This window comes from Hemicordylus capensis, chromosome 5 (assembly GCF_027244095.1).
Source record: "Hemicordylus capensis ecotype Gifberg chromosome 5, rHemCap1.1.pri, whole genome shotgun sequence".
In the NCBI taxonomy this organism is placed as follows: Eukaryota; Metazoa; Chordata; class Lepidosauria; order Squamata; family Cordylidae; genus Hemicordylus; species Hemicordylus capensis.
In genome coordinates, this window is record NC_069661.1 from 62,923,904 (window position 1) to 63,500,619 (window position 576,716).

The 576,716-nt window shown below is 41.9% G+C and overlaps 3 protein-coding genes across 9 annotated transcripts in view; 1 reads left to right on the forward strand and 2 right to left on the reverse strand.

The window, feature by feature from the left end:
• Positions 1 to 32,890: 32,890 nt before the first annotated feature.
• On the reverse strand, positions 32,891 to 288,338 carry IQCM (IQ motif containing M). Its single transcript, XM_053256944.1, has 13 exons — positions 288,182 to 288,338; positions 281,030 to 281,165; positions 206,172 to 206,231; positions 191,352 to 191,642; positions 178,615 to 178,705; positions 173,499 to 173,569; positions 166,371 to 166,495; positions 158,128 to 158,198; positions 136,413 to 136,599; positions 130,873 to 131,017; positions 123,620 to 123,754; positions 79,797 to 79,955; positions 32,891 to 33,378 (listed from the first exon to the last, which is right to left on the reverse strand). Exons 2-13 carry the CDS (start codon positions 281,073 to 281,075, stop codon positions 33,248 to 33,250), a joined length of 1,512 nt encoding a protein of 503 aa, XP_053112919.1. The 5' UTR covers positions 281,076 to 281,165; positions 288,182 to 288,338; the 3' UTR covers positions 32,891 to 33,247.
• A 36,589-nt stretch (positions 288,339 to 324,927) lies between these two features.
• On the forward strand, positions 324,928 to 480,603 carry DCLK2 (doublecortin like kinase 2). Of its 4 annotated transcripts, none has more exons than XM_053255839.1 (17): positions 324,928 to 326,336; positions 366,008 to 366,342; positions 402,277 to 402,379; positions 410,564 to 410,668; positions 412,501 to 412,551; positions 426,866 to 426,960; positions 434,831 to 434,903; positions 436,759 to 436,867; positions 446,142 to 446,199; positions 453,420 to 453,539; positions 454,163 to 454,309; positions 463,391 to 463,524; positions 464,206 to 464,283; positions 467,919 to 468,015; positions 472,145 to 472,225; positions 473,122 to 473,164; positions 479,262 to 479,423. In XM_053255839.1, exons 1-17 carry the CDS (start codon positions 325,913 to 325,915, stop codon positions 479,276 to 479,278), a joined length of 2,070 nt encoding a protein of 689 aa, XP_053111814.1. In that variant the 5' UTR covers positions 324,928 to 325,912; the 3' UTR covers positions 479,279 to 479,423. The 4 variants fall into 4 exon arrangements, with proteins under 4 accessions (XP_053111814.1, XP_053111815.1, XP_053111812.1 ...); XM_053255837.1 differs by having other exon boundaries at positions 324,929 to 326,336; positions 473,122 to 473,238; positions 479,262 to 480,603; XM_053255840.1 differs by lacking the exons at positions 473,122 to 473,164; positions 479,262 to 479,423 and adding an exon at positions 472,851 to 473,074.
• Positions 480,604 to 483,170: 2,567 nt separating this feature from the next.
• LRBA (LPS responsive beige-like anchor protein) overlaps positions 483,171 to 576,716 on the reverse strand; it is a 567,920-nt gene continuing 474,374 nt past the window's right edge. For 3 of the 4 annotated variants that reach the window (XM_053251992.1, XM_053251991.1, XM_053251990.1), the window contains exons 48-57: positions 557,072 to 557,239; positions 531,543 to 531,632; positions 526,962 to 527,154; positions 521,225 to 521,287; positions 518,766 to 518,921; positions 512,802 to 512,969; positions 493,810 to 493,911; positions 492,728 to 492,924; positions 485,428 to 485,579; positions 483,171 to 484,607 (exon numbers count right to left, since the gene is read on the reverse strand). In XM_053251992.1, the coding sequence (XP_053107967.1) occupies positions 484,517 to 484,607; positions 485,428 to 485,579; positions 492,728 to 492,924; positions 493,810 to 493,911; positions 512,802 to 512,969; positions 518,766 to 518,921; positions 521,225 to 521,287; positions 526,962 to 527,154; positions 531,543 to 531,632; positions 557,072 to 557,239 (1,380 nt within the window). In that variant the 3' untranslated portion in view covers positions 483,171 to 484,516. The remainder of the gene's footprint in view (positions 484,608 to 485,427; positions 485,580 to 492,727; positions 492,925 to 493,809; positions 493,912 to 512,801; positions 512,970 to 518,765; positions 518,922 to 521,224; positions 521,288 to 526,961; positions 527,155 to 531,542; positions 531,633 to 557,071; positions 557,240 to 576,716) is intronic. The other variant, XM_053251993.1, reaches the window with a different exon arrangement.

The following is a 576,716-nucleotide window of genomic DNA, read 5'->3' on the forward strand; positions in this document are numbered from 1 at the left end:
ACTTATACTGATTTGAAAGTATGAACAGGCTCCAAGTTACTCTATTCTCAGCATACACGCATGCCTAACTAAATTCTGCTGTGTTGTGCCTCTGTGCACTCTGCTATAATGAGAAAGGGTTTCTCTTACCAGAGAGAATTCCCAACAGTTCCTATACATGCATCATTAGCTCACCAAGATTCATGCTCCGTGAGTGCACTACATTAGTGTGCTAACAAGGCAAATGTAGTGTGGATTAAATACAATACCAGACATTTGACATGTAAGACGGGTACATTTTGCTCACATTCCTGGATTCATATTTAAATTGCAGTAAAAAGGCTGTCAGTTAGACAATTTTAAATTCCTTGTATTGTTGGAGCTCCTAGAGAAAGGCAGAAGAAACTAGTTTAACAGAAACAGAATAACCTAATGCAAAAGTCTTGCAGAGACTCAGATCCAGTTTTGCAACATACCTATTGAAAATCTAAACTAAACTAACTAACTAATGCTAGTGAAAAGAAAAGAAAAGCTTTGTTGCAATTTGAACATTCAGCTTCAAAGCTGCAATGGTTCATTATATTGATAAGTGACTAGGAGGTTCTCTCTGAAATTAGTGTAGTTCATCAGAATTAACAAGAAAGAATGGGTTCATATACATTACTGACATAAAGATATTTATTAAAGAGAAGGGAAGAATGTCCTTGTCCAAGCATGAGCAGTAAAGCTGCATCAGGGGAAGGACTTACAATGACCATGCTATGGTCACTAAGAAGTTTCTGGATGGAGAACTAAACACAATCTGCTCACATAAGCAGGCAACAACAGTGGATAAAGATAACAGCTGCATAATGTTTATGCAAGAATTGTAATAATAAGGTTCCATGTGTTTTCTACAAGCAAGATTTATTTAAATAAACATGTTACAAAGCCAGTAGGACCACTTAGACAATAAGTGGAACACAAACAGAAGGAGAGGCATACCCTGATGGACATTCAAAAGATCAGAACCACAGAAATATGACATTCTAGGGAGGTCTGAAATGTTAATTTTCTGCTTCGTTTTCTGATTTCTCTATTACTAGAGTTTATGTAGCATCACTGTCAATTAAAACACATTTCTAATCAGCAGGAATGTGTGAATATATCCCTCCATATTTTAAATAGTTTCACTGGAAATAAGATGGAGGAGGAAGGGGGGGAAATTGAATTATAAATAAAGACAGCAGTACTGACATAACACATTTGATGTATTTGCCAGTGTGAAGTCAGGGACTATGTTACTTGTTTTCAAATACTACACTTTGGAAAACTACTCTTGGGAAATTGTACTGTACCAGTCCACAAACCAGTTCTTAGAACCGGGGCTGCTCCGGTTCGAACTTGGACTGGCCGAATTGGGCCAGCTCGATTCTAACCACGGTTTGAATCAAGCCAGTTTGCACTTCCCTAGACCAAACAGTGTTTTTTTAAAATATATATTAAAAAATCAATGAAGACATACACAGGAACACATACTTCAGACAGTGTCCATCTTGTGGCTCACAGCTCACAAACTGAAGAGAGAAACACACAAGGCATGCACAGTCCACCAAACAAAGCAAACCCCACTGGGCATGCTAAATGGTCCTCAGCCATCATGTGATCACCCCCCATGCAATTAGGAAAAGAGGAAAGAGTCTCGGAGTGAGGGGGGGCATGCTTATGCAGGTACCTAAACACATGGTAGGTATGCTGCTCAAATGTATCATCCAGCCCAGCCTAGTTGTGTACAATAGCTACAGCTCATGAAAAAGAGAGAACCTATGGGCAGTCAGATATAACAGCGGGAGAGACTAGCGGGTTCTGTAATGTCTGCAAAGAAAGATCAGCAGCCATTTTAGAAGAACACAAATTGAAGAAGCCTCCCAGGGGAGGCAGTTTTTCCTTTGTTTAGCTCCACCTTTTGGCATGTTAACCCTTTAACCCTTTAAGTGCTAGACACTATTATGCCACATCTCCCCTTCTTCCATCTCTATAAATCTTAAACTGTTCTCAGCTTAACCCAAAAGGTACTCTTTTAATTTAAAATTATAATTTTATGGAAATAAATGTTCTCGAAAGATTTATTTGGCATTTCTGTCCATCACAAATTAAGTCTCTGGGGAGGTCTGACATATCTCCCTAAATGGGTTTGTACTACCATTCTGTTTTCCTTATCAGCCTCTCTCTCTTGGACTACTGGCTGAACTGGAGATGGCTATTGTGGCTATCTCCATTGGAAAGTGAAAAGTTCTGAAGATGTTCCGATGGACTCTGCCTCAGGGAATATTTACAGTATAAGATCTCGGTGTTGCAGCTTCCCCTACACAGTTTCAAATGCTTGGGAACTTTGAAGCCCAACTCTGTCCCTAGGAAGCAACTTTGATAATGGTTGAACCCTGTACCAAACATTGACATCATGCTGTTGTTGCTTCTGCTGTCAGAGACATACTGAGGTCTACTGGCCAAACTAAGAAGCTCAGGAATTCCATGTCTAGCAAAAATAGCTTTCAGTTTTTGTATGACCTGAGAGATGAAAGGTGAATAAGCAAGGCGAGGTAAATATACCTGGAAAAATAATCAACAACAATAACATATGTACTCTTTTGCCAGACAAACAAGTCTGTAGCTACTTGCTGCCAGAGTCTCTCAGGTAGCTTTGCCAAAATTAAAGGTTCAGGGCTCCATTTTCTTGTTTTACTACAGATCTCACAATTGTCCACTAATGTTTTTATTTGCATATTCAATCCATGCCACCAAACAGCTTGCATTACTCTGCACTTAGTAATGCCTTGTTTGCGTGAATTTTATTTAGTATATCCCTCTGGAGTTCTTTGACGATGACAATATGCTGCCCTTTCATGAGCAAACCATCTAAGAGGTGTAGGTAATTTTGATCTGGCCAATAAGGTTTCACCGCCAATGGTAGTTGTTTCCATGCACCCCATCTTGTTGGCAGAGGTGAATTACTGTCTGACATGTGGCATCCTGACACTGTGCCATGAAAAGTTGCTGGAGTCACTCTTTGTTGCTGGAAGAGACATTTTAATGAAGTCAACATAAAGCTGATGTTTATTGCCAAAGCTCATTCTTCCTTTGACTGAGCAACGAGGCACTTTTTAAAGGTGGTGATTATCTTTATTTAGCCGAGGGAAAGCAACGGGCCCTATCCAACCCCAACTATACCTGCCGAAGGGAGTAATGAAGGTATCAGTAGTCAAGATTATTCTGCCAGCGGAAATGGGCAAAACCCTGCAGTAGCATCCCATTTTGAGAAAAACTTTGCACCAGGTAATTGAGCCAATGTCTGGTCAATTGCTGGAAGCATGTGCATTTCCTTACAATCATATTTATTAAGTTCTGTGAGATCCACACAAAACTGATTTTTCCATTGGGCTTTGGCACTATTACTAGACCTGCACACCAGTCTTTAGGTTCACCTACTGGGGAAATGACAACCATCATTTCCATCCAGGCTAATTCATTTTTTGACCTTTGCTTGTAAAGGCATGGGGACCCAGTGGGGTGCTGTCAAGGCAAAGGGCACGGCTGACAGATTCAACTTAATTTTATATTGCCCTGAAAGTTTGCCCAGTCCTGTAAAAGCATGGGGATATGCATCAGGAATCCATGTTATGTCTTGTATAATGTTGTCAAGTCTCTGCACACATCATGAGTAGTGTAGTGCAGGCAATCCCAACAAGGGTGTTTGAGGTGAGGAGAGCAGAGGAGAGCTGGAGAGGAGAGGAGAGCTGGTCTTGTGGTAGCAAGCATGACTTGTCCCCATAGCTAAGCAGGGTCGGCCCTGGTTGCATATGAATGGGAGACTTGGTGTGTGAGCACTGCAAGATATTCTCCTCAGGGGATGAAGCCGCTCTGGGAAGAGCAGAAGGTTTCAAGTTCCCTCCCTGGCTTCTTCAAGATAGGGCTAAGAGAGATTCCTGCCTGCAATCTTGGAGAAGCCACTGTCAGTCTGTGAAGACAATACTGAGCTAGATAGACCAATGTTCTGACTCAGTATATGGCAGTTTCCTATGTTCCTATGAGGTCCTGTATCATATGTACAGGATTATGTAGAACCCTCTCCTTTTCCAGCATGGCTGAAACTGTCCAAAAATGTGCAAAGCATTGTTATTTGCACCCTGCAACACTTTGGTTGAGGGAAGTAAACATCCAGCTCGGGGTGGTTAAATGAGTTTTGTAGGAATGGCCATAACTGCAGCTCCTGTATCAATTTTATTATTATTATTATTTATTTGATTTCTATACCGCCCTTCCAAAAATGGCTCAGGGTGGTTTACAAAGAGAAATAATTAACAAATAAGATGGATCCCCGTCCCCAAAGAGTTCACAATCTAAAATGAAACACAAGATAGACACCAGCAACAGTCACTGGAGGTACTGTGCTGGGGGTGGATAGGGCCAGTTACCCTCCCCCTGCTAAATAACGAGAATCATCACATTAAAAGGTGCCTCTTTGCCAAGGGGTACCAAGTTAGCAAGAGTAAATAATTTTAAATTGTTGTGTGGGTTTTTTGTTGTTGTTTTTTTGCCATTCAAGTTGATACTGGTATACCATGATGAAGTTTGGTTAACAGAGGATATAGAGCCTAAAAAGATAGGTTCCTCATCACTGGCTTGTAGAATGTCTTCTTGAACCATTTGCAAATTGAGGGGCATTCTGCAGAGAGCTGCAAAATGGCAGCGCCTGAGTTTCACATCTTTCACCGGGCATTGTTGATGAGTTTGGGTAGATTGTCTACCACAACACCCACAGCTGTCTTTTCCTGGAGGTTCTGTCTGCATTAATTTCCCAGATTGCATCACAGGTAATGGTTTCAGTTGACCCTTAGGTCTAACTATCTGATTCCCCCCTTTTTATTCTTAGCCTTTACAATGTCCACATTATCAGGCGCCATAGTGTTTGGGGTAGTTGTCTACAGACACAGCTGTTGTTTCATTATGCTTTCATGAAGGAGTGCCCGTGCAATGGCAGTGGCCAAAAGTGAGATCAGGAGCCAACCGAAGTTGAGCTGAATTTTGTATCTTTTATGCCCACAACAATCCTGTCTCTTATAAGCTCCTCCTTGAGAGCTCCATAGTTACATTGCACAGCTAAGCCATGCACAGCAGTAATAAAGGCTTCTGAAATTTCTTCAAGTTCCTGGCATCTCCTATGAACTTTAGCCCATTCATTCATTCATTCATTCATTCTTTAAAATCAAACTTCTATACCGCCCAAACCTTCATCTCTGGGCGGTTAATATAAAAAAATTAAAACACATATAAAAAGTTAAAACAATTCAACAATTTAAAATTAACCATAAAATTAAAACAGACAATTTTTAAAAGCTGGGAAAGCTTGGGTGAAAAGATGGGTTTTCGGACGTTTTTAAAAAATTGCCAGAGATGGGGAGTATCATATCTCAGCAGGGAGCACATTCCACAGTCTCGGGGCAGTAACCAAGAAGGCCCGTCTCTGTGTAGCCACCAGATGAGTTGGCGGCAACTGGAGACGGACCTCCTCAGATGACCTCAATGGGTGGTGGGGCTCATAGTGAAGAAGACGCTCTCTTAAATACCCAGGGCCTAAGCCATTTAGGGCTTTATAAGTTATAACTAGCACTTTGTATTTTGCCCGGAAACCAATTGGCAGCCAGTGAAGATTCATCAGCAAATATATGACATTTTAAAGCTGTTCTCACAAGCAGCCTAATTCAGGCTAGGGCAGTCTAGTCTGGGTTGAGCTGCTCATGTGAAGCACCAGGATCCACGTGGATCCTGGAGCAGCCCTCCTGCCTAACCCTACATGGTACCCCAGTCATTAACTGAGTGCTGGGGTCTGTGTGCAAAAAGCTCAAGCCCAAGCATGCATAGAGTCGGGTGCCTAGAACATCTGGTTCCTGGGAGATTCTCCCAATGCACCACACTCATTGCACTGTGCATCGAGGGATATCTGGAGGCCAGGAAAATGAGCCCCGGCCTCAAGTGATCCATGCTGCACAGAGCAGTATGGATTGTCTGGGCACACAGCAGTGCACCAAAGATTTTGCAGGTGTTCATCTGGGGGGAAGGCACATCAAATCCTACCTCCCCCACCCCCCATACTCCCTGCCCTAGTGGGGAGTGTGTGCATAACCTTTTTGGCTCCTAGTGAAATGATCATTAAAAGCTTCTTTCACTTTCTTGTAATCTTTTTGGTCTCCTGTAGTGAGGGTTAAACCACACAGAGTATCCTCTGCAGTGTCTCCCATAGCAAAAATGAGAATATTCACTTGGTGTTCTTGTGATTTCTGCATTAAGCCAGAAACCATCCTATACCTCCCAAGTCTTCTAATCCAGATGGGCCAACTGCTTAAATTTTGAAAATCAGATTTCTAAAGATGGGCCATGTTTGCTAATGGATCCATAGCTTTCCAAACGTATGTCCTTAAATTTGCACTTGGCTGTATCCTTCAACAAATAATCCCAATCTCCCTTCTCTTCCCCGCCCCCACTCACCCTTTGTTGTGGCTCGTTTTAATTATTCTTTCTTTGCTGACTCAAAGAAAGATCCCATTCTGCTACCATGTAATATACAGTAAGCAAAGAAAGATCAGCAGCCATTTAAGAAGAACACAAACTGAAGAAGAAGCCTCTCAGGGAGGCAGTCCTTCCTTTATTTAACGCCGCCTCTTAACATGTTAACCCTTTAACCCTTTAAGTGTTATACACTATTATGTCACAGGTTCTTTTTGGTCTTTAGAATCTAGGTTACACTCACCATGTTACATTCATTATGTGAAAAGTATCCACATCTAGGCCAGCTCTGACTTTTGAGGATTCTGAAACTCGCTTTATCGGGTTTGGATAACTTCATGGATAACTTCATGGAGGAAATGCTGACTCTCTTTTGTAGCAGAGGATGAGCAACTGGCCGTATCCAGCCCCAACACAGCATCTTTCCTGCGGCTGTTGCTGGCGTCCCTCTTGTGTTTCCTTTTAGATAGTGATGCCTTTAACAGGGAACTGTTGTCTTGTTTTCTACAAATAAAGAACTAGCTATTCAGAGAGAGAGTTTCTAACCCAGCCAGTTCTTGCTGTTGTAATGTTTCAGCTGCAAAGCTTTTATTTATTTTTTTAACTCAGGAAATATTCAAGAATAAGCCCCACACCTGCAATCTGAAGTGGAAGAGTCAATTTTACTGCCTCAGAGTTCTACTTCCGTGTGTGTGTGTGTGTGTGTGTGTGTGTGTGTGTGTGTGTGTTTGTGTGTGTTATTTATTTATTCAGTTTCTATACCACCTTTCCAAAAATGGCTCAGGGCAGTTTACACAGAAAAATAATAAATAAATAAGATGGAGCCCTGTTCCCCAAGGGCTCACAATCTAAAAAGAAGCATAAGAGAGACACCAGCAACAGTCCCTGGAGTACTGTGCTGGAGATAGATAGGGCCAGTTACTCTCCCCCTGCTAAACAAAGAGAATCACCAGTTAAAAGGTGCCTCTTTGCCAAATTAAGCAGGGGGGTGTGTGTCTGTGTGTGTGTGTGTCTCACACACACACACACCCCGAGCCTGGTTTGCACATGGCTATTTTTGACAGGATGGATGCAATATATATGATTCTCAACTTTTCCAAGCAGCTTTCAAAGGAAATGTATCACTGGTTTCATGCATATATTGTACATTTTTCTTTATGATGTTTTCCTACATTTTTTGAAACACAGTTGTCTCTTAAAAGCTGTTATTGATAACATGTATCTCTGAGTACACATACCTTAAAACAAAATCTAATAGCATACATTGAGCAATCTAGCCCCAATAAGTGTATATCCTTTTTTAAAAAAAGGCTTTTGTCTCTTTACAATGAAGCTACATACACATACTTTCCTAGGAAGTACTGACTTGGATTAATTAGGAAACCAAGAGATGTCATTCTCTTTTGCTTATCCTTAGAGGTTCTGATGCAATTGAATACGAGCACTAAGCTTTTTGAGAGAGTACAGTGTGAATGGAGGAACTGTAGAATAGATGGCTTTTGCATATACAGTACTTCCATTGACAACCAATCTGGAAACTGATCAGATATGAATGGAAGACTCACAGTAAATCAGGTTTTCATGTCCTCAATTAAGTCTGGATTGGATCCAGGAGCTAATCTGATGTCAATGAAAGGACTATACTGTATTCATTTGGAGATACTATTGCTGTAAAAGCTGCTTGTCTGGATTTTAATTGGGGAACTAAAAACAACTTGGGTGGATTATATTTTTAATGAATCCATTGAAGGTTCTTTAAAAGATTATTTTTTTGTAGCAATCAAAGATCAGAATTAAACTGGATACTCTTAAGAGTATGTTTGCTTTTTATATTCCACTTGTTTTAACTTGGGTTTTGGCCTTTGACTTTCATGAAAAGACTTTTCTTTCTAACATGACTCAGCATGTGTAAGGAGAAGCCATATTCAGAAACCAAAGAAATTTCCCACGGGACGAGAAGCACTTGAAGGAGCGCTAGAAATAAATACTGTGTGCCTGTAGTGGTAAAAACAGAAAAATAAGGAAGCCAACTCATGGAATGGAAGACAAGTTGTTCTTGTAAGAATTAATCAGCCTACTTTCCTTTCACTATCTCTACAACTGGATTATATTTGGTTCAGACTGAGGTCCACAAGTTAGATCTCTTGCACCTCAAATATTTATGCATCCACCATCTTGGATCGGGGTCGATAACATCATTTATTACAAACTATACCATTGAGGTGTCCCTGTGTATCACTCACTACAATCGTACCAAATTTGGTTCAAATCATTTAGACAGTCCTGAAGTTAGTGCACTTGTACCTCAAAAGTTCACAGTCCACCATCTTGTATCAGGGTGGACGACATCATCACAAACTACACCATTGGGACATTCCTATGTGTCCATACAGCTGTAGCAAATTTGGTTCAAATCAGTTAGACTGTCCACAATTTAGTGTACTAGCACCTCAAAAAATTATGTGTCTGCGATCTTGAATTGGGGTGGATGACATCATCACAATATATTCCATTGAGGTATCCCTATGTGTCCCTACAGCTGTAGCAAATTTGGTGCAAATCAGTTAACAGGTTCACAATTTAGCTCACTTGCACCTCAAAAGTCTTGAATCTTGAATCAGGGTAGATGACATCAGTGCAAACTACAGCACTGAGGTGTCTGTGTGTGTCATTCACTACAACTGTACCTAATTTGGTTCAAATCAGTTAGACAGTCCACAAGTTAGCCACTTGCACCTCAGACATTCATATGCCCACCATCTTGGATTGGGGTAGATGACATCATCACAAACTATGCCATTGAAATGTCCCTATGTTACAGCTGCAGCAGGGGTGTAGCAAGGTTGGAGTGGGCCCAGAGACAAGATTTTAAAATGCCCCCCCCCCCCCCCAAAAAAAGTCCAGGGCCTCCGCACACCCCAGGCCCCCAAGGATTTAAGTCTGATATTCCAAAATAAGTATGCTGCCTGGAAATACATTTCACTGAATACACACACGCACACGTCACATATACATTGAGTACTATACATTTGTTTTACTTTTAATGCCTAGAACACACTAGAAAGATGAATGATTAAAATGGACCCCTTGCTGCAGATTAGCAAAGGAGACTTTCAACCATGCAGGGTGAGCCTATGTTTGTTTTCTCAGAATTCTGAACAAATTCAGTCAAGTTTGATTCCAGGAGGTTTTTCACAGGAGGCTTTTAAAGCCCTTTAACACACATCTCCTCTGGAATGGAGGTGCTGCATTCACATGTTGGCCAGATTTACCCTGAAGTCCCTGCAAGTTATTGGAGAGCAGTTCACACACAAGAAAAATAAAATAAAATAAAAGCAGAAGGCATGCTTCACAGTTCTCACTCAGACCTTCTGGGTTGCAAAACAACTTGAACATAAGTGCATTTATAAATGAATGAATGAATGAATAAAATAAATATAATACTGTTTCTTCCAGAAGTTTTTGTAATTTTCTGCCATGAAACAAGCCACTTATAGGACTTTTTAGACAGTTTTTTTTAAGCCAGCAAATTTTCCAAGCTGTTTAAAAATAAATATTCAGATACTTCTCAGTCCCCCCCCCCATATCAAAGCCCTATGGCAAGCAGATCCCTATATATCCGGGGGGGGGGAGGTAACCACAAAAAGGAATTCACACTCTACCTGGCAAATAATGGGTTCGGCAGGGCAGCAAGGGGTCTTCTGCTGCAGAGAACAGTGGTGGCCACTCTGGCTGCCTCCTCCTTCCTGGCTGGCTTGGGCCCTACTGGAGTTCAGGCTTCACAGAGGCCTACACGAGGCCTCCGTGGAAGCCCCGCCCAACCGCCGATCAGCTGAGAGGCGGGAGAAAAGGAGCTCTTTGCAGCTTGTCTGCTGCCTGGATTGCCGGCCAGGAGAACAAGCTGGAGAGACGGCGAACAGGGCAAGTGGCTGAGGGGCCTTGGGGCTGGGCAGGGGGCAATGGGGAGTCATGTGAGGTGCCTCTGGGGGGCCCCTCCAGGCAGTGGGGCCCCCAGACAACTGTCTCCCCTTGCCCGATCGTTGTTACGCGCCTGAGCTGCAGCAAATTTGGTTCAAATAGGTTAAGTGGTTCACAAGTTAGCCCACTTGCGCCTCACATGTTTATGCGCCTGCCATCTTGAATCGGTGTGGATGACATCATCACAGACTTAGCCATTGAGGTGTCTCTGTGTGTCACTCACTGCAACTGTACCCAATTTGGTTCAAATGGATTAGACAGTCCACAAATTAGCCATCTTGCACCTCAGATGTTCACACCACCACCATCTTGGATTGGGGTGGATGATATCATCACAAACTACAACATTGGGACACCCCTATGTGTCCCTACAGCTTTCCCAAATTTGGTTCAAATCGGTTAAGCAGTTTACAAGTTAGCCCACTCATGACTCAAAAGTTTACATGTCCAACATCTTGAATCAGGGTGGATGACATCATCACAAACTATGCCATTGAGGTGTCCCAATGTGTCCCTACAGTTGCAGCAAATTTGGTTGAAATTGGTTAAGTGGTTCACAATTTAGCCCACTTGTACCTCAAAAGTTTATGCGTCCGCCATCGTGGATCAGGGTGGATGACCTCATCACAAACTATGCCATTGAGGTGTGCCTATGTGTCCCTACAACTGTACCCAATTTGGTTCATATTGGTCCAGGCATTGCAAAGTTGATAAGGGGACACACACAGATGGACACATGGACGGACACACACACACACACACACACACACACGTCGGGTGATCTCATAAGATATTTCCAATATCTGGAAATTTGGTAGGAAGGCAGAGACCTTGGTTCACTTGCTGAAGAAGTTTGGCAGAATGATGCGGTATGAGGCCTGATTCAGGTAGGTATTGTTGCTCTTAGTTTCCCCCCCGAGCTACAGGAAGGTTGTTCTCATGTGAGCCTGATCATAATACCCCTGATGACTCTTAAGGAGGCCCTCCAAAAGAGTAATCACTAGATAATCCCACATTCCCTGTAAGGCCCTGTACAAAGCAACACTGCAGGCGAGTTGTGCATCTCAGAGCTTTCTTGATACCATCCCTGAACTACCAAAGACACAAATGTTCCAAGAAATCACCTCAAGTCTCCCAGCCAACTATGACTGTCTTCCTCTAGCATATGCACACTTGCACCATGATACAGCTTACGGAACAAGGCTATTCACACAAGCATGCAAAAATGGGCTAAGGGAGCCCAGCCCAGTTTTGCACGCTCATGTGAACCACCAGGATTGGGCAACTGTGTGTCAGCCACTGCTGCTTGCAGGGCATACTCGGAAGGAGGGGGGATTCCAGTGATGCATTATTGAGGCTCCAGGGTGGGGCATGCAGTGGCGCGTCCCGGCACTCTGACCCCGGGAGCTGCAGTGGGAGCTGCTGCTTTTCTGGGCGGATGATCTGCCCTCTCAGGGACTACAAGCCAATCGTCTGCGGAGAAGGTACATTTAACCCTCCTTCCCTGCAGACCACCCACAAGTTCTTCTCACAGATCATAAAGAGCTCTAATATGTAGGTAATCTTGGGGTGATCTAGGATACGTCTATTAGCTACTGTCATGAAAGATTCCTTGGTTTGATCACTTTTCTTCTAGTGTGTTTGATCATTTCTAGGGCTTGAGATCCCCACCACACATGATGATGAAGGAACTCTGACCAGGTCTCATCAGACCAAGGAACCACCTGAAGCAATATTGCAAATCACTGCTTTTATCCAGGATGAGCCTAGTCCAAACTCCATTGCTATATCGCTACTGAATATATGGACAGTGTTTAGCAGTGATTCAATTTCTGAATGGGACTTTCCATAAAACTTCAGATCATCCATGTATGGCAGATGGTTGATTTGACTTGATGTTTTAGATGTTTGGTATCCGAGGCCTGTTTTGTTTAGTATTTGTGAAAGTGGAGTCATGGCAATTACAAACAACAGAGGGGATAGTGAGTCCCCTTGGAAAATGCCTCTTCTATTGCTAACCTGACCAACTGTCTCGACATTGATTGAACAATGACTGAATACCATAATCCAATCTGGAAAGTTATGGGAAACATTATTATTATTTCTTGTTTACACAGTCAGACAGGTGTTATTGACTGGTTTGTTTTATCCAGACATCGAGTCCTTCCCAAGGACCTGGGATGCCAGAATTTTATTGTCGATGTTGTTGCTGTTGTTATAGATATCGTCGCAGAATATAGGCTGTTCCCAGTAAAGCTGCTTTTTGTAATTAGCTGATGGTGATTTCTGTAACCCCTATGGTGTTGAGGTGCTCTTCAAGGTCTTTTGGAACTGCACCCAGGGCGCCAATTACCACTGGGATTATTTTGGTTTTCTTCTGCCACAGCCTTTCAATTTCAATTTGTAGATCTTTGTATTTTGTGATTTTTTCTATTTCTTTTTCTTCTATTCTGCTATCCCCTGGTATTACTATGTCGATTATTTTGACTTGTTTTTCTTTCTTCTCGACTACAGTGATATCTGGTGTATTGTGTGGCAGATGTTTGTCTGTTTGTAGTCGGAAGTCCCATAATATTTTTACATCTTCGTTTTCTTCAACTTTTTCAATTTTATGGTACCACCAGTTTTTGGCTACAGGTAGCTTGTATTTTTTGCAAATGTTCCAGTGTATCATCCCTGCTACCTTGTCATGCCTTTGTTTGTAGTCAGTGTGTGTGATCTTTTTACAAAAGCTGATTAGGTGGTCCACGGTTTCATCTGCTTCTTTACAAAGGTGGCACTTGCTGTTTGTTGTTGATTTTTCGACTTTTGCTCTTATTGCATTTGTTCTTAGTGCCTGTTCTTGCGCAGCCAGTATTAAACCCTCAGTTTCTTTCTTCAAGTTGCCATTCTTAAGTCATTGCCAGGTCTTGGTGATGTCTGATTTTCCACTTATATTGTGCAAATATTGACCATGTAGTGGCTTATTTTTCCATTTTTCTGCTTGGTTCTTGACTTGTTCTTTCTTGTAGGCCTGCTTTTCTTTCATTGGTGTTGAATATTTTTGCGTTCTTGATCATTTGAAGTGTATCTTCTTCACTGTCCCTTATATATTCTTCAAGACCTCTTTTCTCCTCCTCTACTGTTTGATGGACTTGCAGCATTCCTCTTCCACCTGAGCTGTGAGGGAGGTATAGCCTATCGACATCACTGCGGGGGTGCAGAGCATGATTGATGGTCATGATTTTCCTGGTCTTACGATCCAGCATCTCTAGCTCTGCCTGGGTCCAGTCTATTATCCATGCAGTGTATCTGATAACAGGTATAGCCCAGGTGTTTATGGCTTGTATGGTGTTCCCGCCATTGAGTTTAGATTTGAGGATTTTTCTAACTCTCCTGATGTATTCACTTCCAATTTTTCTTTTAACTTCAGTGTGTGTGATGTTATCAGCCTGGAGAATGCCCAAGTATTTGTAAGGTTCTTTCTCTTCCAGTTTCTTGATGTTGCTTCCATTGGGCAGTTCTAATCCTTCTGTTTTTCTTATTTTTCCTCTGTTCATTATTAATGCAGCACACGTGTCTAGTCCAAACTCCATTGCTATATCACTACTGAATATATGGACAGTGTTTAGCAGTGATTCAATTTCTGACTGGGTCTTTCCATGCAACTTCAGATCGTCCATGTACAGAAGATGGTTGATTTTACTTGATGTTTTAGATGCTTGGTATCCGAGGCCTGTTTTGTTTAGTATTTGTGAAAGTGGGGTCATGGCGATTACAAACAACAGAGGGGATAGTGAGCCCCCTTGGAAAATGCCTCTTCTAATGCTAACCTGTCCAAGTGTCTCGCCATTGATTGTTAACTGTGTACTCCACATGCTCATTGCTTTTTTAAAATAAATATCTGTATGTTTTTGCTGACACCAGTTTTTTCTCAACATTTTAGTATCCATGTGTGAGGCAATGAATCGAAGGCTTTCTTGTAGTCAATCCATGCAACACTTAGATTTGTTTTTCTTCTCTTGCAGTTTTCTAAAATCATTTTGTCAATCAGCAGCTGGTCTTTTGTGCCTCTGGTGTTCGGGCAATTTCCTCTCTGTTCAACTGGAAGCTGTTTGTTAGTTAACAAGTGTTGCATCACTTCATCTGCTATTATTCCAGTTAATAATTTGAACATGGTTGGCAAGCAGATGATTGGTCTATAATTACTTGGAAATGCACCTTTTGTTGGGTCTTTCATGATGAGATGAGTTTTCCCAGTTGTTAGCCATTGTTCAATATCACCGCCTTGCAAAATGTGATTGAACTGTTTTGATAGTTGTTTATGAAGTCTTGTTAGGTGTTTAAGCCAAATGCCATGCAGTTCATCGTCGCCTGGAGCAGTCCAATTTTTAATTTTCTTTGCTCTTTCACTTATTAATTCTGGTGTTATTATTAGATCTTGCATTTGTTGGTTACATTTTTTGACCTCTTTCATCCAGCCTGCTTTTTTATTATAATCTTTTGGATTGTCCCATAATTTTCACCAGAATTGCACTGTTTCTTCTTTATTTGGTGTTTCTACATTTCTTGCAGTTTCTCCTTCTATGCTTTGGTAGAAATTTCTCTGATTCGACTGGAATTGGAGATTCTGCCTGTTTTGTGTAGTTCTGGCTTCATATCTGCTAATCTTCTTTGACACTGCTGTTATTTGCTGCTTTATTATTTCCAGGACCTCTCTAATTTTCCTTGAATCTAGGTGGTATTTTTGGATCAGATACTGTTTGGTGTTTACATTCTTCAGCTTCTTGTCTTTCATATCTTTCAATTTACTAGCATCTGATCTAAGCCTGGCAATTTTATTTTCTAATCTAATCTTCCATTTAGGTGATGTACTACTTTCTTTTTTTACGGGTCCACTGATCTTATATCCAAGCTCTTGTTTTGTTATTGTTGCTGCACTGTACATTAGTTGGTTGGTTTCTTGCAAATTATTGGTTGTTATTTCTGCAAGTGCAGCATTGACATCTTTTAATGCCTGAGCAAGATGTTTTTTGGCAACTGTTTTTAGAGCTGGAAGTCGAACCCTGGTGGTTGTTTGGTTCATGTGCTCAGTTAGTTCTTGTTGCTTTTCTGTTAAATGGCATTTGGGTTTTTGAGGTGAAGGCAAAGGGGCGGTTGCCTGATTTTGATTTTGAAACAATTCAGCAATAGTGGCAACCTCGATTTCCCACACCTCCTCCATCTGCGCCTGAGCAACTTCTTCAATTTGTGGTAATTCTTCTTCCATATCTTGAGCCTGTGTTGCTCTTTGCAGTTCTTCCAGCTCAACTCCTGTGAATACTTTATTTCTTATTATGAATCTTCTCTGGTCTGCTAGCCTTTGTTCTGTTATTTCTGTATCTGGATGCTTCTCTTTCCTTTCTGTTCAACTGGAAGCTGTTTGTTAGTTAATAAGTGTTGCATCACTTCATCTGCTATTATTCCAGTTAATAATTTGAACATGGTTGGCAGACAGGTTATCGGTCTATAATTACTTGGAACTGCACCTTTTGCTGGGTCTTTCATGATGAGATGAGTTTTCCCAGTTGTTAGCCATTGTTCAATATCACCTCCTTGCAAAATGTTATTGAATTGTTGTTGTTGTTGTTGTTGTTGTTGTTATTATTATTATTATTATTATTATTATTATTATTATTGATTTGATTTCTATACTGCCCTTCCAAAAATGGCCCAGGGTGGTTTATACAGAGAAATAATTAAAAAAATTTTTTTTGTAATGTTTCCCTTCCTTACTGACTTCACCAAGCTGTTGATCCAGTCTCCAGTTTGCCCACATGTAGAGCACTGGTAAAGATGGCCATCAATGCAGCTCAGGACAATTAAACCTCAAAAACTGATGAAGACACCTAAGGGAGTCAATCAGATGACAAAGGTAATGGTTGCCTAGAGACCCCTTTCAGTTCTTCCTTTCCCCAATCTTTGTACAAGGAAATCTCTGAATCGTAGCTTTTGCTTTGAGAGTAAATTCTATGTGACAATCTCTAAAAATGTTCAAATGAATCACACCTTTGTACATAATTGTACATAATTGTACACTTAATTGTTACTTTTATTTTATGTAAGTTTTATGCAACTAGCACCATTTAAGATTCTGAAAATCTGTCTTAAAGTACTCAACTGAGCAGGACAAATAAGATTGGTCTGCTTCTGGAAGTAGCTTGATATGAAGGAATTAAGAGGTGGTACAAACAGCTTGCCTAGGGAGCAAGAGGCTATTAGTTCGAATCCCCGACAGTGTGCTTCCCAGGCTGTGCCTAATAAATATATATTTGTAGTCACCTATATTGGGCAGCAGTGATATAGGAAGGTGCCGGAGGCGGATGCTCACTTCAGTGACAACGGCAATCATCTCATACTGCATGGGAGAAAGGCAATGGTAAACCACTCCTGTATTCTGTCAAGAAAACCACATGGCTCTGTGGACGCCAGGAGTCGACACCAAGTTGATGGCACAATCTTACCTTACCTTACAGAAGGATAGTTGGGGCACAGTGATTTGAAGCACATAAATGACAGGTGAGAAAAGATTAAGCACCCCTTTCCCTCCGTCACTTCTTCTCTGTTGTAAATTTCCCTTTCCTGAAGTAAAGCTGCTTTCCAATTCTATACACATTTTATCATGGGTTCAACTCACTGCCTTGACCCCTCCAAAATAAAACCTAAATACATGTAACCACATTTGCTGACTTCTATCCCTTGTTATGATTGTCTCTTCATCCATTCCTTCTTTTATCACCCTCCACCATATTTAGAGTGAAAGAGCTTTGGAACAGGAATTTGTCATTTTTTGCTTGTGTTGCTCTGAAATGTTCATCATACTCTGTTTTATTGATGATGCTATATGAATAATAATTATTTGCCCTGCAAAAAGTTGTCAATATTGCCCATACAGTCAACATTTCCTCTGAATGCAGAACATTAGATTATCTGGTCACCACCATGCATATATCTCAGCACTTATATCTAAACACAACTTTTTGCAAACACCTTTATTATTCAGGGCAGTATTTTTATGGGAAGAGAAGACAGGGGGGCCCTCTGGTGTTTCTGATCTGTGCATATTTATACTGCTTAAACTTTTTGCCACTATTCAGATCTAGACTGTTTTGTAGTTTAAAGTATTTGACTGTGGGTTGCAATATTAGTGGACTGGCTAAGTCTTTAGGCTTTACATTCTGTAGATATAGTGGAAATTTCTAATATAGGACATGGAAGGTTGTCCTACCAACCTTAAAATGTGGCATTGTACATTCCTTAGATTGTATGTGATCAAATTCTGGTGAGACTTGCTACACAGGTGAATAGGATTGACAGGTCCAGCTCTAGCTTTGAGGGGGCCATCGGACTAGTGCCCTTCTTGGGTCACCTCCTACATTCATGGTGTGGCTTACCTTGGTGTTGTTAGAGGGGTAGGATTCCCCCTGATCTGTGCCGTTGGTGGTGGCAGCAGGAAATCTTCTCCTCCATGGCCCCTTCCTCTCTCGTTTCTCCAACCCTCTATGAGATCCACCCTCCTAGTGCTGATGGGACTAAGATGAATATGAAAGAGTAATGCAACTTCCCACTCTCTTTTCCCCATCCACGAATGAGAGTTTGCCTCTTGAGACTCCAAGAGGACCTATCGGCCAAGAGAGTCATGCTGCCTCCGCTGCTGCTGCACAAAGGCTGTAGACACCTGGTATGGGATTGACAGTGGGCCTTCCAAGGGTCCGGGACCTTCAGCAGCTAACCCAGGATGACAGCATCTGAAGTCATTCCTGGAGATGGAGGCCAAAACACTTATTGAATCAGGGAAAGTTGACAAAACCTGTTACATAGGCAGAGGCAAACAAAGCCAGGACACATGTTTAGTGTTGGTTTCATGATAAAACTGAGGCATTAAGCTATGTAAAATGCCCCATTGATCTGAACAGCATTATATACATAAACCATTCACAGAATCAGACAACTTAGACAAGTAGGTGCTGGTTATCAAATATTTTAGATAGTGTAGCTCTCCCTTGCAAATAATCTGTTTAGATCCTTCACTCCACAACCCACCTATGCATCAACACATGCAAAAGACCTACCCCCTTCCTTCAAAATACCAGCCCCCATCCCATCCTTCACAGATACCATAAATCCCAGGCTATTGCAGCCTTCCTTGCTGTTGACAGCATCACTCAGACTCTGTTGACCAAAATTCTAATTACATGTAATCATCTACAGTCCTCCACCCCTTTCTTCCAGGCTTCTGAGCAGTCTTGACCTTGAACTTCATCCTCATCATCTCTAAACTTGTATTTTGTCATCAAGACACTAGTTTCAGCAAGGCGCTGGAGCCTACCTTTTTCCTTGATGCACGAATAATTAACTTCTATCTTACTCTCTGGAGGAGGAACACTGAGAGGATATCCACACATGTGTGCAAAGCCAGACTAAGGGAGCCCAGCCCAGTTCTGCACACGCATGTGTACTGTTGGGTCCGGGTCTGATCTCAGCGGCATCATGATGGCAAACCCGCCTGGAGCCACCCTACAAAGCGAGCGCTCTCCTAACCCTGGTTTATCATGTGTCAGCACTACAGTTGGCAGACTTGAGGAGGGGAGGGGGATCCCCATAATGTACTGTGCAATTGAGTGGTACATTATTGGAGCTCCAGGAGGTGGGTAGCCCTTTCTCACTCCTCTTCCAAGTGAAGCAGAAAAGGAATGAGTTGCTCATATCCACCTCCCAGGGCACCATTGCAGAGACCTCAGGATCTGATTCCAAAGCTGAAAAAATAGATTAGCACAAAATGATAAAATATCCCCCAAAAAGCTTCTTCATCCAAGGTGGTGGGAGGGAAGGCTGTAGAAAGGCTCTGTTGCATCGATCCTTCTAGGTGCCTGTGACTCCACAGGGATTGATTGTACACTTGGTTTTTGACTTTAAAAACCTCATTTTCTTAATCTGTACCACACACAGAAGCACACTGAGCACATAAAGCTGCCTTATACTGAATCAGACCATTACACCACCAGGCCAGAATTATCTGCACTGACTGGCAACAGTTCTTCTGGGTTTCAGACAGGGATCCTTTCCAGCAGTATCTCAAGATACCAAGGACTGAACCAGAGAAGAGACGCAATGCAGCCAAACAATTAAAATCCACTAAGAAGAAGGACTAAAGGCCCACTGAAATAAAGTAATCTTCATAACATGACTTAAACCACTAAAGATGGCGCTTTAGTGCCTTTGGGAGGCACTAGACGGACCTTGGGGGGAGCATTTAACAATCTTGGTGCCATGACAGAAAAGACCTTCCCCTTCATGTCAACCAGGTGAGTTTCCATCAGCACAGAAACACAGAACAGAACCTTTAATATCAATCTTTATGTTCGGCAAATTCATATGAGAGGAGGCAGTTCTAAATGTAACCTTGCCCCCAGACCATTTAAGGATTGAAAAACAAACATCAGCACTTTCAAATGAGCCTCAGAAGAAGTTGGTCTTAATACAGGAATATTATGAGATAATAATCTGGCAGCAACATTTTGAACCATTTGAAGTTTCTGATCCATCTGCAAAGGCAGTTTAGAAAATTCACTAAATATAGACCAACAAATATGTTGCAAATATGATGCAAATATGGACCTTCTTTTCTAGAGGTTCAAACAAGTGCAATTTCAGTGAAGTAAAAAACTTGTTTTATTTCAAAAGAAAATGTGTCAGTCAAGCACAATCAATACCATATAAGTAGCCCATGACAATAGTTTAATGTATAACATGACATTCCAGTTTCATGAATCACACAGGAGTCATAAAGAGTATTAAATTACTAACCACAGCAGAGCCCTGTACTTTATGAAATACATGCACATAAATATGTATTTAATAAACAGGTTTCTTTAATGGTATACAGTACTATCAATTAGGTCACTGGTGTTGATGTTAATAATTTTAATCCATGTTATGCTCTTATAGCAGAGAAAAAACAGCAGTTTTTTAAGAGCCAACTTGTGATTTATTAAAAAATAGTTATCTTTTATTTGTTCATTATTTTAGGAGGTTGTTGGAGGCCACTGTGGAAAAGTGATGCGAGGATACTGATCCAGACCAGACATCAGCCCTCATAAACACACTTTAAACAATGTGCTTTCACAGTTGCTTAAAAGTCATTGAGCAGCTGCAATGAAATTGTAAAATCTGCAGTTTTGGTATGCCAATGATTTTCAGTTGGCCTCAGTCATAAAATAACACAATTTTCATTGAAGTTCTCTGCAAGCTAGAAAAACACATCCAGACTGATGAAAATCAAACCCAGAGAAAAATCTGCTGAGATGATTAGAGAACCATGTACACAAAAATTTATTTTCATATCATTACGATTCCTCCTGATAAATTGCTTTTCCTCCCAAATGGGGGGAAAAGTGGGAAAATAACTACAGTAAACTATTGCATGTTCTTATATACTCTTAGTACATTAGATTATAGATAAACTTGCCCTGACTTAAGAAGTTGACCAACAGGAACCGTATTCTTCACCTACAGTCTGCTTCACCCAAAGGGGCTTCCAGGTGGTAACCACTCATGACAGCTTCTTAACACAGGAAGCTCTGTATGAGCAGCAGGTTGCTCAACAATTGGCTGTAGCTGTGTCGTCTGCATTGTAAGGCTGACTGCAGTCTTTATGCCATCATAAAATGTTAATTTTTTGGATGATGTTTTGCATTCCTTGGTTATGCCTTTGCCTGTACTGCTATTATGATTTGTTTTGGTTTTTATTAGGGGTTGTTGCTTTGCTTATGCAAGAAGGCAGGGTGTAATTTTTAAATATAATATTCCATATTGGATGGTTTGTGACACGAAGAAAACCACATGGTAGATTACCTTCTTTCAAAGACTGCTATGTTGTTGTTGTTGCTGCTGCTGCTGATGATGTTATAAGCTTTTAAATAAGGCATTATTTTAACATGAGAACATGTTAAAATGAGCAAATTAATTCTGATGTACAGCAGTCATTTGAGAAGACTGTAACATGTCAGTTTCTGGATATCTGAATTGGCTCTAATTCCAAATAGGACCTGGAATTCTTATCTGGAGTATTCCAAATAAGCATCAGTGTCTGGCTGGATGTAGACCAAGTCAGTCATGACTACATCCCATTGAAATTAATGGGACTTAAGTTAGTCATGAATAATTTGTCTTATTGATTTAAGAGCCATTTAGTCATGGCTTACTAATCTGTATGTTGCCCATTGATTACTGAACCCCTTTAGGTCATTTAGGCTGCAGTCCTATGCACACATTCCCACAAATCTCATTGAACTCTGGTGTTTAATGCGGTATTATTTTATCTATTTATATATCTATTTATGTATCTATTTTTACCATCACCATCCCAAATTCTCTGCAGCTTTACAAGGGCAGAGCAAGAGCTCCACCCTTGTGGAAATCCAGGACACTAACTGAGTTACAGCATTGCTCTGCAGTCCAGTGTGCACAGGAAGAGGATTTGGAAGCAATTTTCACTTCTCCATGAAAAAGTCCTGTTCACTGCCAGGACCGTCAAGAACATATTCCTGGCAGCAAACAGGGCTTTTGCAGGGAGGGGAGAGAAGCAAAAATCACACTTCCCACTCCTCCCTGCTTCGTGCTGGGCTATGGAGCAATGCTGCAATGCAGCTAGTGCGTGCCCTGGCTTCCTGCAATGGTGGGACTCTTGCTCCACTCTCCTAAACCTGTGGAGAATGTAGGTCAATTTTATTATTATTATTATAAACATACATAGGATGCAACTGCCCCTGATTCCCATCTCTTGATTGCAAAAATAAATGCTTACTGGTGGGAAATATTATTATTATTATTATTATTATTATTATTATTATTATTATTATTAAAAATATTTATAATTTATTTAAAATATTTATACCCTGCCCCTCCAGTGCAATACTGCTCGGGGCAGCTTACAACGATAAGATAGACACAGATACAAGTAATAATTTTTTTTTTAAGGTTAGATTAAAAACAATTAGGTTCAAATTAAAACTGAAAATTATAAAAAGCTAAAGAAGCCAAAGAACCTACCAGACATAACAAAATAATAATGATATTAAAAAGCCTCCTTTAAAAGGTGTGTTTCACGATGTTTTTTTAAAAACACTGAGGAAGGTAGCACTTCCGTCTTATCTGGATTGAGTTTCAGCTTGTTTGCCCCCATCTAGTCCAGAACAGCCTCCAAGCCCCGGTTCAAAGCATCCACTGCTTCCCTGGTGTCTGCTGACTTAAAAGATAGATTGAGCTGGGTGTCATCAGCATATTGATGGCACCGCAGCCCAGATCCATGGATAACCTCTCCCAGGGTCTTCATGTAAATGTTAAACAGCATGGAGGACAGAATAGATCCTTGTGGCACCCCATAGGCCAAAGACCAAGGGGTAGAGCAAGCATTCTCAGGACCACCTTCTGAGTATGACCCCCTAGGTAGGAACGGAGCCACCGTATAACTGTGCCCCCAAGTCCCAACCCAGAAAGACGTCCCAGAAGGATACCATGATCAATGGTATCGAAAGCAGCCAAGAGGTCCAGGAGGATCAAGAGAGTCACACTCTGAAATATTGTCTGAATCCACTCTAAAATCCTATCCAGGTGCTCATTTTTGTCCAAATAGGTGCAGGTGTTAATCAGAACTGTACCTGCTAGCCTGACCCCAGCCTCCATACATTCAGTGGTTATTTCCACACAGAAATTAAGCATTTAACACTCAACATTCACTGGGAACCATACCAGCAGCGATTCGAACTGGCAGCTTCTGGCTTGCTTGTCATTTCCCACTGAGCCATTAGGTGGCCCTGAAATAGAGAGTCCCCCAGATCACATATAAAGAAGTCTGTGTAAATTCAGGTGTATGTACACACATAGGCTCTATAAAAATGTGACCCTGCAACATATGGATGTTGTATAACCTATGTATGAATTAACCAACACCTGAACAAGGTTTGGCAAAAAGTGATCAATATTTTGCATGATCCTGGATTGTTGCAGCTGAAATGTTGCAAGCCATAACAATTATAGGTATGTGTATCTCTATATTTGCACTATGGCTCCTATTTAGTGGTTAGAGTGCTGGACTAGGACCGGGGAGACCCGAGTTCAAATCCCCATTCAGCCATAATACTAGCTGGGTGACTCTGGGCCAGTCACTTCTCTCTCAGCCTAGCCTACTTCACAGGGTTGTTGTGAAAGAGAAACTTAAGTATGTAATATACCGCTCTGGGCTCCTTGGAGGAAGAGCGGAATATAAATGTAATAAAATAATAATAATAATAATAATAATAATAATAATAATAATAATAATAATAATGTGATAGTTTGCCTTATGGACAGCATGTAAATTTCTGATTTCTGCTTTTTCTCCTCCAATAGAAGGATTTCCTAAAGTGGGAGGCAAAAGGGCACTCTGGGGCAATTAAACAGCCCCTAGAGATATATTGTATTGGTTAACTTTTTGTCATATACCCAGGAAACGTCTTCTGTTTTAAAAAAATCTATAGAATTACAGTTTCCCCTTTGATGGCAGTGACTGCTTATTTTTGAAGATAAGAATCAACAAGACAATACCAAATCTAAATCTTTTGAACAATGAACAAGACCAATGGAGAAGCAAGTATACAGCAAGTAGCCTATAGTTATCATTTCAAAGCCCTGTAAGAACTTATGCATTCCTAGTGCACAACAGCAATGTGGAGAAATCGAAACTAGCACATTTTCATTTTCATAACAGTGGCATCATGCTGTATTGGTTCTTAAGTAAGTTATCAGTGCAGTGAATGCAGTTTCCCATACACATTACAAAGGTGACCTGCCTAAATCAGATGGGGAAAAACCAGCACTGATTTATAAAATAAAGACACTGGCATTGCCTGGTATGAGTGGAGTGTAGGAGTTTCCACTGCAGTATTTTTATGTTATTTCATTGGGTTATAGCCAAAGAAAGCTAGTCATTACTAAGCCCAGGGGCGTAACCAAAATAGGGCAAAGGGAGACAGTTGTCTGGGGGCCCACTGCCTTGGCCCCCCCCACCAGAGGCAAGTCACCTGACTGACTCCCCCAGCCACACACTCGCCCAGGCTTTCTTCAGTTGTATTCATCCTCCCAAATTGATGTGAGTGTTCAGACCTGGAACTACCAGAACAGCATATCTTTCTCTAGGACCATTCAATGGTTTGCAATGTCCACAATTTACAAAACTGTTACCACTATTCAGCCTCATTTAAGATTTCTTTACTTCATGAGCTGAGCTTCAGTGAGGGAGGGCCATTTTAAAATCTTGTCTCTGGGCCCACTCCAACCTTGCTATGCCCCTGACTAAGCCCTTTGAAATTAATGGCACAATCAATTTATGACAACCTTTCAAAAGTCTTTAAAGACACATCTGTTCACCCAGGCTTTTAATTAAATGTTGTTTTAATAGTTTAAACATTGTTTTAAGATATTGTTTTAAAATTTAAAATTGTTGTAATGTTTTAACTTTTTCTGTTGTCATTTATTTTGTTTTAACTAATGTTTTAACTTTGTTGTCATTTATTTTAACTAATGTTTTGACCTTTTTTGTTGTCATTTATTTTGCTTTTTGGTAAACCGCCCAGAGATGCAAGTTTTTGGAGGTATAAAAATATGTTAAATAAATAAATAAATAATCATTAAATTAGTCATGTCTCAGTGTCTTCACTGGTGTTTAGTCATGGATACAGCCCAATAAATACACTTTGGTAATTAGACCAGTTGCTAGCAAGAGGTTTCTATTTCCAGTTCCACTTCGTAACTACTGTATTTAAAAAAGATTTGTATTGTAAATATTTCTAGCAGATTTTCTTGTTTCTGTAGCCTATACAGAAAGGACACATTAAGGTCTAGTGTACTGTGCACTTTAAGCAGAGTGAAAATAGTTTCTAAATATAGTACCTACTTGAACACAAGATAGATGTTGTTGAAAAACTGCTAGAACAGTATAGGGCTTGGAGGCACAATGTCAAGGAATCAGTGGGAAAAATCACTTGATGTAATTTTTCAAACAGATTATAATGCTAAGGATACCAAGATAGGATGTTAAATTGAAAAGTGCATCATTACTCATCCAGGTTCATCTTCTCTTGTCTTATAGAACTGAAATGATACAAATCTTCTTTATCAAAGCTTATTTATTAATTTAGAAATGTAGACTGCTCTTTGCAAGCTTTATGGAGACAGAGGGCGCAAAGGGTGCCATCCTGATCCACTGAGATTACTAAATATTTGCCATGGTTATCAAGATTACTGTTGGCAAAATGAACAAAAAGTACAAAAATGTAAAAACATCCGTGTGAAATTCACCAATAATCAGAGGAGTGTCCAATTGCCTTGGGATTTTTTGGGTGGTAGGCACCCCTGCCTGTCTACCACCCACCCCACTTTTGTGCCCCTAGGTGCTCCACAATAGGGGATATGGACTGGTTCGGGTCCCATTATACTCAATGAGAAAAATAATTAAAAATATTTCAAATATTCATAAAAAATCATAGGGGTGTCTGATTGCTTCAGGGTTTGCATGGTTGTTGGCACCCATGGAAGGAATAATGGTCTGGTTCGAATCCCATTATATCCTATGAGAAAAAAATAAAAATAATTTTCAAAAAATCGGATCCTCCGAAAAGTATACAGTGTACTGTGCTTGATTGGCCAGCAAACTCGCCTGACCTGACCCCATAGAGAATCTATGGGGCATTGCCAAGAGAAGGATGAGAGACATGAGACCAAACAATGCAGAAGAGCTGAAGGCCGCTAATGAAGCATCCTGGTCTTCCATAACACCTCAGCAGTGCCACAGGCTGATAGCATCCATGCCACGCCGCATTGAGGCAGTAATTGCTGCAAAAGGGGCCCAAACCAAGTACTGAATACATATGCATGCTTATACTTTTTGGGGGTCCGATATTGTTCTATTCTACAATCCTTGTCTTCTTGGTTCCATGTAATATTCTAATTTTCTGGGATTGTGGATTTGGGGTTTTCATGAGCTGTACGCCATGATCATCACAATTATAACAAATTAAGGCTTGACTTATCTCGCTTTGCATGTAATGCGTCTGTCTCATATATCAGTTTCACCTTTTAATTTGCATTACTGAAATTAATGGACTTTTGCACGATATTCTAATTTTCCGAGTTTCACCTGTATATCTAGAGATATATAGATATATATTCATTTGTGGAAGCCTAGTTCCACACATAGCTCTCCAATACTGAATTGGGGCCAATGTGTTTATTTTGTACTTTCACTGGTCATTATATGTATGAGATAAAGAAACTACCACCAAAAAAATGAAAATTGGCACAATAAGACAGCAAATGTCTTCACAAAAAGAAATCTATTGAGGTGCCTATTAACATGTCAAACGGCATAATACATATTTGAATAATATTCTTGAAACTTGACAATACCATAACTTCTAAAAATAGCAAGCATTTTATCTAACCATACTTAGTTTTTCTACTGAAGACTATTTTTCTGTAACACAATTCAAGAATGGATTTTCAGTTATATAATGATGGTTCTTAGCAGAACAGTCACAATTATGGTCACATTATTAATAGTATAGACTACTTGCCTTTATATTTGACACATTAAAATGATTTCAAAATGGGTATCATTGCACAATATATCACAGGCCATTTATAAATGATACAATTAATTTAGAGTAGATATAGATGGTGTTTTGGGGTGTTCATCTAGAGGTTAGTTGACATATTATCTTTTGATGCTTTCTTCTGTCATGAGATTGGATTTCAGCCTTGGCAACAACTTCCTTTCTCATAAAAGCTTCAAAAATTGCTTATTGGAGTTACTGTAGCTGATATCCATGAACTCTGAATTCACACTCATCATCATGTGTGAGCGGGAGAAGTGGCCAACTGTCATGTCAAAGCAACTTGCTTCCCCTATGCAACCTGACAAAACATCTTTAATTGCCTGATGGGTAAGCTATTAATGGAATGCCCAAGACAACCCAACACAGGCTTTCTAATGGAGAAGTGGATGGTGGCAATGGCCAGAGGCCCAAGAAGATCCCTTGTAAGCAAGGGAAAAAGATTCCATATTTTGCCAATGGTACCAAATTCAGTAATATATATAGCTATTTGCATATAGTGAATGACATCCAGACAAGTAATGACTAACTTCTCCCATGAGTTTCAGTGGAAATGTTCATGAGCAATTCAGTCTGAATTTGAGCAACCTTTTCAGCTCTCGCAGCAAAAGCATCTTGTGAGGACTTTTTTTGCCTTACAGTATAGATATTTCTGCCTCTAATGACACCCAATATTATTATATAGTTATGTTTCTCTCCACTGTAGGGTAAATGTTGAACAGTTCCACTATAAAAACAAACCTAGGACTTGGAGTTCCTCTGTCAATAATGTTCATGGAATCTGAGACTAAAAATAGCATAAAGGATTCTTTAAAAAACAAAGACTGCTTGAGTCCTACACAGCAGAAAAATAACAGCTTTGCTGAGAAACTAAACAATGGGAAAGTGAGGAGAATATTGGGAGATGATATCTTGAAGAAAAAATAGCAGAATTACATCTGCACAGAAAAGCAAACAGCTCAAGGGATATCTCAAAATAAGGATACCATCTGCACAGGAGAGTATAAATAGCTCAAGGAATATCTCAAAACAAGAACAGAATTCTGCAACAGGCAGTTGGGAAGAAAATATATATTAAAAGTACTTTATAAAAAGATAATGTACTGCTGCAAAACATGAGTTTGTTCAGCTCTCTGAAATGCAGGCAAGGCAAGGCTTAAGCGCACTGGAATTTAAATTGGGTAGTCACTCCACAGACTGAAATAAACAAACAACTCTTGGTACATTTATGTAAAGAGGGTCTCATGGTATCCTGAGCTGGAACATCTGTAGGGAGCACACAAACATGAGGCAAATGTTGAGGTGGAGAGCTGCAGTGCCAGTGTCCAAAACATAATTCCTTCCATTACTGAAATCCGTACTGAACCAGATGAAAAACAAATGAATGGTTAAGTGCACAGACTGAGGTCATTCTCATGACATGAGAACATTAGAACAGACCTGCTGGATCAGACCAAAGGCCTATCTAGTCCAGCATCCTGTTTCATGCAGTGGCCTGCCAGATGTCCCTGGGAAGCCCACAGGCAAGAGCTGAGAGCATGCCCTTTCTCCTCCTGTTGCTCACCTGCAACGTATTTAGAGGCATCTTGCCTCTGAGGCTGGAGGTGGCCTATAGCCCTCAGACTAATAGCCATTGATAATTTGTCTTCCATGAATTTAAGCCCCCTTAAAGCTATCCAGGCTAGTGGCTGTCACCATATATTGTGGTGGAGAATTCCATAGGTTAATTATGCGTTATGTGGCAGGGGGAGTACTTCAGTCAGTCCTACATTTCTTGGCAATCAGTTTCATGGCATGATCCCTTGTTCTAGGGAGAATAGAGGGAGATAAATTTCTTTCTCTCCACTCTCTCCACACCATGCATAATTTTGTAGATCTCTATCATGTAGCTGTAGCCTTACCTCATAAGGAAGGTGCTCTAGGCCCCTGATCATCTTGGTTGCCCTATTCTACACCTTCTCCAGTTCTATAATGTCCTTTTTGAGGTATGATGATTAGTGCTGTATGCAGTACTCCAAATATAGTTGCACCATAGATTTGTAGAAGGGCATCATGATATTAGCAGTTTTATTTTCAGTCTCTTTCCTAATGATTCCAAGGATGGAATTGGCCTTTTTCACAGCTGCCACACATTGAGCTGACACTTGCAACAAGCTGTCCACCATGACCCCAAGATCCCTCTCCTGGTCAGTCACTGGCAGCTCAGACTCCATCAACGTATATGTGAAGCTGGATTTTTTTTGTCCCAATATGCATCACCTTACACTTATTAACATTGAACCATATTTGGCATCTTGTTGCCACTCCCCCAGTTTGGAGAGACTCTTTTTGGAGCTCCTTGCAATCACTTTTGGATTTCACTACCCTAAATAGTTTGGTGTCACCTGCAAATTTGGTCACTGTGCTGCTTACCCCAACTTCTAGATCATTTATGAACACGTTAAACAGCACTGGTCCCAGGACAGATCCCTGGGAAATTCCACTTCTTAGTTTCCTTCATTTAGAGAACTGTCCATTTAAAACTACCCTCTGTTTCCTGTCCTTCAACCAGTTACCAATCCACACATGAACCTGTCCCCCATGACTGCTAAGTTTTCTCAAGAGTCTTTGATGAGGAACTTATTCAAAAGCTTTTTGAAAGTCCAAGTATACAATGTCAACTGTATCCCCTTTGTCCACATGTCTGTTGACACTCAAAAAAGTCCAAAAGGTTGGTGAGGCAATATTTCTCTTTGTAGAAGCCATTCTGATTCTCCTCCAGCAGGACCAGTTCTTCTATATGCTTAACAATGTTATCTTTGAGAATGTTATGCTTTCCATCAATTTACCCAGCACAGAAGTTAAGCTAACCAGCCTGTAATTTCCCAGATCCCCCTGGTTCCCTTTTTGAAAATCAGTATTACATTGGCTACTTACCAGTCTTCTGGTATAGAGCCTGATTTTTGCGATACTGTTCTACAGTATATTTTTGCAGGGAGGTCGGAAATTTCATATCGAAGTTATTTAAAGATTCTAGGGTAGATGCAGTCAGGTGCACAAACATGTTCAGAGGCTGGTGGTTCAAAGGGTTCAAAGGCATGGGCAGGACAACTTTAAGGATGGAGGAGGGTGCACTTACCCCCTCCTCTGCTTTCCTCCCACCAGCACTCACTTGAAAATCTGTCTGGCAGGGTTGCGGCATACTTCCCTGCCTCCCCATCCGCTCTTCAGACTGGAAGTAGGCGGAAGTAGCTTGCATGTGTGTGCACATCGGGCACATACACATCACACTCACGCATGCACTCACCTTGCGCATGCGCACGAGCTACTTCTGGTCCGAAGAGCAGATGGGGCAGCAGAGAGGTATGCTGCCGCCCTGCCGGACCAGTTTTCAAGCATGCTCTGGCAGGGGGAAAGCAGAGAGAGGGGTAAGTGCAGCCTCCCCCACCCTTAAAATTGTCCCACCCCCACCTTTGAACCGGTCCCTGCCAGTTCCATGCACATTCCTACAATCTGGCCCTGGTGATTTGTTAATTTTTAATGTTTCCATAGTTTAGAACATCATCTCTTGTCACCTCTATCTGACCCAGTTCTTAAGCCTTTGTTTCTGAGAAGCTCGGATCAGGCATAGCTATAAGCTCAGTATCCTCTGCTGTGAAGACAGATGTGAAAAATCTGTTTAGCTTTTCTACAATCTCCATATCCTCCTTAATAATCCCGTTCACTCCCTCATCATCTAACCGCCTCCCTGGCAAGTTTCTTTCTTCTGATGTATTTAAAGAAGTTTTTATGATGCTTTTAGCTGAATGTTCCTCAAACTCTCTTTTCGCATTCCTTATTGTCTCCTTGCATTTCTTCTGCTAGAGTTTGTGTTCCTTTCAATTTTCTTCATTTGGGCAGCCCATTCTAACTGGGCTTCTATTGTTATGGTTTTAAATAAGTTCCATGCTTTCTGGAGTGATCTGACCCTCCTGAGCTTCCCCTTCAGCTTCCTGAAGTGACTGTCTTGATTTTCCCTTACAATTATTTTTTTCACCAAACTCTTCATTTTAGAGAAGTTTCCTCTTCTGAAGTTCAAAGTGAAGTTAGACTTCCTTGGCGATTCTCTCCTCCCATACATGCTGAATTTGATCACACTATGGTCACTGCTTCCTAAAGGTCCCACAACACTGACATCTTGTACCAGGTCCTGTGCACCACTCAGAATTAAGTCCAAGGTCAACTTTTTTCTGGTTGGTTCTGTGACCAAGTGCTCTAGGGCACAATTTTTCAGCGTATCTAGAAATTTGGCCTCTGTCATTACTTGAATGTGAATTTATGACCTCAGTGAGGAGGATGGATGGGCAAGCAGGCTCCTGCCTGCTTCCCTGCACACAATCACCCTTAATCTTAAGCTCTGCAATTCACCCTACACACGAGCAGTGCTCCGATGAGTGGCAGAGCTGGGAGCCAGAGGAAGAAGTCCTTCTGTATTGCACAATGCACCGTGCTCCTGGAGGGATTGCCTTGCTGCTGAGCCAAACAAATGGGCAGTGCACACTCATGACATTCAATGCATTTTGAATCAGTCAGTATTCTTTTTTCCCCCAAATTCAATTTTTATTAATTTTAACAACCGTAATATTATCATTCATTACAAATACACACACAAAAGGTGGACTTCCCGCTCACATTTCTTCGTGAATCATCAACTATAAAATTTACCCTTGCTATAATAATAATTCAAAACATAAATTCAAACCCTTACAAACATAATTAATCTAATCAACCTGCGATTTTTACTCATGACCATAGTGTGATCAAAGTCAGTATTCTTTTGGTTTTTCTTCTGGAAAAACCAGATGTAATAATTGGATGTAATAATTCATCGAAACATGGAGGATTAGGATAACTTCTTTTCAGAAATCTGAAAGGACTGGTTCAAAAACTGGGAAATTAGTTAAAATCATCTGCCCTTTATGCCAATGTAGAATTATTTCTATCCGTCGATAAAATCTCACTTTTGGTATTGAATAGTATTGCACTACATAATAGAATATCGATGAGATGTTGCACAACTTGGGAAATTCCAGAAGAATTAATAAGCCTAAATAGCAACCTTGAAAGCTTGAATACAATTTATTCTATTATTTTGTAAGTTTTTTAGTGGCTTATGAACTTAATATTGGTTTAAGTCTTGAAAGAAGATCAGCTGGAAGCAGTGTTTTTGAACTCCGTTGGGTCACAGAAACTTTCTCTGCACTCCATTCTAATTTGCAGTTTTGCTATAATAAAAGCCCCAGATATATTGCTACTGTCTAGACATTTTATCTGAAACAAGTGTCCTTCGTAATCCCAGAGGACTTTTCTATTTTATTTCCAGTAAATCAAAGTCTGTGAAGAGCTTTGGTTCTTATTAAGACATACCCTTCACAGTCCAGTGATTGCCAACGGTGGCAAACCATTGACAGTTCATTTACATATAAGTGATGACTTCCATCAGGTAGTTGGCTCAAAAAACTACAATGGACATTTAGAGAGCATTTCCAACATTTCTTGCTCTTTGGGAAGGATCAAGTGCTAATTTATTTATTTTAAAAAACCAACAACTGAAACCTAAAGATTTCTCTATCCTGACCTTACATTGGCAAGGTTTTATAAAACAAGTTTGCAGTATATGTTGTTAAAGAATTAAATGCAAGTTTGTTTGTTTTTCAAAAGCAAACAGAACAATTTTGAGATTAAGAGGCACCAACAGAGCTGCAAACTTTCATGGGCAAAACACAAATGCATTTATTCAGTGGCATACAGTACCATACAGTGAGCTAAAAATAAGATAATAGCGTCAAATCCAACAATGATCCAAATGACCAAGTTACTGGATTTTTTAACAAATAAGGTTTTTAAATCTTATCATATATATCCATACAGGAATCCTAGGTACATCATGGACTCCAGAGTAGTTTTGTTGACTTCTGCCTTGTCAAACGCTATACCATTTTTCACTGTACATTGGAAATTCATCAGAGGAAACTGAAGTTAGAAACTAGGGTTGCAATCCAGTATCAATATGATCAATGGGACGGCTGCCATTTACTTCAACTGAGTATCAATTGCATCCTGTGTTAGTCAAAGTCCTCTAAAGTCTCTAAAGGGTCAGCCTGACGTTCTTTCATTTTCCTCTCTTTCATAGATGCAGCTACTACCCGTGCAGCAATTCGCAAATCAGCTTTTTTAAATATGGGATGTCCACTCACTGTAACACAAAATCAACAGAATTATTTGTAAATTGCAAATACTAATACAACACATATTTATATTAATATTAAATTAAGGATACACACAAAAAAGCTCCATCTAAATTGAACACAATGAACTGCTGCTTCAGAGCAGAAGCTCTGTGATGAGAAAGGATTTATGAGAGACAATGTTATGTATGCTATCAAAGCTTTTGTCTAAACACAGCTCATGCTGAATTGCAACAAAATCTGTAGCACTGAAGCGTGTTTCTTAAAGATGGTGGCTTATATGATGTGCAGCATTATGCCACACAACACTGAGCTCTGGGGCTGCTAAGGACTTGATGCTGTTCTGAAGCAGCGGTTGCGCAGGCAGTGGTGTTGCCGTTTTCCTCACTTGGGGAAAACTGTGGAGCTTCAGAGCAGCTTCAGGGCTGCCTTAGATATTGATACCAGCCCCTGGGCACAGCATTACAGTTGTATAATGTACATAATGTAAGCCAGTTTATAGAACTTTCATTCAAATATAACATATCACATATCATACCACTGTCAAATAAAGTTGTTAAATAGTTAAGAGTTTCCCCTATATCTCTTTACAGCTCTTTTCTTGAAAATTAAATTTTCAGTGATGTCATGTTAATGAAGAGCATGATCTTAAACAAGAACTAGAAAGTGATCCCCTGACTTGGAAGTCTCCCTTTTATTAGGCTGTCCATGCACCAGATCAGGATACGTAAAAGATAAATGTAAAAGAAGAGAGGGTGATTGAGAGGGTGGCAGCCAAACAGCTCCAGGCAGTTTTGGAGGAAATGGATTATGTAGACCCATTTCAAACTGGCTTTGAGAGGGCTATGCGGTTGAGATAGCCTTGGTCGGCCTGATGGATGACGTCTATCGGGGAATCAATAGAAGGAGTGTGACTCTGTTGGTTCTTTTGGATCTCTTGGTGGTGTTTGATACCATTGACCATGGTATCCTTCTGGATTGCCTGGGGGAGTTGGGGATAGGGGGCACTGCTTTGCAGTGGTTCCACTCCTGTCTCTCGAGTAGATTCCAGATGGTGGAGCTTGGTGAAAATTGCTCCTCAAAACAGGAGCTGTTATATGGAGTCCCTCAGGGCTCCATTCTGTCATCAATACTTTTTAATATCTACATGAAAATGCTGGATGAGGTCAGGATCTGCATTATCAGGAAATGGTATTCATTCCCTAAATGCCTGCCTACAGGCAGTAATGGGCTGGATGAAGGATAAAAATTTGAAACTGAATCCAAGCAAGATGGAGGTGCTCATTGTAGGGGCTCAGAATCTGAGGGATGAGTTAGATCTTTCTGTGCTGGGTGGGGTTATACAGGTACAGAGCTTGGGAATACTCCTGGAACCAGGCCTCACCCTGGTATCAGGTGGAAGCTATGGTCAGGAGTGCTTTCTATTAGCTTCAGCTGATTCAACAGCTACGTTCACTCCTTGAAGAGGACAACCTCAAAAGAGAGGTGCATGAGCTGGTAACTTCCAGGCTTTACTATTGCAATGTGTGGGGCTGCCTTTGTACCTCAAAACAAGGACAAATATTTATATACCATTTTTCAACAAAAGTTTCCAAAGTGGTTTACACAGAGAAATAATAAATAAATAAGATGGATCCCTGTCCCCAAAGGGCTCACAATCTAAAAAGAAACATAGGATAGACACCAGCAACAGTCACTGAAGGTATTGTGCTGGGGGTGGATAGAGCCAATTACTCTACTTCCTGCTAAATAAAGAGAATCAACATGTTAAAAAGGTGCCTCTTTGCCAAGTTAGCAGGGGAGTATCAAAACAGTAGCAGGGGAGTATCGAAATATCAGCTGGTAACCTCCAGGCTTGACTATAGGAATGTGCTCTACGTGGGGCTGCCGTTGTACATAGTTTGGAAACTTCAGTTAGTTCAAAATGAGGCAGCCAGATTGATCTCTGAGGCAACCCAGAGAGATCATATTATGCCTGTTTTGAAATAGCTGCACTGGCTACCGATATGTTTCCGGGCAAAATACAAAGTTTTGGTTATTACCTTTAAAGCCCTGAATGACTTAGGTCCAGGTTAACTTAGAGCAGGCCTGCTTGACTTAGGCGCTGTTTTTGGACTACAGCCTCCATAATCCCCATCCACAGTGGCCAATAGCCAGGGATTATGGGAATTGTAGGCCGACATCTGCAGGAGGGCCGAAGTTGAGCAGCCCTGTCTTAGAGAGTGCCTTCTTCCTCATGATCCTCACTGCATGTTAGGGTCATATGTGGAGATCTGTCTCCAGCTACCACCAGTGCGTCTGGTAGCAACTCAGAGGTGGGCCTTCTCTGTAGCTGCTCCTGGGTTGTGGAATGCACTCCCTGCAGAAATCCGTAGTCAGAATTCTTTATTCTTCAGGAAAGCCCTCAAAACCTATCTGTTCTGCCTGGCCTTCCAGGGTTTTTAAATTGTTGTAAATGGTTTTAATTTTGTAACGTGGTTTTTCAGGGTTTTTAAATTGTTTTGAATGTTTTAATTGTTATTGTTTTATGGTGTCCTATAATCTCTGTTTTTAACTGTTAATTTGATTTTGTTTTGTTTTTAATGTAATCTGCCCTGAGCCATTTTGGAAAGGCGGTATAGAAATTGAATGAATGAATGAATGGACGAATAAATATGAATGCTCCACAAAGGACCCCAGAATAGCAAAATTGGACCTTTTGCACCCAGAGTCTTGGTAGAGCTGTATGTGTGCACGTGCATACATGTGTATAGTATATATCAACTTCCCTTCCCTTGTGTAAAAGGTGTACATTTTAAAATAGCTTGCAGTCCTTGATTTTTCTATTAGCTATATGCTATAAACCTTTTCAAGATACCCAAGGAATTTTAAAAACAACAACAACTAGAGTACAAATATTATTGCAGTAACAGCAACAGTGTTCAACTTAATAGTGCTTAGCAAATTGTTAGTTTAGAACAGCAAGGACTTACAAATTGTATAATGAACTATTAGCTTGAGGCAAGAAAAAATGATGCTGCAGAAAGGCAGGCAACCAGGCAAAAGAAAGCTAGGTTGACCCTATCTTCCTCTAGAGGGCAGGAGAGATTCTCTAGATTTAAAGAACAATTTGAGCCTAGATAGTGACAGCAATCTTTCTATAAAGAAAATTCACCTGTGCCTCAGAGTGAACACCAACACCAACACCCTAGACAAGTACAGAAGGAGCAGAATGGGAATTTGTCCCCCTGCTCCCCCCACCCCCAAGCACACAAAGAAATGTACTATCCCAAATGTACTATCCCAAAGGAAGGTTAGGCACACTTTTTGTGTGAGGATTTTTTTAGCCTACTTTTCTCAAGGAAAGTAAGCTTATGAGATTACCCAGCATTGTGTGTGTGTGTATTTGTGTGCTGTGTGTGTGTGTGCACATGTGCCCCTATCAACTTTGCAATGCCTAAACTGATACAAACCAAATTGGGTACAGTTATAGGGAAACATAGGGACAACTCAATGGCGTAGTTTGTGATTATGTCATCCACCCCAATTCAAGAGGGTAGAGTACACTGTACGTTTAAATTCACATTTGAAGAGGGCTAGTAGACATACTAGAAGACAAACTGTATTGTTTCCAGCTAATTCCTCTTGGATATAATCATATTCATATTCTTATGAAGACTAAGCAATAAAAACACAATATTATGTATTTACTTTTAGATTTTATATCCTGCCACATGGCTCCAAGGGAGCCCACATGGCAGCTTATGCTACACAGTCAACATCTTAACTTAACACTTATATAATCAAACTGTAAATGAAACATTTCACATTGAAGAACAGCAAGGAAACAAATGTGCAGATTGCAGGGTTAGGTTGTGTGATTTTTCCCTACACATTCTCATCAGTTCTCATGCAGATATTGTCACAGTATAGGTATAGTGAATTGTCCCTTAAGCTGTAAATCCAGCTGTTTGACATAGCTAAAAATAAAATCTATTTGAAAATGTATTGAGGTATAATGATAACATTCTATTAGCCTTAATAGGGTTTTAAAAAAACAAGCAAACAAGAAAATTGGGATTTTCATCAACATTTACAATGTATTAGCAAGAGGAGAAAGAAGCAAAGATTCATTATTGTTTAAGCATCTCAAATGCAAGATCAATAACTATTGAGAAAGAAATATGCTGTAGCTGTGACAGAAGAAAATGTCAGTTTGAAGAAGTGAACAAACAGTCTTATATTCATACATTACAACATTAAATTAATAAACATTATTAAAATGCTTTATGAATGGTCTCTGCTCAATATCTTAAGTTTTTAAAGGAGAAGATCCAACCAGTATGGATGCCTCATATCCTTGCACCTGTATGCCACATATACATGTATAAAACTAGGCTTAATGGGACCTCAAGGAAAATATTCAAGCCATGCTACAGTATAACTATTCACAAGCCAGGTGCATATTAATAGATGTGTAGGGCTGAGTTATGGATTAATTCAGGCTAAAAACAGAAAGCAGCTGGTCAATAAGCTGGCCTCTACAGTATTTAAGACAAATGTGCACATCTATATGCTCCTTTGTAAATTTTCTATTGTGATTATTTTTCCTTAGATACCATGCTAAAATTATTTAAATATGCCTGATCTCTAAGGACAATCTTGTCCGTAAATCCACAAGAGGAGGACACCCTCTCAAAATTTCTCTAAACCTATGCTTATATTGTGCAGTGAGAAAGAGCAGGGGTGGGTGGGTAACAAATTAAACTATTATGTTTGTAGTCAGTATTTAATGATCAGTCTTTTCTAAGACTTTATAAATTACTATATTATTGTGGGTGCCAGGATTTTAATACAATCCAACAACAACTTGAAGATATGGCTATTCTCTCAACACATTTAGCAGCTTAACAAGGTTTATTCCTACATTTGTTAGAAGTCAAAGTCGCTCCTCAGACTCCATCCCAGTTTTTAGAAAGCTTGTTAAATCTTGGCTTTTTATCCAGGCTTTTACATGATTGTTTTTATTACTGCTTCTATGTGTTTTTACCCATGTATAATTTTAATGCTTGTATTTTATAGATTTTAAACTTGGTTTGTTTTTATATTTTTAGCTTGATATTCTTATTGTCATTTTATTGTATGTTTTTTTAACTTTTGTAAACCACCTTGAGATTGTTTTTAATGAAAGGCGGTATATAAATTCAACAATAAATAAAAATAAATAAATAAGTGAAAATTCTAAATCATTGCTCCTAGCACCACAGTAACCTCTTCTGACCACTAGAGGCATGAGGAGTTTTGTTAATAGGTCACACTCTCTTAGGGATGTGCAGAAAATGGATTTTGCATTTAAGACAACTTTGACCATTAGCCACCAAAATTAGCAGATAAACATCTTCTCATATTTTTGTATGCAGATGACGCGTTATTCTCTCACAAACTCTGATAGGCCTAAGAAGAGCTTTATGGTCTTTTGCCAGCTACTGTGATGAACAAGCTTTAGAAACAAACTATACCAAAACTAAGATACTGGTGTTTGCAAAGAGACCAAAGATCCAGAATTTGTCACTATATGGGCATAGTTTAGAACAAGTCAAGTACTTTAAATACCTCGGTGTAATCTTCCAGGTCTCATGCACAAAGTGTACACATAGAGAATATGTAACACAGAATGCACACAAGACTGCACAAGAAATTCATTTCAATCAGGGCACTAAGTTTATCCTCTCTGCAATAAAATGTTTTTCTGCCAAAGTACAAGCACAGCTCCTATATGAAGTTCAACTTGGCATGTATTCTAATTTCTCCAAGGTGAAATCAGTGCAATCTAAGTTTGTGAGGAATATTTTCCAAATACCACAGTATGTGCCTAATGCTGTCCTCTGTCTGGAAGCAGAACAGCTTAAAGTGGAGGCCAGAGTAACATCTTTGAATTCCGGCTAAAGCTGGTTTTCCATCTCATGGATTTAGTTCCATCTCTGCTATTATACAACTACTACTCAAGATGGAAAAGAGAGTTAGAGGAACGGCTGCATTAATATGGTCCTCCCACCCCCACCCAGCATTGATAATTCTGGATATGAAAATGCCAGGGCTAATCTCAGACAAAGAATATATGATATGGAACGCCAAACTGACCAGGGCTCTATTCCTGTTGGTGTCCATTTGGGCAACCAAGTTCTGAGTTTTAACCCTGCTCGATATCTAAACTCGATGACAGTGCCAAAATACCACAGAGCCTTGATGCAGCCACAGTGTAATGGTCTGCAAACAGCTGTTCTAGAAAGGAGCTATCAAAAAATCACCTATAAAGAATGTACTTGTCACTGTAATTCGGGGGTTATCGAAATGACAGCACATGTGCTCCATTATTGCCAATTTTATTGAGACATATGGCATAAACATATAACTTCTTTTATTAGCTGTCACCCAGGTTGCACAGATTCTTTTTATCTTGATTATCTCTTAGCCAACCAAAATGATTCAATATCCTATAATGTGGCTAAGTTCTACTTAATAGCCAATAAAATTCACCAGAAGCTCATTAAGAACCCAATTTAGCTTTTCTGTTTTGATGATTAACTATTATAGAACAACCCTTATGGCTGGACTTCTGTAAGTAAATATCATTTTTGTACTGGTCTGTGACTGTAATAAAGTGATTTGATTTGAACTTGTGTTCCATTCAGAGCTTGGAACGGAATGTAAGATCTGTGGACTGTTCTGTCAGAACAAACAGTCGGGCCAGTTGTTCTGACAGAAAGACCCAGTTCCATCAGAATGTTCCAAGAGCCATTTTGGAATCCAAAATAGTGCACTTTTGGCCTCTGCACATGCATGGCAGCCATTTGCATGGTGGTGCTGAACAAGCAAATGACTGCTGTGCATGCACAGAGAACAGAAAAGCACCATTTTGGATTCCAAAATGGCGCTCAGAATGTTCTGAACTTGGAATGGGGTCATTCTGTTCTATGCTTGGAACAGGCCCTTCATTTGAAGGTCATTCTGTTCCAAGCTCGGAACACTCAGAATGGCCTGGTTCGTGGTCAGAATGTTCTGACCGCGAACTGTTTTGCACATCCCTAGTCTCTCCTAGTCATTTAAGAGTCAGTTAGAACTATTCAGTTGTTGATGAAAGCTAGTGCCTGTTTAGAGCTGTTGTTCAATGGCTCTCTCGCAGTATGTGATGTTTTAGTTTCTTAATAAAATTTTATATGTGTTTTTTTTAACACAGCCTAATGTCTCCAGGTAATCTCTTGGGCTAAACTTCTTTACCACCAGAGCATACTCTGCTGTGTGAGGGTTTTGATGTTTCTACTCATACCCCTCAACACATAGCACCCAAGCTACAATACTTACAACACACATTATATGATGCCTTGGTATCATAGTTTGTACTACCTCAATCATCTGCCCAACAGCTAATCAGTTGTCTTTTTCTGGCCCTGTCCATCTGGCCACTGTATGGCTCATTCTGGTCCCAAAATGCCCTCCAGTATCAGTGAAGAAACAGAAGGGTGATGAGCATCATAACCTACTGTACTAGAAGAACATGCATTGCCCTCCCAAACCATTTATTAGCAGGCTTTATCCAAACCTATATAAAGCATGTTGCAAAGACAACTGTCAATTGCCAAGAGAGAGACCATGCAATTAGTATCTGAAATAATTGTGATTACATGTTGTGCTAATATTAGCACTTTAAAAAAGAACAATAATACCAAACTGCATTATTGTCAAGGGCACTCAGCTGGTGATACAAAGCAGTGGAGGAATGATCTTGATTGTTCCTTACATTATAATGCTCTGCACAAACAGCACTCTTTCACCCTTATATAAATGTAAAGTGCATTGGAATTAGTATTTATACAGAGCCATTGATAAGGATTTCATGTTTCCTTTGGGCTGTCCTGTAGTTAACAGAAACAAGCTACTGAAATCTTTTCAGTGAGCATCCACTAACAAAAACTTGTAGCTAATCAGTCTCTGTAGTTATATGCACTGATTATGTGAAGACAGATTTTTCCTTTCAGCAGTTTTCTAGGATTTAACCTAGCAAATTACAAGGTTTCAGACTGTAATGTCCTTAATGACAAAAATGCCTATTTTGATCCAAGGAAATAAACATTTAAAGTAACACCAGCCATTGCCATTGTTGTCAATTGGACTTTGTCAGTGCTATCATAACTTTCAACCATAACCTTTCAACTATAGCATATTGTACCAGGTTTACAAAGCCACATAAAAGGTTTGTGGATTAATTCCCTTTACTACCACTCATACTTTTTATAATCAAATCAAAACATCCCAGAATGATTTGTACCTGAGATTTAGAGGCACATCCCAGAAGATGCGTGCTACCAATATTCACCCATCATATCTCCACAAGAATTCTCTAAGAAAGCTTAGGGGAGAAAAAGCTATGGGGGGGCTCCAGGTATTTGTGCGCTGTTGGGCATTACTCTTGTAAGCTGTGAGAATGCAAAATGTTCTCAGCACTATTTTAAACATGAATATTGCACTCTCCCAACAGATATCAGGTTTCTTGAAGTCCTCCATTACTACTAATTTTTGCTTTCTTGAAGCATCTTTTTTTAACCACCCTGAGAGGTTTTGGGAAAGCATCTTCCACATCCTCTCTTGATATGGCAGTCTATAGTAGACTATAAAACAAACACAAATTTCACTATGAACTTGAATGAAATCTGGACATCTATTTGCTTTATGCTAAATTTCAGGCAGTTTGGACAGACTGGATTTTCTAACTAATAGAATCTTCAGGGCTTGTAATGGTGGGATGCAGTTTTTAAACTTCACTTTAATTATACAAGCAAGTTTAACCAGCACTTTCACCTGATACTTTTTGAAAGTTAAAAAATGAAATAAAATAACCTGTTTCTTGTTCTAAATATGCATTGCCAGCAAGAGAATCAGCATGGTTAATAATCAAAAGAAAATTAAATTTATGCAAAAAACCATGATTGCAGTGTGGCAATAGCCAAATAACAGGGATGTTTTATGAGACAGTTATATTATTAACAGACCATATCCTGCACCAAGGAAATGGAAGAGCTTTGCAGGAGGTTGCATGGTCTCATTGTTCAAAGCAGTCTTCTACCTTTAAAGTATATCTCCTGTCCAGTTCCCACCCTTTCAACAAAATCCCATTCTCTTTTTGGGCAGAACACATAAAGATCAGATTGCCTTGGCCAATTTGAGCATTAACATAACAAGAATAAATTCATACATGAGCTTACAGGAAAGCTTTTCACCCCGAAAAACTCCCTTGTAATTCATTATATTTCTTAGCAACAGCTGCAGTTTTTGTTTCTGTGACCAAAATTTAAATATAAGATATATCCTTAGAAGCAGAATGACTGTGATGCTAGCATATCTTTCTGCCACACATACATCTTAATGTAAAAGGTCTTCCATTCCTATTTTTTATGACCCACTTCTAAAATACTAAATTACAGCATTTGTAATGAGATATTTTTCCATTCAAGCCACACAGGAATAAATACCATGCCATATTGCAGATTTTATCATTATGTGTTCCAACATTCAAAAAGTTGTTAATGTAAATTTCTTTATTTAGGCACCAGTTGCTAACCCTACTAGTTATGCAATATATTTAAAAGTCTATAACCATGAAAAGAAGTAGTGTACCATATATTCATGAAGTTAGCCATTGAGCATACATAACATATACATATTCCTTTTAAGTTGCTTCATTCTCTGAAATTGTGTATTGAGTTCAACCAAACATATCTGCAACCTTCTTTAACAGCCGGTCACAGGATGTGTGTTTCAGTTAATGTTTCTGGATGTTCCCAGCAGGCAGTATTGATGGTGAGTCCATGAGAAAACAAATCTCATAGTCAGCTTCTGTCAAACTTATCACTCAGCCACTGCTCGCTCTCTCCCCTCCTGCTCCTCCTGCCTCCATTCATTCTCTCTCTCTCTCTCTCCTGTCCCACTGTTTCCACCCTGCTGCAGCCACTGCACAGACACACACTCTCTCTTTCTCTCACTTCCCTCCTCCTGCTTTTCTAGCTTCCATATGCTCTTTCTCTCTCTTTTGCTCCTGCCCCATTGCCACGGCCACCATTCTCTCACGCTCTCTCCTAAACCCCCAACACAGTCACCACACTTACAATGGCGTATGCACTCTCTCTCCCCTCTCCTGACCCCACATGTGCTCTTTCACTCATGGTCAGTGCCTCAACCAATGCTTTTGTTCTCTCTCTCTTCAGCAGATAATGAAGATCACTGGCCTACAGGTATCCAGTAGTGGAGCTACGTTCATATCTCTGACACAGGGTTTTTGTTAATCTGGGGATCAGCTTCAGAATTTTTTGATGTCTAGGGGACAACTCTGGATTTCTCTAATGAACGCTCATGAATATTTCCTTCTGAACAAGAACAATCTCTTAGCCCCTCTATCGGCTTGTACTGTAATAACAATTAGCATTTATATTTACTTATATGAACTCAGTGAGTCTTACAACAGCACTGTACAGTAATCAGTGGCTGACATCAAGACCACTAAAGCAGATGCAGCATTGAGAGCTGCAAATCTACAGCAGTAGTCTTCTCAATTAAGGCAGTGCCCAGGACACAATGAGGAGGACAAATTTTAGGATGCTACTTTTCCTGGGTAGGAAATGGAAGAACGACCAACCCTCCCCCCTGCCCCCATCACTTATTCCCCTGGAAGTGCTCAGTGCCACATGAAAGTATGTCCCTGGTGGCTGCACAGCCCTCAGGGACATAGTTCTACAAGGCATATGGTTCTTTGGAGGGAATGTAGGATCCCCAAAATTCACCTTCCCCATGGCACAGTGGGAACTGGCAGCTATGTTAGGTCCTCTGCAGCAAACTACAGAGGACTACCCCAGCTCATACTCTCCACCACTACACCAATTCTTTATGCTGTACCAGCATATATAGGAACATGTGTGATTGTAGAATGATATATACCCACATGACATGTCCACCATGTGCCCTGTGCAAACATGTCCACCTTTGCACCCTGTGCGAAGTTCATGTGCCCTGGTCACTAAGTTTCACTTGACTGTTAAGTAGAATCAGGATGTATTTATATCAGATTCTAGAAGCCTCCTATATTATTAGTTATCTAGACTATTTCTCTCAACATATATAGAATGGCAGGAGAAGAAGACCTCCAAAAAGATGCATAGGCCCTTCCTTTCCATAGATTAAGCAAAGTAAGTTTCTACTAATCTGGTGTTTTGAAGCCAAGTTTCCAGTGCAGGTGTGCAGGTGTGTAGATTTCAGTTGTGTTTGAAATCAAACACCTTTCATTTTATAATTTAAACTCAAACACTGATTTGGCAATTTGGCACTGGAAGCTAATGCATAGAAAGTTAAAGGGGAAAACAGATGTATTAATGCAAGTCCAGCATGTATGTACCTCAGGATTATAGCCTATGGGCAAAATCTAGAAAAGGTAAAGCATAGGCACATCATATTCAAATGAATGAAATGTAGTTAAGCAGCTAGTTTTTACTGAAAAGTAAGGCTATGCAAGATCGGATCAGGGAGGGCAAAAATGCTCTAATTTGGACCACATCAGTCCATGTCAAAACAACACAACAAATATTTATATATTGCTTTTCAACAAAAGTTTCCAAAGTGGTTTACACAGAGAAATAATAAATAAATAAGATGGATGGATGGATCTTATTAAAACCCAAAGTAAGTAATTAATAATTTATTATGGTCAATGACCAGTCAACATACACACCAAAATATAAATCAGCATAAAACAAATCAAAATCAAAACAGTAAAACTTGATAACACCACATCAGGTTATACAAAAATCTCAGTTACAACTAAGTTGTTCCTGTCTCAGTTTACAGGCTGCTGCACGGAATCTTGCTGTCCCCGCATGTTGATCCACCAAAAGATAGGAGATGTAATGCTCTTCTGATTGACCAGGCCTATTTTTTTTTAATGGTTTGATCCAGATAGTATGAATGCCCCTATAATTGGCACAGTGTAAAAGTACATGTAAGACAGACTCAATGTCACCTGAACCACATGGACATAACTGGTTCCTTAGCGGTACCCCTTAAATCTGTCATCCAAAATGGCAGAAGGCAAGGCATTAAACCGTGCCAGTGAAAAGGCTTTCTTCTGGTTTAAGGTGATCAAATGGATGAGGTATGCAGATGGCTGGGGGTAGTTTGAAAAAACACCTAAAGTGCTACTGGTGATAACCAGACTTAAATCTAATTGCTTCTCCATATCTGCCACACACTGTTTAATAATTTCTTTGGCAGAATCATGACCCAAAGCCAATAAATATTGTGGTGATAAGCCATATTTGCCCAAATTGTCATAGAGGCTTTTGCACCAGAATGAGTGAAACTCATCTTTCAGAACCAAGGGGGAAAGGTCCTGGGGGCAGGCATATAATTTAAGCCAGTAGTTAAATGTACGAAGCCACATCTGTGCCTCGACTCTGGTCAACCCTCTTTCTAAACGCAAGATAGCATTTGATACACATCTGGGTACTTGGAAAATGGCATGAAGAAATCCAGATAGCACCACTCCTAAGGGCTTAAAATTACAGGTGGGACAAATATGAACCCCGTACAACATTTGTGCCAGTATTTTAGCCTGGTACATCCTAACCACCACAGGAATGCAATGTCCCCCATTAGTGTGAAAGAATTTGAGTTCAGCAGATGCACTCCTCTGCGCACTTGCTGCCGCGTATTCACATTGTGGGCCCCATGAATCTTTTTCATGGAAAACTAGACCCAGGTACTTATAGGTCTTAACCTCCTCGGCCCTGCACCTATTAATTTAACATTTATGTTATTTTGGACTCTTGGCAAATACCATGACCTTGGTCTTTGGGGTATTTATAACAAGTGGCTCATCTTCACAGAACTGTGTGAGTTCTCATAGCACCCTCCTCATACCAACTAGCGTTCTTTATAGTATGGCCACGTCATTGGCATAAAGTAAACTCTAGATGGGTCTATCAGCTAGCTTAGGCTGATGGATGTCAGGGTTGTCTAAGTGGGGGATTAAGAAATTAATGTAAAAATCAAACTGAAAAGGATCTGGAGGGACAGAAAAGGAAACAGATACTGGCAGGCAGCAAATGCTGGCTGAAATGATAGGGGAGAGCTTGCTCGGAGCTCTCCGGAGCCCAGACAGGGGTGGGGTGGAGTTCTCTCAGGGCTCTTCTGGAGCCTGAGCCGTGCCCCCCTGCGGGCTTCGGTAGCCCTTTCCATTGGCAGGCAAGGTTCTTTGAACCCGTTCGCACAATGGTGGCTCTACCCCTAGATTGAACCAGGATCCTTCAACATGCTAATTAGATGCTCTGTCAATAAACTACAATCCCATCCCTATTGATTTAATGTCCCATTGATTTTGTGATACTCCCAGATGTTTAAATAGCTAGACTATACTTAATGCAATGATTTTTAATGAGAAGAATAAGCCATCTTTCAAAACATCCATAGATTAAAAAATGAAAATGTTGCCTCTGACAGCTTTATAACTGAAAATAAAATTGTGAGATGCTAATACAAGGGTGTATATTATCAACCAAATAATCATTTCTAATAATGAATACTGCTCTGCAAAATGGTTTGGTCACACAAGTAACAGAATAGAATTAACATTCCATTGTAGAAAAATGCCATAAATTTCCATTTTGATCCTCTGAAATTGTTCTAAGCTTTGGAGACATGTTTATAACTTTGTAGATTTACACACTATCCAAAACATGTTTTTTGAAGCTATGTGCACTGAGCCCAAGGTGAATTACTTCATGATCTCAACCAAGTTCCAAAGCACTCTTTAGATTCAACCAACAGTATGACTGTGTCCAGCAAAATTTTGCACTTCTCATTAAACAGCTGACCACGACAGCCTCAATGAAACAGTGAACCTGTGAACTGCACCACTTCAGACTGCAGATGAGGCTCACATGACTGAATGTTTCTCCAACAAAATAATAAATCTCCATATAGAAAATTAGCATGCTAGAGATAAGAGTTCAGTTGTGGGGAAGGTTAAGAATAAAGCCCCTCTTTCAACTGGTAACAACTGAGAATGGGAGCAAAGAATATATCAGGAGGGCCACAGAATGAACATCTCTTTTATCCCTGAAGTCAAGGAATATACAGGATTATTTGTGTGCTTTCACCTCAGAAAGAATAAAGAGGCTAGGATTCAGCAGCATAATATTATAGATGTATTTGTCAAGTGCAGGGAGCCTAGCAACTTATTGTGTTCAGATATATGGCCTATCATTATACAGTCTTGCAATAAATACTAAATATGCTTCAAAGATCAAATTAAAAGGCAGTTTCATCAAATGAGTAGTCTACTGGTGAATTGTCTGAAAATCAATCTTGTCAGTTGTTATGTTCCAGAAACTACAAATATGAATCACAGATTTGACATTACTAAATTTTTTGAATTGACTGCAAGTCTGAAGCTGTTCTTCTGCATGATTAGTCAGGAAACAGTTGTCTGAGGAGGAACAAAGATACTACTCTTATTTCACCAAAATTTTAACGGCATACTATCACTAAAAGAGAATATATGCTATACTCAGTGCTTAAAAACAACCTCATCTAGTTGTTTAAAATTTCCATTCATTTTTGTCTGAGTTTTCAGTAGCTGTCCCCATTTCTCTTATGCAACTATGTTATGGAGTTCACAGGTTTTAATCTGTTTGACCCTACTGGTCTGCTCTTTTTGTTGTTCTGAACATCTTGAGTGTTTTTGTACATGGTTTGATTTGACTGCTCTGTTTTTACTGGTCTACCTCCAGACTGGTGCTGTGCTAGCACAAACATGTAGCACTAATCAAGGAGAGTGACTTCATTGGGACCAGTCCTTAGGGCCAAGGTCCAAATCCCCGCTCTCACAGGGGGCCCACAGTGCCAGGAATCTCCTCCCTTTGTCTTGTCCCTCCTGGAGGAAAGAAGCAACCCACTGCTTCCACTTTGGCACACTCTGGAGAGAAATACTGAGAAGGAAGTATTTGGTGTGCACCTCCATGGGATTCGTGGAGCACAGCAAACCTGACCAGTAGTAAAGTGGCCCCAGGACAACCTACTGCGTCGCCACAGGAGGAATGCAACGGCTTCTTCCGGGGCCACTTGACAGTTGAGAGACAACGTTTTTGACATGTAGTTGACCTGTGTAGCAACTGAATGCTCTTGTATCCTTTATAAGCTCTTTGCTTGTTATTGCTGCTGATGTTTTATCATATAATTTTAATATTTTCTTGCCAGCTTATGTGTCATTAAGACTTTTAAACATTGTTTTATGAATTTATTGTGATTGCTATCTGCCATAAGAGTCCCATGTGGAAAGAGAAAAGCAGGATAAAAATATTTAAATCAATAAATCATTTTGTCACAATACGGAAGGTTTTGAGGTTCTTGTATTTGCACTTATTTAAGTCAAAGAGGACAGATCAGAAGGGGGCGGCGCAAACATGGTGGTGGGCGTTTGTCGCTCATGAGCGTTTAGTGGATGGAGGAGGTTTGCTTTTTCTGATTTTTTGGTGTGGAGGTTTGTGTACTCTTAGCTGGGGAGTTTTCTTCCATCTGAGTTGGATTACCACCTCCGTTTTTTGTGGAAGGGCTGCACTTTGAAAACGGTGAAGGTAGAGGTGTTGTTTGCTGTGTAAGACAATGGAGGAGGGAATGGAGACTGAGGGGGCAGGCTCGGGAAAGGGGAAGGGACGCCGTTTGGTTGGGGAAATGGAGGGTGGTTTTCCCACTGAAGATGTCTGTGCTAAAAAGAAACGTAGTAATTCTGTGGATTACCAGGCTGGAGTTTCGGGAAGGCGGGAAGGCAGTGTGTCATCTTTTTTTAGCAGTGATAAAAGCAATCAATAAGGAAGTGAAAATTGGAGATACTAGCCCTATTAAATTAGCAGAATGGTTGCAGAGAGCTTTAGGGGATATTGTTCGGGCTAAACGCCTTCAGTCTGGTGATTATTGGTGGAGTGTGCTCATAAAGAACAATTGGACAAACTCCTCCGTTTGACCTCCCTGGGTAAGGTTAAGATCTCTAGCCAGGTTCCCCGCTTTCAGGCTTTGAGAAAGGGAGTTATATTGGGTGTCCCTCTCAGCATTTCTGAAGATGAAATTGAAAAGCATTTAGGGGAGAATGCTGTCTCCGGTGTAAAGCGTTTATCCTCTAAGAGGGAAGGTATAGTTTCTCCATCCCTTACGGTTTTTGCTCTGTTTGGGGGTCAAGAATTACCCAAGCAAGTGGGCATAGGGTATCAAGTCTTTAGAGGGGAGGGGTGGTGGTGTTGCATTTGGTGTTTTAAAGGGCTTGAATTTTTTGGAAGTAGATATCAGGATTGATGACATTGAAGGTTTTGGTTATTGAAATTCCATTAAAAGATTCTCCGATCCCATATTCCATATATGGATTGTTAATGTATATAATCCATGTCTATCTTTGGCTAAAGTTGTTCTGGATACACTGGTTGAAGGTTTTCGAGGTCTGGTTATTCTTTGTGGTGATTTTAACAGCCACAGTCCCCTTTGGGGCAGTTCAAAACTTGATTCCAATGGGAAAATTTTGGAGTCCTTCTGTGAAGATAAAGGTCTTGTAGTGCTTAATGATGATACCCCGACCAGATTTAATGCCAGTACTGGATTAATGTCCCCTTTGGATTTGGGGATAGTCTCTAGCACTATTGCAGGAAAATGTTCATGGGAGGTTTTGACTGAGTTTCATATGGGAAGTGATCATCTTCCTATCCTACTGAGTTTTGGGGAACAGGGGTGTTTTGAGCAGGGATCTTCTGCCCCTTGGTGGAGTTATTCTAAAGTTGACTGGAGTTTGTTTCAGTCACTGTGTAAGCAGGAATTGGCGTATGTTCCAGAATCGGTTTCGGTTGAGGAGTTTTCGGATATTCTTTCTAGTGGAATTTGGAAGGCGGCTTCTCTTGCTATCCCTAGGACTAGGGTCCAGGTGGGATCTAACCGCTCTGTTCCCTGGTGGTCAGAGTAATGTAGATCAGCTGTGAAGGCTAGGAATCAGGCCTTTAGAAGAGCTAAATGCTCTTTATCTGGAGCAGATTTGCTTCATTACAAGTGTTTAAGGGCTAAAGTTAAGCAAGTTGTACAGTCGGCGAAGAGGAAGAGCTGGAGGACTTATTGTGATAGGCTGTCGGCAGATGTTCCAGTTGGGAATGTTTTCAAGCAAATTAAGAGAATGAATGGGACTTGTATAAGATCTGTAGAGATCTTTGCTCTGGTGTCAGATGTTGATTCTAATTCTATCTCGAACATGGAGGAGGCTGAGACATTTGTGGATGTTTTCCAATGGGTTAGCAGTACAGATAATTGGTCAGCTGCCTTTAGACAGCATCGAGAAGACTTTATGGACTGTCATAGGGAGATTTTTGCTGTGCCTGCTCCCTGTTCGGAGGGTGAACTTAATGTTTTTTTCTCTCATTGGGAACTTCAGAGTGCTCTACGTTCAGGGAAAAGGTCTGCTCCTGGGGAGGATGGAATTAGTAATGAAATCCTTTGGCATTTGCCAGAGGAATCTTTGGCAGTCTTCCTTCATTTTTATAATTTAGTCTGGAAAAAGGGTATTATCCCTGATTCTTGGAAGGATGCTGTTATTCCTGTGGGTAAGCCGGGCAAGAACTTGTCTGATCCGACATCCTATCGACCTATTGCTTTACTTTCTTGCTTATGCAAGCTCATGGAATGAATGTTAAATGACCGTTTGATGTCTTATCTTGAGAAACACCACCTGCTTACTGATTCTGAGAGTGGATTTTGGAGAGGTCATAGTGCATTGGACCAAGTGGTCAGATTGGAGACTGACATCTGGAAGTCCTTCTGTTCTAAGGGTTTCTTAGTAGTGGTCTTTTTAGACTTGGAAAAGGCTTATGATATGGTGTGGAGGGAGGGTTTGTTATGTAAAATACATTGTTGTGGTGTTAGGGGAAGTTTCTTTCGATGGCTGGTATCCTTTTTTGCGGGAAGGCGAATTAAGGTTTGGGTCTGGGACTCTATTTCTGGGCCTCAAGATGTACAGAATGCGTTCCCTCAGGGTAGTGTTTTGAGCCCAACATTATTTAATGTAATGGTGAATAATCTGCCTTCAGTCTTGCCACAAGGTGTGGTTTGCAGCATGCATGCAGATGATTGTGCAATTTGGAGCAGGAGTAGGAATCTGGGTGGGGCCGTTGATAAACTGAATAAGGCCCTTTCTATTTTGGAAAACTGGGGGAATGAGTGAGGTTTCAAGTTTTCCTCTTCTAAGTTGGTGGGAATGATCTTTACATGAAGGAAGGTTCCGGTGGCTCCTAGGTTGTTTCTGTATGGCTCCCAAGTTGAGATTGTTCCTGAGTTTAAGTTTTTGGGTGGGTTTTTTTTTTTTTTAACTCTAAGTTGTCTTGGGTTCCTCATGTCCGTTATCTAGAGGATCGGTTTAGACCTCATCTCAATTTACTGAGGAGTATTTCTGGAAACCATTGGGGAGCAGACCGAAGATCTCTTTTGTTGGTTTATCGTGCTATGGTTCGGTCAGTACTGGATTATGGCTGTCAGGTTTTTTCTTCCGCTTCCAAATCAGTTCTACATAGATTGGACGTGATCCAGACTAAAGCTCTTCGGACCATCTGTGGGGCTTTTGTGACCACACCTTGTAGTGTGCTTCGGGGTGTAACCAGCGAATTGCCAGGGAGTTTACGTCGGAAGTACTTGGAGTCAGTCAGTCATCCTTTATTGCGGTCACAGACCAATATTTAGTAAAACATACTACACAAAACTCAGCATAATAAAACAAACAATCAATGCAATACTGACAGGTTAAAATTAGGACAGTTGTGGTGAATTTACTGAAAGCCAAAGAGAGCAGAGCACCCTCCATTACAATAATAAAACAGGAATCACGGAAAGAAGAAAGCAGAACATTATTGAAAACCTAAACGGATGTTGCAAATGATATAACAGTACCTTGCCATTTTGCTGATTAAGTTGTCATCAAGACTGGACAGTAAATACTTCAAATAGAAGTCATCCAAATGCCCAGGAAAATGTTGCAGCAAAGGGGACACTAGTCTTAAGCGGGCATCCCCATAGAAATTACAATATAAAATGGCATGCGCACTTGTCTCCACTTGACCAGACCCACAAGGGCAAAGTCGAGCAGAGAAAGGGATACCTTTAAATCTTCCCTCCATAACAGCAGATGGAAGTGCATTAAGACGGGCGAGCGTCAAAGCACATCTAAATTTAGGAATGGTAATGAGACTCAAATAGCTAGCTGGTTTAATGTTAAATATTTGATCCCCCAGAAAGATATTCTTGGGCAAGGAAGCAACTTCTTCCTGCAGTTCCATGTCCATGATACGTTGTTTGATCTCAATCCTGGCTCGATCATATCCCATTTTGATAATCTCATCCTGAGAGAAACCATAGTGAGCCAATTTGTCAATAATTTGGGTCTTCCACTTAAATCTGAAACAATCAGTCTTAATAAGGGGGGGCCAATCCTACACAAGAGAAGACAAATTTTAACCAGAATAATATTATATTCCTCCAATAACAAGTTTCCAACCTAATCATACCAACCTCTCGTCTTAACGCAACATTAGGCACGCATCGGGGGACTAACAATATAGATCTCAGAAATTTAGACTGCAGGGCTTCTAAAGCCGTAAAGTTGCTAACAGGTCCTATCTGGGCTCCATATAGCACTTGAGAGTGGACTTTAGATACAAATAGTTTAACTGCAGCGGGGATATAAGAAGCCCCCCTCGAGAAATGGAAAGATGTAATAAGGTTCGTAGTTAGCTGTGCCGTCAACAAAGTAGATTTAAGGTGGGCATTGCGTGAGCCTGATGAATGAAAAACCACTCCTAGGTATTTAAAGGAGTTGACCTGTGCAATCCTATGACCATTGATGGACCAACAATATTGCCTAGGTCGTTTTGCAAAGACTAATACTTTAGTTTTTTCATAATTTATCTCAATGTATTCTTGGGAACAAAACTTTGAGAGGAGGCTTGGATATCATGCTTTGGAACCGTCTCCGTAATTTGTCATTTGGGAACTGGGGTAATGTGTATTATTTGTGCTGGGAATTTAGTGATCTTGGGAAATTCCCTGGGGATCGCTATCGTCATCTTGTTAGACTATCTTTGTGGCCTGAACCTAAATTTCTTGAAGGGTCGTGGCATATGGGGATAGTGGCACACTTATATCCGATTTGGCTTTACCATCCCCCTGAGGTTTTGCTAGATGAATTGGAGTGCAGACTCTCTTATAGATCTAATGTTGTAATAAAATCCCTGACTTTTGAAAGGTTATATTCTGATTTGGATTTTTGTATGATTTTTACAGATGGTTCTAAATCTGCTCAGGGTGATAGAGTCTCCGCTGCATTTGTTATACCCAGCTTGGGAATAGAAAAGGGTTATAGATTGTCTGGTGGTCTTAGTATAATGACTGCTGAATTGACTGCGGTGGTTCTGGCCCTAGAATGGATTCAGGATATGAGTCCTGGGGGAGTTGTAATCTTGTCGGACTCTTTGTCGGGTTTACAGGCCATTCAAGGGGGTAGTTTTCTGAATAAGTCCCCTGTGGTTGCAGAAATCTGGAACCTGAATAATCTTCTTCTTTTGAGGTGTTTTTGCGTTAGATTCCATTGGATTCATTCTCTTATTGGGATCTTTGGAAATAAACTTGCGGACACAGTTGCAAAACGATCTTTGGACCATCTGTCTGTAGATTGCAAGATTCCTTTCAATGTTATGGAAGTCAGAAACTGGGTTGGGTGAGAGATGCAGAGGAGTTGGCAGAGGGAATGGGATTATGATCTTACGGGTCGGAGGGTGTATGCTTTTTGTCAGAAACTGAGTGACTTTCAACTCTTCAGTATTTCGGGTTGGACCTGACAAGTTTCCCTGTTTAGAACATTGACGGGACATTGCTCAACTAAAGATAAGCTGTATCTCCTTGGAAAATCTGAAAACGATTTATGTCTTACGTGTGGAGTGACTGAGACAATTGATCATCTTTTGTGGGACTGTGTTCGCTTTTGTGATGAATGTGAATATTTCTTTCTCTCTCTTCACTCTGTTAATCTCCATGGTAGATCTCTTCAGGAACTTTTTTCGGACCGTCAAAGTTGGAAGATTGCTACGTCTCTTTTGTGGAGATTTCTCAAGTCATCTCATCTTTTTGAATATTTGTGATGTCATCTCATCTCTTTGAACACTTGTGAACACTTTTTTGGATTTCCAGTAGGTGGCGTTTGTGGGACCTCATGGTCCTGGTATGCCACTACCTTCTACAAGAAGAAGAAGTCAAAGAGGACTCTGAGAAGTAGAGTGGAGAAGTAGTGCAGGGATACTGACTTGGGATAAAATTTAATGTGCCCAATGCAGTCCATGTGCAAAGACATCTCCGTAGTACACCACAGAACCCTGTTTTCCTTCTCCTTCCCACTGCATGCACAAATGCTGCAGGTATGTTTAGAGGAGAAGCCTCCTTTTACCTCCTTGTTCCATTCAGTCAAGGAATGTGAGTTCCAAGTTTTGTGGAAGTTTTTTACACCGGAGGCAATGCTTTGAGAAATACGGTTTACATTTTTCAGCACAAATGTCTCAGAGGACAAACAGTAATGCCATATTTCTTTTAAGCATGCAGAATTCATAGGGGCAGTGCAGCGGTGGCCCGGAGGGGGTGGGGTCAGTGACAGCAAGGGAATACAACTTTAAATGCCAGTGAACCTACCGGCCAACTGAGCAGTGGGGGCAGGGCAGCTTCCCCACGGAATGTTGTGGTGGGTGGCACCACCTCATCAAGCATCCTGGGTACAAGTGGCAGGTAAGTTTGCCACTGTTTAAAGTTGTATTCTCCCACTTTTATGTCCACCCCCTGAGAGCATAGCACACCGGCTATTACTGGTGTCAGGAAACAGCCAAGGCAGGCCAAGGCAGGCACAAGTCAAGGCCACAGGGCCTAAAAGAAGGAATGCCATGAGGAGGCAGTGGCAGTGCAGTCTCTCATGCTTCTGCTGCCTTCTCTCGTCCACCTCTCCATCTACAAATGGGAACGTCCCTACCTCAGGTGTATGTTTTCATTAGTGGATAGGGAGGCAGGAAGTCACCAGCAGCATGAAGGACTCACAGCACCGCTGTCTTCTCCCACCCTCCTCTTTGGAAAATGCAATGCCTCTCAAAGCCCCGGCATGATGCATGGGCCTTTGGGAGGAAAGTCCATTAACCAAGGATAAGAGAACAGAAGGGAACCTGCTGCCAAGTGCCAAGAGGCCCAGTCGCCATTTTCCCACCTCCTCATGGGGATGTGGTGGCAGCTCTTCCTTTTCCTACCCTTGAAAAGAAAGAGAAGTAAGAGCTGTAATTAGTGAGACCAGATCCCCACCACCACACCATTTGCTAAAGAGAAGGTAGGATGAGCTATCCACCTGCTCTTGATGAATTCTCCCCTGCATCACTCAGTTTACTCCATACTCAGCATTACTCCATCACTCAGGTAAGCTGGGTGGGGGAGAGGGTATGTGGGGGTCAATGTCCTAGGGGTGTGGGGGTGTGTGCACCAAGGCACCCAATATGACATTGCTAGTGCATATGACATGGTGACAGGACTCCCCACAACCTGGTGTCTGCACTGGGAATACAAGTCATTTTTTAAAATTAACATTCAAGGGCTGAGAAACTTATCATCAATATATTCTTCCATACGAAAATATATTACTGTTTTATATATAATTTTCATCTCTCAGGATGCAAATATATCCCAGGGCAAATATATAATTCGATTTCTATACTGCCCTTCCAAAAATGGCTCAGGGCAGTTTGCACAGAGAAATAATAAATAAATAAGATGGATCCCTGTCCCCCAAAGGTTCACAATCTAAAAGCAAACACCAGACAGAAACCAGCAACAGTCACTGGAGGTACTGTGCTGGGGGTAGATAGGGCCAGTTACTCTCCCCCTGCTAAATAAAGAGAATCACCATGTTAAAAGGTGCCTCTTTACCAAGTTAGCTGGAGTAACTTATATAAAATATATAATTACAGTTCTATTAACTGCCTTTGTAGAAGTTACAAATATTTCCTTTCCCAATATCACAACATTGTATGAATAGTAACCTTTCCTTTTATGAACTACATTCATCTAATTCATTCAACACAGATACTAAGTGAAATATATGGTCCAGACCTTGTGAAGAAAAACATGATCCTTGCGAGCATTTAATATGTGGGTAACATAGGAAATACATCTAAACAGACTGGGTTTTCACCAGCTGAATTTCAATCCTTATTTGAATTTTAACAGATACAGATATGGTGGTTTTTTGTTTTTTTTTTAAGCTATATTTCATTACTCCTGGTTTCTTTCCAAGCACAATTTTATTTACACTTCTGGCATAACGTTCCACAGGTAACAGCAGGAATACAAACTGCAATCAGAACATTTAACAGTGTTGGCAAAATTATTATCTGTTCAGCTATAAAGTAGATAGATAGATAGATAGATAGATAGATAGATAGATAGATGTAAAGATACACACACACACACACACACACACACACACACACACACACAGAGTAAATTCCTGCAAACAATGTTGAATTTCAAAAAAATATCTCCAGTACAGTAGCACCATTTCCCATTCTTGAAGTTCTCATGGGCTTGGTTTTTAAAGTTTGGAATATAAAATTATGAAAATGATAGTAAGCAAAATGTCCCTCCCATCCCCTTCAGGATTTGGGTGGAAACTCTTCCTTTCAATTTCTAATCTTGCATCAATTCATGAAACATGTGCCTCTGTATGCCCCAAGAAGGAAAGATGCAAAGGCTTTTGGCATCAAGAATATTTGTGGTAATGGGTGACTGCACCATAAACTGAAAATCCTGTGATTGGGGCCTCATCTCCAAAGAAGTGTGGCCCTTTCTCAACATGACTAAAAATGGAAAGGGGAGAGGATTACAGACTTATTAAGAATGACTGAGCAAGAAGTTTAAGTGCCGCATGGCTGACGATACAGGTTAAGGGTGTGCAATCATGTGAATGAATGGAGCCTGAATCAAATGAAGACCACTTGATTCAGGTTCTATTTGTCCAGAAACTAACTGACTGGAAAGAAAATAGGGGTCAATTTTCAGAACTCACATTCATACCCACTTGTTTTCAGTTATATTTAATGCAACTTAAGAAATCTTACTTTAATCGCTTCTTCACTTCTAGCTCCCGATCAGCCTTTTGAATGAAGTCAGCTAGCTTTACACAATGCATTTATTTGGGAAGTTTTATGACTGGAAAGAAAATAATAATATCCTAGCTAAAGAACAAGCAGGATTTAAGCCAGGAAGATCTACTATAGATCAAGTGATGATTTTGAAGCACCTAGTCGAGAAGTACGTATATGGTTTTAAGATCCCGCTTCATGAGGCCTTTGTAGATCTAAAGTCAGCTTTTGATTCTATCCCTAGACAGAGGCTATGGAATAAACTATTGGCAACTAATATTGACAAAAGACTCCTATTGTTGATATATAAGCTACACAGTAATACCAAATTGAGAGTCAGATATGACATACAAGGTCAATCAACCGATCCTATCCCTACAATACGAGGACTTAAACAAGGGTGTAAGTTTGCCTTGTTATTATTTAATTGCTACATAAATTCAGTAGTACAACATTTTGACCAAAAAAAAATCCATCCACACAAATTAGCTGTTAGGAACATCTCTCTCCTTCGGTACACCAATGATACAGTTATCCCTTCACAGTCTTATAGGGCAAAGAAGAGCCCTAAGATCATGCACACAATTTTGTGAGGATGAAAAGGTAAGGTGTGCCATTGAGTTGGTGTTGACTCCTGGCTACCACAGAGCCCTGTGATTGTCTTTGGTAGAATATAGGAGGGGTTTACCGTTGCCATGTCCCACGCAGTATAAGATGATGCCTTTCAGCATTTTCCTATATCGCTACTGCCTGATATAGGTGTCTCCCATAGTCTGGGAAGCATACCAGTAGGGATTTGAACCGGCAACCTCTGGCTTGCTAGTCAAGTCATGTCCCCACTGTGCCATTTGGTGAATGCTGATAAACTGCAAAAAGATTAAAGTAATGACCTTTGCCAACAGAGTTAAAGATAATAGTTGGTTTATTAATGGCAACAAAATAGACCTGCTTTAACTATTTAGGAATAAACTTCCATTGGAGAGATGCACATTTAGATTATGCCTCACAAGTAGAACAGAGGAGTGCTTCAGCTATCCTACCATACTATCATACTAAGGGAGGGTGAAATGTCCCTGCAGCAACCTCTGGCTTGCTAGTAAAGTCATGTCCCCGCTGCACCATTTGATGGCTGCTGATAAATTACTAAAAGATTAAAGTAATGACTTTTGCCAGCAGAGTTAAAGATAATAGTTGGTATATTAATGGCAACAAAATAGACCTGCTTTAACTATTTAGGAATAACCTTCCATCGGAGAGATGCACATTTAGATTATGCCTCACAAGTAGCACAGAGGAGTGCTTCAGCTATCCTATCATACTATCATGCCAAGGGAGGGTGAAATGACCCTGCAGTCCTAAAACTATTTGAGGCAAAGGTAGTGGCACAGCTACTATACAGTGCACAGTTGGATCCTTACTCTTACCTTCCCCTGATAGAGTCAGTACAATCCAAGTTCTTGAGATCAATTATATAAGTACCTAGATGCGTCTCTAATACAGCGTTTAGATTGGAATTGGGAGTCATAAGTGTGGAGACCCAAATGTGGATTTCCATCTTTAACTATTGGTTGAAGGTGGTATTCTCTCTCATAAGGCTGGCCTCAATGGTGCTTGAAGATAGTTTCCAATCACAGTGAAAGTCAGCTGTTGAAGAAAAGCTTGCTCTTTCTAGCTTTCCCCCTGATGTGCTGCAATCTATGGGCAAACAAGCAAAAAAAAAAAAGTCTGCAAAGCAAATATTAGATATGGAATGGCAACAGGAGATAGGTAGGGCCTCAAAACAACTTAAAATATGGAGATTTGCCTTTAGTATTAAGCCAGCTGATTTTTGCCAAGCCCTATGTACCCCTAAGTACTGCAGAGCATTTGTGCTGGTTTGCTTTGATATATTGCCCTCGGCGGTTTTATGTGGTAGATATGGTAGGATTTCTTATTCTGAACACTACTGTCCATGTGATACACAGGCCATAGAGGATATGGGACATGTTTTATCATACTGCAATTTTTATAGGGACTTGCATGAGTCGTTAGTTTTACCCCTGCTTAAGGACATATCAGGCAGAGAAGATGAAGTATATATCTCATTTCTCTTGTCAGACTATCAAGCCAATGTCACTTATAACATGGCAAAGTTCTGTTTAATAGCAATGAATATACGGCAACACCTTATGACTAATGTAGTGGAATAGGTTACTAGGTCACTGTATATTCAGAAAACCATGTTGTTGCTATATTGTTGCATGGGTATGACACTGTGTTCCTTTCTTCATGCTTCTGTACTAATCAAAGACTGTAATAAAGTCTGTCTATCTATCACTTCTGCCAGTGATAGCATGAGGAATGCACTGTCACCTCTTGGCAATGACATTTTTTTAAAACCGATACATCCCAGGGTGCGGCAGCAAGGTTGTAATCAAAAGACAGATTTATAAAAATTAATAGCCCCACCACCCAAAGAAAAAGAATCCTATGAATGGATCTTAAAAGAAACAGAAATGGACATGAAACAAAAAAAGCTTAGCCCCTCCCCCCCCGCCCAATGAGCAAAACTTCAAAAATTAAATACACATCTGTAATACAGGGAGGAATATTTCTGACATCCACACACTTGAAAATTGCAGCACACAGAGCAAGGAATAGAGCTTATCTTCCCTTTCTTGGCACTCAGATTTGGAAATTGAGCAAGAGGATGGTGCTGCGGTGATGGCAACATGAATATATAACACAGCCTCATCAGTGTATATATCTTCTTCAGGCTTTTGGCAAAGGAATATCTCAAAAAGCAATATATGGAGGAGCATGGGCTGGCATTGTGAAACTTTCCTCCATGTTAGGGCTGAAATGAAAGTTTGCACAAATTCAGAAATTGAAAAAAACAATGTCAGAATCTGATTTGTTTAAACAATTACTTAGAACACATATATAGGGGGTATTCAGCTGAACTGCCCCCACCCCCAATGTGACAAAGGGATATGCCAGAGGAGCACTGGGATATCCATGGAGGGCATCATAACAGGCAGGCTCTCAGCACACAACCTTCCTGGTCACGTGTGCTGAGGGGCCATATCATTCGAACTAGGCCTTTGTTTGTTTGTTTTCCGAAAGCCCTTAATGCTGCAGCACCAATCATATTAGGAAAATATAATTTTATATATTGGCAGAAAAAATAGTTAAGAGAAACTGATCATGTATTTTTACAGATTGTAATTCCCCCTTTTAAAGTATTTTAATTCCCCTTTTACAGAGGGGGGATTTTCGGGGATACAAAATATGTCAATGGTTTGGAAAGATAATTCTACAATATAGCTAAAAAATCAGCTAAATGAGATGGCTACTGTTTAGAAAACATGCAGCCAATAACTTGTTCTTTATTCTAGAATGGTATACAAACTCGTCTTCTAAAGCCAACTGTCCTGAGCAGAACTTTGAATGCTCTACTTTAAATTGTGCCAAACTTTGATGGATCAGAGCCTAGCTGTATAGATCTGTACTTCCCTGCCTTCATCTGAGATTGCAATAATCAAAACTGACATGCATTATAGTAAAGAGATTAAAATTAAAACCAAAAACCTTAAAGCTTGATGATGTAATGCTACAGTAATACTAGCAGAAACATAAACAAACCCTTGTCCTGAACCAGAGATCCACAAGAATATCAGGAAACTGCCTGCATGCTCTCGCACTCACGGAGTGTCTAGTACACACATTGTGCAAGGTCTTGCCACATGGGGCTGTCTATGGGGAAAGCATTATTGTTCTGCTAGATGTGATGTATTGTTCCCAGCCCAGGACCTGCATTCCATGAAGCTAAGTGAAGTTGTCATCTAAGATGGCAAGCACAGGGGAGCAGCAGGCTCCACCCCATCTAACACCATGTTCCCTGCTAAGCTAGCCGCTGGGCCTTCCCAGTCCAACTCTTACAGGTCACAGAGTAGCTTCTGAAATGACACCCAGGAGGTAGCCGACAGCAGCTGGGCAGTATCCAGTTCGGCAAATGCCATCCCTTAAGGTGTAAGGGTGTAAATGGTTCGCATAAAACAGAAGGGGGCAGAGTAGAACCAGATAAAAAGCAGGCAGAAGGATGTGCTAGCGGGTCAAAGGGATCAAATGCCCACCCCGCTCAAAAACAAAAAGATTCAGCATATAGGTGCTTATATGTCAATGTTAGAAGTCTCCGAACCAAAGTGGGCGAGCTGGAGTGCTTGGTTGCTAATGAAAACATAGATATAGTGGGTATAATGGAAACAGTGAGAACCAGTGGGACATGGTTATTCCTGGATAGGAACTCTATAGAAAGGACAGGGAGGGGCGAATTGAGGGTGGAGTAGAACTGTATATTAAAGAAGAGATAGGATCTCACAAGCTAGAAAACCTAGGAAGACCAGATCCTCCACAGAAACTCTGTGGGTGACATTAAAAGGACTGAAAGGAAATGTACTACTAGATATGTGCTATTGCCCTCCTGATCAAAATGCAGACAGTGATTGGGAGTTGCAGAAGGAAATCAGGGAAGCATCAAAGAGAGACAAGCTGTAATAATGGGTGACTTCAATTACCCACACAATGAGGCTATTCTCACGGTCATGAAAAATCGGGCTAAGGGAGCCTAAGCTGATTTTTCATGACCGTGAGAACCACCGGGCTCGCAGCCGAGCCTGGTCTTACGGAAGTGGGTCACCCACTTCAGCAACCCTCCCCTAAGCCCAGGTTAGCGGAACGAGCACTCCACTAGCCTGGGCTTTCTGATTGTGGGTTGCCGTGGCACAGCTCCGTGAGAACCACCAGGCTCGCAGCCGAGCCTGGTCTCACGGAAGTGGGTCACCCACTTCAGCAACCCTCCCCCAAGCCCAGGTTAGCGGAACGAGCGCTCCGCTAACCTGGGCTTTCTGATTGTGAGTTGCTGTGGCACAGCTCCATGCTGCAGCAACTCACAAGTTACCCCCAACCGGGAGACTAAAAAGCAGCCTCCTAGCTCGGGCATCTCACCAGCATGCCCTGCGCATGTGCAGGGCATGCTAGCGCTTCCGGGGGCTGCATGGCCCCTGATCCTCCCAGCCCCCACCGGCTCCATAACAGAGCTGGCAGTCATGTGGGATTATTAACGAGGATGTGGAGACTGCAGAGAAGCTGCAGAGAAGCTAAACAAATTCTTTGCATCTCTTTACAGCAGAGGATACTGAGCATATACTAGTGCCTGAACAGAGCTTCTCAGGGACAGAGGCTAAAGAACTGCGTCAGATAGTGGTGAAGAGATACGACATTCTAAACTGGAAAAATTAAAAATTAACAAATCGCCAGGGCCAGATGGCATCCACCCAAGAGTCCTTAAAGAACTCAAATGTGAGATTGCCGACCTCCTTGCAAAAATATAACTTCTCTCTACAATCAGGCTCTGTAGTGGAGGACAGGAAATTAGCAAATGTAACACCAGTTATCAAAAAGGGATCCAGTTGAGGTCTGGGAGATTACAGACTGGTTAGCATAAAGTCTGTTACAGGCAAATTGATGGAAAGCATTCTCAATAATAAACTTGTTAAGCATATAGAAGAACAGGCCCTGCTGAAGGAGAACCAGCATGGCTTCTGCAAAGGGAAATCTTTCCTCACTAAACTTTTGGAATTCTTTGAGATTGTCAACAATCGTGTGCATAAAGATGATCAAGTTGACACTGTATACCTGGACTTTCAAAAGGTTTTGGACAAAGTTCCTCATCAAAGACTCTTCAGAAAACTTAGCACTCATGGGATAAGGGGACAGGTTCATGTGTGGATTGGTAACTGGTTGAAGGACAGGAAAGAGAGGGTAGGAATAAATGGACAGTTCTCTAAATGGAGGGAAGTAAGAAGTGGGATGTGTACAAGGGATGTGTACTGAGACCAGTGCTGTTTAACATGTTCATAAATGATCTAGAAATTGGGGTAAGCAGCACAGTGGCCAAATTTGCAGACACCAAACTGTTTAGGGTAGTGAAATCCAAAAAAGATTGCAAGGAGCTCCAAAAGAATCTCTCCAAACTGGGAGAGTGGCAACAAGATGCCAAATGGTTAAATGTTAATGAGTATAAGGTGATGCATATTGATGGGGGCGGGATCCAACTTCACATACATGTTGATAGAGTCTGAGCTGCCAGTGACTGACCAGGAGAGGGATCTTGGGGTCGTGGTGGGCAGCTCATTGCAAGTGTCAGCTCAATGTGTGGCAGCTGTGAAAAAAGCCAATTCCATGCTTGGAATAATTAGGAAGGGGATTGAAAATAAAACTGCTAATATTATAATGCTCTTATGCAAAACTATGGTGCAGCCACATTTGGAGTACTGCATATAGTTCTGGTCACCAAGGACATTGCAGAACTGGAAAAGTTGCATAAGTGGGCAACCAAGATGATCAGAGGTAAGAAGTAAGGCTACAACACCTGGGGCTTTTTAGTTAAGAAAAATGACGACTGATAGAGTTCTATAAAACCATGCACTGTGTGGAGAAAGTTGACAGAGAGAAATCTTTCTTCATCTTGCATAACACTAGAACCAAGGATCATCCCATGAAACTGATTGCCAAGAAATCGACAAAAGGAAGAACTTTTTCACATGAAGTATAATCCACCTATGGAATTCTCTGCAACAGGATGTGGTGACAGTCAACAGCCTGGATGGCTTTAAGACCTTTGGCCGCCCCGACAAACCCAGTATAGCAGATGTGCATTTTAAAGCCTGTTTCTGAGCACATTTTAGAAGGGATGTGCAAATTGATTCGGGTACAAATCTATTTGTACCTGAATCTAGCTGATTCGGGTGATTTGGAGACAAAACAAATCACCTCTGTGGTCCATTGGCTAGACTCAGGTACAAATCGAATCGCACCTGATTTGATTCAAATCTATTTGAGATCAGAATCCCTCCTATTAATTCCACCAGATTCCCAGTTTTCTTTCTTTCTTTCTTTTTTTTAAGCTAAGCTCTAGCCCTTGTAGAAATGGAGTTATGGAGCAAAATGTGCGGTCACTATTTTTTAGTGTTTGGATTCTTTGGTGTATAATAACTTCCCCTCAATGAATCCCTATGAGGATTCATTACACACATTCACTTCTTCTATTCATTTTGACTGTCTTTTCCACAGTGCCAACTGTCAACTGCCATGTGCCAACTACACACCACTCCCACCTGCAAGGCATTGGGGTACTACTCAGTTCATGTTCTAGGATTTTTTTTTCCAAGTGTTTATGCTCTTTGGTGTCTAATAACCTTTCCTCATAATGAATCCCTATGAGGACTCATTACACACCAAAGAGTCTAAACACCTCAAAAAAATCCTAAAATATAAACTGAGTACCAAGTGGCTTGTGGGTTGGGGGGGTAGTTGGAACACAGGATGCCACTAATTCCACACCCTCACCTGCAAAGCAGTGGGGTCAAAATGAACAGAAGAAATGAAGGTGTGTAATGAAGACACCAAAGAATCTAAACACTTTAAAAATGCCTTAAAAAATAAACTGAGTACGTGTGTGTGTGTGTGTGTGTGTGTGTGTGGTAGAATGTAGTTGACACAAAGCAGCTGACAGTTGGCACTGTCCAATGATAGCCAAAATGAACATAAGAAATGAAGGCGTATAATGAATCCTCATTGAGATTCATTATGAGGAAAAGTTATTAGACACCAAAGAATCTAAACATTTCAATATTCCTAAAAATTAAAATAAGTACTCCATTGCCTTGCAAGTATGTCTGTGTGTGTGGGAGGGGTGTAGTTGACACATGGCAGTTGACAGTTGGCACTGTCCAGTGACATTCAAAATGAACAGAAGAAATGAAGGTGTGCAATGAATCCTCATAGGGATTCATTATGAGGAAAAGTTGTTACACCAAGGAATCCAAACACTTGAAAAATAATGACTACACGTTTTGTTCCATAACTCTACTTCTAAAATGGCTAGAGCTTATCTTTTAAAAAAAATGAAAGTTGGGGATCTGTGTTAGGGTTAGGATATGGCAACTTCAAATCCCAATTGTTTTCTATGGCGGAAATGTTCGAAATCAGTAAAAACTTTAAAAATTCATTAAAAATCAACCAAGTGTCTCACTGCCTTGAAATTTGTGTGGTAGTTGGCACCCATGGGGACCTACCCATCATCCAAATTTGGTGCCCCTAGGATCTTGTTAAGTGGTCTGAATCAGTCCGAATCTGAATCCAAGCAAATACAAATTGAATCTGGGGTGATGGGGGGGGTCATATCCCCTATGTCAGTGCACCCACAGGCCTTGCCCACTGCATTAGTGCACTTTCTGGATTCTCCCCTGACCTCTGCACTTTCAGCTGCATACGCAAGGGCTTCTACACATACACAGCATATGCATGGAAGGGCCTCAGTAGGATTAAGAATCTTGCCTGATCGAGGTTCCCCAACACAGGGAAGTTCCTAGGAACATGCAGCTGCACATGTGTAGAAGCTCTTGTCACACATTACCTGAATATTCAAACATGGGTGTGTGTCCAGCAGACATTATTATTTATTATTTATAGAGCACTATGCATATACATGGTGCTTTACAAAGAATGAGAGGATGGATCCCTGCCCCAAGGTGTTTACATTCAGGGAGAAAGCATAGGACACTTATGGTGTCTTTGCAGTATCTGTTTTATTCACTAATAAACAAGCAGAGCTATTGAAAACAAACAGCTTGTTTGTTTTAGTCCAGCTACTAAAATGACATTAGTTTGCCAAAAAGCAGGTGCACTTCCAGAATGATAATAACGATGATTTTCAACAAGTTTACTGCATCTGCTTTAACTAAATCTAACTAACCATTTTAATTTCTCTCTCTCTCTCTAACTGAAGCTTGCTGAAAACCTCCAACTCCATCTGTCACTACCTAAATTCAGGTTGCAAAACTCACTCTCTCGCGTGCGCATGCACAGACATGCTACCACTCATGAAGGTTACTTGACTTATGGAACTGTGCCAGAGGCGTAACTAGGGAAAATGGCGCCCAGGGCAAGCACTGAAATGGCGCCCCCCGCGCCCCCCCCGCGCCACAACATACTACATTATACTTAGGTTTTTCCTCACAAGCGCCCGCCGCCGCCGCCAAGCCAGGCCACTGACTGGCCACCAGGCGCCAGCAAAGCAATGGGGGGGGCGCGCGGGTGGCGCGGAAGGGACCGCTCGTGGGGGAGGGGGCGCCGACGCGCTCCCTTGACTGCTGCAGCGCTGCTGCACTGAGCAGGAAACATTTGTATTAAAAAAAAATTAAAAAATTTTTTTTGTCATGTCGGCGCCCCCCATGTGACCAGAAAAGATGGCGCCCGGGGCATGTGCCCCCCCTGCCCCCCCTATAGTTACGCCTCTGAACTGTGCACTAACTACAGTAAAGTGAATGCAATGGGATTATTATTGGTAATGTTGCATTGATATAAGGTCACTTTGGCCCAGAGCACTTATTCCACGAAAAATGATACAATTGGCTTGTTGGTCTCTATTATCTATTTTGAGTATTCATGAAAACTGATCTCTAGAACACTCTTGCCAACTGCCTTCCCCTTCTCCAACAATTCATTGGAAACAAGGTAATAAGGAAGACTAATGAATTATTATGTTTTTTCTAAGTAATCCACTTGTTGCTTTTCTGTTATATTTATTTTAATAAAAAAGTAATGTTGATTCTGGGATGTCAAGCGTCATTGTTTTTGCTAAGATCTTTTAAAAAACTAAATTTGATTTAGGGTGGAAAGCTGTACAGCATTTAGTTATGATGAAACTAAATCATCATCAAAACTAATTCAGTTTGAGAAAAATAGCTCAATTATTTTCTAATCTTATTCTAACAGTAGCCCTCCCAGCAAGTTAATCAATATTTGTCTTTACCAGTCCGTCTGAACTGAGAAAGCCAGGGACTGGGGTAATCTTCCCCCACCCCCACTCTGAATGTGGTTCTTATAAAACTGTTCCTGATTGGCACTGCAGGATTCCAAATTTACTTTGCCTTAGAGCAGGCCTGCTCAACTTGGCGCCCTCCAGCTGTTTTTGGACCACAATTCCCATAATCTCCAGCCAATAGCCAGGGATTATGGGAGTTGTAGGCCAACATCTGCAGGAGGGTTGAAGTTGAGCAGGCCTGCCTTAGAGACCGATTTCCAGAGTAAATTTGATATGTTTACAATTAAAACATGGCATTTAAGGTCTATAATAAAAATTAGTAACAGCCAATTGCAGTAAACACTACTATGTAGGTACATATATTAAGCAAAAAGAGAGAACAAATTTAGACCAAGATGCCACTTTACAATGACAGAGTTCAGTATGAACACAGTTCAGCCCCTTCAGCACTACAGCATTAGGTGTAATTCTGTGTATACAAAACTGGCAAACACAATGAAGACACAACCCAGCTTTATGGGCGCTACATGGCTGCCATTAAAAGCAGCAGCTTCATGTTTTCTGTTCTCTTCCTCCTCTCACAACATCTGGTACTAGGCCTGTGCGCATTCAGAAAATTTGGATTCAGATGATCCAGATTTGAAAATATTGGATTCCAATTCTATGGGCTCTGGATATCAGATAGGATTCAGAATTCGAATCTGAATTTCAACTTAAATTCAATTTTCCCCCTACAGTGGTCAATGGAGAAAATGGGGAAACATCACCAGTTGGTCCTAGAGCCTTGAAGCTTGCCACACATGTGGAGAAAAAGGTCAGGGCCATCTGTAGTGAATTTGAGGAGAATTGGCCAATCCCCTTAATTTTTGAAATTATAGCTTAAAATGGTAACACCTGACTTGTTTCAAGACAGAACTTTGTAAAAACATCTGAAACTGAAGTCCCTCCTTGGACCATCATTCCACCAGCATGTGGAAGAATGTGCCTTTTGCCTTTATGAGAAGTGGTAACAGCATGCCCCCTCTCCCCCTTTTTATATTTCTGGAATGGCTGGGTATACCTTTATAAAATATGGCATGCATGAAGTCCACACTGGAACTTCATGCATCCCACGACTCTGTTTATCCCTCCCCACAAAAAAAAAATTCATACCTTTTGTGTTAGAGTGTACTCTGAGTTGGTCAACAGAGCACAGGTAGGCGGAGAGCGGTGGTGAGACTGGTTGGTGGCTGTAGCTTTATTTATTTATTTATATCTATGTAAACCGCTTTGGAAACCTTGTTGAAAAGCAGTATATAAATATTCGTTGTTTTCGTATTGAGGTGGGCAGCGTGGCACCCTGTGTTGGAGTGCACTCAGAGTTGGTCAGCGGAGCCCAGTTAGGTGGAGAGTAGGGATGTGCGAATCAATCTAGCTGATTCAGGTGATTTGTAGACAGAACAAATCACCCCTGTGCTCAATTGCCCAGATTTAGGTACAAAACAAATCACCCCCAATTTGGACCTGAAAAATTTGGAGATTTGGACCTGCATTTTGTGGCCAAAGTGGGTTGGATGGTAGTGCCCAATGGGTGGAAGATACCAACCAAATTTCAAAGAAATTGGGCAAAGGGGTGATTCTTAATTATTATTATTTTTGAAGTTGGCGCATCTTTAAGCTTTCCCCCCATAGGGAATAATGGGGAATTTCAGCAGCACTAACCCATTAACTCCACTTGGGGGCACCAGGGTGGCCCAGAGTGGGTTGTGATGTAGTGCACATAGGGTGCCAACCACCCCTAAAATGACAAGCCCATGAAGCACTGGGTTTTGTTGTTTTCAGTGACTGAAGTGTTCTGAGAGTAGATTCTCTGGCAGGAAATGAGAGTGGATTCTTTCTAAGTTTATTCATCATTTTGCACAAAAGAAGATTATGAATGAACAAAGATGAACAGTGATAGTGGACTAGAACTAGAATCCTGAGGAGGGCTTTTGGGTGGCTAAGAATCTTGGTGGCCTTGTAGAAGTGTTTGAGGACCCTTATCAACTGGGAGATGATATTTCACTCCTGACCTGGGTGGTCTACCAACCCCAATCTCTGAGACCTTAACCTCCTCATGCACAGCTTGCTCCTGCTTGGAGACCCACTGGAGCATCAGGTAGGTGGAGTTCAACCTGGTACCAACATCTTGGACCAGACGCTGCTCCTCCAGCCCCAGCTCATGCTGCTTCTCCTGGTTCAGGACATGAGCTTCACACTGGATGTCTGTCCATCTGGCATCATGAACTACCCTCACCATGTTGGCCCCCTGATTTTGATGATGAAACTGTGGACCAGATGAGAGTTCCTGCCCAACCACCCATAGCTCATGCAGCAAGCCCCCTCAATCTGGGCAGCTGTGTGGACAACGTCAAACACCTCAGCATGGAAGAGGGTCCACTTGTACTCATCCCCCTGATGTTCACAGCAGCAGCGCCAGGACCAGAAGCAGCAATGGGACCAGTGCCCTCACACTGCCACCAGTGGGCCATCAGGGAGAGTTAGGCATCTCTGACTCATCCAGATGTTGGACATGAGGTGGATCACAGTCTGTAGGCTTGCCTCCCACACATTGCCTCAACCCTCTCCCTACATGAGTGGTACAAGGACAGCACTACTCAGCAACCAAAAGTGGTGCATGGAAGCATCTTGTAATGGGGAGTCACTAGTTTCATGGGGCATCTGAAACCAGCACACTCTGCCACCCCAAAGGGCTGGTTGCCCATGGCCAACATCTCTCCGATGCAGTGGGTGACATCATCAGCTCTTGGACTGCCACCACACTCTCTGCCCCACTGCCCAGGAGCTGCCTGCTTATTCTTGGCCTGCCACTTCATTGGAGAGGGAGTCTGAGGAGGAAGAGGGACCTTGGCTAGGGGCCCTCCCTGAAGCCTCCAGAGCCAGTGGGTGGTGGTTCCTAAGGTGAAGGAGCATCGTGGTGCTGAGATGACCCACCTACCGCTGCAACTGACCTCCACCCAGCAAATGTGGCACAGGGTGAAAGTGGGCTCCTCAAAGATGACTGAGAAGTGGTCCCACACCACACGCTCTTATACCCACGAGGATATGCCTGCCACTCCTGTGGGACAGATGCCTTTCAACTGGCACTGGTGGCAGCCTAGACTGGCCTTGAGACCCAGAGGGGCCTGCCACATCCCCTTCTCCCATTCCTTCCACTCCCCTGCCAGAGTGAGGGAACAGGTTGTGCCTGAATTTAGGCAGAGGGGACACAGAAGTCACATCCACACCCACAATGCTGCCACATCCTCTGCCATGAGCTCTGCTTGACACTGCTGCCTTATACACGATGGCAAGAAACTGTTTAGTAACTGATAAAAATAAAAATTCAAATGATACTATATGAAACTCTATATACTAAACCCAATTATAATATTGTCGGATTGAAGGTAAGGCAGGAACAGGCTGAAGATACGGATAATAATCAGGGAGGGGTGTGTGCGATGCCTTGCTGCACAGCCTAGTGAAGGGAAGGGGGGAACTGAAGAAAATAGGGAGGGAATAAAAAATTGAAAAATATTTGGATCTGAAAATGTGTTTTGCATAGCATAAAACATTCAACGCAGAGACACAAGGAACCTAGCAAACATGAGGACAGAAGAGCTTTTTAAAAATATATTTTTTAAGTTTTTAAAGAAGGGGTGGGGGATGATAAGAAGTGGGGGATTGAGGAGAGTCTGCAACAAACAACAAGGTGCACGGAAGTGGCAGTAAATGTACAGCAATAAAATAAAGCAAACACACACAGAGCACAGAAACTCTGAAATCAGGGACCCTAAAGAATAACCAGACAAGACAAGAAGAAAGCAAACTGCAACCAACAAGCCAGCAAAAAGGCAAAAAGCAATAGGCCAAAAACTAGAATTATCACTAACTGCAATCCTTAAAATGCACAACTGCTCACAAGGAGCCAGAAGCTGAAAAAGGACACAAACATCCATTGCACAAGAATAATAAAGGGATCCTCCCCCACAGCATGGTGATTGGAGGAGAAGCATGAGGCTATTTGATGAATTCCTCCTTTGTTGGCCACTGCCCTTGGGCACTCAAGAGACCTCTCCCTCCTAAACGGCCCCTATCAGACCTCTCTCTTTAGATTTACAGAAAAAACAAGCTAAAAGCATTGAATGTTTACACTTTTGTATTTTTCTCAAGCTCCCCCCCCCCACTAAAAATCCATGAAAAATGTACTAAAGAACATGCTTTTTAGTCACTTTAATGAACCCTGGGTGACAATCCCACCAATGTGGATTTCACGTGTGCCAGATTTCATAACTGTATGCACCTCCATTCCAGAAATATTAAAGTGGGGCAAAAGGGGGATGCTGCTATCCCTTTTCACAGGCCTGTAGCTAGGGGGTGTCTGGGGATATCCATTCCCTCATAAATTTCTCTTTCTCCCCCAGTGACAATCCCCCTCAGGTTTCTCTGACCCTCTGGCTGCAACACTGCAACTAGAAACGTGACCTGACCTGAAGCTCTTCTCTCTGTGTAAATTTGCAACTTGCCTACGGCAGGTTGTTTGGCAGATATCTCCTTACTTATTAGAAATGCTTAATTCAGAGGCAATATATCATTCACTCCATGCATGTTGCAGGGGAGCAAGGAAGGAGAGAGGAATTCCACAACCCTTTCCTGCTTGAAAGTGTCCCAACTGCTATCTAGTTGCTCCTTACAGACACAGAACAGTGTGCTGGACAAGGTCTCAGTGGTGGCAGCAGCTCCTCCTCCAGCATTACCACAGAGCCCCAGCAACAGCCCAAAGATGTCAACCTCTAATGGCAGGCCAGTTTGTAATACTGAATGTTACAAGGAAGAGAGAAGGATTAAACATGGGGTCACTATTTTTGGTGGCAGCCATGCAGCATCTAATTCCAGCCTGCGACATGAATATTGGATCCTCAGAGCAGATTCCCTCTAAAACTAACTAACTAACTAAATAAATAAATAAATAAAACTTTAATAATACAGTCAACTTTTTGATTGATTATAAAGAAAGACACAATAAAGTTTCTGCGATGATCCACTGGAACCTTTGCAACAATTACAAATTGCTAGCAAGCAAGAATTGGTGGAATCATCCAACTGAGAAGGTCACAGAAAATGAGGAGGCAAAAATCCTTTGGGATTTTAGAATACAAACTGATAGGCATTTAGCGCACAATACGCCAGATCTGACAGTCATTGAGAAGAACTGGGTTCTGATAATTAATATTGCAATCCCAGGGGATAGACGCGTCGGCGAAAAACAACTGGAGAAAATAACTAAATACAAGGACCTTCAGACTGAAATTGAGTGGCTCTGGAAAAAGAAAACAGTAGTGGTGCCAATAGTTGTTGGTGCCCTTGGTGCAGTACCAAAAGAACTTGAACACCATCTTGACACCTTGGGCATTGATAAAATTACAATACATCAGCTACAGAAGGCCACACTTCTCGGGACAGCACAAATATTACGACGCTATCTTTCACTTTTCTTTAGTTATCCTAGACCCTTGGAAAGGACCCAATAATTAAAGTACCAAATCCAGTCAATAACATCTGGTAGACTGTGTGTAGATAGATAATAATACTAATAATTTTAAAATGCCAGTTCACTGCTGAATAGCTGATGAAAGTTTACTGAAATCACAGATGCCAAATCAAGAAACAAAGAAAATCTGAAACACGTGTCAGTGAATTTGAACATTAATAGTGGAACATATACTAATTTTCCAGAGCTACCTTTCAGAAAATGTTTACAGGAAGCAAAGTCATGGAGCCACAGAAACATCTTATTTAATAGACTAATATTTTTTCAAGGCAACTGCTGCAAATCTCCTGTCAACTAGTTTAATAACCACTGTAACTAAAAAAGATAGTACTTTACTGTCCACAGACAGTGCTAGGAAAAGTCAAGTTTAAAGGGGATGACCTGAGCAGCAGAGTTTCATGACGCCTGCTTAAGCAGGATTACACCCCAAATCCTTGATCCTGAGTTTCCACCCACACCCACTTAAAATTCATTGGCTGGAAGATGACAGGAATGCCAAGGACTGGCTGGGGACAGACACAGACTGGAATCTCACAGTAATATTCTAAATGCCTTATCATCATCAGTGGAACTCTAGCCTCCCTTGTGTCCAAAGGAACAGCGGAATTCTCATTTTTTAAAAAAAGATTATTATTAATGTAACTGGAATAGGCACTTCAGAAGTGAGAAGCCCACTTTTAAACTTTGTATAAATTGAGATAAATGCTCACACCGCTGAATGTTTTACTTCCAAACAATTTAAGCAGGACTGTATTAAATGGGGGTTACTGTGAGACCTCATGAAATGCATTTGGTAACAAATAACATGAACATGAGATAAGCTAATGAGATAGCTAAAGAAAAATAGTGATCAAGCCCTTTCCCCTGGTTTGATTCAGAATTGAGCTTGGCTATTTAAAAAAAAACAAAAAACCAGAAATCATTTGGTTAATTTTGAAATGTCATGCCCAGTTCAGAACCTGTTACACTCCTAATGACATCACTGGCATGTACAGTAAGAGGGATTAAATTTGTCCTCCAACTTCCCCTTGAGTTCTCAGTGTCCCAAGAATCCCAAATTGTGTTTCACCACCCAGCTGGCTAGTAAAAGGATGGCTGTTGCTACTACTGCTTCTGTAGATGCCTTGAGGGTGATGGCAGTAGCAAGAAGAGGGGAAGGTCTCCCTTTCTCTTCACCCCCACACCCCTCCCTGATGCTTGGGACACAGCTAAAGCAGTTTCTCAGATACCAAGTCATTTTCTCTGGGGAAAAGGACTGAAGCTTCTGGTCCCAAACAGTCTGGATAAGGGATATTCAACCTGTAATCCAGGATTACAATTTGAGCCAGAGAAGAACTAACAGGTGGGAAATGTCACACAGCATGGAACACAGGTGCACTTTACAAACAGACCAAATTCGGTTTTCCAGACCAAATAATTATGAAGTTCAGCAATAACAATTCTTACGAGGGGGATTTGGGGGTGCTCTCCCACCTTTCTGGGATCAGAAGGGGTGTGATAAAACAGGCAGATTTGTTCCAAGACAAAAGAAGGACTCAGCAGCAATCCAATCATAAACATTTATTTAAAATGACAAGAGGAAAGATACATAACATGCAGGGCATTACCACAACTTGTGTATCAAAAAGCTGATTTTCTAAATATTTAACTTTTTCACTAATAAAAACCATAACTTTTACTAATGTGGATTCTTAAATAGGAACTGCAAGCAGATTCTCTAATGTTAATAAACAGGGTTTAGATTATTTGGTGTTAGCTTAAATTGAAGAGGAAGAACCAGGCAGGGTATGGGGTCTGCAGTGCCTGAGGGGCTTCAGATCTTGGACTTAGGAAAAGTCAGGGAGAACTGGTTATCTTAAACTCTTTAGAAGGGCCTGCATCTGGTGGATGAAGCGGTCAAACGATTCTGGGTTTGGGCCAGTTCGGTGCTTTTATATGACCAAGAATGCCCTTAGGCAACCAGATCCAGGCTGAGAAGCCAGGGAAAGCCCAACATACACTCAGCCTCTAGCCAACCTGCCAGCTGGGGATCACCATTCTCATGAGACAGTTAATCCATGGGAGAAGAGGCATCATGAAGTGCTCCCAACTCTCCAGTGGACAACACCTCTCATAAGATGCATCATTCCAACTCCTAGGGGCCAGCGCTTATGTGGGGCTCCTCACACTTCTGGTTAAAGATAGGACTCACATCCTGTACCTTCCCTTCAACACTGAACCCTTTGGACTTCCAAGGGGTCCGGACTGCTCTGTGTATCTGAGTGGCTTTGTGCAAGCAGATCAGGAGAGACCGGGGATTGACTCTATGTTCCCAGGTGGATTAGGCCTGACGAGGCCCAATGTTGTGGCAGATACAAATTAGCAACAGTGGGGCCTCCTATAGCTGGAAGGTTTACCTCATGAGGTAAACACATTGGTGTTTCTGTTTTCTCTGGTGGACTTGCCCGCTCATGAGAAGGCTCAACCCCTGGCTGGCAAGCCAGCACAAGGACGAGGGATTGTTGGGTTTTTCTCATTGCTTTGCCCACTTCTGCTAGCCTAGTGGCACACTTGGTTGGTTGGTTGGTTGGTTGGTTAGTTGGTTAAGTGCCATGAAGTTGGTGTCAACTCTTAGTCCCTCCATGGTGATCTGTGCCCAACCTGGCCTTTAAGGTCTCTCAGTGGTGCATTCATTGTTGTTGTAATCGAGTCCATTCACCTTGCTGCTTGTCGTCCTATTCTTCTCTTCCCTTCAACTTTTCCGAGCATTATGGACTTCTCAAGGGAGCTGGATCTTTGCATAAGGTGTGCAAAGTGTGATAGTTTGAGCCTGGTCATTTGTGCCTCAAGTGAAAATTCTCGATTGGTTTGTTTTCCTGGCTGTCCATGGTATCCTCAAAAGTCTTTTCCAGCACCAAAGTTCAAAAGCGTCAATACTTTTCTTATCTTGCTTCTTCAAAGTCCAGCTTTTGCATCCATAGAATGTCACGGGGAAAACCATTGTCCAGACAATTCTAATCTTTGTAGGTATAGATGTGTCACGGCATTTAAAAATCCTTTCCAAGGCTTTCATTGCAACCCTACCAAGTGCTAGTCTGCAGCATATTGCTTGACTGCTGGATACTTTACTGTTGATGGTCGATCCTAAAAGGCAAAAGCTATCCACCACTTCAGTGTCTTCATTATCAATTCTGAGGCTAGTTGCTGTACCCGTTGTCATTAGTTTAGTCTTCTTAACATTTAGTTGTAGTCCCATTTTTTCATTGTGCCCCTTGACTTTCATTACTAGAGCTTGCAGATCATACGCATTCTCACCTATCAGAGTGGTGTCATCAGCATAGCGCAGGTTATTGATGTTTCTTCCGCCAACTTTAAAACCACGCTCATCTTCTTCCTATCCAGCTTATCTCAGTATATGTTCTGCATATAAATTGAATAAAGAGGAAGAAGGTATACATCCTTGTCTTACTCCTTTGACCATCTGGAACCAGTCTGTTTCACCATGTTCCATCTGGACTGTGGCTTCCTGTCCTGTGTATAGGTTTCTCATGGGAACAATGAGATGTTCTGGGATGCCTATTTTCCTAAGGATAATCCACAACTTGACATGGTTGATGCAATTGAAGGCTTTTCTGTAGTCAGTAAAGCACATGTTGACTTCTTTTTGGTATTCTTTGGCTTTCTCCATTATTCAGCATGAACCAGCAATTATCTCTCTTGTTCCTCGGCCTTTTCTGAAACCAGCTTGAACATCCAACATTTCCCTTTCCACATAGGGTTCTAATCTGCATTGGCTGATCCTGAGCATTATTTTGCTAGCATGTGAAATTAAAGATATTGTGTGATGATTTGCGCAATCTGTAAAGTCTCCTTTCTTTGGTATGGATATGTAGACTGACCTCTTCCAATCTGTTGGCCACTGTGTCATTCTCCATATTTGCGGGCATACTTTGGTTAGAGCCTTGACTGATCCTTCTTCTCTTGCTTGCCATATTTCTGTAGCTATTCCATCAATTCCTGTAGCCTTCTGACTTGAACCAAACCCCAGGATCCTTTGGCTGCCTTAATATGCATATCCCTTCCTAGGAAGTCTATAAGATCTTTTCCTGGAGTACCAGATGAAGAGCCCCAGCCCTTCCATGTTTTGGCAACCAGTGTCTTCCCCAGTGATTCTCAGGCATATTCCTTTGTCTCCCCACCTCACACCTTTTTGTACATTAAGACCAAAAAAACTACACTCCACTGATAACATCTGAGAGCCCCGAGAATGGTCCTAGATCGGGTGTTAGGTTAATGAAAGGGCTCCTTACATGTGTGTCTGTTATCCTACTTTTATTTAAAGTGTGCATTCCCTAATGCCGTTCTGTCCCTTTAAATGCAGGAACTGTAGGAACGCAGCGTCCCTGTTGCCAAACAGCAGCAGGAGGAGCAAGGAGACGGCAAAGGGCAGGGCATCAGCTCTGAGAGGTGTTCAGCGAGAAACATGGCCATCCTAGAACTGATGCATTTATGGGCTGCTCTGCCTCTGTATGGTGGGAGGAGGAGCTTGCACATCAAACCCAGGTTATAGCAGAGGAAGAATTCAGATGACACAATGCTGCCTTCCAACATCAGGTTTCAGCTGTGAAACTCACTACAAACCGAGGGTTCAAATTCAGCTTTAGGAGCAAAAACAGAGCTGTGGCTGGGTGACAAAACTGCCGCTTCACACTTTCAGATGATCAAAACCTCAAACCTTCGGCATGTTTACCTCTGGTTTGGCATTACGTCCAAACAGGACCTCTGCCGCCACCACACTAACTAGTCTCAGGACCACTGTTTCTGTCTGATGATGTCAATCTCTGATGCAAGCTCTGAACCCCTATGCTCCATGCCATTGTATTTGGGAGTTCCCCCAAACCTAAGGAGCAAGTTTTCAGGTGGCCATGGGGCTGACTATGGAAGGGTGAGGAAACAAAGCCCCATTGTGAATGGAATTCTGTCATTAAGCCATTAATACAAGCAATTACAAGTAAACAAAACAGCATACTGTATATGTGGCCTATATCACCTCTCCCATACCAGACTTTACTAATATACATTTCATGGCAGTTAGGGCTTTGTTACACTGACAAGATATGAACTGGTGCACAGATTGTTAGCAATTCTTTATGTGCCTAATCCTATTTCTAGAACTCCATTCAACAGCTTTATTGATAAAGCACAAAGAATGTGAAGTTCTTTAGCACAAATTATTTCCACTTAATTTCTTCTCATGGTGAAAAATGTAAATGTTTGTCCCTAACTTTGGTACAGCTGAAATTCTCATTTTGACATATTATCCTTTAAAAAAACTGAGAAATTACATTTGCTGATGAATCTCCAGAAAGTTATTTTGCTGAAAAATCTACAAAATAACACATCTCTGTGTAAAGTTTGTATCTACTTCTAATAGGGTATGCAAAGAATAATAGTTTTGCTACTCTATTCATTTGAATTATTAAAAAGCTCATACATCTGTTAAAATCATATTCTTTCCATTACTCATACATTACTACTTCATTTGTTTTCTAAACTCCCATTTGTTTTCATCTCCCATTGATTTCAATGGGAGAGCAAGCTGCTCTTCTGTTGATTCTTAACTAGTGTTTTCCACCCAATTGGCATTGCATTTTCTGCATTCTGCTATACCTCTGCAGGATCAGATCTGCCAAATCTCAGACATATGCAAATACAAATACAAGTCTATATTTTATAGAATTCCAAAATTAAAATATTTAAGGAAATGTTGCCTGACATGATCCATAGCCTGCATTCACATGTAATATGGAACTGAGGGTTGAATGGACCTATGGTTATTCCTTCCCCCCACCCCCAGTGCACTTATCTGTCCACATTCAGATGAAACATACAGGAACCAAACTGCAGTCAGGGAGACGGCAGAGAGGAGGGGGAACTGGCTGTGTGGGCTTCCCTCTGGCATGAAGGACAGCCCTGACAATCACAGCTGGAGAGAGGGAGGAGCTTCCTCCAGTTACAACGAGCACAGCCTGCAGTTCAGCATTTGGATATAAACCTCAGGTAGGAGCAGCAAAACTCACCACAACCATAGGTTTCAAACTGGAGTTTGGGAAGGGAAACCTCAGGTCGCTTTTCTGATGGGACCAGGCTTTCACAAATTTGGACATACAGGAAATTCAGCCTCGGGTTCCTTCACCTCCAGTTTCCCATTATGTGTGAATGCAGCCCTTTGTGTTATATCTCATAATGTGGCACTACTGGGCTGCTGCTCCCCTCAAAGGCAACATCAGGGTTGCACAAACAGGGTGGTTGCAAAAGTAGCTCTTCTGCAGATTTCCCCATTCAGGATAATGGGGGGAACCCTAGAAGCACTGCTCGCACAACTAGCTGTCCCATTTGTGCACCCCCGATGCTGCCACTGAAGAGCACAGCAGGCCCACAGTGCAGCATTATGTAGACCTAACATGAGCATCATGTCGGCCACTGTTACAATAAAGAACAATGAAAGAGAAACAAATCAACAAATCAAACAAAGTCCAATTGGAGCTTATTTATGGCTCTGCCATTCTTTTTTTAAAGCTAAAAATGAATGAAACAAATTGTTAAGTTTTTTCATTAATTTCATACAAACACCCCTAATTTCTAATCTCTATATAGATACAGACACAAGTCCCTCGAGTAACACATACTCTGCACTGCTCAGTTAGAAAACAGACTCACACATTTTTAATTATTCAAACTCTTGAAAACAAAACTTACTTAAATATTTGTAAGAATCCTCTCCATCAACTATTGGTTTGATCCAGGTTGACCGAGTAGTAGCTGCAGTTTTTAGTTTGAGACCAAGCGGAGGATACAACATGAAAGCCATTTCAACTGCCTGGTTCTTTTTTATGCTTACGATTTTCGTATTAGAACCTGAGAAGAAAAAAGGTCATGCTCTGTAAACAATAGCATTCTAAGATAATGATTATGATACTCACTCTATATGCTGTCATGGTAAATACTAAGTAAATATTCTTTTCTGTTGTTCCTGATATAATACCATCATAGACAACATTTTCCCAACTAGGGAAATGGTTTCACAATCTGGAGCAATTTCTTGGAGCTGACCTTAAATCCAAGCCTACTTGCTTGTACATCAATAGACATAAAACAATATGAATGCAAACTCAAAGCGTTTTTAAATTATTTGAGTGAATTAACTAATTTTCCAGAGTACTGGTTGTAAAATAAAAAAGAATACAATTTTAATTCAATTTAAACCACCCAGAGATGTACGTTTTGGGCAGTATAAAAATATGCTAAATAAATAAATAAATAAATAAATAAATAAATAAATAAATAAATAAATTCAGGATGCATTTTCATTGATCAGTCCATCATGCCATCCCACATTCTTTCAGATTCAAAACAATCCTGAAAATTATTAAGATGTTAGCTTGGTCTTTTAACATTTTACACAATGTCAGCAGAAATAATATTTCATAAAGGTAGTATTCTGTCATGACAATATGAACGTTTTAAAAGAATCAATTCTCGTTCTGTATTTTTAATTATACAACGGCATCACCATTCAAGACAAAAGGAGGGTGGTGATGTTGTGGGGAAAGATAGGCATCACTAGCAGCTAAAGCTGTATCCCTAAATTTCACCAAGCTCTACCATGATTTTAGCAAACCTGAATCTCAGATCCAGGCAGGGGAGATGGCAAAACATTTATTTCAGTGTAGTGAAACAAAATCATAATACATACAAGCAAATGTCTGCGAAGCAATTCATGACTTTACATTTCTGGCGGTCATTCACAAGACCGCCAGTCACTGATCAGAAGGGCTGTGAGGAAAGCACAAGCAAGAACTCGCCTGCCCTGCCTAGCAGATGAGCAGTGGCCATCTCTCCCACTGCCACGCTGCACACCCACTCGAGTGGCAGCACAGTGAAGGTCAGAGCTGGGAGTGAGAGGACTTCCCCTTCCCGCATCCCAGAATGCCCCGCACCATTAACATGGCAGCTGTTCTCATTAGAGCAGTTGCTGTGCTCAGTGCAGCTGCTCCTTTCCTCCGGCTCGCTGCCAGAAATGCAATGGGCCGGGGGCGGGAGCCTTTTAACCCAGTGGCGACCATTCTCACGATCACCTGCTGAAGTTGAATGACCCGCAGGTTCGTTTAACCCCATTTAAACACCAGATTTAAAAGTCAGGCTGCCACATTGTGGAGCAAAACCCCGGCAGCTCATGTCATGTGAAGACATGATGTGATCTATAAGGGAGGAAACATATTGCTGAGGGTCAGCACTGTGTTTCCGCTCTTACAGAACACTTCCAGATCACAGGCAGAGCTGGGAAGGTTCACCCATCCGCACAACAGCACATAGAGGGGGAGTTGTGCATGGGCCCCCATCACATTTTCACAGTCCCTGCATTAGTTAGGATGTCAGTCACTGACTTTCTAACATGTACCATCCTTCAATTATTTTATGCATATTGTATTTATTATTGTTAGCAGATCTGAGACTTTAGATTGTCAAGGAAAGCAGAACCAGCCCAGTTATAGAGGTCAACTTCACAGTTAAATTGCTTGGGTTGCCAAAGTTCCTGAGGTACATGCCTCAGCTATGTAAATATTCTGGAGGAAGAGAACTAAGGCCTGCTTTTGTACAGGAGGCACACAGTAGTGGTGAGCATAACAGATTACTGGCTTGGTGATATCCCCTCCATTCCAAGGGACATGGTTGAGAGCCTTCTAATTTGCACTGGCTGTTTGGAAACATAGACACAGTAGTAAACGCAGGGGCATAACTATTATAGAGCAAGGAGAGACAGTTGTCTGGGGGCCCACTGCCTTGGGGGCCCCCCCAGAGGCAAGTCACATGACTGACTCCCCCAGCCGTGCAGCCGCCTGGGCTTCCTTCAGTTGTATTCATCCTCCAAAACGGATGTGAGTAGACCTGGAGCTACCAGAACAGCAGGTCTTTCTCTAGTACCATTAAATGACTTGCATCGTCCACAATTTACAAAACCTTTTTAAAAATAGTTTAGGATGATGTTCTATTGTGGCACATAGGAGATAGATAGATAGATAGAATGCTTTTTGTTACCACTATTCAGCCTCATTTAAGATTTCTTTTTTTTACTTCATGAGCTGAGTTTCAGTTGGGGGGGTGCAATTTAAAATCTTGTCTCTGGGCCCACTCCAACCTTGCTACGCCCCTGAGTAAACGAGAGGAAATTTAACAAGTGACAGGCACTAAACAAAAAAATAAGAAAATAGTATCCCTTCTTGATTCCTTCTTGATCAATGAATGTGCTATTGTGCTAACGTGGTACATTGTTCAGCATATAATAAGATATGGAAGATGACAACACAATTTTAATTCATCTACAGTAACAAAATTGGTTTGGCCTTGGGAAAAACAGGGATATAAACCACAAATGAATATTCATTCATTCATTCATTCATTCATTCATTCGATTTCTGGGCTGCCCTTACAGAATAGCTCTAGACAAGGCTTGTTGTCCACTAGCAGCTTTTTAATCATCAGAGATGACCAGGGAGGTGAGCTCTATCTAGATCCAGAGTCTGGTTTTAAATTTTGTAAATGATTTCCCCAAGAAGGCTGGTGTGAGCCAGGAATAGAAGTCACAGATAAATGCTGGTGTCAGGCAGGGCCAGTGTCAGGTGCTGGCATCAGCGGGCAGCTGTTGAGGGCACACAGGGCCCTCAAAAAGACTCACTACCAATAACTGAGACCTCCTCTGTGCCCATAGCTTTTGTTTAATGATGGTAAAGTGACTCTCTTGGCCAACACAACCATACAACAAAGTCTTGTGGCACCTTACAAATGTATTGTAACATGCACTTTCACAGCCTATACTCATCAGATGAGATAGGAGAGGCGCTCATTAAAGGCAGTTTGCCAACACCTCCTCCCCAAAACTAGAAATGACCCCTTAAGGTAGGTACTGGATAGTAATACCTCGGTATTTGTAGGTGTTCCATTCTTGGCTAGTACTGTGGATACCAGAACTGTGAATACCAAAGCACTGGGGCAATGGGAATCTGGGGGTTAGGTTCCAAAGGGCAGGGAAATGGCTAAAAAGGGCAAAAATAAAATTTAAAAACCCACCAAATAAAGTGCTGTACCATGCTCCGCAGGTCCCCCATGCCCCAGCAATGCCCCCCAAAAGTCTCCACTCTGCCATGGTGGAAATTCACTATTTTAAAGCCATTTTTAGTGGGAAAGAGCCACAAAATGGCTGTGGCACTCAAAATGGCAGCTGAAAAGGATCTTGGAGGTCATTTCCAGCCACCTCTGATCCACGGATACATGGATATAACCTCCCCCCCCCCCCAGTTTTTTCCTCATGTATACCAAGGTTGGGCGTCTATTACCCGAAACTGCAGATGCCAGATCCGTGAGTATCGAGGTCCTCCTGTACATAGCATTTGTACAGCACTTTCAACTGTTCAAAGCACTTAACATTTGGTCTGAGTTTCAATTAGCATGCCAAACTTTCTAGAACTCCCCAATATGAACTTTTAAAATTGATCACTAAAACCACTCAACATAGTGTTCATTTAACATGAAATAAGTGAACATCATACATTTTTGTCATGTCATTTTTATTGAATCCTTCTGTTCATTAGTAATAAAAATTATAAGCAGAGCACTTCATTCATCAAAGTGAAAAATGGTGTGTTCGTATACCCAGAAAAAGCAGGCCAAACTAAACTGTCCTCATCCCAAAATTAATGGAGCACCTGTTGCTTAGTTACAATGTTTTCTCCTTAACCAGGACTACAATAATTGTAAGCTCATTAATTGAGATTCAGAAGGTCAAGAATAACAGCTGAAAGATCAAACTCCTGAAAAGCATTGCAGAGACAGGTCAACAAGGAACTGCGATTTTAAGAAGTAAATTTATTAGAACTACTGATTTTGGGACTCCACTCGTGTAGCCTCTTCTGTCAAAATATCTCTCCTATAAATTCTGTAATTTTAAAAAAGGGAAGCTACAACAAGCAATACATAGGGATGTTATACAATAGCTTAACTATTTCCTAATACTCTTGTCAAAAGAACTGCTCCTTTTGTCACAATACTATAATTTGGTTGTACTGGATAATGGCAGGGATTCCCAGGAGCAGATGAGGGTAATGTCACTGCGGCCTTAAGTGTCATAGTAAATACAAGGGAATGAGGGAACCCCCCAAAGCTTTGATAAAGTAGGACTCCAAACCAATAGAGAGGGGAGGGTTTTAAAAAATTATTTCCATTTACACTATCAAATTTAATACACATTTTGTATATTGTATGTAAATGTACATATTTAAATTTTCATTTACACTGATTATCAGATTTAACACACAACCCACCGTACAGTCAAGACCATCTTTATTTGTGTTTTTTACCAAGCAGTTTTCATATATCTGACATATAATGGCAATATTCTTTGAAGAGAAGAAAAGCTATGTCACCTGATCACCTTGGGCCTGCCTTCCACATGAGCCTGCCCAAACCTCTTGTTCTTCAAAAGAGGCCCTCCCCCCAGTCCCCTGCCCACTCCATTTGAAATCTGGTGGGTGGTGACCAGGGAGACCTTTTTTGATTATGCCTCTTCTGATATGGGATGCTCTCTCTGAAGAAGCACATTTGGCACCAGCATTGATCTTCTTCCAGCACCACACAAGGATTTTCTTTTGTTTTAATTGCCCAGGCTTTACAATTTTGTAGCAGATTTTACTGGTAGTTTTACAGTTCGTACTGGATTTTGATATTTTTTTTATTTTTTACCTGCTGCTTTCTATGTTTTTAGTGTTCTTATGAGCCACCTAATGGCACAGGAGGGAAGTAACTTGCCTAGGGAGCAAGAGGTTGCTGGTTTGAATCCCCACTGTTATGTTTCCCAGATTACTATATCAATCAGCTGCAATATGGGAAGATGCTGACAATGGCAGATTACCACATAGGCAGTTTAGGCAGCCGCCTATGGCAGCAAATCTTGGGGAGCGGCATCTTGGAGGGAAACTTAATTATTATTATTTTCAACCTTTAAAAATGCCGCTGTGTAGCAGCAGAGGCTCTGCTCACCTCCTAAACCATCACAGGAGGTGAGGTCAGGCACTGGAGGATGGTGGCGAAAGAGGTCCTCACTCAAGCCCGGCTTACTCACAAATGACACAGACTAGGCGATTTCGGGCCTCTACACACGTGCACGCATGTGCAGAGGCCCGAAATCGCCCACTCCACCTCTACACAGTGGCATTTTTAAAGGTAAAAACCAGAGTTGTTTCCCTTCCCTCCCACACTGCAAGCCCTCTTACACATGTCCCTGGGGTGACAAATCTTTGTCTGCCTATGGGTGGCAAAAAGATTAATCCGCCCCTGGATGCTGAAAGGCATCATCTCATACTGTGTGGGAGATGGCAATGGTAGACCCCTCCTGTATTCTACCAAAGAAAACCACATGCCTCTGTGGCTGCCAGGAGTCAACACTGACTCAACGGCACAACTTTACCTTTGCCTTAGTGTTCTTATGATACAGAGATCAAATGCTGTACTCATGGACAGTACAGGGATGGGGCTGTGCATGTGGAGACAGAGCTTGCCAGCATGCTTCTGTGGGCACTCTACTTGGGTACAAAGTCTAAGCTTACCTAATGAGCAAATAGAGCTAAGGAATGTTGCACAACAGATTTGATGCCCTGCTCCTTGAACTACTCTACATGTCTATGGTAGTCTTGAGTGAAAAGGAGAGGATAGAGAAGGACCAGAAGAGGAACATAGGATGCTGTCATATACTGAGTCAGACCATTGGTCTATTTAGCTCAGTATTGTCTTCACAGACTGGCAGCGGCTTCTCCAAGGTTGCAGGCAGGAATCTCTCTCAGCCCTATCTTGGAGAAGCCAGGGAGGGAACTTGAAACCTTCTGCTTTTCCCAGAGCGGCTTCATCCCCTGAGGGGAATATCTTGCAGTGCTCACACATCAAGTCTGGATCTGGTGCTATGCCAAGTAAAGACTCTTGAATGGAGGTAAAGATACTGTGGCAACTGACTTCTCCTCTGCAATACTTAAGCTACTCTTTGAACAATGACAACAACAACAACAACATGCCCTAAACGTAATTTTCCATATACTTCTAGTGCAGGAAAACAGAGTTTTTGACTCTTCTTCTATTACAAAGTGGCATATGATAGAAGTGGGTGATCTAAGTGTGGAGAGGTTCAACCACACAATGTACTGGTGGTAATACTTTAATAATTCAGGCCATGTTTTTAATCACCTTTTTTTAGGATTCATATTGTATTATCTCAGCTAATCAATGCAAAATATTGATTCCAATCCAGATTGTCAATTTTCAATTCTCCTCAAGCCCTTTTAAGATATTAGTGAAAATAGAATTACTCTGCCATGCTTGAGTAGGTCATATGGTAGTGGGAAGAAAACTGACAAAATTCAAGGGAATTCCGAAGATCTTCCAACTATGATCTAGAAGCTGCAATACTATTAGCTACAATTTTGAAATATTAATAAAGCATAACTAAAAGTACTGGAAAGAAAAAGAAGAAGATTATATTATTTATTTGAAAAATGAAAACCCATAAGCTGACTGGCAAATACATTGCAAAACAGTTAACAGGAATCATATATAGGACCTATAACTATGGATTGCCCAAGACAAAGAATATTTACTGAAGGGCCCATTCAAACAAGTCTTTGCGTGGCAGTCTTGATAATGTAGTGTGGGGACCAGTGTTTAGCAGCTTTACATGAAACGTGCCTGGCAGGAACACATGTTCCCCTGGAGCCTCTGGTTCCTCTCTCATTTGGTGACAATCAAATAAGGTTTCCCAGTATCTAAACTTTATTATTTATATTAATTTATGAAACATGAATATGAGATCTCATTTGAGGGAGTCCTGTACTTTGCAAACAATAGCATATCTTTGTCTTTCAATAATAAAATCTAAACATACTGTTACCTTACTTCTGATGTTAACATAGGTGTTATATATATATCTCCTATGTTAACATCAGAAGTATATATCAGAAGTATATATATAGATCAGAATATAGATCATATATATCAGAAGTGTGTGTGTCTGTGTCTGTGTCTGTGTGTATGCATATCTAGCATTTTTTTACAAACTGAGAAAAAATTACATGTATATAGGCTGCAGTGAGATGAAACGGGGTGAACTCCCTGGACCTCAGAGTGTTAAAAAGGCCTTGGACCTTGCTGTTTGTTCTCAGGCTGTGATTGATTAAGCCTAATTAGTATCTCTACTCCTTAGCATGGGCTTGCCCTGTAACAAGAAAGCTCTCTTTCTGAATGGAGCTCTGTCCTTGAGATCTGCAGCCTGGAAAGTCTAGTCTTGCATTCTATTTTAGATCTCACCTCATCCATCTCCATGATTTCATCCATCCATCCAATGCGCCTGATTCAAGCCTCTTCGTCCTTCATTTACCATAGATCTTCAGCTAAATACTCAGTGCTCTGCATTTACAAGTTGTTTGCTTTGCTAACTGTATTTTCAATAAAACCGAAAATTGTTCACCTGTATTTGTGAGACTGGGTGTGAGTTTAGCTTGCTGGAAACACATACAGCTGAATGTGTGTTGAGATCAGAATTCCTCCAGCTGAGGGGAGGGAGAAAACATAAGGTAGTGGATGTGCATAGTTTGATGTTTGGAAGAGTCAGAGAGAGCTATGAGTTGGCTTCAGACCTTGGGGGTGAAGGCCCTCTCTGGGGATCTAACTGTGGGGTTGGGGGACGGTTTGCAAATCTACAACTTGTAAGAATGCCTGCTGTTTGCCTATTATGCTGTGCTTGTTATAAATAAATAAAATGTACAAAAACCATCAGCACTCTCCCATCCAAAAGAAATCCTGCTCAGGCAGCACTATACTTAATACATTCCTTTGCTCAGGAAAGTGGGGGAGCATGCAACATTGTGTTTTTAAAAGAGAACACACAAAAAAGCAGCCAAATATTAGCTGTTAGAGGTATCTGAATGCAGTAGCATTACTGATCCTATCCACACCTTCCTATAACTTACTTTATAAGGACACTGGTAATTTATAAAGCCCAGAAGCTATCCAAGCTTCATCACTGCAGACTTGGTGACAAATCGAATGACCAAAATGTCCCCCCCACCAATTGTTTGATTTCAGCAAAAGATAAATGACATGAAGGTAATTTTCACATTCCTCTGAAAGTTGTTGCTTAGGACATCTGTTAGTCTACAAACTGAGCAAAAGATTAATAAATCATGATACGTAAAGGGGAAAGACTGAAAGTATAAGGGAATCTTTGCCTACAACTGAATCTTTTATGTGCTTGCCTCAATTAGACATGAAGGCCAAATGGATGCTAAAAATCTGCATAAAGATAACAAAACTACAGGTGAAACTCGGGAAATTAGAATATCGTGCAAAAGTCCATTAATTTCAGTAATGCAAATTAAAAGGTGAAACTGATATATGAGACAGACACATTACATGCAAAGCGAGATAAGTCAAGCCTTAATTTGTTATAATTGTGATGATCATGTCGTAAAGCTCATGAAAACCCCAAATCCACAATCCCAGAAAATTAGAATATTACATGGAACCAAGAAGACAAGGATTGTAGAATAGAACAATATCGGACCTCTGAAAAGTATACAGTGTACTGTAATTGATTGGCCAGCAAACTCGCCTGACCTGACCCCATAGAGAATCTACGGAGCATTGCCAAGAGAAGGATGAGAGACATGAGACCAAACAATGCAGAAGAGCTGAAGGCCGCTAATGAAGCATCCTGGTCTTCCATAACACCTCAGCAGTGCCACAGGCTGATAGCATCCATGCCACGCCGCATTGAGGCAGTAATTGCTGCAAAAGGGGCCCAAACCAAGTACTGAATACATATGCATGCTTATACTTTTCAGAGGTCCGATATTGTTCTATTCTACAATCCTTGTCTTCTTGGTTCCATGTAATATTCTAATTTTCTGGGATTGTGGATTTGGGGTTTTCATGAGCTGTACGCCATGATCATCACAATTATAACAAATTAAGGCTTGATTTATCTCACTTTGCATGTAATGTATCTGTCTCATATATCAGTTTCACCTTTTAATTTGCATTACTGAAATTAATGGACTTTTGCACGATATTCTAATTTTCCGAGTTTCACCTGTACATGTATAAGTCAATGGATAAGCATCTCCTTTAATGAATGTATCAAAATTCACTGAAAAATACTGGAAAACAGGAAATAGCCATTTTCACAGGTTTTTCCATCAGCCTTGAAAACAAGCCCTTAACTATAGGGATGTGTGTGAAACGGATTTTGCTTTTTGTTTCTACCTTGAAACACATGGCCAAAATGTTTCGTCAAAACAGCAGTCGAACAGGCTGTTTCAACGGAACAAAATTCAAAAGTTTTAAGTAGGGATGTGCACAAAACAGATGATGCATTCTGTTTTGAGCTCGAAATGAAATGCAAAATGGCAGATACATTCCATCAAAACAGTGCTTGAGCCAGCTGTTTAGACAGAATAAACTCTAAACGTTTCAAGTGTTTTGGCCATAGGGAACAATAGGGAACATGAAATGCCTAGGAACACAAAGTGGGTTGTGTGGTAGGGCATGGTGGCTATTATCTACTTTTTCATGGCAGGGTTGCAAAATGCATTTCAAATTGCAATACAAAACCTGTGTGCAGTGCACTCTGTAAGTGCACCTTGTTCCAGCCATAAAGAACAATGGGGAAACACAAAACACCCCATTGTTCCCTATGGGTGGCTTCTAGGGGTCCTATGGGGGTTTGGGGGAAAGGTTAAACATTTGACAAAAAAAATCTCACTTGCCCATTTCTTTTGTGGGTTTAGTGTCCCTAGGAGCTACCCAGCCTTTGCAGCCCTGCTCTGAAAAGCATTGCGGAAGGACACAGTAAAAGGGAATCTCTCCCTCCCAGCACAGAACACACATTTCAAACACAATTCAAAAATGGCCAAAAAAGCATCACTGACCCAGAGTCCACTGCCAGCCACAGTGTCTGTGTTACAGTAACATCACTGGCACAAGTTGCTCTCTCACGCACAGTTATGACTCCTCATGTCCTACCATTGCAACAGCTGCCACAGCAGTCCTCTTACTTAGCAACAAGCATAGCTATAATCTCAACTAAAGCAACTTCAGCCACATTTTGACTGAGTCAAAATGCAGATTGCAATGCAGATTGCAGAGCAGACCAGAGCAGTGAGTGAAGCACAAGTTAGTCTCAAATCCAGATATGGAGCTCATCATAACAATCACCAAGAAATATTCTCCTCTCCTGATGTACCCTCTTAAAGCAAGGAACAGTATAAGGTCTCTTTCTGCCACCCAATCCCTTTGAATACATTTTGAATTTGAAATTCTCTCCTTTTTGGTTTCCCCCTCCCTCCTCATTATCCCCCAGCCAAGGGGGACACAGTTGCCCATGACAACATTTTATTTGTATGATAACAAGCCAACCAAGAAGCTAGGAGATCGCAAGCCAACTGGAAGCCATTGCCAGAAAAGCAATCAGCAAGGAGAAAACAGAACTCCAAAATGGTGCTCGAAACATTTCAATCGAAATGGATTTGATCTACTCCGAGCTTGAAACAGGCTCTTTATTTCAAGCTTGAAACTCTCAAAATGGCCTGTTTCAAGTTGAAGCGTTTAGCTGTTGGAACGTTCTACACATCTCTAGTTTTAAGTGTTTCGGCCATAGGGAACAATGAGGAAACTCAAAATATTCCTTGTTCGCCATGGATAACTCCTCGAGACACTTAAGTCGGTTGGCGGGTAGGGCATGATGAGTACTACCTACCACACAACCCCACAAAAGAAATGGGCAAGTGGGAGATTTTTATCAAATTTGTAACTTTTCCCCAAAACTCCCATAGGAACATTTCAACATCAAAATGTTTTGCACATACCTACTTAATTACCATGGGACCACACACAGAGTTATGTTATTGGAGCCTAGCCAAGAAAACAAGAGGTACCCAATCAAATACCTTGAACATGAATTGCAAAAAAAACCTGCTGCATGGTGTAGTGGTTAGAGTGCTGGACTAGGACCAGGGAGACCCGAGTTCAAATCCCCATTCAGCCATGAAACTAGCTGGGTGACTCTGGGCCAGTCACTTCTCTCTCAGCCTAACCTACTTCACAGGGTTGTTGTGAAAGAGAAACAAGTTTGTAGTACACCGCTCTGGGCTCCTTGGAGGAAGAGCGGGATATAAATGTAATAATAATAATAATAATAGTAGTAGTAGAGTTACCATTAACAAAAGGTAGAACAGCAGAAACCACAGTTGATCATATTAAGGAGAAAAGGTTTTCCTAATGCTAGAGAGGTCATTACAGTGCAGATTTTAAACAATTATATCCTGGATGACTGGTCTACTTCTATACCTGTAGCTGGTTTTTTGTTTTTGTTTTTAATTCTTATGGCAATAAAATATATACCAACTACCAGACAGCTGGTCATTTATTTATTTAAATTATTTTCTTCTCCATTTATGGAAAGTATGACAATTTTCAGAACCCGAGATTACCATGGGAACCAAAATTTTGAGTCCCTAAGAGCTGGTGGTTGGGGGGAGGTGGTGGTTATGAAATACAGATTGCTAAATAACAAGTCTGTGAGGACTATAATGATTGTAGTTATAAAACGCTGAAAATATTAAATCCAATACAGTGTTGTCTCCAGCTATATGTCTAATAATGCAACATGGCCTTGCTAACCTTATGGAAATCAAGGTGCTCTGAATCGAAGAGTCCACCAGTCATGAGTGAATAATCAGCAATCCCTTTGGACAAAAAGAAGGATAACACCCTTTGAGGTTCTACAAAAGCAGAGAGGAATGAACGTTATGTGCCCAAGAGATGTCACCTCTGAAAACACTGAAGGAACTTTCTGAGGCAAGTTGTTGACAGACAAAAGTAAGCTCAGTGGCATTTTGGCAGTCCCTGAACAATCTGGTACAGGGAACCCAAAGGATTCAGAAACCTGGATGTCTTCCCATTATTTATTTATTTATTTACATTTATATCCTGCTTTTCCTCCAAGGAGCCCAGAGCGGTGTACTACATTCTTAAGTTTCTCCTCACAACCCTGTGAAGTAGGTTAGGCTGAGAGTTAAGTGACTGGCCCAGAGTCACCCAGCAAGTATCATGGCTGAATGGGGATTTGAACTCGGGTCTTTCCGGTCCTAGTTCAGCACTCTAACCACTACACCACACTGGCTCTGTTTTCATTAATGAAATAATTTGTGATCAAACAGGTCCAATTTGGATTCTAGCTATCTAGCTATCTATCATATTTTTAGACTGCCTGATATATAAATCTCTAGGCGTTGTACAAAATTTAAAATATTTAAAAGTCACAAATTAAAATACATGACAATAAAAACAATAGAATAAAATAATTATTAAAACAAGTTTTTAAAATTATTAAAATTAATTCTAATTAAAAGCCTACTTTATCCCATCATCGCAAAGATGCTGAACAAGGGTGTGCGTTTCTCCCCACCATTACCTGTCCCCATTGCTGCATAGATATGAGGGACTGTATAGAGGGCCTAGTATGTTCACATAGGAGCTGCCTCTATACCAGGCTTAGCAATATTGGGTGTTCTTGGGAATAGCCTCCACAGTTCATTCCAAACATGCTGCTCTGTGCGTGGCTGATGGCCTCTTACAGCAGGGATGTATTTATATTAGCCCTTCATTGCATCACAGATCTTCCATACTGGGATTCCGAGTCCTAGCTTCTGCTGCACCCAGGAATAACAGGTATGTGATACAATGAAGGGTCAGTAAAACATGCCGCCTTGCAGTAATAGATGGCCATTGGGATATGAGGCTACAATCTAGCACCATCCCGCATGTCACTTCCCAATAGGACTTCAATACAGTAGGGAGGTTGTTTTTACTAGCCCCTTGCTGCATCACATTGCAGACCTTCTTGTCCTAGTATATGGAAGGATCTCTGCATTCCAGAAAAGAAGTTCTGTGATGTAGCAAGAAAAAATGCCGCCCCCTTATATTGGAAGTCTATCAAGATATTAAGGAAGGGGCTGTAAGTACTTAAGAATGTTGCACAGTGGTAGATAACATGTTTTGTATGTTGAAGGCCCTAGTTTCAATCCCTAGCATCTCTAGGTAGGGCTGAGAAAGATCCCTATTTGAAACCCTGCAGAGCTGCTTCCAGTTGGAGTAGTTAGATCAGACCTGCACAACATAAGGCCAGGGGCCCATATCTGGCCTGCAGAGGCTCTTTTGCTAGCCCTCAGGTAGGAATGAAGCAACAGCAGGAGCCACGAACTGCTCTTGACTTGTCCCACTGACGGGCACCAGTGGCTCAATACAGTTGGCTCCTTAAGACTAGATGAAATGCATGTGACAGCAATGGACTGATAAGCAAGTGAGTCAGCTGCTGGTGCTTTAGATCAGGGATTCTCAACGTTGGGTCCCTAGATGTTATTGGATTTCAATTCCCATAATCCCCAACCAAAGGCCACTAGGGCTGGGGATTATGGGAGTTGAAGTCCAATAACATCTGAGGACCCAACGTTGAGAATCCCAGCTTTAGATGGAGTGGATGAGGCAGCATCAGGTAGGCACAGGCAGAGAGCACCCCAGGAAGTCAGAGGGCCCTTCAAGTAGTCAGTTCCCTGTTCTCTGAGGGGTCCATTCTCTCCAGAAACTGCTTTACAAGGGCATCCTATGCATGTTTACTCAGAAATATGCCCCACAGTGTACCCAGTGAGGCTTACTACCAAGTAAGCATGCCAAGGATTGCAGCCTGAAGGCAACAGCAATTTAATGAAAGGAGAGGACTTGGTATTTGACTGTGCTGGGAAGTGGCTTTTCTGGCCACTGTCTTTGATTAAAACTGTGGGACCCTTGATAGTGAGAAAAGATCCACAAGTAGCAAACAACTACTTTCATTAATATTGTAAACTGAAAGTTGACCTTGTCCCCTTCAGGTCATGGCCACCCCTGAGCTAGATGGACTAATGGCCTGAAGACAGCTTCCTATGCTCCTTGGAAATTACAGATGGAGATCTAGCACAGCCCTTAGTCTTGCCAGCCCTGCCTTATGTGTCCCAAGGTCTTCAAGGGAGCAGGAGGCACTCATTTATTTCTGGGCCTCAAACCTGAAACAGAAAACCTTGGAAAGCCTGAAAATGCTTTCCAAGGCATTCATAGTTCCAGACTCAGATTCCAGTGAGGGTGAAGCTTCAAGAGGCTCATTTTCAATGGGACTTACTGCCTAGTAAGGTTCAGGACTACAGGCAGTGGCTGCCATCCTGACTACATGTAGAAGGGTGGGGGAATCCAACAAAGGGTGGCAGGGGAGGGGCGAGAAAGATTGTCTGAGGTTCTTACTGACTCCCTGCCACTTTCCACCTCCTACACCCCAATCGCCTCCAGAAATCATTGTTTAAACAGGCTGCCCATGCTGCTGCGACACAGTTTCAGACTTTGTGCATCCACAGAGGCAAGAATCACACCACACTGCACGGGTGCCTTGTTTAAACAATGATTTCTGGAGGTGGCTGTGGTGCAGGGGAAGGTGGGCAGCTGGTAAGAAACTTAGACAACTTTTCTCATCAACCCCCGCCACCATTCTTCCCTTTAACGTTGAACCGGTTCGCATTGAACTGGGCTTTGTGCAGTTTGATTGTGGACTGAACTGGTCCCAGTTGGGTTCATGAGAAAACCGCTGAACCAACCCTGTTTGGGAGGAATGGGCCTTTAGAGAACAGCTTTAGAGTTTAGAGAGAGAGCAAGGAGGGAGGTAAGCAAAGGAATTTGGAGCAGAGGCTGGTTAGTATACCTGAATCCTTTTGATGGTGTATCGTACACCTGTTGCTCAGCAAGTGCTGAGGGACCTTTCTCCAGGAACATGCAGGAAGATGGGATGCAAGAGCGGAGACAAGCATGCCACTCGCAAGTCAGGAAGCCAGTAAAAGTCTAAAGGTGGTCTGATCTCAGGAGACCAGTTCTCTGATGCATGCTGAGCATGCTGAGGGTGGAGCAGGCAAAAGGGCCAAGGCACAGCCAAATGGAATAGCTGATGAACAGACACAAGTACATGCAGCAGGTGAATCTGGCAAAGAGACACATGGTCTGATGGGATTTGGGATACAAATAGACAGAGGTCTGCCTTCAGGCCATCTGCAGACCACACCTCTTTCTTGAGAAGGGTGACATCCGTGGTGGACAAATAATATATTTTGTCCTATTCAGGTGGGTGTTCTCTAAAGCACAATGAGGTGAAGAGGCTTAGAAAACCTGTATGTAAAAATATTAAATAGGCAGACTCAGAACTTATCTCATGTCAGAAAGACCTTCCAAGTGAAAGACTGGAATTTTTTTAAAGATAATGAGTGCTTTCTCATGCTTCATGCCAACCATTAACACTTATATTAAAGGGATGAGCCTGCCGCAAGCTTATCTGTTCTTCCTGTGAAGGTGATTGCCTAGAAGGCTAATCCTTTGTGCCAACAAGGAGATGAGTTTCAGCTACATCTTTAGAGAAATAACTTAACTCGGGTCTACTCAGCATCCTCTTCTGTGCTTGAGCAGGGAGGAGAGCATGGGGAATAGTTCCCCTTTCAGTTGTGTGTCCAACTTGACCTGGAGTTACAGTCCCATGCTACCTGCTAAGCAACTTATCTTTGTGAGTTAGCCCATGTAGCCAAATGGTGAGCCTGCAATCCCACAAGTTCAGCTAGTCAGAATGAAAACTGCAAGCCTATAGTTCCCAATCACAGTAAGGGATACTGCTGGGAGCCCCCAAATAGGCTGTTCTCTTAACATTTATTCTTCAAGCAATGTGTGTAATAGGGATGTGCACAAATTCAATTTGTACCCAAATTGAATCACCCCCAATTGGTTTTGGGTCTGAATCTGCCCCCCTATAACCCCAGATTCAATTTGTACCCAAATTTTTGGAATCTAAATCTGAATAGATTTGGGGCAAAAAGGGGTCCTGGGGGCAAAAGAGTGGGATAGGTGGTAGTACCCAATGGGTGCAAGGAAACTACCACCCAAATTTCAAGGAAATTGGGCAAAGGGGTGATTTTTTAAAAAATTGAAGTTCACACATCTTTAAGCTTTTTCCCATAGGGAATAATAGGGATTTCATCAGCCTTAGTTATAACTCCCGGGGGGGGGGGGGTACACCAGGATGGCCCAGTGGGTTGTGGTGGGTGGAAGTGCCCAATGAGTGCAAAGAAGCTACCACCTAGATTTAAAAAAAAATAGGCAAAGGGGTGGTTTTTTAAAAGTTTTTTGAAGTTGGCATTTCTTTGTGGCAGATTTGGGACAGAAAAGGGGTTTTGGAGCAGAAGAGTGGGTCAGGTGGTAGTGCTCCAATGGGTGCCTGCTACCACCCGGATTTCAAATAAATTGGTGAAAGGGGTGGTTTTTAATTCCCCCCCCCTGATGTTCATGTGTCTTTAAGCTTTTTCCACATAGGGAATAATGGAGAACTTCAGCAGCCCCATAACTCCACTGGGGGGGGGCCTCCAGGGTGGCCCAGAGTGGGTTCTGGTGTAGTGCACATAGGGTGCCAACAACCCCCAAAACGACAAGCCCATGGGTTTCGTTGTTTTCAATGTCTGAGGTGTTCTGAGAGTAGATTCTCTGGTAGGAAATGAGGGAAACTTCTCTGCATGATGCAACATTTGATCAAGAGCTATAGAAGTTTACCTATAAGGTAGAAGTAGACAGAGACCATATCTCTATGACTCTGTAACAATAATACTCACAGCCTCTTCTCACAAGCAGTGAGAAGGGCTCCAGAGTAGGCTGTGGGAAAGATGGGTTAGACTTGCCTTCCCTGCAGACTACTGCTCCTCCTGTGCTGGGCACGCTCCCCACATGCTCATACGATTCACCAAACGTCCAGGTAGCAGGGAGCATTGGAGGCCGGGATGTGATGTCCTGGCCCCCGGAAATACCATGATGCACTGTGCGAGTGTGTGGTGCATCATGGGGATCCCCCCTCCCCATCCCAGGCTCCTGAGGGACAATTTTAAAAATGGAGGGAAAGGAGCGCTCACTCCCTTAGCCTCTTTTAAAAGTGTGTCTAGTTAGGTGGGTTTGCTCCCGTGGTGCCACTGGGATCGGCCCAATCATGCAAAACCGGGCTGGGATCCCTTAGCCCAGTTTTGCACGTACATGTAAATAGCCTCTTAGTATTTCTGTAGTGCTTTTTGAGTGTGCAAAGTGCTTCATATTAATTATCTTAATGAATCCTGTAAGTAAGTAGTGTTATCTCCATTTTTTGCAGTGGGTAGTAAGGCTCAGAGGGATCAGTTTTCCTAACACCACCAAGTGAGTTCATGGCAAAGGTGAGCTCCAAACTACAGAAGTCTTGATGTGCAGCTCAATCAATCAATCTCTTTATTTCGGTCAGCGACCAGCATGAGATTAAAAATGTGCAATTCAGCCACTACACTATACCAGCATTATGTCCAGAGTGTAGAGGTTTAGATGTATTCCAGTAGCAAATAGGTTAGATTTCCACTGAACAGGCAGCATACGGGTTCAGATTTGATAAGAGATAGTCAGCAAACCTTTCCACACAATTTGTCAAGATTTAAAACAAACAAACAAAACAAAGAAAAACAAGTTGTTCTAGTAAGAACTAATCAGCCTACTTTCCTTTCACTGTCTCTACAACTGGACTAAATTTGGTTCAAACAGAGGTCCACAAGTTAGATGTCTTGCACCTCAAATGTTCATGCATCTGCCATATTGGATCAGGGTGGATAACATCATTACAAACTATACCACTGAGGTGTCCCTGTGTGTCACTCACTACAACTGTACCAAGTTTGGTTCAAATCGGTTATACAGTCCTCAAGTTAGTGCACTTGTGCATCAAAAGTTCACATGTCCACCATCTTGATTTGGGTGGGTGACATCATCACAAACTATACCACTGGGGCATTCCCATGTGTCCTTACAGCTGTAGCAAATTTGGTTCAGATCATTTAAATGGTCCACAAGTTAGCCCACTAGATAGATAGATAGATAGATAGATAGATAGATAGATAGATAGATAGATAGATAGATAGATAGATAGATCTTTATTGTCATTGTCCTGTGCAGAACAATGAGATTGAAAATAATCTACAACCACTACTACAGGACCTAACAAGAATAATCTAAACATATACCCATACGCCCCCCTCCCCACTAAAAACCCACTAAAAAACTCTAAAAACTAAATACAAAAAACCCCTCAGAAGCTGTGTTTTGCTGCGTTCAAAGCTGAGACCGCTTTTGGGTAGAAGCTACTCCTCAAGCGGCTGGTCCTGGTCTTTAAGACCCTATAACTCCTTCTCGAAGGCAGAAGCTGAAAAAGATCATTTCCAGGGTGCGTGGGATCCTGCGCTATCTCTACAGCTTTATTATAACACCTAGTGGCATAAATTTGATCTAAGGTAGGAAGAGTACACCCAATTATTTTCTCCGCAGTCTTAACAACCTTGGACAGCAGTGTTCTTTCTCTGGCTGTACAACTCCCAAACCACACACAGATCCCATAAGTCAACACATTTGTCAACTTGCACCTCAAAAGTTTACACATCTGCCATCTTGAACCAGTGTGGTTGACATCATCACAAATTATGCCACGGAGGTGTTCCTGTGTGTCACTCACTGCAACTGTACCTAATTTGGTTTAAATTGGTTAGACAGTCCACAAATTAGCCCGCTTGTGCCTCAGATGTTCATGCGGCTGCCATCTTGGATTGGAGTGGATGACATCATCACCAACTATGCCATTGAGGTGTCCCTACAACTGTACCCGATTCGGTTCATATTGGTTCAGGTGTTGCAAAGTTGATAGAGGGGGACACACGGAGGGACACACCAACACACACACAGAATGCCAGGTGATCCCATAAGCCTACTGGAAAGTAGGCTAAAAAAACCCCAGGCAATTATAAATAAATTGCTATATGATTGCACAAGCATCTTGTGCTTCTTACCTCCCCCCCCCACACACACACACATTATTTCTCATTTTTTCAAACATGGGAAAAACCCACAGAAGATGAAACTTCATTCCACATTAATCACCCTTCTCTAATTACTAGCCACACTATTTCACATGGCTACTTAGGAGAACAATACTTTCTGCTTAAGTACACAGCCACCTAATGGCGCAGCAAGGAAATAACTGGCCTAGAGAACAAGAGGTTACCGGTTCGAATCCCCAGACTATGGGGAACCCCTGTATAGGGCAGCAGCAATATAGGAAGATGCTGAAAGGCATCATCTCCTACTGTGCGGGAGGAGGCAATGGTAAGCTCCTCCTGTATTCTACCAAAGAAAACCACAGGGCTCTGTGCTCGCCAGGAGTTGACACCGACATGACGGCACAACTTCACCTTACACAAACATAAATGAGTTTAAAGGGAGCAAGTGGGAAAGGCGTGTGAGTTTGGAGGAAGCGGGCAGGGAGAGAATCAGCTTGTGTGATTCACCCTGGCTTTGATCTGACGTAAGAATGCTACTTTTGCTACAGCTGAACTTAAGTGCAAAATGTCCCTCCGAACTATAATTTCTTGTCTTTGGCTGTGCTGTGAAGCAGGATGCTCCATCAGTGCATTGAAATTCCTTATTTCATTATATAATAAAGGGCTTTAAAAGCAACACATTGGGAGCTGTTAGGCATTTATTTACCATGGTGGGTTAATCCTGTTCAGGGAGGTATAGGAGCTCAATAATGAGCGCTACAGTATACAAGCTAATTGCAAGGATAAAACCAAATGAATAATTACTTAACTCCAGAATGGGGCCTGAGGGAATTTTTCTTTAATAAAGGTTTAACTCACCAGTGATAATGAATGCAATCTCACATACTACTGAATAACACTATTAGCATAATGGCTGAGATACAAGAACTATAATTAGAACTTAACGGAAATGTTAATTATGCACCAGTAGGATATTGAATGGAATGGGAATTTTTACCCCTACCCATAAAATGGGCTTGCAGGAGACTAGTTCTAGGAATTCACACCATGTTTCTCTATACAAACATAAGATTAGCAGCTCTGATCAGAAAACTTTTTTTTTTTACTTTTGATCTCATGAACCATCATGGCTTTCATAGCTTATAGCCAAGGTAACGTTCTATATCTTTAGGTTCAGATTTTCTAATATGTGCCCCAAACTACACAATATTACAAGTCAGCCCTTCAAGATGAATAATTTCTTCATTGTTTCAACAAAGAAAAACTGATCAGCAATATCAGCAAACCTGACCACATACATTGGTTGGAAGCACTGGTGACTCTACATTGTTTCCCAGAGACCTTACCTTTTTTTGACATTCCTTCTTTCATTCTCACAAAAGCTTGAGTCACGGCTTTTTTCATGAATGTTCACGTGTGTTTAATGCATTGAAATTATTGCAAATGGTTCAATAGTGAGAACCTAAAGCTAACCACATACAGTCAGCTGCTGGGTTCTCAGCACTTCTGAAAATAAGGCAGGAGCCTGACAGAGGATCTTTTCAGCAGTTGCACCAGTTCTGTGTATTGCAATGGCCTCCACATGGAGGTCTGGCATCAGGGCTGTGCATCAAATCAAAATAGTAACTATCAGATTTGATACAGTCCCTACCAGCAGTATTTTGCATTATATCATTTCCCATACAAAATTGCTAATATTGCACCACCCAATGCAAGGTTTTCCATATTGCATTGGACTGTATCCAGTGATTGGATGGCTGTTTTCATGGTTTTCTCTGTTGCTGATGTCACAAAACTTGCTTGTTGTCAAATCTGCTGATGTACCATGAACATTCTGAAGGTGGAATGCGAGCAGTTATGTGACTGGCATATCTGTTGCCCCAGGCTTGCAGATGCTCACACATGCTGCAATTCATTCATCTCCCTTCCAATCACAGTTCTTTGTAAGGAGGAGCATGGAATGGTATATTATAGGGTGTCTGAGCCAAAACTCCACTCTTCTGTGAGTGAATGTTAAGAGGGGCATTGGGATGGTACTGTTTGCCAAGGGAGATTGCAATTGAATATTTTTGCTCTCATCTAGATGCATATTAAAAGCAAAAGAGGAGGAAGGTTTTCCTGCTTCTCTGAAACCCTGGCACTTCTGCAGGAAAGGGGGGGGTGCTATCGAGCCCTAACAAGGGTCCAGCATCAACTCTAAGAAAGGACCACCATACTTGAAAGTTTCATTCCATTCTGGCTTACAATAATATCTTTATAGATAAGTTGATGGTTTCCTGTTTCCTGTGGACCATTCTATCCTATGGGATGATGCATCAACTTGAAAACCATGAACCCAATGATTCTATCTGGTCTGGTACAATTAATGGATGAGCGATTTGATCATTGCTTGCATGAGATCAGAACTGGACTGGATCCTATAATTTCATCAGTGCAAAGTCCTATCTGATACATTCCAATGTAGTATGCCTTTAGACTGCTGATCAAAACCTGGCTCCTTTGTTAAGGCCTTCAGGTTGATATAATGTGCTATGCTGATTTGCTGTTTACTTTATTTATTTATTTATTTAATCATGTTTTTATACCACCTGATATACATGTCTCTAGGCAGTGTATAAAGTTTAAAACACAATATAAAGCAGAGTAAAGACCGTTAAAAATTTACAAAATACCATAAAAACACTATGATAAAAACACATTAAACAGTTTCAAATTGATTTCAGTTAAAAGCCTGAGAAAACAGGTGTATCTTAAGGGTCCTCCTAAATGCAGACAGAGAAGGAGATGCTCTTACTTCAGCAGGGAGCCTGTTCCAAAGCCCCAGGGCAGCCACACTTTACTAAATGTCTACTCTTTTAACTGTGGCTTTGGTGTTTAACTGCGGTGGTGTTGCCTGTGGTGGTGTTGCCTGTTAAATTTGTACTGATTTGGAGGGAGTGGATGTTTGTTGTTTCTGCATGGTTTTTGTTTTGTAATTTGTCTAATTTTTTAAAATGATATTTTTGTCTACTACCCTAATATGTTTTGCAGAGAAGGTGAAGTATGCATTTTTGAAATAATTAAGCAAACAAAGAAATGAATGAGAGCCCATTGTGGTTATGTTTGAAGATCCCAAATTCTAGTGTGAAACCACACTAACCCAAATGGCAGAAGCCATATTTGTACTTAGTGGGGATGGGAGAATCTCTATTCAACTAACATTCACAATGTGCACAAAATGGATTTTGTGTTTTGTTTCAAGCTCGAAACAAAAGACAGAAGGCCAAACTTTTTCGTCAAAACAGCAGTCGAACCACTTGTTTTTACAAAAACTCAAAACATTTTGAGTGTTTTGGCCATTGGGAACAATGGGGAAACACAAAACACCCCATTGTTCCCCATGGGTAGCTCCTAGGAACAACAAAGTTAGTTGGATGGTAGGGCATGATGGATGCTACCTACCACCCAACCCACAAAAGAAATGGGCCAACAGGATATTTTTTTTAAAGGCAAGAAAGGAGGCACCCAGGCCAGGGGAGAATAGAACATGGGCCCCCATAGAGACCAGCTTTGGCCTGTGAGGACTGTTGGGGCAGCCCCTCCGCCACCTTCCCAGGAGTATGGAAAGACCTGTGTGCCCTGAGAAGAAGGCAAGAAAGGAGGTGCCTAGGCCAGGGAGCTCTTGTCCTCAGCTCCTGAAAAGACCAACAGTCTGAGTCGTTTTATTAATCTTCTGTAATTTGCTTCTTTTAATATTGTAAAGCACTTTGGGTGCCTTTGTCAAAACAGAAAGGCAGTATAAGAATGTAGCAAATAAATAAATAAATAAATAAAATGTTTGACCTTTCTCCAAACCCCATAGAATCCTATGGGGTGGGGTGGGGAAAGGTTAAACATTTCTTTAAAATCACCAGCTAGCCCATTTCTTTTGTGGGTTAGGTGGAAGGTGGCACCCATCATGCCCTACCACCCAACCCACTTTGGTGTCCCTAGGAGCTACCCATGGGGAACATTGGGGTGTTTAGAGTTTCCCCATTGTTCCCTATGGCTGGAACAAGCCGCACAAGAGTGCACTGCACACAGGTTTTACATTTCAATTTGCAATCCTGCCATGAAAAACACTGCAGAAGCACACAGTAAAAGGGAATCTCTCCCTCCCAGCACAGAACACACATTTCAAACACAATCCAAAAATGGCCAAAAAAGAATTACTGACCCAGAATCCACTGCCAGCCACAGTGCCTGCGCTACAGTAACATCATTGGCACAAGTTGCTCTCTCACACACAATCATGACTCCTTACGTCCTGCCATTGCAACAGCTGCCACAGCAGCAGCCTTAGCAGCAAGCATAGCCATATTCTCAACCAGAGCAACTTCAGCCACATTTTGACTGAGTACACCTTGCAATGCAAACTGCAGAGCAGACCACGGTGAATAAAACACAAGTTAGTCTCAAGGCCAGACCTGGAGCTCATCATAGCAATCACTAAGAAATATGAGAGAGAGAGAGAGAGAGAGAGAGAGAGAGAGAGAGAGAGAGAGAGAGAGAGAGAGAGACTGTCCATTTCTTGCCACAGCACTCTCACAAACAAAACAAACCAGAATTCAAGGAAGGCAGGAACCCAAGTTCTGCCTTCATAATCTAAGATCTAGCAAAACCAGACAGTTATAGCAGCAATAGCACAACATATTATATTCAGTGCTCAGAAAACTACAAAATCAAACTTTCCTTGATTCCTTCCTCCTCTCCTCCAGATGTATGCTCTTCAAGAGAGGCACACTATAAGGGCTCTCTCTGTCTCCCAATCCCTTTGGATACATTTTGAAACTTCCTCCTTTTGTGTTCCCTCTCCCTCCTCCCTCCCCTCAGCCAATGGGGGCACATTTGCCCATGCCAACACTTTATTTGTATGATAACAAGCCAACCAAGAAGCAAGGAGATCACAAGGCAATCTTTAGCCAGTGCCAGAAAACCAATCAGCAAGGGGAAAACAAGCCTCCAAAATGGTGCATCAAAACATCGAATTGGGGTCGTTTTGTTCCAAGCTCAAAACAGGCCCTTTATATTCAGAGGGCATTTTGATTCAAGATCAAAATACTTGAAACAGTCTGTTTCAAGACAAAACATTTTGATGTCAAAACATTTTGCACATCCCTAGTTCACAAGCAATAAATGTTAGCACTGCATATGCTGTTTCAAAGATGACCTGACTCACAATGAATTGCCTGGTGCAACCATTCTTATAATACTCCCAATGCCTTTGAAATAAGTCATTCTTTTGAAAGTTATCTTCTAAAGGAATCAGCCATTCCACCACCTGAATCTTCAAGCACCCAAATACCAAAAGCCACAACTTCTTGCTCAAGCCTAATGCTTATGAGCACAAGTGAAGAGATACATATTTCAGTACTATACACTGGTACACTGATACATTTGTTCACAGGCTCCCAGCTCCACCCATCCCCTCCCTATTTTCTTCATTGTCTCCCTCACTCTGAGGGGCCACCAGGGAGAGGGGTGTACAGGCCCCCTTTCCCTTAGCTATGCCCCTGCTCACAGGATCACATCCAAGGGCAGGAAGGAGTGAGGCTGCCACAGACCAGTTTATGCCCCATACCACAACCGTTATTATAGTCCCAGAAAAACAACATACTGTATTTATACTCTGCAATACAAAGTTGTCTTTAGGGAACTGTCCAGCAAATAAAGCATTGCTGCATAGCTCCACTTTAGGCTGGCACGGAAGGGATATCTCTTTAACAGCAGGAGCAGAAACTTCTGTTTGCGGCAGCTAAAGTTAATCCATGAGACCTCTTGCAAAATATTGGCTGTGCACCCTTATACCATTATTAGATCACCTCTGAGATAATGCAGGCATATGTCATCTGTCATTTCCTAGGGGATAAGTTTGTATTCCAGAATTGCCTTCCTCATTACAAGTGTTGTATCTGGCTTATTCTCTTACAGTAACTTGCATCCATATAAACCAATATGAGACTGAGCACATATTTATTGGCTAGTCAAATCTTCAGTAAAAACTGAGAGACAGAGCAATATTTAAGCTCCAGCTGGTTATCCTTTGGTGGCAATGACTACTACAGTAGCTTACCTCAGCAACACACACGCACAATGCTACCAAAGGTTTCTTCGTAGAAATGTTTCTTTTTTATAATCCAAGTTCATAGCTATATACACGGCAGGTAGTAACTAATGAAACACTTAAAATGCATGTCTCTGCTCACTTCCCAAGCTTACAAGACAATGAGCCACATGGAAGGTCCAATCCTGCCTTTCTCATGGAAGACAAAGCATGTTTCTCTTCTCTTCTGGTTTCTTAGATTTAATGCAAACATTACTACAATGCATTTGCATTTACTCTTTTCACAGAATAATTATAATAGATCATGGTAATATCTGTTGTAGCTGCTTAACTTGTCTTTCATGCACACACTTTTTGTTGCTCGGGATGCAATTCATCACCTCTGCACTGGAGTTCATGCAGTAAATGGCTCACTTATACTACATGGCAGAGAATAAGGATGATGCAGTGTACCATAAGGGCTCTCTAGGCCATCCATTTCCATCTGAGGAAACAGAAGGATTGATCTAGTATAGGTTGTGCATTGTCCTTTTAATGCCATCCACCAAGCAATGTTCGTAGCTACAACTTACAATTGGATTTTCCTGGGCTAAAGAGCATTGGATTTAACCAAGAACTACTTCTGGAATTTTATGAGGCTTAAAATATGGGCACGTCCAGGATGGACGTCCAGGATGGCACGTCCAGAATGGAGGGCAATTACAGCAATAAATGTACAGCAGGCATGTTTCACCATTCAGTTGCATAATCTATAATCCAATCCCCTCCCTACCTGTCCACAGGGCTAAAGAGAAGAATCATGTGCCAAAGCAGTGTAGTCCTTAGAAAAAACAGAGTTGTGTTGATGTGCAAAATCCACTAGGGGTGTACACGAACCAATCTGGTGAGGATTCCCCTTTACAATTAAAGAGGTGTGGGCCCTGGAAATGTTAAGGGGTGACCAGGTGGGGCAGGGGCAGGGGCAGCAAGAGAGATAGAAAGGCCCTTACCAGGATGGTGTTTTCACATCCATGGAGGCCGGAACCATGCTGGCTTCCTAAACAAAGCATTGCACATGCTTGTTGCCATGGCAGCAGGGGGTGGGTGAGTGGCAGTGCTGGCAGCCATGCTGGCAGCCGTGCTGGCCGGGTAAGAACCTTTCTACCTCTCTTCCCACCCCCACCTCCCCTTTGCTGCCAAACTGGTTCACCTGAACCAGGTTTGGTCTGGTTCAACTGCAGAATGAACCGCCCCCGGTTTTGTTCTTGATAAGGGAGGTGAAAAGAGAGTTTGAGGAACATTTAGCTAAAAGCATCAAGGGGAATTAAAAAAACAACACTTCTTTAAATTCATCAGAAGCAGGAAACCTGCCAGGGAGGCGGTTGGACCGTTAGATGATGAGAAAGGGATTATTAAGGAGGATATGGAGATCGCAGAGAAGCTAAATGAGTTCTTTCCATCTGTCCCCATGGCAGAGGATACTGAGCATATACCAGTTGCTGAACAGGGCTTATCGGGGACAGATGCTAAAGAACTAAGTCAGAGACAGGCGATGAGAGATGACGTTCTAAATTGTCTGGAAAAATTAAAAACTAACACATCGCCAGGGCCAGATGGCATCTACCCAAGAGTCCTTAAAGAACTCAAAAGTGAAAATGCTGGCCTCATTGCAAAAATATATAACTCATTCCTACAATCTGGCTCTGCTCAAGAGGATTGGAAAGTAGCCAATGTAACACCAATTTTCAAAAAGGGATCCAGGGGAGATCCTGAAAATTGCAGGCTAGTTGGCTTAATGTCTGTTCTGGGCAAAATGATGGGGAGAATTCTCAAGGATAAAATTTTTAAGCATATAGAAGAACAGGCCCTGCTGAGGGAGAACTAATACAGCATCTACAAAGGTAAATTTGTATTTTTATTACCTCACAACTAGGGATGAGCATGGAACTGGTTTTGTTGGTTCGGCTCAAATCGGGACCAGATTCGAGACAACCCAGCCTGGTCCTGGGCTGGTCTCAGCCAAACCAGGTCCGGTCTGGTTCAGCCATCGGACTGGCCAAGCCGGCTTGCAGGCCAGCTCAGGGGATATACATATAAACGGGAATCCGGCTAGGATTCCCCTTTACAAGTCAAGTGGGATTCCCTAGCCTAAGGTTGGTGAGTAGGGATGTGAGAGTAGGAATGTGCTCACTTTGAGTCAGGCTCAACATCGAGCTGGTCTGATTTAGGTGGTTCAAGTTTGATCTGAACTGCCCCCTGGTTGAAAGAACTGGGTCACAGGCCAGCTCAGGGGGTATACTTGTAAAGGGCAGTGGGATTCTTTCGCTTAAAAGGGTGGGCAAGCAAAAGAGGAATCCTTTGCCTTAAAAATGAAGGCCCCAGGGGCAGTGGGAGGTGGTCACCAAGGCTCCTGCAACTCTCCCCGCCAGTCTCCCAAATGGCAGTCTGGGCCAGCTGCAGCCCAGTTCAGGCCTCTGTGCACGTAAAGGCGTATCATAGCTAGATTCCCCTTTACAAGTGTGCACGCCCCCTCACCCCCGAGCTGGCCTGTGAGTTGGTTCTTCAAACCAGGGGCAGTCCAGTTTTAACTCAGACAGCCCGGACCGGGCCACTTCAACGTCGAATCGGGCTCGAAGCGAGCCAGCTCATACATCTCTATTCTCCAACCTTGTGGAGTTCTTTGAGAATGTTAACAGGTGTGGGGATAAAGGTGCTCCATTTGACATAGTATACCTGGACTTTCAAAAAGCTTTCAACAAAGTTTCTCTTTAAAGACTGTTGAGAAAACATAGCAGTCATGGATAAGTGGGCAAGTTCATATGTGGATTGGTAACTGGTTGAAGGACAGGAAACAGAAGGTAGGAATAAATGGACAGTTCTCCTAATGGAGGGAAGTAAGAAGTGGGGGTCCTCCAGGGATCTGTACTGGGACCAATAATTTTTAATTTATTCATAAATGATCAAGAAGTTGGGTAAGCAGCGACCAATATTGCAGATGACACCAAACTATTTCGAGTAGCGAAATTCAAGGGACTGTGAGAAACTCCAAAAGGATCTCTCCAAACTGGGGGAGTGAGCAACAAAATGGCAAATGCAGTTCAATGCAGTTCCACCCTACTTCAAATATACACTTTTATAGGGTCTGAGCTGTCAGTGCGTGTCCAGGAGAGGGGTTTTGGAGTCATGGTGGATAGCTCAATGAAAGTGTCAATTCAATATGCGGCAGCTGGGAACAAACCAATTCCATGCTTGGAATCATTACGGAGCGGATTGGAAATAAAACTGCTAATATCATAATGCGGCCACATTTGGAGTACTGTGTACAGTTCTGGTCACCATATCTTCAGAAGGACATTGTAGAGCTGGAAAAGGTGCAGAAGAGAGCAACCAAGATGACCTGGGGCCTAGAGCACCTTCCTTATGAGGTAAGGCTACAACACCTGGGGCTTTTTAGTTTAGAAAAAAGAAGACTGAGGGGAGACATGATAGAGGTCTACAAAATTTTGCATGGTGTGGAGAGAGTTGACAGAGAGAATTTTTTCCCCTTTTCTCAGGGGTCATCCCATGAAACTGTTTGCCAAGAAATTTAGGACTGACAAAAGGAAGTACTTTTTCACACAACACATAATTAACCTATGGAATTCTCTGCCACAAGATGTGGTGACAGCCAACAACCTGGATGGCTTTGAAAGGGTTTAGGTGAATTAATGGAGGACAGGTCTATCAATGGCTACTAGTGGGAGGGCTATAGACCACCTCCAGCCTCAAAATACCAGTTGCAGGGGAGTAACAGCAAAAGAGAGGGCATTCCTCAGTTCTTGCCTGTGGGCTTTCCAGGAGTATCTGGTGGGCCACTGTGTGAAACAGGATGCTTGACTAGATGCACCTTGGGCCTGATCCAGCAGGGCTGTTGTTATGATATAAAATCATTTAAAATTAATTAAAAGCCTGAGAAAACAGGTGCATCTTAAGGGTTTTTTAAAAAAATAGCCAGAGAGCGAGAAACCTAGTTTTAACAGGGAGTGCATTCCAAAGCCCCAGGGAGGCCACAGAGATGGCCCGGACCCAAACAGCCAACAAACTAGCCAGTGGTAGCCATAACCAGATCTCCCCAGATAATCTTAATAGGCAGGAGGCGGTCTTAAATACACCCTGAACCAAAGCCGTTCAGGGCTTTATAGGTAATAACCAGCACTTTGTATTTCTCTTGAAAACATAACGGCAGAAAATGCAGTTCTTTTAAGATAGATGTTATATGGTCTCTTCAGGTTATCGCGGAGACCAGTCTAGCGGCCGCATTCTACACCAACTGTAGTTTCCAGACTGCGTACCAAGGCAGACTCACGTAAAGTGCATTATAGTATGCCTCAGCCTGAGAAACCAGAGAGAGCTTGGGACCCAGGAGCACTCCCAAGCTATGTACTTGTTCTTTCTGGGGGGAGTGTAACCTGATCCAGAACAGGCAGATCTAAACCATCTCTCGAGTTCTGACTGCCATGCCCACCCCCAGTCAGTAGCTTCTTTTCAGTTTGTTATCCCTCATCCAGCCCGTCACTGCCATCTGCCTACAGGTGGTAATGCCGCCGGTCACGGCTTCTCATCCACCCATACATGAATCAGACCTCCCTAGCCAATATGTGACACACTGCAGTGCAGCAATGATAAGGCTATCAATTCCATATGCTTGCAGGCTGCTACAGTGATGCTGGGAATAAGGTACCTAGGTCCCTACAACTAGAACCTCTGGTTCAAGACTACCCATGCCTTACACTCTGCAAGAATGAGTTAAATGCAGAATATTGCTTTATTCTGCCCTTTTTAGTGAAACATGTTTTCCCCTTGTCATAAGCAGAGGAAGTGCTAAGTAGATGTAGGCGGCTTGGGTTACAGAGAATTTTCTCATCTGCAATAATATGACAGGAGATGCTAAAGGTTGATCTTTATCAAAGTGATATTCCATGCTCAGTCTACACAGACAATCTCAGCTGTCAGAACCCAGCATTGTGAAGGTGCTTATTCAGTCAGCTTTCATTCATTTCTAGCACTCTCCTTTCTTCCTAGGCACTGGGCCCTACAAATAGCACAACATATTCTGAGTATTTATCAAATGGCTGTACATTTTTATTTGGTTCACCTTAAAAAATAATAATAATTTATTTCCCAGTAACTTCATAACAGGTTTTTTTTTATAAACTTCCTGCCAAAGCAAGATTCTGTTTCATTTTAAAGATCTGAAATAGACTAAGAAGCTGCATTACTGCATTACATCTAGTAGAACAAGAAAATCATTTGGGTGTCACACAATAGTTGGTTAAAAAAAAATCATTTGCTGCAATCCAGGGCAAACGTGTGCATATCCCCATGATGCTAGCCACCTAAGAGCTATCAAATTGGCTAGATGAAAACATTAATGCAAATACGGATCCGCATCTCATCTACAGCTAATTATTATGTGAGACTAGTTACCTGGACTAGAATTGGATTAAAATTATCAACTTGTCTTTGACCAAGTGCCATTTGGTTCTCTCCTCTCAGAATTGTCTCTATGAACTGTCATTAACACATCCCACCTGGCTGCATCAGAAGAAGGGACAAGATAGCAAGGTCCACTTAACTGGCTGTTGGGATTAACATCCACTTGACTCCTCCCTTCCTAGAACTGGTCATTCTAACTGGCTGAATTTGGGAGAGAGATGACACAACAAAGTTCACTCCATTGGCTTGGCTGGGACTTTGTTATTTGGCACCTCTCTTCCTAGTACTCAATGGCCATTCTACCTACTCATTATAGTAATTATATGAGACTCCACTCTGGATGCCAGTGTCTAAGGAGGTGGTTGGTGATCAACAAGGAGCAGGGATTTTGCAGTGGAGGCTCTGATACTGTGGAACTCCTTCCCACTGGAGGGCCATTTGGCTTCCATCTTACGCTTCTTCTGGTGTTTGGTGAAGACATGGCTACTTCTTAAACCATTTGGTTTGGGATAAGGTGAATGATCTTTGGGATAACGTAAACTGTTGATCTCTGGGATTTATCTCTGTTGCTCTATAATTATGGATTATAGAGCTGTGGCATTTTGTTTTCTGTAGCTAAGTTTAAATTTTTCAAACATACTGTTTTATGTTTTTACTGTGTAAGCTGGGTAAGCATTTTACAGTGTAAGCTGCTTTGAGGCACTATTGGAGGTAAAATATTTTAAAATAAATAGGATATTATGTTAAGAAATGGTACCTGGATGTATTTATTTATTTATTGCTTTCTTCACTATCCCTTTCTGTCCTACTGTATTCTGCCTATTAGATTGTATGCTGTTATATCAACTTGTAAAGCACCTTGAGTGCCTTGGCCAAAAAAAAAAAAAAAAAAAAGTGGTAAACTGAAGATGTGCAGAACCAGTTCTATTCAAACCCAGTACAATTCAAACCAGGCCAGTTCAACTGGTTTGAACTCAAACTAGACCGGCGCCCAAAAAGGGGGAGCTGGTCCAAGTTCAGACCGAATGGACACCACTTTGAATGGAACTGGTTTGGAACTGGTTCGGTGGCTCAAGGGGTGTGCTTGTAAAAGGGAATCCGGTGATTTGCCCTTTACAAGCAAGGCAGGGGGGGAACCTCTCTTTAAAATACTTCTGATGGCAGCCAGGAACATGGCAAGAGGTCACCTTACCACCACCGGTGGCTCCTCTAAACTCCAGATCAGGTCCAGCACTCCCAACAGCATGGTCCAGTTCTGGCCTCCACACATGCACAGTGGCAGGGATGGGACTGTGCTGCTGAGAGCGCCAGATCCAGTCTGGAGTTAAGAAGAGCCATGGCCGGTAGTAAGGTGACCTCTCACCACCACCCTGGCCACCATTAGAAGTATTTTAAAGGCAAGGTTCTCCCCTTTGCTTTTAAAGGTGAATCTTCACTGCATACCTCTCGAACCAAATCAATCTGGTTTTGAAATGGTCTGATCGGGTTTGACCCTTGAGCTGAACTGGGGGCTCATGGACCAGTGGTCCAGTTTGAATTCGGCTCAAATTTGAACCGAATTACAGTAATTAGTTCCATGCACACCCCTAGTATAACCCTGTAGCAAGTAAGGAAATATATATTTTCATGCTGCCTGAGTGAGATTTTTCAAAGCCATTTTTGATAACTCAATAATTTCAAAAGCATTACTGTATTTATCTGAATCCAAGACTAGTTTCCCCCCAAGTTCGTTAATGTCTGAAATAGCGCGGGGGGGGGTCATCTTAAACTGAGAATGCTGTTCCATTTGGGTAAATACAGGTATAACATGTTTTTAACCTCTGGTGTGTAAGGGGGTTTGTCTTAAATTCAGGGTCATCTTCTATTCAAGTAAATACTATAATAGTGTTGTAAACCAAAAGACTATGATTAGCGTTGCTAACTTTTTTTCTAACTGCGCTCCTGTGCTTTTAACAGCTGCCTGATATATGCAGAAAATTAGCACCCATACTACTACTAAAGGTAAAGTTGTGCCGCCAAGTCAGTGTCGACTCCTGGCAACCACAGAGCCCTGTGGTTGTCTTTGGTAGAATACAGGAGGGGTTTACCATTGCCATCTCCTGCGCAGTCTGAGATTATGCCTTCTAGCATCTTCCTATATTGCTGCTGCCTGATATAGGTGTTTCCCATAGTCTGGGAAACATACCAGCAGGGATTCGAACCGGCAACCTCTGGCTTGCTAGTAAAGTCATTTCCCCACTGCACCATTAGGTGGCTCATACTACTACTATAATTTCTATACTGCTTTTCAATGAAAAAAATAGCAAAGGGGTTTATACATAAAATGAATACTAATAATAATAAGGTGGTTCCCTGTTCCCAAAGGGGTCACAGTCTAAGAATAAACACAAGGGAGACACCAACAATTGCCTCTGGAGGAGTGCTTTGCTGCAACTGGGCAGTTGCTCTCCCCCTGCTAAATAGAATCACTTTGGAGGTTGCCTCTTTGCCTACTTAGTATGGTATAAAGCTCTCCTCATCAGTTTTATCTTGATGGACTGAGAAGGTTCACCAATTAAATATCTGTATGTCAGACAGCTCTTAAAGATGTAGGCATTCTGCCAAAAAATGGAAATGACTCAAGCTATGGAAGTTGCCCAGCCAGAAAAGTTGGCATCTATTTCTTGACATAAATTACCGTATGCTTAAGGAATCCACTCACTGATAAAGAATTTTTTAGTGTAGAGTTTTGGGCAGTAGTTATTAGGAAGATCTACATCTTGGGATTTCTCTCCACTAAGGGTTTATTTGCATGCTTACCTGGCTGGGAAATTCTCTTTTTGTGGTGGAAGAGTAGGGAGATGTTCCCCTTCTTCCATGGATATTGTGTAATACATGCTTTGAAGGGAGACCAAATGTTAACCTTTATTTTTCGCTCAAAAAGAGAGGTCATGCATACTGAGACTATCTATATGTATAGTACATGTATTTGAGTGGTTGGAGATACACATGGAAAGCAATCCAGTGAAGATAGGCAGGATCTATGCTCTGGTGTGTTTTAGATATGCCTTGGGATGCACATTCAATTTATAATTGCTCTAGCAAATGAAATCCCCTTGTGTTCTGTATACTTACCTAGGATGTTTGTCTTTAAGATCCCAGTAATTGGAATTACATCTACTCTACTTTCAAGGCACCATAAAAAATAAAAAAAAGGAGTGAGGAGAAATCTGACAATTGCAGTCTGTTAGGAGACATTGCAAGCAGTGGTGTATTTGCACATTCAGAAATGTAGGCACTCTCCATGACAGCCCTCACCTCAACAGCCATGACCACCCCAATGGCCGTACCTCATGACCACATACTCCACTTAGAAGCAATAATTTGGGGGTTGTATTACAAGGTCAAGGATAGTATCTTAATTCTACAGAGCTTGAAACTCATATGATTATTGACCCAGAAGAGCAGTTTGGGTTGTCAACCACAAAGGGTAGAGGATATGCCTTGTAACAGAAGACAGGAGGGATGGTAATAAAATCAATTGTAGTCTGATATTCAGTTATGTTACAAACTGTTGGGATAGCAAAAGCAGCATATTATTTCCATTTAGAAAGCAAAGGGCTAACTATTATGGAGGCAGGAAGGAGATTATTGCTTGCTTAGCCAAGCAATAGATGGAAGGAGATGTAGGGGAAGAATGGCAGTTCAGTCCCCAAATAGCAGAACAAAACCAGTTTGGTGAGAAAGCAGCAAAGCAAGAGGTCTTGAGACAGTTCTATAAGTCTGAAGAACAAGGATTTATTTAGAAGTTACAAAAGGAGTGGGAAGCTGAGCTTAAGGCTGAAAGGACAGGGAGACTAAGACAAACAGCCGTCTCTGGAGAGACAAAATGGAGACTAACACTGGAAAAACAAAGAGGGGAGGAATCCGCACTTTTATCCATGACCCTAAACCCCCCAGTGGTCACTATGAGACATTGCAGCTGAGAGCTGATGCTGCCAGGGTCTTAGCTCCAACAGGAGAAAGGACCATGGGTGTCGGAACTGCTGTAAAAAAGACAGGATGAGTGACAAGAAAGACAAAATTGCTCCCTTCTTCTTCTTTTTACTGCTTTGCATCCCTGATGAGATCCTGGAGCAAAAATAGAAGTACCAGGACTGCATCCCTGCAGCACTACATCCCTGATTAGAGGGATATGTGAAGATATTTGGATATTTCAATATTTGGTGGAAAAGGTAAGATGTTTATGGCTGAGGCAGAACTGGAACCCAGATTTCTCAGATTTGTAACCAAAACAATATCAGCCGGAGCATTCTTCCCAGATAAGCAGAATGATCTAGGACCTCTTTTATGATAACTTTCTAGTAAGAACTAATCTGCCTTCTTTCCTTTCACTATCCCTAGAACTGGACTAAATTTGGTCTAAATTGGATGCCATTGAGGTGTCCCTCTGTGTCCGTACTGCTGTAGCAAATTTGGTTCAAATCTTTTAGGAGGTTCAAAAGTTAGCCCATTTGCACCTCAAATGTCTATACATCTGCCATCTTGAATTGGGGTGGATGATGTTATCACAGGCTACACCATTGTGGTGTCCCTGTGTGTCATTCACTACAACTGTACCAAATTTGGTTCAAATCAGTTAGATGGTCCACAAGTTAGCCCACATGCACCTCAAAAGTTTATGCGTCCACCATCTTGAATTGGGGTGGATGAAATCACCACAAATTACACTGTTGAGGTGTCCCTATGTGACCCTGAAACCTGACCCAATTTGGTTGATATTGGTCCAGGCATTGAGAAGTTGATGGGAGGGGGGGCACACAGAGACACATGGACAGAATGCTGGGTAATCTCATAAGCCTACTGCAAAGTAGGCTAAAAATCAAATGAAACACAAGTGGGATTTTTTTAAAAACACACATTTATCCATTCACTTATAATAAATGATGTTATGTTTCCCAATAGAACATGTGGAATAATTAAACTAATTTTCCAGAATTATTTTAGTGTATTCAATTACAGATTTTAATTATTTTAGAAAAAATAATTCACAATGTTAATGAAGGAGATAGTAGTGGGAATCATGGCAGAGGATGGGCTTCCTGTTCCTGCATTCCAAAAACCTTGTTAGAAAATGTAAATCAAATATTTAATGAATACTAAGAGCCTTTGAGATGCTACAATTAACATTACCATTGTGACACCAAAAATCAGGTTGAAGTATAACAGAAGTCAGTTAAGGTAAGTAGATTTTAGTGCCAAAGGGAACATTAGCTCGTTTAAACAAGTCTCCAGGGAGTTAGCCTGCATATTTTTAAAAAAGACAACACAGAGATTGTGATGGAAAGCAACCAAGGCTGCTAGAAAGAAATCCAAGCTACAGTTCCTAAACAGCCTTTAAAGTCATGGCTGGAAGAAAATTAAACAAATCCCCAAAGCAGCAGAAGAGTACTTGACCTGAAGTCTCTTTGACTAAATCTTCTGATTAATAATCCCTCAATAAAAATAATCAAAACATATAAATTATGTAGATATTTTGCCCAAATGGGCAAAAGAACTTTTGTGCTACTGACATTGAACATGATATAGCCAAAGTTGGGGTGATCACAACACGTGATCCACTTGTGGAACTCTCTGCCACAGGATGTGGTGACGGCCAACAACCTGGATGGCTTTAAGAGGGGTTTGGATGACTTCATGGAGGAAAGGTCTATCAATGGCTACTAGTCAGAGGGCTGTGGGCCACCTCCAGCCTCAAGGGTGTGCCTCTGAGTACCAGTAGCAGGGGAGTAATGGCAGGAGAGAGGGCATGCCCTCAACTTCTGCCTGTGGCTTCCAGTGGCATCTGGTGGGCCACTGTGCGAAACAGGATGTTGGACTAGATGGGCCTTGAGCCTGATCCAGCAGGGCTGTTCTTATGTTCTTATGGGGTGTGGTTTTGTTGTTGTTGTTGTTTTTAAAGACTGCAATCATATGTACACTTATTTAGGAGTAAGCTCTATTGAACTCAGGGCTGAATCAGATTGGAGTGCATATCTCATTGATTTCAGTGACAGAGTTGAGTGCCTGTGGCTGAAGTAGGATTACTATACTGGAATGGCTAAAATAAAATTACTACGCGCTGGCAATAACTGTTCATATATTCCTTCTCAGCCCATAAATGTGTAAATAAGCAGATTTTCCTAAAACATAGGAATATTATATTGAAAGAAAGTGATCCTAGAAAACTTGTAATGGAATTCTCACCATTTGAGGAAGATGAACTAGGAATGTGCATGAAATGCCATTCAATTAGTGAATCGCAGCACATCCTCTGCACCTTTAACAAGGAAGATAATAAGTCCATACCTGCTCCTCTGCTGCCCACGGCCACAGGAAGTTTGATGGTGCTCCCTCCAGCTATCATCATGCACCAGCAGGCATCTCCCAGCTCCATAGTGCAGTGCCAGCATGCACATGGCCTCAGCGCTTGTGCAACTGTGCTAATGAATGTGCAACCATGCTGATCATGCAAATGGCCACCACGCATATGCGGAAGCCATGTTCATGCCAGCATCATGTGAGGGCAGCTGGGAGATGCCCTGCTGGCACACAATGACAGCTGAGGGAGCACCACTGAACTTCCTGTGGTGGCGAGTGGCAGAGGAGCAGGTATGGGACCTGTTCTCCTCCCTGTTAAAGGTATGGGGGATGTACTGCTATTCACTACTCGAATCGCATTTTGTGCACATCCCTGGGATGAACAGATGCCTCCACCACCCTGATCACACACACACCAAACTCTACAGGAGCTGCTCCCCCATGATGCTATCCATGTGGCTGCATTACTTGCATGGATACTGCAACTACATGGGAAAGTCTGATTACATGCATCTTTTCTATCTGATCACCACTCTCCTTCTTAGTCATGAAATAGTGTTAAGGAATAAAGAACAGTATTGGGGGTGTTGTATTCCCATGTTCAGGGTTGGACATGAGCTGGTATGGCTGAGTCGGTTGGGTGGATGAGAGTGTCTTCCCTATGTGGATAAGGTGTGGTCATGTTAATATATTCAACCACATCTCCACTGTAGGAGTACAGAATTTGTATCATCAAAATATGGATGCATTAGAAGTTGCTATTGAGCAGCTGTTATAACCTAAATCTATTATTTGCTGTTTGTCTTTCTTTCTCAGTGTAGTCTATACCTAATAAGGTGGCATGATGCTGAAATGCATCATTTTAGACTGCAGGTGAAAGATTACATTTTTAATGATTTTCTTATGTTGGACATGAGACTACATAGGGTTTTCCCCATCTTCCTTGCCTTCCATCCTCAGAGTTTCCACTAAAACATTCAAAAACATTCAGAATATTTGATGTTACTTCAGGAACAAAGAAGCAAACCTAAGATGCTTACTCCATGGCCAGGGGTTCAACTTGATCTGCCCTTTAATACTGGGCCAGCAGAGAGTGTTCCACCCACTTTTGAGACATTAACCAATGAGTAGCTGACAAGTCCTCTGAGGACTGAGGACTTGCACAAGAGAGAACTTGGGGCAATAAGAAATGGATAAAGCAGGAATGATCACCAAAAACATTTTGATGTTTTGCAGAGAACTGTCATCATGAGGTCAATGCTGGGATTCTCTACATAGAAGCCAACAAAGAAACTCCTTTTTTCATATCTACCCCCTTTATATGTAGTGTAAACCAACATTTAAGGGGAGTAATCAGGGCTCCCTTAAATTACAAAATTAGCTTTTGATAAATTCATATCACAGCTGCAATGAATTAACTGAACATCTAACTGTGATCGGGGGTGGGGGGAAATCTCAATAGCAAGATGGATAGCATTTTAGCAACATACTCAACTGCTTTTCTTATGCATATCCAAGGTACGAATGATGTCACACACTAGAGCTTGGGAGTGAGAAGAACTTCTTCATGGCAACAGGAGAATACACATTTCTTGACAAGACCTGATCAAGGTAAAGAGTGTAACAGACTTCCTGCTGTTTGCAACAGAGAGAAACACACAAGAATTTAAACACATACACAGCTACTATTTACCATGGAGGGTTGGGAGCACCAGAAAAAAAATTGAACTACTTAAGATGACAAAACCTCAGATCAGTCTCCATCCATCACACTCTTATTTTAAACATTCCCTTCAAAGGGAAAAATAACAAAGCAGGCAAAAAAAAAAAAAAAACTGGCTAGAAACTCTCTCTATTTGGGATATTTTCTATTTGGGGTGTGTGTTCCATACAGGGAAGCATTCAAAGTTATATTCCCCAGTTGCGGTCTGAAGTGGTACAGTCCATTTTACTCTCAAAATTCTACCACCACCACCTTCTGCTGCCGGTGTAGACTGTCCCCAGGTTATTATCATTTATATAACACCATCATGTCCCCAAAAGCTTACAATCTAGCTATTGACACAAAGAAGGCAACAGAGGAAAAGGAAGAAAATAGAAATGGGGTAAACAAGGGAAGAGAGCATGATTATTTCCGTTACACCTACATATGCTTAGGTACAGTAGAAGTATAGCTGTGCCAAAAGCTTCACAGAAAGGGTAGATTTGGAGGAAGTAACACAGGAGGCAATGGCACTCTTATGCCTGGACTTCAGGGACAAAGCCCAGGGCCTCCACACCCTCTTGGGCCCCCCAAATCCTCTTCAGTCTGTCCTGGGTGGTGTGGTCACTGCTGATCCACACTGTGCCAGGTGGCTAAGTGTGATTATGATCTGTGCCAGGTGCTTTAGAGACAGAGGGGGGAGTGGGGAAAGAAATATGTGGGATGGGAATATGTTATGTATTGAAATGTTTCTGCTACTGCATATTTGCATAAATATTCCTGTTTTATATTCTTACATTCTTGTGAGTTCAGTTGCTCTTTGTTCCCTCAAGAACCCACATGTTGAAAATACTGTGTTTGGCACAGTGTGTAGGGGAGTGATGCTTAATGGGGGAGGATTCCAGCAAAGGGTGGGCCTCCAAAGCCCTTGATTGATTGATTGATTGATTGATTTGATTTGTATACTACCCTTCCAAAATGGCTCAGGGTGGTTTACAGCATGATAAAAACAACTGAAACAAATTAACAATTACAATCAAACTATTATAACACAATAAAACCAATTAAGCAGCTTAAAACACTGGAAATCAGGGCAACAATTTAAAACAATGTAAAACAGTTAATCATTTAAAACCCTGGAAGGCCAGGCCAAACAGATAGGTCTGCAACCTATCTTTAGGTCCAGGCTCCAAAATTACCCAAGTGCACCTCGGACAGAAGTCATGCCACAGGTGCTTGGCCTGCCTGCTGGGAGGCAATTCCAAGTATAGGTGGAAACAAAAGAGAAAAGGCAGCATCATTTGAAGGGACAGCAGACCTTTGGACAGCTCAGGGTGGAGCTGAAGTAGGGAAGACCATAGACAGAAGTGTAATAAGATATTAGAGTTGAGAGATAGGTAGGGGCATGGCCTTGGAGGAAGATTTGTGCTGGATGCAGGGGCAGATTTGGGGAAAGTTGTGGCATCATGGTTAGTGCTATGAGAAAAATGAATGACTGGCAGCAGACTCCCAGATGGAGGTGAGGACACTGAGTTAATGGAAGATCAGAGAGCAGAAGGTTGTGGTAGAATTAAATAAGAATGGGGGGGGGGGAATCAGGGGTTGTTGTTTCTTTTTTTACCACTACAGGCAATAGTAGTTGAAATGAAAATATATGACAAAGTTGTTCATTCCATATTGAAAGTGGGGAAAAGCTTTGGGAAAATTTTTATATTCCCAAAGCTTTTTCTGTATGCAGCTATATACTACTTTGAAGGTTACATGTCATCTACAATAACAAATAAGCTACTTTATAAGGCTGTCACAAGATTCTAGTCTTGGTGATTCTATCGCATTATACACAACTTTGGTCAATAATATCTGACAGTATATTTTCTTACTTCAAGAACCCATGCTGAAATACTCCCATCATCAGGTTTGACTATTTAGACATCTTAAAGGGTGCTGTCAAGTCGATTTAGACTCCTGGCACCCACAAAGCCCTGTGGTTTTCTTTGGTAGAATAAAAGAGGGGTTTACCATTGCCTCCTTCCATGCAGTATGAGATGATGCCTTTCAGCATCTTCCTATGTCGCTGCTGCCCAATATAGGTGTTTCCCATAGACTGGGAAACATACCAGCAGAGATTCGAACCGGCAAACTTCTGCTTGTTAGTCAAGCATTTCCCCACTGTGCCACTTAATGTGGTCTCTAGACATCTTACACATTGAAAAAGTTGTGGCATCTTGAAAACCAACCAAGTCTTATGAGCAACTGCTGGGATGTTCAGGGGATAAGGCCCCTCCAAACTGTATTTTAGGACCAATAATTACACCCTAAAATACAGGATGAAATGAACAGTATCTGTTGCAGAATAGCATACATAATTCCAGACTGTCCAATCTGTCCAGTGTTGTGAATTATCTCCATCTGATCCTTATGAAAACTATAACCATTAAATGAGGACCATTAATTAGGTCATAAGGTATATGATAGATACTGGTACCAGTTGATAGAGATTGGTTCTGGTACACTGATACCAGTTGCACAAACGGTTCATCACCAAACTAGTTCATCTCAAACTGGGCCAGTTCAGAGGTTTAATCACAGACCAAACCAGAGGTGTTTCGGGCAGACCAGTTTGGCACCCAACAGGCAGCTGGGGGCAGTGGCGAGAGAGGCAGTAAAAGGATCTATTTACCACCAAGCATGCTGCCTGTCCCACCACTTGCCCCCCCCCCCCCGGCACAGCCCATAGTTAAAGTGGGCACACTCCTCCCTCCTTTACCAAACTGCCCACTTGGTGGCGGCTTGGTTCTGGCCTTCATGCATGCGCGTATGCCAGAGCCAAGCCACAGCCGAATAGGTGGCTTGGTAAAGGAGGGAGGAGCGCACCCACTTTACCTATGGGCTGCACTGGGGGCTGAGTGACTGCACGGGCAGCATGTTTGGCAGTACACAGACCTTTTTACTGCCTCTCTTGCCGCCATCCCCACCACTCCTTTACAGGAGCCAGGGTCCCCTACCCCCTGTGCTTGTAAAAGGAAATCCTCACCGGATTCCCCTTTACAAGTATTAGCCACCGAACCACAGAACCAGTTCAGTCAAACAGACTGGCCAGTTGGTTCGACCAATCCAGCTTGGCAGCACAAAGTTCAGCTTGGATTCAATTCGAAATTGAACCGAACTGCACACAGTTCGGCTTGGATTTGATTCAAAATCGAACGGAACTGTGATTTTTGGGTCATGCACATCCCTACTTTCCTGCATCTTAAGATACTTAATCTGTTATACATGAGGCCAGTTCTAAATCAAATCATTCATTATGGTCAAAGGCAACAATTTCCAGTGTACAGAATTAAGTAATGCATAGTTAGCATTGATTTTGTAGCTCCAGAAATATAATTCTTTATTTTTATTAGTTATGAAAACATTGAAAACAATTAATATACAACACCCAAAATAATCTAACACAAACTCTCTGTTTGTATTTCTGCTTCTTTCTTAGAGGTTATTTCTTGAAGTCTTTGAAAGACATTCTAATAAACTCAGAGAGAGAGAAAGGTCCTTCCTTCAGTCCTAAATGAGAGGAAAGGAAGCCAGCCAAGATGGCTAATAGTTCCTTACTTTCTTTTTAAACAGCAGTTTCAACCTAGGGATGTATTTATTTAAAAAATGTAATTGAATGAAAATGAGGCTGTTCACACAACTGGAAGCTGGGTAGGGCAAGTATTCTACCCAGGTTGGGTGCTGTGCACACTGCCAATTTTCAGTTGTGTTGGAGCAAACAACTAGGTAGGAGGAGGGAGGAGTGATTGTGTGAGAGACAGGAGCTGGTTGGGACAGCTTTTCCTCCTACCTTGGTCAAATGCAGGGTCTGAAAGCCAGTAGGATGGTGATAACCTACCCAGCTCCTGTCTCCCACACAATCACTTCTCCCTCCTCCAACCTAGTTATTTGTTCCCACAAAATCAAAAATTGGGAGCACACACAGCTCCCAAACCTGGCTAGGACACTTGTGTGAACAACCTCAATGTCTTATTTTCCCTTTTTAGTGGTTCCCAGAAAAGAAATGCAGTATCATTGAAAAGTAAGGGAAAGTACCAGTTGCAGGGGAGTAACAGAAGGAAAGAGGGCATGCCATCAACTCCTGCTTGTGGCTTCCAGTGGCATCTGGTGGGCCACTGTGTGAAACAGGATGCTGGACTAGATAGGCCTTGGGCCTGATCCAGCAGGGCCTGATTCTTATGTTCTAAGGTTGATATTGGAAAACCTTCAAGGCTGGAGTGCACAGTAAAAGAATAGATACTTAGGCAAAATCCCCCCTTATTTTATCTAAACTGCATCAGGGTTTCTGGAAAGCATTAGGATATGTGAGTCAGAGGTAGACTTTGGGAATGATGGCTAACTTTTACTAATGTTTAGCTTTGCACATGGAAACCAAGGAAAAACTTCCTAATCATACACTGCCATGACTAAAGGGTATTGACTTCCTACTGCATTTGAAACAATCAGTTGGGAGCATTGTATTAGTTAAGTGACACACTAACTTGCAAAAACAAACCAAGTTTAAATATTTATCACCATTTTCATGCTTCCTTTGAAAGGAAACCATCTAGCTCCTCCAAATTTCTCAGCAGCATAGTTGAAGATCTGGGCCACACTGAAAAAAACAACCAGAGCCTACCAAGTGCTCCTTTCATACCTTCTGTTATGTAAACCATGTTGAGAACTTGTTCACTGCAAAGTAGTGTGTAACTATCATCATCATCATCATCATCATCTAAAAATTTTTTCAAGCTTTTATTAGCTTTCTATATTGCCTCTGAAAAAAGCACTCTGAGAACCCAATTCTAAGCATGTTTATTTGGAAGTCTATAGCACCAAGTTCAATGGTATAGCACCAAGTTCAATTTACTTCCAAGTAAATGTGTATATGATTGCAACCTAAGATTTTTTTTCTTCACTGCTATGGAATAAAATCTCTTACCTGCCAAGACCAAATTCATAGTAGTATTTAGTTCCTCTGTGGATGGGAAACGGCCACAGTCTCTGAAAAATTTAGGCAGTTCATTTTTATCCATCTCTTTCCAGAACTCTCTCTTTGCAAACATGGTTTCATATACTAGGAGATCGGGGGGAAAGAATTGTATTACAGAGGGTATTTTTAAAAATGTTTTTTAATCTATATATATTTTTTATCTTTTTACTTGATAGAGGGTCAGGATTTTGAAAAATAGCAAAATATACAGAAGATTAAAAACATAGGTTGAGATCCAGACTAACCAAGTGCTGGTGCAGCAAATGCAGAGCAGACACTACCGGGGCATCACAATCTCCCCTTCCCTCCAAAGCCAACTGTGACTCTTGAAAATATGTCTCTATGAGTCAGATAGCCCTCAGGGACATATTTTCAGGAGTAACAATAGGCATCAGAGGGAAGAGGAGAGCAATTGCAATTGCCCCTCCCACTTAGCACATGCTTTATATTTTCTGCACCAGTGCTTTGTTCATCTAGATGTCAGTCACTAAAATGAATATCTATTTAGCTTTGTTAACAATGAATACCAAACCATCAACCTTTCTGTATGAATGGAAAGAAGACATTGGGATGTTACAGAAAGAGTGGGATTGGATATGGAGAAAAGTGGGGAAAACTTGATCTGTGCCAATTTGAAAGCAAGTTACTACAAACTTCAGTTTTGCTACTACTTGACATCTGCAGGTTTGAAACACATTTATAATTTGCAGTCAGTTGGAGGTGTCAATGCTGATATATTTTGGTCTTGTCCTTACAGCACTTTTTTAGTTTCAAAATTGGGGCAAATGGAATATGCCTATGAACTTAACGTAGATCCAAATTTGATATAATGTCAACATTGTTCTTAAAACATTTGAACCCTGAAGTTGGTGCCATGTCTACACGAAAGATCAAACAAAGCAAAATCAAACTATATTTGTTTTAAAAGCAATCAGGTTATGAGTCCATTAGGGATAAATACATAAAGCATGTACAATCATTTTTATTTCATCTCTGATGTCTGATAGACTGGAATTTGAAAGATTTTGGATTTAAAAAAAAAAAACCTTCTAGAACTGGTTCAAGAAAAATTAAGGATACAATTCAAAAAACTACTTACAGTGTTGATATCATTCCTCCTTTTGGTGTCAGCAGTAGCAGCTGAACCCAGGCAAATCCCTAACTGAGAGCCAGATACTACATCACCATAGGCGAAACTAGCAGGGGGTCAGCCAGGGCATGTGCCCTAGGTGCCACTGGGGGGGCGCCAGTGCCATGCTGCCCCCACCCTCCCTAATTCATGGATTTTTTAAAAAAAAATTAACCTGTAGCCCCTTCGGGGGGCTTCCTAATGGCCGTGGAGGGGAGGTCTGCAAAGGTTTCCCCTTCCCCCACCAGCCTCTTAGATCACTGCTGCAGCCTGTCTCGGACTAATTTTCAGACCTGTTTGGGCCTACAAACATCAGTGTGGTGGCCATTTTGGAGGCCGCCGCACATGCTCAAAAGGCCTCTGCGAGGTCTGGCAAGGCATAGGACCTCGCAGGGACCATTTGAGCATGTGCAGCAGCCATTTTTTTAATTTAAAAAAAAGGCTGCTGAAAACAAAAATGGCCACCACACATGCTCAAATGGCCTCTGCAAGACCCAAGTCTAGATTTTTCCTTGATTTATAGAGTCAGAAGAATGCAAAGTAGTTGGCAAGGGACCTGAGCATTTAAAAAACAGATATAAATGTCATAAAACATCCCTTAAAAATACAGTGTTGGTTTAATACCTTGTAAGCTGGCAAAACTGAAGGGTGGGGGGAGAGGCAAGGAATAAAATAGAAATATTCACTCGCATGATGTTCTCTATACAGAGTTCTATCTTTATCTGAATATTTGTCAAGCAATCTGATTATAAGGTTTGTGAGATTTCAAACTTGGAAAGTGCCTGCCTTTAACTTGTGTGGTGTTTTAACAAAACAAAACAAAAACTGAATATCACACTGTTTTGCTGTTCTGTGGCTAGTTGCAACTTCTGCCTTCTTCTTGATCAGGCTGCTGGGTCCAAGCCTATTGTAAGTTGCTGGATAATTTCAGATTGTTTGGGGCCCATTGCAGCCATCTCCCTTTAAGTCAAAAGCTGTTTGGACAGAAAAAAACCCATCCCTGAATTTCTTGGAGGCAGCAACCTGTAGTGAGGTGTGCTGAGGTGGCAGAGCATTTGCTAAAGAGAGCTTTCACTTCTTAGCTCTGTGGAGGCATGCCCAGCACATGAATGTGTTTCCTTGGGAAGGCAACTGGCACATATGTGTCACATGTGTGGGTGTGTGTGGGTGTGTGTATGCATGTGTGTGTTGCTTACAACCTGTTTCTCCTGAAAGTGTCTGAACTTGTATTTTTGAGCTGATATTATGGTAAAGTTATCTGAAAGATGGGTGGACAGGGGCGCAATTTCAGTGCTTGCCCTAGATGCTATTTTCCCTAATTATGCCTCTGTACATCACGGTCCAGTATATATAGTGAAAGAGGTTAAAATAATTCCCAAAGAAACAGTTTTTGCTTTAAACTTAAGAATGTAATTGTATTTCAACATATCAAAAATATAGAAGTATATCAATGTGCAAATTTTATTTACAGAGTTTGAGGTAGCACTATTAGTACAACAGCTATAAGTACATTTATCCAAATCTAAAACTAATTCCCACAGAAGGAATTCTGCATTTTTAAGATTCAGGACATTCTAAAATATGGAGAGGGAAATCACCTACACAGACCATGTTACTATTACCATCATTGCCCCACTCTTGGCCAAGAGATTTTAACTAGTTAGACAAGATGCAAAACCACTTGGTCAGGAACACAGTAGTTCAGCGATATTTACTAGGGCCATGCAGTCATGTCGGTCTAATATGCATGTCAGACATAATATACCCTCCACTAAGCATTAACAGAAGGAGTTCCGACATTACAGGAGGCAGTCCTGACAGTCAGAACTCTGACTAAAATCCTTCGTATTGTGGCAGAATTTTATCAGAGTTCCAACATACCTGCTAGACCGAACCTCATCAAAGAGAAGCTGCTTCTAAGCTGAGAGGCAACCTCTATTTCATGAAGTTAGATTTAAAAGTTAAAGGGGAAATCCTTCTAATTTTAAAATCCAATCAAAACGGATTTTTTAAATGGAGCAAAAGGAAGTCACCTTTCAGCTGAGAAAGGGCTTTCTCGTTTGCCCAGCTGGAATAAATGTGATAGATAGATAGATAGATAGATAGATAGATAGATAGATAGATAGGTCAAAGAGAAAACTCCTTTAACATTTGAATCTTAACCTGGATAAAGAGAAGCAGCTTCCCAAGTAATAGGCAGCTTTTCTTGCCTGGGTACGATGTAAAAGTTAACTTTTACATCCCAACCATGTGAAAGAGAAGCCACCTCTCAGCTGAGAAGCTGCTTCTCTTCTGCGAGGTTGGGTTGCACAGACATGTCAGAACTGTAACAGAGTTCTGCCATGACAGGAGGGATTTTAGTCAGTTCCAATTGTTGGGGGTCCCTCCTGTCATGGCAGAACTCCTTCTGATATGCCCAACAGAGGGGATGTGAAGTCTAATGTGCCAGTAGACTGACATGACTCCACAGCCCTATTATCTACCCTTTGCAACCTACCAACAGAGTGCCACAACATAACAATGTAACCTTAGAATGTCAGCGGTCAAACATATCTTTTACTGTTTCTTCACAAGTACCATCTTCACTACTACAGACTGTATCTACAGAGTCTCTGCTGCCTTTTATCAGATATATGACATTACACATAGACTTATAGGCTATACTCATGACTGTGAGGTGGGCAGGCAGCAGGGAAGGCAGGGTGGAAACTCCCTTCCTCCCTTATGATTGATGTTTTTTCCCCTTGGCACACCACCACATGCCTACATGATCCATGCTGCACAGAGGTGAGGCCACTCCACTGCCAACAGCCTGAGCTTTCACATTACCCAGAAGTGAGGAGGGCATGCACACTGCCTTCAACTCACTTTTAACCTGGGTACAAAAACAGGGCTACCCGACAGAGGGCCATTGAGATTGGGATAGACCCTGGCAGTTCATAAAGCCAGCCCCACCTAGGCAAGCACTGCCCTAACCAGGTAGGGCTGGTCATGAGAAAGCGCTCTTAGTGTTTAACTTGGAGTTCAGTTAGTACAGAACTATACATGGCTATGGCAGACTTGTGCCTCTCAGTGTTGAATGTATGTAGTAGAGTGATTAGATAGAGAATATTTCCAGTGAAGAAGCAGAAGGTCAGAAGGGGATATTGTTGAACTCTTCATATGCCTGTCACTCCTCCAGAGGCGTAACTAGGGAAAACGGCGCCCAGGGCAAGCACTGAAATTGCGCCCCCCCCCCCGCCACGGCCCCCCCAACATACATCTGACTGTCACGTAATCTGCTCTTCCACCAGTGCCTGCCTATGCTCACATTCTGCCTGGTACAGAAAGTGATCCTCTATAAACACAAACTCAGCTATCTGGCCTCAAGCCACACCCCTGTGATTAGGGCTATTACAAAATATCTGTGTATTCAGGAGGCCATGCAATTTTGAAGGTACACCATAAATTCAAATATTAATTTATCTGAAAGTTATGCTTGTTAATCTGTTAATCTGTTTGAGCAACAATTAGAAGCCACTGTTGCTAAAAGAGATTTGAATGTGTTTTTATTTTAACTTTTTATATTATTCATTAGATAGCACTCTACGTGTAGGTATTTCTTCATAGTAGTCACTTAGTGCTTCCTCCATTTGTATGCCTTTCACTAAGTGACAGTGTAATGAGAAAAGCTACAGTAAGTGAAAGTAGGAGGCAGGTGTAGGAGTAGTATTGGGAGTCATTGTAAGTTCTTCTTGGAGAAGGCGCTGCCAGTCTGTGAAGACAATAGTGAGCTAGATAGACCAATGGTCTGACTCAGTATATGGCAGCTTCCTATGTTCCTATGTTCTTTTTAAGTAGCCAGATATCTGGATGACAGCAGTATTCCATTAAATTTCATGGCAATTACTGTCTTTAATAAACACAGTGTTGGTAGCACTAAATCGCCACTCACTGCCATACAATCACTGCAAAGTGTGACCCTGTACTCTTTATGAATACTTCAGCCTGTGTTTAAAGCAACAAAATCACTTTCTGGGAAAATGCATCTAGCAGCAATCAGTACACATCATATTAAAACCAAGATATACTGAGCAGCACCTTCATGATTTTTAGTGACACATTTTGGGTTATAGTGGATAGACTGCAAGTTTGTATGTGCATTAACTTGTGCCAGTTATGGCTAAAAAACAATCTTAAAGCCCCACAATAACTAAACCACAAAGAGACATTTGTTAATACAGGTCACATACCACTTTGTTTCCATATGTAGTTGCTTGAATATATCAATGACAAGGACACTGATATAGTAAAATAATATGAAGCCTTATAGTAAAATGATATATTTAGCTCTTATTAACTATAGTTAATGGTGGGCTATGAACTGAAGCCCTCATAAACACTGCCACCCCCCCCCCTTTACTCCACAGTCTTACCACACTCAGCTAAGCCAGTGGAATAAACATCTATCTTCTGCCCACAGAAAGCAAGACAAGTGTTATTTTTTTAATGCTTTCCAAGCATTTAAGTTCCAGAACATGCAAGCCAGTAAAGTTTGGAGTGCTCCCTCTAGATTTATTCGAGTTTCTAAGTGCTTTTACAAATCACTGGCTGAGCTTATTTTAACCATTGCTCATGAGGTCTTAGCCCCGGTGCCTGTTTTTCACGGCAAAGCTCAGCCAAGAACAAATGAAATTAAACAGAATGCCTTGGAGCATACACAGAGTGCATTTGATCTGGAACTCAAAAATGTGTAATGCTCCCTTCCTTCTGTCCTTTATGAAGCTTCTGAAAACGTATCTATTTTGCCAGGCTTTTTATTTTTAGTGTGGGGGTGGGTGGGTTGTGTTGGGTTTTTTTGTTTGTTTATGGCTGCTCCAACAAATGCAAACACGGTTCTGCAGCAGGCAGGCTCCCTGCTTCTGCCCCCTTTCCCGCCTTTTCACAGAAGATTTGGGAATCTAAACAGCGGGGAGCGGGTAGGTTGCTCCCTCCGCCAGCCCCTGTGCAGAATACATAGGGGCGCCGCCAGGGCTCCCTTACTTACTGCTCCTGGACTGGGCTTTGCCTCCGAGCGAGCAGCTTCTCTCTCCTGCCTCCAGCTGGAGGGCTCTCAGCGTTCCCGCCGCCTTGTCTTGTCTCCCGACACGCCCAGGCAACCCTCACTTCCGGCTCCCATGCGACTTCCCCCCACATACAGAGTGGCTGCATTCTGCCACTCTGTATGCGGGGGGAAAGTCGCATGGAAGCCGGAAGTGATGTAACCCTCACTTCCGGCTCCCATGCGACTTTCCCCCACATACAGAGTGGCTGTATTCTGCCACTCTGTATGCAGGGGGAAGTCGCATGGAAGCCGGAAGTGAGGGTTGCCTGGGCGCCGCGGCGCGTTTCTTGCATTAAATGTTTTTTTTTTTTAATTGGGATCGGCAGGGGTCATGGCAGCGCCCCCCACGTGACCAGCAAAGATGGCGCCGGGGGCACGTGCCCCCCCTGCCCCCCCTATAGTTACGCCTTTGCACTCCTCCTTCCTTGCAACCCCTTTCTCCAGAGAGTTTTTCCTCCCAGCTGGGCTTATGTAGAACCTGAATAGGGGGAAAGCATCTGGGAGAAGGAGTTGCAAGAGGAAAAAACTAGTGGGCAGTGGAAGAGTTCAGCACTCCCCTTCCTGCCCAGTGTTTCTCTACTGAAAATTGCTGGGAACCCCACCACCACCCGCCGGCCCAGCTTTTCATGGTATTGTCATTTGGTGATGGTGAACTGCAATATAAGATTAGGGGCTGCCACTGTCACATGTAGTTCCACCCTTGGAAAGCTGACAGGGCATACAATTCTCATACTGCTCAAAGCCCTCATTATGTTATAATGCATAACTTTTTAATTCACCCAGACAGAGATAAAACTTTAAGACAGTGCAGTAGATCTTGGAGAGCACAAGAGAGTGGTAAGAACTTGTACCTTGTGACAATTTAACATATTGACTTACAGGAAGGGAAGGGAAGGGAGGGAGGGAGGGAGGAAGGAAGGAAATGATAATAATAATATATATAACAATCTGTTAATAAGAGGTTGTTCTGAAAATATTATTAATACATACATTTTTTCTTATCAAGCCAATCTTCTAGTTCCTCCACTATTAATGGGGTAGTTCGGTCCACGATTCCACATCGGCGCTTAATGCGATCCATCATTCTACGATATTCCTTTACAACTGCTAGCAAAGTTGGTCCATGGCTTTTAGCCTGTAATTATAAAGAGATTTCATTCACATTAATTTTAAAAAAGCAAATGAGGATCAGCAATGATACATGTGTATGGTAACAAGTTCTAAGAGATAATGAACCATCTGATCCTTTACAATACTGCAAAACACACACATACACAATGAAGAAAATTGATGTTGCAAAGACCAAAGGTCTATCCAAGCTATTGGAGAAGTTCTACATATTAGAAATAAAAGAAGAGTAAGATTCAGAATTGGCAGATATTATTTTTTCTAGAGAAATGTATATTTAGCTCTATGGCTAAGATGCAAGAGCAGAACATGGGAATGCAAGGAAATGATGGAGCATTAGAAATTACTATAGTTGAAGATGTTATATCATATATAATTAATATGTTCTTAAGGACAACCAAAGGCCACAGTATACTATTGAAATCTGTGAGACTCCAGTTCATGCAACTGAATTCTGGGCTGCAACAAGCATGCATGTATCAGCAGCTTCTCTGGTAGCTCTTTTGCTATCCTCTGGCAGAATGACTTTTTCCTTCCTTTGCAGGCCATTTCAAGATGCAGATCACTTTTCAAGGGCAGCATTGAAGTCCTACCACCACCACCACCACCACCCCTGCTAATGGCCTGCAAAGGAATCAAGGCAAAATAGCACCAAAGTGGTTTTCCTCTTCTTTTCCCAATAGAAAAGGAAGGAAGACAGAGAGATGTAAAAGAACAGAAGACCTGAAGGTATTAATTTAATAGAATAAAAGGCCAGCAGTGATGTAGTGGTTAGAGTGTTGGACTAGGACCGGGGAGACCCGAGTTCAAATCCCCATTTAGCCATAAAACTTGCTGGGTGACTCTGGGTCTTCTTCTCTCTCAGCCTAACCTACTTCACAGGGTGATTGTGAGGAGAAACTTAAATATGTAGTACACCGTTCTGGGCTCCTTGGAGGAAGAGTGGGATATAAAATGTAAAAAACAAGAGAGAGATAAGTGCCATTTAGTGCTTTCCACACAGCAACATTTGGTACCTTGTTTCAGGTAGCCACAGGGCACCATTGTCTTCTGTCTTCCAGAAGGTGAAGAAGGTTTCTGCAGGAGCAATTACAACAGCTTCCCCTCCCATTGTAAGGAAGTGGAGAAAGAAGATGGATGGGTGAGGAGAGGATCAGGATTGGTGTCAGGTGTCAGCCAATTTGAGCATTGGACAAAGGCTATGGGCTATCAAAGGGTCCATGGTCAATCCCTAGAAAAAGATGGTGGTCACTAGTGCAATCACTGAGAAGCACTTCAAGCTGCTGCCACTACTGCCAAGGCAAGCTTCATGCATCCCCTTCTTAGAGCTTACCTCAGAACCAATTGAGACTTAGAGTGCTCTTCATCTGTTGTAGTGTTGACTGCCATCTTTCTATACCAATAATGCAATGCCCCACAACATTGGAGTGGGTGGCATTTTATTATCAGAAAAGGCAACATTGGCATTTTATTATCAGAAAATGAAAGCTGCTCCTACTGCTGCTGAAGTATATTCCAAGCCACTGCCGCCACCACAGCTAATGTAACCCCCATGGTTTGGTAAAGACTTACCTGAGCAGAAGCTTCAGGTGCTCTTTGGCAACTGTGCTGATGGCTGCCATATTCCTCTATTAATAATCTAATGCTTTCGCCATTGGATCTGGTGACAACAAGAGAGGCACTGGCCGCATTCGCATATAATGGGGGACCAAAAGTTGCAGGGACCCACAGTTTCCTTATGTGCTTATGTCCAAATGCATGCAATTCTGGTCCCGTCGTTGCGTGACCCAAGGTTGCATGGAGGAGGCTCCAATTCGAACCCTCGGTTTGTAGTGCATTTCTGTGCTCCAAACTGAGAATCCAGGGAGCCTCCATTCCATCCGAATGCAGCACTGGAGGCTGTATTTGGCCAGACTGGAGCTGAGGAAGGAAGTTTCTCCCTCCCTGATTGGCTGTGCAGGCTGTCCTTCAAATAAGAAGGAACCACACAGCCACCTCCCCTGCCTCTCTGCAGTCTTGCTGACTGCAGAGTGGATGCTCTCCAGTACATCTGAGAGAAGGGGGGTGGTTCCGCATTACATGCGAATGTGGCCATTGTGTTATAGATAAGAAACTATGGCAGCTAGCAGCATAGCTGCTATCTCACCACTAAGAAGGCTCATAAAGGCACTGAGGGACTCACAAAACTGGTGTTAGTAGTGGGGAGAATGAATGGCTGAATATAGAAATAACAGAATAGGGGTTAGAAGGGCTCTTGTAAGCTGTTCAGCCTCCGCTTGGAAAATTCCAGAGAGGAAAAGTTCACCAGTGCGCTGGGTAATTGATTCCACTGTCAAACTGCTCTTACCATTAAGATGTTTCTCCTAATATTCAATCAAAATCTGCCCTATAACACAAGCCCATCTAGTCCTGCCCTCTGGAATAGCAGAGACAAATCTCTGCCCTCCACTGTGTGAGAGCCCTTAAGGTATTTGAAGAGTGCTATCATGCCACCTAATGGCACAGTGGGAAATGACTTGACTAGCAAGCCAGACGTTGCCCATTCGAATCCCCGCTGGTATGTTTCCCAGACTATGGGAAACACCTATATCAGGCAGCAGCGATATAGGAAGATGCTGAAAGGCATCATCTCATACTGTGCAGGAGATGGCAATGGTAAACCCTCCTGTATTCTACCAAAGAAAAGCCACAGGGCTCTGTGGTCACCAGGAGTTGACACCGACTTGACGGCACACTTTACCTTTTCCTTATCATCTCCCAATGAGTCTTTTTCTTCTCCAGGCTAAACATGCCAAGTCTTCTCACTGTTTCCTCATGTTTTCCAAACCTCAGAACAACTGTGTTGGCTTCCTCTGAACCTTCCTCTGAAATTTGTCTACATCCTTGTTGAAGTGTGGCAGCCAAAAATGGAAACAGTATTCCAACTGAGGTCTGACTAGTGTGGAATAAAGTGGAACTATTGATTTTTGTGAGTTGGTTCTATCAATGCAGCCTAAAACTGCATTGGCTTTTCTTGCAGCTGCATCATTGTGTTACCTCATTTTCAGCTTGTGATCAACTATCATCCCAAGCTCATTTTCACATATGCTCCTACCAAACCAGGCATCCCCCATTCCACACCTATACATTTTGTTCTGTTGCTTATGTACATAATTTTGCATTTATCTCATTTTGTTAATTTTAACCAGTTTTCCATTCTGTCAAGGTCATTTTGAATTTTTATTCCTGTCTTCTGAGGTATGAACTATCCCATTTTTGTGTCATCTGCACTTTTGATGATGAATACCTCTATCCCTTCCTGTAAGCCAGTGATAAACATTTGGAAGAGTACTGGGCCCAGGACAGAGCCCTGCAGCACCACACTTGAAACTTCCATCCAGTTTGATAAAGAGGCATTAATGAGCAGTCTTTGAGTAGTTTTCCAACTACTCTACCTGATCTACCTACTGTGAATCTACCTGATATTATTATCTACTCCATACTTGATAAGTGTGCAAACTGATGTATCGTGTGAAACTCTGTCAAATCTTTGCTGAAATCAAGATCACCTATATCCACAGTATTCCCACAATCCACTAAAGTAGTGATTCGATAAAAAAAGAGACAGATGAGATTAATCTGGCATCAAAACATTTTTGACAAATCCATGTTAGCTTCTACTAATCACTGCATTATTACCAATATGCTTAAAAATGGACTGGTTTGTAATCTGTTCAGTATCTTCTCTGGATAAGACTGTAGATTCCTGGATGATGATGATGATGATGATGATGATGATGATTACATTTATATCCCACTCTTCCTCCAAGGAGCCCAGAGCAGTGTACTACATACTTGAGTTTCTCTTTCACAACAACCCTGTGAAGTAGGTTAGGCTGAGAGAGAAGTGATTGGCCCAGAGTCACCCAGCTAGTTTCATGGCTGAATGGGGATTTGAACTCGGGTCTCCCTGGTCCTAGTCCAGCACTCTAACCACTACACCACACTGGCTCTTACACACATGTGGCTCTACACCACATTAGCCCATCTGCAATCTTGTAGCACCTCAACTGTCCTCTAGGATTGGTCAAAGATGGTGAGTTGGTTGTCAGTGATGATGATGAAGTTGTTTGTCATCATTTGTCAAAGATGAGGATTTGTCAAAGATGATGACATTAGCACGTGTTTTTTGTAGGACTGAAGGGTGTGAGCCATACTGCCCTGAAGACTTGAGCCATTTAAGGCAGATATATGTTTCCTGACCAGCTATCAGTCTTGAACTGCAATCCTGACCCCTCACAATGCGCACCATTTTTGTGAGATTGCACACAGAGAAGTTGGAGGTAAAATAGGAGTTGATCAATTCTGCCTTCTTTTGTCATCCATTAATATTTCACAAATTTCACTGAGAAGCTGGCCTACCAATTCCTCCCTCTTGCTTCAGATATATTTGAAAAAGCCCTTTTTGTTACTCTTAGCATTCCTCATCAGCCTCAACTTATTCTGTACTTTAGTTTTTCTGATAATGTCCCTACTAGGGGTGTGCATTAAACTGGCTGGCCAGATTCAATTCATCCAAACTAGACCTAGACTGGACCGGGCCAGTTCAGTCTGGCAACCGTTCAAAACCCACCCACCCCCCAGGTTCAGTTTGGTTGAGGGTGGAGGGTTTGCAAGCTTTTTCTGTGTTTTTTTAATATATATATATTATTATTATTGTACTTAACCCCTCTGGGGGCTTCTCCAAGGCCGCAGGGGGACTCTGGAGGTTCCACTCCCCGCGGACCTCCATTATGGCTCAAATGGCCCTATTCAGGTGGTCTTTCGCCTGTTCTGGGCCTCACCTCCATTGTGGCAGCTATTTTGGAGGCCGCTGCGCATGCCTAATGGACATGCTAATGTATCTGTACTTGTTCAGGGTGACCTGTCCTTCCTTCCATTTTTTTTATATGTGTCCTTTTTTATTTTCAGCTCATCATTAAACTTTTCCCCTAGCCACATTATTGTGATGTCTTCAATTTTTCCTTTTCATTGAAACTGTTTGTAACTGTGCATTTAGTAACTCCTTCTTTAGAAAGCTGCCACTCAGTTTGGGTTTCTTTCCCTATTATTTTATCTAGTCATGGAATCCTACCTAGTGCATCTCTGACATTATTAAACTGAAATCCAAGCTGCATGTTTGACTATGTTCTCCTAGGAGGAGGGCAAAGAATCTGTACCATGAAGATAGGAGTAGAAATAAGCCTCCAGTTGAACAAATCAGCTCCTCACTTGTCACATTGATTGGCTAAAGTTAATGCATAAGAATCATAATGGTCAGAACTCCTTAGGGAACTGCTCAATGCAAAATTTCTCAGAGACCTGAAATCTACCAGTAGTAGCATCCCTAATCATTGCACATCACTTAGTTTTTAAGACAGCACCTTTCTTTTTATTCTGTTCCATCTGGTTCGACTAAGCCATCCTCTGATAATTTTCTGAATACAAGTGGCTGCTGCAATAGTTTTCTGCAGGTTAGGTACCCTTCGGATTTCTTTAAAAGCTTCAAAGATTTCTAAGTGTGGCCCAATTCTTTTGACTTGCTCAGTAATTGAACCCACAGCACGCTTTCTGTTAAAATCAAACAGAAAAGTTTTACTTGTTTTCAGCTAAATGCCACACATCAGAAAATGTTCAACATGTATGGGGAAAGTGATAAACTAAAATTTTAAGACAAGAACTATATATTTTTCAGTTGAAAACTATAATAAAAACCTGTAATGCTACAATGTTCACCCATTTACTCTAAAGCCATCTTTTAATGTCAATGAGATAAGCTCTACCTTAACAACAACCTAAATACTCACAACTAATATGGCTGATTTGACTACACAAACGATCCTTCAATTAATATGACATTATATTTATTGGCTCACATGAACAATGGGGTTGAGCACAGATCAGAATTTCAGATCTGATCTGATTCCAATCCAATTCAAGAGATTATTGTATTATTCCTCTGTATTTGTACTCTCTGAAACAAATGGAAGACCAGATTAAATCGCTGCAATGCATCATAGCAGGATGATGCATTGTGCTCAAGAAAATAATGGATCCATTGGAAATAATGGTAAACCACAAAAAGGCCATATATATATTGATTCCAGTGATGGTAGACTCTTGTTAAGGCTTGATATTGCCCCAATTTCATGCCATGGTTTCCAAGAAGAAGGCACACCCTGCTTTTCACATTGCTTAGATGTTTGGGCCCTTGCTTGGAGGCCCTTCTGAGAGCATTTTACATTTCAGTATCAGCCCCCAAGTGCAGATTGATATATGCTAGGCTTTTCTAGACTATCTGTCTATCATATTTATATACCACCTGATATGTGCACCCCAGGCAGTGTACACAATTTAAAACAACAAATATAAAACAAAGTAAAAACAATTAAAACAATCTCACAGAATAAACAAGTGAAAACAATTTCATAGGATAAAAACAATCAAACAGTTTAAAATTAAATTCAGTTAAACACCTAAGAATACAGGTGTGTCTTGGGGGTCTTTCTAAAAGCAATCAGAGATGGAAATGTTCTTAATTTGGCAGGGATCATATTCCAAATCCCCAGGGCAGCCACTGAGAAGGCCTAGTCCTGAGTCACTACTAAATGAGCTGTTGCAACTGTAACTAGATCTCCCCAGATGAACTTAATAGGCATCAGGGTTCATGACAAAGAAGGTTCTTTCTTAAGTACCCTGGGCCCAAGCCATTTTGGGCTTTATAACCAGCACTTTGTGTTTTGCTCAGAAACCTATTGGAGTTATATGGTCCCCTTTAGGTTGTCCCAGAGACTACTCTGGCTGCTGCATTCTGTACAAGTTGTAGTTTCCAGACTATGTACAAAAGCAGCCTCATGTAGAGTGCATTCAGTAGTCAAGCCTGGAGGTTATCAGCATATGCACCACTGCTTAACAGTCATTTCCATCCAGAAATGGGTGTAGCTGATGTATCAAGTGAATGTAGATTTGTAGGATGTTTCATGTAGATGTTAAAGAGCTTTGGAGACAGCATGGAGCCTTGTGGAACTCCATACCTTAGTTCTCACTTTGCAAAGCAGCAGTCTCCAAGTGACACCATCTGGAATCTACCAGAGAAGTAGGAACAGACAACTGTAAAAAACAAACAAACAAACAAAGCCACCCAATCCCACCTTCCTCAGGTGACCCAGAAGGATACCATGGTCGATGGTATCGAAAGCCACCAAGGGATCTAAAAGGATCAGCAGAGTCACATTCGCTCTGTCAGTAGCCAATTAGAGATCATCCATCAGGCCGACCAAGGTAGTCTCAACCCCATAGCCTGCTCAAAAGTTGGTTTGAAATGGGTCTAGATAATCTGTATCATCAAAACTGCCTGGAGCTGAGAGGCCACCACCTGCTCAATCACCTTGCCCAATCATGAAAGATTGGAAACGGGTCTGTAATTAGCTAACTCTGAAGGATCCAATGCAGGTTTCTTCAAGTAAGGTCTAATAATAGAAGGTGATTGAAACCCACTGTAGGGTAGGAGTTTATTTCATCTGGCTCCCCGCCCCCCCCCCCCACACACACACTTCTGGATTGGGAGAGGCTCTGGCTGTGGCTTCTGTGCACTTCTCCCTTTGGCTGTTGTTACGCTCCCTTTTTATTGCTGAAAAATCCTACACCTGGGCTGGGTTTGCCTGACAGGGTGGGTGAGAGCTATGCCTGTTGGGATTTTAAACTTGTGTCCCTTATAAGGGGGAGCAACACAACCCTTTGGTAGAGAACTTTGGTGGTAGTCATTGGGCTTGGGACTGAGGGAGTGGGACTGGGGGCAATTATCAGGGAGGAACATATTGCTTTGAGCTCTTAAAAGGAAGTCTCCTGAGACTACAGTACTATTGTTGCCTACTAATTGGTTGGACCTGGTACATGTATGTGTCTTGGGTTGCCCAGAGATGGGGAGGAGAGAGATGTCTCTGGGGCATTTATTCCAGTGGTGGTGGAGAATTGATGAAGATATGGCACTAGTAGGTCAGCAGGCCATTACAGGGGAAGGGACCTCAGAAATTTAATTGCTGTTTCCCCTTCCAGCAGGCCTACAGTCTCTTTGACCCTGGAGAGCAGTGCCAATTACCCACAGAACCTTACCTTGTTACTCTGTAATGCCAGATCAGTCCAAAATAAATCTGAGATCATCCATGACTTGATTATGGATGAAGGAGCCTACTTGGTATGCATTACAGAGACCTGGTCAGGAGAGGCTAGTGGTCCAGTTTGGTCCCAGCTTCTCCTGGTGGGATATTCCATCGTGGAGCAGGTGAGAGCATGTGGGTGGGGAGGTGGGGTGGCTATAAAAATACCATCTCCTTTACCAGGATCCTTGTCAGGGAATTGGCCTATACTGAATGTGTGTACATAAGCCTAGGGACCAAGGATAGACTAGGATTTCTATTGGTATACTAATCATCCCTCTGCCCAACAGTGTCCCTAAACTAGCTGATGGATCTGGTTGCAGAGTTGGCATTTGAGTTGCCCAGGTTGTTGGAGGTGGGGGACTTCAGTGTTTATTTCAGGACTGGGTCATCAGGAGCGGTTCAGGAGTTCAAAGTGGCCATGACAATTATGGCCTATCCCATATGGTCTATAAACCAAAGCATGATGCTTCTGGTCATGTGCTCTGATCAGGTGATGCTGGTCACTTTTTCTCTGATCAGGTGATGTTATTATTATTATTATTACATTTATATCCCGCTCTTCCTCCAAGGAGCCCAGAGCAGTGTACTACACACTTAAGTTTCTCTTTCACAAGAACCCTGTGAAGTAAGCTAGGCTGAGAGAGAAGTGACTGACCCAGAGTCACCCAGCTAGTATTATGGCTGAATGGGGATTTGAACTCAGGTCTCCCCGGTCCTAGTCCAGCACTCTAACCACTACACCACGTGAGGACTCCTGTCATCTCCCCATTGTCATGGACAGATCACCATCTGCTTAAGGTAGGACTTGCAACCACAACCCACCTCTTCAGGGCTGAGATTGGTCTGCCCAAGAAGGTTATGGGATCCCATAGGATTCCAAAAAGGCCTGCAAAGATTTAGAGTTGGCTCTGCTAGTGATTCTGTTAGTCCTCTGGTACAACATGGAATAATGAAGTCACTAGAGCAGTAGACACAATCACTTCTAAATGTCCTCTCTGACCTCCTTCAAAACTAGCCCCATGGTGTTTGGAAGAGCTATAGGAGCTGAAGTGGTGAGGTAGATGACTAGAGTGCAAGTGGAGGAAGACTCAGTGCAAATCTGACAGATTACAACACAGAGCATATTTGAAGATTTATGCTCTGGCAGAGCAGGCAGCAAAGAAGTTTTATTCTGCCTGCATTGCTTCTACAAATTCACATCCAGCAAAATGGTGTAGGGTTCTGAGGGGGGGTGGGTGGGCCTTGAATTTGAACTTGGAACCATCTGTCACTCACTGAGACTTTTTCAATGACTTTTTAGTGGATAAAAGTAAAACCTTTCATATTCAGGCTGAACTGGATTCCACAGTTACTGCAGAGCCTACTGTGGAGGTATCCAGCAACTCCTCTTATAGGATTAAATTGGATCACTTTCAGTTTGAGAGTCCTGAGGTTGTGGGCAAACTGCTTCGGACTGTACAACTTGTTCTCTTGACCCTTGCCCAACTTGGCTTATTTCATCTGATAATTGTATTATATTTCAGCTTTGCTTGAATGCTTCGCACCTTTGGAGTGTTCCTCATAAGAGTCACTAACAAAAGGGCAGAGTTTCGCCTGAGAGAAAATGTAATATATTATTTCTGTGTCCCTCTCCCAAAGTACTGTGACTAGGACAGTATGCAAATGAACCAGTTGCAGCATGCTTTCAGCAACTGTAATCCTGTGAAGTCATTCAAACAATGCTCATCTACAGATACCAATCATAGAACTCCTCCCCTTCCCTCCGCCACAGCATTTTCCATATATGGAACATCATTAGATTTAAAAAGATACAAGCATTGGAACAAAATAAGGGGGAAAGCCATCTAATCCTCTGATCAGATATGGAAAATATCTTCCAGGTTTGTATTGGTACACTTATTTTGTACTGGTGCAAAATACAGTGCAAAAATCATATGATATGGGTTGTACTGAATTAGAAACAACTATCTGGCCCTGCGCAGAAGAACTGCAGGCTAGTTCTCCCTGTCTTCCCCACACACACCATTCCAGCTCCTTGCACCACCTCCCCCCTGCCCAAGCCACCCCCTACCATTCGGGATGGCAGCAGAGGTGGCAAAACCTCCTTCCTTCCCCTCCACTGGCCGATTCAGCCCCCTGCCCCACGTCCCCCGTCTGAACCTGCCCCATGGCAGCCGAGAGGATGGGCGACGATGGGGTGCTGGCAGTGGAGATGGTGATGAATGCTCCTTCTGTGGGCCCATCAGGTTGTACGTGAAAGCCCTGCCCCTGCATTTTCACTGGTCATGGCTGCAGCAAGGGCGGGGCTTAACACGTACAACCTCTGCTCTGAAATATATTTCCTCTGATTTCATGCATGGGCCTACAAAATACCACCACCACCCCACAAAATGTTTTAGTCTTTTTTATTTTAATGGTGGTTTATCAACTCGAACCTACACCATTATAATAAATGAGGTGAGTCTCACTGAATGAATGGGACTTTCCTTCACATCAAGCGTTGATTATTTGGGTGCCATATTCTGGAACATTATGTAAACAAGTCCCATTGAAATCAGTGGAACTGGTCAAGAGAATTACAACCTTCCCACATATTTTCTAGTGCTTACTGTCATTCAAGAATTAATCTTTTTTTTTTCCCATGACAAAGAGCATTTAATGTAGGATGGAAGCAAACACAAATAAAAATTCTAAATATTTCAGGTTTAAATGAAACCATTAAAAAATTTTTAAAGAGATGTAACATTTAAAGGTGTTTTTTTTTTTAAATGAACTTTTATCTATATGAATATACATTGCAAGGATTATAAATTTTGGTTCAGCTATTGCCACTAATTAGTTTTGGCTGATATGGAAGTATTTTGTATGCCCCATTTATAAAAGCTGTTTACCCATCTGTTAATAGGTTGGAAGTGATTAAGGGACATTTATTTTGGCTGTTGTAAAGGCCAAATAGATTTTGAGCTGAAAATATGTGACTAAACCAGCTGGAGGGGTTGCCAAGTTCAAGATGAGCTGTCTGCCTCCTCCCTTTCCAATCACCTACCAACCCACATTCTCTCAAAGCAAATATTCTCCCACCTTTAACAGGCCTAGCCTTCCAATTTTGTCCAGATATAATTTCTAGTGTAATTGCAATTTGCTTTTTTTTTTGGCTGGTGTACTATTAAACTGAGCCAAGAGGCTATGCTTGCTTAATAGTGACCTTGAAGCGGAACTTCTGTTATGTTCACTGATACTGTGAGGGCCTCCTTTCACATATGTGTTGAATATCTATGGAATACATTTGCCATTTTGAAAACAGAAATTATCTTTTGGTGGTCTTTTTAAGAAATAGGTTAGTGAGCAAAGGGTAGATATAAAAAGGGCAAGGTTTAAAAATGACAAATAATGTGAGAAACATAAGAGGCCAATACTGATACGCAGTAGAGAAAAGGTAATGTTATAAAACTAGGCTTTTCGTGAGGAAAACAAGATCTTAAATATTTGACTTTGAGGCAAAAATGGACACTGTTACTGTAGAACTATTCATTTTTATTCTGTATATGAGAATAATATTATGTACATGATAATTAGCCACCCAATGGCTCAGCAGGGAAGCAAGCTGCCTAGTGAGCAGGAGGCTGTTGGTTCGAATCCCTGCTGGTGTGTTTCCCAGACTATGGGAAACACCTATATTGGGCAGCAGCGATATAGGAAGGTGCTGAAAGACATCATCTCATACTGCACAAGAGAAGGCAATGGTAAACCATTCCTGTGGTTTCTACACACACTTCAGTTTTTCTACATACACTGAATGACTGTGCCCTAGAATAGTTGGTAATGAGATCAACCAAGAAAGCCACATGGCTCTGTGGTTACCAGGAGTCAACACCGATTCGACGGCACAACCTTCAACCTTCAACATTATAATTAGGGGAAGGACTGTAATTCATAAAAGGAAATCAGGGAGGCATCAAAGAGAGACAGAGCTATAATGGGTGACTTCAATTGTCCACACATAGGCTGGGTAAATTCACAGTCAGGTTATGGCAAAGAGAACACATTTCTCCACACACTGAATGACTGTACCCTAGAACAGTTGGTAATGAGACCAACAAGAGAGAAGGCGACCTTGGACTTAATCCTGAGTGGTGCCCAGAACCTGGTGCAAGATGTCAGTGTTGTGGAACTTTTAGGGAACAGTGATCATAGTGTGATTAAATTCAGCATACATGTAAGGGGGAAATTGCCAAAGAAGTCTAACACAGACACTTTGAATTTCAGAAGAAGAAACTTCTCTAAAATGAGGAGTTCGGTGGAAAGAAAACTGAAAGGGAAAATCAGGAGATTCACTTAGGGAAATAACAAACACTTCTATAAAGACATCAGAAGCAGGAAACGTGCCAGAGAGGTGGTTGATCTGTTATATGATTTGGGAGTGAAAGGGATTATTAAGAAGGATATGAAGATTGAAGAGAAGCTAAAAGAGTTCTTTGCATCTGTCTTCTCAGTAGAGGATACTGAGTGTATACCTGTGTCTGAACAAAGCTTCTCAAGTACAGAGGAGTTCTTTCTCAGTTAAAGAACTGAGTCAGATAGAGGTGACAAGAGATTGTGTTCTAAACTGTCTGGAAAAATTAACAAATCGCCAGGGTCAGATGGCATCCACCCGAGAGTCCTTAAAGAACTCAAATATGAAATTGTTGACTTCCTTGCTTAAATTTATAACTTCTCCCTACAGTCAGGCTCTGTACCAGAGGACTGGAAAGTAGCTAATGTAAAACCGATTTTCAAAAAGCCAGGGGGGATCTGGGAAATATCCAGGATCCAGGCTGGATAGCTTAACATCTGTTCCAGGCAAATTGATGGAAAGCATTCTCAAGGATAAAATTGTTAAGTGTACAGAAGAACAGGTCCTGCAGGGGGAGAACCAGCATGGCTTCTGCAAAGGGAAATCTTGCCTCACTAAACTTTTGGACTTCTTTGAGAGTGTCAACAGGTGTGTGGATAAAGGTGATCCAGTTGACATAGTATACCTGGACTTTCAGTAATCTATTGACAAAGTTTCTCATCAAAGTCTCTTGAGAAAACGTAGCAGTCATGTGATAAGGGGACAAGTTCATGTGTGGATTGGTAACTGGTCAAAAAAACCCAACTTCAAAAAAGCTCTTTTGGGGTCTGATCTGTGGGTGAGTGACCAGGAGAGAGATCTTGTGGTCATGACAGGCAGCTTTTTGAAAGTGTTGACTTAATGTGTGGCAGCTGTGAAAAAGGCCAGTTCCATGCTTGGAATCATTAGGAAGGGGATTGAAAATAAAACTGCTAATATTATAATGCCCATATACAAAATATGGTGTGACCACATTTGGAGTACTTGTCATGAACTGATAGCCTGGCTAACCCTACAGGATTTACAACCCCATGAAAGTAAACAGAAAGCAGCAACAAAACTGGATGAAGGAAAATAAAAGGCTCACAAAGAAAACAATAAATGAATAAAGTCCCCTGAACTGAAACTAGGTACCCCCCTATAACAATAACTGAGTAATAAGTGGAAGGAAAAGACAAAACAAGGAAAGAAACAAGCGAAGGACACAGAACAAGGAATTAAGGGAACAATGCAAGTACAGACAAGACAAACTAGAACACGGAAAATATATAATATGCAAGAGCACACTATAAGCTGCCAGCGAAGTTGCAAACAGCAATTCAGCCATGAGAGACTGTTGAATATATATGGTTCCACAGAACCAGCAACCAATCAGGCTTCCCTGAGTCAGTAGTTTGGCTTTCTTTCTTGTGATCTCCTGCACCTGCGTGAGTCCCACTGAGCCTGCCTCTTGATAAGTCGTCTCAATACGGGGAAATCCCAGGCTCTTCCTCATCAGAAACCAAGTCTGGCAGCTGTTGAGAATCTTCAGCTCCAGAGTCTGGTTTCTCTGCCAATTCTTGTTGCTGCGGCTCACTAGCAGGCGAGTCCTCCTGCTCTGATTCTGAAGTCTGAGCCATGACACCACTGTGCACAGTTCTGGTCACCATATCTTAAGAAGGACATTCTAGAACTGGAAAGGTTGCAGAAGAGGGCAACCAAGATGATCTGGGACCTAGAGCACCTTCCTCACCAGTCAAGACTACAACACCTGGGGCTTTTTAGTTTAGAAAAAAGATGACTGAGAGGAGACATGATAAGAGGGCTATAAAATTATGCATGGAGTAGAGGGAGTGGACAGAGAAATTTTTCTGCCTCTCGCACAACACTAGAACCAGGGGTCATCCCATGAAACTGAAGTTTAGGAAATTTAGGACCCAACAACAACAACAAATATGTATATACCGCTTTTCAACAAAAGTTTTCAAAGCGGTTTACATAGAGAAATAACAAATAAATAAATAAATAACAACAATAATATTAACAATAAATAAATAACAAAAGGAAGTTCTTTTTCACGCAGTGCATAATTAATCTATGGAATTATCTGCCACAGGATGTGGTGATGGCCACTAACCTGGATGACTTTAAAGTGGGCTTAGACAAAATCATGTCTATCATTACTAGTTGGTGGCTATAGGCCACCTCTAGCCTCAGAAGCAAGATCTCTCTAAATACTAGTTGCAGGGGAGCAACAGCAAGAGAAAGAGAGCATGCCCTCACATCTTGCCTGTGGGCTTCTCAGAGGCATGTGGTAGGCCACTGTGAAACAGGGTGCTGGACTAGATGGGCCTTTGGCCTGATCCATCAGGGTTGTTCTTAAGCAAAGCATCTGCACTGAATGCAGAAAGTTTCAGATTCAACCCCTAGCATCTCCAAGAACAATTTGGATAGAAATATTCATCTGAAATCCTGGAAAGCCACTGCCAGTCGATTCAGACAGTACTGAGCTAGATGGATCAGTGGTCTGATTCAGTATAAGGCAGTTCCTATATAGAATGGAATGGAGCTTGCATGGGGGGCAGGCTATAATGTTAGGGAGATAACACTACCCTTATTTGCTGGACCCTGCCATCTCATATATTCTGGACTTGAGACAGGAAGTTCAAAATGAAATGAAACAATTTCACCCAAGTAATTGTTAGCTTAGTGTTCCAGTTAAAATCGGGCAAGGCACCTGTAGTAGATCTGATCCCTGCTGAGCTATTAAAAGCAAATATTGACAGGTGGGCTCCAGTTTTGGCAAATCTTTTCTTATATTGATCAGGTAGCCCATATACCGGAAGACTGTGGTACTACAGTTATTGTCCCTATCTATAAGGAAGGTCAACACTCTGATCTCCCAATAAGCTTGCTGAGCACAGTTAGTAAATGTACACCAGACATCTCTGTAACAAACGTATTGATTGGTCAGAGCAAGAGAATATCCTTAGGAATGAACAGGCTGCGTTCTGAGTCAGATAGTCCACATTGGACCAGGCCCTGGTTTTACAACATTTAAGTGAAAAGTATGCTGGTAAACCCTCCTCCTCTCTATATGTGGCAAGAAAAGAGAAATCATTGCTGATGCATGCTGGATAATTGAGAAAGCCAAAGAATACCAGAAAGAAGTCAGTATGTGCTTTATTGACTAAAGAAAAGCCTTCAGTCGTGTTGACCATATCAAGCTGTAGAATATCCTTAGGAAAATGGGTATCTCAGAACATCTCATTGTTCTCATGAGAAACCTATACACAGGACAGGAAGCCACAGTCCAGACGAAACATGGTGAAACAGACTGGTTCCAGATCGTCATAGGAGTAAGAAAAAGCTGTATAGTTTCTCCCTCTTTATTCAATTCATATGTTGAACATATACTGAGAGAAGCTGGATTGGAAGATGACTGTGGTTTTAAAGTTGGAGGAAGGAACATCAATAACCTGCGCTACCCTGATGACACCATTCTGATAGCTGAGAATGTGGATGATCTGCAAGCTCTAGTAATGAAAGTCAAGGGGCACAATGAAAAAATGGGACTACAACTAAATGTTAAGAAGACTAAACTAATGACAACAGGTACAGCAACTAGCCTCAGAATTGATAATGAAGACATTGAAGTGGTGGATAGCTTCTGCCTTTTAGGATCAATGGTCAACAGTAAAGGATCCAGCAGTCAAGAAATACGCTTCAGACTAGCACTTGGTAGGGTTGCAATGATGGCCTTGGAAAGGATATTTAGATGCCATGACGTGTCTATACCTACAAAGATTAGAATCGTTCGAACAATGGTTTCCCCCGTGACACTCTATGGATGTGAAAGGTGGACTTTGAAGAAGCCAGATAGAAAAAGCATTGATGCTTTTGAACTTGGTGCTGGAGAAGACTTTTGAGGATACCATGGATAGCCAGGAAAGCAAACAAATGGATCATAGAACAAATCAACCCAGAATTTTCACTCGAGGCACAAATAACCAGGCTCAAACTATCATACTTCAGACACACTATGCAAAGATGAAGCTCCCTTGAAAAGTCCATAATACTGAGGAAAGTTGAAGGAAAGAGAAGAGGACAACGAGCAGCATGGTGGATGGATTCAATTATGACAGCAATAAATGCACCACTGAGATACCTGAAAGGCCAAGTTGAAGACAGATCATCCTGGAGACAATCTATGTGGTCGCTAAGAGTTGACACCAACTTGACGACACTTAATCAATCAATCAATCAATCAGTCAATCAATACATCCAACAAGAGTGAAGAGCAGTCTTTCCTCAAAGGTTTGTGCGCGTGCGCACACATTTTTTGATGTTCACTCAGATAATTTTAGATCCTGCTCAGGTTGAATCAGGACAGCTCCACACTGAATGCATGTGCACACACACTGCCTTGATACTGCCACACAGAACAAAACTCTTTCCACACACAGAGGAAAAAATTAGAGGGCACACTGGAGAATGTTGTGAGCAGCATGGCTGTCACTAACACAACTGCAGCCAGTCAGGCTACTTAAAATTCATTATCTGTGAGATCACGTACATTCGGGAAAGAGAGAGATAACAAGCGTCCCACACAGACTAGAATTTAAAAGGCTTTATTAAAACTATGATTACATTCAGGCAACTAAGCACGCGGGCATGTAAGCAAAATACTTATTCATTGTAATATAGAGTTATCAGCATCATTTTAGAATCATTCATTCTCACTGGAAACAGTTAACAGCTAAAAGCAATTTCTGCTCTGAGTACAGTGGAGATACATTCCTGTCTAGTCTGGGCTAGCGGCCAAACTTAGTCTAATCTCTTCTACTGCATAGCAACAACCCAAAACAATCTCACCACCCTAACAGTGAAAAAGGCATTTCCTCCTACTTTCGCAAGTGGTTTCAGTAGTTTTAAAAATCTCCTCTTCCCCTCTTAATACAGCTAACGAAGCTTAGCCATGCCAGTTATCTCCAGTTTTATTCCCAAATAAAATCAAAGTTGCTCACACAGAAAGCAGAACTGAGTCTCTGAACTGAGAGGCCAAGACAGAGGAAAGAGGAGGAGAATAGAGCTCATTGCTGACATAGAGAAATATGAGCCAAAGGCAAAGGGCATGAGAGGTGGAGGGATTGAGGGGGAAGAAAAGATGGCGGTGCAGAGCACAGGCCAAGGCAGAATGCTGTTAGGCCAGCTAACAGGAGCTAAGAGAAGCCCCCCTGGGAAGCTGAGAAGACAGAGATTGAAAGGAGAGGGGACAAGATGAGAAGGGTATGTTAGTCTTGGAGGAAGGCTTTCTTTTAGTCAGTGTTGTGGATATAATATTTACCAGTCCAAGCCGTCTGTATCTTCAGGAGGCCGTGGGAGGGGAGGAATGCCGGGAGGCTGTAAGCTGCCCAGGCAGCTGTGGTATAGTGTCCAAGAATGGCTATGAGGCACTGGTTGCTCCAACAGCCTAAGATCCACATACTAATTCACTAGGCAGGAGCGGGGTCCCCCCCCCCCACACACACACATACACGCTCTGATAAGGCAGACATCCAACTCCCTGGGGTCTGAGTAAGGCTCTTCTCCTAGTGTGCTCGCCTCTCTTTTTCTCCCGGGGAAGGAGTATGTGTGCCCCCTTATATAACCTCCCCTCAAACCTCCCATCATATCTCAAATCAAAAACAGCCAAATCAAATCTACTAAAGTCTCCATCCTAATATAAACAATCTTGATCCCATCATTGGCATAGTAGGGTCCTGACTTGTGTACAAGTCCAGATGGCAACAATCCTGTTTACGCACGGCTTGACCAGTCTGTTGTCAGTTCCCAAAGTTTTGTTGGTGCCTTCAATTGTGGTTTTCTAAGACCTTCTAAATATGATTAACATAGCAAGTTTCAAGCTAGCTCTCATGACTGACATCAACATAGCACAATGCAAAACAACACCAAGGCAGGACATGGTAAATTTCCCTTCTCATCAGGCCATGACAACAGCAAAAACAATTCCACTCAATTACATTGGCTCCACAGAACCAAAGTTCACACTTCGGTCTCTTGCAAACCTGCCATTTTAGACACAGGCCTGAGTTTGGCTTTTTTTAGCCAGCATGGCTGCTGGTCCCAATCCCAGAGTGCCCACCACAAGAAGGGTGAGGGAATTTTATCATTCTCAATTTTTAGATTTTTAAGTAACTTTTAATGTGAAACTTAATTCTGATTGTGGTTTTAGCCTGGACTTTTAACTTAATTACTTAATTTGATTAATTTTATTAGTTTTATTTTACATTGTATCTATCGTATTGTTGTGAGCTGCACTGAGCACTAGTGTACTGGAGGGGCGGGGTCTAAATATAATAAATAAATAAATAAATAAATAAATAATGGAAAAATGAGATGGACAACCATCAAAATGTAATATGACACCAATGAATCATTCTAAAATCTTTCTAAGATAGTGTGCATTGAATTTATGGCACTGTGGGTGCTCCCCCATTGTCTAGTTTGTTGTGCTTCTGCATCCCTTGTGCTGATTCAGCTGCAACCCCCAATATGCCTCATAAGGGGAAGAGAAGAGTCAGCTAAGCACCAGTTCCTCCTATTCCTCTTAGGCCCTTTCAGCCGTCTCTCCCTGGGGAGCCACAACCTGCCAGTTATTGTTGGAATCCATTCCCTCCACTCTCTGTCAAATCAAGTTTAGCATGCTGCCCAACTATGAAAGAGGCAGATAGCCTCACATGAGACATCTGGTTCCTCATCATGGTGGAGTTGCATTATCACTTGGGAAATAGGGCTGGGCTCACCTGACCACTTACAACATTTGTTTTTGGGGTGACTCAGTGGGGATACTGTTGTTAGAGCTAATGATCATTGGGAAAGACTCAAACCTGGCAGTCAGAATGAGTGATGAATCATCCAGGGCAGCATTGCCCCCTCAAGAATAGGAAGGGCAATCCTAGACAGCTACATAAGGTGATTTTGATGCATTAGAACAGCAATGACAACCTCCTCCTCCTCCTCCTCCCCCTCCTTTTGCCAAGTGTGCCACAAGTTATGTTCAATATATGATAGTGCTACTCTAATGCACATCATAGTTTACATGCTGTCTCTCTCTGCCCCACTCCTGGGTCCCAGTACCTTGGTGTGTTTTTGCCTCTAAACCAGTGAGGAGGACAGTAGGTAGCAATGCTGAATGAACGAGGCAGGCAGGCAAGTCACCTAATGCCTCTTTCACCTTGTCTGTGGTTCTTCTTGCTCCTGTCCAAGTATAAATCTATAAATCCATGTCATAAATCCATGGTCCCCCTTAGTATTTGTAGCTGGCCACCTATCCATCTTCTGTCCTTTATTCAGATATAGCATCTTATGGCTAGGCAGGTATATTATCGTATGCCTAGGCAAAGAAGAAGTTCTCATTGGCTCAGATATAAAGCTATTAGCAAATTGGCAAATGGTACAGAATATGTCATTTTCAGATTTAAAACATTCTATAAAAGATTAAAGATGGGTCAGGAGGAGCTGACCTGTTCCTACACTAGGCACAGGCTGAAATCCTTGTGGAAGCTTGCTGCACTGCAATAGAATTTGAGTCCTCAAGCCCTAGGCACGCCCTGCTCAACAAGACCAACCATTGGAGAGCTAAGGGAGAGGGGGCCCATGTTCACCCCTCTCCCCAGCAATGACAACCTCCTCCTCCTCCTCCTCCCCCCTCCTTCTCCTTTTGCCAAGTGTGCCACAAGTTATGTTCAATATGTGATAGTGCTACTCTAATGCACATCACAGTTTACATGCTGTGAGGCCCATGTTCACCCCTCTCCCCAGCTGCCCCTCAGAGTGAGGGAGATAATGAAGAAAATAGGGAGGGGTGGAGCTATGGGGCCCTCAAGAGCTGGGGGCCTGGGTTCGCCTGGGAACCTGTCCGCTCAATTATAGCTACATCCCTGTACAAGAGGAAGGCTATAAGTTTCCTTTGTGAAGTAAGCTTTATTTCAGTATCAAGGTCACTTGGTTCTGGGATGCTGCTGGTTACTACCACTTTCTGCTTGCTTGAATTGACTCTTGGCTTGTCTCGGACCTCCAGCTTGCTCCTGATTCCTGACGGTGCTTGGCTTGACTGCTGACTTGTCCCTGACCCCAGGTTGCTCCTTGCCCCCTCACTTGTCCACCTGGTTTCTGACCTCTAGTTTTGGCTCTGATTCCTATTTTGTTCTTCAAACCAAGTTCCTGCTTGTCTGCCCATCTTTCCTGGTTCTGACTTGGGGGGACTGCACTCTCCAGAGATAGCCTGCCTATGATCTAGCCTGACAAAGACCATTCATGAATATGGGATTTATTTATCCCACCTCCAAATTTATTAATTTTTTAATGAAAAAACACAGACACCCATCACTTTCCTGATACCATTTTACTGGAAATTCTGTCAAGCACTAACTTTAGTGATTATGCATCTTTGAACTTCAGCAGATGAAAGGATTACCACAGAAAGCAGATTAATCTGTAGAGGATTAGCAGCAAACTGTTGGAGGACTTGAACAGAGAATTGGTGATTTAGTTACGAGCTGCAAGAGGCTAGCAAAAAATTTCATGTAATTTGTGCTGAGCAAGAATGCAATATCTGGAGCAGTAATGCTGAAATAGGTAGCAAATAAATCCATAAATAAATAAAGCAATGTATGGGAGAGTATACATATCACTGACAGGATCCAAATGGTCCAGCCCTTTTATGAGAGGAAGGTATGGCTTCCCAGATTGTTCCGCACTTATGGCTCCTGCTTCCCAGTGCATTGCTTCCTTCTAATTCCTTCTTTTAATCAGTGGACAGCAAATGCTCTCCCCACAATCACTAACCAGTTAGTGTGAAGAAAGGCCAATTTTATTGATTAATTTTCCATGTCAATATCTGCTTTGAATTATGCTTTCACTTTACTTGAGAATAGTATCCCATTTGTATAAACGGTGTCAAGGCTCAGCCAGTATGTATACAGATTAAAGCTAAGGGCTAGGGAAGACTGGCCAGCAGTGATGTAGTGGTTAGAGTGCTGGACTAGGACCGAGGAGACCCGAGTTCAAATCCCCATTCAGCCATGAAACTAGGTGGGTAACTCTGGGCCAGTCACTTCTCTCCCAGCCTAACCTACTTCACAGGGTTGTTGTGAGGAGAAACCTAAGTATGTAGTACACCGCTCTGGGCTCCTTGGAGGAAGAGCGGGATATTAAATGTAAAAATAAAGTAATAAAATAAAATAAATAATTCGGTCATAAGGAAAAAAGCAACCTACATAAGTTCAAGGCACTTTCCTTTTTATTCGGCAAGCAGTTCAAGAGAGAAGAAAACATGTGAACTTAGTATATGATATGAGGGATCTGGGTTTCAAGGTCCAAGCTTTTGAAATACTGTGGCTCTCTTATGTTGTGAAAATATGCTAATCTCTGGTTTATTTTTAAACTGTTAAATTGTTTTTAAGTTTTTCTATATGTTTTTAACTGGTTTTATGTTATTATAAACCACCCAGAAATGAAAGTTTGGGGCGGTGTACAAATTTGAGAAATAAATAAATAAATTGAAAAAAATGCTAGGCATGTTAATATTGCTGGAGGATGATGCTTCTGGACAACCCAGCTGGGATGGTTGTCCATCCCATTGGGGTACCATTTTTGTCTATACCTGGGTCTAGCAAAGGTTTAGGCATGAGCTCACAAGAGATGTTGAACCAGCAAAAGACTGATGCCAACTCAAGATTTATGTAGCTGGTAAGAGCCCCATCCCTTCCTGGATCTTCAGGCTGACCCAACTCTAAAGAAGGTGCTTGAGTCAGCCTCCCCTCTTCTTGAGTAGATGTATCAGGTAGGAAGCCTTAAGCAACCAGGTGAACACTGCCTTCAGAGCTGAAGCTCTGTCCTGTTGCGGCAAACCTCTGCTCCTGGGGACTCGGGAGCAATGGAGGGGTTTTTACAGATGAGGGTCGTCTTGCTGGGAGACTGGATCCTCATTGCTCCAGGGCTCCTTTGGAGTGACCATCTCTGCCTGTTCTGGGTCTGAGGGATCAGGAGGGATGTCACAGGAACATAGGAAGGCATGTTATTCCACTGGTCCATCTAGCTCAGTATTGTCTACACTGACTGGCAGTGGCTGTCCAAGGTTTCAGGAAGAAGTCTTTCCCAGCCCTACTTGTAGATGCCAGGAATTGAACCTGGGACTTCCTTCATGCAAAGCAGATGCTCTACCACTGAGCTACGGTCATTGGGTTTAGGAATTTGTTTGTTTGTTTGTTTGTTTGTCAAATTTGTACACCGCCCCAAACTTTCGTCTCTGGGCAAAAGAATCCAGGCTAAGGTAGAATACTCCTGTGACAGCGTCTCCTCCACGAGATCATTGTCAAGGTGAACACTGACAATGTTGCAATTGCTTCCTTCCATCTTGGGAATCAGATGCCAGAAGAGGTTCTGGTGAACTTCAGCTCATTGCCATGGTAACTGGCTTAGGTGTCACATAAAGTTCCATCTTATCCCCCATGCTGTTAGACAACTACATGAAACCACTCCCACAGTAGGAGCTCTGTCCCATTCATATAATGATGGCATCCAATTGATTGATTGATTGATTGATTGATAATGTTTATATACTGCCCCATCCAAACGGCTCTGGGTGGTGCACAACAAAAACAAAATCTATGAATCAGTCATTTTAAAAACAATCAATACAAAACCATTTTTTAAAAAGTTCATACCATTAACAATTTAAATATTTAAAACAGTTTAAAGACCCTGGAAAGCCAGGCCAAACAGATAGGTTTCAAGGGCTCTCAGTCTTTCACCTCAGTTCACATAACCATGCACATGGTCGGGCAGGTGGGGGCGGGGAGGCAGGGTTTAACTTACCTTTCCCCAGATGACCGCGCACAGCCTGGGTGGTAAACAAGCCCACTCAACCAGAACTGCTGAGAGCAACACAGATTAATCTCCACTCTTTTCCTGGCAGCACTAGTAAAGAGAGACCTAGACTCATTGTCCCGGCCTCCATGAATCCCACAATGCACTTCACGACAAATGTGATGCATTGGTGGATTCCCCCAAGAGACAGGCATTCTAGGCACCCATTTCTGTATGCAGCCAGGCTAGTAGTAGCCCGGCTTGCACAAGAACCCGTAGCCCACTTGCTCCCTTAACCTCAGATGCTGGGCTAAGAAACAGGGCTAGGTGGTCCTGCCGCACCAGAACTGGCCTGATCCCAGCAGTTCTCACATGTAACCTAACCCAGGCAGGGCATCCCTATCCTGGTTTAGGCTGCGAGTAAGAACAGCCTCAGGTTCTGAATCAGGGCTTGAAAGCCTGATTGAACTAGATGTCAGTCAACAAACTGAAGCTTAATCCTGACAACATGGATGCTTTATTGGTCAGTTGAATAGAGTTGAAGTCTTTGGATGGGTTTGCACTTTTCTCAAAAACTCAGGTTCACAGTTCAGGGTTGCTTCTGCCAACTGTGCCAGTTCTTGAAAAAGGATGAACTGGCCACAGTGATGCATGCCTTAGTTACATATAGCCTCACTTAGGCAAGAGGCACCATTTCTAATGATGACTCTCATATTTCTTAGGCGGAGAATGCAACTGTTCCAGAACAGCATAACTACAAAGGGCTGTTGCCGGTGTCTCCTTTATGTGAGTTGGCAGTTGGGAGTTAGATTGTGAGCCTGTGAAGCATGAAGGTTATTCCTCCATTTTATTGTTTGCTCTATATTATGTATTAATTTACTTATGTTCTAAAATGGTTGCCTGTTCCCCATTGTGTATCTAATAGCTTATCTTGTAAGGTCAAAAGTTCAAAGTTTCTGTTAAACTGTTCTGAATAGAAACTGGGGGTGGGGGGTGGGGGGGTGGAGTCTGGTTTTTGTTAGTTCTGATTTGAGAATTCCAAAAATGTGGGTTGCGTTACACATATAAAAGGGGATGGATTTGCAGTTGAGTTAGTATTGGAGAGCAGAGCTCAGTTAAGAAGAGTTGTTAGAGCTGACAATCACTGAAGAGCTGCTGAAAATAGAGCTGAGAAATCACTGGGAGTTAAGCTGAAAACTCTCTTGAGAACTGAATCACTCTCAAAGCAGCTGAAGGAACAGACTATAATTGAACCCACCAGTATGGAGAGAAAGAGCAAGGCCTGTGGCAGAGCAAGGGAAAAGGCAAAGCTTGCTGCGGAAGCTGACTGAGAGATGTGATTGTAAAAAACTCCTGTAAGGACTCTAGGTTACGGCACAGTATTAGGTGCAGGTTAAATTGGGTGCATTTTTCTCCCATTTATTTATGCCTTTATGCTCATATGGCCACTGTTTTCTTTGTACTAAGTTTCCAGAAAATCTACTGTTTTGAATTGAACTGTTATAAAGTAAAATTTCACTGGTTTTGAATTTTAAAATCTGAAAGTTTCTGTCTGTTTTCCCCACCCTATGCTTAGAGCCCTCTCCACACTACCTAACTTTGAATGTGACAGAGGTTTTTGAAGGTTGTTTTAGTAGAAACAGCCAGAGAAAATATAAAAGTGTACTTGGTGGCAACGGTGAAGCTTAAAATCATGGGACTGGTTGAGACCAGTGTTCCCTCTAACAGAGATCCCTAGATGTTATTGACTACAACTCCCATAGTCCCCAAGCAAAAGCCATTTCAGCTAGGAATTCTGGGTGTTGTAGTCAACTACATCTGGGAATCCCTTTTAGAGGGAACACCGGAGACTGGACTGTGACTGAGCCCTTTGGGGACAGGAAACCATTTTCTCATATATTTTGCTATGTAAACTGCTTTGAGAATATTTTTGTTGAAAAACAGCATATAACTTTGTAACAAAAGAAATAAACAAACAAACAAAATACAGATGGGATTACTACAATGCACTCTCCATGGGGCTTCTGCTGCTGAAAATCATTGAGGTGGTTCAAATTGTTGCAGCTATCATTTTGACGAGAGCCCATTTTTTGGAGCATATCATTCTTCCTTTAAATCACCTTCAATAGCTTGTGGTCCATTTCCAGGTTTTGTTCAAAATGCTGGTTATTACCTTCAAAGCCCTAAATGGCTATATCTAGGATATTTAAAGAACAGTCTCTTCCCATTAAGTCTCTATCCATTCAAATCATCTAAGGAAGTCTTGCTGTGCATCCCACTACCATCTGAGGTGCAGCTGGTGGCTATAAAGGAAATGACATTTTCTGTTGCTGTGCCTAAGCTGTAGAACCCCCTACTCTAGAAGATCCATTTGGCTGCCTCCCTGATAATATTTCCTCATAAGATGAATAACTTTTTATTTTAGCAAGCCTTTCATCTCTTTGTTTTGTGATTTTATGTTGCTAGCTTATTGTGCTATATTTGCTTCTTCTTATCTGTTTTTTGTTGATTGTTTTGTATTTAGCTGTACTGATGTGATTTTAGTGGTACTATTGTAAGACTTTTGTAAGATGTCGGTCAGACATTCAGATTTTTCTTAAAGAAAGGCAGGAAAGAAACAGACAGACAGATGAATGGATATGGGCATTAGGGGGAAATCTTGCATTTCCCTTTGTTTTCATTATAAGTAATAATATTTGTAAGGCATACCAAATTGTAGACTTCAAAAAACCACAAGATTTGTATCATCACTAAGCATTAGTTCCAACTATTTTTGACCAAACCTAAATAGTGCTTCAAAAAGTTGGATTAAAAGCTTGATACTTCAATTCTTTTAATATTACCAGCTCACAAAATGTTCATGGGGTGCTATAGGACAGCAGATGGTGTCAATGAACACCAATAATCTCCACCTTTATTTAGATGCAAAGTTAGGGCACAATCCAGCATTAGGGTTGAAAACAAAGATGCGCAAAGGAGAGTTCTGCACACTACCTTATTTTTCCTTGATTTTTTTTTTAACTTGCTGGGCAGCAGATTGCTCTTAAGGGGCCTCCTAGGTCATACCTAGGGTTGCCAACCCTCCAGGATTGGACTGGAGTCTCCAGGTAACTATTAAAAGCAATCCTAAAGATTTTAAGGAGTTGATGTTGTGAAAAATAATGAGGATGGGAATTTTCAGTAATAGTTTCAATCAGAGTTGGCAATCCTGATTGTAGGGCTCAGGAGGTATCTGCACAAATGACCTTCCTAGTGCATGCCTGCTTCTCTTAACATCTTCTCTTTAAAAGTAAATTGGCTCTGAGGAAGATCTAGAACCCAGTCTAGCAAGGGTGCCCCTTGCATGCCTCTCCCAGATTGATGAACACATTCCACAGATGCTAAGGCCTAGGTGTCAGAATCTTCTCCTGATGTGCAAAGGACTTGCCATTGTTGCATACAGCCTACTCCAGGACAGATTTCATCCCCATGCTAGACCTGGATGGGGTCAGATGCTAATGCTAGCTGTTTGGTAAGCCAATCCCCGGCTCTACTTAGATGTACAAAACGCTGCATCTTTCTGAGTGAGTTTGTGTCCTAAATCTATGTTTAAAATATTTTAACCTATTCCTTTCATTTTGCAATTTAGGATATTAACATGAAAAAAATGAAAAAGGAAAGGAAAGAAAGTACATTGATCCCCACTCCCAATAAATAAATAAAAACAAAAGAAATCACCTGGGAAGCCGCCTTCCATGCTTCTTACTCTCTTGCGAACGTCTTTCAAGTTTGATATTTGAAAGCAACATCTAGGAAGAAAGGGACTGATTAGTGAATTGTCAAGGGGGGAAATGTATGATTATATTCCAGCCTTTGGCTGGAGAGTTTCAAGGGGCACAATGGGTTACCATTTGAACAGGGGAGCTTAAAATCCATAAAAGATAAGAACAGCCCTGCTGGATCAGGCCCAAGACCCATCCAGTCCAGCATCCCATTTCACACAGTGGCCCACCAGATGCCTCTGAGAAGCCTACAGCCCCTGTGCATGAACAGAGCAACAGCTTGTGCTCATTTGGATCTTGCCCAATAATACATGCCAAGATTGCTTGATAGTTTCTGATCAAAAGTCAGCCTAATATTCACAACATTTCCTATGGATTCAAATTCCTTTTGTTGCATGGCAACCAAAAAATGCTTTGCACTTTTCCAGGACAGTTGTGGGTGATGTAATATCTAATCTCAAAAATATCTTTAGTAATGTACCCTGTCCATGGGGTTGGAAACTTTTGTCCACTTTTTGTGGACTTTTTGTCCACAGTTTTCCACTTTAAAAAAAAAAAATCTCTACAGAGCCAATACTCTTAAAGATGCTGGTCTGTGACTGTAATAGAAATTACTTACTTACTTAAAGATGTGCAATACAAATGTACAAAATACAATACAGATGTACAAAACACAAATGTTTGAATAAAAGAATCATCCTATTCTAAGAAAATAGCTACTGAAAGGTCAATTAGCAATATTTATTCAGGCTTCCTTCTAACAACTGCTAGAGTGGGATATAATCCCAGCATGCTGCACTATATATAATAAATCTCTTTACCCATTTAGAGCTTGCTTTTGTAAATGAAGTCATGTGCTGTACTTATGTAAATAAACTCCCTTGAATAGCCCTTTATAGCTGAATGAGTAGGTCCTATTTTCACAAATTCAGCCAGAGAGATAACAGCCTCAGAGAGATAAGGTGTTAAATGCTCAGTAGCAAAGTTCAGTAAATGAACTGACTTTGTTTCTACATAAGATATGATGTTATCTCTTAAACTGAGTGTGTTTAAATAATTACTTAAGGGCTCAAAAGTTAACTATACATTCTAAATTAGGTGCCTCTTAATTAAACATCAGAGCATTTGCAATTGGCTTCCCCAATCGTGATTGTAATTTAAGAACTACAGGCCATCATGTAGTCCTGAGTTATGAAGCAGGCATGTATTCAGACAAAGAAGTAGATGTGCATTTGCTGCATTCCAGAGTAGAACAGCATGGGTGCTTGTATGGGGAAGCAATTTACACTAATCTTCCCTTTCATCTGAAATGCTCTGTGACTCCTGAAAATATGTCCCTGAGGGTCATGCAGCCCTGAGGAATATATTTTATGAATCACAGAGTGCTTCAAAGGGGAGAATGGCAAAAACCCACCTCCGCATGAGCTCCCATGCTATTGTGGTAACCAGCTGGACTTGTCCCCTTAACTAAGCAGGGTCCACCCTGGTTGCATACGAAAGGGAGACTAGAAGTGTGAACACTGTAAGTTATTCCCCTCAGGGGATGGAGCTGCTCTGGGAAGAGCATCTAGGTTCCAAGTTCCTTTCCTGGCATCTCCAAGATAGGGCTAAGAGAGAGTCCTGCCTGCAACCTTACAGAAGCTGCTGCCAGTCTGTGTAGACAATACTAAGTTAGATGGACCAATGGTCTGACTCAGTATAAGGCAGCTTCCTATGTTCCTATGTTTTCTGGCATGCAGCAAATGCACAGTGTGCTTCCTTTGCTGCATACATGCTTGAGAGGCCAAAATGTCAGCCACAAAACCATCTTCCAGTTAAATGATGAATGTCAACTAGTGTTAGTATTAGTGGAACTGAACTGATATTCAACACATAATGGGATATGAAGAAACTGTCTGAGAAAATTCTCCAATATTTCTTCTTGGAGGAACTGTGAAATTGTCTTTTGAATTTCACTTTAGGGAAATTTCCGTTGCAGCCTGATATTCTAACATTTAGAATGTTAGACTGGGTGTGATCTCTCAGGCTGTGGAATTGGAGAATGAGCATGTATTTGTATGATTTGCTATATTTGTGTCTAACAAATAGGTAAACTATAGAGCAGGGCCTTCTAATAACCTTAAAGAATGGATGAGTCATATGAGTGAGCCGAGTGAGCGGGGGGGCCTTAATTTGGATGGCCTAATTCACTGTTTTGATTGGTTTTAATGTTGTTTTAGAATATTGTTTTAAAAATTTGTAAATTGTTGTGTTTTAAATTTTCTGTTTTTGCTTTTAACTAATGTTTTAATGTTTTATCTTGTTGTAAACCACCCAGAGACATAAGTTTTGGGCGGTATAAAAATATGTAAAATCAATATGTAAAATAATAAATAAATAATAATTCATGAGAGTGCAGTGTGACAGAGGACCAAAGCTTACAGAGCCTCTGTTCCTCCCTAGTATCCTGGCCTTCTCATGAGAGGACTAATTCCTGGCCAGCATGCCAACCCAGGGGCATGAGTATGATTGGGTATTCCTGGACTACTCTGCCGGGGTCTGACATTGCAAGTGCATCCTTGGTCACAGTGGACCAGACCCCAGGATATTATTATTATTATTATTATTATTATTATTATTATTATTATAACATATTTTTATACTGCCCAAAACTTACGTCTCTGGGCAGTTTACAACAAGATAAAAACAACATTAAAACAATTAAAAACAAAAACAAGAAATTTAAAACACAACAATTTAAAAAATTTTAAACAATATTCTAAAAGAACATTAAAAACAATCAAAACAGTATCAGTTAAAAGCCTGGGTAAACAGATGCATCTTTAAAGACTTTTTTAAAATTGTCAGAGGTGGGGAGGCTCTCATTTCACTAGGGAGCACATTCCAAAGCCTCAGGACAGCAACGGAGAAGGCACCAGACGAGCCGGTGGCAAATCCAGACAGACCTCTCCTGATGATCTCAATGGGCGGTGGGGTTCATAATGAAGACGACGTTCTCTTAAATACCCAGGGCCCAAGCTGCTTAGGGCTTTGTAGATTATAACTAACACCTCCTAGGAAGTCATCATGATGCCTTCCCAGAGAAAATGGACAGGGAGCATGTGCAGCAGCCTCTAAAATGGAGTTCAGACGCAAACCAAACCCAGTTCAGACTTGAACCAAACTGGGAAAACTGGTTTTGTGCACATACCTAACAGTTAAAAAAATTAACCTCAAGTTCATCTACCTGCAGTTTGCTGTTACGTGTGAATGCGACCACTATAAGCACATTACTGGCCCATGTATGCTTTTTCCTCCACCCTAAATACAATTCATAATGGAGCCTCATCCTGATAAGGGGAGCCTCATCCTTTGCCCCTTTCATAGTCCCAAAAGTTCAGTGATCCATCCACCCACCCCCAACAACTTAGAAGGAATTACTATGGAAGAACTCATATTCCCTCTGTTAGAGCAATTTCCAGGAAGAGCTGACTCCTTTTATTTGAATTTCTGTCTTGAGGATTAAAATAATGAGGTTACTAAGGTGGTGGCAAAATTCTTTTATCTCGCTATTAGACTGAGATCTTGTTTAAGGTCTAATTCATAGGAGCTATTGTTTTGTCCTGAATATTATGCATTATATTACTGTTGGCATATTGTGTTTTTAATCTTGTTTTAATCTTTGTATGTTCTGTATATGGCTTGTGGCTGTAATAAATTGATTGACTGATTGAACCTTAGAAGGAAGACCCTGTTGGTGCCAATGGGAGTCCCTTCGTCCCCGCTCAGATCAAATAACAGATGTGACAGAGATGAAGAATTAAAACCACCTTCCTTCACACTGCAGACCTGACCTGGATTGGCTCCCCACGGCTACTTTTTGTGGGGGAACAAACTTACAAGGGCCAGTCACATGCTTGTCATAATGTACAGTTTGGCCTTTAGTTTCAGCCAAATAATTTCAGTTGTCAGAAGCCTTGTAAGGAGGAGGAGGCTTTAACATCTGCTTCCCAGTGACAGTGGATGCCCAGTGGTGAGAGCCTGTGTGGTTGCTGTCTGCTGTTGTCAGTTTGCCAGCCTGTGTGCCCCCTATTGTGTGGGGCTGTGGCTGCCCTGCAGGTGAGTCTGTGAGGGATCGGGGCCAGAGGGGGTGAATCAGCAGTTCCTGAGGGTCAGCTGCTCAGATTAGCCATCTTTCTGGGCTTATAAAGGGGCTGCTGCCCTGTGGCGGCAGGCCTGGCACCGGCAGGGTTGCCACTGAAGGGGGGACACCAAAGGGGGTCGCTCCTTTGGGAGAGCCATTTTGGTGGGCAATGATGGCGAGGGTCTGGTGATATTTTTTGGCTTCTGGTGTTTTCGGATCCTGGATGTTTCAGATGTGTCTTGGTTTGTCTGGGGATGGGGGGACAATGGGTGTGTCCACTGACTGTGGGGTGGCTCTTCTAGTGGTGGTGGGGAATAGAAGAAGTAAAGTTGGCAGGTCAGCACGTAGTTACAGTGGAAGAAAAGTCAGAAATCTATTCTCTGTTTCCCCTTCTGGTTGCCCTGCCAGCTCTTTGACCTTGAGGAGCAGTGCCAACTGCCCACAGACTCTCACCTTGCTCCTCTGTAATGCCAGATCTGTCCACAATAAGTCAGAAACCATCCATGATCTGATTCTGGATGAAGGGGCAGACCTGGTATGTATTACAGAGACTTGGTTGGGGGAGGCTGGTGGCCCAGTCTGGTCCCAGCTTCTCCCTGCAGGTTATTCTGTTGAAGAGCAAGTGTGGGGACATGGGCAGGGAGGTAGAGTGGCGTGGTCTATAAGAATAACCTCTCTCTGACCAGGATCCTTGTGTAAGTGTCTGACCATATTGAATGTGTGTACCTAAGTTTGGGGACCAGGGATAGACTGGGACTTATGTTGGTGTACCGATCGCCCCGCTGCCCAATGGAGTCCCTAACTGACTTGACGGACTGGAAAACTGGAACAGCTAGCTCACCAGGGCAGTAGACATGATCACACCTAAGCGTCCTCTCCGACCCGCTTCAAAATTGGCCCCTTAGTATACAGAAGAACTATGGAGGCTGAAGCGGAGAGGTTGACTCGAATCCGACAGATTACAACATGGAGCACATTTGAAGGTCTATGCTCTGGCAATACGGGCGGCAAAGAAGCGATTCTTTTTGGCCCGTGTTGTGTCCGCAAGTTCACATCCAGCAGAGTTGTCCAGGGTTGTGAGAAGGCTAATGAGTGCCCCTCCTCCCTTGAATCAGAATTTGGAACCATCTATTACCCGTTGTGACATGTTTAATGATTTTTGTGTGGATAAAATCTCTCGTATTCAGGCTGACTTGGATTTAGACCCCACAATTATTGCAGTGTCTTAATCAGAGGTGTCCAGTGACTCCTCTTATGTGGTTCAGCTGGATCAGCTTCAGTTTGTGACTCCTGAGGACGTGGACAAGCTGCTTGGAGCAATGTGGCCTACCACCTGTTCTCCTTACCCTTGCCTGACATGGCTAGCCTAATACTATCTGGCAGAGAGGTTGTTGTGGAAGGCCTTGTTGAGATCATAAATGCTTCTCTGAGGGAGGGCAGGATGCCACCTTGCCTTAAGGAGGCAATTATTAGACCACTTCTGAAGAAGCCTTCCCTGGATTCCTCAGAGTTGAGCAACAATAGGCCTGTCTCCAACTTTCCATGGCTGCGCAAGATAATTGAGAGGGTTGTGGCCTCCCAATTCCAGGCAGTCTTGGATGAAACGGATTATCTACACCCTTTTCAGACCGGCTTTCAGGTGGGCTATGGGGTGGAGTCTGCCTTGGTCAGCCTGGTGGATGATCTCCATTTGGGAATTGACAGAGGAAGTGTGACTCTGTTGTTCCTTTTGTGACCTCTTGGTGGCTTTCAATACTATTGACCATAGTATCCTTCTGGAGCGTCTGAGGGGGTTGGGGGTGGGAGGCACTGCTTTGCCATGGTTCCACTCTGACCTCTCGGGCAGATTCCAGATGGTATCTCTCGGGGACTATTGTTCTTCAAAAACTGAACTTCGGTATTGTGTCCCTCAGGGCTCTGTATTGTCTCTGATGTTGTTTAAAATTTACATGAAACCGCTGGGAGATATCATCAGGAGATTTGGTGCAGGGTGTTATCACTATGCTCTCCATGTCAACATCATCGGGAGAAGGCATAACCTCCCTAAATGCCTGCCTGAAGGCAGTCATGGGCTGGATGAGAGGTAAGAAACTGAGACTGAATCCAGATAAGACAGAGGTACTTATTGTTTAGGGTCGGAACTCCAGAGATGATTTTGATCTGCCTGTTCTGGATTGGGTCACACTTCCTCAGAAGGAACAGGTATGCAGTCTGGGGGTGCTTCTGGACACAAAACTCTCTCCTGGTGTCCCAGGTTGAGGCAGTGGCCAGAAGTGCCTTTTATCAGCATCGGCTGATACGCCCGCTGCATCCGTTTCTTGAGATAAATGACCTCAGAACAGTAGTACATCTGCTGGTCACCTCCAGACTTGACTACTGCAATGTGCTCTATGTGGGGCTGCCTTTGTATGTAGTCTGGAAATTGCAGTTAGTCCAGAATGCAGCAGCCAGGTTGATCTCTGGGTCATCTCGGAGAGACCATACCATTCCTATCTTAAAATATCTACATTGGCTGCCGATAAGTTTCCAGGCAAAGTACAAGGTTTTGGTTATAACCTATAAAGCCATAAACAGCTTGGGCCCTGGGTATTTAAGAGAACGTCTTCTTTGCTATGAACCACACCGCCCATTGAGAACATCCGGAGAAGTTCGTCTGCAGATGCCACCAGCTCGTCTGGTGACTACTCAGGGTCGGGCTTTCTCCATTGCTGCCCAAAGGCTTTGGAACACACTTCCTGCTGAAATAAGAGCCTCCCCATCTCTTACAACTTTTAAAGGGGCAGTCAGGATGCCTTTGTTCACCCAGGCTTTTAATTAGATATTGTTTTAATTGTGTTTTATTGTGTTTTAATAGTTTTAACTATTTAAATTTTAACTATTGAAATGTGTCAATCTTCGTATTGGATGTTTTTATTGTTTTGTAAACTGTCCAGAGAACTTGTGTTTTGGGCAGCATTAAGATATGTTAAATAAAATAAATAAAAATCAGAAAATGTGCACAAGAAGTGCTTGTCTCCTATCATTTGACAGATAGACTATATATAGATTCTCAGGGCCAGCTTGACCATGCAGCAATTTGGTGGAGTGCATAGGGTGATGAATGATGAGGGGAGGCAGAAAAAATTGAGGCATCCTCCACCTGCTCACCCACTTACCAGATTGCTGCTATTACTGCTAGTGGTGCTGCTGTGAAAGGGGAAGAGAGGAGATGCTCAAGCCTAGCACTCTTCCAATTCTTCTTTTAATCTCTCCCCTCCTCCTTTGGAAAATCAGTGGGGAGACAGGAGGAGGAGGAGTGGTTATTTGCCTTCCTGCTGACTGGTCAGCAGATCTCTGCTACCATACCTCCTGGTTAGGGAGGTTAGAACAGGGGACAAGATAAATGGTATTTGTCACCCTGCTTCAGAAGCCATCTTGGGCCATGCCTGAATATTTTGCTATTATTTAGCATTGCATTAGTGTATGATGTACATAGAATAATGAACAAACAACAAGTCTTGCATTAATCTATCAGGTAGAATTTTGTTAGATACAAATTGATTTTGAAACCTGTTCTTTTAAAGTAAAAATACTAACTGAAATAGTTTATTCCCTTCTGAAATTTGGCTGGATTATCAAACCTAAATATTTGTACTTAAATGGCAGCTATAAATTTGTTTTAGCCTTTACCACACTGCCAGATTATTTCTCTATTTTGAACATATGAATCTGCCTTCTAGTGAATCAGAATATAGCACCATCTAGCCCAGTATTATGCTGACTAGTAGTAGCTCTCCAGGGTCTCAAAAAGAAATGTTTCTCATTACCTGAGCTTTTTAAACACACAATATCAGAGACTGAACCTGGATCTTCTATTACTTGTCTTTGAGCTATGGTCCCTCCCTAGGAGTAGCTTCCCAAGCTTTTTATGTATATTCCCATATCTTTGGAATTATACAACAAAAACTAAAAGAATCTTCTAGGTTCAGACTTAGGAATTCTGCTTTGTGAACTATCTTTTTTTTTTTTTTTTTTAACAACAAACTTCCCTAAGACTTTGGACAATTTGGGAATGGGAAAATACCACTTTTACATACCCCCTTTGACCTTTGCCGTCTTGTTATTCTTATTAGTCTTTCTTGATGTTCCTCATTGCTGAGCATTGTGTAGGGAACAGTGTTCTCTGATAATATTACACCTCTCCAATCCTGGTATGCTTTTCCTATTGGAAAGATCAATGCAGTTGACTAAAATGTCATAATAATATATCTCAATTCCCTTCAGCTTACTACAAAGACATTTGTGTGTTAAATAACTTTTTCACTCCATGAAAATTTATTAAGCATCATTACACTTCTATTTTAAGAATATTTTCAATCTCTCTGTTGCCTTTCATTCAGATATGCAGATCCCAGAAGAAAGAAACTTGCTAATTAATAATTAGCTGCCTCTAATTTTCATTGAATTAAAACACCAATAAGTAGGGGTGTGAAAAACTGGATCAGTAAAAATTGGAAATGGGCTAATTTTACCCAGATTGGAGGGCTTCAGTGAGAGTCTGAACCACTCTTCCCTCTAAAGCATGCATATGTGCGAGTGCTCACAAGTTTTTTGAAGGCCCCATTTTGAATGCCTGTGCGCACACACTGCCTTGATACTGCCGCCCAGAACAAAACTCATTTCACATACAGTCGAAAAAAATTAGAGGGACCACTGGTCTGAACCCACACTTGCCCAGCTCAGTTTCGATCGGGCTTTTCTTATGCCGTTTGGGGGGAAATCAAAGTTTTCTGGAGCTCCAAATGGCGGTAAGAGTCTGCTCTTAAAAATAACTTTTCAAAAGCAATCGCAGCTGGTGGGGAAACCCCAGCTTCTGACATCTATATTCCTGCCTGCCCACCCATGCGTATCTCCTTTTAAAAAAAGGTTTTGTAACATTTTAGCCCATTGTTTTAGTCACAAGTGGCTGATTTCTGGGTTTCTCCTGCAGTTCCCTTATATTACATAACTTCCCATTAGATTCTCTGATGTAACATCACTTCCCCTGCAATTCTCTGCTGTTGAAAAGTTTTCTTCTGGGTCCACAGTGAGTATCCTGGTTACTTTAAAATTGTTTTAAGATTGGTCCAATCCCAACCCCTATCCCAACATTCAGAAGGGTCCAAAGGACCCTGAACTGACATTTTCAGGATCAAATTAGATCGGGTCAGACCCAATCCCAACATTTGCATTTGTGTACAGCCCTACTGAAAAGCACAGGTATTGGGAGAGATCATAGATTCAGATTATTTGTTACCCTAAAAGTATCTGAACATGGCATCAGCAAATGGTTTGTTTACAGTAGAGCAGGGGTTCCCAACCGGTGGCATTACAGATGTTGCTGAACTACAACTCCCATAATCCCCAACCACAATAAATTGTAGCTGGGCATGATGGGAGTAGTAGTTCAGCAATATCTAGAATTCCACAGGTTGGGAACCCTTGCAGTAGAGGACTAGACTCTGAAATAAGTTGAAACAGAAGTTCTTTTCAGATGTTCATTGAATATCTGGGGAGTTTTGGAATTGTACCTGTTGTCCCTGCTCCCAACATCCATATATGAGTTCTTCTAAGCTTCCTTGACATTACTCCAGTAGTGCCCTTAATTGGCAGCTGATGGACACATGCTTGTCGTGATGTAGTCAACTGTTGACTCTGAAACATTCATGCCCATCTTCCTCTACTAATGACATTTCCAATAAGCACAGCCAGATAAACAGTGGTACAACTGAAATTTTTGACTTCTGCTCTTTAAAAATAACTGAAACAATCTGTGTTCCAAAATGTCTGAGCACATGAATTCTGAGAACATCCCATTCACTTTGAACCCCCTTCAAGAATGTAAAATTTTTAGTGGGGCGTGGGGTGAGGTTACAGGTTTCTTGGTGGGATTGTTGGGTTAAATTGTGCTTCTGGATGTCAGCGAAGAAATAAAAGTGTTTTCCCTGTAAAAATATGATAAATCAATTGCTTGCCATTTGGAAGCTTCATTGCACTAATTTTTGGCTTGTTCAGTTCCCTTCCAAGTTGAAAGCTTGAATGGTCAGTCATCCTTGAGAGTCAGGCAAAGCAATTTAAAAAATGGGGAAAGCCAACTGATTCCAGCAGTACTCTATTCCTCAGTGACCATTTAATTCAAAATTTGTGTTATCTTTCCATAAACTCTCACAATAGTCTAATGCCTTTTTAATTGGATATTTAGCTTTAATCTTTAGGCACTTACAAACAATTAGGTGCTGGAAGACAGAATTAGCAGCTACCAGTTTATCTGTATAATTAAAAAATGAGGAGGGAGGATCTTAGTTCAAATTTGAACAGCTATGAAATGTTGATTTGGATAGTTTAGACCTACTATATTGGTTCAAAAAATGCAAGAATGTAATTGAATATGTCAAAACACTTCATTTTGCAAATCTTGCATAGAGAGCTGAGCTGCACTTGTACGCATCATTCTTATGTATTAACATAAAGGGAAATAACTCCATGTTTCCTCCATTTTAATAATAATAATAATTTCCTCCAATAATAATAATAATAATAATAATAATAATAATTTTAACACTGCATAAGTATAATGGCTGACATGGACACTAACTGGTGCTGCTACACTGCAGACTAATGCAGCCCCACTGTTCATGTGTGCGCATGGGGGCGGGATATTGCTGACTTCTCCTTCTCCTGGAAGCACTCTGTGTGACTCAGACGTGGGTCCCTGAGGACCATACAACCCTCTCTGTCCAAGCTCAGCTCTGTCTGAGGAAACTTAATAATTAAAAATCAAGTGTCTTAAGGAATGCTAGTTTATTGATGAAAGAAAAATTCCTATGCATTTTAACAGACGATCTTACTCAGTTTCCATTTTGTTCTCTTTGTTGAGCTGATTTTGTATCATTTGCCAAAACAAGGGCAGATGCCAACCTATTAACATAGTTTGCCTTCAATAGCAAGACCTTCCTAAAATGGTAAACATTCTGAGAGACTTCTGGGCCCAGTAGTGCTTGATGAAAGAAACAGCATTTATAACATGACGCTAATGGGTATTTTTATATCTCAAAATTAGCCCAACATGATAACTCTTTCTGATAATTTATAACACATTAATTTTGCTTTAAACAATAGGCCTCATGGATATATGGACAGGTCATGCTAAGAGAATCAGAAGCAATCAGCATCACCTGATTATCCAGTTGACCTCTATTGATCAAGGAAAAACTATTGGTATTGTAACAAAATAACCTCTGAAAACTCTCTTGCTGAAGAACAGATAGGCTGATAATACATTGGTCCTATAAAAGGTGTCATTTTACTTTCCTAAGCTTCTCTATCTTCAAAGGCAATGTTCTGCAGAACACCAGTTGCTAAGGAGCAACAGTGAGTAAAGGTTGCTGCCTTCATGCTCTGCTTGTAGGCTTTCCAGAGACATCTGACTGGCCAATATGTAAAGAAGGAAGCTGGACCAAATAGATCTTTGTCTGATCCAACCAAGCTCCTCTTATGGTCATCTATCTCAGCAGACAAACTGAGAGACTAGTTAATTTTTCATATGCTCTATATGGAAAATTAACTATTCCTTCAACCCATTGACATGAATCAGGTTGGGGAATATTGATCATGAATGATTGTCTGTTTTGGAATATTAATTTATTCAGTTTAATTTTAAAGCATTTGATTCATTTAGAATGGATTCCTTACTTTTGTCCCCAAGATGACATATCCTTAAATGCACTAGCCAGCCTTACATTTTTAGCTAGTGGTGCTGTATCAAAGGTAAATCTTGTTTGTTTACTCTCTCCAAAATGTACCAGACAGACAGAACAGAGAAAAATAAAGCTTCTGAAAGATCACTCACAAAGGTTTGCTTTTCAGGGTTGATATTACAAGCAATTAGCGTGACATTTAATAAATGACATTTCTAAGAACTGCTAGAGCTGACTTAACAGGCAAACAAAACAACCATGTTTTGTTTTTTAAAGGCAATTGCATTGTAGCACATTTTATGCAAAATGTCTGTGCCAAATCATGTTTAAAACATCTATGTGCATGAAATATTTGGAATAAACAGCCTTTGTAGCCATATGAATTGCTGTGCTCTCTATTTAGTGAAAATGTTGAAACCCTAACTTGCCATAAACCAGGAAATGTATGTCCATATCCAAATTAATTTGTATGTATATACTGTAAATAAATTGGCTTATTGAGTCATAATAAATGGATCATTTTAAAAGTAATGCTTTTTTTCAAAACGTAAGTAATAAAAAGAGTGATATGCAATATTATTTATCATGACTTTCTCACATATATACAATGTTTACTTAGACTGTAGGAAGTTCTGTTAGTATGATGGACTACTTTGCTTCGGAACCAGAAGAGTGAAGAAGTTTGTTATATCAATCAGTTAATGTGCATTTACTGAGGTCCTTCACTTGTATATTGTGACTCACATGTTCCAATCTGATGGTTTCCATTTCTCATATTTTACATCAGGAATGGCCAAGTACTATATTGTCAGATCTCAAGCTATTTTCCTCTGGGAGCCATAAGTGACAGTGTATTTTGCAATATGACTGCTCAGACTTACTAATAAAGTTGACACTATCTGCCAATAAGGGCTTCCCATTTATAGCTGCATTTGTGTGCTCAGGCATAGCATTGCATATACATTGACACAATTAACATATGAAGCTACCTTAAAATAAGTCAGACCATTGGTCCATCTAAGTCAATACTGACTGGCAGAAGCTCTCCGGGGTCTCAGGCTGTGTACTCTGTAACAGATTCTCAGATGGTGCTGACTGCAACTCCCATAATCACCAGACAAAGTCCATTGCAGCTGGGAATGCTTGGAGTTGCAGTCAACAGCCTCTGGGAATCCCCATTATAGGGAATACTGGTCTCAGATAAGGAGTCCCCCCGCCCAGCTTTAGCTGGATATACCAGGGATTGAACCGGGGGCCTTCTGAATGCAAAGCATGTGCTCTGCCACATAGGCAGAGCACTGTAACATATTCCTGTTATATAAAACATCAAAATAATAATGTAACATTAAAATATAGGTTAGAATGGATAAAGTCATTACTTTATCCTTACTGGACTTTCCGCCCAGCCTTATTTGTATATGCCAGGGATTGAACCTGGGACAACATGGGGCACCAAGAATGGTGAAGGAGCACCTTGAGCTTCTACTATGAACCAAGGACCTCTGCATGAGTATTTGTTATATACTGGCCTGGCTTTTAGAATGTTGTGGTAGAACTGCTTGAGTGACAGCAGCACTGTTGTGTGTGTGGTAGGGATATGCACGGGACCAGCGGGGGTGGCTCCTTCCCGCCTTGCTTCCCCCACCAGCACTACACTTTAAAAGGGTCTGGCGGGGCGGCAACGTACCTCCCTTCTGCACCATTGCCTCGACGGACTGGAAGTGACCAGAAGTATCTGATGCACATGCGCATGTCAGGCACATGTGCATGAGTGTTGAGTACTTCCGATCCAACAAGGCAACAGGGTGTCAGGGAGGTATGCTTTTTAAGTGCAGTGCCAGTGGGGAAAACCTGGCAGGAGGGGTAAGAGCACCCTCCCCACCCTTAAAGGTATCCCCCTGCCTTCGAACCGGCCGAACCTCCAGTAGTTCGAACCTGTTCGGAGGCCTGTAAAAGCGGGGGAGGGGAGGGGAGAGAGAGAGAAGTGTTTTTACAATAATCTAAATTTTGGATTTGATTGTCTCTGTCTCTTCTGGTTTACCACAAGACCAGGAGAGTAAGCATGACTTGTCCCCTTAGTTAAGCAGGGTCTGTTGTGGATGCATATGAAAGGGAGACTACATGTGTGAGCACTGTAAGATATTCCCCTTATGGTTTGGAGTCGCTCTGGGAAGGGCATCTAGCTTCCAAGCTCCCTCCTTGGCATCTCCAAGATAGGGCTAAGAGAGGTTTCTGCCAGCAACCTTGGAGGAGCTGCTGCCAGTCTATGTAGACAATACTGAGCTAGATGGACCAAAGGTCTGACTCAGTATATGGCAGCTTCCTATGTTCTTCTCTAGAACACTTCAGTAGGATAACATCGTGCTGCATATGACACACTTAATCATACAAGATCCTGTTTTGCAAGATTATTTCCCTTCAAATAAGGATGAACATCATTGAATCAAGCCTCTTTGCAGTTCATCTGGGTTCGTTAACATTGGTAGCTACTTGTATACTGCTCCTCCATCATGCTATTTAACTCTGCCTCTGGCTGACTGTATGAACTGAGGCAATCATACTCAGTGCCTGAACAGCAAAGTACTGTTATCATTCACCTTTCATTCTTTCAGTCCTAACTTTTTGCTTTTCTAGAAAGCTGATATTAAATCACAACTTTGTGGGACCCCTGAGAGATCGGCCCACTGGCTATTTGTGATTTTGTGTGGTATTTTATAACAGGTACATGAATGTTTTCAAATCTGTGAAAGAGGAGTGTAAGATTAAAGGAAAAATTGGAAAAGAAGTATAAGACCATCCATTGAGAATTGGTGAAGGACGGACTGGCATGCAATGATGATTTCTAAGCTAGTAGCTATTATGTGGTTACAAATCAAAAGAAGTAGAGCTATCCTTTCTTTTGAGGAATTGCAAACATTTATATGGAACTGGAATTAAAACACATCTCAAGAAAGAAAATGTTCACAACAACTGCTAGAGCTGTAATGTAGACAGTTTACTTCACAAGCTGCAAGTATTAAATGTTTATTCATGTATATTTTATTTTGGGTCTACCATATGGGTATATAATGGATACATTAATTTTTACAGTGAAGTATTATTTAAAATAAAATCCCTAAGATCAGTGCTCGAATTACAGGAAGGCAGAAGGGTTTGGCCTCTTTAGCTTCTGTGATGAGCCCCACAGCTACTGTTTTTGGTGTGTGTGTGTTTTGGAGTCTAGAGGGGACTCATGACAGCTCAGATTGGGAGGAGTCAGAAAGTGGGTCTTGTGAATTTTGTTAAGGATTCCACAACCTTTTACTCAATAATTTGACCACTGCCTAGAGTGTCCCCCAACTCACGAAGCAACGATACTCATTGCTTCAAAATGGTATTGCCCATTGCAGTTAGAAATATTCTTAAATGGTTGGATACAATAATTTTAGAGTAAATGACAGTTACTTAAAATGTGCATGTAATGCTTAATAATATAAAATAAAGATTTACCATGCTCATTCTTTGGAAGCCAAACAGTTCCTTCACGTTTGCTTGTGGAAATTCCAAGTAAATTGTTCCTGCTGTTTTAAACACACACACACACACACACACACACACACACACACACACACACAATAAGCATCCATTTTAATGTTATTTCTACTTACATAACTAATGTCAGTATTTTTAAAATGGACCTCAGTATTTGGGGGAAATAGTGTCAGAGAGTTTTTGCTTTTTCTGTCATTGTAAACTCAAGCATTTCATAAACAGTGATGAATTACTTGAAAAAGCTGGTACCTTGCAACCACCTTTAGTGCTCTATGAGGTTGAAAAGCAAGCTATACATTTTACAAATTACAAATCACATAAACAAATAAAATTGACTATTGATTCTTGGAAGCACTGTGTTACAAGACTGAACTGTGGTTTATGGTGAGAAATAAAGCTTAATAGCCTCTGTCCATGCTCCTTTGCACCAGCTATCTGTAATGCAGATAACTTCACGCAAAGGAAAACAGCCGGAGCCTTCTTTGACATTCCCTTCTGTGCAAGTGGGTGGAATTGGGCTAAGCCCCATAACCACCACAAAGCCAATCTGCTTTGTGATCTGTTCCAGAAACAGCACATCAACACTTTCCCATTTGCTGAGGATTCAAGGCAAAAGTCACAGTTGAAACATGGCAGCAGCAGCTTCACATGAAAATGCTGTTTGGGTAGGAAAAGCTAAATGTCACGGCAAAGCACTTATGTTTTCATGAAAGATTAATTTTTCATTCAGATTCTCCTGATAGTGAAATTTGTGAGGTGTCATGCAGGGCATGTTGAGAAAGAAAGGGAGGGAAACCTCATCCATTTTCAGAGTCAGGTTTTGAGAGACTCACATTTCTATGGAACTAGTTGTGCTAAAAAGTGCTAATTTGTTTTTCAATAATAATCTTGAAAACATTGAGCACAATCTAGCCAAAGTTAAACACTTGAAACATTGATTTCAGTGAAAGAGCTGAGCACGTGCTTGAAGGTACATGAGAAGGCAAGTTTCCATCTGCTCTGAAAGAGGCAGTCAGACCAGTACTGAAAGTCCTCTCGAAATTCTTCTGACTTTAATAACTATCTGTCAGTTTATAATCTCCCGGGCAAGGTGACAGAGCATGTGGTGGCAGACCAGCTGCAGAGGGCCTTAGATAACACATATTGAGGTGGTTCTCACAACCAGCTGTACCTGGGCTAGAGCAGCCTTACTCAGTGTCATGACACTGGTCTCTTCACGGACTTTCTCTTGCTTTACTTCTCCCTCTCACCCGCCCCCACCCCAGCCTCAGAGTTTGAGGGGAGGGGGTTTGGTTCACCTGAGTCGTCCTCCTCCTCCTCCTCCAGGCTCCTTGAGGTCCCTGTGGCAGTCTCTCTCCGGAGGCCTCCACTATTCACCCTCCAACTGCCCTTCATCACTGTCTGAGCCTGCCTTAAATACCTCCATACAACTGATGCATCCCACACCCCCGCTAATTGGACCTCTGCCCTGCCATATCAGGTGCTCTCACCCTTATCCCCCTCAGCTGTACCTCTGTCTCCTGCTACCTCCTCCCTCACTCACCCCCACCCTTCCACCAGCCCCTCTAGCCTGGCTTCTTGGTCCCACAGCAACTTGGCTAGCCACTCGTCGGTCTGCTCTGCCTGGGGCCTCTCTGCCTGGGGCCTCTCTGGCTTTGGCTGCTGAGGGAACATGGGTGCCAGTAAGGCCAGCAGGGACCCCCTCATGAAAACTGCCAGGATCGATCCCAATCCTGGCACTCCTCTGCCAGGTAGCCTGGGTTTTTCACCCGGGCTAAACATGAGGTAGGATACATGCACACCCTGCTCTCCAACCGCCTGGTCATGTGAGCAGCCAGGCTGCCAGTAGCTTCTTTTGGGTTGCCAGCAGCCACTGAAACCATAGAGGCCAGAGGAAGGAGCGACCCGGCCCTTAGCATTTCCACAATGTCCCATCTTATGGTTATGGGAGTGAAACTGCTTAGGCTACCCTGGGGGATTATCTACACTGGGAACTAGACAGGGGGAATGCATCCCTGTTGATTCTGTTAGACCAGGGGTTCCCAACCTCTGGTCTTCCAGGTGTTGCTGAACTACAACTCCTATCACTCCCAGCCACAATAAATTGTAGCTGGAGATGATGGGAGTTGTACTTCAGCAACATCTGGAGTACCATAGGTTGGGAACTGTGGCAGTCTCTCTCCAGAGGTTGGGAACCCCTGTGTTAGACCTTTCACTACCACAGTAGATGGTACCCTTCTGGTTCATGCCTCTGAGTTGGAGCTGAATGGGACTTGTTCTGATCCTACTTGGAGGCCCAGAAGGTGTCATTTGAAGACTTTTGCTCAGGCCCATGGCCACTTGGTCTGGTTCCCCTTGTTGTTTAGCATCTGCATGAAAATACTGAGGAAGATAATCTGGAGATTTGGGCTGTGGTGCCAGCAATATACAGATGACACCCAGCACTACCTCACTATGTCATCAGATCCTAGGGAGGTAGGGAAGGTTCTGAGCTGAGGCTTGGAAGCTTTAATGGACTGGATGTGGGCTAAAGATGAAACTTAATCCTGACAAGATGGATGTGATGGTGGTTAGTAGAAGTCCTGGTCAGGGTAGGGAGTTTCAGCCTCTTCTAGATGGAGTTGCACTCCACATAGCAATAGTCCAAATGTGATGTGACTACAGCATGGGTGACAGAGGCTGGATTAGTTTTATTGAGGAGCAGGTTCACAACTTGGGTGTCCTCTTGGATCCAGTGCTGCTCCTAGAAAATCAGGTGGCAGCAGTAGCCAGGAGTGCATTTGCTCAACTTTGGCTGGAGCATTACCTGCACCACTACCTTAAGAAGACTAATCTGGCCTCTGTCACCCCTACCTTAGTCACATCTTATTTAGATTTTTGTAATATGTTCTATGTGGGGGTTGTCCTTGAAAAGTATTCAGAAATTACAGCTGATGCAGAATGTAGCTGCCAGATTGATTTCTGGAGATACAGTACCAGCAGTGTGCATATTACATTTATCTTGCAGGCACTGCACTGGCTGAAAGTCTGTTTCTGGGCACAATTCAAAGTACTAGTTATTACCTCTAAAAGTAATAACTTTACCTGATCATCTGCAAGGTTGGGGATTTAAAATTTAATCTGGTTTTCACTTTAACTTATAAATCCCAGCCAGAAAAATTAGCTCCTCAGTAACTGAATGTGTGTAACAGGAAGTTGCCATCGAAACAGCAAAACTTTGGAAGTTAAACCCATGATATCTGCAGGTATCCTATCTTGTATATAAACATATGCAGCTGCCTTATACTGAGTCATGCCATTGATCCATCAAGCCCAGTACTGTGTACTCTGACTACAAAGGCTCTCAAAGATCTCTAGAAGAGGCATTTTCCAGTTCTTCTGCCTCCAGTCCTTTTAACAAGAGACACCAGAGATTGAGCCTGAAACATTTTGCACTCTCTAGCACTGACTTAGGGCCAGTAGTAGCTATGAGGAGGCCCTGGACAAAGTGGTCCTCCTCCACTAGGTCCCCTCCTACATTGTTTCTCCCCAGGTGGCTTAACTTAAATAGCTGTTGTAACCATCATTGAGATAATATAGGTTATGAGTTTCAAACAGGGGCATAGCTAGTGAAGAGGGGGCTCATGTTTGCCCCTCTTCCTAGCGGCCCCCTCAGGGTAAGGGAAAATGAAGAAAATAGGGAGGGGTGGAGCTGGGGGGGGTCTCTGGAGGCCCTCTTGGGGGCCTGGGTTCTTTGAACCCATCCACTCAATTATAGCTATGCCCCTCGTTTCAAACACTGAGAAAAAGAGCTAGATAAATACCAAGTATTATTGTTGTTATAAATATTACTTGGCTACAGTAAAGCCAGTATTGGAAGGCAGTCCAGAGCAAAAGGTCACCTTAGAAGTGTATGTTGCACAGGATTACTAAAAGCCTGATGTGAATGCACAGATGTGAAGAAAATGCATAGATGTGAAGCACATATGATACATTTGTATCAATGTACATTCGTGACATTTCAGTATGGGAACAATTGACACCAATTAGGTTTATCATTGAATTAAGCAGAAACCTGATTAAGAGATTAATGTAGGAATTCCACACATTAAAAAGGCAGAATTTTGCATTAATGATCCCATGATCCATCATGCTTCAACTAGTTCAGAACAGAGCAGCCAGGTTATTAACGGAGATCTACGGAATTAAAACATCTAGCATCACTTTAGCAACTTTTTAAGAAGTGTGTGTGTGTGTGGTGTGTAATTGTGTAATTGTGGTTTATTTGTGTTCTTAATCTCTTGTCTTCATTTTGCAAATTGTCCCGTGAGATCAGTTGAGGACCAATATATTCACTTACAAGTAAATTATAGGTAGTACTTGAAGATCTGCCCTGGCTGCTAGTTTATTTCTGGGGGAAATTCAAATTGATGTTGTTCACCTTTTAAGCACTAAATTGGCTGGGACCAAGGTATCTAAATGACCATGTGCTTCCCATATGAACCTGCCTATGTATGCTCTAATACAGAGGTCTATCTCCAGATGTTTCTGCCCTTCAGATGTGAGATATGTGGCTACTGGGGACAGGGCCTTTTCTGTGGTGGTACTTGGATTCTGGTACACCCAGGCATATCATCAGCTGATTATGTTATTTTCTTTTAGGCACCAACTACATTTTTATTTATTTGCCTTACCTCCAGTTTAATTTAATTTTTGATGTTTTTAAAATTCATTACTTACCTGCTGTTTTACTGGCAGCTATTCCACTTTGTTTTTATTATACTGGACAACGTTGTAAGCCAGTTTGTGGAGGTACAATATTGGCGGAAATATGGGATATAAATGTTTTATAGAAATAAATTGGCAAACAACATCATTTCAAGAAAATGGTGGACATATAACAAAGTTTTCAGTAGGACTCTACTGAGTAAAGGTTTTGCGGTGGGGGGGAATGAATTGCTTACATAAAATAATATTATATTGTAACCTGTCATAAGACACAAAAAGATCTTAAAATAGTTTTTGAAGGATATGACAAATAAATGGCAGCAGAATTTACATTTTAATTGCTATTCCAAAAAATTCAGTGCATTACCTAATAGATGGCTTCATTGTATTCTTCTGTTCCATGGTTTTACTCAGTGATCCAACCCTTGTATATACATCACTTAGCCATATTATTTTATCTATCAAATATAGAACAGAAAAAAGGAATTTTAAAAATAACTAACAATACTCAGATGGTTGTGTATTCTTTTTGTATCCAAACCAATGAAGTATAGGCCTGTGTGCATGAAGAAGATTGGATTCAACCTGATCTGAATTTGACAATATCAGGTTAGGATTTTATGGGCTCTGGCAATATTAGATAAAAGATCAGATTCAAAATTCAAATCTGGATTTTAACTTAAATTTGGATTTCCCCCTATAATGGTCAATGCGGAAATCAAAATAAAATCACCAAAAATCACTGGTTGTTCCTAGAGCCTTGGGATTTGCCGCACATGTGGGGAATGAGGTCGGGCCCACTGTAGTGGACATGAATAGAATTGGTCAATTCCCCAATTGTTGGTGAATTTTTGAAAGTTTTGTTAAAAATGGCTAAAAATTGTGAAATATTGCTGGTTTCAAGCCAGAACATTTACAAAAACTTCTGATTACTGATTACCCTTCTTGTACCATCATTCTGATGGTACAAGAAGGGTACCATCTGATTACCCTTCTTGTACCATCATTCCAACAGCATGTGGAGGGATCTGCCCTTTGCCATCATGAAAAGGGGTAAGAGCATGTCTCTTCCCCCCCACCCCCACCCCACTTTTATATTTCTGGAATGGATGGGCATACCATTATCAAATCTAGCACACATGAAATATGCAGTGGCAGGACTCTGCATAATTTTTTTTCCCCTGGAGCTATGATCAATCCTCTGATTCTTGGTGAATTTTTGAATTATTTCTTTTAAAATGGCTTAAAATGGTAAAATCTGGTTTGTTTCAAGCCAGAACTTTACAAAAGGTTCTGGATCTGAAGCCCTTCTTTGGACCATAATTCCACCCACTTGTGGAGGGAAAAGGATATTATTTTGATTTTTTTAATTAATTTTTTCCTTCCCCATTGCAGGAACAGGAAGACCTTTTAAACGGGGTTAAAAAGACTTCACACCTTTTAATCACTTAATGGCTAGAAGGGAAAGTGAGAAATTCTTTCTAACCACAAAAACAGAAACATTCAAACTACTTGCACTTTTACTATGTGTTCCTGTAAAGGGGCAGACAAAAGTTAATATAAAATCAAAAAGATGTCCTTGTTCCTCCACATGGCAATAGAATGATGGTCCCAGGGAATGCTTCCTATCCAGAACTTTTTAAAATGCTCTAGTTTGAAACAAGCTAGTTTTAGACACACACCCCCCATTTTTAGGGTGGTGGGGTTTTTTTTTCAGAATTTCCTCCAAAATCAGAGGCCTTGAGAGAAAGAGAGAAAGACAACACAGAATCCTGTGGAAGCGGATTTCATGTGTGCCATATTTCATAATTGTATGCCTATCTATTCAGGAGATATAAGGCGGGGCAAAAGGGGCATGGTGTTACCCCTTTTCATGAAGCCAAAGGGAAGACTCCTCCACATGCTGGGGGAATGATGGTTCTGGCTTGAAACAAGCCAGATCTCACCATTTTTAGCCATTTAAAAAATAATAATTCAAGAATTAACCACACACACAAAAAGGGATTAACCAATTATCTTTAAATTATCTATAGAAGGCTCTGACCTCCATGACACATTTCAAGAGTCTAGGGCTAACCAGTAATTCTTAGTAAACAATAAAAAATAAAAAATAAATTCCCCATTCATGTATATGGGGGAAAATCCTATTACATTTTGCTAATTCTGAAATGTCAAAGTATTTCTGAAATTAATTTCGATATTTTAAAATTAATGCCGGCATTACCAATCCAATTTTCAAAAAAAGCATCGGATTCAGATTTTACCAAGTTATATCGATTTGGGGCAATTTCAGATAAAATCTGGATTTTTGAATCCGAATTTCCACAGGCCTAATGAAGTATAACTTTATTTGTCCTACATGGAAATGTTTTAGGACATTTCAGAAAGAAATTATAAACTGATGAACACACAGTCAACAGCAGCATTTCACATATGTACTGTATTCAGACCACTAGTCAAGTGGACCACACACACACTGTATTATATATTTGTAAAACAAACCACTTTAAACTGCAAAAAGCTTTAGAAGCAAGATTTATGAGTGACGTATGCATGAACTCGTTGTTTTTAAAGATGCAAGACAGTGGAAATAATTCTGGCGGCTTCAACAAGATGCATACATGAAAAGAACGCCTTCTGTTCTCTTCCCACACAAGAGAGAAGAACTTTGAATGGAAAATTACACCATAACTACTATGGGCTCTTCTTTCAGTATATTTATGGTATTTACTGCAAATGAATGTACCATATCCAAATCACATTTAAAACTCTTGTTGTTGAAATTCTCTGTGCATCTTTCTCAATGAAAAGGAGATTGGAGCCCAATCCTATCCGTGTTCTCAGACTAAGTTTCATCAAGCTCAATGGGACTTGTTTCTAAGTGTATATAATGTATCCTATATCTACATATTCTAAGCAAAATAGCACTCCTATTATTCAAGGGTTTTGACTCAGCAATTCTCCATGAGTGCCTACTTTACATTAAAAGAAAGTTTACTTCATACATTATATTACAAATCACTACAAGGCAGGCCAGAATGTCAGTTGTTATTCAAACCGATGATTGCTCCCAATTACAGTTTCCAGCTATCAATCTGCCCTCTCCTAAGCATAAGGAAATGCCTTTCCACCACCCACCAAAGCTCACCTGAAATTTTTGAGATGGAGGAATGATAAGAGATGTGGAATACTGACTGGGGAGAGTGGCAGATGAGATACAGAGAGCGGGTTCTAAGCATGGCTTTACAAGACAACAGGGTTCCCAGAAAGCACATGCTCCTGGTGCAAGCTGCAAGTTCCAGTCCCAACATGTTGTGCAAACCCACCAGTGTTGGGTTGCCTAACTATACTTCCTTCCACCACCCATCTGTAACCAAGATTTGAAGTTGGGTGATGGAGGGAAGGGCAGCTTGTCAACCCAACATTGGCAGGTCCACACAGTATGCCGGGACTGGAATTTGTGGTTTGTGCTGAGAGTATGTGATCACTGGAAATTGGTGGTTCATGGCAGCCATTAGTGGTGTGCATGAAACCAGCGCTTGCCAGTTTGAAGGGGAGATATCTTTAAGGATTGCAGAGGGTGCTTTTACTCCTCCTGCTGCATTTCCCCCACCTGTTGTCTTTAAAACAGTCCAGTGGGGTGGCAGCATAACTCCTTGCTGCCCTGGTGGCTCCTCAGACCAGAATTGGCCAGAGCGTGTGCACACGTAATATTCAGTCCCCCTATACTGAAGTGAGGACTCTGTAGACAATTGAGTGAAGTGGCCTTGAGTCAATCTCAGCCAAAGCCCAGATGTTGGAGGGCCTCCTCTTAGAGGCTATGTTGGCACCCACCTATGCAGTGTCTGGGACCTGGGTTGTCAGCCTTCTCATGCTTCAAGACAGGGCCAATCAGATTTCAGATCTGTATATACTATGCTGCTCCAGCCACACCCAACCCAGTTCCGGGACTGTGAGCGAAAAACCTGTAGCCCCATAATGGAGAAAAAACTCTGGCTTTCAACCACCAGAGAAACAGAATGAACAAGAAAAGAAGAAGGGTCAACCAGGGAAAATCCAGAGACCTCCAAAGGAAGAGAAAGAACAGGGATAGCACAATCTTGAACCCTGGGAGTTGCCCCGCCACCCAAGGAATATCATTCCTTTCCCAGCATCCGCGGGAGGGCCGGATGCCCTCCCCATACCTCGAAAAAGAACAATTCACGGTAAGTCTACCAATGTTTCTTTTTCCGAGGAATGGGGAGGGCATCCTAACTTGACGGGACGTACCCAAGCTGAATGAAATCAAGGGCGGGGAGCGGATGCCTAGTCCACCCGCTGAAGAATTGTCCTTCCACCTGCCGCCTGGGGATCATAGAAGGAAGAAGGGTTTATTTCTTGGAGAAGAAGATGTAAACTTCCCAAGTCTTTGCAGTCTTTATTCCTTATCCATTGAATTTAAGGAAAGACATTCACCCTTCCTTCCCTCCTGTCTACTGCAAAGGCAACCACTTTATAAACCCTTGATAGGAACTACCACTATCCCGTTGACAAATCTGGCTTATAGCCAGCTTGAATCAAAAGCCTCAAATGCCGGCAAAGTCTATTCTAGGAAAAAGAGAGAGGGACCGATAAATTTGTCCCACAATATAACGCCTCTGTGTTGTATGAATGCATAAATGAATCCTCAAATTCCCATGCACAGGGCCTCCAAATATCTGCACCTGATTCTAAGTCATTAGTAAAACCTGTACAAACTTATAATTTCCCTGCTTCCACATACTATATGATAAGGATGTGCACAAAATGGATTTTGTGTTTTGTTTCAAATTTGAAATGAAACGCAAAATGGCTGAAACATTTTGTAAAAACAAAATGGCCGAACCAGATGTTTCAGTAAAACAACTTGAAACATTTTTAGTGTTCCAGCCATTGGGAACAATGGAAAAAGCTCAAAGACCCCATTGTTCTCCCTGGGTAGCTCTTAGGGACTCGAAAGTGGGTTGTGTGATGGGGCATGATGCCTACCACCAAACCCACAAAAGAAATGGGCAAGCGAGTGTGATTTTAAACACATATTTTTAAAAAATTAAAAATTCCTTGACACAGCAGCACCCTTAGCAACAAACATAGCCATAAGCTCAACTAGAGCAACTTCAGCCACATTTTGACTGAGTACACCTTGTAATGCAGATTGCCGAGCAGACCAGAGCAGTGAGTGAAGAACAAGTTAGTCTCAAGGCTAGACATGGAGCTCATCACAGTAATCACCAATAAATATTAAACAGAGAGAGAGAGCGCTGCCACTGTCCATTTCTCATCACACCACTATCTCACAAAACAAAGCACAACTAAAGGAAGGCAGGCACCCAGGTTCTGCCTTTATCAATCTGAGATCCAGCAAAACCAGATATTTATAGCAGCAATAGCACAGCATATTAGACTCAGTGATGAGAAAGGAAAACCACCAAACCAAACCTTCCCCCCTCCTCTCTTGGTAAATCCTTTTCAAGAGAGGCATAAGGGTTCTCTCTGCCTCCCAGTCTCTTTGAATACATTTTTAAATTCCCTCCTTTTGTGTTCCCCCTCCCCTCCTCACAGCCAATGGGGGCACAGTTCCCCATGACAAGATTTGATTTGTATGATAACAAGCCAACCAAGATGCAGGGAGATTGCAAGTCAATAAAAAGCCAGTGCCAGAAAACCAATCAGCATGAGGAAAAGAGCAAGCCTCTAAAATGGCACTCAAAATGTCGAAACATTTTGTTCAAAATTGGGTTGTTTTATTCAGAGCTCAAAACAGGTCCTTTATTTAGAAGGTGTTTTGTTTTGAACTTGAAACACTTGAAATGGTCCATTTCGAGTCAAAATATTTTTACATCAAAAGATTCTGCACATCCCTACTCTATGACCTTAATCCTTCTCTGTAACTAAAAAGGAGGGTTTTTCAGTTCATTTAAATAAGGCAGTTCCTTCATACCTCTTCAGTTTATTACTTCTACAGACATCAGTGACATTGAGGTCAAGTTTTCAGATTTCATTTATCCCACATAACCAGCCTTGTTTTAAAACCATTAAAGGTGGAATATGCATTGCAGATATGCATTGCAGATATGTAATTTCAGTTCCTTCCATAGAAACAGGATATATCATGCCTATCTCAATTTTGTTACTATATTTAAAATGTGTTATGAATTAATATTCAATTTGTAAAGTTGTCATTTTATATAAATGAGAAAAGGCCTAAAGTCATTTCACAATCTCTCTTTTAACCAGCTGTTTAAAACATGCATACAGATTCAATAAAGGTATAGCTATCTGTTGGTGTCATCAGCAATGGCACATACTTCAGAGAGAGCTCTACTTTTTAGATTAATAAATTAAAAGGCTATATTCTTTGAAATGTAAAGACAGCATGGAGAGCAGAAAGAACGGAAAGCCTTTTGCTAGAACTATTATGTCAACTTTTCTTCTCAATACTATATTTGAGTTGCAAGCATTATGCATACTCTATGAACAGTTTCCTGTACAAACACACATACCCTTTCTCAGCTATTCACGGTTCAGTCTTTTTCATTTTGTCATATAGATTTTTCTCTTTCCACACCTGTGACTATAAGGTTTGCCAAGGTAGACATCAATTGCATTTCTCACACATACAGCAAGAAGATAAAAACTTCTCCCTTTGACCTAAAGCTCTAATATCTTTTTCATACATCATGAAGAGAGAACAGTTTTCTGGGTCATTTTTAACTGTACCAAGCCCCAGCATGCATTTTACTTTTTTCTGTAGTGAAAGCCTGAACAAAAAAGTGTGTGTGTGTGTGTGTGTGTGTGGTGGTGGTGCCCGTTATGTGACTTCTCCTGAAAATACTGTCATTTCTCCATGCAGTAATTTGTGGTCTCTCTCATTCTGGCATTTTGATGTTATATACCACAGTGCAATTTGTACTTGAGTCTTTGAAGAATAGCAGTCAGTTGTTATGTTGAAATGACCCACAATTTTGAATTCACTACCAACAGAAATCTTAGGATGAGTTTGCACAAATATATGTATTTATCTTTCTGAAATGGTTTACCTGAGATTAGGATGCAAAAGGTTTAAATAGGCATCGTCACCTAAGGATGAACTCTTATTTCTCTGATTCTTAATCATGTAAATAATAGGGCTGTGCATTGCATAGAACCCAATAATCAGGGCTGAGGTGATTTAAGTCGTATTTGAGCATTTTCCTCCAGAAATCATTCTGAAGAAAAAGGATCGGAGGGTGGGGCTTACATTAAGTGAAGAGCTGGCTTCTGCAAAGAAAGTAACAGCATTCCAGCAGCTGTGGTAGCAGCATTTCAAAATGCTACCTTCTCCCCCACCACTGCCACCATACCAATACATTGGGCTGATAATAATTATCAGCTCAATGTGATCCTGACCACCCTCTGTATCGGTAGCACAATGCAAGAATGGCCAGGACTGGTATTGGGCTGATAATTCAGCCCATGTATTGCCCTAGTAAAAAGCAATGGTGTAATGACTATGATGTTTCTAAATTGTCACTAGGTAATATTATAAAGGTGCTTTTATGGAACAAATGGAGAGCCCTCCCTTGGAAATCAGCATGACTTTCTTTTATTCTTTAGGAGGGGGAAAGAGAAAGCTGTCACTCATGCAGCCTTAATAGCTCAGTCCTTTAGCACAACGCCAGGCTATTAGGACTACATGTCCCTCCCCACATATCCTGTTGTTCCTGCCCCACATATCCTGTTGTCTTTTTCTCTCCCCAAAATTACCGAGACAGAAATCCATACACACTAAAAGACAGAAAGAAGGCGTTAGAGCAATTATGTGTGCAGTTCTCATGATATATGTGCTAAATACCTGCCAAGAACTTTTTCTCAGTTTAGACTGCTTCTCTCCCAGCAAAATGAATGGCTATGGTATTAGGCTAGGCTAATACCTAGACAAGTAAAAAAAGAAGATGGGATTTATTTCTCCTCTAATGTCTCTTTATTTGCCAGCTATCAAAAATCCAAACTCAAACACTGACATGATATCAAGGTACATCATTTGAGGTTTTCAGTTTCAAAAGGCAGTAGCAATAGCAATAGCAAAAAGACGGGGGGGGGGAGATGTTAGAGTATTCAAAAAGCAAGCTAAAAAGTACAAAGCTATTCCCACCCCCCACCCCATCCCATTTCTCTGGATTCAGACGTACACTATAACTGCAATTAATCGTGACTGGTGTAACAATTCCTAACTTCAATTCACACCGCAGACATACAGCAAGCCGTGGCTGGCCTAACTGGAATTGGAGGGAAGCCCCTCCATGCCGCTCGGCCTCCAAGCCCAAGCCCAGTCATCTCTGTGGCCAGACTGTAGGCAAAGCATCATTGCATCAGCAGCTCAGCCACAATTGGCTGCTATTTCCAGGGGGTGTGCTGAGTGTGATCGTGCATTTTTTGAGTACTCCGCCCACCCTAGGCAGGGGAAGGGCACTGAAAGCCAGCCATGGCACCGCCACAAACCAAGTGGCCCTGCATCCTGAAAGCACCATGCAAACTCAAACTCCCAGGGGGGTTGGGGGCCCGGGGGGGTGGAATCCCACTTTCAGTTTGGGAGGGAAGGGGGAAACCCACATTCACAAGAATGGGATATTCAGATGGGGGAGGGCAAAGGAAGCTGTGGGGGTCTGTCCCACCATGACCAGGGAAGATGTTGCGAGGGGAGACTCTGGCAGAGCACCCCAGCCAGACCCATCACAAAGCCACTGCAAGCAGCTTGCAGCCCAGTGGGCTCACACTCTCATGAGAGGGCCAGTCTATTGGGGATATGCCTGAGCCCACTAAGGCGCTATCCCCATCCATGGACTGGCGAACTCATGACTTGACCTGCCCACTTAACCACCAGGGAATCCAAGAGGGCCCCACTCTAGTGGGCTCCCCAACTCTCTTTGTTAAAAAAAATGGGGGGACCCCACTACTTCCCTCTCCCCAAATCCCTCTGAAATCTTGCACACACCCCAGAGGACATCCCCACACCCCACCTGTGTCATAGCCTGGCTGCATGCATGGCTGTGGGGTCAGTCAATGGGACAGTACATTCACTAAAGTTTTACAGGTCCTGGGTCCAGACCGTCTGTGCACTGTATGTAGATAAGCGGGCATGGGGAATCATGGAAGAAAGCATATCTTCTCCCTCGACCCCGGGGCAGCTAGGTCACCTGCAGGGGTTGCTTGCAATGGTGCACCTGTGCATAGGTGAAAATGGTGTAAGATTTTAATTTATCAGAATTCTCTTCTTCCAATTGGAAAAGAGCATTCAGAAGGTCGAGATTCTTTCACTTTATCTTTGGCTGATTTCTGCCCTTTTGGGATCCAAGAAGACGCACAGACAAGTGCATTTTGTTGCTGACTTCTAAGATTGTCAAGAAATTTGGTGAGAATAAATGTTCTTGGTTGTTACTTCTTGACTGCGTCTTCTTGGATCCCAAAAGAGCAGAAATCACCCAAAGATAAAGTAAAAGAATCTAGACCTTCTGAATGCTCTTTTCCAATTGGAAGAAGGGAATTCTGATGTTAAAATCTTACAATGGCCAGGCAGGGTCTGGTTTCCAATGTACCTCAGCCATTGTTTCCGGGAGCAGGAAAGCAGTCTCAGGACACCCTCACCCACAGTTTCCCAACACACAGCAACACAGCTCTACTCGGAGCACCCATCGCCTCTCGGGGCATGTGCAGGGGTGTAAATCTCCACATCGGTGGACCGTCTGTCTGGCATGGTGCAGGGTTTTTGACAGTGGCTTGGCAGCAGTCACCGAGAGCAGGACAGCACTTGCCCAAGTGTGTGTCCATGCAGCTTTTTGGCAGACAGCATCTTCCCTCATTCCCCTTAGTCCGCCACTCTTGTGAGGAAGCGGTCTGTGGGATAATAGGGCACTTTCCAGCTTATAACATGAGTACCATCATGTAGTATGCAAGTACCATCATGTAAATTTGAAATTAGTCCTCACAGATGGTTCTTATCACGAAGAAAACTTAGGGAGCAATATATTCCCATCCAGGGAAGGCCCCCCCCCTTCCCCACCGTTTTTGTGTGAAAAATATAATTTGGCTGCTCCAGCCTCTCTGCTTGGGTCTGCCTTTTGGCTCCCCCCACCAGCCACGTCCCTGCCTCCCAGCACCGTGATGGGGTGCCCTGCTTGTGCTGCCACTTGGAGTGTTTGTGCTTGTGGACATACACGACTGTTTCTCCCTTCTTGTGCAGCAAAGCACGGAGTGCCCATCCTGCCATCCTATGCCCTTGCCCTGCAGCTTGCTGGATGGAGGGAGCAAGGGACGGAGTTAGAATGGGCGTGCCCCTGAGTGGATGTGCAATTTGACAGGCTGTGCGGCTTGACAGGCATGGTGGCGTCTCTGTACCCTGGCAATTCCATAGCAGCATGGCTGACAGGAGAGGCGTGGCCTTTTTTCTGAGTGGCTGCCAGTGAGAAGTGCCGAAAGCATGGAGCACCCAAGTCCCTGGGGCAGGTCTGCACTGCTGCCTCTATGACTGGGGTTTGGAAATGGGAGTGAAACCGCGGTTACAACTGAGTCTGCAGTCGGGCATAATGCGTTGGCGGCAAAACCACAGTTGGTGGCAAAGCTTAGAGAAAACCAAAGGTCCCAATAGGAGTATGGCAGGGGGAAATTGTGTTAGCTTTTGGCCCATAACCATTATTTTGCGCATTCAGGCATACTGCAGTTACAACCTCAGCCAGCTATAACCATGGTCATAGTGTACATGTGACCAGGCACATCTCTTTCCCTCTCCCTCTCCTTATCCCTCTCCTTCTCTCTCTCAGAGGACTTACTAAAGAAAACTTGAACAGTTGACTTTTCCTTCCCAGATATCTCCAAACCGTTTCGGTGTCCACTTCAGAACATTCCTTTCTCCCCTGACTCACTGTTTCAGGTGTGATGGTTTACAGTGAAAATCACAGTGACAGAAGAGCAAAACAAAGATTTCTCTTGCTTACTCTCTATGTCCTATTGTGAACTTTCAGCAAGAATTTATTCTAGCGAGCTCTCTCTAGGCCCTCAGTGTGCAGACATTTTCAAACTATTTCAAGCTTTTTCTTCAATCCCCCAAATCTAAAGTCTTTACTGCTTTAGCATATAAGTGAAAGATTGATTGAAATTTGAAAAGGTCTTCACTGAGAAATGAATTGCTAACTGAAAAGAAAAGAGACAAAAATTGCAATGTTTTCCTGTTTACATAATAATCTAGGATGCTACTTTCTGGATGCACATTTATTAATTCCTTGGAATTATTCTAGGCTAATTCCAAAGGAAAACATGATGCAAGAAACAAATTTCAGATGCTATTTTTTAAAAACATGGCAACAGATATTAGACTTGCCATTAATGGATGAATCTGACAAGCTACCTGTCTTAGATATATTTCAGTTCTTTAGGCATTAATTAATCATAATATTTTGCAACTAATGCAAAAAGAAAAAAGAAAGAAAGAAAAGGCAGCAGGGACTTCTGAGTAAAGAGGCGTTCAAATGCTCTCCAATAGGCATCCAGTTCTCAGCCTCCATTGCAGCTTTTAGAAGGCAGGAAAAATGTGGCTTTTTCTCAAGGTTTTATATAATAATGCTGTTCTCCTCTTTTGTTGCTGCTGCTTTTGTGTGCTATGTTTTTCTCTTCTTTGGGGTATATGTTTCCCAATTTTTAATAGATTTTAAATATTCAATAGGTTATTGCAATGTTTAATAGGTTTTAAATATTCAAACAATATTTGTACTGGGTTGTTTTTGTTTGTTTAATAGATCTGTACTGGGTTTTTTAAATATTTTGTGAACTACTTTGGGATTATTTTTAATGAAAAGAGGCATATACATTTAACAATAAATAAATAAAGATTTTAAATTGGGCTGTATGTCATAAATAAGCTCTGAAGAATTATAACATTAAGACAGTGAAACAAAGTCAAATTGTCTAAATGGTCTGAAGAGCAGGATGATGCAATGCTGTTGCTGAAACTAAACCATTTTTGCCCTTGTGCTCTGACTGAATGGGAGACTATCAGGGAACCACATGAAAGTCACTCTGAGCTCCTGGGAAGATCAGAAAGATCAATATAGGCCTGTGCAATTTCAGATCCGGAATTTCTAAATGGAGGAATTTCTGAAATATTAGTCATTTTGGAGGATATCTGAGATCATTCTGGTCTGAAATAAGGAAGTCTATTTTGGACCAGAACTATCTGAAACTGTTTCAGGGATTTTGGAAGCATTTGGGGGAAAATTTCTGCTTTTTGGAGTTTGGCATTCAGAAATGGCAGCGGAAATACAAGATGGAGTCTGCAGTTTCCTCCCCAATCATGGCTGGGGGGAAATATCCATCTTCTGCCTTCCATCTGCCTGCCTGCCCATGCATTTGTTTCTTTATTTAGCAGATTATTTATGTTAAAATTAAAAAAATAGAGTGGTAGATTCTTGGATGTGACATACATTCTCCTGTATTCTCAGGTGTGACACAACTGTAATTGATTGATTTGTTTGTTTGTTTCTTTGTTTGTTTATTGGCATTTAAAAAAAAAAAAACTTTTGCCACAGACTTCTACAGGGATTTTTCTGAAAATTATCAGATAATTTGATAAAGGAAATCTGATACCAAATCTGAGATCAAAATTCTGAAGGGTCCAAAGGAGCCAAAAAAGTTGTTGTACACCACCCAGAGCCTATGGATGGGGTGGTTTATAAATGTAATGAATGAATAGATAGATAGATAGATAGATAGATAGATAGATAGATAGATAGATAGATAGATAGATAGAAAGACTGAAGTGTGGTTTCCGATCAGATCAGATTTGGATCCTATCCGTAATTTGCACAGGCCTAGCATTATGTATGCACAAAAAAGATTGTTAAATTGGCTGAAGTAGTGTGATGGCTTCTTTTCAAGCTTATGGGCAGCTGTTATTAATTAGGACAGTGCCACTGACTTTCATGAAGCCATTTGAATTCACCCCAATTGAACTGTTTAACATTGGTTGGAAATAGCATCAGAAAACTAGGTCAAAAACTGTATTTTATCTTTCCTAATACCACTTTATATATGTGCACATACAAATATTTATCTCACCTTTTTTCTTACCACACCACTGTGATTTTGATCCATTAGAACTCATCTTCTCGGGGCATGTTTTTACTGTCATTGTAAACAGGAATGTATCTGAGCATGGTCTCAAGGGTAATTTGTCCAATGTTTCTTTTGAAGAGATACTGACAGACGTGTTGAGTGCTTTTGCTGCCTGAGTAGATTCTTTGTGTTTAATATCCACATCAGTTCCTAAAATAGGTGGAGCACTAGTACATACTCTTCTTGGCTCCCTAGGGATTTCCATGAGAGAATGATGAGCACCTGTATTTTCTGCTGACAAAGCAAACAAATATAACCATCACTAACAGCTTGAATTGAAATCATCTCTGCTACTCTGCTATTATCTAGCTATATTGTAGTCTTTCAATTACTCCTTGAATATTGCCCCCAAAAGTCATACTCGAAGGGATTATGTTACATTGCAGCCCCATTAAGAAATAACACATATTTTAAAATCAGAATGACATTATGGTTGGCATTTTAAAACTTGGTTATGGGACTGCCCATATTCTACTGTTCAGATGCAAATTCTCTCTTTACCTTCTACCCAAAGTTAGGGGATCAGGGAAAAGATGCAGTAATGACAAGAGCTGTTCTTGTGGTAGCAAGTATGAATTGTTCCCTTTGCTAAGCAGGGTCCACCTTGGCTTGCATATCAATGGGAGGCTACATGTCAGCATTGTAAGATATTCCCCTTAGGGGATGGGGCCGCTTTGGGAAGAGAATATGCATGCTTGCATACAGAAGGTTCCAAGTTCCCTCCCTGGCATCTCCAAGATAGGGCTGAGGGAGACTCCTACCTGCACTGCCAGTCTGTGTAGACAATACTGAGCTAGATGGACAAATGGTCTGACTCAGTATAAGGCAGCTTCTTATTTTCCTATGACTGCTATTAGCCTAAGAGTCAGTCCTAGCTTCATCTGGGATAAAATCTCAGGAGCAAAGTACCATTTGGCAGAACCATGTTTTCTCAATGTCCAGTTCTTTTGCCATAGGCAGCAACAACTAGGCTTGAAGGTTATGGGAGTGAATAATTCAATAACAAGTATAATATACTCATTCAAGATTCTCTTTTCTCCTATATACATTCTCTCCTCTGCTCCCACAGTAATTTCAGTAAGTACAAGGGAATCTACTCCTTTCTTCCCTCCCTATATCATCACTGCACAAAGGAAAGAAGGAATAATTTTTTTTGTGGGGGGGATACATGGGACAGTTGTCTTTTCCAACCCTGAAGCGGCAGTGAAGAATTGTCACAGGTCCTTTCTTACCTTAACCCTCTGAAGAGGGGTGTGCACGGACTCGCTCCAGGTGGATTGGTTCAAATTTGAACTGAATTCAAGCCGAACTGCTAGTCTGTGGACTGATTCGTTATAACCTGCCAGCGGTTCAGTTCATGAGCTTGGACTGGGTTGAACTGGTTCGGCCCAGTTTGACCCGGTTCAGGGTGCTTGTAAAGAGGAATCTGGTAAGGATTCCCCTTTACAAGATTCAGGGATCCCTGACCCCTGAAATTGGGTTGATAAGGGTGGATGGGGGCGAGCAGGAGGTCACCTTATGTGCAGACGTGCGTTGGTGGCTCCTTGGTGGTGACAGCAGGCCAGCTGGAGATCCCCAAGGCCCCACCAGCACTCCCCCATCCATGCAGGCCCACTGGTCCGGATGGATGAAGGGAGGCCCGCAGGTCCTAGGGGAGACACTACCAGCCTGCCGCCACCAAGGAGCCGCCACCAAGTGGCCTCACATAATGTGATGACCTGCTCCCCACCCTTTTCAACCCCATTTCAATTGCTAGGGATCTCCAATTCTTGTAAAGGGCAATCCTTATCAGATTCCCCTTATCAGATTCCCTGAACCAGGCTGAACCAGTTCTTTCCATAATGGGACCACTTCGGCTTGAACTTGGTTTGAGCTTGAACCAGGCCAGTTTGAATTGGATGGGGTTCAGTTCAAATCAGTTCTGCATACCCTAACACTGAGAAAGGTCTGCTGGGGGTGGGGGGAGAGTATCAGAAGCAAAGAGCTAAACAGAAATAGCAGGTTGGCAGGAGAACAACACAGGTGGGGGGCAGCTGGCTGACTGCCAGTTACCTGAGAGCAAATGAGGACACCAGTTGTAGCACACCAGCTCATTCTATAAACATGGGATTTGATGGGGAGGACAAAATGAAAGAAATACAAAAGCTGGGATACAACCTCCAATATTTCAACTTCACCTTCATTCACCCTTCTTCCCCCTTCAGGTGATTCAATTGCATCGTTGCTCTTCTAATATCAAGTTGCAAAGCAGTCCATGCTTATATACTAGTCTCATTTGTTTCAGTATACCTTTGTATACCTTTTGAAGTACTGGGGGGAGGAGGGGTTAAGGGAGGGGAGGGGGTGGGACAAACCCCACAAAATTACTTTGGCTGATTTTCTATGGCAACATCACATTGGCTGACATCACAAAGAGGCTGGAGCCTAGCTGTACATCTTCCTTCTTCCACAGTCTAGCAGCAGTGACGTCAATGAAGTTCTGCTCTAAGTCCCATCTTTTTGGTACTAGATTGCCATCAGTTTGGAGCAGGGTTTTCTCTGTCAGGGCCTCTTAAATAACTGGCTACTGCTGCTATTTCTTATCTGGTCTTGTATGGTTTTAGTCTTTGCATTCTCATGATGTTTTAATTGTTTCATGTGAACCACTTTGAAAATTCATGTGTGGAAAAGTGGTATATGAATGAAAAAAATCAATAAAATAATAAAAGACAGTTGTACAGTTCAAATATACTCCAACCTGCAAGTCATTTGACACCAGTACAACTCCTTTTTTGCTAGCATGTGGCACAGAAGCGACACCTATTTCCATATTTCTGCTTTTCCAGTTAAATAATCCCTACCACACTGTAACGATCATCAAACACTTTCCAGTTCTAAGAATCTACTCATATATACTTTAATCTCATCCAGTTTTTATTAAAAGCAATCATTATGTGTCCCGTTTTCTTGTATGTCTCCAAAAAGCTTGAAAGCTATGCATGTGCATTTCCACACATCAGTATTTATCCAAACATCAGATATTGGATATATTTAGATTGTTGCTCTAGTAAATTCCAAATGCACATCTCTCTTATATGATACAAATTCCTTGAAAGAAGATAGATCAGGTTTGGCTTGTTCAATTCCTTTGGCTATTAGTACTGCTATCACAACAAGGTAAGAACAAAATAGTAGACCAAGGTTCCATCTACTGCATCACCCTGTTTCAACAGTGGCAGGGTGGTCCTTTCACCAGGCAAAGTCAGGCAGTCACCCTAGTAAGCAGATTACTGGGTCACCAGTAGGGCAGCAAGAAGCCTCCCCCTGCCACCATGGGAGCAGGTTTTGGGGACCGAACTGATCTTGCAAGCTCTGCAAGGAGTAACCCTATCACACTACTTGCAAAGTTTGCAAGAAGCACAAGAAGAGTAGAAGGAAGGAGCTTCTGGCAGCCCTCTTTCCTCCCTGCCCCCTGCACCACTTTCAAAGTGTACAAAGGTCAGTTTGAAAGGGGCCTCCCCCACCAAGAGAACAGAGCAAGGTGGCATTTGGCGCCTCACCTAAAATACCGCAGTACTTTGGGCTGTCCCTGGCTGTACTATATATGCACTTATATTATATAGCTCGCCTTAAGTGAGGTAAAATTTACTTCAATTAGGGTGACAAAATACTTCGAGCCGGACCTGAACAATAGTCAACCAGATGGCCCCAGGAAACCAACAAGTAGACCATTAAGATCTATCACGTTGTATGTCTCCTAACCCAATGTATGTCCCTAGTATTTATACTCAGAAGTTTTATACTGTTTCTGAATATGGAGGCAGGGTTGAAGACACCACTGCGCGCCGCCTGAGTTTGAAGAACCCGGGCTGCTGCCCCTCAGGGGCTGCGCATTGCAACCCAGCCATGCCCCTGCATCTGATGTCATCAGATGCATCTGACGCAGGCAGGGGCGTAGCAAGGTTGGAGTGGGCCCAGAGACAAGATTTTAAAATGGGCCCCCCCCCTCAAAGTCCAGGGCCTCCGCACACCCCAGGCCCCCAAGGATTTAAGTCTGATATTCCAAAATAAGTATGCTGCCTGCAAATACATTTCACTGAATACACACACACACACACACGTCACAATATATAGTGATATACATTGAGTACTATACATTTGTATTACTTTTAATGCCTAGAACACACTAGAAAGATGAATTATTAAAATGGTCCCCTCGCTGCAGATTAGCAAAGGAGACTTTCAACCATGCAGGGTGAACCTATGTTTGTTTTCTCAGAATTCTGAACAAATTCAGTCAAGTTTGATTCCAGGAGGTTTTTCACAGGAGGCTTTTAAAGCCCTTTAAGACACATCTCCTCTGGAATGGAGGTGCTGCATTCACATGTTGGCCAGATTTACCCTGAAGTCCCTGCAAGTTATTGGGGAGCAGTTCACACACAAGAAAAATAAAATAAAAGCCCCACACATGCTTCACAGTTCTCACTCAGACCTTCTGCGTTGCAAAACAAGTTGAACATAAGTGCATTTATAAATGAATGAATGAATAAATAAAATTAATAAAATACTGTTCCAGAAGTTTTTGCAATTTTCTGCCATGAAACAAGCCACTTACTTTTTAGATAGTTTTTTTTAAGTCAGCAAATTTTCCAAGCTGTTTCAAAATAAATATTCAGAGACTTCTCGGTCCCCCCCCCCCACATATCCAAGCCCTATGGCAAGCAGATCCCTATATATGGGGGGGGGGAGGTAACCACAAAAAGGAGTTCACACTCTACCTGGCAAATGCTGGTCTGGGTTAAGCAGTGCAGCAAGGGATCTTCTGCTGCAGAGAACACTCTGGCTGCCTCCTCCTTCCTGGCTGGCTTGGGCCCTACTCGAGTTCAGGCTTCACTGCGGCCTACACGGAGGCCTCCGTGGAAGCCCCGCCCACCCGCCGATCAGCTGAGAGGCGGGAGAAAAGGAGCTCTTTGCCGCTTGTCTGCTGCTTCGATTGCGGCCAGGAGAACAAGCAGGAGAGTCAGCGAAGAGGGCAAGTGGCTGAGAGGCTATGGGCTGGGCAGGGGGCAATGGGGAGTCACATGAGGTGCCCCTGGGGTGCCCCTCCAGGCAGTGGGGCCCCCAGACAACTGTCTCCCCTTGCCCTATCATTGTTACGCGCCTGGACGCAGGGAGCTTGGCTAGGGCCGCAGCGGTGGGCTGAACCCGGGCCACCGCTGGCCTCCCCCTGCCCCTGTATGGAGGTTCAGAGACCATTCAGAGACCAGGTTCCTCCTCCATGAATGTACCTCACCCTTTTCAAAAGCTGTCTGAGGTAGTCCCATGATCACCACATTGAATTCCACATTGACAGTGAATTCTAAAAGCTAACCATGCATTGCATTAATTTTGGCTCTCTACAACTGAAGAGTTTCATCTGGTAGCCTCAATAATACTTCAATATTATTCAAAAAGGAAGAAAAATCTGTATTCATCCACTCTCTCCATGCCATTCATAATTTTATAAATCTGCATCATGCTCCATGCCCCCTGGCTTAGCCCCCTCCCCTCCTCCCCCTCCCCCTCCTCTTTCTTCACTGTGAGGACATGTCTTCTCCTTCCATGCCTGCTAAGTTTACTAGGGAGTTTAATAAGACTCTTGAGCCCTTTTCAGCTGTGATAAGCACCAGCCGCATTCACTCTTACAACTTCAAAAGCAGGGCAGGTGTCCCTTCCCATGCTGCCTCTCACCCCCTCCAGATGGCCTGTTCACAGTTACAGCCCTCTTTATCTGAAGAGGAGGTGCCATATAAGCATGATAGCTGGTGCTTCCATGAGCTGCAACCTGGATTGCCTGAGGTTGCAGCTCATGGAAGTGCTGGCCATCATGCTTATGGCACCTCCGCCTTCAGACAAATGAAGCTATAAGCATGAACATGCCAGATGGAGGGGGTGAGTGACAGTGTTGGGTGGGACTTTCACCCTGCTTTTGCAATTGTGAGCATGGCTGGTGCTCATAACATCTGAAGAAATCTAGTGTCAAAAGGTATAATGTCTTCTGGATTGCATCTATATGTTTGCTTACAGAAAGAATTCTAAAAGGCTGAGGTAAAACCAGCCTGATTTGTCCTCTGCAAGGTTTGTTCTTCTTTGTGGTTTTTTTTATTGTACTTTCTACCAGTTTACCTGGAAGAGAAGTTAGAGAGACAGGTCAGAAATTTCCTGGATGCTCCTGGGATCCGCTTTTTTAAAATGATACCTTTCCACTGAACTTCCCCATCACCACAGTTCCCATTACTGTCTTTACAGCTGTCCAAACATGAGGGCAGCATATGTAACCTTATGAAGCTATTCTCATGATCAGTGGAAAGCGGGCTAAGGGAGCTTAGCCCACTTTCCAGAGATCGTGGGAACCACCGGTCGAGTGCTCTGTTAACCCCATCTTTTTGCTCGTGTATTTCTGCGGCGCACGGCAACACACGAGTAGACCCCCGACCGAGAGGCTGCAAGCAGCCTCCCACGCTCGGGGGTCTCTCCAGAATGCCCTGTGCGTTCGTGCGGGGCATTCAGGAACTTCCGGGGGCTGTGCGGCCCCCGATCCCCACCGCCCCTGCCGGTGCCACAGTGGAGCTGGCAGTCATGTGGGCAGCTAATCTGGCAGCCCAGCTATGAGCGGCTGCTCATCTGCGGGGAAAGCGGGCTAAGCCTTCTCTCCCTACAGTTAGCCCCAAAGCTCTTCTTACTGATCGTGAGAAGAGCTTCTATGCCTCCCATTCTTCCTTTTAAGCTTTCTTCCCTTTTGTGTGGTGTATAAATCCTAGTGCTGTATCATTATTGACTATGGAGTTAATTCACATCCTGTCCTCTAATGTGACTGAGGTGGAACAGGGCATACTGCTTATCCAGAGTTCCCCACTTACTCCAGTGGCAGCTCCCCCTCCCCCCTTATGCCACTGGTATAACTTTATGCTGGAACAGAGGGGAGAAGCAGCCTCTGGGCAAGCATGACTTGCCCCACCCACTCTGCAATCTTTGTCCTTTGAATTAGTAGAGACTATTCACACACGTGTGCAAAGGGGGACTAAGGGAGCCCAGCCCGGTTTTGCACACATATGTGAACTGCTGGGATTGGGTCCAATTCCAGGGGCATTCCGGTGGCAATTCTGGTGGCGAGCGCTCTCCTAAGCCTGTTTTGCTGCTCATGTGTCAGCCACAGCTGCTTACAGCTGTAGCTGGCAGACTCAGGTAAGGGATGGGGTCCCCATAATGCACCACACACTCTTGTGGTGCATTATTGGATCTCCAGGGGTGGAGCAATGTGGGGCGACATGCCCTGGCACCCCGACCCTTGTTGCTACCTGCCAAAGCCGGTGCTTGTCTGGGCAGGCGATTCACCCACCCAGGGATGGCAGGACGATCGTCTGCGGGGAGGTAAATGCTTTCGGGCTTCCTCCCTATGAAACAGGTAGCCCTTTCTCACTTCATGTGAGAAAGGGCTCGTAGTGTTCTACCAGTGTGAGGGATTCTACCAGTAGTAGCTTGCAGCTAGTACAACAGTATTTTTTATGCTGGCCTCTTGTTTTTCTTCTCTGGCACAAGGGATCCCATTCAATGGACATAATAGCAATAGCAATAGCAATAGCACTTACATTTATATACCGCTCTATAGCCGGAGCTCTCTAAGCGGTTTACAATGATTTAGCATATTGCCCCCAACATTCTGGGTACTCATTTTACCGACCTCGGAAGGATGAGTCAACCTTAAGCCCCTGGTCAGGATCGAACTTGTAACCTTCTGGTTACAGGGCAGCAGTTTTACCACTGTGCCACCAGGGGCACAAGGATAGGATAGGGCTCTTCTCTAACTCAGTATACTATTAAATGATTTTCCATAGTTTAAAGAGGGATATGAGGAAATTGGTGGAAGGAGATTATATGGAAAATTAGACTGGGATTCAAACAGGACAGAGTAGGTTCACTAAGGCTAATGCAATTGTTCCAGACAATCTCGGATGTGTTCACTGAGGATCAGTGTTTTGTTATATGCTACAATTACCGTCCATATAATAACATAGATCCTTTATATTATTTCTAATATACATCCCATAAGATTTGCAATAACCTTGAATTGTTTAATCAGCTTTGGGGACACTTTTTTGGGAATCTACATATGTAAGAAGCAAGGGCCATTAATCTTTTTAAGAATTCTGCTACTGTCTGTAAGCTATAAATACCTGTGTGATGCATTATGTTTCCTTCTGCATGCTTATTTTACAGTTTTATTCATCTGCCCTATTTTAATAATTAAGCATTAAAAATATATATTACAACTGTACAAAGCTACAGAAAGGTTAAAAAAAGAATAAGTGTTCATCATTTTTTCCCTTCAAAACTCTTTCGTTAAAACCACAAATATGTGAATTACATTTTGCCCAAACTTATACAGTGTTTATAAATGGCAGAAGTGTTTCAAGAAAACATACAATTAAATTTGTCTGCTGAACACTAGGCAAAAAGCCACCACTACAATACAGAAGTGACTGTTTACCCTGAATTCATTGAATGCAGAGATGCATTAATAAAGAACACTTCAGAAGATTACATCTTCAAGGCTTCTTCTATTGTGAAATCTTGTATTGATTGAACAATTTTGGAGTGTGTGTGTGTGTGTGTGTGTGTGTGTGTGTGTGTGTGTGTGTGAGTGTGAGAGAGAGAGACTCTGAATGACCTCACTGAATTGATTCTCTCTCTCTCTCTCTCTCTCTCTCTCTCTCACACACACACACACACACACACAGTGTCCTACCCAAGTTTGGGAGCTGTGTGTGCCCCCAATTTTTAGTTGTATAGGAGCAAACAACTAGGTAGGAAAAGGGAGAAGTGATTGTATTTCATATTTTAAATAAATACATATTTATTTAAAATATGTATACCCTGCCCCTCCAATACACTGCTGCTTGGGGCAGCTTACAACATTAGCAAAATAGATACTGTGTAAAATAACAACAACAACAAACAAACAAACAAATAAATAAATAAATAAAATTAAGAAAAGTTAAAAGACCAGGCTAAAACCTTTAAAATTTAAAAGTTACAAATTTCAAAAGTTTCAAATATAAGTGAAAAGCGAAAAGCTAAGAACTAAGAAACCTATCACATATACAGTAAGCCACGGATAAAACATTTAAATGTTTCTCTTTAAAAATGTGTTTAAATTGCTTTTTACAAATGTTGAGGGAGGAAGTATGGTGACATTCCTCTGGGAGGGCATTCCAAAGTTGAGGGGCCACAATAAAAATGGAGCCGCCCGTGCTGCAAGCAGTGGTGCACAGCTGCTTTGCCCCAGCTCTCTCTATTGGCTGCCGGGGGCGGGGAGGGGCTGGGCTGGCCTGCATGGCCCGGCTGTGCTGTCCTCACCATTCTGGCCAAGAGCAGCAACCAGACAACATCCCTGGTGCTGCTCTCAATAGGAGAGCCAACCACGTGGAGGGGATGGTAGCGGTGGCATGCCTGGTTGGCCACAGTTGAGAGCGGCACACCGGGGATGCTTCGGCACATTCGGCAGCAGCGAGAGCAGCGCCAGGGATGTGGCCCTCCACTCCAAACGGCAGCGGACAACCCGGTGGCGGGCAGGAGGTGCACCAGCCCTCTGGCTGCCCGCTCGGCTTGGGAACGATGAGGGCAGGACAGCGGGGCTTGGCCCCAACTGCAGCAAGCGGCCCGGTGGTGAGTGGACCCCCAGAGCGGCAGGAGGGAGCCGCCTTCCTCCGTCAGGCTGAGTTTATTCAGAGCTTCTAAGCTCCCAGGGGGCGGTAGGGGGAGAGGTACCTGGGTGGTTTGACTAGCTGGGTGTGGGGCGGAGTTTTTGTCCCGGCCCGGCCGGGGTTTCCATTGTGTCCCCTCTCTGAGACATCCAGAGCTCTTAAGCTCCAGGGATTTGGCAGTGGTCCTTTGGGTCCCCGGGGCTACCTGAGCTTTTAAGGTCAGGGGGAGCTGGGGGGGGATTTCAGCCTATCCTTGGCCTGGCGAGCTGGGTCTGGGGTTGGGGCTGCTTATACTGCTCTCCCTAGGTTTCCTCTAACTGTGGGCTAGGAGCCTTGGCCCTCACCTCAGGCGCAGCATACAGAAGGGGAGCTCTGCATTATTTCAAATCTCCTCTTTAGAGAGGAGATAGGGCTCAGAGGCATTTAATCTGCTTCGTTGATGGGATCCACCTAAAGAGCTTCACCAAGTGCTGTTTAATAAAGTGGTTCTGGACGTTAGGTGTGGGACCTGCTCGCACAGGGCATGCTGGAACTTCTGGGGGCTGCGCAGCCCCGATCCCCACAGCCCCCGCCGGCTCCGTGACAGAGCCGGCAGTCATGTGGATGGCTGATCCGGCCACCCAGGGCTCTGCGGGCACTTGTCTGATCGTGGGAACTGCCTCACTGTCTTCAGCATTTCCAAGACAACCACCACCCTTTATTCTCTGCTCCTGCTGCCAAAACACCTGCCCAATCTCTATGTCTCGTCTTGACTTCTTTCTTCTTCTTCCTAGCTTCTCTGGCAGGAGTCTTTCCTCTCCTTTGAAATTTTATTTATTTATTTATTTACTTTACTTTACATTTTATATCCCGCTCTTCCTCCAAGGAGCCCAGAGTGGTGTACCACATACTTAGGTTTCTCCTCACAACAACCCTGTGAAGTAGGTTAGGCTGAGAGAGAAGTGACTGGCCCAGAGTCACCCAGCTAGTTTCATGGCTGAATGGGGATTTGAACTCGGGTCTCCCTGGTCCTAGTCCAGCACTCTAACCACTACACCACTCTGGCTCTCTTCAGAGAAAAGTCGTTTCTCTCTCATTGCTACACTTCTTCAGTCTCTGCACTTGTTAGATGCCACTTTCTGCAACACATTCATTCTTTTGCCCTTACATTGAAGGCTCTTCACTTCTCTGCCTCCAACTATCATCTCCCACATATCCTGTTATCATCTTTCTTATTCTTTCTACTCTTTACAAGCTCATCTGCTATTGGTTCTTTTGTTCTCCAGTCCTCACTTTTATGCCAACTGCTCTGCTGCTTTGCAGACCTGAAGTAGCCTCTTATCTCTGTCCATCAAGCCCCCTCCATCAACTATGAAGGAAATTCTGTGACAGACACCTTTGAAGTTGCCAGCTACAGACTGGTACTCCATCACCCACCACACCCCATTAGCCATTACTGAGTAACTTGCCACATCACTGTTTTGAGGGATTAGAAATTTATTCACACAAAACAGTGGCAATCATTTAACAATTTATGAGACCACTGATATACAACTAACTGTTCAAACAAATATTCCTGATGGAAAATCTGTTTTGTGTCTTTTTGTATCTCTTTTGTACTAAGACTGTAGACTTTATACCAGTCTCTATGGCCAAAGTCAAAAGCAACAACTAATGACATAGGGCTGAGAGAGATTCCTGCCTGCAACCTTGGAGAAGCTGTTGCCAGTCTGTGTAGACAATACTGAGCTAGATAGACCTATGGTCTGACTCAATATATGGCCGCTTCCTATGTTCCTATGGTTGTCTGCGGGTCAAATTCCTTCCTTCCAGTGGCTGTTGCTGTTATCTACTTTCTGTATGTTTTTTGGACTGTGAGCCCTTTTGGGAACAGGGAACCATCTTTTTTATTGTTATTGTTATTTTCTTTGTAAACCACCTTGAATTTTTTTTATTTTTTTTTAAGTGGTATATAGTAATAGTAAATGAGACATGATGTGGGAGTTCTGTGATTGGAAGTATCAGTTTGCTTCCCATTTTATCCTCACAACAGCCCTGTAGGTTAGATCAGGTTGAGAGAGAATGACTGACCCAAGGTCACCCATCGGGTTTCATAGGTAAATGAGGATTTGAATCTAGGTCTCTCAAGCCCTAGCCTTACACTCTAACCACTACAGCATGCTGGCTCTCAGTCATGGAACTCTCATTTCATGTCTAGGTTGGCTTTAAGGTACTATTGTAAGCTACTGGAAAGAGCTATCAGTTTCAATTATGTTACTAATTGTCCACTGCAAGAACAGCACAGGTATTAGTCTCCACATGAAACACTGGAATTTTGTTTATTTATTTTATTTATTCATTCATTCATTCATTTTTAGCCTCCTTTCCAGCAGGCTTATGAGATCACCTGGCATTCCGTGTGTGTGTCCCCCCACTATCAACATTGCAACTGGACCAATACGAACCAAATCATAGTTGTAGGGACACATAGGGACACCTCAAAAGCATAGTTTGTGATGATGTCATGCACCCCCTGTTCAAGATGGCGAATGCATAAACCTTGGAAGTGCAAGTGGGCTAACTTGTGAACTGCCTAAACAATTTGAACAAAATGAGATACAGTTGTAGTGAGTGACACACAGGGACAACTCAATGGTGTATTTTGTTATGATGTCATCCACCCCAGTTCAAGATGGCAGATACGTAAACTTTTGAGGCGCAAGTGGGCTAACTTGTGACCCACATAACCGATTTGTATCAAACTTGCTACAGCTGTAGGGGCATATGGGGAAACCTCAATGGCATAGTTTGCAATGATATCATTCACCCTGATTCAAGACAGCAGACACGAGAACATTTGAGGCACAAGTGGGATGACTTTTGGGCTGTCCAACCGATTTGAACAAAATGAGATACAGTTGTAGTGAGTGACATGCAAAGACACCTCAGTGGTGTAGTTTGTGATGATGTCATCCACCCTGATTCAAGATGGCAGATGCGTAAACTTTTGATGTGCAAGTGGGCTAACTTGTGAACCGCTTGACCGATTTGAACCACACTTTCTATAGTTGTAGGGACACATAGGGATTCCCCAATGGTGTCATTTGTGATGATGTCATCCACTCCAATCCAAGATGGCAGATGCATGAACATTTGAGGTGCAAGTGCACTAACTTGTGGACTAACTGATTTGAACCAAATGAGGTGCAGTTGTAGTGAGTGATGGACAGGTACATTTCAATGGCATAGTTCGTGATGACATCCTAATGACAAGTTAACCCCTGCTAACTTGGCAAAGAGCCACCTTTTAATGTCATGATTCTCTTTATTTAGCAGAGGGAGAGTAACTGGCCCTATCAACCCCCAGCACAGTACCTCCAGTGACTGTTGCTGGTGTATATGTTTCTTTTTAGATTGTGAGCCCTTTGAGGACAGGGATCCATCTTATTTATTTATTTATTATTTCTCTGTGTAAACCGCCCTGAGCCATCTTTGGAAGGGCAGTATAGAAACTGAATAAAATAACAATCATCATCATCATCATCCACCCCATTTCAAACTTGCAGACACGTAAATCTTTGAGGTATAAGTGGGCTAACTTGTGAACTGCTTAACCGATTTGAACCAAATTTGCTACAACTGTATGGACACATAGGGATTCCCCAATGGTGTAGTTTTTGATGATGTCATCCAGCCTGATCCAAGATGGTGGACGTGAGATCTTTTGAGGAGCAAGTACACTAACTTGTAGACTGTCTAACAGATTTGAACCAAATTTGGTACAGTTGTAGTGAGTGACACACAGGGACACCTCAATGGTATAGTTTGTAATGATGTCATCCACACCAATCCCAGATGATGGATGCATGAACATTTGAGAAGCAACAGATCTAACTTGTGGCCCTCAATTTGAACCAAATTTAGTCCAATTGTAGAGATTAGTTCTTACTAGAAGAACTTGTATATTTATATCCTGATCTTCTTCCAAGGAGCGGTGGTGTACATAGTCATATTTATCCTCACAACAACCCTTTGATGTACGTTAGGCTGAGAGATAAGAGACTGGACCACAGTCACCCAGTGTGATTCATAGCTGAATGAGGATTCAAATTTGGGTCTCCCCAGTCCTAGTCTAACCACTATTTAAAATATTGATCATTTCCCCTTCTAGACCCCTGCTAACTTGGCAAAGAGGCACCTTTTAATGTGGTGATTCTCTTTATTTAGCAGGGGGAGAGTAACTGGCCCCATCCACCCCCAGCACAGTACCTCCAGTGACTGTTGCTGGTGTCTATCATGTTTCTTTTTAGATTGTGAGCCCTTTGGGCACAGGGTTCCATCTTATTTGCTTGTTATTTCTCTGTGTAAACCTCCCTGAGCCATTTTTGGAAGGGCGGTATAGAAATTGAATTGTTGTTGTTGTTGTTATTATTATTATTATTATTTCAGTGAAGCTGAAAGGGCTGTCTTTGTTCATATTCAGCACATATGTTCTGAATAAATAATGACATTGCTTTGACTCATAAAATGACCTGATAAGTTTATTCACTTTGGTCACATTTTACTTTTTATTATGCCTTTTGACCACTAGGCAGTAGGCATCCTGCATATTTTGGTTTTTTTTTCTGACTAGAAAGACCTCTGCAGGAAAGACAATTGTCTGAATACAGGTAAGCTCTTATTACATTTTAGCTGCCCAACAAAATCACTTGCACTGCAGAATCTCTTGTTGGTTACATTGCACCAACAGAATTTGTACTGCCTTACTTCAAAATGCAAAGACCAAGATGCTTGGCATGTGTCTTTATCGTCTTGGCAGATCTTTCCTGGTTGCTTGAAACAAGAGCTGACTGCAGCAGAGCTGCTGTTGTCTGTCACAAGTCAGGTTTAATTCTGTTCTCTTTGTATTTCATCAAATAAGTAACATATGCTTCACAACTTGATTGCTTTCACAGTTCTTATTCTAAAAACTTTAAAAGTACAAACAGGTTTAATACAATTATTCTGCCTGATGGTTACCATTTTCTTTACCTAATCTTTTTGCCATAACTAAGATAATTACCGCTTCCAAGGTCACCTTCAGTGGAGGATGACATACTACAGCATGGTGATACATCTTGTTCTGAAAATGAAGGGGGACAGATTAAAGTGACTCCCTTTGTATAAAATAGAACAGAGCTCTTTGATATTTAATGATGGGTTTTCTTTCACATTAGAAATGTCAAGGTTAACAGAGGGCAATCATCTCTAGCAGAATTACCTTTGTTATCTAGACTAGAAAGTAGGTAAGATTTCACCAACTGATGATAGATACTCATATGTGCAGCCTAACCCAGGCTAGGGAAGCCCAGCCTGGATTAGGCTGCGCTTGAGAACCGCCAGGATCGGGCCCAATCCTGCTGGGGCAGAGCTGCCTAGCCTGGCTTTTTAGCTCAGCTTTTAGCCTGGGTTAATGGTATCAGCACACCATTAACCCAGGGATTGTGTGTCTCAGCCCCAAGGAAACACACAGATGGATGCCTAGAATACCCATCCCCTAGAAGAATCCCCCAATGCATCACACTCAGCACATGGTGCATTGTGGGATACCCGGGGTCAAGGACACATCATCCTGGCCTCTGGAGCTCCATGCTGCCTGGCACAGCAGCAGATCATCTGGGAGCACAGCCTGCGCTCCCAGCAATGTTTAATGGATAGTCTGAGGGGAAGGTAAGATTCACACAGACTTCCTCCCACCCACCTGCTCCCCTGCCTTCCTGGTCATGTGAATGCCCCCCAATTTTGCACAATAATTGCAATACTCATACAATAGCCTTGCGGTTTGAAATGTCCATTCCTTGCTTCTTCTCTTACATAATCAATAGCCATTATAGATTTCCTTATCACAAATCACATCAAAATTACATCCAGGAAATACTCAATGAGGCGAGTCTCACGATGAGTGAGACTCGCTGTAAGGGGGTTTGCAGGGAGAGCAGGCTTATCCTGCATACGATCAAGCCGGCAGCCCTGGATGACCGGATCGGCCACCCACACAACTGCCGGTTCCGTCACGGAGCCGGTGGGGGCTGCAGGGATCAGGGGCTGTGCAGCCCCCAGAATTTCCAGGATGTCCCACACAAGTGCGTGGGGCATGGTGGAGAGACCCCCGAGCCAAGAAGGCTGCTTGCAGCCTCCCAGCTGGGTGTCTCCTCATGTGTTGCCACACTGCAGAAATAAATGATCAAAAAAATAGGGTTAGCGGAGTGCTCGCTCCACTAACCCCGTTTAAGGGAAGGGGTATTTAAGTGGGTTACCTACTTTGGGGAAACCAGGCTTGCCTGTGAGCCTGGTGGTTCCCACGATCCATGGGAAATGGTTCCCTTAGCCCGCTTTCCACTGATCATTTGAATACCTTCAATGTCAGAATTGGTTCAGAATGTCAAAAAAAAAAAAAAAAAAGCTTTCAGACAAATGTACTGTACAAATGTACCCTTGACCACTGCCACCATTGGAGGAGGAGATGGAGAAAGAGTATTTTGCAGTTCTAGGTTCTGGCCAAACATTGCTAACTAATCCTTAACGCTCCCCACATTTCTAACACAAAATGGGTAAAATAGTGAGTGGTGGATTTATGTCATCCAAATACCTCCCATTCAGGCACTTTATTCCTCCTTTTTATCCCTTCCCTCTTTTTAAGGAATGATAAGAATGAAAATAAAGCTAACCCAAAAGGGAAGTGCCTGTTCAGCAATTTAAATGATTAATCAACACATGCTTTAGTTGTTTCATCAGTGGGGGACAATTTGTAATCAGTAGGTGTGATTACTTTGGTTCTGGTGTATTACTGTAATATGGAATAAAAAACATATTAAAGGTTGTATCTCCTAAAAACATGTGACAATCTTTGTTTATTAGATAGCCATTTAAATTATATTTCCTTCTTGAAAAAGCACATTTTGAGAGTTTTGTACTATGCAATTATATTTAAATTTATGAAATTAATTAAAGGATAATCAGTTAAACATTATGTACTTGGTTGCTAGCTCCAATATCGTCAATGCCATACTTGACATGGCTTAGTAGAGTCAACACTTCTTCAGTGGAGCCAGAAACTCTGGCTGGCTCATAAGAAGTAGAAGTGAGGTGGGATGACCTGATTGTGGTGGCCCTTAAATGGGGATAAGCCTAGTGGAGAGTTTTGGAGTTGGGAATGAAGGTGGCCAAGAGTGGAGCAGAGTTGTGATCTTGGGAGAGAGGGACACTAATTAAAAGGTTCTTGAGAATGGGGCAAAGTATTTATGGGATTTGTGGGGAGTATGTGGATGAATGTGACATGCTGATGGCATGCTGGTGATTACACCTTCTGTGCCTCACCCAATATTTTGTTCACCAGCTTCATTAATTCTGAATTCCAGAACACCACAAAAGTGAAAAACTTTCTCTATGACTCCATTCTACCAGATTGGTTGCTCTTTCATGTCACCTCCCTATTATGCTACAAAGAATGGCTTCATACCTCATTAGCAAAGAGTACGTTTGCCTCAAGCAATGGTTCATCTTCTGCTGACTAGACTATCCACAAGAGATCACTTGGATATCACATAAGTCTCTCTTTCATGGAAAGAGAACACTGTTTCAAAAAAAAATCTATATAAATTGGCAAACTCAGTAACTTCAACTCTCAGTGCTCTTAGTCTATAGCATGATCAGATCAAAAGAAACTTCCTCTCAACTGAAGTGGTATAGTGGAGTCCCTCCCACCATTCATGAAAGTGCTATTTAAGAGATTTATTTTTACTAATAACTATGCTTTGAGAGAGAAGGAACGAATCAGTATCCTAAATGTCACTAAGGGAATGATAATAGCCCTGTGTGATCTGGGGAATTCAGAGTTTGCTCATTTTTTAAAAGTAGGAAATCGGGAAAGGAAAGCATCATATAACTTTTCTTATTGTTGTCACATTTCCATTGAGAATGGCTGTGCACATCAGGAAAGAAATGTTTGCTTTATTCAAATATACCAAATCCCAGTATAATCATGTTGAATGATATTATAGACTACTGCTGGAAATTATTTGCACTGAATTGCCATACTCCTTAGAGACCTCAGTCATATTAAAAACACAGCATATCCGACAAAGAATGAATTGCATTCAGTCACAGGCATCCCTTATTCTAATGAGTCTTCTTTAGCCTGAGTCATCATAAACTTAAGAACATACATGACACCAGTGCTCAGCCATGCACATATGACAACTTGCCATGGCACTTGGAAATTTAAGCATGGCACCTGAGCCAAGAAGCCTTAAATAAAAAACAGTGTTGATAGAACAAGTGAATGCCGTGGAAAAGGCTAGTACACATACTCAATAAACAGTATAATCAGTCCATATATTCAAACTTCACTATCAACTAGTTAAGGCTAGTAAGAACAGCCATATATTGTTTTAAGTGACAAACAATCATAAGATATCACAAAGTATGAATACAAAAATAAGGCAGGAGAAATACATACAATGTGGAAGAGTAGTAATCAATACACCCCATAACATAAAGCCAAATAAAGGCTAGAAAAAGGAGCTTGGTTTCTCCACTGTGCATACTTATTTTTTCTAGCCTATATTTCAACACCCTTTCAACACCAGTTGCAGGGGAGCAACAACAGGAGAGAGGGGATGCACATATCTCTTGCCTGTGTGCTCCCCAGAGGCATCTGGTGGGCCACTGTGTGAAACAGGATGCTGGACTAGATGGGCCTTGTGCCTGATCCAGTATGGCTGTTCTTATGTTCTAATGGAAAGTACAAGTAGGGATGTGCACAAAACCGGTTTGCCCGGTTCGGTTCGAATTCGAACCACGTTCAAACCGGGAGGGGGAGGTTCAGTTTTGGTTTTGCTCGAAACCCCCCTGGTTCATTTCAAACCTCCAAAAGTGGGTGGGGTGGTAGATGGCACCCATGGGTGCCTGCCACCTATCCCCCAAAGCATTCAGACACTTGTACAATTTTTTATGAAGTTTTGAATTTTATTTTTATATTTTTCTCATAGGGTATAATGGGACTCAAACCAGCCCATTATCCCCTATTGTGGAGCACCTAGGGGCACAAACATGGGGTGAGTGAGCCTACCACCCACAAAACCCCAAGGCAATCGGACACTCCTCTGATTATTGGTGAATTTTTAAAGTGTTTGAATTCCTCATAGGGAATAATGAGGATTCCAGCAAATGTATAGCTTCACGTCAGGGGGAAAGGGGTGGCCAAGAGCGGAGTGTGGTGGGTGGAAGTTCCCAAGGGGAGCAAGGAAGCTACCAGAATCATTTGAAAGGATTTGGGCAAAGGACTGATTTTTAAGTGATTTTTGAATTGTACGCATCTTTAAGGTTTTTCTGCATAGAGAAGAATGGAGGTTTCAGCAGCCCCATAACTGCACTTGGGGGGTGATGGGGTGGCCCAGAGGGAGTGGTGGTGTAGTGCACAGATGGTTCCAACCACCCCCATGGGTTGCTAACAAGGTTTTGTTGTTTCTGAGGAGTTCTGAGTGTAGATTCTCTAGTAGCAAATGAGAGTGGATTCATGGTTTGTCATTGAAAATCCATGGAGAAAAACCTTAAACGTCAAAAATCACTTAAAAAGCAGCCCTTAGCCCAAGAGTCTACACTGACTTGACGGCACTTAATCAATCAATCAATCAATCAGATATAGGAAAGAAGAGAGAGAGGAAAATATTCCTCCTGCTAGTGTAAGTACTACTAATATGGAAAATGTCAACAGTTTTTTGAAGTACACTCACATTGTGATGCTCTACCCGTCCATCCTTGTATTCTAGAGACAAGTAACTTCTGAGAAGCACTTCTCTTCTATGATATCACCACTACAGCATGAAAATTAGAACCTTCCTCCAGCACTGGTGGAATGCGGATAATAGCACATAGAGCCAATGACCGAAGAACACAGTAATTCAAGAAAAGGATTTCTGGCTGTAAGTAGGCCATTAAAAAACACACACACAATTACATTCACTCTTGACTGCCTTCTAAATTGCTTTAACTTTGGAAAATTGGAGCTAAATGAGAGGTCATGTTATCCTAATTGAATCCTCTATTCTATTATGTGAAGGTAGGGAAAAGATGATGTCTCTAGAGATAAAATGTGAGCATATCATTCATACTTTACTTCAGCTCACTGCACGCCACAAACTTTGGGTAATTTGGAAGACTGCCCCATGATGTAGTTTCTTCTCTGTGAACCACCAAGGATACTCCCCTTCACAGACCAGACACATCAGATACAGTAAATGTACCAGATACTATGAGCTATTCAGATAAGCCATTTAAATAGCTAAGTCACTTAAGTTGCTTCATTACGGTATCAAAACAATTTTCAGCCTCAGCTCAGCTCCTAATTAACTGAAGGAGGCTGTTCTCACACACAGGGAAACCAGGCTAAGGAAGCCCAGCCCAGTTTTGCCTGCACGTGAGAACCATCAGGAGCCACTCGGCTCCCAGTGGCAGCAGAACAGCAAAACTGCTTCGGGAGCCCACCTTCAAAATGAGGTTAAGGGCGCTCCCTTCACCTCATTGTTTTTATTGTCTGCCAGCCCTGGCTGCTTGCAGCCAGGGCTGGGAGACTACAGGGCTCCTTGCCGGAAACGAGAGAATCCCCATAATGCACTGCACACTTGCACACACGGTGCACTATGGGAGTTCCGAGGGTCTCCTGGCCCCCAAACCTCCCTGCTGCCGGCAGTGGCAGAGGACCATCTGGGTGTGCAATCCAAGAGCAATGGGTCATCTGCAGGGGAGGAAAGCTTTTAAAGACTTCCTTCCCTCACCCCTTGGAGCCCTTTCTCATGATCATGAGAAAGTGCTCAAGGTGTGGAAAAGGCAGCAAGAGCAGCAAGAGCTCTGCATTTCTGTGCAGAGCAGCAAGCACATCTGACCAGAAACCTTTACAAGAGTTGTAAAGCATCTGCTCTACTCCGGCCTATTGGTGGGAAGAGGTTGGTCACTACCCGAGATTTCTTTGGCCAGAACTAAATGGTGCTGCAGAGGCATACTTCTCTACCAGACATCCTATAGGTTGCCACTTCAAGATCCACAAGGTATACAGTTCTAATTCAAACCTCAGAGTTGTGCAGAGCACAGTAACACCCTACTAAATGAATTTACTCTGTGAAAAATTAAGTTTGTGCTGTATGTTGCTTAGTTATTAAAAATCCTGTAATAAATGAACTTTGTATAGTCCTTGAGTTTCATCCATTTTAAATAAGGTTTCGCCCACTGGAATATGTTATTTTTTTCCCCACTGAACAACAGAATATTTGTCAGGATGACATACTGCTTTGGAAGTTGTATAGATAACTATAAGATAAAGTCATCTCATGTAGAATTAAAGTTAGCACCTATCAATTTTAATGTATTTGTGATGATAAAGTATATCACCGAATAAATCCTATCAGCATTATATTCATGACAAACTGATGAATCATTAGATAAATCACATAGAGAATACATAATATAGCATTTATTAAAATAGATCAGTGATGAATTTAAACATAATTTCTAAAATATGATAGATTACCTGTAGTTTATATGGTGGTTTAAGGAGTAAACATGTGGGGTGTTTTAATGGAAAAGACTAAACTAGATTGTATTTTATAAGGATGTGCACGAAACAGATTTTGCATTTTGTTTTGAGCTCGAAACACAAAGCAGATGGCTGAAACATTTCATCGAATCAGCGGTCAACCCCAGTTGTTTTGATCAAACAAACTCAAAATGTTTTGAGCGTTTTGGTCATGGGGAACAATAGAGAAACTCTAAACAGCCCATTGTTTTCCATGGGTAGCTCCGAGGGACACCAAAGTGTGTTTGGGTAGTAGGACATGATAAGACATGATGGGTGCTACCTACCATCCCACAAAAGAAATGGGCAAGCAGGAGATTTTAAACAAATGTTTAACCTTTCCAAAAAATACCCTTTAGGACCCTATGGGGGTTTCGATTGTTATAGCACCAATAGCATAGCATATTATACTCAGTGCTGAGAAAAGAAAACCACAAAAACAAACCTTCCTTCCTCCTCTCCTGATGTATCCTCTTCAAAAGAAGCATAAGGGCTCTTTCTGCCTCTCAGTCCCTTTGAATACATTTTGAAATTCCCTCTTTTTACGTCCCCACCTTCTCCCTCCCCCAGCCAATGGGGGCACAGTTGCCCATGACAACACTCGGTTTGTATGATAATAAGTCATCCAAGAACCAAAGAGATTGCAAGCCAACCAGAAGCCAGTACTAGAAAACCAATAAGCAAGGAAAAAACAGGCCTCCAAAATAACGCTCAAAACATTGAAATGTTTTGATCAAAACGGAATCGTTTTGTTCCAAGCTCAAAACACTCGAAACGACCCATTTACAGTTGAAACATTTTGACAATGCTACATTTTGCACATCCCTAGTATTTTGTGTAGCACTTTTAAAGAAATTTTATTATCTGGATTTTAACGTCATTTAAAATAATAATTTCATTTTAAAAACAGGAAATATACAACACACAGAAACATATTAATAGCTTTGAGAGAAGTTAAAATGATATTCAAGCTCAAAATTTGTTGATCTCTTACCTTATTATGTCTATTGATATAAACTCTAAAATGAATTCTATCAATGGAACTGTCATGAGAGCTGGACTTCCACACCCTCAGAATTGCTTCACACATGACATCTTTTGCACAGTTCTGACCTCACATTGAGTGATTGTAGCAAAATAAACTCTTGTGCCTCCCTTCAAAAGTGATGATACTGTATATACTATATACGATATACATTTTGTCTTATTGACATTTTTCTAGTATAGGAAAGCCATTGTGTGCAAAACAGCTATAGTCACTTAGCAGCAACAGTTCCATTTTCACCTCCACAATCACTATATCAACCACGTGGACAGCTGGAGCATCGGATGGGCTGCTATAGGCCCTGAGCCTGAGAAGACAATTCAGGCAGATAGAATTAGACTGCCTCATAAACTAGTGCTGCACTAAATTTTCATGAGGTTCAATTTCACTACAAAAGTTGATATTTTGAGATACATGAAAATAAACACCTGTCCTTCCACTCTTTTACACATGATTTCATGCCTGTTGGCAGCCATTGTTCCCTTATCGGCTCTTGTTTGGTAAGGGAAGAGGAAACTTGTCCATGTTGCCAAGGCAACTGGACTACCAATCTCTGACATGGGAATGCACATCCAAATGTGCATGCCATTGAACGAAATTCAGTGAAGAGGAATGGAATTTGCATGAAGACATCCAAATGCAGGTGCTTTTCTTCCACACGGCATTACTTCAAATGGGCACCATATTGAAATATGAGGAAGCATTGCACAGGTAGTCTCAGAAACAAGGGTACATTTGCTTTTCCTCTGACACTCGCCCTTTATGGACAGTTTCTCACACTTTCATCAATGGATGCGAAAAACTGCTACAAAGTGGGGTGCATTTCATGTGGGCAAACATATTCATGAAAAAAGGACCATCATTTTGTCTCAACATTATAATAAACCAATCACAATTTTCCCTGCTATTAAGCCATAAGTTCTAGGCAGAGGTTTGCTGTTCACAGATTAGATGAGTGATTACGTATGGTTATACCTTGCACAGTAGAGTTATACCAGTGAAAAGCTAGTTTAAAGCCAAATCACTGAGGCTTCATTATCAAAGAGGTACAGTATAATTTATTCATGTTATTAATATTTGGCTTTAAAACTCTTAAGATTTTTTCTCTCTTCATGCTTCCATTCACCAGAAACTAGGGATGGACCAACACCTCCGGGCTAGTCTGAAATAAATCAGGCTGCTTCAAGTTTTCCAAGTTCGACAAAACACAAGAAGCAGCCTGATTTAACCATGGTCTTGCTTCTATTTAACCCCTCATCCTTCCCTAAATAGCTGGGGAAAGGGGAGCAGACAGATGACAGAGGGCTCCCATTATTCGCAGCCAGGAATCATGAGAGATTCCAAGCCTCCATGACCCCCAGCTACAAATGGCAGTCAGCTTCACACAGCCAAGGAAAGTCTCCGCAAGGACACAACTAGGCTTCATGGGGCTTCTTTGCAGCCTGAGATAGTGGGCAGCAGCAGCAGGCATCCATAGGCTGGAAAGAAAGGTCCTACCAGCAGGGCCCTCCTTTAGCCAGGGAGTTGTCTATGCAGCCAGGCCTCACTGAGACTTGCAAAAGACTCGCTCAAATGAATTTTGCCCAGTGGGCTTTCTTATTCAAGGGGGGGATTCTCAGACACTTGTCTCATCCGTGCATGAACTTTATTCTTTTACTCATGCTCTCTGCTGCCTGAGCACTTTAAAATCACGGGATTATTTTAACATATGTTAAACATATAAATAAACATATTTTACATATGTTAAACGCTACATATGCTAAAAACAGTTATACTTAACTTAGTTGCTTTACAACTCATTCTTATAGCCAAATGCAAAATGTATATATTAAAACATGGAAGCATCACTAGATACTTTTGAAATAAATATATCTCATTTTGCTCTCACTTCTTTAGATGCAAAATATAAAATAAGCCTAAATCAACTTAGAGTTGTACCAAGAATACCATGTGATATACAAAGTATCATCTTGGTCTTGAAAGGGCTATTTGACATATGGAAACAGAATGTCTTTGACTTAAGAATCTGCCATGTACTGAGTATGAGCTTGGATCCTTAAACCCAATCCAGTATTTTCAGTATGGAGATGTGAGTTTATAGAGGTATATAAAATGCTAAACAAATACATACATGTTCTAAATGGCAGCAGTTTAGGGGTATGCATGGGTCTCGTTTTCTTGGTTCGGCTTGAATCCAGATGGAGTCAAGCCACCCCAGGTGGCTTGGGCTTGATCAAGCCGTGCCCCAGTCTGGTGCAGCCATTGAGCCGGTGAGCTGGCTCACTGGCCAGCTCAAGGGGTATACTTGTAAAGGGGAATTCTGACAAGTAAAGGGCTTTCCAGAAACTTAATGTGCGGGAAGGGAGGAAAAGGATAGTATTTACCTTTTAAAGGGCAGCGGGGATAGTAAAGGCAGCAGCAGGGGCTCCTCCAACCCCAACGCTGGCCTCTAAATGACAGGCTAGGCTGCCTGTGGCCTGGTTTGGGCCTCTGCACATGTGCAGAGGCCATTCTAATGGTAGCCGTGTGTGCACAAAGGCCTGAAACAGTCATTTGGGAGGTCGGCAGGGGGTCCTGTTGCTGCCTTCACCATCCCCGCTGCCTTTTAAAAGGTAAACTATCTTTTTCCTTCCCCCCCCCCACCACATTAAGTTTCTGGAAAACCCTTTACTTGTAAAAGGGAATCTTTGCTGAATTCCCCTTCACAGGTATATCCCTCAAGCCAGCTCATGAGTGGGTTTTTCCAGTCAGACTTGGCTTGACTTGGACCAGCTCCACTCTTTATGGATCCAGTCCAGTTCAAGCATGAGCCTTTGAGCTGAGCCGGCTTGTACTAGAGCCTGGCTTGATTTGAGTTGGCTTTCACAGCTCTACAGCAGTTCTCCAATATCTATACTGGAGAATTTTATGCTGGTTCTGCTGCATGGAATGTTAACCTATATTTCTGACATTCCACGCTGAATGACTGTGCCCTAGAACAGTTGGTCTTGGAACCAACCAGAGAGAAGGCGACCTTGGACTTAATCCTGAGTGGCACCCAGGACCTGGTGCATGATGTCAGTGTCATTGACCCTTTAGGGAATAGTAACCATAGTGTGATCAGATTCAGCATACATGCGGGGAGAGAATCACCAAAGAAGTCTAACACAGACATGTTGAATTTCAGAAGAGGAAACTTCTCTAAAATGAGGAGTATGGTGAAAAGAAAGCTGAAAGGGAAAATCAGGAGAGTCACTTCACTCCAGAATGCATGGAGTTTACTCAAAACCACAATACTAGAAGCCCAGTTAGATTGTATACCCCAAAGGAGGAAAGGTACCACTATGTCCAGGAGGATGCCAGCATGTCTAACAGCCAACAACCTGGACGGCTTTAAGAGGGGTTTGGATAATTTCATGGAGGAGAGGTCTATCAACGGCTACTAGTTGGAGGGCTATAGGCCACCTCCAGCCTCAGAGGCAGGATGCCTTTGAGTACCAGTTGCAGGGGAGTAAGAGCAGGGGAGAGGGCATGCCCTCAACTCCTGCTTGTAGGCTTCCAGCAGCATCTGGTGGACCACTGTGTGAAACAGGATGCTGGACTAGATGGGCCTTGGGCCAGCAGAGCTATTCTTATGTTCTCTCATCAGAACTTGAAGTGCAACCAGAAAGCTAAATGGTACAATGCAGATGTTTCAGGTGACTCAAGAAAGGTGGCTAAGAGTATTGTAAATTTTAACATTTATTTAACACACTCTGCTGCTCATAATTTATTAGAATAAATTATTGCATACTGAATACATTCCATGCAGAATTCTAAAAGAGGCTTTATTTCAACCAGTTATAGCTCTCGCTCTCTCTCTACACACACACACACACACACACACACACACACACACACATCTCCAGAAAGCACATAAGCAAAAACATCTACCATGGAGTTCTTCTTAATGATTTTGAAGCTGGAAAAGCTGCAATAGGAGCAGATGAAATGACCTTGCCAAGTTTACAGACTGTGCCAGTAACAGAGCTGGGATTAGAAAAGCAGCTGATTAAAATTTTGCTCACTAGTCTAAAACACTTAAAATGAATCATCTCAATTTCCAGAGTGTCCTCAGATTGCTACAGGCATAATAAATTACAATCACATAATAGCAAACAATTATTTTAAAAATTAAGACTTAAGAAACATTGCATCTGACACTGTAGCAATGACTGCATTTGAAAATGCTCACTTTACTTAAATTGTAGATAGCAGTCAATAATGAAATATATGTCATTGTAGTGACCAGCCAGCCCTTCCCTAAAGGGTTAACCGGAAGTGAACCCTCTCCTGACTGACAGGCTGGTGAACTCCAGAGCTCAGCCAATCAACACACTAGGTGGGTGAGACCTAGAGAACCACTGGGAGAAAGAGAAGAGTTCTTTGTTAGAAGAAGCTAGGCTGGAGGTGAGAGAAGCATGGGTAGAATGGAGTTTTGCTCCCTCATGGTCAAACTCTAGCCTGGAAATTTCTCTCATGGAATGACCTCTGCAGCTTCTTGAAAGACAGGAGGGCAGGAAGCTTGAATTCTCATCCAGGATTTGGTGAGTTCAAGACAAAGGAAGCCAGGACTTTGGCTTCTGAAAGTTTAGACTAGGGAAAGTTTGCTTAGTCAGATTTTGTGTTAGACTTTCTATTATCTTTTGTTTGCACTTGGTATATCCCTGATACTGGTCTATTATTGTTTATCTGCAATGTAACTAAACTAAGCAACACTAGTCTTTGCCCATCCAGCCAGGGCGTTGAAAAAGACTGTAAGTTTTAATTGCGCTTTTGTATTTTCCTACATACCTGTAGGAACCTACATACCTTGCAGCTGGGTAACCACGATTTTTAAAGCTTGTCGTGTTAACTTCATCTGGAGTGCTTTTTGAAGTATTCTTGTAACCTACTGAGTATTTTTACCTGTAACTAAAAGCTGGGAAAGCCTCAGATGGAAGCAGTCTGTGGCATTTGAATAAAAATATTTTTCTTTTTGTACTTTTCTTTTACAAGCCACATCCGAGCAGATTTTTAATTCAGGAGAGTGGGGGCTGAAAGGGGCTTTTTCTCTGGTGCAAAACATGCCTCAGGAGTTCAGCAGCTATTAGTTTTCCCATCACGTGTAGGTTTGCACATGGAGGATTTTTGTATAGTTTCCAATAGTAAATAGAGTTTTCCCTGGGTTTTCTACCCAACCCTGGTGGTGCGGGGGTCAAGCTCTTTTGATAAACAGGTGGTGCTGGCAGCATTTAGAACCTACCAAGAATCACATGAAAGTTTTAGAAGTTGCCTTTGACAGAAAGCTCTGCAGGGATGAGTCAGCATTTCTTTCACTCACATGAGCTTGCTCTGAGATAAAGGCTTTAATCCGCTACAGTCATGTAACTTATTTAGGTACATTTTAAAATGATTCAGAACACATCTATTGACTTTTCTTTCTTTGGGGTGAAACAGTCCATAGTTTATATGCAGGACATTATAATTTTTATACTGACATTAAGGGCCAAACGAATGTGACAATAATCTTGTCATTTGGCCCTGCATGCTTGTTTGTTTTAAAATGCAAATAGAAATCAAGAGGGCCCCTGATCCAGCCTGAAACTTCAGATGGGATAGGGGCTTTAGCCCATTACTTCTGCACTGATCCTCATCTGCAGCTGTTACTTGCCCCAGGATGGAAGCTACCATTGATGCCAATGGCAGTCTACTTTAGGGGGTAAATACTTTTACTCCTACTCCTACTCCTACTCCTCCTACTATTATTATTATTATTATTATTATTATTATTATTAATTCGATTTCTATACCGCCCTTCCAAAAATGGCTCAGGGCGGTTTACACAGAGAAATAATATATAAATAAGATGGATCTCTGTCCCCAAAGGGCTCACAATCTAAAAAGAAACATAAGATAGACACCAGCAACAGTCACTGGAGGTACTGTGCTGGGGTGGATAGGGCCAGTTACTCTAAACCTGCTAAATAAAGAGAATCACCACATTAAAAGGTGCCTCTTTGCCAAGTTAGCTTGGGGACTACTGTTTATATACCACTTTTCAGCAAAAAGTTCACAAAGCAACTTACATAGAAATAGAATAAAATGAAAATGGTTCCTGTCCCCCAAAGATTCACAATTTAAACATACACACATATGCACGATAGACACCAGCAACAACCACAAACAGGAATGCTGTGCTGGGGTTGAATAGGGCCAGTTGATCTCCTGCTGCTTAATTATCACCACTTCAAAAGGAGCTCTCTTTGCCCAGTTAGCTGCATAACCTCATTTCACTAATGAAAACAGAGACATGCCAATTGCAGTATTTTAATCAATTTCTGAAATAACAAGCTACAAACTAATATTCAACCTTTTATTTCATTTGGTGTAATTTAATATAGTTGATATGTAATTGTGCTTTTTATTTTCTTGTGTGTGTTTTGTTGGCTAATGAATGATATTCATGTTCTTGACTAATGATAAATATTTCTGTTTATATCTGGGGAAAATGAGAAGTATATATAAAAATAGAAAATAGAGGCATGCCTGTGAATGTATAGGGTTATGGGCAGGCCTCCCTGAAACAGTTTCTCATGTGCTGTTATATTGCTCCCTGTATTCTGATACTAGGAAAGAACTCATATTCCCTCTGTTAGAGCAATTCCCAGGAAGAGCTGACTCCTTTTATTTGAATTTTTGTCTTGAGAATCAAGATAATGAGGTTACTAAGGTGGTGGTGAAATTCTTTTATGTTGCTATTAGACTAAGTTCCTGTTTAAGATCTAATTCTTAGGAGCTATTGTTTTGTCCTGATAATTATGTATTATATCACTGTTGGCATATTTTGCTTTTAATCTTGTTTTAATGTTTGTATGTTCTCTGTATGGCCTATGGCTGTAATAAATTGATTGAATTAAATTGAATATAGGGTTATGGCTGTACTTTCAACCTCTCCCAAACCACATGGGCACACCCGATTGCATTGCATGTGAACCACTATGTCCAGTTCTAGATGCTGCACTTTAAGAAAGGTGTAACATTGAAACAGGTTCAGAGGAGGGGAAAGAAGATGGTCTGGGATCTGGACAAACTCTGTGAGAAAACTGAAGGAACTGAAAAAGAGGAGGCAAGGGTGGGACATGATAGCACATTTCAAATACCTGAAAGGCTGTCTCACAGAAGTGACCAAAGACTTGTTCTTTGTGGCCCCAGAGGACAAGTCTAGATCTAACAGGCTTAAATTACAGGAGGGAAAATTTAGGTTGAACACTAGGAGAAACGTCTTAATGGTAAGATCAGTTCAACAATAGAACCAATTACATAGTGGAGTGGTGGGCTCTCCATCACTGCACATCTTAAGACTTAATCTGGACAGTCACCTGTTGGCGATGCTCTAGCTCTAGATGGCCTACAAGGCCTTCTCCCAATTTGATTCTATGAAATAGCAAAGATGCCAGCCAGACCTAAGCATTTCTTTTGCAGTAGCAGTTGTCTCTCTTTCTCACACACACTCCAGTATGGCCTCCAGCCTAAAGAGACAGAATCCAATCCTCCTCTGCCTAGTTCCTGATGGCCATTTGAGTTGGACTTTCTCACCCACAACCCTCTCCTGCTCCTCCCCATACTAGAGTTCAAGGGTATACTCACCTTGGGGCAAGGGTTCTTTGGGATCCTGACATTACTCCTGGTATATGCGGCAAGTTTTAGAGCAGTTCGTGAGGCTGTTTCACTTGGTTGGAAATTTCCCTCAGCAATATAGGTAGTCTCTGGCAGCTGGAAACTTCAGGGTGTGGCAAGAGACTCTGACTGACAGAAATGAATATCTGACCAAACGAAATACATGGGGGAAGAGAGGGAGATAAACAGCCTGCCAGCCACCAAGCCAGCCAAAGAGAGATCCTTTCTGAGGAGGGCCATATTATGGGTGGATCTGGATAGATAGTCTGATTAAACCAAGCAGTGCAGAACTGGTGACTAGCCAGGCACAAAGCCATAGAGAGATACAAGAGAGACCTTGACAGAGAGACAATGGGAGGCCCTTGAAAAGAGGAACCATTCCCACCCCAGTAGCCTTCAAAACCAGTACCCAAGAGAGCTATCACAAAACACAGAAGACCAGGCTTCTCTGTAATTAGAACACTGCCAGTAACTGTATCTGATTAACACTCCTATTCATCCAAATTGCTCATTATACAAATGTTTTGGATGCCCTCTTGAATGTCTGGTGTGTAGTAATATAAACTGCCGAATACTTTTTTAACAAGTGTGTGCCCAATATCCATCAAGAAGGAGACTAACCAAAAACCAGAATGATATACTGTAAATGCCAAGGAAAACTATCTTCTTCTGCCAAACGTTTTTCCCAAGAGGTGAATATCATTTTCCATAATTCTGTGGAAATAACTGAATTAGTTTGGTAATGAAATATCCCTAGCTAATTTCTATGTATGATTCAACACATTGGAGCTCTTCAGAATAGTTTGGTTCCACTAATTACATAAGAGAAAACCCATATTTATTCTTCAATAAGAAGATTAACATGGACTAAAATACAATATTTTATTTCACTAGAGGTAATTTTAATTCACCAGAGGATAATTGCAATGTTTAAAACATCAGATTTTGTATATCTTAGCCCACTTATGATCCTGAAAAACTATTTATATTACACTGTAATTTTATAGAACTTGAATTAAATATAATGTACACTGGGCATGTTCTGTATAAAGATGTACTAATTATACAGCGACTGTCTTGTCATCAAAATTAAAGCTAGTATAATTTTATGAAGCTCTAGACATGGGCAATTTAACATGAAAAGTGTGCACAGCAGCTACAATTTGATTTAGAAGAATATAGTAGTAGTGTCTAATTCAGGGGTGATTAATTGAAATAGCTGACAATATTCAATAACCAGTTCTATTCACTATCATTAATATTTTTTCACCTCAGAGGTGACTAGTCATTCTGTATCTCAAGGTCTATGTAAATCCAATAACAAGCAAATTAACGTGACACTGTGGTGTTCAAAAATAACATTTGCTAGTTGTCATTTTAAATTTGAGACAAATTTAAAATGGACTAAGAAGTTGTGATTGTACAAGCCACCCTTTTCAATTCTAGGAAGATCCAGGTATCATGGGTAAATTGCTACCTTTAGGAACAATGCTGCAATCTTATATTGTACACCATGAGTTAACACCACCATGGCCCAATTCAGACATCATGCCAAACCTCAGGTAAACATAGATGAGGTAGGTGTTTCTGATTGTCTCAATGTGTGAAGCTGCAGTTTTGTCACCCAACTGCAGCTCTGTTTTTGTCTCCCAACCTGAATTTGAACCCTCAGTTTGTAGTGAGTTTTGCTGCAGAAACCAGAGGTTCTGAGGCACCATTGTGTCATCTAAATTCTGTGGTCACTGTAACTTGGGTTTCGTGAGGAAGCTCCTCCCACTATCATAAAGAGGTTCAGTTCAGCACAGCTCAGAAATGCGTCCATTCTAGAGTGGCCACATCTCTCACTGGCTGTCTCTCCACTGGCTGTCTCTCAGAGTGAATGCTCTGCTTCTGCAATCACCTCGCCCCTCCTGCTTGGCAACAGGGATGCTGCATCCCTAGAGTTCCTGCATTTAAAGGGACAGAGACAGATCAGAATACACCTGCTTTCCCATGCTTGCTTTGGACCTGACATGTACCTGAGCAAGAAAAGGCTGGGAGGAAAGAAGGGTCGAGTTCTCAAACATTATCATTTCAGTGTTTATGTTAAGGAGACATTCAACACTACATACAAAGATACATAAACAGATTTCTCTACACACACAGTGGCTGCCTTTGTGCCAGCACAGAGGAGTCAGAGCAACAGCAGAGAAGTGCAGGCAATATGATAAGTTTTCTGCAGATATAGCTGGGAGAATTTCGTCCCACCCCAACAGCAGGAAAGGCAGCTGTGGGGTGATGAACAAGCGCTCCACTTTTAAAGTGCAAAAGACTCAGACACTGGGCACTATGCAAGTTACATTGAAGCTAATGCATGGACATAACCACATTAACTCCACCTGTGATCCCCTTGTTCTTGTTCAGATAAAGAAAGACAATCTTCCTTTACATGCATGATGTGTGTTTCTGTTAAGAGCACTGCAAAATTCACAGTGGGGTGTATGTGCTGGCATGTATGAGGAGACTAGAAACTCAGGGGTTCTGTAGTTGTGTTCCTGGGTTGCCAGAGGGAAACCAAGGGGTCAGAGAGATTTTAAAACCAAAGCCCGTCTTACTTTTGAGGGGAAGGGGTTTGGGGGGGGCTGTTAATGCTACAAGCGATCCATGCTTGGACTGCTTGGGCACCCTCCAATGCACCCCTTAGTGAGGTGCCTTGCATGGAAGACCTCTACTTAGAATTCCTATCAAAACGGATGTGAAAGCTTCCAAGGAAAGAAGAGGTAGAGGCCGGCATGCAAGGAAACCTTTCACGGACCTAGCACCTGATCTGGGGCAGCTGTTTCTGAACCCATTCTGTTGAAGGAGTTACATGTGTGGTCTGACTGTGTACACCAGTACATGAGGTGTCTAGCATGGTTGAATGTGATATGTATGTGTAAAGTGCACATGTACAGGTAACACATTACTGCGTTGTCTGGTACCCATCATAAATAGCAATATCGCTCGCACATTTCTCAAGGTATGGCCTGCCCCTATTTTTATGAGATCACTCAGAAATATGCAGTATAATCTGTTGCTGCCAAGGAAATGTTCTCCTAAATAAGCTGACCTCACTTTTGAATTGGGCGTGCAATCTTCTGGAATCATCCTCAAGATTCTTAGGCCAGCTGTACTTCACCTGTGTTACCAAGATCTTCAGGTGCTCCATTAACTTTATTCCTTTCCTTTCCAGGGACTGAGAAACCCTTTCCCCTCTTGTTATTCCAACAATCAAACGGTGTGTGTGTGAAAAGGAGTCCCCAGCAGACAGGGGCAGGATCCTCAAGTTAAGTCTACCTTTCACCAGTATAGGTGGGAAGAGAGGGGCCCAATCCTCTCTTCCCAGGCGAGAGAGGGAGGGACTTCCAAGCCCTTTCCTCCCCAAGTGGGGAAGACAATTTGTCTTTCCCAAGGGAAATTTTAAAAGGACCCCCAAAAGGGGTATGCAAGAATCCTTGTGACAAACAATTTTTCTGGATGAGTCTGTCAGACCATCCAAATTGGAACCTATGTGCAGTAATGTTGCAAATAGACCCCCACCCCCACCCAGGGAGATTCAACTTGCTGTTTGTAGACTCTTTTCCAGTGTTTGGATATGGGTTTGCACCACAATCCCAGCTGAGGGGAGTCCTGACAACTGCCCTTTCAAATCTAGGCAGCCTGCACTAATTCCATCCAGCCCCCCATATCTTTAAACTAGGGTGAGTTGAATCCAGTTTAATTCTCCTACTGAAAAGGGCCCTCACCTGGCTTTTCCAGGTGCTGCCTTCCCAGCTAGGTAACAGGTCCCAGAACCACCCACTACAATTACTGTGCATGAAATCTGTCTTAGATGCTGGTAGCAGCTGTGCAGTGATGTCTTGGCATAAACTCTACTGAACTGTCCCTTCTCTCATCCACCCACCCACTGCCCCCTCCATCCCATTTCTCAATTAATCTTCTGTGTTTCTCCCCAAGATCCCCTTCCCATCTGGAAGAGCCCCTTGCCATCCTGCGGTATCATTAATAATGCATATGCATGGCTGTGTAGCTTAGGAATTCCAAGAAGTCACTGCTTTAAAGAGCGGCAAGAAAGAGTTAATATGTCTTTCTGTTACCTGGGGGAACCCAGTCAGCATAAACTAGACAGACAAGGATGGTTGAAGGAAGCAATATCACCGTTTATTGCTTACAGCGCTGTGACCCCTTCCTGGTGCCTCACGGCCCTCCAGAGAAGAAGCCCCGAATCCCCCGATTTTTGGGGTTTTAAACCTTGGCATTGTTACACATCTGGGCGTTAACATTTTGCCCTAGAACCAATTAGTTTACTTCATTAACACATGTGTTTGCCTCTGGGCTGGACTTTGCTCTGAGTTCCGGTCTTACAGAAAAGAGATAAGCAAATTAAGAGAAGATTCCTTCACATTCTAAGAAGCAGGACGAGTTACAGTTTAAAGTGATCCTATCATCTGGCGCCTATGTTAATGAAGCTAGTCCGTTCATACCCACTTCCCCCACCCTGTCTGCCCTTGATAGATAAGTGACTCATCACCAACTTCAGCAGTAGAAAACAATAGAAAAAAACAATAGAGGAATTTTCCATTCTACATCTCCCCCCTCAAGAGCCCATTTTATGGCTCTTCCTTTAAAGGTAGACTAGAATACATTGTTTTTATAAGCGGTGCGGTTTCCTTTCTAACTATGGCAGAAACAGCAGATTCTATTATTCTAGTTAAACAAGGTATTATACAAGGTAGCATTAGCAAAATTATGACAATGATAACAAAAACAACAAATAATGACTTTAGCCAGGCTAGGTCTGGCAGCCAACTCGTGAGCCATTCCCATATTCCCCATCCAGATGGGGGTTGGCCGATGCTGTGAAAGACCTGTATCGATTCCTTCAATTTGGCTGCCTCCTGATCAATTTTTCCCTGATTATTTACATAGTAACAGCATTTCTCCCCGATCAAAGCACAGGCACCTCCTTGCTGAGCAGCAAGAATGTCGAGCGCTTTACGGTTTTGCACAACCACTTTTGATAATGAATCAACCTCTTGCTGAACTTCCATTAACATTTTCAGAGTGCTATTGAAAGATTTTTCCATCTCCTTTGAGATGTTTTTGACCGCTATTTCAAGCTCAATCACCCCAAGTCCCGGTAGCATAGCCCGCCAAGCCTGGTGGAATCCGGTGTTGCGGACCACAAGGGGGTTCTCTGCGCCGCGCCTTAGGCGGTGCAGGAAACTGCCCATGTTCAAAACTTCAGAGGCATTTAGGCTTTTGCGGATCTCTACTTTGGGTGCTAGATAAGCAGGGGCACATCTGCCATTCCAACCTTGTGGCAGTGCTTTGTATGCGTTTTTACCACAGAGCCAGTACATTCCGTGTTCGAGCAAGGACAGGGTCAGGACGTCCCCCGTTTCCCACTTCATTGGCCCTACTCTTCGTTCTCCTATGCCCAGGGCCGTTCCACATTCTCTGTCAAGGCTGAAGGGTCCGGACTTGCTGGCCCTTCCCCCGAACCAGGAAAGTGTTACATTTGGGTCTTTGTGGTGTGCACAGGTTATGCTCAGCCAGAGGGTCCAGAAAGGGGATTCCCACGTGTTAAGTTTGCTATCACACGTGTCATGCTTGGTTTGTGTTTTGTTGATCAGGATACCTAGCCGATCGTGTACATATAGGGTGTTTTTCCATAGGAATTTCGACTCCTCCCGCCAGTGGCCTTCAGTGAAATTGAATAGGGTTACAGAGGTGAGGGTCATCTCTCCCCCATACAATCCAGGATATTTGCCCACAGAGGGATCATCCCCATCGCACTCTTCCTGGTCTGGTCCATGATCGTCAGCCCGTGGCGTAAATTCGCCAAGGGATTTATCAAACGACCATGTGTGGGCACAGTGAGTGTAGGAGATCTCCCCCAAATTGGGTCCAGGTCCCCCTTTGTTCTCAATGCAAATTGGATTCTGGCCAATTAATGTTTCAACTTCATATTCCGGGACCCCTTTTGAATACCAATTTCGTTTCCATTCCCTTTGGTAGCGGTAGGTCTGGCGGTTCCCCCCTCCCGTGGTTGGTCGCCAAGCCAATTCGGTGGTGCTGATCCAGGGGGAGCACCAATTTACTCTGGGTTTCTGAACCCACCAATTTAGGGGGATGGGGCCCGCCACCAGAGCTACCTTCTCTTCAGAATGTATATCACCATGAGTACAAACCCAGCAGTCTTTAAGGGATGTGGCTCCGATTACAGTCTGAAGCCCAGGGACTTTCGGGTGGGAAACCTTGTAGGTGCTATTCACTCCTATTACCCATAAAAACAACAGTGTTCGAGACCACATTTTTAGTTACAAGCTTGAAACCAGGAAATAACACTCTCTCTCCCACCCCCGCCGGTGGTCCGTACAAAGGGTGTGCCGCTTCCAGGTATGGGCACACCCGTAGGGACGTTCCAAAGATGTACCCTGGACCCGTGCGAAGACGTGCACCCGTTCCGGTAGGGTGTAGCAGGGGGTAGACTCAGGGTAGGCGACGTATCTTCAGCTTAGTCTCTCCAGTCTTCTGTGCAACCCACGAGATAGGCGCCTCTGCCCGTTTAACCCTGGTATGATGGACCCACGCCTTAATTCCTGCACATTTTAAAGCAGTTGGTGTGATTAACAGAATCTGATATGGACCTCCCCATCTGGGTTTCAAAGGCTCTACCTTCCATTTCTTCACCCACACCCATTCTCCCACTTCGTAGGGGTGTACTGGATCCACAATAGGAATGGGGATAGTTTCTTGTAGGGAGTGTCGTACATCGTGCAGGACCTTAGCCCATTGGGCCGTGGACGGGGGGTGGTCCTCAACTCTAGCACGCAGGATGGGTGACGCCCTCCCATACATAGCCTCGAATGGAGTTAATTTCTCCTTTCCCCTTGGTGTGTTTCTAATTTTAAACAGTACGTATGGTAACAGGGCCACCCAGTTCATTTGTGTGAGCTCAATCAGCTTGACTAGATGATCTTTGAGTGTCCTGTTCATACGTTCCACTTTCGCGGAACTTCGTGGGTTCCACGAGGAATGGAGTTTCCATTGTATTCCCAATGCCCTAGAAACGTCTTGCACTGCTTTGCTCACGAATGCCCCCCCATTGTCTGAGTTAATTTGTATTGGCAGTCCGTGGTTGGGCAGGTGATCGTTAAGCAAGTATTTAACCATAGCCTGCGCGCTTTCTGCCTTGCATGGTTTGGCTTCCACCCAGCCAGTTAGCGTGCATACAATGACCAGGAGATATTTATAGGGTCCTTGCCGGACCATCTCTGTAAAGTCCACTTGAATAATGTCCATCGGGCCGGCCCCCATTGCTACTTGCCCTGCTTGTCCTTGAGGCCGGGTATTGGGGTTGACTTTAGCACATTCTACACACTTCCTGGCTACTTGTCGGGTATGAGCAGACAAATTTGGTGCATAATACTTCTTCCGAATGAGTTCATACATAGTCTCTGCCCCCATGTGCGTGCCTTCATGTAAACCCTCCACAAGTCTTGTCACATATTCCTTGGGGACTAGTGTCTTCCCCCCTCTGATGATCCATTTCCCCTGCTGTTTCACGGCTCCCAGTGCTTCTGCCAGCTTTTTGTCTTCTGTTCCATACTCCCATTCCTCTTCCAGGGTAGCTAGGTCTGGAATAAGGGACACCATAATCATTTCGGCTGAGCGTGCAGCTAACTTAGCTGCTGCATCAGCTCTACGGTTGCCGCTTTCCACTTCCCCTCCTCCTCTCTGGTGTCCACGGCAGTGCATAAAAGCCAGACTGCGGGGTTGCTGCATGGCGTCCATGAACCGCTGGATCTCTTGCTGGTATTTCACTGGGTTCCCTTTAGAATCTAGCATGCCCCTTTCATGATGCAGTGCAGCGTACGCATGTGCCATGTTGTGTACATATCTTGAGTCCGAATAGAGGTTCAGAGTTTGCCCTTCTGCCATCTCACAGGCTCTGGTAACTGCAATTAGTTCTGCTAGCTGGGCTGAGGTGCCCGTGGGTAGCGGCTGAGCTTCGATAGTGTCCACTAGACTCACCACGGCATATCCTGCTCTTCTCACCCCATTTTCTACAAAGGAGGACCCATCTGTGAACCACTGCAGGTCTGCATTCTTCAGTGGGACCGTGCGTAGGTCAGATCGGACTGCCCAGGTCTGTTGCAACAGCGTTGGGCAATCATGCGTCTCTCCCTCTTCTGCATTTTCATCGGGTAGAAATGAGGCAGGATTTAAACTGGTGGTCACCTGTAATTCGACCTCTGGGTCTTCTAACAGCATCAGTTGATATTTCATGAGCCTAGAGCCTGTCATCCACTTGATAGTCCCTTCTTTTAACAAAGATCTAATGGAGTGTTCAGTGACTATTGTAGTCTTTGCTCCGAAAGTGAGTTTCTTTGCATCTTGTAACAGTACAGCTGCTGCAGCTACAACTCTCAAGCAGGGAGGGAATCCTCTTGCTACTGCATCCAATCTTTTTGAAAGATATGCGCAGGGTCGCATACTGGGTCCGACTTGCTGTGTCAGGACTCCCTTTGCTAACCCTCCCCGCTCAAGCACGTATAGCGTGAAGGGTAGCGTGAGGTTTGGGAGTCCTAAAGCTGGGCCCCTCGTTAGCATGTCTTTCAGTTCCTGGAACGCTTTCTTCTGTTCCTCTCCCCACAGCATCTCGCCTTCTCCTCGAGTCGCCTCATACAAGGGCTGGGCTATCTGGGCGTAGCCTGGTATCCAGACGCGACAATAGCCAGTCATTCCAAGGAATGCTCGCAGACCACGTTTGGATTTGGGTTCTGGAATGGCACAAATTGCTTCTACTCTTTCTCCTGATAGGTATCTCTGGCCTTCCTCCAGCCGAAATCCCAGATAGTTTACAGTAGTCTGTATAAGTTGGGCTTTGCTCTTGGATACTTTGTAGCCACAGTTTGCAAGTCTTTTAAGCACCTCTATAGTGAGTTCTTTGCAATCTTTTTCCGTATTTGTTGCGAGTAAAAGATCGTCCACATACTGCAAGACTGCCCCCCCTGGGGGTACAACTAGACCCTCCAGATCTCTAGATAAAGCTTCTGAAAAAAAACTCGGGCTGTGTATGAATCCCTGTGGCAATCTGGCCCAGCTTAGCCGGATCTGCTTGTTCTGGAGTCCCGGGGAGTCCAGGGGGGGGTGCCAGGTGAAAGCGAAGATAGGGATCGAGGCAGGTGCTAATCTGATTGTGAAAAAAGCATCCTTAATGTCCAGTACTGTGTACCATCTAGCAGCGCCTGGTACTCTACTCATTATGGTGTATGGGTCAGCCACTAGGGCTACCATGGGTTCAGCTCTTGCATTTACTGCCCGCAGGTCTTGCACTGGTCTGTAACGGCCTGGTTCCTTCTTTTCCACTGGGAAGAGTGGGGTATTCCATCCAGATTGACACTCTTGTAGTATCCCCTCTTCAAGGTACGCTGTGATAATTGGCTGGATTCCCCTCCTTTTCTCTTCTGAGATGGGGTACTGTGGTATATTAGCGGGTATGGCTCCTGGCTTCATTCGAATGCACACAGGGGGTTGGTTGATGGCCATGCCAAATCCTCCGTTTTCTGCCCAAACCTCTTTAGGCACTGGCAAGCTTTCTGCTATGTCTTGCGCTATCAAGACTCTGGTGGCTTCCGATTTCCCATCCCACCAGGCTTTCCACTTCCAAGCCTTTTCTTTGGGCATTTCTATTGTGCATATATCTCCCCCTTGTGGCGTCTCGAGGGTACAGCTTCCATCCTTTGAAAAAGTTAAAGTGGCTTGTAATTTGCACAGAATGTCTCTTCCCAATAAGTTCATTGGACAGTCGGGGAGCCACACAAACTGATGTCTAAAAGTATTTCCCTTAAGACTGCAATTGTCCACATCAAAGATGGGCCTGGAGTTACTGCGGCCCGTGGCTCCCTGTATTGGTAACTTGATAGCAGTCTTCTCTCCTATTGGGTGTTGAATGGCTGAAATAGTAGCTCCACTATCAATCATAAATGGCACCTTCTTCCCCTGTACAGTCAAAGTCACCATGGGTTCCGGGGTGAGTGGTAACTGGTGCAATGAACCCTGGCCCCGTCACTCCTCTTCCTCCGCGCGTCCAGCCATTACTCGCGAAACTCTGTGCCCTCTGTCTGCATTTCCCTCTTCAGGTCTTTCTGGACATTCATTCTTCCAGTGCCCATGCCTCTTGCAGATTGCACACTGATCGCGACCCAAACGTTCCTGTTGGGCTCCTCTGCCCCCTCGACCACGTCCTCTAGTACTGCCACCTCGCCCCCGTCTTCCTGGCAACTCCCCTCTAATGGCAGCCGCCATCACAACAGCAGCCTTTTGCTGTTTTTCTTCCTCCGTATCCCGGTTTGCATACACATTTCTAGCCAATCCCAGTAACATCTCTTCGGGCATGTCCACCGCCTCCTCTCTTTTCTGCAGCTTTCGACGGATGTCTTTCTGGGCTTGAGCTATGAAGGTCATGTTGATCTGTCTTCGGTTTCCTTCATTGTCTGGATCGATGCTTGTCCACTGCCGGTAGGCTGCCTTCAGCCGCTCCATGTATGCTCCGGGTGCCTCTTGGGGTCCCTGCAGGACTTCCGATACTTTAGCGAGATTGATATTTCTTCGTCCAGCCGCCCTCATGCCTTCTAGTACTAGGTCCCGATACTTGGCCAGAAACTCATCTCCCTTCCCCACGCCTGGATGCCAATCAGGGTCTTTGGTTACTAAATAAAGCTCATATAAATCTTTTGGGGTTATCTCTGATTTGAGTTTCTTTGCTTGTTCGTCTAATGACTTTTTCATTCCTTCTTGGACACGACTTCGCTCATCCGAAGACAGCAGCGTGTGCATCAGTGTCTGTATGTCTCCCCAGGTGGGACGGTGGGTACGCATGATCGTCTCGAAAAGTTCCAGCATCTCTCTAGGGTCTTCAGTTAGGGTCTTGGTGGTGCGCTTCCAATTCAGCAGGTCCGCAGACGAAAAAGGCACATACTGGTATTGGTACACAGCTTCCCCTTTGTCCCCGTGGAAGGTGGTTACACGCAGGGGGGCCATGGTCACTCCCTCTCCTTCTTCTGGGTTTAACTGTTCCTTGCCCCCCTTCTCTTTTCTTTCCTTTTCCAATTCTTCCACCCTAGCCTGTAGTTGCTTGAGTTCTTCCTGTTCGGCTGCCTCACGTGCTCTGAACTCAGCCTCCTTCTTCTTCTCCCACTCTAAACGCTCCTGTTCCTTCTTCCTTTTCGCCTCTTCTTCTTCTTTTTCTTTCGCATACCGTATGCGCTCCTCCGTTTGCCTGAACTGGTATGGAGGATCGCTCGGTTGGGGAACTTTGGGGTATAACGGGTTGTAGGGTGGAGGCGGTAGGGGCGATTCTGGCTCTTCCTCAGGCTCCAGGAGCTGGGGTGGAGGCGGGGGTAACGCGCTTGGTGGTGGTGCCGAGGCCTCTTCTCCCTCCAACTTTCGTAGCTTGCCCTTGCCTTTGGTGCGGAGCGCTAGCACCGTCTTTGCTCCCTGTTTCTTCTTGCAGTCCTGTAGCCATTTTGGCCCCTCTATAACGTTCAACATCCACTGGTCTATGTATGCATACTGGTCAGGGTGGCTTTCAGTCACTGTTATGTGAACCTTGCGAATCTCGTCTATCTCAAAACTTCCATCTGCCGGCCAAGTTGGACTTTGGGCTGGCCAGTTCAGTGTACAGTGTCTAACCAGGATTTCGGGCTTGCAGGGTGGGTCGCCATAATCTCTAGTGAAACCTTTCCTAAAGTTCTGGACCATACAGTTCAGTGGGGTGCATACCTTTGACCCACCCCCACCCATAATTACAGAATTGTGCTCTCTTTCACTCAAGACAAACAGACAAATAGGAGAGGGAAACGGACTGCGGGTAGGGGGTCCCGCAGTGAGCCACAGAGGGATTATAGACAGACAACTTCACAGCCCGCACCTCCGATTTGGGTCCCCTTCTCGTCGCCGAGAGAGAGGACTTACTCAGGAGTCCCGCCTTGCCACTGCAAGGACCACTTTCACGGTGGGTTCCCCTCTTTAGGGTCCCCCTCTGCACTCACCAAATAGCTTTCAAACTGCACACATTCACACAACCTCCCTTTTCCTCCCAGAGCCCGTCCTGCTTCTAGGCAGTGCCCTCTGCCTACAGCGGCTCTTGGCACAGGGTGGGCGATTCCCTGGCTCCCCTTTGTCTCGAGACCCTTAATACTCCACCTGTCCGGACTCCTGCGTTGGTGTGCCTCGTTCCGCGCCCGTCTTCGGTGGGCTTGGGAGTTTAGGTCTCACGTCGTCGGGGGTCAAAACCTTCCTCCTTTCAAAAGGGAGGAGTGGCGCCTGAAGGGTTGCTCTCCCACGGCGTGAGAAAGGATCCCCCAAGCAGCCACCGATGGGCAGGTAATTCACCAGCCGACCATCCGAGTCACGGCACCAGTTTATGTTACCTGGGGGAACCCAGTCAGCATAAACTAGACAGACAAGGATGGTTGAAGGAAGCAATATCACCGTTTATTGCTTACAGCGCTGTGACCCCTTCCTGGTGCCTCACGGCCCTCCAGAGAAGAAGCCCCGAATCCCCCGATTTTTGGGGTTTTAAACCTTGGCATTGTTACACATCTGGGCGTTAACATTTTGCCCTAGAACCAATTAGTTTACTTCATTAACACATGTGTTTGCCTCTGGGCTGGACTTTGCTCTGAGTTCCGGTCTTACAGAAAAGAGATAAGCAAATTAAGAGAAGATTCCTTCACATTCTAAGAAGCAGGACGAGTTACAGTTTAAAGTGATCCTATCATCTGGCGCCTATGTTAATGAAGCTAGTCCGTTCATACCCACTTCCCCCACCCTGTCTGCCCTTGATAGATAAGTGACTCATCACCAACTTCAGCAGTAGAAAACAATAGAAAAAAACAATAGAGGAATTTTCCATTCTACACCTGTCCAAGTGCAGGTGATTGATGCCAAGAAGACATGATCACACAGAGTACACCCCCTCTCACATCATGGCTGATAGTTGCTGGGTAACTGACACTCTGACGCAATGCCCACAGTCTGGCAACAAAAGCGGAATGGAGATTGCTGGGATGGAACCTCGGTAGACTAGGAAGGGAAGGGGTTATTCTGGCCAGCAGCCGAAGTTAATGAAACTGGAGTTGCTCAGTTGTCTGTGGCATGATTCTTGGGTTCAGAAATTAACCACGGGTTTGTTTAACTGAGCTTTGGTTCTGCATCTGAATGGAACCATGATATGGTGTGCTTCCAATTTGTTTCTGGGCACTGTTCAGGTTACTAGTTTTGATCTTTAAAGTCTAAATGATTTGGGGCCAGGATATTTGAAGGATCACCTCCTTCCACATAAATCTGCTTGCCCCCTGAGGATGTTCAGAGAGGCCCTTTTATGTGTGCCTCTACTTTCAGAGGTAAAGTAGGCATCCATAGAGAGAAGGGCTCCTTGGTAGCTGCTTCTGCCTTGTAGAATTCTCTCCCCTTGGAATCAGGGAGATTTCCCCTCACTCCATTGTTGCCAGTATTTTGCAAGCCAGTTAAGAAATTTTGTTTCTTAACAACATGGCATTTCCCCTTCCCTTTCATTGCTGTTTGGGGTGCCATTGTTAATATGCTTTGGATTTGGTTCAATAAGTTTCTTGTTTTGATGCTTGATATTGTAACTTTAATTTTCCTGGTAAGTTGCTTTGAATTTTATAAGAAAGGAGGGATATATAAATAATAATATTGTTAAAATGTCATTTTCACTTTACTACTTAAATGTTGTATATAGGACCGAGCCAAAAAGAGGTGGGACATTGTTATAAACATGTTCATCAACACTGACAAGTGTTCCCTATTCTGTTGATTTTTGGTTTTTGATTTTTTGTGATTGTTTCTAACAGGGTGAATAATGCTCTGCCTGGAGCTTTTCCAAATGCCAACTGAATGGAGCTTCAATACACTTAGGCAGGGGAGGCGTTCCTATGAAGGAACTAGTATTTACCGTGACATCAGGACAGCCACAGAAGGTACCGTTCATACAGCCGATGGCATTATTCAGCTTTACTCCTGATGATTTGCAGTTACTGCACATGATACAGTATATGTCCTTAAAAAGTAGCACTTTGGTGCAGTGCTCAGAATTGTTTAACTTTAGGCGCTTCCTGCCACAGTAAAGCCACCTGTCTGGGAAAGCTCCTGCTCAGGAAGCATTGCTCTTCCTCTGAGTGGTCTTTGCTCTCAGTGATATCAGCACACATAGCCTAATATGACTGGCTCTCTAACATTATGACATCCACACTTCATTTTATGGTCCCTGATTGACTGAGATTACTCTAAGAAGCCAAAAAAAGTCTTAATTAGAGGAGAGGGAAATGCGCCAGAGCAACAGCAACAGAAATGTGAAAAACCTAAGAAACTGCAGCAAACAGAACAGGAAAAAGTTGGCCATTCTTCCAAAAAAGAATCCTTTTGGGCCCCAACTCTGATTTTTAATCATGGTGTAGTCCAAATAGAACAAGAGTAGCTTGCCATGAGTCACCTTGAGTTATGAGTTGAGGGATCCTCCTAAACTGTGTTAATTTAATTTTTTAAGAGGACAATATCCCAAATAGAAATATCAAGTGCTTTGCTTTACCATTCTGTCCTTCCATATGAAATATGAAACATGCTAAGCAACTTGCAGCAATGCCTCAAATTTATGTGCTGAAAGCTATTCAAATATAAAATAAGCACTAACAAACTGGCAACCTTGTCAGTTGCAAGGCTAATAAATCAAATTCACCAAGGTAAGCTGTATTTTTACTTCAAGTGGATCTATCATCAGAGGCCATTGATAATGATACAGCTACAAGAAAAATAAATGTGCTTTCCCTGACCTTGACTATAATTCAGTAGCAGCTTGCCTTACAATTTTGCACTGAACACTGAACACATCAACATGTGCTATCTTTTTAAAAGTTTATATACCTGTAGTTGGAAAATTTTATTTGTGTCATCACACACTGTAGAACTTTCTTATGAAGAATCTGAAAAAGTATGTTAACTAATACTTTTTAGTGTTTATTCATAATGTGTTTATTCATAATTTAAAAATTCATAATTTGTTTATTTATGATGTGTTTGTTCATAATCCATATGGAAATACAAAGAGAAGTTTTGTGAGTTGCTGCAGTATAATTATTTTAATGACTTCAAAAAACATCTAGGACTTTCTGTTCTGTTTCTACTTCCTTTTTTAACAAAGGGGCAGTGGGGAAATACTTGACTAACAAGCAGAAGGTTGCCGGTTCAAATCCCCACTGGTACTATATCGGGCAGCAGTGATATAGGGAGATGCTGAAAGGCATCATCTCATACTGCGCGGGAGGAGGCAATGGTAAACCTACCTGTATTCTACCAAAGAAAACCACAGGGCTCTGTGGGAGCCAAGAGTCGAAATAGACTTGATGGCACACTTTACAACTACTGAAGTGTTCTTTGTTGTATGCCTGAATTATATGCCAATCTAAACATCATGGTTTAAGAGCAAACTAGGTTTTTTTATCCTCAGAACTTCTGTCAATGATAGACTAATGTGACTTCAATAAATAAATATATTATTCCTCACTGGTAAGAAGGAGATTATGGGAGATGATGTGTAAAGGAAAAGTTAAGTTTGTTAGGGTTAGTAATTTTCTAAGGTCTGATTTGTGGCTGACTGGAAGTGTATGTGTGTTTGACAGTAGAGTTAGCCTGAGTGGGGGATTCATTCCAGGTGAGTGACTGAACTTGTGGGAGGGGTCACATTCCTGAAGAGAGTCAGTTTGCCTGCTGATATTGAATACAAGGCTCAGACTAGAGGAAATTTGCTTCGAGGGAATTTGCGAGCAGCAGTTTGCAAACAGATATCGAAGGAGTTTAGCAGGATATTGGTAGGGTACTCTGTGGGGAGGCTCACAAGTGGTCCCCCTTCATCACAGAGGAGACACCCAGGGCAAGAATAAGATGAGTACTTCCCAACTTTTGTAATTTCCCTGGAGGACAAAGCTTGAAACCTTTAATTAGCTGACAACTGCAACTAGTACATAGCTTTAAGTGAACAAGCCCTATATACTCTATATAAATAACCAATAACACCACAGAATGCCAGCAGGAGAGGGGGTCCTTGCCAGTGTATTGCATGTATGATTATCTGCCTCAGGGACAGAAGTCCTGAGTATGCGCTTGGTGCAGAGAGCTCCTGGCTCTCAGGGAACAAGTTTGTTCCCTCAAAGCCAAGGTGGCTGACCTGGAGAAGCTCACGGAGGGAGAGCAGTGTCTGGATGAGAACCTCAGGGATGTGATAGAGGCATCCCACTCCCAGACTGACAGCACTTTTGCGGTCATGGAGAGTGAAGGTCTCAGGGAAGGAGGACATTGGTCTGAGGAAGAGGGAAATACTCCTTTAGCAGGGACCCATTCCTTGAGTGATAAGCCCATATCCTCTCGAACAGAGGATACTCCTCCAAGGGGTGGAGGCCTCCTAGTAGTGGGTGATTTGATCATTATGGACATAGAGAGGTGGGCCGTGACCCTCATGTAGACAGCATGGTGACTTTCCTGCCTGGTGCAAGGTTTGCAGACGTCACACTGCTTCTAGGTTGGCTGTTAGGCAGTGCTGGGAAGGAGTCCACTGTCATGGTACACGTTGGCAACAACGATGTTGGGAAATGCAGTTGGGAGGTCCTAGAAGCCAAATTTACGCTGCTAGGTAGCATACTGAAATCAAGGACCCCCAGGGTAGCGTTCTCTGAAGTGCTACGTGTTCCATGCACAGAGACAGCAAGACAGGCAGAGCTGAGGGATCTCAATGCATGGATGAGATGCTGATGCCAGGAGGAGGGGTTTAGATTTGTTAGGTACTGGACACATTTTGGAGAAAGCGCAGTGTGTACAAAAGGGACAGGCTCCACTTGAACCAAGATGGAACCAGACTGTGGGCACTTAAAATCAAGATGTTTTTAGCTTTTAAAATGATTCCTGGGGGACTGCCGATAGGAACTGGGTGGTGTCTGTTTCAGCCAGCAAAATCCCCTAATGTGTGAGGGTGCACACATTTCAGATAAACCAAAAGGAGACAGAGTAGAGCCAGGAGTTGAGCAGAAGGAAACACATGACAGCTTGCTAAAAAGGTCAAAGGATGGTAAAAAGGATAGCACAATCCAACACCAGGTAAGGGACTTGGTGTATGGGTCACTATATACCAGGGGTGCACAACTCCAAGGCCTCCATGGGCCGGAACTAATCATGGCTTGCTGTAGGGGAGCAAGGTCAATTTTCAGTGAATTTTAAGGAAACAATGCATTGAAACTTTCACTGAACTAACAATATTAATGAAAGCAATTTTTAGTTGCTTGTAAATCATCAGGGGACCCACAACTTTAACCAAGGAAAGTGGCCAGAAAATAGGTCCCGTCTCTGCTCAGTCTGTGAGGCACCTGGAGCTCACGCCAGCCCTGGATAAATGCCAAGCCCCTTCCCCTCCGTAAATCACTGTAGCTTTCAGATTTTGGTCCCAGAGATGCTTGCTTGGGAGTAAGCCTTACTGGGTATACTGAGTAATTGTACTTCCAAGTAAACATGCATCTGATGGCATTCTAAGGCAGTTTCCAAGAAGATGACCCCTCTTGGAGAAGAGGGAACTGGCTAAAAGAGTGAACCTCTACCTTTCTGGGGTGCGCTCTGCCTGTGCTTTCCTGATGCTGATGCTACTCATGCAGCAGCAACTGGATTATTCACTTGTTAGTCCATTGATTCTACATCCATCTCATCTAGTTTCAAGTGCCCAACTCCTTTGAGCCACTGTTCCTTGTCAGTAGGACAAGCCAAGAGCCTTTCATGGCTCCTGTTATTGCTGTAGGATATTCCTACCTGGGGGCCATTCCTACCTGGGGGACAGATCTGGCCCCTGGGCCTTACGTTGTGCAGGCCTTCTATATACAGTGGGTATAGGAAAGAATCACCCCCTTTGATAGACCTTAAATTCTGGTTCCCTTACATCCTGAAATGAAAACACAAAGAAAATTCCCTTCACCAGCTGTACTTATCCAATGCAACCTATAACATCCAACTGAAAAACATCACAATTACAGTCCAGAAAAAGAATCAGAAATAAAAAACAAGAATTTCTGAGATTGAAAAAGGATCACCCCCCCAATGTCAATATTTTGTTGAACCACCTTTTGCTTTAATAACAGCCTTGAGTCTGTTGGGATACTTCTCTATCAACCTTGCACATCTAGACGGAGCAATATTTGCCCACTCCTCCATACAGAACTGTTCAAGTTCGGTCACATTGGATGGTAGGTGTTGGTGGACTGCTATCCTCCCTGGATCCGGTCGGCCCTCCAAACTGGATGGAAGAGCAAGGAGGAAACTGGTAAGAGAGGTTACCAAGAGGCCAATGGCCACTCTGAAGGACTTCATGGCAAAGAGTGGTTGTTCTGTGCATGTGACAACAATTTCACGAGCGCTCCACAGATGTGGCTTGTTCAGGAGGGTCGCAAGGAGAAAGCCACTTCTCAAGAAAGGCCACATTAAAGCTCGTTTGAGCTTTGCCAGAAGGCACCTTGAAGATTCTGATGCCAAATGGAAAAAGGTCTTATGGTCAGATGAGACCAAGATTGAACTATTTGGCCTCAACACCAAACAGTACACCTGGCGTAAATCCAACGCAGCTCACCATCCACAACACACCATACCTACAGTGAAGCATGGAGGTGGCAGCATCCTGTTGTGGGGGTGTTTCTCTGCCTCAGGGACTGGGGCTCTCATTAGGGTAGAAGGAAAAATGGATGGGGCAAAATACCGTCAGATTCTGGAAGAAAACCTGCTACCCTCTGCCAGACAGTTGAGGATGGGCAGAAGATTCACCTTTCAACATGACAACGATCCGAAGCACACAGCAAAATTGACCACACAGTGGCTGAAGGAGAAAAAAGTGAACGTCCTCATGTGGCCCAGTCAGAGCCCAGACCTAAATCCCAAAGAAAATCTGTGGAGAGATTTGAAGATAGCAGTCCACCAACACCTACCATCCAATGTGACCAAACTTGAACAGTTCTGTATGGAGGAGTGGGCAAATATTGCTCCATCTAGATGTGCAAGGTTGATAGAGAAGTATCCCAACAGACTCAAGGCTGTTATTAAAGCAAAAGGTAGTTAAACAAAATATTGACATTGGGGGGTGATCCTTTTTCAATCTCAGTAATTCTTGTTTTTTATTTCTGACACTTTTTCTGGACTATAATTGTGATGTTTTACAGTTGGATGTTATAGGTTGCATTGGATAAGTACATCTGGTGAAGGGAATTTTCTTTGTGTTTTCATTTCAGGATGTAAGGGAACCGGAATTTAAGGTCTATCAAAGGGGGTGATTCTTTCCTATACCCACTGTAGAAATGCCAGAAGCCTCCAAGTGAAATGAGTGAGCTGGAGCACTTGGTTACTAATGAAAATATAGATGTAGTGGGTGTAACAGAAACCTGGTGGAAAAGTGAGAACCAGTGGGACATGCTTATTCCTGGATATAAACTCTATAGAAGGGACAGGGAGGGAATGATTGTGGGAAAAGTAGCACTGTATATCAAAGAAGGGATAGATTCCAATAAGCTAGAAAACCTAGGTGGACTGGAGTCCTCCACAGAATCATTATGGGCAACATTACGAGGACTGAAAGGATATGTGTTACTACGGACGTGCTCTCGCCCTCCAGATCACAATGCTGAGAGTGACCTGGAGTTGGAGCAGCAAATAACAGGCATCAAAGAGAGACAGAGCAGTAATAATGGGTGACTTCAATTACCCACACATAGACTGGGCAAATTCACATTCAGGTAATGAAATAGAGGCCAAATTTCTAGACTTGCTAAATGATTGTTTCTTAGAACATTTAGTTATGGAACCAACCAGAGAGATGGTGACCTTGGACTTAATCCTGAGTGGTGCCAGGACCTGATGTGAGATGTCTGAGTTGTAGAACCACTGGGTAGCAGTGACAATAGTGTGATCCAATTCAGCATATATGCAAGTGGAGAATTGTCAAGGAAATCCAACACGGATGCGTTGGACTTCAGAGGAGGAAACTTCTAAAAAAATGAGGGGACTGGTAAAATCAAAGTTGAATGGGTAAGTCAGGAGGGTCCAATAATTCCAGAAAGCATGGAACTTATTTAAAACCACAATAGTTGGAATGTATACCAAGAAGCAAGAAAGGTACCACCAAGTTCAGGAGGATTCCAGTGTGACTAACAAGTAGAATCAGGGAAGCTATAGAAGGGAAGAAGACTTCCTTCGGAAAATGGAAGTCCTGCCCAAATAAAGAGAACAGGATGGAACATAAACTTTGGCAAAGGAAATGCAAGGAGACAATAACGGATGCAAAAAGGAGGTTTGAGGAACATATAGCTACAACTGTCAAGTAGAAAACCTGTCAGGGAGGAGGTTGGCCCCTTTGATGATGAGGGCATGAAAGGGATTATTCAGGAGAATAAGGAGACTTCAGACAAGCTAAATGAGTTCTTTGAATCTGTCTTCATGGTGGAAGATACTGACCATATACCCTCTCCAGAATTTAGCTTTTCAGGTTTAGAGGTTTAGAGGCTGAAGAACTGGGTCAATTTGAGGTGACGAGGGAAGATGTTCTAAACTGTCTTGAAAAACAAAAAATTAACAAATTGCCAGGGCCAGGTAAGGGACCCCACCCTTACCTGCTCCTGTGCCACCCCATCACCAAATGATTGGCGAAGAGTTCGCCCAGGCTCTCGGTGGCTTGGGCGTGGGAGGGGGGAGTTTGCTCTGGGCTCCTATGGAGCCCAAGCCACGGGGCTCGGCGGCCTTTTCCCATTGGCAGCCTGGGTTCTTTGAACCCATTCACCCAATGGTGGCTCTGCCCCTGTAAAGCATACTTAAGGACAAAATGGTTAAACATTTAGAAGAATGGGCATTGCTGAAGAAAAACCAGCATGGCTTCTACAAGGGCAAGTCTTGCCTCACTAACCTTTTAGAGTTATTTGAGAGTGCTAACAGGCATGTGAATAAAGGTGATCCAATTGACATAGTATACTTGGACTTCCAAAAAGCTTTTGACAAAGATCCCCACCAAAGGCTCTTGAGTAAACTTAGCAGTCATGCGATAAGGACACAGGTTCATGTGTGGATCGGTAACTGGTTGAAGGACAGGAACAGAGGGTAGGAATAAATAGACAGTTTTCACAATGGAGGAAAGTGGGGTCCCCCAGAGATCAGTACTGGGATCCATGCTCTTAACTTGTTCATAAATTATTTGGAAGTTGGGGTACGAAGTAGTCAAATTTGCACATGACACTAAACTATTTAGGGTAGTGAAATCCACAACCGATTGTGAGGTGCTCCAAAAATATACATCTTAACTGGGGGAGTGGGAGACAAAATGGAAAGTGTAAATAACTTCACATATACACTGATGGGATCTGAACTGTCAGTGACTGACCAGAAGAGAGATCTTGGGGTCGTGGTAGACAGCTAATTGAAAGCGTCAACTCAGTGTGCGGCAACTGTGAAAAAGGCTTATTCCATGCTAGGAATCATTAGAAAAGGGATTGAAAATTAAATTGCTAACATTATAATGCCCTTATACAAATCTATGGTGCGGCCACATCTGGAGTACTGCATACAGCTTTGGTCACCGTATTTTAAGAAGGATATTGTAACTGTAGAAGGTGCAAAAGAGAGTAAGCAATATGATCAGGGGCCTGGAGCACCTGCTGTGGGCTAAGCTACAGCATCTGAGGCTCTATCTTGGCAAAGAGGTGATTAAGGGAACACATGATTGAGGTGTATAAAATTATGCATGGAGTGGAGAGGGTAGACAAAAAGAACTGTTCCCCCCTCTCTCACATCACTAGGACCAGGGGTCACCCCGTGAAACTAAAGGTTGGGAAATTTAGGACCAACACAAGGAAGGACTTTTTCACACAGCACATAATTAATCTATGGAATTCTTTGCCATGGGATGTGGTGATGACCACCAGCTTGGATGGTTTTAAAAGGGGCTTAGACAAATTCATGAAGGACAGGTCTATCAATGGCTACTAGTCTGGTGGCTGTGGGCCACCTCCAGCCTCAGAAGCACAATGCCTCTTAATACCAGTTGCAGGGGAGCAACAGCAGGAGAGAGGGCATGCACATACTTCTTGTCTGTGGGCTCCTCAGAGGCATCTGGTGGGCCATTGTGTGAAACAAAATGCTAGACTAGATTGGCATTGGGCCTGATCCAGCAGGTCTGTTCTTATGTTCTTATACATATGAATATGGCTGAAGTGGCACTTTTGTGCAAAAATCTTCATCATAGACCCCCATGAAGTGCAGAAATAATCTGTTAGAGCCACACCACTTTGCTAATCCAAGCAAGAGAATCAAACAAGTAAATTATTTTTAAAAACCAAAACCAAACATATTCATCTTACTTTTTTTCAAGATAGATATGAATAGAAATAAAAATTGATAAGATTGATATTGATTATATCCAATCTGGGGGTGGTCCTTCATGCCTCTGGCTCAAGAAGGGCCCACTGTGAACACGTTGTCCTAGCAGCACAGAGGAGCTCCTCTGCCATCCTGAAGTTCTTTCATACTAGAGGCAGCCACTATATACCTGCAGCGCTCAAACTATATGAAGCCAAGTCACTGGAACAATTATTATATGGCGCCCACCCAGGATCTCCATCCAATCTCACCATACTGGAATGTGTACAATCTAGATTTCTGAGAGGGATCTTACAAGTGCCTTGCTGTGTCTCCAATGCCACCCTACGGCTGGAAACTGGCATGATAAAAGTGGAGGCAAAGGTTTGGATGACAGTTCTCAACCACTGGCTCAAACTAGCCCTTTGTCCATGGAGCCTGGCCCTGCCAACCCTGCAAGACAACTTTCAGTCCTCGTGGAAATGGGCAGTCTCCAACAAAGTGGCACAGCTGGTCTTCTCTCCATCCCTTCTGCTTACAATGGGCTGGGACAAGGCGAAAACAGCCCTCAAACAGAGGATTCTGGGCATGGAACACCAGGCTGATTTAAGTAAGGTGACAGGCTTTCGGGCCCCAGACAGTCGTAGGTTTATCATCTCCCCCTCAGCATATCTGGCACAATTGGAAATACCAAGCCATAGAAGGGCATTCACCCTTGCCTGGTGTCATGCCCTTCCCATCCATGGAAGATCCCATTCATGGAAAGGCTCTGTCCTTGTGATTCTGGGGAGGTGGAAACCATAGACCATGTGCTCCTTTCATGTTCCTTCTATAAAGACAGTTGGGACAGGCTCATCTCTCCCCTGCTTCTTAAATACCCTGGTCGCTCCAGTCACGTCTACGCCAAGATGCTGCTCTCCGATGACAATCAGTCCTTCACGTACAATGTTGCCAGGTTCTGTGGGAAGCCTGCATGATCCACAGGGTCCTTTTCGCCAGTTAATACCTCTGGCAACAGATGTATGACTATTGAGCATTTTCCTGCTTGATTTTATAATTTTAATGTCTTTCACTTCACAGCTTTTATATTGCTTTTATGTAGCTTGTATATGTTATTTTATCCATTTTATATTTTTAGTTGCCCTACTTGTAAGGATAGTTGTACATTTATTATATTAATCTTCGCACAGTTTTTAGGCTTAGCTGGTAGTATTTTACTTTACTAATTACCTTACAATTTTTAGAGTTATACTTTACTATTTTAATCATATTTAGCTTCCAGAGTTTTGTTTTATTTAGCATGAGTTTTATTATATTGTATCTGTACTGTATCCTGTGCTGGTCTTTGACCGTAATAAAGGTGATTGATTGATTATTTCCAAAATCTTTGAAACAATGACCTTGAATACCCTATCTTATTAAATCAATGGCAGGATGCTTTAAAGGCAGTGAAACATGCACACCCCTAGTATTTTGCACCCCACCTCAAGTGCCCCAATCGCTTGGGCTGCCAATGGAATATGTAGTGGCAATACAACTTCAGGGATTCCTGGATGCAACTGATAATTGAGATCTATTTGAATCCAGTTTCTGTCGTGGTTTTGGTAATGAAATTACCTTACTTGCTCTAGTGGATGACCCTTTCCAGGAGCTGGACAGGGGAAGTTCATCCCTCTTGGTCTCTCAGCAGCCAACAGATTGACCATGGTATTCTTCTGGATCTCTTGCAAAGATGAGTAGAGGGGGAACAGTTATGCAGTGGCTCTGCTCATTCTTTCAGGGCAAACCCCAGAAGATGGTGCTGGGGGACTCCTGCTTGACACCTTGGTCATTGCCCTGTGGCATCCACAGTGATTGGTTTTCTCTCCATGCTGTTTGATATATAAATGGAGCTGCTGAGAGAGGTCATTCAGGGGGGTTGGCATTGATTGCCATCAGTACACTGATGATACTCAGTTATAGACTGTGAACCTTCCCAGGTGAAGAGGCAATGAATGTTCTGAACCGGTGCCTGGAGGTGGTGGGTTAACAAGCTGTTAAATCCAGGCAAGACAGAGACTCCACTGGTTAGGAGAAGGATGGCCTACTAGCCAGTTCTTGACAGGGCTACACTCCCCTTGGATCAGATTCTCAGCTTGAGTGTTCTCCTGAACCCAACACTGCCTGGATATTCAGGTGGCTGTGATGGTCCAAGCATATCCTGTTGCACAGACACAACACTAGTCTGGAATGCACTGACTTTTCAGAATTATCTAGTTCAACATCCTTGCACTGGTGCAGCATTAGTCTGGGTGTCAGCCATTGTTCTTGGAAGTTCTTTTTTTATTGACAGGCGTTCATGATGGTCTTATCCCAATAACATGTTTGCGAAGCATGCTAAAAACATTTTTTCCATTTTACAGATTGGCACTGAGGCACAGATAGATTCAGTGATCTGCCAAATTCCAAGCAAAGGGAATAAAATCAGAGAAAATAGACAATATTTTTGTTTCTGCATCCTAACTGCACCTGTTATGAACAGATGGGATGTGCACAGCATTTTTTAAAAATTGATATTTGAGATCTGATCTTGGAAAATGTTAATAAAAGCCATCACCCCTAAAAACTGAATCTTTAAAATCTCTCTCAAAGGGGATCAATGTCCTAATGATTTTTCTTACTTTCTTCATTGCACTGGATCCCATTTGTCTGTTCTTTCTTGGGTATATTTTATACACTTTTGCTGTACATGTTTTTGAAACATTATATATATGTCAGAATAGAGATGTGCAGAATTGGTTCAAATCAAACCCGGTTCGATTCAAACTGGCCCGATTCAACTGGGTTGAGCTCACACCAGATCAGCCTCCAAAAAGGAGGCTAATCTATGCTTGCAAAGAGGAATCGGGTAAGGATTCCCCTTTAAAAGCAAAGGAGATCTCTAACTATAAATGGGTTCAAAAGGAGGGTGGGGCCAGGTGAGAGGACACCATACCGCCACACAGCAGTGGTCCGCCACTCAGCAACAGCAGTACCCCCCTCAGCACCACTGGTGCTTCCAACTACACCAGTTGCATGATGATTGCCTCTGTACATGCACGGAGGTCACACAAATGGCTTCCATGCAGGCACGGAGGCTGGAACTGGGCCACCCACCAGCCCACAGTGCAGGAGGGAACATTGTCGGGGCTGAGAGGGGCCGCTGCCAAGAAACTGCCACCGCCCCACCATCAGTGCCAGTAGAGAGCTCTCTTGCCCACCTGCGCCTTGAACTCCTTTATAGTTAGGGATTCCCTTTGCTTGTAAAGGGGAATCCTTTACAAGCAAAGTTCACTAGTTCACAGACCAGCAGTTCAGTTTGAATTTGGTTCGAATCCGAACCAAACCATAGCGGATGGTTCTGGGCACACCCCTATGCTGGAAGTGGAATCAAGTGCAATAAAAAAAGTGGTGAGACAAGAAAAGCAATACAAACATGCAAATGTAGACAACAAGATAGAATAAAAGGGGGAAATAATGATAAAGAAACTCTGCTGACAGAATGTAGTGCACATATTACCTCGACAGTAAGAAGACCCTTTTGCCACATTAAGGTTCCACTAACAATTAAAAGAGAGAGATTTCTGTATTATGCCTGCTTCTCAGCTTTGAAAATGTGAAACATATTTCATCTAAAAAACATCTGAAGCATAACATGTTACTTGAAGAATTTTTTTTTTACACTTTCATGCATTTTAATTATATAGATTTTTAAAATTGGGGGGGGGGGATAACATCTCTTTGGTGGGTTTTCAAGCATGAAAGGAGGAATCTTTACCTCAACAGAACCAAAATGATCCTTTTTACCTAGCTCTAGAGAAAGCTTGGATAGATGGCAGGGAATATAAGACATGGTTCTGCAACAGAAAAGTGTGCAAAAAGAGTGGCTCATATTCTGCACAGCATTAGTAGGGTGGGAGAGAACAGCATGGCTGCAAAAACACTGTCTCAGAGCTTAGCCCAGAGCATGGAAACCAGGCAAACATGCATGGAAAAGGGGCAAGGAGTGATTTTAGCTGCTTTCTCCTCTTCCGAAAGGACTTATTAGCTTCAGAAGTATGTCCCTTAGGATCGCACGGCCTCCCAGGGACACATTTCTGAAGCCAAAAAATGCTTTTTGAGGAAGAAGAGAGCAGGAATAACCATCTACCCTCCATCTTGTTTAGCATTCTGGGCTGAGCTTCAAGACATTTTTGCAGCCACACTGCTTGCTGTCATCTTACTAATGTTGTGTGGAATGTGAGCCACTGGCATTACAATGGAGTGTGGGGAGAAAACTGAATTGTAGCTAAGAACTGAACTCTCTCCATAGATATATCTGCCGGACACCATCTTTCTTATCTTTAAGGCACCAGCTGAAGCCTTCCTGTGTTTTTAATAGTATTTGAGATCCTTTTCTTGCACTAAACTTGTGTTTTACATTAGTGTTATATTGACACAACAGTGTTAGCAGCTTGTAGCACATCTTCTATGCATTGTAGACGTCTGCACAAAACCAGAAAACCTGGTTCAGAATCGAACTGGGCTCGAGCCAAACTGAGTCCAGTTTGATTTTGTGTATACTTGAACCAGCTCAGAAATTACTGGTAAAGGGGAATCCAGTAAGGATTTGTTAAAATGAGTTGGGGAGGGGAGTGAATTTTTTTACCTTTAAAGTGTTTCCACCGGCGGCGGCAGCAGCAGCAGAGGCTACAGTGGGCAGCAGTGGTGGCGGCAGCTCCCCCCACCCACACTGGAGAAGGTGGGGCCAGTTTGGGCCCAATTCAGGCCTGGTCTGGGCCTCTGCTCATGCATTAAAGGTAACTCTCCTCCCTCCTCAACTCTTTTTCTTGGAGCCTCATCTTTTCCCCTTTACCAGAAATTTCTGAGCCAGCTCAAACTGAACTGGGCCCAGTTCAGCTTGAATTCGGGCCAAACCAGGCCCACTTCGGTTCAACCCAAACCCTTCAAGTTGAGCTGGCTCAAACTTGAGCCTGGTTCGAGTCAAGCTGGCCCACACACCCCCAATGAAATGTTTTCCTCATTCCTGTGTTGCAGGGCTATTGAGTACCCTTTTGAACAAGCGTACTGCTCGCCCAAGCAGACCAAGAGACAAGAGCTTACACCACTTTGAGCATCCACTCAGCTATGTAACATTTTTCCAAAGTACGCATACAAGAGAGTGAACCTTCCAGCTGGCACAACCAGAGACACCACTGCTGCCAATGTTGGATGTCTTCCGATGCCTGCTATAGCAAGCAGTGGCACAACAGCCAGAGGTAGGCAGCGGCCATGCCAATGGCCAGTCTTCCTTGCACATGCTCTCTCCCTCTCTCTCTCTCTCTCTCTTCAAGCAACTAACCTCTGTGCTTTGTCTGCTTCCAGAATGGAGGAGACAAAGCACAAACATTTGCTGAAGGATAGAGAGACAGACCAGCCAGTGATGTTTAATGCCAGCAGGAGATAAGAGCTGAACATCACCAGGAAAAAGAGTAGCAACGATCAGCTTCCAGTGAGTTGCATGGGGCCAGGGAGGGTGTAAATTTTAGGTGGGGATGAGTCAACAATGAAAATAAGGTGGGGGCAGCAGCAACAAGGTGAGGTGATGCCAATGGGGAGCAGGTAGAGGCCCCACTTTCACCACACCTGGTGCAATTGCTGCCCCCAACTGCCCTCACCTTTCCCCATCAGAGACCCCCCACTGGGTTTAGAAAACCCAGGAAAACACCACAAAATAATTGAAATTGTAACCAGTTTTTCATTTACTCTTTCAAAAGTAGTTCTATAATCCATGCATTCCCCCAAACAGAGTCTCAGATATGACTACTATTCAATCAGCATTTTAAAATGCTAATGTAATTGTCTGGGAGATGAATCTGTTAGCTGTGTATAGAGTGCATCAGATACATATATACACTCCAGGCAAACAAACTTTTACAAGAAAATTGTTTTCATAACTAACAGTCTATTAGCCATTTACAATGCCACTATATATTGTTCTGACAGGATTATAAACACAATATCAGGAGGAAATCCATAAAAATCTAATCAGGCACACACAAGAGGGATTCAAAATGAAAAGCTAAGTATTTAGAATGGGTTAAAATAATTAATTGTAAACTTCAAATGCTAGCACTGAACCTAATTCCTACAGAAACTTCATTTTCAGATTTTATTAGTGATTGTGAAAATTAACAATGCTGTGTAACAAGCGCTTTTTTATCCCTCCCTCAGATTCAGTACTGATGATGATCTAGTGCAAGCAAAGCTTAAGACAGTAGAACTCGGGTGTTTTAAAACTTACTGGTTGGAAGCTCTCTGTAATGAATAGCTTTCAACCAGCGTTTGTAATTGTAAAGCTGTCTGTAATTCAAAGTGAATCTGCAGAAATCCTTACAAGACACTTGGACTAATACTTTTCAAAAGATGAAGTGCCATATACAGCACACACACAATCAAAATGGAATCATTCTCTGAAAAAAAAAGCCATAATATTTGTCATTCATCTTGTCATAAAATTCAGTATTACAGCTATCTAGCATGATAGGCTGGTACTAATTCTCCAGGGAGTTACAAAAATCCATGTTTTCACTCCTAGGAAGTATTACTGAAATGAAGCTTTAGATGGTTCTAGATATACGGGGCATTTTATTACCTCTCACCATCTGTCTTAGAAAAAGACAGCACGTGGGTAATAGTACCCTGAGAAGCCTGTGCTGTGGATTGGTAACACTTCCCAGTTTTGTCACCAGATTCATGCTGCTATAGTTACAAGCTTGTGTCAGCCCGTCTGGGTGGGGCAGGGGTGCAGAAAAGGAGGCACAGGTGTAACTCATTCTCACTCTTCTTGCCCAATCCTGGTTACCTCACTCTTCCTCAGCTCACCCCACCACCATGTTAACTCCAGGTAATCAGGTTGGTCAACTGCCTGGTTCCCCAGCCTGGCAACTGACTGTGTTAACCCCAGGTGCAGCAGGGGCGTAGCAAGGTTGGAGTGGGCCCAGAGATAAGATTTTAAAATGCCCCCCGCTCAATGAAGCTCAGTAAAGCTCAGTAAAGCTCACTGAAGCTAAGTAAAGAAAACTTACATGAGGCTCAATAGTGGTAACAAAAAGCAAATATATGGGGAGAGAGAGAGAGAGAGAGAGAGAGAGAATTGTGGATGATCCAAGTCATTTAATGGTACTAGAGAAAGACATGCTGTTCTGGTAGCTCCAGGTCTTAACACCCACATCATTTTGGGAGGATGAATACAACTGAAGGAAGCCCGGGCGGGTACGCGGCTGGGGGAGTCAGTCATGTGACTTGCCTCTGGGCCCCCCCAAGGCAGTGGGCCCCCAGACAACTGTCTCCCCTTGCCCTATTATAGTTATGCCTCTAAGGTACAGCCTTTGCACCTGGGGTTCATGCAGCAGCGGGGAAGGCGAGGGAGAGCAAGGCAGCCAACATGAAGTGAGAAGAGTGGAAATGAGCTGTACCTGTGTCCCCTTCTCTTCTCCCGCCCCACCCCACCCGGACAGGCCACCACTGTTGCATGATCCACAGAAATTCTGGGCTCTGGAACTTATCAGCCCTCCCAACTACTGTGGTGAAGGACAATATAAGTGTCAGGGCTGGAAATGGGGCTGGAATTTGCAGAGGGGTGGGGAAGGAAACCGAACTGAAGTCTAACTAGGATGTTTTTGGATTTCTACCTTGTACTGATTTCTACCATGTACTAAACATATGAAGTATAGGAAGTCAGTCATCTAATATGATATGAATCCTCACCCAACTACCATCCTGATAATGAATGTTGCAGGATTGATCTGGAACCCACAAATTGTCAAGCTAGAGATTTTCGATAACTTATGTTCATACAGGAGTTGTAGCCATGAAACCAATCCAAAACTTTATTATCCAGAATTAAGTCCTGATTAATTCAATCAGAGTTACTCCGATGCACATGTGCACAGAATTGCAGCTTTGGGGTGCAATATGGACATTTACTTGGCAGTAAATCTCACTGAGTTCTTTGAGACTTACTCTGAAGTAAACACACATTAGTTTAAATTCCAAAGATGACATTGCCTGTGGCCCATCAACAAAAATTAGAAATGAAATACCCTAAGATATTAATACTTAATCTATTCATACCACCATCTGATTAGATTGGACTCACAGCCACAACCCTCCTCTGCAGGAATGAACAACCTTCCTATTAGTATGGTCTGCCTGAAAGCGCTGTTGGATCCAATTGGATTCCAAAAAGTCTTGGAAAGCTTTAAGGTTGGTTCTGCCAGCAATTCTGTTGATGCCCTGGTTCAGACTTGGAATAATTAACTTACTAGGGTGGTAGACATGATTGTCCCTAAGCGCCCTCTCTGACTAACTTCTAAATTAGCCCCTTGGTATACAGAAGAACTAGGGGGGCTGAAGCGGCAAGGAAGATTGCTAGAGTGCAAATGGAGAAAGACTCCAATCTGTTGAATCCAACAGATTACAACACAGAGTGCATTTGAAGATCTATGCTCTGGCAATGCGTGCAGCAAAGAAGCAGTTCTTTTCTGCCTGCATTGCTTCTGCAAGCTCACGTCCAGTGGAGTTGTCTAGGGCTGTGAGAGGGCTAGTACATGCCCCTCTTCCCCTGAATGAGTATTTGGATCCACCTGTTGTGATGCTTTTAATGGGTTTTTTTGCTTATAAAATCTCTCATATTTGAGCTGTACTAAACTCTGCAGTCTACTGCGGAAGTGTCCAGCAGCTCCTCTTAAATAGTTAAATTGGATCAATTTCAGTTTGTTACTCCCAAGGATGTGGACAAGCTGCTTAGGACACTTTGCCTTACAACCTGTCCTCTTGATCCCTGCCTGACAAGCCTTATACTTGATCCTTGAGGCTCTACACACTATCCGTGTGTAGAGCCTGGGAGAGTTCTGCAAGGAGACTGGCCTTAGCCCACTCTTCCTACAGACAAGCAGATGCTCATCGCTGGGTGGCCGGATCAGCCACCCACATGATTACCAGCTCCGTCATGGAGCCGGTAGGGGCTGCAAGGATCAGGGGCTGCCCAGCCCTTGGAAGTCCCAGGAGGCCCCATGCGGGTGTGTGGGGCATCTTGGGGAGACCCCCGGCACCAGGAAGCCCATTTTAGACTCCCAGCAGGTGTCTCTTCATGAGTCAGCATGGAGTGGAGCCACGCCGTGGCAACTCACGATTGGGAAAACAGGCTCTGCTACCCCTTTCAAGGCAAGGACTTCTTTGGTGGGCTAGCCACCAAAGAACCACTGGGCTCGCCCATAAGCCCGGTGGTTCTCATGATGGGAGAAAACTGGGCTGAGCTCCTTTAGCCCAGTTTTCTCCCATCATGAAAACAGCCTCCTTGTCTTATACGATCTAGTAGGGTGGTCATTGGAGAGGGTCTTGTTCAGATCATTAATGCTTTTCTGAGGGAGAGCAGGATGCCTCCTTGTCTCAAGGAGTCAATTATTAGACCACTGTTGAAAAAACCTGCATTGGATCCCTCAGAATCAGGCAATTATAGAACTGTCTCCAACGTGCTATGGTTGGGCAATGTGATTGAGAGGGTGGTGGCATCTCAGCTCCAGGCAGTCTTGGGAAAAGCAGATTGTCTGGACCCATTTCAAACTGGCTTTTGCGTGGGCTGTGTGGTTGAGATGGCCTTTTCAGGCCTGTTGGATAATCTCCAACTAGGAATCAATAGTGAGAGTCTGACTCTGTTGATCCTTTTGAATCTCTTGACAGCTTTCTATACCATCGACCATGGTATCCTTCTGGAGCGCCTGAAGGGGTTGGGTGTAGGAGACACTGCGTTTGCAGTGGTTCTGCTCCTACTTCTCAAGTAGGCTCCAGATGGTGTCACTTGGAGATTGTTGCTCTTCAAAACAAGAGCTTTTGTATGGGGTTCCACAGGGCTCCATTCTATCGAGAATGCTTTTTAATATCAACGATAGTATCAATCACACTGGGAGAGATCATCAGGGGATTAGGTGCAGCATATCAATATGCTGATGACACCCAAATCTATTGCTCCATGTCAGCTTCATCAGGAAATGGCCTAACTTCCCTAAATGCCTGCCTGGAGACAGTAATGAGATGCATGAGGGAGAACAAACTGAAGCTGAATCTAAGAAAGATGGAGGTACTCATTTTGGGAGGTTAGAACTTGGGAAGTGGCTTAGATCTGCCTGATCTGGATGGCGTTGCACTCCCCCAGAAAGAATCGGTATGTAATCTGGGAATACTTCTGAACCCAAACCCCTTTCTGGTTCCTCAGGTTGAGGCAGTGGCCAGAAGGGCTTTCTATCAGCTTCGGCTGATACTCCAGCTACGTCGGCTTTGGAACGCACTTCTTAATAAAATTAGAGCCTGCCCATCTCTTGATAAAGAGGAGAGCTGATCTTGTGGTAGCAAGCATGACTTGTCCCCATAGCTAAGCAGGGTCTACCCTGGTTGCATATGAATGGGAGACTTGATGTGTGAGCACAGCAAGATCTTCCCCTCAGGGGATGAAGCCGCTCTGGGAAGAGCAGAAGGTTTCAAGTTCCCTCCCTGGCTTCTCCAAGATAGGGCTGAGAGAGATTCCTGCCTCCAACCTTGGAGAAGCCGCTGCCAGTCTGTGAAGACAATACTGAGCTAGATAGACCAATGGTCTGACTCAGTATATGGCAGTTTCCTATGATGTTTTTAAGAAGGACCTGAAGACATACCTGTTTAGTCAGGTTTTTAGTTCATAGATTTAAATTTTAGATTTTTTATCTGTATTTTAAACTGTTTTAATTGTTGTCTTTTTAGATCATAAACCACCCAGGGACTTGCATATTGGGAGGTATAAAAATGAATTAAAATAAAATGACATAAATAAATAAATAAATAAATACCTTGATCCTGAACATGAACACAATCCTTAATTATATTTTAATAGGACTTAATTCCAAGCATGTATTCTTAAGACTGTAGCCATCAAGATCCTAGATATAAGACAAATGCAGAACAAATTGAATGGATGCCAACAGTGTTTTAAATAAGGTATAATAAGGTGACTTATTAAGCTCAATGCATGCTAGGGAAAGTATTCTCACCATACAGTCACCCATGCTATAAATTAAAGATTCTGGGTGAAGTCAGGTCAGGTTCATTAGATCCGTTATTGACACCTAGGGATACAGTTAGGATGTTTTGCTTAGTTCATGACACAGCATGCCCACTCAACCTATTTTCATTCTGCCTCCTGATAAAGAGCTGGGAAAAGTTGATGATCTTTGTGGTGTTGTTGTTGTTGTTGTTTGCTAGCTATTATCAGGTCACCCCTGAGGGAGAGCTTTGTACTATTCACCCTTTAAGAGGTTTTTTAATAATTATCAGGTTCACAACTTGGAAGAAGTTGTTCCTTTATTAACTTTTTTAAAAAGCCCTCCCCATGAAATGCATTATAGGCCAGTGACCAAACACCTTCTGCTGCCAAGGTGGCTGAATGGACAGTGATCAAGCAAATCCAAGAATTATGACATGGATTACTTAAACCCTTTTCAATCTGATTTCCCGGCAGAGCTCAGGACTAAGATTGCCGTGGTTGCCCTTGTTGATTATCTTTGCTGTGAAAGAGACTGAGAGCATGTGAGCCTGTTTATTCTCCTGGTTGATTCAGTAGTTTGCAGTACCATCAACCACGGTATAATTCTGGGTAAGTGGAGAGTGGGGAGTGAGATGCACTAGGTTAGTTCACACAACCGCCAGCAGGGTAGGAGCGCCAAGTTGAACTCCTGATGGGCAGTTGTGAAAACTCCAAACATTAAGGTAGAAGGCGGGGAGTGTGATCTTGTGCATGCCAGCAGCTGGGTAGGATAGCTTTTCTTCCTACATTGGTAAAATCTGGGGATGAAATCTGGGTAGAGAACACTCACCTGACCCAGGTACCTCCTCTCACTCAGTCACACTCCCCATTTCCTACCTCAGTGTTTGGAGAATCTGTTGAACTCATGCTTCTGTTTCTTGGAGCAGTAACTGGAAGCTCTCCAGATTCAGTCCATAGCAGGAGCAGGTATGGTGTTACAGCTCCCACAATCATCATACTGCTTTATTGGGAAGGTTGTTTTTGGATCCAGAGCATGATCCGCAGTAAAAACAGCTATCTGGTCAGTTCTATCTCACCAGCTTTTCAGTCAGTTTTCAGATCTGATGGAGGGAAGGACGGGCTCTTTGGCAGCAAAGTTAGGTCCACAGGACACAGCGGAGGCCTAGTGTCCTCCATGGTCACTGCAGAATTGTAAAATGACCTCCATGGTGGTGAGGCATATTAATAGAGGGGTCACATGCCCACCTTCAGGGCATGCCCGGGCATGTTCTGGGGTAGGGGTGGAGGAGAGGGGCAGAACATTTGGGGAGTGTATGACTGGTTCTGACCAGTTCCGGTGATGTAGGTTCATTTCCTCTGATCATTTCCTGTGATGTTATCATGCACATGACTTCTGGTGATGTAAGTCTGCGTAGTCTAAGTGGGCAGAGCTTCCGGTGAGCAAGCAAAAGTCTCACCTTGATGGGAGATTTTGACATAAAACATGTATTGCAATACTACTTGAGTGTGCTTCTAGATTGGAAACCTCTTCAAAAAAAAATTAGATGGAGGCTCTTGCAGGGATGCCTTTCATCAGCTCTACAAGTTATTGGAGAACAGTGACCTTGCCACTATTACGCATGCCCTGGTAACCTCTCAGTTCACCATTGCAGAGGGCATCATGTGAGACTGCTTTTGAACACAGTTAAAAAACAAAAGTTGGTTCAGAGAGAAATAGACAGATTGGTTGCTGGTATTAGCCACAGGCAGCATATAACTCCAATCTAACAAGAGGCTATTCTCACAACCAGCTGCAACCAGGCTAAGGGAGCCCAGCCCAGTTTCATTTGGTTGTGTGCTGCAATGGGAGCTGCACAGCTCCTGGTGGCAAGCCTGCTTAAACGCGCCCCTTAAATGAGGTTAGCGGAGTGCAAACTCTGCTAACATCATTTCTCTGATCCTGTGTCACCACTGCGTGGCTCCGTGCCGCGGCAACTGATGAGTAGCCCCCAACCAGAAGGCTATAACAATCCTCTCAGTGTTGGAGGGCTCCCCAGAATAGAACCTCCTGGGGCCATGATGGAGCTGGTAATCATGTGGATGGTAATTGTGTGGCCACCCTGGGGCAAGCTCCCTGCCTGTCTGTGGGGAGAGCGGGTCAAGCTCGCTCTCCCCGCAAAACCCTTTTAGGATCTCGATACTGCTCATGTGGAAAGGGTTTCCAATTAGTTTTTGGTCACAGTACAAGGTGCCATGTTACAGGAGAGCAAGGACTAAGCCCTTTAAGAATCTTAAAATGTGCTCCAGTGTTCAGGGTATGAACAGAAACACTCGTGCAAGGCTTTTCCTTGGTTCTAGGAATCAGGTAGTGGCGTTTCCATGCCTTGGGTGGCCTATGTTTTCCTTCTCTTTATGTTTCTCTGAATGCCTCTCATTGGCATTCTCTCTTCCAGCTGCCTTTGTTTATATCTTCCTGTTGAAGATTAAATACTGCTCTCAGTTACTCTCAGGCTCAGCATCTGTTAGCAGTCCTCCCTGACTAAGATAAGGGACATGTTGGCCCCTTTTTAAGGTGGATTCCCGCCCTTCCATTTGTACTCTATATCTCTGGATGCCTTCAGACTTCTTTTTCCAGCTACAGGAAGCCCTCAACTTACAAACTGGTTGTGTTCCCAAAGTTCATTTGTAAGTCGGATGTTCATAACTCAGAATGCATATAGTTCTCAAGAGTAACTACTTGTTTAGATGTGTGGACTGACATTTGTAAGTTGGGACTTCCTTAATGTAATATGTTATGGAGCCCTCTTTGTATGTATAAATGTTAGTAAGTTGAGTGCCTGTATCTCTGGTCAAAGCATGTGGCAGTTGGTCTGGAAGAGATACATTTGAGCTTAAGGTTCATGGGTGTGATTGCTGAAGTTGTTCCTCTACTCCCTAGTAAGACAGCATCTGGCTGTTTGTCAATGGCAAAAACCAGCATATTATGTGAGGCTGATGGCATCTTCCCATATGTTAAATCTTTAACGTATGGACTTAGGTTTGGACTACCAAGAAAGCACCTGGTCCCCCACATCCATCAAGGCCCAGTGATTGATGACTGATTGATCAAGTCCCATCAAATCTGTGTCGACTCTTAGTGACCACATAAATAGATTCTCTCCAGGATGATCTGTCTTCAACTTGGCCTTTAAGGTCTCTCAGTGGTGCATTCATTGCTGTCGTAATCGAGTCCATCCACCTTGCTGCTGGTCGTCCTCTTCTTCTCTTTCCTTCAAGTTTCCCCAACATTATGGACTTCTCAAGGGAGCTGGATCTCCGCATAATGTGTCCGAATTATGATAGTTTGAGCCTGGTCATTTGTGCCTTGAGTGAAAATTCTGGATTGATTTGTTCTATGATCCATTTGTCTATTTTCCTGGCTGTCTGTCAAGGTCTGGCCCAAGGCCAGCGAAGTACACGGCTCGGCTGCTTGCTGTGGGTGAATGACAATTGTTGAAACTCAGCAATGAGTGGGAGTCAGAGGCTCCAATTTATGGAGCCAGTCGAAAGCTCCCAGGTGTCAGGATTTACGGCTTGTCAGCCTTCGATAACAGGCGCTTGCTCCTCCGCACCGCCTCCAGTTGTGACCTGCGTTTGAAACACCTGCGTTGCTGTGGCGTCGGTGGAGCTCCAATGCCTAAATCATCCCCCGATTGGTCACTGACATTTTCTGCTGGTTCAGGCTGTTGAGTCTGTTCTGAACCGTCAGCTAATTCCACTGCAGTCGGGCTCTGCCCTTCAGACATTCCAGACTCAGCTGAAATGCCGACAGCTTCCCTTTCTTCCTCGCTGTCAGAGCTAGGGGACATGACACTGTCCATGGTATCCTCAAAAGTCTTCTCCAGCACCAAAGTTCAATGTTTTTTTATTGTCCTGTACTGAGAGTCTAATGCAGGTAAGAGTTCTACCAGAGGCAAGATTGTCACCAATAATTAACAGATCCTTCTCAGTGGTGACCCCATCTATGGAACTATCTCCTGAAGATCTCAAAATTCAAGAGCTTAGTCTATTTAGGTATGTAATCAAGACATACTTGATTGCCTTCTCTGTGGCCGCCCCTCTTCTTTGGAACACTCTTCCCCCTCCCCCAGATTCATTCAGCCCACTCCCTGGCTGCTTTTAAGTCCCTTCTTAAGATTATTATTATTATTATTTTAATTAATTGTTATTGGTGTTGTTGTTCACCGCCTAGAGCAGGGATGGGGAACCTTGGCACTCCAGCTGTTTTTGGACTACAACTCCCATAATCCCCAGCCACAGAGGCCAATAGCTAGGGATTATGGGAATTGTAGGCCAACATCTGCAGGAGTGCCAAGGTTCCCCATCCCTGGCCTAGAGTCTTTGGAGAAGGCAGTATATAAGAAAATCTTAATACATACATACATACATACATACATACTTTTTAAGGCAGGCTTTAAACCTTGAATGGATTTAATTGTTTATGATGTTAATGTTTGTGACTGCATTTTTTTTTATTTGCTGTTTCTCAGTGCATTCTGTCATTGTCTTATTGATCTGTTTTATTGTTCTCCATTTCAGAATCTCTTGCTTGGAAAGTAGATTACAAATTTTCTAAATAAATAATGAAGAAAAAACATACCATCTGCTCAGGAGATGTTGGGAATAACTGAAGAGGTTCTGTTAATTATAAACACTAAAAAAATCAGCTCGGGTCCTCTTGAAGTCTGGGATAAAACCGTTGACAAGATCACAGTCTAAAATTCTATTTAAACAGGAAACAAAGTTTGGAGTTCAGTTCTCTCATCATTTTGTATAGACACAAAAAGTGTACTGGAAGCTCCATTGAGTATATATCTCCCGCAGATAAGAAAATTAGAAGTATGGCAGGACAGTTCTCTAGAGATGACTGAGAGGGCTTCTAGATGTGAACACTGGATGAATAAGGAAAGGAACAGATCATTTGGGTATAAAGAGGCAAAAAGGTGGAACAACTCCATGAAGAATATTGATAACCAGGAGAGCAAGACAGAATTGAATTTAGCAACAGAAAAGAGACCAATCAAACTGATTAAAGAAGCAGTTTGATAGCAGTTCAAAATTAAGGGAGGAGATTACAGAAAGAATATAAGAGGGAATGTGAATTGTTGAGACAATAATACATTTAAGACATGAAGTCAATCCTTCAGCATCAAATAGCCCAACAGTTTAGATACCATCAAGAACATTCTACCAATATTCCACAGAGGAAAGCAGGCAGAGATAGGAGAGGTGAAAAGAAAATGGTCAAGTACATTTTATGGACCAACTCTGAAGAAAGATGCTATAACCCTGCACAGTTAGGCTGCTTAAACCCCCTTTACTTCACTGGGATTTAAGCAGCCTACATGTGTGCAAAATTGTAGCCAAAAACAATCCATGCCCTCACACTCGGCCTGCACCATAGCTTTGTTAATACTCTTCTCTGGCACAGACAGTTGCTGGCCTGCTGGTCTTAGAGAATTAAACAAAACATAAAAGAAGTGGTTTTTATTATTATTAGATGTCAGGTTTTGGTCCCAGGCTCAGGTGAAACCAATCTCCTTAATCCGAAATCCACATCCAAGGCCACATTCTTGTATGAAAGTCAAGAACAGAGTCCAGAAGGCCTGAAGGCAAAAATAAAACTGAGCAAGGAAAAGGCCCCTGAACAGCAGCAGGGCCAGCATAGCAACCATATTTCTGTTCTGTCGATTAGGAAATGGCAAGGGGGAGAAATTCAGGAATCAGAGAAAGGAGGGGGAAATCAGGGAAGGTCATTATCATAGGAACAGCAAGAGAACACTGCTAGGAAGACCCTTTCAAGCAAAGGGCAAGGAAGTTAAGCCTAAGTTTCCCAAATGGCCTTTTCAAGTGATTAAAAAGTATCCTTAGCAGCAACAGGACCAACTCCAGATGTAAGGGGACCTTTGGCAAACTACCTTCCATAGGCCCCTCCTACTACAGTGAGCTCCAAAAGAATTGTTTCATCACCATCACCACGTGAGAGGTGGTCTCATAAATCAGCAGTGGCCCTTGCAAGGGCCCTGGGCCCTCAGAAACACCCCAGCAGTAGGTGCTGGTCCTACTTAGCATTATATACTCATGCTATACAGTCTAGCACCAGTGACATGATATGCTCTCTAAAATGCTCTCCGATGTGGGTAAATTTGCACCTGCAAGCTTGTTTCTGAGCTCCATTTCTGTTCAAAAAATCAGGAGAGGGGTATTGTGCATTTCTTCAGTAGGAACACAGGCATTGTTCAATAGGTACTCCTGACACCCAAACAACTGTTATTCCTATTCTAGGTAAATGCATCAATTATAAGTGTGAATGCTGTGAGAAATGTATGTTCCCAGTAACATAATATTGCTGTATGAGTGCAGGGGAAATGTGATAATCCACAATAGAAGTTCCTCCTTCACATATTTTCAAAAACATGACATTGGACATATTTTTATAAGTTGGAGGGGTTAAATGAATTTGTATATTTGTATATCATAATTCACATATTTTTCATGTCATTTTTATGAGCATTATGATAGGTACTAAACAATATTTGGTAGGAATATTACAATGTTTTACAATAATTTTATTCAAAATTGTTACTCACAAATGTTTTTAAAAGCCAGTCCTTGGGAATACAACTCTGATAATATGGATTTGGCACTTATCAGTGCTGAAAAACATGATTTACTTATTTAATGCAGTATTTTTGTTATTACATTTTCATAATTATTTTCAAAGTTACTAAATCCAGAAAAAAATGTGTTTAAAATGAAAACATGAATTTCCGATATCAACTAATGTTTGGTCCATTCATGATGTAAGAGCATGCCTCCTTTCAAGTTACATACAATGATTCATTACATATAATACAGCCTTCATAAGAATGAGCTTGGCTAAGAATTCTGTGTAACTAGTACACTTACAAAATCCTGCATGAACAAACACTGTTGAGCACTGGGAATGGAGGGAAACGACAACATCTATTTTGTATCTCGATATGGTCCTGATTACCTGGAGGGTACCAGAGAGGAAAGGATGTTCCAAACAGAGACTTCCTATAACCAGTATCCAATGTCTTACCTCTGGCACTCCGCACACCTGGGCAATTCAGCAAACAAGCACACTGAGCAACCCCTACAATGGCAGGCTGAGCATTGTGTCAACTGCCCCTAGCCTGAATGTGATCAGTTGATGCCTTAGTTCAGTGAGGATATCTGGTCCAATAAAACTCCTGCCTCCAAGTCAGCCTGGTAGTACAAGCTACTTGTTTTATGAAGTAACTACACAGATTCATTTCCCCCCTGCCTCACCTCATCTTGCCCTGACTCACCCTGCCTCATATCATTCTCCCTCCTTTTTCCTTGCCCACCTCATTTTTCCCTTCCTCATTCCGACTCGCCTTGTTTCATCCCACCTCTTCCAGAACTTAACCATCCACTCTGCTACCCTCTTCTTTTATCTGCTGCATCCAGTACTTGACCCCACTCCTCAGCTGCCCAAATTATAAATGGCCCATGCCCATTGCAGTTAGTGCCAGAATTTGCCAATGTCTGATGCTGCTGACATTTCATTTAAAGAAGTAAAATGTCAGACAAACAATATACATATGTACAGGCACTGACAAAGCTAAGGATTATATATATATGAACACTACCATATAATTAAGGATCTCTGGATACATTCAAAACTTAGGGAGTTGTTACCTGGTTCCCCGTCTTGCTGGAAAACTTTAGTTAGACCATTAGGTTCTCACTCATCTTTAAAAGCAAACTCTCAGCTATTTAGAACAGAGGTTCCCAACCTGAGTTCCTCCAGATGTTGATAGACTACAACTCCCACCATCACCAGCTACAATTTATTGTGGCTGGGGATGCTGGGAGTTGTAGTTCAGCAATATCTGGAGGAACCCAGTTTGGGAACCACTGATCTAGAAGTAAATGCTGTAGTGGTGTTCTTACTATACCACTTCATAGGTATAGTAAGTACATCACTACAGCTCATAGGCATAGTAAATATAGCACTACACTCAGGACATAAGTCCTGAGAATTACAGATCATGTACTGTATATACAAGTCTTGAGAATTACACAGATGGAAAGATTCCTATACACTCACACATTTTATTATGCTGTAAACTAACACAAACCTCCTTCAGTTCCTTTAAACTAATTCTTTGCTAAAAAATCATGTAGATGTCACAGATCAAATACAAGGTAAATTCATATTAATTCAATCATGTCATCACATCAGTTTGGGAGTGGTAGAGGTGTATGAGGTATGATTTCCAAGATGAAGCTGTCACATATATGGGACAGAAGGAAGAATTACATTTTTTGTATCACTGAACGCAATGAAAAAGTCGTATACTCAAGGTGCTTCCACATGCCATGAGGCAGCAAGTACTAAAAGGAAGGTGAATCATTTCTTAATAACTGAACTACCTGGCACCAGCCACACAGCATCACATTCCAAGGAACCAGGGGCATACCATCCGTTAGGCAAAGGGAGACAGTTGTCTCCTGGCCCGCTGCCTCAAAGGACCCCCCCAGAGGCCAGTCATACCCACCTATCCCCTGCAGCTGCGGCACCCGCCCAATTGCAACTGGCCACGCAATGGCCGGAGGCCTCCTCAGTGCGGTAAGGACGCCGATGGAGGGGGATTTTCCCTTGCCTTCAAGGCAAGAGCTGGGCAGCTGTGCCTGTGTACCCTCTCTCTTCCGGTTGGGGTGAGTCAGCAGCCACCTGCCTGCCTCGTGTGCCTGTGACTGAGCAGCAAGGAGGCGTGCGAGAAGCAAGGCAGTCACAAGGTCGGCCAGCCTGGTGGCATTGCAATTTGCAAACAAACAAACAAACAAACAAACAAACTACCTGAGGAGGAGACAAGGAGGAGAGAAGCAAGCAGGATAGGGACTGCTGCAGCGGCAGGCCATTACCTCCTCGTCTCCACACTCACCACTTGAGCTGCTCTTCCATTCCCCTCCTGCATGAGTCTGAGTTGTTAGTAACTATTAGCAAGCAGCTCCAAAGTTGCAAGACTCCTCTCCAGTGCAGGTGGGGCTCAGGGGTGGAACATGAAGAACCAGTGTGTGAGCTTGCACAGCTCAAGCCTTTGAAATCAGGCTTTACTCTCCTCTTTCTCACTGCCCCCCCCCCCCGACCTGTAGCTGTAGGTGGGCATGATGAGCCGTAATAGACACCCCCCAAAATTCTCCTTGACAACTCAGCCCGGGCCAATCTATTTTCACAGTACTTCTCCTTGGCTGAAAAGAAATGCCTTCTGGATCATGTTACAGCCCTCCACTCAAGCAGCAGAAGAATGCATTAGCATTTACATGCAAATTGTTTGTCACTTAGAGAGACGCAGGGGGTCAGGCTGTCAGGGAAGTTCACTTGTCCCAACATGAAGAAAAGACAATTCTTTCTGTTTGTTTTAAAATATCATTTAAATTTTATAACAATTACTTTTCAGCTCTTTCCAGTATGAAACATACTTTTTTGCTTTCAAAATCCATTCATTGGTTGCTCATTGGTGCAGAATGCTGCATGCTTTAGTTATTGAGAAAATGGGAGCTTTTTTGGTTTGTGAGTGCTGGCATCCTTTGTCCCATTTTGCATTTGTAAGGTGGCAGAATACCTTACAAATGCAAAATGCAAAAATGCAAAATGCAAAATACATGCTCTGTCTTGAGTGGAAATTCAAGGCAGAGCTGAAAGATTCCTGCAAAAAGGAATCTTGCCGGTTGAAAGCCCAATCCTGCACAGTGTGCATGCACTCGGAAATAAATCATGTTGAATGGGCATAGCTGTAACCAACGAATCCTGTACTTAAAAGCAGAACCAGTTTTAAGTTCAGCTTTTTTTGCTGTTGTTAGTAACTTGTAACTGTAGTTGGGATAGTTAGAGACATGGGGCCAGGAGAAAGAGAGGAAGGCAGCAAGGGGCCCATTTTAAAATCTCGTCTCTGGGCCCACTCCAACCTTGGTACACCCCTGCAAAGAACAGCTCTGATTGACTAATGATGTGACACTTTTTGGCAGAAGTGCAACATGACGTCCAACATGAAAGGGCAGAAGGTTCATGTTGTTGCATGGAAAGTGCTGAGAGACATTCTCAGGAGAACTGTATGTGAATTCCAGTATCTAGTCCCAGAAGGAAATGTGCATTAAATATAACTGATGCATTTGTTCTTAAATGTTAAATTTTTCAAATTGCCTATGAAATTGTGTATGAAAATGAATTTCAATAATATAATGTCTACAGTGTACATATACCACCTATAGCTAACAATAATTCTGACCTGGAGAGTAAAAAACCAGAATATGACTTCATTTTTGTTGCTCGATCACTAACTTGCTGCAGCTGGATAAACTTGTTCTATTAACTATATTGAACTTGGTTTCTTTAGCAATGCTGCCACCTTCTGGAATATAGTCAATTAATAAATTTATTTGCTTGTAGCCAAGGGCCATTGCAATCAGCCTTTTGGAATACAGAAAGTTTAACGTCGGCTCTATCAGTAATAAAAATAAACTATAACAGTGTTAGGACATCATAAATTTTCCTGTACCAGAAATCAGACCTCCATATCTTCACTCATATGAGTAATTCTACTAACCTATATGATTTTCACACAGATCAACCATGTTTGACTACAGTTTTTGAAAGCAGAAGCCTACCAAAGTGTTGTAAACAAATGCCCATGTTAAATGAAAACACTGTTCAAAGCATTGATATACTGTACCTATTAACAGAACACTGAGGGTGAACACTGCTCACCTTTCATGTTTTTTTAAAAATAATTTGTAGAACTCTCTCTCTTCTCACAGCTTTTGCTGTGTTAGTGGAAGTGTGTGTGGGTGGTGCACTGTTTGCCATCTGTGAGAGAGGGTTTTACAAAGGAAAACTAAACAGGAGATGTTTGCGTTTCATTCTGAAATAGAGCAGGCACAGAGGGAGGCCAAAGGTGGCCCGGGTTCAGCATGCCACCGCGGTCCTTCTAGCCCCACACCATGCATCAGACATCAGCACCTGATGTCAGATGCAGGGAGCAGAGATTAGTCATGCCCCCTGCATCTGATGTAAGCCCGTTTGCTGCGCAACACATTTACGAGCTAAACTATGCCCCCATGTCTGTTGTCAGATGCAAGGGGCGTGGCTGGGACGCAAGGCGCAGCCCTTGAAGGGTGCAGCCAGGGTTCTTTGAACCCGTTCACGCCATGATGGCTCTGCCCCTGAAATAGAAGTATTCTTTATTATTGAAGCAAAGTCTTTAATCTAAGTATATACGCCTTGTGTTTCTACTTAGTTTAAGTGTTTCAGTGCTCTGTCTTCCGGGGTTATGGCCTGGTTTAGACTACAGGTGTGCACAAATTGTTTTTTGCTATTCAATTCAACCTCAAATCAAATTGCAAAAAAAATCAAATCGATCTTTCAAACCAGCCAGCCATAGCTGGCTGTCTTGACAAATTGAATTGGAAATTCATGGAAAAATATGTGATTTGCCCATAGGGAACAATTGGAAAACTGTATCATCGCATTGTTCCCGATGGTTAGAACCTAGGGATAACAAAGTGGGTTGGGTGGTAGGGCATGATGGGCACTATGTATCACCTAAACCATAAGAACAGGCAATTTTTCATCCCCCCCCCCAAAAAAGAACCCCATAGGATCCTATGGGGGCTTAGGTTAGTGGAGGACCACCCCTCTACTTCTGCCTCATAGAATATAAAAATATAAGAACAGCCCTACTGGATCAGGCTCAAGGCCTATCTAGTCCAGCATCCTGTTTCACACAGTGACCCATCAGGGAGACCACAGTCAAGAGGTATGTGCATGCCATCTCTCCTGCTGTTGCTCCCCTGCAAACACTATTGAGAGGCATCATGCCTCTGAGGCTGGAGATGGCCCACAGCCACCAGACTAGTAGCCATTGATAGACATGTCCTCCATGAATTTGTCTAAGCCCCTTTTAAAATCATCCAAGCTGGTGGCCATCACCACATCCCATGGCAAAAAATTTCATAGATTAATTATACACTGTGTGAAAAATATTTCCTCTTGTTGGTTCTAAATTTCCCAACCTTCAGTTCCATGGAGTGATCCCTGGTTCTAGTGTTGTGTATGAGAGAGAGAAATTTCTCTCTGTCCACGCTCTCCGCTCCATGCATAATTTTATACACCTTGGTCATGTCTCCCCTTAGTCGCCTCTTTTCCAAACTAAAAAGCCCCAGATGCTGTAGCCTAGCTTCATAAAGAAGGTGCTCCTGGCCCCTGATCATCTTGGTTGCCCTCTTCTGCACCTTTTCCAGTTCTACAACATCCTTCTGAAGAAACGGTGAACAAAGCTATGCGCAGTACACCCAATGTGGCCACACCATAGATTTGTATAAGGGCATTATAATATCAGCATTTTTATTTTCAATCCCTTTTCTAATGATTCCTAGCATGGAATTAGCCTTTTTCACGGTTGCTGCGCACTGAGTCAATACTTTCAATGAGCTGTCCACCACGACCCAAGATCTCTCTCCTGGTCAGATCCAATCAGTGTATAAGTGAATTTGGGTGGAGCTTTTTGCCCAAATATGCATTACTTTGCATTTGTTTGCACTGAACTGCATTTGACATTTTGTCACTCACTCCCCCAGTTTGGAGAGATCTTTTTGCAGCTCCTCACAATCTGTTGCAGATTTCACTACCCTAAATAGTTTAGTGTCATCTTCAATTTGTCCACTTTGCTGCTTACCCCAATTTCTAGGTCATTTATGAACAAGTTAAGAGGACTGGTCCCTGTACCGCTCCCTGGGGGACCCCAATTCCTACCTACCTCCACTGTGAGAACTGTCCATTTATTCCTACTCTCTGTTTCCTGTCCTTCAACCAGTTACTGATCCACACATGAACCTGTCCCCTTATTCCATGACTGCTAAGTATACTCAAGAGCCTTTGGTGGGGAACTTTGTCAATAGCTTTTTAAAAGTCCAAGTATACTATGTCAACCAGATTATCGTTATCCACACACCTGTTGACACTCTCAAAGAACTCCAAAATGTTCGTGAGGCAAGACTTTCCCTTCCAGAAGCCATGCCAGTTCTTCTTCAGCAAGGCCTTTTCTTCTATATGCTTAACAATTCTGTCCTTAAGTATGCTCTACATCAATTTACCTGGTACCAAAGTTAAGCTGACAAGCTTGTAATTTTCCACATCCCCCTTGGATCCCTTTTTGAAAATCGGAGTTACATTGGCTACTTTCCAGTCCTCTGGTACAAAGCCTGATTGTAGGGACAAGTTACATATTTTTGCTAGGAGAACAGCAATTTCACATTTGAGTTCCTTCAGAACTCTTGGGTGGATGCCATCTGGCCCTGGCAATTTGTTAATTTTTAGTTTTTCAAGACAGTTTGGGACATCTTCCCTTGTCACTTCAAATTGGCCCAGTTCTTCAACCTCTAAACCTAAAAAGCTAAATTCTGGAGAGCGTATATGGTCAGTATCCTCCACCATGAAGACAGATGCGAAGAACTCATTCAGCTTCTCTGCAATCTCCTTATCCTCCTTAATAATCCCTTTCATGCCTTCATTATCTAAGGGTCCAACCTCCTCCCTGGCAGGTTTTCTACTTCTGATATATTTAAAGAAGTTTTTGTTATTCCCCTTGACACTTCTAGCTACTGTATATGCTCCTCAAACTCTCTTTTTGCATCTCTTATTGTCTCCTTGCATTTCCTTTGCCAGAGTTTATGTTCCATCCTGTTCTCTTCATTTGGGCAGGACTTCCATTTTTTGAAGGAAGTCTTCCCTTTTATAGCTTTCCTCACTCTACCTGTTAACTACACTGGGGTCCTCCTGAACTTGGTGGTACCGTTCTTCCTTCTTGGTATACATTCCAACTAAGCTTCTAGTGTTGTGGTTTTAAATAAGTTCCATGCTTTCTGGAATGATTTGACCCTCCTGACTTTTCCATTCAACGTCCATTTTACCAGTCCCCTCATGTTTGAGAAGTTTCCTCTTCTGAAGTCTAACACATCTTACTTGACAATTCTCCACTTGCATATATGCCAAATTGGATCACACTATGGTCACTGCTACCCAATCATTCTGCAACTCTGACATCTTGCACCAGGACCTGGGCACCACTCAGGATTAAGTCCAAAATTGCCCTCCCTCTGGTTGGCTCCACAACTAATGGTTCTAATGCACAGTCATTTAGCATGTCTAGAAATTTAGCCTCTTTTTCATTACCTGAATGTAAATTTATCCAGTCTATGTGTGGGTAGTTAAAGTCACCCATTTTTATTTCCCTGTCTCTCTCTGACACTTCTCTTATTTGCTTCTCCATCTCCAGGTCACTCTCAGCATTGTGATCCAGAGGGCGATGGCCATCCCTAGTAACAGATTTCTTTTCAGTTCTCGTAATGTTGCCCATAATGATTCTGTGAGGACTCCGATCCACCCAGGTTTTCTAGCTTATTGGAATCTATCCCTTCTTTGATATACAGTGCTACTCCTCCCCCAATCCTCCCCTCCCTGTCCCTTCTGTAGAGTTTATATCAAGGAATAACCATGTCCCACTGGTTCTCACTTTTCCACCAGGTTTCTGATACACCCACTACATCTATATTTTCATTAGTAACCAAGCACTCCAGCTCACCCATCTTTTCTCAAAGGCTTCTGGCATTAGTGTATAGACACCTATATGCCAAGTCCCTCACCAGTTGTTGGCATATGCTATCCCCCTTACCCGCCTTTGATCTTTCTGGCAAGCTGCCATGTGTTTCCTTATGCTCAACTTCTGGCTCTACTCACTCCTCCTCTGGTTTATCCAAAATGTGTGCACCCCCCACACCTTAGGGGGTTTTGCTGGCCAAACCAGATGCCACCCAGTTCCTGTCAGCAATCCCCCAGGCATCATTTTAAAAGCTGCTCTGCAGTCTGCTTCCATCTTGGTTCAAGTGAAGCTCATCCCTTTTGCACAGGCTGTGCTTGCCCCCAAAAAGTATCCCCACGCCTAACAAATCTAAACCCTGCTTCCCAGCACCACCGTCTGATCCATGCATTGAGACCCCTCAGCTCCTCTTGTCTCACTGTCTCTGCACGTGGAACAGGTAGCACTTCAGAGAACACTACCCTGGGGGTCCTGGACTTCAGTATGCTACCAGCGTGGTGTAGTGGTTAGAGTGCTGGACTAGGACTGGGGAGACCCGAGTTCAAATCCCCATTCCGCCATAGGGACCCGAGTTCAAATCCCCATTCAGCCCCATTCAGACTAGCTGGGTAGCTCTGGGCCAGTCACTTCTTTCTTAGCCTAACCTACTTCACAGGGTTGTTGTGAGAAGAAACTCAAGTATGTAGTACACCGCTCTGGGCTCCTTGGAGGAAGAGCAGGATATAAATGTAATAAATAATAAATAAATAAATAAAATAAATACCTAGCAGCCTAAATTTGGCTTCCATGACCTCCCAACTGCATTTCCCATCATCGTTGGTACCAACATGCACCACAACAATTGACTCTTCCCCTGCACTGCCTAGCAGCCTACCTGTTTGCCGTGTAACTTCCACAACCTTCACACCAGGTAGTCAAGTCACCGTGCTGTCTACATGTGTGTCACAGATCCACCTCTCTATGCCCCTAATGATCAAAGCACCCACTACTAGGAGGCCTCCACTCCCTGGAGGAGTGTACGAGAGGATATGAGTGCATCACTCACAGAAGGGGTCCCTGCTAAGGGAGTGTTTCCCTCCTTCCTCAGACCAATGCCTTCAGCCTCCTTCCCTGAGATCTTAACTCTCCATGACCACAGAAGCTCTGTCAGTCTGGGAGTGGAATGCTTCTAACACATCCCTGAGGAGACCCTCAGACCCTCAGGTCTGAGCAACAATGGGGCAAGTCAGATGGAAGGCAAGGCAAAGAAGGGCAGGGGATTACTGTGGCCTCTCTCTAACCTATCCCTCCTCTCCTACAGTCCAGACACCTAATCCCTCCCTCCCCCAAACTAGGCCCTATTTAAAGAACTCTTTTATAATCTGACCGGTTAGGGTAATCTCTCACTTTCTGGAGTCTTCAGCTGGGGGCTTCCAGCTTCATCTTTGTCTGGAGTCTGCTAGATGCTGCTCTTGGAGGCATTCTTGGGCCGAGCAGACAGACACCAGGACTTGACATCTCGGGGGAGGGCAGGTGAGCACCAGTCAGGCACCCACCCACCCAATCAAAGCAAAAATGAAGGTGTAGTAATTACACAAATAGCTTCATCCACTCATGGAGTGACCAGTCTTCTGAACTGAAAGTGGCCCTCAATACTGATCAAATTCTCACTGAATTTAAACCTTACATAACTAATGGATGGCCATGCAAAAACAAGGTACCTGAACATCATCAACCATACATCCACGTAGCAAGTTAGTTGTCTCTTCTCAGTGAGCTGGTGCTGAGGACTAGTTGTTTGGTGGTGCCAACCTCCTTACAAGCAAAAGTGATCAAAATTGCCCATGAATGTCACCTGGGCATAAGCTTGACTAAGAGGTGAATCAGAGAAAGTTTTTGGTGGCCAGGTATGGACAAACACATTGAAAATGTAATCAGGCACTGCATGGCTTGTGCTGTACCTGACAAATTACAGAAGACTTTTACCACTCCCTTGACTCCAGCAGAGTATCCCAATGGTCCCTGAGAAAAATCTGCTCTGGATACAGTGGGGCATTTTGATTACCAACCTACCACACCGAGATTTGTTATAGTGATACTGGATTACTATTCAAAGTGGCCAGAAGTTTCGTTTGCTGACTACAACAAACAAGGTGAGCCATTTTTGTGAGATAAAGTCTTCCTAAAGAACTAGTGACTGACCATGGGGAACAGCTCATTTGAAATGGAGCAATACTTGCATAACCATGGGATAAAACACAAGACTATTTCCTTATACCATCCTTGAGGGGACGGCTTAATCAAAAGAATGAAAGAAAGTTTACAACTGGCAACTATGCAACAACAATCCTGGAAAGAGGCAATCCATGAAACTCTTATTCGCTTATCAAACTGCCCCTCATTCAACTACAGGAAAATCAACTGCTGAACTGCTGGGAGGATGCAAAGCTACCACCAAACCTACCCAATGGCAACAACTGATAGGATGTTTCATGCCATCTCACTCTGAGGATGCAGAGATTCATGATTGGGTAAAGGAAAAGCAACAAAAATATAAATTGTATGTGGATCAGAAACGGGGTGTGAAACAGCAAATATTTCAGGTGAGGGACTTTGTTCGATTATGACTGCCTTATAAAGTGAGAAAGGGATGTTCCTGATATTTTGGACCAAAACAAGAAATCTGAGCAGATTCTATCATATTGGATGATGGAAAGAAATGTCTGATACTTTCTAGCATGCATACTATGTGGGGGTGGAATTAGCAAGGAAAAAGGAGGGGGAGGAGAAAATTGAGTTGTTTCTGAATAAACTCTTAGTTATTACTTTGTGTTTATGAGGTAAGCAGCTATAAAACAGCTAGCAGTGACACTGTCCCTCTCCCCCCTCACCTTCTGGGTACATGCTGTGTCTTGGACCTACTTGCAGGTAGTGTGCATGTATCTGGTTTAACTGGCCCCTCTCTTTTGCTGCCACAGTGCTCTGTCTTTCAGCACCGAGCTTCTCTGCTTTTCATGATGAAGAGGAGAGATAGCAGGGGAGACTGAGCCAACTGAGTGAGCCACCCCCACCCACCCACCCATCACACCACACCACACCACATCACATCACACCACACCACACCACACCACACCATTAAGGCCCAGTCTGAAAAGCACCACACTCCAAGATTGGGGTGGACCACACACAAGCCCAAAATTATCCTCCTAAGCCCCTCCCTTGGCAGCATAGCTTCTGCTACACTGCCCATCTTACCTGACTGGCATGTGGACAAGGAAAAACCTTGGCCAAACTAGGTGCACATTTCAGGGTAAGATGAAACAAATGCAAGATTAAAAATGGCTCCCTACAACCCATTCAGCAATTTCTCCATTTCCAGAGGCTTTACCATATTGAATGGGGACCCTAATGTTTAGATAGATAGATAGATAGATAGATAGATAGATAGATAGATAGATAGATAGATGTGTGTGTGTGTGTGTGTGTGTGTGTGTGTGTGTGTGTGTGTGTTGGCTTACATGTCCCACAACGTAACATAGTCAGTGCCTACAATGACCAAAGCTCTCCGAGGTTTCAGACAGTAGTCTTTCCCAGCCATACCTGGAGATGCCAGGGATGCAACTAGGGACCTTCTCCCTGCAAAGCAGATGTTCTACCACTGAGCTATAACCCTCACACCAAGTGTGAGTACTTTAAAAGCAAGAAGAAATACCAGACTCTGTGCACAGTTCAAAACTGCAAAGTCTCAATATTAAATCACAGAGAAAAGATTTTTTTACCAGGCTGGATGCATTATTGTTTGGGAGGGATGTAGGAAATTTTAGATTCTAAACAGGAAAATTCTCACTCTCCACCCAAACTTCAATTTCACTTTTCATGAAGTAAGAATTTCTAACAAGTTTTTCCCCCTCCTTCCTCCCCACTGTGTTGCTAGAGCACACACTGTCTGGTTCTCAGCTTAGACTTCAAACACTAATCCGATCTCCTGGGAGGCTTTCTAGGTGATTGACAGAGAAGCTCTTAATAGTTTCTGCTGTTATGGCAAGGGGGGGGGAAAGGGAAGCAGCTTGAGTAACTTGAAAGGATGAGGTACAAGTATTTGAGGAAGTCTAAAGGGAGAGTTGTTTGATAAGCTCTGAAAGAAGAGCTTCGGAATTTTTAAGGGGCATGTGAAATGGCTGATCAAGAAAGTGATACTGGAAAGAGTTTTCTGCTCACTCCTAATACTGTAGGAAGGGGGAGGAGAGTACATTCAGCCAGGAGTATGCATCTGCTGTGAATCATCTTTCATAAGTAGTGTCATATAGGGGAAAAGGGTATGCTTGATGCCATATGAATAATATCTTCAGGCTATTCTCATGACAAAAGGTGGGGCAGGCAAGCAGGGGCATATCTAGGGTAGGGCAGGCAGGGCACGTGCCCCGGGTGCCACTTGAAGGGGGGCACCATTTTCTAAAATTATTTTTTTTTAAGGGTGCTGAAAACAAAATGGCCACTGTGCATGCTCAAATGGCATCTGTGAGGCCCTAGGCCATGCCAGGACTCACAGAGGCTATTTGAGCATGCACAGTGGTCATTTTGTTTTCAGCGGCCATTTTTAAAAAATAAAAATAAAAAATGGCCACCACACACGCTCAAATGGTCCCTGTGAGGCCCTAGAGGCCAGCAGAGGGAGGGGGGACCTTTGCAGACACCCCCCACAGCCTTTAGGAAGCACCCCAAAGGGGCTACAGGTTACAAAAAATTAATTTAATATAATATAAGTCACTGTACACATATTTAGTTTGGCACTATATACAGAGAATTGGGGCTTGTGAATACTGAGCTGAAGCTTATGAGCTAGGATTGTATTCATTTCCTCTTACTTTGCTTCTTGTGATAAGTGAGTTAAATGTGATGTCTTAATAATAGGTCTATTAATGGTGAGTTTGTCTTTGAATCAGTGTGAAATCCTCAGTATTAAGTCCCACTGGGAGTTTCTTGCTCTCTTTCTCTCATTTTAACTGTCTTTCTGAAATACTAGAATATATTCCAAGCACTGACACAGTTTACTCAGCATATACTTTAATTATTTTCAGAGTATATGGGAAAAGTCAAATTCTCCATTTATTTTTAAAACTTATGTAATAGTGATGCAACAATGCATAGTAGAAAATTAGACAGACACTTCTGTTTAGTTTTCCAAGTATACCTCCACATAGTTTTGGGGTATTTCATGAGCCCCAGCATACTGAAATTTGTAGTTTTCCAGCATTTGTTGGTCTGGCTACGTCCACTGCTAAATATTTTTTGAAAGATTAAACGATTAACGAGCTTGACTTGTATTTTTCAGCTGATATTATGGTAAAGTAATCTGAAAGATGGGTGTCAGATGTTTGGACAGGGGGCGCAATTTCAGTGTTTGCCCTAGGCGCTATTTTCCCTAGATACGCCTCTGCAGGCAAGTGGGGACAAAGGCTGTGCAAACCTTACCTTCCCCCCAGACAATCACTGCAGCTGGTGGGAGCAACAGGATGCATTCAAACACTATCCGTGCTGCTGCATGCAGCATGGATCTCCAGAGGTCAGAATGCTGCATCCTGGCCTCCTCGTGTCCCACAATGCACTGCACAATGAGTGTGGTGCATTGGGGAATACCCCTGTGAGACAGGTGCTCTAGACAACCATCTCTGTGCACACTCGGGCTGCAAGCAGCCTGAGCAGACACACAATTCTGGCGCCAGGATTAAGGACATCCTTGTGCCTCTAAGCTCGGCTAAAGGCCAGGCTTCAGAGTCGGGAGAGGCTGGGTGGGAGTGCCAGAATGAGAACAGCTTTCTCATCTACTAAATTATATATAACATAATTTAATATTACATAATAATTTATTTATTTTAAGTTCATATCATTTGCACTAAAATCAATGGTAGTTCTGCATTCATCTGTGCAAAATTATGCATTATTCAGTAGTCTGATAACTGGTTGAACTATGATGCAGAGGATAGAAACTGGACTACAGTCCATGTGTAAACTTCAGAAGGATTATTTAGAGTTTCTTCTATAATTCTGAAGAAGATTATTAATTGCAAAAGGTCCATGACAAACTCAGGACAAGGAGAAGCCAGCAGGAAGAAAAGTCTGGAAACTGCATATGGGCCAGTAATCTTAAATCATATTTATTTAAAATATGTTGTATCCCACCCTTCTTTTAAAAACAAAACTACCAAGATAGCATATAATTTAATGAATGTAGGTCTCCCAGATCCAAGTTTACCTTCTAGGCACTAAATTACAGTGCTTCTCCATTAGCACTGTATTGACTGTTTCAATTTGGAAAAATCTCTCTCTTTTTGTTTTACTTTGACATATTCTGTTTTCCTTTTTTCGTTTGACAAGCCGGTGCAACTTAATGTTTTCACAACAACTATAAGTTAAAAACTCAACTTTGCACCATTGAAAGTTATACCAAATGAATCAATGCAAAGTGGAACGGGTGAAACTCAGTTTCTGAGAGTCTAGAGGAAGGGGACACTACCAATCAGCACTGACCACAGAAGCTGGATCTTGCCATCTTCAAAAGCTATTCCTATAGCTATCCATCAAACAATTATAACCTATTACTTTCAAATTTCTCAAGAAAGCATCCTCTTTGCAGTTTGCTGAGGTGCCTAGGCAGGCTTCTGGCCACTTAAAAGATCCTGACAATAGCTGATGGACAAGAAATATATATTTTAGTTATTAGAATGCACCTAGAACTCACATATCTTCCAGTGGGAAAGGTGCTTGAGTCACTGCTTTATATGTCACCCAGAAGTGTGGAAAGAGGATGTGCAAATAATGTTGATGCTTCTGTGTAATATCCAGAGTTGTCCTTAGCCAAATGACCTTACTGTTCTAATATGATCTTAGCAATCACTTCACAATAAAGTTATATTACAGGCAAAAGTAAACAGTGATTGAGAGGCATTTTTCTCTCTCTTATACATACTATGGTCCTGTACATGTTTAACTGGAAGCAAGTCCACAGAGCTCAGCTGGACTTCTCCCCAAGTAAAGTTGCGTAGGATCACCATTTGAGTATCTGTCTGTGCTACAGCTCTAAATTGCCTCCTCTTTCAACTACTCACCCAGAAATGCTGAAATGATTGCTATACATATATTATAATTCTGTCAGGAGGTCTGTGTGTTGCAGATTATTCTTAGGACCATCATGCCATTCTGCTTCCTAGGTTTTCTTGTGAAAAACTGTAACAATTATACAGCTGCAAACACAACTTCTATCAGCCAAATTATACATGACATTGGAACTCTGTAATTGGAATTCCTAACATCTTTTTTAGCCTACTTTCCAGTAGGCTTATGAAATCACCCAGCATTCAATGTGTGTGTCTGTGTGTCCATCCCCCTCTATCAACTTCACAACACCTGGGTAAATATGAACCAAATCAGATACAGTTGTAGGGACCTCAACGGTGTAGTTTGTGATGATGTCATCCATTCCATTTCAAGATGGCAGATAAGTAAACTTTTGAGGCACAAGTGGGCTAACTCATGAGCTGCCTAACCAATTTGAACCAAATTTGCTACAGCTGTAGGGACACATAAGGACCCCTCAATTGTGTAGTTTGTGATGATGTCATCCACCCCAATCCAAGATGGCAGACGCATGAATGTTTGAGGCACAAGAGGTCTAACTTGTGGACCGCCTAACTGATTTGAATCAAATTTAGTCCAGCTGTAGGTATAGTGAAAGGAAAGCAGGCAAATTAGTTTGTACTAGAACAACTTGTTTCTTTTTCAATAAAGCAGCCACAAAGCATGTGGCGGGGTGTGTGTGTGTGTGTGTGTGTGTGTGTAGATTTCAAATGGGCTGTGGCAGGGAAGAAGGGAGTTTGATCCCACACCAGTTCTCCAATTAACCCCACCACCACCAAAGCACCTATTAGCTGGAAAGGTAAACTTATAGGCACAATTAGTTTTCCTGTCCACAGCTAGTTTGTCCTATCTGCTTTGGGTGGGAGAGCAATTTGGATAAGGGTATGTGGCATGGTGAGGGGGAGATCAGACACCCTCACAATCTCCTGCTCTGAGGCCTGATCAAGATTTGGTGTCTTACAGCTATTTTTTGAAAAATAAAAAGAGATTGGAAGTTCTAATCATGAAACTCTCACACAATGAGCCATTTCTCATGATTGGAGAGAAAGGGCTTGAGGGAGAACAGGGAGAGAGTCTTGGAAAGCTTACCTCCCCACAGACAACAATTGCCTCTGGTCTGGGTGTAGGGACCATGCACCCAGACATGCAGCTGCCTTCTCTGGCAGTGTAGAGGGTCACGGGAGCAGGATGCCCCACTCCAGCCCCCGAAACTCTGATAATACGAATATGAATACGATGAATAATTATATACTGCTTTTCAATAACAGTTCCCAAAGCAGTTTACATAGATATATACAAATAAATAAAGATGGATCCCTGTCCCTCAAAGGGCTCACAATCTAAAAAAGAAACATAAGGCAGACAACAGCAACGGCCACTGGAGGGATGCTGTGCTGGGGACAGATAGGGCCAGTTACTCTCCCCCTGCTTAATAAAGAAAATCACCACTTTAAAAAGGTGCCTCTTTGCTCAGTTAGCAGGGGACTAACGAGTGTGCGGTGCATTATCTGGATCCCCCTGATGTCAGCCAGGAGCTCCACAGTCTCCCAGCCCCGGTTTATGAAAGCCATCAAGGTCCCTGCTCTCTGTCTAAACTTCTAACCTGCTCAGAAGATGGCAATGATAAGAAGCATTTATCTAGCACTTTTTGAATGTTCGCATATATTTGCCCAGCAGTTTGTTACAACAGGTCTTTAAGGCATGTAACTATTATTGTGCATTGCAGATGAGGACTGAAGCTGAGAAATCATGGCCTTTAAAGCCCATCTAGCAAGATGGCTGAGATGAAGTTTGAACTCGGGGCTTCCTAGTACATATCTCACTCTCTAGCTACATTATACCAGCTCTCCAAAAAGGGCAGCTCCTTAGAGTTAGGCATCTGGTATACATTTTACATATGATATCTAACAAGACTACAACCTAAGAGATGTTTTTCACACAAAACTTGTTCAAGCTGTCAATGGGGCCTGGGCCAAACACTAAACATTATGTTAAACTATTAACAAAGTGACATGAACACCTTCAAAACTTTATAAAGTGCCATCTGTGCTGCAGAGTGTACCAAGTTGGTTATTTCAGAAAATCAGTTAACAGTGAAAATTACAGTGACATTTGAAATTTCATCTTGCACTTCAACCATGAATCACCTTCCTGAGTGAGTGGGATTGCATTAGATATGCCAATAGGTTGGAGCCAAAACTAACAAGATCTTTGAAGGTCTCAAACAGAGCATTTCCAGCAATGTCTAGTGTCTCCCAGACTTGCTGCCTGGCATAGCTACTTACTTACATCAGCTCTCATTAACAGATTGTGAAATTTGCAATTTCCTAGGAAAAGCCTTATATTGCAACCAACCCTGAATTCTTTTGGTGTGTGATCAGGCTGCTCACTTCTCATACCAGCTGCTCCACCCACCTGTTCTCATGCATATAAACTATTTCCATCTGACACAAATTTATAGCAATTTAAACTGCAGCTACTTTAATGCAAAATTATGGCAAAGACCAGTTCAAGAGAAATAGAATAACTAGAAACAGAAATTCCAGGGTTCTGTTAAAAGAAATTGACTAAAGAAGTTCTGGACTAAATATGAAACACTGAAAGAGGGCCTGGTTCTAATAGAAAATATTTTGAGGGACGAACTACATGTTATAAACAAAACTTAACTTTTTTATCAAATGAAAAGCAGTAATGGGTGTTATGATCTTATGTGTAGGAGAAACAGGGAGAATCCTTTTCCCAGCTATCATTTTTCTGTTCAAAATACTTCCACAAGCTACTTCTTCCTATATGTGGCTCAAAGTGAGTGTTTACAGCGCTACCTAAGACCTAGGGAAAAAAGTTGCTGTACTGAGCTCTTATCTGTTTAGGTTAAAAGGGCTGAGAAAATCCTGCCAAAAGATAAGATTGAAGATAAGATTGGTATCCTCCTTGGACCTCAGCAAAGTGGTAGTTGTGGAGAGTACAGAGTCTGCAACTAACACTACAAAAGGCACAGGTCTCAATGTGACCCTAGCTTGCTAGTTGTACAGGTGAGACAGAGGCCTCGTTTTCACTGATATTAAACCTCTGCCTGAGATTTACCACTTCCGAATGCAAGTGGATGGCTGCATAGTCCTTCATACAAAATAAGTATCTGCACAAACAACTAGCATATCTAAAGGTCATTCTCACAACTGGAGAGGGTTAGCAGGGAGGCAGGCTCCAACCTGCCTCCCTGCACGTGATTAACCCTCCCCATTAGGCTCCACCACTCATGTGGCACATTATCATCTCCCCAGCAAGTGGCAGAACTGGGAGCCAGAGGATGAAGTCCTCCAGCATCCCACAATGCACTGTGCCAGGAGCATTGTACATTGGGGGAATTCCCCCACTGTTGTGCGCTTTTGCCCTTCTACCTCAGTAAAGCCCCGAGGGGAACTCAGGCTACCCCACTCGACACAAGCAGCTCTACCTGGATAGGGTTGTCCAAGCCCAGGTAGGGCTGCCTGTATGCATGCCCTCCTAAGCTAGAAAACTAGGAAGTCTAGGCTAGAACCCTTCTCAGTTTTATCCATTTTCTATGTGGAGAGAATTTTTCATATGGAGGAGATTTAGTGTGACGTCCCTCACTATCACCCTGACCATGAAACTGTGCTGTCCAGACACAGATTTACCACTTCACTGAACATCAGGCCAGAGTGGGTGGCTGAATGCATGCATTTGAGTGACTACATGAATGGGATTGGGAAGGAGACCCACAGGGATTCCTGACATATTATACATATTTGTGTATTTTTCTATCTCACAAGAAGGTCTCGCAAGTCAAATGAAATGAAAAAGTAAAACCACAGCACAGGTTTTTAAAAAGAAAATAAAGTGCACTTAAAAGAACAAATGAAACCATTTCAAAGTATTCCTTCCACTTGCTTGTCTCTTTCTAACAATGTGTCTCTTTCAAGTTGGTGTAAGTGAAACCCCAGAGATACACAATGTCAAATAAATGCGCATCTTTATTAAATGCATCTTGAACAATAGAGCAACATGCAGCCCAAGGGCACAGGTGAAGAGCAGTCACTGACTACTGTCTGTTACATATGTTGAAAGATACTTTGGAGTATATTCTTATAAAGAATTAATGTTTCTTCTAACATCCAAGAAAGGAGCTCAGATCATTGTTGTTACTGGTAATGGCAGGTCCAAAATGCTTCTATGGAGTCAATAGTGAGGCATTACCTCTAAAGTGTGACAGTGCAATAGGCACTGGAATAGACCCTAAAGGTTTAAATGTTACCTGTTTCCTCACAGGACTCACAAATTACAGCAAGCAGTCCTGCCATTTCCTCCAAGTAATGCTAATGCAGGTGACCTCTTTTCCTATTCTTTCTTTTCATATGCTGCAGATGAACTGGCTCCAGATTCTCACCACACTGGAAAAGAAATAGGTGAACAGATGAGTAAGTGGATCACACCAATATCAGAACAAAATGATAGGGATCTACAGTCAGAGTATAAATTATTACCTTCCCACCTAGGGGTGTGCACAAAACCAGGTTGCCCAGTTCAGTTTGAGTCCAGACCAGACTCGCACCAGACATGTTCAGTTTTGTGCACCTCGAACCCACCCACCCCCCACCCTCGCTTTGGATTGGGTTCGGCGAGTTCACAAGTTTAAAAAATAAAATAAAAACAGAAATAGAACTCACTGTCACCTCTCTGGGGGCTTCTCCAAGGCTGTTGGGGTGAGGATCTCCAGAAGTTGCCCCTCCCTCTGCCAGCCTCCATTATATTGCAAATCACCCAGTTTGGGCGGTCTTCGGCCCATTCCAGGCCTCACCCCTTCTGGCTGTGGCCATTTTGGGGACTGCTGTGCACGCCCAATGGGCCCTTGCGTAGCTGGGGGAGGGGACTTCTGGAGACCCCCTATGACCTTGGAGAAGCCCCCAGAGCAGTTGCAATGTATTCTATTTCTTTTTCTAATTAAACTTAGAAACCACCACCACCTCCTAACAGGCCAGGTGGTTCGGCTCAATATTGAACCAAACCGGGGGCGGGGGGGTCACTTCAATGTTGAACAGTTCATTTCTGAATCTGTTCACACATCCCTATCCCCACCTGCCTTCAGGGTATTTGAACCCTGTCCAGAAATAAATGAATAAACTTTAAATGCAAGCAAATCTTGTTGAATGGTGGTTGTCAGCTCTTTAAAAAAAAAGATTGACTGCTTGATTGATTTTTACGATTATCTCCTGCTCTTGGGGATGAGGCTGTTGCTCAGTGGTAAAGCATCTGCTCTGCATGCAGAAGGTCCCAGGTTCAATCCATGGCATCTCCAAATAGGGCTGGGAAAGATTCCTGCCTTAAACCTTGGAGAACCACTGCCAGTAAGTGCAGAGAATATTGAGCTAGCTGGACCAATAGTCTGACTTGGCATAAGGCAGTTTCCTATATTCTTATGTAAAGATTATTTTAGCTGACCTTGTGGTAGTGAGCATGGATTGCCCCCTTTGCTAAGCAGGGTTTGCATGTGTATGGATGACAACATTTGAATGCTTTAAGATATTTCCCTCAGGGAATGGGGCTATAGCTCAGTGGAAGAGCATTTGTATGCTTGCATGCAGAAGGCCCCAGGTTCATTCCCTGGCATCTCCAGATAGGGTTGTGAGAGACTCCTGCCTGAAACCTTGGAGAGCTCCTGCCAGTCGGACCAATGGTCTGACTCAGTAGAAGGCAGCTTCTTATGTTCCAAGGAGCCCAAAACAGAGTACATGATTATTTTTTATCTTCACAACAACCCTGTGAAGTAGGCTAGGCTGAGACTGACCCAGAACCACCCAGTGAGTTTCATGACTGAACAGGGATGAACAAAATTAAATCGTCAGTTATTAATATACCTTTATTATTGATTTAAAACATAAGCTCAAAGCATCTAATACAAAAAGGGTGGGAAGATTTCAAGATATTATGAATAAGATTTAATGTCTAATGAAGATATTAGAAATAAAATAGAAAGTTTAACAATCAATCAAATATAGATTTTTTTAAATTGTTAAATCAATTCTTCTTTCTGCCATTGTGTTGCAGCATTTTTATTTAGCCCAAGAGGTTAAGGTTTTATTCAAACTGATTTCATCCTGTTTATATCTCTTAAGAGCAAAATAATCCAGTCCAATGGTTATAAGTTCCAAGGGAATAATAAATAATAATGTATTTCAAATGTTATCACTGGGTATATATGGAGGGGGGGAATCACATTTTAAAAAATAAATACCCCTACATGAATTTTTTTAATGTCCATGTCATGAAATAGCACAGTGTAATAATTTTAGAACTTGTGTAATTTTGTAATACAAGATAATGGGTGACATGACGGTCAGCCCTACATCAGTGTTAGGAACTGGGGCTGCTGAATAACTTGTAAGGCAGCTCTAAGACATGGGTGTTATCCACTGATTATGGGGCAACTATTCCAGTGGTGGTGGGGAATAGAAGAAGTAATGTTGACAGGTCAGCAGGCCATTGCAGGGGAAGGGAAATCAGAAACTTAATTGCTGTCTCCCCTTCTGGCTGTCCTGCCAGCTCTTAGACCTGGGAAAGCAATGCCAACCACCCACAGAGCCATATCATCTTGCTCCTTTGTAATGCCTGGTCGGTCCAGAAGAAACCTGAAATCATCCATGATTTGATTCTGGATGAAGGGGCCAATCTGGTATGTATTACAGAGACTTGGTTAGGGGAGACTGGTGGCACAGTCTGGTCCCGGCTTTTCCTCCAGGGTACTCTGTTGAGGAGCAGGGGAGGGGAAGTGGGCGGGCAGGTGGAGTGGCTGTGGTCTACAAGAACAATATCTCTCTTGCCAGGATCCCTATCGAAGTGTCTGCCCATACTGAATGTGTGAACCTAAGTTTGGGGACCAGGGATAGACTGAGACTTCTGTTGCTGTACTGATCGCCCTGCTGCCCGAAAGAGTCCCTAACTGAGCTGACGGACTTGGTCTTGGGCTTGGCGTTGGAGTCTCCCAGGCTTGTGGTACTGGGGGACTTCAATGTTCACTTTGGGACCAATTTATCCTGGGAGGCACGGGAGTTCATAGCGGGCAAGACAACTATGGTTCTATCCCAGGTAGTCTCGGGACCAATGCATATTGCTGGTCACATGCTTGATCTGGTCTTTCACTCTGAACAGGGTGGTGTCAGAGGCGTAACTAGGGAAAATGGCGCCCGGGGCAAGCACTGAAATGGCGCCCCCTGCGCCCCCCCCCCCCCGTGCCACAACATACTACATTATACTTAGGTTTTTCCTCACAAGCGCCCACCGCCGCCGCCAAGCCAGGCCACTGACTGGCCGCCAGGCGCCAGCAAAGCAATGGGGGGGGGCGCAGGCGGCGCGGAAGGGACTGCTCGTGGGGGATGGGCTGCCTACGCGCTCCCTTGACTGCTGCAGCGCTGCTGCACTGAGCAGGAAACATTTGTATTAACAAAAAATAAAAATAAAAATAAAAAAAATTTGTCATGTCGGCGCCCCCCATGTGACCAGAAAAGATGGCGCCCGGGGCACGTGCCCCCCCGCCCCCCCTATAGTTACGCCTCTGGGTGGTGTTCCTTGGGTGGGGACTACTGTGATTTTCCCTTTGTCATGGATTGACCACCATCTGGTTAAGGTTGGACTCACGACCATGTCCCACCTCCTCAGGGGCAGAGGGCCCATTAGGATGGTCTTCCCGAGAAGGTTACTGGATCCAATAGGATTTCAAGAAGCCTTGGAGGGATTTAATATTGGCTCTGCTGGTGACCCTGTCGGCACTCTGGTGGAGAACAGGAATAATCAACTCACCAGGGCAGTGGACACGATCGCTCCTAAACATCCTCACCGATCCTCTTCGAAACTGGCCCCTTGGTATACGGAACAACTATGGGGGCTGAAGCGGTGAGGTAGATGACTAGAGCACAAATGGAGGAAGTCTCAACTCGAATCCGACAGATTACATAGAGAGCATTTTAAGATCTATGCTCAGGCGATAACGTGTGGCAAAGAAGCAATTCTTTTCCTCCCATATCACTTCCGCAAGTTCATGTCCAGTGGAGTTGTTCAGGGTTGTGAAGGGGCTAATGTGCACCCCTTCCCCGTTGAATCAGCACTTAGAACCAACAATTACTCAATGTGACGTTTTTAATGACTTCTTTGTGGACAAAATCTCTCATATTTGGGCCAACTTGGATTCAAACTCCATAACTGTTATAGAGCCTGATGCCAAGGTGTCTAGCAACTCCTCTTATGTAATGACCCTGGAACAGTTTCAGTTTGTGACTCCTGAAGATGTGGACAAGTTGCTTGGAATGGTGCAGCCTACCACCTGCCCTCTTGATCCTTGTCCGACATGGCTTATACTATCTTGCAAGAAGGCTATTGTAGAGGGCCTGGTAGAGATTTGCAAACAAGTTGCTTCTCTAAGGGAGGGCAGGATGCCTCCTTGTCTTAAGGAGGCAATCACTAGACTGCTTCTGAAGACGCCTGCCTTGGATCCCTCAGAGTTAAATGCAATCCTGTCTCCAACTTCCATGGTTAGACAAGGTGATTGAGAAGGTGGTGGCCTCCCAGCTCCAGGTGGTCTTGGAGGAAACTGATTATCTAAACCCATTTCAAACTGGCTTTTGGGAGGGCTATGGGGTAGGGACTGCCTTGGTTGGCCTGATGGATGATCTCCAATTGGGAGTGACAGAGGGAGTGTGACTCTGTTGGTCCTTTTGATCTTTCGGCGGCTTTTGATACTATCGACCATAGTATCCTTCTGGAATGTCTGAGGGGATTTGGGGTGGGAGGCACTGTTTTGCAGTGGTTCCGCTCCTACCATTCCAGATGGTGTCTCTTGGAGACTGTTGTTTATCAAAATCTGAACTTTCATATGGTGTCCCTCAGGGCTCCATATTGTCTCTGATGTTCAACATCTACACAAAACCACTGAGAGAGATCATCAGGGGGTTTGGTGCAGGGTGTTATCAATATGCTGATGACACCCAAATCTATTTCTCCATGTCAACATCATCAGAAGAAGGCATAACCTCCCTAAATGCCTGCCTGGAGGTAGTGATGATCTGCATGAGGGATAACAAACTGAGGCTGAATCCAGATAAGATGGAGGTACTTATTGTGTGGGGTCAAAACTCAGGAGACCATTTTGATCTGCCGGTTCTGGATGGGGTCACGCTCCCCCGAGAGAAAGAGGTGTGCAGTCCGGAGGTACTTCTGGATCTGAACCTCTCCCTGGTGTCCCAGGCTGAGGTGGTAGCCTGAGGTGCTTTTTATCAGCTCCAGCTGATATGCCAGCTGTGTCCATTTCTTGAGATGAACAACCTCAAAACAGTGGTATATCTGCTGGTAATCTCAAGGCTGGACTACTGCAATGTGCTCTATGTGGGGCTGCATTTGTAAGTAGATCGGAAACTGCTGTTGGTTCAGAACATGGCAGCCAGGTTGGTCTCTGGGTCATCTAGGAGAGACCATATTACTCCTGTGTTGAAGGAATTGCACTGGCTGCCGATACGTTTCCAGGCAAAATACAAGGTGCTGGTCATTACCTATAAAGCCCTAAACAGCTTAGGCCCTGGCTATTTAAGAGAACGTCTTCTTCGCCATGAGCCCCACCACCTGCTAAGATCATCTAGAGAGGTTCGCCTGCAGCTGCTGCCAACTCGTCTGGCGGCTACTCGGGAACGGGCCTTCTCCGTTGCAGCCTCTGGACCTTGGAAAGTGCTCCCTGTTGAAATAAGAGCCTCCCCATCTCTGGCAACTTTTTAAAAGGTACTGAAGACACATTTATTCACCCAGGCTTTTAATTAGATTTATAGTTTTAAATAATTTTAATACTGGGTTTTAAATGTTTTTAATCTTTTAAATGATTTTAATTGTTAATTGATTTAATGTTTTAAATGATTTTAATTGTAAACTGCCCAGAGACGCAAGTTTTGAGTGGTATAGAAATATTTTAAATAAAATAAATAAATAAAAATAATAGTGTAGCATAAAAGAGCAACTGCAGAATGACTGAAAACCACTTCCAGGTAGCCATGCAACATTAGGTCCATTGTCGTGCAGGTAGCCAGATCCAAAGAAGAATTTTAAAACCAGCTTCTCTCCAGGCAACCACTTTGTAGGCTATTTGGGACCTTTGTAGATATAGGTTGTGCACCAGTCATCTGGACAGAAGTGGGCAGTGGTTAGCTTTATATTAGGGGTTCCCAATCTGTGGTACTCCAGATGTTGCTGAACTACAACCCCCATCATCCTCAGCTACAATGAATTGTAGCTGGGGACAATGGCAGTTTTAGTTCAGAAAAGTCTGGAGGAAGGTTGGGAATCCCTGCTCTATGTGATATAGGGCCACCTCCTGATAAGTAAAGTCAGGTGTACTTCTGTGCATCCAGCACAATAGCAGCATACCCAGCTGAGGGTCATCAAGGAGATGGGAGAAGGGCTCCATAGAGTTCCTATGAAAATCCCTTACCATACACATAGAGCTGTGCATTTGCACAGCCCAGGAATGGATGAATTATTCATTAATTCTTGTTTTAAAATACGCATTGATAGATATTGCAAACAAGGGTAATTGCCTTTCTGAAACCAAATCTGCATCAAAAAAGAAAGATATTATCCCTTTCCTAGTGAACATGTGTAAGTCATGGTGAAATCTGCAGCTTTGATGCTGTTTACCACATAGATGTTCATTCTACATGAATAAATGCCTGGAAAGAGGTATTGCAGGCTTCTGTTTTGAAGAAATGTACTAGCTAAGGTCAGAGTAAGAGCATGAAACTATTATAGGCAAAGACAATCTTCTTTTACTACTCAAGAGATAACTGGCTCATTTAATTACCTGGTTAAAAATAACCATGTTTTCCTGGCTAATACACTACTCAGTTTGACCCACTTTAATCCATCCAGGTTGCCTACAGTTCAGGAGATAAAAAGGAGGCATCTAGACTTGCCTGTAACATACCGTAAGGAAAATACCCTTATAAATATTACACTTTTTAAAACAATTTTTTAAAAAAACCCTCAAAGCATCTTCCAAAAACTAGGATATAAAAGGAAGATATAAAAGGAAAATAAATAAAAGGATATAAAAGGAAGAATAAAATATATTTAAAATTATAGATAGTCATGCACACTTAATTACAAATATTGATTGACATTCTGTGCAGCCCTCAAGTACATATTCCTGGAGTCAAAAAGTCCTTCTGGGAGGAGAGATCAACAAAAGTCCACACATATTTCCCTTCTCTGCAACATGTGGACAGAGTTGCAATGCAGAGTCCTCCACTGATGCAGCTCCCATTATGCAGTTAACACTGTGCGGCACTGGCTACAAAAGCAAAACCAAATTGGTCTGATATCAAGTTTGCCTGAAAAACCGAAGAACAATTATCGATATGAGGTGGACTAGAAGTACCTGTGGAGAATCAGTCTTCCTTTAAAAGGATTCTCTGAAGTAAAGGGTCATATTAATGCCTTAGGAATAATGCCTATCCCTTAGGAATAATTTCCAATGCCCTAGGAAACTTAGGAAATATGCTTTGTTATTGTTATTACTATTCCAAGAGGTGAAGGCTGTCTATTGGTGACATAGACAACTCTGTTGCTAGGCAGCACCAACAAATACTGTTGCTAGGCAGGAGGTGTGGCTAGAAGATGCTGATAGGGGTTACTGATGGAGTCTAAAGAGGCTGTAGAGAGAATTGGACAGTTAAGACAGTAAAATCTGAAGTTTGCTCACAGAAGATTGTGAAAGAAAGCTAATACACAGTAGGCCAGCAGCAGAGGACAAGATCCTCTCTAGGGCACTCACAGAACTCACAGATGAAAATTTTCAGTCAAAGAGGTGCTAGTTAAGCACTTCTGACATTATAGCAATATGATTTGTGATTGGGCCTCATTTCACCCTCACAAACAACAAGGGGGAAATCTCTCAACTTTATTACAGTCCTATATGCTCTAATCCAATGCTGTGGATAAGGGGAGGTGATTGAGGAATTACTTAAAGACAGGCTGTAGTAGGGTTTCAAGGCTGAGTAACAGAATCAACAGGGGGAAACAGTCAGGAAAGAGAGCAGGAAGCTCTGGCAGGTCGTCTCAGGGCAGAATCAGACTGTGGCCTTTCTAAGAGTCAGACAGTGGCTTTTCTTATGACACATTTGTTGGAAATTCTTTGTGGTGAGAGAATCCCTTTCTCAATATAGCAGAGTGCACAGAGGCACAACACAGCAGATTTAGTTAGGCATGCGTATGTGCTGAGAGTAAAGTAACTTGGAGCCAATTCATAGTTTCAAATCAATATAAAAGGCATTTATTAAGGAACTCCATTCTAGATAGGAAAGTGAGGATTTAGAATCTCTAATCTATCTATCTAAGTGGATGCAGTTGGATTCTGCATCCTCTCTGCACAAATGGTGCAGGGAGAGAACCTTGCCATGTTGCAAGGTAGGCAGCCAGGTAGCAAGAGAGAGAGAGAGAGGAGGAAGTCCCTGAGATGAGCAATTTACACATCAAAGGGATAGCATCAGAGCAGTGGAGAAGTGATGACCAATATCTTGACCCTCTAGCCCTCTGACTTACTAGTCTATCCTCCACTGTCTGAGACATGAGACAGCGCAAAGTCCTTTACTTCCAACAACATTTGCACATAACACGGAACCACATTTGAATGAACCAGTGGTTCTGCGGACATTACATCAGAATGCGGACAAATGGGGTTTGGTGCAGCATCAAAACCGAGGGTTCAGATTTGGAATTCCAGTCTGAACCCTCGGATTGCAATGAATTTCGTTGCCACAACCCAACGTTCCGTGCAGCCTGCAATACATCCAAATGAGGACTTACAGGCTGTGTTCCCTGGAACCAGAGTTGAGGGAAGAAGCTCAAGAAGGAAGCCTGCATAGCAGTTCTCCCTCCTCTCTGCAGTCAGCAAAGAGGGAGCTCTCCAGTACTTCCAAATTTGTATGTACAAATTAATTGGACCCACATTTCTGCATTACATGTAAATCCAGTCATTGTAAAATGTCTTTTGTCACAATCAATATAACTGAAACCAGGGTCTGTTACTGAAAAGGTCAGAACTGATTCTATTATAACATCCTTGCCAAACTACATGAAGGGCATCAAGTTGTCACAAAATGCAGAGAGAAAACAAAACAGTCTGTGTTTTGTTTTGGAAGGGGAGATCAGCAAAAGTCTACACACATTTCCCTTCTCAGCAACACATGGAGGGACAAGTTGCAATGCAGAGTCCTCCACTGATGCAGCAAAGAAAGAGTTGGACCATATGAAATCTGTGTCATTATAAACAAATAAACCCACCAGTGCCACTTGTAGTCTCTGTCCTCCCAAGTCAACCTTGTCCAAAAGTTGAGACTGACCTTTTCCACTTCGTACCTTCTAATGACTGACTACTTTTTAAAATGTATAAAAGTGGCTGAGCTGTCCAGTACATTTATCAGCAGTATTTGATAAAATCAAGTCCCGTTTGCTTTATTTGATGTTCCAAAGCATTCAGATAATATGACCCAATTTTACTAACCTGTCTAAGAGGTATACACAGGCCTATGGCATAATACCATATCATCACATCACCTCCAGCCCACTGTTTTTAAGAGCAATGGGGAAGAAAAATATGCAACCAAGTCCTTAAAACAATTGCTAGCCAATCCTCAGATCCCTACCTCTTAGCATATTGCTCAGTATTCTTGGGAAATGGTCTCAGTGCAGTAGAATTGTTTTGGGGATGGAAGTTATTGTCCACAATCTTAATTTTTCCTTCACAGTTATATCTATGCTGGCCTGACTTCCACAGCCTGCAGGAGCAGCACATTCAATTTAAGGGCCACCAGAGAAAATTATTGACTGGTAGCATAAAGACAAATCATGAGGTATAAGAGGATGTCATTAGACACTGATTTCAAGGGGGCTAATTCCCAAGTGGCGCAGCAGGGAAATGCTTGACTAACAAGCAGGGGCATATCTAGGGGTAGGGCAGGCAGGGCACGTGCCCCAGGCGCCACTTGAAGGGGGCGCCATTTTGTAAAATTATTTTTTTTAAAAAAAAAGGCTGACAAAAACAAAATGGCCACCGTGCATGCTCAAATAGCCTCTGTGAGGCTCTAGGTCATGCCAGGCTTTGCAGAGGCCATTTGAGCATGCGCGGTGGCCATTTTGTTTTCAGTGGCCTTTAAAAAAAGATTATTTTTAAAAACGGCCACTGCACATGCTCAAATGGTCCCTGCAAGGCCCTAGAGGCCAGCGGGGTGAGGGGGAATCTTTGCAACCCCCCCAGCCTTTAGGAAGCCCCCCATAGTGGTTACGGGTAAAAATTATAATAAAAAAATATAAGACACTGTACACATATTCAGATTGGCACTATGTACAGAGAATCAGGGCTTGTGAATACTGAGCTGATGCTTAAGAGCTAGGATTGTATTCATTTGCTCTTACTTTGCTTCTTGTGATAAGTGAGTTAAATGTGATGTCTTGCTAATATGGCTATTGATGGTGAGTTTGTCTTTGAATCAGTGTGAAACCCTTAATATTAAGGCCCACTGGGAGTTTCTTTCTCTCTTTCTCTCATTTTAACTGTCTTTCTGAAAGACTAGAATATATTCCAAGCAGTGACACAGTTTACTCTGCAAATCTTTTAATTATTTACAGAGTATCTGGGAAAAGTCAAATTCTCCATTGATTTTTAAAACTTATGTAATGGTGATGCTACAATGCATAGTAGAGAATTAGACAGGCACTTCTGTTTAGTTTTCCAAGTACATCTCCACATAGTATTTGGGTATTTCATGAGCCCCCACATACTGAAATTTGTAGTTTTCCAGCATTTTTTGGTCTGGCTAAGTCCACTGCTAAATAGTTTTTGAAATATTAAAAGATTAATGAGCTTGATTTGTATTTTTCAGCTGATATTATGGTAAAGTTATCTGAAAGATGGGTGTCAGATGCTTGGACAGGGGGCGCAATTTCAGTGTTTGCCCTAGGCGCTATTTTCCCTAGATACGCCTCTGCTAACAAGCAGAAGGTTGACAGTTTGAATCCCTGCTGGTACTATATCAGGCATCAGTGATATAGGAAGATGCTGAAAGGCGCAGGAGGAGGCAATGGTAAGCCCCTCCTGTATTCTACCAAAGAAAACCACAGGGCTCCGTGGGCTCCAGGAGTCAAAATCAATGTGACGGCACACTTTACCAGTAATTCTCAAGTAAGTGATCATAGGATTGCAGCCTTAATCCACTAACTAGTTAATAACAAAATCTCCAGTTAAGTTATGTGTGTGTGTGTGTGTATGTATATATGTATGTGTGTGTGTGTGTATGTATGTGTGTGTGTATATATATATATATATATAAACATTATACATGTGTGTGTGTGTGTATACACATTATACATCCTAGACAGCACGTAAGAATAATATCATTTTGCTTCCTTGCTTGTGGTTCTCTGGGAAATGACTTTCTAGCAACTATTAGTTCTTTCCTCACTGACTCCTCCACACATTCCTCATACAAATACATCAGTTCCTGTTATGAAAACCACCTTCAGAGATTTTTCTCGAATTTACAGAAGTAGGGGGTCAAAAGGGCAACTGTAAAATACAAAACTATGAAGTAACTTCTTTTCATTGCTTAGTTTCTTTCCCTCCAATTCTAACCCTTATTTTTATTTTGCCAAGTTATCTCTCCATAGATTTCAGTTTGAAGCTTGAACTTTGCCTTACCTGAGCACAATTAAAAAATTGATTCGAAGTCAGAGCCTGTGTTGTTCATTTAAGTCTCTGCAGCTCATTAGACAGGGTGTTTGTATCCCACAAATAATGGCATATACCAGTAATCCTTTAATCTGATAAACTGCTAATTTGCCAAGGGGGACTCATGGAAGGTCCCTTTAGGCCAGTCATTACACACTGAAGTTCACGCTGAGCTTTAAAAGTATTTCTCCAACCTCTTGTTTTAGTGTGTGTTCCCTGATACTGAAATCAGTCCATTGATTGTTCATTGCTGTTCTCCAGGCCTGGAAGTGGAAGTGGGGGGAAGCATAATCTCTAAGTTTGCATCCACACCACCAGCCTTCTCTCTGGAATTCTCATTCTTTGTTGATTCACCATTTATGGAATCCAAGTGAGAAATGTTGTCAAATTGTTATGGTTTAATGTTTCTGTGATGCCCTTCCATGTTTCTTCAGACCTAGTTTGTACCCAGAAGAATTTTTCAATGAAATGAGTGCATCAGCAGACTGCTGACAGACAAAATACCACTGAAGTTTGTCAAGGTTCCTGTGCTTGAAGCAGAAGTTTCCTGTATATAGGTTCTGCCAATTTTATTATTTCCTGTTGATTGTTTCTGGTAGATTTGTGAAGAATGGCCTCTCTTAATTGCCCCAATGTCAATTCAGATTAATCTTCCACCTGTCATCTTCTATCACCACCCCCATGGCAATTGGCAAAATTTTTCAGAAACTATATGGTTTTTAATATAGAATGACAAGCTCCTTTTAGAAAAAGCAAAGTCAGAAACCTGATGTTGGAAATAGACAAGAGTGGCAGGATGTGCAAACTTCATGCTTCCTGTTTCTGCACTTTTCTGTAACATTTAAAGCATATTCTTACAAATTCTTCCCCAGCCCCCCATAATTGACCTATGTCAGCTTTACTTGTTCCAGAATATGGAGTTTTCATATCTGACTGTAAAACAAATACACAGTGGGTTGGATCTAAAAGGTCCCCTGCTCTGACAGAAGGAATTTCCTCCAGAGGAAGCTTTACATCTGAATGCTGAACTGCAGACGGCGTTCCCTGTAACTGGAGTTGAGGGAGGAAGCTCCTCCCTCTCTCTGGCTCTGATTGGCTGTGAGGGCTGTCTTTCATGCAAGAAGAGAGCCCATACAGCCAGTTCCCCCTCCTCTCTGCAGTCTTCCTGACTGCAAAGAGCCTGCTCTCTGTTATGTCCAAATGTGGAGAGGAGAGGGTGGGTGGGTGGGGAGTGGGACTGCGGTACGTGCGAATACAGCCAGTGCAGGGGCGTAGCAAGGTTGGAGGGGGCCCAGAGACAAGATTTTAAAATGGGCCCCTCGCTGATACACACACACAAACACACTTCACAATATATAGTGCACTCACATCCCCATTATGAATATGGTGAATATCTAGTTCACATTGAATCTAGTTTTTTAACTCTCTGCTCCTGCCGATCTCCAAGAGACTCAACATAATTCATAGGGGGTGCAACATGGGCAGGTGGGGAGTCATGTGATGTGCCTCTGGGGGGCCCCTTAAGGCAGTGGGGCCCCAAGACGACTGCCTCCCCTTGCCTAATGGTAGTTACGCCCCTGAGCCAGTGTCTCTGCCTGCTTGCAGTCTTACTGGAAATTTGCAAAATGGGTCATAACACCAAGTTTGAGGATGTTAGAACTAGAGGTGGGTCTCACGATCAGTGAGCCCCGCTTTGTAAGGGTGAGTAGGGAGAGCTTGCTCTCCCTGCACACGAGCCGAGTAATGGGGCTGGCAGGTGCTGGGGGGAGCGGGGGCCAATCGGCCCCCAGAAGCTCCAGCATGCCCTGCGCAAGTGCGCAGAGCATGCTGGAGAGCCGGAAGGCGTCTTTTCGCCTCCCCTCCAGGAGTCTACTCATGAGTAGCTGCGGTGCGGAGCCACACTGTAGCAACTCACAATCGGGAAGCCCAGGTTAGCGGAGCGCTCGCTCCACTAACCCGGGCTTAGTGGAGCGCTACATAAGTGGGTGACCCGTTTTGACTCAAACAGGCTTGGCTGCGAACCCGGTGAGTCTCACAATCGGTGGGAAATGGGCTAAGCACCCTTAGCCCGCTTTCCACTGATCGTCAGTATAGCTCCCTAGTATGATGCAGCTATGTGCTGGCACAATAGATCTGAGATATACATATCTGGTGTAGTGATGGAGAATGTGGAAATTCTACTTTGAAAGTACAGGAACAAGAAATATGAGGCTTGCATATCCTGTCCTTCTCCACAGTGCTGAATTTCAGCACAAGTTAAGTAAGCTAAAGCTCAGGACCTCACATTATGATGGGCCTGTGAATGCCAAAAAGGACTAAATTTCAACTTTTACATAACTTATTGAAAAATAAAGTAGAAACACACACAAAAGATTCTAAAAGAGACATTATTATTCTGATAAGACCAAAATATACCTATATGTTACACAATTATTCATCATATTGAGTTTATAAATCTGTGCAGAACCCTTTAAATTATATCAAAATTGTGTTAGACCAGTGCTTGGTCTAGACCAACTCCCACCGTTACAGGCAGTGTTCTCCTCTTCCGATGAATGCTGTTATAACCGTGAGCAATGCAATGAGGAGGGGTGTGTGTGATACATCGGGGTGGGACTTCCAGCCACTTTTGTAACACTATGGGACCTCTGAAGCTTGACATAGCTTATGATCTACAAATCAGATACAGCTAATTTGTATCTGTATTTCACAGATACATAATAAACCAAAAACACACTATTATTTGCATGCATCTTGAACTTTTTACAAGCATGCCATTATCCCATTTAACTAATCTGATGTATAACAAGGGTACAGCTAGCTAATATAAGTAATATTTCAATCACCTGTTAAAATAATTAGCATGACAAGAATGATAAGAACATATCCCATACATGGCAAAAAAACACACACACACAAAAGAAACACCCCAATATGAAAAGAATTGGGAGGGGGGGTTATTTGTATTTGTTGACCAGCACTCCAGGAAATATTGATCACACTTCAGGTGGTAAAATAATAATAATCTAAAAATATGACAAAATAACAGATAGGTCAAGGATCTGAGCAGAATTTTTTTTAAGCTGTAAAGGAAATGGAGGAGAAGAGAAGCAAGCAATAAAAATATACTCACTGGAGTGTGAATTAATGCAGCCAAAGGCAGAGTGAATTGTACAGCCAAAGTTATTAAGAAGATGGCTATAACAAATATATCAGAAAGAGAGAAAGGGAGATAAACTCAACGCTTTATAAATTGAGAATAATTAAATCAATAAAGTATATTCGACTGGACTGAGGGTGTTCAAATTGAGAATCTGATTCGGAATGATTTTTTTAATGGCTGCAGTGAAGAAAGTAAAGAAGGTTAGACAAAAAGTTATAAAGACTGTTAGAACGTACAAGATTTATAATTGCAAAACATAAATATCAGAGAGGCATCCATGAATACATGAAATAATTATGAATCTAATCCTGCTCTTAGTCATTTGGGCCAGGAAGACTAGGTGTGTACCTGCATGCCAGCATCCCATCTTTTCCAACCAACAAAGGTTATTGGGAATGGTCTTTCCAGAGCAGATGTATTCCCACACCTTTACCAAGTGGTTTGCAACTCATTCACCCTCATTCCAGAGGTCTCAAAAGAATTCTAAAGGGTTGGGCTGGTCCTACTAACAACTAGTCCTTTGTTCCAGGTTCTTATGTTTCTAGTGGCCTGATTTGTGCTTATGGGCAAGACCACCTCCATTTGTCTCAAACTGGCTCAGAAAAGATCTAATCTCTTTTCAAAACAGGCATTGGGGGAGGGAAGGGGATTGGATCATTTACTGAGCCAATTTGAGGTTCGCTAACACCCAATCTGCAACTCCAACATCCCCCAAAGCACTTTCCCCCAAAATCTCTGCCCCCTTTATTTACTAGTTCCTCTAGCAGGGGTGGGACAAGCAGAGGTGACAACACAGTAGGGATATTTCCCCCCTCTTCTCTTTCCTTCCCTTGATGCCCTGGAATAAAGGAAAATTACACTGCAAAGTGAACCAGAAGAAGGAAAGGCAGTGGCAAAGAGTCCGGGAGGGCTTCTTCTTCCTCTTTCCCACTTTGCTGTCCCAACACACTGTTCTTTAATGCCCCAGGAATAAAAAGAAATCCGTAGTGGCTATTGGGGATTGTATTTCCAAGGAAAGTGAGGGGAAGAGAGGAGGAAAAGTCTCCTCTTTATCACCATTGCTCACCCCACTGCCACTCCAAAGACTGAAAGTAAAGGGGATGGGGAGCATTGTTTTGGGGAACAGGGGCCAGACAGAGATGGGAGAGAGTTCAAATGAACTTCTCCAAGAAGAGAAGAATTTAAGCAGTTTGAAGGACTCACCTCTTTTTTGAGGTGAACTTCTTAAATTATTTTCTGTGCCCAAGCTTGGAGAAGTTCACTGTCATTCTTAGTATTTATAGCCAGACAAGGCAGTATGAAATTAGATATCTTAATTATACATGAGTGACAAATACCCTTTAGTCACTACCCCCTGTCACTGGAATCTAGTGGCAGTGCTCCTTTGCATTCCAGAGACCAGAGGCCTAACTCATTTACTGCCATGTGTCCTGAGCCTTATAAATTCTAGGATCTCAACATCCCTGATAATTATGATGCTGTCTCTCCCTCCTGCTACCAGTTGGTTGTTACCAGTTGGCTTCTCCTGCATGGGCACAGAAAATGCCAGTAAGAACCAAGGAACTGTAGAATTTGTAGTTCTTGATAGAGCATGACAGTAAGGGTAGTCATCTGAGTCATTTTGGACGAGTATTTATCAGTTCACATTTTGAGGACATGAACACGCCTGCCCTGACATCACTAAAGGATGTCCCAACCCATTGCTGGGATGTTCTTTAGTTGCATGGGAGTGGAGTTCATCCAAATTGTCCCTTGACACATGCTCCAAAATCCAGGCTTTTGGAGCACAAGTAGAAAGGCAATTTGGCCTTAGATGATCTTAACTGATAAACAGGTTCATATGGAAGAAGACAGTCCTTCATATACTCTGGTCTGACCTAGACCATCTAGGGCTCTAAAGGTTAAAACTAATGGTCATAAACCTTAAAGGTTAAAACTAAAGGTCATCAGGCTCGGACTGGCTCACCGAGCAGCAAGGCATTTTCCTGGTGCACCCTTGCCTGGTGCACCCTCCTGCGCTCGCTGGGCTCTCCCCGTGCCAGCTGCCCGGCTCCCCTTTCCCCCTCTCCCTGTCCGGAGAACCCCACCTCCTCTCCTTCCGATTGGTTGTGAGAAGTAGGCTCAGACTGCCCTTAGGGCAACAGGGCATATTCCCGGTGTGCCCCACCTGCCCCACCCCACCTGCTGCACCCCACCCCACCTGGTGTGCCCCACCCCACCCCTGTGCCCCAACTCCCACCCTTAATTACCCATTCTGCTTAAAACCTGCCCCCTCCCCATATATATTCCACCACCCTCTCAGTGCCCCCAGTCCGGCCCTGAAGGTCATAAGCGAAGTATAATATGTTTTTGAAAGCCAGTGTAAACACAATATTTTGCATTTTCATTTTTGCTGTATCTATCTATCTATCTATCTATCTATCTATCTATCTATCTATCATTCGTATTCCTAAACTGCCTGACATGTGCATCCCTAGGCAGTGTACATAGATTAAAATACAACAAATATAAAAACAGGATAAAAATAGGATAACATGATTAAAACAATTATGATAAAACTAATTAAAATTATTTAAAAGCCTGAGAAAACAGGTGTGTCTTAAGGGTCTTTTAAAAAAGAGAAGGCCTGGTCCCAAGCTGGTGGTAGGCATAACCAGATCTCCCCAGACGATCTTAATATTTTATTTATTTATTTACTGATTTATTTGTTTGTTTAAAATATTTCTATACCGCCCAAAACTTAATAGGTAGGAGGGGTCATGATAAAGGATTATATTATTCATTTATTTATTTATTTATTTATTTAGAATTTATTTAGAGATTTAGAACAATTAAAACAAACAAACAAAGGGGAAAAACCTGGTGAAACAGGTAGGTCTTAAGAAGGCCCTTAAAAGCAACTAAGGAAAAGGCTGAATGAATCTGGGGGCGGGGGAAGAGTCAAAGGGTTCCAAAGAAGACGGGTGGCCACAGAGAAGGTCCTCTTAGAAACCCAGGCACCATGCACTACACCAAGGCCTGGGACACTAAGGTGTAGTCGTGTCATGAGAAAAGTATATTAGTATTATATTCCTTTTTTGCTGAACAATGACATCCATATCTCTTTATTTTGCTAATGTTCCAAAGATAGTAAAACTGAATTCAGCAAAAGAGCTTATGACCTTGTGTGTGTGTGTATCTGCTCTGTCAGGAAAATGAAAGTCCTGCTTCCTCTAGAAGAAAATGCGGTTTCAAGAAAGCAAATGGATCCTAGATGCTTTTTCACCGCATGACTCATCTCCAGATGTCTGATCTGCTACAATAAGCAGAAAAAGGAAACAAAGAATAATTGCTAGAACCCAAGAGTCGTTAATCCTCACAACCTATATCATCAAAAGAAATCACCAGGAAGAATAATTTTAACCATACTTTAATACATATATTTATTTGCTTACAATTATGGGTTTTATTAAAATAAAGGGGATTCCACACAGAATAAAAATATAGAGGTCTTGGACAAAATTCTACAAATAAGGGGAAAAAGACAATGCTTCTATCCAAATAAACCTAGAAGAACAATACAAAAATTACTTTAGTTCAGCTTTGCAAAATCAGACTCCACTACCTGCAGCCTGTCTTGGAGGCAGGCCAAAGCTTGATTCACAGTACACAACACAGCAGCAGAAAATCAGGCAACTTAAAAAGCTAAAAAAAAGGACAATTCACGCAGTCTTTCTAATGACTGAAGGAGAAAGGGCCAGATGGCCTCCCAGGGAAGGGAGTTCCAGATCCTAGGCACCAATACCAAGTCCTATCCACCAATTATACCTCATATGGAAGTTGGATGCTGAGTCCAGTCATCTTCATAGGTGTGCTAGAGGCAGAATTTTAGATACTCTGGGTCCAAACATTATGAGGCACCTTTTAAATGTTCTTCTAAAATACTCCTCAATTTGGTGTTATGTTCAAACATTTCTAGTATAGTTCAGAACCTTCAAATATTTTAAATTTTATGAGGTTGCAGTTCTAAGATGTTTAAAGTTTACAAACATGTTACATGTTTTATATATAACATACTGTATATTTATAGTTGTGGTTTTAATTGTTAACTGGTTTTAATTGTTTTAATTTTTTTGTAAACTGCCCATAGCCATTTTTGGAAGGGCAGTATATAAATCGAATGAATGAATGAATGAATGAATGAATTATAGGCATTATAGGCAAGAACAAATAGATTAAATGTCTTGAGACCACAAGAGTAATGGATGCATTCTTTCAGAATTGGGAAAGAAATAATAGTCTTAGATATATTGGCCGAATTCTCATGTCACACGGAACTGCGAGCTCAATGGACCCACAGTTCCATTCCCCACACCCACAGCTCTCCACTCCCCCACCCACAGCAATCCTGCCCACATCCAGACAACAGGGAGAGCATCCTCTCCATGAGACTGCAGAGAGGAGTGGGAACTGGCTGTGTGGGCTTCCTTCTTGCCTGAAGGACAGCCCACACAGCCAACCATGGAGGAAGAGAGGGGGGAGCTTCTTCCCGCAACTCCAGTCTGGCCAAATGCAGCCTCCAGTGCTGCATTCAGATGCAATGGAGGTTCTGTGGACCCTCAGTTTTGAGCAGCAAAACTCACTAGAAACCAAGGGTTCAAACTGGAGTCTCCAGAGTGAAACCTCATGTCCTGCAATGGACGGGACCGAGTTGCACGCATTTGGATGTAATGGTAAGGAAACCACAAGTCCCTGCAACTCCAGTTCCCCACTATGTGCAAATGTGGCCATTGGTGTGTAAGATATGTATATAAAGAGCCTTTCAGGTGAATTGATGTTTAAACTATTAATGTAGTGATAGAAAAATAAGTATATTTTATCCTTTGGGGATTGGGTTGCAGTTCAGTAGCAGAGCATTTGCTTGCATGCAAAAGGTCCCGGGTTCGATCCCTGGCATCTCTGGATAGGGCTGGAAAAGACCTCTGCCTGGGAACTTGGAGAGCTGCTGCCAGTCAGTATAGACAATACTGAGCTGGATGGAACAATGGTCTGACTCAGTATGTATAAGGCAGCTTCCTAGGTTTCCTATGGCTATTTGTATCAAAGTTAATTGATTGATATGATATGAAGGATGAATCAGTATGTAATGGAAATGTGTAAACTGAATGCTTGTATTTTGGGGTTTTGCTTGTTTATAATAAATAATAATGAAAAGGTTAGCTGCCTGTATGTCAGAGACTGAAACAGGTGATGCTCTAATGTCATTAAATTTTGCTTTGAGCTGTCGACTTCTTTCATTATTCACATAAAGATGCCTCTTTAGGTTGACAGGGAAATGAGTTCAGTATGCTGACAGAATAGATGTAATGAGTTGATATCTTGTGCTTATAGGTCAGCAAGTGAGGAGGGATTGTTTGGACTTTGGGACCAGTTCCTCAGCAATCCACCTGAGGGATAAAAAGACTATTTGGTTTTCTTGCTTTAAAAGTGTGATATGTTACACATAGTGACTTGTATGACTAAAAAACTGTATCTGTATCATGAAATTTAAAAAAATAAAAAATACTTTAAAACTGCTTTTACTGTTGAGCAAGAAGAATAAACTTTTTGAATGGGGTGTGTGTTAATGTTGCTTGCTTTTAATGTAAGCAAGCAACATTCACATTAACAATGGGTTAAAGAGCTTATGTAAATGTATTAAAGAATAAATTCGAGTTATAAGTGAGACTGCTTTTGAAAACTCTTTGGAAACTACAACTAGTTCAGATTATGGCATTCAGATTATTCACTCTTAGTGGCTATTCAGAATGTATCTCACCAGTGTTAAAAGATCTTTACTAGTTTCTAAACTGTACTTAGCATAGTTCGGGTCTGGCTATAACCTATGAAGCCTGGGACTAGGGTATCTGAAGGGCCACCTGCTTTCATTCATACATATATCCTTACCGGATTCCCCTTTACAAGCACTAGAACTGGTCAACTCAGTTCTGAACCGGTCCATTAGAACTGAGCCCGATTTGACTCAAGCTTGGACCAGCCTCTCTTTTTGAACCAGTTGAACCAATTTGCACACCCCTAGTCAGTACCTCCATCTTATTTGGATTCAACTTCATTTTGCTATCTCTCATCCAGCCCATTACCCCCTCCAGGCAGGCATTTAGGGAAGGTATGCCATTTACTGATGAAGCTGATAGGGAGAAATAGATATGGGTGCCATTGGAATATTGATAACATCCTGCTCCAAATCTCTTGATGGTCTCACCCAGCGGTTTCATGTAGATGCTAAAGAGCATTGGGGACAGTATGGAGCCTTGTGCAACTCCATACAGTAACTTTTGCTTTGAAGAGCAACATCGTCAAGTGACACCATCTGTAATCTACCAGAGAGGTAGAAACAGAACCATTGTAGAACAGTGCTACTTAATCCCACCTGCCTCAGGCATCCCAGAAGGATGCCATGGTCTATGAATATGAATACGACAAAGATTTATATACACTGCTTTTCAATAAAAGTTCTCAAAGTGGTTTATATAAATATAAATAATTAAATAAAATGGCTCCCTGTCCCCAAAGGGCTCATCATCTAAAAAAGAAACATAAGATAGACACCAAAAACAACAACTGGAGGGATACTGTGCTGGGGGTGGATAAGGCTAGTTGCACTCCCCCTGCTGAATAAAGAGATTCACCACTTTAAAAAGGTGCCTTTTTGCTCAGTTAGCAAGGGAGTGCACCCCACTCGAAAGCCAATTTGAAATGGGTCTAGATAATCAGTTTCCTCCAGAACTGTATGGAGGACGAGGACCGTCTGAAGTTGAGAGGCCACCACCCTTTCAGTCACCTTGCCCAACCATGGGAGATTAGAGAAAGGCCTATAGTTGCCTAACTCTGAGGAGTCCAATCAGTGTTCCCTCTAACAGGGATTCCCAGATGTTGTTGACTACAACTCCCAGAATCCCCAGCTTCAATAGCTTTTGCTTGAGGATTGGCCTGAGCCAATTTTGGAAGGGTGGTATAAAAATTGAATAAATAAATAAATAAATAAATAAATAATTGGAGTTATAGTCAACAACACCTGGAAATCCCTGTTAGAGGTAACACTGGGCCCAGTGTAGTCCCGCCCCCCCCCAATATGCTCTAATGATAGCCTCCTTAAGACGAGGAGGCATCCTACCTACTTCAGAGAAGCATTTGTGATGCTTATCAGACCCTTTCTGATAATCTGATTGTTAGATAAAACAATCTGCCCATTCATTAAATTCTGCACCCTTCTACACATGCCACCACCTGCAAAAGTCCAGATGGAAATGGACACTTTTTCAGTAAAGGCACTTGGTTGTGGAATGTTCTGCCCCAGGATACTTGGCTGGCACCAATGCTGTTGTCTTTTCAGTAGCAAGTGAAAACAGTTTTATCTTCCTAAGCTTTTAATGGATAATTTTATTTCTGTGTTTTTTGTGTGTGTGTCTGCTGGTTTTATTACTGTCTTTGCTGGGTTTTTTATTGTCTTACTGTCTAAGTGCTATTGAATTGTCATTTTTTAATTTTTATTTGTTTAAAATTGCTTTCTTGTTCTTTTTGTTAGACTCCTTAGAAGCTTAGTCTTAAAGGCAGTAAACTATTACAAATATTCTCAACAAAAGTTGTCAAAACAGTAAAGAGAAAAATAGAATTATTAAATCTGGCTCCCTATCCCAAAAGGACTCACAATCTAAAAATAAACATAGATACCAGCAACAAGCACTGGCAAGATGCATTCCTGCAACTGGATAGGAGCAGTTGTTCTTCCCCTACTAAACCTAAGAGAATCACCACTTTAAAAGGTGCCTCTTTGCTCAGTTAGCAAAACAAAATTTACAAAAACTATTTCCAGGTCCAAATAGCTGCATTTGGTTATGTTGACTTTTTTCTCTCCCCGACTTTTCGCTTTGTTAACCCCCTTCAAGCTTCATTACAAACTGTCTTTGAAATACTTCCCAGTTTCAAATGTAAATTGCTATATGGTGTAAGTGACTGCTGGTTTGTTTGTTCATTTTTTAAGTATATAGTCCTCTTGGTCTCTTAGAACATTCCCACAGTTCTTTGGATCTTGATCTATATTGGTAGTAACATAAGCCTCAATTTTACATTGTTGCCTTGGAAGAGGGAAACCAGTAAATTGCCTATCATCATCCACCAGGTGGCAGTGGTTGCATCAGCACAGTCTCTCAGAAAATGTTTTGAACTTGTGCGTGTGTGTGCGCGCACATACGCGCGCACACACACACACACTCCAAAGCAGATTATCAAGGAGAAAAGAAAAGGCACAATTTCACTTAGTCTGAGACTAACATAGCCTAAACACTAAAGCAAACAATTCTTAAACCTCCTTCCCTCATAATGAGACAATTCCTGAACTGATAAGCCTTATAATGAGACAAACTGAGGCTGTCACCTCAGATGATAGATTATTGGGGGTGGGGGTAGAGCAGCTGCCACACCCATCAAAGCTGGCTCCCCACCTAAAGCGTCAAAACATTTAGGAGACGTGGTCAAAGGCTATAAGGACCCTAATTCCAGCCTAATACCCACAACTACTGCCCCAGCTTCTGTCACTGGAAGAAACATCCAGTCCATCTGAACAGTCCCAGCAATGAGACGATCAGGAGCTGGTGGGTCTAGAACGGAGAACATATAGCTCATTACCTGAGCTACAGCTTGGAGCATCTCCATCGGCAGTGAAGTGTTCCCAGATGCTGGAGTGGTTGTGCTCACTCAGGCAGACCGTTGGTTTCCCCCCACAGGAAAGGCGATGAAGGCTTCCTGCTCAAGCTGAGACTTTGCTTGGAAAATGAGACTTTATTGTTCTGACTCTGGTGTGTTCTTTGGTTTGACTCCTGGCTCTGGTGTGGTTCCTGGTTCTTCCTCAATGGTTGCCTATGTCATCCCTGATAAATACTTCCAAATCCCCAGTGACAATTCCAAACACCATATGGGGTAGGGTGGTTGTTGTCACTTACATTGGTCACTGGTAATACGTGTAGTCCAGTGTTATAGCATTGCCTCTTACCTGCATCTTTGTTCCAGTCAACTAGCAGCTTTGGCTTAAGATCAGCCTGTTCATTCCACTGTCTCAGCCACCGTGGTGTAGTGGTTAGAGTGCTGGACTAGGACCAGGGAGACCCGAGTTCAAATCCCCATTCAGCCATGATACTTACTGGGTGACTCTGGGCCATTCACTTCTCTCTCAGCCTAACCTACTCCACAAGGTTGTTGTGAGGACAAACCTAAGTATGTAGTACACCGCTCTGGGCTCTTTGGAGGAAGAGCAGGATATAAAATGTAAATAATAATAATAACATTCTGAAGATTAAACTACAGTACATTGGAGCTCTGTGAATGTAAATTTTTTCTTGTAAAAACAGCCATAGGGGTTAATTGGGATCAGGGTTGAAATGTGGGGGAGGGGTTCTAATCCTTTGCCCATGCCTGATTTCTCAAACTAAAATCCCCCCTCAGAAGCGACTATTAGCTTTGGAGAGGAAAAGTATATAAGCCGTTTTTTTCATTTTGAAATATGTTACACTTAATGCACAATACCAATTAGCTCTGAATTAGGGAGGGAATGAATCTTATTTATGTCACTTTCCAGCCAGTTATACCCCCAGAGCAGCTCTGTGCTTTACATTGAAGGTCTGTGGTTGAAACTCACAATGTACATTGCTTTTGTAAATAAGAAATGTCTCACAGAACAATAAAATACAATTGCATGGCTGAGAGTGATGAGGGAGGAGAGCTGGTTTTGTAATAGCAAGCATGACTTGTCCCCTTAGCTAAGCAGGGCCCACCCTGATTGCATATGAAAGGGAGACTAGAAGTGTGAGCACCATAAGATATTCCCCTCAGGGGATGAAGCTGCTCTGGGAAGAGCAGAAGGTTTCAAGTTCCCTCCCTGTCTTCTCCAAGATAGGGCTGAGAGAGATTCCTGCCTGCAACCTTGGAGAAGCCGCTGCCAGTCTGTGTAGACAACACTGAGCTAGATGGACCAAGGGTCTGACTCAGTATATGGCAGCTTCCTATGTTCCTGTTTATTAATTTGTGATTCAAGGCTTGAACCTCACTTTTCCATATCAAGCTTCAAAGTGGCTTCCAAATAAAATGATAAAAACAATCATAAACAAGTAGCCTTTAAAACAAATAGCACGTAAACTTGATTTTCTCCTTTCCTTCAGCAATATCCATTTTTAAATGTCACTAATAAATAATGCCTAGTTTCTCTTGCTTCCCTTTCTGGGAGTAGAGTTATCTTTGATACAATGTTTTCTTGGTTCTAGTCTTATGCTTGATGCTTTACTTTGACTACATCTTCTGTATCCACGCCCCATGCATGACAGTAGTTTAGACCTGCTCAGAACCTTGACACACCCAATAGTGTTTTTAAAAATGTTTTTCCCCTAAAGGAAGGACTCTGATGCCATTTCAAATAGTGTATGAAATTCCCTTGTATTTCAAAAGAAGTTTGTCCTGCTGTATGAGGTAAGGTTGTTACCGTATTTTATGGACTATAAGGCTATAAGACGCACCTTAATTTTAATCCAGTTTTTCAGAGTTTTAACATATTAAACTGTTAAAACATATAAGATGCTCCTGAATTTTGGTGGATATTTTTCGAGGGGAAAAGTGAGTCTTATAGTCCATAAAATATGGTATTTGAAAAACACAAGTCCCAACCTCCCTTGGATGCACAGAACGAGTTGCACACTTCAAAAGATCCATGCCAGGTTTTTGCGTTTGTGTTTTTTAGTTACGTTAGCTTCTCTTTGCTGCATCTGTGCTCTTTGGCACTTCTCTGTGTTCCTGGCTTGACTGTATATCTGCTTGCTTGTTAGAAACAAACTTCTCTGCATAGCTGAAAGACACATTATTTTGTGAGGTTCATTCAGCAGTTTTAATGGATTCAGGATAGTTTCATCTCTTGTGCACAGGGGTGTAGCTAGGGGAGAGGAGGCCTATGTTTGTCCCTCTCCCCGTCGGCCCCTCAGAGTGAGGGAGATAAAGAAGAAAATAGGGAGGGCTGGAGATTGAGGGCCCTCAGGAGGTGGGGGCCTGGGTTCTTTGAACCCATCCGCTCAATTATAGCTATATTATATTATTATTATTTATTTATTTAAAATATATATACCCAGCCCCTCCAGTGCACTACTGCTCGGGGTGGTTCACAACAATAACATAGACACCGATACAATAAAAGTAATAAAATTAACTTTTTTTTCCAAGTCAGATTAAAAACCACAATTATTAGGTTCAAATTAAAACTGGAAATTTTAAAAAGCTAAAGAAGCTCAAGAACCTGCCAGATATAACAAAACCATAATGAACCCCTGCTTGTGCATATATTCGACTGTATATTCAAAATGCGCTCTCTTAATATCCTGCTTGACAATGTGTGAGATGCACAACAGTCTTTAAGGGCAATTCACACAGCTTTCCAAACATGTACATGCATGCAAATTATTTTTAGGGGAGGTTTAGAGGACCTTTGGAAAATAAGTAGGAGGGAACCATAGTTTCCCGGGGCACATATGTTCTCAGCGCAAGCAGCTACTTCCAGCCATTTCCATGTTGTCTGAACCTGGAAATGTCAAGTTGCCAATGTTGGGTTCCCACTGCCACCCGGCATCTATAACCAAGAGTTGAGAACATCAGACAGTGGCAGGATTGGAATCCAACAGTGGCAGGTTTGAATGTCATAAAATGAGCCAAATTTGCAGCTAACATCAGGAGCATGCATTTCTCAGGAACCTGCAGTTCCTGCCTACTTACTTTCTGGTGGTTGTGTGAAGCCACCCTTAATCAGTCACATTTTTATCTACATTTTCATACCCTGTCTGGTTTCATGTGTGTGTGGGGGGGCAGACTTTCATCCTCACCATTTCTCATAAAGCTTGGTACGACTCAAATTAACAAATTGTGTAGTATATGTTTGTAATGTATTATCTACCAAGCATAACAATGATGATACATTCCTATGCTTCATTTTGCCTTGCACTGCACTGAAATTCTTTTGAGCAGAGCCATTTATCAGGTGTTATTCTTACCAAGCCATATACTTTAAAATCTTAGTCTTCAGTTTCCTATTTTTCCTTAACTGCATGAATATGGGATCCAGGGCAAAAGCCATTTTTATTTAGCATAATTAAAATTTAACAGTAAAAAAGAAAAAAATCAATATTTTCCAAAACATACATTTAAGGTAATTTCTCTCTCTTCCCGTGTGATTTACTATTTCTTATGGACAGATGAAAGTAGTTTAGGATTCTATATATCACTATTATACACACGCAAGAAACAATATGAGGTGTTAAAAAAATACTCAAGAAACAAAACATGGTACCTAAACATCCATAAACAAATAAGAACATATACAGAAGAAATAGTGTTTTCCCTACAAGACTAGCATTGGGAGGCAGGGTAGTAGTAAAGCTTTCATAAGCACCATGTAAGTGCAGTAAGTATCACCAGAGAGACCATTTCCAGGCAATTACTGCCTTCCTGAGATGGCCTGAGGGCCTAAATGTATTGCTGAGGGGGTATTAAACCAGTCATGAAATTAACTAACTGCTAGGAAACACCTGATCCAATGCTGATTTTTACCGATAAAAACTCCAATGCTTTTAGGGGGAAATCATTACTATTTTATTATTATTTATCTGCACTGAAAGCTATCCTCAAGACTGATTGCTATGGAAGTGTCAGGAAGGTGGCATGTTTGATAATGTAGCCAACAAAGAACGACTTTAAATCTGTGTTTTCACATATTCATACACATTTATCATAATCAAAGGAAGTGGGATGCACACAAAAAGGAGAACCACATGCATAGCTGAAGTATTGTTTGATTGAGTTTCCGTTTGTTCAACTCAGCAGAATATGGGCATGCACAAACTGTAGTTTGAGCACTGATTTGGCGCCAAACTAGTTCGGAACTAGTTCGAACTAGTTCGGAACCGTGGGGAGTGGAGCACGGGTGCCATTTGCATGTTCAGCATTGTGTTGCTGACCACACAAATGGCATCTGCACTGACCACACAAAGGCACCTGCACATGTGTGGACGCCATGTGTGTGCTGGTGCCATGTGGGGGTACTTGGTCCAAGCGTCGCCCCAGCAGGAAGCTGCATGAGGTGGCGAAGAGCAGGTAAGGACCTGCTCTCCTCTTTCTTAAAACTCCTGCTCCCTGCTCCTTTCCCTGCAGTGTCGAACCAGTGCTCGAACCACGGCTCATGCACAACCCTACAGCAGGACCCACCACTGCTGAAGAGATCAGCTGTTCTTTAAACTGAAACTGAAACATGGCCAGCTTATTCAACAGTAGAAATAGGAATTACTGTAGATTTGCTTTTGTAATAATTGTGCTGGGCATCTTGGAATTTAAGGATGTGTTCATTTACTAGAAATAGGCCTTGGACCCAGCGCTACCAAGTTTTCACGGATGATTTTTTAATGCGTACATTCAAGGATAATTTTAGTAATAGTAATACTCTGTGTAAACATGAATAAGGCAGTGCGGGGATGGCTTAACAGCTAAGGAGGCTGCTTCAGGCACAGTGAGCTGTCATGACAGAAAACACATGATGAATTGGGACAAGAGTGAATTTGAATAACTTTTATTCTTATTGAATCTTGACCAAAGATGTCTGTACAGACATCTGTACTCTTGCACACATTTTTTCCTGAATTCATTGCAAGAGCAGCTTTGACAAATTCATGGAGAACAGGTCTGTCAATGGCTACTATAGTCTGATGTCTATAGACGACCTCCAGCCTCTGGGAAGTCCACAAGGAAGAGATGGACTTCCCAGAGCTTTCCCTGCAACTGGTATTCAGAGGCATCTTGCCTCTGAAGCTGGAGGTCACCTATAGCCACATTAGCAATAGTACAGCAAGTTTCACAAATCTTGTTTATTGAAGACAAACTGCCCTTGGGTATACAACATACAATGGAACTCCAGATGATCAAGTAATTTCACAGATTTCATGTCTTGAAAACAAAACTCACTACACTTGGTGGTGGGGGGGGGAACCAACACAAAAGAATCCAGCCTCCAAAACAGCACTCTTTAGCACCGAGACTAATCCAGTGCCATCTCTAATTCTCTAGGTGCCTGATTTGACTATTTGGCTACTGATCTACAGTAGCGACCTTCTTCCATTTGTACCATCCTGTTCCTTCTTCTTCTGGCTCATACTTGGTATCAGTCTAGTGCTGCTGAACGGGAAGACACTGTTTGTTGTTTATATCATCAATTGTTTAAATCAGACAAATGCTGGAAGCAAAAGTAATCTGGATTATAACTCCCAACAGATGCATTTGTAGCCAGTGCCACCTTTCTTAATCTATTGATGGTGATTTCATAACTTTTATAGACAACACTTGCAATTAGCATGTCCAAGACCAGCATCCAGGAAATCCAAGCAGTGGTTTGAGGTTGTAAAATCTCCAAGACAGGAAAAAATAAGTTTACTTGTGTTTTCATGCATATGAGGAAGAAATCTCACCCTCTAGTATTATTATTCTGCTTCCAAAATCCATGTTCATTCTTTCTTATTCCCTTTCAACATGCCATTTCCACTTTCCCACTTCTTTCCATCTGCATTCCAGCCTCTGTTTCTTCCATAATTAACTTGCGTCCCTCACTCCTCTAACAATGGATTCTAGGCACATTTTTAGTATGGTGTGTTTTTTTTTCTTTTTTAACCCCTTTTGGAAATAGTGAAATACGATCAGTGAGACTCGCCGAAATGATGTCTGCGGGGAGAGCGAGCTTAGCCCATCGACTAGATCGGCCGCCCACATGACTGCCGGCTCTGTCAGGGAGCCAGCGGGGGCAGCGGGGATCGGGGACCGTACGGCCCTCGGAAGCCCCAGGATGCTCCACACGAGGCATCCTGGAGAGACTCCCGGTGGGGGTCTACTCATGTGTCACCATGGCGCAGAGCCGCACTGTGGCGGCACACGATCCGGAAGCCCAGGTCAGCGGAGCACTCACTCTGCTAACCTGGGCTAAGGGGAGGGGTGCTTAAGAGGGCTAGATGCCGGGAGCCGTGCAACTCCTGTTGCAGCACACGATCATCCAAAAGCGGGCTAGGCTCCCTTAGCCCACTTCCGGGCAATAATGAGAATCACCTCAGTATGGATTACCCTAACACTTCTGAACTTCCTTTCACTTCATCCTTGCTATATGTATTTCAATCTCTTGCTGAATCTTTTCAGATTCTAGTTTGTAAAACATCCAGTGGATATGACACAGACCAAATACTTCGACAGCAGAGATCAGGCTCCTTACTCTGTGTGCTATCATAACTGCTCCCAAATAGAGGAAGCTATAGGCCTGCTCTCTGCTGTACAGCAGCGCTTCCCATATAATGGCTGGTACTGGTACTGCAGCTCTTCAGCTAGACCTGAGGAACCAATATGGGTCTGGCCAGCTCTGTATACAAGGGCAGCTCCAAAGTGGGGCACGAGTGCCTTCTCAGACAAGCAGCTTTTCCCCCACCTGCCCCAGCTCCACCACCCCGCCTCCTGGTGCCACAATTGACTATATAGTAGCAGCTCCAAGCTTCTTCTTCAGTCTGAGGAACTTGTCTATCAACTCAAACAAGCAATACACATTTCACTTGCCTTGTTTGCCTAATCTGGAGATGGACCACCTACTTATCCTGAGTGATGTGCTCTGACTCTGGCCCTTTGACTCTTGTCCACCTGATCCGGTACTGGATGACCAACTCATTTTCAATCATGTCTTCTGCTTCTGATCCCTTTAATCCTTGTCTGCTCATGCTGGATCAGACCTCCAGCTGTGGCATCACTCAGAGCAAAGATAAAGCCTGACAGCAGGGAATGTGCTGCATCAGAATGCTAGCTTTTTGCTGCCGTTAACCACATGCATTGTCCCTGATATTCTACCATGCATTTACAACCCAATCTGAAGCATATCTGCATGGAGATAGATAGTAATGTGGGAGCCACTTTGCCATGGCTTCATCACACAGCCAATATAGGAGAGCCAAGCCATGCATCTGGCCCTTCCCACATGGTGCCAAACCATTTATGTCTCACCAAAACTGTGGGCTGAAGCCATAGAAAAGCACTGCCATGCTATTGCTGTAATGTATAAAGGGCACCAAGTCCCATCAGGTTTGACGGTGTTCTTATAATGTGTACCAGCTGTTATAGAAAAGCAAGATATTGTTTCATGACCTCCAGATCACATAGTAGGATTGTAATACATATAGCTCCATATCTAATGGATGTGAGGAAAGGTAAAGGAGCAATCAATCTTTATTTGTATATAATGAACAAAATTAAAACAAAACCACAAACATCTATCAACAGAGGCAACAGTGTACAATTAAACTCAACAGTTCTTCTTTACATCAATAAGTTTTTCTTACTTATCGCTGACCTTTGGAAACTATGGCCAAATTCACACGTAACACAAAACCATAGTTAAATGGGGCAGAGCTTGGAATTTGTGAACGTCCAAATGTGTGAAACTGCGGTTTTGCAGCAAAAGTGATCTGTGGTTTCCCTCACCAAACTCCAATTTGAATCTTCAGTTTGTAGTGAGTTTCTTCACCCCAACCTAAAGTTTTGCAGCAGCAACATTATGTCCAAACGTGGATGCCACCGTAACTGCAGTTTCATCCTGTTTCTGGAACCATAATCATAGAGAGGGTGGCCCAGACTCATGTGGGATTGTGCCCACTCCATGCCTGCAGTGCTTCTTGCTGGCTGCCTATCCAAGCACTTGCCCGCCCCGTCTCCTTTCAGTTACCCGGCAACAAGGATGCCGGCATGTCTCATTCCAAGCTTTCAAGCCTGTCAAATGGGAAAGTCACATGAGGTCATGCCCTCTTCCAACTCTGTCCATTGTTCCCCACCTCTTGGCAGTCAGCAGAGAAAAGGGACGGGATGGCGAGATGTGAGTTATGTGCTTTGCTCTCTGAAAATGAAGCAATAAAAGTGTATGTTCACAAGCACATGCAGTCGTGGTGGCAACATAAACAGGGAACCCTATTAGATCACTGGGATTACAACATATGACAGGGTGACAATACCTGGGGTCGGGTTTAAAGGACAGCCCCAACCAGGAATTATTGAATTACTCAGGTCTATTTCTTTGCACAATGATGTTGGGGAAAGGGAGCCCAGCCTCTTCCCCTTGGATTAATGCATGCAGCCCATAGACTTACTCATGAAAAGGGCCGGGCAGCACGATGAACATCGCCTCCAGTGAAAGGAGAAATTCTACATGTGTGATGATGGTGGATGCTGTTCCTGAGCAGACCATTCTCTCATGAGAGCAGAAGGCCATGGGACGGAAGACCCTTCACACCTCATGAGAACCATCCAGGGGGATCAGGCAGAATCACTAATATTGTATGATGAAAGCCCTTCTTCCATGGACCACTCTCTCATGAGAGATGTGCATGGAGTCATGCATGTGGGATGGATGGAAGATGCCACCTGGCCTGGTTGCTCCACACAGCAAGCCGCAGGGACTGGTACCCTAACAAGAGCTCTCCCTGTCTTGGCAACTGCTGTGAAGAAGCAGTCAGTGGGTCCTCTGCCAGCCTGTCTGCCCATTTGAATATGTCCACCTTTATTTTTGCCCGGATCGGCGACCCCACTCTGCTGGGGTCACAATCAACCAGGGCTCCCCTCTCCCATGATTCCCCACGGTGGCAAATCTGCATATGGTGCAACACCGGTCTGATCCCAGGATCCTTTGCCCTCTCTCATATACATATTCCATCCTAGTAAGTCATAATGTTCCCTCCCCTTTCCTAATGGAAAAATAATGCCCCTCATCATCCCCCTGCTTCTGGAAATTGTGCATGTGTGAGACTGGTTGTGGGGCTCTTACGAGGGTGGCAGTGCAATTACTGTCAGATGAAGGGCTTGCATGGCATTTAAATCCCTTTAAATGCCCTTTCCCTGCCAAGGGTGGGCAGTCCGCCCCCAAAAGGCACAATCCTGCTCAGCATGTCCCCTGAAGATTGTGGCCAATGGCTGCTGCCCTGGAGATGGTCTGACACCTCACCCCCAGTCTGGCAATGTGAGCACTATGGAGTTTCCTGGGATGCGGTGTTGGCGGATCAGGGAGAGAGAGAGGCTCCCCTGCCCTGAAGACAGAGTTTGCTAGTCTATGGCTGGATGAACATCTTCGATGTGATTCACAGTTAGAAAAATTAACAATGGGTCCGGTAACCTCCAGTTTCATGTTACATGCGAATGCAGCCATTACATAGGCTCTGTTCACATGTTATATTCAGCACCCATATAATCCTTGCATAGTGGACACATATACAAATCTGTACTCATTTACAGTCTTATGTTCCACACAAACACATTAGTAGACTTCCTTTCTGTACCCTGCATTTGAAGGAGCCTATACTCAGGTCTCAGATTCACATTTAAAATGAGCACATGTACAGTCATTCACACAAAAACATGTACATTTGTAATGTGTGTGTGTATACACACACAAAATGCAGAAGTGACTTCTTTCTTTAATAGGTGGCTGTGGTTTAGCTTAAAACATGGAAAGCAATTGCATTTGAGTTTTATCTTTAGTACAGTTTATTTAAATGGAAACCTAATATATCGCACTTCCAAGCTAAATATAAGTGTGAGAGCCCTCAAGTCATATGTCTAATCCTAGTAAATATAAACACATCCAGAAGTACAAGTATAAAGCCATAAAAGGGGAAAAATTGAAACTAGCTATTGCAGGGCATTCCATGCATAGCTGCAAAACACTTGTGCACTTCTAAATTATGCTCTTGTGCTTTAAAAGGTGAACTTGTTAATGGAGCACACACCTATTTTTGCAACAGTAAAATGACTGTTACTGGGGAGAGAGAGAGATCAGACACCAGTCTGGACAAACCAACCACAGTTAAGGTAAACAGCCCATGGTTTTGTGTTGCATCTGAACCTGGCCAATGCCATTTATGTTGAAAGTGCTTCCGTTTTCTGTCCTGAAATGATTCCTACACTCAGTTTGAATTTTGCCCTCTCGGTGCAGCAGGATTGTACTGTTAAGTAGTTGTATGTATTTAAGGATCAGGGTGTTTAACTTTTCATATTTACAGCAATTTCTTATCCTTGCAGCAATTCTTACTGAAGGAATTCTTACTGAGAAAAAAGAAAAATAATGAAATTTGATTCTGATTGACGTATATTCACCATACCCTTCTGAAATAAAAGTAGTGCATTTGATTTGTGAAAGCAATAATTAATCATATCTTGAATCATTCAGAGCAAACCTCTAAAATAATTTGTATTAATAAACCATTGTTGAGCTGCTGCTTATCCACATGTTCCTTCTTTTCTTTCTCTCATATCCTGCATTTCAAATCTTCCTCCACACTGTTGTATAAAACGATGAAGGATGTTTCCTACTGTATCAGCTGCATGATTGGATCTTGAATTCAATGGCTCCTAAACCTCTCGCTTAGGAAAAGCAAACATAGACATAAACACAACATCCTCTGAACAGCCTCGGTGTAAACCTAGAACAATGCAATCAACTTTCCCCATACAGATTTATGCATGTTTAAGAGAAAAGAAAATGGAATATTTAAGGTAAAGTATTTTCAGCAGGGTTCTGCTTGTGCAAGCAGACAGTTTTCACTTCATCTAAACAATTAATCGACACAGGTGTGACATCAGAACATGGTGTACTGTTGCTCTGACTCAGCAAAGGATGTTTTAGCTCAAATAGATGGTGAGGGTAAAGTTTGTATAATACAAGGTTATAACACAAGTAAACAGCAGAGAATATAGTCAAAAATAGAAACAGCTGGAAGATAAATTAGATGGGAGGAAAATGTGAAGAGTGTTTAAAGAAATGCAGTGCAGTCACTTGTGAGAAGGTCACACAGCAGTGATTACAAAATGATGGGTCATTTTGACACATTATGAGGACATAACGTTAAGTCAACATATAAGCAGGTCAGTTAAGTCAAATCAACATATAAACATTAGCAATAAAGCTAACATGTGGTACTACTGAATATCTCAGGGCCATGTTCTCAGATAGCCTGCTTCTCTCCCGCTCCCCACACTGCCTTTTGATTTGTCCCCACCTGTGTTGGGGGTAATTACTTATAAGGCAGAGTATTTCAGGAGCTAACTCACTCCCATTATAGCAGAAGTTAACAGGGTCTCGTTGGCAACAGCTTGTAAATGATAAGAATGGAGACTGATTTGAGGTTAAACTAACCTACTTTATTTAGAAGTACATAATGATAGAAAAGACCTATATCTAACTGCTAGCTACATGGTGGTCAGAGAAAGACCTATAGAAGCATGGTACTCAAAGAGAGAGCTAGAAGCATTCTGGGAAGGAGGGGGAGGAGAAAGTCACTCTCAGGAAGTTCCTGAGTATATTCTACCAATAGAGGGGTCATAGAGCCAGTGTTGTGTAGTGGTTAGAGTGCTGGACTAGGACCAGGGAGACCCGAGTTCAAATCCCCATTCAGCCATAAAACTAGCTGGGTGACTCTGGGCCAGTCACTTCTCTCTCAGCCCAACCTACTTCACAGGGTTGTTGTGAAAGAGAAACTCAAGTATGTAGTACACCACTCTGGGCTCCTTGGAAGAAGAGCGGGATATAAATGTAAAATAATAAATAATAATAGAGGCAAAGAAAGACAGGAAAGAGAAGAAAACCCTAGCTGACTATCTCTACTCCCACTGCCCCTAGTTGTCATTTGGGTTACTGGTGCAAAAGGTCAATACCATCTGGAGCTGGATCTCCAACCCCTCTTCTCATCACCTGCCACGTTGGTTCACGATTCCCATCTTTTCGCGAAGCATCTGGAACCAATCTCTTGGTAGTGGCTTCGTCAACATATTTTGATGTCATATGTTGATGTACATATCATGTTATGTTGATGTACATATGGTGTACAACATATGTTGATGTCATCAACATCAACTCTGTGTAAACTGCCCTGAGCCATTTTTGGAAGGGCGGTATAGAAACAAATTATTATTTCTTGTTTACACAGTCAGACAGGTGTTATTGACTGGTTTGTTTTATCCAGACATTGAGTCCTTCCCAAGGACCTGGGATGGCTGAATTTTATTGTCAATTGTTATAGATATCATCGCAGAATATAGGCTGTTCCCAGTAAAGCTGCTTTTTGTAATTGGCTGATGGTGATTTCTGTGGCCCCTATGGTGTTGAGGTGCTCTTCAAGGTCTTTTGGAACTGCACCCAGGGCGCCAATTACCACTGGGATTATTTTGGTCTTTTTCTGCCACAGCCTTTCAATTTCAATTTGTAGATCTTTGTATTTGGTGATTTTTTCTATTTCTTTTTCTTCTATTCTGCTATCCCCTGGTATTGCTATGTCAATTATTTTAACTTGTTTTTCTTTCTTCTCGACTACAGTTATATCTGGTGTATTGTGTGGCAGATGTTTGTCTGTTTGTAGTTGGAAGTCCCATAATATTTTTACATCTTCATTTTCTTCAACTTTTTCAATTTGATGGTCCCACCAATTTTTGGCTACAGGTAGCTTGTATTTTTTGCAAATGTTCCAGTGTATCATCCCTGCTACCTTGTCATGCCTTTGTTTGTAGTCAGTCTGTGCGATCTTTTGACAACAGCTGATTAGGTGGTCCACTGTTTCATCTGCTTCTTTACAAAGGTGGCACTTGCTATTTGTTGTGGATTTTTCGACCTTTGCTCTTATTGCATTTGTTCTTAGTGCCTGTTCTTGCACAGCCAGTATTAAACCCTCTGTTTCTTTCTTCAAGTTGCAATTCTTAAGCCATTGCCAGGTCTTGGTGATGTCTGATTTTCCACTTATATTGTGCAAGTATTGACCATGTAGTGGCTTATTTTTCCATTTTTCTGCTCGGTTCTTGACTTGTTCTTTCTTGTAGGCCTTCTTTCTTTCATTGGTGTTGAATAGTTTTGCGTTATTGACCATTTGAAGTGCATCTTCTTCACTGTCCTTGATATATTCTTCAAGGCCTCTTTTCTCCTCCTCTACTGTTTGATGGACTTGCAACATTCCTCTTCCACCTGAGCTGCGAGGGAAGTATAGCCTATCTACATCAGTGTGGGGGTGCAGAGCATGATTGATGGTCATGATTTCCCTGGTCTTACTATCCAGCGTCTCTAGCTTTGCCTGGGTCCAGTCTATTATTCTTGCAGTGTATCTGATAACAGGTATAGTCCAGGTGTTTATGGCTTGTATGGTGTTCCCTCCATTGAGTTTGGACTTTAGGATTTTTCTAACTCTCCTGATGTATTCACTTCCAATTTTTCTTTTAACTTCAGTGTGTGCGATGTTATCAGCCTGGAGAATGCCCAAGTATTTGTAATGTTCTTTCTCTTCCAGGTTCTTGATCTTGCTTCCATTGGGCAGTTCAAGATGTAGTCCATTTATTGTCTTCGAATCTTGAGTATCGGCTGGAGTCATCTTGTCCTTGTGTGAGCCCAACCTTGAGCAGCAGTTGGTTTAGCTTTTCATTTCATGCTCTAGTAGCTTGCTTAAGCCATAGATGCTCTTTTGAAGTTTGCACACAAGCCTCTCTTTTCCAGGTTCTTCAGAGCCTGGTGCTTGCTGCATATAGATGCAGGTGTGGAGCCAGACCGCCAGCAGCCTGTGTGCGGCTGCAGCGGCGGCCCTGCTTACCCCACCCCCCCAACCACGACTGATGTCAGTCACGGGAGTGTGGTCTGCCTCCTGAACAGAGCCACGCAGCTCTGTTCAGGAGTTAGAGTCCGGCGCGCGGCCAGGAGTGGCTCTTCCCTGCCTTTAAGGCAGGGGAGAGCCGCTTATGACCGCGCTGCAAACGCAGTGTTGGCCATCCAGCTCCCAAATGGGGCCACACAGCCCTGTTCAGGAGCTAGGTTGGGGCCGGCGCTGTGTTTGTAGCATGGCCAGGAGCGGCTCTTCCCTGCCTTAAAGGCAGGGAAGAGCCACCCCTGGGCACACCGCCAATGCAGAGGCCATTTAACTCCATGCGGCCCCTGCTCTGGAGCTAAACCAGCCCCCCGCGTCTGACGTCAGATGCTTGGGGCTGCGAGGCATGCTGCTGATTGGCTTCGGCCCGGGTTCTTTGAACCCATTTGCCTAATGGTGGCTCTGCCCCTGTATAGATGTCTTCCTCAATCTTTACATCCAAGCAGTCAACATGCATCTTTCGGGCTGCTGCTGTGCTGAGTAGTGTCCTGATGAAAGTGTGTTTCATGACTGGTACACATGTCTCATTGCAGTCTTCAGCATATATTTGGGAGTATCTTTTGGCTACTAGCCTTGCCTTGTAGCACTGTACATTTGGGATGTGCACAAACCTGTTTGGAGGCCTTTTATGGGCCTCCGAACAGGTTTGAACACCGGGCAGTTCGAAGGGTTCAAAGGCAAGGGTGGGACAACTTTAGGGGTGGGGGAGGGTGCACTTACCCCTCCCTCTGCTTTCCCCCTGCCAGTGCCCTCCTGGAAACCAATCCGGCGGGGTGGCAGCATACCTCCCTGCCACCCACCCATTCTTCAGACCGGAAGTAAGCGGAAGTAGCTCACGTGTGTGTACATCCCCTTCTGCATCTTATTTGATTTTAAAGACCCATTTGCATCCTACAATCTTTCTTCCAGCAGGTAGTTCCACAAGTGTCTATGCCTTGTTCTTGTGCAGTTTCCCTCCATTTCTCAGCTTCATGAGCAGGGAACTTTTCAACATCTTGCCATGTACAGGGTTCCTGTAATTCTTCACTTCTGGTCATGAGTGAGTGTCTTTCCAGTGCAATCCCTTTATTGGGCCTCTGTGAGCACCTGGTTCAGGCTGTGCAAACCCTTCAGAATCTGGTTCTGGTTCTGGTTTGGGTTCACTGGCTGGTATGAGGTGTATGAAATCTCCTCTTCGAGCCCTTGCCACCTGCACAGGAGATTGAACCTCCAAGCTTTCCCCATCATTGAATTTCTCCCAAGTCCAAAAAATCTATAGAAGACCCACCATCCTCCTCCACTGACCAGTGTTCAAAGCTCTGGTCAGGAAATTATTCCTATCATGTTGCTTTGGGGACATGCTCTCTAAGCTGACTGACCCACAGGAGTTCAATGGCATCCCACCAAGAACTGGTTTTCCTCTTAATCCTTTTCCCCTCAAGCTAAAATCACTTGCCCTTGTCAGAGCCCTGGATTGTGGGATCCAGAGTTGTGGGAGCCACTACCTTTGAATGTGCCCTGAGCAGGACACTTGTGCACTGCCTTGATGGTTCTCAGCACCCAAAGTCCTTGTGAACTCTCTCAGTACTGGAATTATATGAGATTTATCTTGGGTTTTGACTAGCAGAGTAGTCCAAGATTCCCTGAGCAGAAAACTCAAGAGAGAATCCTTTTGAGGCTGAGCCCTCCCAAAGTGGGTTGTTCACAGCCTAAAAAGCCATGCCTAGCTGCCTGGGCCTCCCAGCGCAGAGAGAAACTCACCTTCACTCTCTGTCTCCCCCGCTACTGATTAGCTTCTTCATAGCTATTTTGATTGCATTTGGGTTTGTTACCTTTTGCCCACATAAGATAGAATATTATTTGCCAAATATTTCTGTTTTGCATTGTGCTTCTATTATTTCAGTAAATTTCATTTCTGTTTTCACAAGCTTAGTATCTGAGTCCATTGCTCCTCTAGGAGTACTCTGACACTAATATTTGCCTGTTCCTAGGCTGCAGTCCTTTGTTATTGCACACTCACAATTTGATTTCAGAGCTAATTCTCCCTGCTTTGAGGAAGAAAAGCTCAGTTATGGTCTGTGATATTTGATACATGTCTAACCAATTGTGGTAATGGCCAGCATCAGAGGTTGGCCAGCTTTGACACTGGTCAAAGGCCCAGTGCCATCAAAGGGCCATTGGCCAACCCCTGAGGTCCTAGTGAAAGATAGCAATCTCCAGTGTGGCTGCCAAGAAGAGCTCTGAGTTGTTACTGCTACTGCCAAGACAAACATCTCCTAAATCCTTGTAGAAGGATTACCTTGACTATGCCAGCAGCTCTTAGCCTTCTTCAGCAACTGCATTGGAAGCCACCATTTTTCCACCTTTAATGCAATGTCCATACTGTTGCATCCTGCAGCACAACAGTAGGGGCCTACAGTATATGCATTATTGATTTTTATTTTTTTGAAAAGATGGAGACCTCTTGCCAATATGGCCAACATATTCTGGATCAGCTGAAGTTTTCACACAATCTTCAAGGCAAAACATTTTCAATTCTCATGTAGAATGTTGTGCAATAATAATGGAGGCTGAAAATTATCAGTGCATGTGAGATACTGATTAGATCATCTTTCAGAAGCATTGGAGTTGTGTATTCCTATAAGAAGAAGGTTCTGTTTGTTTTGCTCTGAGTCATGCAAGTTAGTCCAGCTTATAACACAGGGTCACATGCCTCCTATTCTCCTCCCAGTGCAGATTACCCACTGGGTGACCACAGTCATTTCAGTCCCCAAATGGACAGAAGTCAGATTGCAATGGGTCTAAATAATTAGCTTTATCCAAGTTCAGTTCCAAGTGCCACCCCATGTTCAGTTCCCTTGTCCAGAAATGGTAAACTAGAGATTGCTCTATAAGCCTCCACAAATAGTGGGGTCCTGATTGGCTTTTGAAGAGTAGTCTAAGCTCTGGATCCTTTATTAAAGCTGGAAACATAGCTTCTCACAAAGAGACATTTAACACTTTCATTATTCATGCAGTCAGTCTCCTTCAACCCTGAAACTGACCCCCTGTCCATTTCACAGCTTAAACACAAAGGGCTTATGTCAGCGGTTCAGGTTACAGAAACTCAGTTTTTCGGTATTGGATATCTGAGAACAGCAACAGACACGAAACCACTTCTAATAATTCAAATATTTATTGCTTACAACTAACTAAAAAAGTTGGGTACACAGAACTTAAATTGACAGAAAAGAAACAAATAAACAAGCAAAATGTATCTGAGACAGTTTCTAGTTTGTTTCCAGTCTGCCTGGACCCTGAGGAGATCATACAGGATGACTCACACAGGCTTCTGCCAAAAAGAAAGAAAGAAGAAGAAGCAGAAACTCTTCCCTCAGTTCCCTTACAAGGCCTTTCTTATCCCGAGGTCTTCTGGGCTTAGTTCTTAAAGATGCAGTTTTCAGAGCACATGCCATATCAAGTGCAAACAGACTAGACAAGAGCACAGCCCCACCCCATGCTTGAGATGGAATGGGAAGCTGCCCCTCAGGTTCCCACCATCACCCCCACTCCTTCTCTGTCATACTCTTCCCTGCCCACTTTCCCCAGTAGCTTATAGAAAGCGGAGTTCTTCCCTCCCATCCCAGCAGAACAGCTCTTCCTGCCTTTCCCTCTCCTCCATCCCAGGAGAGCGCCGCTACAACTCTTCCTACTTCCTTCTCCTTCCCAACACTCCCCCATTAACTTGCTCAGCAGCATGCTGGGACTGCCACCACCACTCTGCCTTTTCTTCTGATGTTTGAAAATGTCAGAGGTGGGAGCGGAGGAGGAGGAAAAGGAAAGTGGTGGTGGCAGCTGGTGCATGCTACCAGGTAAGGTTTGGAGGGAATACCTGGAGGCAATGGGCTGGCAGAAGTGGTGGTCAGAGATACTCTTACCCCCCAGACCATGGGGCCCCAGTGTGTGGCCTCCAAGAGGGAGGCCTCCTGCTGCCAATCTCGCCACCCCACCCCCCACCATGAGGTCGAACTGCCTAGCCGCCGTGTGCGCAGCCGGGGTGGATTGGGGTGTGAGCAGGCCTCCCCTCCTGGTGGCTGTGGTGAGCAGAGCGGGAGTGCCTGCTCAGCCCAGAGGCCACTCCCACTCTGTCCACTGCCACCATGGGGGGGGCGGGGGCTGCTCAAGTTCACCCCCCACCCCACCCCACCCCACCCAGCCATGCACATGGCAACTAGAATACTAGCAAAGATAGGTGGTTTGGTTTTGCGGTGGTGGCAGCAGAAACAACAGCAATGGAGGGGGACTTGTGGTGGCAGGGGGCTCATAGCAGAGGGGCTCATAGTGGTGGCGGGAGGGCTTGCAGCAGTGGGGTGGGGGGCTCATGGCAGTACTGGTCCAGGTGCCCAAATTACCTAGGTGCACCAATGGTGGTGGTGGCCAATGAAAGTCTAGTGGACATTCCTCTGATTCTCCCAATGCACCACTTGAGGCACCCACCTCACCTGACTTCATTAGTGGGCCAGTTGTACCCACTAATCTGCAGAATGCCTCTCCCTTACCAATAAGCAACCAGAGCTGATCTTCCCAGGTCTCAGGCTTCCAGTCATGTTTGAAAAACAGTCATCCATTAACCAATTAATTTTCTCATGAACCAAGACTGTAGTGGGGTGGCCAACCCTTCAAGATTAGCCTGGGATCTCCAGGAATTGGCATCAAACTCCAGCCAGGTGACCTTTGAAACCAGTCCTAGAGTTCTTAATGGGTTGATAGTGTGAAAAATATTGCAGAAATAAAGTTGTGCTGTCAAGTCGGTATTGACTCCTGGTGCCCAAAGAGCCCTGTGGTTGTCTTTGGTAGAATACAGTAGGGGTTTACCATTGCCATCTCCCACACAATATGAGATTATGCTTTTCAGCATCTTCCTATATTGCTGCTGCCCAGAGTTTCCCAGAGGGAATTTGAACCAGCAACCTCTTGCTTCCTAGGCAAGTTGGTTACTTCCCCGCTGAGCCATTAGAGGGGGAAATCTCCAGCAGGGTATTTCCAGACTGTGGGAAGAAGTGGTGTAAAGTCCCATGGCTTCTACCCTAATGTTCTGAAGCTGCCATGGGATTTAACACCACTTCCTGAGGGAGAGGGAGGGGGGGAGGGGGAGGGGGAGGGGGGTGACAGGGCTTTCCCTGGCCTCCTCCCCACTCCCCACCTCTCATAGTGAATTTGTGCAGGGGCAGCACCAGGTTGATTCTTTATTATTAAGAACACAAGGTGGAGCATAGGGGATTGGTGGCAGGTTTACTGCCACCAACCTGCTTTTTGCAAAGAAGGAACAATAGCCTCCTTCTTCCCCATCTCCTCTTTGAGCAAATTAAGGAGGAAAGTGTGTGTGTGAGAGAGAGTGAGAGAGAGCACAGCAGTGGTGGTGGCAGCAAGCAGCAGCGGTGGGGGTTCTGAAGCCTGTTCTCCTTTCTTGCTGTCCACCATGCCTCCCTGCTGCAGCCGGGCATAGGTGTGGAAGTGCCCCCTGACAGTTACTGCCTGGACCCCACCAAAACTTGCCCCTCCTTTGCAGTGCCACAATTTGCGCAAGAGCACTGGGCTCTTGCAACCCCCCCCCCAAAAAATCTTCAAAATAATAATAATAATAATACAATAACCTGCTTCTGTGTAAGCCACACTTCTACAGCTATCCTATGCACTCTTACTTGGGAGGAAGCCCGTTGAACTAAATTGTTTACTTCTGAGTAAACCCAGCAAGCCAGCAAACTGTTCTCAAAACTAAAAAAAAATCAACTACTTTTTTGCAATGCATATAAATGCTTTAAGCCAGGAATGTCAAGATAAAATCCAAAAACAGGCTCTGACTGTGTGAACAGCACCTTGATGTTCCCGTATACAAATTGGTGTCAAAACCCAGATCGTAAGGACAAACATCAAGTCTACATATAGCAATGCAATTTTAAGCTGCCGTCTGGAAAGCACCTAGGAATTCATTCAGAGATGGCCACCCTAGGGCCATCTCTCATTGATAAGAAATGTAGTGTACTATCTGGGTTTGTGAGCTGTGTGATCTCCCAATTTTTCATTGTGTGGAAGCAAGGTAAGAGGAAAACCTTGCATAGAAGTGATTGTGTGGAAGCAAAGCAGGGGGGAACCCTGGGTAGCTTTTCCTCCTACCTTGTTTCCACACAATCCCTTCTACCGAGGTTTTCCTCCTTTTGCTTCCACACACATGAAAACTGGGAGCACACATAGCTCCCAATCCTGTGTAGAACACAGTTTTTGATTGTGATGTGTGAATGACATCAATGGGTAGTTTGAGGCTTAAGCATAGGAAACGTCGGCTGTGATGTTAAAATGTGATGTGGGATATGTCTGGGACGAAAATCAAATAAGATAAGGAATCGTGTTTAAGATCGGACCCTCTGGATATTGGTTTTAAAATACAGCTTATAGGACCCAGAGCTATCTCCCATTGGAGCTCAACGCCGATTATTCGGCTCTCTTTAAGACCCAGCAACAAGCTTTGATTGTCTCTGTCACACACTGCATTGCTATTAGTGCACATTGGCCGGGTTGCAGCCGCCGCAGCTGCAGCTCGTTCCTCCTGTTGGATTCTCTGCGCCTGACTTCCGAAGAGGTTGCCGGCACAGGAAAGGAAAGGGGCGAGGGAGGAAGCTCGTTTCATTTTTTTACACAGTAGCCCTCACAGACCTCTTAAGAGCTTTACGGTGCGCTGCTGTTAGCGGTCTGTTATCGCCTGGGAGATCTGCACGGCTACGGCCGGCGGTTAGATTGTGCATGCGCCTGCACGGGCGCGCGCTTGCATTTGGGAGAGCTGGGCTTTGGCTAGCTTAGGCTCCTCCGCGCCTTGGATAGGAGATTAGGGAGGAAGAGAGACGTTCTCTTTGGGCTGGTTCTAGTGCGCTGTGGTCAACTGGGATTCTGGCGGGGTTTTGGAAAGAAGTCTAGCGGTTGGCGGGGGCGCTGCTCGCGCCTCCTTCTCAGCCGCTCCAAGCAGGGAATGGAATGACAGAGGGGGACGTTGCCGGCAGCATCTTCTTTGCACTGTGCACGCGCCCGAGGCTGCATGGAAGCAGCCCTGGAGGCGTAGCGGTCCCTCAGCGGCTGAGTGACGGGTGTCCCCGCGGAGCCTGTGCCCTGCGTGTTCCGTTCCTGTGGTGGCCTTTAGCCGCGAGATGCTGAAGGCGGGTTCTGGGCTAGCAGAGGGCGCGGGGGACGCGTGTTGGTGCTTGCGCGTGCGTGACTCTTAAGAGGGCGACCTGCTACCCCCTGATGGACACGCACGGAGTCCCGGGCACAGCTTGGCGCTGCTCGTAAACGCCGAGCAGCTGAGGGACCGCAGTCTCCCGCCCTCGTCTGGTGATGCTGGGCTAGGGATCCGCTTCAGGGCGTCTCGCCGGGCAGGGTGCTTGAGGAAGAGAGTCGGTTAAGGGCGTTGTGTGTGTGGAGGGATTATTGTTCTTGTTTGGAAGGGGGCGGCTGCTGCGGAGTAGGAGACAAAGCTCTTAAATGGCCAGCCCCCGGAGATGCATTGAGTTGGAGCATTTCGAAGAGAGGGACAAAAGGCAGCACCGCTCGAGCTCCCGCCGGGGAGGGGGCAGCTCCACTTGCAGCAGCAGCTCGGGGCCCAAAGGGAACGGGCTCATCCCAAGCCCCGCGCACAGCGCCCACTGCAGCTTCTACCGCACGCGTACCCTGCAGGCCCTCAGCTCGGAGAAGAAGGCGAAAAAGGCGCGCTTCTACCGCAACGGGGACAAGTACTTCAAGGGCTTGGTGTATCCCATCTCCAGCGACCGCTTCCGCTCCTTCGATGCCCTCCTCATCGAGCTCACCAGGTCCCTGTCGGACAACGTCAACTTGCCCCAGGGCGTCCGCACCATTTACACCATTGACGGCAGCCGGAAGCTCTCGAGCCTCGAAGAGCTGGTGGATGGTAAGGGAGACACCTGCGCCTCGCGGGCAGGAGTAGACCTAGTGGTCCTCCTCAAGCGCTTTTACGCAAGTGACTCGAGCTTATTTTTGGCTGTTACCCACAATGCTTAGATGATGTCACTGTGCTCCAGCTGATTTGCATTGCCCCTGTTCATAAATAAGGTACCTCCATAGCCGGCCTGTTAATGAGGCTGAATGAGGTATCCACCTCACTCGGGTTGCCTATTGGATACTGCTGGGCTGAGAAGCCGCTGCCAGTCTGGGTAGACAATGCAGAGCTAGATAGACCAATGGTCTGACTCAGTATATGGCAGCTTCCTGTGTTCCATCAAAGGGTGGCAGGCAGGAGTGGCACATCCTGTGCACTGCTGGGGAAGTGGGATCAAAGAGCAGAGTTGGGAAGAAGAATAGTGCCACTAGGGAAGGGGGTGTGAGCACCTCTCACTTTAAAGGCTTCCACACCTCTTAATCTGGTAGGGATTCTGCCACCATACCTTCTATGGCAGGGAGGTGGGGGTGTTCAATAGGTGATCCATGATGTACACATCTAAGCACATCTATTTGTAGATGAGTCAGAAGGCACATGATGAATGAAAGGTGAATATTGGCCTATCATCCTGTGCAGCCTTCACTTGATGTAAACACTGGATTCCTGCAGATTCAGCATTAAATTAGAGTCCTTTGCGAGTATGAATAAATATTTTGAGGCAGAACAAAAGTATTGATACAGTGTATGAAAATGGCTGGACTCTTGTTAGAATGTTTTACAACTGAAAGCTTAAATCTGGCACATTCATGGCATTTTCAAAATTCAGTTTTCAAGGCAAGACACTTGAGACTTGTATAGTGCAGAATTTGTGATTGTAGTTTCAAAGTCAAATTCATTTTTAAATACTCATCTCACCTCTCCAGTCTTAGACAGAGCCCTTGTAATGCTTAGTAAGAGTAATAGTTTGGTGAACTATCCCTTTATCATCTTTGCAGAATGTAATATTAACACATGAAAAGTCATAAGAATAATTTTTGTGTATATTGGTCTCAAAGCATGTTGGGAACTAATATCTAATTTGCATATTGAGATAAAAATATGCATTTGCATTCTGATTTTTATGCTGTTTTTCTTGCACGATGAGGGTCATTATGTACAAAAGCTGTAGCATGTAAACTGGCCTCATGGTAAATTTATCTACGAGTTTAAGTATGTAAGCTTTGGAGTATTGCAAGATTCTTTCTGTGATACATGTATTCAAGAACCACCATCTGGTTAAGGTAGGACTTGCAACTACAACCCATTTCTGCAGGGGTGAAGGACCTAATAGGTTGCTCTGCCTATTAGGTTGACTATTATTGCCTATTAGGTTGGTCTCCCAAGCATCCTCTCCAACCTGCTTCAAAACTAGCCTCATGGTATTCAGAAGAACTACGGGAGCTGAAGCGGCAAGGTAGACAACTAGAGCACAAGTGGAGAAAGATTTGGCATGTATCCAACAGATCTCAACACAGCACATTTGAAGGTCTATGATCTGGAAGTGTGGGCGCCAAAGAAGTGGTTTTTTTCTGTCTGCATTGCTTCCACAAATTCACATTCAGTTGAGTTGTCTAGGATTGTGAGTGGGATAGTACATGCCCTCTCCCCCTTGAATTTGAACTTGGAACCATCAGTCACTCACTGCGACATCCTCAATGACTTTTTTGCAGATAAAATGTTTCATACTTGGGCCAAACTGGATTCCACAATTACTGCATTGTCTACTGTGGAGGTGTCCAGCAACTTCTCTTATAGGATTAAACTGAATCGCTTTCCATTTGTCTCCTGAGGATGTAAATAAACTGCTTCGGACTGTAAATCCTACAACCTGTTCTCTTGACCCTTGCCCAACTTAGCATATTTCATTTGATAATTGTATTATAAGAGGGGGTCTGGTAAACATTATTAATGCTTTTCTGAGGAAGGGCAGAATGACTCCTTATCAGGCTCGGACTGGCTCACTGAGCAGCAGGGCATTTTCCCGGTGCACCCTCGCCTGGTGCGCCCTGCTGCGCTCACTGGGCTCTCCCCACGCCAGCTGCCCGGCTCCCCTTCCCCTCTCCCTGTTCGGAGAGCCCCACCTCCTCTCCTTCCGATTGGTCGTGAGAAGTAGGCTCAGACTGCCCTTAGGGCAACAGGGCATATTCCTGGTGTGCCCCACCCCCATCCCACCAGGTGTGTCCCACGCCTAACCCATTCTGCTTAAAACCTGGCCACTCCCCACATACATTCCACCACCTTCTCAGTGCCCCCCATCTAGCCCTGCTACTTATCTTAAGGAGGTTTTTAGCCCTTATTTGAAGAAACCTGCTTTGGATCCCTCAGAGTTAGTGAATTACAGAGTCATTTTTAAAGTCTTCCATGGTTGGGCAAGGTGATTGAGCGCGTGGTGGCCTCTCAGTTCCAGGCAATCTTGGAGGAAACAGATTATCTAGACCAGGGATTCTCAATGGTTGGTCCCCAGATGTTATTGGACTTCAACTCAGATAATCCCCAACCAAAGGCCACTGGGGCTGGGGATTATGGGAGTTGAAGTCCAGTAACATCTGGGCACCCATTGTTAAGAATCTCTGGTCTAGACTCATTTCAGATTGGCTTTTAGGTGGGCTATGGGGTCGAAAATGCCATGGTCGGCTTGATGGATGATCTCCAATTGGTTACTAGACCCATATGATTCTGCTGATCCTTTTGGATCTCTCGGCAGCTTCCATACCATGGTATCCTTCTGGGTCACCTGAGCGAGGTGGGATTGGGTGGCACTATTTTACAATGGTTCCATTCCTACCCTTCTGACAGATTCCATATGGTGTCACTTGGAGACTGCTGCTCTGTAAAGCGAGTTCCATAAAGCTCCATACTGTCTCCAATGCTCTTTAACATCTACATGAAACCACTGGGAGAGATCACCAGAAGGCCTGGTGTAGAGTGTTATCAATATGCTGATGATACCCAAATCTATTTCTCTGTATCAACCTCATCAGGAAATGTCATAACTTCCCTAAATGCCTTGGCGTCAGTAATGGGCTGGATAAGGGATAACAAACTGAAGTTGCATCCAAATACGATGGAGGTACTGACTGTAGGGTTCGGGTTGGGACCTGAGGGATGGTTTAGACTGGTCTGTTATGGATGGGGTTAAATTCCCCCTGAAAGATCAAGTACATAGCTTGGGAGTGCTAGATCCAAAACTCTCTGGTTTCTTAGGTTGAGGCAGTGGCCTGGAGTGCTTTTTATCAACTTTGCTGATACATCAGCTAAGTCTCTTTCTGGAGGTAAATGACCTTAAAACATAAGCTTATAATCTCCAGGATCGTACATATGCTTGTAACCTCCAGGACTGACTACTGTAATGCATTCTATGTGGGACTGCCTTTTTATGTAGTCCTGAACCTACAATTGGTACAGAATGTGGCCACCAGAGTGGTCTCTGGGACAACCTGAAGGGACTGTATAACACTGATGTTTAAAGAACTGAACTGAATGCCGATACGTTTCTGAGTGAAATACAAAGTGCTTGTTATTACCTATAAAGCCTTCAGTGGCTTGGGTCCATGGTATTTAAGAGAGCGCCTTCTTTGTCATGAATCCTCCCACCTTTTAAGGTCATCTGAGAAGGTCCGGTTATGGTTGCCACCGGCTTGTTTGGTGGCAACTTGAGACTGGGTCTTTTCTGTGGCTGCCTGGGGCTCTGGAATTTGCTCCCTGTCAACATGAGCGTCTTCATCTCCGATTGCTTTTAGGAAGACCCTCAAGACACCCCTGTTTTCTCAGGCTTTCAACTGAAATGAATTTTAAACTGTGTAATTGTTTTGATCTTATGAAATTGTGGTGTTCCATTTTACAGAAGAAAAAAAGTTATAATTGTTCTTACTCTGTTCTGTACTTTAAATTGTGTACACCGCCTAGAGATACACATTAGGTGGAATATAAATATGATAAATAAGTTCATAACTATAGTTCTAACTATAGGGGGCCCTGCTGATATGCCCCCCCCCCCAGTATATCTGTTTAGAAGTAGAACTCATACACCTCACCTTCCCCTACAGACTCCCAAGGAGTCCATACCATTCCATGTGTCCTTCTGTTTCCCTGTGGGCTCAGCCTGGCAAGCTCAGGGATGGCTCCTAGTACACATTCAAAATTACACATATCAGGCAGAATATAAATAAGATGCATATAATCCATGTAGTTTGCAGATGCTAAAAAAACTGGAATTGGCTGAATGAACATACCGTTACATCTTAATTTTTAGGATCAGTGTGGCTGTAATATGCATTACTAAGCTTCACAGAACTTCATGTTTTTCTCTTTTCCAGTCACTCCATCTCCAGAGACCCATGCAGCTCTCACTTTATAGGCAGTAGGAATATTTGTCACCCTTCTGTTTTGATATGACATGCCTAAATGCCCTTCGCAACGAGGACATATTCAACAAAAATGTCAGCCTACTTTTAGCTACTCAGGCCCTTACCTGTGAAGAATTGTGTTGTAGGTTCTTTTTTTGTTTTTGTTATATCATTGTCCATACAACTTCAGTCTTGCTGTAGAATGTCATTTAGCTGGTTCACACTAGTTAATGGCCCTCAGTGATTGTCTTGAGGGTAGGCTGGGCAGCTCTTGTGCACTGATGCTATTCACATTAACTGGTGTTCCCATGTAGTGGAGGCTTGTCTTCACAGCTGATAGGTTTTTGCATGAGCACTGCTGCTTTAAAATTAAAAAAAAACCTGCCATGGCATATGGATAGCTTCTTTGTGGAGCAGCTGGTTCACACAAACACAACCTGCATGTGACCACTGTCCTGGCTGCAAGCCTAATGCCATTTTTACCCATTTGCAAGATCTTTGTGTGGAGGCCACCAGGTGGGGTGAACCATTCTGGAAATATACTACAAGGTGAAAATTGGCCTAAAACTCACTTGCTCATCTAGAATGTTTCAAAGAAAATAATTTGCCATGAGTATGGAAACCATGTTTGTCTATTAATAAAGGGAAAGCAAACTTTATTGACTAGACTGCAACCTACCTACTGGAAAAGTCAGTCTGTACCACTCCTACGCTATCTTCCTCTGTACTGCTGATGGGCTCTCCTGCTTACCCCAATAGACCCCTTGTAGATATTTCTTGTCTTGTTAGTTTAGGGAAAGCTAGCTACCCCTGGAGACTTTATAATGATTGAGTGAGAGGGCTTGAGGGCGGACAGTGGGGAAGGCAGCAAAGCTTGCCTTCCTTGCAGATGATCCTCATGGAGTTGCTGGGCTTGTGAATCACATGCCCAGATGGTCTGTGGCTGCCATGGGCAGCACAGAGGTGTGAGGGATGATGTGTTGTCCTGGCCCCCAGAAATCCCATAATACACTGTGTGAGTGTGTGGTGCATTGTGGGGATCCCCCTCTGGTGATCACCTGGAAGTAGCCAGTGCTGGCACACAAGCAGTTTGCCTGAGTTAAGGGCACCCTTGCGCCCTTAATCTCGGCTAACCAGCGGACTCCATAGGTGGGTTTGCCACCAAGGTGCCGCTGGTAGCCATGAAGCTCGTGGCAGTCCTCTTGGGCAGCCAAACCTGGGTTTAGCTGCCCTAGCCTGGTCATGGCTTCTTGTGAGAATGGCCTCATGTTTTGTTTCAATGCCGGAAACAGTAATCTAGAATTTGAGGGTGTTCCAAGAGCCGGTTCAATTATTTGCAAAGTAAAACATTTAAACTCACTTAATGCTCTAAAATGCTGATTTGTTTCCCCATGAAACTCATCCACACTGATGAGAAATGAAATAGTGTATTTAACATTACTTACCATTATAATCTGAATTAACACTGTAAAATCAGTTGCCTTACACCCGGAAAATATTCATCCTATGGAATTCTTGACACTCCCACTTTGTTAAAGTTTTCTTTTCTAAGTTGCATTAATAAAAGCCCAGTTCACAAACAAAAGGCAGTGTGTAAGTTTTAAAAAACCATACTCAATGACAGCATTATGTGAATATTAAATCCCAGCTTTGATGTAATTCTTGACTCTGAGCAAATAGTCTGAGACGGTGGGATTAAAACTGTATGATTGATTAAAGCCTTGTATGCATGTTTATTAGGTAGGAGTAGGCAGAGAAAAAGAGAACATCAATTCAAAGGAAAAAAGTGGGGGGAGGCCTCGAGGTTTATGGAATTATCAACATAAGCCTGATGGGTTTCAAGCCACAGCCTCAGGGGCACATTCACATGTGCACCACCCTCCCCAATACTGTTTGTTACCTGAAATTCCACTGATGTGAAAAGCCCCACAGGCATACATTCCTGGAGGACTGGTCTTTTGCTAGTCTTGTATAGATTCATTACCTCCATTAGTGGTTCTTACTAGTGACTAAAAGCAGCAGGTGTAGCCTTTCCAATGAGAGTGTGCTGTGGATGCTAGCCAGAGTGTCTTGTTTGTTCACAATGGGTAGGGTCTACCACCAACTAGACACTGCGGGGGTGTGTGGGGGGGGAAATTTGCTTGTAGATTGGGATGTAATAGCAGGAACCGAAGCTTATTAAAATAAGAACAGTTATGCTAAGCATATAAAATACTACTGAAGTTGCACATACCTGGCCTTTAGTAGAAATTCAAGGGTATTATAAAGCTATTTTAACTATCAGAAAAGATTTCTCTACATCAGGCTTCCCCAACCTGCGGCTCTCCAGATGTTTCCGAACTACAATTCCCTTCACCCCCAGCTACAACTTATTGTGGCTGGGATGATGGGAATTGTAGTTCAGCAACATCTGGAGGGCCGCAGGTTGGGGAAGCCTGCTCTACATGAAGCAGTTGGATACTGTTGCAAGTTTCGATCATTCTCTTTTTCTATCGGGTACTTTGCTGTGCTGGAAAAAGAGAGCAAATTCTGGGAGCAAACAAGGATGGAGTAGTAGTATTAGCAGAACAAAGATATGACATACGTTGCAATCTGTATATGTATAGCACTCCTCAGCTATGTCATGTGAAAAAATTGGAAGGTGGGTGAACCGTGCAAGGCTGTTGAATAGCCAACAGAAATAATTGAGAAGCACACCTGAACCCCCCCAAATCCTCCTCATCAGGAGTGCCATTAGGCACAGACCTGGGGGCCCAGGTCTGTGTGTCCACTCCTAGAGAACTCCATGATTTTCCTGAAGGGAAAGGAAGATCCCTCTTATATTTCCAGAATGGCTTGTCGTAGTGTTCATAGATTTGGCACAGATGTCGGACAGGTTATCAGGACTCTGCATTGATCTTGAAGCATATTAGCAATCTATTGATTTTTAATGATTTTTTTAATTTAAAAAAATCTTCCAAAAAAGGTTAGTCCTATATGTGGCTTGTTTCACAGCAGAAAATGACAAAAACTTCTGGAACAAGGCTTCCCTTGGGCCATCATTCTACTCCCATGTGAAGGAATATGGCCTTTCCCTTTATAAAAAATGTGCCCAACCCTTTACACTTCCAGAATAGCTGGACTTAAGAGTTTTGAAATTGGCCACACATTTAATGCAAGATGGCAGGATTCTGCATATTTTTATCTCAATGAAATTAGTCAATCCTGTGGCTTTTTCTTAAATGAATTTTTCCCCATTACAGTAAAGCTGCCAGAAAGAGTTATCTCTATCCATAGAGTACTTCACATTTAGTGAAAGTGGAACTAACTGATATATCTGAATAAACAAACATGTTTTTGTTGTACAAATGCACTATGATCAAATTGGCTTGTGATCCAAAAGGTCTGCATGAGAACTGTGAAGCAAGGAGCATGTGTTGTGGTCTTAATTTATTTTCCTTACGAATGCACTATATGTCCAAGTCTTTGTGTTTTAACTGTGAAGCAAGGGGTACATGTTGTGTCCCAGTAAACTTGCAAATAGTCGAGAAGCTATGTGAATCCATCGGTGCCTGAGAAGATATGTGAATCCATTTTGTTTTGTGTTTTTTTGACAAATCCATGCTGGCTGAGATCTGTGGGTTTGTGGTGAATGATCAAGAAGATGTATGGATCCTTTGGGTGTTGTGTAGCTCCCGCCCCAAATGCAATCTGACCCAAACCTCTGGGTTTTTTATAAAGAGAGAAAGAGAGACTGTGTGTATGGAGAGGATGCTTAGGGAGGAGAGCTTAGGTAGCAAGCATGACTTGTCCCCTTAGCTAAGCAGGGTCTACCATGGTTTCATATGAATGGGAGAGCACTATAAGATAGTTCCCTTAGGGGATGGAGCCACTCTAGGTTCCAAGTTTCCTCCCTATCTCCAAGATAGGGCTGCGAGAGATTCCTGCCTGCAACCTTGGAGAAGCCACTGCCCCTCTGTGTAGACAATACTGAGCTAGATGTACCAATGGTCTGACTCAGTATATGGCAGTTTCTTATGTTTGTGGGTTGGGGGGCATAAACTCTTTAGGTCCAGGGTCCAAAATGTACCTATCTGCACCTCTGCTTCTCATGTAGTTGCTTTCAATTTTAAATTTCTGAATTTTAAGATATTGATAAAACAAGCACTACTGGTTACCACTTCTTTCTTACTCAGCAAATCTGAATAGGAATATTTGAAACTTTTTAGACTACTAGTAATACAGGAGAGCCCCATTATCTGCAGGTGTTCCATTCCGTGGGAGGAGGGGGTGGATAGAGAAACTGCGGCTACCAGGGCATTCGGGCAATGGGAATTGTGGAGTTAGGGTCCCTAGCCAGTGAAAAGAGCAAAAAAGGGAAGAAAGTGGGATAAATTGGGGGGAGTCCTTACCATATGTGTCCCCAGCTGTGCAGCAATGCCCCCAAAACACTGAAATTAAAAAAAAAATCAGTGAAAAATTGCCAGTGGGTTGTTCTACAAGCACAAGCCAGAAAATGGCTCCCTTACTTAAAATGGCAGGAGGAAATGACCTTCGAGATAATTTCTGCCCACCCCCAACCCACTGATATGTGAGTTTTAACCCTTTAGTAGACAATTTTTCACATGTATACCGGGGTCGAGTGGCAATTATCCGACCAGAGATACACGAAACCGCAGATGCCAGGTCCGTGACTAATGAGGTTTGCCTGTATATTGACCTGAATCCTATCCACTCCAGATACAGTGCTGCCCTTGTCAGTGAATAGAGATTTATACTATCTTCATTTTAGAAAGTTATGACCCTTTGAAGCCCTAGTGTAGCCCAGCGTATCAGGCTGACCTATTTTGTGTATCTTGGAGTTAATGAAAGTAAAGGTAAAGTGTGCTGTTGAGTTGTTGTCCATTCCTGGCGACCACAGAGCCCTGTGGTTGTCCTTGGTAGAATATAGGAGGGGTTTACCATTGTCTCCTCCTGTGCAGTATGAGATTATGCTTTTTAGCATCTTCCTATATCTCTGCTGCCCAATATAGGTGTTTCCCATAGTCAGGGAAACATACCGGGGTGGATTCGAACTGGTCACCTCTGGCTTGCTAATCAAGTCATTTTCCCTCTGTGCCATCAGGTGTGTCTCATTCTCATTGCATACTAACTCTAGCTCATGTAGTATGTTTTGGTATGTGTTTGGCTATGAATGCCATCTCTTTCTACTGTTGTCATTTAAAAAAGCAGAACAAGGAAGCACTGATGCAGCAAGAGGAACAGACTAAGAGTACTGTGTACTGCACAGCCCTCCTGAGGAAAAGGGAGGTCATCAAAAATTGTCTTTTCCCTGGCACACCAGTGCAGTTCGTCTGCTGCACTTGCTCCTCTTGCTGCACTTGCTCCTCTTGCTGCACTTGCTCCTCTTGCTGCACTTGCTCCTCTTGCTGCACTTGCTCCTCTTGCTGCACTTGCTCCTCTTGCTTCCTTTCTCTGGATGTCAGGCAGTGTGTCTGAAGCACTGGTGTATTATCTTTGCAAAAGAGAGTTGTGTAAATACACTTTTGCACTCTATGGATTCTTAATAGTTTGTTTCTAGATTCAAATAAATCTAAGAGTACATGTTCACTGAAATATGTATAACCCAATATTTTCCAGACTGCTGCTCTTTAAACCAAAACAGCCCTTTCACCCCTTCAAAATGTCTCCTGTGTTCTCTGAAGGTCACTGACACGTGGATCTGATAGACCATAGCTGAAAGAGATCATTCTCAGTACAGCAAACTCAAGCTCTTTCTCCACTTCTTAGCTATTTTTAGGAAAATTACTGAGCATGATTAATAACATCAGACATTGGCTAGAATGGCCAACTTGGTAAGGGTGGGGGGAAGGGGGTGTGGAAATTGTAAGGGCCAGAATATGGTTATGCACATCAGGGATATGTTTAATGTGCTGTGCCAGTATCTCCAATCTCTGTGGTATTTCTTACAAGCAACAATGCACTAAAGGCCCTGATATTGCACTGCAAGGAGGATTACCTAGAAATCAACTATCACAAAACTTAAATTAGGGCCTTCTCCAGGAGGCCCAAGATCCACTCTTGGTGGATTGAGGGGCATAAGATTGAGCAAGTTGCACACTTCAAATACTTGAGAGTAGTTTTTCATTCTGGTGGCTCTAGGAAAGCTCATGGAGAACACATGGCTTTAGAAGCTCCTCTGCCATTCTCAAATTCCTGTGGACAAGAGGTGGCCATTATGTACCTGCGGCTCTTGCCACAGCCAAGTCGCTAGCTCAGCTCCTCTGTGGTGCTCAGTTGGGCCTCTTCCCCAACATTGCGACTCTGGAACTTGTACAATCTAAATGCTGGCAGGCAGCACTCAAAATATTGAGATGTGTCTCCAGTGCCACTCTGTGCCGCCCTGGAGACAGGCCTAATCAAGCTGAAGGCTAGGGTGTGGATGGCCATTCGCTGTTATTGGCTCAGACTATCCTTTTGCCCAACTGGTCTTGCCCCCCTAACCCTACACAATGATTTCCAATCTAGCTGGATTCAGACAGTTGAGACAAAAATAGCTACTCTGGGTCTTTCCCTCTTGACTTTGCTCAGCATGGGCTACAATCAGGCAAAAGCAGCCATCAAGCAGCACATTATAGACCTTGAGTGTCAAACCAATCTCAGCAGGATCTCAAAATTTCATATCAGTGATGGGCTTAAATATTCTGCTTCTCCAGCAGCACACCTCACCCAACTGGAGGTTCCAAAGCACAGAAGAGTGTTCACTTTGACTCGCTGTCATGGCCTCCCTTCAACAGTGCTAGAAGGCCATTATAGAAGGACCCCATTTGCAGAGTGACTATGCCCCTGTGGCCTAGGGCAGATCGAAACTACTGAGCATGTTCTCCTCTACTGCTTGTTCTATAAAGACATTCATGCCTCCCTCATTCTTCTATTGCTAAGCAAGTATCCAGGTTGTCCGAGCCAATTCTACAGCTCCTTGCTGTTCTCACTCTAAGCCTGCCATCACATATAGCTTCGCCAGGTACTGTGCGGCTGTGATCAGCATTTGTTGGCAAATGACAGGCAGTGAGTCCTATCAGCCTTAATCTTACCCTCGGTCACTCTGGGCAGGACCTGCAATTGCTCACGCGCTTCCCTTTTTACTGCTCCGTATAACCTTTAATTTGGTTGTTTCCCAGTTTTATTACCCAGGCTTTTATGTATTTTTATCTTCTCATGTCTTAACTTTATTACATCCATTTTTTGCCCCACCCCTTTTTTATGCCTTTCATGTGGTTTTTATGACTTTTACTATTTCTCAGGCTTTTAGGCCCTCATGCTTTTGGTGTATTATGTACTATTTTTAGTATTTTTAGTCCTTTTAGTGTTAATATGTACCATTTTATATGTAATCACCTTTTATCTACTCTCACTTTTTTTTGCATTAAATTTTTATTGATTTTAACAATATCTTAAACATCTCATTACATTTAATTAAACAAAAATTGACTTCCAGCTCACCAATCTGACTTCCAGCTCACCAATCCTATCTACTCACTTTTAAAACATGTAATCACTCTTATACTTTATGCTGGTCTATGACCATAATAAAGATTGATTGATTGATACAAGCAACAAATGCTTTATTAATTCCATAAGGTACCTGTCAACCAAATCTAAATATTATTTTGTGTTTTTTCCTATAAATGTTGTTCTGTGGACTACAATATAGTATCAGACAATTATCTTGTATGGGAAGCATCTTCTAGGCTGAGGCAAAACAAAAGTTTTATTATTTCAGACAATACCAGTGAAACAAAACTAAATAGCAGATTTGAGATAATGGTTCCATTATTTGTATTTGACCATAATGGCTGCAATAATATAGCAATCCCATACTACTTATCCTTCAACCTGTTGCAATTGAAGGTATGTGGTGTAATAAATCTACTAGGATATAAACCTGCTATAATTCCTCCAGATGTTAGAGAACTATGCCCATAGCTTCTGGTGTGGAATGTCAGTAGTCTTCTAGTCTGTTTCTGTTGCAAGTTTTTCTTGTTATATTGACTCTTGAATATATTGAGTACCCTGTTCCTTGAATCTTGCTTTTGGCTGAAGAATGAGTTTGTTTTGCACAGTGTGCAAACTCTGCTGCTACAACTTCTCAAATGATCAGGTATCTTGTAGTACTTTAAACTCCTGCTATGTGAGTTTCATTTATCAGCCTTTATTCACTAATGCTGTGACTTGCCAATATTCTTGGCAACAGTAGTGACACCAACACATGGACAGATGCCATCTAAATTGGCATACTGACAAGCCATATGGGGGGAAATGTCCTTTCTCTGATTAGTAGTACTATGAAGCATTTTTTTCACCCACTAGAAAGAAAGATTTTCACTGAGGCTAATTAATCAAGAGTTGGGAGGAGAAAACTTTGAGATCAATTACATATTAATTGTAAAAACAAGAATCTGGCCTATTATGCCAGACGATTGAAGCAGCATTAATTCATATTCAGATATAATGTATATTGCTATAAAGAGGAGAGGAGAGCTGGTCTTGTGGTAGCAAGCATGACTTGTTCCCTTAGCTAAGCAGGGTCTGCCCTGGTTGCACATGAAAGGGAGACTAGTAGTGTGAACACTGTAAGATATTCCCCTCAGGGGATTGAGCCGCTCTGGGAAGAGCAGAAGGTTTCAGGTTCCCTCCCTGGCTTCTCCAAGATAGGACTGAGAGAGATTCCTGCCTGCAACCTTGTAGAAGCTGCTGCCAGTCTGTGAAGACAATACTGAGCTAGATAGACCAATGGTCTGACTCAGTATATGGCAGCTTCCTATGTAGATCATAAAGCCCCTTTTCTTTAAGCTAGCCAGATACAGGTACAGTATATGCTGTAATTAGTATTATCTTCATATTTTACTGGTGAAAAGTCATAATTGCCTTCTTAAAAAGAAGCCGGGATCTAAATCACCTCCTGAAATTCCAAAGAATGTGAGAATCAGTGGTAATGGTTTGACCATAGTTCTCATGTAGATAATTGTTTTAGTACAGAAAGCTAGAAATTACATGTGCAACATTGGTATAAGAAACTCTTGAGCTGTGAGAATTGACAGTATTTCCTAACTGCACTTCTTTATATAGCAAGGGTATTATGATCCTCGCCCTGAGTAGTGACTGAGTCTGACCTTGAGGAGGCAAGACCAGACCTTGGTCTGACTCTGAAGCTGGCCAGAGTTTGAAAGGAGCCCTCTAGGGGCTCGGGTTCCAAGGATGCCATTCTGAAGTGTTCAACTCTGCAAGAGGGATTTCCAGATGTTCCCAGTGTCCCCTCTAAGAGGGATTCCCAGATGTTATTGATTAAGCAGTGAGATGGCCAGATTTGCAGGTGACACCAAACTCTTTTGGGTAGTGAAATCCAAAACAGATTGTGAGGAGCTCCAAAGGATCTCTCCAAACTGGGTGAGTGGGCAACAAAATGGCAAATGCGGTTCAGTGCTGGCAAGTGTAAAGTGATGCACATTGGGACGAGAAACCCTAACTTCAAGTATATGCTGATGGGATCTGAGCTGTGGGTGACTAACCAGGAGAGGGGTCTTGGGGTCATGGTGGGCAGCTTGTTGAAAGTGTCGACTCAATGTGCGGCAGCTGTGAAAAAGGCCAATTCCATGCTAGGGATCATTAGGAAGGGGATTGAAAATAAAACGGCTAATATTATAATGGCCTTATACAAAACTATGGTGCAGTCACACCTGGAGTACTGCATACAACTCTGGTCACCACATCTAAAGAAGGACATTGTAGAACCGGAAAAGGTGCAGAAGAGGGCAACCAAGATTATCAAGGGCCTAGAGCTCCTTTCTTATGAGGGAAGACTACAGCACCGGGGGCTATTTAGTTTAGAAAAAAGACGACTGCGGGAAGACATGATGGAGGTCTATAAAATCATGCATGGTATGGAGAAAGTGAATAGAAAGAAATTCTTCTCCCTCTCACATAACACTAGAACCAGGGGTCATCCCATGAAATTGATTGTCAGGAAATTTAGGACCAACGAATGGAGGTACTTTTTCGCACAACGCATAATCAACTTGTGGAATTCTCTGCCACGAGATGTAGTGACAGCCATCAACCTGGATGGCTTTAAAAGGGGTTTGGAGAACTTCATGGAGGAGAGATCCATCAACGGCTACTAGTCGGAGGGCTATAGGGCACCTCCAGCCTCAAAGGCAGTATGCCTCTGAGTACCAGTTGCAGGAGAGTGGGCATGTCCTCAACTCCTGCCTGTAGGCTTCCAATAGCATCTGGTGGGCCACTATGTGAAACAGGATGCTGAACCAGATGGTTCTTGGGCCTGATCCAGCAGGGCTGTTATGACTACAACTCCCAGAATCACCAAGCAAAAGCCACTGTAGCTCGGGATTATGGGAGTTGTAGTCAACATCTGGGAATCCCTTTTAGCGGGGAAAGTGGTGTTGGCCACTTCTACACTGTGACAATCCCTGCTAACTACACACTAGTGTTGGCAAAGGGCTAGGCAGGATCCAATAAAGAGAAGTGCCAGACTCCAGGCCAGAAGAGTGCCAAGACTTTCACTCCCTATTCAGGAAGGTGGAACCAAGGTGGGTTAGCCTGAGAGATATATTTAAGCAACATGCCCCATAGAGCTTTCTGTGGTGCAGCAGTCTTGCCTTGCTATGCTCTGCTGCCCTCCAGACCCATATTATAAGACAAAGGGCACATGGAAGAATCGGGGTGGGGTGGGGAGATCTGTGGAAGTCCCGTGACAATGTCATTAAACTTAATACAGTATAACCTAGTAGAAGTGGAACAGAAGTGTGCCAGCTAGCTATGCCCCCAGTGTCGATACATTCCATGGCCATGCCCCCTGTGCTCCTCACATTCAGTTCTTTCTGTAGAGGTGAGCACTGGATGTGGGGAGAAACTCTCCATGGGTTCAGTGCAGTGGTCCTTCTAATCCCCCACCCCCATCTCTGTGTGCGGAATGAGTTTTGTTCGGGGCAGCAGTATCAAGGCAGTCTGTGCGCACCTGCATTCAAAATGGAGCCTTCCTGATTCAACCTGAGTGGGATCTAAAATGAACTGAGCGGACATCCAAAAACTTGTGAGCGCACGCATGTGTGCACACCTTAGAGGGAACAGTAGTTCAGTGCTTATCTCTGCAAGGAGAGCAGGGGCATGCCCACAGAGCATGTGGGTGCCAGGGCCTAGGTAGCTGACATGCTCCCATTCCCCTGCTATCTGGTGCACTGTACCCAGTCTGCAAAGAGCTAATGTTGGTTTCAGATATATTTCCTATGTATAGCACCCTGAACAAATATATCAAATTACTAGATCCCAACTTCATTTTGTTTAGGTATCTAGGTAAGCAGTTTGGGATATTTCCAGTACCTATTAGGTGTGTCTGGTGTAAATGGGACAGAATAGGTGGCAAGTTATATCTAACTACATCCTTAGGAAAGCAACACATTTGGAATACTTCATTAGATTTGCAAGGAGAAGTGACAAAAGGTCTAGGATGTAAGTATAAACCACAGTGTGCCAGAGGGATTTGTAACAGATTGTGGAGGAGGATCTAGTATTAGAATATATCTTGTGGTCTCAGAATGTTTTTGCATCTTTTGGGGAAACTTTAGAGTTCTTTTACTCTTCTTAAAACTTCATTGTTCAGGGAAAGATGTTGCCCTTTGGATAACGTAAATGAAAAGAAGAGTTGAGGGCCCTGTAATTAGAACTGTTCTAGCAAACACTGCAGTCTGTAAAGAAGCTACTTCAGTAGGAAAGAGTAACTGCTGTTTGAATAAGCTACTGGTGATGAGTCAGAAAAGCTCTGTGTTCTTCAGTGCAAGTCATGATTAAAAGTGCAAGGAGTTATAGTCCCATGGCAGCTCCACTCTTGCTTTAAGGATGCTCATAACCATACCAACTATCTTTCCAAATACTTTCCAATATCCCACGCAGTATGAGGTGATACTTTTCAGCATCTTCCTATATCGCTGCTGCCCAATATAGGTGTTTCCCATAGTCTGGGAAACATACCAGGAGGGATTCTAAGCAGCAACCTCTGGCTTGCTAGTCAAGTCATTTCCCTGCTGTGCCATAAGCCTTCATCATAACAAGCTTTTAATGTTTAATTCAGTGTCAAATGGCAAGAACTTCAAAAGTGTTTGAGAAGAAATCCCCTAGAGGTAGTAACATTCCGTTTTTGCCTGACAAGTCATATGTATTGTTGTGTTTTGTTTTCCCCCACCATCAAGAAGTTGCAGTAATTATATGCAAGTCTCAGCGTATTTATTTTATTTATTTATTGTTACATTTATATACCACCTTTCATTAAAACAATCTCAAGGTGGTTTACAGCAGAAAAACAAGATTTTAAAAAAGATAATTAAAATATTAAGCTAAAAACATAAAACTGATTAAAAATTTAAAACACAAGCATAAAAACAGTACAAAATACAAAGAGCAACAGCAGAGACAATCATATAAAAGCCTGGGTAAAAAGCCAGGATTTAACGTGCTTTCTAAAAGCTGTGATGGAGACTGAGGGGTGAATAGCCGCCGGGAGAGCATTCCAGAGTCTGGGAGCAGCAACAGAGAAGGCCCTGTCCCGCGTGCATGTCAACAGAGTCTCCCTCATTGTTGGCACCCAGAGCAGAGCCCCCTCAGATGACCTTGTCAAGCGGGCAGCAACCCTTGGGAGCAGGCAGTCCCTCAGGTATTCCAGGCCCCAACCGTTAAGGGCTTTAAAGGTCAAAACCAGCACCTTGTATTGGACCTGGAAACAGACTGGTATCCAGTGCAGCTCTTTCAAAATGGGTGTGATGTGCTCCCACCAGGCAGCTCCAGATAAAACCCTAGCTGCTGCATTTTGCACTTGCTGCAGTTTCCGGATATTCTTCAAGGACAGCCCCACGTAGAGCGTATTACAGTAATCCAGCCATGACGTGACTAAGGCATGGGTAACTGTGGCCAGATCTGCCTTCTCGAGAAAGGGATGCAGCTGGCGCACTAGCCGAAGCCATTCAAAGGCACCCCTGGCCACCGCCTCCACCAGAGCTTCCAAAAGCAGAGCTGGGTCCAGTAATATCCCCAAGATGCGTACTTGCTCCTTCAAAGGGAGTGCAACCCCATCCAGTACTGGTAAAATCAGCATATGGTCTGAAGGCAGATGATATTGCAATCTTGCTGAAGTTAAACGGTTCTGGGTCTGGTAGGTACTTGGACAAAAGACTGCCAGGGACATCTTTGTATCTGCCTTGAGTTTAAAGGAAGGCAGGCAAGATAAATATGCCTAGTACCCACAACAATTGTATGGCAGTAATGATAGCAAAACTTAAGTGAATGTTTAAAAGTCAGCAATATTCCTGGGTAATTGTTTATAACATCATTGCATATTGAAATTATTTTATTATATTCAAATGACTGAGGGGAGGAAGAACAAAGCAAAATATTATATAATCTATAGCTGGTTTGTCAGGGAGAAGATCACTACACAGGAAGATATTTGTCAATAACTGTTGGCATCACCCTAAAACTTTTGATGCTACATATGCCTTGTTAATATTCGACTGCCAACTTCTTTCATATTTCTGCCAAAAAGCTTCAATAGCCTGGCAGAGATTTCAGCAAGATAGACAGGATGGTTTTAGATGCAATTCTCTAGTACTCACACTCTTTCCTAGGCTTAGTGCTTTGTTACTAGCCAAAGTATATACTCATGCTTATACTCATAAAGGGCCATGTAATACCCATAACTGAGAACTGATACCATGTGTCAATTTTGTGTGCTTTATTTTAAGAGCTGCTTGAAATATTGTTTCTGTTTACCCCTTAAAAGCAAGCAGGTATAAGTGGCAACTGGGCTATTATTAATAAGCTTCATGTAAATAAATGTGGTCTTCCTAATCTAACACAAGGTGTTTGGAATATGTGGTTGGGTGTGCAAAGTTTTTTCTGGTTCTCTAGTAATTTGTTGGTGTATGGGAAAGGCAGGAGATGAACTCTCAAAGAGTGGAAATAAGGACCAGCAAAAGCACTGAGGATATCTGAATGGGTTTTGATTGGGGATCTTTCACTTTCTGAGTATACACACAGCTTTGTACATATGGTTAAATAATCTGTTTTTCTTAGGTATACTTTGCAAGCCTTGCTTAGCATCACTGAGCTTGGTATAACCAATACACAAAAATACTTCATTAGCAGTAGTATAAATATTGACTATAGCCCAAGAGAGAAATTATATCTGCAAATTGATGTTGGTTTTCTGAAGGGAATTAATAAGTGCAACATCAGATATTTTTTGTTCAGTAAATGAAAATCCTTTGAGACTAAAATAAGGGTTTCAAAACCACTAGAATGTTTATGCAGACTACAGAGAAGTCTGCATAATAAACCATATAATCAAATTCTGGGTGGTGCTACATAAAACATATAAAATGTGGGCATGAATATGTATTTTTTTCTTTAAAAGAAGTCTTGCTTCAGATAGAGGCATAATATTGGTGCTTTCCTTGTACTACAAATGGTAGATACTTCACTATACTGCCTCCTATTTTGCAGGTGAGAAAATTAAGGGCTAAATTTATTCCAGGCCTAGTTATTTCCGAAAATATTAGCCTCCAAGGTGAAAAGGTCTGGAAATCTGCTTATGTGATCATAATAACTTGTGCTTTCTTTGTCCTAACCCATGATAATCTGATTTGCCAGCACATCCAAGCCAGTTACTGGTGTGTGTGTGTGTGTGTGTGTGTGCGCGCGCGCGTGCGCACTCCAGTGTGTTTTCATGTAAATAATAAGCATTGTATGAAAATACATATTAAGAATATTTATATACCACAATAAAAGTAGTTCTCAAAGCAGTTTACATAGGGAAAGGAATAAGATTGTTCCCTGTCCCAAAAGGGCTTGTAGGCTAAAAAGAAACACAGGGCAGACATGAACAACAGTCAAGAGTTCTGGATATGTACACAGAGGCTGGGTTCAGATGTAGCATGGAACCATGGGTCCAATGGACCCGTGGTTCTGTGCATGCACGCACGCACACACACACACACACTCTCTCTCTCTCTCTCCTGTCCACTTTCGGCTGTTGGGGAGATGGGCCTCTCTGTCTCGCTCACTGCAGAGAGAGGGGAAGCTAGCTATGTGGCTTCCTTTCTGATAGACCAGCCTGTACAGCCAATTGGGCTGGCATGAGGGAGGAGCTTCCTCCCTCAACTCCAGTCCGGTTGAGCCCAAATTGCTGTGCCAGCATTCAAATGTAATGCTGGCACTGCACAACCAGAGTTAGGAGCAGCAAAAGTTCACTCTGACCAATGGTTCAGAGTGGAGTTTGGCAAGGGGAACCACAGATCCTTTTTCTCCCTTACCTTCCATTTACTGAGTTCAGATGTGTGGCTTGGGAAACCAGAGGTGAATGAACCTCCGGTTTCCTGTTTTGTCTGAACTCAGCCTTGTTCTCCCCTGCCAAATGCAAGAGAGCAAGCACTTTAAAATGCACCTTTCTGTCCAGTCAACAGGGGTTATATAATAAACTGAGCCCTTTTGCAAGCCAATTAAGATGAAGTACTTGGGTTTTAGTACACTTTTTCTCATAAACATTGGTGGAATCTAAGTCCTCTGGCATATTAACTGATGGGTAATTGAAGGGTAAGTGAAGTTGCTTCACAAAAACTTACTCTGTAAAACATTATCCAGAACTTTAGCTTGGGACAGATAACCTATGTATCTATTTATTGCTGTTTGGAACAAGAGAGAAATATTACCAGTTCCATTGGGCTGACCATCAGTTTCAATTTATATGAATCAGTTCCAATTAATATCACCAAATGATGCATTTGAGAATTGTGGTCAACCAATTAGGAATTAGATGCATGTTTTGTTCTCAGAAGCAACTCTTTATGTTGACTTTCCCGGCTAGCTACTTTCACTGTCCAATCACTTCTTGTACTTCAAGCTAATTATCTGTCTTAGAGGCTTGGATATTGCCTTCTTGCCAGTTGTTGTAGTACAGTGACTTTACTTGTGCTCCTATAACTGGTGGACAAATTATTTGGACACTGACAGATTATTAACTGCTAAGCTCTTGGACCTTCTGCAGCCTTTGATACTGTTAAACATGAGGTGTAGGTGCACTGTTAATGGGCTTGGTGGATTTCTTCAAGACATGTATAGTTCAACCCATTCTTGGTACAGAGTAGGCAAAGTGTGTTGAAAATTTATTGATGTCTGTATATTTGTTTGTATATTTGTGTGTAGCCATTGGCTACACACACACATCGACTGATGCAGTTATTGCTTATATTTTTGATGCTCTTTTTGTGGGATCCAACAGAACTGTGTCTGATCTTGATGTGCTTCTGAATTAGATTTGAGGTCTTGTCATTATCCTGGTGATGGCCAGCAAATATTGGCTTGGGAATCTCTGTTCATGTGTATTTTCTTGATTTGTTTGGGAATTGGATGTGAGAATATTTGAAATGAGGCTGCTTTCTCACTCTTGGAAATATTCTGGTGTGATTGTAAACACTTATGGGGTCTCAGGGGTCCAACACTGCTTCCCATCCAATGCATTTCTTTGCACTTTGTTAGATAACTAAGAGGATTGTGACCTGACACATATTTTCTATGCATTGTCAAGTGTAATATGGTTTGAATATCTGACAAGGCTTTTTAGATGCTTTGTGCTGAACAACATAAGGGCAAACTGTTCCAGAAAAGCAAGGTTGAATTAGGAAGTTTAGGCATATTGGAAGAAACATGAAATAATTTGCTTTGCATAGACATCAGTGCTGCAGCTCAAAGTACCATATTAAAGTTAAAAATAATTACAGATTGTTCTTCAAGAACATCCAATCTGTGCCTTAGGCGTTGGAGCCTGTTAGGAGGATGTGTGTGAAATTAGTCAGTCCAGCTGATAAGAAAGACCTGACAACCTCAGATCAGATAAAACTATTTATTATGAAAATATTCCCTTTGAAGCGGAGTGGTGTAACATTCCACTGTGGGTCACAGTATCTTCAGTATATTTTGAAGTAATGATTTCACAATGAACTGAATAAGAAACTTGTACACAGAAGAGGCCAGGTTTGGGAAGTGACCAGGTGATGATTTAATAAGACATTTAGCCAGGGTTGTTAACCATGATGTGATACAAGGAAAGCTTAACTTAATTAAAAAGAGAGTTTTTCTTAGTTCTCACTGTGAAGTAGAAGAACTTGTATGAGTATACATCCAGTATTAGATTCACAGAAAAACAAGATGTGAAAGCCCCCAAGGCAAGGCTTACTGACAAAGGTATAAATGTGACATGTCCAGTTATAGTTGTCAACTGACTGCTTCCCCTCCCCTCCCCACCCTGGATACTTGAGGCATGTCTTGGAAAATTAAATTGTACAATGTTGGTACCATTTGCAACCTACTCACTAGATGCAGATATGAAATATGTTCTCATGGATATAGGCTTGGCAAACTGGCATTTGCATTTCTGCCATTTCTAAGCTTTGTTACTTTATTGTATTTACCCTTGAAGTGCCTTTTGGGGCACTTTAAAAGATGTGGAATGCAGCACTGACATTTTATTTAGAATAAAGCATTGGAAGCACTAATGACTGCATTATCCTGCTATTGTTCTTTCTGTGTGCTATTTAAGAGTATTATTTAAAAGTGCATACCATTTATTTTATCAAATTTTTATGCAGCCTGATATGTACATCTCTAGGTGGTGTATGGAATTTAAAATATTTAAATGTCAACACAGATTAAAATATACAAGTAACAATAATATAACAGTTATTAAAATAAATTATTATAATTCTAATTAAAAGCTTGTGAGAACAGGAGAGTCTTGAAGGTCTTCATGAATACAAACTGAGAAGGAGATGCTCTTATTTCAGCAGGGAACATGAAATATTCTAAAGCCCCAGGGCAGCCACACAGAGAGCCCGGCCTTGGGCCACCACCAAATGATCTGGTGGCAACCATAAGCGGACCTCTCCAGAAGATCATAACAGGCAGCAGAGTTCATGACAAAGAAGGCACTCTCTTAAATAGCCTGGACCCAAGCCATTAATGGCTTTATAGGTAATAACTAAAATTGGTACAGAATACGCCAGCCAGATTGGTCTCTGGGACAACACAAAGGGATCACATAACACCGACTTTGGAAGAACTGCACTGGCTGCCGATACGTTTCCGGGTGAAATAAAAAGTGCTGGTTTCTGAACTACATACAAAGGCCGCCACACATAGAGTGCATTATAGTAGTCAAACCTGGTATTTACCAGCATATGTACCACTTTTAGAGACCCTTCTCTTCCTTAATTCACATCATGACAAGATGAAGTCCAACTAAGAACTTATTCACAATGATCAGATTGGGAGACATGATGATGATATATTGAAAACTGGGTTGAATTCAAACTTGCGTTGTTGCACAAGCTCCTTCTGTGAACAGAGTGAGTACATGGAAGGTGTCCTTGCATGACCAGGGTAGATTTGATTTAAATAAAATCTATTGAAATAAATCACTTGGGTTTAAATCACTTGTTGGGAAGATTCCATTGAAGCATTGCTTTCTTCTAAAACTGCATTATTCTTGTTTGATATAATCTTGATACATATTCTTCACTAACTGGAGATGCAGGTTTCATATTTTAGGTATTGTATACAGGTATCATGTTAGGTATTGTATACGCTATATACTTATGAAGCAGTTATTTAGATTTATTTTCAGATTCACTTAGCTTTGATACTTAATAAAATGACTAAACCAGGGTGATTTGGTCATATTTTTTTTAGTACCAAAGCTAACTGAAGTACATACATGTGAACATAAGAACAGCCCTGCTGGATCGGGCCCAAGGCCCATCTAGTCCAGCATCCTGTTTTACACAGTGGCCCACCAGATGCCACTGAAAGCCTACAGGCAGGAGTTGAGAGCATGCCCTCTCTCCTGCTGTTAATCCCCTGTAACTAGTACTCAGAGGCATACTGCCTTTGAGGCTGGAGGCGGCCTATAGCCCTCTGACTAGTAGCTGTTGATAGACCTCCCATCCATGAAGTTATCCAAACCCCTCTTAAAGCCATCCAGGTTGTTGGCTGTCACATCTTGTGGCAGAGAATTCCACAAGTTGATTATGCGTTGTGTGAAAAAGTACTTCATTCTGTTGGTCCTAAATTTCGTGGCAATCAATTTCATGGGATGACCCCTGGTTCTAGTGTTATGTGAGAGGGAGAAGAATTCCTCTATATCCACTTTCTCCACTCCATGCATGATTTTATAGACCTCTATCATGTCGCCCCGCAGTCGTCTTTTTTCTAAACTAAATAGCCCCAGGTGTTGTAGCCTTGCCTCATAAGAAAGATGCTCTAGGCCCCTGATCATCTTGGTAGCCCTCTTCTGCACCTTTTCCAGTTCTACAATGTCCTTTTTTTAGATGTGGTGACCAGAACTGTACACAGTACTCCAGGTGTGGCCATACCATAGTTTTGTATAAGGGCATTATAATATTAGCAGTTTTATTTTCAATTCCCTTCCTAATGATCCCTAGCATGGAATTGGCCTTTTTCACAGCTGCAGTGCACTGAGTCAACACTTTCAATAAGCTGTCCCCCATGACCCCAAGATCCCTCTCCTGGTCAGTCACCCACAGCTCAGATTCCATCAATGTATACTTGAGGTTGGGCATTGTGACAACTCTCCATTTATCCCTACCTTCTGTTTCCTGTCCTTCAACCAGTTAGCAATCCACATATGTATTTGTCCCCTTATCCCATAACTGCTGTTTTCTCAGGAGACTTTGATGAGGAACTTTGTCAAAAGCATTTGGGAAGTCCAGGTATACTATGTCAACTGGATCACCCTTATTCACACACTTATTGACACTCTCAATGAACTCCAGAAGATTCGTGAGGCAAGATTTACCTTTGCAGAAGCCATGTGGTTCTCTCCCAGCAGAGCCTGTTGTTCTATGTGCTTTAGAATTTTATCCTTGAGGATGCTTTCCATCAATTTGCCTGGAATGGACATTAAGCTAACTGGCCTGTAATTTTCCCAATCGCCCATGGATCCCTTTTTGAAAATCGGTGTTACATTTGCTACTTTCTAGTCCTCCGGTACAGAGCCTGATTGCAGGGATAAGTTATATATTTTAGCAAGGAGGTCAGCAATTTCACATTTGAGTTCTTTGAGGACTTTTGGATGGATGTCTTGGATGGATGCCGTCCAATCCCTGGCTATTTGCTACTTTTCAGTTTTTTCAGACAGTTTAGATCATCTCTTGGCACTGCTATTTGACTCAGTTCTTTAGCCTCCATTGCTGAAAAGCCTGATTCAGGAACAGGTATATGCTCAGTATCCTCTGCCATGAAGACAGACACAAAGAACTTATTGAGCTTCTCTGCAACCTCCATATCCTCAGTAATCCCTTTCACTCCCTCATTATCCAGTGGTCCAACTGCCTCCCTGGCAGGTTTCCTGCATCTGATGTATTTAAAGAAGCTTTTGTTATTCCCCTTGATGCTTTTAGCTAAATGTTTGTCAAACTCTCTTTTTGCCTCCCTTATTGTCACCTTGCATTTCTTTTGCCAGAGTTTGTGTTCTTTTCTGTTCTCTTCACTTGGGCAGGCCTTCCAATTTTAGAAGGTAGTCTTCTTCCCTTTTATGGCTTCCTTGACATTACCTGTTAGCCATGCTGGCATCCTCCTGGACTTAGTGGTACCTTTCCTCCTTTTGGTATACAATCTAACTGGGTTTCTAGTATTGTGGTTTTGAGTAAACTCCATGCATTCTGGAGCGAAGTGACTCTCCTGATTTTCCCTTTCAGCTTTCTGTTCACCATACTCCTCATTTTGGAGAAGTTTCCTCATCTGAAAGTCAAAGTGTCTGTGTTAGACTTCCTTGGTGATTCTCTCCCCACATGTATGCTGAACTTATTTATTTAACATACTTTTATACTACCCAAAACCTATGTCTCTGGTCGGTTTACAACAAGATAAAAACAAAAGTAAAACATTAGTTAAAAACAAAAACAAGAAATTTAAAACACAACAATTTAAATTTTTTTAAACAATATCATAAAACAAAATCAAAACAATATCAGTTAAAAGCCTGAGTGAACAGATGTGTCTTTAAAGACTTTTTTAAAGTTGTCAGAGATGGGGAGGCTCTTTTTTATTAGGGAGTGCATTCCTCAGGGCAGCAACGGAGAAGGCCCGTCCCTGAGTAGCCACCAGACGAGCCGGTGGCAAATGCAGATGGACCTCCCCTGATGATCTCAATGGGCGGTGGGGTTCATGACGAAGAAGACGTTCTCCTAAATACCCAGGGCCCAAGCTGTTTAGGGCTTTATAGGTTATAACCAACACCTTGTATTTTGCCCTGAAACATATCAGCAGCCAGTGTAACTCCTTCAATACGGGAGTAATATGGTCTCTCCTAGATGACCCAGAGACCAGCCTGGCTGCCACATTCTGAACCAACTGTAGTTTCTGGACTAGGTACAAGGGCAGCCCCACATAGAGTGCATTGCAGTAATCCAGTCTGGAGGTTACCAGCTGATGTACCACTGTTTTGAGGTTGTCTTTCTCAAGAAACGGACGCAGCTGGCATATCAGCCGAAGCTGATAGAAGGCACCTCTGGCCTTTGATTGCACTATGGCCACTGTTCCCTAAAGGGTCGATAACACTGACATCCCACACCAGGTCCTGGGTGCCACTCAGGATTAAGTCCAAGGTTGCCTTCTCTCTAGTTGGCTCCAAGACCAACTGTTCTAGGGCACAGTCATTCAACGTATCTAGAAATTTGACCTCTCTGTCATTACCTGACTGTGAATTTACCCAGTCTATGTGTTGGTAATTGCAGTCACCCATTATTACTGCCCTGCCTCTCCTTGAAGCCTCCCTGATTTCCTCCTGCAACTCCCAGTCACTGTCAGCATTTTGATCCAGAGGGTGAGAGCATGTCCCCAGTATCACATTTCCTTTCAGTCCTTGTATTGTCACCCGCAGGGTTTCTGTGGAGGACTCCGGTCCACTTAGGTTTTCTAGCTTGTTAGATTCTATCCCTTCTTTTACATACAGTGCTACTCCACCTCTAAGGTGCCCCTCCCTGTCCTTTCTATAGAGTTTATATCCAGTGTCCCACTGGTTCTCACTGTTCCACCATGTTTCTATTATGCCCACTATATCTATTTCTGTGTTAGCAACCAAGCACTCCAGCTCACCCATCTTGGCTCAGAGGCTTCAGGCATTGGCATATAAGCACCTATACGCTGAATCTCTTACCCGGTGTCTGTATTTCTTTTGACTCTTTGACCAGCTGGCACAGCCTTCTGTCTGCTCTTAATGTGGTTCTGTTCTGTCCCCTTCTGTTTTATCTGAATCCTCTGCACCCTCGCACTTTAAGGGATGGCATTTGCCGAACCGGATACTGTCCAGCTCCTGTCGGCTATTCCCCAGGTGTCATTTTAAAAGCTGCTCTGCAACCTTTTTGGTTTTAAGCACCAACAGTCTGGTTCCATCTTGGTTCAAGTGCAGCCTGTCCCTTTTGTACAGGCCTTGCTTGCCCCAAAATGTATCCCAGTGCCTAACAAATGTAAACCCCTCCTCCTGGCACCAACATCTTGTCCACGCATTGAACCCCTCAGCTCCGCCTGTCTCACTGTACTTGTGCGTGGAACAGGAAGCATTTCTGAGAATGCTACCTTGGAGGTCCTGGACTTCAAAATGCTACCTAGCAGCCTAAATTTGGCTTCCAGGACCTCCCAACTACATCTCCCCACATTGTTGGTGCCAACATGCACCACGACAGCTGTCTCCTCCCCAGCACTGCCTAAGAGTCTATCTAGATACTGCGTGATGTCCGCAACCTTTGCACCAGGCAGGCGAGTCATCGTGTGATCAACACGCGGGTCACAAACCCATCTCTCTATTCCTCTCACTACTAGAATATCTCACTACAAGGAGGCCCCCACCCCCCGGAGGCGTATCCCCTGTGCGAAAGGATATGGACTCATCATCCATGGAAGGGGTCCCTTCTAAATGAGCGTTTTCCTCTTCCTCAGACTGATGTCCTCCTTCCCTGAGACCTTCATTCTCCCTGAGAGCAGCGGAGCTATAAGCCCTGGAGTGGGATGCCTCTACCACATCCCTGAAGGTCCCATCCACATGCCTCTCTGAGCTTCTCCAGATCTGCCACCTTGGTCTCAAATGAACAAACTTGTTCCCTAAGAGCCAGGAGCTCTTTTCATCGAGCACACACCCATGACTTCTGCCCATGGGGCAAATAGTCATACATGTGGCACTCTGTGCAATACACAGGGAAGTGCCCCCTCCCCTGCTGACGTTCTGTCTTCATACTGGTTTTGTTGGCTGTTTACAGTATTTAGAGATAGTTTATTAGGATAGGTCTCAGCTGTAATGGTCAGCTATATAACTGTCCAAACAGCCTTTCTCAGGAATATGAGGGAGGGATTTGTACTTACCTTCTCTTCCCCACCGGGCTCCTTGTGATCACAGGGGCTTGTTCCAGGCTCCCCTGTACTCTTCCCGCTAAACTCCTGCAAAACTCCAATGCCCTGTTTCCTATCCCTGTTCACTATGCTCTCAGGCCTACAGCTCTTATGTAGACTAGGACTTATCCCTTAAAGAGAAACCAGTGCCTCAAAATCTCCCCTCCTCATGTTAGTTAGTTTACCGGGGGTGGGGGGGAGGCTAGATGTTGTTGATTAGAAAAGCTTGCTCACCTCATGAAGCTGCTCCTGCTCTTCCAGAGTAGGTTTCTGAGACACAGGATGTGGGTCAAAGGAATGTGGGGCCTCCCCCAGCCCTAGCTGATTCCACCCCATCCATGCAGGGACAAACTAAAACAGGAATTTGCTAGCCCTGGCAAATAACACACAGAGAGACTATTCTAGCCCTGGCAAATAACACACACAGAGAGACTAGGACTTATCCTTTAAAGAGAAACCAGCCCCTAAAAATCTCCCCTCCTCCTGTTAGTTAGTTTAAAGGGGGGAAAGGCTAGATGTGCTTGTGAACTCATTGGGAAGTGAACTATCTCCAATTCCACTAGTTAATCAAGGATATTTTGGAGATTTATTTATTTATTTATTTTTGCAGCATGGTATTAGGAGAACTACCACTGTTGCCAAACAGACTCTTAAACTGTACTAACACTTAGAATCTGAAACTTGTCCCAAAAGACTTCAGGAATATTGTGCTCAAACCGTTTTGGCTTTTGTTTTACTCCCTATTGTCTTTCCTGCCTTCCTTGCATTGATTGCTTTGCCTAGATGTACTCTATCCCAAACAACCCTATATTCATGACTTTCTGTAGCACTCTTCAGGCATTACTTTTAAAAAGCAGGTGTGCCCCAGCCTCCCAATCACAGGCATAATATGTCCACATTAACAGACTTCGTCTCTGCAGAGAAATGATGTAACCATGGATAGAGGACAGGTGGAGCTTCTATGTCAGTGTAGTGAGCTTCAGGATGCACTCCCGGGATGCTGTACTTTGTCCTTGCACTCTCTCGCTCTCTCTTTTGTTATGCCTGAAGAAGGATTTTAGAGAGGTTAGAGCCTCACTCTTCTTTTTCTTTCTCTCTGTACACAAAACTTGCAGAGAGATGGCTGGTAATCTCTCATCTCCATATGCTTCTCTTAACAAGCATGTTCATAGTATTTCAATTGGAGTTGTAGTCCCGATTCAATTCTTTATATCTTTGAGCTTTAGCACACCTCTTCAGTGAAAACTGTATAGGGTTTTTTTTTTTTTAACAAGAATGTTTTTAGAAGAAAAATATTTTTTAAAAAAAAAAATTTTGGGCATAAGTCCCACTAAAATTCATTGGACTTAAGTTAGTCATGACTAACTTGTCCCACCAATTTCATCAGAGCCTATTCAACATTACTTGTTCTGGATGCTGCTCACCTGTGGATGACTGAATCTCTTCTTCCATTCAAGACTAGCTCCGAATCCTGCCCATTCTATCCAAACTAAATTATGACTAAACTCCATTGAAATTAGACTTAAGTTAGTCATGACTAACATATCTTTTATTTCAATGGTGCTTAGTCAGGACTTGCTTAGTTTGGATCCTGCTCAACATTTAGAGGCTGTGCCTCTCACATTTCAGATGTTACATCTGACATGTGCGTTCACAAGTGAGGGTAATTTTTACTTCCTGAGCCCTTGTTTTTCAGAATCATGCACATTATTAACACTACCCTCCATGCACCACCTTTGCATGGCAGCAAAATTTAGAAAGGAATTCTGTTCAAGAGCTGTGTAAATATGAGCATTTCTCAAAGGCAGTATAAGGCTTTTCTATTTGTACTAGCATTTGAAAGCTAACTTATAAGTCAGTATGAATTATTTTTATGGGCTGCTTATTGAAGTGTCTACTTCTGTATTTTACAGTTTATAGTTTCCACCCAATTTTAAACACGATGCTCATCATGACACTTAGGAAGCTCTGTGGAAACAAATTGCATTAAATATATGATGCAATCAAATAAAATGCTTTAACATCTGATTGCTGTCTATAATAAAATACATATTTGCATAGGCTATCCTCTATGATAGTGTGGGAAAATGTAGTAAAATTAGACTACATTATGCAATGGCTCTTGTTAATTTTTTTCATAATTCCTGAGTACCCTTGTGCCCTTACACAGCAGAAAACAAAGTTTTTTAAATATCAAAATCCATACTCTAACTGCAAAATAAAAATAATTCTACAAAGGATCTCCTCAGAGGAGAGAGGTACAGGTGTGGAGTAGCAATAGATCTTTCATCTTCACCAGGCCAAAGAACAGCTAGGAAAAATTCTCCAAATAGAAAGCAGATTGAACTTTCCTTTAGGATTAATATGCAATCAAAATATTCCTGTGCTGCCACTATTTTTAGGTTCCTAAAATGGAACGTCTGATGAATGTCACAACTACTAGTGCAGGGCTGCACAACTTTGGCCCTTCAGCTGTGGTTGGACTACAGCTCCTATCATCCTTGGCCTCAGTGGCCAATAGCTGGAGTTGATGAGAATTGTAGGCCAACTTCTGCAGGAGAGCCAAAATTGTTCAGCCTTGATCTAGCGTCTAAACAAAGCCTGTTGTAATTCTTATCTCTAGATGACAGTTGAAACAGCCTTGGGAAATCTCTTGATACACATTTTTGGAGGGAAAGAATCCCATCTGTAATACTTTTGGGTGGTGGTTGTAAGGCATGGCCAACTCTTCTTTCCCATGACTTGTATATGTAACCATGCTTTTAATGAATATTTTTAGAACACTGACTGTATGGACTTTTTGCTGAAAGGTGAACATGCAGTGAACTGGTTTTTGGGGTGTTTTTGTTGTTGTTGTTTGAATCCTCATTCTAGGCAGTGTTCCTTCCTACGCCTCTTTTGGGAAGGCATCTTGGTCTTTAAAATGTTTTCCTAGAATTCATGTGTAAATCACTACATTGAAATTTAGTTTGGGTTTCAAACTGTAGTGATCCGCCTCCCCTCCCTCTAAAGAGTTAACACGGAGTGAACCCTTGTCTCAACTGACAGGCTGGTGAACTCCAAGGCAGCCAATCAGTACACCAAGTGGGTGGGACCTAGAGAGCGGTTGCTGGGAATTCTGGGAACAAGCAGGGTGGTCTTTGTTGGAGAGAAGTGTGTGCAGAAAGGCTTGGTGAGGGGCAATAGAGTTTTGCTCCCTCATGGTTGAAGCCAGCATGGAGGTTTCTCTCATGGAATAATTCTGTAGATCCTTAAAAGAAAGGATTTCAGGAAGCTTGATTCTCATCAGGAATTGGATGAGTTCAAGGAAAATAATTCAGCATAGGGAACAGTTTGTTTAGTTGGACTGTGTGTTAGGATCTTGTATTTCTTTGTATGTGCATGCTTTTGCATATTCCTGATACTGTGCTATTATTATTTGCCTGTAATGTAATTAAAATAAGAAATACTAGCCTACGCCCATCCTACCTAGGACATTGCAAAATATTCTATAAACATTTGCACATGCATTAAGACAACCTATTTTGTAATCCTACTAAGTATTCTTAAATGTATCTAAAAGCTGAGAGAGCCTCAGATGGAAGCAGTCTGTAGTAACTGAATAAAACTGGTTCTTTTTTACAAGCCTCTCTTGAGTGGTTTTTAACTCAGGAAAGGGGGCGGGATGAAGGGGGATTTCTCAGGTACAAACATGTCCTCAAATGTTCAGTAGCTATCAGTTTTCTCACCATGTGTAGGCTTGCACAGGGAAGATTTTTGTACTTATTCAATAGCAAAATAAAGAGTTTTCCTTGGGATTCCACCTGAAGCCCAAGGAGGTTCAAGCTCTGTTGATAAGAGGGTTGGTGGTGGCAGCATTTTGAGAATACTACCGATAATACAGAATAGTTTTAGGAGAAGCCTAATCGGGCAGCTCAGTGGGGATGATTCAGCATTTCTTTCCCTCCTGTGAGCTTGCTCTGAGAGAAAGGCTTTAATTCCCTACAGAAACACTTCCTTGAATCTTAATTATCAAATGTTTGCCAGTTCACTCTAATAACTGGCATTCCTATGTAACTTGAAGGATGCAGAGGAATTTTCTATAGTAACCATTATTTCTTTTTAAAACATTCAAATCAAAGGCTTTGTATATTCAGTGATGAAGTGGAGGATCTCACATCATGATGCTGTACTTCCTATGATTCTGCAAGGGCCTGTTAGGAACAAAAATTGCACATGACGGAATTCCTTTAAAGTAAAATTCAACAAAGAAAGTGAATTTATTTGCCATTGCCAGACTTCATCAATAGTTTAACTGCCAAGGATGCAATTTGCTTTAAAGTGGTTAACATTAACAAATGATAAGGAAATGTACATACTTTTCTTACACTTGTCATTGGCTGATATCTAGAGGACCTGAATATGGAATGAGCACTGTTGAGCTAGTGCAAGAGGATGGCTTTGTTGTGTGCTATAGCACAAAAGTTCCCACTGAAATAAATGAGGCATGCCATAGTTGTGCAATGGTTCTTGCAAGCATAATTGTGCAACACTAGTCTGGCAAACAAGCTCCAGACATAGAGCTACTAGCTAGCACAACAGTGAAGTCCTTCTGCAAGCAGTCCATTGCTCTAGATGCCAGTCACTGTTTATAATCTTCAAATTGCAAGAATTCTGTAGCTCTCTGAAGTAAATCGTTTCAAGCTTTGTTAATTGCAGTAATTTATTATATGTGTTGAAGTGCTTTCTGGATTATTTGGCTTATCCTGTCTGAACAGATACTTAAATTTGGTTTATGTCCTATATTGTGGTTGCTTCCAAAGGACATTGTACCTTTATGGAGGAAAACTAGTAGAAATCAGGACTATCTGAAGATCCTTCTGTTGATTAGTTTGCAGTATTATGTACAATTCACGAACCGTTAATAGTTGCAGACTAGATACAAATTGATAAGCTGGCAATGCAATACACATATATAAGGTGAGTCTCAAGTACTCCTTTAAGACCCTCAAACTTATTACGTGAAAACAGATGACAATACCTTGTAAAAGCATTGTTAAAAATGTTTTTAAAAGCATAGTAAAAGCAAAACAAACATTTCAGCATCACATGCCAGCCTCAGTGTTGTTCCTCCATCTTCTGTGAATCACCAGCTTATATTGTTCAGAGCTTTAATTACACACACACAGGCAGTAATTTCAATCAACAGATGAGGTGAAAATGTGTTTGTGGGGGGTGGGGAAGAGAAGACAAGAGATAAAGGGAACCCTGGTCATACAGCTGGGGGTCTGTGTTCCTACATTACATACTCCTTAGTAGCCAATATACTTCATGGTCTCTTTCAACTCTTCCCTGCCATTTACATTGCGTTTGAGTTTATCTATATTGCTTCTCTAATCTTTCTTCGTACTAAGCAACGTTCCACCTCCAGTACCCCCACCTTAAAAGGTATTAGAGGAACAATACTGAGGCTGGTGTGTGGTGCCGAAATGTTTGGTTTTTGTTTTTACTATGCTTTTAACAACATTTAAAACAATGTTTTTACAAGGTATGCTCATCTGTTTTTACGTAATAAATTTGAAGGTGTTAAAGGAGACTAGATACATTGAGATACATGCTTCATTTACTCAGGTTCCAAAGTAGCAGCTGTGGGTTTCAGCAAATACCAGAAAGCCTGTGGCATCTTAAAGACCAGGTTTATTGGCCCACACTTTGATCTCATAACTCAGCTCTTCAGTATTCTTCATTAAATGCATATATAATAGGAGGACCTATTAAGATGGTCCGAGACAGCTGCTGGACCCAGTAGGATTCCAAAAAGCCTTGGAGGGTTTTGATGTTGGTCTTGCCGGTGATTCTGTTGTTGCCCTGGTGCGAACCTGGAATAGGGAACTCACAAGGGCAGTAGGCATGATCGCTCTTTGCGAACAAAACATTGTGTATTGTTTTTACGTAATAAATTCGGGCCGACTTGGACTCCAGTGTTTCTGCAGAGTCTATTAAGGTGGTGTCCAGCAACCCCTCTTGCAGTATGAAATTGGATCAGTTTCGATCTGTGATGCCTGATGATATGGATAAGCTGCTTGGGGCTGTACGGCCTACCACTTGTTCTCTGGATCCTTGCCTGACTTGGCTGCTTGACTAGCAGGGAGATTGTTGTAGATGGCCTAGTTAATATCATTAATTCATCACTGAGGGAGGGTAGGATGTCTCCTTGTTTGAAGGAGGCAGTGATTAGACCAGTTCTTAAGGAGCCTTCCCTAGATCCATCAGTGGATATTTATAGGCTGGTCTCCAATCTCCCATGGTTGGGCAAGGTGACTGAGAGAGTGCTGGCTAACCAGCTCCAGGCAGTTTTAGAGGAAACAGATTATCTAGACCCATTTCAAACTGGCTTTAGAGTGGGCCATGGGGTTGTCTGCCTTGGTCCGCCTGATGGATGACCTTTACCAGGGAATTGACAGAGGGAGTGTAACTCTGTTGCTTCTTTTGGATCTCTCAGTGATGTTTGATACCATCAACCATGGTATCCTTCTGGATTGCCTGGAGGAATTGGGGATAGAAGGCACTGCTTTGCAGTGGTTCTGCTCCAGGAGCCAGCGTGGTGTAGTGGTTAGAGTGCTGGACTAGGGCCGGGGAGACCCGAGTTTGAATCCCCATTCAGCCATTCAGAAACTAGCTGGGTGACTCTGGGCCAATCACTTCTCTCTCAGCCTAACCTACTTTACAGGGTTGTTGTGAAAGAGAAACTCAAGTATGTGGTACACCGCTCTGGGCTCCTTGGAGGAAGAGCGGGATATAAATGTAAAATAATAATAATAAATAATAATATCTCTCAGGCAGGTTCCAGATGGTGGAACTTGGTGATAGTTCCCCTTTAAAATGGGAGCTATTATATGGAGTCCCTCAGGGCTCCATTCTGTCACCAATGCTTTTTAATATTTACATGATACCGCTGGGTGAGGTCATCAGGAGATTTGGTGCAGGGTGTTATCAGTATGTTGACACCCAAATCTATTTATCTTTATCATCATCATCATCATCATCATCATCATCATCATCATCAAGAAATGGCATTCACTCTCTAAATGCCTGCCTACTGGCAGTAATGGACTGGATGAGGGATAACAAATTGAAGCTGAATCCAAGCAAGACGGAGGTGCTCATTGTGGGGGATTGGAATTTAAGGGATGAGTTAGATCTTCCTGTGCTGGATTGGGTTACACTCCCCCAGAAGGAGCAGGTATGCAGCTTGGGAGTGCTCTTGGATCCAGCCCTCACCCTCAGGTTAGGTATCTCAGGTGGAGGCTATGGCCAGGAGTGCTTTCTATCAACTTTGGCTGATTTGACAGCTGCATTCATTCCTTGAAGAGAATGATCTCAAAACAGTGGTGCATCAGCTGATAACCTGCAGGCTTGACTTCTACAATGTGCTCTACGTGGGGCTGCCTTTGTACATAGTTTGGAAACTTCAGTTAGTTCAAAATGTGACAGCCAGATTGGTCTCTGGGGTAACCTGGAGAGACCATATTATGCCTGTCTGTTGTTGTTGTTGTTAAACTTCATTGCAATCTTTGACCAGTACGTTATGCCTGTTTTAAAATGGTTGCACTGGCTGCCGATATGTTTCCGGGTAAAATACAAAGTGCTGGTTATTTCCTTTAAAGCTCTGAATGGCTTGGGTCTTGGCTACCTTAGAGAGCGCCGCCTTCGGTGTGATCCCCATTGCTCATTGAGGTCATCTGGAGAGGTCCGTCTCCAGTTACCACCAGTCTGGTGGTGACTCAGAACCGGGCCTTTTCTGTAGCTGCTCCTAGCCTATGGAATGCACTCCTGGCAGATATCTGCAGTTTAGGCTCACTGTTAGCCTTTAAGAGAGCCCTAAAAACTTATTTGTTTGACTTAGCCTTCCAAGGTTTGTAAAGTGTATCTTAATTGGTTTCAAGTGGTTATAATTGTGTTTGAATTGTTTTGTTGTACACCTCCCAGAGCTTTGGATGCGGCAGATTATAAATGCAATCAATCAGTCAATCAATAAAATATGTAGTGTGATGTGCCAAACAAGACATGTGCCAAACAATGAGTAGTGTGATGTGCCAAACAAGACACACTTTTACTGTCTCCCTCCACCCTCTGCTGCCTATTAACCTGTTTTGTAATCTCAGTAGCTGCTAGCAGGATACTGATTTATAGGGTGAATTTTACTCCTACTGGCAACCCCCCCGCCCCGTCCTACTCCTGTTTTGCAGTTATGAGTGCCAGTATAAGGTAAAACCTACCCTGAACTTACTGTAAGTCATAGTCATTCCAGCCTGGTGAGCTGTGGCCTGCAGTCACGTGCACAGAGAGAAAGCTTAGCTAGATAGAAAACTCAACAGGATTTTTTTTATTTATTACATTTATATCCCGCTCTTCCTCTGAGGAGCTCAGAGCAGTGTACATGTTTTTTTTTTTTTAATTATTCTCAACAACCCTGTGAGGTAGGTTAGGCTGAGAGATACATGACTGGCCCAAAGTCACCCAATGAGTTTCATGGTTGAATGGGGATTTGAACTCGGGTCTTCCTGGTCTTAGTCCAACACTCTAACCACTACGCATGCTGGCTTTGATATCTGAATTAGGAACAGACAACTTGTGAGCATTTATAGATGAGAAGTGCTAAAGAACATTACAAGTCTGACAGGTTTCCCTTTAAACTGCAGATTTGTTCACATTTCTTATTTCCGTTAGAGTAGTTTGTGGAGCTGTTAAGTTGTATCACTTTCCCAGGCCAAAGAGGAAAACATTGTAAAACCTGGTTCTAGAGGCTTTCTTTTGCTTTTCATTGTTGCAGGGTATAGAAACATCTAACAAAGACTTGGGCAGGGCTCGGGGAAATGCGCTCGTCATCTGCTCATCCATGACTAGTGCAAAATGAGACCAGTTGAGTGAAAATTCTGCTAACTGAGCATAGAGACACCTTTTTAAAATAGTGATTCTCTTTATTTAGCGAGGGAAAGCAACTGGTCCTATACATACCCAGCACAGCTTCCCTCCAGTGGCTGTTGCTGGGGTCTATCTTATGTTTCTTTTTTCAGATTGTGACCCCTTTGGGGACAGGGAGCCATGTTCGTTCTTATTTTATTTATATCTTTGGGAACACTTGTTGAAAAGTGGTGTATAAATATTCACCATACTCATAATGCCACAAAACCTCCCCCCACCCCCACCCCCACCTCACAACCCTTTCCTTGTGCCTTCCCAGGCCCTGTGAACACCATCACATGAACTCAGTTATATAGTGCAGCAGGAGCAGAACTCCTTCCCTTCTCCAGCCACAGGAGTGGAGCTCCAGCACTTCTCATGGTACCCCCATGCTCCCCACTGCCCCTCTCTCAGCAAGTAGAACATCCAGTGTCCCAGACAGTGTGATTCAGACAGTACCTTGTGACTTTATTAAGCTGCTTCAACTTGCAAAGCTGCTTGGTAGCCTTGAGGCTGTGGGATTTGAACTCTGGTCTGCCTGGTCCTAGTCCAACACCCAGTATTTTCACTGTATGTGGAAATACAGTGAAAATACTTCCAGGTACTGAGCACTTCCAGGGTTCAGGTACATAGGTTTCAGTTGTACTATTTCTAAATGTTAGTTTCTAGCTTAAACAATTGCAGAACTAACAGACTGTATGGTTTGTGCCTTTTTCTACCACTGAACTTCTCCAATCTTGCCCTTCACTTTTCCTTGGCACGTTTATTTTCATTCCTAGATCAAAACCCCTGAGAATTGAAGTTAAAAACTTCCCTGTCTTCTTTCGTCCAGGTTAGCAACAATATCCCTTTCCTGCTAAATGTGCCTTTTCAGAGAAGGCATGTCTGCCCCATGGGTGCATATATGGTGCAGGGTGAAGCAGATCCTTTGCTTGACCCCGTGTGTGTGTGTGTGTGTGTGTGTGTGTGTGTGTGTGTGTGTGACTTTATAAGAAGCTTGTGACAGAAATCATAGAGAATTATTGCCTTTATCTAAGTGGGGTGCGTGTGGCCACTGGGATGTGGCTGGTGGGTGGGTGTGATTGTCTGCTTTCATGGAGAGTTCTGCACTTCTGAATTTGTGAATATACCACTGCTCGAACTGTGTTGCTGGTGGGGGACGATCAGCAGCCAACTCAACAAAGTGTGCACTGTCATCACGTTAGTGTGATCCCCCTGCTACCAAGAAAGCATGTAAGTTATTGCACTGCCATTTGAGAGTGCAGAGAATGCAAGAGAAAGAAGTGGCAGAGGAGAGTGGGCTGGAGCAAAATGGGGTGTGTGTGGACAATATTGAGCAAAGTGGAGAGGGAGGGCTGTATGTGTGCAGCAGGCAGGGACAGTGAGATGAGCATGAAAGGGATGGAGAAGTTGTAGGGCACAGACCCTGTCTCTGATGCTCATTATGAGCATGAGAGGAGGGAGAGTTGGGTGTCCCTGAAAGTCTCCATCCCACCACTCCCCCCTGCCCTCACCAGGGATGTGCTAAGCCCCCACTTTTCTCGGGTATATGCTGTCCACACACGCACCATTGCAACTCTTCCTATTGCCCATATCCCAGCCCAACAGTCTCCTACTGGCTGCATTTTAAATTTCCAAGCACCCACTTGTGTGACCTTCTAAGTGGGCTTGCCTCCCGGATCCTCATTCTCTCCTCCCTTTCTTGCCATTGCCAAATTCTGTGAGTCTTCGTACCATTGCCCCTCCCCCAAGCTTAACCATTTGTGGTCTGAGCAGGAGGGAGTCTGCAAAAAAGCAGTTGAGGGAGACAGTTTGACAACTGCAATAGCAAATTCCTTTCCCAGTGGTGAGAGAAATTTCCCTCTTCTCTCCTCTGTGTATTCCACCCCCTTCCCCAAACAATAAAGTCTCAGTCAGACCCAGAGGCTGACCAGCCGGAGCCAGGCTGCTCATTGGAATATAAATGTACTGGGCGGAGTAGCCACCAAGACATTTAGTGAAAATTAGCAAATGCAGAAGCACCAGTCTGCCTCAAGGAGAAGGAAGAAATGGAGGAGGGGGAGGGCAGGGCAGGCAGGTGGAGTTTGACACACATGGAGATCTATCTACCTTTCTATCTACACATGAGGGCAGTTGCAAACAGGAACCTTATTCAGACATAATGTTTTACAGGTGTATAGATGTCTGTACACTCATGCATATTTCTGTGTGAATGACTGTACATGCATTCATTTTCAAAAACTTGGTTTATACAGTGTGGCAGGCTGACATAGCTTCTTCCCAACAGCAAGTACATACCCCCAGATAGCTTGAGGAATGATCTGATGATGATGATGAGGATGATGATGATTATTATTTTGATCTGGATCGTGAACTACTGAGCCTACATTTCTTGACCCCGGGCTAGGTTCATATTGCAGTAGTGCTGCATTTTGTACCGATTTAAAATAAAAATAAAAATACACAGTTCTTTGGAGGTGACACTTCTGTTTTTTTTAACATGTAAATATGTGTGTTTTCTTTTGCTGAAGTCTCTGCACATACTGCTTAACCAAATTTAATCATGATTTTATTAAACATACCTGGATTAAGCATTTAGAAATACCTGTAAAGCTCACATCTTCCTAGATATTTAAAGAAAAGTCCAGTTTGAATGAAATACATCTTGGGTTTCAGCAAAATATTTTAAAAACTTTTAAATAAGTAAATTCTGTCTTGTATCTGATGTTTGAAAAGTATCTAGATGAAGTCTCTCTGGTGGGAATATTTGACAACAAACACTTCATGGAAACTATTTACTCCACATACTATTGTTTTCAAAGTCAAAGAATAATGTATTTTTTTCATTCATCCTAGGTGAAAGCTATGTATGTGCATCCAGTGAACCATTTCGGAAAGTTGATTACACTAAGAATGTTAATCCAAACTGGTCTGTCAACATCAAATCTGGATCATCTCGATCCCTCACATCTTTGACATCTTCAAGAAGTGAATTGAAGGAAAGCAAAGACTTCATTAAACCCAAACTTGTAACTGTTATACGAAGTGGAGTAAAGCCACGGAAAGCTGTCAGAATTTTGCTGAATAAAAAGACTGCTCACTCCTTTGACCAAGTGTTGACTGATATAACAGAAGCTATTAAGTTAGATTCAGGAGTAGTCAAGAGAATTTGCACACTGGATGGAAAGCAGGTAAGGTAACTTCACACAAACTCATAACGGTTATGCTTTACGGGTGCAATCTTAAATTTAATGGCAAGATTTAAAACTCTTTTGAATACAGACACAATTTAAAATTCTTACTCACTTTTTAATTCTACAAGGTGCACACATTTATTATTTTTGGCTGAGCCTGGGTTGTTCATTTGTATGGCAGATGGGTAGGGAAGTAAAACCTTTGTGAGGTTGACAACTTATTCAGTTTTTCTCTCTCCCTCTCTGACCCTGCCTATGAACCTATTGTAGATACATTCTGAATTACTTGGACAGCTTAACTGTGCTTCTTGTAAATGTCTGGTTTGTTCCATTAAAGTGAATGATAGATATACAGGAGCACTGCTGCACTGGAACTGTTTACTTCTGCTACAACTTGTGCAGCAATGTTCCTCTGAGATCTGTCTCTAGGATCCTGAGGAGGCACTACCATTTAGGCAGAATAGTATCTCTGATTAGACACATTTTTATTTTTTATCAAGGAATTGGCCCAGTGCATCAAAAGAGTATAACTTATTTTGCTAGAATAGGGTTGCCATATGCAAGCTTCCCAAATCTGGGTGGCCTAATTTGCATATTATGCAAATTATGTTAGCTAATTTGCACTTTATTTGACAGATTTGTATACTTTCCCCTCCTTCTCTGCCCTCCCATGTGACCGGATCCAGAGTAAAATCGGGGCAGCACATTTGAAATCTGTGTAAATCCAGATGGAATTTAGCAGCTGGGTAGAGAAGCCAAAATCTGGGGGCTACCCTAAATTCTGGGGGACATGGCAACCCTATGATAGAAACATAATTGCAGTATAGACACTTGAAGGAGTATGATGTTGTATGGGTAATTTGACAGTCCTTTATGCCTCCTTGATATGTCTCTAAGGAATTTCCAAAATGTAAGAGTTCTATAATTTTTTTCAAGAGTAATGTCAGCAGAGCCCTATCAAAAACTATCAGTCAGCCCAGGATATTTTTCATCTTTTGTGATGGAAATGTCAAGACAATATCATGAAACCTCTTACTTCTACTTCCTGAAATTTAAAATGGTTTCCTGCCTTTTTAAAAGCAACACCCAGTTGAAAGTTCATGTAGTTGTACTTTCCTACTCCAGTCATTATGAGGCGGATGAAAGGGCATTATAGAATTTGGCAGACAAGGCACTCTTCTTCCAATTACCAACTGGTAGAAAAGCTTTAGCCTTACTTTCCTAATGGGCTAAACTTGCTTCAGGCGAGATTGATTTTTTTCATATACTATTAAAAGAAATTAAAAGAAGCTCTGGGAAATTGTCCCCCCCCCCCAATGCACCTTAGGTTCTGTGTTCCATAAATAAATAAATATAGTAGAGTATCTTTTTAAACAGTGTTTTTCCTCAAGTGTGGAGCTGAAGTTTCATTATATATGCTAACATTTGTTGGTAGATTTGTGAGGTTTTTTTCATATAGTCATATAGCTTTTAAAGGACAATTGTTAGTCTGCTGCTCAAAATTTAAAATTAAGTAGCTCTTAATTAAGCTAACATTTTCTGTACTGAGCACCATGAACATCATAATGAAGAAATACATATTTTATTAAAATATTTACAATTAACATAAAGGTTGTGATCCTCAGCATATTTGCTAGAAAGTAGTTTGTGATCTGAGTGGGTCAGACTTGGCTCGTGAACATGTTTAGCCCATGTTTAGTAACTTTAAAAAGCAGATTTTAAAAATACAATTATGGACACATTCTCACTTTTAGTTGTCCTTTTGATGTTTCTGATAAGAAACTTGCAATCTGTAATGAAACATCTGAAGTCCTTTGCTGCGTTGAGTTTGCCAGGTCTAGACCCTGAAAGGAGTCTTGTAACTTGATAGTTTGAGATATTCAAGATGAATGAAAGTGAACTTGCAGATCCCAAATTTTCGTTAAAAATGCTGACCACCTTGCAAATGCCTTGCCTGCAACCTACTTTGTACAAATATGACAAACATTTATATTTCACTTTTCAGCAAGTTTCCAAAGTGGTTTACATAGATATAAATAAAATGGCTCCCTATGCCCAAAGGGCTCGCAACCTAAAAAAGATGTTGAGGGTTGTTAGTTTTACCCCGAGTAGGTAAACAGCAGAGCACCAAGGAAGAGAGCACACACTCTAGTTACAGAGTATGTAGTAGAGGATGGTTTAATTGTTGCAGCTATTTAGAGAAAGCACATGGAGATTCTTGTAAAACTAAGTATTTATTGGTTAAGTACACTTCGATTGGAAAGACCTAATCCTAATCTAAAGGACTACATAATGAATAGGTAAGGAGAGAAAGAGATGTTTCCATCTACTCTCTAAGAGGAAAGAAAGGATTGTGACTCAGCAGAGGAAGTGCTGAAGAGTCAGATCAGGGGTCATAGGGTAGGGACAGATAGGGAGACCCTTACTCACTGTCTCTACTCCCAGTGCCCCTGTTGATCATTAGGATTGTTGGTGCAAAAAGTCGATGCACTGGAACTCTATCTCAAAAAACAAACAAACATAAGATGGATACCAGCAACAGCCACTGGAGGGATTCTGTGCTGGGGAAATGTCTTCTTGCAGTGCAGGCAAACTCCTTTTGCAATGATGTATTTCCCCAAGAAGCTTATGAAGAAGATACTTATGATGAAGACAACCATTGAGTCCTGACATGTGGAACAGCATTACCAAGTCAATTCTTTTTGTTGTTTTTGTTATGTTCACATGTTGAGCTGTGCTGACACACATTAATTATTTTCTAAAACATTTTTGATTGTAGGGAAAATAGTTATGTATAATCTTATTGACGATTGTCAAACTTTACTCTTGCAGTTACTTGTGGGGAAAGAAAGAAAATCAAGTGCAACAACATCCTGTTGTTGCTTGTGTATTGGTACTACCATTTCATAATAGATTAGAAAATACAGTGGTCCCTCGACTTACAAACTACTCAACATAAGTATTTTCCGAGTTACAAACGGCAGTTTTAGATCCGGTTTTAGATGCGGTTTTTTCGACTTACAAATTTTTAGATGGGGTTTCCTCGACTTACAAATTTTTAGATGGGGTTTCCTCGACTTACAAATTTTACATTCGGTTTCCTTGACTTGCCTGCCTGTTTACTGCCTGTTTATTCTTGAAAAGAAATGTTCCTGTGCAGTTTGCAAGACTTACTGGGGGTCTGGGTCTTTTTTCTAGGCTCCGGAATGCATTAATCCGTTCCCAATGCATTCCTATGGGAAACCGCTTTTCGACTTACGAATTTTTCGACTTACAAATGTGCATTCGGAACGGATTAATTTCGTAAGTAGAGGGACCACTGTAGTGTTAAAAATCAGATTTTTCTGTGTTGTGCCTGTAAAAAGGAGAAAAAAATCTTCAGAAATCATAAGGACATGTTTATAAATCACAAAAATGCCTTTCCAATGATCTCTTACACTACAAAAAGAACCTAATTATTACTGAGATAATGAGGTTTCTTTCTTATGAGAGGATGGTCATCTTGATGTTTTCATCACAGAGCTGCAACACACATGAGTGGCATTATAGAAATTCTTCATCTAGAAAGGTTTTTTTGAATCAGACTAAGCAACCTGTATAGACTTTGCAAAAAACAAACAAACCCTAGGCTGTTTGCATGGTCTGGATTACCCCACCCAGCTTGTGTTATCTGGAGCACTGGGAATGGAAGGCTCCTGGCTACTCCAGAAGAGGGTAGCCTGACTTTTTGACCTGGCAGTTAAACGAGCCTGTGGTTCGTTTAACCTTGGCAGGCGATTGTGTGAACAATCACCGCCAGGTCAAAAGGCTTCCACCCAGCCCGCTGCTATTTCTGACAGCAAGCGGTGGTGGGGCTGGGAGTTGGGGCAGTGGTCATGCCAAATGGTGGCTGCTGCACTCATAGTGCAGGACCCTCTGGGATGTGGGAGGGGAAGTCATCCTACTCCCAGCGTTTGCCTTCACAATGCTGATATTCGTGTGGGCGCGTGGCATGGCGGAAGCAAAGATGTCTGCTGTTCATCTGCTGGGGAAGGCAGGCAAGCTTCTGCCTTCCCCATAGCCCTCCTGAGTGGCCGCCAGAGGTCGAATGCATGACTTCAATGTCTCTTTATACACTAGGGATGTGCAAATCAATCCAGGTAGAAATCTATATGTACCCGAATCTAGCTGATTCAGGCGATTTGGAGACAGAACAAATCAAACTTGTGGTCCATTGGCTAGATATGGGTCCAAATCGAATTGTGTCAGATTCGGTTCAGATAAATTCAAGATTCAGATTGCACTTATTAGTTCCCCCAGATTTCCAGATTTCATTTTTTTTTTTTAAAGCCTAACTTTCTAGCTGTTGTAGAAGTGGAATTATGGAGCAAAATATGTGGTCACTATTTTTCAAGTGTTTGGATTCTTTGGTGTCTAATAACTTTTCCTCAATGAATCCCTATGATGAGTCATTGATTGATTAAGTGCCATCAAATTGGTGTCTACTGCTAGTGACCATAGATAGATAGAGTCTCTCCAGGATGATCTGTCTTCAACTTGGCCTTTAAGGTCACTCAGTGGTGTATTCATTGCTGTTATAATCAATTCTATCCATCTTGCTTCTGGCCGTCCTCTTCTTTTATTTCCCAGCATTATGGATTGCGTCTATTCATTTTGACTGTCTTTCAACAGTGTCAACTGTCAACTTCCATGTGCCAACTACACCCCCTCCCACCCACAAAGCAGTGGGGTACTACTCAGTTTATATTCTAGGAATTTTTTCAAGTGTTTAGACTCTTTGGAGTCTAATAACCTTTCTTCATAATGGATCCCTATGAGAATTCATTACACACCAAAGAGTCTAAACACCTCAAAAAATCCTAAAATATAAGGAATGTATATTCTGAGTACCCAGTGGCTTGTGGGTTGAGGGGCAGTTGGTACATGGGATGCCACTAATTACCACCCCCCACCTGCAAAGCAGTGGGGTCAAAATGAACAGAAGAAATGAAGGTGTGTAATGAAGACACCAGAGAATCAATACACTTCAATATTCCTAAAAAAGTAAACTGAGTGGCCCAGTGCTTTCAGATTTGGGTGGTAGGTGGCACCCATGGGGACCTACCCACCACCTAAATGTTGTGCCCTTAGTACCTTTATAAGTGGTCCAAATTGATCCTGACCCAGATTCAATCGAATATCGGATGATTCAGGGGGACAGATTTGGGCACAAAACAAATTAGGGATGATTCAATTCGGGCACAAATTAAAAAAAAATTATTTCATGTGCATCCCTATTATATACTGTTCTTGCCAACTAATAGACTGCTCAATATAGCACAATCAAGAGTTTCAGAAAGCACACTTTACAAATCTGCTTCAAATCATGACTGCAGTTTGTAGTCAGTCTTTCAGCCATGGTTTATGAATTCAGACTAATTCACAATCATGGGTTTTTAAAGAAATTGTCTACCTTCCTGTAATCTCTTTAAAATTTCATGAAAGCTTGTTTTGCTTAAATCGCCTACTCTCCTTCTTGCAAAACAGTGTTGCTCCCTAAGTACCTAAACTTGTAGATCAGTTGGAAACATTTCCCAGTCTTATTCTGTGGTGAAAGATGTTTTGATTTGGCTTGATTATTTCAAAGCGTTCCTTAATGTCAGGAGCTTAAACAAAACTTGTATAGCAACTTCAAAGAAGTAGCATGAATAGCAAATGAATAGGATGTAGTTATGGTTTACCACTTCAAGATCAAATTATAGGTCTTAGAATCTTGAATATATGTTGTTTAATTAATCTGGGAAAATCTTTCTGAGTTTATCCTGCAACTGGGCTGCCTGTTTAGGATTGGCATAACAAATTTCCATTGGTTTGATTAATATTCTGTGGGTTACTCTGTAAAATAGGTAATTGTGCTGCTTTAACTTTGGGCAATAGGTCAATATCTTGTGAGAACAGCTGCTAGGTTTTGACTTTCATGACATATTTGAAATGGTACAAATAACCCTCATTGTATAAACAAATTCATTTGTTTTTAATATAATTTGAGATTTCTAGCCCTGACAGAAGGAATATGTAAAAATATTTCTCAGTGATACTTGATATTTTGCTTATTCAAGTTATTGAGAAAATTTAAATCTCAGCTGATGGAAAACATCTCGGGCAGTTGTATTCTAATTACAGGTTCCCAAGGAATCTGGGTAAGGGATTTGTGGCAAGAAGTGTCATTGGAGGAGAAGCAGGGATTCATTCTGGTGTCTTTTGAAATATTTCACTTCTGTATGAACTTGGCATGAGTGTACATTTGTCATCATATTATGTGACCTCCCTATTCATGAGAGCTTGTGTTCTTCATTTCTTCGAATGACAATCTTGATTTGCTTGGAGCAATAATTAAAGCATTCCCTTATAATGCTGCACTTACAAAAGATTAGTTCTGGCTGTTAGCCTTTCACAATGAGAATTTCCATGCAAGTCCCCCCCTCCTTTTTTGTGTGTGTTACTGAACAGAATATTTCCAATAGTAACTGTCAGAGGTGACAGTATCGTTATTTTTTTAAACTGTCCTACTCCTTGGGAAGGGATAAACAGTAGTAATAATGTGCCCCCCATTTTTGGAAATGTATGCTTATTAACTTAGAACAAAACATCTCACTGTTTAAACTTTTAGAGCATGTATTCTGGTACAGGAGTTTGAACGATATTTTGGTGTTCATGAATAGAAAGGACATTTTTGGACATGTGTCTGTTGGAGGCTATGAGACTTGAGGAGCAATAAAAGGAGATTCTTGCATTCCCTTCCACTCCATATCTTCAGCTGTAACTCCACTCTCAAAAATGTATGATGCATTATGCCTGATCATTGGAATTTATTATGAATATATGTGGTGGTATTTATTTTTATATTTTACACTTATGTTATGTTCTTCCTCCAAGGAGCCCAGAACAGTGTACTACATACTTAAGTTTCTCCTCACAACAACCCTATGAAGTAGGTTAGGCTGAGAGAGAAGTGACTGAGATTCACCCAGCAAGTATCATGGCTGAATGGGGATTTGAACTCGGATCTCCCCAGTCCTAGTCTAGCACTCTAACCACTACATCGTGTTGGCTGTCAGAAGTATAACTTTACCTCCTATGACAGAAATCCTAGCTATGTGATTTGACTGCAACACAAGCTAGTGTGGGTAGAGGTACATCTATAAGTATAACCATACCTGGCAGTGTATGGAGTTGCCTTAGTCAGCCAAGAGGAGCATGGGTCCAACCTGCATGTGTCTTATAAATGTTGCTTAATGCCCCTTCTTTGTTCATTCAGGAAATAACTTGAAACTGATTCAGAGAAACGAGTAGAGATTGAATCTCTAGAACAATACATTTCAATTGATTGCCTAGGCATATGGCTCAGTTGGAGACCAACAGTACATAAAATCAACATTTAAAAACTTCCATTTCTAATTTTGTTTTTCACACATTTCAAGACAGAGAAAGCTGGACTACTGGAGCTCACCTGGAGCCCTGGACCCAGGGTACATCAGAAGGATGGGAAGATCTAAAGATCCTCTTTATATGCCTTCCCCATCCTTATTAGGAAAGGATGGGGAAGGCATGTAAAGAGGATTTCAGTTTAAGGTTCTCAGTTTAAGTTGCCAAGCCTGAATTCTTCATAGTTATTATGAAGAAATCAGCCTTTGGAAACCTAAACGGAGAACTGCTTCTCAGCATCGGCTATCTCTTGCAAGTGCAGATCCTTCTTTCAAACATCCACTGAATCCTCCTCCTGCATCTCCACCATCTGTCCCACAACAACCAATGCCACAGCCACCTGTGCCAAGACCCATTGAACTGGCTTGCCTGGTTTCTCCTGATGAACAACCCACTTCTCCAGTGACTCTCCCTGCCTCCGCCGCCAAGACAGCGCCTTTGCCAGACAGACAAACGTCTCGAGATGACTACACCTCTTCAGCAGACTCTGATAAGAATTCCACTCATACTGAGAACCCATATGACCCTTCCATGGATGACAATATCCCTAATAACCCATCCAACTCTCTGACTGAGGAGATGGAATCTTATCAAATTCAGTTTGCTGAGATGGCAAAAGTCCTTGGCTTGGAACTAAAATCTCTTATCCAAGAAGTCAAGGACCCCATCTATGATTTCATTGCCTCTACCATGGCATCTTGCCCTGCAGCGCTCCCTGTGCTGCCAGTACTGATCGCCACTAAGTCATTATGGGAAGCTCCATCTTCCTCCTTGTCTACCTCCAAGTGTCTGGAGAATTTTTACCTTATCCAAGAGGATGACTACAGTTTGGTTTTTTTAAGCATCCTCCACCAAACTCCCTAGTCCTAGACTGTGCGATGAGCAGTAAATCAGGCTGGAATCATTCTGCTCCTTTTGACAAAGAAGGCAGAAAGCTTTGCACCATTGGTTGCAAGGTATATTCTTCCTAGTATCTGGCTAAGAAGATAGTCAATTATATGGTCTGTATGCCCAAGTTCCACTATTATGTCTGGTGGTGTTTAAAGATGACCTCAAAGACTCCCCTGATTCTATCCAAAACAAGTTCAAAGAGACGCTAGCTAAGTCTGCAGACAGTACATGCCAGAATCTTAGCACTGCAAAACATATAATGGAAATGGAATCACACACATTGGCTAGCACCATTTCCTTAAGATGACATGCATGGCTCCATTCTTTCTCCTTGCAACAGGTCATGCGGGACAAATTTGAAGACCCTCCTTTCGATGGGGACAGTCTGCTTAGTACTCAAACAGATGAGAAAATCTAAGTTTGCTGCTAAAACTTTCACCTCTTCCACTCAGCAATACCAGCATCAGAAATTTAGGAGGTTTGACAAACCATAGCAGCAATATGGCCATACCAACCAGAGATTTCAGTAAATCTTTCCAGTGCACCCAGAAGTGCTCCTTCCTGAAAAGGCATCATCATCAACAAAGAATCTCAACCAAGGACCAATCCAATCAGTGTCTGACTCCTCTGTCCCCCTGCCCATTGGAACTTCTGGACCCATTAATCTTGCCCCTTTCCTCTCCGCCTGGCATCTTATAACTTCCAACATCTGGGTGCTAGACATTATTTCCACTGGCTATGCTATAGAATTTCATACAACTCCTCCTTTCCTTGGAATAAAACACACACCCTCAACTCCTACACTGTTAACAGAAGTCCAAGAACTGTTTTCCAAAGGAGCAATAGAACCACTTTCAAAGATAAACCAATGGGAAGGGTTCTATTCCAAGTACCAAAGAGAGACAGATGTCTCTGACCTATACTGGATCTTTGTCTCCTCTCTCTCTCCCAGAAGAGCGTCATGAAAAAATTAGGAGCGTCATGAAAAAATTTCAAATGCTCACTCTACAACAGCTCCTCCCTCTCCCAGAAGAGGAGTGGTTTGCCATTCTATACCTCAAAGATGCCTACTTTCACATGGGAATTCGGCCAAAACACAAACACATTCGGTTCACCATGGGGGGCCAAGTTTACCAGTATACGAGTCCTCCCATTCTGCCTCTCCACAGCTCCACGTGTCTTCACAAAATGCACGAGCGTCATAATTGCCCACCTCGGGACAAAAGGCATTTTCATCTTTGCATACCTAGACAACTAGCTGATCACCTCTCCAAACAAAGCACTGTTTACCAATCACATCCAAGCAGTTGGATGTTGACTCTCTCAGAGGATCTGGGAATACAAGAAGAAATCTTCCCTCATCCCCTAGACCTCTCTGACTTACATAGGTGCCATCTTGGACACAAATGGAAAGAGCCTTTCTACCAGAGGAGAGGCAGCTCTCCATTTTACATATGATCTAATCCTTCAGGTCCAGACACACCCAAGAGGTGCAGACCATCCAATGCCTCTTGGGCCTGATGGCATCATGCACTACAACTGTTCATTGTATCAGACTACATATGCAACATCAGGAGCTCTAGACCCAGAGCACAGTTTGAAATCAATTGCTCTAAATAGCTTATAAAGTCACATGTCTCCAAGCTTGCTTGAAGAATGGCCTTGCCTAATGAGAGACTTATATTTCAAAAAATAAGTAAATTGAAGGACAGTTGTCTGCACTTTGCTCTTGTGAAAATGTGAGTCTCAAATTTCATTGCTACTTACGGAAAGAACTCAAGGTTATAGACACTCCAGCAATTGCTATTCAGCCCATTTTCATAACCTACTAATCGCAACCAGAAAATAAACGGGTAGATATTATATCTGCCTAAATTTGGATGTGACATAAGACTCTTGCATTATACTAGCTTAGCAGCAGATCCTCTTGACTTGTTGCATCCAAAGGTTTCCTTCCTCTAGTGGAGGTACCTGCTTTTATCAAAGGAAGGTAACATTTGGATTCAACCCTTGAGGTTCTCCAAAGAAGTGTACCTGGCTTATATAGTGCAATGTACCTAAAGGCTAAAGCTAGTTGAAACTTGTTTTCATGCACCATCCATTGATTTTGTGGATTGAAATACATTCTAAACCTTATAAAAAGAATTGCAGTAGAACACAAATTATGCATATTTTAGTAAATTGATTTGATGAGCTAATTCTATATTATACAAAGACTGTTGAAATCTTTAGAGAATTAAACTTAAATTGGTTTTTTTCCAGTCTGGAAGCTTTTGATAAAATTCCTCCATAGCTAGTACTCCCATTACAGACAATTTACTGATGCTTTTCAATGTTTTGATTCCCTTTGGTATAATGAGAGCTGAATAGGAGACAACCCGTCAAGGGCAAAATGTTAGCCTTGTATATTGTAGCTAAAAAAAATGAGCTGTAGAAAAAGAGGACAGGAGTCTTGGGATATGGATCAGTCCCTAGCTTACAACATCATATGAAAATATGTTTTCAGCTTGGAATGTATGCAGTGGTTTCTCACACTTTCACTTGGTAATTGTTAACATGAACATCTTATGGTCTGACATGGGGAAATTGGTTGACTTATTATTCAGCAATTCATTCAGGGATAGCCATTTACTAGTGAGTGAAACTGGTAAGGGCCAGATTATACATTACGATGCTAACATCATTGCTAAGCAAGCAAGTCTATTTTCTTTTGTAAACAGCACATACATGGATGCCAAACCCTTAATAAGACTGCAGTGGTAGGAGCCCTATGATAGTTTGCCTCACTTTTGTCTCAGTTCTGATCAGTTCCTCCCCCACAGGTGCTATCTCCCATGGAGGAAAACACTCCCATTGGCACAAATAAAGCATTGCTCCTTGTGAAGTGGCACCTGTGAGGGGGCTGTTCAGGAACGGGCCCATGGTGAGAGTTGAGGGCTGCAATAAATTTGCTTCCAATCCAGATTGATTCCACCTGTGCATGCTGTTTGGCAAGGAATAAAGCTCCCACTGTCACAATGGAAATCTTTTCTGCTTGTAAAAGAATGCCTGAGGTGTCATGTAGGGTTGGTCAACTGCTCAGTCAAATATTGTCAAGTATCTTGAAGTATTTATTAGAAAAGCAAAAAAGATATTGACAGCTTTGATACTTATGCTAATTAAAAACACACTTCTTTAAAATAATATGGATTATTCTAATTCAAAAATGCTAGATAAATTTTCTGTAAACATGAATGTTTCACTGAATAGTTCTTTGCTTGGGAATTTATCCTGGAACATCAGGGTCTGCCGACAATTACATTTTTTACAATGAAATTAAAACACAAAGCAAAGTAACAAGCTACAATTTAAAAAAGAACCCTGTTTTTAAAGGCGGTTGTGCTAAGTAGGCAGGAGACTAATTCTATAAGCAACAACAAGAAGGCTTAATGTAATACTTGACAAATAGGTGGCAAATTAATATGTTAAACTGGTCAATTGACCAGTGTGCCAGCCAACCCTAAAGTCTTAGTCACGTGTTTAATAGGCTTTGTTCTCATTGACTTTTTCTTTGGCTCTAAAACCTCAATGAGGTCTATATGATCCTGTTGTCCTTCTTTGCCCATCAATCTACCTGTAGTCATTTTCTGTCTTGGAGAACTACCAACTGAGTTGTTAGAACTTGCTAACGTTGTGGAAGCTTGGACAGTAGTTTTCACCTTGACTTAGCCATCCTCAGAGCCAACATGGTTCAGCCACTACGTGGAGACCACGTTAAACTGCTCCAGTTGGCAGCTGTTGCTGCATGATGAGTCATGTGGCTTGCCACAGGTCCTACCATTTCCCCCCTTTTGCCACCACAAACCTTTTGCTTTGGGATGTCTCTAATAGCATGGAGGAAAGCATTCAAGTTGCAAGTTGTCACAGGGCAACACTAATGCACTGAAAAATTTAGAGGCCTCCACATGGTAGTCATAATGCACAAACCAACCCTTATAAGGACTATGAAAGACTCTTCATTTTCAGATGTCTGTCATTTCAAACACTATCATTTCAAACATTGGCTGCTTGTCAAAGAGAGAACAAGCTGAAATCTTGGTCACTTTACTGACAAGCGACTATTGGGCATAGCATTTGAAGCCAGGCATTAATTATTGTAACAGAAAAGGATGTGACTGAGTGAATTGCATCCCACCATATGTAGTTCATGACACATGTTGCTCTCTGCTGTTACAAGCCCTGTGTGCTTCATCTCCAGTCTGCCTGTGTTAACACACATTTTGTTAAGAAATGTGAGGAAGTGTGCTAAAATAGTGCATTTCATCACACAAGACTGCTTGTTTGACAGCCTGGTATATATTACATCATGCTAGCTGGATGGTGTATTCCATGGAGATATCTTGCTTGCATAAATCTTTGATGTAGTTTTGTTGCTCTTTGTACCACCTCAGCAAACTTAAAGGGCTGCAGTATATTTCACTACTTTCCAGGTAATATACAAGTGTGTCATAGGTTTCTACAGGTGAAACTCGAAAAATTAGAATATCGTGCAAAAGTTCATTAATTTCAGTAATGCAAATTAAAAGGTGAAACTGATATATGAGATAGACGCATTACATGCAAAGCGAGATAAGTCAAGCCTTAATTTGTTATAATTGTGATGATCATGGGGTACAGCTCATGAGAACCCCAAATACACAATCCCAGAAAATTAGAATATTACATGAAACCAATAAAACAAGGATTGTAAATAGAACAATATCGGACCTCTGAAAAGTATAAGCATGCATATGTATTCAGTACTTGGTTTGGGCCCCTTTTGCAGCAATTACTGCCTCAATGCGGCGTGGCATGGATGCTATCAGCCTGTGGCACTGCTGAGGTGTTATGGAAGACCAGGATGCTTCAATAGCGGCCTTCAGCTCTTCTGCATTGTTTGGTCTCATGTCTCTCATCCTTCTCTTGGCAATGCCCCATAGATTCTCTATGGGGTTCAGGTCAGGCGAGTTTGCTGACCAATCAAGCACAGTAATCCCATGGTCATTGAACCAGGTTTGGGTACTTTTGGCAGTGTGGGCAGGTGCCAAGTCCTGCTGGAAAATGAAGTCAGCATCCCCATACAGCTCGTCTGCGGAAGGAAGCATGAAGTGCTCCAAAATCTCCTGATAGACGGCTGCATTGACCCTGGACTTAATGAAGCAACAGACCAGTTCTTTTTTTCTTTAGCCCAGGTAAGACATTTCTGACGTTGTCTGTTGTTCAGGAGCGGCTTGACAAGAGGAATACGACATTTGAAGCTCATGTCCAGGATTCGTCTGTGTGTGTTGGTTCTTGATGCACTAACTCCAGCCTCAGTCCACTCCTTGTGAAAGTCCCCAACACTTTTGAATGGCCTTTTCCTGACAATCCTCTCCAGGCTGCGGTCATCCCTGCTGCTTGTGCACCTTTTTCTTCCACACTTTTCCCTTCCACATAACTTTCTATTAATGTGCTTTGATACAGCACTTTGGGAACATCCAACTTCTTTTGCAATTACCTTTTGAGGCTTTCCCTCCTTATGGAGGGTGTCAATGATGGTTTTCTGCACAACTGTCAAGTTAGCAGTCTTTCCCATGATTGTGATTCCTAATGAACCAGACTGAGAGACCATTTAAAGGCTCAGGAACCCTTTGCAGGGTTTATGGATTGATTAGCTGATTGGAGTGGGACACCTGGAGCCTAGACTGTTGAACCTTTTCACAATATTCTAATTTTCTGGGATTGTGGATTTGGGGTTCTCATGAGCTGTACGCCATGATCATCACAATTATAACAAATTAAGGCTTGACTTATCTCGCTTTGCATGTAATGCATCTATCTCATATATCAGTTTCACCTTTTAATTTGCATTACTGAAATTAATGAACTTTTGCACGATATTCTAATTTTTCAAGTTTCACCTGTATTTTTAAAATTAGAATGTAAATGACTGCTTCAGTTATTGAGGCAATGTTGCTGTCAACATCACGGTGTGTTGTCCTTGGTGCCTATGTCCCTCTCATGCATGCTCTGCTATTGTGGAGCATGTCGTATAGTGAAGCTGAAAATTTAATTTTTAATTAATTTAATTTTCATTCTGTTTATCTTTGCTACTCCAGTTAATGGTGTGAGCAAAACTTGCAAGCTTATGTATGGATCTTTTAAAAAATAAAATAAATCTATTAAAACAAATTTGTACTGCTAAACACTGATCCAAACACCACCAACAAAACCTAATACAAAAAACCCTGATTCATCAATCCAATATTGTCTAAGGTAGAAAAACAACCATAATTTTCCTAATTCGTGTAAAGAATAAAATCTGACCGAATTACATAAAAACCATTATTTGTAGTCTGGTTTTAATGGGACCGAACAATATGAGTTAGCTTTCTGAGATTGTGATATTCCAAAAGTTTTAATACCAGATAGCCATCAACATGGTTTGATTCCCCCTCCCCAGTGTTTGGTTATAGCTAACCTGGCAGCAGTTACCATATACACAATTTTTTTTTAATGTCACATCTATATTAACTCCAGAAAACACACTTACTAATGCAAGCTGGGGGCATAATCCTATTTTCTGGTTTGTAATCCTGCTCATCTCCGTGAATACCTCTATCCAAAAGGATGAGACCCTGGGACAGGTCCATCAAAGACCTGAAAATAGGTTCTCTTCATCCTCCAACCACTCCAGCAAAGTGGAGGGCAGTGTCTTTGGATATATGCTGGGGTCAGGTATCATCTAAGGAAAACTTTGAGAACGTTCTCCTTAATTTGGGCCAAAAGCTTATGTATGGATTGTTGTCAGGGGAGAAGAGGCGGTTTTCTTGAAAGTATTGAGACAAGTGAGTTTAAAAGCAGCAATAAAGAAGAAAGGGACTAACAAATAGGCACAGAAAACAGGATGCATACAAAACTATTCTGTTCCTTTGCACTACCGTATAGCACCCATTATTAACTTCTGTATTCCTGTTCCATTGAAACTCCCAACATACTTTGCTTTATTGTCAGATCTCCTCCCACAGTTTAATCTATGTATTATAATCTTGGGTTTGCCCTATTTTAATGGTTCTGAGCTAGTTTTGATCAAAAATGATTTGCCTTGGTCTGTGTCTTTTTGTAATTGTTTCTAGAACTCTTTCACCATCATTCATTATAGCTTAACCATTTTAGTATCTATGCACCTCTGATCTTCAAGTATTATCTATGGACCCCTACCCACTTATATAACTTTCATAAGGCTACCGTAAAAAAAATAGGGAGAAAATTTGAAAATTGTTGATTTCTTTATCTACCCTAGCTGCAGCAGAAGTGCACAGGTAAGGAGAATATTAATAATTAATATTCATTCTCTCTTCCTCCAGGTGAGAGAATGAAACCTGAGACTACCAGTCTAATGAAGGGGAAGTAGAGAAAGCGTAGTCGGGGAGGGAGTTCCCTTGTAGGAATGTGCAAACAGGTTTGACCCCGAACCAGTTCGATGTCGAACCGGTTCAGTTCAACGGTTTGCCCCCATTCGGTCCGGCATCAGACCAACCCCCCAACGATTTGGGGGATTCATGATTTTTTTTTTAGTGATTTTTTCTTAACCTTTCTCCCCTTTGGGGGAGTTCTTTGGGGCAGTGGGGGGTCCTCCCTCCCCCCACCAGGCTCTGTAATCACCCACTCTGGCCTGTTCAGGCCTCTGTTGTTCAGTGTGGTAGAGAAAAATGGCAGCTTCTGTGCATGCACAAATGGCCTCTGCGAGGCCTGGCATGGCCCAGGGCCTCGCAGAGACAATTTTTGCATGTGTGTTTGGAGTGTTGCCCAAAATGGTGGCCACTGTGCATGTGCAAATGGTCTCTGCACAACCGGGGGGGGGGGTGGGGGCTTGGTAAAAAAAAAACTTTTAAAAAAATTGTGAAACACCTCCCCCCTGGACCTAACCGGGTGGGGGTTTGAGGGGGTGTTGGACCGAACTGGTCTGGACTTGAACCAAACCAGGCCAGCCAGTTCCGTTCACATCCCTATTCCCTTGCTCATTATCTCTACCCCTAGTGGTCAAGAGGGTTAATTAAATTCAGTGTAGCCAAGACCACCTGAACCTACCACATGGACCCCTGTTTGAGAACCCCTGCTCTAGAGCAGATAGGTGGAGATCTCACTGTGGGTACACTCTGTTCCACCAAGCAGAAACCTTAATGGTAGGTACCAATGGTCCTTTTTATACATAAATTGTGAAATAAGTTTTGTACATAAGTTGCACATAAATCTATTTTGGATTTGTTCTCTACTATTAAAGCATAGTCTCTGTTAAACTGTTATATACTATCATACTCTGAGCAATGTTAAACAAACCATTTTGTTTAGCTTTTCTGCATTGCCAGACTATCTTAGGCTTCTGGGCATATTGCCATTTTCCTATGACGATCATACAGCAGAAAAAAGATTCAAAATTTGTTTTAATTTCTTATTGATTTCATATTTCTGTGGAACAGCAGGAGTTATCTCTTTTCTTTTCTCCTACTGTCTCTTATCCCAGATAATAATGTTAGGCTCTCCTTCAAGTGACACTTTTCACATGACCATTGATTTTTTGTATTTGATAAGCTTTCTGGGTGTGTTGTCCATTATTTTATAACAGATGGACATCTTTCTTATTGTAATCAAAAGTATTAACTCTAATTATGCTGTGCATGTGTTCCCCAGTATGTCTACTGGTCTTACTGGCCTTCGAGTGCAGTATGTTTTCTCCCACGGAAGATGTATACAGATCAGCCTTTATGCTTACCAGTCCTCATTTGGCCAGAAAGTTTAAGAAGTTAAGAATTACCTTGCTATCCAGCATTCTGTTTTCAATAGCAACCAGTTAGATGCTTCTGGAAGCTCAAAAGTAGCGCATGAAGGTGATATCTATTCCTCTTTTTGCCCATAGTCTTTTGCTCAGTAATACCATTTTGATTTTTGAAAGCAAATTATTTGGGCAGTGTTTAACATTTTATGTAGAAAGATATTGGGAGTCTATTGGATAAGTTGCTTTCCTCCCACACCAAGTGTCAACATGGATGCTATCCTGTTTCGTGATGGTATGATTAGACCCTTGGGGTTCAAACCAGCTAAACTTAGTAATAGTTAAGTCTCAATGAAATCATTTAGTTTTGAGTTAGTTGTGACTGAATTGTTCTATTAATTTCAGTGGAACTTATTTTCAACTGGCTGATATGTTGAGCAGCATAACCTGGGCGGTGCCAATCTACCTGCACTGCTACCGCCTTGTATTCTTGCATAAAGGTTCAAGTAGCATGCCTGTAATCTGGAAATGCTAGTTGGAACAGAAACATATTGTTTGACCATGTTGGAACATGTTGCAGCAATGTGACTGGATCAGCAACACCCATATTATGCTGCTCAACACATCAGCCAATTGACTTTAGCTGGCTTTAGTCCAAGATGCAATTTAGCCACAACCACAGAATTATGAAAATGTTGAGTCATGGCTATGAGATGGTTCTGTTCAGTGGCCAGCCTGATGGTGAATGAGAAGAAGAAACATGAGAACAGGTCTGCTGAACCAGGTCCAAGAGCTATCTAGTACAGCATCCTGTTTCACACAGTGGCCCACCAGATGCCTCCATGAAGCCCACAGGCAGGGTATGAGGGCTTGCCGTCTCTCCTGCTGTTGCTCCCCTGCAACTGGTATTTAGTGGCATCTTGCTTCTGGGGTTGGAGGTGGCCTATAGCCACCAGACTAGTAGCCATTGAAAGACCTGTCCTTCATGCCTTTGTCTAAGCCCCTTTTAAAGCCATCTAAGCTAGTGACCACCACCAATCCTTTGGCAGAGAATTCCATAATTATGCACTGTGTTAAAAAATACTTCCTTTTGTCAGTCCTGAATTTCCCGACCTTCAATTTCATGGGATGAGCCCTGGTTCTAGTGTTGTGAGAGAGGGTGAAAAATGTCTCTCTGTCCACTCTTTCTACGCCTTGCATAATTTTATACACCTCTATCATGTCTCCTCATAGTCGCCTCTTTTCCAAATTAAAGAGCCCCAAAGGCTGTAGCCTTGCCTCATAAGGAAGGTGCTTCAGGACCCTCATCATCTTGGTTTCCCTCTTCTGCACCTTTTCCAGTTCTACAATGTCCTCCTTAAGATACGGTAACCAGAACTGTACTCCAGATGTGTCCATACCATAGTTTTGTATAAGGGCATTATGATACTATCATTTTTATTTTCAATCCCCTTCCAAATGATCCGTAGCATGAAATTAGCCTTTTTCACAGCTGCCGCACACTGAGTCAACACTTTCAACAAGCTGTCCACCATGACCCCAAGATCTCTCTCCTGGTCAGTCACCAACAGCCAGTGAGAAGAGTGAGCTGCAGAGGGTGGCTGACCTGATGTAGGCTTTAGAAGCGAAATGAAATGATGCAGGGCTTGTAGTGGAGGTGTTGCCATGACAACCTAATAACCAATGGCCATTGGGCACAAGGAAGATTCTCAAGGCACCTCTCACATGAGAGGATGTTCCATGCTCAGTGGGGAGCCAACAGTGGGGAGTAGGGGCTTTGTAAGGGTGAGCACAGAAAGTAGAGAAGTTGGGATAGAGAATTGACAGGCTGCTTGAAGAGGAGCTGTAGAGGAGGAGGATAGTCCACTCCTAATCAGTGTTCTCTCTAATTTTTTTCATCTGTGTGCAGAATAAGTTTTGTTCTGGGTGGCGGTATTAAGGCAGTGTGTGTACATGTGCATTCAGAGTGGGGCCTTCCTGATTCTACCTGAGCGGGATCTAAAATTAACTGAGTGGACATCAGAAAATGAGTGAGCGTGCACGTATGTGCATGACTTAGAGGGAACAGTGCTCCTAATATGAAGCCAAGGGGGAAACAAGCCAGGTGGGACAAAGACAGCTGGCTGTAACCCAGTACCAGAAGAGTTAGAATGGAGGAAAGGAGATCTAGATCCCACCTCCTTCATAGTATGTTTGAGCTGAAATCTGTGCAGGTAATAATTGTATGTGTGTGACATGACAAAGCAGCTGTCGACTCCAACACAATTTTGTGAACTTTGTATGTGCTAGTGACATCTGGTTAATGGAACTAGCTTTATTTCTGTTACTTTTAGAACATCTTATCACAGGTGGAGTTTAGATTCCAGTGCTGACCATGGAGGAGGAGAAATGCTTTATTTTGCATTTTAATTGTATGTATTGCATTGCCAAAGCATCACTTGTACATTTCAGTAACCACTTCCAGAGGGGTAGTGGTGTTAGTGAGTCAGAAACAAGGAAATACACCTCTTCCTGTATCTCAGATATACAAAAGAACTTGGTGGATTCTTAAAAACAAACACATTTATTACAGAATGGACTTTGTCCAAAAGCTTATGAGATAATAAACTTGTTAGTCTTTAAGATGGCACAAGATTCCTTGTGTTTATATCTCAGGTATTGGATAAGTGTCTTGTCTTATCTTCCTGGGCATCCTGGAATTGTAAGCAAGAATTCATTTTAAGTACACTAGCTCATGTTTCTAAGTAGCCTAATTAAATTTGCTGTTTGACAATAAGTGTGCTGTTTTTTCTTTGCATTTCAGATCACTAATAACAGTTCAGTCCTTTTAATCTTTGTACATGGCTTTCAAACTGATCTGCCTGTTGCATTTTAAACCTCTTGATAAATATCCCAACTTGTTGTTCATTAATATTTCAAAACAGTTTAACACCCTGCTGCCTCTGGAATCTGACAACAGACAGGGATGCTTGTGGGCAGAAAGGATTGGCAATGAAGAATTTATTTCTGAAACTCAATTCATTAGGCATGGATTGTGTTGCTTAGTGAACATTTCTTCATAGCTTGGTTTTACCCCCTGGAGAGTCTAGTGGCTTAATTATTGTTCTTAAAAACCAAAACACACAAATCCTTTTCCCTTCCTCCTGCCCCATCATCAAGTTCCTTTGTAAAAGTGCATGTCATGCTTTGAAAGTAAGCAAAGCTAGAGTGGGAACAAGCCATGACATTCTGCATGGAGCGACCTAAGTGCCCTTTTTGCTGCCTGCTTATGCTAGAGGCTGCCAAGATAACTTTTTAAGCCCAGGCCTGTACTCGGTGACAGATATGAAATGGGAAATGAGTTGACCTATTTCTGCATTGTGCTTTGCTTGCATTTTAAAGCCCTGAACTATACAAACAGTAGTTGTAGACAGTCTCTCTGAACAAAACTTGGATTTTAATAGGCCTGTTCATGTTATGATGTGTTGAAAGTGGAGGACTTCTTAAAATCAAAATTTGTTGAGCATGGTGACTAGGAGAAATAATACATCTGGATATTGCTTTTAAAAATTGCAGTATAAGGGGAAAGTGTAATGATGCATGCAGCAAAGCAACTATATATATTCTGCTTAAAGTGGAGCCACATTGTCTTAAAGGATTGTTGAAACCTAACATACAGGAGACAGCAGATGGGTTTGCATCTAAATCTAATATGTTGTCCTTAACAGGTTATTGACATTCTGTTTCAACAGTGCATGTTGTAGAGTGAGCACTACTTCACTCTGAGTGTTTATGCTTGAACTGCTTGTCGTTATTGCTCAGCTAAACACTCTCTCTCTCTCTCACACACACACACACACACACACACACTCTCTCTCTCTCACTCACTCACTCTCTCCCCCCCCCAACTATTATTGGGTGTGTTGTACACCCAAGCTTCCTCTCTTTTGTCCATTGAAGCTGAACATTTCCTCTTTCAAAACATTAAACCATATCCTGTTTTCTTGAAGTTATTGTTCAAGGCTATCGGTGGCATTCGATCCTGCAAAAATGAGAATTTCACTGTCTAAAGACAAGCTTAATGCTTGACTATAATTTGCAGCTGAGGTTGAGAGTTGCTTTCTCTTCCTTTTGAGGCTTTCTTCCCTTCTTGAAAAGGGGAATGACACCTAGTATTGGTCTTTAAACAGTGCAACCTTGTTTTAGTTTACTTGAAAATGAGCCAGATTTAGAAGTCCACTGTGACTGCACCTTGGAAGCAATGTAGCTATTCTGGAATGGATCAACTCACCAGGGCTCTAGATTCTGGCTCTCGAATATACAAGAATAGCATAGCTGCCTGGGATTGCTTGAATTCAGTTCATAAGTGAACTGAGCTGTAATGCTTTACTTGTATGTGAAATAAGTACAGTAAAATCTGCTTCAGTATATAGGGGTTCCAGAGCAGATGGAAGCAAATATAGAGTTTTATTAAATGGGAAGCTCATGTGGACAACATAAAACATGGGGAGAGGGGCGGGTGTCCAGTCGGACTAGCTGCTTGTAAAGTTTAAAGCTTTCTGTACAATATTATTCTCAGTACTACTTATGTGTGAACATAAAACTAATGAAACTGTTTCCCATTCAACAAGAAACAATATCAATGAGCAGAATCAAGACTTGTAGAAAATCTTTTCTATTACACAATATATGGAAGTAATATTAAATGCTTTGTGCTTGTAGTGTCTTCATTTCTGAAGTGCTTGCAGTGCTTATTATATTTTAGAAAAACTGCTTTAGCAGTATTCTGAGACTTTCTGAAATATTTTATGCAGAAGAGATATGACTTGAAATCAGCAGTACTGGGAGTTGGCTGCATATTTTGAATAGCTTGAGGATTGTCACACACAGAGGTCATTACATGACCAAAATCATTGGAGGCTGGGAGGAAGGCAGGAGACTGCCTGCCCTCTCCCACATGAGTGGAGCCGCTCCTGGGCTTTGTAGCACTACAGACCCACATGACCAGTGCATGTTTTCTCTGGGAGCAGTGGGGATGAAGGGGGAAGCAGGGTGGGTCCTCCTGCATCCCACAATATACTGCCCAAGGAGTGTGGTGCATTGGAGGATTTCCCCGCTGCCAGGCACTCCTTCCCCCGACTCTATGGAAGTTTGGGCTGCTTGCAGGCCAAGCTTCCACATGACCAGGTGGTGAGGGAGGAGGGTGTGGGTGTGGGCACACCCTCCTTACTTTTAGGCTTGGCAAAAAACCCAGGTTACCCAGCAGAGGAACACCAGGATCAGGACCAACTCCATCAGTTTTCACAATCGGCTCTACCCAGGTAGGACTACGCTAACCCAGGTAGAGCTGGTCGTGATAATGACCTCATAGTCTTAAGTACGAGGCTGCTTGAAGAAGTCAACTGAGGGGGCTAGATTGAAGAATTTGAGCATGTATTTTTAAAAGCCATTTCAGAGTGCTGTACAAGGAAATAGTTCTACAGAATATATTTATTATTATTTAAAATATGCCACTCCCCTCCAGTGCACTATTGCTCAGGGTGGCTCACAACAATGAAATAGATACAATGTACGCTAAAACTATTAACCAGATAAAGTAAAGTCCAGGTTAAAACCACAATCAGAATTAAGTTTCAAATTAAAAGTTATTTAAAAAGCTAAAAATTTAAGAATTATAAAAACTAAAGAAGCTACCAGATATAACCAAAGATGGAACACTAAAATGCCTCTTTAAAAAGATGTTTGTTTAGTTGTTGTTGTTTTTAAACTGGGGGGGAGCATGGTGAAGCTCTTCAGGGAGGGGTTTCCAAAGCTGTGGGGCCACAACCAAAAAGGCCGTGTCTCTAGTTCCCACCAACTGGATCTCTGTTAGTGGCGTGGCCATGAGCAGGGCCTGAGATGATGAGTGGAGGGCCCTGGCAGGTTCATATGGATGAATTTGGCTTCTAAATCTATCAAATACAGTATAGGATTTCTCTGTGTGTCACTGGGCATTAGATATTTTTTATTATTTTAACTGAAATGCAAGAAAACACCTTGTATTCAAACTTCTCCAACAGTATTGAGATTCATAAAACAGGCAAAAGCATCTACATAATCTTAAATTGCTTCTGCACACTAGCCATTCCCTCTGGAATTGAGATAATGTGGGCTCTCTGTTAAGAGAAATCCAAACATTGTTGCCAAATGGTTGCAATCCACTGTGTTCCCTGTTGTCGTCCTGTCTTTTAAGACCTTGTTTGGATTACAGTTTTTCTCCCTCTGTGGAACTGGAGCACCCGTCTTCTACATGCAGATCAGCAAAATACTATTGAACATAAGAAGTTCCCTTATACTGAATCAGACCTTTGCTCCATCTATCTCAGTATTGTCTACACTAGAGGCTCCCAACCTGGGGTCCTCCAGATGTTGCTGAACTACAACTCCTATCAGCCCTAACCACAATAAATTGTAGCTGGGGATGATGGGAGTTGTAGTTCAGCAACATCTGGAGGATCTCTGGTTGGCACTGATTGAGAGCAGCTCTCCAAGGTTTCAGGCAGGAGTCTTTCCCAGCCCTACTTGGAGATGCCAGGGATTGAACCTGAGACCTTCTGCATGCAAAGGAGATGCTTTGCTACTAAGCCAAAGCCTCATCCCCTCACTTCTGTCATTGCATTTGCTCAAGTATTTTAAACTTAATTTTCATCATTTTTGTTGTGGCGAAGTGAAAGTGTAGTGTGTAAAAATAAAGAATTAATGCATGAGAGGTCCAAACTAGGAGTGGAGTAAGGATCTGACTCTGTATAACTGAGCTGGCAGAGAGGCTTGCCCCCTCACATCTGGGCATGAGCCATGCTCTTCAAAGCAAGGAAAAAGACTGAGGGAATCATTCTCGCTCACACTGAGCCTATTGCTCATTGTAGTTTAGCAGGACTGGAGATCCGCTCCACTCCACCCTTCTTCCAGGCTTTTTGTTACATTTCTTGGTAGGATGCTGGAGCAGAATTGCATACATAAAACTAATGGCAAGCAGTCACTTATTGCCATAAAGCAACATACATTTTTATTTTTATTTATTTTGCTCTTTGCCATGGGGTTGGTCACTGCAGGATTTTCATGGGAACGTTGTGAACTATTAAGTGCTGGCTGGAATCACAGCTATAATTCGGCTTTCTGCAGGCCAGCAATGCATCAGAAACACTAAAAGGCCCTTGTGTGGAAAGGATATTTTGACTAGAAACCCATCAACTATAGCTTATTTGGAAAATAATTTAACCAGGCTATTCAATATGACCAACAGCAATATCACAGGCTGCCTACATGTTGCAGCACAGTGAGGATCAAGGACTACTGTCACTGAGAAGAGAAAAGCATGAAGTGGAGTTCAGCAAAGACATCCTGAGAGCAGCAGGATGGTAGCAGCTTAGGCATCCCAGAGAGTAATCTGAAAAGGTAATAGTGGTATTTAATAATCACCATGAGCCACAAGAAGAGGAAAAGGGAATCCTCGGGTGCAGGCCAAGAGTGAGTGAGTGTTACAAGTCCACCATGAACACATTTCAAGTCATGTTGTTCTTTAGGGGAACTTAAAATGTGCAAAAAAAATTTTTTAAAATCTGACCATTTTTTAAAAGCATTTGAAAACCCACCTTTTCGCCCAAGCTTTTTCAGCTTTTTAAATTTGTAGGTTTTAATCTGTTTGATTTTAAATTATCTAAATTGTTTTTGTATATGTTTTAATGTTAACTGCCCAGAGATGAAAGTTTGGAATGGCGTACAAATCTAAAATAAAATAGTACTGAAACCTAAACAAAATACATACATTTTGGTTAATTTTTATTTAATATTTTTATGATGTTTTAATTGTTAATTTTTATTTTATGTAGTTTATAATTTTTGTTTTGTTAATTGATTTTAATGGTGCTTTAATCCCTGAGCCTTTTGGAAGGGCGGTATAAAATTTTTAATAATAAATAAAATAAAATAAAATAATTACTGTGGCTCTGACATGTCCTTCAGTGTAACACAAGTGATTCTGAACAACCTATGCCTTTGCAGGTATTTAGAACACATGGCCACATTGCTGCGCAACAGGATTGTTGCACTACTTACTTACCATTCTGTAAGCAGGGAATGATGCAAGTTGCAGTGTGACGTGATTGACTACATAATGGTATTTAATATTTGAGAGAGAGAAATGCCTGCAGTAGTGTAGTAGTTTAGAACCACCTGTTATGCTGCAGGAGATGGCCAATATCTTATCTCCATAAATTTTGTAATAGATACTTGAAACGCAAGTTACCAGTTGCTTCTGTTAACTTTAAACATGTTACCAAGGATCTACTTATAGATTTGTCATGTATAGAAAGGTCCATCCTACATCTCTTTTAGGTACCCCCATCAATTTAGAGATCTATCACTTGAAATGAGGGGGGTGCTTCCTGAGGGCCAAAATAAGGATGTTTTACTTAAGACATTGGTTAACTGAGCAGTAGTTTACTGGAGGGGCAGGGTATAAATATAATATACCCAAAAGGTTACATTTTGATAGTTCTTAGAGAGTGTCAACTGGCATGTGGATAAAGGTGATCCAGTTGACATAGTATACTTGGACTTTTAAAAAGCTTTTGATACAGTTCCTTATCAAAGGCTCTTGAGCAAACCTAGCAGTCCTAGGGAGACAGGTAAAATTGTGGGTTGGTAACTGGCTAAAGGGTAGGAATAAATGGACAGTTTTCACAATGGAGGGAAGAAGTGGGCCCCTCCAAGGATCTGTACTAGGACCTGGCAAGCTTTTTAATTTATTCAAAAATGATCTAGAAGTTGAGGTAAGCAACAAGGTGGCCAAATTTGAAGGTGTCACTAACTATTTAGGGTAGTGAAATCCAAAACAGATTATGAGGAGTTCCAAAAGGATCTTTCCAAACTGGGGGAGTGGGCAACAAAATGACAAATGTGGTCCAATGTAAATAAAATTGGTGCACACACCCCTTCACATATACACTGATGGGGACTGAGCTGTTAGAAATTGACCAGGAGAGGTATCTTGGAGTTGCAGTGGACAACTCATTGAAAGTGTCAACTCAGTGTGCGACAGCTATTAAAAAGGCAAATTCCATTCTCGAGATCATTAGGAAGGGGATTTAAAATAAAACTGCTAATATTGCAAAGCCCATATATAAATCTGTGGTGCAGCCAGATTTGCAGTACTGTGTGCAGTTCTGGTCACTGTATCTTGAAAAGAACATTATAGAATTGGAAAAGGTGCAGAAGAGGACAACCATGATGATCAGGGGCCTAGAGATCCTTCCTTATGAGGCAAGGCTACAACATCTGGGGGTTCTAGTTCAGAAAAAGGACATGATAAAGGAACCAAAAAAAGTGCATTTTCATGCAGCGCACAATTAATTGATGGGATTCCCTGCCACAGGATTTGGTAATGGCCACCAGCTTGAATGGCTTTATGTGGGGTTTAGACAAATTCATGAAACACAGGTCTCACAGTGGCTACTGTTCCTCTCCCTTCCCACATTCTGAGAGCTGGGAATAAGGTTTTCTTTTGTGACGTTGTAACAATGAATACCACAAAAGCTTCATTGCTGTCCATTTCAGACTCACTTTCTTGTAGGATAAAAGTTTTTAAAAGAATAGGAAAATATCAGAGAATCAGCAGGAATGAAGCATATGACAAGAACTATCTTTTCCTCTACTGAGAGAAGATATTCTGGTGATGAAGCAGGCTAAGGAAGGGTTAAGTATTTGCCTTGTCAAACTGCTTCGCTAAGTTGAGCTGAAGTGAATTAATTTTCTCCAGAGAAGCAGCCTATGTAGACATTTATCCTTTATCATGAGGTTATGCTAAAGCTAACCGGATGTTGGGTGGAGAGAACGTTGTGTTATTGAGCTTGATAATAGAATCAAACAAATGCTCCATGCTACATGTTTCAGCCTACAGACAGTCTTACTGTAAGTTCAGCCTGCTTTTATCTCTGGTTTAGCTGCCATGACAACTGCACTGCTTTCAAATGCCTTGTACAAATGATCTTTGAGAGAGCTGAAAGTCATTGATATTCTGAGTGTTTTTCTACTGCAGGCAGCAACAATTCTGCCCTGTACTCCAGCCGATATTTACTATTATCACAGAAGCTAATAAATGCAAACTTTGTTGTTAGGCAGCTGAACTGAAATGGGAAAAATTAAATTCTTGCTAGGTCTTAATACCATCAAAATATATATTTATCTTTGCTTTTTGTTTATTGCTTTTTTCTATTTTTTTCTTATACAATTAAACTTGGGTGTCCTGGGATTTGTTGGTAGTTTTTTTGTTTTTGTTTGGAGGAGTGGGGAAACAAAGCATATAAAATGTTTAACTTTCTTAGCCTTCACACATTTTTCATTGTTTAATAATTCAGAAATAATCATTGGTTTTGGAAGGGTGGTCTATTAAATAAATAAAAATAATAATATTTTAAACCAGGCTCTTGCACCCATCAGACCATCTGCTTTTGACTTTAGGCTGTGCAAAAAAAGACATACCATTTATTCATTATAACCATGAGAAAAATTTTCATGTAAATAGTAGTACCTTGATGGCATAAATCCATGATCAGTATGGAAGTACATTAGGGGCTCTAGAGTAAGTCACAGAAGCAGCACAAAACAATGACAACAAAAAACCCCTCCCCATATCATTTCCTATACTAGCTTCATTATCTGAGCACAGCTAAGGGCTGCTGCAGCTGCAATTTCTTAACTGTTTAAAAAACTGAGTATGCTGAAGGATATTCCCTCCCTTCTCCAATGTGCATTTTTCCTGGTTGTTTAAGCATTACATTGACACTGACATTAACAATGGCTAAGGCTGACCAGGTTTCCTGCTTAGCTGTAACCATTTTTAATGCTGATACCAATGCAGCACTCAGCTGTAATGCAGAGGGATGGAATTTGTGTGGTGGTGGTGGTGGATGAGATGATTTATTTTATTTGTTATATTTGTGCACTGCCCCAAACATCCATCTCTGGGCAGTTTACAGCAACATAAAAGAAATTAAAACAGAAATTAAGACCTTAACACAATTTAAAATCACAAGTCTAGTTAAAAAGCTTGGGTGAATAAATGTGTCTTTAGAGACCTTTAAAAAGTTGTCAGAGATGGGGAGGCTCTTATTTCAGCAAGGAACAAGTCCCAAAGTCTCGGAGCGGTAACAAAGTAGGCCCATCCCTGTGCAGCCCCCAGACGAATTGGTGGCAACTGCAGATGAATCTCTCCAGATGATCTCAATGGGTGATGGGGCGCATAGTGAAGAAGATGTTCTCATATATACCTTGAGCCTAAGCTGTTTAGTGCTTTGTAGGTTATAAGCAGCACCTTTGTATTTTGCCCAGGAACTTATTGGTAGCCAGAGTAGTTCTTTTGGGAATAATATAGTCTCTTCAAGATGACCCAGAGACCAACCTGGCTGCCACATTCTATACCAACTGCAGTTTTCCTCCAGCAGTTTCATGTAGATGTTAAAGCACATTGGAAACCATATGGAGCCATGGGGTGGGGTGTCATATAAAAGTTCACGTTTTGAAGAACAGTCTCCAAGCAACACCTTCTGGAATCTGCCCAAGAGGTAGGTGGAACCACTGCAAAGCAGCCTCCCACTCCCAACCCTCTCAGACAGTTCAGAAGGATACTATGGTCGATAGTATTGAAAGCTGCTGAGTTACAAAAGGACCAACAGAGTCACACTTCTTCTGTCAATTTCCCATTGGAGATCATCCATCAGGCTGACCAAGACAGTTTCCACCCCATAACTCTCCCGAAAACCAATTTGAAGTGAGTCTAGATAATCAGTTTCCTCCAAGACTGCCTGGAGCTGGGAGGCCACCACCCTCTCATTTCCCTTGCCCAACCACGGAAGGTTGGAGACAGATCTATAGTTGCCTAACTCTGAGTGATCCAAGGCAGGCTTCTCCAGAAGAGGTCTAATGATTGCCTCCTTAAGAGTGGAAGACATCCTGCCCTTCCTCAGAGAAGCATTTATAGTATCTACCAGGCCTTCTATAACAACTTCTGTGCCAGATAGTATAAGCCATGTTGGACAAGGGTCAAGAGAACAGCTGGTAGGCCACACTGTTCCAAGCAGCTTATCCACATCATCAGGAGTAGGGATGTGCCTTAACTGGCTCGGGCAGCCACAGGTGAGGCAAGGATAGGTTCCTTTAAAAACCAGGTCCCTATCTCCTTCTCCACTGCTTTTCCAAGTGAGGCACTCACGTTCCAGAAGGCCGTGCAAGGCTGCAGCACTGTTCCCAGCAGCCTGCACACAGTGTTGGCATGCACATGGCTGCTGTGAATGTATGGTGGCCATGTGCGTGGTCAGCATGGTATAGCTGACTGTACAAATTGCCAGCACACATGTGCAATGACCTTTTCCTTGGTGCAGCACCCATGTGTGGCCTTTTGAAAAGTTAGAACTGCCTCTGGAAAAGTAATGGGGTGGCAGGGGAGCAGGTAAAGACCTGATCCCCTGTTTGTTAAAGGAACTGATCCCCTCCCCACCAAACTGGTTCAGATGTGGGTGCCTTAGCCGGTTTGGCACTTCCCTAAGGAAATGCTGAACTGGTTCAGGCACATCCCTAATCAAGAGTTGCAAACTGACTGAAGTTAGGATGAAATAGATCTAGCCTAACCACATAAGAGCTGTCGCATTAGGTTCTGCAATAACTGTAGGGTCTGAGTCTCAGTTGGCTCAAATACAAGAATTTTATCAACAAAGAACTCATTAAAAATGTCATAATGGCTAACCGATTGTTCCAAATTCTGATTCAAAGGGAGAGGGGCAACAAAAGTTCCCAAATTGGTTTACATAGATATAAATAAATAAATAAATATGGGAAGAAAAGAATTGCTTCTTTGCTACATGTATTGCCTGAGCATAAGTTTTTAAGAACATAAGAACAGCCCTGCTGGATCAGGCCCAAGGCACATCTGGTCCAGCATCCCATTTTGCACAGTGGCCCACCAGATGCCACTGGAAGCCACAGGCAGGAGTTGAGGGCATGCCCTCTCTCCTGTTGTTAATCCCCCGCAACTGGTACCCAGAGGCACCCCGCCCACGAGGCTGGAGGTGGCCTACAGCCCTCCAACTAGTAGCTGTCAATAGACCTCTCATCCATGAAGTTATCCAAACCCCTCTTAAAGCCATCCAGGTTGTTGGCTGTCACCACATCTCATGGAACAGAATTCCACAAGTTGATTATGCGTTGTGTGAAAAAGTACTTTCGTTTGCTGGTCCTAGATTTCCTGGCAATCAATTTCATGGGATGACCCCTGGTTCTAGTGTTATGGGAGAGGGAGAAGAATTTCTCTCAATCCACTTTCTCCACACCATGCATGATTTTATAGACCTCTATCATGTCTCCTGGCAGTCATCTTTTTTCTAAACTAAATAGCCCCAGGTGTTGTAGCCTAGCCTCATAAGAAAGGTGCTCTAGGCCCTTGATCATCTTGGTTGCCCTCTTCTGCACCTTTTCCAGTTCTACAATGTCCTTTTTTAGATGTGGTGACCAGAATTGTGTGCAGTACTCCAGGTGTGGCCGCACCATAGTTTTGTATAAGGGCATTATAATATTAGCAGTTTTATTTTCAATCCCCTTCCTACTGATCCCTAGCATGGAATTGGCCTTTTTGACAGCTGCTGCACATAGAGTTGACACTTTCAACGAGCTGTCCACCACAAACCCAAGATCCCTCTCCTGGTCAGTCACTGATAGTTCAGATCCCATCAGCATATACTTGAAGTTGGGGTTCTTCGTCCCAATGTTCATCACTTTACACTTGCCAATAATGATCCGCATTTGCCACTTTGTCGCCCACTCCCCCACTTTGGAGAAATCCTTTTGGAGCTCTTCACAATCCATTTTGAATTTCACTACGCGAAAAGTTTGATATCATCTGCAAATTTGGCCACCTCGCTGCTTACCCCTGCTTCTAGATCATTTATGAATAAATTAAAAAGTACCGGTCCCGGTACAGATCCTTGGGGGACCCCACTTCTTACTTCCCTCCATTTCGAAAACTCTCTGTTTATACCTACCCTCTGTTTCCTGACTTTCAACCAGTTAGCAATCCACACATGTACTTGTCCCCTTATCCCATGACTGCTAAGTTTCCTCAGGAGTCGATGATGAAGAACTTTGTCAAAAGCTTTTTGGAAGTGCAGGTATACTATGTCAACTGGATCACCTTGATCCACACACTTGTTGACACTCTCAAAGAACTCCAAAAGGTTGGTCAGGCAAGGTTTACCTTTGCGGAACCCATGCTGGTTCACTCCCAGCAGGTCCTGTTCTTCTGTGTGCTTTACAATTTTATCCTTGAGGATGCTTTCCATCAATTTGCCTGGAATGGATGTTAAGCTAACCGGATGATTAGCTAAACTAATCTTTAAATGTACTCTATGTTGTAATCTGTCAGATTTGAGTCAAGGTTTTCTCCACTTTCACTCCAGTCTTCTATCTTGCTGCTTTCGCTCCCATAGTTCTTCCATATACCAATGGGCCAATTTTGAAGTAGGTCAGAGAAGACACTTAGGAGTGATCATGTCTAATTCCCTGATGAGTTTGCTGTTCCAGTTCTCCACCAGGTCATCAACAGAATCACTGGCATAGCCAACACTACAGTGGTCCCTCGACTTATGATGTTAATCCGTTCCAAACGCACGTTCGGAGGTCGAAATTTTCGTAAGTCGAAGAGCGCATCCACGGAGGTCTGAAAACATTCGTAAGTCGAGGAAGCCGCATCTAAAAATTCGTAGGTCGAGTAAGCCGCATCTAAAACGGCAACGACTTCTGGTCTTTTTTGTCATTCGTACCTCGAAAACATCGTAAGTCGAGTAGTTCGTAGGTCGAGGGACCACTGTAAATCCTTCCAAGGCTTCTTGGAATCCTATTGGATCCAATAACCTTCTCAGGCAGACCATCCTAATAGGCCCTTCACCCTGTGGAAGTGGGACGTGATTTTGAGTCCGGCCTTAACCAGATGGTAGTCCATCCATGACAGTGGGGAAATCACAGGAATCCCTACACATGGAACACCACCCTGATCAGAATGAAAGACCAAATCAAGTGTGTGGCCAGCAACATGCGTCATCCCGAGACCACCTGGGATAGGCCCATAGTTTTCATAGCTGCTATGAATTTCTGAGCCGCCGTGGACAAATTGGTCTCAAACTGAACATTGAAGTCCCCCACCACCATGAGCCTGGCAGACTCCAATGCTAAGCCTGAGACCCAGTCTGTAAGCTCAGTTAGAGACTCTGTTGGGCAGTGGGATGATCGTTACACCAACAAAAGTCCCAGTCTATCCCTGGTCCCCAAACTTAAGTACATGTGTTTGATATGGTCAGACACTTCAACAGGGATCCTGGTAAGGGAGATCTTATAGACCACAGCCATTCCATCTCTGAGCCCAAGTCCTTGCACCTGCTCCTCATCAGAATACCCTCGAGGGAAAAGCTGGGAACAGACTGGGCCACCAGCCTCCTCCAACCAAGTCTCTGTGATACATACCCGGTAAGCCTCTTCATCCATTATAAGATCATGGATGATTTCTGATTTATTCTGGACTGATCTGGCATTACAAAGGAGCAAGGTTAGGCTTCGTAGGCACTTGGCACTGCTCCCCAAGTAGGGATGTGTGAACCGGTTCGAATTCGAATCAAACCAGCCATCAGATTCGAGCTGCAGGTTTGAACTTGAACCAAACTGAGGATGCTTTGATTCAATGCTACCAAAAAATCTACACTCAGAACACCTCAGAAACAACAAAACCCAGTATCCCATGGGTTGGCACCATCTGTGCACTACACCACCACTCACTCTGAGCCACCCCAGCACCCCACAAGTGGCTTTATGGTTTTTCTCCATAGGAAAGAATGGAAGTTTCAGCAGCCCCATAACTGCACTTGAGGGGTGCTGGGGTGGCCCAGAGCGAGGGTTCCAACCACCCTTGTGGTTTGCTAACTCATGGGGTACTGGGTTTTGTTGGTTCTAAGGTGTTTTGAGTGTAGATTCTTCGGTAGCCTATACGATTTTCAATGACAAACCATGAATCCACTCTCATTTGCTAACCTTAAAGACACATAAACTTCAAAAATCACTTAAAAATCAGCACTTTGCCCAATTCCTTTCAAATAATTCTGATAGCTTCCTTGCTCCACTTGGGCACTACCACCCACCACACTCTGCTCTAGGCCACCCCTTTGCCCCCGACGTGAAGCTATACATTTGCTGACACCTCCATGCTGCTTTATGGAGAAAAACCTTAAAGATGCATAAGCTTCAAAAATCACTTAAAAATCAGCCCTTTGCCCAATTCCTTTCAAATAATTCTGATAGCTTCCTTGCCCACCTTGGGTACTACCACCCACCACACTCCACTCTAGGACACCCCTTTCCCCCCGACATGAAGCTATATATTTGCTGCAATCCTCATTATTCCCTATGAGGAATTCAAAAATGCTTTTTAAAATTCACCAATAATCAGAGGAGTGTCCGATTGCCTTGTGGTTTTTTGGGTGGTAGACACCTCTGGGTGCCTATCACCCACCCCACTTTTGTGCCCCAGGTGCTCCACAATAGGGGATAATGGGCTGGTTCGAGTCCCATTATACCCTATGAGAAAAATAATTGAAAATATTTCAAATATTCATGAAAACTCGTAGGGGTGTCCGATTGCTTTGGGGCTTGGGTGGTTGTTGGCATCCATGGGTGCTCCACAATAGGGAATAATGGGCTGATTCAAGTCACATTATACCCTATGAGAAAAAAATAAATATATATTTCAAAAATTCATTAAAAATCGTACAAGTGTGTGATTGCCTTGGGGTTTGGGTAGCAGGTACCACCCCACCCACTTTTGGAGGATCAAAATGGTTTGAAACAGATTTGAACCAAACCGGGGGGGGGGGTTTTCAAGCAAAACCAAAACCAAACCACCCCCTCCTGGTTCGAACCAGTTTCGAATTCGAACCGAACCGGGCAAAGCGGTTTTGTGCACATCCCTATCCCCAAGGTCAAAGAGCTGGCAGGATAGCTGGAAGGGGTAACTATTGGATTTCTCATTTCCCTTCCCCTATAATGGCCTGCTAACCTGCCAACATTACTACTTTCACCACCACCACCACTGGAATAGCTGTCCTACAGTCAATTGACACCCCCTTCTTTCTCCCCATCTCCAGACCAGCCTAGACATATTGTAGACTAACTTCACCCAAATGAAATGTGTGATCTCATGAGCCCTATTTTGATGTTTTAAAAAGTGACACTGTAACTGTGTACAGTGGCACAAATGGTCTGGAAGTCCTTCCCCCAAACCAACCCTTGCCATTGTCCTGCATTGCTTACACTTAGACAAGCATTTGAACAGGGAAGCACTGTATCCATGATGGTGGGTGCCACACTTAGACCAGCATTACACTTAGATCAGCATTTGTCCGAACAGGGAAGCACTGTATCCACAATGGTGGGTGTTGAGGCTTTCTCCAGTTGTGCACTAGTCAATCCTCTAATTATTTTTGCACTCCAGTCAATCCTCTAATAAAAATCCTGTAATTTTTTTTCCATTTCTGCTTGGAATGAGTTTTGTTCTGGGCTGCAGTATCAAGGCAGTGGGTGTGCACATGCATTCAGAATGGGGTCTTCCTGATTCAACCTGAGCAGGATCTAAAATTAACTGAGTGGACATCAAAAAACTTGTGTGCATGTGCATGCCTCAGAACACTGGCAGGTTCTTCCATAATTGTGGGGCAGGAGATTTATGGTGTGTTTATAATATTTGTTTTGTTTACAAATGAACATTAATTGGGGCTAGGTATGCCTATGTTAGGAAGAGATTACATCAGCTTTCCAGAGAGTGGCCTTGCATCCCAATGTGCTTCAGCTCTCTACTTACTCTCTCCCAGCTTTTCTGTTCAGTCCAAGTCTGTCTCTATCTTAACCCAAATTGGTTGTCCCATTCAGTCTCTCAAGCTGTCAGTCTGTCCTTTCTATTTTTCTACACACACACAAGCACACCCTCCAATCGGTGCAGCTGGGTACACATATGACTTCCGTACATTCAGAATGATCTCTGTAGAATTTTAACACCCTATCAAGGGACATTTCATTCATTATCAGCCAGTGACCTGCCTAATGAAAGAGTTGCCCAGCCAGCATTCATTAACTCCAATATTGTAAATAAATATATTTGTTTTCAGTTCAAGAAAAAGGAGAGATGTTTATGTCAAAAGGCTTTCAAACATGCTTCAAAAGGAAGTTAATTAATGCTGTTTTGTATTTCTTTCTCTGACCTATCTCTTTGTTTGGGTATGCATTTAAAGAATTAATATTGTAGATGCGTGACTTTCTACTACATACATTTCATACAGAACGAATGGGCTCATTCAGTTTTGACCATGGCAGTGAGGCCTATTATGTAGCCATATATGCTTACTAATAAACAGGACAGAAATGTGCACCATTTTCTTATATTATGAACTTAGAACTAGAGGTTTATAGGGTTTTCATCAGGATAAATATTGATGGTCAGTTCTTGGTCTCTATGAGGAATATTCTATAAGTACACATACCTTACATTTTAGTTAAGTTCTTATGTACAGAAGCTTTTCAAGTCTTCTCAGTGTGTGTTGGTCTGGAAATATATTGGTTTACCACACTTTGTGCCTAATTTTCTGAGGCCCACACAACAACAATACCCTCTTTTATGTAAATATGCGGGGGGGGTAGTAAGCTGCTCTCAGTCTAGCTTTTAAATGCCTCTTAGAAATATTTTGCTTTCTTTTGTCTGTTTTTAGGTTACCTGTTTGCAAGACTTCTTTGGTGATGATGATGTTTTCATTGCCTGCGGACCTGAGAAATACCGTTATGCTCAAGATGATTTTGTATTGGATCACAGTGGTGAGAGAATGCCTCTTAAACTTGTTGTTCATGTATCGCAAGAGCCTCCTTAGCCCAGTTCACATGTTGTGATGCAATTGCTGCCAAAAATGATTGCTTCTGTCTGGCTGACCTCCTATGTCCTGCTTAATGATTCCAAGAGCCAATCACATGGGTCACTTAGACTGCATAGTTACTTCCCACACCAGTTCCACTGCTCTAATGGGGCCACAGTACTAGCAAAGAAAGTAACCAAGCAATCCACAAATTGGAGTGATTCATCTTTGTGTGCATTAGTGCTACAATATGTAGCCTGAGCACATGGAAGCAGGATTTGTTTTTGTTTGTCAAGCGCTATCCGATTGGTGGCACTCTGTAAATAACAATTTGCTTTGGAAATTTATTTATTTATTTATTTATTTATTTATTTATTTATTTATTTATTTCCAAAGCAAATTGTTATTTACAGAGTGCCATCAATCGGATAGCGCTTGACAAACAAAAACAAATCCTGCTTCCATGTGCTCAGGCTACATATATATAGAGAGATCTAATAGCAATATCTCAAGATCAGTGTGGCCAGTGTGTTACTGAGGGCACATTTAGATGACTTTTAATATTGACTAATGCTCAATTTAGCTGCAGCTAGCACATGTCTACTTAAATCTTTGTAATTTAAAAGAGCAATCTAAGTCAGGCCTCTACTAATGATGATCCACTTGGAATCAAATTATATTTCATGACTGGTAATATGTGAGTCTTATGAATTATTATTTTTCAAGCATTTTTTGTAAAGATACCCAGTTTCATTAACATACCTGACCAGTGTATATGGAAGCATGTCCACCAAATCACATTCCCAGCAGAATTTGTATAAGCCACCGGTTTATAAATATATTTTATCCGAAGTGGGGTGATTAACCATCTCATGCAACCACATATTCATTATCTTTGATTACTCTGATAATATTGTATTTAATACGTCACCTTCCTTATCTACATCTTGCTACAGATCAGTATGCCAGTTATCATGTGGATTATGCTATCCATCATAAAGGGGCTTTTAAAAAAATTATAAAAGCATATGTTACCCCATATGAAAGCGTACTTTCATGTGAGATAACAGAGAGCAGTCTCTGACAGTATTGTCAAGATGATGTGATGTAATGCCCAGACCCTCAGATATGGGAAAACAGAAAACTTAAAACTACTGCATTCTTCATTAACCCTTTATAACTAATACATTTCCCTTGCTCAAGTGGGTGTGTATTCCAGTCTCTGAAGCTCTCAAATCTTTGCCTGATAAAAACGTTTGATGGAAAGCTAATCAGGAAATAGCAAGAGTCCAAGTGCCAGGTTTTCTTTTTCAAATGTCCTGTACTATTACTCCTATCTTATATATTAAATTATCTTGGGACCATGTGTGCCCAGGATTTGGCGGCGGAACTCTCGCGACACACTGCAAGAGTTCGGGACTGAGGACTTGGAAACGTCGGTTGGAGATTGGAGGAGCCCCACCGGAGGAGGAGGCCAAGGCGGTGCCTCTTTGGCAGCTGGGGGCGGCTAGCGAGGGGCAGCGAGAGGAGAAGAGGAGAGGAGCCCAGCTTGGCAAGCAGTGGCGGTGGGCTAGCGAGGGGCAACGAGAGGAGAAGAGAGGAGCCCAGCTTGGCGAGCAGTGGAGGTGGGCTAGCGAGGGGCAACGAGAGGAGAAGAGGAGAGGAGCCCAGCTTGGCGAGCAGTGGCGGTGGGCTAGCGAGGGGCAGCGAGAGGAGAAGAGGAGAGGAGCCCAGCTTGGCGAGCAGTGGCGGTGGGCTAGCGAGGGGCAACGAGAGGAGAAGAGGCAGCGGGCGGTTGAGCTGTGCCACCGAGAGGAGCCCGGCCGGGCGAGCGGCAGTGGCAGTGGGCTCCTGAAAATGGCCGGCTGGAGGCTGGTGAGCAACTGGGCTGTTGTGGCGGGCATGGGGGCTGGGAGGGGGGAGAGCGGTGGAGGAGGCAGCGGGCCCTGGCAAAGGAGGTGGCCAGCGGGCGAAAATGACTGGTAATAGATTGGGGCGGAAGGTTGGGGGAAGCGGCAAGGAGAGACTAGCAGTGCAGATGCTGTGCGCCAGTTCAGCTAGATATTATTACTATTATTATTTCTATATCGCTTTCCACCAAAAAAAAAAGTTCTCAAAGCAATTTACACAGAAAAGGGAGATGGTCCCCTGTTCCCAAATGACTCAGTCTAAAAAGAAACACAAGGGTAGGCACCAGTAACACCCAGTGGAGGGATGCAGTGCTGGGGTTGAAACAGGGCTGGTTGCTCTCCCCCGCTTAATATTGAATCACCACTTTGAAAGGTGTCTGTTTGTCCATTTAGCAGGAGACTATATTCTTGTTACACAATATCATAGCAGACGGAGCAGGTTTTTTGGTGACTACCATGTCATTTAGACCAGGGATTCTCAACGTGTGGGTCCCCAGATGTAATTGGACTTCAGCTCCCATAATTCCCAGCCAAAGGCCACTGGGGCTGGGGATTATGGAAGTTGAAGTCCAATAACATCCGGGAACCCACACGTTGAGAAACCCTGATTTAGACAATGGCCGGATTCAGACATAATGCCAAATGTGGCCGAGGTTTCACTTTGTAACTCCAAATCATGCCACAGACATTTGCCAAACTGTGGCCTGCCAAACTCCAGTTCCAGAAAAGGGGATCCCCTTCCTGCTGCTCAGGTGCCAAGCCAGATACCAGCAAGCACTATGGCCTGGTTGTGGGCAAATCATCGCTGTGTCTGCCACCCCAACATGATTGTCCATGATCTTGAGGGGGCGTGTCCTCCATCCTTGGTTAGTTCTGGCTTCACTGCCCTCAATAAACTTGCAGCCCAAAAGTGGATCGTGGGGCTGATACTTCGCAGCAGAGGGGCAAACATTGCGGTGGGGGGGGGGGGGGGGTTCAGATCATCGGCGGGAGGCACTTTTGCTTTTAAAGCTCCACTGCATGGCATGGCATAGGAGCGCCCTCGGGCTTGGCTGCCACAATTGCTGATGCCTGTCTCCCTCTGCCCCTGTACAGCTGCTCTGAGAAATCATCTTCCCCTCCCCACCACACTGAGCATATATGGAACCCCTGGGCCCACACACATCAGCACCGGGAAGAAGCACTCTACCTGCACACCTCCAAAGGCCCGACGCAGCCTGTGCCACATAGGCAGAGTCTTGGTTTAGGATGAGGGGTCCCATTCAACCCACAGGCTGCCCTCCCCACCACCCCCAAGGGGGACCTCATAGTGTTCTCTGCTACACCCTCCCAAAGCGCTCATCGTCCCACATGTCTCTTACTGGGGAATCCCATGTCCTTTCCACCCCCATATAACACAGCTAAGATAGCCACTGCCCTCTTTGCCTCTCTAAAATGGTACATTTCGGTGTGTTCCTTGCAACACCCCAGACTCTCCAATCCACATGCAAGGGGGATTCCATGTCCTTTCCTTCCACATCCAGCACCCCAAAGGTGCTCGCCACCCTCCCCAATGCTTTCCACGGCACTGGCCAGGTCTGAGTTGGGAACCTTCACACTTTAATAATAATGGAACACAGAGCTTTAAGAAAGAAAGGTGTAAGTGTATTTTAAAACAGCAAACTGGCAGCGCTTTCATGAGCTTGGCAGGGGGCAGGTGCTTACAATCTCCTGTTCTGCCTGCTGCTGCAGGTGTGGGCAATTGCCCCATGCACCCTTCACTGGTTTAAAGGGCGGTGAATCCTTCTGGCTCCATGCAGCTGGCTGCCTTGGAGATTGTCTGTGGGGAGATGGTTTCTGGTATGTCTTGCGAAGGCCATTCTCACAGCCTGTGACACCCTCATACCACCTGCAGTCCTCAGGGGCTGTGGCCTGGCATCATCATATCCTGGCATAGACATCCATGAAAAGCCCCTTGGAGTCCACCACAGCTTACACAATCATGGTGTAGTAGTGCTTCCTCCCAAAGTACTAGTGCCATCCGGGGCCCCCAAACATTTCAACGTGAGTCCCATCAATACAGCCCAGGATGCCCGGGAACCTCTTCTCCTCAAAGCCCATGCAGATCATGTGATCCGTGAACACTTCCACCAACAGCTTCACCACTTCCCTGACACTGTCATAGATGGTGGATCTGTCAACCACAAACAGGTTGCTGAGGGTCAGGTAGTTGGAGGCTAGCTTGTAAGTGGTTATGGCAACCCTCCTCCTCACAGAGATCAAAGGAAACATCACTGTGTCCTGCCAGTGGAGATGGGGCTTCATGTCACTTGCAGGGTAGTCAAAAATCACCCAGGACACCCTGAAACTCTCCCGAAAGCTATTGTTGTCCCAATCATCGGCGTTCTCCATGGATGTCCACATGCAGCTCTCACCTCCTCCTTTCCTTAGACCACTCTTTATCTAGGGCCTGGATGGAGAGGGCCCCCAGCTGTCTCTGTCCAGCTTCGATGGCCACCCTTGAGTGCACAATCAGCCCCTAGCATCTCATGGAGAACCCAAGGAACTTTGCAGGCTCCACATGGGCCGCAGCTGCACCATGGGGACCCAGTCCCTGCAGGGGCCTTAGGACACATCTCCTCTGCTGGGCTCTGTGTGTGGTCTCCTTGTCCATGGTGCTGAGGACTATCTACATGGCAGCATTGACCATGCTGCCGGGTGCTCTGCCCACCGTGGCAAACACTTCCCTCTCCTGCCAGGAAGGAGGTTGTATGCTGGCACACATCCTTGTAGTAGTCTGAACTATGGACACCGAGCACTCGGGGCATCGGGGCGGGGGGCGGGGTGAGAGTCCCTGCCAACCTCTCTCACTTACCACTGAGATCAGAGCAGCATTGCCCATGGCCCTCTCTGAAAACAAGCTCACTGGTTTTGTTTGCAAGAAGGCCCTGTGACTGGGGGCTTCCAAGTCCTTCACCCAATTGCATCCCATATCCTAGTAAGGGCACATCACTCTCAACTCCGAAGAGGTCCCCTGAGTAAAGTTGTTACAGAGCTTCAATGTTGGTCTCGTCATTGCCCCCTCTTCTGCCTCTTGCATGGTGTATGTGTTGGTGTCTAGAAGGCATCCAGTGTGTCTGTGAACTGGACCTGCACTGATTCCTGGCCCTTGCCATCCCCTGAATTCTCCCCCACACCTTGCACTCCTGGTGGATGTTGGACAGGAGCAGATTGGCATGAGAGGCTGGTGGAGATGGAGGTTGTAGCCACTGGACCACCAAGCCATGCAGAGGCGAATGGGTTCCCCAAACCTGAGGTGGCGTGCTGTCACGCTGTCCCCCAGCTGCAGGTGGGCACCTCACTTGAGAGAACCTGGAAAGCATGGATGGTCCCAAGGGACCATGGAGAATGGCTGTGCCCTATGCGCTCATAGAAGTGGCAGTGGATGATGCTGCTAGGCCAGTGACCATGGGGTTAACCCCCTGTGTGGCTTCAAGTGTGACCATCTGGCTGGCCATCAGCCTCTGGTGTGGGTGCTCGGTTCCCACCATGTGACTTAGTGCTACATTCCTCCTTTCCAGAAATACTGAGGCCAACGTGTTGTAGTCGGGCATTGTCCTGGGCTCCACTCTGGACATCCAACTGTGCATGGTTGCCTCTTTGAATTATTATTTTTTAGGTGCTGCAGCCTCTCTTTGCACACAGACGGGCAATCCTTTGCTAGCCCCAGTGGGACATCTGCTTAGAAATCCAGGTGTAGCTGGTCTCATTTGGACTCTGGCTCTGGACTCTGTCCTGGTCTAGATCTTGATGAATGCCCCACTCTTTGCATCACTTCAGACCTTCACCCTGTCTTTTTGGAGGGATCTGCAGTTTGGCTGCTGCCCTTGGCACTGCCACCTGTAGATGTTGAAGGGCCAAAAGGATCCTGAGATTCCATGGCTATTAGGAGCAGCTGGTCATCAGAGCCAAATTCGAGGTCCTGTGCTACCAAACACTGGTCACTCAGCTGTGAATTTGGATGGCTGTATGCTAGTGGGGCAGCTGCCTTGTGCATGCTCGTACAGGACTGGGCATATGTGGGTGTGGCTGGGCCAGCAGTCCCAAAGTGGATGGATAGGTCCAGATGCAGGGAGGTCCCAGGTGCCTCAAGGCCACAGCAAGAGTTTCAACTTTAAATAATCCATCCTAGCACAGTGGGGTACATCAAACAATGTGCCAGCTGCAGGGCAGTAGATAAGGGAAAAGATTAATGGGGCGGGCATCAGTGACAGATTCATCAAGTGCTCCCTGAGAGGAATCCATTGTGGGCTATAGAAGGACTTAGGATGATCATCTACAAATTGTTTTTGTAGAAAAAACTATTTGTTTTGTTTTTGTAGCTGCACCAGGAGATGGATGTAAAGCCTCAGCATCCAAACCTCAGGTCTTGACGAGAAATCTTTAAGATATCTGAAGGTTCAAATTGTAGTTTGGTGAGGCAAACTGGAGGTTGCTTTTGGTCTGTAGCCACAGTTTTGCACATTCAGGCATGCTGGAGTTCCAACCTTGGCCATGTTAGATCTGAATCCAGTCAATGAATAAAGTGGGCCTCAGTTTATGGCTGAACTGAAAACATTTGGAAGTACAGCAGTTTAGGTGTGCCATGTTGCAGTGGTGGTATCCCAGAAATATTGAAGATGACAGAAGGGATAAGGCATTTGTTGTTATCTGAACTAGTTAATCATGATTAAGCATCACTGAAATCAATGAGAGAAGCTGGCCATTTTGAACTTATGTCCCATTAATTCCACTGAGACTTAGTCTGAATGCTGCTACTGCTTTATTATTCATAATGTTGTCACCACCAGTTTCCTCATTACCCTCAATCAAACATACTTGCTGGGAAGATTATGAGATGACAGAGTAAGATGCAGAGTATTCCTGGGAATACAGTATGGAGCCCCTGGCAGACATGGAGACTGGGATTGATACTGAAATTTGATAGTGTTGAGGAGTGTATCTTTTGAGTAACAAAACAAGTGGAGAGACTTGGATTCTCAAAGGGGAAGCAATTGTAAAAGGGAACAGGAAGCTCTGGGGGCAGGAAGTCTTGGGGCAAGGCCAGTCCCTCGCTGCAACTTGCTGAGAGCAAATGTGTATCGTTTTAGATAGAGCATAATCAAAGATTATGGATAGCACAAGAGGTGCACTTAGGTAATTTTGGAGCCTGGACCTAAAGGCCTTTGGAGGTGCCCCGCTGCAAATTAAGCACCATTTCTTTACATGTAGGTTCTTGAGGGCACAAACCACACTACCCAGGACAGACTAAAGAGGATTTAGGGGCCCCCAGGGGGTGTGGAGACCCTGGACCTTGGCCCCGAAGTCCAGAGGTAAGAATACCTCTGGATAGCACCCACAGTTATCCTTAGTTTGGAGCAGGAGTAGGGCTCCTGTTCCAGACTAAGGACAAATGTGTGGATGCTTCCCTAGCTCTACATTAATATCTGTGTTCTTTATTGTAATAAAACAGCTTGCTGTTCACTACACCCTGTTTCTTTATTTGAACCTGGATCACTTTAAACCAGTCAGGAGTATGGTGGTGTTCTGTTTACTACACTGGATAAAGATGGAGAGTTTGGCATCTAACAATCTTTCAAAATCATGTGTCCTTTTGAAGGGACCCAGGGCGGGAAAAAGAGATTTGCCTAAGAATGTTGGTTAAGTTAACTGCACAGCAAAACCCAAGGACTAGCATACTATTCAGTTTAATTCTTTTGTGTACTTCTCCCTGCACTGCCTATTGATCATGTAGTAGAAAGAAACAGATTGCAAACTCTGCTGGCAGAATAATTAAATTTACAGTTGGATCGGAAAGATACTGGTGTGAACAGGTGGAAAAGGTCTAGCTTCAGCCAGGCTGACAAAGCCTGCAATATGTCAGCATACTTTACCATATGTAAAGTAATCGCTGACATTGCCAGCAAAGATGAGATGTACAGAAAAACCATCTTGTGAGTCCTCACTTAAAGTTTTCATTTTACAGGATAAATAACCAAATCTCATTCTAAAACAACTTGGAAAATATTAAATTGTTCAACGTTTGGCTGGCTTCTAAAGAGTGTGGTTTTGTAAACTACTCTTGATTCATTCAAGCAAAACTGTTTTGTCATTTTGGAAATGACAGTGTTTGGGTGGTAAAATATCTGCTGTTGTAGGTGGTTTTGTTTGGAAGTGACTGCTCGTTGGAAATATTTCTTCTGCCATCCATCTGTTTACAGAATGCCGTGTTATGAAATCATCTTATTCTCGTTCATCTGGGACACCAAGGTATTCTGGATCTAAAAGCCCTGGACCTTCACGTCGAAGCAAGTCACCTGCTTCAGGTAGCTACTGGAAAGGATATATTCACTTGGAACTTAAGATGTCATGTAACATTAATTTTATGATGTATCAAGGCTATAAAGATTACCCACCTCACCTTTCCTACTCCCAGATAATCCACCTTAAACTCTATTTGTGTGTTTTAATATAACACAGGTGGTGTCAATTGTACTTTACAGTGTTTCATAAGCAACAAGAAAAAGTTCCCTACCCGCAAAGAGCTAAAAATCTAGAATCCGTAGTGTGGAAGACAATAAAAAGTGTGGAGGTAGAGACATGATAGCCAAGGATGAAGGTGAATAAATGTTGTTACACACACTTAAGCATGGTTACTTTGTCCACTTCTTCTTGGATTTCTCCATCCCTTGGTCTCCTGGTATCTACACAAAGTTTACTTTCCTTCCCTTGGTCTTCCTTTTTTCACCATTTTCCTTCGGAGATTCACTACTTGCCTAATTTTCTGTTCAGGCCATGTTAATCTCTGTACAGTTATGGTTTTTAATATATGTTCCTCATACATTAATAACCACCCTCCACATATTTTATTTGTCCTCAAGAATTGGTATCTGACTTCCAGAGCAATGAATTAGTGTCATGTTACCACAATCATTCTTGCAGTTGTTCAGCAGTTGCGCAACCACATTTTTAAAAATAGGGACATTTGCACACCACATTTTTAAAAATAGGGACATTTGCACAAGAGTGCTATAGCGCAATTATGCAACCCCACCCCACCCCCTTTTTAGTGCAACTAAGTTAACTTCTTGTGCTGTTGCAAATTTGCTCATTCTTCCAGCAGTTACTTGCTCTGGATGTTGGACTTATTTTTAAAACAGCATTGTTCAGAGCAAGTGGTTTCATGTTTGCTGCAGAAACTATGATTTTTTGGTTGCTAGGTAACTTTGTACAATCAGCATTCTAGCTCAACCCCCCACCTTCCCCCCAGTTAGAACATATTATTTTAAATAAGGGATAAAATAATGCAAATAAGGGAGAAGGCAGAGGGAATCTATCAAACAACTGGTTGCAACTGTTAGTAAAGAACCAGCCCCGAAATACATAGTAAGTACTTGCTAAGTACTTATGGCAGAGTCATCAGGTACTCTTTCCTAGGTGAAAAGTTACACATTCTCCATAGTGTATTGCCTTTTGTGTCTCAGCATTCTGTTAGTACCTTTCACATTTGTGTTTGTGTTGTGTAGTAATTCAAGAGGAGGCAGTAGACTGGGGCATATTACAGAAAGTTATAGTACCAGAACATGATTCACAGAATTCAAGTTTGATCTAAGAAGTTTGAAAATTACTGAGGCACTGTGACCAGGTGACTTGATCACAAGCAGAATGTTTGAGATGTTACCTGTACAGCATAAGCTTTTGGGCACCAGAGCCTAGAAGATAAGAATTAAGCATTCAATATATTTGAAAGTTTAAACTTCAGTCCTTCATAGTATTGATTGATTGATTGATTGATTGATTGATCAACAGTATATCCATGTGACATCAGTGAAACTTATTCCCACAAAAATATGTGGAGGAAAAACAGTGCTCCTTATAAAGACTCAGTTCTGTCCTAGTCCCAGTATGGCATATACTGTATTTTCCCACTTTGTGTTTGATAGTACCATATAGCACTGTGTAAGAATCTGATTCCAAATTTATATTGCTTTAAAGATAACTATGCATAGAAGTAAATATAGGTTCACTATAAGTCCTGATGGAAAACAAATGATTGCTTTTCCTGGAGATGTATTTTTATTTTTATTTTGTTTACTTTTTTTGTCTATGAATAACCTTCCTTCTGTCTTTTTCCTGTCTATCAATTGAATGAATACAGTAAAGAGGGGAAGCCACTACTCCAGTGCTTACTCTTCAGCAAAATCCCCAGGTGAGCCATTACAGTTATGGCTTTGTAGCACACCTTGTCTCCTCCATCTTTCATTTCATCTCTTCCATCGATGTATGTGTGCATATTGCCTTGCATTATGTATTATGATTTGCACAATCAAAACTTGATGGATTTATTCTGTCACTACCTTAGCTTGTTAAGGGCTTAATAAATTGTTATAATTGACAGATATAATAGATAGTACAGTAGAATTGTATTTCTCTAGATATTATTTGAGAAGTGAATAAATAACATTGGGTCAATATGATAACATCAGTGTACAGTGAAAATATTGGCTAAACATACCATTACTAGGTGTGAACTGCTGAAACCTTACAGCAAATTTCAAATTGGGGTCATGAAGTTCTGATGTTAAATAAGGGTTAAACTAGACATGAAATGAAATATGGTAGTACATTCTTTTACATTAAAAAAAAAAAAAGCAGCTGCAAAAAAGCCCAGTAGGACCAGGGGAGAAGGCTTAATTGTCCCTTTCACCACTTTCATGCTAAAATTGATCCCTGTAACTGAAGCTGCTATTTGCCCTGCTATTGGCACCTCCAAGGACAAATAACTTTGGGGGGATTTGTACTGGGGGGGAATGGTACAATTGGAGGGCTAAATCCCCTTCCACCATGTGCTCTGATCCCTGTGACTTCTACATTTTTTTTAAAAAATGTAAGAGTTATGGTAATGTGTTTTGTCACATCTGTTTTGATTGTAAGGCTCAACGGTGAAATGCAAAATCACTTTAAAATCCTAAATCTACAGGTTAGAGAAGAGATGAGGTTTCTCTTAACTTCAGCAAAAGATTTACAGACATACACATAGATGTACAGTTGATTAGTCAACCTAGTGATGGTATCAAAATTTAATAATATCCTGCAGTGCAGTTTATGCAAATGCATTTCAAAGTGAGCTTCTTTGTCCCTGAAAGTAGTGTTTGAACCACAATTTGTATTGAGATTATTATGAGTGTTTATGCTTGCATGGTCTGCATTTCTCAGATTAGGCACTCAGAAAAAAACAGCTGCTATGTTGATGGTTGGTTGGTGCATTTTGTTGCTGAAATGGACTTGAACTATTTTTAAAATGGATAAGTAATTTACAGAACAACTTTGTGAGTCCTTGTCATATATGGCCCAAGGCTAGGGCAGATATCCTGGAAATTCAGCCTTTACCAGAGCAAATATATGCTTGGTGTAAATATTCTGTTTGTGAAGTATTTTCTTGAGTGTGGGGGTTGCTTTCATGCCCTTTCACATTTGCTTTTCTTGGAGAGGGGTTGTGGTTCATAGACTGCTTTCCTACAGTGAGATTTCTCAAAGAATTTACATAGCAACAGAAGATTGCTAAGTAGGGATGTACATAAAATTCACATGAATAGATTCAAATTCAAATCTATTTGATTTGGAAGCACTGAACAGAGTAGAGATTAGTTCAAAATGATTTGAATTCAGGTGGATTCGAATTGTTTTGAACAAATCTCCACTCTGTTCAGTGGTTCCAAATCCGAATTTGAATTCCGAATTTGAATCATTTTGTGCAAATTTTGTGCACACCCACCTTATCCTTCTGCTTGAGCTCTGGTTCTGAGAGGTTATTAGAAAGAATCTTGCCTGTGTCATGACTGAACTGGTTGCTGATGCATTGCTAGTTGTGTGGGCAGATGGGAAATGGCTCCTTACATCCTAGCTAAGGAACCCCAGAACCACGCAGAATGTGTCCAAAGCCCATAATACTGGATAGGTAGTTCACTGGATGAACATATACAGTAGTAGGTTTAGGAATGAATAGCAGCAGTTAGATAAGAGTTCAATTCTTCCTAGTTCCCAATAAATGCCAACTTCCTATATCAGTCAATCAATCAATCAATCAATCATTTTATTTACAGCCATAAGCCAAACAAAATTAAAACTTTCGACTGTTACCATGGATAAATATACAGCATAAAATAACTAAAAGATACAGAATCAGCCTCATAAAACCCCACAACGAGAGGTCAGTTTCATAGCCACATATAAAAATTTAGCAACCAGTTTAGTAATACCCACATGAACATCAGCAAGACATAAATTAATGAGTCAGTCCTGCCTGGAAGCTGATCAAATAAAGGGGTCAATAATTCTTTCCTTGAGTTGTGGAACAGAGGGCAGTACAAAAGCACATGAGCAGCCCTAAGCAGCCCTCTCCACAAGAACATAGCCCCGAAACAGGGGAATCCTTGCAAAACCTTCTAAGAAGGGTAAAACATTCAGCCTGGCTCTTGCAAAGGCTGACCTCAGTTTAACCAGATGGAGCGTGGAGAGATATAACCCCTGCTAATTTGGCAAAGAGGCACCTTTTAACGTGGTGATTCTCTTTATTTAGTAGGGGGAGAGTATTTTTATTAATTTATTTAATTTTTATTTGTTACATTTTATATCCCGCTCTTGCTCCAAGGAGCCCAGAGTGGTGTACTACATACTTAGGTTTCTTTCTCACAACAACCCTGTAAAGTAGGTTAGGCTGAGAGAGAAGTGACTGGCCCCGAGTCACCCATCAAGTATCATGGCTGAATGGGGATTTGAACTCTGGTCTCCCTGGTCCTAGTCCAGCACTCTAACCACCACACCACGCTGGCTCAGTAACTGGCCCTATCCACCCCCAGCACAGTACCTCCAGTGACTGTTGCTGGTGTCTATCTTATATTTCTTTTTAGATTGTGAGCCCTTTGGGGACAGGGTTCCATCTTATTTGTTTGTTATTTCTCTGTGTAAATCGCTCTGAGCCGTTTTTGGAAGGGCAGTATAGAAATCGAATGAATGAATGAATATTTAGCAGGATGATTTCGAGCAGAGAGAGAAATACCAATATATATGGGAGAGCAGCATCTATTCGCTAAGGAGACAAGGCGTTGAGACTCAATGTCTCTAAGACATTGGATCATGATAGCCTTGGTGCTGATAAAACACAGGGACAATAAACTGGAGGGAGAAAGCCCCAAACTCAGCACTTTTTTGGTAACCACAGATAACCAAGAGTTAGGGAAGTTGTCCCTCCACATAAGTTGAATATACAATGATCCCTGAGACCCAAGGCAAAAATTAAGCCAGCGCCAACTTCCTCTTGAACATCTTAGAATCTTTGTTCTTAAACCTTGGGATAAAGATCTTTACTTCTCTGAAATCATATTAGGAAATTGGCTTCTAACTGTACAGTAATTAGAAGTGGATTACTTGAAGAGGAGTTGCTATGAAATACTTTGTTTCCAGACAGGTTCAGCACTGCAGGCATTCACACAATAAAAACAATGGTGCTTGTTAAATGGAATGTTCTGTTACCCATTATAGATATTTTTTACACTGCTGAAAAAGTGTAGGTGGTAACTAGCATTTCCATGGAAACCTAATGACTAGCTGGCAGGCTTTTTCTTCTTCTTAAAGGAGCAGCATTTCACTGAAAAGTAGTCAAAAATAGTCTGGAAATTATAGAAACATAGACCATGTTGCTGCAAATGTGATCATAAATTTATCAGTGTTGAAATAATTTGTTTCTATTAAGCTGAATGGAAGCTGAAATTCAATTCAGGCTCTGGATAGAGGGAGACATTCTCTTTATTCTGTGGGTGAGATATTTTCTCACACATAACTCCTCAAGATTCAAAATATATTCATCTTTTTAAATGTACAGCAACAACAGACAGGTTCTTATCAAAAATCTTCTACAAAGAACAGCTTGTGAATAAGAAATTTTAATTGTGTAATTTTTATAGTCTTGTTTTAATTTTTCTGTGTGAACCACCTTGGGATTGTTTTAATGAAAGCCAGTATACACATTTAACAATCAATCAATAGGAATTCGTTTCAGAAAAATAATCCCATAGTAAGTGGGCAGCATCCAGACTAAATGAGTCATTACTAAAGTCTCGTTGAGTTAATTAATTAATTAATTATTACAGTCAGTGACCATCAATCAAAAAAATAAAATGAAAAATAAAATTAATGTAATTTAAAAAAAAAAAAACAGGACTTGGTAATAGATTATCAAAACATATACTGTACATACAGAGGTCTTAATTACAATTAATCAACTGCTCCCGTCTCAGTTTGTATTCTGCGGCACAGAATCTTGCTACCTCAGCTGTAATTGCTGTATACTGGTCTGCCAGAAGAAAGGAAGTATCATAAAGGAAGGAAGTATCATAATCTTCTGATCAACCTGACATGTTTTTTTTTTAAATAATAATAATAATAATAATAATAATTATTATTATTATTATTATTATTATGCGCCCTGGGTGCAGTTCCAAAAGACCTTGAAGAGCACCTCAACACCATAGGGGCCACAGAAATCACCATCAGCCAATTACAAAAAGCAGCTTTACTGGGAACAGCCTATATTCTGCCACGATATCTATAACAACTGACAATAAAATTCAGCTATCCCAGGTCCTTGGGAAGGACTCGATGTCTGGATAAAACAAACCAGTCAATAACACCTGTCTGACTGTGTAAACAAGAAATAATAATAATTTGATTTCTATACCGCCCTTCCAAAAATGGCTCAGGGCGGTTCACAAAGAGAAACAACAAACAAACAAGATGGCTCCCTGTCCCCAAAGGGCTCACGTTCTAAAAAGAAACATAAGACACACACCAACTGGAAGTACTGTGCTGGGGGTGAATAGGGCCAGTTACTCTCCCCCTGCTAAATAAAGAGAATCACCATGGTAAAAGGTGCCTATTTGCCCAGTTAGCAGGGGTTCAATAAGTGGTTCAATCCAGGCAATGTGAATGTCCCTATAATATAATGTACCATTTGTGTGGAAAACTATACCAAAGCACTTATCGCTTCTAACCTGCTCAAACCTACTCCCATTAATTTGCCATTTGTGTTCTTTCAGTATTTTGGCAAATACCATAACCTTAGTCTTTTGAGTGTTTATTACTAGGGACTCATCTTTGCATAACTGTGTTAAGTCTTTATAGCACTTTCCTCATGCCAACCAATGTCCTCGATAGTATAGCCACATTGTCGCCATAAAGTAGAATTGAGATGGGTCTGCCTGCTAGTTTAGACGGATGAAGGTTGAGATATCCAGAAGGGGAATAAATAATAATAATATAGAAATTGAACAGAAAAGGAGCAAGAATACATCCATGCTTAACCCACTTCCGCGTGGCTACAAGTTCGGACAGATGACCTTTGTTGTTGAACTTTACTTTCAGTCAGCTGTTTTCATATAGCATACAGATGAGCAGGAATAATTGTGGGTCTATAGAAGTGTTGGCCAATTTGCTCCTGAGTCATGATCTAGGGATGGAGTCAAAAGAGGCTTTAAAATCAATCAATAATGCATATAGAGAGGAAGAGGGTTTACTGGCACAGTTTTCAGTTAGATGCCATAAAACCAGGGCCTGGTCCAATGTGGACCACCCACTGAGTCTCATTAACTTCAGTGGGACTTAAATTAGTCATGACTAGCTTTATTATAATGGTGCTTAGGTATGACTAACTAGTCTGGATGTTGCCCAGCAACTAGACTATTCTTGTTTAAATGTGTGTTGGGGGCGGGGAGTTGTGTCAAATAATATTGCCAAGAAAAATCAGATCTGTAATGAGGTAAACTGTTTTGTGATGATGGGATTCCTTTTTATAATATTCATGAACATTCTAACTGTTGGGAGAATGTACTTGGCATCATAGTGTTCACATAGTAAGAATTACAAGGATTGAAACTTCACAGTAGCCCCTGTTTGGACACAACGCCAAACCAGAGATAAAGGTGCCATAGGTTTGAGTTTTTGATCATCCGAATGCGTGAAGCTGTAGTTTCATCACCCAACTGCGGCTCCATTTTCACTTCCAAAACTGGATTTGAACCCTCAGATTGTAGTGAGTTTCGCTGCTGAATCCTGAGGTTCGAAGGCATCATTGTGTCATCTGAGTCAAAGCAGCTCCTGCAACCACAGAGAGTTTGGCTCAGAGCAGCCCAGCATTACCTCAGTTCTAGGGCAGCCACTCTTCTTGCTGGCCGCCTCTCAGAGCTGATGCTCCACCCTCTGCCATCTTCTTACTCCTCCTGCTGCTGCTTGGCAACAGGGATGCCACATCCCTAGAGTTCATGCATTTAAAGGGACAGAGCCACATTGGAACAAGCCCACTTTCCCTACATGTTTTGGATCTTGCATATTCCAGATCAAGAAAAGGATGGGAGGACAAGATGGAGACAGCAGGAGAGGTCTCCAACAATTCATCACTGCAGTGCTTTGTGAACAAACACATTAAGCCCTAGTAAGACAAATAAGTAAAGGGTGCCGTCAAGTTGATTTCAACTCCTGGCTCCCACAGAGCCCTGTGGTTTTCTTTGGTAGAATACAGGAGGGGTTTACCACATGGTCTGCCCTGGTTGCATATGAATGGGAGACTTGATGAGTGAGCACTGCAAGATATTCCCTCAGGGGATGAAGCTGCTCTGGGAAGAGCAGAAGGTTTCAAGTTCCCTCCCTGGCTTCTCCAAGATAGGGCTGAGAGAGATTCCTGCCTGCAACCTTGGAGAAGCCGCTGCCAGTCTGTGAAGGCAATACTGAGCTAGATAGACCAATGGTCTGACTCAGTATATGGCAGTTTCCTATGTTCGTATATTGCTGCTGCCCAATATAATACCAGAGTGGATTCAAACCAGCTACCTTCTTCTTGTTAGTCAAGCATTTCCCTGCTGCACCACTTTAGGTGACAATATAGATGAATACATTTCTGACCACACACATCTCAATTGCTCTTCAGTTCTCCCTTCCTTCCATCATAAGAATGAGGGCTTACGCGCATCTTGATTTTTATGCAAGAGGTTTCCATCCATACCTATGTCTCACCTGTATTTCATGTTGCTTGTGTTATGCACTGTAGGAATTTTTGGTTCAAGAGACTGCACCAATGTGCCATTGTGCCAGTCCATCAATGTGCTATTGAACCATGGTTCAAGAAATTATTCTAATGTGCTAATGCACCCTTGGGCTATCAAAAGCATATAGGGCGCAGCCAGTGGATGTGTAAGGAACACAAAGAAACATAGCAGGGATTTCTTTTGAAGGTTTACTAGAGGAAATAGGTTTCAAGAATTACAATGAATGTTAGGTCCTGATAAGCAAAGACTAATCCTTAAACCTAGCCTCAAAGGAAGTCTATCTAGCAAGAAAGAGTTGAGAAAGGAAGAGGGAAGGGAGCGGGGAGAGTTTGATTGAGAAGCACAAGCTGTCCAACAACTATAGTGTTCCTTTCCTGGCCCTTTGGCTATCCAGTTGTTTTTTTAACGCTTCAAAGTGGGGATTTAGGAGGTTTAGGGATGTTGGGATTTTGCCGTAGAGTTTGTAGGCAAGAAAGCTAGACAAGATTTTGCATCTGTGGCAGGGGTGTACAACTCAAATGCCCTGGTGGGCCAAAACTGACCGCAACTTGGCACTTGGGGGCCATCTGCATGATCCCCATTGCACATTAAGATCATCAAGAGTGGTCCATCTCTATATACCGCCAGCTCATCTGGCGGTGACGTCGGAGAGGGCCTTCTCTGTAGCCGTTCGTGAACTATTGAATGGGCTCCCTATAGACATTTGTGGTTTAACATCTTTACCATCTTTCAAAAGAGCCCTTAAGACACATTTATTTAGCCAGGCTTTTAGTTATGTCTGAGTTCTAAATTTTTAATTGCTGCTTAGATTTTTTTAATTGCTGTAATTTCTGGTTCTGTTAGATTTTTTAATTGTTTTTTTAAACCACCTGGAGCATCTGGAGTCAGGAGGCAGAAATATATATATATATATATATATATATATATATATATATATATATATATATATGTGTGTGTGTGTGTGTGTGTGTATATGTATGTTTAGGGTGCTGTTTATTAATTAAATCAAATTAAAATGAACTTAATTAAAATGAATTTAATTAAAATTTAACTGTTGGAGTTCTGACAGGCCAAGATTAAATTAAATGAAAATAAACTGGATCATCAGTCTTTAATATGGTCACAGACCAGCATAAAGTATAAGGGTGAGTACAAGTTAAAATGAGAGCAGGTAAAAGCGATTACATGTGAAATGGTACATAATAATACTAAAAGGACTAAGAATACTAAAAACAGTAAAAACAGAATCACACCTGAGAAACAGTAAAATAGTCTATGCAGAAAAAAACATTAAATGCTTTTAAACGGGGGGGCATAAAGTTGTATGAAGGTTAAAAGGCATTAAAAAACAGAAATATATAAAATACATAAAATCCTGAGTAATAAAACTAGAAAACTGAATGTGTGCTATTTTGAATTCCCAACTTTTCCGAGTTCCAGTTTGCCCTTGTTTGTGCTTTCCTGCTTTGTTCCATTAATTCCTTGTTCTGGTATCCTTTGTTCTTTTCATTCCTTGCTCTGTGTTTTCTTTTCAGTTATTACTCAATTATTGTTAGAGGGGGGTACCTAGTTCATTTCAGGGGACTTGATTTACTACTTACTATTTTCTTTGTGAGCCTTTTATTTTCCTTTGTGCAGCTTCTCTGCTACTTTCTGTTAACTCACAGGGGGGATGCTGAAGGGGGTTGTAAATCCTGTTGGGTTAGCCGAGCTAACAGATTTATGACAGGTATGCTCCTGGGGAGGCAGAATATCTAAGCCTGCCACTTATATGAAATTTTGGAACTCTGCTGAGATCATTTTGGTGCTCAGTGTCTATAATGCGCTGCTTGATGGTTGCTTTTGCCTGATCACGACCCATGTTGAGCAAGGCTGGGGGTGGGGAGAAGCCCAGAGTTGCTATTTTGATCTCAGTTGTCTGAATCCAGTTAGATTGGTAGTCATCGTGTAGGGTTAGGGGGGCAATACCAATTGGGCAGTAGGATAGTCTGAGCCAATAACAGAGAATGGCCACCCACACCCTAGCCTCCAGTTTGATCGAGCCTGTCTCCAGGCACAGAGTGGCATTGGAGACACATCTCGGTACTTGGAGCACTGCCCTCAGGAATTTATATTGTACAAATTCAAGAGTCACAATGTTGGGGAAAGGGCCCAATTGAGCACCATAGAGAAGCTGAGTTATTTACATGGCTGTGAACAGTTCAAGAGCTGCAGGTATGTAATGGGCACCTATTGTCCACAGGAATTTGAGAATGGCAGAGGAGCTTCTCTGGACATTTAAAGCCACGTGTTCTCCATGAGCTTTCCTAGAACCACCAGAATGAAAAACTACTCCCAAGTATTTGAAGTGTGCTACTTGCTCAATCTTGTGTCCCTCAATCCACCAAGAGTGGATCTTGGGCCTCCTGGCGAAGGCCATAATTTTAGTTTTGTGATAGTTAATTTCCAGGCAGTCCTCCCTGCAGTGCAGCATCAGGGCCCTCTTCTAAGGCCAGTGGGAGTCCTTGAGAGGATGGCTGCATCATCCACATATAACAGGAAGGCAATGTGTTTCCCCGCATTCTCTGAGCTCTGAGGGGTGGAAATCTGGGTTGCTGAGCTGGCCCACCATAGGGTTGATGTAGAAATTGAAGAGGAATGGGGCCAAAATGCATCCTTGTTTGATGCACTTCTGAGTTGGTACAGCTCTTGCGAGGTGACCTTGGGGGCTACATCTCACCTTCAGTGAAGTGTCTACATGCAGTTTGAGAAGAAGGTATAACAGGCACCAGTCAATGGAGGAGGCTTCCAGCTTCTCCCATAATTTGACATGTGAGATAGAGTCGGATGCTGCCTTGAGATTGATAAAAGCGGCATAAAGAGAGGTCACCCTGCAGGAGGAGTATTTCCCAATAAGATGCTGTAGAACCAAGAGCAAGCGAACTGGCTGCTGTGTCAATGTTGTCACCAGTGCTGCATTCTGAAAGGTTAGGAATAGCCTTCTGAAGTTTGAGCTAGCAGGCAGAAAAAAGTAAGAGATTTAAGCCAATGTTTACTGGCTGTGTGTTTGACAAGTAGGACAAAGAGGGAGTAATCTCCTTGTGGTTTGTCCATCTATGAAAAGCACTGTGAGGTATTTCTAGGACACACTTATTGTTTTGAAGCACATGATGAAAGATGATGATGATGATGATTTATTTTACATTTATATTCCGCTCTTCCTCCAAGGAGGAAGAAGATTGTTTGGCTATTGTTTGGCCTACAAGATTGGCTATTATTCCCAAGAGGCCTGGTGTCATCTTACGTGAAGAAGTGGAGTCAGAAGTGAAGGGAGGGACTGGTCTGGGATTAGTGACGGCAAGCTCCAAAGAGTTTTTAACCCCTTGATGTTCCTGGGCTACAAATTGATCAAAAAGCCTGCCTCAGACTGTCCAGTTTTTCAGTAATAGTGTTTATTTGGCAGAGAATGGCTATCAAACTTTCTGCTGAGATAATACAGATGTCTTTGGGTGATTGGATCAGATGAGGGGCAGAGATGCCTGGGTGGTAGGTGTCAAGCCCCTATCTCTCCGATCTAGGGAGCTACTGAGAGCAACCCTCCGAGACAGCTTGGGTGCACCTTGTTTAATAGCCAGCGTGCATGAAGAGGCCTGTTTGTCTGGGGGTGGGGGCCTCCGAGCCGAGAGCCATAAATCTATTCTTAGTACTCACAGCGTACACATCTCCCCCTGTTGCCTCTCATGGGGGGAGGAAGGAGTTGAGCTTAGTTTTTTTCTCCTTTCCAATGCATCTTCCACTGTTATTGTCTGGATTCTTGTTGGTAGGGCTGTTTCAAGACCTTTTCTTCCCCCTGGGGAGAGGCAAGGCCCTGGAAGGCATGCTTAGGGGTGGGGGGAGCCCAGGTCGGGGCAGGAGCTCATGAATCAAGCTGTTAACCAGTGGCCATCTTGGCTCCGCCCCCTGAATAAAATGAATCAAAATTCATTCTAATAAAATATATAAATACAATACCATTTATACAAAATACATAATGATAAAATGCTTTGCTCTTCCTTTCCACCTCTGTCACAACGTTTGCCAACATTCAGTTTTCCAAATGAGGGGTCTGGGGAGGCATCTTGTGGGTGGTGCCATCTTGGAGTAATCAGGAGCCTGAATAGCAATGAATTTGTTTAAAAACACACCAAAAGACCCCCATCAGAAACTTTCAGAAGATCCATGGATTCACACACTTCTATAGTTCACAAACCAATCTGAAAATAGTGCATTTGTAAGGAAAAATAATACAAGCCTCCATGGTTTCACACAGCTTATTCACACAAATCATCATCAGAGGATTTGGAGCTGGGTGTTACCAGTACGCTGATGACACCCAGATCTGCTTCTCCATGTCAACTTCTTCAGGAGCTAGCACATCCTCCCTAAATGCCTTCCTGGAAGCAGTAATGGGCTAGATAAGGGAGAATAAACTGAAGCAGAATCCAGATAAGACGGACGTACATATTGTGCAGAGTCAGAACTCCAGAGACTATCTTGATCTACCTGTTCTAGATGGGGTCTAGATGGGGTCACACTTCCCCAGAAGGAACAGGTTTGCAGTCTGGGAGTACTTCTGGATCCACACCTCTCCTTGGTTTCTCAGGATGAGGCAGTGGCCTGGGGTGCTTTCTATCAGCTCCGGCTGATGCACCAGCTGCTCCCGTTTCTTGAGATCAATGACCTCAAAACAGTGGTACATCTATTGGTAACCTCCAGACTTGACTTCTGTAATGTGCTCTACATGGGGCTGCCTTTGTACGTAGTCCAGAAACTTCAGTTGGTTCAGAATGTGGCAGCCAGGTTCGTCTCTGGGTCATCTCGGAGAGATCACGTTACTCCTTTACTGATGGAGCTACACACTGACTGCCAATAGGTTTCTGGGCAAAATACAAAGTGCTAGTTATATGTGTGTTTTAAACAAAGCCCTAAACGGCTTAGGCCCTGGGTATTTAAGAGAGCGTCTTCTTCACTACAAGTCCCACCACCCATTGAGGTCATCTGAAGAAGTCCGCCTCCAGTTGCTGCCAACTCGTTTGGTGGCTACACAGACAGGACTTCTCGGTCGCTGCCCCAAGATTGCGGAATGCGCTCCATGCTGAGATACAATCTTCACCATCTCTGGCAATTTTCAAAAAACACTTGAAAACCCATATTTTCGCCGAAGCTTTCTCAGCTTCCTAAATTTATAGGTCTTAATTTCTGGTTTATTTTTAAATTTTTAAATTGTTTTTAGGTTTTGTATATGTTTTTAACTTGTTTAATGCTATTGTTAACCGCCCAGAGATGAAAGTTTGAGGCAGTATACAAATTTGATAAATAAATAAAAACCATCCCACTTAAAATGGAGCACTTGTAAGGAGTTCTAATCCTAATCCACAATTGTATATCACCAAAGGATATCCATACATCCCTTTGTTCACTAACATAGATCTGTGTTTTTATATTTGTTATTATTTATTTATTTATTGAATGTATATACCATCTAGTTTAGAATTCTCTAGGCAGTGTATAGAAATAAAACATAATATAAAATAGAAAACATTTAAAATTAATTTTAAAAAAGATAAAAATCATAATAGATAAAAACACATTAAAAGTTAAAAATTTGGTCTCAGTTGAAGACCTGGGAAAATAGGTACATCTTCTGGATCCTCCTAAAAACAAATAGCAATAGAGAAGGAGATGCTCTTATTTCACAGGGAGTGAGTTCCAAAGCCCTGGTCATCTACAGAGAAGGCCTGGTCCCGAGTTGCCACCAAACAAGTTGACGGCAACCATAAGCGGACCTCTCCAGATAGTCTTAATAGGCAACAGGGTTCACGACAGAGAAGGCGCTCTCTTAAGTAACCGGGACCTAAGCCGTTAAGGGCTTTATAGGTAATAACCAGTACTTTGTATTTCATTCGGAAACTTATCAGCAGCCAATGCAGTTCTTTTAGAATCAGTATTATGTGGTCCCTTTGTGTTGTCCCAGAGACCAAAATGAGTGCCGCATTCTGAACCAATTGTAGTTTCTGAACTACATACAAAGGCAGCCCCACGTAGAGTGCATTACAGTAGTCAAGTCTATTGGTTACTAACATATAAACCACCATTTTAAGGTCATTTGTCTCCAGAAATGGACGTATCTGGTGTATCATCCAAAGCTGATAAAAAGCACTCCTGGCCACAGCTGAACCCGAAAAACCAGGGAGAGTTTGGGATCCAGGAGCAGGGGCGTATCTAGGGTGGGGCAGGCAGGGCACATGCCCCAGGCGCCACTTGAAGGGGGCGCAATCTTGTAAAATTAATCTTTTTTTAAAAAAATGGCTGCCGAAAACAAAATGGCCACTGTGCATGCTCAAATGGGCTCTGTGAGGCCCTAGGTCATGCCAGGCCTTGCAGAGGCCATTTGAGCATGTGTGGTGGCCATTTTGTTTTCAGTGGCCCTTTTTTAAAAGATTATTTTTAAAAATGGCCACCACACATGCTCAAATGGTCTCTGCAAGTCTCTAGAGGCCAGCGGGGGGAGGGAGAACCTTTGCAAAAAAAACCCCACAGCCTTTAGGAAGTCCCCCAAAGGGGCTACAGGTAAAAAACATACATAATATAAGACACTGTACACATATTCAGATTGGCACTATGTACAGAGAATCAGGGCTTGTGTATACTGAGCTGAAGCTTATGAGCTAGGATTGTATTCTCCATTTATTTTTAAAACTTATGTAATGGTGATGCTGCAATGCATAGTAGAGAATTAGACAGGCACTTCTGTTTAGTTTTCCAAGTACACCTCCACATAGTATTTGGGTATTTCATGAGCCCCAGCATACTGAAATTTGTAGTTTTCCAGCATTTTTTGGTCTGGCTAAGTCCACTGCTAAATGGTTTTTGAAATATTAAAAGATTAACGAGCCTGAATTATATTTTTGAGCTGATATTATGGTAAAGTTATCTGAAAGATGGGAGTCAGATGCTTGGACAGGGGGCGCAATTTCAGTGTTTGCCCTAGGCGCTATTTTCCCTTGATACGCCTCTGTCCAGGAGCACTGATCTTTTAGGGGGAGTGTAACCCCATACAGAACAGGCAGATCTAAACCATCTCTCAGACCCCACCCTCTACAGACAGTACCTCTATCCTGTCCGGATTCAGCTTCAGCCTGTTATCCGTCATCCAGCCCAATATCGCCTCCAGGCAGGCACTTAGGAGTGTCATGCTATTTGCTGATAAAGTTGGTATGGAAAAATAGATCTGGGTGTCATCAGCATATTGATAACACTCCAGACCAAACTTCCTGACAGTCTCTCCCAGCGGTTTCATGTATATATAATATAATTTTACATAAAAGGAACACATCATTTCTTAACGGGTATCTCGGCTTTTAAAAATTTCGTAATAGCTTCATTTGTTTTCCTTCATTTGTTTTTTAGTCAATGGAACCCCAAGCAGCCAGCTTTCTACTCCTAAATCTACAAAATCTTCTAGCTCTTCACCAACAAGTCCAGGAAGCTTTCGGGGACTCAAGGTACGTTTTGAGATAGGTCAACCTATTTCAGTCAAAAGCTTAACATTGGCTGCATTCACATGTGTGGCAGCACCTGAGGTTGGGGCAAACACTGATTCCCTGGGCTTGTGCCCTCCTGGCAGGAGTATCTATGTCTAACTTAGAAGTGAAATATTTTACAGGTGTTGTGTTCCTGATCAAAGAGGCACAGAATATGCCAAGATTAGTCATGTTGTCTGAACTCACTAATCTCGACTTAATGAAAACTGGAGTGGAAGTACCGCCCTGAGCCATTTTGGAAGGGTGGTATACAAATCAAATTAATAATAATAATAATAAGTAGAGCCTTGGATGAGAAACATGCATGCCTAGGGAACTAGCGGCTCACCTCAACCTTCAGTGCCATCGTACATGCATGAACCTGGCCTGATAGACGTTCAGAGTAGCCATTGGGGGGCTCAGCAGAGCTGGGTTGCCACGAAAAGAGGCTGCTCTTAACTCAGCCAAAGTGTTGCCAGGCAGTCAGGGTGGGGGCAGTGCTGCTGCTCTCCCCTGAAGGCAAAGAAGACCCCATAAGTGTTCTTTGCCTTCCAAAAATATGTCTGAGGGCTGCATGACCCTCTGAAAATCATTTGTCCCTTCCCTCATGTGTGCAGTCCACTGCTCATCAATACTCTGGCTGACTTACGAGTCTCTCTCTGCACAGATCCCAATGGCTGTGTTGGATGCCAGCTGCTGTCTTTTGTTGTTGCAGAGAAGCAATAGTTTTATATTTAATCACAGTGGCAAATGCAATTTTTATATTGGATTTTAATGCTGAATTCAGTTCCAATATACTATGCACTGAAATCATTATTAAAGAGTCAAATACTTAAGCTGTATCCAGTTCTACAGTGAAAATAATAATCCAGTATAGTTCCAACTTTCTATACTGGTTAATTTATGTTGAGTATTAGGAGCAGTGTTAACTCGGCAAGCTCCATGTCATCCTGATTATTTTACTAGTTATACGCTGCAATAATGTTGTTTTACATGCTAAATTTGCTTATTAAATTATTGTATGCACAATAAAAGTAAAATGTAATAAAGTTGTAGTATCTTCCCGGGTTGGCAAACTATTGTTTATCTTAGCAGTATGCAGCTGTTTAGATGAAAACTCCACCTCTGCTTTGTTCACTTGGGATCTGAGTAATCTTAACTGATATATCTGAATTGGAGAACACAGTTGATGTCAGTACTTATTTTGTATCTGGAATGTATTCCCAACACTCACATTTCTGGGAAATTGTCCAGCGTGCATTTTTTTCAGCCTCTAAGATAAAACTATTGCATTATATACCACTTAAATGTCAAATGCTTTGAAGCTGCTAGAATTGTGTTGTATTTATATGGAGTTATATATGATGAATAAAATTAACCTCCTCTTTTGTGGGGCCTTATCATTTTGTCTTTTCTTGAAGAGATTCCAGTAGCCTTGTGTTTGGAATGAGGTCATACATAGGCTAGTTGCCTCAACAGATCTTGTTTATTTTATTTATTTATTTAAAATATTTCTATACTGCTCAAAACTTGCATCTCTGGGTGGTTTACAATTAAAATTATTTAAAAAATTAAATCATTTAACAATTAAAATCATTTAAAATATTAAACACATTTAAAACCCAGTATTAAAATTATTTAAAACTATGAATCTAATTAAAAGCTTGGATGAATAAATGTGTCTTTGGTGCCTTTTTAAAAGTTGCCAGAGATGGGGAGGCTCTTATTTCAACAGGGAGCTTATTCCAAAGTCCAGAGGCTGCAACAGAGAAAGCCCATTCCTGGGAAGCCACCAGATGAGTTGGCAGCAGCTGCAGGCAAACCTCTCCAGATGATCTTAACAGGCGGTGGGGCTCAGGGCGAAGAAGATATTCTCTTAAATACCCAGGCCTAAGATGTTTTAGGGCTTTATAGGTAATGACCAGCACTTTGTATTTTACCTGGAAACGTATGGGCAGCTGGTGTAATTCCTTCAACACAGGAGTAATACGGTCTCTCCTAGATGACCCAGAGACCAACCTGTCTGCTGCCTTCTGAACCAACTGCAGTTTCCGGACTATGTACAAAGGCAGTCCCACATAGAGCACATTGCAGTAATCCAGCCTGGAGGTTACCAGCAGATGTTCCACCGTTTTGAGGTCATTTGTCTCAAGAAACGGACACAGCTGGCATATCAGCCGAAGCTGATAAAAAGCACCTCTGTCCACCACCTCAATCTGGGACACCAGGGAGAGGTTCGGATCCAGAAGCACTCCACTGTGTACCTGTTCATTCTCGGGGAGCATGAACCCATCCCGAACCAAGAGATCAAAATGGTCGCACGAGTTTTAACCCCACACAATAAGTACCTCCGTCTTATCTGGATTCAGCCTCAATTTCTTATCCCTCATCCATGCTATTACTGCCTCTAGGCAGGTGTTTTGGGAGGTTATGCCTTCTCCTGATGATGTTGACATGGAGAAATAGATTTGGGTGTCATCAGCATATTGATAACACCCTGCACCAAATCCCCTGATGATCTCTCCCAGCTGTTTCATGTATATGTTAAACAACATCGGAGACAATACAGAGCCGTGAAGAACACCATACGAAAGTTCAGATTTTGAATAACAGTCTCCAAGAGACACCATTTGGAATCTGCTCATGAAGTAGGAGCGAAACCATTGCAAAGCAGTGCCTCCCACCCCCAATCCCCTCAGACATTCCAGAAGGATACTGTAGTCGATAGTATCGAAAGCCGCTGAGAGATCCAAAAGGACCAACAGAGTCACACTTCCTTTGTCAATTTCCAATTGGAGATCATCCATCAGGCCGACAAAGGCAGTCTCCACCCCATAGCCTACCTGAAAGCCCGTTTGAAATGGGTCTAGATAATCAGTTTCTCTCTCTCCCTCCCCCCCCCCCATATACACACACACACACACCTTTGTATTTCAGTTGCTAGCAAAATTGGTAAAGAATGATCTACTGAGCACCTCTGTTTTTCCTGTCTCCTGCACATCATTGGCTTTATATGCCAATATTGCCTATGAGTTACAGTAAAGCTGTGGCTTTTTAAAGAGCCTTGTGCTGATTGTGTTGACTCAAGTTGCCTGTGCCATAATTTGGATTGCCACCAGAAGTTCCTTCTGACAGGCTAGCTTAAAGGACTGGCTTTTTAATTTCAGGACATCATGTTTGAGAATACCATGGTGGATTTGTTGTTTTAGAGCACTCTTGCTACCACATCTCCACAATATACCTCCTCCCCGCACCTCCCAATAGTCTTAACTGGAAAGCCTGCTTACCACAAGGATAGGGAATTGCTGGCTATAATTTTGTGAGGCTTCATTTTTGCTACTCAGCAGAAATGCTGAATTGCTGATTCATTCAGAAACTTGGCAGTCAAACCAATGTCACAACATCAGAACAATGTTCTTTTGACTGTTCTGAAAGCAGAAGACAGGCAGAAACTGAATAACGTTAGTTTTAATGGAGCCTGATTTACTCTCATGTATAATGTTTTGTTATTATTATTTTCAGGAGTTCTTGTATGTATCTTGCTACTAAATTTTACTCTGTAAAGCTAACTTCTAGTATGCAGGAAGTAGTGAAGTTTGGCAAATGTTCATTTGAGATTAAAGGGAAGATTTTATTCCCTATTAGGGGCATTAGTCATCCATGTGATTGGCAGAAGTGGCTAACTGGGAGCTGGAATGCATAGTCATGCTTCCCTTCTCTTGGACATGGGGCTGCCTGATCAGGGAAGTTAGGCTGTGAGGGGACAGGTCCAAAAAGTTCCTTTTGTTTCCATGCCTGCCACCTTGTTGGAGAAGGCTGCTACAATAGATGCTAGGTTCCTGTTGGACCAATTTCAGTGGGCGTGACTCTGAAAACATCACAGTTTGTAACCAGGGGCTCCTGTTTCACATGGGTTGATACTGTGCAAGTGACCTCTGGGTCCACATAAAAGTGGCAATCTCCCTCTTTGTGAAGCCCCATCCTTCATGAATTATTTGATATATTAATCACAGGCTCTCACTTGGATAGTTTGGAATAACTGTGAATACCCACAAAGTTGTAACGTGTTTTGAAAAAAAGTTGACGCTTGCTTCATCCAGACTTGAGACACTTGAAGAACACCTTTGCAAATAGCTAAATAGCCTGTGATTTTCTGACTATATTTTTAAAATAGCTTATTTCTGAAGGATTTCTTGTAGAGGCATTCTCCAAACTGCATCTATGAAAGCAGAAGTTAAGTTTCTCTCTAAAGCCAGCGTACACCAAGTGCTATTCATGTATTGTTTACAGCTGCAGAGGGTGTATCTTTCAAAAAAGAAAAATGCACAGTTTTTAATCCCTTTTATTAGGTCTAGAAAGCTCACTGATTAATGCTTATGGTTCTCTTCTTCTAAATGGACCAACATCGCTTTCTAGAATTAAAAAAAAGTGTTTGAGGGAACAGTCTGCCATTTATGGCTAGGTGTGATTGGTGTGAAGATTTCTTGAAAACTGTTTTGTCTGTAAATATCCTAATATAGTGGATTCTGTTTCATGTGCAGAAATTTAATGCAGAAATTTTGCTATAAACTATACAGCAAAGATTCTCACATGGAAAGCACACATGGAAATTGTCTATAATGGTCATCTTTCCCCAATTATTACTTCTTCAAGGTAAACAGTGTGCTGCAAATGCCTTTTCAAGGTCTTACATTACATTATTTGAGAAGAGCCTTTACAAGGGGTTGTGCTTTTGAACAGTATTGTCAGCTTATTTGGATGGCAGATATGCCCAAATTTTCATAAAAGTATGCCTTTATATCTGTAGCTAAGAGAACATTGAGATGTAGCCCATTATGTTCTGCACTTTCCATAATATAATGTCCTCAGAGATAAATTATTGCTAAATAATATTATAAAGTATTGTATATAATCTGAGATGCAGGGCTGCTCAACTTCAGCCTTCCTGCAGATGGTGGCCTCCAATTCCCATAATCCCTGGCTATTGGCCACTGTGGCTGGGGATTATTGGAGTTGCAGTCCAAAAACATCTGGGGTGTCTAAGTTGAGCCAGCCTGATCTACTGAAACTGTACTGGTTAGAAATAGTTTTATTGGTTGATTTCTCTTATGTTTGTTTGACTTCTGGTTTTAAACAAGATAGCTGCATTGAGTAGTAGTAATGTAATAATTACAGTCATTAATATAGTGTAGTGATAATGAATAGTAATATATCTCAGCAGTCTCCTCTATAGGTACAATATGAAAATATTGTCTGAAAGAATTGTGGTGGATTATTTTGGTGTAGGAGCCATCAACGGCATCATCTCAATAACAAATGTACAGATGCTTTTTGCAGCCATTTGTGCAAATCTGTCTGGCAAGCAATGTTGTTCTTATGTTTCCTAAAACTTAAGTGACAGATGATCTAGTTAATATTGCCTTTTGCTGTCTTGATTATGTAGCTTCTGTTGGGTGCTTCCAGCATGTATTATTATCCTGGAAAATCTTAAAATAAAACTTCAGTTGCCACTTCAGTTATTGTCATTGCTGCTGGTGAAAGGATTTAAAGTATTCTGCTAACCAGACAGTGAGGCTGTTCACACGAGCAGCCCTACCCAGGCTTGGGCAGCCCTACTTAGGTAGGGCTGATTGTATGGAATGCTGGGATTGAGGCCGATCCTGGTGCTGCTGCCCTGGGTAGCCTGGGAATTTAACCTGACCTTTTACGTAGGTAGAAGGGCACGAGCTCATCCTTTTACCTGGGTATGGGGGTTGTGTGTCTGCTCAGGCTGCATGCAGCCCGAGCAGATACATTGCTGGGTGCCTAGAGCACCTGACTCATGGGGAAATCCCTCAATGCACCACGCTTGCCACACAGTGCATTATGGGATATTTGGAGGCTGGGACACATTTTCTTGGCCTCCAGAATGCTGCACGGCTCATGGCAGCACTGGTTGTGTGGGCATGCAAGCCACGTGTCTGGGATCACTCTCGAATCATCTTGGGGGAAGGTGTGTGCTATTCTGCATTCCCACCCACCCCACTTCCATCTGCCCTCCCCAGTCCAGCAGAAGGTCATGTGAACGACCTTACTGTTATCTGAGACAGAAAATTCTGATCTTGTATTCCCCTGTGCTCTCCAGGATTCTTTGACAGATCATGAACTCAGGCTAGAGAAGTATTTTAAGTATCGTTTGTGAAGTGGTGATAAATGCAGGTAAAGTAAAGTATGGGGAGAGGGAGAACAAAAGCATCATGTGAAGGTTAAAATGTTATACTCATTTTTGGAACAACGATATGTCTTTGGTGTTAAGCCTACTTGTATGTTGACTTTGCTTCATTCTGCTTCCAAGGTTCAGGTTTTCAAGACATTTGGAGTGTTCTGATGAGGTTAATCTGGCAAAGGTGAATGAAGAGAGAGGCCATGGAGATGCTCATTAGGGCATGCAGTAGGAAGGAAATAATAGGCCCCCTGCTCAGTAAGAATGACGAGATGTTAATGAGTGATAAAGAAAAGGTGTAACTGCTCAACTCCTAGTTTGCCCACAACTCATTGGCAGAAGACAGAAGCAGTCTCACAAAAGCAACATGAATTATGAGGGGTGAGGATTGCATTTCAGCTGCCCAGGGAAACGGTGTTCAACCTGTTCTGAATAGGCCTTCACTCCCTCTAAAGAGTCAAGCTCACAGTGTGGAGATATGCATAGATCCAGCTTTCTCACTGGAGGCCCAAGCACTGTGGCACAGATCACTTTCCACCAACTGAAGCTGGTGAGCCACCTGCATCCCCTTTTGGACAGAGGTACCCTGACCATGGTTATCCATGCTTTAGTAACCTCCAGATTGCTGTAATGCATTGTACTTAAGGCTGCCTCTGAAGACTGCTTGAGAACAACAGTTCAAAGTACAACTCAAAGGCTGCCAACAGGATTCCATCAATTTCAGGGCTTTATTTATTTATCTATCTATTTATTTAATACATTTCTATACCGCCCAAAACGCAAGTTCTCTGGGCGGTTTAGAAAACAATAAAAACAGCCAATAAAAGATTAAAACATTTCAACAATTAAAATTAAAAAGTTAAAACTATTAAAACACAATTAAAACAGTATCTAATTAAAAGCCTGGGTGAACAAATGCGTCTTGACTGCCCTTTTAAAAGTTGTAAGAGATGAGGAGGCTCTTATTTCAGCAGGAAGTGTGTTCCAAAGCCTCGGAGACAGCAATGGAGAAGGCCCTGAGTAGCCACCAGACGAGCCGGTGGCAATTGCAGACAAACCTTTCCAGATGATCACAATGGGTGGTGCGGTTCATAGCAAAGAAGACGTTCTCTTAAATACCCAGGGCCCAAGCTGTTTAGGACTTTATAGGTTATAACCCAAACCTTGTATTCTGCCCGGAAACATACTGGCAGCCAGTGTAGATGTTTTAAGGTAGGAATGATATGGTCTCTCTGAGATGACCCAGAGATCAACCCAGCTGCTGCATTCTGGACTAACTGCAGTTTCCAGACTACGTACAAAGGCAGCCCCACATAGAGCACATTGCAGTAATCAAGTCTGGTCCTGGTGCTTACCTTTTTAAAGCTCTAAGTGGCTTGGGACTTGGGTACCTGAGGGAACACCTACTCTATTAGGAGGCCTTCTCCCAGATGTCCCTGCCATCCAAAATGAGTCAAATAATGATTGAGGAGAGATATTTGCAGAAGCTTTGTTCTGGGGGCTGGTACGCACACTAGTAAAATCATTTTTGGCTTTGGACAGATGATTACTATGTTGAATGTTAGCCATAGTGTATAGTTTTTAAAAATTTGTTCAGTAGTATGACAGTTTTGTAATTGCTGCAGAAGTAACTCTTGCATCTTCTCATAGATTCCACCACACTGTGGATCCTCTTCCAATGTTAATGGTGTGCCTGAAGTATCTCCTTGCCTCAGTCCTGAAGGTAAAAATCAAACAATACATGCTGCCAAAACGTAAAACCTTCTTTGTCGTAAAGCATCAGTACTTGATATATAGTAGTCTAGAAATGTTAGATTAGCCAACAGCATTTTATGTAGAACCAAATTAGATGATACTTTAAATATGTTTGGCCCTCTGTGTGTTGGTTTTAAAGGTTTATTTGTAAATAGCACTAGGGCCCCCAATCCAGATTAGGAGTGGAGGAGAGGGCATTTAACTCTGTGCTGCCCAATCTAGATGGGGGGAGCACCAGCCCCCTGACAAACAGGGTACCCACCACCATACAGATTTCCTCACCAGTGGTCTTGTTTCCACTGCTGTTTTTCAGAAGGTAAGAAACAGCAGGAATACTCTCTGCGCAGTAGGAGGCGTTCCATGGTTTTTACCATCTGCATACCTCAGTGCAAATGACAGGAGACCCTGTTCTCTCCTGAAACCTGACTGTCTGCCAGAAAAAAGATCTAAGGGAAAAGAAGGGATTGGTGGTGATTACAAATAATGGCTGGCTAGTGAGATAAGCCTAAACTTGTGGTTCCCTGTCTAAACCACATACATCTTGAAAGCAGTTACTGTTATAAATATTGGGACTTTCAAAGTTGACTAAGGCTGTTTTCCTAAGCATACGTTCCTGGGAGTAAGCCCTGTTGAACACTGTGGGATTTACTTCTGAGTAAACATGATGGAATTGTACAGGAGGACCTCTGTATTCACAGATGTTCTGTTTTCAGCTAGTGCCGCGGATACCGAATCTGTGAATACTGAGGCATTGGGACAATGGAAATCTGGGGACTAGCTTCCTGAATGCTTTAAAAATTGCTAAAAAAAATTGCTAAAAATAGTGGGAAAGTGCCCTACCATGGTCCACGGGGCACCCGTGTTCGAGCAATGTCCCCACAAAGTGCCAAAATCAATTTTTAAAAAGCAAAACAGTCACTATTTTTGAACCTCTTTTTTTGGCCAAAATGAGCCAATTAGGTCAGGGGTCGGGTGCCAATTACCCGACCACAGATACACAAAACCACAAGTGCCAAACCTGCAATTAATGAGGTCCTCCTGTAGTTTATTAAAGTATAGGCTTTTGTTGGCAAGAATCTAGTTCATCAGATCAGTGCTTTGTCTTGATAGTCAAGGTGTCTATCTCTTTTTGCTGAAACAGAGTACCAGTGCCTACACTTCTGGAATCAAAACTATTAAATGTATTGGTTCTTTAATATGTAAATTGTATGAAATCCATGTTTTAGTATTTGTGAAACTATGAAAATTAGAAAAACGACCAACAGAAGTTGATGTAGTAAAAGCTATAAGAGTCTCTCTTCATGTGGCTCAAACCTGAAGCATTTATTTGAATGATAAACTAAGTGAAGTCATTAGTTTATGAATAAAAAGAATATAGGTTGAGGTTAGTTGTGACAAAGAAGAAAGTAGTTGAGTTTAAAAAATAATACAAAACCAATAGTTGGTTCTATTGCCAAATAGGTATCCTCTGTTTGTTCTGAACATGCATGTCAATACGTGTATATAAGTTTAAGTAACTGAAATAAATAAAGCACTAGTTGTATGTTGAAAAAATGGAAAAGTGTATGAAACCCATATTTTGATGCTTGCCCTCTCTGAGATCACAAGAAGGTCACAGCTTGTATTAAGCCATGTTTGCACTCGCTCATGTTTAGATGAAAATTTGAAGGGACACATTGAACTTAAAATAGCTTATTGTTAAGTTCCTGTGGTTTTTTAAAACTAAGGATACAGCACATAGCAAGCTTGAGGTCAGTAAGGGACAATCATCAGTGAGGGAGATTGCTCACATCATCTTACATTTTGCCCTTTCCTTCCTGCAGGTGTGAATGGAAACAAATGCTCAGGGACATTTACAATTCTTGAGAAATACAAAGTGGGAAAGGTGATTGGTGATGGAAATTTTGCTGTGGTAAAGGAATGCATAGAACGGTGAGCAAGGAAATTGCCTAGCTATTTATTTTTACTTAGCTTTAAATCATTCTTCTTTTTTCTGTGCATTTGCTGAATATGGGCAAATTACATTATCAAGGACAACTAGGTTTTGCTGTTAAATAGCAGATTTTCATCTTCATCTTGATCATTTTATTTGGGCCGGGGGGACCATTTACCATAGCAGATTAGTCCAAAGCCTCATTTCATAAAACATTCCAAACATTTACTGGTAAAGAGGATATCAAAAGTAGCCAGTTGTCCTTGTAGAGGAGATCAAATATATTTTAGGGTCAAGGAGAGTGGCCCACAAATTTCCACAGCTTTATAAGGACAGAGCAAGAGCTTTGCCCTTGTAGGGAGTCAGGGCACTAGTTGTGTGCAAGGCCTGGTTTGCAGCCCAGCATGGGTGGGGGGGGGTCAGGAAGTGACTTTTGCTTCTCTTCCCTTCCTGCAAAAGCCCTATTTGCTACTAGGAATATGTCCCTGGGGGCTGCACAACCTCAGGCATATATTTCTGGCAGCAAACAAAGCATTTGCAGGGAGGGGAGAGAAGAGAATATAGCTTCCCACTCCCTGCACGCTGGGCTGTGGAGCAGTGCTGCAACACACCTAGTGTCCTGGCTCACTCCAGGGTGGATGTCTTGCTCTGCCCTCATAAAGCTGCAGAGAACGTGGGCCAATATTTACCAAAGCATGATTTCTGGAAACTTAGAAGAAGATCTGTCAAAACTGTCCCTGTAGACCAGTTCTTCCCAACCAGGGTTCCTCTAGATCAGGCATCATCAAACTACGGCCCTCCAGATGTTGCTGAACTACAACTTCCAGCACACCCAGCCACAAAATTGTCTAGGGATGCTGGGAGTTGTAGTTCAGCAACATCTGGAGGGCCGCAGTTTGGGGATGCCTGCTCTAGATGTTGCTGAACTATAACTCCCATCACCTCCAGCCACAATAAATTGTTCAATAAGTTGTAGTTCAGAAACATCTGGCAGAACCCTGGTTGGGAACAACTGCTGCAGACAATTGCCAGAATGAGGTCACCATCAGTGTTGACGCAATTATACAATTTCTGAAGGGAAGAATATCTGTATAAGTATGTGCAGTGTTTCATATATTTGTAAGCTGCTTGACTGCCCTCTCATCTAAATCAATTCATTGGATGGATGAAGTACTGCAGGAAAAATCTGAGGAAAGGCAAAGTAATAATCTGTTCCCTATAGGAGAAGACTGACTTGTTCTTCAGTGCATTTGTGACATCACTATCCAATACACCAGTCCCATTTCTTTCCTCACAGTTCTTCTACATCACCTTACCTGACAAGCAGCCCATTGCTACTGAATCAAAAGCAACAAGAGACCTTACTCATTATGTGCTGAGGAAAGAGATATTGGGTAGCAGGGGCATAGCAAGGTTGGAGTGGTTCCAGAGACAAGATTTTAAAATGGGCCCCTTGCTGATAAACACATGTCACAATATATAGTGCACTCACACCCACATCCCCATTATGAATATGGTGAATATCTAGTTCACATTGAATCTAGTTTTTTTAACTCTCTGCTACTGCTGATATCCAAGAAACTCAACATAATTCATACGGGGTGCAACACGGGCGGGTGGGGAGTCATGTGACATGCCTCTGGGGGGCCACTTGAGGCAGTGGGGCCCGAGATGACTGTCTCCCCTTGCCTAATGATAGTTACGCCCCTGTTGGGTATTGCTCTCTGATGTGGAAGGTCATGAGGGGAAAGAGGGAACCTAAGTTATCTTTCCTGTGATTTGCTTGATGGCACCTCACCCACCTGCATATGAGCACTTTTCCACACTCATTTGACCAATGCAAAGTAAAAGAAAATGAATGCTGAGCAATATGTTAAGAGACTGAACAGGGCATGCAAGCAAAATCCAGCATCAGAATCTCTTTGGATACCAACTTGTGTGGGATTGAGTTTCAAGTGATTTGTCAATTATCAGGAAAAACAGACCTTTTTGATCATTATGTAAGCATTCAACCATCCCTAGACCATGACTCACATGCTTCTTAACGTAGGACAGTCACCTGCACTTCTGCAAGGCTCTTAAAAACACATCCATGGTGCTGTGAAGCTGGGCTATTCTGTTCCTACCAAGCGTTACACAATTGCAGTTGTGATGCTGTTTCCATTGGGAATGACAGAGGTAGCCTCACAATTGCAATTGTGAAATGCCTAGTAGGAACAGAATGGCCCAACTCTGCATGCTGCTGTGATGCTAGGCCATTCTGTTCCCTCTTTCCACTCATGACCTTCCACCTCAGAGAGCTCTTATAAATACCACTTATCTCAGAACATAATATCTCTTGTTGCTCTTGAGTCAATAGCAATGAGATGCTTGTGAGTTAAGGCGATGCAATAGAACAGTTTGGAAAGGGATGGGATTGGTGGCTCACAGAGTCTGGGAGGCTCTCTAACTGTCCGTATTGTGCTGTAGAGTATGTGAGCCCATGTTTCTACACTCAAATTCTAATGGTAATATATTTGGAAACATTAGCATAGGTGGCATCTGAGTAGGACATAGGGGAAGGATGCAAGTAGGGACAAAAACAAGGGGAACAGGTGAGAATGGGATCAAGATGGCTTAGGAAGACGATGGGGTTAGGACCAGCTGAAACAACTAGGAAAGGAAGAGGAAATAGAGCAAGGTAAGGAGAGTAGAGGAAGAAAGGGGCCTAGGTGACCAAGGAGTGTGAAGCCAAGTCATCTGGAAACAAGGAAAAGAGGTTGAGGCCAGCAGTATGATTCATCTTTTTGACCATGTTTTCCTATTCATTGTAACCTTCCAGTAGGAAGTAATAATCTAAGGAGCTCTTTGACTAATATTTATTTTATTATTTATTTATTACATTTATATCCCGCTCTTCCCCCGAGGAGCTCAGAGTACATAGTTATTTTTATCCTCAAAACATCCTGTGATATTGTGAGGATAAAAATAAATAATAGTTATTTTTATCCTGTGAGGTAGGTTAAGCTGAGATTTACATGACTGGTCCAGAGTCACCCAGTGAGTTTCATGGTTGAATGGGGATTTGAACGCGCGTCTTCTCGGTCCTAGTCCAACACGCTAACCACTACACTGGCTCTTGGGAAATTCTCAGGGATTTAGTTTTGCATTTAACCCCTTTTTCAGTTGCTTTCCATTGTCAAAACAACTGTTAGTAGCTAACTCAACAGACCTCTTGGGGATTTCAGTCTTACCTTACAAAAAAGATTAGGTAGCTATCTCTTAAAATCCTTCACTTAATACACTTTGCTCTGATCCCCAAGCCAGCCCTTACAAGGAATCTTCCTTTGGAGCCTTGAGATGATTCTCTACTCTCTGTAAAATGCAAACAGCCTTCAGGCAGGAAGATAAATCTAAGCACTATATAACTTGAGAAACTGCCGCACTAATGGAAACTGAAACTTTTCCTCCAGATGTTGGCTGCGGCAATGATTGGTGAAAAGGAAGAATACTCACATACTTTAGTATTTCTCTATCCTATCCATGCAGGGAAGGCAACATTCAATATACAGCAATTACACACCATTACAATGACTTCATCCCAGCCTCTCCATGCCTCTTCCCACATGTAAGGCACAAGCACACTTTCAGGAATAGATGACAACACTTCTTTTATCACAACCCCCATGACACAGTGATAAGGAGACTTCCTTGTAGAACTCAGAGGCTTACATAAGAACATAAGAACAGCCCTGCTGGATCAGGCCCAAGGCCCATCTAGTCCAGCATCCTGTTTCGCACAGTGGCCCACCAGATGCCACTGGAAGCCACAGGCAGGAGTTGAGGGCGTGCCCTCTCTCTTGCCATTACTCCCCTGCAACTGGTACTCAGAGGCATCCTGCCTTGGAGGCTGGAGGTGGCCTATAGCCATCCAACTAGTAGCCCTTGATAGACCTCTCCTCCATGAAGTTATCCAAACCCCTCTTAAAGCCTTCCAGGTTGTTCGCTGTCACCACATCTTGTGGCAGAGAATTCCACAAGTTGAATATGCGTTGTGTGAAAAAATACTTCTGTTTGCTGCTCCTAAATTTCCTGGCAATCAGTTTCATGGGATGACCCCTGGTTCTAGTGTTATGTGAGAGGGAGAAGAATTTCTCTCTATCCACTTTCTCAACACCATGCATGCATAATTTTATAGACCTCTATCATGTCTCCCCACAGTCATCTTTTTTCTAAACTAAAAAGCCCCAGGTGTTGTAGTCTTGCCTCATAAGAAAGGTGCTCTAGGCCCCTGATCATCTTGGTTGCCCTCTTCTGTACCTTCTCCAGTTCAACAATGTCCTTTTTAAGATGTGGTGACCAGAACTGTACGCAGTACTCCAAGTGTGGTCGCACCATCGTTTTGTATAAGGGCATTATAATATTAGCCATTTTATTTTCAATCCCCTTCCTAATGATCCCTAGCATGGAACTGGCCTTTTTCACAGTTGCCACACATTGAGTCGACACTTTCAACGAGCTGTCCACCACGACCCCAAGATCCCTCTCCTGGTCAGTCACTGACAGCTCAGATCCTATCGACGTATACTTGAAGTTGGGGTTTTTCGTCCCAATGTGCATCACCTTACACTTGCTAGCAATGAACCACATTTGCCACTTTGTCTCCCACTCACCCAGTTTGGAGAGAGCATTTTGGAGCTCCTCACAATCCATTTTGGATTTTACTACCTGGAAGAGTTTGGTATCATCTGCAAATTTGGCCACCTCGCTGCTTACCCCTGCTTCTAGATCATTTATGAATAAATTAAGAAGCACTGGTCCCAGTACAGATACCTGGGGGACCCCGCTTCTTACTTCTCTCCATTGTGAAAACTCTCTCTATTTATACCTACCCTCTGTTTCCTGTCTTTCAACCAGTTAGCAATCCACATATGTACTTGTCCCCTTATCCCATGACTGCTAAGTTTCCTCAGGAGTCTTTGATGAGGAACTTTGTCAAAAGCTTTTTGGAGTCCAGGTATAGTCAACTGGTTCACCTTGATCCACGCACTTGTTGACACTCTCAGAGAACTCCAAAAGGTTGGTGAGGCAAGATTTACCTTTGTGGAAGCCATGCTGGCTCACTCCCAGCAGGGCCTATTCTTCTAGGTGCGTTACAATTTTATCCTTGAGGATGCTTTCCATCAATTTGCCTGGAACGGACGTTAGGTTAACCGGCCTGTAATTTCCTGGATCGCCCCTGGATCCCTTTTTGAAAATTGGTGTTATATTTGCTACTCTCCAGTCCTCTGGTACAGAGCCCAATTTCAGGGATAAGTTATAAAAGTTAGCAAGGAAGTCGGCAATTTTACATTTGAGTTCTTTGAGGACTCTTGGATGGATGCCATCCAGCTCTGGTGATTTCTTAGCTTTCAGTTTTTCCAGACAGTTTAGAACATCATCTCTTGTCACTTCTATCTGACTCAGCTCTCTAGCCTTTATCCCTAAAAAGCCTGGTTCAGGAATAGATATATACTCAGTATCCTCTGCCGTGAAGACAGACGCAAAGAACTTATTCAGCTTCTCTGCAACCTCCATATCCTCCTTAATAATCCCTTTCACTCTCTCATTGTCTAATGGTCCAACTGGCTCCCTGGCAGGTTTCCTGCTTCTGATGTATTTAAAGAAGTTTTTGTTATTCCCCTTGATGCTTTTAGCTAAATGTTCCTCAAACTCTCTTTTTGCCTCCCTTATTGTCACCTTGCATTTATTTTGCCAGAGTTTGTGTTCCTTTCTGTTTTCTTCATTTGGGCAAGCCTTCCAATTTTGGAAGGAAGTCTTCTTCCCTTTTATGACTTCCTTGATGTTATCTGTTAGCCATGCTGGCATCCTCCTGGACTTAGTGGTACCTTTCCTCCTTTTGTGTATACAATCTAACGGGGCTTCTAGTATTGTGGTTTTGAGTAAACTCCATGCATTCTGGAGCGAAGTGACTCTCCTGATTTTCCCTTTCAGCTTTCTGTTCACCATACTCCTCATTTTGGAGAAGTTTCCTCATCTGAAATTCAAAATATCCGTGTTAGACATCCTTGGTGATTCTCTCCCCACATGTATGCTGAATTTGATGGCATTATGGTCACTGTTCCCTAGAGGGTCGATGACACTGACATCATGCACCAGGTCCTGGGTGCCACTCAGAATTAAGTCCAAGGTCACCTTCTTTCTGGTTGGTTCCAAGACCAGCTGTTCTAGGGCACAGTCATTTAGCGTATCTAGAAATTTGACCTCTTTGTCATGGCCTGACTGTGAATTTACCCAGTCTATGTGTGGATAATTGAAGTCACCCATAATTACAGCCCTGTCTTTCCTTGATGCCTCCCTTATTTCCTCCTGCAACTCCCAATCACTGTCAGGATTTTGATCAGGAGGGTGATAGCACGTCCCCAGCAGCACATTCCCTTTCAGGCCTTGTATTGTCATCCACAGGGTTTTTTTGGAGGACTCCAGTCCACCTAGGTTTTCTAGCTTGTTAGATTCTATCCCTTCTTTAACATACGTTGCTACCCCTCCTCCAAGGTGCTCCTCCCTGTCCTTTCTATAGAGATACCCAGGGATAACAGTGTCCCACTGGTTTTCACTGTTCCACCATGTTTCTGTTATGCCCACTATATCTATTTCTGTGTTAGCAACCAAGCACTCCTGCTCACCCATCTTGGCTTGGAGGTTTCTGGCATTGGCATATAAGCACCTATATGCTAAGTCTCTCACCTGATGTATGCTATTCTTTTGACTCTTCTGAGGGACTCTTCTGAGGCTTCTGAGGGAAAGGATTCAGTCCTGCTGGGATGCCAATGATTCAAGACAGACTATGTGTAATGCTTCATACTATGCATGAAGCTGATTCCCCTCAAATACCGATACAATCTTTTGTGTAAAAAAATAAAGAGAGTGGCTTCTACTAGGAAGAATGCAAGCTACAACAGTGAGGTCTCTGGCAGGTACAGCGTGAGCAGTCTAATTGCTCCGTGGGAAATGGTTAGGGTGTCTCTCATGTGATTCTTTTTAGATTGTGAGCCCCTCTGGGACAAGGAACAAACTTCTAATTCCTTTTGCTATTTAAGCCACTTTGAAAACTTTTTTGTTGAAGATTCTAAATTTTCATAGAATAATAGCAATTTAGTGATGGAAGTCTTCTAGTCCAACCTATATTATTATTCTTAATAATAATCTGAAAGGCACCAAACCACTCAAGTTTGTTCATGAAACTGGTGTATAAATGATGTCATGATGTGTTGCAGTCTCTGATTTAATACAAACTGCGCCAATGGAAAGGGAGGGAAACTGAATTATTATAGAAAACTATTCCTAATGAAGGCTTTCATTATATAATATATACTTATTTAATTATAAAGGCTGTTTATCAATTTCTTCAATTTAAAATCATTTGGAAATAAATTGCTCAGGCATGTTTTTCGTGATGGTATCAGCTGAGAAATGCTTTAAAAAAACCTTTGACATTGATGCCTTTTTGTCCAATATTCACTAATTTAATACAAAATAAGATAACTCAGTTGAAAAGTACTCCAGTTTTTTTAAGTATGGTTGCGGTAGCTTTGAATGTACAGTGTTTGCTTCTCAAATACTGTTGAGATACTACTTCGTTCCCTTTTGTTCTCAGCTAGATCGAGTTGTAACTATGACAACCTACCAGATGCAGCTGTGCTTTCACCCGTGATACTCTGCCACACTATGTTGTTCCATTGTAAACATGTTTAATGTATGCAATTCTGGTACTTCATTTGTACAACATGAATTGATTAGCTATTGCTGAATCAAACTATTTACTATCATTACTATCCATACAAAACTGGAAACAATTGGGAAAATTACAGCTGCTTCACAGTAGAGTTCCCAAGTCCCATCTAAAAGAATGGAGCATGTGTGGTTACAGATCTATGGGCTATATAGCAGCAAAGCTCACTTTGTGACCTACACTTGAAAAAGTGTTTCAACCAAATGTGAATTTTCAATGAGTTAATCTATATGATGCATGTTCTGAAAAGCATGTTGCCTTATTTAAATATTTATTTTTTATATGGATACCCCTAAAAACTCTTAAACATAAATAAAAAATGTAATGTATGAGTCAGCCCTTCATGAGTTTTACTCTTAGTTGTTTCTAATAAAATTAATACTAATTGGTTGCTATTTTAATAGGCTTACAGCATGGTTTCACTTTGCTTTGAATATATTACTATTTGAAAGAAACAATGGTGACTTCTTTTGTTTCATTTGAAACTTTTTATGAAGTCAGTATGCATTTGGGAGAATGCTCATCCAAATATTTTAAGCAAATTACTCTTCCAGTGAAGTTTTAAATATTGCCAGATAATAAATACTTCTCTAGTCTTTCCCCCATAAGATTGCAGTAAACCAATTTAAATGAAAATGGCCACCCATTGTTGTTGGGGGGGACTTGCTTCCTGATGATTTTGTTTAGATTTAGAAAAGTAGTTTTCTTAAATTCTACAGCAATGCTGTTTCAGAAATGTGTAGATAGCTATGACATATATTTTAGCACAAACTGTTTTTGAAGTATATGAGTGCCCATTACTCCAAAAAACTGTCAAGAGCTTTTTCTTCAGGCAAGCATTTATGACTAAGATGTCTTACTGTTGGTTCTCTGTTTTTAATCTATCCTTTTTATAATGTTTTAAATGATATTGCTGTAATGTTGATATTTTTATTTTTATTTATTTATTTAAAAATAAATATTTTTATTTTTTTTCCTCCCTTTTAATTGTAGCCCTCTTGGAGAACAGTGGTTGAAGGGCAGGCTAAACATTGCCAAATAAATAAATAGCATTTTAAAATTATATTGATTATTTGCTCTAAAGTATTCTAACTAATCAATACAGTTTTTAAACTGTATATCTCCATTCCTTATTCTTCTCTGAAATGACTGAGAAACCTTTAAACATCGTAATCAGACTGCAATGCTGCCCGTCAAACAGGGGTAGGTGAAAGAGATGGAAATTGTCATCTGACACTAAAACAGGGACAGAATGTGAAACATTGGGTCACACTAGAGAAAATGATTGCAGTAAACTGCTATTGGTAGTCAAGGCAACAGCAGACAGGACTTACTGAGAGAAACAATAAAAGCAGTCGTACCTTCAGTTATTTGATTCTATTAATGAGATATATTTATTGCCGCTATGTGTATTCAAATAAAAAAGCAACAGATCGTGCAGAAATACAAGGATTTATTTAGTGTTTGTTTTTCTCCCCCTCTCCCACCCCCCATCTTTGTAGGTCCACTGGAAAGGAGTTTGCGTTGAAGATTATAGACAAAGGGAAATGCTGTGGAAAGGTATGAGGGAATAGCTTTGTATGGCAAGAGAGCCTAACACAGTCATCTTATCCAGTTCTAAATAAAGGCAGAATGTTTAGGTTTTAAAATATTGCAGATAGCTCTTTGTCCTACAAAACCTTGAGGGATCAAGATGTACAGTTTCTCTGGGCAACTTGTTCAGTCATCAGGTCACTGTTAGGAAATGCTTCCCAATAACAGCATTAACATACAGTATGTGTTTTCTGTTAGGATTTTGTATAACTATATCTGCACATATAGTTCTGTTTTTGAAAATTTAATAAACCAACAGAGTGTATGCCATCTGTTTCACTAATTTAACATACAATGGTATGCAATCATCCTTCTGATAAGATTATCAGACATAATAGAGCTGCTTCATTATAGCAAATATAATAGTTTTAAGAATCTCTCAAAAAGCAATGCCTTTAATTACTTCAGTATTAAGGTTGTCTGGAAAACAAGTACTAATTGGATCTCAAATGTTACTGAATTAAAATTATTGTGTAAACAATGTACTCTCATTCTGTTGTTACATTGCATTCTATGAACCCAGAGCAGACTTCTGCTTACAGAACACGGCTTTCCTGCTGCTTCCTTCACACTTTACCCTTCTGCCTTCTAAAATCACTTTCTGAGGTTCAGGGGATCATCAGAAAGATTTGGTATAAAAGGCTGTCTCTGGGTAGTAGTTAGAAATTGGAGACCCACGTCGGAGACGCACATCTCCAATTGGGTTTGGTCTCCAATTTGGTCTCCAGTGGGTTTGTCTCCTTGCACAGGGTACCATTTGATCCCAGCCAATATTGTAGAACTTCAAAGGGCAACACTAGAGTACATGAACTATGGGGAAATGCTTCACTGTAGAGATAGGAATGCTAGTTCAAAGAGGCTGTGGTTTGTTTTCTAAACAAAAGAGGTGGCATTAAATAAGTTAATTGGTTTTGCTTCAGGGTCTTCAGAAGTGAAGGTAAGTGTGTGAGGAATAGAAGTAAAGGATTGTTCCAGAGTTCACCATCAGAACTTAATCTGAAAGTTGCATTGCAATACATGATGGACCATCTTCAGGGGAAACCCTATGCAGAATCAGGGGCGGATTAAGCCTTTTGCCACCCGTAGGCGGCCAAGGATTTTCTGCCCCCACCGCAGAGAGAAGAGTAGGGATGGTGAGGATGAAGCCCCCATTTTTTACTTCTAAATGCCGCCGCAGCGGCAGGATCGCAGACAGCCAGTGAAGGCCACACAGCAGCGGGAAGTGGGAGACGAGAGGCAAGTCACTGCCTTTTACATTAAAATGTTGCTGCTGCCTGTGCTGCTTCCCATGCTGCTCCTGGGCGTGCACTCATTTGAGAGGGAGGAGGGGATCTGGAAGGAGCTCTCCCTTGCTCCAGTTCCTCCACGCAGAGGAAGCTACCTGCTTTAAGGTAAAATGGGGAAACTTCCTTTCCCACCACAGCCCTCCCAGGCCCCATTCCTCCGCACAGGCAGCAGCAGCATTGGTGTGGTAGCACTGGTGTTGCTACCACTGGTCTTGTGGCAGCAAGCATTACTTGTGCCCTTAGCTAAGCAGAGTCTGCCCTGGTTGCATATGAAAGGGAGACTAGAAGTGTGAGCACTGTAGGATATTCCTCTCAGGGGATGGAGTTGCTCTGGGAAGAGCAGAAGGTCCCAAGTTCCCTCCCTGGCTTCTCCAAGATAGGGCTGAGAGAGATTCTTGCCTGCAACCTTGGAGAAGCCGCCTCCAGTCTGTGTAGACCAGGGATTCTCAACGTGTGGGTCCCCAGATGTAATTGGACTTCAACTCCCATAATTCCCAACCAAAGGCCACTGGGGCAGGGGATTATGGGAGCTGAAGTCCAATAACATCTGGGGACCCACACATTGAGAAACCCTGGTGTAGACAATACTGAGCTAGACGGACCAATGGTCTGACTCAATATATGGCAGTTTCCTATGTTCCTAATGTAAAAGCGGAGACTTGGCTCTCATCCTCCACTCTCCGCAGCTTCCATTGTGTGGACTTGACTGGCTGTCCCCCATCCCACCACTGTGCCAGCATTTAGAAGTAAAAAATGGGGCCTCATACTCGTCACCCCTACCCTCCTTGCTGCAGTGGTGGGGTGGCAAGAGGCTTAATCTTTTGCTGTAGCCAGCAGTGGCAGTTTTAAAAGTTTTTTTAAAAGAAAAAATTACAAGTTTAAAACAAAAGAAAAAAACTTCTCCCCCATCCCAAGAAATGCCGCTCCTCCGGGATTCACCACTGTAGACAATTTCCTCCATTGCCTCTGCGATAATCCACCTATGTGCAGAATTCTTTACAATATTTTTATGCAGAAGTCATCAAATTAGTAATGATAGTGGCCAGGTCTCTTAGCGTTGGTGTGATTATCTGAGGGACAGTTCATTCAATAATAAAGCGATACAGCTTGGGTTTTGTATGCCACATTGAATATGTTTGTATAAAATCAGATTTGCTTTGCTTTTAAATCCCTGGACAGCATACTACTTCAGGCTGTGGGCGTGGGGTTGATGTTTAAATGTTTCCTTATGACCTGGAGATTTTTTGTATAAGCCTTAACAATGCCTAATGGGCTATTTTCTAAGTACAGGAAGAGTTGTTTTCATGGGGATCATTCAATATGAAAACCCCATGCCTGAAGTGGACAGTCCAAGAAATGCTTTATTACTTCTGCGGATTATATAAATTGCCCCTTAGTGCTCTGCTTACTGAAACATTTAAACCAGTGATTAGTGTAAGAAGTTTCTTGCTTTAAAAAGAAAGAAAAAAAGAAAGACTGTCTAATTTGCTGCAGTTACAAAATCAGCCTCTCTAGCTGAAGTTGGAAGTAAGTAAGTATCAATTGGAATTATTTCCAAGTAAGAATGTTTAGGATTGCAGCTATTCTATCTTCTATTTTTCGGTTTATGCTGGCTCATATTCTGTGTAGGGCAGTGGAAAGCAGTGTGGGTGCAAAAATGCTATCTTGGCATTCAGCCTAGAGTGTTGCCCGGAAGGCACATTTGCATGGAGAGAGCAATTTTTGCTGCTCTCTCCTCCCTCCAAAAGAACCTTTTGGATTTGGAATATGTCTGGTCACACAAACATATAAGATGGGGTTCTCATAAATACTGCAAATTGTTATTATTTAATTCAGTCTTTTCATGCTTTGTAGTTATTAGGAATGTGCAGAATGTTGCAAGGTCAAAACATTTTTATTCAAAACAGGCCATTTTGAGTGTTTCAAGCCCAAAACAGAACAACCTCGTTTCAATCAAAATGTTTTGACATTTCAAGTGCCATTTGGGCAGACTGTTTTTTCCTTACTAAATGGTTTTCTGGCACTGGCTTCCTATTGGCTTGCAATCTCCTTGCTTCTTGGTTGACTTATTATCATGCAAATCAAGTGTTGACATAGGCAACTGTGCCCCATTGGCTGGAGGCAGAGAGAACTCAAAAGGAGAGAATTTCAAAATGTATTCCAAAAGACTGGAAGGCAGAGAGAGCTCTTGAAGAGGCTATATTAGGGGAGTAGGAAAGAATCAAAGGTTTGTTTTTGTGGTTTTCTTTTCTCCGCATCTAGTATAATATGCTGTGCTATTGCTGCTATAACTATCTGGTTTTGCTGGATCTCAGATTGACAAAGGCAGAGCTTGAGTGCCTGCCTTGAGTTGTGGTTTGTTTTGTTTGTGAGATAGTGCTGTGACAAGAAATCATGGACAGTGGTGTGTGTGTAATATTTCTCGGTGATTGCTGTGATGAGCTCCATGTCCGTCCTTAGTCTGCTCAACAATCTGCATTGCAAGGTGTACTGAGTCAAAATGTGGCTAAAGTTGTTCTAGTTGAGCATATGGCTATGCTTGCTGCTAAGGGTGCTTCTGTGGCAGCTGTTGCAATGCTGAAGTAAGTTGCGCCAATGGTGGTACTGCAGTGCCGGCAGTGGATTCTGGGTCAGTGATTCAATTTTTGCCATTTTTGAACTTGTTTGAAATGTATGCTCTGTGCTGGGAGGGACAGATTCCCTTTTATTGTGTACTTCTGCAGTGTTTTTCAAGGCAAGGTTGCAAAATGCATTGCAAATTGCAATGCAAATCTGTTCCGGCCATAGGGAACAATGGGGAACTCAAAACACCCCCATTGTTCCCCATGGGAAGTTTCCCAGGGACACCAAAATGGGTTTGTGGTAGGGCATGATGGGTGCTACCTACCACCCAATGTACAAGGGAAATGGTCAAGCGGGCAATTTTAAACAAATTTTTAACCTTTCCCCAAAAACTCCTTAGAATCCTATTGAGACTTTGGTGAAAGGTTAAACAATTTTTTCAAAATCTCTTGCTTGCCAATTTCTTTTGTGGGTTGGGTGGTAGGTATCCCCTATCATGCTCTACTACCCCACACACCTGCGAGTCCCTAGGATATACCCATGGGGACAAAGGGGTGTTTTGAGTTCCCAATTGTTCCCTAAGGCCAGAACTCTTGAAATATTTCAACTTCCATCAAAATAGGCAGCTCAACCACTTTTTCAGCAGAACGTTTCAGCCATTTTGTGTTTTGTTTCAAGCTCAAAACAAAACGTAAAACCTGTTTCGTGCACATCCCTAGTAGTTATCAAAATGATAGCGTCAAAAACTAAGTAGACTAATCATAGAATAGCGTAGAATGTGGTGAGACACTTTAGAGAAATGGCCTGAGGCTAATAGTTTTCAAAGTATGGGACTTCAAGTGCACCAAGAACTGCCTATCAGTGTGTACCTTGGCTTCAGGATTCATAAAACTTCCGGCTGGGCTGATTATGAGGTTTATTACTTTTTTTCATGTAAATGAATTAGATCCAGAAAGCAATCTACACTTAATTGTGTTGATTTACAAGACTATTTACTATGGTGAACCACATCTAGAAATGTGGTTCGTACTTCACCTATGCTAAAGCAGTTTCTAGCAGCCATAATTAGCTTCATTTGTTTTTATTGCCTTCTAACTTCCACATAAGAATTGTCCATCTTGGATACGTGTGGTTGTATCCCTACATGGAGAGTTATGCTCTCTCTCATACAGCACTGTTCATATCTCACTAGACTGAGATATTATTCCTTACTATCTGTGGTCTGCTTCCTGGGACAAAGGCAAAAAATATTCATTACCTATAGTTCTTGTTAGCAGTAACTGAAGAGCTGTCTAGGGACTTAATAAATGCAATTATTTGTAAAAGTGTGTGTGTGTGTGTGTGTGTGTGTGTGTGTGTGTGTGTGTGTAAATAAAACCTGAGTTTAGCATGCTCCTGTCACCAGAGAGGAATCATGACTGAACATAGCCAGGCCAAGAAGACGATAAATACCCTAAACTCAGTTGCATTATAGCATTTACAGTTTATAAAATATCAAGATTTTGACTCTGGGCTGTTAAATGATACATTATTACATTTGAGGCTTTGGGTAATTCTTTAATCCAGTTATGACAAGGTAACACAGATAGTTTCATGTGTACAGTGTTCATGAAACTTAGGCATTATTTGCAGTGATATGAAAAATTTCACTCTCATACCACATTCGAACTGTAGTTCCCTCTCCCACTAAGCTCTATGCCTTTTTTTTCTTTAGCTAAGTCTCAACCATGCTGTTAAAATCCATTCATATTTCTTTTTCTTTTCTTCAGCACACGTTTGTTTGGAGCAGACATATGTTTGTTTCAGAAAGTCTATTGATGCTCTCACATATTGGGTTTCAAAGGTGCGACCTGTTTAAGAGATGTCTGATGTTCCACATGTTCACAAGAGGAGATGCACGCTTAGCATGTGGGATTTTAGTAGTAAAAACATAGTAAAATTAATGGACGACACAGATTTGGATGGAAAGTGAATACTCAGGCCGTCTGATTTATGATCCCTATGATGCAGAGCAAATAGCAGTTAATTGTTCAGGCACTGCTCATGTTCATTAGTCATAGAATGCTCACATGAACTCCCTGCAGTTTTTCTTCACAAATGCATGAAGTGCATGTTAAAATGTTTGTACCGTGATAAAGATCAGGATTCTAGTGGGGTTTTCTGGTGTCTTCCAAAGTGTGTGTGGAGCAACTGTCAACAGCTGAAATGAAATGAAGTACACTTAGTTATCTTCCTGAAACAGAAAGCATCAAATCATTTATTTGATAAATACAAATAGATGCCTTGGTTTCTGTGCAAAATGTAATGTTAGAGGATTTACTTAGTGTGTGTAGTGCAGTGTTACAAGATTCATTTCTGTAGAGACCTGAATTACCAATCATGAGGACTTGGCTGCAGCTGGCCCTCAGTCTAACCATCCTCTGCGGCCAAAAATACTTTTAAATCTCTGTGGTTGTGTAGGCTTGCAGTCATTGAACCCTATGTCACTAAAAAGACAGACCAAAACTTAGTAGTGTGATAAAAAGGGCAGATGGGTGTGAGGTGGGACTAAAATAACTGACAGATGCCAGAAAATATATTAAACCAAGACAAAGATTTCAAGAATGCAAAAAACAGTACGGGAACAGTAGATGAAAGATTAGGTTGGCAAGAGTACTACAAAATACAAAACAAACTTGCTAGCCTTCTGTCGGAAGGCCAGCTCCCTCACTGCTAACTTCCCTAGTAGTTTCAGCCCATCATGTACTGTTAGTGTTCTAACCTTCTGGCTCACACAACGCTCAGCAGGAAACAGTCTAACAGTACTCTTCTCTCTCACAGCTCTCACCTCACCTCTCACTCTCCCCCTCCCCCTCCCCTTGGGCTTTCCTTATTATTCAGTTCTAAAAGGATATCTTGGCCAATGAGTTTGTTACTTTAGGCAGCTAGAACCTCCTTTCTCTGTCTGGAGACAACCAAATGTAACCGTTTACAACTTTCCCTCCAAATCTCTGCAGCTGACATCTTTTACCTCAAAGCTGCTTGTCAGAGGTTGCAACATTTATAACCCTTACAGAGCTTGGAGTGGACACAGAACAAGACAAGTACAAAACAAATTATAAACCATAAGACAAAGTGGGAAGGGGTCATTCCTTCACACCAATATTTTGTTAGCAATGAATGCATAGTATCATTGAACCAAAGATTTATTTATTCCCGCCCTAAATGATACAGAGAAAAATAGTGCTGGAAAGGTACTATAGGGAGTCAATATGTCACCTGCAAATTATACATTAAACTACATTATTAAAGAATGTTTTTGGTTGTTTTTCTTTTTCTCTGCTTTCCAACAATGAACAGGAACACTTGATTGAGAATGAAGTCTCAATACTGCGCCAAGTGAAACATCCTAATATTATTATGCTAATAGAGGAGATGGATACTGTAACTGAACTTTATTTGGTGATGGAGTTGGTCAAGGTGAGAATGTTTACCACTATTGAACATGAAGGTATAGGTCCTGGGCCCAACCCTCTAGGTCTTTGTACAGAAAAATGTCCTCTGCTTTAATGACTACACATTTCCTAATGAATACTGGACACACCAGTATTTTTCATATTCACAGTAATGCATGAGAGTGTGCTGTATAGTGTAATGTGGCCTTTTTGAAAGATAGCAGGTGCAATCTAGAGAACATTAGGTGTGCCGTACTCCTAGAAAAACTAGATATCGAACCTGATTTTATGAAAGATGTTAAAAAAATAAGTAAAGTTCTATTAGTTCAAATTAAGTAGTATGAAGAATAGAGAACCTTAGTTACTCAGTTCAGAAATCTAGTGCCATTGATTTCTATAACAGTTATGCACACCCAACTGTCTCTGGATTACACCCACTGTGACTTTTTTTTGTGGGGGGGCTGCCACATTGCATAATGGAAACATTTATGTAGCCATTTGGTATTATGGCTACATAAATATTAACTCTTATAATTTTTTTAATGTAATAATAACAGACAACTGATTGTATTGAATTAAAATATTTAACATACTGTCTCCATCAGCAGTGAGAAAGGTTGAGGGGAATAATAATATTTTCTCTTATAGGGAGGAGATCTTTTTGATGCTATCACTTCATCAACAAAATACACAGAGCGTGATGGGAGTGCAATGGTCTACAATCTAGCCAGTGCACTGAAATATCTGCATGGTCTCAACATCGTTCACAGAGATATCAAGCCAGAAAATCTCCTGGTATGTTGCTTGTTTTCGCTTGATTCCTGTTGCTCCTTCCATCTCACATTAATGCAAATGCATGCATATATGTGTTAAGAAGCAATCAGGGTATAGAGGAACATGAATTAAATAATTTTGTACTTATCTGTTTTAATGAAATGCATTGGATCACATGATTCACCCATCTTAATGTTTTTCAAATTCTGTCATTTTCATTTTGATTGATGATAGTGTCTTGAGTAAGAGGATTTGTTTTCTTTTAACAATGAAGGCTTTAAATTTAAAGTTACTTGAAAGAACAGACTGGAACAAATGCTTTTAAATAGTTTGAAATTTCTATTTTAAAAAATCATTCAGAATTCCCAAAGCTGTTTTCAAAACGGAGAATGAATCATATCAAATATTAAAACAAGCAGCATAAGCATAAAATAAGACACAGTAGACAAAAGCACTGCAATATTTTGAAAGTCTGGGCAGATAATATTAGTATGTCCTAGCTTGATGCCTAGATCTTAGTAGACTGCATCAGGTGAGCAGCCCTGGAGAAACTATTCCAAATAACTGAAAAGATTCTTGCACCACCACTCAGCTAACTTCTGATGACAGGGGCACGTGAACAAGCTCATCTGATCTTAATGCACAGGCAAGTACATGTGAAAGGACATGGCCCTTCTGCTACTTAAATTACTATTTAATAAACCATTTACACTCTGGTTGTTTGTATTGACTATGAAAGAATTTCTGTGGAAAGCAAAACCTGTCAGAAAAATCAGGTTTTTTCAGCAGAATGCCTAATAAGAGCATATATCATGCTAGGGCTGTGCTTCATAAATTTTATGAAGAAATTAGCAACAAACTTCAGGTGTCCCCTGCCCGCTTTTATCAATGGGAATGTAACCATCTTGATGTTCACAGATATGAATAAATGTCTGAAACTGGGGGATCTGGAACAGATGTATGAAGATGTATTTTTTTTAATTAAATGAAATTTTAAGTACCTTTAGCCCCTCCGGGGGAGGTTGCTGAAGCCGCGGGGCGGGGTCTGCGTGGGTTCCCTCTCCCCCCGCTGGCCTTCTTCATCACCGCCGCGGCCTGCCGCAGCCGGGTAAAACTGAGCATTTTCGGCCCTTTCAGGCCTCCACACGAGGCCCTCTGCATTGGTGCATGCACAGCAGCGGCCAAAATGGCGGCTGCACGCTCGTACGGAGGCCCAAAAGGGCTGAAAATGGTCAGTTTTACCCGGCTGCAGCGGGCCGCGGTGATGATGAAGAAGGCCAGCGAGGGGAGAGGGAACCCACGCGGACCCCACCGCGCGGCTTCAGCAAGCCCTCTGAAGGGGCTAAAGGTACTTAAAATGTCATTTAATTTTTTTTTTTTAATCCCGGACTGATGGGGAGACAGACCGAACTGGCCCAGTTCCGTTCGAGGCCAGTCCGGCCTCTAACCGAACTGGGCCAGACAGTTCTATGCACACCCCTAATTATCACTTGTTCTGAATGTCCAAATCTGTACTGCTCCTATTATTGAGCTCTCTTACTGCTTTGGCTGCTGTTATAACTTAGGGATATGCACAAAACTGCTTTATTCGGTTCAAATCTGAACCAGATTCAAACCGGACTGAGTATGTTCGGTTTTGGCACCCCTCAAGCCAGGCCCCGGTGTGGTTTGAATTCAAGCTGGTTTGGACCCAGTTCAAGGGTGGCAGGGGGCAGTAAAATTGATTAGAAAAAAGTAACGACTTACCGCTGCCAAGGGCTGCTTCAGCTGCAGGGGGTCTCGGGCAGCTTCCCCTCCCCCACTGGCCTGCCACTGAGTCTCCATGGGCCAGTTCATCCCATTTAAGGGCCATTTCAGCCCTCTGAGCATGGGCCACAGCCATTTTTCTTGGGTGCTGTACATGTTCACTGGCAATTTGCATGACCTGGTTCACATAAATGGCCAGTGCACCTGGGTGGCCAGAACCTAAGGGGTATACCCGTGGGTCAAATGGGCCGTAAGCCAGAATTTGGCTTTTAAAAAGCCAAATCTGGCCACCTAGCAGTGCACATGCATGGCAGTCCAAAAAACAGCTGCTGCATGCGCAGAGGGCTGAAACGGTACTGAGCGGCAGTAAGTCATTACTTTTTCCAATCAATTTTACCACAGCCCTCGAACTGGGCCCAAACTGGCTCGTCCGGTTCGACCTCGAAGCAGGCCCAGCTTGGCTAGAGGTCAAGCCTTTGAGCCGAGCCAGTTCAAGCTTGAGCTGCCTTGCACACCTCTGTTAGAACTGCCAGTATTCCAGTATATTGACATTAAATGACATTACTGGGTAGGTAGACTGGATTAGCAAGCATGGTAAAGTAAGTGAAGGGAATAAACAAGCATTTTTCCCCCTGGAAAATATTAATTATTTATTTATTTATTTATTTATTTATTTATTTATTTATTTACCCAGTCAGACAGGTGTTACTGACTGGTTTGTTTTATCCAGATATCGAGTCCTTCCGAAGGACTTGGGATGGTATTATTATTATTATTATTTCACATTTATATCCTGCTCTTCCTCCAAGGAGCCCAGAGCGGTGTACTACATACTTGAGTTTCTCTTTCACAACAACCCTGTGAAGTAGGTTAGGCTGAGAGAGAAGTGACTGGCCCAGAGTCACCCAGCTAGTTTCATGGCTGAATGGGGATTTGAACTCGGGTCTCCCCAGTCCTAGTCCAGCACTCTAACCACTACACCGCGCTGGCTCTTTATGTGACAAATAGATCCATTCCCCAGGATATTTTCCCTCCTATTACAACAATTCTAGCTGAAACCCTGTGTATTGAGATTTGTATTTGAAGCAGAACAGTTTAAATCGGCAAAAGACATCTCTGGATAACATTTCTACTAAGTACATGCTTCAATTTTTTTTAAGCTGCTTACTGTTTGCCTAGTTGTTGAAGTAATCTGAAGAATGTATTTACTTCCTTTAAAAAGCTAACAAATCACCAGGGCCGGATGGCATTCATCCAAGAGTCCTCAAAGAACTCAGATGTGAAATTGCCGACCTCCTTGCTAAAATATTAAACTTATCCCTGAAATCGAGCTCTGTACCAGAGGACTGGAGAGTAGCAAATGTAACACCGATTTTCAAGAAGGGATCCGGGGCAATCCAGAATAACTAGCCGGTTAGCCTAACGTCCATTCCAGGCAAATTGATGGAAAGCATCCTCAAGGATAAAATTGTAAAGCACCTAGAATAACAGGCCCTGCTGGGAGTGAGCCAGCATGGCTTCTGCAAAGGTAAATCTTGCCTCACCAACCTTTTGGACTTCTTTGAGAGTGTCAACGAAAGTGTGGATCAAGGTGATCCAGTTGACATAGTCTACCTCGACTTCTAAAAAGCTTTTGACAAAGTTCCTCATCAAAGACTCCTGAGGAAACTTAGCGGTCATGGGATAAGGGGACAAGTACATGTGTGGATTGCTAACTGGTTGAAAGACAGGAAACAGAGGGTAGGTATAAATGGAGAGTTTTCACAATAGAGAGAAGTAAGAAGTGGGGTCCCCCAGGGATCTGTACTGGGACCGGTGCTTTTAAAATTTATTCATAAATGATCTAGAAGCAGGGGTAAGCAGTGATGTGGCCAAATTTGCAGATGATACCAAACTCTTTCGGGTAGTGAAATCCAAAACGGATTTTGAGCAGCTCCAAAAGGATCTCTCCAAACTGGGGGAGTGGGCGACAAAATGGCAAATGCGGTTCAATGTTAGCAAGTGTAAAGTGATGCACATTGGGACGAAGAACCCCAACTTCAAGCATATGCTGATGGGATCGGAGCTGTCAGTGACGGACCAGGAGAGGGATCTTGGGGTTATGGTGGACAGCTCGTTGAAAGTGTCGACTCAATGTGCGGCAGCTGTGAAAAAGGCAAATTGAATGCTAGGGATCATTAGAAAGGGGATTGAAAATAAAACGGCTAACATTATAATGCCCTTATACAAAACGATGGTGCGACCACACTTGGAGTACTGCGTACAGTTCTGGTCACCACATCTTAAAAAGGACATTGTTGAACTGGAGAAGGTACAGAAGAGGGCAACCAAGATGATCAGGGGCCTAGAGCACCTTTCTTATGAGGCAAGACTACCAACACCTGGGGTTTTTTAGTTTAGAAAAAAGACAACTGCGGGGAGACATGATAGAGGTCTATAAAATCATGCATGGTGTGGAGAAAGTGGAGAGAGAGAAATTCTTTTCCCTCTCACACAACACTAGAACCAGGGGTCACTCCATGAAACTGATTGCCAGGAGGTCTAGGAGCAACAAACGGAAGTAGTTTTTCACACGTGTGATTCACTTGTGGAACTCTCTGCCACAGGATGTGGTGACGGCCAACAACCTGGATGGCTTTAAAAGGGGTTTGGATGACTTCATGGAGGAGAGGTCTATCAGTGGCTACTAGTCGGAGGGCTATGGGCCACCTCCAGCCTCAAAGGCAGGGTGCCTCTGAGTACCAGTTGCAGGAGAGTAATGGCAGGTGAGACGGCACACCCTCAACTCCTGCCTGTGGCTTCCAGTGGCATCTGGTGGGCCAGTGTGCGAAACAGGATGCTGGACTAGATGGGCCTTGAGCCTGATCCAGCAGGGCTGTTCTTATGTTTCTTGAAATTATCGTATATACAATATGAGTATTCAAGTGACAAAGTCAGCTAAGAATTTTGCGAACATGTTTCATCTTTTTAATAGTGTTCCCCATACAAAATAATTTTGTACTATATCTTGAAGTAAATTTCATATGAAGATTAACTTTATGCATTATAGGGAAGCGTGCAGCAAGCAAGACATCAGTACAGTTATAGTGGCAGGCTGAGATTCACTATTGTCAATGCAGCCTGATTTAAAAGAATAACAATGACATCAGAAACTTAAGTGAGTTGAAGCTCTCAGGCTAATCTGACACTTTAAGCTCTCATTAGTAATCAAATCAGGTATAAATAGGCACAGATGCACTTTTCACTTGGAAGCCTAAAGAGATTACTTGACAGATGCCATGACTGGCATGGGATTGCATATTGAGGTGACATAACAGGTCTCAATGTAAATAATTCCTTATCTTAGAAATACATTTAGATGTTTAATATAAGGTCAGCCACTTGCCTAATTTGCATTCTCTTTTACCAGTTCTTTTTTAATATATGCTAAAAGGGCAATGGAAGGCAGACATGTTCTGTTTAGGAGTATACATATTTCCATTGCTGCTGTGAAGTATCATAACATGCTACATGTTTGTGTTTGTATTGTGGGTCTTTATACTAAATAAATATAAATTATTTCTCTATTCATAACTGATATCAAAATGATATAAAATTAGAAACCTCAACAATAAAACATATCCAATAAAATGAGTCAAAACAAATCAGTGACATATACATAGCAACAAACTAAAGTTCATAAACTTATAAATATTTTAAGCACCAGCAAACTAAAAGACATCATCAGTTTACTAGAATGATGTGTCTACTATAAGAATCATGTGACTCCCTAACCTTACCATCCACATTAGCCATGATTAGTTTCCAGTCTTGGTTCAAGGTACTATCCTTACCCTGGTTCCCAGGGCTTTGAAGATATCTTAAGGACTGCCTCCTCCCATATGAACTTGTTTGAAGAGTGGTTAGTGGCTCCCTCTGCTAAAGGGTGCGGATGCCACACATACAAAGTCCTTCAATCAGTCAAAGAGCAAACTTACCTGGGAACTGGTACATAAAGTCCTCCTGTATTGCTCTGTCACTTCAGTCAGTCCAGACAAATTCAGCTTCTTACTGAAGGATATGAGTTGAGAAATTTCAGTAGATCCTACCTAAAATGTGTTACGCCCACCATGTGATGAGAGAGATACATACTGAATTTGTCTAGACCAGTGATTCTCAAACTTGGGTCCTCAGGTGTTATTGGACTTCAACTCCCATAATCCCCAACCAAAGGCCACTGAGGCTGGGGATTATGGGAGTTGAAGTCCAATAACACCTGAGGACCCAAGTTTGAGAATCCCTGGTCTAGACTGACTGAGCGACAGAGCAATACTAGAGGACTCTACGGACCAGTTCATCATCTATACCTGGTTTTGTGTGTGTGTTTATTTTTTGCATATATGGAATTAATAGTAGATATTTTGGTTTGGTTTGGGGCAAAGGAATCCATATGAAACCAGCAGTTTATATTAGTATATAAATATAAGATCACCATATCTTTTTTATGTTTCTAATTTGTAATAGAGAAATAAAGTCAGTAGTATTAACAGAACTAGTGTTGTAAGTGTGAGCCGAATGCGCCTGTTTCCCCTTGAGCAGCCTCCTCCCAAGGCCATCTGCTTTTAAATTACTCCCCTGACTCTAGAATTTCTGCATCCAGGAACTGTGTTTGCAAAGTATAAGGTCTTGTTGTACTTCAGTTGTATGATAAACATAATTCATTTTATTTATTGTATTTATCCGGATTTTCTTGAATGACTAGAATCCTGAATTTTTTCAGGCACGTTGCATGTTTATGATTTTATAAATCCTGTAAATACAACGAATTGAGGAAACAATTCTAATGATATTTTATATGACATATAATGCACTGAGCTAGTCAAAACTGAAAACTATCTTTTCAAGATACAAGAAGATTTTATGGAGATCTGCTAAGAAGTATGAGTGTGTGATGTTGAACCTATTGCCAGAAGGTATATTGAGCTATTCAGAGTGTAGATATATGTATTTTAGAGATGTAGTTGACCTATGAAACTCAAATGGAACCTATGCATGAATGACTCTGTGTACCATTTTTGAAATTTGCTATGATAGTAAAGAGGAACCTTGTAAAGTGGTGGCTCTCATATTTAGCAGGGGAAGAGCAACTCTCTCTGTTCAACCCAGCATAGTGTGTTTCCAGTGGCTGTTGCTAGTGTCACTCCCGCCACCCCTACCCCAACTCTCATATAAGACAGGCAGACTGTATGTTATGTGAGCCTTTTGGGGACAGGGGATGATTTTCTTATACCTTTTGCAATGTAAACTGCTTTGAGAACCTTTTGGCTGAAAAATAATGAATGCATGGCTTTATATGTGCCTTTTTAATATCTTGAAAAGCATTCCTGGATAATCTAGCCCTCCCTCGGGTAAACAGTATAGAGACCACAGCCTGTATTCAAACTGTCAACATTTCATTCAGAAAAGTAAACCCTACCCCCACCCCTTCATTTGATTCTTAGTCATCCATTTTGTCCAAGCTTGACAGTTAATGTATTTACATGCTTAAATAGGCAACTATTTTCCTCAGGCTTGCTCACACATTTTGCTAATTCCTTTGAGTCCTCAGTTCTGTATCTAACCTTCTGCATCTAACCTTCCACAAAAGCAATTAATTTGCTTTTGCATTTATCCTTTTAATGAGAGTGCAGTGAAGAGTAGAGTTTGGTTTGTATTGCTCTGCACTTCCACTCTTTGTGGGCTCATGCCCTTTCAGACTGAGTATTCTGATATATGTGCTAAGTATTCTAGGGTACCAGTGCTGAGAGACACTACTTTTTGTATAGACAATACTTTCCCCCCACCCTCTTGGCAAGTAATGTCTCAGTAGTAGTCCCAATAATTGGCTCTAACTTGTGTTGGGTCAGATTTGTCTGGAATTTTTCTCCACTGTTGCTCTAAACATCTCCCCAGTCTCTTCATTGCCTGCAGCTTCTCAGTAAACCAAGGACTTCCCCAGGCTCTGCATCTTGGAAGAGGGCATTTAGGTGTAATAGTATTGATTACGCCAGTCATCTCTTTGTTCCAGAGGTCAATCTGTGCCTTGGCATGCTTGTTCACCCTGTTGGCAGGAAAATCCCCCAGAGTCATCACAAATTCATCTGGATCCAGAGCCTTCCAAGGGTAATCTACTTTATCAGCCCCATACCCTTGTGGAGGCCTGAGGCTGCAACCAGTCTAAACCCTACCAGAAAGCAGTCCTTTGTCCATGACAAAGAGAAGAGATTGATCTCTTCCACTAACAGATCACCCATTATCCTTTCCACAACAAACACAATGTCCGGAGTGTGAATGGGTGGTGATACTACCACCGTGGTTGCAGTGGTAGTAATGAAATCCTTGGCAGCACCTGAGACAGAAACTCCAGTGTGAAGTCACCTAGAACTATAAGTCTGGGAGACTCCAAAGCCAGACCAGAAATCACCCCAGACAGGGAGACGGTTGGGCAGGGGAACAACAGCAGAAGAGAGGGCGCACACATACCTCTTGTCTGTGGGCTCTCCAAAGGCATCTGGTGGGCCACTGTGTGAAACAGGATGCTGGACTAGATTGGCCTTGTGCAATTTTATCCTGATCACTCAACTTTAGGTAAAATCAAGCCAAGCTCTAATACATTTGATTAGACCAACCAGTCTTGGACCTAAGGAGCCCCGCTGTTGCCTCAGTCCACAGTGAGGTATATAGCTGTGGACTTTTCAATGCCTACCACTTGAGCAACACCTTTGTGGACAGGGATCTCCCCAATAGACACCCACTCTCTTGGCTTTGCTCATGAAACAACAGGATAACATACAGGTATTAAAGTTGCTCTTTATTCTTCTTTTCTACCTCTCACACTTTCATCCACCCACATTGTATCATCTACCAGCTGCTAGGCTATACGAACCTCCACCTTTCCCCTCTACTTCTCTTGGTCTCTGTAGAAGTTGCCTTCACTCTCTGTTGTTAGTATAGTATTTTCACGTGGCTAGGGACTGAGTGGCTCAGGAAACCCTCTGCCATGTAAAAAATAATAATAATAATCCAACCCCCCTATTTTTCAAAGGTCTTTGCCGGTGTGTCTCTTTTTGCTCCTCTGGGGTGCTCTAACATGTTTTGTCACTGCCTGGACTGTGATCTGTATGTTGCCCACCCTTATACATTGGTTTAATTCCCCCATTTTAGCCTCAAAGCATAAGTGTACATATGTGTAGGATACATGGGTTCAAGCTCCTCATGAGGAGGATGGCCAGGGCAGAATCCTTAGCAGAATCTTGTTGGATATTCCAACGTTGCTGTCCTTAGATTTTCCTAATAAAAATTATGATTCCTATTTTGTTTTCTCTTCATTCCCCCTAGGTCTGTGAGTACTCAGATGGGACAAAGTCCTTGAAGCTAGGAGACTTTGGACTAGCTACTGTGGTTAAAGGACCTCTCTATACAGTCTGTGGCACACCAACTTATGTGGCTCCAGAAATCATTGCAGAAACAGGGTAAACTACTGTTCACACAGGATTGATTCAGTTTAATGCCACACCATGGTTTGATTATACATGAGTAAGCCCTATCATTGCACTTTACTTCTCTCCTCAGCCTTCCATTTGCATGTGTCACTTGTTCAGCAACTTCTGTTTCTTTGACCAGCTGTAATTGGTGATGTAATTCAACTGGCAAACCATGGATTTCACAAGCCCTGAAAACCAGGACTAAAAACCCAAAGGGTGCCCATGCAATAAGCTGGTGGACCACACAAGGAAAGGAAGAACATGTGAACACAAGGCTTGTTCATGTAGTAGCAAACCATGACTTGGTATTGCATCTGAACTGACACTTTGAGTTATGTTGGCATAGAACAATATGTTGTGAGTGAATATCTAAGAAATAGACAATGGGCATTAAATTGTGTTCTGTATAACTGAATCTGGCAACTGCATATGAACAGTTATTACAACCATTAGTGATCTCAGTGGATGATGGCAAGTTGTATCAAGTTTTGCCAGAATATTCTGCCATTGGAAAATGTGAAGATTGTAAATTTAAAAGCATCAGAGTTAAATGCTCATAAATCTGATCTTTAGTTATTTTTTTAAAAAAATTAGGTTCATATATGAAATAGCTTGCAAATATAACACTAACCCTGCCACTGCCACTCCCCCCCCCCGCTTTTTTTGCAGGTATGGCTTGAAGGTGGACATTTGGGCTGCAGGTGTCATTACATACATACTGTTATGTGGGTTTCCACCATTTCGTAGGTAAGTCTAGTCTCGAACAACTACAGAAACGGTAAACAAAGACTGATATTTTTTCCTACACCACCCCCTTTTTACATTATAAATAGTTATCCTTTCTTTTTCTCTATTTCAACTGGATCCATATACAGTGTTCTCGCTTAACAGGGATCCCCAGATGTTGTTGACAACTCCCAGAATCCCCAAGCAAAAGCCATTGAAGCTAGGGATTCTGGGAGTTGTGGTCAACAACATCTGGGAATCCCTCTTAGAGGGAACACTGTCCATATCTATTCAGTTCCTTTATCACCAGTTCAGATCATACTGACTTTAGCTTATCTGTTATCAGTATACTTGGAAAGAAGAGTGGTATTAGTAATTGAAAGAAAAGCATATATTGTACTGTTTATCAAGGATAGGTTTATTTGCCAGCAAGAAACTGGTTTCTCCACCCTAGCACTCCTATTAAATCTCATTATTCAGTATCTAGCTTTGTGGCATTAAACATGCAGAGCTTGCCCTCTAGTGTTGGAAACTAGATTGGCACATCATGTAACTGTGTAATCAGTACAGTGGATATGATTTCAGGATGTGGAAAATATCTAATATGTGTTCACATGCTGTTTCATTAACTATAAACCTTTTAGTGGCCAAGTGGCTAGAGTTCTTGAGTCTCACTCAGGGCCAATTCAGATGTTCTTCAGACACAGATTTTGGAATTCCAAATGAATGTCACAAGTGAATACCTAAACTGGCCTTTAGTCTCACAGTTTTTAAGATGCTCTTATACTGCTTTTTAGCAAACTGCAAAAGCATAAAAACATTCAAGGCACAATCAACAATACCAATAATTTCCAATATACAATAAAACAAGACAGACAGCAGAGAATTAAAAACCAGAAAAGCAAGAAAATAAATTAAAAGTCTGGACATTTTTTTAATTAAATTTTTATTAATTTTAACAATAATCTTAACATTAACATTCACAACATATAAACAGATATGGACTTCCCGCTCACACCTCCTCGTGAATCATCAATTATAAAGTTAACCCTTGCTGTAATAATAATTCAAAGCATAAATTTAAACCTTACAAACACGATTTTTATCTACCCAAAAAAGTCTGGACATTTTGGAAAAAAAATCGTCAGTACCAGGCAAAGCTCCCTTGTGAATGAATTCCAAAGATGGGGCACTACAGCATAAAAGGCCCTATCCTGGGGTCACTACCCACCTCACCTCAAGTGGTGAAGACACTTACAGAAGGATTTTGGATGACAATCTCACTGTAATATTTGGGCAAGTTTTTGTGGTAGAAGGTGATCCCTTAAGTATCTTGGACATAGTAGCCACTTGCAATAGAGAGACACTCATAGACTGCTTAGCCATAAATAGCGACATAGTTCCTTGATCTAGGGAAGTCAAAAGTCTTGCCTCATGTAAGCTTTGGAAACTGGCTCACTTCATCCATACTAGTTCAAGTGAGTAGGGTAGTTTCTGTACCTAAGGCCACCCCTCTTGGATCAGGCCAAGGCCTATCTAGTTCATCATCCTGTTTCTAATAATAGCTGACCAGATGCCTGTGGGAAGACCATAAGCAGGAGATGAAGGCGTACCCCCCTCTCCTGGCATTGTGGTATTCAGAAGCGTATTGGCTCTGAACCAGAAAGCGGTAAATAGCATCAAAAGTAGTAGCCATTGATAGACTTGCCTTTCATGAACTTGTCTAATCCCCTCTTATAATCTTCTAAGCTCATGGCCATTAGCACATTATGCGGCAACAAAGTCCATAGATTACTGGGAAGAAGTATTTCCTTCTGTCTGTTCTAAATCTCCTGCCAATCAGTTTCATTGTTTGAACCCTTGTTCTAACATTTAGATATGGAGACAAACTTCTCTCTGTCCACTTTCTCCATGATCCATAATTTTATATACCTTAATCATGTCCCCCATGTAGCTGTCTTTTTTCTAAACTAAAAAGTCCCAACACTGCTGCCTTTTCTTGTAAGGGTGCTCCAGCCCCCTGAGTGTTTTGTTTGCCCTCTTCAGCACTTTTTCTAGTTCTATAATATGCTTCTTGAGATGCTGTATCAAAACTGTACAAAGATTTGTATAAAGGCATTATAATATTAGTAGCTAACTGAGCAAAGAAGCACCATTCAAAGTGTTGATTCTCTTTATATCAAGCAGGGGGAGAGCATCTGGCCCTACTCAACCCCAGCAGCGCATCCCTCCAACGGCTGTTGCTGGGGTCTACCTTTTTATTTCTTTTTAGACAGTGAGCCCTTTGGGGACAAGAGACCATCTTCTTCTTTTCTGTGTAAACTGCTTTGAGAACTTTTTTTTGGTTGAAAAACAGTATAAGTAGTAGTTTTATATTCTATCCCTTTCCTAATCATCCTAGCATAGAATTGGCCTTTTTCAGAGGTGCCACACAGTGGGTTGATTTCTTCAGTGAATTGTTCAACATGACTCCAAGATCTTTCCTAATTCTCCAACACCTCAGTCCCCATCAATGTACATATAAAGCTGGGTGGGGAATGGTGTGTGTGTGCGCGCACACACACACACCTTATTTACACAAAACGCACTCACCATTTTGTTGCCCATTCATCCAGTTTGGAGAGATCCTTTTTGGAGCTCTTTGCAATACATTTTGGGTTTTATTACCCTGAATTGATTGGTATCATCTGTAACTTTAATTCCAGATAATTTAGGATTAATCAAATCTCCACAAATGCCCTTTTATTGCTTGGAAAATGTCTTGAGGGCTGAGCAGCAAGAGGGAAAAGGAGCAAGAATCCCCTCCCCACCCACCTCCTTATGCACTTGTGAGGCAAGACTTGCTTGTAGCTAGATTTTAGGCTGCTTGTAAGGATGGAGCTCTTGCTCTGCATAATATAATATAAGGCTGCATATTATATCAGCCACTTTCAATAGTCTTTAATGCAGTGGGGGGGGCGGGGGTGGTTATCATCATACACAAAACATGCAATGGTGATGTGAAACCAGGGATCTGCAAATTTATGCTTCATTGTTTGTGGCTGCCACCATCCCCTCTCCTCCCTCAGAATCCTTTTCTGGTGCACAGGCAGAGGTCTTAGAAGAAAAGCAGGTCTTTTGTAATTTGCACTGGGATAAGGAGATGGCAAGAAACAGTGAGAGCCCTCTTCTCTTGCCCAGAAAGGATTTCTGCTGTTTCTTTGTGAATAATAATATGGGCAGGGGGGTGAGGGACACACATTAAAGTCTATTGAAACTGGCTGACATGAGGGCAAAGCAAAAGCTCCATCCTCACAAGCAGCGTAAAATCTAGCTGCAGGCAAGTCTTGATACTGGAAATGAGAACTCTGGTGAGACAATTTGGGTGGTGCTGGATGTCTTGCTTGCCAGAGGGCTGAGGACATTCACCACTGGTGATCTGGCAAGTGGATTTGTAGATGCTGTGTATAACTGTCCATGCAGACTTTCCTCCTATTTGTTTAGGTTTCCCCCATAATGTAGTCTTATTGGAGGAGCCTACTAAAACTGATAGATGAAATGATGAGATATTCAGTACCTCTTCTGTTTGAAAGATGCATCAACTATGTTGATCTAGAGGTGACTGTGAATTTACTTACTGCAACTAAATATTTTTCCCCTTTTCTCTTGATTCATAGTGAGAACAATGTCCAAGAAGATCTCTTTGATCAGATCCTAGTTGGAAAGCTAGAGTTTCCTTCTCCATATTGGGATAACATAACCGACTCTGCTAAGGTACTGGGATGTATTAATGGTATTAGGGCTTCAAAGTATGCTAGCTTTCCTCATAAACCTGGACTTACTCTCATACCATAACTCCTTGCAGAGAAGATGAGACTCTAGATCATTGCTAGGAAAATGTTATCTCACCTTCTTGAGCTTTACCTGTATTTCTGAGCTAGTGTTACTTCAACTGAGAGAGAATGAGGTTAGAATATCATCCCTAATCAGTGCAAAACATTGTATAAGTTACTTTCTTTTCAGATACACATGCATGGTGAGCCTGTCATGCCTGAGAAAGTGAGGGTCAAATTGTGGATGACATTTAAAACCTTATTAGCCTTTACAATATTCGTTTTTCCATAATTGGTAGCAGCCAGATTGGGGGTGCTCATAGATCGGAACCATGGTGGGCAGTAGGAGGACTTTAACCTGTTGGCGGAGGGGACTCCCATCATCTCCCATCATCTCCCATAACAGGAGATTTCTCCCTCTCTCTTTTAAATAATAGCTGGCTGGGGTTTCATCTGGACTGGGACCATGGCATCTTTCTGTATTCCTGATCCTCTTTGAATGTCATGTGGCATTTGGCTATGAGGGAATCAAAGAACAGTTGATCTGTACAAGTCCCACGTTTGCTCTGAGACTACAGTGTTAAATGTTCAGAGAAACAGCAGGATTTGTTTATCTGCTGTTAATGTCTACAGTATTTCAATTTTGTTTTTTTCATCTAAACTTTACAGAGATTAACATCACCTATGAAGAAAGGTTTTTAGAATTTTAGCAGCTGATACATTTCAAAAGCTGCCATAGATTGGTTTTCATATAGCATAGCATTTATTTAGTCTTTTGTTTTGTGTTTGCTGTAAGCAGCATTGCATACAAAAGAGCTGAATTAGACAGCATCCATCCATGTTGAAAATTACAGCTGTTAATATATGATGTGCAGTCCAAATACAGGTGGCCCTCGTTATCTGCAGACTCACGAGTCGCAGTTTAGCATATCTGTGGTTGGATCGTAGAGACCCATTTTCTTTATCCTCGGGTAGAAAAATAGCAAAGTTTGCCTATCCGCAGAAACGACTTCCAGTGTCATTTCTGACTGCCATTTTACATGTTCTGGCTCTTTAAAAAAAGATTGGCAAATATTCGACTGTTTTTAGGATTTGGGGGGCATTGCTGGAGAACTGAAGTATAATATACAGTGCTTTTCTCTAGGCTTCTCTTCCTATATCGCTGCTGCCCGATATAGTAACAGTTGGGATTCGAATCGGCAACCTTCTGCTTGTTAGTCAAGCATTTCCCCACTGCACCACTTAAGGTGACTCACCTGTATCTTACTAGTATTGAAATTCTGTTGGAATAAACCTTCAGTAGGACTCTGGTCTCAGTCAAGGCTCTAACCAAACTATGCCAGCAAATTTGGGGAACAACACAGTGGCCAACAGATTGAAACAGGTCAGTCTACATACTCATACCAAAGAAAGGAGACAACAGATTACACAAACCAAACCAGCCCTACATGGAAAGGGAAATGCTGGATGTTCAAACTGGTTTCAGAAAAGGCCGAGGAACAAGAGACATCATTGCTGATGCACGCTGGATAATTGAGAAAGCCAAAGAATACCAGAAAGAAGTCAATATGTGCTTTATTGGCTACAGAAAAGCCTTCGATTGCATCGACTATGTCATGGAATATCCTTAGGAAAATGGGCATCCTGGAACACCTCATTGTTCTCATGAGAAACCTATACACAGGACAGAAAGCCACAGTCCAGACAGAACATGGTGAAACAGACTGGTTCCAGATTGGCAAAGGAGTAAAGACAAGGCTGTATACTTTCTCCTTCTTTATTCAATGTATATGCTGAACATATACTGAGAGAAGCTGGATTGGAAGAAGATGAGCGTGGTTTTAAAGCTGGAGGAAGAAACATCAATAACCTGTGCTATGCTGATGACACCACTCTGATAGCTGAGAATGTGGATGGTCTGCAAGTTCTAGTCATGAAAGTCAAGGAGCACAGAGAAAAAATGGGACTACAGTTAAATGTAAAGAAGACTAAACTAATGACAACGGGTACAGCAACCAGCCTCAGAATTGGCAATGAAGACATTGAAGTGGTGGATAGGTTCTGCCTTTTAGGATTGACCGTCAACAGTAACGGATCCAGCAGTCAGGAAATACGCAGCAGACTAGCACTTGGTAGGGTTGCAATGAAGGCCTTGGAAAGGATATTTAGATGTCATGACGTGTCTACACCTACAAAGATTAGAATCATTCAGACCATGGTTTTTCCCATGACACTCTATGGATGCGAAAGCTGGACTTTGAAGAAACAAGATAGAAAAAACATTGACAATTTTGAACTTTGGTGCTTGAGAAGACTTTTGAAGATACCATGGACAGCCAGAAAAGCAAACAAATGGATCCTAGAACAAATCAAACCAGAATTTTCAACTGAGGCACAAATGACCAGGCTCAAACTATCATACTTTGGACGCATTATGCGAAGCCCCAGCTCCCTTGAGAAGTCTGTAATGCTGGGGAAAGTTGAAGGCAAGAGAAGAAGAGGATGACTAGCAGCAAGGTGGATGGACTCGATCACAACAGCAGTGAATGCACCACTGAGAGACCTCAAAGCCAAGTTGAAGACAGATCATCCTGGAGAGAATCTATCTGTGTGGTCGCTAAGAGTCGACACCGACTTGATGGCACTTAATCAATCAATCAGGACTCTGGTATGTTTCCCAGAATATGTGAAACACCTATATCAGGCAGCAGCAATATAGGAAGGTGCTGGAAAGCATCATCTCACACTGCGTGGGAGGAGACAATGGTAAGCCCCTCCTGTATTCTACCAGATACAACCACATGGCTCTGTGGTCACCAGGAGTCAACACTGACTCAAGGGCACACCTTTACTTTAGGACTTAATAGGACAGTGTGCTACCAGTGTGGCATTATAACTGGATATGTTTATATACACGGTGTGGTAATGAATGTGTTTTATAAAGCAGGTTAAATCATAGGTGAAAGGTTTAGTCATCATACTTTTAACTTTAACTGTTAAAGCTAAGCTTTAATGAAACTTTAGTGCAGCTAACCAATAGATATTTCCTGAAACCCATTACTCTGAATGACTACTGTTCTTCTAGTAAACATGTGCAACAATTAAGATTTCTCTTTATTAGCATTATTCTTGCTTTAGCAGCAGCATTCTCCAAAGCAGAAGAGAGGAAGCACACAGCTGCTGGAAGAGGCCACTGCAGTGGGGCCAGTTCAACTAGCAATATATTTCAGGAAACTTTCAGGATTCATTTTTAAGTGAAGTGAATGATTGAGTTCCAAATTTTGAAATTGCTGGGTAAATTTAATTAAATAGGTATAAACATTTTGCCAGCAATGATTTGCTGAATCAGTGTTTGAACATATCTCCATCCATGACAAGGATTAGTAAAACAGGTGTGTGTGTCTGTGTGTGTGTGTGCGCCCGCGCGTGTGTGTTTGAGGGGTGGGTGGGATGGAGTGTGCCATATAAGGAGAATAATGCATTTTCCCAGATCTCAAGCAGCAATATTTTTTTTGCTGAGCAAATTCAATTCTTTTCCACCCCAGCTAGTGCAGTCAGGCAACAGTGATTGTTGAGTGGATGATATAAACATCATAGGATCCTTTCTGGCTAATTTGTCTCTAAGGAGAAAATTTCCAATGCAGCTTTTGAACAAAAAACAAACAAACCTGGCTAGCTTCTGACACAATCTTCATATTAATTATTCTGATCTCATGTCTTACAGTGCAGGAATGGGTTCTCATTCAGCATTGTGTTTGTAAAGGGGGCAGGATGAACTGAGGCATTCCATTGTTGCTAAAGCGCTTCCTCCAGCAGCTGCATGCTTCCTCTCCTGTGCTGGAGAATGATGCTGCTAAAGCAAGAATAATGCTAATAAAGAGAGATCTTAATTGTTGCACATGTTTATTAGTCATTTCAGTAGATTGGTGGGGGATTCCTGAAGGACAACTAACTTAGAGAACATAGAGTCTAGAAGGCATGAAAAACTATTATTCCTGGCAAAAGCAGTCTCTCATTTTAATATGAATATAAATGGTGTTCATTCTCTTCTTTGTCTTTTCTCCCCTCAGGAATTAATCAGTCTGATGTTGCAAGTAAATGTGGAAGCACGGTATACAGCTGCTCAGATTCTAAACCACCCCTGGGTGTCAGTGAGTAAATAGTCTCCTATGTTGCACATTACAAAATTAATTCTATAGATGCTTGGCCTGTGTTAAGCCTTGGTCTTCTGGAACATAATTTCATACCTAAGTCCTGACTTGGTGTTGCTGCTCTAAAGCCACCTACGAATTTACATGCTCATGCTGCCCGTGGGCTGCTGGGAACAGGAACTTCCTGTTCCCAAGCAGGAAGCAGCTGCACGGGGTGGCTGTTCAGAACAGATAGCACGACTGCTTAATATGGTCAGTGCCATGCTGGGGCAGTGGAGGAGCAACGGAGAGGCAGGTAAGACCCGCCTTCCTCCTGTTAAAGTGAACACCCTCCACCCGCCTGGATGCGCGTGAAACACTTCGTGCACATCCCTACCCCACAGTGAATTATCAGTTCAAACAATAGTGGCATCTGTGTAGGGCAACCCTGGGTGCTGGCTTAACGTGTGCTGAAGCCTGCTGTTGTTCATGGTTCTACCAGGCCAGGCTAGGATGAAACAACTTATTGAGATAAATGAATTAGTGAAAATATGATTGTGGATGTCCAGGAAATAAATTCACCATATATTTAAATACTTTTAGATCACTTGCATTTTTCATGGTCTGTTTCTTTTCATTAAAGCAGTGGTCTGTACTGTACAGAAGAGAAGATATTTAATAGCCTTCATGTGGTTGTTAAATTCATGATGCACTCCAAAAACTCAATATGCTTGGATATTGTGTTTGGACATGATCCAGCCAAAGTTAAGCATGTGCTTCACCCTCTTGCATTGAAATAACTAAAAAGTGTTTAACTCTCTCATTGAAAGCGATGAGATTTTAAAATGCTTATTTTAAAAAATTGACCGCACATCTCTGCTGAATGCTAAAAATATTGTTTTTATTTTCATAAAAAGGATGATGCCTCCCAGGAAAATAATATGCAAGCTGAAGTAACAGGTAAATTAAAGCAGCACTTTAACAACACATTACCCAAGCAGAATAACCCAACTGCAGGGGTTTCTGTCATCATGGTAAGCAAGTGCATCGTTTTCATTCATTACTTCACTGATCTGCTATCCAACATTTTCCAGCTTTCCCGCACCCCCTTAGATATGCATTGAATCCTCCCATTTAATAATAGCAATGCACATTTATGGTTGTGTCTATCTGTCCCCATATGTAAGTGGGATGCATTTTTAAGAACAATACCTTCTGCATACATTTTCTCTTCTCAAGATTTCCTGTTAAAATTTGTGGAAATTCAACCTAAGCACAATTCCTTCCTTGTAATTGAGGCTTTCCTTGGAGGCCTTTGGGAGAGCCTTGAAGACCCATCTTTTCTGCCTGGGTTTTAATTATGTTTAGTTTTAAGTTTTAATCTGGTTTAAGTGGGGTTTTTTAAGTTTTATTATATGTGTTTGATTTAAATGTAAACTGCCCTGACCCACTTTAAGGAAGGGTGGTATACAAATTCAATGAATATATTAAATTAAATTAATAAATAATTTCTGCCCTGTGTAAATTCTCCCATCATTTAGCCTATTCACTGAGTGTTCAGCTCTTACACCTGTGGTAATTAATGTATACTGTAATTAATTTTTGTCTCATGAGATACAGCCTTTTGGCAATCCAAGTTCTTAAAGATGCTATTTATGTTAGCAGTTGGTTTCTGTTTGTGCTGCATCTCTAATACACCCCCCCAATAGGCACTGTCATTTCAGTAAGGCAACCAAAATTATTGCAGGTTCAAAAAAGATTTAGATTTGTAGAAATATTTATGATGTTGCTTTCAGCTCTTCCTCATTAGCAGATGTTTCAAAAAGTGGACCTGCATTTAAACTAATATAACAGCTTTAAAAGTACTATTCCACTTTAGGATGAAATATAAGAGTAGAAGAAAGGAACACTTTGTTAGGCTGATTGATGTTGTTGCTTGTATTTCATTTAACAGTTTGACTTGACAGTCTGAGGGACCTCAGAGCTTCATACTTTATATTGTTGAGACTATGGATAAACCTGAAGCAGAAACCTGGTATAAAATACATTATTAAATAGAGTTGTTTGAATTCTAACTCTAAGCTGCTCTCAAGTTTGCACGCCCATTAAGCTTGTCTTCAATATAATGCAGCTTCTGGCTTCTTGTTGGTATGGAGTTTTCTAATTCTCTGGCCTGATGATGGGTTGTGCTTCTAGCCAATGAAGCTGCACACACTAGTTATTTTAACTCCCATTTTTCGCTGTCTGCTTCTCTGCTGGTTAAGGCTGCAGTCCTAAGCATACTTGCTAGAAGCGAAGTTGAATTTGGTGGCACTAATTTCTGAGTAAACTAGAATAGGACAGCCACTTGTTAGTTTTTCAAATACTGTGATTCTGACTGAAGTCATTTATTGCATCCACAAGATGGAAGCAAAATATAGGATAATTTGAGTAGGGACCTGCTAGTCAATTTTCATACTTGTTCAAGACCTGTTTGTTCCTTTGTCCAAGTTGAATGTCCTCCTCCTACCTTAGCACATTTCACCATGTTGTGCAAGGTTGGCTTTGCACATTACTAGAAGTTAGACATGGAGGCGAGTCTCACCATCGTTGAGACTCGCTGGAAGGGGTTCTGTGGGGAGAGCGGACTTGGCCCACTCTCCCCACATACAATCCAGACTGCAGCCCTGGATGGCTGGATCGGCTGCCCACACGACTGCCGGATCAGCCGCCCACACAACTGCCAGCTCCGTCACGGAGCTACAGGGATCGGAGGCCGTGCGGCCCCCGGAAGTTCCAGGATGCCCCGCGTGAGTGCGCGGGGGATCCTGGAGGGACCCCCAGGGCCGGGAGGCTTGTTTCAGCCTCGTGGCGGGGGTCTCCTCCTGTGTTGCTGCGATGCAGAGCCACGCCACAGCAACACATGATCAAAAAGACGGGGTTAGCAGAGTGTTTGCTCCGCTACCCTCGTCTAAGGGGAGGGCTAGTTAAGCAGGTTACCCTGCTTAGCCTGGTGGTTCTCACGCTTGCCCAAATGTGGGCTAGGCTCCCTTAGCCCACTTTTTGGCGATCATGAGAATCGCCTTATGTTATGTTTGGAGACTTCTGTGGCAATATGTAACGAAGAAACATCCTCATCATCCTTGCTCAGAGAAGTATGTGCTGCCAATTTAGTGACAGGTTGCTCTTCGTCCCACCATTGGGGGAAGATACACCATCTCTTCTGAAACTACCCTCAGATATCCAAAAAGAGGATGTGAGATTCACTTTTATCCTCCTTGGTTAAATGTAGAGACCCACCCCAGATTCCCAACACCACCTGTTTGGGAGTCTCACAACCTGGTCCCCAGACTTCCATTACCACTGCTGCATATTGACAACTATGAATAGGACATTTCTGGATGTTTATACAAGAAACAGTAGAACATACAGTGTAATAGAGACAAAGGGTTATATGATAAAAGTCCTCCTTCCTTTTTATTTTAAGGACTTATTTATAATTTTCTTGTTACCAACTCACAGTGCTTTTAGGGCAATTGGAAAATTAATGTGTAGGCTAAGAACATGGAATATGCAGTATAATAAAATTATTTCATATTTGTTCAGTGAGCATCCATTTCCTGCTTCCTACTCCATTCAGATTAATATCATAACCAAATTCCAATTCATTTTCCCTGTTGTATTGCTCTTTTCCGATTTTTAAAAATTGAGCTCAGTCAGTCTTGGCCCTCATGTGGTAGAAGAATGGAATTGCATTAAAATATGGTTTGCTGTTCCCTTTGTGATGTGAATCAATTGCATAAAATCACTATTTGAAATGCTTCTAGTGCTGCTTTTTTCTTCAAAGTGTGGTTCTTTACATTTGTGAATGTTGCTATTGGTTCTGCTTCAAGTAAGTCTAGTGTCTGTCCCTTGCTTTCTTCTTTTGCTTCCTCTCCCAATGCCTGCATTGCTTTCCTCTGAGTAGGTCCAAGGCAATGGTATGTACTAATTACCGTGCTTTTTTGCCATGTTAAAGAAATGTTTTTATGAGTTTGACAGAAAAGGAGAAGTAACCTGATAGCAGTCTGAGGTGGGGATGTCTGTCAAGTTATGTAGAAGAGGCACATAGCAATCTTTCATTGTATTTATATGTTTGCACCATCTCAGCCATGCATGATACTTTGTGTCTTCTATATTTGGATGCAGATTCCTTTTTTAAATGGCACCTGAACTATGGGACATTTAAGTTTCTGAAGAAAGAGAAAATAAGGACTATTTGAGGGTGCTGTTTGTTAGATTCTTGATCTATTATCCCCAATCTGCTCTGCCACTGCCAACCAGGGCTCAGGAAATCCACTAGTCTTACTTGTCTGTGACAAATTAAAAATGATGCCTGACAAGTGAAAAAAATTATGACGAGTAATGTACCAACATAACTCGATGAATAAAATATTTGACTGGCTGGTGAACAGAGACAAAATGTATTGACCCTTGCTGCCAGCATTTCCCATGGACAAGCATTTCTGTGATCACACTCTTCTAGCAGATTAAGTAGTCTTGTGGTGCCTTAAAGACTAACAGTTTATTTCAGATAAGCTTTTGTTGACCACAGTCCACTTTATCAGATGCACAAAGTGTCAGTCTCTGCCTCACTCACTCTGTAAAGATGGGGGCCAAGGGGCTATGGGATGGAAGAGCTACAATCAGGGATCATTATTTCATAAAGTTAAAATGTAAGAGATAAGTGCAGTGACTGTTCACAGCAGTAGATAAAGCAGTAGACCTGGCTGTGCCAAATTTAGGGGTGTGCACGAACCGGTCCGCAACGAACCAAGCTGGTTCGATGGTTTGATCATGGATCGGACTGCTGGTCCTGGTCCGCAAACCGGTTCAGTTGAACCGACCGACCAGCAGGTCTGGTCCATTTGATCAAACTGGGGCTATGCTTGTAAAGGGGAATCCAGTGAGGGCCCAGACCTGTGAGCAATGAGACCAAATGGCTATAGAATGTGAGGTACACTGAGTGACTGTTCTTTTATGCATGATTTAAGTACATAGAATGATGATTTACATGACAGTCATTGATGATATAGTATTTCTAGCTGATCTTCTCTCTCACACACACACTTTGTTCTTTGTAAACAGCAGAAGGGCATTATTGAAAAGTGATAGCATAAATCATTGGAGGATGAGTGAATGAATGAGCCCCTTGATGTCACAGCTGATGTTTCTGGGGCCTTTGATTTTTGCCTGAGTGGATAGCAATAGCAATAGCAATAGCAATAGCACTTACATTTATATACCGCTCTATAGCCGAAGCTCTCTAAGCGGTTTACAATGATTTAGCATATTGCCTCCAACATTCTGGGTACTCATTTTACCAACCTCGGAAGGATGGAAGGCTGAGTCAACCTTGAGCCCCTGGTCAGGATTGAACTTGTAACTTTCTGGTTACAGGGCGGCAGTTTTACCACTGTGCCATTAGGGGCTCAGGATATGGGGACAGCATAGGCTTGTTGCAAGGTCTTGTATTTGTGTCTTGTGGCCTGTTGGTTGTTTCAGGTTGGATGACTGCCTGTAAGCAAGGACAGGCCTCTCCCACCCATGGCATGTCAGAGGAAAGTATCATTGTCTAGGATGGGGCACCCATATGTGGATAAATGTGGGAGCTAGATAAACGTTGGCATGGTACACTAAGTAGCAATTCCTGATAGCATGTGGCATATTTTGCCCCACTGTGATCCCAATAATTGGTGGAGATAATAAACCTTATAAAGAACATTTCCGTAGTAATGGCTCGTGCTGCTAACGTGAACAAAAAGTATTGTATGCACCATTTCTAAGCGTACATATTTTAGTCAGTACAATGCGTGAGATGCTGAATAATTGTGACACTTTCACTGCCTTTGTTGTGTTCAGCATTTTAGTGAAATTGCACAAGAGTGCGAATACTATGGGATGCTCCCCTGTGTTCCACAAGCACTCTATAAAAACGGAAACATGTCCCTGCCTAAGGCAGGGATGTTCCCATTTGTATAGAGTGCTTCTGGAGTGTGAAATAGTGCCCCGAAGTATTAGCACTCTTGAACAGCAACAGAACAGCGTTGGTGCTCTCCCTCCATCCCCACAGCTGCTTCAAACATCCATACTTCATTAGTCTGGATCTGTGTAAGCACATACGTGTTGAGTTTCCTAACTGGAGTTAGTAATACATTTACTATTTTGTGACTATCAGGGGCATGGTAGTTCATTCTACTCAGTGTGATAAACAAATAGAGAACAAGTCTACAAGGATGCATTGATCCTGCAAGAACAGTGGCTTACCTACTTGCACAAGAGAATGCAGGCGGCTTGAGTTCTGCCTGGAAATGGTATGCTCATAAACCCTGCCAAAGGAGCTGTGTTGCAGGGCAGCCCTGCTCTGTCATAAGGGCTCCATCATGCAGCTGCACGCACAGAGACTTTATGATGGAGCAGTGCTGTCCTGCCGCACAGCACCTTTGGAGGGGATTAGGAGTATGCAGGGGCTGAGGCAGCATTCAAGCTGCCTGTATTCCTTTGCACAGTATGTAAGCCACTGTGTGTTAGCAATGTGGAAATAGATGAACATCTGAATACATAGACAAGACTCACTCATCTGTATTCCAGTGCTCATCAGAGACCTGTTGAACTGGCTGAATGTGTTGTGATGCAAACCCACAGCCAGGGCCACCAGTTATGTATGACTATACTATAAAGATCTGAGTGCTTTACTGTTGTGGGGGGGGGCGGTTTGCAACCATGCATGTTTGCTTTTTCCTCACCAGACTTGCAAAATAAAAGCTTAACTTTTTTTTAAAGCAGCTCATTAAACTGATTCTATTGGCACTGCAGTAGCATGTTTGTCATGCAGTTCTTGTTACCAATGCTCTGGGCACTATGCATGTGAGAAGCTAATCTCTAAAACCAGCCACCAAAACCAAATATAGAGAAAGGCCTCTAGTGTTGTTTCTCCTTTTCTTCAGACTAGTGCATGCATCAAAGGATGGCTTTATTGTCTGCTGTCATATATGAGAGCAATAGCAGTTCATAATGTGGATTTTTATTTGCATTATAGAACACAGCTCTAGATAAAGAGAGGCAGATCTTCTGCAACAAACGCGGCCAGGACCCCGGTCAAGCTGCTGTGGGGCAAACCATAAAAAATGCTGCAGCTCATGAATCTCCTATGGTTGGGCTCAAGACGTTCTTTCCTACTGCTTCTGAGCCACTTTAAACTCTCCACACATCCCATCTCAGCATGTCATGATGATACTGCAGGATTCATTTAAGAGAAGTTCCACTGAAGTCCACTACTAGGTCAGGAATCTCTCCTCTGCTTCTGTTCTCTTACACTATCACAACTGTAGTTCACCTCTGACTGAAGGAATGCTGGTAGAACATACAGTAGTTTTTAGTACTCTGCTGGCTGTTACATTTGGAAATTCTTACCTTTTTAAAAAAACACACAAAAGTGTCAAATATCATTTCAAGTGCTGGAACCTGAACAAATTAATCTACTTCAGTGGTAATCATATCTTGAGATACAAACATTAAACAGGAAGAACAGGTAAGACACCTCATCCAGCAAACTCTGGATTTTATGAAAAGTGCCCAGAGAAAGAAGAACGGGAAGCTCTAATTATCCCTTCATGCAACTTTAGAGTTAGTTCTGTTTGTGAGTTGCTCTAGAGAGGCAAGTTCATCTGAAGACTGGTCCTGGTGGACAAAACTGTACTATATTGAAAGGCAAGTGTGTGTGTGTGTGTGTGTGTGTGTGTGAGAGAGAGAGAGAGAGAGAGAGAGAGAGAGAACACACACACGAAAATGAATGAGATGAATATGTGAAAGGGGGGAGTTCTTAGTAAATGTTCTGACTTGAAATTGAAATTTGGATACAATGAACCTAAACCACATGGAATTTGAATACAAAAGTAACACAATCATGGGGCAATTTTGTATGAAGACTGCAGTCAATGAACCCATTTCAACCATTGCTTGTTCTTCACAAACGTTCTCTCGCCTCCCATTCTCTGTCAGTATTGATTGCAACCAACGACAAAAATTGTCTGGAATAGGAAGCTCGCTGCATGTTGTATAATCTACAGTGGAGCAGTATATTTAAGGCAAGCAAGTGAACTACTGGTCACCAACACAGAATGCTTCTGCCATTTTGTTTGTTCAGTAGCCTGTTCTTTGTAACCTCAAAGCTAAAACTTTATTTGGGAAGCAGTGATACTAAGTGTGCAGTTAAGGATAGATGGAGTGGAGTTGTGTCTTTTATCTTCTTTCAGTATTGTATGTAATCTGCTAACATTTCCTTTTGCTCCTTTTTAACAATTTTAAAACATTTTCTATTAGCCTTTACTTTACATTAGTACTATAAGACCTGCAATAAACATACTTCTTGAAAAGAGGAAGTCTGTGGTTTGTGTGTGTTGTGGGGGCGGGGGCGGGGCAGGGGCAGGGGGGTTAAAAGAATTTAGGAAGCCACCTCCCTTCACTGGCAAAATCTCACAAGAGCTGCCACACATGGGATTAGCCATGGTTTAGCCATGGGTATGTCTGAGCGAATTATATGTAGAGGTAGATTATTGTGGCATTGTTTTAGAACTCCCAATGGCAATCTTCAGCATTCGCTGGGTGTTACTAGTGCCCCGGTCATCCATTATCCTCTTGTAAAATGAGACAAGTCCTTTGGCAGGAAAACAGCACGGTCGAATAGATGCTCCCAGTGTCTGTTTTTTTCAAAGCCAAATACACTGTTCTTTTTAAGAAAGCCACACTCCTTTGAAAGCCAATAGGCCACACGTTTCCAGCCACAAGACCCTCCTTATTTAGAATGTACTGCAATTCTTGTTGAGTTCAAGCTTGTGTAGAAATGAAGCTCCTGATGAATTACACCCAAGGGTACTGGGCAAAAAGCCAGTGAGCTTTGTATGGTTGAAATTATAGAAGTCAATGAAATCCAGCTCTAAAACATCATGCATTGCAGTTCTGATTAGATATAAAATCATTGCTCCCTCATGGAAATGATATCTCATGAACATATGGTTCTAGTAGCTACACCCCTGGAAACCACTATCAGCATTTCAGTGTGTGCAGCATGGACAACCAATTCTATGATAGCACCATACAGAGTAAGTATATGCAGCTATAGAGGGAAGGGTAGAAAATTCAGCATGATGAAGCTGACTTTGGTGACATCTTTTTGGGAAATGTGATATGGATTTCAGCTCTAACATAAATACTGTTTCCAAAACATGCTAATTAATAGATATATATTTGCAAGTAAAATTGCTGTGTTAGGGGACCCACAACTCCAAAGCTTAAAGATAATTTACTAAATTTGATTAAAATATTGCAGTGTATTCAACAGTGAAGTCAGAAAGTCACAGGCATTAAATGTGCTAGGACACAAGAAGGCCTAGGCTAGTGGACCAATGCCAATTGTTATATCAGTACAAGCCTGAGCAACAGAAGCACTGGTTCAGCATATTTATCATGTTTTCCTGATTTTCTTTGTTGACTGAAAACTGATTGCAACTGTCTTAAATGTCTGGAATGTTAATTCTACAGCTTGACTTTATTAGACTGGATGTTACAGCAAAGTTTGACAACCAGCAGCTATAGTCTTGGAGCAATTTAATAGTTAAACACTTAGAGCACTGCTCCATCACACGCCATCATTTGTATTGAAGTATTCCTACTCCTGTTCATTTTGCTGAAGTGATCCATTTAAATCTAGTGTCTTAAAAGCTGTAATTAATTATTTTGTCTATGGCATGTGGTGGCTTAAGTGGGAGAGGGAACAAAGTCAGCACAGGTCCCCTAACTTTTTTCTTCTTTCATGTCACCATAATTCGATGTCTGAAACAGGTTTTATTTCATTACAGATGTTAAGGTTAAACTTGCTCCAATTGTGTTTTTCTTTTAACAGATATAATTCAAGGAAATCAGCTTCATTTTAAGCGAACCATTAACTCATTTATTAAAATCTTTGTAAAAACAGACAAACCACACACACCCTAAAACCTAGGAATACACATAGTGTGTGGTTGTACTGTTAATTTTACCCAGACCTTATTCCTGTCATTGTACATTGACCACTTTTTATATCGGGGAGTGAAATTGTTCTCTATCTGCTTACTCAAAACCAAGCCCCTTTGGCTAAGAAAGCTGCCAACAGAACAGAAGAAATATCAAAGAAGTATTTTAATGTCTTCCATGCCTTTGTAATTTAAAGTAGACTTCCTTTGTTCTATAAAAAATTATTTTCAGCAATGGCAATATATGCATTTCTTAAAACACTGATTAGAGTTCTGGTTTAAGTAACTCTTGGGTTAATCAGACAAGACTGTACTATATCATTTCTGCAAAATGCCCTTGGTCCATTGAGACTGCTGCAGGTAAGTGCACAATTCCCTGATTTTAAGGTTACCTCCACTATCAGTTACAGCGGAGTGGGCTATTGTCTTATAGATACTGGATCTGGCTACCACAAGTGTAGTGATATGTAAAAAGCTGAGTTTTGTGATTCCCTGGAACACCCAAGGAGTACTGTAGGTACCTGGCAGTGGCATCAGCAATGAAGTCCATGGCTTACATGATGTGTAGCATTTTCTCTCTGAAAAGTTGCATCTTGGGGCAGCTACAGACTTATAAAGCAGCCCTGATGCTGTCAAGTATGGATAGTTGTGGAAGCAGCACTACCACAATTTCCCCCAATTGCAACAATGGGGAAAACCACAGAAACACAGCTTGCACATCCACCCCTTCTTAAGAGTGCCGGAACTGCTCCAAGGTGCAGAATTTTGGAGACACTGCACATCATGTAAGCAAATGTTTTAGAATCTCAAGACCAACATTTTAAAAAGAGAATTCTTACTAGCATTATTATGTATGAGTAATTCTTAAGTATTACTCATACATAACATTTCCTTACATTTTCCCTTTCAGCACAATATTATTCCATTACAATGACACATTAAATTACAAATTCCTTTTATTTAATTTTCTCAAACTAAGTCTTCCCCATTCAGATCTTCATGTAGAGAGAATAGTTGAGTGCTAGAAAAAAAATGGGAACTGCCTCTAGTAAGCATCTGGGGGAAATTATATACCAATATAGATATGGAAAGCAAGTTTCAAATCTGGATAAAGCACAACATACAAAGTAGTTATTTATGCAATACAGACCTACAAAACAATACAATTTTTTTCACAAATATTTTCACAGAATTCTGCACAGCAATCTTGTAGAAAAAGTAGAATTTATGCAACACCGAAATAACATTGTTCTTTAGTATAAATTTTTATTTTCTAAGAGGAAGAAGAGGGGATATTCTATATACTGTCAACATGATTGGACAAAAAAGATGAAAATATGCCTCATTTTCAAAAATTGTACTGGGTATGGCTTGTGCTACATGGCTTTTACATGCCATGTTATAGTAGAAATAAAACTATTGCCTCTATAGCAGGCAGAGAGTTGTGATAATCTGCCTTTAGCCTGATGTTCTTAGGCAAGCAGCAGAAGTGTGCTTTAAGCAGCACATGATTGATTAAGAAAACAAACGATGGACATTGATAATGGAAGGAAACATTCAAAAGGAAGATTTGTTTTGAGGAACAATGCACATTTTGGTATGCGCTGAAGGAGAGGACAGGAAAAGAAACAGATTCACGCAATATAAACTTGCTGATTTCCTCTTAACTGCACAATGAAACTAAAAACTAAAAAAAAAAAACATGGAACTGATATCTAGACTTAGAAGCATGCTTGATCATTACACTGATGGAAACAAAATTACATATATATTTTAAATATTCTTGATTCCCAGAAAATTCAGTGCTGAAGAAGTACAATCATTGAAAAGTTACAAGACAAAATGCAGTATGGGCAAGCCCAGTTTAAAACCCCGGTATTACAACCAACTTCCATTGTTAAAATCAAATATTCCTCAGTATTATAAAGATTTACATGAGAAACATGTTTTCATAATAGCTAATACAAGAATTTTAGCCATCTTATTAAGGTCTCTCCCCATACATGGATCAAAATAGACTTACTATGACTAAAAATATAGATTTTCTTTTTAAGCTACAGACCCCAGCAGCCATTTTCTGCTTCTTGTCCCTTACCCCAAGCAAGGTCTACAAAAATAGCAATTAACCTTAAAAAATAGTTTCTCCCAGTAATTTTACGATACATTCAGATGTTATATTAACTATTTAGAAGAACTCTGGCAAGATACCAAAGAGAAGCCTGCTTCCATGCTTCAAGTCTCCTCCTGAAAGCAGCTGCATGTGCCAGCTTGATCAATTACAACATCAGTATCTGGTTTGGTATTCATGATGCCACCTGTTGAAGTCATTGTAGAAAAGCACTATGCTGCCAGAAGCCATGCCTGTCATGATACACCTGGGGGAAACGGGGAAATCAGAAAGTTCAGAAAAGAAGCCTAAGCACTTCAATGCAGGCATAAATGCAGCAGTTAAACACATCATTGAAAGCTAAAACTGCTAGAACTTCTGCAGATAAATCCCCACAGTTCAGTAATCGTTGTATCTTTAGCATTCCTGACAGTGTTTCCAATGGCAAAAAGAAAAGAAAAATTGGAACTTGCAGTGCAAACAGATGATGGAAGGAAAGACTTAAATCTGAGGAGAACACACTGCTTTGGGATTAGTATAAACAAACTGGTGTAATTTAAAGCATTCTACAGTTTAACACTGAAACCGATTTAAAACCATAGCCTTGATCAAAAAACAGAGCTTATCTTCTGCTTGAACAGAAAATATGCATACAGTAGGAGGGGAAGCAGGCTCTGCTCCCATCAAACACACATTTAACTGCATGTCTTCAACTTGCCTGAGCATGTACAAACATAGGTATGTAAGCAGCACTCCACCTAATTGAGAACACTGCTCTTTTCAAGGTCCCAATCATGTGGAGTACAGTATACACATGCTATAGATATGTATACATAGTAGGGATCAGAGCCTTCCAGGTCTCACCATACATGTGCCACTGTACATGTAGAGGACAGGTCCTGCTCGAATAGAGTTATACTTGCAAGAGATTAAACATCAGTACTTCATGGATTAGTCACTCCTTCAAATAAGCCATACAGAGAGCTGGACTTTTCTTCTGCTTTCTCATAGTCATATTTTTCAGTATCTGCTAATCCGATACAAAGTGATATCATTAGCTAAGACTATGAAAATGGACTGACACTCACCTTTGGTCATAAGAAAGAGCCATGGATCGGATTCCAGCATCACAGCCAGGATAGGCAAAAAGCTGCTTGAAGTCACACACCTGCCACACCATAACCACCCCATTATCACCTCCTGTAAGGAGGTATTGTCCATCACGGCTCAGCTGAATTGCCTAAAGGAGGGGAAAGTATTAAAATTACTATTCAACTTAAGACTGGATACATGCATATATGTGGGGAGAGAATCACCAAAGAAGTCGTTTGAATTTCAGAAGTCGTTTGAACACAGGCCGTTTGAATTTCAGAAGAGGAAACTTCTCCAAAATGAGTTTGGTGGGGAAAAAACTGAAAGGGAAAATCAAGAGAGTCACTTCGCTCCAGAATGCATGGAGTTTACTTAGTGGTTAGCTTTCCTCCTTTTTGGTATACATTCTAACTGGGCTTCTAGTATTGTAGTTCTAAGTCCGGGAGGATGCCAGCATGGATAATAAGTAGTCATAAAGGGGAAGAAGACTTCCTTCAGAAATTGGAATGCCTGTCCAAATGAAGAGAATAGAAAAGAACACAAACTCTGGCAAAAATGCAAGGTAACTATCAGGGAGGCAAAAAGGGAGTTTGAGGAACATTTAGCTAAAAGCATCAAGGGGGATAACAAAAACCTCTTTAAATACATCAGAAGCAGGAAACCTGACAAGGAGGTGGTTGGACCATTAGACAATGAGAGAATGAAAGGGGTTATTAAGGAGAATATGGAGGTTGCAGAAAAGCTAAATGAGTTCTTTGCATCTTCATGGCAGAGGATACTGAGCATATACCAGTTCTTGAACCAGGCTTTTTGGGAACTGAGGCTAAAGAACTGAGTCAGATAGAAGTGACAAGAGATAATGTTCTAAACTGTAAAAAATTAAAAACAAGCAAATCCCCAGGGCCAGACGGCATCCACCCAAGAGTCCTTAAAGAACTCCCATGTGAAATTGCCAACTTCCTTGCAAAAATATATAACTTATCCCTACAGTCAGGCTCTGTGCCAGAGGACTGGAAAGTAGCAAATGTAACACCGATTTTCAAAAAGGGATCCAGGGGCAATCCGAGTAATTACAGGCTGGTTAGCTTAATGTCTGTTCTAGGCAAACTGATGGAAAGCATTCTCAAGGATAAAATTGTTAAACACATAGAAGAACAGGGCCCAAACCAGCAGGGCTTCTGCAAAGGGAAATCTTGCCTCATAAAAGGAATCTGGTTGACATAGTATACCTGGACTTCTAAAAAGCTTTCAACAAAGTTCCTCATCAAAGACTCAGCAGTCATGGGAATGTGGGACAAGTACATGTTTCGATTGGTTACTGGTTGAAGGACAGGAAACAGAGGGTAGATACAAATGGAGAGTGTTCACAATAGAAGGAAGTGGGGGCCCCCAGGGATCTGTACTCAGACTGGTGCTTTTTAATTGATTCATAAATGATCTAGAAGTTGGGGTAAGCAGCAAGGTGGCCGAATTTGCAGATGAAATCAAACTATTTACGGTAGTGAAATCCAAAACAGATTGTGAGGAGCTCCAAAAGATCTCTCCAAACTAGGGGAGTGGGTGACAAAATGGCAAATGCACTTCATTGTTGGCAAGTGTAAAGTGATGCACATATGGACAAAAATCCCCAACTTCACGTATATGCTGATGGGATCTGAGCTATTAGTGACTGACCAGGAGAGGGATCTCAGTTTGTGGACACTTTGTTGAAAGTGTGAACTCAATGTGCAGCAGCTGTGAAAAAAAGTCAATTCCATGCTAGGGATCATTAGGAAGGGGATTGAAAATAAAACTGCTAATATTATAATGCCCTTATACAATACTATGGTGCGGCCACTCTTGGAGTACTGTGTACAATTCTGGTCACCACATCTAAAGAAGGATGTTGTAGAACTGGAGAAGGTGCAGAAGAGGGCAACCAAGATAATCAAGGGTCTAGAGCACCTCCCTTATGAGGCAAGGCTACAACACCTGGGGCTATTTAGTTTAGAAAAAAGATGACTTTGAGGAGACATGATAGAGGTCTATAAAATCATGCATGGTGTGGAGAAAGTGGATCGAGATAAATTGTTCTCCCTCTCACATAACACTAGAACCAGGGATCATCCCATGAAATTGTCAAGAAACTTAGGTCCAATAAATGGAAGTACTTTTTCACACAATGCATAATCAACTTGTGGAATTCTCTGCCACAAGATGTGACAGCCAACAACCTGGATGGTTTTAAAAGGTGTTTGGATAACTTCAGGGAGGAGAGGTCTATCAAGGGCTACTAGTCAGAAGCTTATAGGTCAGCTCCAGCCTCAGTACTCAGGATACCTTTGAGTACCAGTTACAGGTTAGTAACAGCAGGAGAGAGGGCATGCCCTCAACTCCTGCCTGTAGGCTTCCAGTGGCATCTGGTGGGCCACTGTGTGAAAGAGGATGCTGGTCCAGATATGCCTTGGGTTTGATCCAGCAGGGCTGTTCTGATGGATGCTGCATTCTATAAAGTTACTTCATTAATCCATGTTTATCATTTCAAGCCTCTTTTTGTTATCCCCCTTGGACACTTCCAGCAGAAAGGTGGTATTTATATTTCACACACAGGTTGGGTAAAACACATAGTGGAAATGTTACAATGGTGTTCTTATTAATTGTTCTAGAATGCATAACCAAACAGTGACAGATATAGCTTATTTGTGCTGCAGGAACTTGCTTCTCAGCAAACTAGACAATTACAGCATTAATTTTCTGAGGTTCTATCACCGGCAGCAAGAGTAAGTTCCATAAAGTTGTATTCACACATTTCCCTCCTCCATTCCTCAAATAGCCCTATTCAGATATTATGTTGAATGAGTGTACAGATGTCTGTAATCTCGTACATATTTTTGCATGAATGACTGTACCTGCATTGATTTTAAGAGTGAACCTGGATACATGCTTCTCAAATGCATCAGTCTGATGCATTTTGTTCAGATGTATAATCTTGTACCTGTGTTCAATATAAAGTGTGAATAACTACCTGTGTACGCTTCTTGTACAAGTGTTGAAAGTAACCTGTGAACAGGAATTTTTTTCCCTCTCTAGTGTTTTTCTCCAGAATGTTGATAAGAAAATATTTACCACGTTTATTGCAAATAGGTGTATGCTACTGTTTCTAGTAATAATGGCATAGCTAAGATCAGGGGGTTCAACACTAGCCATGCTGCGACATGTGTCTAAAACACCACCCATGCTATTGCAGAACAAGACTGTTCCATTGTGACTTATAATCATGCAGCTGCATGACACTCCCTCCATTATTTTCAGAATGGAAAATATGGCAGTTGCATAATTTCAAGGTGCAATGGAACAGCCCAGTTCTGCAACAGGTGGGGTTGTTTGTTGGTTTTTAACACATGCAGCAGAGCAGGCAGTGCTGAACTACCCATGTTTTACTGTACGGTATGTGAGCCTTTATAATTTAAACAATGTTTGCTTGTAAAATGCTGGTGCGACTGACAAAAAAAATCCAGTTTCTTCATGACCAGATGAAATTATGATTCTCTTTTCTCATCTTTTTCATGCAAGTGGACAGGGGCGTAGCAAGGTTGGAGTGGGCCCAGAGACATGATCTGTCTGTCTGCCTGTCTGTCTGTCTCCTATGTGCCACAATAGAACATCATCCTAAATTATTTTTTTAAAGGTTTTGTAAATTGTGGACAATGCAAGTCATTTAATGGTGCTAGAGAAAGACATGCTGTTCTGGTAGCTCCAGGTCTTAACACTCACATCAGTTTCAGAGGATAAATACAACTGAAGGAAGCCCGGGCGGGTGCGTGGCTGGAGGAGTCAGTCATGTGACTTGCTTCTGGGGGCCCCCGCAAGGCAGTGGGCCCCCAGACAACTGTCTCCCCTTGCCCTATTATTATAGTTATGCCCCTGCAAGCGGACATGTAAAAGGCATCCAGTGTTTTGGGATACCAAGTCAATTCATAGTTTTCAGGCCATTCCACACATGGTGGGTTGCTAAGTGCACCCCTATGGGATGTCTAGATTTTACTATTCCTCACCATCTGAATGGGGCAAAAGGGTATTTGTGGTTGCTGTCTGTTTTTTGGGACAGGAAACCATTTTCTCATGCCTTTACTATCTAAATTGCTTTGAGAGCTTGTTTGTTGAAAAGTGGTATATAAATATTTTAATAATGATAAAGTGATTTTTTTGGATCCAAGCCATATAGTATGGAACTTACAGCTTAATTAATTTCTTATTACAAAACCAAATTATGTCCTGGGCATTTTTCACATAAGAAAGAAACCATGCTTGCTGCACAGATGTACTTGCTCTTGGTGCATAATAAGTGAATAGATGACAACGCAGACAGGAGGAAGGATGATGAAGCTAAGGCAGTAAATTCTTCACAAGAAAATGCTGGACTCATGATATCTAACAAACCAAATACAATTACTAAAAAGATTTATTCATTATAAGCAAAATCAATATCAATTTTGTTCTCATTTCACAAATGGCAATCTCCTAAGGGTATTTTTTGAAATTGCAGTGAAGACCGTGACAAATAATTATTTGCTACAGTTATAAAATTCATCTGATGAAAATCCATTAACCTTATGGTTATGGTTCACTTGAATGTTATACTGGAGGCTTTTTATCAGAGAAATGCTATATTAAAAGGCAAATTAAAGTCATTAATCTTTAACTCTTCTATCAATGAATTCAGTAATTTCTATGTTCTTGATTAAATAAAATATGGGATTTGCAGTTTTAGCAATAGCTGTTGGATTTTAGCAAGTCACCTAGATGTGAATGAGAAATATATACATAATCAGCCTGTCAAGATTTCAGTTTCATAATATGGCTTTCAGAATTTAACAAATAAAGGATGCACTTGGTCCCCAGAAGTGGTCTGTATATGAATCAGCTTCATATTCTGATGTTGCCTCATTGTGAAAGTGATTTGGGATTCTACTAAGTGGCAATCTAGTGAAAACTGATCTTTCTTTAAAAATAGAATTCAAAAATGCAACAATCCTTCAATGCATATCATTTTTAAAATGCTATATATTGTTTTGTTTCTGACTTACATTCCCTTGAAGAGACTCAAAACTCAGATTCTTGAGAGACCATGACTCTTAAAAACCAGACCTGTCAGCATGACAACATTGGCATAAAACAGCGAGAGCCTGTTAGATACTTCGCTTTTCAAAACAGACTCAGGAAAGAAAAATAAATTGGTTCCTTTGGGTGGAATCACATGCTGGTCTTGTTTAGGATAGAATAACTTTACTTCTCTGGAGTGCCTGCCGACTTAGATTTAAGTTACTCATTAAGATATCTAAACATTGCAGGGCAGATCTGCTGTGATATGCTGTTAGCCTAAGCCCCACTGAGCAATACAATATTTAAAACAAAAACAGGTGGAAAGTGTTGATTAAGTCCTGAGTATATCCAGACAACCTAAAAGTTCTCTTGGTAGCATTTGTGTGTGTGCGCGCATGCCTGTGTACAAGACAGTAAATTAGAAGATTAAACTGTCTGAACATAACAACTGAAAGCTTCTACTTTTGTCAACATCCTGCGAGCCTAGTTCTCAATGACACAGGAAAGTATACAGAAGAATTTGAACTAAATTTCTGCTGCCTTCACACACCACAATTTCTACCAGCACTGAACTGCAAAACTGTTGGGATTCCAGTACCTGTGGGCAGAGGCATTTTGAATAGTGCTGTTGCCACTTGCCTTACAGCATGGTAGAATACAGAAGCCCTGGGTGAATGTCTGTGGGTTTTTAAAGACTAAAACCCAACTGGGACAGCGGGAGGGAGGGAAAGAGAAATGACATGATTTCTCTGTATTGCAGGCCTAGACAGAGCAGAATTTCTATTGCATACAGCAATATTCTGCAAATCCTGGAAATGACAAGCCCTACAGAAATTGTTTTAGACAACAAAGGATTGCTGGACAGTTTACAGATTTACTGTAAAATCTGACAACATAACCACAACAGAAAGTGACAAATTCTCAACACAGTCGTATTTTTAAAAAAGAATGTAAAAACACTAAATACATACTATGGCAATTCTGGCAGAAAGGCCATAAACACTTGAATGTAAATCATGAAAGGTATAACAACGGTAAAATAACATACAGTAACAATCTGTATTATTTGTGATATAGGTGGACATGTGAAACAAAGTATAGGTTTTTCTTCAAATAATCAAATCAATTACAAATCCATATACATTTCTCTTTAGATAATCAGAGCGTCCTCCTACCCACAACCAATGGCATAGCATCTGCACACAGAGCAATTCCCACAGGGCTCAAGACAATCCTGTTCCCCTTCAACCTTGTTGCAGTGCACTACAGGAAATAGGTGGTTTGTGCATGATTCCCATATCCATAGCATTTGCAACCCATAGGAAGGGCTGGATAGGAGATATGGGATAGAAGCATACATCTCCTATTCCCTGCCAAGTACCAAAGCAGAAGAAGAATTTAAGAACAGCCCTGGTATTCAGACCCAAGGCCCATCTAGTCCAGCATCCTGTTTTGCAAAGGGGCCCACCAGATGCCGCTGGAAGCCACAGGCAAGAGTTGAGGGCATGCCCTCTCTCCTGCTGTTACTCCTCTGCAACTGGTACTCAGAGGCATCCTACCTGCCTCTGAGGCTGGAGGTGGGCCTCCGACTAGTAGCCTCTCCTCCATGAAGTTATCCAAGCCCCTCTTATTAAGCCCCTCTTAATAAGCCCCTCATAAAAGGGGCAGGACTGTTGACATTGCACCCTCCTGCAAAAAAGGATCACACTCTTCATAGAAATGTTTCAGGTTTACCTGTTGTCTTATTCCAGTACAACAACAAGAACAATGGATGAGGAAGGCAGGTAATCAAGGCAACTATTTCAAATGTGACCATAAATGATAGATTATCCTGCTTTTTTGGAGTGATAGTAGATGGATATAACTTGCTTTTTAATATATAACTGATAAATGTAAATCTTACAAGAAAAGAAAGTGTTATAACTAAAGGATTTAGAAATATTTATATTTAAATAAAATTAAAATCTATATATTGATGAGTCTACATTTCAAATGAAAGACTATTTCTAGCTATCAAAGACTAAATACCTAGAAGCCACTGCTTTTTAAAAATTATTCTCTCTCTCTTCCCAAATAATCTAAATTGGGGCGCATAATGAAGGGAGACTGGTATATATTTTAGAGGGTTCAATTTTTATTTTAGTAATATGCTGCCTGAACATTAAAATATAAAACTTCTGACACAAATGACAATATGCACTTCACAATGCTCACCCTTATATTGTCATCAGTGTCCATAGTAGCCTGCAGTTTTCCATTCACACTGAATACACAGAAATGACCATTGTCATAGTATATGACACAGTGACCCTCTCTTGATGCCTGAATAAGTTTTGCTTTCAAGCAGTTTTCAGGTGCTTCTAAAGTCCTCAGTAGATCTCCATTCATAGAATGTATGAGGCATGGTCCTTCTAAAAAGAGTGGGGAGAGGGAAAAGTCAATCAATCAGATATTTTATATCAAGAGATGCTAGCAAATTACCAAGAAAACTGTTTTTATTGGACTGTTATTGTAATATGAAAACAAGGTGTAGTACAGACTAGTTTTGGAAGACACTGCTGAAGTGCTCATGTCACAGAGCGTGAAGTCCCACTATAACACCCAGGATGTGAAAAATGGAACATGGTATAATATCCATATTTAGACAAATAATTGGTGTGCCCTTCAGAGTTTAGCCAGTCTAAGGTATGGGTGGCACTGGCTGATTGACTCTGAAAACTGATCTCCCTGCTCTTGAGAAGCAACAACTTAGACTAGGGAGAAGAAAAGTGTGTGTGTTTCACATTACAAGCAGAATGGAAGGGAAAGGGTAGTTTGTTCCCAGAGGGGCTTGTACCTGCCAGGCTAGGTGGTTTGCGGCCAACTACAAGAAAGTTTAATTGCTGCAAAGGATACTCCACTGTCTAAATATATTTTCATTTCAAAATACATGAGAAGCCCTGTGTCTATTTCAACAAAAACATAAAACACAAGCCCCATATTATTTATACTGCAGGAATAGTGGTGTCTGCAGAGAGGTCTTGCCATGATGGATACAGAGAAAAACATGTCCCTTGACAACCGGAAATGATTAGCTTCTACCAAACAGGATATGGGATGATGAGATCAGAAGAGGGTTCATTTCTTCTATAATTACTTTTTGTTCTTCAAATGTAAGAATGTATACATTCAAATTTTCAATAATTATAGAAAATATATATTATGAACAAATTATAAACACTAGTGTTAGGAGAGAATTACAGAGAGAGAGAAAAGATTCCAAGCAAAGCTTTAGAAAAGACTGCAGCAAAATTTACCTTTAGAACCACTTATAACCAGGCCAAGTTCAGCACAAATTGCAGCACAGGTAATTTCATAGTCATGTCCTGTCAAAATAGCTCGTGGAGTGGCAGATTCACCTTCATAGACAGAGGGAAACAAGAGGGTTGTTTTAATCACATATAATCTTGGCCCATAATGTTTCAATGAGTCAGATTTTCTTCTAAGAACCTGAACTGCTGAAAAGGATGCATTTTGGGTACATTCAAAGTTATATACTGCAAGTGCACAGCACACCTCCAGGTAGCTAAATGAAAGCATTAGAATGGTTTCAGCTTTGAAAAGTACAATATGGCAAAGCATGGTTTAGAACTGCTTTCATTTCCCATTTTTTCAGCATTCTCATCCCTCTGCTGCAACTGCTTCCAGAGATGAAGCGACAGCAGTAAATATGGTTTGTCAGTTGAGATGTCATGCTAAACCACTAGTGTTTGGCATGATGTCTGAACTCAGCCAGAATGTTCTTCCTGTTTTTTTTTTAAAAAACTTAGCACAGTTGAAACAGGAGTCCACTGACTGCATTTATTTATTTAAAATATCCCTATCCTGCCCCTCCAGCACACTGGGACTTGCAATAAAAACATAATAAAACAATAAATCATAATAAAACAGGCACAGAAACCAAACAATAGCAAGATAAAACAGCAGACGGGGCTTTGGCCTTTCTGTAGTTTCAAAATGCCAGCCACAAGTGGTTGTTAGTCACAAAGGTCTGGTTCAGAAACATATTCAGATAGCAAATTGCTTTTTCTTTCAATGGAACTTGTATCCTCAGAGTTCTTTGCATATTAAGCTACCAGAGTTTTAAAAACTGGGAAAACTATAAATAAATGAAAACACTTGCATGAATCAATGTGTAGGGCAGAGCCTTTACTCTTTTACCTAGACACAAGACAGATCCTCATCACAACTCTTGCTGCAAAAATATGATTTTTTTAAAAAAAATCCTTTATAATGTTCTGCAGCAGTTCCCTGCCAATCACAGTTCAGGTGTCAGATTCTTTGTGAGCACAATTTCTTTTTTAAATTATAGTCCAATTATTTCGTCTACTTCAAGCAGGAGCAGTTTGTTACTACTAAAGACTATTTTAGATTTGAGGAATATGGTTTTGATCAGTATATTCCATTTGTGCTCTTGAAGTGGTGTCACCATGCATTTTGCAGGGAAAAGTATTTGAATTTCAGGTGAAATTAAATCACGATTTCCTTCCTGAAATATAAAATGCATAGCAACTTCTCAGACATCTGGTGCTGATGTTCTTTAAAAAGTGCCAACAATTCCATCAAAGAAATAATACCTCTAAATTTATTTGATTTTCATTCAGAATGCATGATATGAACCGATTTTCATTTGAAATACATGGTATCAACCAATGTTTATTACTCAAAACTGTAACTGTGAATTAACATAGTCCAGGATACTAGCTTTTCTCAAACAGCAACCCTCCTCCACCATGGCAAACTGCACATGAAGAATTGAATGGGAAGTCTGTGTGTGCTGGGGGTGGCAGGCAGAGTTGACACACACAGAAGGAGCCACTAGATTAGTGCTAATGGTGCAATCCATCTATTGAAATAAACATCAAAACTGCCATTGGTTTTAAGAGACTGACACAACTTCAGATTTCAAAATATTATCTTATTCCACAGTATGCTAAGCAGAGGAATTCTCTTACATGCTGAGAAAAAATGTTAATGTATTACTTTTTAAAGACATAGTACTTTACCCCAACTCGAACTATACAATTTTAAAATAGCAGCCATAAATTTTAAAAAGCTTTTGTTTCATAGAAGATTTGGCAAAACACACTCAAATCCAGGAAGCATAGCAGACAGTTTGTGGGAGGCGGGATCAAATTAAAAACATAAGAGCAGGAATCCTCCATCTCCTTATGTTTATTAGGTAGTTCTTAGAGGTGATTGTGAACACTCAACTATGCTTTTACAGACAAACTGCTCCACTGAACTTTCCTCATCTTATCTAGGAGCAAGTTTAAAGTGGTTTTTTTAAAAGAGTATAAAGTCTATGAATGTGCACAATTTGACTGAAAGGTTTTCTGTTAAGCTGTAATACATCGTATTTGCTGTATGATATGTATTTGTATAGTATCCAAGATGATTGAGTTTTGTTTTGTGTCCTATTGCTTCCATATTTTGAAATACCGGTACATTTCTTATTGTTTCTATAGTGTGGAACCTGACCCAAACCCGAGTAGCACATGGAAGCAGGCTTCTGGAGGGAGACTGCTCTCTAAGAGGGCCTCCTTGAACATAATCTAAAAACACACTCATGGTAATCATGTAATCATTTCTGAGGCTAGCACTGTCTGCAATTGCTCTGTTGGACTGAGTTTCATTTAGAACTTACAAAGAGCATGGTACTACAAGAGTATTTTTTATTATTATTTCTTGTTTACACAGTCAGACAGGTGTTATTGACTGGTTTGTTTTATCCAGACATCGAGTCCTTCCCAAGGACCTGGGATGGCTGAATTTTATCATCAATACTGTTGGTTATTATAGATTTCATCGCAAAATATAGGCTGTTCCCAGTAAAGTAGCTTTTTGTAGTTGGCTGATGATGATTTCTGTGGCCCCTATGGTGTTGAGGTGCTCTTCAAGTTGTTTTGGAATTGCACCTAGGGTGCCAATTACCACTGGGATTATTTTGGTCTTTTTCTGCCACAGCCTTTCAATTTCAATTTGTAGATCTTTGTATTTGGTGATTTTTTCTATTTCTTTTTCTTCTATTCTGCTATCCCCTGGTATTGCTATGTCAATTATTTTAACTTGTTTTTCTTTCTTCTCAACTACAGTTATATCTGGTGCATTGTGTGGCAGATGTTTGTCTGTTTGTAGTTGGAAGTCCCATAATATTTTTGCAGCTTCATTTTCTACAACTTTTTCAATTTTATGGTCCCACCAATTTTTGGCTACGGGTAAGCTTGTATTTTTTGCAGATATTCCAGTGTATCATCCCTGCTACCTTGTCATGCCTTTGTTTGTAGTCAGTCTGTGCGATCTTATTACAACAGCTGATTAGGTGGTCCACTGTTTCATCTGCTTCTTTACAAAAGCGGAACTTGCTGTTTGTTGTTGATTTGTCTACTTTTGCTCTTATTGCATTTGTTCTTGTGCAGCCAGTATTAAACCCTCTGTTTCTTTCTTCAAGTTGCCATTCTTAAGCCATTGCCAAGTCTTGCTGATGTCTGATTTTTCACTTATATCGTGCAAATATTGACCATGTAGTTCTTGACTTGTTTTTTCTAGTAGGCCTGCTTTCTTTCATTTGTGTTGAATAGTTTCTCATTATTGACCATTTGAAGTGCATCTTCTTCACTGTCCTTGATATATTCTTCAAGGCCTCTTTTCTTCTCCTCTGCTGTTTGATGGACTTGCAGCATTCCTCTTCCACCTGAGCTGCAAGGGAGGTATAGCCTATCTACATCACTGTGGGGGTGCAGAGCATTATTGGTGGTCATTATTTTCCTGGTCTTACGATCTAGCGTCTCTAGCTCTGCCTGGGTCCAGTCTATTATTCCTGCAGTGTATCTGATAACAGGTATAGCCCAGGTGTTTATGGCTTGTATGGTGTTCCCACCATTAAGTTTGGACTTTAGGATTTTTCTAACTCTCCTGATGTATTCACTTCCAATTTTTCTTTTAACTTCAGTGTGTGCAATGTTATCAGCCTGGAGAATGCCCAAGTATTTGTAATGTTCTTTCTCTTCTATGTTGTTGTTGTTGTTGTTGTTGTTGTTGATTCAATTTCTATACCACCCTTCCAAAAATGGCTCAAGGCGGTTTACACAGAGAAATAACAAACAAATAAGATGGAACCTTGTCCCCAAAGGGCTCACATTCTAAAAAGAAACATAAGATAGACACCAGCAACAGTCACTGGAAGTACTGTGCTGAGGGTGGATAGGGCCAGTTACTCTCCCCCTGCTAAATAAAGAGAATCACCACAGTAAAAGGTGTCTCTTTGCCCAGTTAGCAGGGGAAGGGATAATATCACAAACCACATATGTATAAAGGGACATGATGTCCAAAATATCTAGAATATGAATATGTGCTTTGACATTCTAAATGTGTAGACAGTATGAAAGGAAGGATTCAGACCACTGTCAAACAATGTGAGATGGATAGCTTTGGAGGGCTGATGTTAAATGATGGAGAAACATAAAACATTCAAAAGTAATTTTTTTTAAAAAATGAATGCATTTTAAAAATCTAAACAATGGGCACAATCCCAAAGGCCACATACATTCTAAGAGCCTGGATTTGTCAACTTTTCTTGTATAACTCCCTTATGCCTGGAGGATCAATTTCTACATATGGAATATGTTGTTGCCATTGCCATATACATTCTCAGTTTTAGTAAATGTATATTTTCAAAATACACAATGAACTAAGATGTACATGACATAAGTTCTTTCCAAACCCGACAAGCAACAATTCTTAATGAAGTTAACTTTGGCTATTAATATTTTGTGTTGGCTAACAACAACACTGATTTTTAAAAGTATTTTTTTTTAAAGCTATTAATATTTTGTGTTGGCTAACAACAACACTGATTTTTGATAGTATTTTTTTAAAAAGTTACACAATTTGATTTGTTGAAGGTTCTTCCTCCTTCCCTCTCTCCTCCTCTTCCTCCTCCTCAACACTGTAGTCTTATGGAACATGAGTCCTTTGAAAAGTCAGACTGAGTCCTTTGATAAAAGTGTTAAGCATTTAGGGGTCTTCATGCTTCTGATTTTTCCAAATAATGGGGTCGACTTAGAAGCTGATTGTAGAGCAGAAAAGATTTCTTTAAAAGCTTTTAAATTCTCACTGCTTCAGAAGATTGTCATGGTTTTCAGTAAAGCAAAGGGAAAATTTTACTTTGCTGTTGGTTTAAGGGGCACCACTTCAGAGTTTTCTAAACTGTTTTCAGAGAACTGGCTTCTAGCTCTTCTTTGAAACCCAGGGGAAGTGACTTCAAAGAAAGGCAAGGCTTTGTCCCTTAAGCAGGTTTACGACTGCTGATCCAAGCTCTAAGGCCTGAAAAGAATATTGAGGCAATCTTTATGGAGATCCTTAAAGGAAGATGAACAAGTCAAATTAAATTAAAGATAATCTAAATCCTGTACTAATATGCAAAATGCAACCTTTGGAGATCTCCACAACATTGTATTTAACGCTGCCCCCACAAGCTCACTGTTGAAGTGTTACTTAAAACTTGAACTTGATCTTTTATATAACATTTACATCATGACAAAGAGTTCAAATATTAAATCATACTAAACAAAGAAAGTATATTACCTCTAGAGTTACCAAACACAGAACAAATCAGTTCTGTACAATCCTTTCTCGCTTTAATGGTTTGCATAAACTATAATTCTTACAGGATAAAAGCATACCTTAAAGCACAGAACTCAAATTTTAGATGGTAAAAGAACACTACAAGATTCATGTAAGGCTGCAGTGATATTTTACTTGGAAAAAATATTAATTACTTGGAAACAGCTCTTTTAAAACTATTAATACAAACTCAAAAGCTTTCTCTGGTTCTGCAACATTCAAGAGAGTCAGCTCCTTGCCTGCTTATGAACAACTGTATTGTTGCTATTTTATTGTCCTAGGCTTAAGTTTCATAGTGCAAACGTGAAAGAAAATCCGGCAACCTTGAACTGAGAGGCAAATGCATCTTAAAACAGGCTCATATATTTTAAACAATTCAGTCAGGACAAGCAAATGTTTAAGCATTGCTTCCTGAACTATGTGTGTTCTTCAAACCAAACCTTTCTTCCTTAAAAGGCAAGCATGACTAGGCTCTGCTTGTATAGAAGACTAAAAAGTTGTATAACTTATGAGACTGATATGTATGTAACTTATGAGACTGATGGGTGAACAATAAACTTCCACTTATTCTGCCACTGTAGATGACACCTTGTACGTCAACATGACAAAATCAATTACACAATTTTATAGCTCAATATAAAATTATAATTAAATACAACATCAGTTAGCCCCACTATAATTTTTATTGGTAGGTCCTATAAATAAAGGGGCAGGTTCAAGAAAAGCAACATGAAAGTGCCATTAAAATCCCCTGAAAATCTTTAATGCAAAATTGTGCGCATCCAATGAACAGAGGGGCCCTATCAAATATTTAATTAAACAGAGCGCAATCTTTCCTCATGCCAGCACAGTATTTACATGTGGAAAGATCCCTACTGGTTGAAAGAGCTCTTGTTTCCTCCTCCTTTTATTGCACAAAAACAGGCATACAAGCAATCAGGACAGCAGTCAGTTATAGGAAACAGGAAGTCTGTGTGAGTCTCCCATAGCCCTGTCTAGCTGTCCTCTGCTTGGTCAAGTGGTAGACTGTGAGCTGTGACAGAATATAAAAACAGTGCTGTGTTGGGCCCTATGAGATCCTTTGGCATGCAATATATCCATGAGGAGGACAGAGCCCTCAATATTCAAGAACAGTTGAGTAACTGCAAAGATGCTTTATGTTTGATATAGAAAATGAAAATGTTTACTAAAAACACCCACTTTTAAACATGAACATAAGTATATACAGGTGAAACTCGGAAAATTAGAATATCGTGCAAAAGTCCATTAATTTCAGTAATGCAAATTAAAAGGTGAAACTGATATATGAGACAGACGCATTACATGCAAAGCGAGATAAGTCAAGCCTTAATTTGTTATAATTGTGATGATCATGGCGTACAGCTCATGAAAACCCCAAATCCACAATCCCAGAAAATTAGAATATTACATGGAGCCAATAAGACAAGGATTGAAGAATAGAACAATATCGGAACTCTGAAAAGTATACAGTGTACTGTGCTTGATTTGCCAGCAAACTCGCCTGACCTGACCCCATAGAAAATCTATGGGGCATTGCCAAGAGAAGGATGAGAGACATGAGACCAAACAATGCAGAAGAGCTGAAGGCCGCTAATGAAGCATCCTGGTCTTCCATAATACCTCATCAGTGCCACAGGCTGATAGCATCCATGCCACGCCGCATTGAGGCAGTAATTGCTGCAAAAGGGGCCCAAACCAAGTACTGAATACATATGCATGCTTATACTTTTCATACTTTTATTTGTATTTATATATTGCCCTTTGGTATATATATCAGCATCTCTCAGAGAAAGCATCTTTCACCTGAGCTGCTGAGCCTAGTCTGCATAAGGCCAGCAGACCGCTGAAGCAACATACCTTCTTCCCTGCCCAGCCTCCCCATCATTTTGCTTACCATTTAGCCTGATGAAAAGTCCTGTAGAAATCAAAAGCTCGCTCTTTAATGCTTTGTAATTTTTCAATTGGTGCTTACAAAAATATTACCCTACTTTGGATTGTGTATTTTTCTACAGATAATCAAAGTATTGATGCACTGCTTATGAGTTTTCATGCCAGTTCTTGGTTTTAAACTATTATCAGAATTTTGAAAAGTATTAAAAAATGAAAGTACAGCCGCAACATTAGTTGAATACGACTATTAGATATAAACTATTCACAAATAACTGAACTCTCTTGGAAGGAAAGGGAACCTCTTTCAAGACTGCTCTCTAGAAAAGGGCAGTATGAGCATCAGTTCCTTTTTGTTCAGTTCTTGTTTAAATATTTAATCTCCAAGTTTTTATGCTTTGTTCATATTTTTTATAACTAAAGGGAAAAGGATATCAAGTCATAGCTAAAAGACTTGCAGGAAAGAAATGAAAAATACCTAGCTAATACATAGCAATAATTAAAGCAAGCTTCTTAAAAATACATTTTACTTTTTTTTTCTAAGGCCTTTTATGTTCTTATGACTAGAAAAAAATAGTAACAAGTCTCAAAACCTCTACACATTACATTCAGTATTGACTGAAGTTACTTTTAGTCAAATTAACAAGGCTAACATTAACATTTACATTAAGTGGAATAATCACTATATCTCTTTTCTGATTCTACAAAGTGAATTCAGTATTCTGAATTCCGGTGTGATTTTAGCTCATGCTAACTTGAAATAAATTAATCAGGAAATTGATTCTGAAGTTTCATATATTTGATCACTGGAAGAAGACCAATGACCAAATACTTTTGAAAGAATGAAAATACATTTACTGTGCTAGTGGAGACTATGCTCTTGGAACCTTTTTGTTAATTCCATATCATATTTATGTGAGAATACTTTAGTTTGAATGGAATACCAAATAACGTAAATACTATAGATGTTAGACCCATTACTCCTGATACTATGCATATGGAATACATTACACTTTTATTCATTTACCATATGAATATTATTCCTTTTACAACATCTTCCATTCACTACAAGTAGTAAATAGAGCTTTGTTTTGCCTGGAAAATGAAAGCCTGCATTACATCATGGAGCATTAAACCATCCCGACCCTTCTGGAGAATTTCATGTGTATCATTTCAGTGACACTTGAGGTTGAACACGGCCAACACGGCAGCATTGAAAAACTGCTCTCCATCTCATTTGAAACACTAGTTGTTTGGGCAAATCACAGAGATATTTGCATCCATAGTGGGAATTGGGGGAGAAATAAGGGAACCAAGATGCAGAGCTGGGCAAATAAAGAGGCCACAGCTACATGTTATTAAACATGAATTACACATACTTCGTTAGTTGGGCACTTGAGGGAAGGAACTTAGGCCTTGATTGCCTAGTTGAATTGCTTGTGCTATGACCCAGCCCAAGTGGTGGGTGAACCTTAGAAGGAAGAATTATGGTCATCAAAGCTGGACTGGAGGAAGAAATCTCCCTTCTGGTCAACACCAGGAAATCCCACCCCACCCCTTGAGCTGATGCCAGAGGAATAAAAGCTGTGCAGAATGAGCATTTATCCATAGGACCTGCTGGGACTGGGTACACTGCTGTCAGCTAAGCTCACCTCCTCCCGCAGCCCTTTCTTTCAGGGGTGGAGCTACCACTGTTCTCCTGTGTTCAAAAAACACGGGGTCCAGGGAGGGACGGGGCCCTCATGTGGCTGCAGAGCAACTGTCGCTGGGGAGCAACAACTGGGGACTTGTCTGAGAACCCTACCACAGAGTGTGTGTGTGTGTGTGTGTGTGTGTGTGTGTGTACACACACACACACACACACACACACACTTAAATGTTACAGTTATGAGACAGGTTACTCCAGTCACTGGCTTACATCCAGACGAAGTTACTAATGAGTACTCCCACTGCCTTTAGTGAGGATGACAAATTCACTAGAGTGAAATGGTCTACCCGACTAGACGGACAATTTAAGGAGCTGTTGCTCTTTATTACAGTGTCAGTGCTACCTTGCTAACTGAGCACTCCAGTGAAAGGGTACTTGATCAGTTCCAGACTCTTATTCAGTTAATTCAACAGCCACTTGCCCAATGTGCTAAGAACAGATCTAGTGGGTGTAGAGGTGGTATTAGTGGATGGTTGACCAAGATTGCCTTAATGCAAAAAGGCCTTAGTTGCCAGCTTTAAACTTTATAGCCAATAAAAACTGCATTATGGTACAACACATTCTCGATCAGAAAAAAATATATAAAGCACTAACAAAAGGGAGAAAGAGTTGCACTTAGGGAAACCTGGGAGCAATTATGGGTTGCCTCTAGGTCTAATGATACCACCATGAATATTGTATCTGTCCATTCTTCTGGCAGGGGGTCTGGGCTGGGCTGTCACATCCCTGCAGATGTGTGGGTAACCTACTTTCAAGCTTTGTATGGGACATCTGCCCCTGACAAAATGCCCTTATTCCCCCAGCTAGAATCTCTACCAATTTGGCCCTCAGTTTCCATCAAAGAGGTCACTTGAGCAAGCCAGCTCAAACTGGGTAAGGCCCCAGGGTTGGATCAGATATCTTCTGAACTGTTAAAATCGAATGTTGAATGGTGGGCCCCTGTACTTGCAAGACTCTTTACTTATATTGGTCATACCACCTGTATCCAGAGGAGTGGGGTACAGCGGTAATTGTTCCCATCTATAAGGCCAATGCTCTGACCCTTCAAATCATCGATCAATCAGTCTGTTGAGCATTATTAGTAAATAATATTCTAAACACCTATACATTAAACTCACAGACTGGTTGGAACAGGAAAACATACTAAGGGAGGAATAGGCGGGGTTTAGGTCCAGTTGGTCAACTCTTGATCAGGCCCTAGTTCTACAGCATCTGGCTGAAAATATTCACCACTGTATGCAGCTTTTATTGATTTTAAGGCAGCGTTTGACTCAATTTCTAGGGAGCGCTTGTGGAGTAAACTTGCCAATTCCTCCATCGATCGTCAGTTGCTTCTCCTTATCTGAATGTTGCATGAGAGCACCTCACTGAGGGTGAGATGCAGTGTCCAAGGACATCTGACCCAGTCTGTACCCACACAGAAGGGAGTAAAACAGGGATGCATTTTGGCCCCACTTACTTTCAATCTTTACACAAATTATCTTATTGAATGCATGATGACCCGGATTTTCACCCTCCTAAATTAGCCAGTAAATCTATCAGTGTTGCTTTATGCTGATGATGCGGTTATTCTGTCTAGAACATCTGCTGGCATGAGAAGAGCTTTACATAGGTTAACTCAATACTGTGAAGAGGACAGGCGCGTAACAACGATAGGGCAAGGGGAGACAGTTGTCTGGGGGCCCCACTGCCTGGAGGGGCCCCCCAGAGGCACCTCATGTGACTCCCCATTGCCCCCTGCCCAGCCCCAAGGCCCCTCAGCCACTTGCCCTGTTCGCCGTCTCTCCAGCTTGTTCTCCTGGCCGGCAATCGAGCAGCAGACACGCTGCAAAGAGCTCCTTTTCTCCCGCCTCTCAGCTGATCGGCGGGTGGGCGGGGCTTCCACGGAGGTCTGGTGTAGGCCTCTGTGAAGCCTGAACTCCAGTAGGGCCCAAGCCAGCCAGGAAGGAGGAGGCAGCCAGAGAGGCCTCCACTGTTCTCTGCAACAGAAGACCCCCTGCTGCCAGGTAGAGTGTGAACTCCTTTTTGTGGTTACCTTCCCCACCCCGGATATATAGGCATCTGCTTGCCATAGGGCTTTGATATGGGGGGGGAGGGACTGAGAAGTCTCTGAATATTTATTTTTAAACAGCTTGGAAAATTTGCTGGCTTAAAAAAAACTATCTAAAAAGTCCTATAAGTGGCTTGTTTCATGGCAGAAAATTACAAAAACTTCTGGAAGAAACAGTATTATATTTATTTTATTCATTCATTCATTCATTTATAAATGCACTTATGTTCAAGTTGTTTTGCAACCCAGAAGGTCTGAGTGAGAACTGTGAAGCATGTCTTGTGCTTTTATTTTATTTTATTTTTCTTGTGTGTGAACTGCTCTCCAATAACTTGCAGGGACTTCAGGGTAAATCTGGCCAACATGTGAATGCAGCACCTCCATTCCAGAGGAGATGTGTGTTAAAGGGCTTTAAAAGCCTCCTGTGAAAAACCTCCTGCAATCAAACTTGACTGAATTTGTTCAGAATTCTGAGAAAACAAACATGGGCTCACCCTGCATGGTTGAAAGTCTCCTTTGCTAATCTGCAGCGAGGGGCCCATTTTAATCATTCATCTTTCTAGTGTGTTCTAGGCATTAAAAGTAAAACAAATGTATAGTACTCAATGTATATCACTATATATTGTGACGTGTGCGTGTGTGTATTCAGTGAAATGTATTTCCAGGCAGCATACTTATTTTGGAATATCAGACTTAAATCCTTGGGGGCCTGGGGTGTGTGGAGGCCCTGGACTTTGAGTGGGGGGGGACCCATTTTAAAATCTTGTCTCTGGGCCCACTCCAACCTTGCTACGCCCCTGGAAGAGGAGTATTTATCTATAAATGTCCAAAAGTGATCATGGGTTTTGGTTAAAAAATATATATATATACCGAAAAAACCCCTAAGAAACATGTCTGGTGGATTAACGGGAAGGACTTATAAATACCTGGGAGAGGTTTTCAGTGAAAATGGCTCTTGGAGAGCCCACTGTGAACATGTTGCAACTAATGCTCAGAAGAGTGCCTCTGCTATCTTAAAGTTCTTCTTCCACAGAGGTGGACACTGTCTACCTGCGGCAATTAAGGTGTATGCAGCTAAAGTGCTCTCACAATTGATGTGTGGTGCTGCTATTTGTGCTCTACATACCTTTAAACAAATTGAGGTGGTTCAATCAAAAATTTTGCATGTTCTATTCTCAGCCCCCAAATGCATGCCCAATGTCATTCTATTGCTGGAGGCCGGCCTAACAAGAGTGGAGGCCAAGGTTTGGATGCATGTATTTAACCTGTGGATTAAAATCATTTTCTGGGTAGCCCCCCTTGTTTTGGAAGATGGCTTCCAATCTAGCTAGGGTAAATGACTCTATGATATGTTGGGCAAGCATGGATTTTCCCCTCAGTTTCTAATGCTTCTGGGCCTTGATGCTGCTAAAAGTTGCCACCGGCTCATTTGGTGGCAACCCAGGGTTGGGCTTTCTCTGTGGCTGCCCCGGGGCTTTGGAATATGCTCCCTGCTGAAATAAAAGCATCTCCTTCTCTGTTTGTTTTCAGGAAGATCCTCAAGACTCACCAGTTCTCACAGACTTTTAATTAGAATTAATTTTAATAATTTGTTTTAATAATTGTTTTATGCTACTGTTTTTATTTCGGTTTTATGTTATGATTTTAATTGTTTTGTGTATTTTAAACTGTGCTGATTTCTAAATATTCTTTTAAATTTTGTACACTGCCTAGAGATGTACATATCAGGTGGTATAAAGATATAATAAATGAAAATCATTTTATTTTGGTCATCGTCCAGAATAAAAGAACAAAAGAAAATCATTTTAAAAACAGTACGAGATTTACAGAAAATATAGCAAAACTTGACCACCGAATTAGTACTCATAACATTAAAATTGGACAGCAATAGATCAAGATAAAATTCATCTGAGTGGCCAGGAAAAGATTTCAGAAATCGAATATCCCTGTAAAGGTCACAATGAAAAATAACATGGGCAGTGGACTCAATAGCGCCTGAGACACAAGGGCATAGGCGCAAAGAATATGGAAGCCCCTTAAACCTTCCCTCAAGTAGTGGGGAGTGCGTTAAGACATGCAAGAGATAATGCATGTCTAAATTTAGGGAAATATGAACGATAAATAAATAAATAAATAAATAAATAAATAAATAAATAAATAAATAGGGCTTATAAAACAACCTATAGCAGACATTGAAAAGCAGAGCAACCTGGCACGAATTTCTGCAAGAAACTTTCTTGGTAGTTTAATGAATTACCTAAACCAGCCCACTATTTAATGAATTTAACTATCTTGTCCCAGAGAAGGGCCTTCTCCCTTGCATGATTTAACACACTTCCATCTGCTGTCTAGAGAGTAGGTACCATAAAATCCCCGTTACCAGTCGAATCTGTCCTTGTGAGCAGGGTGTCGAAACTATGACTAATGTTTTTCTGCTCATTTTACAGAGATTTTCATTTTTCTCTTATCTCCCCTCTCTTATCAAACATCCCTGTTAGAATGGATGACGGATATAAAATTTTTTAATTAGCTGATTGCTGTGTATCTACAACACTGTGTGTGGTCAAATTTTGTGCAGCCGCATGTAATATCAGGTCTGAGCTGATCTGAGTTATTGGTGTTTTGTATTACTGTATTATTTTCATTGTGTTTTGTATTGTTTCTGTGATGTTGGGTCAATGGCCATAATAAAGTATTCATTCATACTCCCACTTAATTTAATGGGACAAGTTTACTTGTCCCATCAAATTCAATAAGATTGCTTATGAATAACTTAACCTGGATGTAACCAATAACTGGAGTAACCCATCTCATAAGTGTAACACTCAAGTCTGTGTATATCCACACACACACACACAAATTTAAATGCTACAGTTAGGGAGACAGACCACTCCAGTCACCGGTTCACATCCACACGAAGTTACTCATAAGCAGTCTTATTGGAATTAATGGGACAAGTAAACTTGTCCCATTAAATTCAGTGGGAATACTCAGTGCTAATTTTCTGGAGCTTGTCAGTCTGACAATTGATTCTGTCATGTCACTGATGACATTTCCTCTTCCAGCTAGTGATCGTCAGATGGTGAACAAATAGTGTGAATGCAGAATGGAGAGGTAGGAGGCAAATGAATACCCCCTGGAAGACCTTCAAGTACCCTTAGGGGTGCTAGTACCCCCTCTTGAGAACCTCTGATGTAGATCACACCATTGTATGAATTCTCCATGCTACTCCTAGACATGCCTGGCAATGAAAAAGAAGACAGTGTCACAGAAATACATTGGAAGTCCTCCAAAGGTACCTGTGCTGATACAAAGACACCTTTGGAGAACTACTGCTGAGCTGATGCCTGCTCTGGCTACATATGAAGGACTGCACCCAGCCATCTGGGTCCAAGTAATTATTGGTGGGCCAGCACAGCAACAACAGTGTTCATACTGATGACTGCTGCTTGCCATGTTTCCCACTCACCCACAGTGCCCCACGTGGTATTACTGCTCCTACTTGCCCACCAAGAATGAAATAAGCCAGTGTCTGCTGCATGGTAAAGTGAAGGGCCCCAACAGAGCCACTTTGCTGAGGGCTGAGATAGATAGAGCTGGCCCTGCTGAAGGTGATCCATGAAGCAAGCCTCTGTTAGAGCCATGATGTGGAAAAGCTGTTATGCAGAGTTATTCAGCAATTCCCAAACAGCAGTCATAACATATAGGCTGGCCTCAATAATGTGTGCTGTTTATAATAGCTTGTGTGGCCCTAGGTACATAATTCTCGAAGGTAACCAGCACTAATAACCCCTGCTAACTTGGCTAAGAGGCACCTTTTAACGTGGTGATTCTCTTTATTTAGCAGGGGGAGAGTAACTTACCCCATTGACCCCCAGCACAGTACCTCCAGTGACTGTTGCTGGTGTCTGTCTTACGTTTCTTTTAGATTGTGAGCCCTTTGGGAACAGGGAGCCATCTTATTTTTATTTATTATTTCTCTGTGTAAACCGCCCTAAGCCATTTTTGGAAGAGCGGTATAGAAATTGAATTCCCTTCCCCTGCAGATTTGTTTAGCTCCTTCTTTGTCAATTTTTAAATCTTTATTGAAGACTTTTCTTTTTCACCAGGCTTTTACCCTGTAGTTTATCTATTCCCCCCCCCCGTTAGTTACTTTAGTTTTATTTAGAATGTAATTTTAATACTGTTTTTGTTTTGCATGTTTTTGTACACCGCCCAGAGTCTTTGGAGAGGGCGGTATATCAAATGTTTCAAATAAATAAATAAATAACAGCAGCAGGGGGAATCAGCAACAATTGCTTCAGCCTCACCCCCCAGACATTCTGCTGCTCAACAAGATGTCAGTTGAACTTGCAGCAGCCTTTTTGTGCAGGGATGCAGCTTCCTGGCTATGCAACATGTGAGCCAGTATTTCTACATTATAGTTTCAATATTGTTCAATATATTTACTTCATGCTGGTCGCTGACCAAAATAAAGAAATTTGATTTGATATATTTACTTAAAAGGAAGCAGTGACATAGCTAGGGCTCCCCCTAGCAATGAGCTGCTCCCATGGTGGTGTGTGGCCCCCCTCCATGGCGATGGCCTTGTGCACCTTTGATGCACACATTACCAGCTGCCCACTACTGCTTCTGATAGGATGATGGAAGTTGTACTCCAGCAACATCTGAGGACCCAAATTTGAGAATCCCTGCTCTTTGGGATATCCAAGCTGAATCCCTGCTCTATGAGGTGTCTTGGGGGTACACTTGTTTTAAAAGGGTTGGGAACCCATGATCAACATTATGGCCCTTGTGTAAAGAGAACATTGGATAAAATCAGTGAAGTATGCTAAATATTTCCAGCTTCTTTTATACCAGATAAGAGAATGTTTCCTTCATTTACAAGGAGAAATACATGGATTCAGTATTAAAAGCATTTGTTTTGGCTGACAAGAGTTCAAATCCCAGATGAACCATTTGGAAATTCAGGGTGCATTGTTCTTAATTTCAGGGCCTAACTAGATATTACAGAGAAGACATGGCTGGTGCCATTTCATTTCTTCCTGGTATCATCTAATAAAAGAAACAATCAATGTAACATCATTGCATTTGACATTTTCCCACCTGCTGCAAGTAGCAACCAATGAAATGGAGTGGGGATGGGGCAATACTGAACAAAAAGATCAGGTAGGCGCTTTCCACAACAAACAAGCATGTTGTGGAATCATGAAATATTTTAGGAAAGTGACCATTCCTGCAATGTAAACCTGGGGCTAAAAGCAGGCTTGGCTTTTCAACCCTACGAGCAAAGTTTTCACCACCGATCTGGATTCAACAAAGGTTTTATTACAAGATTCCAAGTCACCGCCAGCAGATGTCACTCTTGAATGCTCGATTAGGGATAGCAAACACATTAAGGGAAAACAAACTGGCTGAGAGACTTAAACAAAGGACATTTGGCTAAAGACTGCAGGGATGCAGTGCTAAAATTAGATATAATTTTCATGTAATTAATTTTAAAGGAAATTCAATCAGTACCCTCCGCAGTGTGGAGAGAGCAATATGTGTGCTCAAGTTGCTAATTTTGAGGAAATATCAATGCCAAGCCCACATAACTCTAGAAGCACAAATGTAAACTCCTATCACACACAGTTTGAAGCCCAGCACAATCAGCCTACATCCTATCAGAATAATCTGGCTTCTTTAATGTGAAAGCTGTAATGTAAGCCTCTCTCTAGAAATGTAATCTATTCTGCTTTTTACAGAACTTGCCAATCTTTATGATAATTCATTTCATTTTGAATGACCCTAAATCTGGATTTAATTCAACGCCTTCTAATTTTTATTTACCATTTGGACTTCAAAACTTTTTGAAGTCCAAATACCATACATATGAAAAACAGTGAGCCCATGAAAATGCCACAATATTATTTTTAAAATGTAATTTTTACTATTCCTACATACTTCAGGTCATAGCTGTCCCCTAAAAGTGTAGATATGTGGGTCAGTTGGATAACAACGATGCCATATTGTGTAGTTTTGTTTAATATATCTGAGATTTCAGTAAAAGGTAAACGGGATCAGATTAAACTCAAATTAATGTGAAGTGATACAATAAAACACTGCATGACTGAGAATTTAAATGCTAAGTTCAAGGTAAATGACCCTCAAATATAGTAAAACCTCACACAACAAAAGAGGTTGTGCACACAACCAGTACAGGGGGTGGTGGGGGTTGAACCTAGGGGGGATCCAGACAATCTGTGCTCTCACACAATCTGCGCTGCTCAGAGCAACGTGGATATCTGGAGGCTGGGAAAATGAGTCCCGGCCTCCAGGAATCCCAAGATGAGGGATTCCCCACTTAAGCTGGGTACTCTGGGTGCCTGCCTCTGTGTATACTTGGGCTTCATGCAGCCCCAGCATACATACAACCCCAGACCTGGGGTGGAGGGCGCACTAGCGCTTTCCAACCCTAGTATGGATCCCTCTAACCCTGGTATGGATCCCTTGTGGCACATCTTTTTAAAATAGAGAGATTACAGATCCCCTTTAACACAGAGGAAAACAGTTCCATACCTGCTCCTCTGCTGCACACCACCACTTCCATAATCATGGCCCATCCCCAAGCTATCAGCATACACTGGCGGCACTCTCCCCCGGCTGCCCCCACACGATGTCAGTATGCACATAGCCTGCACTCACGCACAGCAACTTTGTTCAGCATGCGCATGCTGGCATCATACTGGGGGAGAGCAGAGTTATTATGGAAGTGGTGGCAAGTGGTGGAAGAGCAGGTATTAAAGGAGATGTGCAATCCCTCTGGTTTAAAGGGATGTGCTATGATTCGGACTCCGAATCACATTTCGTGCACATCCCTATATCCGAGGTTTATGCGTATCAATTAGTTGTTTCCCAACAGCCAATTCCATGCAGACAATTCCTAAAAGGACAATGTGGTTACTAACAAGACCTAAGCAGCCCACTTAAGCCCAGAAGCATCTAACTTGACTATTTATTTTTTCAGCAGTTGGTTGGCATGTTGTGAATATAAGAACAGAAAAATATAATGTACTGTTTGAAATTTTCTGGGCCACATGAGGACCCTGTTACTCGTGATTCCAGCATCCACAGTTTCACATATCTGCAGTTGGGTAACAGGCACCCGACCTTGGAATACTCAAGAAAAGAACCAGAGAAGAAAGGGTTAAATCCACACATACACAGATTGGGTGTGGCTGGAAATTATCTCTGATGTCATTTCAACTGCCATTTTGATTGCCAGAGCCATTTTGTGGTTCCTTTTCACTAAAAAAAAAAAAGGCTTCAAAATTGTGCTTTTCCGCCATAAAATGGTGGAGTGAAGACTTTGGGGGGCATTGCTAGAGCAGGGGTGCCCCGCAGAGCACAGTCGGGCACTTTATTTGGCTTTTTTTCAGGGAGAGGGTGCCCATTTTTAGCCATTTCCCTGCCATTTGGAACCTAACCCTCGGATTTCCATTGCCCCAATGCATTGGTATCTGCGGTTCTGGTATGGAGAATGGCACCCCCGTGAACACCAAGGTTTTCCTGTATTTGCTCTTTGCTATGGAAAATGTTTAAATCATCCTTAAATTAAAGGCACAAAAACAAAATAGAGACTCATACAATTTAGAATTGCATTTAACTCAAAGGCTTTTCAAATCTAGAAATAGCTCTTTTGTGCAATCCAGTCAATTTACTGTATTGTCTACTCTTTTGTGCTAGCAAGTCAAGCTTTTTTCAGATATGCAGATATTGGGATCAACAGAAACAGAGTCATTCGTGGAAATTCGCGTGCTGCTTCTGCAGTAAGTGGACCTGTAATCAAGAGGCCTCTCCCACAAACCACAAGCCTTAAAGAACTGTACCCCTCAAATCTAACAATGGATATAATAATGCCTGAATACTATTATGCCATGTACAGAAATGTTAGTAACCACATAGGTATTCCTTACCACTTGGACTGTCACCAATGCAATTTGTTTTGCCATTCCAGTACCACAGCAGCAGTGTTGCATCACGTGATCCTGAGAGAATGTAACAATTTCCTCCAATGTAAGATTCAGAGCGGGCGAGGCAGGTAACAACATCCCAGTGTCCAAACACCACTTGTATCAATTTCCCTAAAATACACAATACAGATTTCAGTTTGCAACAGTTTTTCTGGGTGGTTTTGTTTTGTTTTGTTTTAAGATTTGATTTTCTGCAACACACATACATAGGTCTTACATACTACAACTACAACAAACATTTATTTATCACTTTCCAAAGTTTCCAAAGCAGTTTACATAGCAAATAAATAAATAAATAAATAAATAAATAAATAAATAAATAAGAAAGAAAGATGGCTCCCTGTCCCCAAAGGGCTCACAATATAAAAAGAAACATAAAATAGACACCAGCAACAGTCACTGGAAGTACTGTGCTGGGGGTGGATAGGGCCAGTTACTCTCCCCCTGCTAAATAAAGAGAATCAGCATGTTTAAAAGGTGCCTCTTTGCCCAGTTAGCAGAGGAAATACATACATAGATATCACAAACACGTGCACTGATCTTACATACATGCTCTTACACTTTTCTTATTATGAACAGACAAAAATAAATGCAAGTTTCTGCTCTACAGTAAGTTCATTAATCACACTGTACAGTTCCTTTATCTGTAACTTGGATATGCTATCATTTGTACAACCTTTTAAAATTTATAATAGATTTTTTTTAGTCCTTAGCAAATATATGATTAACAGGTAAACATAAACGTTTAGAACATACTGCAAAATGTATATGCATAGATCTGTGTGATCAATAATACTGCCTAAGGCAGAACTGTCCCCTTCCCATGAAAGTATTTTTCCAAAGTCTCAAACACAGTTCTTTTCCAGCTCTACTAGATGAAATGCTCTCATGCTGGGCATTTGAACTCAGGACCTTCTGAATACAAGCACTCAACTAAAGACACTCCCTCTCATCCACACTCAATTGTTTGGAGAGACTAACCAAGCTGTTTGCGGCTATTCAGTTAACTGCCCTACAAAACACATCCCACCAATTCCACTAAGGACTAGCTTCCCAGGGCCTCAATTTACCTCTCATCCCTTCCCCAGACTACTACCACTCCCTGCATGTTCCCCAGGCTAAAGAGAAAAGGAGGGGAGGGAAATCCCACCGTGACTGTGGCAAACATATGCAAATAATAAAAAGCAACCAAACTGTGGAAATATATATTAAAGACAATAAACCAATTGTAAAATAATCTCTAATTACTGATACTCATGAACCAAAAATCACAGAATTGGGCAAGAATAATAATATATACAATAATATTCAAACCATCACATAATACAAAATACAAAAATATAAACATATGCAATAACAGTCCAAAATTTCCAGAGGAGGTGTGGCCAGCAAGACAAAATAGGGCTGCTGAATAAATGGGCAAAGTTCAATGTCATCCATACAGTAATGAAAGTTCAGAAAAGCCGCATCAAATGTAGTCTCAATAAGGTGTGGAAGTCAGCATTCACTTGACTTAACCCTCATGCCCTTTCAAGAGAATACAAACTAAACGTGTAGAGATGTAGTTGAGGGCAAAAGAAAGAGGGGTGCTGGCTTGTAAGAGAATGCTCAGTATCATCCACACAGGAGTGAAAATTCCCAACAGCAAACACGCAAATTGTAGAGAACCAGTTGAGCGTAGCTTCAAAAGATGTTGTAAATCAAAGATAAAGCCCACTGCATGCCCTGTGGAGGAATGTGAACTAAACAAGTCAAAGTAGAACGGCTATTCTGGATACTTGCTGTTGCGCGGGCAAAGCTTCATCAGCCTCCTTCATACCGGTACCTCATTCCTAGAGCTAAATAATGCCTTACAGTATTAGCCGGTTAATACTGTAAGGCGTTATTCAGCTCTAGGAATGAGTTCACGTTCCTTACAAGCCAGCATCCCTCATTCTTTTGCCCTCAACTACATCTCTACACGTTTAGTTTGTATTCTCTTGAAAGGGCATGAGGGTTAAGTCAAGTGAATGCTGACTTCCACACCTTATTGAGACTACATTTGATGCGGCTTTTCTGCAGTTTGGAACTTTCATTACTGTATGGATGACATTGAACTTTGCCCATTTATTCAGCAGCCCTATTCTGTCTTGCTGGTCACACCTCCTCTGGAAATTTTGGACTGTTATTGCATATGTTTATATTTTTGTATTTTGTATTATGCGATGGTTTGAATATTATTGTATATATTATTATTCTTGCCCAATTCTGTGATTTTTGGTTCATGAGTATCAATAATTAGAGATTATTTTACAATTGGTTTAGTGTCTTCAATATACATTTCCACAGTTTATATATATATAGTATTTGTATATGTTTGCCACAGTCACGGTGGGATTTCCCTCCCCTCCTTTTCTCTTTTTCGATTGATTCCATGATTGCCCTTGTTTGTGTTTTGTTCCCCAGGCAAGCAGTAGCTCTTTCCCTATCAATACATTATCAAAATTATCCTATTAAAATCCCCAAGATTGCTTTCAATGGTCAATAGGAGATCAGTGACAATTCCAGTACTCCCAGCTAATCTGGATGGGTCGGCAATTCATTGTCACTTACAAACTGCATCTTTACTGCACAGAACAGAAGTGGCTTTTCAAATGGGGGGGGGAGTCTTTAACATGGCAGAAGGAGAGTGGAGTTCAAGTATTGTAGCAAAAAATTCTGTTATATACACAAGTATTCTGTGGTGGGTCTGTAGCTTGATGGTCAAGCAATGCTTTGCATGCAGAAGACAGTGGTGGCAAAGACCCTGGAGAACTGCTGAAACCCTGTGTGGACAGTACTGGGTTAGATGGACCAATGGTCTGACTCAGTATAAGTCAGGCTCGTGAACAATGTTACTGATCCTCTTAAGCATCATTTAATCACACCACTGCAGTGAGATCAAAGTATGCAGCCTATTAAGAAATAGGCTGGATACCTTGAGCTCACTGCAACTAATGCAACAGAATGAATATCACACAATCAAATATGCTTATTCCTTGAATAGGTTTGAACGCATGAGGTTAGCATCCTAGTTTGTTTTTAGGTTCATTCCAGCACAACCACCACTCTCCAAAGCTTGGACGATAGCTTCTCAAGTCCTTGCACTAATCTACTGATTTTGCTTTGTTAGGGCCAATGGGACTAGAGGACTTATTCGGCGATTAGAACTGCTGTCCACTCTGGCTCTTTGTTAAATTACTTCCTGATAATCTCGTAAGAGTGTATCCACTTTTTTTCTTTTAATACTAGTCTATCTTTTTACACCATAATATCAATTACCACCACCTGCAGTGGGATATCCTCTTTTTGACAGAACAAATTTTCTACTTAATGTTTTATTTGACAGCTGTACGACAAATAATAATTAAAAAAATCAGACACAAGTCTTTGCACTACTGGATCTAAAAAGCTGTCTGAAAATAATATCTACCATTGCAGATGATTTTATTGTGGCTCTGCTGTTCTAGCTTTACTCAGAAAGCATGATTTATGTTCGAGGTATTTCCTGTTACAACCCCCCCCCAAGATCTAATAAGAAAAAGGTTCTTTTTGCGTAAGTGCTAAAATATAATTGAATTCAACAGTTGTGATAGCTTGCCATTACCTATTACTGATCACATCATCTTCTCCTGTTCTTCCCCCCACAACTCAGGAAAATTATTTGCATATTTGGGGGGAGTGATTTACAAAACCGTAACCAGATATTCTTTGTATTAAAAACAGTTGAGGTGTTAAGGTAATTTTAAAATTTTGCTTTCTATTATATTTTTAATTGAATATTAAAAAATATTTGGTAGAGCTCTTCTCTAAATGCTAAATGTTGTTCCACTTGTTGGAAGATTTTAAAAATTTTGTGGAGTTTTCCAAGAAAAATTCTTAATGACTTCTTGTATTTTTTCTTCTATGAAAAAATTTCCATAAGACCATTACCAAAGCTAAACAGTTTCTTCATGATGCCTGAATTGGAATGTCATGGGATATAATTTTTTTTTAGCACTGTAAAACAGCTATATTGAGGCTTTGTGGTACATTTGTATTCAATGTGAAAAGTTTGCTGAACATTCACTTGCAAATTTTACATAGTTTATTCGGGTAGTGTTTTCTAATCATTTACTAAAAGATATGAAAGCAAAAAGGCCAACTGAAAAGGAAACTGTTAGTAAACTATTGCAGTCAGACAATATTCAGTACATACATTTCTTTTAAATGTGATAATAAAAGAGAAGAAAAAGGTATACTTTGTTTTTAAACACACATACGCTTACTATTAATAATTGATTCATGTGGAAAGATCAAAGTCGTTCAGCTGTATTCTCCCCTTAGTCAGCAGAGTGCGAGAGAGCACATATGTCTCAAATAGCACATTTGGAGAGTTATTAAACACTAGTCCAAGGGCACATTTAATAGCAACATTTTAATGTCCCAGATTACTATGCACCAGTACACTATGTACCTACTCTCACCTCTTCTTTCGAAACAGAGGTCTGTCTTGAAAAGAGAGGCCTCTGTCTTCTACACATGCAGGAGAATCTGAAAGGAAGGAAGTACTAGAGTCCAGAGGTGGCAGAACAGACTGTACCACTCCAGACTGCAGTGGATGATCACATTTTTAATGCTCCCATATGTGAAGCAAACAAACAACAACCCTCATGCAAGTAGCACAACAGGGAGTGGGCTGAGCTTGAATCCTTCTGTCAGAGAGAGATTGTAAGGAGGCTTATGAGAGAACATTTAAAATTGGTATTTCCCTCCTGTAGTCTGATGTGGTACATTCCACTCTACCACTACAAACCTCAATTCTGCAGCATGTGTAGACCAGGCCCAGTTTTGTATCTTGCACAGAAGTTGTACTAAATTTACATTTTCAATGTAACGATAATTCTTGCATTCTTCCTAAAGTTCTTTTCAATAGGATTTTAAGTATGCTGTTATTCTACACTCAAAAGCTATAGCCCAAAAGCCAGTGTATAGGTGCTAGGCACTGATATAGCCTCACTGCCCAGTGAGGCTAATCAGTACGAGTCTGCTTAACTCCTCCTATACTCAGTCTTCATACTGTTATAAATTGCAGGCTGCTGGGGCTATTACATCATGCTCAGCTACCACCACCACCCCTTTTTTATTTCTTTGCTTCACTTAACATCTAGCCAGAAGAAGAACTCTGAAGAATTCAAAAGCTAACTTAAAGCTTTGTGCATTTTTATTGGTCCTAATATCTGTATTATTAGATTGTGGCTTCTGAATTTTCTCTAATGGATCAACAGTGTGTCCTGCATTCAATCTATAGTACATCTTGCACAAAATGTTCATTTATTGTCCTTTAAATTAGGTTATGACATTTCAAACATTTTTCTTTCTGAAAAGTGTTTCAGTAATTCACTATGATTCATGCTTTAGGATTCTTCTATATTTCTAAAAATCTTGTATGCCTGTGTGTGTGTGCATATGCGCAATGCACATATGTGTCGGGAGGTGGACTGGGAGACATCAGAGAAGAAGCAAGTTGCAGAGACCAGCAGATATTTGTGCATTCCTTACCCCAAAGTCAGATCCCCAAACTGCATTTTCCCATGAAAAACCTGCTAGAAGGTACAATCTACATCTACAATAGACTGGTATTATTCCATTCCTTTTACAACTCCTGTTCATGTAGGAGGCACTAGGAATAGATGAAAACAACAGCAACATGGGAGGCTAGTAGGAAAAGCATCAGAAAAAGGATATATATTTTATAAGGAGCCGCAAAGGATATCCGAGGATATATATTTACCATGAGTTAAATAATAATAATAAGATTTTGAGTTGAAACGGAAAACAAGGACAGTTAGCATATCCTTCTCAAACATTTTTGGATGATTTTTTGATCCCCTGAATTATATGACATACCAGTATCAGTAGAGTACACTCGAAAACTTTTGTCCCAAAAACCACAAACCAGGATGTGGCGATTATCAGATGTAATGACAAAACACTGGGAATGGACCTGAATGCTTTGGTCTAGAAGGTCAGTGATTTGCCTCCTGTGCATACCCGTATTGCTGGCTACAAAGACAAAAAAGACAAAAAAAGAAAATCATCATTATAGCATAGAACCAAATTGAGAGGTTTTTAAAAATCAAATTGATGTACAGACACTTTAAATCAATGGATGTATGCTGCTGTTTTGTTTTGTTTTTTGAATAGCCAACCTCTTTTCTTGCCCTTTGCCCACAATGTCTTGCTATAATACCTCACGTTTTGTCAAGAATAAAATTGTATAAAGCCCTGCCTATAACACAGTCAATATCCCTTGTGGTATTTTCAAATTATTTGATAACATATGCCTTTCCAGAAGGAAAAAAAAATCAGGAGAGTATAACTCCAGCAGACACATATTAATAAGATTAGCAACCTTAATATATCACAAGTTATAATCAGAGGTATTTGTTGTCAACAAGAGAAGCATAATATCAGTGGTATCAGACTGTATGCAGAAATCTGTATTCCTTTCATCTGGGAAGGCATCATAGTAACATTCTGCACCACAGCAAAGTATTCATGAAAATGCTCTCAGATAAGCAAACACCAAGGTATTGTGCCAGCGTTACATGGTTAAAAGTAGTTTTCCTTGAGAGTAGGTGTAATGGTATACAGTATCCTTTAAAACAAATTTTTAAAAAGTGTTTGCCAATGAAGCCTGAATATGTCTTTTTAATGTTCACTCTCATTTTGAATATGGAGTTACATCAAAGGAAGAGCACCTCAAACAGGTACATATAAAGGCAGGCTTCTGAAAACCAGTATAAATATGTGAAAAGACTAATGTTGTTGACTGAATTTCCAGCTACAGAATTGCTTGGGGAAATCATTAAGAGTCTACATCCCAGAGTCACACCCCGGAGTCTAAATTCAAGATTCAGATCCCACTGACACTTAAGATACACTTTGTATCAGGATACCTGACTTCCATTATACAATCATGGTAGAATGCTGTTTTGTGTATACTCATACTATTAGTAGTTAATAACTCAAAGGGACTACTGAGTCAATAAGAATTGTTTTGCTAAGCTAGAACTATCAAGTCTAACACTTTATCTTCAGAGCTCAGGCCAGCTAGTTGTCCCAGACAACTCACATGCAAAGCACTCAGTTGCTTCTCAGATAATCAGATGTATAGTACCTTTTGAACATGGAGGGTTCTTCCTTCGCTTTAATGGCTATTAGCCATGCCTTTCATTAATTACCTTTCATGAATGTATCTAATCCTTTTTAAACTTCATTCATTTTATATATTTGTATACTGCTTTGTATATTCATCCAGAGTTAGTTGCATGCAACATAACTTTCAGTGTTACTAGTTCAGGACATGGAAACACCCCTGGTTTTTAGAAGTGAGCTCTGTACACATTCAGAAAATCAAAGACCCCACAAAGGACTACTTTGAAAAACTGAGATTATGTTTGAAAAGAAATCTGGCATTTTTGTGCTGTTGTAAAGTTATGTGAGAGAAAAGTACATTCTACATTGAAAACCGGCTGAAAACATATTTTTCAAATCTGTGAAATTTGCAGGCCAATTTGAATTATAATGGTTAAAACCACAAATGCCAAAAAATTAAGGGTTTATAAACAGGCCCATCTTTCTTCTTGAAAACAAACAGGCCCATCTTTTGTCATTTAGCAACAAGAATCAAGTATAAGGATTCATATGACTGTGAAACAATCTCCCTGCTTCCCTGACTGAGATCCTGCAATCTACCATACCCTAGAAAAACGAATACTAATATCTCAACACTAAAAATGGCTGAGCAATATATTTCAACTTTGGAGCTGCTCTGCAATTACACATTAATTCCCTCTGCCTGAACAGCAGGCCTGTGAAGAAAGGATTGATCTCCCTTAATGATGAAATTCTGGCACCACAGTTTTATTTTTCACAACGCAGTGCTGTTAAGAACCCCACTGTTATTATGAAAATTTCCCCAGCAAAGGAGCTCCATCGCATTACTGGTGCACCAATTCATCATAACATGCCTCGCTCTTGCTCATCAACAAGTCTGAGTGATGAAAAGACCCAATATTATCCTGACAGTACTTCATGCGCATTCTCAATCACACATTATTACGGCATCCATATTAATTTTCACTGACACACGTCCTAGGCCTGTTCAAATTAGGCAAACCAATGAGGGGGAGTTGATGAAATACCAGCATAGCCACAGCTCATTGCATTCCAATTTGCATGCAAATGGTTTATCAGGAAAATTCCATTCCCAGCAACCAGCAAGTGAAAAACAACCGTAATCTACACTTCAGGGCCACCATACAGAGCTTAATGAATCGCAAAGAGAGAAGGAAGTGACAGACCTATGAGAGGATCGATTTCCACTGGCAGCTGGTATGGCTGGTCCTGTACAGCACCTTGATGAGCTAGAATGCATGAGAGAAGATTTAAAAACTGTGTTATTTTCAGGCATTAAAACCACAGAAAATCCTATAAATCAAACCCTATGTGCCATTGTTTCACTCTAGAAGTTTCTTCCATTTATTGAACACCATCAACAAAAAATCCAGGTGCTTTCAAGGACTGCTTACTACATTTATTTTAGATTATTGCGATTCACAATGTGTGCCATCATCAGAGGCTCCAGCTCTGGGGCCATAAGCTATAGCAGATGCTTGACCTGCAGTCTCTCATGTTGCAACAAAACAAAATTAAGTGGTAAAGAGCACTGAAAACAAAATGTGACAACCATCTGCTGACTGTGGCAAATATTATTTCCCCCTTTTAAAAAGATGCTTTGAACAGCATAACACAAAGGATTTTTACAAAGTTTTTTTTTATTATGTTCAAGACGAAGAGAAAGAAAATTCTAGATCACACAATATTAAACATTCCATCCATCATAAAAAACTTGCATACATGTATAAAAACTTCAAGCAACATTTCTGAACTCCTGTGTGTTATGTAAATGCGTGGACAATTTTGCAACTAAAAGTGGTTTGTTTGTTTTATGCTAACCTTCCTAGAGCATCATATTAAAATAGCAGTGAAAGCTTCTGGAAATGGAAGCTAACTTAATAAAACTCACTCGTGCAATATCTCACATTTCCATATGTACCTTGCAAAGCATATGCTTATTATACACCCGTATTGCTGGAATCATTGCATCGTTTTATGGAATTCAGAAATGCTGTTTCTGTAATACCTGAACATAATGCAAGCTTTTGGCCTGTATGGATATACTGTATTGGGCCGTGAAATGTGAAGCTGACAAGCTAGCAAAATGAAGTGGGCATACAATTTTACTTGCCGGCCTACTGCCTCCTTGCTTTTACATTCGTCCTACTCTAAGTTTTTATTTAGTACCAACAATGTGATACAAAATGTATAAGAAAGTACTGAGAACTGAATGACATGCTCCCTGTCTTGTGGGATTACAATCTGAACAGCAGATATTTAAGAGACGAAGGCCGAGAACAACATTTGATAAAGGAATGAAAAGGCCAAGGGGTAAAGAAGGATTAATGTGTAGCAGGTAGTATAGGATGGGGGACATTGTTTTGCTTCAGGAAAAGCTCTTGATGACAGACGGTCCTAGGGCAGCCAGGAGAAGTGGTGGACAAAGAGGCCTGACAGAAGAAAAGCTTGCATGGATTAGAGGAGGGTTAGAAGGGGAATACAGAGGATCAAACATGCAAAGCCAAATGTCATGATGAACATTAAATTTAGTTTGGCCCCAAGAACTGGCAAGAGCAAACCAAGAGGCAACTTCCCCAGTGTATAAACAACCACATGGTAACGCTAGTTGTCTCTAATATCCTGCTACGTAGCAAACATAATTTTACTACACCCCAGTTTCCCCAGAATTCTAATTGAATCTGCATATGTGGTAAAATTGTACTCACAGCTTACAACGGCATTGCAGACAACCAGCTTACCAAATGATTTATACACCACAGAAAGCTACCAGCTAGTAAATGTTCACAAGTACTCTGATAGAAAGCCTTAGATAAGCAGGAATACAAAGGAGTTTTAAAAAACTGATAGGGAGCAATATAGATATTTTCTCTCTGTATAAGATGGCTACACTATATCTGGAGATAGATAAACTGTTGTATTTATTCCTTTAATTTTAATCATTAGACAAGTTTAAAAAGAGATAGGGAAGCAGGGACAAGCTCTGGTGGACAAGCTCTCTGCTGTTACAGCTGGTAGGCAGCAGGGATTTCAGGCTGCAAACCTGCCTGCAGATTTGATCTGATTTCAGAAATTCCTAAAATTTAAAGTCTTCCCAATTTGCACTCATGGGTTGTAGTAATTTCTTAAATGTATTTATTACAGACGTTCTTCACTATATATAAACCAAGGCTGCCTCAACTCAAATTCCTCAGGTACCAAACCCATCATAAAAATATCCAAAAATAGATATTAAATGCACAGCAATTAAAATCCCTGATAAAACAGTCATCCAGGCTGGAAGAAGGAGAAACCAAGGGGGGGAAATGAAGATACCAGAGAAGAGCTAATACCAGGAGCGCCTTCTCGTTGCCATCTTGACTCCTCCCCCACAACCGAAAACATAATATTTTTTTTGCTGAATGTTCACATTAATAATAATTATTATTATTATTTCTTGTTTACACAGTCAGACAGGTGTTATTGACTGGTTTGTTTTATCCAGACATCGAGTCCTTCCTAAGGACCTGGGATGGCTGAATTTTGTTATCAATGTTGTTGCTGTTATTATAGATATCATCGCAGAATATAGGCTGTTCCCAGTAAAGTTGCTTTTTGTAATTGGCTGATGGTGATTTCGGTGGCCCCTATGGTGTTGAGGTGCTCTTCAAGTTGTTTTGGAATTGCACCTAGGGTGCCAATTACCACTGGGATTATTTTGGTCTTTTTCTGCCACAGCCTTTCAATTTCAATTTGTAGATCTTTGTATTTTGTTATTTTTTTTCTATTTCTTTTTCTTCTATTCTGCTATCCCCTGATATTGCTATGTCAATTATTTTGACTTGTTTTTCTTTCTTCTCGACTACAGTTGTTGATTTGTCTACTTTTGCTCTCATTGCATTTGTTCTTAGTGCCTGTTCTTGTGCAGCCATTATTATTATCATTATTACATTTATATCCCGTTCTTCCTCCAAGGAGCCCAGAGAGGTGTAATACATACTTAAGTTTCTCTTTCACAACAACCCTGTGAAGTAGGTTAGGCTGAGAGAGTAGTGACTGGCCCAGAGTCACCCAGCTAGTTTTATGGCTGAAAGGTATTAAACCCTCTGTTTCTTTCTTCAAGCTGCCATTCTTAAGCCATTGCCAGGTCTTGGTGATGTCTGATTTCCCACTTATATTGTGCAAATATTGACCATGCAATGGCTTCCCCCCCATGTTTCTGCTCGGTTCTTGATTTGTTCTTTCTTGTAGGCCTGCTTTGTTTCATTGCTCTTGAATAGTTTCTCGTTATTGACCATTTGAAATGCATCACTGTCCTTTATATATTCTGCAAGGCCTCTTTTCTCTTCCTCTACTGTTTGATGGACTTGCAGCATTCCTCTTCCACCTGAGCTGTGAGGGAAGTATAGCCTATCTACATCACTGTGGGGGTGCAGAGCATGATTGATGGTCATGATTTTCCTGGTCTTACGATCTAGCATCTCTAGCTCTGCCTGGGTCCAGTCTATTATTCCTGCAGTGTATCTGATAACAGGTATAGCCCAGGTGTTTATGGCTTGTATGGTGTTCCCGCCATTGAGTTTGGACTTGAGGATTTTTCTAACTCTCCTGATGTATTCACTTCCAATTTTTCTTTTAACTTCAGCGTGTGCAATGTTATCCGCCTGGAGAATGCCCAAGTATCTGTAATGTTCTTTCTCTTCCAGGTTCTTGATCTTGCTTCCAATGGGCAGTTCTATTCCTTCTGTTTTTCTTATTTTATCTCTGTTCGTTATTAATGCAGCACACTTGTCTAGTCCAAACTCCATTGCTATATCGCTACTGAATATACGGACAGTGTTTAGCAGTGATTCGATTTCTGACTGGGACTTTCCATACAACTTCAGATCATCCATGTACAGCTGATGATTTATTTGACTTGATGTTTTAGATGTTTGGTATCCGAGGCCTGTTTTGTTTAGTATTTGTGAAAGTGGAGTCATGGTTTATTACAAACAACAGAGGGGATAGTGAGTCCCCTTGGAAACTACCTCTTCTAATGCTAACCTGTCAAAGTGTCTCACCACTGATTGTTAACTGTGTATTCCACATGCTCATTCCTTTTTAAATAAATATCTGAATGTTTTTGCTGACACCAGTTGTTTCTAAACATTTTAATACCAATGTGTGAGGCAATGAGTTGAAGGCTTTCTTGTAGTCAATCCATGCTACACTTAGATTTGTTTTTCTTCTCTTGCAATTTTCTAAAATCATTTTGTCAATCAGCAGCTGGTCTTTTGTGCCTCTGGTGTTCGGGCAATTTCCTTTCTGTTCAACTGGAAGCTGTTTGTTAGTTAATAAGTGTTGCATCACTTCATCTGCTATTATTCCAGTTAATAATTTGAACATGGTTGGCAGGCAGGTTATCGGTCTATAATTACTTGGAACTGCACCTTTTGCTGGGTCTTTCATGATGAGATGAGTTTTCCCAGTTGTTAGCCATTGTTCTATATCACCTCCTTGCAAAATGTGATCGAACTGTTTTGATAGTTGTTTATGAAGGCTTGTTGAGTGTTTAAGCCAAAAGCCATGCAGTTCATCATCGCCTGGAGCAGTCCAATTTTTAATTTTCTTTGCTCTTTGACTTATTAATTCTGGTGTTATTATTAGATCTTGCATTTGTTGGTTACATTTTTTGACCTCTTTCACCCAGCCTGCTTTTTTATTATAATCTCTTGGATTGTCCCATAATTTCCCCCAGAATTGCACTGTTTCTTCTTTATTTGGTGTTTCTAAGTTTCCTGCAGTTTCTCCTTCTATGCTTTGGTAGAAACATTTCTGATTCGACTGGAATTGGAGGTTCTGCCTGTGTTGTGTAATTCTGGCTTCGTATCTGCTAATCTTCTTTGACACTGCTGTTATTTGCTGCTTTATTATTTCCAGGACTTCTCTAACTTCCCTTGAATCTAGGTGGTATTTTTGGATCAGATACTGTTTAGTGTTTTCATTCTTCAGCTTCTTGTCTTTCATATCTTTCAATTTATTAGTGTCTATTCTAAGCCTGGCAATTTTATTTTCTAATCTAATCTTCCATTTAGGTGATGTACTACTTTTTTTTTTTTACAGGTCCACTGATCTTATATCTGAGTTCTTGTGTTGTTATTGTTGCTGCACTATACATTATTATTATTATTATTATTATTACTACTACTACTACTACTACTACTAAGGTATTCTGTATAGGTTTGTGTTTTCTTCTATATTTTGAGTAATTTGTAATAATTACAATATTTCCAAATGTCATTCTAATATTGCTAACAGTAATGCCTAAAATATAAAAGATTCTAATTATTTACTAGAATATGTAGCCCAGATTTTAAATATTAATAGGCATTTTAAAGACCATCATATTGGATTGGATCTAAAGGGCATCAAGATCACAGTCACAGCTCCCCACGCTACATCCCATGACTCCAAAGTGTCCCTAACATTCAGGAGCAGGATTCTTGGGAGGCATAAGGGGTGTGTGTACAAACAGAGGTGCACCTAGGTAATTTTGGATCCTGGATCTAAAGGCCTTTGGAGGCCCCCCACTGCAAGTTAAGCATCATTTTTTAACACATAGATTCTGGATGGCACAAACCACACCATCCAGGACAAACTAAAGAGGATTTGGGGGACCCCAGAAGGTGTGGAGACCCTGGACTTCAGCCCCAAAGTCCAGGGGTAAGAGCACCTCTGTGTGCAAAAGTGGAAGTGGGAAAGTCCCCTCCTACAAGTCAAACTCTGCTAACAGTTCTTAAGGATGCAGTCCATCATGGATAAACAAGAAAGCACTGGCTACACACACACACACACACACACACACACACACACACACCCTAAAATGCTCAACAAATGCCTATTTACTGATTATATCTTCAGTTACAAGTAATTCATACTTACCAGGAAGGTTGTGCCATTTATTCACAGCAAACAATCGGTTGGCGGTGACTGTGATAACAGCAGGATTTGCCAAACCAGGCTGGGTATTAGCTGCTACATGTGTTACACGGGAATTGGATGGAAATTTTAGGACCATGATGACATCCTGCTGAGCTTGGTCTGTGAACATCAATGGACTCTGCAGGAGGAGATACTGTTGAGTGGGCACAACAAGACCCCAACCACATGGAAAAGAAAAGGCAAAGGAGATAGGAAAGAAAGGACAGGACAAGAGAAGGAAAACCCAATTAAAACAAGCAGGAACCAATAGCAGCTGCAAATGAACACCAACGCAGTAATTTTTGACAGGCCCATGGAAACCATCATTTTAGTGAGCACCATGATGTTTGCTCTTAATTGCATACAGAATAAAAGATATGTAGCAGGCCACCACCAGCCCCATTAAAAAGTTTCCAGTTGCCTGTGTCTTGCAAATGGTTTAGCTTTCACATCACCAGAATTAGTGCGGCAAGAAAAAGTAAACCTTAATAAATAAAGAAATAAAATCAAGCAGGAGGAATTCCCACTTCCCAGAGAACCTTAAAAGCTACACTTAAATTCAAAGAAGAACAGTCCTCCTTAGCAAATCAGAGAGTGAATAAAGACACACATGCAAAATTAAATATGCAATATATGTACACTATGTATGTCTACCTCCATTATGCAATTTACAACCATCAATACGGAATCATTTCTATGCTCTCAAACAAAATAAAATGTAGTCATAAAATAGGTCAAACATATATTTTTAAACAACATCCCATCAAACTGCAAATACAATACCTGCAAGTCTTTAAAGTAAAGGTGAACTTAAATATAATTCTTATGTCTGCCTTTCTAAATTTGTTTTCAGCATCTGACATGTTTCCCAAAATAATACAGGTGGTTCTGAGCTGCCTGTGCTGCTGTAAGCTCCTAAGGAACCACCAGCAACAGTCCTGCATTTTTGCAAATACTTGAAGTGCCCACATTTCAGGAGCACTACTTAGATTTGAAACCATCAGAAGCCCCTATTTGGACTTTTTTCTAAAGAGGCTGTAGGGATCTACAAGCCTCTTAGAGCATGCCAGAAGTCCTGCCTCCAGTTCATCATTCACTCACCCAGAGCCGTTCACAGTTACAGCAACGTTTGTCTCAAGAGGCGGATGCTGTAATTGGCTGCCTGAGCCAGCCAATCATGAAAGTACCCACTCTAATGCTCACAGCATTTTTAGATGAGCACTGCTGTAAATGTGAGCAGCGGTGGGTGCGAGTGAGCGATGCACTGGAGGTGGGATTTCTGACACACTCTGAGATACTTTTACTCACATACAGCCTCTTTAGAAATAACATCTGAATAGGTCTTAAGTAGTGCTATGCTGCAGAACATGTCAGCCAGTATCTATCTCCTATATAATTATTTCTCTTAGCCAGCATGCATGCCCAGGCTTTTTTGCAGTGGAACTCTTGCGACACCCTGCAAGAATTCCCAGCATTATCCGGCCACGGTAATGGAGGCGGCGGCCCAGCCCAGCCTCAGTGAGGAGGAGGTGGCGGTGGCGGTGGCGGTGGCCCAGCTGTGGTGAAGAGGAGGCGGCAGCCTGGTTAGGAGGCGGCTGGGCCACCAGGAAGAGGAGGCAGTGGGTGGCGGTAGAGCCACGCCACTGGGAGCAGAAAGTGGGGGGAGGGCAGGAGAAGGTGGGGGGAGCAGAAGGTGGGGGAGGGCAGAAGAAACGGCTGCAGTGAGGAGGAGGAGGCGGCCCTAGCCTGACCAGGCCACCAGGGTTAGGAGGTGGCTGGGACGCCAGGAAGAGGAGGAGGCAGGTGGCAGTAGAGCCACGCCACCGAGAGCAGCCCAGGAAGGAAAGCGCGGCCGGGGACGGAAACGTGAGAAGACGAGGACAGAAGGTGGGAGGGAGGGCAGGAGAGACTGGGGCAGAAGGTGAGAGGGAGGGCTGGAGAGACTGGGGCAGAAGGTGGGGGAGGGGGGAACCGCCAGCCCCAAAGAGCACACAGATGATCTGTGCGGGTTCAGCTAGTAAATAATTAAAAAGTTTGCATCAAGGCTTCACAGTGGATTGTAAATGATAACACAAAATACAGTACAACAAAACAGCATGGGGTCATAAAACCAGTGGAGTAGAAATATTTGGCAACATACAGACTAATCAGTAATGATTAAGCACCTATGACTTCAATGAAACAAGTTGGTCATGGCTAACTGAAGTCCCAATGGGCTATTAATTGTATGTTTCCCATAATATTTACATCAAGCAACACTGACATGGGAATTATGCAGTTTAAGAGAGATTCCAGGATAACTGATGTTATGGGTGTTTTTTTAAAGTTCAAAAGCCAATGCAATCAAAAATGGATAATGATAAGGAGTTGAAAACTACAAAATTTACACCATAGTTCTGAATGCTTGGGCTGTATACAAAATGTCATTGTGACAAAAGTAGCTCTCATATTTTGCAATGTTTTGCTGATGTAGCTATTGTGCAACTGTTATGTAAATCTTCAGGAATGGGATTTCAGTGAGCTTGGTTTTAATGTATAGTTGGCTGAGTGAAACGGATTATTTATGTGGAATTTTTACTTCATTGCCCCGTTAGACATATTCACAAGTAATACAGAGAAAGTATTTCTTAATAATTAATTAGTATGTTTATGGAATTTGAATACACTAGCAATGGCTTTTGCCCATTTATCATCAGCAATATTGCAATACATTCACATATATGTAAATGTGCATATAAGGGTGCACATTTAACATATTTTTATATAGAACTAATAAAAAAATTAAGTACATTTGCATTTTTATTATCACTCCTTTTTAAAAAGTTATTAAGAGTACTTAGAAAAACATATTGCACTATGAATTCCTGTTTACAGTCTTTGTATAAAGGTGTAAATAAAAACAACTAATAAGCTACCCAGACACCCTTTTGAGCAAGTGGCTAAAAGCCAATCAATATTATGAGTTAATCCTCCCTGGATGCTCATTCAATTAAAGGTGTCAGTAATGCCTCATCTGATGTGGCCTCAATTAAATCCAGCTATCTGATGGTGTGAAAACACAAGGGGATACAGCAACAGCAGCCAAACCAGACAAATAGGCAGCCTTCATGTGACTGCTAATTACTACACCTGGTGCATATTATAGCTTGTGCACTTAACACAGCTCATGGTGCCTTTAATTTCTTCTCTGCACATATCCCAGAAAAAACACATTGAAACTTTTAGTGATTAACCCAATCATTACGGCGGTAAAATGTTTCATTTTGTGATGGGAAAAGCCAACATACTAATGCTTCTGGGGGTAAAGGCATATTGTCTACTAAAATACTGCATCACCATTCAAATTCTATCATTCACAAACATTTATCATCTGGTACTGAAGTTTCTTATAGTTTGATAACAACAGTTTGAGAGGTTAAAAGGTGAACTTCAACACAGGACAGATCTGCACAGTGATGTTTTTAAAGGCATTTACAGACACAAGGATCACTTGAACATCTGCCTACCTGAAACAGATGTAAGTACAGAAACAAAATCCCTCCCTCGCTCCCACAAGAGCAATCTGTATAGTCTGGATATAACTTCAGCCTTAGCCCTCTCTCTCTCTCTCTCTCTCTCTCTCTCTCTCTCTTTATTTATGGAGTTTGGAAACCAATCCTTACATCAACTTCCAGATTGCCGTATCACATTTTCATGTTACATATTGCATGTGCCTTCATATAAGTTATGCATTATCATGTGAACAACCTTGAATTCAAGCAATGAATAAGATACCCAGCAGCAACAAGGATTCAGTTTTGATCATCTATCTTGAGGTGTTTGGTTCCTTTTCTTACTACCAAAACTACAAAAAACTACTGTCTTCTCTACTTAAACCATTGCCATTGGTTTTGCCATTGTCATCATTTTTCTATGCACACATTCATGGTCTTTTAGATATACTATTTGGCAAAGAACAGCATACCACATTATTCTTTACTAACACACATTACTACTTGCAGGGAACCATAGATATTGAAGAATCGATTTGCAAATATGTCCCTTTCCACATAGGGTGTGCACAAAGATACTTTGAATTTTACAAGATCCTCACACTGGGTACATGCTACATCAAAGGAAGACAATGGCAAAACTCCCATTGACAATAAATGACCTGAATTGGGCTCAATATCTCTGAAAACTGAAGATTAGGAAAGAAAAAATAATAAACTTTGCCCAAGAGATTAACATATTTATGTCCTAAAACCTGAATGACATTTGAGAGAAATCTATTAGATAGAGGACATTTTTTTAAAACAGAAAAATATTAAATGAGGCAATCCATGGAATTCCCACAGATTCTAATGGATCAGGAATGTCAGAATTCAGAGATTTTTTAGAATGTAATTTCATTCTGAATATGAAAGTTCTGTACTTTCATATCTGCTCATTTAAGTTCATGGGGAGGGGGGAATCATTTAAAATAAATGGTACTAGGAGAGAAATATGTATGTGTGAATAGAATACTTGGTTCACAAAGAATTAACCTGGCACTCCACTTACCACCTGCATGGCAGAGCTTCTTGGAGGATGTGGCTCTATGAGCAGTTGGGAAGGAGTCTGTCCAAAGCTTCGGATTTGAGCTTCAACAGCCTGGAAAAGACATAGGCAGGTTTGCATGTTAAGAGGTGCTAATTACAGGCAATAGAACCATAACTGTCACCTGAAAATGTCATTCCACACTTCTGGTTTTTTTCATCTCGAAAATCAACCCCGTGTGTTCACAGTGGGGCTAAGTGCTTGGCACTAGTATTAAGCATGAGGTAATCTTTTTAGTACTATAGATGCTATTTCCATGAGAAACTGCAAAACTTCATTCTGCTCAGTGATATTAAACAGAAACCAGCTATTACAATCAGAAACTCTCCTCATGGGCTCCATTTTTCTTTGCTTGCACTGGTTTATCCTGCTTGCATTATATGCTAGCAACAAAAGCTAATATTTTACAGGTACTAAGAAAAACTCAAACATCTCATTTAAGTGCCTCAACCTAGGCATTGGGCATTGTCCCAGAGCAGAAAAAATAATGGTAATAAAGAGCTTTAATCAGCATTGCTTGTATAAAAAGGAAAATACATTACTGTAAGAATAGGCTACTGTTAACGGCTATCAATAGCAAAACATTCAAACAGAAGAAAAATAAAGTTTACCACATATTGTGATAAAAATAAGTTCCATTTAAATTGAGAGTGATTTGCAGATTTTCATAAAAGCCAAACAGTGAAAGGAAGTGTCAGGTTGCAAAATACCTTATTAATTAAAATCAGCATTTTGAAATGCAGATATATAGTGTAGTTTGTCCTTTCTTGCCATTATAATATTATCTAAGGCTGCAATTTAATGCATAATTAGGCTGCTTAAATGCCATTGATTTCAATGAGATTTAAGTAGCCTGTTTGGAAGATATCAGCCTAAAACTCCTAGAAAGTGATTCATAGTGAACTGAAAGATCTTGATATATCAAGTTTTCATCCCACAAATATCAGTTCCAGTTAACCATTTCCAGTTCAAAAGCCAAGCCATCCAACTTATATCTGTATCTTTAAAAAGTTTTTACATAATTGCTTTAGAGAAAATTCACATGGTTTTCCACAGAAAGATCTGTACATAACATTATTACTATAAAGGTCTTATTTAATCTAAGGATTTGTTTATATTAGAAAAGGCAAATAAAAACCTACATTGAATAGTTACACTACATCATCATGACAGTTCCAAACCAATGAACACTCCCATGGCAAGTATCTCCAAGTGAACCACAGGGACTTGTGAGAGCAGTGCTAATTTGCATCAGAAGACACATTTGGGACTAAGATCTATAATACTAGTTCCTTTTTATCTATAAAGATATACCTATACCTACATAGAAATTAAGGTTTGGAACTAGGAAACTCTTCAGCCTTCCCAGTACTTCGAGCATTGAGTTCTAGCACAAAACAAGGGCAAAATCCATATTCCAAGGGGGAAAAGGCTGCAACTCAAATGGCAATCTGCATTGCATTCTTTCCCTCCTACTCCTCCTTATAGGGTTGATGCAGGCACACAATTTATTATTTATTTATTTATTTATTTATTTATTTATTTATTTATTTATTAGATTTATATACCACCCTTCCAAAATGGCACAGGGCGGTTCACAGCATGATAAAAACAATTAAAACAAACTAACAATTAAAATCAAACTATTAAAACACAATAAAACCGATAAAACAGCTAAAAGCCCTGAAAATCAGGGCAACAATTTAAAACAGATAATCATCTAAAACCCTGGAAGGCTGCATAATAATAATGCAGTAAGCATGCTGAAACTGAACAAATTTTGTTGTGTGTGTGTATTCTTTTATAAAAGTGTCAGTACCTGGAAGATTGCATGAAAACCCTATATAGGGAGTTAGCTAGCTAGCTAGATCCATCATGGAAAACAGGTATGATCAGATGCACTCTTAGCCCTGGACTTCCAGGCAGAAGTCTAGGGCCTCCACATCCCCTGGGGCCCCCCAAATTCTCTTTAGTCTGCCCTGGGTTGTGTGGTTGCCAGGTGGCCAAGTGTGACTGTGGCCTGCGCTGGGAAGCCAAGAATAACCTCTGCTTTAGAGACAGAGTGAGGAGTGGGGAAACAAATATGTGGGATTAGAATATGTTAAAATGTGCATTGAAATGTTTCTGTTAATGCATATTTGCATACATATATCAGTTTTATATTCTTACATTTTTGTGAGTTCAGTTGCTGTTTGTGCCCTCAAGAACCTGTGTGTTAAAAATACTTTGTGTATCATGTTATGGAAAGAAATGGGGAAATCAACACAGGACTGTTCTTTCTGGCAGCAATCCTCTCTTCTTTACAACCCCCAAGCTGTCTTGTTATCTTTGGTGGCCCTTAAAAAGAAGCATGTATTAGCTTGATTATCTAAAACCTGTGATGGTACTGCTTGGGAGCTAGGTTTGGCCATTACCCTGTTATAAAAGCCTTTTGACCAGTGCAACATTTCCCCGTAACATCAACAAACTGAAATGTAATACCATTAATTGAAACATCCCTCTTTGGAAGTAAAAATTTTCTTTCTTATATTTGCTTTGACTACAATCAATACAAAATTGTATGATCCAATGTTTTAGTTCACGGCTTCTAAACTATTTCAATAAAAAGCCCTCCTCTTTCTGCTAGTTCTCTGCAAGAACAGAATTTTGGTTCTGGTCTTCCATAATTGTTCCAAATGCTGCAAAATGTAGCTATAAAATGAAATAAGCTGTAGGACTCCTTTACAATCCATTGTAACATTTTAAAAGTGTATACTGTATATAACATTTCCCACATGTCAAAACTGAAAAATATTGTTAATGAGTGATAACCAAATGATCAATATTTAGTCACCAGTGCTGATTCTATCTTGGGTCTAATAATAATAATAATTGCAGCTAGTTACTACATATTTGGTTTGGTGTATTTTGCTGTTTTCTCCTCTCCCTTTGGAAATAATAAAGAAGCAGAAGAAACATAGACTTTCCACGGCAGCAATTTAGATTTTTCTTAATGTATAATTCTAGTCTCTGAACCTATTTTATATTCCAGTACTTAGTTACTAGGAAGATAGGTGCAGAAGACCCAGCCTACCTAAGAAAAATACCAAAGCCTACTCCTTAACACCAAGCATGTGTAGAAAGGATGCAGTTGCTTAGTGATGGGAAGGGAGATAAACTCTGCACATGCTCATGGGCACTTTTAAAATTACTTCACTTATTCCAGTGTTGGTAGTAAAAACAGCTAGAAGAGCTGAATCTTGTTGAGTCCTGGCACAAATTAAATCCTGCTCTGTTTTAACTGTGAAAAAAGTTAATTCAATAGTGTGCAATGCCCACCAAATAAGGTTGTAAATTTCTCCAGGAGACGGGTATTAGAGAGTTTGAACATATGGATGCAGTTAAGGCAAAAACAGATGTTTGTTACTTTTCTTTGCAGCACCACTCAGAAATGAAATCAAAATTGCTTCCCCTCCATGTTTATGTCTGAAAGGACTATAAAACGGAATAGGAAGGAGGTAGAGGGGGATGTGAAAGACAAAATGAGAGAAGGAATAGAATAGGGTCTACAATTCATAGTGAAAATAATGAGAGTGATTAAAGCATCTCAAATGTAATTATTGCAAAAATTACATGTCTTGAGATTAAATACAATTCTTAATATTAAAGAAGTTACAGATACATTTATCGATTATCAAAGAACAATCATCATCACATATCTGTATTTTGAATCATCTCACATATATGAAAATAGCCAGCACAGGATTCCGTTGAATCCAAAGCATACTCCAATATCTGTGCAGCACTCAAAGATCAGAAGTACTTTCAGCTTCAAGCTTATGGGTAGCCAAAACTTAAGCAGGAGTAGTTGTTTTTAAAAGTGCTTCTGCCCAGTTAAATATAACTTCTCATTATTATATATTTGAACTTTTGTCCTCAATTTTCTCAGGGTTCAGAACAGACTGCACTACATCATTACAGTGTTTCATCTTCACAAAAATGTCTGTAAAACAGGCTGAGAGGCAGTGTCAAGCCCAAAGCCATCCAGTGAATATTCTGGCTGAGTGGGGACATGAATCTGGATCCTCCATCTCCATTCCAAAAAAAGCTCTCTTCACCACACCACACTAGCACTGATAGACATGTCAACACAGGGTGGGAAGGTGAAATAAAATGAAACCGCATGGTGTCACCAGCCCACACATAAGTGCATGTGCAAAGTATAGGAATAATTTAATGTCTTCTCTTCTTTGTTTCTATACAACACATGTTCAAAATAATGCTTCCTCTTGGTTTTGAAAATAATCAGTGATTGCTAGCTATTCTTTCCCCTTCTCCCAGATATTGCTTAACTGACCCAGAGATCAAAGACTTTGCATTCACAACACATCATGTCTGTCTGACAAGGTTTCTTTCCCTCTTCAAGTGTGAATAAAGTAATGCTTTCAAAATAGTAGGTAAAAACAAAAGGATTCTGATCAGTTTAAAGTGTTCTAATCTAATTCCTTGTGGACTAGACATCACTATGATACACACGTATAGCTGGAAATACTAGTAGGAAAGTTCCACATCAATATATTCTTCCCTTTCTTAAATAATGGCTCCTAAACCTTATCTGAAAAGACTAGGCAAGCCATAACTGAGAAATATCCAGCACATTGGCTCAGAAATATACATGCACTTGATTCTAGTAAAAATATAATAGGATGAAGCTATAAAGAGATTCCCTCATCTTTCACTGAAAAGAACCTGCCACTTCTGTTCATAAAGCAGCAACTGCATTTCTGCTCATATGATATGCTGGAAGACAGCAATTCCACAAGTTGGAGCAGCAGGTTAAGTGACGCTAGGAAGCCTACCTTGAACGAGATGTTTTCATAGCAGCATCAGGCTAGGGCCAGTGGATAAGAATAGTCCACAAAGATTCCATCTCCAATACTAGGTGTCCTAAGCACCTAGTCAAACCGGGACCTCCTGCATGCAAGCATGTAGATATTCTTCCACTGAGCAATGGCCCCATCCCCTAAGGGAAATATCTTACTGCACTCACAAGTAGTTTCCCATCCAAATGCAAACCAAGGTAAACATTCCTTAGCAAAGGAGACAATTCATCCTTGCCACCACAAGACCAGTTCTCCTGCCTGTGCAGGTAGGAGCTCTCATCCTATGCAGGTAGTATAACCTCCTTTTGACATGGTTACCTGCATGAGTCCCAGTGACACTTCACCTCTGTCTCAGTGGCCAGGTCATATTTATTTATTATATGCATATATATCCCATCTTTCTTGACATCTCCCATCTCAAGGCAGCTTAAAAAATAATACGCAATAAAATATGATCCAGAAGTTACTAAAAGGATACATACTATTCATAAACAGTTGACAAAACCAAACATATTAAAAGGGCAGACTAAAAAGATGTTCCGTTCCCACTTAAAAATGGATAGAGGAGGAGCCAGGTTAACCTCTCTGGGGGTTCTACAACTGTACAAGTCACTGAAACCAAGTCAGTTCTTCCCAGCCCAAGTTGCTGGCTTCTGCTATAGGTTTCGTAACTAGCTAACAGTCAAAAGTGGCCTCCATGTAACGCTGGGAACATTTCAGTGTGCTAGATTTAACCTTTAAAGCCATAAAGGTCTTACCTAGGTTAATTAGGAAACACTTTCTCCTGTGCTATACTAAGGAAACGCTTTCTTCGATACTCGCCTTGAGATCCTCAGGAAAGAATCTCCTCTGAATCCCTTCTGAATCTTAAGACCGATGGGGACAAATAGCTGAGCCTTCTCAGTAGGAATGCCCACTCTTTGGAATTTCCTCCTTAGGGAAATCCCCCAGACTAGTTTTCTTCTCACCTTACGGAAATCAGTAAAGTTTTTACCATCTCAAGTGGCACTTGGAGGGTGAGGGGGAAATTGTTTTAATTGGAATTTTTTGAAATCAGGCTGCTAATGTACTCTTCTGCTGCTATGTTGTGTTTTGCAGTTTAACAATAAATATTAATTGTAAGAAATTTCATTGTTATTTTATTATGGGTTTTAAGTTATTTTTATATGGTTTTTGTACTTGTGGTTTGTTAGCCACCCCAAGGGCCATTTGGCAGGATGTTATAATATATTCTGAAAAAAATTAAAACAACAGAAACCCACAGAGCGATGCAGGCATATGAGGAAAGGACCTGGGGGTTATCCTGTTGCATGTTGAGTCAATACACTTTCATATTCATACAAAGAGGCTACTCAGTATTCAGTAGTGGCTGTAAGCACCACTAAGGGGGTAGCGATGAGGGAAGGAAAATACAACTTTAAATGGTGAGAAGATTACCCCTGCCAGTATCTGCAAGGCTCTGTAGGGCAGAGGTGCCTGCCAGGAAGGTTGCCCTGCCTCTGCTGCTCTTTTGGCCTCTGTGCATGCACAGAGTTCATTTGAAGGGTGGCAGGCACAAACCTGTCAAGTGCCACTGCTCCACAGAGCATTCCGGCAGCATGTAAGTTGGCTGCTGTTTAAAGTGGCATTTTCCCACCCTCACTGTCCCCCCGCCCCAGAGTGGTGCTCACTGACTGCTACTGTAGGTAGTTGTGCTATCAATTTTCTAATCTTTAAGTAAAACTCCTCACCCGGAAACACCTCTGTAAATATCTAATAATGATAATGTTACAGTTGAAATCTTGTACCTAAATATGCATTCGCTGGGGTTTTGTTTTTCTTTTAAGGAATTGTGGGTTTTGAAAGAAATGAAGTAAATAAATTGTGTTTTAATAATCACTCATTTTCATCTGAATAAAGTTAGGCAGATGTCAAATGCCCTTGGTGCCATTTGTCCAATTCCTCCTTCAGCCAGACTGCTTTCCCCCCTGCTCCAGCAGTGTAAGAAAAGATCACATGGGCCCAATGTTCCCTCTTATCAAGGATTCCTGGATGTTGTGGACTACAACTCCCAGAATCGCCAGCTGCAATGGCTTTTGCTTGGGGATTCTGGGAGTTGTAGTCAACAACATCTGGGAATCCCTATTAGAGGGAACACTGCTTGGGCCACAATCCCTGACAGTAGATAATCTGATAAAATTAGCAGGGTACATGTAAAGTCTAATAAGTACATAAAGGTTTACCCAAAATGCATTTGCAATAGGACCAGTAGATTCAACAGTGATTTACAGAAGCCTGTCCTTTCAAGTGCCCATCAATCACGATGGCAGGTAGAATTGTCAGAAAATAGAATCTCATTCTTAATTAATTAATTAATGACATGTTATGCAGACTTATGCCAGCATTTCCAATCAGTTTGTGTTGCTATGGTCATCTAACGAAACGTTGGCAGTCCCACACAATAGCACCTTGCACAAATATTTAAACAGCATGTGTGCATTTCAGGAGCACAACTTACTTGGGGTTACTAATGTAAATTGTGCTCCTGAAGTGTGTGCATACTGATTTAAGTACTTGCACATGAGCGCTCTTGTGCAAGATCTCCAATGTTTCCTGAGATGCCTGCAGCCGTGTGGGCCAGTCAGAAACACTGGCATAAGCCTGTGCAACATGTCCACCAATTTATTTATTATTAAAAATATATATTTCTATTGCATTTTAGCAAAAAAAAACAAAAAAACCCAGTTCTCAAAAAGGTTTATATTGAAAGAGGAATAAAATGATGTCTCCTTTGTCTTTCATTTTAATATTGCAGATCAGTCATTCTGGATAAGCTTAGTTTCTTATTGATTTCCTCTGATGCAGTAGATGTTACCAATGTCAAAAAATGAAGATCAGAATAGGCCAAGTGGGCAAATAAACATCCTTCAGAAATACTTATGGTCATATCCTTCACTTCTCAGAAAAAAACCTAACCATAATACATTTTTAATCATGGGTTCACCAGAATTATACCATATTTTAAGAATGAACTTCATGTAAGAAGGGAAATTGTGAATTAAAACATATTTTTGCCCAGCCTAATTATGAGAATGGCTGTTCCATGTAATTACATTGCAGCCAGTGAGTTAAAACAGAAAGTAATTATAGTGCGCAAAAACAAGAATTTACTTCCCCCCTTCAGAGCCTTGCAACTTTTTCTAATCTGAGTCTGTACATTCCAAGCATATTAAGCTGAGGCCTAGTGCAGCTTCAATGCAATCTCCAAATCATGCAAACTGTCCATCTACTACATTGTAATCCCAGCTGCCAATCTGAAATAAACCAGTTAGTCAGAGCAGACACAATTTACAGAAACAAACGTCAGTCAATAATGTTCGGGGGCTCTGCGTTCATGGATAATTTCAAACAGTATCTCAGTCTGGAACACTGATGTGCTCACTGAGAACACCTAAATCTCTGGCTACTGGAAAGAAGCAGATAAAGTGGAGCAAGAAAACACGGGCCTGAAAATACTTCAAAGACACTAAACATAAAGTCTAAATTAAAATAAACAAATAAATATTTAAATATTTATAAAGAAAATGCTAAAAAAAAAAATTCAAAATAAACTTATGGCAAAATGACTGGATGTAATGCATTCATGAGTACAAATACTTTGGAAATGGCATAGTTTTCATTATCAGATTAGGAACCATTACATTTCTTTTTACATGGAATGATAATATCATTCGGTTCTGCCACATTTCATGGCTAAAGGATGTTGCTCCCTCCCTAACCTATCTATGCTCTCATCTTATAGATTTAATATTTAAATCTTCTCTGGTTTTCAAGAATAAAATACTATTACCAAGATCAGTTGATAATCCGACTGGGAAACCAAAGATAGTTGTATTTAAATACAACTTTCCTCCAGTTGTGCACACTTAAATCCTAATAATTTCAATGGGCATTAATCAAGTATGTGTAATGGAACAAGACTGCAGAGAACAGCCATGACTGAGTAGATAGCACAAACAAGAGGGAAGGAGAGTTGCTCTCCTGGTAGCAAGCATTAATTGCCTACTTTGCTAAGGGAAAGGCTCCATCCTGCTTTGCATTTGAATGGGAGACTATATGTGTGAGCACCAGTGTTCCCTCTAACAGGGATTCCCAGATGTTGTTGAGTGCAATCCCCATAATCCTCAAGCAAAAGCCATTGCAGCTGGGGATTCTGGGAGTTGTAGTCAACAACATCTGGGAATCCCTGTTAGAGGGAACACTGGTGAGCACTGTAAGATATTCCTCTTAGGGGCTGCGGCTACTCTAGGAAGAGAATCTGAAAGTTCAAAGTTCCCTCCCTGGCATCTCCAAGATAGAACTAAGAGAGATTCCTGCCTGCAACCTTGGAGAAGCCACGGCCAGTCTGTGTAGACATTACTGAGCAAGATGATCAATGGCTGACTTCGTATATGGCAACTTCCTATGTTCCTGAGAGAGATCACCAGTTAGGCTTTCCCCCCTCTCTCTGTCTCTGGGATACCTTTGAAAAATGGCTATAAAACCCAAACCACATGAGGTCATTATCTAAAAATAAAGCCAATCCTCTAAAAATAAAGCCAACACCTTTGGATTGTTTCCTCTTATTTTTTTTTTAATCTCTATCAAATACGAAAAAATGCATATAGCAGGGTTTTTATTTCGTTCTGTTTTGAACTTTATTTAAGTCTCCTCATGTTTTAAAAAAATTGCTTGGATTTTTTGGGGATGGGGGTGGAGACAGAGTACTGCTGTAGCAAAAGAAAAAGCAAAACACTGTGTGCATAAATGGATCTGCTGCATACATTCTAAGGGAATCATAATTACATTGTCTATTATTACATACCATACAGAACCCATATTAAAGCCTATTATCTAGGACTTGTATATAGCTTTCATAGATCCTCATAGTCACATAAAAGAGAAAACAATGGTCAGGATCAAAAGAACTGCAAAACAGCTGTGTGTGTCAAGGGAACTTCAGCTTTTTCTCTAGCAGCAGATCGCCGCTATATGGCAAACTGCTTTTGAACTGAAGACCATGGAGATCAGAAGTTCAAAGAATAGTCAAATTTAACTGGGCTAGTATACAGCCCTTGAACAATCCTTAGCAGCATTCTAGATGCTGGCTGACAGAATATCGTCAAAACTGATTTCTTTATAGCAGTCCCCACCTAATACTGTGATTTTATGAGATTCTGAAAAGTTACACACACTTTTGCAGCACTGTACAATTAAAACATCTTCAGTAGGGATGTGTATAACTTTTCGACGTCGAGACATTTTGATTCAAAATGGGCTGTTTAGAGCTTGAAACATAATGCCTTCTAAATAAAGGACTTATTTTGAGCTCAGAACAAAACAACCCCTTTTCTTTAGAAACATTTTGACATTCCGACTGCCATTTTGGAAGCCTGTTTTTTCCTTTCTGATTGGTTTTCTGGCACTGGGTTCCGACTGGCTTGCAATCTCCTTGCTTCTTGATTGGCTTGTTATCATATAAATCAAGTGTTGTGGGCAACTGTGCCCCTATTGCCTGGGACGGGGGGCGGGGGACGACACAAAAGGAGGGAATTTCAAAGTGTATTCAAAGGGACTGGGAGGCAGATAAATCCCTTATACTGTGCCTCTCTTGAAGAAGAGGATACATCAGGGTACAACCCCTGCTAACTTGGCATTACCCCTGCTAACCTGGCAAAGAGGCACCTTTTAATGTGGTGATTCTTTTTATTTAGCAGGCGGAGAGTAACTGGTCCTATCCATCCCTAGCACAGTACCTCCAGTGACTGTTGCTGGTATCTATCTTATGGTTTTGTTAATGTTGTGAGCCCTTTGGGGACAGGGTTCCATCTTATTTGTTTGTTATTTCTCTGCATAATTCCCTGAGCCATTTTTTGAAGGGCAGTATAGAAACAGAATAAATAAATAATAAATAGTTAATAATAATCAGGAGGAGAGGAGTAAGGAATCAAGGAAGGTTTTATTTTTGTGGTTTTCTTTTCTCAGCACTGAGTATAATATACTGTGTTTTTGTTCTATAAACTATCTGGTTTTGCTGGATCTCAGAACTTGGATGCTTGTCTTCCTTGACTTGTGTTATGTTTTTGTGAGATTATGTGGTGGTGAGAAATGGACAGTGGCAGGTGTGTGTGTGTGTGTGTGTGTGTGTGTGTGTGTGTGTGTGTGTGTGAGAGAGAGAGAGAGAGAGAGAGAGAGAGAGAGAGAGAGAGAGAGAGAGAGAGAGATTTCTTGGTGATAGCTGTGATGAGCTCCATGTCTGGCCTTGAGACTAACTTGTGCTTCACTCGCTGTTCTGGTCTACTCAGTAAAAACATTGTTGAAGTTGGTCTGGTTGAGCATATGCTTGCTTCCATTTTTGGACTATGTTTGAAATGTGTGTTGTGAGAGACAGATTCCCCTTTTACTGTGTGCTTCTGCAGTGTTTCTCAAGGCAAAATGCATTGCAAATTGCAATGCAAAACTTGTGTCAACAATGGGTAAACATCCCATTGTTCCCCATGGATAGCTCCTAGGGACATGGTAGGGCATGATGGGTGCTACCTAACCGCCAACCCACAAAAGAAATGGACATTTGGATTATTTTAAACAAATTTTTAACCTTTCTCCCCAAACCCCATAGAATCCTATGGGTGTTAGGGGAAAGGTTAAAAATTTGTTTAAAATCACTCACTTGGCCATTTCTTTTGGGTAATATGTAGCACTCATCATGCCCTACCACACAACCCACTTTGGTACCCCTACGAGCTACCCATAGGAAACAATGGAGTGTTTTGAGTTTCCCCATTGCTCCCTATGGCTGAAACACTCAAAACATTTGAGTTTGTTTAGTTGAAACAGCCGGCTTGACCATTGCTTCTGATGAAACATTTCAGCCATTTGTGTTTTGTTTTGAGCTTGAAACAGAACACAGAATCCATTTTGTGCATATCCCTAATCTTTAGGCCTTTTACTAAGCAGAGTGTATGAACTAAATAATGATATGCCCATATATAAGCTTTGTAAAATATAAAAACTACAGGATGCAATCCAGAGAAACATATTGTCAAAGATCATTATCAAAGGCTCCAAAGGAAAATTAGCATAGATATGGGACCAACTTATGGATTGGTAACTACCTAAAAACAGGAAGCAGAGGGTACAACTAAATGGACAGCCAGCACAGTGATAATGGTAAATAAAGCCCTCTCCCACAAGAAGATGCAGAGCCTAAAATATATCTGAAGCATCTTAACTGTTTGGTAAACTTCAGACAATGTGTACAAGAGTCTACATTACATCCCTCCTTCAAGCACAGCAGAAAGCCATCAAGGTTGTAAATGGTCAGGAACCTTTCCATAAATATCAACACTTTTTGTCTGTGGCACAGCTTTGCCATCGACACAATACCAATTTTAATCACATTGTTCTAGTAAGAACTAGTCAGCCTACCTTCCTTTCAATGTATCTACAACTAGGAAAAAAATTGGTTCAAATAGAGGTCCACAAGTTAGATCTCTTGCACCTCAAATGTTTATGCATCTGTCACCTTGGATTGGGGTGGATGACATCATTACAAACTACACCATTGAGGTTTTCCTGTGTGTCACTCACTACAACTGTACCAAATTTGGTTCAAATCGGTTAGACAGTCCTCAGTTTAGTGCACTTGCACCTCAAAAGTGTATGTGTCTGCCATATTAAATTGGGTTGGATGACACCGTTGAGGTGTCCCTGTGTGCCCCTACAGCTGTAGTAAATTTGGTTCAAATCGGTTAAGCAGTTCACAAGTTAGCCCACTTGCACCGCCAAAGTTTACAAGTCCGCCATCTTGAATAGGTGTGGATAACATAATCACAAACCATGCCATTGAGGTGTCCCTCTGTGTCACTCACTGCAACTATACCCAATTTGGTTCAAATGGGTTAGACAGTCCACTAATTAGCCAGCTTGCGCCTCAGATGTTCATGTGAACACCATCTTGGATTGGGGTGGATATCATCACAAACCATGCTGTTGAGGTGTCCCTGTGTGTCCCTACAACTGTACCCAATTTGGTTCATATTGGTCCAGGCGTTGCAAAGTTGAGGGGGAGGGGGGACAAACACACACACACACACAATGCCGGGTGATCTTATAAGTCTACTGGAAAGTAGGCTAAAAATGAGGAAACCTTTTCTCCCAAAACACAGAGTGGGGAAACAAATTACTGAAGGGAGAGAAAGATTAGAAAGAATAAAAGAAAACCTGATTAAAACTGCACCAAGTCCACCATTATGCCAGTGTTCTCTTCAGCTACTGTAACTGCAGTGATTAAAAGAAAAACTAAGGGAAGACACTCACTCACTCAAACTTTTCATGGCATGTGCATTTAAAGGTGAAAGGGGTGAATACAAGTCCCCTTCAAACACTCTCTGAAGCTAGCTCTCATCATATGAATTTGACTGCACAACAACCACAAGGAAGAAACAGCAGAATCTAAGAATATATTCCCTGCCACTGTGATGGTGCTTTTAAATTTATTCAGAAACTGTCTGTAGACATGTACTACACCAAGTGATTGAAAATGGCCAGATCCCAAGCACAGAACCAGAGAATTCCAGAACTCACTCCAAAGAAGATTTAGCAACACCATAGCAGGTAGGATTTTGCATTAAAAAGTGCAACTGTGTAACTCTGATTCTCAGATGGTGGAACAAAACTACAGGAGTGGTTTACACCATATCCTTCTCAGGAGCTTCTCAGTGGCATCTAGTTAGCTGCTGCTGAAGAAGAAGGGTGGGCAGATGTGATTTAAAGCCTCCCCTCCTCATTCCATGTTAAATCTAGTAGAATTTTCGTCTCCTACCACCATTATACTGAATGCCTAGTTCTGGATAGCAGGGGCAAGAATGTACTCAATGTAATCAAGCCAGGGTCCAGATAAGTTCTACTAGACATTATGAAGGGCAAGGGGGAACTCTACAAACGCAACAATTGTATGCTTGTTGTAACATCTAGTTCAACCCGGAGTAATGGACTTCTGCCCAATTCAGGAAGGTAATTCTTGCATATGCTATATTCCAAAATCGACTACATCTTTTACAAATAGCATGTGGGCCAAAGAAATTACCACATTGCACTGTTCTTATCAATATTACATGAAACGCTCAACATGAAATGCTGAAGAACGCAGACCAAAATGAAGAGATCATCATACAAAACCAACATAGAAGTACTTGAAAACAAAGCTATTGCCTTACCAAATGAAACTTTACAGCTATCGTGTATTTGCTTTATTTTTAGAAGTGCTAGATGTACTACTTCAGCTGATGATGGATAAAACCACAATCCCCTCTCCTCAGAGTTTCCTTATTCAAACAAAAATAATTAATGGCCAAGACTGAAGGGGGTCTTTAAAAAAAAAAAATTACCTTTTCTCCTGAACACATTACCTTCTTTCAGGGGCCCTGTTTTTCACTAAGCTTCAGAGAAAGAGATCACAGTCCAGCACCTAGTAATGTTGACAAGCCAAATTCCAGGTGGCCATGAAAACAATGTGTTTGGTTTTGATATGCTCTTAAAAAAAAATCTGGTACTGTTTTATGGTATTTTAAACGCAGGTTTTCAATTAAAACTAGACTAATCCTTAACATTTATTTAGCTTTTCACACACAGTTCCTGTGCTGCTCTGTATCAAGCAAACCATCTGGGCAGCACACTTCTGGCCAGTGATTCTTCCAACATAATTTGTTTCTACAACACTTTTGAATTGTATTTAAATGCACTCTTCACTTATTTCATTTACACTTCAGAAATAACCTCCTTTGTGGTGGCATCTTGTAACCACATTACTCCATAAATGTGGAGCAAAGATTGCATTCTACCTGCTTATAAACAAGACCTACCAAGAATTTCAAAGTATTTAATTACTCTTAGGCAATGCTATAAATACAAATTATGTTTAGACTTCCCGAAAGATTCACTGTCTCAGCCTTCTCTCTCTGATGTAAAGTTCAAATACCTGACTCCCACCATGAGTGAAAAGGAAGGGGAAGTCAAACATACTTTCCTTTTGGTAGGATAGCAGATCTGCTACTGCTGTTATGAAACCAGGGTCATGTAAACTAAACACTGCTGAGTCCAGTAAAGTAGGGAAGGCCCCTAAACTGTAAATATTTGAAAAATTCAGCATATTTATAAGGGGAAGAACTACATTGTATAAAACCTCAGAAAATTATCTGAGTAGAAACCTCAGAAAGTTATCCTCAGAAAACAGTGGCGCTAGAACAAATTTGAGCTCAGGGTCATCCCACTTGATACAGCACAAGCTCTTTTCAAATTCAAGTTTTAAGACTACTGTACAGCTATGAAAATAATATAAAAGGTCAAAAATAATGTTTGATAGGGTAATCCTAGACATATTTACTAAGAAATAAATCCCACAATATTCAGTGGGGCTTGCTTACTCCCTAATAAATGTGTTTATGATTGCAGCCAAACTGGATTAATTTTTCAAACTGCAATTAATGATTTAAGACATCTGAATCAATAATATTCATCAGCAAAATTACATACATCTAGCTGAACGCGGACAGAGCATCTGTGGACAAAGACTTTGATGCTCTCCTTGCCCTCGCCAGAGCCCCTGCTTTATTGCTCAGTGTAAGCCCCCTCCCCACTACTCATTCACTCACTCACCCCCTCCCTGCCACTCACTCACTCACTAGGCCCATGAGATGCCTATGGGAAGCCCACAGCAATTTCTTGAGCATTTATTTTATGCCAGGCTTTCTTTTATCAAAACAGATAAAATGCTTTTTCTTTGGACAAAATTTTATCGGTTCTGCATCACCATATTTTTTTTTTCAAACAATGAAATTTACTATGAAGTATGATTGCTTCAGTTATTTTGATATTACTAGCCAAAGGCCTGTCAAAATGATGGAAGAATGGTAAGAAACTTTGGTTTTACATATTACTTTCCTCCCTATCCATGTATGTTAGTCTACTTTCCCTCCTGTCCTGTCTTTGTGTCCAGAGTCCTCTCCTCCAGCGTGGATCCTTCCCTCTCTTTTCCTTCTCCAGATTATCTCTCTGCTATTCCCCTATTTCTTTTCAGCCCTTCTGCTGACCCCTCATTCTTTGCAGTTCCCTCCCCCCCAAGTTTCCTTACAATTATTTCTTCCATTTTTGTTTCTTTCCCTCCATCCTTCTCTTTCCCAGCACTCACTTTACATAAGAACAAAAGAACAGCCCTGCCAGATCAGGCCCAAGGCCCACCTACTTCAGCATCATGTTTCACACAGTGGACCAACAGATGTGGTAGGGAAGCCCACAGGCTGGAGCTGAGGGCATGCCCTCTCTCCTGCTGTTACCCCCCTAAAACTGGTATTCAGAGGCATCCGACCTCTGAAGCTGGAGGTGGCCTATAGCCCTCAAACTAGTAGCTGTTGATAGACCTCTCCTCCATGAAGTTATCTAAACCCTTTTTAAAGCCATCCAGGTTCTTGGCCGTCATTACATCTTGTGGCAGAGAATTCCCACAAGTTGATTATGTGTTTTGTGAAAAAGCACATCCATTTATTGGTCCTAAATTTCATGGCAATCAATTTCATGGGATGACCCCTGGTTCTCTTGTTATGTGAGAGGGAGAAGAATTTCTCTCTGTCCACTTTCTTCATTCCATGCATGATTCTATAGACCTCTATCAGGTCTCCCCACAGTCTTCTAAACTAAAAAGCCCTAGGTGTTGTAGCCTTGCCTCAAAAGGAAGGTGGTCTAGGCCCCTGATCATCTTGGTTGCCCTCTTCTTCATCTTTTCCAGTTCTACAATGTCCTTCTTTTAGATGTGGTGACCAGAATTGCACACAGTACACAAGTGTGGCCATACCACAGTTTTGTATAAGGGCATTATAATATTAGCAGTTTTATTGTCAATCCCCTTCCTAATGATCCCTAGCATGGAATTGGCCTTTTTCACAGTTGCCACACATTGAGTGGACACTTTCAATGAGCTGTCCACCATGACCCCAAGATCCCTCTCCTCATCAGTCATCGACAGATCAGATCCCAGCAGCATATACATGAAGTTGGGGATTTTTGTCAACATTGAACCACATTTGCCATTTTGTCGCCCACTCCCCCAGTTTGGAGAGATCCTTTTGGAGCTCCTCACAATCAGTTTTGGATTTCACTACCCGGAAGAATTTGGTGTCATCTGCAAATTTGGCCACCTCACTGCTTACCCCTATGATAAGGAACTTTGTCGAAAGCTTTTTGGAAGTCCAGGTATACAATGTCAACCAGATCACCTTTATCCACACACCTGCTGACACTCTCAAAGAACTCCAAAAGGTTTGTGAGGCAAGATTTCCCTTTGCAAAAGCCATGCTGTTTGTCTCCCAGCAGGGCCTATTCTTCTACATGCTTAACAATTTTATCCTTGAAAATGCTTTCTATCGATTTGCCTGAAATAGACATTAAGCTAACTGGCCTGTAATTTCCTGCATTGCCCCTGAGTCCCTTTTTGAAAATCTGTGTTACATTTGCTACTTTGCAGTCCTCCAGCACAGAGCCTGATTGTAGTGATAAGTTAAATATTTTTGCAAGGAAGTCGGCAATTTCACATTTTAGTTCTTTAAGGACTCTTGGGTGGATGCCATCTGGCCCTGGATACTTGCTATCTTTTAATTTTTCAAGACAGTTTAGATCATCTCCTCTTGTCACTTCTATCTGACTCAGTTCTTTCGCCTCCATGCCCGAAAAGCCTGATTCAGGAACAGCTATATGCTCAGTATCCTCTGCCGTGAAGACAGATGCGAAGAACTCATTTAGCTTCTCTGCAACCTCCATATCCTCCTAATAATCCCTTTCAGTCCATCATTGTCTAATGGTCCAACTGCCTCCCTGGCAGGTTTCTGCTTAAAGAAATTTAATTTAAAGAAGTTTTTGTTATCTCCCTTGATGCTTTTAGCTAAATGTTCCCCAGTCTTTCCTTTCGCCTCCCTTATAGTCACCTTGCATTTCTTTTGCCAGAATTTGTGTTCCTTTCTGTTTTCTTCATTTGGGCAGGCCTTCCATTTTCTGAAGGAAGTCTTCTTCCCCTTTATAGACTCCTTGACTTTACCTGTTAGCCATGCTGTCATCTTCCTGGTCTAGGTGGTACCAGGTCTGACCAGGTCTAGGTGTACCTCCTTTGGGGTACATTCTAACTGGGCTTCTAATATTGTGGTTTTAAGTATACTCTGTGTATTCTGGAGCGGAGTGACTCTCCTGATTTTCCCTTTCAGTTTTCTTTTCTCCAAAATCCTCATTTTGGAGAAGTTTCCTCTTCTGAAATTCAAAATATCCATGTTAGACATCCTTGGTGATTCTCTTCCCACATGTATGCTGAATTTGATGGCACTATGGTCACTGTTCCCTAGAGGGTTGATGACACTGACATCACGCACCAGGTCCTGGGTGCCACTCAGAATTGGGTCCAAGGTCGCCTTCTCTCTCGTTGGTTCCAAGACCGGCTGTTCTAGGGCACAGTCATTTAGCGTTTCTAGAAGTTTGACCTCTTTGTCATGACCTGACTGTGAATTTACCCAGTCTGTGTGTGGGTAATTGAATTCATCCATTATTACTGCCCCGCCTCTGCTTGACACCTCCCTGATTTCCTTCTGCAACTCCCAGTCACTGTCAGCATTTTGGTCAGGAGGGCTATAGCACATCCCCAGTAGCACATTTCCTTTCAGGCCTTGTATTGTCACCCAAAGGGTTTCTATAGAGGAATCTGGTCCTGCTTGGTTTTCTGGCTTGTGAGATTCTATCCCTTCTTTAATATACAGTGCTATCCACCTCCAAGGTGCCCCTCCCTGTCCTTCCTATATTTATTTATTTGATTTATATACTGTCCTTCCACAAATGGCTCAGGGCGGTATAGAGTTTATACTGTGTATAAACTATAGAGTTTATATCCAGAGATAACAATGTCCCAATGGTTCTCAGTGTTCCTTGGTTGCTAATGAAGAAATAGATATAGTGTTATGCCCACTATATCTATTTCTTCGTTAGCAACCAACAACTCCAGCTCGCCCATCTTGGCTTGGAGGCTTGTGGCACTGGTATATAATCACCTATATGCTGAATCTCTTACTTGGTGTATGCTACCTTTCTTTTGGCTCATTGATCTCTTTGACCAGCTGCACAGCCTTCTGCCTGCTATGTGGTACTATTCTATCCCCTTCTGTTTTGTCTGAATCTTTTACACCCTCGCAGAGCGCCTATGCCCCTGTGGCCTAGGGCAGATCAAAACTACTGAGCATGTTCTCCTCTACTGCTTGTTCTATAGAGACATTCATGCCTCCCTCATCCTTCCATTGCTAAGCAAGTATCTAGGTCATCCGAGCCAATTCTACAGCTCCTTGCTGCTCTCCGACTCTAAGCCAGCCATCACATATAGCATCACCAGGTACTGTGTGGCTGCGATCAGCATTTGTTGGCGGATGACAGGCAGTAAGTCCTATCATCCTTAATCTGACCCTTGGTGACTCTGGGCAGGCCCTGCAATTGCTCACGCACCTCCCTTTTTACTGTTCCTTATAACCTTCAATCTAGCTGTTTTCCAGGTTTATTACTCAGGCTTTTATATATTTCTATATTATCATGTCTTTTAACATTATTACATCCATTTTATGCCCCCCTCTTTTTTTATGCCTTTCATGCATTTTTATGACTTTTACCCCTCATGCTTTTGGTGTATTATATACTATTTTTAGTCCTTTTAGTATTAATATGGACCATTTTATATGTATTCAGTTTTTATATACTCTCACTTTTAAGATGTAATCACCCTTATACTTTATGCTGGTCTGTGACCATAATAAAGATTGATTGATTGATTGATTGATTGATTACACCCTCATACCTTAAGAGATTGCAGTTGCCAAACCAGATACTTTCCAGCTCCTGTTGGCTATTCCCCAGGTGTCATTTTAAAAGCTGCTCTGTGACCTTTTGATTTTAAGAGCCAGCAGTCTGGTTCCATCTTGGTTCAAGTGCAGCCCATCCCTTTTGTACAGGCTTTGATTACCCCAAAGTGCCTAGCAAATCTAAACCCCTTCTCCCGGCACCAACATTTAATCCACTCATTGAGAACCCTCAGCTCTGCCTGTCTTGCTGAACCTGTACGTGGAACACGTAGCATTTCTGAGAATGGTACCTTGGGGATTCTGGACTTCAGTATGCTACCTAGCAGCCTAAATTTGGCTTCCAGGACATCCTAACTACATTTCCCCACACCATTGGTGCCAATGTGCACCACAACAGCTGGCTCCTCCCCAGCATTGCCTAACATCCCATCTAGATCCACCAGGCAGGCAAGTCACCAGGCAGGCAAGTCACCGTGTGGTCAACACATGGGTCACAGATCCATCTCTCTATACCTCTAATGCTTGAATCACCCACTACAAGGAGGTCCCCATCCCCCAGAGGAGTATCCCCTGTGCAAGATGATATGGGACTCATCACTTTGCCGAACCTCTTATCCCAGCACCTCACATCTGTCTCCACTCCTCATCTCTTTCCCCACACTGCTGTTTAGCCCTTCCATTTCTCATGTGCTTTCCTGGCTGTTCAGACATATATCATTTAACATGCTAACATTCTGAAAACAATGGCACTTAATTTAAGGGTGATTAAAAGGAACTAGAGTTCTGAGGTGCCAATTATTTATCAGAGGATGGAGGGTACATCAGGTCTGAATTTTCTAAATCCTCCAGTGTCCCAATAGATGAGGGAACATAAGGGTTTTGAGCAATGCAGCCACACTTGAAAAATTATATATGGGGGAGTTTGCATGTAGATTTTATTATTACTTTATGGGCACATCTAAAAGCGAACATCTAAGTAAAGTAAGTCTAAGTATCAAAGTCCAGGGAAATATTATACAGCATGTCTTTTTTTAAAGGCACATATTTTGTAACCATTAATATTTACTTGAATAGATTGTGCAGGATCCAAACTAAGTTAGTCATGACCAAGTCCCATTAAAATTAATGGAATTTAAATAAGTCATGACAAACTAATCTCATTTATTTCAGTGGTGCTGAATCTTAACTAAATTAGACTAGACTAAGCCCACTATATTAAAAACTACAACAACCTTGTGTTACATTATAATTATTTACTTAGAAGCTTAATGTCACATAAAGGGAATATTTAAAGCAGTCAACAAGAGACAATTAATCTGCTCAAGGAAATTAAGCTACTTTTATGTATTAATAGTTAAAGTATGAATTGTATCCATGCTGGGAGTTCCAACAGTTAAGCATGGATGCTTTGAAAGCAACATGGAACCACTCTTGGAAAGCTTATTTTCTGAGGGGTGGGAGGAATGATGTTCAAATGAAGTTGCTCTGAATTTTGGAATGTTAGAATACGTCCTTGAGGAGATGGATTAACAGACAGAAAGGTGATGAGGCTGTCAAAAGATGCATGATAAATTCATTTATCACATGGATCAGCAATTTGTCACATGCATATCAGTATGATTACACAGAGATATGCACAACCTTATTTCATATTACTTTTTACCTTCATCCATAACTAAAAGGAGAATAATTCACCACCTTCAATGCTACAGAATGCTTTTTGCAATCTTCTAGATACAATATATCAGAACAGATCAATTTAAAAATGTGTAATACACAAACTCTATCACACACTCACACACACACACACACACACACACTGTATTTTTCACAACAGAAAGTGGAATATGAGGGACACAATTAGGTTTGACTATTTGCATTGTTAGTGGCAGGGAGGCTGTTTTGGAGTATGCTCAGCTTATGGCACTGTAGGAAAAAGAAACACTGTAGAAGCCACTATTAAGGGCCAGTTCCTATGAGATAATTTTTGTACTTGGGGGTGAATACATGCATGTATCTGAATAAAGTACACACATGCGGCAAGTCAGTTATAAAACATACATGTGTATTTTTACCTCAATTCCTCCTGAAAATAGATCCATCCTAATCCATACAGGCTGGCTTGCAGGTATTTTAAGGATAATTGCACACTTCAAATCTGATATATTGTGTGTGTGTTTTGTACTTGGATGCATTCATTCCTGATTACCAACTGCCATCACTTGCAGGTATCAGTCCTACTTTTGCTATCAATTTGAGAAGGGCTGGCTAAAAATTGAAAGCTTTCTTTCATTTATTTATTTAATTTGTTTATTTAACATATCTCTATACCACCCAAAACTTGTGTGTCTGATTTAGTAATGTATCATAACTATACATGAAGGCTGTCTCCTAATCTCTGCACTCCTTTTACTGGCACAAAAAGGAAAAAGCTTTAGTTAAAATAGATTAACTCAAATCTTTTCTCTCCACTGCTTAATTTCCTCCTCCATCATTGAACTAGCTATTGCTGCAGGTGCATTTTTTAAAAATGCATTGACTTTCATAAAAACACACACCTTATTGGCAACCAATTTGACACCCCGATTTGTGCTTCAAGAGTTTGAGCACAAATAGCTATTTTCATCTGCATCTGTTCTGAAAAGCCTGTTTCTGTATATGTGGTGATGGGGTGGTGGTGGTGATGATGATGATGAAGAAACTGCTTTTCAGCAAAGTTCAAAGCAGTCTGCAAGGGGGGTGGAGTGAATGAATAAGTTGATTCCCCGTCTCAAAGGGCTTTTAAAAAAATAGACAAGTGAGAGATGCTGTGCTGGTGTTTAGGAAACATAGGAAGCTGCCATATACTCAGTCAGACCATTGGTCTATCTAACTAAGTATTGTCTTCACAGACTGGCAGAGGCTTCTCCAAGGTTGCAGGCAGGAATCTCTCTCAGCCCTATCTTGGAGAAGCCAGAGAGGGGACCTGAAACCTTCTGCTCTTCCCAGAGCGGCTCCATCCCCTGAGGGGAATATCTTGTAGTGCTCACACATCAAGTCTCCCATTCATATGCAACCAGGGCAGACCCTGCTTAGCTATGGGGACAAGTCATGCTTGCTACCACAAGACCAGCTCTCCTCTCTGTCTCTGTTTGACAGAGACAGTTGCTCTCCCGCATTAAAAATAAGCAAGTAACCACTTTAAGGAGGTGACTTTTTGCTCAGTTAGTACACACACCTTTAATGGAGGTGGTTAAGAACTAGATTCCCCCCTCCCCCCGTCACTCATGCAGTAGAAAATGGGATGTGCAGAACCGGTTTAATTGTGAACCAGACTGCTGTATATATATACCACCTGACACATGCATCCCTAGGTGGTGTACATAAGTTAAAATACAAGTAGTATAAAACAGGATAAAATGATTAAAACAATGTTATGATATAGAACAGTCAATTTAAAATTAATTAATTAAAAGCCTGAGAAAACAAATGTGTCTTAAGAGTGTACCTTTATACATAATTATTTATTCTGTATATCCCTAGGCATTCCACAGAAATACAGAATTCACCATCCTGGAAACATCTACAAATGACGTACAAAATCAACAACACACGTGCCTAGTATATTCTAGTCATGAGTGCAGATAAAACTCATAAATTTAGATACTAGGGTTGTGTACAGAATGGGATTTGCGTTCTTTTCCAAGCTCAGAAGGGAATGCAAATGCCTGGAATGTTCTTTAGGAACAACCGGTCAAGCTGGAACTCTGAGGAAGATTTCATACAGATTTTTTAAAAAATTTGTGTTATTGCTATGTGTCGTAAATCTGTTAGCTTGCCTAACCCAACAGGATTTACAACCCCCTTCAGCACTCCCCCTGTGAGATAACAGAAATAGGGGTGTGCACAGAACTGGTCCAGCACTGGGGTGGGGGATTCCAAAAAGGATGGGGGGGCTTTAGTTAACCCTCCCAACAACCGTGCCGTATTTCTTTGAGTAATTGGGCGGCAGGATAGCTCCCTGCCGCCCCCTTCCAAGTCCCACTCGGCTGGCGGCCGCCCCCAAGAAGACCCGCGCCATTCCAATAAGACCCACCCGTGCCGCTCCATGAAGTGAAGACCCCTGCCCTGCCGTGAAGACCTCTTCTTGCAAAAGCCCTCCCATTGCAAAGGGGCGGCTAGAGAACTCCCCTGCTGTGCCCTTCCCCTTTGCCGGTCTGGCTGCAAATGGCTTCTAAGAAATGGTTTCCTCTCTTGTGATCTCCTGCGCCTGCATGACTGCCACTGAGCTTGCCTCTTGAGACGCCTTCTCAAGACAGGTGAAATCCTAGGCTCCTCCCCATCATAAATCATGTCTGGCAGCTGTTGCGAATCTTCAGCTCCAGAGTCTGTTCTCCCTGCCAAATCCTGTTGCTGTGCCTCTGAGCCCTCAGTAGCAGGCAAATCCTCCTGCTCTGACTCTTCTGAGTCAGAAGTCTGAGCCATGACACTATGCATAATATATAACAGCCATGGTGCTGCATAATAATTTAAGATTTTAAATCAAAGATGATAATACAAAGATATGTGTATGCACAGGTCCCTGGATCCTCTCCAGGTTTCCTTCTCAGAAGAAGCTTTCAGAGGACCTTGAAATGCTCTCAAATTCAGTTTCTTGAAAAACATGTGCTACCAGCAGCATTTCCCCTTTGAACAGTTTTTGCACCCCAGATCATTGTTTAACTGCAAGAAAATGAAAATGAACATCTTGGGAGATTATCTAGGACCATCTTTTGAGGAGGAAGAAATCTCTGAAAAATCTGGTGTGCATGCAGAAGTACATTTCTCTTCTGCTTAAATCTGGGGCTAGCAGTTACCTTATTAGTACTGCATTCACAGTTGCCTTTGCATGTGTAACGGATATTCATGGTAAGAAGTCTCGAGCTCTCATGGGGCAGAAACCTTTCAGTGGTATAAAGAGAGAGGAAATATGTGCATGCACATGCAGTTGCCATAAGGTTGGACAGTGTTTATTGTTTCTATAAACCAATGCTAGGGTGCTCAATTATCCTGGATTCCTATTTGCCTTCTAACTTGAGGCAATGGCGCACGAAGGTAATTTGGGTGCCTGGACCGACCCAGCCATGAGGCCCCCACAACCTCCTTTGGGTGGCCCGCCCCACCAAAGCTCTGCTTTGTTACAAAAAATCTTACCACGGCCGAGGGGTGGCGCGGTGGGGAGCAGAGCAGTCCTTTTCCCTTCTCCCCCCTCTCCCGGCGGTGGTGGGGTGGGAGCGGAGAGACGCTGGCCCCATCCATTCGGGCCAGCATCTTTAAGAAACTGCGAGGTGCACCTGCACAGTTTAGAGATCATCTCAAGCCCTTGATTTGTATTAAAAAGCGGAGCTTTGGCAGGGTAGGCACAGGGTGGCTCAGCTGCCGGAAGCCCTGGCCATCTGGGGGACCCGACTGGGTCCCCAAGGTGCGGGGGTTAGTGTGCCTCTGACTTGAGGCCACGAGGCAGCAAAAGCAGCTGCATTATGCAATGTGACCTCTAGAAACACCATACACCACTATATTGGTTGTCTGATCTGGCAACAGAAGGAGTGAGAGAAAGGCCCACCCAGTCTAATGCTTTACTTTCATAGGGTAAGAACAGTTCCAAAAGGACTGCTGATTTAAGTTGAAATTTAAAGGTATCATTAACATGTATTTTCATTAATATTAATGTATGCATGGAATTCTTTTTGATATTTACACCCCCATGTATCAATGTGCTTACCTCTCTCAGTACTGGATCTGTTATAGAATTGAGATTGACAGCTCCTTCATAGGTCAAATAGTAGAATACATTTAGGGATCTGACAGCCTCAGGCCCTTGCTGCTTGTAGCCAAAAATCAGATCAATCCACTGGTGGAGCTGGCAGGAAACAAACTCACTCTCCAAGGCCTGAAAGAGAACACAATGCCATTTATATAGTTTCCGAAATTTATTTCCTTACATTTATATTAAAACTGAATAACTATAAATAAGATATAACTAACTAAGGCAATCCCACCGACCACCACAAATATTTCAGAAAAACTGTGCAAATGTTGGCCACAGCTTGCACTGTCTGTTGAACCTTGTCTACTGATTCAGGCGTAATACAGATGTTAGTAATCTAGCAGGATTATGAACAGGGCTACATACAGCCCCCTGTCAGAGCTGTAACCAGAGGGCTGGGGAAGGAATAACAGTACAAGAGAACCTTGTTAGACACGGATTCTATATCCGCGGTTTCGTGTATTAGTGGGTATCTAATTTACACCTGATTTCAGTATCCACGGATACTAAAGGGTTAAAACCCATGTATCCACAGTTACTAGAAAGCCGAAAGTGACTGCTGAGGTTACTTCCACCCTCCATTTTGTCAGCAGGGGCCATTTTTGTGGCTGGTTTCTTTGAGGAAAACTAATTTTTCCTGCTATTTTTGAAGTTCTGGGGGGTTTTGGCAGTCGGGGGGAATTTCTGGGCACAAGGAGACCCCACAGAACAAGGCAGAGTGCTGTTTTCACTTATTTGTTTTGTCATTTTTCTGTCATTTTCCACCTATTTTCTTTTTTAAAAAAACAACCACCAAGCATTTTCAAGCAATTTTTTTCAGTTTGAAAAAAACTGAATTTCCATGGTCTGGGGCGGGGGGCAGACCATGGCATTTCATGGTCTGGGTGGGGGGGGCATTGCTGAGCACAAGGATATCCCATGGAGCACACTAAAGTAGTTCTTTCGCTGTTTTTTCTTCTTCTTCACAACTTCTTTGAGCATTCAAGAACCTAACTCCCCTTTCCCCATAGGAATAATGCCTCATTACTCACAGTGTAATTACTCGCAGTGGTAGGTGAGGAACAGTGATAGGCAAGGAACAGAACCTCCATGAGTAACAAGGTTTTCCTGGATTCTTTACTTTCTGCATTGCTGCACTGACCTTTCTCCATCCCCACTGCTCCACCAGCTGGAGGGGATCAGGTCAGGATAACACAAAAGTGCAGTGGCTACTATCATCCCTAAATGACTTGGGCTATCCTGTAAATTGTGAGAGACATTTCCAATCTCTACTTAGATCTTCCTAATATTTTCCTGACATATTAACAAAACAGAAGCAATTACTTTATATATGCAAATAATTAATATCCATGTTTCGTTGGGTATTCCAAAACTAACTGGCAAAACAGAACACGCAGAAAAAACACACAGGCCCAATTCAGGCCATGAACCATTATTTAGATTATTTTGAACAACCTTGCTTTCCCATTAAGTTTGCATACTCCCCTGTCCACCTCCTTCATGCACCTAAGGAGACCAAAACTGCTTTTGAACTAACCACAATTTCCATTTTGTCTGAATTTGTGGAGCTGTGGTTTGTTCAAATTACAGTTAAGCAAACCATGATCAAACCTTGGGCAGCTTCATGGACAGAGTTACCCCATCTGTTAAAATGAATGAGAAAACATCTATGTGCAGGATCTTTTGGGATGAGTTCATAGAACCAAATATTATACAAGCGTGTCTAATCAGATCCTGGATACATTGCAGAATAGAAAGGCAATAATGATCAAAGAATAAGACAAAAACATTAATCTTTTGGCAGATTTTAAAAACTAAAAAGTACATTATGAATATTTAAATAGAAATGTTAAAGTTACTATAACAATATGATACATATCATACAAAAATTATATTGTACAAAATATAACTGCTTTTCATGTACAAAATTATATTGTTTTTCATTCTAGCTTACTAAGTGCAGATGAAACAATGCAGACATTTTTATAACTTACAGAAATTAAGCATGGTTTCCTTTTCAAGGAAATGCCTAATTTAGACTGGAGAATTTATTCTTAAACCCTGAGAAACTACTCTGCAGTGTACATACAGAAATGATGGGTTAGTTTCATTAACTGATGCCTGAAGAAACATTTAAATTGACACATAAAAACAGCAATTGTCTTAATTTGTGCAGTGCACTCTATACAAAAGCCCTAAATATGTTCAAATTAGAGCAAGCTGCTTGATTGTCACTGCAATCTTGTGTCATGTTAATGCATGACAAACATTAAACCATACACTTAAATGGCAATTTATATCATTTAAATGTTTACTGCCTGAGCAACTCATCACTCATTTAAATGTGGTTTTCTGACAGCTAATTTCAGTTAATTTTCCTCTATTCACTTAATTAGAACTTTCAATCAAGAAAAAAACCCTATCCATATCTTCATGTTCATATCATTTTTTTCATTTAGAAGCTCAGTTAGTGAATTGTTAGAAACATCCTTTATAATGAATGACTAGACAGTATATCAAGTCACTCCTTTACCCGCCACCCAAAAATGACCATATGGGAAAATCTTCCAATACATATTCCTACAAGGAAAGCAATCTTTATTTATGTATGCAATACTCTGGCCAGTAAATTTAAAAAAAAAAAAAACACCTTCATAAACACACACACAATTAAAACTATAAAAAAAACCCACAACCAATCCAATTAAATATTAATGATTTCAAAATTGTTCAATAAGTTTAAAACTCTGAGAATTCTCATGAGTGTCTGCACAGCACACCAGTTTGAGGCTGTAAAAGCCCATAAGCCTCCAAAAATGACAACCACACAAATTATTTATTTAATTTTGCTTCCCCCACCCCACCCCCAAGAAACATTAAGCACTAGATCTTTAATTTCTCCTGTGTCTATTTCATCTATAAACTAGTGGAAAAGCAAGAACAGAAAATATGTTTATACATTCAAAAAGCAAAACATACATGGCTTCCTCTCCTTTAAAATCCTAGAGATAATGCCAGTTAGACATTAAATTTTCATAGACAACTTAATAAAGCCAAAGAACTTGAATAATGATTGAAATATTGTTTTGCAGTTACGATTAAATCATGCATCATATAATTTATTAAACCTTTGAAAGTGAAAACCAGACCTTAATTTTCATATAAAAGAGTATTAGTGATCATAATGAATTTGCTTTTATTTTACAAAGAGAGCATAAAAACTGTAGTTTTTAAAAAATATATACTAAACAGTAACATTCTATGTGTGTCTGTTCAGAAGAAAGCCCCACTGGGTTCAATGGGCCATACTGCCAATAAGCTTCTATAACACTGCAGAGATTAATAACTAGCAAAATAAATAATGGAGTAATCATGAAATGTGTAGCTTCTTTTTCATTACATCAAGGTATTTCTAACATCATTGCCATTGTGTATAAACGTGATATGTTAATTTCTGATGGCTAAACAGAACTGTAACATCCAGAATTATGCAAAAATGGTTTTTTTTTTAAAGTTCAGATTTGGAAAATGTCACACATATGTCTATTTTTCTTAGACTGTAGTTACAAATCAAATATAAAAGAAGTGGGGAATAAGCATTTTGTTTGTGAGGGAAGGAATAATCTTTAAAAGCAGCTCAGGCCAAATACAAGAAATATAGAAAATAGAAATCCAGATAGAGACTGGACATTGTTTTATAAAATGACAATGTTAAATATCAAGTCTCTATGCTCTTGGGTGTAAAAATCTTAGATGCAACAAATCCCTTCCATTTATACCAAGCTACACAATTTAATTTATCCTTCACCCTCCAAAATCTGCAATTCACTAACAATACAGGAAAACTCCAGCAACCCAAACATTTAGGATCACTCAAAGCTTCTGTGGCAGAGAGCACTCATTAAAGCTACAGTTAAATACGGTGTGCAACTGGGGGATACTAACCTCCTTCCCCATGCTGCTCTTAAACCCTATCCAATCAATTGTTAGTGCTCCCACAGCAGACAGGATACATCATTTACACCCTGTGTGTGCTCTAAGAAAATTTTGTAAAAAAGAAAATCCACTAAAACGTCCAACACAGTACAATAATATTCAGCTCTATTGAGTTATTGTAAAATAAATCAGGGACTAATGCCCAATTGTTAAGGATCAAATAAGACCACGAGAGGACTGCCATGGAAAGCCACACACAAATTGTCAATTCAGTCCAGTGGGACTCATATTAGCTGTGACAAACTGTCTTGGGGCTGATATCTATTTTTTTAATGAGACCTATTAGGCCAAAACTAAAACACTTGAGATATGCTAAAAAGTACAATATACAGATGTCAAACACAAACACCTATTAGTAACTTTCATTTATCCATTGTCAAGCAGAAATGCTCCTGAGTCGTCAACATATTGAGCTTAAGATAGTAAAAAAGAAAACTCCCAGTTGCTCATAAATTTATTTAAAGTGCAATGCAATTTGATAAGGCACTATTAGTTCCCTCTTCAAATACAAGAAAATAAGGTACCTAATAGCCCAAGTCTTCTGTTTTGAATAGAGTTAACTAGGAAATAGCCATTTTATGTCATCATGACATTTTGTACACATGTAAACAGTATTGTATAAGTATGGTTTCCTAAAATATAATAAGCAGAATAAACTATACCCAGCTTGAAATTAAGCCTTTGCTGAAGTGGTACTTTAATAATATCAAGATAAATTTCACATTTTAAAAAAAATTTCTATCTTTGCACATGCACACATTTTAGACTACCTTAGATAATAGGTTTGCCCAGATTAATTATGAAAAGAACTATCCTGCATTAAAAACAAGCATATGGACTACAGCCAAAATAAGTTTTTAGAATAATGAGAATTCCAATGTACACTCCTATGCAATTTTATATGAGCAAAAGTGTTAGATTGTTTTAAAAAAAAATGACACCAGGCTGCATTCCTATTTACCTTATCCCTGAAATGAATAAAACAAGCAAAAACCAAACACAAATGATGAAAATTGGTAGTTTTCTTGTTTATGATATTGCATGCATTCCAGAAGAATTCAATGAGTGTCAGTGGTGTAAAAGACCAATAAGTAAGGTTATTTGGCTCTATATGTAAATTACAGTATTTCAAGTTGGTTTTTCAATATATATTGATGTTTTAAGAAAAGTCTAATATGACCCAAAATAATAATATGTAAAAGAAAAATCTTTAAAACATTTTTTTTAAAAACTGAAGAAAACCAGTAACTAGTTTCAAGACTTTTTAAATTATGTTCTTGCATTTTAAATACCCACCCTCTCAAGGGTAATGTAAGTTTAACAACCACATGATATCTGGGCAACAAACAACATTTAAAAATCAAGCAGTCTGTTATGTTTGCATGTGCTGGATTTCAAACACTAGCAGTAATGTTTCCTTAACACTGATGTATGACCTTTCTAATTTACAACGATGAAGGCTGTTTTTTTCAACCTAATTAGAACCGTTTCAAATTTTCCTGTTAAATATATGATAAAAAGTCCTTTCAACTTTAAAAAAAATTCTGGAGTTTCTTTCCATGTCAGCTTTGTTCCAATCAAAATATGCTTTGAATTAAATGATTTTGATTGAATATGTGGATCACATTCCCTTCTAAGATTTAAAGTCCAAAAAGGAAAAGTTTAGTCTGTTCAAACAAAGCAAGAGCAGCCACTTTGCAGAAAGCTATTCACATTTACGAAGACTGACAAATTGTTTGTGTGCACCATTAGGTCTAGTCTCTTCAATAGTTACCAGATTTCCTCTCTTCCTAATAAGATATTAACTCTTAAAATGCTGGCCTTGTATTTGAAATCTAGATGTAAATCCACTAGGGAGAACCAAATTAAGCAAAAGACAACACAGAAAATCTAACAAAAAACAACAGCATCCTAATTATTACGATTAACACAACTGCTGTGTACCTTAATATCAAAGGTATTTGTTAATTATTCTGTTATCTACTTTTATTTTTAATTCATTCATTATCAGCTAAAACTAATTTATCAGCTAAAGCTGATACTTCTCAGATCATACAAACGCTTTCATACTATTTGGGTGCTATTTTAAATATACTATAACCTGGAGCCTATGGACAGCATCTAATTAAGATTTGTGCAAGCAGAGTGCCCTTGCTTGTGCACAGGGGGCAGGTGATTTTTCACCAATCCCCTATATACCTTTGCCCATCAAAATAAATGTCCTTGAGGGTTTTCTACAGGCACAAAGGGCTGCAGAGAGGAGGAGATCCCTGTAAATTGTCCCCACCCGCCCTCACATGAGCAGAAGTGTTTAATTCATGCAAATCTTAATTTGAATGCTGCCCTGTGTTTGGAAATTCAATACATGCTTATGCATAACTGCAAGAAAAACTATTGGCAAACTATTAGCAATCTATTCACTTGTTTGATTCATTCCTGAAAATCTGAGGGACCACAAAGTATACAAATGATGAGTGCTAAGAACACAAACATTATGGAATTGTTTCACTTTGAAAGAAAGGCACAGGCCCACATAATAGTAAAGGGATTGCTTACCAAGACCAGCAGGCAGTGGAGGTCTCTTAAGCACTCACTTCCTGGCAGCCACCACTGTATCACCCCATAATACTGCAGATGCAGTATCAGCCCAGAACATTGCAGGGGGGAAAGGGAGCTGTGAGTGGGGGGCAGACATGGTTTTGTGATGGCAACTAATTTATTTTCAACCAAATGCAGGTTCACTCTGAAGCTCTGTGGGAAAATAAAATAGCCAGCACCAAAACATGATGGCTCCTACCGATGGCTACCCTGCAGTGCCTTGTAAGCTATGCGGGGTGCTGTGGGAAAATAAACTGGTGGCTGCCAGAAGGCGGCTGTACAAACAATCTCCATTGGCTGCCATGGTCACAGGCAGTGGCAAAATGTTTGTGGAAGGAAAAAATTAAACCCGGGGGTGGAGGGGGCACTAAAAACAAATGTAAAGAAAACTACGAATGAGCAACAAAACAAACAAAAATGTGATAATTCTAAATGGATATCAGTTAACTGGTTTTATCGGTGGTGTAGAAAGCACATATTCTGCACATGAAGCTATATATCTTTATTAACCACATATTTGCAGACTAAGTCTTTGCACTGAAAAGTAATAAATACATATTAGGACTGAGCCTGGGCTCAACTTAAGTTCTGCTTTCCACTAACTATGCTAAAATCCATGACTGTCCTTTTCTATAAAGCTATTACTGGACCCACTCTTGGCCCCACAGCGTCTGATCCCCCCCCCACCCGCTTTTCTAATAGCTCAAATTCTGATTTCTCCTCATTGGTCTTGTCTTGCTTTATCTTAAAAATTATATCTCACTTTTCATGCACATGGTGCCAATGTGACTCACAAAACAAAATAAAAATACAACACACTAACATGTAATGCAAAAAACTGCAGAACTACAAAGACAGTAAGGTTGGGTACCAACATTCAAACAACTAGTGAGAGCTAAAATCTGTCTCAGTCAAGAGTGAAGAAAACCAGTTGAAACAAATACCCCTTCAAAAGATGACTACAACAGCGCTCTAAATAAATAAAATTTATGTCTAGGAATAATAAATATATAAAAGATATGGGCAGGAATATAATAATAGACATTAGGGAAATAGAAAGATATATTTGTTTACTATACCGAATGTAACATGTCTTTGAAATCCATAGCTTTTATCTTAACTGGTGGTATATAAGATGAATATTTATATACAATGAATTTTTATATACCGTTTTTCAACAAAAGTTCCCAAAGCGGTTTACATCAATATAAATAGATATATCATAGTTATATATGCTCAGCATTCACAGAGACTGCATTACAAAGTATCACTTAAAACTTAAGAAAACTAACTTATATAAATTTCCTTATATTATGTTTGCTGCACATTAAGTAATCTAGAGTTGGTTATCTAGCATCGCTGTACAGGAGCATTCTAAAATATAGATATAACCACTGATACTCTAAAGATATAACATAAATTTCCAATGCAACACAGAAGATTTGTGGAGAGAAAGAAGGGGGGTGAGAGAGACCAAAACCTGTTGCTGGACCTTGCCATTTGATTATCTAGTTGATTATCTATCTCAAAGTCTTGCTGGGATAGGTTAATCTATTCCATTTTTTAAGAGTATGATGCATGAACTGAATTATTTGGAGTAAAAAGGCAGTATGGGAACAGTAAATTTTACCCTATTAGAACACATTTAAACTGAAAAGGCAAAAGGACTAAAGTATATATATTTTCATAAAGACAGGATAAGCATAAGAAACAAAGAGCTTCAATGAACCAGACCATAAGTACATGTTGGAAAAAAGCCATTAGGCCCAAAACCTCCCTCTCTGAGGGAGGGCAGGATGCCTCCTTGTCTTAAGGACGCAATCATTAGACCACTTCTGAAGAAGCCTGCCTTGGATCCCTCAGAGTTAAGTAACAACAGGCTGTCTCCAACCTTCCATGGCTGGGCAAGGTGATTGAGAAGGTAGTGGCCTCCCTGCTGCAGGAGGTCTTGGAGGAAATTGATTGTCTAGAACCATTTCAAACTGGCTTTTGGCGAGCTATTTTGGGGTGGCAACTGCCTTGGTTGGCTTGATGGATTATCTCCAATTGGGAATTGAAAGAGGGAGTGTGACACTGTTGGTCCTTTTGGATCTCTCAGCAGCTTTCAATACTATTGACCATAGTATCCTTCTGGAACGTCTGAGGGGATTGGGGGTGGGAAGCACTGCTTTGCAGTACTTCCACTCCTACCCCATGGGCAAATTCCAGATGGGGTCTTCTATAAAGCAAGGCGTTATAAACACCAAGGCCCTGGGTATTAAAGAGAATGTCTTCTTCATCATGAGCCCCACCACCTGTTAAGATCATCTGGAGATGTTCACCTGTGGTTGCCGCCAACTCGTCTGGCTGCTACTTGGGAATGGGCCTTCTCCATTGCTGCCCCTGGACTTTGGAATGTGCTCCCTGTTGAAATAAGAGCCCATCTCTGGCAACTTTTAAAAAGGCACTGAAGACACATTTACTCAACCAGGCTTTTAATTAGATTTATAGTTTTAATATTTTTAATGTTGTATGTTAAATGTTTTTAATGTTAATAATTTTAATGTGTAAATTATTCTAATTAATTGATTTAATGTTTAAATTATTTTAATTGTAAACTGCCCAGAGTCATAAGGTTTGGGTGGTATAGAAATATGATAAATAAAATAAAAAATAAAATAAATAACAAATCTGAAAAGATCTCAAGAGAGGCATTGGCCATGTTAATGTCAACAGCAATGGACTTGTACAGCGAAACCATGCCCATTATTTAACAGCAAAAGCCTTGATTGTTAGCAATGGGACCTAGGAGTTTCCAAGCACTGGTTCTGGATCCTAAGTTCTTCATGTACAGATTCAAATATATTTGTTGGTTTAATTATATTAATTATTTAATATTATATTTTATATATAATATTATATAAAAATATATTTTATATTAATTATTTTAATGTGTACTAACATTGCTCTTGAGTCTCAGTATTCTCACCAACCTTCTGGACAACTAAAATCCTAATATCCTCCAACATAGTTCTGGTCACAGGACCAACTTTCAGGACTATCCACTCTTCTGATATCTGTGGAAATCTCTTCTATTTATATCAGTTAATTAATCTAAAGCCCCAAGCCACCAATTCATTATTTAACTCCTCCATAAGTCTTAGGTGCATCTCATTTCCTGACTCTGGAACCTCTACTCGTATTCCCACGAGTGGAAGAAGTCCTGCTTGTCCAAGGGGGAAAGACCATTTTTACAAAAAAACCCAAAACCCTTCTCTCTGCTGCCCTCTGCATTACCCAAAAACCATTCCAAGTGTTCCTCAACTCTCAGGAGCATATTTTAAGGGGGAAAGGGTACAGCAAATTTGCCCCTCGCACAAATGGAACTGGTGGGACTTTTGAGTTGTATCATTATATTGAATACACATATATAGACTGATATGATACAATACAATATGATATGATATACAAGTCAAATCAACAATTCAGAAGTTAAGTCAGTGTCCTTGAAAAGTAGTGTAATACTGAAATTCCACTCAGAGTCCCCATTACTACCAGAGGTAACTAGGCAACTGTATGGTAGTTAGGGTTGAAGGCTGCCAAGATCTAAGACAGAAGCTTGAAAATTCATTGCTCTTCTTCACTTTGCTGATCAACTTTATAATATAAACTTTAGCATTTGTCCATGTGAATATGAAATAATCTAGTTCACATCTACTTATTAGCCTTTACTTCAGTTACCAGAACTTTACCAGCCTAAACCAAAACAGAAATCTTCAAATCACAGCTGAACCCACACACACGCAAACACAAACACCCCTCCCTGCTTAGAATTGCTGTTCATAAGGAGGATAGCTGCTACAGATTCATGTTATCCAGGAAGTATAAGAAAATCTCTGTTCTAAGCATAGTTTTCTAACACAAATTAGATGCAAATTAACAAATATAGGTGGGTGACACCAGCATAGGTTTAATTCTTCTGTTTAGGCTAAATAACAACATCTCCTCACTCTTCTTGGTCCTGATGCAAGTGAAAGGCAAGCAGCAAGGCAAGAGTTAATTGGAGCTAAAGAGGGAGGGAGGAGTGTTGTCTGGGGAGAAAGGCTAACAGAGAGTTAATCAGGGATCACATCCAGAGCCAGGCATGGATAAGCCTCACTAATGAGGCTCGAGTACCCTGCAGTGGCTTTCAAACCTAACTGGCTTCAAACGATGCCACCCCATGACAGAATGCAGCTAGCCATACGAAGAGAGTGATTAGAATAAATGACTACAGTAATTAACTTTGATTTGAAGCCACCTGACTGGAAAGAGAAGCTAGGAGCTGTTTAGCTGAACTCTTCCTTGTAGAAAGGGGAAGCTTTCCTTTACTCTAATGTTTGTGTGTGTTAGGAGAGCTCTTTCTTTCAAACAGGTATTGGGTGGCACTAATGAAAAGCAACTTTCATTCAAGGGCCTCCCCATTCATCTCTGAAAGGAGAAGAGAAGAAAAGCTTCAAAGAGGAACTAATTTAGTTCACTCCAATCACCTTCCACGAGTTTAGAGTTTACTTTGCCACTACTATTGCTCCTTCAGATACACTCAAGAACTCCTTTAATAAAATTTCCAGAATTGCCAGCTTCTTGGGATTTTAAAAATCATATCCAAATTATATTTAGTGTTATGCAAAAGCAAGGGACTTAAGACCTTCTGCAATAAATAGTTTTCAGGTCAGCTTGAGCTCCATTAATGTACAGACCTTTTTCTGAGTCAATGTGTACTGCTGTTAGCAATACTAACTTTACTGGCATTGTAAAAAGGAACCAAGATCTATAATTTCTGAAATTAGGTTCACTATTGCCCAGTGCCCTGAAGATGCACACGCAATGACTTAATCTGCCTCATTACTACCTGCTGTTTTACAAGTAATTAGCAATCATTGTATCAATGTTGTCCTATATCTTCTGACTAAACACTTACCACAAAGTTTTGCCAAGAAGCATCTATAGCATAGTAGCCAGAGCCATTGCCAAACATTTATGCAAAGACTCTGATTTATTTGACAGCTTTACACCTTCAAGGCACAGTATAATTAAATGTTTTGACAGTTAAACAAAAATTGTATAAATCTGAAAGCTCTTTAAATAGCTAGTGTATCCAAAATCAAAATGGAGTAAAATGTCTCCAACTAAGTCTCCTTTCCAAAAATATCTATTCAAAGTTTTAAATAGTTTTGTCACTGTTGTCCTCAACCATTTATGGAAAATTCCATTGTTATATCAGTTTTGATATTATTCTCTTATTCCAAAATCAAAACTAATAACAAACCTTAAACATTTTAAGGCTCTATAAAAACAGTCAAATTGCAAACTTCACTTAAGTTTTTTTTTTTTTAATCAAAACTGAAAAGGAAATGTTTTATTCTATTTCTGCTGTTTCTATCACTTTCTAATATAAAACGAGTCAACATTTGTTAAGATTAGTTGCTGAACTCTATTGTATAGATTCCTAATGGGATCCCAGGTCTTGGATGGCTTTTCAGTCTAAATCAATACAGTCAATCATATTTTCCCCCTCTTTGGGAGAGGGTGGCTTCTAGGGATGTGCATGAACTTGTTCAGAGGCCCTTTTACAGGCCTCCAAACAGGTTTGAACAGCCGGCGGTTGGGCCAGTTCGAAGGCAGGGGGGCACTTTTAAGGGTGGGGAAGGGTGCACTTACCCCCTCCGCCAAGTTTCCCCTGCTGGCGCTCTCTTAAAAACCGGTCCGGCAGGGCAGCAGCGTACCTCCCTGATGCCCCATTCCCTCCTCGGTCTGGAAGCAACTGGAAGTACCCCACACATGCTGCTCACACGCTAACAAGCACACATGCACGGGGTACTTCTGGTCACTTTTGGAGCAAGGTGGGAATGGGGTGGCAGGGAGGTATACTTCTGCCATGCTGGACTGGTTTTTAAGAGAGCACTGGCAGGAGAAACATGCGGGGGATATAAGTGCACCTTCCCCCACCCTTAAATGTGTCCCCCCTCATTCAAACTGCCCCCGCTGGTTCTGTGCATACCCCTAGTGGTTTCTAATAGAAGAGCTGACCAACAACAAAGTATAGAAACAAATAGTGGGCAATCTCTGCCTTCAGTGAGTGACTCTAAAGCCAACCATGAACTAGACACACACAAAAGGGAAACTTAGAGAGACCTAGCTAAAATTAACTCCATAAAACAAGTGGTTTGAAGCCAAGGTTCTCCTCTTTAAGGGTAATTTTTCTTCAGTCCAGGCCATTACAGTGCTATGAATTAAAATTCAGTGTTTAATGAATGTATAATTATATAGCCATTATTTAAACACTGAAGTATTTAATCAAATATACCAAAACACTAAGAGTCAGCTGTGTAATACAGATGAAGTGCCTTACTGCTTTGAGAGAAACTGTAACCCAACTAAAGGTAACAATGACCAGTTGTTTATAAGACTATTGAAATGTTTGGGAGTTAGTTCACATTCTCATGCTATGTTTATATTTCCATTTATCATCCATCTCCTCAAGAAGAAGGCTGAAAAGGAAGAGCAGCCCAAGAAAAAGATCTTGTTTAAACTACACATGAAGATGTCAGGTAGCTTAACAAATTGAGCCAGTGTCAGAATGCAATGTATACATCTAAAAACATTATAGTATTACACCATTATTCCCGATCCCTCTTCTCTTTTTTACTTTTACCAGCTTCTGAAGAGCCCAGCTTACACATTGATTTGTAGTTATTTTTTAAGACCACATTTTCTACAGTTATCCAGCTTAAAATTACACGACAGGAACAGAATTGCTAAAAATGCAAAACATTTTAAATATACAGTTTGTATTCAGTGACTGTCAATCCAGGGTTGCACCTGACTTTTGTTTTGTATAGCCTGTTAATTAAAGATACTTAAGGTATACTGAAACGTAAATAATCTATACTCGCTGATTGGGCACAGAGCATCTGCACCCCTAGTTCGCCCCCGCCACATTCTCCTCCCCACCCCTGCAACTGCTTTTTAGCCTGCCAGCCCAGCTGTATTCTCCCCCGCCTGTTTTCTTCCCTGCCCGCCCCCTGCCTGCCATCGCCTTGTTCTCCCCCCACCCACCCGCAGCTGCCTTCTTCTTATTCCCCACCCGCCCCATCTTCTTTTGTGCCACCTGCTGCCCAGCCGCCCGTGCTGTGGTTTTCTGACTGCCCGCCAGCCAGCCAGCTACCAGTAACAGCTGCTTGGCCGGCCAACTGCCTGCCATCGTTTTCTTTGGCCGGCTAGCCACCACCACATTCTTTCTCTAGCCTGTCCCCGTTGCTATTGGCAACTGCTCGCGAACTCTTGCACAGGTACATCTAAGAGAAATATATATAAAGAAAAAGATATTTAAAAAGAACTGTGCATTTGTCAAGCACCACTTCAAAAGTATATGTAAGATGGGCTGAACACAAGCAACTATGGAATGGCACTCTAGCTCATTGATAGAGCATGTGCCTTGAATGCAGAAGGGCCCAGGATCAATCCATAGCATCTCAAGTTAGAGCTGGGGAACACCCTCTCTGAAACCCTGGAGAGTAGGGCAGTGAATGAAATGGATTTTGTGTTCTGTTTCGAGTTTGAAATGAAATGCAAATGGCTGCAATGTTCCATTGAAACAACTGGTATGACCATAAGATTTTACGGGAGTTTGGGGAAAAGGTTTAAAATTTGATATAAATTGCCCACTTTCCCATTTCTGTTGAGGGTTGGGTGGTAGGTAGCAACCATCATGCCCTACCACACAACCCACTTTGGTGTTCCTAGGAGCTACCCATGGGGAACAATGGGGTGTTTTGAGTTTTCCCATTGTTCCCTATGGCCAGAACATTTTGCATTGCAATTTGCAATGTATTTTGCAACCCTGCCTTGAAAAATACTGTAGAAGCACACAATAAATGGGAATCTGTCCTTCCCAACAAAGAACACACATTTCAAACACAGTCCAAAAATGGCCAGAAAAGAATCACTGGCGCAGAATCCACTGCCAGGCACAGTGCTGGTGCTGCACCATTGGCACAAGTTCCTCTCCTACCCACAATTAGGACTCCTTACTTTCTAGAATTGCAACAGCTGTCACAGCAGTACCCTTACTTAACAGCAAGAATATCCATAAGCTCAGTTTGAACAATTTCACCCACATTTTGACTGAGTATAACACCTTGCAATGCAGATTACAGAACATACCAGAGCAAATCACCAAATTAGTCTCAAGGCCAGACATGGAGCTCATCACAGCAATCACCAAGAAATATCATGTACACACACAGCAGTGCCACTGTCCATTTCTCACAACACTATCTTAGAAACAAAACAAACCACAACTCAAGGAAGGAAGGCACCCAAGTTCTTCCTTTGTTTTTTGAGATCCAGAAAGACCAGATAGTTATAGCAGCAATAGCACAGCATATTAGTACTCAGAAAAGAAAACCACAAAACCAAACATTGCTTCCTCCTCTCCAGATGTATCCTTTTCAAGAGAGACATAAAGGTTCTCTCTGCCTCCCAATCTCTTTGAATATATTCTGAAATTCCCTCTTTTTGTGTTCCCACTTCCTGCCTCCATTCCCCCAGCCAATGGGGGCACAGTTACCCATGACAACACTTGATTTGTAGGATAACAAGCCAAGCAAGGAGACTGCAAGCTAATCAGAAGCCAGTGCCAGAAAACGAATCAGCAAGGGATAAGCAGATCTCCAAAATGGCACTTGGAATGTTGAAACTTTTCAATAGAAACAGGGTTGTTCTGCTCTGAGCTCGAAACAAGCCTTTTATTTAGATGGTGTCAAAACAGCCAATTTTGAGTCGAAATGTTTCATTGTCAAAACGTTCTGCACATCCCTACTGGAAAGCTGTTGCCAGTCAGTGGCTGACATCCTAATGAGGCAAGGATGCATTGGGAGGCTGCTGTTAACACAGCCAGAGGCCTCCCCACTTCTGCAGTACACAAAGAGAGGAGGACCGATTTTTGCAGCAATTCCCTGCTTCTATAAATGCTCCGTGCATGCTCCTCAGGGACATATTTATGGAAGGCACAGAACATTTATAGATGGAAGGAAGATCCACAAAAGTTTATTCTTTACCACACATGCTGTGCAACTGGGAAAGCATTCTGCTGTGTTCTCACTTCTTTAGGATGTCAGCCATCTATAATCTGACTCAGCAGAAGACAGTTACATATGTTCAACCATACCATCCAAGATAAAAGGGGGGGGGATTTCTAATCTGTTCTCACCACAAGAACTTAAGCAGGGAATACCAGTAATTGTTCTTTTGATGTATACAAAATACCTGATTCAACTCAGTTTCTAACTCTTAAGTAGAGTTAATATGGCTACACTGGAATTGCACAGCTCATTCAAGATTCAAGTGCAAGGTCCTTGAATCTTGAATGGGCTGTGCAATTCCAGTGTAGCCATATACATGCACCAGTCCAAATCTATCATCCTCCATTAATGTATTGCTCAGAACACAAACAACATTTAACAATTTCTAGAACTGCCATCCAGCACGTAGGGTTGTGTATGTGCATTCCAAGTCAGCTAGTCAGCAACAGCATCAGTTATTTTATTAGGCAACCTTTGAAATGGGAAAATGAAATCCACATAAGTCAGCTCCTCATGTGGGAGTAACTGGTGCTGTGCTCAAACATCTGATTGGGGCTTCACATATATAGCCCTAGATGTTGGATATGGTATGTATGGGGAAATGGGTATAGGCTTATTCTGCCACCTAATAATAACAATAATAATAATATTAATTATAACATTTTATATCCCGCTCTTCCTCCAAGGAGCCCAGAGCGGTGTCCTACATACTTAGGTTTCTCCTCACAACCCTGTGAAGTAGGTTAGGCTGAGAGAGAAGTGACTGGCCCAGAGTAACCCAGCTAGTATTATGGCTGAATGGGGATTTGAACTCGGGTCTCCCTGGTCCTAGTCCAGCACTCTAACCACTACACCGCGCTGGCTCTAATTAGGCATGCTTATAGCTGTATCGGGTCAATGAGTATTTTTTTTAAAAAACTCCTTCAACGCATTGCATCAATTTGCAATGGCAAGGTCTCAAACTACCTAGGTCTTTTAAAGATTATAAAGAATGCAGGAAATTATCACAGCTATATTATGAATGTGAAAGGACAGAAAGTGTGAGAGGTTCAGTTCAGTTCATATTGGTTTTGACAAGGACTGTTACTTGCCGCACTGTTAAAGATGGAGGCTCCCACAAGGTGAAGAAAATGAAAGGGAAATCAGTTGGTAATCAGCTGCTTCTCTGCTCTATCAGATAAAAGATGCATTTAAAAACAGGCAAGGAGTAGTTGATCCAAAGGATACTCCGAGAAGTGAAACATACTTATAAATGAAGTTTGCTGCACTAAGACTTGTTTCGCCAAGTCTCTGCTTTTTATCAGTTCTCTTCTTATAACAAACTGAAGCACAAGTATCTTCCACTATTCAGGCTTTTAGCAAAAGCTACAGATATCTCTGAACACACACATACACACACACACACACACACACACACGTGCGGACGGACAATTATCTGGTAAATATTCTATGTTTAATTATAAATAGATAGGAATTAGGTATAGGGGTGTGTGTGGACACAGCAAATTAACAGAGAATTCAACATGTTTAAGTCTATTGAATCAAAAGTATCATTCCTTCATTCAGTTTGTATACTGCCTGACTCCAAAGGCTCTAGGCAGTTCACAAAAATAGATGCAAGAAAGACAAAACAAAACAAACTGTTAAAAAAAGCAATTTAAACATTTAAAAATGTCCAGAGATTACCTGGTTGAAAAAATGTGTCAAGGGCTCTTTTGAAGGCTGCCAAAGATGTTAAATCACAAATGTCTAGAGAGAGCACATTCCACAGCCTAGGAGTGACTACAGAGAAGTCCCACTCCCAAGTCACTGCGAAGTGAACTGGTGACATACAGAGACGGACCTCTCTCAATGACCTCAATCTGTGGTGGGGATCATGCAGAAGAAGGCACTCTCCTAGGTAAGCCTTAGCCATTTAGGGCTTTAACGGTAATCACCTGCACTTTGTATTTTGTGCAGAAATCTATTGGTAGCCAATGCAATTGCTTTAAAACAGACATAATATGGTCTCTCTGAGACACCACAGAGACCAATCAAGCCGCTGCATTTTGAACCAACTGAAGTTTCTGAATTACATACAAAGGCAGCACCACGTAGAGTGCATTGCAGTAGTCAAGCCTAGAAGTTACCAGAGAGGGCACCACAGTTCTGAGATCACCATCTTCTTCAAGGAACAGATGCAGCTGTCGTATCAACTAGGGATGTGCAAATTGATTCAGGTACAAATAGATTTGTACCCAAATCTAGCTGATTCAGGTGATTTGGAGACAAAACAAATCACCCCTGTGGTCCATTGGCTAGATTTGGGTACAAATGGAACTGTGCCTGATTCGATTTGAATCTATTTGAGATTCAGATCCCTCCTATTAATTTTCCCAGATTCCCAGCTTTCATTTAAAAAACAAACAAAAACAAAAACAAAAAAACTAAGCTCTAGCCCTTGTAGAAATGGGAGTTATGGAGCAAAATGTGTGGTCATGGTTTTTCAAGGGTTTGGATTATTTGATGTATAATAACTTTCCCTCAATGAATTCCTATGAGGATTCACTACACACCTTCATTTCTTCTATTCCTTTTGACTGTCTTTTCTACAGTGTCAACTGTTAACTGTCATGAGCCAACTACACCCCACTCCCACCTGCAAGGCAGTGGGATACTACCCAGTTTATGTTCTAGGATTTTTTCAAGTGTTTACGCTCTTTGGTGTCTAATAACCTTTCCTCATAATGAATCCCTATGAAGATTCATTACACACCAAAGAGTCTAAACACCTCAAAAATTCCTAAAGTATAAACTGAGTACCCAGTGGCTTGTGGGTTGGGGGGTAGTTGGAACATGGTATGCCACTAATTCCCCACCCCCATCTGCAAAGCAGTGGGGTCAAAATGAACAGAAGAAATGCAGGTCTGTAATAAAGACACCAAAGAATCTAAACACTTCAAAAATACCTAAAAAATAAACTGTGTACTCCAGTGTGTGTATGTGGGGGGGGGGGCTAGCTGACACATGGCAGTTGACAGTTGGCACTGTCCAATGATAGTCAAAAGGAACAGAAGAAACAAAGGCATATAATGAATCCTCATAGGGATTCATTCGGAGGAAAAGTTATTAGACACCAAAGAATCTAATCATTTCAGTATCCCTAAAAATTAAAAAGAGTACCCCACTGCCTTACAGGTGTGTGTGTGTGGGGGGCGTGTAGTTGGCACATGGCAGTTGATAGCTGGCACTGTCCAGTGACAGTCAAAATGAACAGAAGAAATGAAAATGTGCAATGAATCCTCAGAGGGATTCATTATGAGGAAAAGTTATTATACACCAAAGAATCTAAACACTTGAAAAATATGACTGCACATTTTGCTCCATGACTCCACTTCTACAAGGGCTAGAGCTTAGCTGTTTAAAAAAATAAAGAAAGAAAGCTGGGGATCCATTTTAGGGTTAGAATATGGCAACTTCAAATCCCCATTGTTTCCCATGGAGGAAATGTTCAAAATCAGTAAACACTAGAAAAATTCATTAAAAATCAACCAAGTGTCCCACTGCCTTGAAATTTGGGTGGTTGTTGGGGACCTACCCACCACCCAAATCTGGTGCCCCTAGAACCTTGTTAAGTGGTCCAAATTGGTCCAAATCCGAATTGAATAAAAGCAAACACAAATCAAATCTGGGGTGATTTGGAAGAGGTAGATTTGGATACAAATCAGTGGTGATTTGTTTGGGGCACAAATCGAATTTAAAAAATCAATTTGTGCACATCCCTAGTATCAAACAAAGTTGATAGAAAGCGCTCCTGGCAATAGCCTTAACCTGAGAAACCAGAGTGAGTCCTGGGTCCAGAATCACTCCCAAGCCATTTACTTTTTCCTTCAGGGAGAGTGCCATCCAGAACAGGAAGATCT

Coding starts and splice junctions, on each gene's coding strand:
- IQCM (XM_053256944.1), bottom strand. CDS start 281,075: ATGGCAGGACTGCTTGCTGTAATTTGTGAGTCCTGTGAGGAAACAG. Junction 173,570..178,614: donor ACAATGAAGCCATCTATTAG/GTAATGCACTGA, acceptor TGTTTAAAACAG/CAGGAACAATTTACTTGGAA. Junction 131,018..136,412: donor GGAACAGAATAAAAAGAAAG/GTGCTGTCTTAA, acceptor TTATAATTACAG/GCTAAAAGCCATGGACCAAC.
- DCLK2 (XM_053255837.1), top strand. CDS start 325,913: ATGGCCAGCCCCCGGAGATGCATTGAGTTGGAGCATTTCGAAGAGAGG. Junction 436,868..446,141: donor GTAAAGGAATGCATAGAACG/GTGAGCAAGGAA, acceptor CCATCTTTGTAG/GTCCACTGGAAAGGAGTTTG. Junction 473,239..479,261: donor CAGGGGTTTCTGTCATCATG/GTAAGCAAGTGC, acceptor TTTGCATTATAG/AACACAGCTCTAGATAAAGA.